Here is a 576,716-nt window from a genome sequence, read left to right on the forward strand (position 1 = left end):
ATGTTCTTAGGAAGCTCTGGGAATGTGCTTGGGGTTTATCAACCGTTAATCTCACTGCAGAATGATCTGGCTGGACCGTTACACTGGGAAACCTGATATTATTTGTGCCTTTAGGTGTTTCCTCTTCATCTGAAGAGGTTCTTCACAGCAGACTCTTCCAGTCTCCTGCCAGGAAGGTGTTGGCCTGGGGGCTGACTTTCTGGTGTCCCAGAGGAGGTGAGCAGGGGGTTCAGCATGCTTGGATTTACTTAACGCCCCACGCTTTTCAGTTCAATACTGTGTTCTTCATCCAGAGACCACCTTCAGAGAAAACCCCTGAGTCTTCTGCCACAGAGAGGGAATAGTGGGGGAAGAGCTATGGATCTGACTGCTTTTTCGACAGACTTCAGACAAGCCCCCTTACTTTAGCAAACCTGTGTTTATTCCTCAGTTTCAAAAGTGGCTGCTGTTGCCAATTTTGGGAGCTATGAGGCATTCATTCTGTGCTATAAATCAGATCGGGTCTCTATTTTCCCCGCTGCCAGCTTCGAAGTCAGCTTTCTGGCTCTGTTAAGCCCCTTCACCAGCCATTTCTCCAGCTTCCAAAATTTGGTAGCTTCTGTCTCCTCTCCCATGCTCCCCATTCTTATGGGTTTATGTCTTTTCGAGAACCTCTTCACTGTCATTTTAGTGAGGTTTCAATAGGCAACGAAAATAGATGTATAAATCTCCCCTCCTTGTATGTGCCAGATGGGAAAGCAGTTTCCTCTCTTCCTCCTCCACCCCTTGAAGCCAGCTGGTTCCCGAGCACTGTGCCTTTAATTACACAAACATTTATAGAGCAGACACCATGCGTCAGCCCTGGACTTGTCTCTAACCCATGCCATCCAAATGGATAGGTTCCCTGAATTGCACCGCAGCGACGCGAGTGTTCTAAAGCGAGGCCCCCAGGCATCCGAGTGAGCCCCGACTCTTGCTCACTCTGTGCCCCCCACGGCTTTGCTTGCTCTTCATGGGCAGCAGCCTTTCCAAGTTCCAGGCTCTTCAGGATCAAACTCATTTGCCTTAAACCTTTTTAGCGCTCTGCTTGGACCCAGCGTTCAAACGCAAAAGAACAGATTTTGAATTCTTGGCCCCCAAAAATATTTTCCACAAACACCACATGAAGGAAAGGGCAGGAGCAGCGTATGCTATATGTAAGTCTGTTGTGTCACTTTCATTAGTCACCCTGATTCCTTCTCATTTCCAGCCCTATAGGGTTGAACTGGATTGTTCTTTGCCAAGGTAGCCCATACGGTACTAAAGATTCGTTGTGTGTAATTAATATAAAGTCCTGATGACTCATTTGTTTAAATGGAATATTCAATGTGACCTAAAACATAAATAAACCCAAACCCAGAGATATTGCTGCAGATTGCAGGCCACTCCGTTTTTAAATCTGAGGCACATTTTTATATATTTTTCCATATGCCAGGTACTGTTCTAAGCACTTTACAAATACTGTATTACCTTATTTAATCCCTAAAACAACGGTATGAGAGAGGTACTCTCAGTACCATAATTTTACATATGAGGAAACAGGCCAAGAAAGGTTAAGTAACTTGCCCAAGTTTACGCAATTAGTAAGAGAAAGAGCTGAGATTCAAAGCTTAGTCAAACCGCAGAGCCCATAAAAGTGTAGACTGTGATGTGCATTGTTCTTAGCCAGTGCTATGTTCCCGACTCCAAATGGAATATGACGACATTTTTAGTCATCTTTAGTCATCATAACTCCAGGAGGGCTGCTACTAACATGAAGTGGGAAGAGGCCAGGGGTGCTGCTAGACATCCTATAATGCACAGGACAGCACCACAACAAAGAAGTATCCAGGCCAAATGTCAGTAGTGCCGAGGGCGAAAGGCTTGCTGGGGTAAGTTGGTGTGCTAGTCACAGACACTCTTCACCCAGTTTTCTAAGTTCTTCCCCCAGGCATATGGTAGAATTTGCATTTCTTTTTTAAAAAAAATTTATTGAAGTATAGTTGATTTACAACGTTGTGTTAATTTCTGCCGTACAGCCAAGTGACTCAGTTATACATATATACATTCTTTTTCATATTCTTTTCCATTACGGTTTACCACAGGATACTGGATATAGTTCCCTGTGCTATACAGTAGGACCTTGTTGCTTACAGAATTTGCATTTCTTGAAGTTCAGTGGCCACACAACTTGCTTTGGCCAATGTAATGTCTCTGGAAGTGATGTGTATCACTTCAAGGCAAAAACATTCAAAACCAGTGCATAAATACCGTGTTTTCTTTTTTCTACATTGGCCATCTGGGAAATCTTGGAAACACAAAGATGGAGCTTCCCTCAGCCTGTGTCCTTACATGAGGATAAAGCAGAATAGACCTGTTTAGATGACCCATGACAGATAAGCAGTCTGAGTCACCAATACTCTGTAGTTTTAAGCCCCTGAGATTTGGTGTTGTTTACACAGCATAACTCAGGTTACCCTGACTGATTGGTCACCATCCTAATGTAAGTACAGTTGTCCCTTGGTATCCGCAGGGGATTGGCTCCAGGACCCCTGCAGATACCAAAATCCAAGGATGCTTAAGTCCCTTACATAAAATGGTGAGTACAGCCGGCCCTCCTATCTGTGGATTTGAATCCAAGGAGGTGGGGTCCATGGACACAAAGGGCCAGGGCCAGGTGTACGTATCTGCCTGTCTCACGGAACCTGACTCCGCCCCTTCTACTCAGTTCCCGCGTTCGTCCCCTGGTGAGCAGTTTCCTGTATCCATATCACGAGGCTTGGTCACTCTTCCTATGTTAAGAGTTTTGCTTTGTGACTGGGCTGAACATATTTAGATTCCATGATGATGGTCTTGTTTCCCTTTTTATGTCCATCATTGCAAACCTCTGATATAAGTTGTATAATACTAGCTGCCATGACAACCGTGCAACTCAGATTTCTTAAGCATTGAGACTTCTGAATAAAGTTGAATACCACAACTAAAGGCTTCCCACACCCCTTGGAATTGAAAGTTCATGTAATCCTAGGTGTTATAATGTTAATAATTCTGACCTCACCAGAGCCTGTTGAGGTATAGTGAGAATAGCAAATGTGTGTGTTAACTTGAAATATCTAAGTGTTCTGGCTTTACAATTGTAGACTTTACTTCATAAATCAATTTAATCTACATAGCAATGAATTGGAGTTTCACTGAGTATGGATTGATATGGAATGAGTTGGTGGCAACCTCACAAGAGATTAATAGATAACCCACACAATAGTTAATAAACATTGTTTCTACTAATGAAAAATCTGGGTACTCAATGTACAATATATCTAGATTACAGAGCTGGAACAAAGCAGATAAGCATGTGCTTGTGAAATCCGGTAACCATGAAAAGACAGTAGAATCAACAGACATTACTACCATTTCTCCCCAGAAGAGAGCTGACAGGATCATCTCTTTAAGGTCCTTAGAATGCCAATCTTCTCTCTCCTCCTCCCCACCTCTGCATAATTTTGTCATGCTGTTCTCCAGTTTGAAATGTCTTTCTGTTTCCTTTGCTCTCACCCAAATCCAATAAATTCCTTCTTAATGTCAAGTTCAAGTTTCCCTTCTTCTCTGAAGTCTTCCAAGCCAATACTACTGTTTCCTTTCCTAGCATTTATAACTGGGGCCTCACATTTCAGTACTGGATTTTAAGTTCTTTAAGGGCAAAGATGTCATACAGATCTTTACTTTCCATTCAGCAAAATACCTTGTATCCACTTACTTAAGTCATTCACTGCACAGATTGAGCATCTATATCCTGAGTTAGATCCAGAATTACAAAGGCACTGAGCTGGAGGAGCTTATGGTTAGATTGGGGCTAATACTGTAGATACGGAAATACGGAAATAGGAAGTACATTATGTTAAATACATAGAAGAGGTGAGGCTGAGTGTTGTGGTCTGTCTGAATCTTACCTGTGCTCTAAGAATGGTTCTGTTGGATCAAAGTAGGAATCACATACAAGGTATGGGACACACAGAGAAGTCTGCCAGAGTGGTAACCAAGGTCCCGCAGCCAGAAAGCAAGACCTGATGGTGTTCAGTACCAACAGGCTAGAAGCTACCATCAGAAGTTATAGAAAGTGAGGAAACACACCAGGAAAGGCAGGTCAGGGTAAGTGAGGAGCTGAGCTGGGAAATTAACTAAATCTGCTTGGTCACTAAGGCTGCGTAACAAATTACTCCAAAATTTAGAGGCTTTAAACAACAACAATTTAAATTTTGTTCATGAATCTACAAATTGGACATGGCTCACTGGGGAGAGCTTATCTCTGCTCTACTATCTCTGCTTATCATCTGACGGGGCTCAGAGTCTGGGAATTGGAGTCATCTGAAGGCCACTTAACATGTCTAGTGGTTGATGCTGGGAGGACTCAAACAGCTGAGGGCAGAAACAGCTGGGACTCCCTGGGCTGCCTCTTTATCTTTGTGTGACCTTTCCATGTGGTCTCTCCATCAGGGTGACCCACTGATGCCCAGCAGATTCCCACACACTTTGTGACTTAGACAGGATGCTTATCTCACAGTTTCTGTGGGGCTGCATGGCTTAACTGGGTCCTCTGCTCAGGGTCTCACAGGGCTGCATTAAGGCGTTGGCTGGGCTGCATTCCCATCTGGAGACTCAACTGGGGGAAAACACATTGATAAGCTTGTTCGGGTATTCGGCAGAATTCATTTCCTTGAGCTATAAGACTAAAAGGCCTGGCTTCTGGCTGGTTGTCAGCTGGAGGCCATCCTGAGCTCCTGCCAAGAATCAGGGGTAAGGAACATAGACCCCACATCTGAATAGAAGGGGTATCTGTTACATTATGAGAAGAGCATGTGGGAATGGGTATCTGTTGGCATGGCCATCTTCAAAACTTAGAATCTGCCACTGTTTGCCCTCTGGCCACAACAATTTACAGGCCTCCCATGTGCAAAATACACTTTTTTCCTCTCTCCCAGTCTTGGGTTTGCTTACCAAGCTATGGCACGAGTGAGTGTTGCCACACGTTAAGAGGCAAGTGGAAGAAAATTATAAACACGGTCTGGGAGAAAACCTTTCAAATGGGGGATTTTACATCTGAGGTGAACTTTGAAATGGGAGTTGGTTGGTGCTATGTAGGAGCTTGTTAGATGAATGATATTCCCTTTAACACTGGGTATGTAGAGTCTGGTACTGCTTTCTGCTTTAGGTGTGTCTGTTTTTATCTCCCTGACAAAACTATAATAGAATAGAGACATTGTCTTTTGTGTCTTCTATATTCTGTCAATAGTGCTGGTCCCAAGGGAGAGACTCAGCTCGTCCCTGCTAAATACATGAATTCCTCAATTCTCCTGAGGCCTCTGTGTGTATATTACTGCCAATTCTTGGAAAAGTCTAACCTGAAAATGTCTATCTATCAACCTTGAAGAAAGAATTGTGGATTAGGAGACAACAGACAGGCTGTGTGATATTGGGAAAGTGACTTCATCTCTTTGAGTCTTGGTTTCATCATCTGCAGGATGAAGGGACTAATGCTCTAAGTCCATTTTGGTGCTAATGATCCATATAATAAATGGGAACAGTTACATAATTCTTAAACCTAGTTTTCCCTTCTCATTGGTCCTCCATCTTTACCCATGATGAAGGGAGTGTATCCCTGACCATAGACTCTATCCTTAGGGATGGAGCAAGTATAAACTCCTGAAGAACAAAGATGACAGCCTTTTACATCAAGAAACACAGTGTGGGAAGGGTAAGCTGGGATGAAGTGAGAGAGTGGCATGGACATATATACACTACCAAATGTAAAATAGATAGCTAGTGGGAAGTAGCCGCATTGCACAGGGAGATCAGCTCGGTGCTTTGTGACCACCTAGAGGGGTGGGATAGGGAGGGTGGCAGGAAGACGCAAAAGGGAGGGGATATGGGGATATATGTATACATATAGCTGACTCACTTTGTTATACAGCAGAAACTAACACACCATTGTAAAGCAATTATACTCCAATTAAGATGTTAAAAAAAAAAGAAACACTGTGTGATTTTGAGAAGTCGGCTGAATGTCCAATGAAATGTCTTCTTTTTAGGGATCTGTCTCCACAAGGAGTAGCAGGAAAAAGGAAAGAGAAATATCTTAAGGTCTTTGGCTGTGCTCACCTACACATGGACCACCCTATGGAAGGTTTAGTCTTGAAAAATGTCTTCAAGGGCCTCCCCGCCCCCTGACCAACCCCAGGGGAAGTAGTTTCTAGTTGGACGAGTTAAACTGGTGAGGCGGCTTCAAGAGCAGGTCCATGTCCTCATTGCATAGAATCACCTTAAAGGGATTTTTTTTTTTGCTTGGGTTTTTTTTTTTTTTTTTTTTAGGTTTTATTTTTATGTGACCCTTTTTAAAGTCTTTATTGAATTTGTTACAATATTGCTTCTGTTTTATGTTTTTTTGGTTTATTGGCTGTGAGGCAAGTGGGATCTTAGCTCCCTGACCAGGGATCGAATCCACACTCCCTGCATTGGAAGGCGAAGTCTTAACCACTGGACCGCCAGGGAGGTCCCTAAAGGGATGTTTCAATTCTGAGGTATAGAAAAAAAAATTTTTTTTTAATCAAAGCTAACCCTGAGCAGAGCTTTGAGAAAAAGATTTTTCCCAGTGCATCTGACCTTTCCATTTCAGTTATTTTTTCCAAGTTTACCTCTCCTCAGAACCATTACAAAATATCATCCCGTATTTAACCACAGTTCTCCTTCCTCTTCCTCTTAAATAAATACAGCCTGCAGTAAGGACAGAAATCAAAATCTATTTACATGAATGTGTGAATGACTGATAATTGCTCAAAGTTAGATTCTCAAATTTGACAGTGTCTTGGAATCACCTAGGAAGCTTGGTGAAACCCCGAGGCCCCTCATTGAGAATATCTGCATGAAGGGATCCATCAGAAGCCTCCCAGCAAATTTTTTTCTTGTCTCCATATCCCAGATTTGCCTCATATCCCAGCTCACAAAGTGTAGGACGAATTGATGCGAATCCTACCTGCTTGAATATCTATGGTTCTATTAATTATTCCTGCCCACAATTCCCAAATGTTCATAGCCTCCCTGCAAGATTGGATTTTTCTCTTGAAACCTACCTAGACAAGCCATGTATTTGTTCTAATTTTACAGGTTCTGTTCCCTGTGGAAATGCTTTTGACCAAATCTAATTCCCAACTCAAATTAAAATTTAACATTGGGGATTAAAATAAAAACTAGAGAGGATCCCAAATTTGCTAATTTTCTTCCCTCTTGGGGTCCTTAGCACCATTGCAGCTTCGCTACTAGCACCCTTTCCTGACTCATCTTGCATCCAGGGCTGGCTGAAATCGCCTTTTACTACCCCTCTGGCCAACAACTTCTGTGCCATCCACTGAAGACCTGCACAACTGCTCCTGGAGCTGCACATGGCCACACGGAATTTCGTGTTTCTGATTATTTCCTATTGTCCTGTGGTAACACAATCACTCATTCATTCGTTCATTTTACCAACTATTCAAAGAATGATGGAGGGAAGGATAGAACAAAAGGTACTTTGTTCTTCAGGAGTTTATACTTGCTCCATTCATGAAGATAGCGGGTGTGGTCAAGGACCCACTCCATCACTGGTAAAGATGGAAGACTAATGAGAAGGGAAAACTAGGTTCAAGAATTTTGTAACTGTTTCCACTTATTATATGGATCATTAGGACCAAAATGGACTTAGAGCCTCAGTCCCTTCATCCTGCAGATGATGAAACCAAGACTCAGAGGGATGAAGTCACTTTCCCAGTATCACACAGCCTATCTGTTTTCTTCAAATCCACAACTTTTTCTGCTATATCAATAAGCAAGCTGAGAGAAACCAATACTTAGCTTATATTTTCCAGTCTTTGTCATTAAAATCTTCCTGGTTATCCAAATGGAAAAATGGCTTTCTGTTTCTGTGGTAAAAATTTCCATCACATTTTTTGGGTAGGCAATCTAGATTAAAAAAAAAAAAAAGCTAATTATCACCAACCATAAAACTTTAGAATTTAAGAGACCTCTCAGATCATCTCTTCCAACCACTCCCTTTACAGATGTGGAACTTGAGGCCTAGAGGGTTGAAGTCCAGGCTCACAAGGCTACAGGACAAAGGCAGAGGGACACTGGAATCCAGGAAACCCAAGTCCAAGTTCATGACCACTTCCATTCTGCTAGCATCTCCGAAAAGTACATCTCAGTGTTGACCTAAATATCTGTTTTAAAGACTTGGTCACATTTTTTTCTAACCTTTGTGTGTTTGCGCCAGGACAGTGTTGAGCCTTTAGCTCTCACTCTTTGGACCTTAGTCCTGGTACATAGTGACATGTCTCAACAGTGGGTAGGAATGACATAAAAGGGGAAATGGCTTAAAGATGCTTTAAAAATCTCCCCAAGAGGATGTTCTATAAATGAATCCCTTAAGCATTATCTCAAAGCACAAGAGCCTGCAGCAGATTCAATATTTGATATAATATCACAACTAGTTCAAAATCCACATAAGATGAGATTTTTTAAAAAGGCACCACCAATGATGACAGTAATAAGCAGGGGAGAGTGACATGGAGCACATAATCATCTACAACCTTATTATGCAGTATGATCATGGACCAACTGCAGTGGCACCAGCAGCAGCTTGTTAGAAATGCAAATCTTAGGTCCACCCAGACCTGCTGAATCAAATCTTCAGTTTCACAAGATCCCCAGGGGAATTGCCTGCAGGTAAAGTTTGAGAAGCCTTGGTCTACGGTACTATTTCTCCATTAATGAACAGAGCAGTGGGCAGCATTAAAGGTTATAGAGTAGATGGGAGGCCTGGCAGCTCAGAGCTCTGTTGTTCCTTGCATGGCTCTTGAACGTTTAACCAAACTTTTCTGAGGATCAGCTTCCTCAAGTATCAACTGAAGGTTTGGTTGAAAAGGCTTTTGTAGCGAGCTCCTGGCAGACAGCTTTTTGCAGTCCAAATTGTGTAGGATGGTTTGTGTGATGAGAGTTGAGTGACACGCGTATCCCACGTTTGGTACGCGCGATGAGTGCTATTAATAAAAGAGGTGAATCACAAATTTTACTCCCATTTGCTTCCCGTCTCAGGGAAGAAACGGTACACATTGCACAATTCACTGAATTGGGCAGCCGAAGTCTGATTTTCCTTCTGAAAAAATCCGGAGAGCCACGCCGGTGTTTGCGTCGTCAAGAATCCTGACTCAGATTTCCAAAGCAAAAGTGTTGCTGGTCAAAGTCGACGTGTGATTTTTCAGTTTCCTCATTGCATTGCTTTAGTTCCTCCCTGTCTGAAGCTTCTTTAATCTGCAGGCTTTCAGCTCCACCCTTAAAGTTTTGACTTGCATTTTTGATCCCAAAGTAAACACTGACTAAGGTGGCCTGCAAAATCAACATATTCTTTGAAAGGCGATTAATCTGGGTGTTGAATGAAATCAGATGTCAGCGACCTAGACATTATGATAACAAATTCTACTACACAATAGGGCTCTGAAGAATTCCTGTCTCCAGGTAGTAACGCTTGATACATCACACCAGCTATTCTGAGTGAGGGATGGAATCTATGTCTGGCAAGGACCGAGGAATATTTGACTTCATAAATCGATAACTATTCTCAAAGTCACTATTGACCTCTGATCAGCAAATCTGATAGCAAGGAGAGGTTATAGTAACTATGCTGCTGGTAAAAAGCAAACCTGTTGGTTAACCATTTGCTGAAAGCCTTGACCTCTGATAAAAGTGAACCTCATTTGACCACGTACTTGCAGTTCTCTGGGATGTCGGGAGACTTAACTGCCTGACTCAACACATCCTGGCTACTGGAGCAAGAGGGTGATCCGGGCTGGTGGTGCTGGCAGAGAGAATGCTTTCCTCAGTTCCTCTTTTCTACCACTGGGCCTCAGGTAGTGGGATCTGTGTTAGGAGATTTTCCAAATAATGACAGTTACTGTCCCAAGAGCCTCAAAAAAAATTCTTCTCAAGCTTGTTCCCACCTCCACACAAAGGATGCAAGAATTGTTCTCTCTCCTTATATTACTGCCTAATATAGTGTTTTGTACACAGTAGGTACTTAATAAATATTTTTAAAATTTTAATTACATTTTTATTTTCAAAGGCTTCATTTTGTTAAGCAGTGTTAGGTTCACAGCAAAATTGAGATGAAGGTACAGAGATTTCCCATACCGTCCCCCCCACATACACACACACATGCAAAGCCTCCCCCGTTATCAGCATCCTCCATCCTCCATCCCAGTGGTACGTTTGTTACAATCTCTGAACCTACATGGACACATCATTGTCATCTAAAGTCCGTAGTTTACGTTAGGTTCACTCTTGATGTTGTACGCTCTATGGGTTTGAACAAATGTATAATATAATGACCTGTCCATCAGCAGATTATCATATGGAGTATTTTCACTGCTCTAAGAATACTCTGGTGCTCTGACAATCCATCCCTCCCCTCCCTCCAACACCCCCTGATTTTATTGTCTCCATAGTTTTGCCTTTTCCAGAATACCATATAGTTGGAATCATATAGTATGCAGACTTTTCAGACTGGCTTCTTTCACTTAGTAATATGCTTTTAACTTTCTTCCATGTCTTTTCATGTCTTGATAGTTCATTTAATTTTAGTGTTGAATAATATTCCATTGTCTGGGTGTAGCACAGTTTATCCATTTACCCACTGAAAGACATCTTCGTTGTTGCCAAGTTTTGGTAAATGTGAATAAAGCTGCTATAAACATTCATGTGCAAATAAATACTTTAAATAGAATACTTTAAAAAGAAATAAAGACAAAGACATAGAGAATGGACTTGAGGACACAGGGAGGGGGAAGGGTAAGCTGGGATGAAGTGAAGGAGTGGCATGGACATATTCACACTACCAAATGTAAAACAGATAGCTAGTGGGAAGCAGCTGCATAGCACAGGAGATCAGCTCGGTGCTTTGTGACCACCTAGAGGGGTGGGATAGGGAAGGTGGGAGGGAGACGCAAGAGGGAAGAGATACGGGGATATATGTATATGTATAACTGATTCACTTTGTTACACAGCAGAAGATAACACACCATTGTAAAGAAATTATACTACAATGAAGATGTTAAAAATAAAATAAAATAAAAAGAAATAAATTAATCTCTCCATTGTGCTTCAGCTATATATAATCATCTATTTGAACACTTACCATATTGAATTGCATTATTTATTTATATGTCTATTTCCCTTTCAGTGCTACATCTTTTTAAAGAAAGAGTCTGTCTTATTCATCAGTGTTTCTCCATCACTTGGTACAAAATCTAGTGGTCATAGGTTTGGCTCATTCTTTTGTAGATTCTGGGTAAGTGGGGTGGTGGCTGGAAGCAGGATAAACCCTCTTACAGATACCTTAGTGATGAAGTTAACAAGCTCTTCTTTAAAAATATAAATACAAGACCTCAACTAAAAGAGTAAGACTGAGGATTTCCTCATAAAAGGAAAACTAGGAGATTAAGTACTCTCAGCTCTATGGTAAAAGAAGAATTGGATTCCCATTAAAGGGATTCTGTGAAAGCCTTTATTAATATTTTCTGTGTTCAGGGAAAGAAAATAAACGGCCAAGAGTATCCTAAATAAGAAAATACCAATGATGCATTCATTACACATCTTTTAACTAGTACTAACGGGTGCCATGTAATTAATTCAATTTACCATCCCTTCTTCAGTAGAAACTTCTCCCTTCCCTGCAGTTTCCACGAGATACTGTACATTTGTCCTGATTTGCTGCAAATAAGATGCTTTCATTTCCTGATGCTGGTTCTCTGACATGCAAATGTTTGTTGTCTTTCTGATTTTATGAATAGGGCTGACCTCCTGGCTCTTTTACTGGAGAGCAGCCCAGATGATTTGGATGTTTGATCTAGCTCGGTAGACATTTCTCAAACCCCTTCCCCAAGATCTAGGACTATGCATATTTAACACTATTCCTGCTCATTTCAACTTCAGAGGGACCCACTCCTTACCCAGATCTCAGCTTCTCCCTCCTCATAGATACCAGAGTGAACTCCACCCCCCTGCTTTACTTTCCTTCAGTATATTTAACACCACATTAACTTCTCTCTTTATTTTCTGCCACTAATTCCTATTCTGAGGGTTGTAAACTATCTCAACCCTAATAGTCTCTCTTTTGTAATATTTCAAGTTGAGCCATTTACCACTGTCCCTCATTTACTAAAACACATGTAATATAATGTGTCAGCTGATGAAATATCAAATTGCTCTTTTGACTAATGATTTCAGATAATACACAAGGTCATGAACAGTGATTGCCTTTTGGATATGGACGGTAAAGAAAATAGCTTACATGTTTCAGAATGCAGTGATGCCCATATTACATTACCTATTCCAGGAAAAGAAGATGAAGTTCCCCTTTCTAGTCCAAAATGTACTCAGGAGGGATGAGAAGAGGAAAAAACAGCTATGGAGGAAGACAATAGCAGAACTCTGCATAAGGCAGAGTCCAGATCAAGGACAAAATGGCTTTAATTAACCTCACAGGAAACAAATAAATATGGGTATGTGTTTTTCTTAGTAGTGTGACCTTTTGGCTGCACATGATGAAGAAAAGTCTCGAAAGCTGACCTTTGCCGAAATGATGAAAAAACTGATCTGATGACACTTTTCGTTGGGAAAAGCCATTTTCTGCACTACATCCAAAGAGAAACACTTGAAGCTCATTAGGCCAGGGCCAGGACTGTGACCAGCCATATGGTGTCTCTGTGGGCATTAGAAAAATGCTCCCCTTTCTCCAGGCAGATGCAACCCCTCATCAGGCACACGTCCTGGTAAATAGAACACAGGCTCCATTGCAGTCCCTTTGTCCCCTCAGCCAGACACCCTTGAAAAGTGAATAAACATCATCTTTCATAACAACCTGACTCAATGCACTACTTAAAATCTTTTAACGGTTTGTTTTTGCTCTCAAGATAAAATTCATGTTCCGTTTTGTAGTCCCAATCTCACTCTCCTGTCCTTCTGAAACTGATTGGGCAAATGTGAGACCTTTTAACTCTGTCTTCTGTATCTTTTAATTTCCCATTTATCTTTTCCATCTCTGTGCTATATTCTGCATAATTTCTCCAGACCTGTCTTCCAGTTCATTAATTCTTCCTTCAGTGATGCTTAATATGCCCATTGAGTTTTTAATTTTAGTCATTGAATTTTTTTATTTCTACAAGCTCTAATTTTAAAAATCTGCTCTGTTAATTGTTCCCACCACTGGAAGAAATTATATTTGTGTGATTGTGATAGTGTTAGCTTAATGACAATCATATTGTCATATAAATATCTCACATCGATACAGTAAGTCCCCTGTGTATGAACTAGTTCCATTCCGGGAGCATGTTGGTAAGTCCCATTCGTTCATAAGTCCAACAAAGTTAGCCTAAGGACCCAACTAACACAATTGGCTATTAGTACTGTACTGTACTAGGTTGATAATACTTTTCACACAAATAATACGTAAAAAAAAAACACAAAAAATAAACGTTTTGAGTCTTACAGTACAGTACCTTGAAAAGTACAGTAGTCCAGTACAACAGCTGGCATATAGGGGCTGACCTCGAGTGAACAGGCAAGAAGAGTTACTGACTGGAGGAGGGAGAGGAGGTGGGAGGTGGAAGAGCTGAAGGATCATCAGCAACAGAAGACGGAGGGTGAGCAGCAATGTCACTCATGCCTGACGTTGATGGCACAGGTTTTGGTTCCTTGCTGGATTCAATTCTATGTCTGGGTTGTAGCTCTTTTTTTCTCACCGTAGATGACACGGTAGCACTGGATTGCATTCTGAACGGCTGCTGCAACCTTCGTGCACCGTTCTACGTTCAGGTCCTTTGCCTCAAAAACTAACAGTGCCTCCTCAAATATAGAAAATCCCCTTGCCATTTCCTGCGTCGTGAATCTCTTCCGTTCTTTCATTACTTCTTCCTCTTGTCTCTCTTCGTCCTTTCTCTGGGCCTCCAATTCCGTCAGGTCTTCATTAGTAAGCTCCTCGTGTTGCACAGCAAGGAGTACAATGAAGTCGTCCTCTTGCAGATCTAGCCTGAAATAAAGATACTGCAGTACTGTACTCTCTACAGTACTGTGAAGTACACAAAAGCACAACCACTTGTAGAGGATGCATGCACGTGACAATGTACGCCAGACATGTGGACTAACTTGTGTAATCGGATATGCGAACGCATGTTCACATCTTTGAATGTTCACAACTTGAAGGTTCATATGTAGGGACTTACTACTGCATGTTATATACCTTAAACTTATACAATGTTATATGTCAACTATATCTCAATTAAAAAAGAAAACAGGGAATTCCCTGGTGGTCCAGTGGTTAGGATGCTTTCACTGCCGAGGGCCCGGGTTCAATCACTGGTTGGGGAATGAAGATCCCACAAGCTGTACAGCATGGCCAAAAATTTTTTAAAATTTTTTTTTTTTTTTTTTTTTTTTTGGTGGTACGCGGGCCTCTCACTGTTGTGGCCTCTCCCGTTGTGGAGCACAGGCTCCAGACGCACAGGCTCGGCGGCCATGGCTCACGGGCCCAGCCGCTCCGCAGCATGTGGGATCTTCCCAGACGGGAGCATGAACCCGTGTCCCCTGCATCGGCAGGCGGACTCTCAACCACTGCGCCACCAGGGAAGCCCTAAAAATATTTTTAATTTAAAAAAAGAGAAAACAAAAAATCTGCTATGTCATTTTTTGGTATTGTTTCTTATTCCTTGAGGATATAGTCAAGCTTGTCTCTTTGGTTTTGATCTAGTAAGTTTAGTATTTTAAAAAATAATTTCTTTTGGATAATTTCAACATCTGAATTTTTTTTTCCTTTGGTCACACCACGTGGCTTTTGGGATCTTAGTTCCCCCACCAGGGATCTAAGTGGGGCCCTGGCATTGAGAGTGCCAAGTCCTAATCACTGGACTGCCAGGTTATGCCCGACATCTGAAATTTTGTAGGTCTGTTCTGCTCTGTTTTTTCTATTGTTCTCACTCAGGGTACCTAGTTTGCTTGAATGCTTATTTATTTATTTATCCATTCATTTATTACTGTGAGCTATGCATTTTCCTTAAGAAATTATTTGAGGGAATTGCTTGAGGCCTAGGATGAAAGAGTCGTTCTCTGAGATTTAAATTCGTTTCTGCCAGGTTCCTAAAGATATTAACAGTCTGGGGCAAATTTAAGATAAAGTCATAGCTTGAGCTTTCCTGTATTACCCAGGAAGTGAATTGGGGCCACAAAATCCACAGGAAGACTTGTTTTCTATTACAGATTCTCTGGGCCAGGGTTTTTTTTTTTTGTGGTACTTGGGCCTCTCATGGCTGTGGCCTCTCCCGTTGCGGAACACAGGCTCCAGACGCGCAGGCTCAGCGGCCATGGCTCACGGGCCTAGCTGCTCCGTGGCATGTGGGATCTTCCCAGACCGGGGCACGAACCCGTGTCCCCTGCATCGGCAGGCGGACTCTCAACCACTGCGCCACCAGGGAATCCCCTGGGCCAGGGTTTTAATTCCTCCTGATATACTCAGGTCCAAGAAGAATTTCCTTGGGGATGAGGAGGGAGGGTTAGGTTATTTCTGGTTCATCATTAGACATTGAGGGTACAGCATCAGATTATTTTCCATTATAGGTTATTACAAGATATTGAATATAATTCCCTATGCGATACAGTAAATCCTTGTTGTTTGCCTATTTTATGTATAGTGGTGTGTATATATTAATCCCATACTCCTAATTTATCCTTTCCCCTCTCCTCTCCCCTTTAGTAACCATGAGTTTGTTTTCTATATCTGTGAGTCTGTTTCTGTTTTGCAGATAAGTGGATTTGTATTTTTTTTTTGATTCCACATATAAGTGATATCATATGATATTTGTCTTTCTCTGTCTGACTTACTTCACTTAGTATGATAGTCTCTAGGTCCATCCATGTTGCTGCAAATGGCATTATTTCATTCTTTTTTATGGTTGAGTAATAGGATCCCAACTTTATGTGTGAAAGATCTCCTACTAGACTCCTGGTCTTTAGCTTTTGTGGATCTTTATCCAAGAAGCCTTGACAACTGAAGTTCAAGTTCAGAAAACACCCTCGATGAAAGAGCATCCTCACTGTTCTACTTATTTATCTGGGTTTCTGCCTTTACTTGGATTTTAGCCTAATAGTTCTTTATTACCCTATCATGTCAGTTGTTAAATGCTTTCAAGAAGATTTTTAAAAATACATATTTGACCTAGGCTGTTTTTAGTTGTTTTCTGCAGGAAGGCTGGTCAGAACTTCTAGTTAGTCTTAGTACGGGCAATGAAAGTCTGATCTCAGTGTTTGACCTTGGGCAGGTGACTTAACTGATCTCTGCTCAGTTCGTTCCTCTGTAAAATGTAAACAATAATAGCATTGGGTTGGCCAAAAAGTTCATTTGGCTTTTTCGCAGCATCTCACAGAAAAACCCGAATGAACTTTTCGGCTAACCTAATACCTAGCTCAAAGAACAGTTGTGAAACATACATAAAATAACAAACGTATAGCGCTTAGAACAATGCCTGGCACATAGTAAGGGACCCCTGCTTTTCCAAGCTCCAATAAGCCCGGCCACCACTGTCATCTGTTCTCACTCTACTTCTCTTCTTGGCTTTTTGTCACGGTTGAACTTAAAATCATGATTTCTGTAGCTATTAGGTAACATCTGTCTCCCCAGTTAGACTCATCTCAAAGAGATGGGATATGTCTGTCACTCAACTCTGTATCCTTGGTTTCTAGCATATGACATGACTTATATTAGGCACTTACCAAACATTTACTGAACAAATAGATGTGTATTTCTACATTTTTAAGAGAGCACAAACAGAATGTGAACTCTCTCTAGGTGGAGAGGGCTTAATGGATATTCCGCACTCTGGTTAAGCGCACTCTAGAATTGGGTCAGGGGTGAGTATCCTAACCTTTGTATCTCACTTTCCTTTTCTGTGAAAGGGAGGTAACAATAGCGCCTACTTTGTAGGTTAAATAAAGCACTTCAGTAGGGAGCCTGCAGGTGGTAAGAACTCAGTAGCTGCAATTATTTCCACTATTTTTTTTTTTTTTGGTGACTCTCCTGAAAAGAGTCCACTTCAAGAAAGCATAGGCTAAAAAAAATAGGGGCCAGAGATCATCTGGAAAGTGGAGTATGTCGATGTTTTAGCTTTTCTGCTTTCTGAAAATGCGTATGACACGGTGTTTAGATGAAAAGCAGAAAAGAGCTTCTCACCGTGCCTGCACTGTTTTTCTTTTCATTCTCTAGGGTGTTACTGTAGCACTTAACTAGAGAAAATGTACACACATTTATAGAAAGAGCTCGGGTCTCCTATACCCCCGTCAGGTTTTACCATTTGATTTACATTGAGTGAAATAAATTATAAACGTTTATAAACGTCACCAGAGCAAAGTAATGGAGTGTCCTGAGGAATAGGAGGAAGGGAATCAATTTCTTAGGTGAGAAATACATGCCTCCTGGGCCTGTGAGGAATAAAACCCAAGGCATTCCAAATACAGCTGGAAATACTGTGGATGTTTTGGGTATCAGCCTTCTGACAGGCCTTATAAACGTACAAATCTAGGTTACAGTTGATTTCCATTTGTGAGGACCTCATTCATCATCATTTCAAATGTTGCCATCACTATATATTACCAGCTCCCACTGAGGCTTATACATCATATTGCCCGATTCACGGATGTTGTGGAAGTGAGTTTGGTCCTCAGGTATATTTTAGGCCAGCTTTTCTTATCTCATGGTCTAAAGCCCAAAGGAGAAATAATGTTACAAAATGAGTAACGCTGTATATTGAGGCTAGAGTGTGTTGGTTATCTGAGTTGAAATAAGCAGCCACAAAGCCAAAAAAAAAAATTAATGAAAACATGTTTTGTTCCTACTGGAATAATGCCCCTCTACGCTCTGGCGGTCAGCAATGGTAACTGCCAATGTGCTGCCAGTCACCTCTGAGGGGAAGAAGCAGCACACTGGTGGTTATTTGCATAAATTTAAAAAAAATGCTCATTTAAATGGAGATATCATCATATTCAAACCAAATGAGAAAAAACTGTCCTTAAAATTAACTGACAGCAGTGCTTCTCACCTTAACTGCATGTGAGGTTAACCTGGGGGATCTTTAAATGTTCTGATGCCCAGGCCCCACCCCTGATCAAAATAAATCAGTATTCTGGAGGTAGGGCCCTGAGGCTGGTATTTTTTAAGGCTTTGCAGGTTGTGATAACAGGCTGCCAAGGCTGAGAACTGCTGACCTAGCCTCTTGTTATTAAGGAGGTTATAATTCTGGATGACAATGTCACTATCCTTTAGAAAAGAACCAGCCTATCAAGGAACCTAAAGGAAAGTGAGGATCGTATCCTGAGTAGACAAACCCAGTCTTGGCGAGCTGGTGACCTCGCGACATGGAGATGGCAGTCATGGGACAGTACACATTGTGTTACTCATCCTCTAGCATGAACTTCTGGACGTGCTGCCCTGGCGCTGGGAGATAAGTTCTGTGAATTGTTGGGAAGGCGTGCCTCACTGAATGTAGTCACTCCTCTGTCTGGACATAGAGACAGAAACTTTCATGGTGTAAACTGCATAGACGTGGTATTGAGTCAGACATGCCCAGGCGCTAATCCTGGATGTGTGAACTTGAGCTAGCTTCTTAATTTCTCCAAGCCTCTGTTTCCTTATCTGTAAAATACTACAGACTGTATAGGATAGTTGCTGCTACTATTATTTTTTTGAGATGTAGTAATTGACATTATAATATAATTACATTATATTAGTTCCAGGTATATAACATAATGATTCGATATTATGTATATTGTGAAATGAGGACCAAGTAAGTCTAGTTAACAGCCATCACCATGTATAGTTAAAATTCTTATCTTGTGATGAGAACTTTTAAGATCTACTCTCTTAACTTTTAAATATACAATACAGTATTATTAACTATGGTCACCATGTTGTACATTATATCTCCCAGACTTATTTCATAACTGGAAGTTTGTATCTTTTGACCACCTTCACCCAACTGCTACTGTTACTTTATACAAGAAAACACTCATTACATTCTCTATGCATAGATTTTTGTATTTGGTACTGAGATGAATAAAAGAGATTTACAAAAAAAGACAAAGTGAACTTCCTATTACTCTGCTTCTTATCTGGAATAAGTCCATAATGGAATCTGAAGATAATTAATATTAACTATGAACCCTGAGAGTACCTTCCGAATTGTCAGTACAAAGGGTATTTAGTGTAGTTTATGAATTGATGTATTTCTATTGAACTCTCATTTTTAGAAAATTAATAATCTAAGTATGTTATATGAAGTCTTTCTGCATATCTGGATATTTAATTAACCAGAAAATCAAAATTTGAAACCGTGTTGAAGAAGTCATGGTTGCAGATGTGGTCCCATGTTCTAAATCAGTGAAACATGGGAGTGAAAGCAAGCAATGTAATCAGAGCAAGGATTCTGGGCATCTCCCTGGAAGGATCAGGAAACGTGTGTGTTGCGTCTTTGTGGCTGACAGGTTTTGTGTGTGTGTGTGTGTGTGTGTGTGTTTGTGTGTGTGTATGTTTCTTAAACTAGGATTCTGGAGATACTGATAAAATCCCTTCAAAATGAACTTATAGTGGCCAAAAGAAAAAAGTTTCGAACTAATAGCTGAAGCCCATAAATTCTAGGCATAATGGGGGGCAAAGTACGTTTTATTTTATTTATTTATTTATTTATTTATTTATTTATTTATTTATTGCGGGCCTCTCTCACTGTTTTGGCCTCTCCTGCTGCGGAGCACAGGCTCCGGACGTGCAGGTTCAGTGGCCATGGCTCACGGGCCCAGCCACTCTGCGGCATGTGGGATCTTCCCAGACCGGGGCATGAACCTGTGTCCCCTGCATTGGCAGGCGGACTCTCAACCACTGCGCCACCAGGGAAGCCCTTATTTATTTTTTAATTGTGATGATGACATTATACATTATATAATATGTTTCATTTTACTACCTCAAAACACACTTTACAATCATGAGCTAATTAATCTTAAAGTTACCCCTCATGACTTTATTTTTATCATCTGTATCCCCTGCAGGAGAATGAAAGGTAGAGTGATTACATGGTCCATGTATTTAAGCAGGAGCCAGGAGTCTTGGATCTCAGTCTTCAATTTTTACCTAATCATTGGAACATTATTTGGCTTAAAAAAACCCTCTTGAATAACCTTTTTGAACCAATTATTTATTTCAGAACAGTTTGATCATAAAAAAGAAATCTAGTATTTCCTTCCCTTTATTAAAAACCGTTGTCATGGAAATATTTCGGTTCCCTATGTCCTCCAGTAGCCTGCATCTGAACAGGTCATAAACAAGCAGATTGACTGAGGTCCAGCAAGTCTTTTATGATGGAAGTGAGGTTCCTAACAGGCCACCTTACAGAACTTTTCCAAAGTCCACTTCCCAGGATAAGGAGATAATAAAAGAAATCTTCGAGGCTTGGCTGTGCTCTGTAACCGTGGTTTCTTATCCTGACTGGTTTAGCTCTCTCCCTCCTTCTACACCAGATACACTAAATCCATTGCTCTTTCCCATGCAGAAGTCTTTCTTACTTTATTTCATTTTGATTGACTAATAAAAAGGAAGATCTGTTTTCTAGAATTCCCATGGTATCTCTTGGAGACTACTTACCCCAAACGTTGGAAAGTGAAGATATTTCCCAAGCAGTTCAGGTTTGTTTTTTGCTTTTTAACCAAATGATTTCATTAACGGATACAGTCGTTCATTTCATTCTGGCTAGGGAATCTGACCAGTATGTGATTTTATATTCAAAACAAAAACATCCTCCTTACTTACCTCAGTGTAGGAGTTAAGCATCACGTTCTGTGAATTTGTTTAAACACAGTGGTGCAAGAGCGATCACAAAATTCAGCTCAGAGCAGGAATGTTTCATAGCCTGGATGGGTAAGAAGAGGGAGATGGAAGGTGCTGTCTTAATTCACGCCTGAACCCATGACACCTACACGTTGTTTTATTTCGTTCTGATATAGTGTTCCTCCTAGATCCTGAGCAATCTTTCTCGTGGATCTTTCTGTGAAACCGCAGAAAATAAGAAATGAATTTTGTTTTGAGATATCCACAACCATCCTGGAACTGGATGACACGGGGGTGGGGGTGGGGTAAGCGTGAAAAGTGCAAAATTGGCTTTTTACATTTCATTTTATTTTTAAGATTTATTTACTTGGCTGCACCAGGTCTTAGTTGCAGCATGCGGAATCTAGTTCCCTAAGCAGGGATCGAACCCAGGGCCCCTGCATTGGGAGCGTGGAGTTTTAACCACTGGACCACCAGGGAAGTCCAAAATTGGCTTTTTAAAAAAATAAATTTATTTATTTAAGTTTTGGTTGCTTTGGGTCCTCGTTGCGCACAGGCTTTCTCTAGTTGCGGCGAGCGGGGGCTACTCTTTGTTGTGGTGCGTGGGCTTCTCATTGCAGTGGCTTCTCTTGTTGCGGAGCATGGGCTCTGGGCGCACAGGCTTCAATAGTTGTGGCATGTGGGCTCAGTAGTTGTGGCACATGGGCTCAGTAGTTGTGGCACATGGGCTCTAGAGCACAGGCTCAGTAGCTGTGGCACACGGGCTTAGTGGCTCCGTGGCATGTGGGGTCTTCCCAGGCCAGGGATCGAACCCGTGTCCCCGCGTTGGCAGGCGGATTCTTAACCATTGCGCCACCAGGGAAGTCCCCAAAATTGGCTTTTGAGACCATGAATCTAGGAAATGCATCAGACTGCTACCTATATCTTCACGCTTATTTGTGGGAAGAAACAATACACCTACCTCCAGGCACACACGTGCATGTATGTACACAGAGCCAGTTCAGAGAACCTGGAGCAAAACATGAAAAGGATTGTGTTTATGATCTAAGAGAAAGACCAGGATGGTTTGTGTAGACTTACAGCTTTCATAATAACATGATAAATCATTCATAAAATATCCTTTATAAAGCCAGAGCTGAAGGGCAAGAACAAATAGCTTATCACACTGGGTCAGATCACTGCCAACCAAGCCCATATCCTGATGGTGGCTTGAGGGGGCTGTATCATGGGACACTGAAATTGCCCTCATGGTGTAAAATTCCAAAGGTTGACGGGTGCTAGTGAGACCCCCAAAGGTTGTGGCTTTGCTGCGAGGATGGACAGTACGAGCCCTCCCTGAATCTGTTGTCCACTGACTTAACTAAAAACTGTCTTGAATTCATTTTCCTTCTGAGGCTATATCATTTCTGGGGCCAAGCTTCACAAGCTTACTGTCCATGGTGTCAAGTCTAAAACCACCTCTGTTAAATTTCAGAGGGTATTCATCTGGGTGTTCCAGAATGTAATGAACAGACTGGGCCTGTTTGAAAGGATCCAGTGGGTTAGAGAGGGGAGGGAATGGGGTCCAGGCCCCCTTGGGATGACTGATCCATAATAGGAGTAGATAGAAGTAGGATGCGGCTGTCGTTGAGGAGATGTTTCTAGGTGTGGTCATGGGAGGCCTTTTTGATGGTTTCTGTTTTCTTCTAGAACCAGGAATCAAAGTCATCCACTGGGAGTGAGGAAGTAGAAGGGGCATCGGGAATATGAGAGCACAGTTGAGTTGGAGACTCTGAATTCACAGTGGGCAGAAACTCTTGGGCTTCTTTATTTTCTTCAGTGATTTTCAGCTACCCAGGTTCAGGCTCAGATAAAAGAGAAACAGCAGAAGACAGAGATACACAGCTGGGGAGTAATTGCAAGAACAGGACTGAAATGAGAGACTGGAATTTGTTAGACCAAGAGGGGGGTGACATGATTACCAAGAGGTCTCAGAATTAGAAGACAGCAGAGAGGATAATGGTCTTGACGATGACAAGGGACATGTGGGATTCTAAATTGGGGTGTGAGAGTCTGTGATCAGAGTTGGCATTTAAACCATTGATTTTGGAGCAATTTGGATGTTGACAAAGTCTAAGATGTAGAGAAGAGGAAAAGGCAATTGGAAATGAGGAGGACAAGGGCCTGAGAAGCCGGGAGGTTGGATGGACCTCTTTGCATCTGTTCACTATATCCCAGGAATAGAGGTGGATGGAATAATCCACCTCTACGGAATCAGGCACCAAAGTCTTCACTCAGCATAGGTGTGTGTGGGGAGTGGGGGTCTGACTAGGCGGCAACAGGAAGGAGGAGGTAGGATGCCACAAGCCTCAAAGAAGTGCTTTACAGTTATTAAACTGAAACTTCAATGATAAACTGAAAAATATAATGGAATGTATTTTTAATGTGCTGCAGTTTTAACATAGGGTAGCCAATGCTATAAAATAACACAAGACTTCTGATTATTTTATAAAGAACTTGAGTTTACATGATTATGAGAAATTTCTGTTACTATAAGAGCATAGGAGCTTTGTTTGTTTTATATTAATTGGAGGTAAGGCTTCATGGGGCAGATCCTGTGGACCATGCAGAGTGAGTGGCCATTAGCTAGCAGGGCTTACTGGAATTATCTATGAGAAGGTAACAAGGCCATTTCCCCAGGCTCTTTTTCACCCATGAGAAAGAGAAGATTCCTTCCCCGTGGTCCAAAGATACTTGGTTCTAGGAGAAAGGAAAAGAGAGGAAGAGAAATTGTTTTTGTGACATTCCCTAAGGGTAGTTGGTAAGAATGGTCTTAGAAATCTTCCTGCTGAAACAGGTGGGGAGGCTTCAGATAATCTGAAATTCTTCACCATCACAGCCTTCGGATGCCCAGAAATATTGCTTTCACTTGGATGCTTTGCCAGTCTCTGTAAATGCTAAGAATGGGCAGGCAGCCAGTGTGTACAAGGCTTGCTGCTTGTCCCGAAGTGCTTCTCTGGTCACTAGCCTCCTTTCAATAAGTAACACCTGCCCTTTTCTTGCAGATCTCCATTACGGCTGGCCCCAGAGAATTCCAGAGGCATCCATGCTGCCTGGAGCAGAGGGAGAGTTCTCTGGGCGTGAAACATAACACCAAGAGCTGTTTTGTCCCAGCACAGGCGTGAGTCCTGGTGATCTTATTCCACTTTGACAGTTCAGAATCACCTTCTAAACTCCTGCTTTGTTTCCGCGTGACAGGCTTCAAATTCCCTGAAAAATCTAGTAGGTTAAGTGGAGAGACCAGAAGCAGACTCTGATGCAATCCAAACATGAATTCAGTAAATTGCCCTGAGTTCTTGGATATGAAGTTTTAAGAAATGCTTACAGCTGCTTCCATTTGATACCCCAGAGAAGAAGGCTCCCGACTGTCTACTATCTTACATAGTTCACAGAATTTTGAAATCTGGACAAACTTTGAGATTGTCTCTTCCCATCACCTCATTCTTAAAGGTCTAAATCTGTGTGGGCATCTCTTGCCCTTGTGTGTTCAATGGCCCCATTTCATTCGCGGTCCTTCCCTGCTCTCATGCCATGTGGTCCTCGTAGCACTGTCAACTACTCTACTCTGTCCTCCCCTCCCCCTTGCACTGGGGTGGGACAGTGACCCAGGCTGAACCTACCTTGGTTTGATAGAACAGCTTGGGCTGCAAGCAAGCTTCTCATTTATTATATAGAAAGAACCTGGGCTTCCCTGGTGGCGCAGTGGTTGAGAGACCGCCTGCCGATGCAGGGGACACGGGTTCGTGCCCCGGTCTGGGAAGATCCCACATGCCGCGGAGCGGCTGGGCCCGTGAGCCATGGCCGCTGAGCCTGCACGTCCAGAGCCCGTGCTCCGCAATGGGAGAGGCCACAACAGTGAGAGGCCCGCGTACCGCAAAAAAAAAAAAAAAAAAAAAAAAAGGAACCAGGCTGTAGAATAAAGCCAAGTACACACAAGCAGAGCCAAGTGCCAGAGCCCTGATGATATTGTCTGTACTTCTGGATTCAGGCATATTTTCCTATTTGCATCCAAATGGTAGCCCAGGATAAACATGGTTCTGCACTTTGCTTTCTTTGTCTCTTAGTTAAACAATATAACCTTGAGATACTCCATATCAGTATAGAGAGAGCATCCTCATTTATTTTTACAACTACCTAGTACTTCATTGTGTGGATGGATCAGTAATTGATTCAACCACTTCTCTGTTGAGGGACACCTGGGGTTATTTCCAACCTTCTGATTTTTCAAATGCATGTCACTTCATAGTTTCCCAATGCTGTTAGCCTTAGAAGTAGGATGACTGGATTAAAAGTACCAGTGTAATTTTTGCCAGATATGGACACATTCTTCTCCACTGGGATTGTTTTGCATTCTTACCAGCAATATGGGAAAGTCTTGTTTCTCCACTATCTTGCTCACAGAGTATGTGGTCAAACCTTTGGGTTTTTTCCTTTCCAGTATTTTAATCCTGTTCTCTTAAGTTTTGCCCTCCTTGGCAAGGCAAAGCAGCTGGCCACCAACATCCATAGTATTGACTTGATAAGACTGGGGAACATTCCATGGGGTTGTTCTGGAGATGCTGGTGAACAGAATCTAGAGTAGGTGGAAGAGTCATCTCTGATGGGGATCAAATTATGACATAATCAGTGACATTGAAAGAATAGCCCATAACACTGGAAGGACGTAGGGGTAGAGGTGGGGGGAACGAAGGCAGTGAGCAGTATGGGGGCTGCGTTCAGAGGTGAGAGACGGGAAAAATTGTAGAGAACACTTAGGGGGTTCGTCCCCTGCTGTTAGCTGTGTGAGTTGGTTTGGTTTATCTCAAGTGCTAACTCATGAAGTGTGAAGCCACTAATAATCAAAGAGGATTTCTAGTGTGTGAAAATCTTTCTCTTTTCCAATCTTTTGGGAACTACATCATCTCAATGCCCCCACCTCCACTTCAGCCCTTCTCCAGCACACAAGTGAAAGCTATGTCAACATTGTTAGGGAAAGCGTCACAACTGTTCGCTGTTTACTAACTTTGCCTCAATCTTCCCATTTTTAATACAAATAATAAAAGTAGAGAAAGTCATTTTAGAAGCATACTTTCAAAATTTTATCAGTGGGGTAAAGGAGTTCTGAAAAGAAAGGACACATTTCACCCTTTAAGTAGAGAGTTTTCAAGTCACTTAGATTATTATTTTTTTAAAAAGTCAGTAAACTTGTCAAAACTGTTAATTAAAGCAGCTGTTTCAGAACTTCTATCACAGAGTCGAAGGACATAATTTATTGTTTCTTGCAAATGAAAATGCAATGTGAGGAGGAAAAAAAAATCATTCCCTTTCTACCAAAAAATTGGACTCAAATATTTGAGCATTTGTGGCACCCAGCAAAGTATAGACTGAAATTCACCACACTACTTGTGGTTGGCTGAATAATGGGCTCCAAAAATACCTAGGTCCTAATCCCTGGAACCTGTGAATGTTACCTTATCTGGCAACAGGGTTTGCAGGTGTGATTAAATTAAGGCTTTTGAGATGAGGAGATTATCCTGGATTGTCTGGGTGGGCCCTAAATGACCTCACAAGTGTCCTTATAAGAGGGCAGTGGGAGATTTGACTACAGGAAGAGAAGGCGATATGACGACCTCAATGAAGAGAGAGACAGATCTAAAGATAGAGGGAGGGGTCCTGAGCAGAGAAGTACAAGGAATGCAGCTCTAGATGCCAATGGATTCTCCTCTGGAGCCTCCGGAGAGGGCGCTAACATGTTGATTTCAGCCCAGTGATGCTGCTTTCAGACTTCTGGCCTTCAGAACTGTAAGAGAATACATTTCTATTGTTTTAAGCCATCAAGTGTGTGGAGGTTTGTTACAGTGGCCATAGGAAACTAATTTATACACTTCCAAATTTCTAGGAAATAAGAATTTGGTGTTTGATTTTAAAGTTTACTAAGTTAATGGAGATGAATAAGAATTAAAGGCATTATTTAAAAGAACAAATATGACTGCCTCTTTTAGGTAGAAGAACATAACTGCATTAAATTTCAAGTGCCTCACTTGTAAATAAGGTCAGTCTAGCTACCCTGAAGGGTCTCCCTGCTGTAAACTATCCTGACTTTTAAAATGTATTGTTAGGCTTATGTTAAGTAACAAATGAAGGCCCGGAGGTTTCATATATTAGTCAGCTTTGGCTTTGGTAATGATAATGATGTGTAGCAAAAATCTCAAAACTTCAGTGGCTACAACAATAAATATCTATCTCTAGTTCACACTGCTTGTTGGCAGCTGTAATTTGGGTGACCTTGCTCCAGGCTGCAGGTCAAGTTCAGGGCTGTTTCTTGTGTGTCCTTATGGTACCCAGGTTTAAGGAGTGACCCTCACCTGGGATGGAATGTTCTCATGGTGTAGGGCAGGAGCACAGAAGAGGTGTCAAAAACTTGCAAAGCCTCTATGACCTCTGTTTTGAACTAGTCACACTGCTATTTCTGCTCATATTCCATTGGACTAAGTACGTTACACGGTCAAGTGCATTATCATTGGGGCAGGAACATTTATTCCTCCTGGAGGTGAGGAAGTGTATATCTGTTGAACAGTTATAATGTGTTCCATACCCCTCCACCCTAAAAAAGTTACCTGAAACCAAAGAATGATGCAGTAAGCAGCAAGTAAATGCTGTATCAACACTGTAATTAAGGGGAGACTAATTTGGGGGGCTAGTGACTGAAACTCAGGCTTCTATATGAAACCGAGGCTCCCAAATGGGGCTAAAGTGGTCCCAGGGTGGTAGCGTCCCCTTAGCAGAAACAAACACAAAGCCACTTTGGATTGCCATAGACAAAGATTAACCAAATAAAATCACAACCAAATGAATTCACATTAAACATACGTGGAATGAAGTCTCAATGAGCAAGGGTCAGCAAAAACTATGGAAGACATATTCCAAACTTTTAGATATGGCTTAGCAAAATATAAAATAATTAGTTATGAAATGTTTAATGAAATAAAATTTGGAAACACAAAATAAAAAACTATAAACAATGATGAGGCTGGGACTCCCTTGGCGGCGCAATGGTTAAGACTCTGTGCTCCCAATGCAGGGAGCCTGGCTTTGATCCCTGGCCAGGGAACTAGATCCCACATGCATGCAGCAACTAACAGTTCACATGCCACAACTAAGGAGCCCACAAACTGCAACTAAGGAGCCTGCCTGCCGCAACTAAGACCCGGCACAACCAAATAAATAAATAAATAAATAAATAAATAAATATAAAATATTTTAAAAAAGAAATAATGACGAGGCTGATTTGAAAAAATGTCAGTAGAACTTTTGGACATGAAAAGTTTGATTATTGATTAAAAAACTCAACTGATGGGTTAAACAGAAGATTAGACTCGACGAAATACTTACCAAAGTGGAAGAGAGATCTGAAGAAATCACTCAGAGTGCAGCATAGACAGACAAGGACATGCAGTATGTTAAAGAGGTTAGGAGATGCTGACAACAGAATTAGAAGGTCTACATCTGGGTAACTGGAGTCCCAGAAGGACAGATATAGACAATGCAGAAAGGGCAATATTTGATGAGATGACAACTGAGCATTTTCCAGAAAGGATAAAAGATTTAAATCCACAGTGCAAAGTATAATTAGACAGGATAAATAAAAAGAACATCACATATAGACAAATCATAGAAAATTTAGAACATCAAGAACAAAGAGCAGCTAAAGATAAAGCAGATGACCTACACGGGAACAGTAATTAGACTAAAAGCTGCCCATTCATCATCAACAATGGAAGCCAGAAATCAGAAGAATAGCATCTGCAAAGCACTGAGAATGAGACAACCATTTACCCTGGGCAAGACTATTGAGTGGTTTTTCTTAAGGGTGGTTCCATTCCCCCAAAACCCCCAAATAAATTAATTTCAGACCTACACTTCAGAATGGTAGGGGTGGGTAAAATTAGTGACACTAGTCACATTAACAGCATTGATTTACATCCTTCTACATTCCACAATGGCTTTCAGTCTGCTTCTAATACATAATTTTCACCATCTTGCATGAATGAGGGTAGACATTTTCAGATAAAAAGAAACTGAGTTTATCACCGATGGACTTTTTTACTAAAGGAATTTAAAAGGGTGTCCTTAAAGAAGAAAATGATCTCAAAGGAATGTCTAAGAAGCAACAAGGAATTCTTAGAAACAAAACCACAAAATATATTGGTAAAGCTAAAAAAATTGTATATAACAATAATATCTAATTTGGTGGTTTAAAAAAAGTACAGAACGAAATTGGACAGTAATACCATGTAAGGAGTTGATAACCAAAAAGAGTGTCTTAAGCTTCTTGTATTGTTCAGATGCGGGATTAAGATATTAACTTTTGATTTGTCAAGTAAGGTATGCATGTAAAATGTCCAAGGTAAACAGGAAAAGAACAGAAAGGCAGTGATTAACATCCCAAATATAATAAGAAAATAAAGAACAATAACAACATAATTCAATAAAAAGATGCATGAAAAATAAAGAAAACAGTAAAAATGTGAAAACATCAAACATTTCAGAAATAATAAATGATAAAAGTAAATAGCTAATATAGTCAGATAAAAGGCAGGTATTTTGTTAGATTGGAAAAAACTGGAATCATGTACCTATATCTCAGATATTTTATTTTTAGGGTGCTAGAATGAATAGCACACAGGTGTTCAAAATGTGTTTCTTAAAAAGCCTAGCTATTTTTATACAAAATGATTAGCTATTTACAAGTCATTGTAAATTTTGCTACCCACCTCTATATTTGTCAAAAGTTTGAAGTATGGTTTATTTGCCTGTATAATCATACACACCTTAAATCTGTGAGATTCCTCTCTGTGTCAATGAATGTCGCTAAGTTCCAAGATGACACCGGGTTTTACAGGTACATGTCCATCTTCAAAATGTTTGCTTCATGAGCTTTCTTTTTCAAGAATACAAAATACCAAAAATTGAAAAGAAAAAAAATACAGTGTTATTTATATGAAACACGCAGAGATATGTGACACTGTGTGTTCTCTTTGGGCACTTCCCAGGCTTAAGACATACATAGCTTGCTAAGCCAACTCAATAATTTGTAGAGGCTTAGCGTTAAAACGTATTTGTGATTACCCATTGTACTTTAAAATTGTTCTTGCTAATTTTTCATTTCTGGTGATCCAAGTGAACAGCATTTGCCAAGCACCCACAGTATGAAATCTAAGATGTTAAAGGCAGCCTCCAAGGGCAACAAAATGGAAGAAATTCCAGAGATGAATCTACAAGTTAGGTTCTATGTAATTGTTAAGTAGACATGAAACTGATTGGAGGATGAAAGGACAGTTTTGCTTTGGATAAGACTGCAGAAGAGTTTCTCTTAAGGGTTGTGCTCCCTGAACTACCCCCCTGCAAGAAATTGGACTAATCTGAGACTTCAGAGCGGTAGGGGGTGGGTAAAACTGCTTCATGATACTAGTCAAACCAAGTATATTTGTTTACATCCACAAAGGATTTGAGTATGTTTAAAACATGTAATTACCTCTAAACTGAAAAAAAAAAAAAGAAAAGATCATGGAAAACGTAAAGAATATCAGTTTAAGCCAGAGATCCCTAGATTTTGCTGTGCATTAGAATCACCTGGGGAGCGTCTAAAACTTCTGATGCCCATGTGGCACCCCGCAGCAATTAAATGAGATTGTGTAGGGGGTGGGAGGTACAGAGCAGTGATTTTAAACATCCCCAGGTGTTCCTCTGTACAGCCAAGTTTGGGAACCACTGGCCAGGCCTGCCATTCTCAATCTTACAGGGACATTAGCATCACCTGGGAAGCTATTGAAATTACCATTGCCTGTGCTCCTATGAAAGTTACATCAGTCTTGTGAACCAATGAAATCATATTCTCTTAAGCTGGCCACTGGGTGCCTGGTCATTTTAAAGCTCCCCAGATGATAACAATGTGTATCCAGGGGTGAGAACCACTGTACTGGGGGAAAGCTGGTACATAATTACACAGGGGATTGATTTTGTTGTTTATGGGGTTCTTTTATGACTTAGGGCCATAAAATGGGTCCTGAGTTTCCTGGTGGCCAAAGTTAATAGCAAAACAAAATTAGTTGAAATAATTCTTGTCATCCGTCATGGAAAAGCTTACCAGTTCCTTAGAGGAAAGCTTTTCCTCCTAGGTCTGAAATAAATGTCTTGTTTATGTTCTTACAGGAAACACTGAACGTTAAAGATCATGATTTTATTTTTTAATTTTTTTGCTGTGAGGCCGAGATCATTTTTTTTACATCTTTATTGGAGTATAATTGCTTTACAATGGCGTGTTAGTTTCTGCTTTATAACAAAGTGAATCAGTTACACATATACATATGTTCCCATATCTCTTCCCTCTTGCGTCTCCCTCCCTCCCACCCCCATCCCACCCCTCTAGGTGGTCACAAACCACCTAGCTGAAAGATCATGATTATATAAACACCTCTACAATACATGACATAAGGCAAGTTTCATATTGTAGTTTCTCATAATCATCCCTTAGGGAAAGCCAAGGGCATGACCCCAGAGTGCAGGCAGGTGTAGACTGCTCTGGTGGGGTTGTTGGAGCAGAATCATGGCAACAGGACAGGGAGAGGAAGTGGGACACACTCCTACAGCTCCCAGATGATACAGCCTCACCCAAAGATAAAGTCCAGAACTGTGCTCCTCTAGGCCCGTAGGAAGGGTGTCCTGTGTAATTAGAAATTATAATTTTCTATTAGAAAAATTTTAAAAAGATTACCCTCCCTCCCATAATATAAACTGTACAGAACTTGACAAAGACCTGGCTAGCGAGGATAAAGACGCAAGGACTCCTATACTGTATAACTCACAGGCACGGTGAAGAGCATATTAGAATTGGGGTGTGTGCCTGTGTGTGTGTGTGTGTTTGTAAATCTTTATGAAAAGAAAAATATTCTGGGCCTGAAAAGGTTGAAAAACTTTGGTCTGGACAGAATGCACAGAGAACTGTCTTTTGAACTGTGCCTCCCTAAAGATGATTTTTTTCTCAGTTGGGCTTTTGTGGCATCTAAGTACTGTGGACTTAATGGCTCAAGATAGGTGGGGAAGGCTTCTGAGTACGGGGTTGACTCCAAGAGGCTTTGTCTTGAAAAAAAAATCCTGAGTATGGCACACATTTAAGCCACAGTAATGTCGTAGGGAGGCAAAGGAGAGCTTACGTTAGAGGATGAGTGTTTCCCTTCTTTCGAAAACGATCTAGATGGGCACAAACAGATACTTAGCAAAGTAGCTGCGGTTTGGATCACGTGAGTTCTGCTTTCTGAAACAACTAACTTGAATGAAAATCCTAAAGGCACCCTGCGAATACCAAAGAGGGCACTTTGATGTTTTTTCAGAGGCAAATGCATGTTGTTTCTGTTTTCTTTTTGAACCCACAACTGTACTTAACATCTAAATTTAAGGAAAGGCTTCCTGAAAAAGTCGAGTGACGAATTTCTGTCTTATTTAAACTAGTCTCTGGCGTTCCTATAAATCTGATGGATTAAATGAACTACTTGCTAGAGAAACAGTAGCTGGGATGTGGGAAGAATCTTACCGTGGCTAATAGGACGTCTTAATGGTTTGCATATGCAGAGGATTACCTTAAACTTGAGTCTGTGATTTCACGTTGCGGCTCACAAAAGAGCAGCCTTTTATTCAAAGAATCACGCTGTTTTCGAGTGGGTGGGTGTGTACTCGGAGCGGGCGCTGTGTTGGTTTTGTTCCGTGTAAGGTTGACAAGGCAGTGGCGACTTGCGACCACACCGGGGCAGCCTCTTCCCGGCTGGCGGCCGGGCCGGGCGGATCGGCTCCGGGGCGCCGACAAAGCACCCAAGTTAGGCTTGCCAACAGTTTAAAGGGGTCCAGAAACATCCATCTTCCCCCCCCCCTTTAACAATTACGGCGAGCTCAGGTGTCTTGGTGAAAAGACCTCGGGGAAGAGAAATGGACTTTCTTGTGGAAAATGCCTTCAGCGGCCCCAAATGCCCAACCCGCCCGCTCCCCAAAGCAGAGGGAAAGCGGGAGCGGGAGGGGAGGGTGGGTCAGCTCCGAGGAGACCCGCTTCACGGCTGGGGAGTCCGCGCGGAGCCCGCGGTGAACCGCAGGGGAGCGAGGGGGTGGAGTGGGCACTGGGGCCGAACTCCACCACCCCCGCGCCCGCGGCCCGCCCCCCAGCCCGGCCTGTGATTGGCTTGGGGGGCGCGTATGCCCGCCCCGGCGAGGCGGGGAGGATCCCCTCTGAGCGCGGGGCGGGAGGAGGCGTAGGAGGGGGCGGAGAGAGCGGGGGCCGAGAGGGAGCAAGCGTGGGGGCGGGCGAGGCGGGTTCCAGAGATCAGAGAGCAGGCTCGGAGAGGGGCGGAGAGCTGCGGGCGAGCTGGGAGGGAGGGAAAGCCCGGCTGGCGCTGCGCCGCCGCCGCCCGCTGCACGGCGCGCTCTCGGGACCGCCGGCCCGCAAGGCCCCGCAGCCTTCCGGGAGGAAGCGGTGCAGGCAGCGGCCGGGGCGCGCGCGCTCGGGGTCCCTCACCTGCCGGCGCCCGGCGGGACGCGCGCAGGGCCGGACGGCCCCGGAGGAGGAGGGAAGACCTGGCCGCCCGCGCCGCAGCCCAGCAGCCCGGGAGCACGTCTGATCCCGTGCGGGGGGCCGGCTCCATGGCGACCGGGCTTGGGGAGGCGGTCTACGGACTTTCGGAAGACGAGGTGAGCGGCGCCCCCTTCCCGACGGGACTCCCCGGGAGGTTCCTGTCCGACGGCGGCAGGGAGTGGGGAGTGGGACCAACCCTTGGGTGCGCGTTCCCCGCGCCTGCAGGAGGACCCCAAAGGCGGGAGCGTCCGGGAGCGGGGTCCCGGTGGGGTGCTCGCTTCTTCCGCCCTGAGCCTGCCGCCCCTCCCCCCCGGCCTTGCGCATTGTTTGTAAATAAAGCGGCGCGACGCCCAGCGAGCCCGGGGTTCACTCGCCGCTCCCCGCCCTTGGGTGGAAGGAGGGCGCGTGCGCTCCTCAGCCCAAGTGTTCCTTTCTTCCAAGCCGCGTCTCCTGGGGCTGTGGGGCAACTTTCCGCCTTTCGCCCCTGCAGCCCGGGAGTCCATGACGTGTGTCACGTCTGGGTCGCGGCTGGAGCCCCGCGCCGCGCGGGGGAGCCCGGGGCCGCGGCAAAACCTGGATTGTCTTCCCCTGGAACTTTCTAATGATGGTGTCAGCAAGTGTTCTGATGAGTGTGTGCTTGTTACGGTGGGAGAGAGTGAAACGTTCTGAGCTGTGCGTGTCCGACCCTCTGTCTTGCAGAGTCTAAAGCCAGGAGTGTGGATTTCGGGGTCTTTTTGGTGGGGGGAGGAGATCTAGGATGGGGGCAGGTGCTGCTGGAAACTTGGGGGAAGCTTGCAGCCCTGCCATTTTTTTTTTCCCCCCTCTCTGGGATCCAGCACCTCCGGGGTGGGTGGAGAGAGGAAAGCTCAATTGATCCTTTTTATTGATGAAGCGAATTAAGTAAGCCACGCCCCCGAGGCTGTCGTTTCGCCAGGAAAGCGCTTTGTTTTTACCCTCACTCTCTCCTCGCGGGTTCCCACTCCCCCCTTTTGAGAAGATACTGCTACATCACTGCTTAGACCTCTCCCGACCAGCCACGCTCGGCTCTTATTAGTGTGTTGCTCTGCCAGAAGTGGGGTGGGCAGCTGTCGCTGGCGCGGCGTGACGGGCAGGCTGGATGGAGCAGGTAGGAGGGGTTTGCCATCTGGCGGGGCGCGCGTTCAGGTCTGGCTCCCCTTTCGAGAGGTGAATTTACAACCCAAGAGGCATTACTCAGCGGGGAGGTATTTCCTATCCTGGTTGTGCATTTCATGATAAGTTAACGTCTGGAAATTCAAGGATTTCTGGATTTCTCTTTCTTCCTCTGCTTTCTTTTCTGAGATCCCCTCTTTCTCTGGTGATAGGGGTGGGGTTAATAGAGAGACACGACCACGTTATGGCTTCTCTCCCACCCTGGCAGTGTGTGTGTGTGTGTGTGCGTGCGCGTGCGCGCGCGCTCCGTAAGTGTGTAATGGTATAGGTGTCTTAGGGTGGAGAAGGTGTTGTGGGTATGTTTTTCTTTCCCCCCCTTAATGGTGCTAGGTAAAGCTTGCTGTGGTATTTATTTTATCAAACAATGATCGCAATGCAAATAATGTGATTGGCGTTTCCGATCATTTTGCCATGCTGGGCTCTTGTAAAATGTTTCCCCCCCTTTTGTGCACTTACCTGAGGATGGGTGAAAAGTAACATTGTTTCACTTACCCAGGGGGATCTCCTCTCCCTGTTTTCTCTTTGAGGAGCTTACTCTTTCACTCTCTACTTCTCCATTTAATTAGTAGCGGTAGAGGGCAGGCAGTGAGCTTTTAGAAAGGTGGTGAGATACACATTCCCAAACAAAGGGGCATGAAGACAGCTGCCTTTCATCTTAGGTCTTTTTAAAAAATGACATGATTATTCTTAAAAATCCCTGGAAAAAAAGCGTTTTGGGAAATGCAGCTGGATAAATGAATCACATGCATGTCAGTGTAGTTTCTGCATTGTCTGCATTTACAGTTAGTGTCAGAATCTACTCAGAGCACATCTTACCACTTTTGTCTAGGTGAGTTAATACTGATGATCTTAATTGGTGTCTAGGGCGAAAGTGAAGGATGGAATGTAAACAGAATCAGGGTGTGTGAGTGTGTGTGTTTGTGTGTGACTGGGTTCACTCCTGTATGTCGCTGGAGGGGTATTTAGGGCTGTATAGGGAATGGCAAGAGGTGATGAGGACGTTATATTGATTGATTGATTGAGTGGTGGCCATGTTGGTGGTACTATTTAGTTCCACACACTATTCCAAAAGACAGGTCACATCTGTCTTCCCTTTTCAGCTTGTCCTACCAGTGGTGAGGGGAAAAAAGGCAGGGCTGTTTTGATGACTTCACATTTCTATGGTATTTGCTTTTTATGGGAGGTTTCATGCTGTCAGGTTGCCCTTCGGAAGATCAGGGATGCCTTCGTGGAATATTAACAAGAAATTGTTGAATTTGAACAGCTTGTTTGGTCTTCCTGAATTAGTCTGTGTAAGAAAACAAATGGAAGATTTTAACAGGCTCTTAAAGTAGATGCCTGATGAAACAAACTGCAGGGTTGTTTTCCCAAGGCGTTCACTTCAGCTCATACAGTTGGTGTGCCGTAGATCATCACAAACAAAGGTATTTTGCTTGCTGTGTGGAAGAGTCACCTTATAAACCTCTTAGCTAAATAGGCATTCATACCTAGCAAATTTCATAAAAGTTTGTATTTTCATTGCAGGTTGGTGAAAAGCATTATTGTATGTTTCGCATGCACTTAGTTGTATCCCGTCACAGAAAGACTCTTTAGCTCTAAGTACTGCTGGTGATGAAGCATTGCATTAACCCAGAAAATCGCGGGATGCCAAGACAGAGGGCATTGTTCCTAGGTCTGTCCAGCTTGTCAAATGAAAGGGATTAAATGTGGGCTTTGCTTGTGCGAGTGCTTGTGCTGTTTATTTTTTATTGTGCCTTTCTGGCTGGGGTTCCTCTGGTGAATTATAGTTCATATTCACCCAGATTCAAATTAAGTCCATTGAGGTAATCAAATTTGAAATTGCTATCAGACGAAGGGCTTTCGGTATTGGAGGGATTAGCAGATTAACCAAATTTCTGATTCAGGGCCCAGGATCAGATTTGATTTGGAATCAGAACAGTTTGGACTAGTTTCTGCATTTGGCTTAGTGCCTTGGTGGTTTTTTGTTTTTGTTTATTTTTTGGCAAGCTGCAGCACATTTTGGCATAGTTTACTGGTGAATGTTGCTGTTACCTTCTGAAATCTTTTATTACAGCATCTCAGAAAGGTATCCTTTATTTACAAGATTTTCTGGTGAGTGCAAGTTCGATAACTTTTTCCTTAGATGCGGCATTTACATTTTTTGGCGGTTAGAATGAAACAAATGACATAGAGATGAAGGCCAGGCTGACGTGGGATGGTACTTTGACACCCTCCCTCTTTATTTTATGCAAATAAGGATAGTTGGCTAAGGTTTCATATGTTTTCTCTACACCTGGCACTGTGTTAAGCCTTTATGCACTTACTGACTCATTTAATTCTTGTAAGAACCCAGTGAGGTATGCTATGATTTACAGGTGAGGAGTGGAGACTCAGAGAGGTTAAGTGACCTGCATAAGGACCCAGAGTGAGTGAAGTTGTAGAGCCAGGATTTGAACCCAGTTCTGTTGATTCCACAATCCTAGTTTTTAACTTGCTCCCTCTCTTCCAAGTACTTGAAAAGTCTTCATAACTAAGTTATTCAGGATAATGTAAGAGTTAAATGTCAGGGGTTGTAAACTGATGGCTTCTGGCCACAATTGACCAGGGACTCTGCTTAGTATTATCTCCATAGTGTTTTCAATCTTGGGAATTTTCATGGAAAATGGTAAAAATCTGACTTCATTGGGGCTACATTCTCACCTGGCAAGTTAATGGGTCTGAGTCGTGGCCCTTGAGATGCGGCAGCTGTGCTACAGTTGCCATGGTCTCTTCTTCTCCTATAGCCTTAGGAGTCTTCTTGCTCATTTGCATATAATTACCCGCTTCATAACAAGCATTTAGGGTTAACCTTTGGCATAGATATAGTATTTTCTTTACTCCAAGATGCTGTCAATTTTAAAATGCACCACTGTTATATCGACCACTAAGAAAAGAAAAGCTGTCAAGCTGTGATAATACTGTTGATTTCATGAAGCATCATTATTTCAGAGATGTTAAAATATGAAAAGAAGGATGTGTTAGAATTCATTAATTACTCTAATTGGAAGCCTGGGATAACCCTGGGTCATCAGTTTCAAACACCACGGCCCCATCAGTCAGTAATTTTTTTTTTTTTTTTTTGACTGTGTTGTGTCTTCGTTACTGTCTGTGGGCTTTCTCTAGTTGCGGTGAGCAGGGGCTACTCTTCTTTGCACTGCACGGGCTTCTCATTTCAGTGTCTTCTCTTTTTGCGGAGCACGGACTCTAGGCGTGTGGGCTTCAGGAGTTGTGGCACATGGGCTCAGTGGTTGTGGCTCACAGGCTCTAGAGTTCAGGCTCAGTAGTTGTGGCGCACGGGCTTAGTTGCTCTGAGGCATATTCCCAAACCAGGGATCGAACCCCATCTGCGGCTTCTTAACAACTGCGCTACCAGGAAAGTCCAGTCAATAATTTAAAGTCAACTGCCAGTCAGATTTCTGCTCTTCTGTCTTAGAGAAAAGGGCTAGAATAAGGGAAATGCTCTTAAGTGGACATCAGCAGAGAAGAAACAGGGAACCTAGCTGCTGGGCCACCTGATTAGCCACATGTGAGTAATTGAGAATAGTCGTTAATTTATGGAATGTGGTCCATGTGTGTTTTCTAGAGATTACTTGAGAAACCCTGCAGGCCATCTTTGCAGCTGCGCAAAAAATGGTCACAAGATTGCTTTCAGAAATTACAGTTTGGGTATTGTTTGGATCTGGAGGAGGATGCTGAGAGGCCACTTCTCAGAGGAACATAAGCCTTGTCCCTTCATTCTAGCTCCAAGTGCCTGCCTGAGTCAGACCTATCCCTGCTGGTCGGTGAACTCTCTACCTAGGACACGGGCTACCCCAGTTACATCTGTGTCATTACTGCTAACATTTGAGAAACAGACCCTAAAAGGGCCTAGGTTTTATGGTGACATTTGAAAGCAGTTTTTAAAATCGGCCAATATAATGTATTGGTTTTGTTTTGTTTTGTTTTGCGATACGCGGGCCTCTCACTGCTGTGGCCTCTCCCATTGCGGAGCACAGGCTCCGGACACGCAGGCTCAGCCGCCATGGCTCACGGGCCCAGCCGCTCCGCGGCATGTGGGATCTTCCCGGACCGGGGCACGAACCCGTGTCCCCTGCATCGGCAGGCGGACTCTCAACCACCGCGCCACCAGGGAAGCCCTAATGTATTGTTTTAAATTCTCCTCTCTGTTGGTTTTTCTTTGCTTCAAGGAGTCTATGGAATTTGCAAGATATTGACATTCTAATGTATAGTCTGCTGAATTTTATAGTCAGAATGTTTATTTGAATTATGTCGTCACTGAAAAGTATTTCCTTACGGAATACAATTTTTTGGTCAAAGGCATGAGGAGAGTGGCAAATGGGAATCCTCAGATGACTGCAAGTTCTTTTCCATGTGGAATGCAATTTAATTTTAATTTTTAATTTTATTATATTTTATTTTTGTTTGGCCTCGCCATGAGGCTTGCGGGATCTTAGTTTTCCAACCAGGGATTGAACCCATGCCCCTTTCAGTGGAAGTGCAGAGCCCTAACCACTGGACCACCAGGGAAGTCCCCAGAATGCAATTTAAAGGGAAGTGATTGAATGGGGCCTGGGCACCTGTCTCTTCAATGCAGCGAGTGCCCACATCACCAGGAAACTTCCTTGGAAAGTTGTTTGGGAATTGCGGGAGCATCCATATGCTTGGTATACATTCAGGAGAAATATGAATCATCTCAAGGAAGAAACCTCTGACGTTAAGAATGGTTTTGGAATGTGACATCATCACAGCAGTACTTTAGAATTCCTGCTACATTGCTTCTGCACGCACCCCAAAGGGAAGAAACTGTATGTTCATTGATAATTCATAACCTTTCTGTATTGTGCAGTTATTTATATAATACCATAAAAACATGGTAGTATGTGACTGGTGGAAGAAACAAATTAATTTCTCTGTGATAGATTGAGATCATATTAAATTTTTAATTTTGAGTTAAGAAGACGTTCAAACAGGTTTTATTGCTGCTCTTGAATTTTGGGTCCTGGACAAGTAGCAGCAGTCAAAAGAGACCCTAACTGGAGTTTTTAAGCATTTTGATGTAGTAGGTCTTTGAATAAGTGTTTCTGTCCTACTGATAGATTTGGGAATTGGTAATACACCTGACTACATAGTGATCTTTTGACAGTCCATGTAAAAGAGGATTAAAATGATAAACGAGTCATATGATGATGATAAGTATTAAGATCTAGGATTAAGGAAGAGCATGAGAAGTGTGACAGTGTTACTTTCTGTTTTTATATTGTTTCTCTTCCAGGTCACAGTATAAACAAATATATTTCATTTTCCGACTATAGGTGGCAACGTTTGTACTGTTTCTGTTTAATGATGTTACTGTTGGCTTGGGAGTTGCTTGTTGGTGGAATATAGAAATGGGAGGATAATTTAGAGATGAGGATAAAGAAACTAGATTTAGAAAACAATATCCTCCTATTAACTAAAAAAAAAGTCAGTTCTTTACGAAAAACACTTAAAGTGATATTTCTCATTGTGGGCAGTATCAGGAATCATCTGTTTTCCAAGTTTTTCAGGGTTCCTCTTATCCAGAACATATTAAAATCTGGGGGAGGGACAAGCGTTTGGATTTGGGGGAAAAAGCCCCCAAAACATACAAACACACAGGAAAGGTCCTTTGAGAACCACTGTCACGTGCTTTCTTCTTGGGTGTGTAAGGACTTCTGAATCATTCTACTTGTGTTGTACAGACCGTTTCATGATTGCTGTCATTGACTTTGAGAGAAACTAGCAATCATCACTACTCCCGGGTATCGAATTGCTGGAGATATTCTTGGTTCCTGAGGCAAGACCGCGGCTCAGGTTGCGGCAGAGAGAAAAGCAGTGCTTAGAGATCTGGGACACTTATTTCATGAAAATATAAGATCTCCTATAGTCATAATGTTTTATTCTGAACCCGTGTGGCCTGAATTAGGCTTTAGGTGAGAAGAGCTGTATTACATAAGCACGTCCCAGGTAATGAGCTTAAATTTGATGCCTTGGTCGACTTTTTGTCCCTGAGTTCAGAGTCCCGTATTGATTCAGAACTGGCCAAGTTTAATGGTGAGGCTATCAGATTCCCTTGCTGTCATCAAATTCACTGTTTGGTGACTTCTTGGCAGGCAAGCATCCACTGAGAGATTTCGTATTCTTTTTATGCTTCCTATTCACCAGGAAAAAAGGGCCATTCAAAAATGACTTTTCTTTTAGTGTAAAATGCTGCGATGTGAAATCCATCCTGTGAAGATGCCCCTTGGCAGGGTTTGTAGGGGTGGAGGCCCCATGCAGGGGATGAACACACCCAGGGAATAGTCCCATTGCTGGTTAGGGTGGTGGCCCATCACCCGGGACTTGTCAGGGCTTCCCAGATAATGCTGAAGCGAAATTTTTTTTTTTTTTTTTGCGGTATGCGGGCCTCTCACTGCTGTGGCCTCTCCCATTGCAGAGCCCAGGCTCTGGACGCGCAGGCTCAGCGGCCATGGCTCATGGGCCCAGCCGCTCCGCGGCATGTGGGATCCTCCCGGACCAGGGCACGAACCCGTGTCCCCTGCATCGGCAGGCGGACTCTCAACCACTGCACCACCAGGGAAGCCCTGAAGTGAAATTTTGATGGATCACTTGAGTGGCTCAGGTCACCTCTGTGGTCACCTCTGTGGTCACCTTTGTCTTCCAGATGGAGACAGTGTGTTCCATCTGTGTGACTAGGTCCCTCCGGACTGAGGGACCAGACCCGGGTGGGGACCCTGTGGAACAGCGACAAGGGCCTGAGCTGTGCCTCTTGTGATTCTTTTTTTTTTTCTTTTCTTTTTTGTGCCTCTGATTCTTGGTCTTGCCTTTGTTAATACAGTTTTCATATTTTAATTATATTTCCCATTTTCAGCCTTCTTCAAGGCCGGGCTCTTCCTGGTCTCCTCAGGCGCAGTTCTGGATCACGTTTCGTGTCTTTTAGAGCTCTTTGTAAAGCTGGACTTGCCCTTGTGGGTTGTCATAGGAGTGAAGCAGCTGCAGCGAGAAAGATGGACAACGCGCTCCCACCTGGCTGGGGGTCACATGGAGCTGCCCAAGTTGAGCATCTGTTTCAGTGTTTTAAACTTCAAAGTTAAACAGGTTTTTGGCCATCTGTGTGACTTAAAGGTTTTAACGTACATATTGGCCACCACGTTAGGTGTCACCAATGTGGGGACTCCAGGGAAGACAGGCTTGGGTCCCAGGTAATGGAGCAGACGACAAAGATCCTCTCTACTAACTTTTCCTGTTGTTTAACTGAAGATGTTTGTATCGAAAGGGTTCGTTTTTATTTACATGTATCAAGTTTTGTTTTTTAGTGCTGGAAGTCACTTTGGTCTGGTTTTCCCAGAAAATGAAAGCAAGCCGATGCTACTTAGAGACTTACTTTGCTTCATAAGCACTCACTGTTAACAATTCGTGAGAAAAAGTGGCTGGATGTGTATCCCGCTCAGTTAGAAGCTCTACATACTTCCGACTCTCCCAGCTACTTTCAGCTCTTGAAGAATGGGAATCTGTTAAATATCCTGCGCTTTCTTTTCTAAGTCTCCATGTTTTTCCTCTCTCAGTTAATCAGTGGTTTATCTTTGGGTGTCATTAGAGTGCTAACTTCATCTTCATCTTCACTGGCGAGCAATTCGGTAAGGAAAGGGGAAGGAGTGTGGGGTTTAAAAAAAAAAAAAAGCAAAACCGAGCATCAATTTGCTTCCTTCTATCCTTTCTTCTCATTCCTTTTGTGCTTTGTATACTGTGTGTGATGATTAGGAAGCAGCTGTCATTAACAGTAAGTTGGTTTTTAAACTTGGAACTGGCTGTATTTCCTCCTCGCCTGTTAGCTTCTGAGGATAAATGAACGTGGTTCTTGAATTAAGCTGTAACTAGAGTGAGCTGAACTCTGTTGATTTTGAGTTCCAGAGTATGTTTTTGCTGATAACTGAGAAGTTGGTATGGGCTGCGCTGCCTGCCTTTGGAATAGAGGTCTTAATTGTCAGTGCGTGTTATTAGTGAAAGAGAACATTTTTTTTAATGGAATTTCTTCAGGTTTATTGAGATATAATTGACATATAACATTGTATAAGCTTAAGGTCTACAGCATGATGATTTTTTTAAATATATTTTTTAACATCTTTATTGGAGTATAATTGCTTTACAATGGTGTGTTAGTTTCTGCTGTATCACAAAGTGAATCAGCTATCCGTGTACATATATCCCCGTATCTCCTCCCTCTTGCTTCTCCCTCCCACCCTCCCTATCCCACCCCTCTAGGTGGACACAAAGCACAGAGCTGATCTCCCTGTGCGATGCGGCTGCTTCCCACTAGCTAGCTATTTTACATTTGGTAGTGTACATATGTCCATGCCACTCGCAGTGAAAGAAAACATTTAAGCTGGAACTAAGAGCTTTTCCTCCTTTGCTGGGAGAAGTGGGATGGAGAAGGGTATTTATTATGCAGCCACAGGGGTGGGAGAAGTGGTGGGGAGATATTGAAGAATATTTAATAACATGGAGACGACAGTAATATAATAGTACGTGGGAAAAGTAGGTTACAAAACACTGGGTGTTTTGTAGAATCCTATTGTGGTTAAAAGTGTTTATGCATAGGAAAAATGACCAGGAATATAACCCACGATGTTAATGGCAGTTATCTTTAAGCAAAGGGATTACAGATACTTTTTCTTGTCTTTTTTGCTTGCTTAATGTTTTCTATATTTCTACAACAAACTTTTTTTTTTCTTAACATAAGAATAAGTCTGAAAATGAGGTAGAAAGAAACCTCCCAAATGCATGTACTTCAGGCTTTGGGTAAAAATTAGAGCACTTGTTCCGTCCAGATATTATAGTGTTTGTTCAGTTGAGCACATTTTATCAACGCCCTGCTTTGTACTTTGTGTCTGAGGACATCAAGGTCATTGCATTGCCACTTGTGCCTTTTAGTAGCCTCCCAAGGTGGGAAGTGGAGGGGAGAGGTAAAAGGTTGGTTATTTTTTCAGAAAAAGTGGCTGGTAAATCCGATCTTTTTTTCACCAGCAGCTTGCAAACTAGATGTTTCATTTTCTCCACTGTAGACACGTATGATTTGTATTTTCATCATTCAGGGCACTACAGTTGCATTAAAGTCATTTAAATCTTTAGTAGTGTTCTGACTTTTTCCTGTGTGTACTATGAAAATTGTCACCTGTGATCAAACTCAAATTTGTTTCTCTGTATTTTGTTTTCTTGGGTTTTGAGTGAGAGGTCTTGTCGTTACCTAATTGCAGCATTGAGTAGCGTTTAGATATCAAGGTGATAACTATGAAGAGCTATAGTCATAGGGACACATAACAGAGTGGCTGGAAACTCTTCTTTGTTTTACCTTCAAGCTAAGTAACGTCCCTTGAGTAACGTCCCTTGAGTGTCAGTGTTTCCCAGGGTATGTTTCATGGCGGTTCCTTCCTAAACGGAAGGACAGAGTTGGCAAATACTAGGTTACATCTAACCTGGGACATGGCTCTATTCCCCTTCCATCAACCTTTTAGTGTTTCTGAAATAAGGATGCATCTTGCAGTTGATAAGTGTGTTTAATGTGGTTGTAGCTTCCTTGCACACTTACCTCCTCCGTATCCCCCATCCTCCCCAAAGTTACAGCTTACACGTGATGGTGTCTTACAATTGTGGCACTTGAGTTGGCCAATCTCAACTTGTGTGTTATGGTAGATTCTTGATAGTTGTCATGGCGACTCCAACCTCATCTCTCTTGTTCAGTTATGATGTGTCTATTAAGAAGTACCCACCTGGGCTTCCCTGGTGGCGCAGTGGTTGAGAGTCCGCCTGCCGATGCAGGGGACACGGGTTCGTGCCCCGGTCCGGGAAGATCCCACATGCCGCGGAGCGGCTGGGCCCGTGAGCCATGGCCGCTGAGCCTTCGCGTCCAGAGCCTGTGCTCCGCAACGGGAGAGGCCACAGCAGTGAGAGGCCTGCGTACCGCAAAAAAAAAAAAAAGAAGTACCCACCTGGACCGTAGGAAAAGTGCCAGCTCAATGATATCATCGAGCAATCAAGTTTGCTTTTCACGACTCCACCATCTACAGCCTGGCCCTGTTCAGAGGCCTTATTGGTCTGAGGGTGGCTGCCAGTGGCAGTTAGAGCTTTGTTCTCTTTTTCTCCTTGCGGAGGAAAGATAATCGCTTCCTGTGGCTTTCCGCTTAAGATAAAGGAAATCTTATTCCCATAATCACCCAGGAAATCTCTCGCTGTGTCTCACTGGCCCACGGAAGCTTAGATCTGCTCATCCCTCAGCCAGCCAGTGGGAAAGAAGGGGTGGAATTACCTTTATTGCCTTATTGTTTCAGCCCATAGTGCACCTGTTGGATAATTCACGCACCTTCAGAAATGTCCATGACTTCATGAAATCACACGCTCCCTTGCCCCAGGGAGGCAACCCAAATATGCCTGTAAGTATACACTGTCAGGTCTCTTCCACCTGAAATAAGGGTTGTTTTTTGGTCTCGTGACTGTGGCTTAATTGGTTGTGTTCCCCCCAAACCATCCAGCCTCCAGTGGTGAGGAAGGAACAGGTTATTACAATAATAAACCTCCCATTTGGAGAGGGAGAAAATAGGGAAGCTCAGGGTACGGTTGCTGGTGGAACAGGAATAATAAGGAGTTCTTGCCTTGATCAGCCAGTCTGGCAGCTTCCGGCTCTGCTGCATTATGTCCCGTGTGAGGATCCTCCTTGGTCCTTGTCTTCTACAGCCAGACCTGGATGGATGGGAACTGGCAGAGCCCCTCCTCTTGGGTCCTGCTTGGTGTGAGTTTGGGACTTCAGGGTGGTTTGTCTGGGAGTTGAGCAGCCATAGGCTGGCATCATCTGAGCTGAATACGTGGCAGTATTGCTCCCATGAAAACTTAGGTTCCGGGTGTTTTTGCTTCCAGTGAATTCCATGGGCTGGTAGTGACAGCCAGTGATCTTATCTAGATGAAGTCGGTGCTTCTGGGAATTTCTGTGTCTTAGGGACAGGTCTCTATGCCCTACCCATCCCATTGTTTCTGCCTCAGGGTGATTCGAAAAATAGCCTCCAATGAAGAGGCACAAAGTTTGGGTCCAACAGACAACAGGGCACTTAATCTCACTCTCCCTTTGCTTTACCTACTCAGAATGACCAACTTCTCCAGCCTGGTATTGTGGGACTCACAGGACCCTCCACCTACCCCACCCCTCTTCGGGCATTCCAATTTTATTTATAATGCCAGTATATCACAAAATCTGTGATAGTTAGGGCTCTCGATTGAAAGCAACAGTGACCAATTCTGATGAATTTGAGCAGAAAGGGATTTACTGAAGGCATTTTGCACAGCACAGAAGTACCTGGAAAGCTGGAAAGCCAAACCTGGGCAGTGGTCAGGGACTAAGGGAGGCTGGACACCCAGAATTGCAGCCAGAGAACCTGCAGGAACCATCTGACAAGGGCTCCAGGGCTCTTAGACACTGAATGCCACCTCCGACAATGTTCCCCACCCATGTCTGGATGCCGTGTGGCAGGGCTGCACCTGCTGTAGCTGCATCAGCTCTCTTATTTCCTACTTGTGTTGCGGGTCCTCACAACCAGTCTGAGTCTCGATGATTCAGCAGAAGGACTCACAAGGCCCAGAAATGGGTACACTGACAGTTACAGTTTATTACGCGAAAGGGTAACAAAGCAAAATCGGTAAAGGGATAAAGATGCCCGGACTGACATCCGGAGGAAACCAGGCGGGAGCTTCCAAGAGGCCTTCTCCAGGGGTGTCACACAGGATGTGCTTAATTCCTCTAGCAGCTACTGTGACCACATATAGGAAATGTTGGCTACCAGGGAATCTCCTTAGAGACTCAGTGCCCAAGCTTTTTATTGGGGACTGATTGTGTAAGCGCCCTCTGCCTACCATGTACTAAAATTCCAGGCTCCCAGAAGGAAGGCAGGTGTTTGCACAGTCTGGGCACACTGAGGCACACTTACCATTTAGGGAATGTCTTTATCAGTGGAGGCAAGCCAGCCAGGAGCCAATCTTGCAAGTGGGCTTTCTAAGGATGGCAGCCTCAGGCCCGCTACACTGATTCTTTTCTGCCCCCTATCTCTTTGCGTCCCTAGTGGGAAAACTCGGGCAGGAGCCTCTGATTGGCTCACCACAACCATGGGCTTACACCCTTGCTGCTGGGGGAGGGGTGCGACGAGTCTGTTTCTTCCCCTTTTAAACTTTTGGTTTCTGTAGTGGGAGAGGGACCCAGCCTCCTACCAGAACTCACGCTGTGGGAATCCCCAAACACAGGAAGTGGTGTCTGATGCTGGGAAGTGCAGCATCCCTCTTCCCAGAAGCAGTCCCCTCTAAGTGTGAATCAGGCCCATCGTGGTGAATGAAGGGTTGCAGCAGTGAGGCTGGGTGGTGTGAACATTTGCCATCCCGGCATCAGGGAGAGGCTCTGACATGTTTTTGCAAATTTCACGTCCTTGAGGGGGGCAGAGTGCCCCCGCCGGGTGCCATGGGTGTGCACCTGCTCTTCTAGAACCTATAGTATACTGTAACAGCAGTTCAGCCGAGATCTGAATGAGGTGTTGACAGCTACTTGAGGTTTGGGGACAGAATATTCCAGACAGTGGGGATAGCAAACACAGAGGCAACAAGCTTGAGGAACAGAGAGAGAATTAGCCTGACTGGAGCATGGGGGGCGGGGGTACTGGCAGGCAATGGTCAGGGGTGTGGACAGGGGACCGATCCAGAGGGCTGGGTTTTTTCAGCACAGCTGGGGAGCCATTGGAGGCTTTTAAGCAGAGGAGTAGCAGAATCTGATTTGTGACTTGAAGCACCTCTGGGGAGAAAGGACTGTTGGGGGAAGGACAAGAATGAAAGCAAGGAGACCAGTCCGGAAACTCCAGCACTGGTTGGTCAAGAGGTGGTGGTGGGCTGGGGTCCGAGGAAGGGCACAGCGCAGTGTGGTGACATGGGTGGATTTGGCGTGTATTCTGGAGGAATTGCCTGGGTCTTGATAGACAGATATGGAGTTACCACCCAGGATTATGGTGTGAGCAATTAGGTGGTCAGTTACCGAGAGGAAGATCTTGAGAGGAATAAGATTCAGGGGAAATGAGGAAATCCAAAGGTCTGTTTTGATTAGGTTAAGAGTAATATACCTACTCAGCTTCCAGGTGATGCCAGCGAGCAGGTAGGTATAAGCCTCTGGAGCCCAGTGGAGCTATCGGGGCAGGGGTGGGACGTTGGGGTTCTCAGCATGTGGTTAGCTTGTGGGGCCTGGGAACTCGGAGAAACGAGGACTAGTGAGAGGAGAGCACAGGCCCTGGGTCTGTCAGCCTTTGGAGCGAGCAGGCGTGGCCTCTAACCACGTGTGGCCTGGGGGGGGAGGGGGAGTGGGAGTTGTCTGCAGCATCCGGTGGCAGGAGGACAGTGAGTGTGTGTGGATGTGACTAGGTGGACGCCCTGGTGATCAGGAGGCGGGGAAGGGATGCCCCAGGTAGGAGAGGAAGGAAATGTGGGCATGCAGAGGCAACTCTTCAAAGGAATTTTGCCGTGAACAGGAGTGAAGAGACGTGGCTGCAGCTAAGCAGGGACCAGGGTCCTGGAGGATGTTTTCTTTTCTCCAGTTGGGAGATACCAGTGTGTGTGTGTGTTTGTGGCAGAGAGGGAGAAGGTGATGCAGAAAGGGGATCTGCTCGTGCAGTGAGGTTGGGGTGAAGGCCGAGGGGCCGGCTCTTAGGTGATCACAGCTGTAGAATTTCTGGGCCTGCATTTGACATCATCTTGGTGTCGCCGTAAGTGATTCTTCAGTGTCTCAAGCTAAGGAAATAAGACCAAAATTGACTTAATACACCAGCGATGTCCTGCTGCCCAGTGAATGCCAAATAATTGTGTGCCTGGCTGTGTGAACAGAAGTTTCCATTTGCAGTTAAAAAGGTGTGGGAGAGGGCTTCCCTGGTGGCGCAGTGGTTGAGAGTCCGCCTGCCGATGCAGGGGACGCGGGTTCGTGCCCCGGTCCGGGAGGATCCCACATGCCGCGGAGCGGCTGGGCCCGTGAGCCATGGCTGCTGGGCCTGCACGTCCGGAGCCTGTGCTCCGCAACGGGAGAGGCCACAGCAGTGAGAGGCCCGCGTACCGCAAAAAAAAAAAAAAAAAAAAAAAAGGCGTGGGAGAATTGAGTCGACATCAAACACAGCTGGTAGCAGAGCCACATGGAACCCCAAGGAACCAGCTCGGTGGCAGCTAGTACCATAGACCGTAGACCTAGTTTTACACTTCTATAAATGAAATATCAATCAAAGAATTTCAGACAGCACAGAGAGGAGATTTGAGAAATTTTTAACCTTTTAAACTGAGCAGCAAGCTTGAGAAGTACTGTTCTAATGAGTGGTTGAGAACCACAGTTCACTTTCTGGGGTCCTCGGACCTTATTTGTCCATTCGAAGCCCTTTTATAGTCTTATATTTTGTATATTGTTGTTATTTTGTAACAGTCAACTTCAGTCTTGTTAGAATGAGGCTGGTCATAATACACAAAAAGAAGATTAAAAAGTACAGGAAGGGGCAGGAGTGACCAGTAATGGACAATTCGATGGATGGGATGAGGTGAGTTGGTAACTCCCAAATTTTATAGCATCCTGTCACTCCAGGGAGGAGGGACTTCTCAGTTTCCCAGTCTTTTTTTTTTTTTAATGATTAAAAAAAATTTGAAGTATAGGGAATTCCCTGGCAGTCCAGTGGTTAGGACTCTGCACTCTCACTGCCGAGGGCCCGGGTTCAATCCCTGGTCAGGGAACTAAGATCCCATATTCCACAAGCTGTGTGGTGCGGCCAGGGAAAAAAAAATTGACGTATGGTTAATTTACAATATTGTGTTTCAAGTGTACAGCAAAGTGATTCAGTTACACATACATACATAGCTGTGTGTTTATATATATATACACTCTTTCAGATTCTTTTCCATTATAGTTTGTTACAAGATGTTGAGTATAGTTCCTTGTGCTCTACAGTACTTCCTTGTTTACCTGTTTCATACCCAGTAGTGTGTATATGTTAATCCCAAACTCCTACTTTATCTCAATTTCCCAGTCTTGTTGTAGTGATTTTAACACCTGGGCAACAAAGGCATTGCCCTTCTTTGCCAGATGACCTTAATTCTAGAGTCTGCAAAATGATGGTTTCAAGCAGATGCTCTGGTCTGGGCAGTGGCAGTTTCAAGGATTTCTTTGCCCTTTTAAAGAATCTGTGGAAACTAAAACCCAGTGTAAAATGATCAAAGTTGAGTCTGTGCCCTTCTTTGGAATGTGTTTGCCTTTTACAGGGGGCTTAGAGAAGCAGGAGACCTTTTAGAATTTTAGGGAAGGAGGATAGTTAAGAAAATTTTAAGTAAGTAATGATATAGTCTAGAAAAATGGAGGGGTAATCTGTATGGCATGAGCAAATAAGGGGTCTTTTTGGACCAGCTGATCTGATGAGATTGTCTAATCTGAGATTCTGTCTTGTGTGGAGCAGCCACGCACGGGGCCTAATGTTGTGCTGGGCACTGAGATGGCCAGTGGCACACAGCCCTTGCTCTGAGGGTCTGACCTGTTTGTGACGGGCATGTACACAGCAGTCACTTGTGGTCAGTGAAGCAGTAGCAATAACTGTGCAGGACGGTGCTGTTGAGTCTGGGCTGTGAAGGTGGGTGGAAAACACTGGTGTCCGGCTTCGAACACTGGCATCTGAGCTGAGTTTTAGATTAAAATAAGCTAGTAGTTAAAATTCAGGCACTTTTCACATGCTAGGTGCTGATGTGTATATCTGACGAAAAGTCGTGGAATCTTCACAACAGCTCTTGGAGGTGGGTACTTTTATCTCCATCTCACAGATGGGAAAACTGAGGCACAGAGAGGTTAGCTAACTTGCTTGGGGGCCACAGAGCTAGTAAGTGGCAGAGCCAGGACTCGAACCAAGGCACTCTGGCTGCAGAGCCTGTGGGTGGAACCACCACCTCACGGTGTCTCGGAGCAGTTCTCCAGGGAGTAGGGAGGAAGGACAGCGGAGGCATGGGTGGCCCAAGTCACAGGAGGAAGTGGCTGCATGTGAACAGCCTTGTGGACCTTGTCAAGGAACTGGAACTTTATCTTCTGAAGCGCTTGGAGAACCCACGTAGATCTGTGCTTTTCTAATGCTCACCACGCAGCACCGGGAGAATGGATGTGAGGTTGGACCACAGTGGGAGGTCCTGCAGCTGGCTGGGCAGAGTTGGTGGTGATGACAGTGGAACCAACCCAGCCGGAGGGGGGGCGGGATAAAAGCAGGAGGTATATCAGAGATGGATTGGATGTGGTTACTGATTGATTAGGTGAGAAAAAGGGAGCAGTCTAGAATAAATCCGTGCCACCCAGGTTTGTTTCAGAAGACTATTGGATGAGAGGAAGGGAGAAACCCTTTTTAAAATTAAATATTTACTAAATACCTGGTACAGTGGTTTTAAACTGTGGAGTAAGCCCCCTGCCCCCTGAAACACTTGGCAGTGCCTGGAGACATTTTTGGTTGTTACAACTTAGGAGGTGCTACCGGCATCTAGTGGGTAAGGCCAGGGATGCTGCTAAACATCCTACAAGGCACGGGATGGCTGCCACGATAAAGAACTATATGGCCCCAAACGCCAGTAGTGCCAAGGTGCAGAAGTCCTGCACTAGTATATACCAGTTTTACGTGGTTATCTAATTTAATCCATTAACCCATCATGTGAGATTATTAAATACTCTTTTCCACGTTTTTCAGATGGCAAAACCAAGGCTTAGAGAGCATGGGTGGCTTGGAGCTAGTAAGTGCCAGAGTTGGAATTTGAACCCGGGTCTTGTGTATGTCCCAGTGTAGACGTGCCCTTTTCAGTTCTCCTGCTGTTTTATTCCTTGCAGAGCTGCAAAGGAAGAGGCACATTGAATTGTGGGGCTCTTTTTTCTGTAGTGCTGGCTCCAGACTGGAGAAGGCAGGAAGGAAGGTGGTTATTTATACGCAGCTCTGCACAGGACTGAATTTTCCAGTCCCGAAGGTCTTACAGCGGGGAGTTCACAGAAGTTATCATTGTCTAGATGTCGACTTTCTCCTGCAAATATGAATATGTACCATCTTTTCCTTTTAAAAATACTAGTGTTAAATTAAGGTAAAATAAAATGTGAAAATGATCATTTTAAGCCCTATTTATTCCCTGGGCATATTAACCATTGCAGCTTCTCAGTAATTTAATTACTGAGTATCCCTTGGGGGAGAAATTGGGAGGGTCATTCGGGACTGCTCTGGATTTAGAGATAGCAGAACTGTTAAAAATACCTTGATTTGCCAGAGGTAAGGAGCCCTTTTGAGAATTAGTTTGTTTTAGTGTGGTCTGGAATGACAAGAGGGCTTTTGATAGCTCAAGAGAGAGTGTGGGGTTTAGAATTCTGTCAGCTGCTGTCTGCTTTTAATGGTTATTATCTGGTTCCCAGGCAGCCTTCCTTGGTGGCCCGTGATAGTAGAGGCTTAGGGACACAGTTTCCACATTTGAACTCTTTGTAATGTCATATTACTGGTATTTTCAAGGTTATGCATTTTAAGATACAGTCTTTCGATGGTCATCTGAATGAGGCTGACCTGCTGAGATAGGTTTTTGTGGGCATGATTTCTCTGCATAAAACAGTCTTTGTGTTGACCCCAAGTCCTGTTTTGTGTCTGGCCTCACAGCGCCCTGGTGCTTGGTTGGGCTGCTGGGACCATTGGGTGAGCGTGCAGTTTCTGTCCTTTACCTGTTGGCTCTTTTGTCCTTAGAGGTGCTGGGACTCCTGCATCCAGGCAATGCTTCTTTGGGGGAAACCTGTTTGCTGCAGCTTCCAATCTGATGCCAATTCTGCTAGAAATTAGAAGCTTAGGAGGGCAGGAGTTTGGTAAGCAAACAGCAGGGCCTTCAGCTTTATGTTAGGAGAGTTCATGTTTTCATAGAAAATCAGAAAAAAAAACGGAGAAAAGGGAGGACTCAGAACTTTACACAGTGTGCTGGTTGCTGGCCTGGATTATACTACATACAACATTGAACTCGAGTGTGTTTTTTTTCTTTTCACATTCCTGGTGTAGATTTACACGTATAACACGAAAGCAGTAATAGGACATTTTGACCAAAAAAATTGAAGAGGTGATCAATTAAAAGATCACTTCTAAATTTAACCCAGTATTGAAGAATAATAATAAAAATAACATGTTTTATTCACTATATTAGTGTTACTGTTTACTCAGTGCTTACCTGATTGGGCTTAGGTTTTTTCTTTTTTTTTTTTCCTGCTTCAAGATTTCCCGATGAGGAGTACCTTATTCTAATATTGCTTGCCTTGGGAAGGACAGTTAATCATGGGTTTCCTTTTCTGCAATGGGAAGGCAGCAAGCAAAAATTATATAGCGTTTTTTTTAAAGGCTGAATAAAGTACACCGCCTTGAGGGAAAGGACATAAATGAGAACTTCACGGGTTGACTTCAATTATTTTTATTATGTTTCTTAAAATATATCCCAACATAAAAGGAGGAATGAATGTGTTTATAATGCATCTATCACCATAACTATCACTGTAGCCAACACACGGATTCATTACAAATCCAGTTCCCCACCTAATTCAGTTCAAATTAACTGTATGGTTTTTAATGTGGCAGGTGATTCTGAGTTGTTGAAGCCGCATCTGTCGTCTGTGTTCAGGAAGTACTGGCTGCTGGGCCAGGTTTTCTTCTCAAAGCACGTGCCAGGTGGTGGTTACTCACTCTGTTTTCCTTTACTCCCATTATTCAGACTTCTATTATACCATGTGCTGGAGCACAGACACATCCGTCTCGTTAGCTGGACACACAGTGGAATTACCAATGCCCTCTCGATCATGAATACTAAGACCAGTTTTAGCCCCAGAAATCATAGCAAGCACTCCGTTACTTAAAGTGGTCCTGTGGATGAACTAGAATGTACTTGTATTCATATATTAAGATCGTCATGGCCTGAGGCTTCCTGGACCAGATGCGGTCCTCGCTCTCATCCAGCAGGGAGGGAGTTGCTGTGGTGGGTGGCAGAACCTCTTTGGACGGCCCATGTATTTTGTCTTCCAGCTCTGTCATCACGCAGCTGTGATCCATCAGAATACGGATGATTCTCACCTGGCCCAGTAACCGTCTACATTGAGAATGTCAATTAGATCTAATACATCTTGTGCCATAGTCGCTATTGGATCTTGCCCTGATCTTCTCTTTGCTTTTAAAGACAGCTTTGTGCTGAGCATTCCCCTGGTTAGAGAACACAGTTCAGTCAGGCTCTCACCTTTCCATTCCTTAGCAACCCTCTTTCCATTGCCTCCATCAGATGACCTTGCTGATTTCCCAAGTCAGAAATGCTTTTGTTGTACTGTTTTCAAGGCAAACAGAACTCCATTTTTATTGGCTCTGGAGTCCCCTGGCAAGGAAGGCACCTGTCCGGGTGCTGTGCTCAGTGTTGAGTGGGTGCCTCAGCTACACACTTGGAGTTGTACTTCAGGGTTCTTGCTTTTAAAAAAAATGCCTTTCGCCCTTTGCTTATCTGAGCCAGGGTCAACAGTAAAATAAGGAGCAGTTTGTTTGTTTGTTTTTTGCGGTACGCAGGCCTCTCACTGTTGTGGCCTCTCCCGTTGCGGAGCACAGGCTCCGGACGCGCAGGCTCAGCGGCCATGGCTCACGGGCCCAGCCGCTCGGCTGCATGTGGGATCTTCCCGGACCAGGGCACGAACCCGTGTCCCCTGCATCGGCAGGCGGACTCTCAACCACTGCGCCACCAGGGAAGCCCCAGTTTATTTATTTTAACAGACGTGTTGGACGTTGCCCATCCAAAGGAGCATTGCCATTCAAGGTGGTTTCTTGGGGAGGCCTTGCCTGTACTCTTAACAGGGTAACCAGGGGTCAGTGAATTTCTTGGTAATCCTTACTCTGTCAAAGCTGCCTTCTCAGCCAGGTGACTAGACACGTTAGGCTCATTACCTTATAACAACACCTCATTAAAATGGTCTTAACTGGGTTGAGCCCTCCTCTTAGTCACTATGGTTGGCTTTGAAGCTGTTTCTAGAAGTTAAATTTATCCCCTGGGAAGGCACACTTGCCCACCACTCAGGGTGTCAGATGTAATGGACTTCAGTGGCAGCTCCTCCAGCAGACAAAGCCCAGTTCCAGATGTGGAATGATGACTTACTATTGAAATAGGTGCTTAGGGTTCCAAGGTGGCTGTACTGACACGCCACACTTCTTAGTGTTACAGCAAAAGAATCAGCCACGTTCTTTACTATTCATATCTCGTAGAATTAGAATCAGGAGAGAAACTTGGTAAATCTTCTCTATGTTAACAAAAGTAAAAGAGCAGAAATTACTAGTGGGTTTTTATACGGTAGAAATATATACACATTTTCTTATTTTTTCCCCGTAGTCTCTTCAGTTGCTTGTCTCTTTCCTGTTACATCTCATATTTTTTGAAGCCTTTTGTGAACGCTTTTTTAGAGCCTCCTTTTTTGTAGACGTTAGGAGGTTCTGGCTTTTACTTTTGACGTTGATTGCCAGGCACTAGGAGATAACTAGTTGGGAGAGCTTTTTCTCCCTGAGTGCTGCAGCTTGTTTGGGGATTGGGTTTATTTGGGGAGGTTTATAAACTTAGATCCCCTCATACACACCCACACTGTAATTCAGAGTTTGTCATCTTTAAATGTTTTTCTAATATGCTTATCAGTGTAAGCGCTTAAGGCCCACTCTCTTGAAGTGAATATTTAAATCTAAGTGTATTTTGGTTTCTGCCAAGAAAGAACAAGAGTAGATCAAGTAAGAAGTTGGCATAACAAAATGTAGTTCCACAGAAGCAAATTGACAGTGGAGAATTGTGTTGCTGGCTTTTGGTTCTGATCAAGCACTATGAAGTCCTAGTATAAAACAAGCCTGGGTAAAAGTCCACCTTTGCATATCATACTTGGAAGCGTTTGGACCCAGTTTGGGAGAGCTATATATGTACGTAATACCATGGTGATCTCAGGCTTTGAAGAGTGACAATAAAAGGACATGATAAAATATCTTAATACCACTGCTTAGCTCTCTGATACCCTTTTGCTGTCTGCATTGGAGGAATTATCACAGAATGATTTGACATGTTCTGGTTAAAGCAATGGCTAGGGATAGGGTGGGGTGAACCGCTGCAAGGGCCTGCAGGGCCACACCTGGCTTACCTGGAACACCTAGCATACCTGACTGGGGGGCCCCTGAGGGTATACCTGGATTACCTTTCATACCTATAGTTCTCAGGGAATAGTGTCTTTTAGCTAAGAAATGAAACTCTAAGCGAGGAAGTAAAATGAGTAGCCCTGTGGGAACTGAGCAACACTTTGAGTACTTTTGTGACCGCCCACATATATTGTCCTTTCTGCTGTGTAGTTAGCGTCCCAGTGGAGCTATTTGAGTAGTGGAAGCTGGAGAAAGAGATGTCGCACAGTGTTTTGCAGGTGGGAGGTAAGGTGAGGCGGTTTGGGAAGTTGGCACTCCTTAGCCTACCTGGGAATGCAAGGATCCCAGAGGGCAGGTGATGGTGGCAGCAGGGGCTGCAGGTGGACTGGGTCAGGGCTGCTTGGGCTTGGGGGTGGACTTACCTGAAGGCGAAACGGGACTGCGCCGTTTGGCAACAGGGCTGCAGAATCCTTAAACCCAAGCAACAGAAGCATCTCTGTCCTCGCTCTTCTCAATCCCAATTTGTTTTTAGTCTCAACAGAGACAGGAATGATCGTTACTTGCAAAGTGAGGGAGGTAGGTGAGGGAAGAGTAAATATGATTCTGGGCCACTCAGACAAGAGTGAGCCAATTCTCTAAATGATCTTGTGTTAGGGGTTATCCCTTGCCTCAAAATTGCTCTGCAGAAGACTGACAGAAGACCTACCAGGGGAAAATGTCAGAATTCCCCACCTACGGTTTCTTTTCTCCTTTTCCATTGTTCATTGAAGAAAGGGAGAAGCTTGAGGGATGTCCCTGAGGTGTGCACGGCCATGGACCAGGCTCGGCCCTCAAGTGATGGGGATGCACTCTGTTAGTAGGGGACCGAGTGGGGCCTCTGAAGCACTGCCTCCCTTAATTTTCCTTCTGAAAAGGATGCTTTGCCCTGTGGCTTCTTGTTACATGCTCTTCTCTAGGATGGTTTATCAGAAAATATGACTGTCTCTTCATGCCCTTCCTCAGCAAGTGTGTTAACAGCAGGATAAGCACAGTTGTGAAGCCTTTATTTCCACAACTTTTCAAGTAGCTAAGCACCAGCAATGTTAGAGTTGAAAATGGGGCCACCTTATCAGGAACCAACTTTCAGATGTTGAAGTAAATATAAATTTAGTAATGTGGGAAACTTATTACTAAAAGTACTCCATATTTGAATCATTTTTCTCTTTTGTTAGCTCAGTTTTAGGAAGCAGTCCTAGGGGTTCCCCTGGAAGAAAGTTTGGCTGGAATAGAGGGCAGTGATTGTGAATTTTCCAGATCTTTCTTGGGCATGCTGTTAGAGGAGCAGCAGTCTTTTGGAATACGAATAGGAAGTGTTGATGTTGTAATGCTGACTGACACAGTGATACTGAGTTTAAGATGGTGGTTAATACCTCACTACAATTTCACACAAAAAATACAGGTAAGGGCCTTAGAATTCCACAGTGGTGGAGTAAGGACTTCTGAAAATCTACTCCACAAAAGCACTGAAAACACTGGCAAGACATATCAATATCAACTTTTTCAAAGCTTTGGAAATTAGCTAAAGACTTGGAACAATCTGAGGAATATTTGTTCAAGAAAAGCCATGTGATCTCAGCAGGAATGGTGAACTTTATGTGGTGTTTTAACTTGTGCTGATCCCATCCCCCTGCCCCAGCTCCACTGTGGCCTTGGAAGCCAACGGCTTTGCAGCTATGGTAGCTGTGAAAACCAGCAATCTAGTAGCCACTGGATGAGGAAGAACAGAATTGGAGCTCCCCCAAAGGCCCACTTCCAAAGAAGTGTCAACCCGTCTGGCAGCTTGCGTAAAAGCTCCATTCTTAGGGCTTGTCTTTATTTGATCTGACTCAGAGCACGCTTTGTGTAAGGGCCCTACTCACTGAGCATTTGTTGAGAATGGTCAGTTGCAATTGTTTAATCACGGCTGCCTGAGATGGTTTTGCTGTTTGGGGCCAACAGTAGCTGATCAAAAAAAGACTGAAAGAAAAATCTGGGAATGAAGTGGCCATCAGGAGCCTTGTAAAGCTCCACCATTTTTCTGGGAATCTGCAAGACTCTGCAGATGCCCAGGGAAGACTGGAGAAGGCCCTGAATTCTCACCTCTTGCTGACCTTGAGGTTCTACGCAAGCAGAAAGTGAGACTAAGGTAGAGTTATAAACTGGCTGGCAAAACATTGAAACCATGAGCCAACACATATACAGAAGCCCCTGGTAAGGGCTGGAAGATTTATTAGTTCAGACATTTAGGGAAATCTCTGTTCACCTACTACTGAACCACTAAGTGAACTAATCAGGGACTTCAGTGGCCACATATGACCAAAAATACAGACTTTATAGACTTAGTCCAAGAAAATCACTAAACAGTAACAACAAACAACCCTGGGGTCCATAACAATAATTTTGGAATCTGATTTCCACACATTGACACATTATATTATTTTAAACGTCTAGTTTTCAACAGAAACTTGCATGACAGCCAAAGACACAGGAAAATATGGCCCATCCACAGGAAAAAAGTCAGTCGATAGAAACTGTCCCTGAGGAAGCCCGGGTGTTGAATGTACTACAGAAAACTTTACATCAGCTTTGATAGACATGTTCAAAGAATCTATAGGAAACCACATCTAAAGAGTTAAAGGAAAATACGGAATGATACATCACCAAATGGAAAATGTGAATAAAGAGATAAAGATTATTAAAAAAAATAAAAAGAGAAATTCTGGAGTTGAAAAGTACAGTAACTGAAAAGAAAACATTGACAACATTATGATGGGTGAAAGAAGCCAGACACAAAAGGCCACCTTTTTTAGTTAAAATGTTCAAAACAGGCAAATCCATAGAGACAGAAGGTAGCTTAGTGTTTGCTGGAGGCTGGTGGGAGGAAGGGATAGGGTGTGACTGTAATGGGTATAGAGTTTCTTCTGGGGTGAGGAAAAATTTCTGGCGTTATCTAATGGTGATAGATGCACAGCTTGGTAAATATATTAAAAATCAATGAATTGTGTATACTTGAAAAGGGCAAACTTTATGATATATGAATTAAACCTCAATAAAGTTGTTATTTAAAAATAATGTATATAGATAAGGGCACATCCAGATGCATCTGGGGTGTAAGAAAACTGTGCCATAGGCTTCAATATCTGGCTTGTGCACACTTCGGGCATTTTGTGCCTTGAGTTGGATTCTTTTTTTTTTTTTTTTTTTTAAATTAGTTCTTCGGCAGGTCCTGAGGAGACCAGGCTCCTCTGCCCGGGGAGAAATTCCAATGGCAGGTATGGGTGACACATCGTCTAACTTAGCAGGGAGCAGCCTGGGAACTCCTGCAGAAAGTCCAGCAGAGCCCCACTCACACCGGGCCACCCACAAAGCCATGGCCCCTCACTCCCTCCCACCAGCCCACTTGAGTTGGATTCTTCACTCTGCATCTCATTTTCCCTATCCACTCTACTGCCCCTGGCAGGGTCTGCTTCCTTGTCACTGGATTGAGGGAGCAGCTTGGCAGTGTTCCTCCATTCTGAGAGGGTGATGTGGGCCATCGGGCCAGTAGTACACTTCTACCTAATTAATGCCTGAGCTTAAGCGTTCATCGATGTGGGATGTGTCAGTGTTTCTCCCCATTCTCGCACCTTGTACCTTGGCACTTTGCTCTTATCCTCCCAAGATCAGGCTAAGAAAAAGTTAAGTAGCACAAGGGGGAGAAATGCCATAGAGATGATCTTGGCCAGTTTGAGGCGATCAAAAAGCATCTGCCTGATAGATGATGTGCAACCCCAAAGTTGAGCAGGTGATTACAGAGCAAGCAAGAATAAAAGCAAACTCTTGTCCTCTGCTGGTTAACTCGAGGGAAGAAATGGTGCTGCACGTTAAGGCAAGGAGACAAAGCCCAAATGACACACATAGAAGAGAGGACGCTGAGAGATCAGCCAGCGTTGGCTGTACAAGTCTCAGTATGTATTGGATGATTGGCTCAGAGTAAGAGGATGCTGGAAATGATGCAAGAGGTGGGGGCGGGGCACTGGGGGGAAGATATCTCCATAGCTGAAGAGTCGGATGGACAAGCAGTTGTTTGGACAAAATAATAATAACAATAATAATAGTAAAACCTGCATATATTTCAAATACTTTCTATTATGGATTCATCTCACCCATTCTTCTCTTAGGAGGAGGGAGTATGTTTGCACAGATTCAATTTATGAAAAGTGTTTGGACCAGAGAACATCATAGTGGCAGGGATTTCCTGTCCAAGAGAGCAAAAAGGAAGTAAAAAAATAGGAGACTCCAGGAGGCAGTTTGAAGAACTTTTTCTTGGCCTGAGGTCATTGGAGATTATGTGTTTCGTTACAGATTTTCCTCTGGTCTGGCTACACAAAGTGATCATTAGGTTGGCACAAAGTGCTATGGAAAACAGCCGCTGCTGACATCAAGAGAAATGATTATGCCGTTTGGTAAACACAGGCAACTAGATTGCTAAGGAGCCTTTCCCTTGAGTGCTTGAACTGTGGCTCAGTGGGAAGATGACCTGTCTGTTTTCTGTGGTCAGGAGTTTTTATACATCGAGAAGCCCACAAATAAGTGAGACGGAAGGTGTTGTACTTTAGGCCCAAGCCAGCCTGGCCTGGTGCTAGTAATTGGAGTTGTGTAAACTGCGGTGAAGGGGGCACAGCTGGTGGCTGGTGTCGCAGGAAGAGCAAACCCTTAACTTTTCTTCCTAACGTATAATAGGACACCCTCCTTTCTGACGCTGGGCACAGTAAGGGATGAAAGGCTTCAGCAGCCTGTGAAGACCTCTGCCTCAGGCTTGGGACCATTAATCAGAACAAGTAAAATAAAATTAGGCAAGGTAGTCAGTTTTGTTGTATTTTAATGGAATAATAAGATATAAAACAAGAGATAGCAGGGCCACAGAGCGGGGAAAGCGCTGGTGGACTTTTTCTGAATCCTGGAGGTTTGGCTCCATTTGCTTGAACTTCTTTGCTTACCTTTGGCTAACTCCATAATGGGTAAAGTGAGACAGCGAGATAAAGCCTGTGTCCTTCCATCAAGAGAGGAGTTGGACTCATTCTTTCTTTCTTTACATCTTTATTGGAGTATAATTGCTTTACAATGGTGTGTTAGTTGCTGCTGTGTAACAAAGTGAATCAGCTATACATACACATATATCCCCATATCCCCTCCCTCTTGTGTCTCCCTCCCACCCCACCCCCCATCCCACCCCACCCCCCATCCCACCCCTCTAGGTGGTCACAAAGCACCGAGCTGATCTCCCTGTGCTCTGCGGTGGACTCACTCTTATTTCAGTGGTTTTCAAATCTTGATCATAAGAAGTGCTCCAGTCCCCCCCGCCAACATTTTATTATGAAAAATTTCAAGCCTATGGAAAAGTTGAAAGAATGTTCAGTGAACATCCATTTACCCACCACCTAGAGTCTACAATTAATATTTTGCTGTACTTACTTTATCATCTTTATCCCCTCTCCATCTTATTTTTACATAGGTTTCAGAGTACACAGCAGACATCAGTACACTTCAGTCCTACACGTTGAATGTGAATATCATTAGGTGCAGTTTAATATTTGCTTACGGATCACTTCCGGGAATTTTTTTCAAGATTAAATTCCCAAGCGCCATCGTAGAGTTTCTCCTGGGGGAGAGCCCAGGAACCTCTGCTTTGAAAAGCCCCCAGGCTTGGGGTCCTCTGTTCCAGGGAGAGGTTGATAGGGGTCTTCTTCACAACGTCTCCTTTGACTCCATAGAGAATGGCTTTCCTGGCTCTTGATAAAGATGCGTTTCTAGTGTTGCTCTGGCTACTTATCTACATTTTACTGGTCTTTGGGAAAACAAAATGTAAAAACAGAAAGAGGGCTTAAAAAAGGAGGCGAGAGAGCTTTTCTTGAGGTGAGAATGGTGGGGTCAGTTGGGAGAAAAGGCTTGCGCTGGCCCTGCCCAAGAGGAGGAATATGAAGGTTAAAAGGGAGTTTGGGGCTTCCCTGGTGGCGCGGTGGTTGAGAGTCCGCCTGCCGATGCAGGGGACGTAGGTTCTTGCCCCGGTCCGGGAAGATCCCACATGTCGCGGAGCGGTTGGGCCCGTGAGTCATGGCCGCTGAGCCTGCGCGTCCTCCGCAACGGGAGAGGCCACGGCAGTGAGAGGCCCGCGTACCGCAGGAGAAAGGAAAAAAAAAAAAAAAAAAGGGAGTTTGGGGGCTTCCCTGGTGGCGCAGTGGTTGAGAGTCCGCCTGCCGATGCAGGGGACACGGGTTCGTGCCCCGGACCAGGAAGATCCCACATGCCGCGAAGCAGCTGGGCCCGTGAGCCATGGCCACTGAGCCTGCGCGTCCGGAGCCTGTGCTCTGCAACGGGAGATGCTGCAGCAGTGAGAGGCCCGCGTACCGCAAAAAAAAAAAAAAGAAAAAAAAAAGGAGCTTGGGTCAGCCCATTCATTCCTTGTTGGGTTCGTTTCAGGGACCTGGAGCAACATGGTGGGAATAAAAAGGCAGCTGGATTGGGTGAAATTGGACTTAGTCTCTGGATGGGTCTGTTCACTTCACCACTTCATGTCTACTGTTGAGGAAAAATAACACCTTATATGACAGTGGTGGATTAAATGAGACCACGAATGGGAGAGTGTTGGTAAAGTTTCCTGTGCAGCCCCAAATGCTAGGACTTGTTACTTCTGGGTGGAAGAAGCAGGTGGGGCTGAATGTGGCAATGTGCTAAGACTCCTATACCTTCAAGGTGTGTGTAAGGTGTGCACGCATAACTCAGGACAAATAACCTGCCGGTTGTGCTGCAAGGAATGCTGATGAGGTCATCTCCATGGGAATGCTGGCTCGGCTTTGGGGTTTAATTACAACGTATCTTTGGGCAAATTACTGAGTGTCTCCCATCTTAACTTCCGTCATTTCTGAAGTGGAGGTACTTGGATGATCTTAAAGATCCAGTCATCTTTAGCATTCTCTGCTACTGAATTCTAGAAGGAAGGCCTCTGGGAATGGGATGATAGTAACGAATGGTAAGCGTGGTGATAGATGGGGGGTGCCTACCCTTTCTCATTTATTTAACAAACACAGCAATCACTGTGTTCCAGGTCCTGTCCTCAGGACCTGGACTGTAATAATACTCATTTTTAGTTTTTGAAACATCCTATAATGATAGGTACTACTATTATCCCCATTATGTAGATTAGGAAACCGAGGCTCGGAGAAGTTTGTGATGTGCTCCTAATCACAGCTGGAAAGTGGCAGACCTTGATGGCATGCAGGCAGTCTGCCTCTGGGATCTAACCAGCTGGCCAGCTCCCCTGCCTGAGGGCTTGAGAAAGGCTACAAGGGAGTCCCGGGGAGCCGTGGAGTAGGGGGCACTTGCGAGCTTCAGGCATGAGGGTGTGTGTTGTAGAATTGAGAAGTCGTTTTGCTCTGGGTGGGGTTATGGAAGTTATTTTTCTGTTTTAAACTGCTGGGGTGCAAGTGTTTAAATACTGAGAGGATGGGTCGGGGAGAGGGCTCAGGGGCAACGAGGTGGTCCCTGGGAAAGCTGGGGGGCTGGGATCTGGTGCTTGTGGAGAAGGATTCATTTGGATGGGGAGTCCACCTGGACACCCGGCTCCAGCAGGTGCACAGCTGTCTCAAAGGAGCAGTAGTTGACTCAAGTTTCAGAGTTCCGGAAAAAAAAAAACTTCAGGTTTGACTTCATAATCCTTGAGGTTTTTGGTTCTCACGCTTTGGATACACTGAAGCGGGTGGGTTTGATATGGAGAGTAAAGTGGGATTATTTCTGTTAGCTGGCCCTGTTCCCTTTTTGGTCTAGAAAGATGAGAAGCTGTTCATTAGTGCAAGCCACCTGATGGATGATTTATGGAAGAAATAACTGTTATGGGGAAAGCATCTGTTGCTCTAGACAGCAGAGCTAGGCAAGGGGGACCAGGGGGATGTTCCTCATTCCTGTACCTGCTGCTTATTTGGAAAGTATCCCCACGTGTTTGTGGAAGTAGCCACACTTGGATGCTATAAATACAGAGAACTTCCTTCACCTGTGTTGGCGTTATGTCCCAATAAACCCCTTGTAAGTCGAAAATATCGTTAAGTCAAAAATGCATTTAATACACCTACTGAAATGAACATCATAGCTTGGCCTCGCCCACCTTAAACGTGCTCAGAACACTTCCAGTAGCTTACAGTTGGACAGGATCATCCAACACAAAGCCTATTTTATGATGAAGTGTTGACTATCTCACGTAACTTGTTGAATACGGTATTGAAAGTGCAGAGCAGAATGGTCGTCTGGGTTTAGGATGGTTGGAAGTGTATCGGCTGTTTACCCTTGTGATGGTGGGGCTGGCTGGGAGCGTCACAAGAGGATCGTACCGCACATCACTGGGCCGGGGAAAGATCAAAATTCAAAATCCGAGGTACAGTTCCTACTGAATGCTTATCACTTCGGCACCATTGTAAAGTTGAAAAACTGTGTTAAGTTGAACCATTGTAAGTTGGGGGACCATCTGTAGAGAGGGTTTTTTTTTAACCATCAAGTATAAACAAACAAGAAGAAAGAAAAAGAAAAGAAGAAAACAGTCATTTACTAGATGACAGAGGGAGTATGGGCGCTGGGGAGCTGCCTCAGGCTGCCTGGCTTGTGTGAGATGACACAGAAAGTTCTGCTGGTGGCTGGCCAGCCCGGTTGCTGGAGACCAGGGTCAGCTGCTCTTTTCTCAGTCCCCACCCGACCTCTGCCAGGAAGAGAGAGCAACAGTCCCCTAGAGCAGTCAGTCTCTCAAGCTTTAAAGGAAAAAAAAAAAAAAAGCTGCTTCGGGGATGGGGAGAGGTAGGGGTGGGTTGAGGGTAGCCCTTGACGGAGAAATGTCAGCAGCCAGACTCCTAAGCATGAGAACTCCAGGGATAAAAAGTTGTCTGGGCCTTTCAGCTCCTGTATGATAATCAGTATCACCATGGCATTGTCCTTTGCTATTGTCCATGAATTAAAAGCCTGTGGTGTTTTAGCTACAGTGCAAGTTAAATCCACAGTTGTGGACTAGCTTCGGAAACTCATTTATGTTTGGGGAGATGGACTCCAAGTTTCCAATAACTGGCTTCCAGATGAAATTCTGGAACTCAGTCCGTGTTTTAAAGCAGGAGATTTACTGTCATTTTGTACAAAAGGACATCTGAACACATGTGGAATGACCTCAGTGAAAACAAAATAAAATAACGTATATTAAGCCATTGTATCTTCCTCTGCCCGGATGTGAACTACAAGCTTTGTTAATTTTCCTGTTCCCACCCTCACCTTTGAACCTGTGTGGTACAGGTTCAGAAGTACCTACCTTAATTATTAGGGAAATAATTAAGTGTTGGCCAACTCTGCTGCACTTCCTGCTTTTCCCAGGCAGTTTCTCTCTAGCGTATGTGTTTTGCATAGAGTTCAAATTGCCCATTTCCCCAATGATCTAATAATCTCTGCTTGTATTTGACAGGCTGTTTATATTTTTGAGTGAAATAATGCATCTCTTTCACTTGAGAAAGGAATGGTACAGAAAATGATTGCAACCCAGGACTAAAAATGCAACACGAAGTCTCAGCTATTTGTTTATCTGGGTTTTGGAAACTGGTTTTAGCTTTAGATCGGGACATGTACTGTATTTGTAATTTATTGATTTCCTTCCTTATCTTGGTATCATACATTCCATTATTCTTTCTTGTTTGTGTATATTTGGCTTTTCTTAGTTTTTGGTCATTTTTTGCTCTGTTACTTGGTGACATCATTTGGGGACATACGACTTTTCCAAGAGTTGGGACTGCAAATTGATCTTTAAATCTTTATAATTTTACACTTTGTAAGATATCAGGTGGTGTTTTCATGGAGGGGGAGTTTGGAACCTGGATTTTTTGCCCATGTCTAAAAGCACTTAACGTCATGACAGAAACGGTCATAGTTACATGTCACAGAAGAGTGTTATAATTTTTCAAGGTTAAGAATTGGTGTATAACGCATTTATTAAACGTTTATAATAAGTGTCTATTAGGTATATGTAGTAATTATTTAGGAGTAGTTTATGCAAAGGATGTGGGAAATGTAATGATTTAATTTGAGATGATTCCTGCCCTTAAGGAGCATACCTTAAACATTTTTGGATCTTTTTTTAATTGTGAAATATAATATGTGGAAAAGTGCATGAAGCAAAAATACCCAGCTCTGGTGAGCCACAGTGATCCCCTGTGTCCAGTGCCCCCCTCCCATGAATGCTCCTCCCCCTGACTCCTTTGCTCCTAAGCTTTCAGATTTAAGTAGAAACTCCAATTCTTAAACATGCTGATGTTTTAAGGGGTATGTGTTCACAGCTGGAAGCGCGAAGGAAAAAGAACAAAAAGAGTCTTAAGTAACCCAACCAGAGCCAACTGATGTTATTTTTTTTAATGCTGCTAGTAGTTTTCTAATATTCTTTTATACAGTGAGATGGTACCCCTGATGGATTTTTTACACTGCCTTTTTAATTTATACAATAAACATTTCCTTTTTAAAAAAATAAGGTTTAGTAAACATTTAAAAAAATATTTATTTGGCTGCGTCATGTCTTAGTTGTGGCATGTGGGGTCTTTCGTTGTGGCATGTGAGTTTCTCTCTAGTTGTGGCGCGCAGGCTCCAGAACACGCGGGCTCCATAATTGCAGCATGCAAGCTCTCTAGTTGTGGCGTGCGGGCTCTAGAGCATGGAGGCTTAGCTGCCCTGTAGCATGTGGGATCTTAGTTCTCTGACTAGGGATTGAACCCGTGTCCCCTGCATTGGAAGGCGGATTCTTAACCACTGGACCACCAGGGAAGTCCCAGTACACATTATTATAAATGATTATAAAGTATTCCATTATATGGATGTTCTCTTATTACTTGTCTGTTGCATATTCTTGGACTGTTTTTCCCTCATGTGTCCCATGTTACGAATAGGCTGTGGGAAGCAATTTTATTCATCATGATCTTTCCTTTTAAATTTACAATGGTTTTCTCTTAATGAGTCAAAGAGCATATGCATTTTTAGGAGGAACTTAAATTCTAAGTCAGAAGTTAAGTAGTAGCATGCAGTAGATTGAGATTTATAAGGGAAGAGAGGGTATCTGTTTTGCCAATTGAGGATGTAGATCTACCTTGGTGCCTTAATACAGTAGATGCTCAATGAATGTTTACTGACTGAATGAATGAACATAAAAAGGCAATGATCATAAAGGGCCCGGCTAGTGGTATGTACAGGAAGTGCTGCAGTGGTTCATAATAATTAAGATAATAGCTAATGCTTGTGTAACAGTTTGATCGAAGCAGTTTACATGGTGTCCAGGGGGTTTGGGGAGTGAAGGGAATCTACATCTAATGCTCACACTCTGGGAAGGAAGTTAAGACTTTAAAATTAGGTGGGCTTAAAGAATGGAAACAACTCAAATGTCCATCCACTGATGAATGGGTAAACAAAAATGTGGTATATCCATCCAATAGAATATTATTCAGCAATAAAAAGGAATGAAGTACTGTTACTTGTCATAGCATAGATGGACCTTAAAAACATGCTAAGGGGGCTTCCCTGGTGGCGCAGTGGTTGGGGGTCCGCCTGCTGATGCAGGGGACACGGGTTCGTGCCCCGGTCTGGGAAGATCCCACATGCCGCGGAGCGGCTGGGCCAGTGAGCCATGGCCGCTGAGCCTGCGCGTCCGGAGCCTGTGCTCTGCAATGGGAGAGGCCACAACAGTGAGAGGCACGCGTACCGTAAAAAAAAAAACAAACAAAAAAACAAAACATGCTAAGGGAAAGAAGCAGGTCATAAAAGGCCACATATTATTCTCTTTATATGAGGTGCCTGGAATAGATGCATCCATAGAGACAGGAAGTAGATTAATGGTTGCTTAGGGCTAGGGGAAGAGGGAAATGGGTATGGTTTTTCTTTTTCTTTTTTTTTTTTTTTTCAGGTGGTGACAAAATTTGATGGTTATCTTGGCTGCATAATTCTGTGAATCTATTAAAATCCACTGAATTGGGCTTCCCTGGTGGCGCAGTGGTTGAGAGTCTACCTGCCGATGCAGGGGACACAGGTTCGTGCCCTGGTCTGGTAAGATGCCACATGCTGTGGAGCGGCTGGGCCCGTGAGCCGTGGCCGCTGGGCCTGCGCGTCCGGAGCCTGTGCTCCGCAACGGGAGAGGCCACAGCAGTGAGAGGCCCGCGTACTGCAAAAAAAAAAAAAAAGAAAAAAAAATCCACTGAATTGTACAATTCAACCCCTAATAGTGGTTACCAGTTTGAGATGAGGAACCCAGGTGAATGGAGATGCAGGCATGGGCCACTGAGCTGGCAAGTCTTTCTGGAGCCAAAGGATTGACAGCAGTGGGAGGTGTGCATGGAACTGGGGGCTCGGCCCGTTTCGGAGGGCTGTGTGTGGCGGTCAGCAGTGTGGATGGACTTGGTCCTCCAGGCCGTGAGGGGGTCCTTGGGGTCAGCTGAGGGTGATGGAGTAAAAGCATCTTCCAGAAAGTTAATCTGGGCTGCTTTGAAGGTGTGCTGCAGAGGGAGGAGGCTGGAAGGAGGGAGATGAGTGTGCAGGATGATGAGGCAAACACGGGGCAAGTACAGGGATTGCAGGCCTTGCACAGGCAAAGTTCAGAACTGAAAAGTCTGAGATGACTTCAGAGTTTTGACCCTTGACCCTTATAAGCGCGGTAATGTGAAATAGGGAAATTAGGTAAATGAAAATAGAGGTTCTGCCGTTGGTTAAGTTTTGTAATATGTTATCGATACTCTAGTATGTTGTTTTAGTCAAAGTAAAAGTGTATAACAGCTCACATAGCTTTCTTCCAAGCTGAATCTTTGCAACCAATCTTTTTTCCCTATTGAAAAAGGAATCTTTTATTCTACGCTAATTAGCCACAGATTCTCCTGCGGGAGTTTTCAGGAACCGGACTCTAGTGGTTGGATGGAGACAAGTGTATTTGATAATCTTTTGCATTAGTTCATGTTGTATCATTCAGCAGATTTTACAGTTGGTTCCTTGGCAAGGGATGGTTGAGATTCCTACTGACGAGTTATGATTTTGGGTTTTACCTGTTGATAACTATCCGAGCCTGAGGGTGTACTCCTTGGTTTGGGTAACTTTTGTTCGTAGATATTGAGGTTTGGGCTGTTGAATTTCCTGTGTATTTTATTTTGGCTTTTAATCCTTTTAAAACATTTGACTCTGACCTCATTGAGCACTGTAGAATACTCACCATCCAGACCCTTGTGAGGACAAGACCCTTGGCAGAAACCCTTGAATGGGCGACTCTAGCTAATTTAAAGCTCCCTGAGATGCAGAACGGTCCGTAAAATAAACTAACTGCTGTGTCAGGAGGGAGAAAATAAGATGTGATTTTAATATTTTTGCTTGTAGCTGCGAAAAAGAACTTTGGAAGGATTCCCAGGAAACCTAGCAATAGAGGTGCCTGTGGTGCTTTGTGTGTGTTGTGGGAAGGCATTGGAGAATGGTGGGGGGTGCTGGCAGGAGGGAGTCAGGGTGAGAGGGATGTTTTTACAGTGTATCATCTGAGGTATTTTTTTGAGTTATGTGAAGGTATTACAGTTGTCCCTTGGTCTCCTCAGGGGATTGATTCCAGGACCCCAGCAGATACCAAAGTTCCTGAGTGCTCAAGTCTCTTATATAAAATGGCATAGTATTTGCATATAAACTACGCACATCCTCCCATATGCTCTAAATCACCTCCAGATTACTTATAATAACCGGTACAATGTAAATGCTGTGTAAACAGTTGTAAATACAATGTAAATAGTAAAACTTTCTGGAATTTTTTGGGAATATTTTTAATCCATGGTCAGTTGAACCTGTGGATGTGGAACCTGCACAGAGGGCCAGTTGTACTCATTTAGGAAAGCAATTTCACTTTCTAAGAATGTTAGGGAAAAACTCTTGTCCTTGGTTTTTCAGTCTTTTTTTACCCCTTGTTCTGCCATATCATATAGGACAGATTGTCACATGCTTGATTTTTTTTTTTTTTTTTTTGGTGGTACGCGGGCCTCTCACTGCTGCAGCCTCTCCCGCTGCGGAGCACAGGCTCCGGACGCGCAGGCTCAGCAGCCATGGCTCACGGGCCCAGCTGCTCCGCGACATGTGGGATCCTCCCGGACCGGGGCACGAACCCGCGTCCCCCGCATCGGCAGGCGGACTCTCAACCACTGCGCCACCAGAGAAGCCCTGATATATTTTAAGTATGACCACAGACTTTGGCTGACTTGACTTTTCCCTACTTTTTTCTAATCAAAAAAGCATTTTTAAATCCAAAAGAATTAGAGGAATAACCTTTACTCCATGTTTTGGGGAAAAAGTATATTATTAATTATATTAGTTACCGAATGCTAAGTAACCTCAAAATTTAATCACTTATTTAAAATTAAAAATTTAAAACAATTATTATGTCATAGTCATCCTTCCTCTTCTATGAAAGTTAGCCTTTGTTTCTAGCTGAATAAATTTCTCAGTCAGCTTCTTGCCAAAAGAATTTTATTCTGTACTGTCTCTGTGCCTTTCAGTCCAAGCTGTTGATGTTGCTGCGAATATAATTCTTTTAAAAATGTTGTGAATGTCCTATGAATCTTATTGGGGGTTTACTTTATTAGACAAAAGTCGCATCCCCAGATCTCCTCAAGATAAGTAGTTTTCTTCATTGGGCTTGTGCTGAGTCTACCGAGGGACCACACCCTTACTTCTTAGAAGCCTGTTTGTTGGTCTGAATGGTTCTGAGGCAATGCCTTGGAGTTTTTCTGAGTTCTTAACGCAGTCTTTATAGGTGGCACCTTCAACACTCTGCCTGGACATTTCCTTAGGTCAGGCAGTCAGCAATGCTGCTGAACTTTCTGTCGCTAAGTAATAAGGATTCTTTTCATTCCAGCTTGTAATAACATTTCCCTCCCTGAACACAGTCAGTCACAGCCTCCTGAAAGACCATCAGAGTTCTACTGAGCTTTATCAGAATGCTTCAGCCGTGTCCTTTGCGTCCTTCCAGCTTCTCCCCACTGCCAGGTTTCAAAGCAACTCACACATTTGGGGTTTTTATTATGGCAGCACACCAGTTCCAGTTCCAGAAATCTATACTACTGTTTATTGCTGGAGTATAAGTGAATCCAAAACTCAGTGGCTTAAAACAGAGAACGTTATTTTTCAGTTTCTGCAGGTCCAGGGATCCTAGAGCAGCTCAGGTGGGTGATGATGGCTCAGAGTCTCTCCTGAGGTTGTCTTCAGTATACTGGCCTGGACTGGAGTCCTCTGAAGGCTTGAATGGGGCCGGAGAACCTGCTGCCTGGTGTGTCACATACGTGCTTGGCGAGTTAGTGCTTGTTGGCAGGAAGCCAGTTGCTTGCCATGTGGACCTTCGTCATGGGACTGCTTGAACATCTTCACGGCCTGGCAGTCACCTTTCCTCAGAACTTGGTTCAAAAGACAGGTGAGGGACTTCCCTGGTGGCGCGGTGGTTAGGAATCTGCCTGCCAGTGCAGGGGACACGGGTTTGATCCCTGGTCTGGGAAGATCCCACATGCCACCGAGCAACTAAGCCCGTGTGCCGCAACTACTGAGCCTGTGCTCTAGAGCCCTTGAACCACAATTACTGAAGCTCGCACACCACAACTACTGAAGCCTGTGCTCTAGAGCCCACGAACCACAACTACTGAGCCCATGTGCCACAACGACTGAAGCCTGCGCACCTAGAGCCCGTGCACCACAACGAAGAGTAGCCCCACTCACCACAACTAGAGAAAGCCCGCGAGCAGCAACGAAAACCCAACGCAGCCATAAATGAATAACTAGGTAGATAGATAGGTAAATAAATAGATAAATAAAAATAAATTTATTTTTAAAAAAAGATGTGGGTAAAAGGTGAGATGACGGTGGCTGAAGTCAGGGAGGCTCCATGCCTTGCTGCCAGCACAGCATCTTCCTTTCCGGTTTGAGACACCTTAGTCCGGAGACCAGCTGGAGGATGTCGGCAACACGGGAGGTAAACATGTGGACACGCCAGCTAAAGGTATTACACGGGAGATGGATGATGGGACCGCAGGTCACAGATGATTCAGATCTGCTGGGAGTTGAGAGGTTGGGGTGGAGGGAATTGTGTGCAGGATGCAGGAAAGATTGCCAAGCATCTCTTATTTGGAATCTGGAGGTAGAAGTGGGTCTGGTGGGGCACCATGTGCCAAGGCCCAGGGCACATGAGGGGTGTAGCAGAGATCACAGTGCTGAGCAGGGTAGGTAGACAGCAGTAGGCAGGAGGATTCTGATGGGACGGATATGGGGAACAGGAAGGAGGTGCTGCAGACAGCAGCGCTGCCCCAGACGTCATGGAGAGGAGGAGACAAGTAGAAGGGAAAATACGGGATCCAGAAGAGCTTGTGGTTTGTTTAGCAGCCTAAAAGCAATAGCATTTTACGTAGGTGCAGTGCAAAGCATCAACATTTCAATTTATGTGGAATATAAGAATTTGCAGATTTTAAAAAGTCCTCTCCCTGGTACTAAAGGGAAAAAGATCCATGCATTCCCTGTTTTGAGTGGAGTTTCAGCAACGTGTGGACTGATTCTGTTCTAAGATACACAGTCAGGGATTCCTGTTATGAGTGTTGCTTAGGCAAGAGGCCATCTCAGTGAAACAGGGATGGTCGTATGTAGGTTCCTTCATAGGCTGCGAGCTCTTGGGAACGTGGATTTTGCCGAAGATGGTGATTTTTAAATTTCACGCTGTCTAGCCTGGTGCTTTCACGTAGGAGTTTCTCAAGAAGTATTCATTCCACAGCGATCTTGAGGAATAGCAAGCTGTTTGGTAAGAAATGCATAAGGCATGGTGGTAAGCACTTCCAATCTCTCATAGTTGGTTAGTAATAGCATTTCATAATGGTCCTTGTCCCTTAGACTAACTGGTATTGCAGCTTAGCAGGTTTTTCTTGAAAAGCAGGAATAACAAAATAGTTATCTCTAGGCTGGGTAGAAAAAAAAAAAAAACCACCCCACCCGGAATGAAGCTGGGTACAGTCAGGTTGCTACAGCCTGCATGTATTCATTTTCTGTGGTGAGTATTTTACTTGAGGAAACTTTGCCACATAAAGACGTGTGACACAGTTGGTGGCCCCGCCCTCCTTTGACCCATGCTTTCCTGTCGTCTGATGACATAACACAGAGGTCAAAAGTTGTACAACCTTTTCTGGGGGTGAATTCTTGCATCCACTCTCCAAACATAGCAAACACTGACGCACTAAGGGAATGGTCTGCGTTTTGTAGAAGAGTGACATAGCAGGTCCGAAGTAGGTTCAGATTGGAGGAATCATACTGTACGTTTTAAATGGGAGCCATTCTTTAAAACTTGCTGCCGACCTCAACCTCGTATGATGTTAGTGGGGGATTTGCAGTCCCCACCCAGGGCGCTTCCAGAACAGTTGAGGCAGGACTGTAGCAAGGTTTCTTGAAGACTGACCCCCTTCTCTCCTCGTTCCTCTGCGCTGCTGTGGGGCCGGCCTCCCTGTCCACTTCTTGTAGGGTAAGGGCCCAGTTCCCTGGCGCAGCTTGCGAAGCCCTTCTCACCTGCAGGGCAGCCTCACCTGGCCGCCCTGGCCCTACCAGCCTGCTGCTGCTCCCGTATTACCTGGTGCTCTTATGCCCCTGATGTGCTCTGGCCATGTCCTCTGCCTGGAGCACACCTGTTCGTCCCTTGCGTCTCGACTGATCGCACTTCAGGGCCCGTCTTGCTGTCCCCTTCTCCATGGGCTCCACCCCTGCAGAGCTGACTTTCATCTTTGCGAGTGGATCGCACGGCAGAGGGCCAGACTGGGTACATGGCGGGTTCTTGGAGGACCCTGGAAACCAGGCAGCTGGGGATGCAGGGGTGAAGGCAGACCCTGCACCTTTGAAGCTGTCTTAGTGACACGTGACGAACGTGTAGGCTTGTAGGACAGCTCTGTTGCCTCCACCTTGTCCACGAACACCTAGAAAGAACATCTGAAAGAAAACTACAAAGAGCGAATTTGCCTGTTCACAGCCTGGCGTTTAAAAACAAAGGCTTGGTGGTGTTTTTAAATTTGGGCGTCATTGGGGCTTTCCTGACTGCTGGGTTGATAGGTTAGAAGGATCTAGGTATGTCCTTAAGATTTTAGATTATCCATTGATTGCATGTATACATAGACTTTAACATTTTTCTAGATGTGTTGCAAGTTAAGCTGTAGTTCAGGAGGTTATCATTATTTTGTTCCTTGTTCTTTTCCTTCCTCCCAACGTGATGTTGCTGATCTGAGGTCTTCGTCCCCGAGGGGCTGGTTGTCCACTGGTGTTTATTGAGCTGTGAGCTGTGCTTGGCTCCCAGGGCCGTGGATCTGGGTGAAGAGGGCCACGATTACTCAGCAGATTGGTACTGGGGGCGTGGCTGCTAGGTGCTTGCTCAGAAAGGGAGAAAAGGCTGGGACACTGGCTGGTCCTGCAGGAGTGCGCCCTTAGAGGAGGAAACTTAACGGCAGCCCCTCTCCTCTGCCCGCACTGCCCACCCACTCTCTCTTCCCCTCTGACACCTGCTCACTCCCACACTCACTGATTTATTTAATCACACCCTCTCTTGTTGCTTCACCCTTTGTCTTGCATGTCTGTTCTCACAGAGCCCAAGGCAATCTGGGGCCTGCGCTGTCCAGGAAAGAGGGAGGCTCTGTCCCTGAAGGCGGGATTGTATTTGAAAGGTGGAAAGATAGAGGGCGGGGTGGGGATGGGGGAGTTAATCCCAGCCGGCAAGTGTAGCACAGACACCGGTGTGAAGGCCAGAAAGCACCAGGGTCCCGGCAGAGGATGGTGCATACTTGGATGTACCCCTCGGGGGAGGGGGGCCGTGGGGGTGAGGTGAGGTCTGGACAGGTGGGCGGGACTAGATTGCAGATCCCCCCCTCCCCCATCCCCCTGAGCTCAGTCTGGCCTGAAGGTCAGAAGGGCCAGCCTCCGGGGAGGATCTGGCAGGAGGACTGCCGGTGCCCTCCGCCTCCCAGGATCACATGGACTCGTCACCCATGGGTATTGGGGCTGTAGGTCTGGAAATCCTCAGTTAGGGTTTGAATGTCTCTGTGGGTTCCCTGGGATAATTTCCATATTTTCTTCTATTTCTCATGGGGACGTTTTCTAGTATTTTTATTTGAGCATAAAACAAGGTATGCCCATACACTTGAAATTCTGTCAGAAAGCTTTGACTTGTAGGATTAGAGTTTTAGGCCTTAGGTTTTGGGAACGCCACGTGCTTACATTTTGGGGCTGCTCTTACTGGGACGAGCTTGCCTCTTCCCAATGGGAACTCCTTGGTAGAACCTACTGTTAGTGTGCAAGTCTTTTTATTTAGGTTGTTTCCATCTCTACGGGGGTACTTTATAGTCTATAGCTATGGGAGGATTATTTTTGAATGCTGAATCACTTTTTCAGGGTGATCTGGTGACAAAAGTCATTCTGTGGCTGGCCTTACCTGAAACTCACTGCCCTGGCTTTTGTGTGAATGTAAATTTCACAGTGACAAGTTTTGTTTAAAACAAGGAGCATCTGTGCATTCAGAAACAAGCTCTGTGCTTCCACTTGCTGTCGTGAGTTTCTCCTTTACTAGTGGAACAGTACGATCAGTTTGTCCTGAGGCCTGTCAGTCGTGGAATGTGGTGTGTCCAAACGTGAACTCTTTGCAGCCTTGCAAAATCATCATCAGTGCGGGAAATTGCCATGTGGAAGAACAGCAGGTGGCATTTAGAAGCTGGGGAGTTTTTCTCCTCTATGGATTTCACATCAGCCGTTTAAGGCTCTAATCTTCAGAACACTAAGGTCAGTGCTTCGTAAAATTGCAGATCAAGCCGTGGCATCTCAAATGACAACCCATTTAGAAATCTTCCTTAAATTACTGGGGAAAAAAAGGAAAGAAAAAAGGTAGTGAATGAACGATGACTGTTTTGTTTCCAAGACTTAGGATGTAGCCCTCCAGCTCTGTGGCTTTTTATTCTGACATGAAGGTAATGAGACCATTGTGACTTACCATCAGGCATGATATGTTAGTGCCAGCTCTGTGCTAAGTGCTGTTTGGAACACAGAGCTGCCGAGTCCTCGGCCAGGCCACCGTCTGCAGTCTGCAAGTAGGCTGTGGAGGCAGAGGCCATTCCGAGTAGGAGAAGCCTTCTGTTCCCGCAGGGAGTAAAGGGAGAACCCAAAATAGACAGATGTGTAGTTGAATGGATACAACGCCAGGCCAAGTGCCCTGCTTTTCATGCGCAAAGGATGTCAGAGACATGAGGTCAGAGCCCCGAGTTGCATCCTCAGCGCAATAGCAGGAATCCTCGGTTCTTTATCTGGTTGGAGTGAGTCAGGGCGTGTGTGACATGCTATCTAAAGTTTAAAGTTAGTTGAGCCCGAGCACCTTCACTTCTGAATAGCACATACCGGAATCAGATCTGCAGATGGCAACAGGAAGAGAGGAGTGGTCTCAAGATACTGACCTGGGGTGGTGTCTGCCGGAGGAGGGTGACGGGTGTTAATGTTACTGAGTCCAGGCCCATACTGCTCGCCACACGACAGGCCAGTAAATCGAGAGACAGGTTGTTGGGACAAGGAATAGTGACTTTATTCGGAAAGCCCGCAGACTGAAAAGACGATGGACTAGTGTCCCAAAGAACCATCTTACCCCAGACAGAATTCAGGCTTCTTTTATACTAAAAGGGGAGCAGGTGTGGTCGGTTGGTGCAGACTTCTTGGAGTCGGCATCCTTTGTTCTTGTGTCGGTCCACCTAGGTCACATCACGATGTTCCTGTAAACCTCCAAGAAGACTAATGTTATTCTCTGTTCTGCAACTTTTTATCTCTGTATGAATGGAAAAGTGTTATATCTTTAGAGGTCAGAGCCTTGAGAATGTGGTATCTTGTATCTTTTAGGATATAGGCAACATTCTTCACTCTAAGCAAAAGCAGTAAAATCCGAAGGTTAATTTTAGATCCAATATGGAGTCAGATTTGTTTCTCCCTTTTACATTAAGATAGGACAGTAGCAGAGAGAGGCTTTTCTCCCCCTTAGTTTTCTGCAGAAAACGGTCATGGAATGATGCGGAGGAATCTGGCAAATGGCAGGATGCAGGGCCCCAGGAAGGGGAGAGTTCAGGCGTCAGGGCAGCGCCAAGCAGGGGCGGACTGAACTGAGCTGCAGAGAGAATTCTGTCCCAGGCTGAGCAGTGGTTTTGCAAAGGTGGCCCGTGGGAGGCCCGGCAGCAGGGGACAGTCGTGGGGGTCAGGCAGTGTCGCCCCCTCCTGCAGGTTTGGGAAGGGGCAGCCACACACAGGGCACTCCCGGAGCGGCAGATGTCACCCTGGTAACTCCTTTCAGGCCCCATGTTGCCTGTGAGGCTCAGACTCCTGCATCTAGAAGGGTCTGTAAGGCCCTCCTGGAGCCTCACCCCCACCTCTGGTCCCCTCTTCAGGTCCTGTTTCCTGTCATTTTCTAAACACGTTCAGCCTCCAGGCGTTGATCACAGAGTGCTGTGAATTCAAATACAGAGGCATCCTCCCGAATGTTTAGAAGCAGGGACCCCTGCAGCCCCCCACCATCAGGGTTCCAGTCCTGGCTATGCCACTTGCCAACTGTGTGTGTGTGTGTGTGTGTGTGTGTGCGGGGGGCGGGGGTCCTCTCTGTGCCTCAGTTTCCTCATCTGTAAAATAGGAACAGTAACAGTACCTATCTTATAGGGATATTGAGCTGTATAGGTGTCAGTTGCTGCTGTATCACCATCATCATCATCACCAAGCTCACACATTTCCTCCAAAAGAAATGAGTCATACCCTTTATTCTAGATCCCCTGTCTTAGTCTGTTTAGGCTGCCGTAACAAAAATAACCGTAGAATTGGGTGGCTTATCACAGAAATTTCTCACAGTTCTGGAGGCTGGGAAGTCCAAGATCAGGGTCCTGGCAGATTCAGGGTCTGGTGGGGGCCAGCTTCCTGGTTCATGGATCACTGTCTTGCTTTGTCCTCACATGGAGCAAGGGAGCTCTCTGGGATCACATTTATAAAAGCACTAATCCCATTCCTGAGAGCTCCACCCTCATGATCTAATCACCCACCAAAGGCCCACTTCCAAATACATGGGGAATTGGGATTTAACATGAATTCTGGGGGGAAACAAACAGTCAGTGCCCTTCCCAGTGGAGGCACAGAGGGCAGTAGAGTCAGAAGACAATGATTCACAGTTATCACTCTGTACTTATTAGGCTTGAAGACTTAATCAAGGTACTCACATTCCTGAGCCTCAGTTTCCCCATGTGTAAAAGAGGGATCGTGACACCCTACCCATCTCACAGGGTTTTGTTAGCAAATGCCAAGCCACAGTGTAAGCACATGTTCTCAGCAAGCGCCAGGTCCCTATCACTATTCTTATTATGAGTTTTACTTTCCAGCAAGTGTTATAGTTTTCCTGATCTTTTTTCCAACTCCAAATCGGGACCCATGGAGTCAGGTGAACTTATTTGCAGATATTTGAAATTGGGACTGTATTTGACTATCTGGGACCTATTTTTGTCCAGGTTCCAGTTATTTTGACTTCATTATACCCCAGCAGCTCGTAAGGAGGCTTCCTTAAGGCCAGCCCTTGTGTTGTCTTTGTCATCTTTGTTTCCCTGGTGGCTCCTAGCACATGCCTTACTCATGGTAGGCATTCGGCAGATGTTCTTTTTTTTTTTTTTCTTTCTTTTTTTTTTTTGCGGTATGCGGGCCTCTCACTGTTGTGGCCTCTCCCGTTGCGGAGCACAGGCTCCGGATGCGCAGGCCCAGCGGCCATGGCTCACGGGCCCAGCTGCTCCGCGGCATATGGGATCCTCCCAGACCGGGGCACGAACCCGTATCCCCTGCATCGGCAGGCGGACTCTCAACCACTGCGCCACCAGGGAGGCCCTCGGCAGATGTTCTTGAATGCGTTTAGTATTAAGTAATAATAAATGTTCAGCTATATTTTATGGAAAAACAAATGCTTGGGTTCACATGTACGTAAGAGACATCTGTTGAATATCTGCTGTGTACCAGCCAGCAACTTGCTTCTTGTCATGTAATTCTCTGTGACAAAGGAATTGTGATATTCCAGGTCACCAAGTGACATTTCAGGACAATTACTCGTTAAAGGAAATGTAAATTTACGCATTAAACAGTGCCACTGAATGGCACAACAACCAGGAGGCCCTATCCACATCTTAATCGGGAGTCCTGCTTCACTGGTTTCTTGGTACATAGAAGGAGTTGGAGGATCCAGCGTGGGCGTTTGAAGTAGACCTGAAGAGGTGTAAGGTGGTCCTTCAGAGTTTTGAGACTGAGGAATGGTTTGAGCAGTTACATGAGTCACCACACACAATGGAGAAAAGCTATTCAAGGACCCCCAGCCTCAAGTCAGAGAGGTAATATTCCACTTCTGTTGCTTGACACTCTGCCTGCTATAGAAAATAATCTGAGACAGCTTCTAATAAAAGTGCAGCTCCCATAAAATGAGAATGATTAACAGAACCAGGAAGGAAAGGATAAGAAATGGATTTCAGGAAGCTCTGAGTCTCCTGGCAGCCAGAACAAAGAGAGCTCTGGCTGGGGTGATGCCTTCTCAGTTGAAGGAAGGAAGGGCCCCGTGTCCTGCTGGCAGCTGTGGGTTCGTGGGAATAGATGCTGGAGTGTTTTACCAGCCTGCCACCGGAGCCTCTGGCTGGGGTTGGGTGGAGAGGGGCACATACTTGCCCGGTAGAGTCATGAAGGCCCCTTAGCATCCTGGTTGATCCTGAAATTCCTCTTGGAAAGTTGAGGATTATAATGTTGGACTGTGGCTTCCTGAAGCTAGTTCTTCTGGAGGCCAGAGCAGTGAGTGAGTGTGAATTATCTCTGCTTCTGAGGGGTAATTGTTGGAAGACGGACTTTCCCCAGGTGACCCTGGTGCTTCAGTGAACAGACCTGGAAGGGCAGATCGTGCGCTCTTTCCACAGCAGCACATTATCCTAAACCCAGCTTTTACCGGTGGGATGAACACACTCTTTGGGAGCCCCTCCCACCCTGGGGACATTGCCCAGTACACCAGTCCTTAGTAGGTCCCTGCCCAGGCCCCTTGAGGCTTGGCTAAAATACTAAAAATTCCTCCACTGGGGGAGATTTTGACTCTTGCGTAAACCATATTTTCTGGTGGGGTTAAACCATATTGATGGGGGGAAAGCCCTAATAAAACTTTTTTTGGGGGGCTTACGTTTCTTTTGCTTTCTTTTTTCTTTCTTTTTTCCCCCTGAACCACCACACCACCTTTATTTATTGAACTTATTCTTTATTGAAGTATAGTTGAATTACAGTGTTGTGTTCATTACTGCTATACAGCAGAGTGACTCAGTTATACCTGCATAAACCTTCTTTTTCATATTCTTTTCCACTATGGTTTATCACAGGTTACTGAATATAGTTCCCTGTGCCATACAGTTGGACGTTGTTGTTTACCCATTGTATATATACCAGTTTGCATCTGTTAGTCCCAGATTCCCAATCCAAAAGTACTTTGGCTTACTTTTCTCATGAAACCTGAGAAAAGACCTTCCTCTTACCCACCTCGCTGATAATAGGAGTTAATGGAAATGGATGTTAGTGTATGACATTCCTTTTAAGGTGTTTTTTTTTTTAAAAAGAAAAAATTGATTTTAGATCTAAGACATTTTTCTATAGCTTTAAAAAATACCAGCAGGGAATGCACATCTTATTCTTTTCGATGAAATGTCAGTTTTCATCATGATAGAGCCAACCAGGAAAGGAAGTCGATTAAGGAGAAAGACTTAGGTAAGTGGAGCCAAACACTTCTGGTTATAAAAGGGGCGTGGCTTCTGGGCGTGTTGAGTGTGGCCCAGCTGTGTTTCTCCCAGGCCATGTCCTCCTTAGGGTCTGTGAATGGCTGAACTCAGAACAAGGCTTTTGCAATCTGTGCCTTCTGAATACGGGTTTTGTTCCATTGGCTTCATTTGCATTTGGTGTCTGGAGTGCCTGGTCATGGAAAGAGCTGATGCTTTGTTTTGGGTAACGAGGGCTGAGGTTTCAAATCAGTGTTTCTAGGTTTACCCAAGTGTTCAGTGTCATTTAAGTAACAAGCCACCGTGTTGCTCATCGAACTGAGGTCCCGCGGGCCTCCATGTGCAAATCAGATTTTTTGTGTATCTCCACGTCAGTAGCTAACAGAATGACATCATGAAAGAGAGAGCCACATTCAAAGTTCGGTCCCCATTATATGCATTTTTATCCCAGGACAGATGCCTTTTTAAACTCCTTCAGATGCTTGCTTCTGTCGTTGTCAGTTATTTTGTAGCAAGTGTCAAAGTAAAACCAGGAGAAGGGGAGGAGCTAGTGTGGAAGACTGTTTTCTTTTCTGTTTAATTTGGTGCTTCTTGGAAAGTGCGTGGAATATTCATGAGGAAGTGAATGGGGGCTTTATTTTAAATTAGTGTAGCAGCAAATGGTTAGCCCACGTACGGAGCTGCTGATGTTGATCTGGCCGCCAGGAAGCTTGACGACCACGAAGAGCCTATGTGTTGTGTTGCTGGGTTGGCTGGTTGGTGGGTTCTATAGTGATTTAACTCCAAGCCCAATTTTATCCTTTTTTTTTTTTTTTTTGGTACGCGGGCCTCTCACTGTTGTGGCCTCTCCCGTTGCAGAGCACAGGCTCCAGACGTGCAGGCTCAGCGGCCATGGCTCACGGGCCCAGCCGCTCCGCGGCATGTGGGATCCTCCCGGACCAGGGCATGAACCCGTGTCCCCTGCATCGGCAGGCGGACTCTCAACCACTGCACCACCAGGGAAGCCCCAATTTTATCCTTTTCTGTTTTTCTTTTCCTAAACAGTGTTTTCCAAGCTCTCAATAATTCAGTATGAAATAAAGCTGGACGTATGGTTTCCTTTCTCCTCCAGCTCCGCCTCTCCCCCCCATCAATGCATCACCTGGATAACATTCCCCTTGTGTCAGAGGCAGTACCCGTACCAAGGGGAAGGTTAAGCACTTAGCCCACGTGTATACAGAGGCACGGGTTCTATGAAGTCTAACTTAAAAAAAAAAAAGCCACTATTGTAATAGCTCACCGACCTGAAACTTACCATTTTGTAACCTGAAAACTTTGGACCCTGCAAATATGTGACAAAAACTCTGTACTGTAAATAGTATGCATTTTTAGAGAGTTCTTGCTCAGGGCCCTCTCTTAGGCCCAATTCTGAGGTCATTTTGTTTTCCTTCTAAAAACATGTACTGTAAAATAAAATAGGTCATACACAGATATAATCCTGAAAGTTTGATCCTATGGTAGGCGCCGTTCCAAGCTGCTCGGCCTTTGTTCCCAGGCTCAAAACCAGCTTGTGATCTCGTGTCTGAGATCGCAGGGAATGAGAAAGGCTGAAGATGCTCTTCGTGAGGGTAGGGCTCAGCTGGCTTGTCCTGCACTGTACTCAGTGGGCGCTCAGTGACTGTGAATCCAGAACCAACGGAATGGAATGGAGAGGAACTGCATCTTGAATATTTATTTCTCCATGAAGAAGCAGTGGCACTGATTTCTCGCAGAGCTGTGCATCCTCAAACTATTTACTGTGTGTGATATGAGTTATGCATAAATGTGCGTATATATGTTTATATTACTGTATGCCCACATGTATAGACATTCCTTACTTTGCACAGTTCTGATGATGCAGCAATTTCAGTTACCATGCATTAAATAACACCAGTCCCTTAACACAGTTCAAATTTCAGTTCTCCCGGTGTGTTAACCTGTGAGTAATCATATAAAGTACACACACACTTTAGTACCTGTGCTTCAGTTCACAAATTGCTACATAAATAACAGATGCACCTCATGATCAGTGACCAGTCACACCATTTCTTTTAGCCTCTCGGTGATCAGTCATTGCACACGTCACTCAGTTCACGCACAGACAGCAAAGCGTGTATTTGGGTTGCAGACTTGTCCTCCTGTGATAAACCAGTGTGACATTTTACAGAAATGTCAAAAATTGAGAGGGACTTGGCCAACAAAGATCAAAGTGCAGCAAAGGAGTTAAAAATGATAACGCTGGAAGTGAAATTCAGAGTGGAGTAACTGCTTAATGGATACAGGGTTTCCTTTTGGAGTGATGAAAATGTTTCAAAACTAGATAGAAGTTGTGCTTGCACAACATTGTGAATGTACTAAAAGCCTCTGAGTTGTTCACTTCAAAACGTTTAATTTGGGCTTCCCTGGTGGCGCAGTGGTTACGAATCCACCTGCCCATGCAGGGGACATGGGTTCGAGCCCTGCTCCGGGAAGATCCCACATGCCGCGGAGCGACTAAGCCCGTGTGCCACAACTACTGAGCCTGTGCGCCACAACTACTGATGCCCGCGCGCCTAGAGCCCGTGCTCCACAACAAGAGAAGCCACTGCAATGAGAAGCCCACGCACCACAATGAGGAGTAGCCCCTGCTCACTGCAACCAGAGAAAAGCCCGCACGCAGCAACGAAGACCCAATGCAGCCAAAAATTAAAAAAAAAAAAGTTTAATTTATGTTATATGAATTCAGTTAAAAAATACAGTTGTCCCTCTGTATCTGTGGGGAATTTGTTCCCGGACCTGTGAGGATACCAAAAGACTGGCATGCTCAAGTCCCTTGTATAAAATGGCATAGTATTTGCGTATAACCTTCGTACATCTTCCCATATACTTTACATCATCTCTAGATTACCTATAATACCTAACATAGTGTAAATGCTATGTAAATTGTTGCCATTGCACCGCAAATTCAAGTTTTGCGTTTTGGAACCTTCTGGAATTTTTTTCCCCCAAATAAATGTTTTCGATCTGTGGTTGGCTGAATCCAAGGCTATTGAACCCACAGATGTAGAGGCCCAACTGTATGACATTTGGCCAAGGCGTAGAAAAGATGCTTGCTTTGTATTGTCAATTATGCTTCAAGAAGCTGGCACTTTTAAACTATTCGTGATATGTTTTTAACAAAGAAGTAAAACACTTCAATTCTCAATGTTTCTGATGTTTTCAATGGCAGGAGTTTTACTATTTTTTGGATAGTAAAACCGTTTCTCTAGTTCTCTGGGTACACTGTGGATCAGTGTGCTTTATTTTTTTACTTAATTTTTTTTTTTTTTTTTTTCCGGTACACGGGCCTCTCACTGTTGTGGCCTCTCCCGTTGCGGAGCACAGGCTCCGGACGCGCAGGCTCAGCGGCCATGGCTCACGGGCCCAGCCGCTCCACAGCATGTGGGATCTTCCCAGACCGCGGCACGAACCCGTGTCCTCTGCATCGGCAGGCGGACTCTCAACCATTGCGCCACCAGGGAAGCCCTACTTAATTCTTTTAAAGAAGGTAGAATTTATTAGAGGGAAGGGTCACTGCCAGAACAGCGGGCTGACTTCCTAGTAGGCTGGGAGAGTTGAGCCCGAACATGTGCTAATGATCAGTTTTTATAGCCAGAAAACAAAGGAAGGGTCCGAGGTGAAAATTTCGTTTACTGATTGGTCGAGGCACATATACCTTCTTTCTGTAGGGTGGGAGTGGGACGGGGCAGATGCCTTTCCTTATTTGGGACAGGTCCCGTTGCCCAGGTGGGCGTCGCCCAGGTGGGCTCAGGAATTTCGTGACCATTGCAACATGGTGGGGAGGGGATTAAGAGTCCGGTAGGGGGTGTAACCCTGAAACTTTTCCAGGCAGGGTCGTCCTTTGTCCTTGAAGCACCGTTGTCCTTGGAGCACCACATTCCCCCCTCTCTTTATTTATAGGGCCAATTCCTTGGCCCTATTGGATACCCTGCTCATATCTACCTAACTGCCTATTCCCTGTCAGGCATTCGGGAACCCCTTTTGTGAGTGCAAAAGATTTCCCTATATACGTTGTAACCTGACAGAGATTTTATGTTTTGACAAAAATAAGGTTATGGAACAATTGGAGTTTTTTCCATTGATAAGATAACCTTGCAGGGTTTCAGTTTGCATGGTCATTTTTTTTTAAAGATGGTCTTTATTTATTTGTTTGTTTTTGGCTGTGTTGGGTCTTTGTTGCTGCGCGAGGGCTTTCTCTAGTTGTGGTGAGCAGGGGCTACTCTTCGTTGTGATGCTCAGGTTTCTCATTGCGGCGGCTTCTCTTGTTGCAGAGCATGGACTCTAGGCGCGTGGGCTTCAGGCAGCACGTGGGCTCAGTAGTTGTGGTGCACAGGCTTAGTTGCTCCACACCATGTGGGATCTTCCCAGACCAGGGCTGGAATCTGTGTGCCCTGCATTGGCAGGTGGATTCTTAACAACTGCACCACCAGGGAAGTCCCTGCACGGTCATTTTTTATGATCTTGTACTACTGTACAAATTGAGGGCTCCCTGTACACCTAACATACCATATGCACACGTGATAATTGATGTGCATATCCATGACAGCACATCGTGGCTGTAGTAACCACTCACTCTGCTTGTGAGGATTCTGAGATGTGTCTTCTGCAGCAGAAAGGTGTGCGCAGAAAGGTGTGCGCAGAAAGGTGTGCTGGACTGCCAGAAAAAAAGCAGAGGAAGGTAGAGGTGGGATAGTAACGGGTAAGTGGGCTGACCCTCATCTCCTTCTAGGAAAGGGAAGGTAAAGATCAGCAGATAGCAGGCACTGATGGAAAGTCCTGGCTTACAAGGTGTGGGCAAACATCACAGCTGCCCGGGGGGCCTGGTAGCAGCTGTGTGGCCAGCAGCTGGAAGAAACAGTGGCCCTGGATGCGTCTTGGCTTCAGGAAATTTGGTGGCAAAGAGAGCACAGGGTGAGATGTCCGATGCCCAGAAATGCCACAACGGACCATATTGACGCTGGTTAGCATTCATTCATTTGATGTGTTGCTTTTGAGGATCCTTCTGTCATCTCATTCTGCTTCCCCCGCGTTGCAGTACAGGCTGTGCTTGTGTTCGCGATTCAGTTTGCACGTGACCTTCCCCCGCAGACTGAGACTTTTGAGGGTAGGGAAGTGTGTCTTTTTCTCTCTTGAGGCTTCTGGGCCTGGCAGTGCATAGTAGCAGCTTAGTAAATATTGTTCATGAATGTAACCTAAAATCAAGATTGCAATCTCAATCTTTTAAATTAACAAAGGAGTTTGTTTGTTTGTTTTGCTTAGGGATCACTGGTATTGTTTTCTGGCCAGAGCTGTTTTTTTCTGGGCCATGTGTTTATTTTTTCATTCCTGTTTCCTATTTATATTGTGAAAATGGTTAAGAAAATAGGTGGTATTGGCCCTGGCCTCGTGTCACAGGTTACTGTGATACTGTGAAGCCGATTCCAGCTTAGTTTACTAACTACATATAACAGCCCAAACCCTCTCACTACATCTTAGTTTTAATAAACTAAATTGAATGACTCCAGGTTTTTTTTTTTTGGTCAATTTCTAGTGTATTTTCAAATGGTGCTTTTTGGAAGGATGAAATACAAAAGGCAACACATGAGAAATTATCTGGTGTGGATCATAGTCTTTGATGTTGACTGACTTCGCTTGTAAAGCAACTTTTTGCATTTTCCAGGGGTCAGCCTTCCAGAGCAGTTAGATAACAGAACTGTCTTGAGAAAAGAAAGCACTAGAATGCCCAGCAATTGATGGCTGCCTCAGCTAGCAGCGAAGCAAAGGCCGTGTTACCCTGTAGAAAGCACCGTCCTTAGGGAGGCTGTGGATGTGTCCAGTGGGAGGAGAGGCCTGCCTTTTCTCAGAGGCCTGGTCCAGGTATCCGGTGAGGCTCACAGGAACGATGTCCCGATGTGGTGATGTCCCTGCTGCATTGGTGGCCTAGGATCCTGAGATGCTGTCCAGATCAACTTTCTGACCGAGAGCTCGTGTCTAGAACTGTGGATGAAATTTATATGGGGTTGTGGAAGTTCCTTTTTATTCACTCTTAAGTCTTGCATCTTCAACTCCAGCTCAGGTTTTTAAAATCCTAGTGGAAGCTTCATTTAGGTATTTAAGATAACTTTGAATCTGCCGCTCTGTGGGGCGATTACCACAAAAACCCCTAAAAGCTGCCGCTCTTGGGGAGTTTACAGGCTCCCAATTGTTTAGTCTCCTGAGGGCCAGGCGCTGTGGATTCAAGAAGGAGTTAGACACAGACCCCGCGCTCTGGGTGGATGAGTCTGGGGCAGTGGTCACAAGCCCAGTCCTGGAGCCAGGCTGCCTGGCTAGGGGGCCCGTTTTTTACTTCTCACATGTGACTTCGGGCAAATCATCTGTAAAACAGGCTAATGAAGGACTCATGTCAGGGTTGTTATGAGGATTAAATAATTTTTTAAAATTTAAATATAGTTGATATACAATAATATATGTTACAGGTGTACAATATAGTGATTCATAATTTTTCAAGGTTATATTCCATTTCTAGTTATTATAAAATATTTGCTCTATTCCCCGTGTTGTACAATATATCCTTGTAGCTTATTCTGTACCTCATACTTTATACCTCTTAATCCCCTCCGCCTCTTCTGCCCCTCCCCCCTCCCTCTTCCCACTGGTAGCCACTAGTTCTCTATGTCTGTTGAGGATTAAGTAATTTAATGTATGTAAAGTGTTGAGAGCAGTGCCTGGCAGATGGTAAGTTTTTTAAAACCACAATTATTATTATAGAAATATAGTGCATTAACATTTCTGGTCACATTTAATCCTCAAAACAGTCATGCACAGCAGGTGGCTCTATTGCCTGTTTTTTGTTGAGAATCTCCACCCCTTGCCCCCAAGTCACAATGTTTGAAAGTAGATCTGAACTTGTCCCCTAAATCCTTCCCTCTCTGTTTCTTGACTGACACAGCAGGAGAATGATAAGGAAAAGTATTATTCTGTTTGTGCTGCCATGACAGAGTACTACAGATTGGGTGGCTTACACAACAGGCACTTATTTTCTCACAATTCCGGAGGCTGGAAGTCCAAGGTCAAGGTGTCAGCAGGGTTGATTTCCTCTTTGGCCTCTCTCCTTGGCTTATAGATGGCTGTCTTTTTTTTTTTTTTTTTTTTTTTTTTGCGGTACGCGGTCCTCTCACTGTTGTGGCCTCTCCCGTTGCGGAGCACAGGCTCCAGATGTGCAGGCTCAGCGGCCATGGCCCACGGGCCCAGCCGCTCCGTGGAATGCGGGATCCTCCCGGACCGGGGCACGAACCTGTGTCCCCTGCATCAGCAGGCGGGCTCTCAACCACTGCACCACCAGGGAAGCCCCAGATGGCTGTCTTCTTGCTGTGTCTTCACATGGTCTTTTCTTCGTGCAAATTTGCTGTGTCCAAATTTCCTCTTATAAGGACTCCAGTCATGTTGGATCTCAGGGCCCAGAGCTCTGATGACTTCATTTTAACATAGTTACCTCTTTAAAGACGCTCTGTCCAAATACAGTCTCTTTCTGAGGTACTGGAAGTTAGGATTTCAACCTGTGAATTTTCAGGAGATGCAATGCAGCCCATAACAGGAAATGATTAGTAATCAAAACCAGAAGAATTGAACACCTAGATATTAAGAATCAATGTGAAGGTAGAGTCAGGGAGCAGTGGGGCTGACGGAGGCAGATTTTTGATTTCCGACAGCGTTTTTAAAGGACATGGTTGGTCACGGACAAAGAGGAAAGGACTCTGTGTGATGAGAGGAGCATCCCCAGGATACGGTGATCTGGGGTCGGCAGGCCAGTTGTGGGGTCAGCAGACACATTAAGTGGTTCAAGCTTGGTGCATTAGAAGAGGTACTAAGTAGCTGACTGTGGGTGATAAACCGCAGCCTGAGACCCAGTGTTTTGTTTGGAAAGGCATTGGAGTCATTCATTGAGCAAATCTTTACGGAGCACCCAGTGTGCTGCAGACTGGGTCATAGCACAGTCTCACCAGGGGAGATTTTGAATCCCATGTTAGGTCCCTGAAAGCGCCTTCTAACTCCGAAGTTGTTGGAGTCTGTGGTTGGAGAGAAACCGAGTATGTAACTTCTCTAAAATTAAACATCCTAAGTATGCCTTAATTTTATTATTAATAAATGTTATTATTTTAATCACCAAGTTGTGGAGTAGTAGAGGTTAAATTTCGAGGTAAGACCATCTGGGTTTAATTCCTGGCTTTGTCACTTATTAGCTTTGTCAGATTTATCACATGACATAAACTGACAGAGCTTCACTTTCCTCAGCTGTGAAAAGTGGGCAATTATACATATTTCATGGGTTGGCAGAGTGTGTACATGCAATAATATATGTGAAGGTTCTAGTACTGTGTATTTCCCATGGGGTGCACTCTTTATGATAATCCAAGAAGGTGGAGGGAAGGAATTCCCTGGTGGTCCAGGGGTTAGGACTCCCTGCAGGGGGCCCCGTTCGATCCAAAGGAGGATATAGTTATGCAAATTAGGGGCTTTTTTTTTTTTTTTTTAAGAGAGGAAAAGAAATGCCAGCTTTGGATTAATACTCTTATTCATTCAATAACAAGGAAAAAGTCTGACATAGAAAAATTACCATTACCAAAGAGGAAAGGGGGAAGGGATAAATTAGGAGTATAGGATTATCAAGATACAAACTGCTATACATAAAATAGACAAGCAACAAGAATTTACTGTATGTCACAGGGAATTATATTCAATGTCTTATAATGGCCTATAATGGAAAGTAATCTGGAAAAGATATTATATATAACTGAGAAAAAAAAAAAAAGGTCTGAGAACCAGCCAGTGGTTGGGTGCTGGGGATTAGAAAAAGACAAGCCCCCGCCCTCAGCAAGCTTCCAGGCCAGGTCGGGGAGACCAGGAGGGCGTGATAAGTACTGCCAGCCAGGTGTGCTCATGTTGCCCTGCTGGTATTGCAGAGGGCTGCTTTGGGAGAAAGGAGTTTTGCAGGAAGGGTTTCCCAGGAGAGCAAGTACTTGAATTAAAATCTGAATTTTGGGGAGAAATACATCACCTAGAGCGGAACACTTATTTCAGGCAATGGTAACAGCATGTTCTGAAGTCTAGAGGTATAGGATAGAGGGTACACGGCATGGTTGGAAAGTAGCAGTTGAGGGGTCCATACGACATATGGGGGGCAGAGGGTGGAGGAGGGCAAGACCAGACATGAAAGGGGGGCAGATCACATAGACAGTGGGGAGCCGCTGAGAGATTTTAATGGGGAAGTGATGCTATTAACAGTTGAGGAAGACTAAACCGATGGTGACACAGGATGGTTTGCAAGGAGGCAAAGTGCCGACTGAAGAAGAGTTTTAGAAAGATTTTGTGATGATCCAGATGAGGCAGAAGGCCTAGCCGTGGGCAGCAGCTACAGGAGCCTGGGGAAGAGGACTGAATCCGGAGCTCGTGAGGTGGCTGGTGTCAGGATAGATGCGGCTGGGCTGGGGGTGACGCTGGGTTTTGAGCTTGGGTGTCTGGGTGGATAATGGAGCCATTCATACAGAGGCAGGGGAGGAGGGGAGGTGAGCAGCCACTGTGATGATCTTTGGTTGGGTGAGTTGGAGATGCCTGGGGACAGTGCATGTCCTTCTTTCCCATAGGTAGCTGGCCAGCCGCTGGGTCTGGAGTTGTGTACGTATGAAAGGACAGTGAGTTCAAGTGCCTCTTTCTGGAGGGTTGGCCCTGACGAATAGAGCTTGAGATTTGGTGTCTAGGGTCGTCAAGATTGTTCACAAATGTTTGGACCTTTCCTCTTCAGGCTAGATGGTGGAATTACATCTCTCTGCCCCACTGAGCCCAGGCGTGGTCATGTGACCACCTTTAATTAGAAAATGAACAGGCGAGGCTCTGGTAGATTTTGTGCCAAAGCAGAACTCACAGGAGTGCTCTCAGCTGGGGTGCCTGGGGATGGTCCAGAGGGCAAGCCAGATGTGCTCTGGGCCTGGGTCCTCACGTGAGGTCAGTGTCAGCATGGACTGGAGTCTGGTCGGCCTGTGATGGACCTACACTGACCACAAAACCTTTGTTTTAGGCTTTTAAGATGATTTTGAGATGTTAGTGGTGGTTTTCTAGCATCATCTAGCCATTCCTGACTCAAGTTGTTTCATAAGAGGAAGAACCTTACTAATTTTAAAACTATAAATCAATTTTGAACTTACTTTTGTCAGTGTATGCCTATGAATATGTGAGTGCACAAACTCACATAGGTAAATGTAGCTTCGACCAAGAACATTTCTTTTGTCACTGTTAGCCTTCCACTGTAGGTATATTTAATGAATTAAATGACAGAGATGCTCATGTTCTTTTTTTTAAAAACGACTGTATGGAGATAAAATACCCAAACCATACAACTCACCCATTTAGAGCATATTATAATCCCCTGGCTTTTAGTAGATTCGCAGAGTTGTGTGATGCTTATCATCACAGTTGTAAGACATTTTCATTACCCGAAAAGAAACCTCCCTCTCCAGGCCTCCCACACATCCCCTCCCCAGCCGTTGACAGCTTCTAGTCTGCTTTCTGTTTCTATAGGTTTGCCTGTTCTAGACATTTCATAGCAATTGAACCATACACTATGTGGTCCTTTGTGACTAGCTTCCTTCACTTGGCATGTTCTCAAGGCTCATCCATGTTGTGGCATGTGTCAGTACTTCATTTGTTTTTACTGTCAAATAATATTCCATGGTATGGAATACAGTCTATTGTAAAGCCATATGCCGACCCCTTTGTCAGTTAATGGACATTTGGGTTGTTTCCACTTTTTGAATCATGGATAATGCTGCTGTGAATGTCCATGTATGTTCTTGTACAGTCTTGTAGAAGCTATTCTGCAAACATGTTTTCGTTTCTCTTGAGCTTATGTAAACCCAGGAGTGGAATTGCTGGGTCATGTGGTAACTCTACGTTTAACCTTTTGAAAAACTGCCAGATTTTTCCAAAGCAGCTGTGCTGTTCCACATCCCCCTCAGTGGTGTGTGAGTGTTTGGAATACTCCACGCCTGCACCAACACTTATTATTGTATGTCTGTGATTATAGCCATCCCAGCAGGTCGCACAGGTTGCTTTAAATCATTTAACATGAAATTTTTTTTTTTTTTTTTTGGGGCGGTACGTGGGCCTCTCACTGTTGTGGCCTCTCCCGTCATGGAGCACAGGCCCCGGACGCGCAGGCTCAGCGGCCGTGGCTCACGGGCCCAGCCGCTCCACGGCATGTGGGATCTTCCCGGACTGGGGCACGAACCCGTGTCCCCTGCATCGGCAGGCGGACTCTCAACCACTGCACCACCAGGGAAGTCCTGAACACGAAATTTTGATATCACACTTCTGTTCTCTTTGCACATCCTCCCTTTGATTGTCAACTCATGCTTTTATTACTTTGTACAGGTTTATCAGTGTTATCAACATGTAGGTTTGGTAGGGAAGTGCTTCCCTCCCATTATTGGACCCACATTTGCCGTTTAAAATGTGATATTTTGTTCAGTGTTGGGTTCTTCAGCTTAACCAAGTGGCAAGTCCTATGGCTTTTCTTTGAGAAACGTTCAAGCTTAAACTGGAATGAGAATTAATCATGCTTTGCCACAAAAATCCCATCACTACCACTTCACTTAATTGAGGGACTTTGGTGACGGTTCCTGTTTGTCTTCTTTCTTTAGCCAACTTCAGTTTGTGATGGGTAAAACCAAATGGGATTTTCAGTATATATTTGAATATTTATATTGTAAAACCACATGGTTTCTAAAGATGAGAACCTTCTGGAGTTTACGCATTCAGCCAACACGCTTTATCGAGTGACTAGTCTGTCGTGGTGTTCAGACCAGGTTCCTGCCTTCGTGGAGAGTGTCTTCTGGTTTGGGGACAGACCTTAAGGAACAAAGGCAGATGGGGTTACAGATTGAAACAGGGCTCAAAGGAAATCTCTCTGCAGGAGCATGGTAGGGGCTCCCAAGTTGGGTTTGCCTTGTGTTTGGTGGGGGATGTGTTGGGAAAGACCTCAGTGAGGAAGTGACACTTCAGCTGAGACCCAGATGAAGGGGCTTTCTGAGGTGGGGAAGCTCTGGAAGGTTAGAGGAACTGAAATAGAGTGTGGGGGGCCGTGGGAAGAGAGGAGGGCAAGGTAGAGGCCATATTGGGCAGTGCCTTGTGGACATGCTAATAATTTGGACATTATTCAAGATGATGTGAGATGGCGTTGAAGAGCTGTAAGTAGGGGAGTAGCATCGCCTGCTTAATAAAAAAAAGATCCCTCTGGTTGCTGTGTGTCAGATGGATTGCAGTGGGGGAGGGGGGCAGTCAGGGTGATGGCCTGCAGGGAAGGGATGCAGGGATACACGTTACACATTGAGGCAGGGAGGTCGGGGGTCGGATCTACCTGCCTGGGAGCCCAGGTAGAGGTGTCATCAGAGCTGAGCCTTGAACTTGAGGCTCGAGCCTTGCACTTGGGTCTCTTGCACCATTGCTTTATTCTTCGTTTTCCAAGAGGATATGTGTATTCTTATGCCAGAAGTAGGTCCCATCTGCTTGCTTCTGTTGCAGGGAGATAACCTCCTTTAACATTTGTTGTTGTAAACGCACTGGCAAAGACAAGGCAGAAGCCACCTTCGAGCTTTTAGGGTCTTGCTTTCTCTTAAGCAAAGGCCCTTCCATAATTAAAATTTATCAGCCAAATTAGAAAATGTGTTTTCACAAGCTTCTAACACTTGGGCAAATTTGTTATTTATTTACGTGGGGAGCTGAAGTGTGGCTCCCAGTGGCAGTTTTGCTGTTTGGGCATCCAGTGTTTGTAGGGTAAAGGTGTTTGGCTCTTTTTTTCTTCTGTCGGAATCACTTGGGAGATTTTTTTAAAGCCTTTATCTTTTTTTCCTTGTGCTTTTTAAAAGCCGGTATGTCTTTTTTGCCTAGCACTTACCATAGATCAGAAGTCATTTTAGTTCTCAAAAAAGGAGCCATAGACCTTCTGAGCCATCAGAGAAAGGTTTTCCATGGTTGCTTAGAAAATCAACGCATTTAGTGGCTTAAAACAATGCACATTTATGATCTTCTAGTTCTGTAGGTTACAAGTCCCACGTGGGTCTCACAGGCTAAAATCAAGGTGTTGTCAGGGCTGCGTTAAGTCCGTGAGCTGCAAGGGTGAAGCCCTTGCCCTTTCCAGCTTCCCTGGATAACCTACACTCATGGGCTCATGGCCTCCTTCTTCCGTGTTGAAAGCCAGCAATGTAGCATCTCTGAACATTCCTCGTTCATAGGCACGTCTTCTCACTCTCCTCTCCTGCTTCCCTCTTCCATTTTTAAGAGCCCTTGTGATTACATTGTGCTCATCTGAATAATCTAGGATAATCTCCGTATTTTAAGGTCAGTTGATGACCATCCTTAATCCCCCTTTTCTCTATGACTTGAGGTCATCCTGGGTTCCTGAGATTAGGACGTGACCATCTTTGGGGTCCATTATTTCGGGGGTAGACTTACTCTTAAACTGTCTGACGTTAGGAAATTGGCCCAGTGATCGGCTTTTCTCTTTTCACTGGATTCCTGTTGGTATTTACCTTAGTTTTTTTTCTGTTCTGGGCATACAGTAGGTGCTTTTAAGATCATGGAGTGGAATTACCTTCCGGGAACGTGTATAAGGCCTCACTGGAATTCATCTGTAGCTGGAATGGTAGAGGTTTTTAAAGCAGCATTAGGAGAGATGGAGTCTGCTTAGGTTTGGATTTTTCACAGAGGCTATTTTGTTTAGGAAACATGAAGGGTTACCTTTTTCTCCTTAATGCAGGATATTAAAACACTGCAAGAGGAGCCCAGGAGTCCTCCCAAGATTAATTTAAAGGTTTGTCATAATTGTAGAAGTTCTTGAGAAATAATTGGACTCTAATTTCCAGTGCTTGGGTCGGGGAGGCGGCTAACACCGTCCTAATGGAGAACAAGGAATTACCGTACGATTTTAGGAACTTTGAAACAATGGCTTGTGCTTTTATTGTTAGTTCTGTTGAATAGCTCCTTTAATGGAGTGAGTGTGAGTCCTGGTCGGGGGCGTAGAACAATGCAGTTGGGACAGTTGGGACTTGAACCGTGGATAAATGGGGATAGATGGAGCACAGCTGAGAATATTGTTAATACAAGGTTAGTAAGTTTTGTCTGAACTTTGCGTTTTGTGCACTCTTGACATCACAGGCCTTGGAATATGATTCTTTTGCCTCTGCTAAGAGGTTAGAAAAATCAGTGCGCTGTGTCTGTTTGCCAGGCCCCATTAGACAACACTCTACCCTCCTGAACTTCAGATTTGGGCTGGAGGTTGGGGTTTGTTGGGGGAAAGATGTGTTTAAACCTCAACATTTTTAGGTAACTCGATCATACCCAGGATTGCCAAGTTTTCCGCCAATCTGCGGTGTCCCCTCTCAGCAGCCCCTGCCCGGTGTGAGGACCAGGCACCCTCCACGGTGCACCTTCCTTGGGCTGTGGGTGCTTAGGCTGGCATCCGGCTGAACACAGCGATGAACTGACATGTCCGGTGATTTTAGCACACTCAGAGTTGCATTTCCCACCTGTAGTCTTATCCTGTGAGCATTTTCTATGGGTCACTAAATCAGCCATAAAATCATTTCATTTACAGAAATGGAAAATCACATTTATTGGTAACATGTTTTGTGTCTTAAGCTCCCAAGGCTGTCTCAAAGGGTGGTTTTGGTTAAGCTGTGGTTGTCCCTGGTGCAGATTTCTGAACTCTCCCCAGGCCTGCTTCATCAGAATTCATGGGCCTAGGGGTCAGGAATTTGCATTTTAAACAGTCCTCTCCAGATGAGTCTTTGCGCTCTAAATTTGGAGCCACTACCACCCCCCCCCCGCCCCGAACTCCTCTGCCTTGTACAGCAGCATAGTGCTAGGACTCAAGGGGGCCAGTAAACGCATCCCATCAGAGAAGTAACAGAACAGTTTGGGGGGTGAGGGGGCGGGGTGGAGGACCAAAGCATCATCTTGACTTGTGCCAGAGCTTGGCACAGGAGGACGTGGCATATGTGGCCAGACCCATGGACTTGATAACATGGAACTAGGCAGACTTAAAACCCCCTCATGCCCACCGTGGTGAGGACCAGCACGGGCCTGGGCTGCCTCACCAAGTAGAGGGTCCATCCTTGGACAGATCTCTGTATGGTGGGTCAAAAGGAGCCAGAGGAAGGGGCTTGGCTCAGCACAGCCAGTTTCTTATCCAAACTCAAGCCAAAGCTGGCGTTTCTTCTTGCCTTGGGTGGAGGGAGTGGTTTGGAGCTCCCTCCTTCTAGAAAGGAATTCCAGGGGTGGGAAGGAAGCATTGCCCAGCCCCCAATACCTAGGGGGAAATAAGTGCTTAGTAAATATTTGAAGTATGAAGTAAGAGTTAAAACTGGGATTCTCCTAGTCCAGAGCATTTGCAGAACTGCCTCTTTTTTCCGGGTGCATATTTAAGGCCACGGTTCCAGATGCTAATTTAAATCAGCACATATATTATTGAGGACGGAGGCCCTGTTTGCCTTCGAGCGGGAAAAACAGCCTTTCCTTATTACTGCCTAGAATAATTTATGTTCAAGATAATATGCAGTCATTGTATTTTTTTTATTGTGTTCAAATTTGATTTAAGTACACGTTTGAGTTTGGATGTCAGCCTCGTTGCTCCTGCACGTTAATCATTATTTATGGGGAAGCAGTTGGCCGTTTTTCACTCTTTCTTGGGGAGCCATATCATAGTGGAAATGGTAAAATTCTAAGCTAATGAGACCAAGTCCGTAGGTATGAAAAATCAGTCCTCTGAATGTGTTTCCCTCCCATCATTTGACGTGGTGTGAGTGTGGCTCTGTTTACCCTGACGCCTTCGCCTGTGACCCACACAGAACGTTTCCTGTCTCTCATTTATTCAGGTGTTTTTCTCACCCTTTTTCTTTCTTTCTTTTTTTTTTTTTTTTAAGAATAGCTCCTCCAAACTTACTTACTGGGAGTGACGACCCCTCAGAAAGAACGTACTTGATGCTTGAGGCTGCACAGCCCACAATCCTTTGTGTCCTTGCAACATTGATAATTAGTTCCCTCCCTTCTCAGTCATGACATATTCCCCGAAGCTCGAACAAGAATTACCAAAACGTTCCAATAAGCCTAAAATTTTACATGAGGCATAGAACACATCTGCTCTTTTAAGTGATCCCACAAATCACTCTATGGAACATATTGTTATCAACATGGACATACCCTTCTGTGTGCTGCGTCATTCACTTAACATTTCCTGCATGTTTAACATTTATTTATTTTTTGGACGCGCCATGTGGCATGTGGGATCTTAGTTCCCCAACCAGGGATCGAACCCGTGCCCCCTGCGGTGGAAGCGCTGAGTCCTAACCACTGGACCGCCAGGGAAGTCCCATTTCCTGAATGTTAATCGTTGCTTTTCAGGGGCCCTTAAAGCTGCTGACCCAGTGTTCACTGTTGAAAAAAATTTATGAATAGATCAGAACCGAGGTGGTGAAGCAAACTTGGGGCTCTTCATAGTTTTTTCATCGCATTTACTTGTATAACTAGCAGTTCTGCTTCATCAATGACTATGCTAAATTTGTTTGTAGGTAGAAAATCATATTTTCTTGTTATGACAGATTAATTTAAAGTCTTCCCTCCCTTTGATTAAAAAAAAAAAAACAACCCAAAAACCCAAACAACTAGTTCTAAGAACTGCCCTGCCCCTTTCCAGGCTGGTTCACGACTCTGGGAACTTGTATTCCTTCTGTTTTATTGCTGTTTTCTGGCTAACTCATCTTTTGCACCAGATCTTTCAAAATTTCCTGAGATAGTTATCAAGCTGTAGATGGTTAGGGCTGAAGGGAAGCCTGTCTGATTTGCTCATTTTCCAGCCAAGGAAGCTACTGCTCTTTCACCTACAATAACTGTGGCCCCAGGACCTTGCTCCCTCTCTCTCTCTCTCTCTCTCCCATGAAGGCTCCTCTTCCAGCTCCAGGGCGCTGATTCCAGATGACCTTTGGCCCCCAATACAAGCGGGATGTCTTTTGAAGATCCTGACCTCGGCTCACACCACCGGCTACCACTCTCCTGGGGCCATACTTCCACATCTCTTGGTTTTCATCCGTACCCAGGCCCCTGCATCATCCTAAGGGTCTTTGATATCCCTGTGGATGGGCTAATACACTGGTCTCGTCATTTCTTTTTTTTTTTTTTTTTTGCGGTACGTGGGCCTCTCACTGTGTGGCCTCTCCCATTGCGGAGCACAGGCTCCGGACGCGCAGGCTCAGCAGCCATGGCTCACGGGCCCAGCTGCTCCGCGGCATGTGGGATCCTCCCAGACCGGGGCACGAACCCGTGTCCCCTGCATCGGTAGGCGGACTCTCAACCACTGCGCCACCAGGGAAGCCCTCGTCGTTTCTTATGGAAGAAAATGCAATAGTATTTCTCTTTAATCCAAGCCGCTGCTTCTGTTGAAGATGCTTGACCTCTGAGCTCTTGAATTCTGCAGTCTTCTCTCTCTGACGTTACTTCTCTGTTTCATTTTCCTCCTGTCTGCACCTTCTGCTGTCCCAGTGGTCTCAGTAGGACAGAGGTACCAGACGTACCTGGGAGGACCAGAATAGCGGGGATGTAGGGGGAAGGTGTCACACTCATCTCCATCCGTATGTTGAAAAGGTATCCAAGCCATGCTGACATCCCTGCCTGTCCCTAGCCTGGTCCCTTGGCCTCCCTGGTTTCTCCCTGCCTGGCAGCTATATTCTGGCCTCGTCTCTGGATTCAGCCTGGTCCCCTTTATCAGCTGCTGCCACAGGACCTTTGTGCCCACTGCACTCCCTTTTACCCCTGACCCACTGACCTGTCCTGGAAGACCTTGCTGTGCTGCTCTTTCTGCTCCCCGCTGCAGAAGATTGTTGCTGAATGTCACCCAGCTAAGTTGTGTAGCTGCTCCTATGGGCTGGACTTCTGAGAGTTCGCAGTCCTGCCTCCCCACCCCTTGTTCCTGCCCAAGTTTAGTCCTCTCAGATGTTGGTTTGGCCCAGGGGTTCTTAATTCTGGCCACACCTTAGAATTACCTGGGGGAGGTTTGAAACTTTTACAGAGGCCCTGTTCATGCCCAGAGATCCCTATTTCATGGGTTCAGGGCAGGCAGGCCTGGGCACTGGTGGGTGTGTTTTAAAGCTACACAGGTGACTCTTAGAAGCAGCCGGTGTTGAGAACCAAGGTCTTTTCTGTTCCCCAGTCCTTAGTCACAGTTTACAGCAGAGCGTCGGCTACTGTATCATCCGACATCTGACAATCTTCCTTCATCCTCTACTTGCTGATCCTTTGAGGAAGAAACACTCTTCTTGCCAGGGTCTGACCCTGCCTGTCTCTGGATCCTTCCTTCACCTGCTCTCTTTAGGACCCAGGCCCATGAACCATCTTTCTGCCTGCGTTGATGTTGGCCAAATTGGACAACGCAAATAAAAATGTCAGAATATTGTGAAAACCAGACAGCAGGGGCAGAGAGGGGCTAAGGATGGAAGGAGATTCATGTCAGAAGTAAAGAAAATGCCATCTGATCCACTTGCCAAAGGCTGCAGTTAGAGAAGGCACAGATTAGACAGACCTCAGTTTGAATCCTGGCTCTGCTGCTTGCTGGCCAGCTGTGGTTCCCCTCCCTCTATAAGGAAATTCATGGTAAAGTAGTCCTTCCTTAGGCATGTGGGATGCCTCCCAAGACCCCCGTGGATGCCTGAAACCGTGGGTAATACTGAACCCTATACAGTTGACCCTTGAACAACACAGGGGTTAGGGGTGCCGACCCTCTGGCCAGTCAAAAATCCACGAGTAATTTAGAGCTGTCCCTCTGTATCCATGGTTCCTGCATATCTGTGGATTCAACCAACCGCAGATCATGCAGAACTATGGTCTTTACTATTGAAAAAAATTTATATATAAGTGGACCCACACGGTTTAAACCTATGTTGTTCAGGCGTCAATTGTATATACTGTTTTTTCCTATGCATATATACCTATGATAAAGTTTAATATATAAATTAGGCACAGTAAGAGATTTAACAACACTAATACTCAAAAAGTATTATAAGAATATGCTGTGATAAATGTTATGTGAGTGTGGTGTCTCAGAATGTCTTATTGTCCTGTACTCGGTCTTCTTGCGATGAAGTGAGATGATAGAATGCCTAAGTGATGAGATGAAGTGAGTGAATGATGTAGGCGTTGTAAGGTAGTGTTAGGCAACGATTGCCCTTCTGACCGTACTTCAGAAGGACAGTCCTCTGGTTTGAGTGATCCTGGAGTCACAGTGATGTCCATGTTGATGGTTGGATGCTGGGAGCAGACAATATTGTTGGCGGTGGGGTATCCCAGGTGGGATGCTACTCCTGATGGCAAACTATTTCAAACTTAGGAATTGTTTACTTCTGGAATTTTCCATTTAATATTTTCGGAACTCGGTTGACTGCAGGTAACTGAAACAGCGAAAAGCCCAGCAGCAGATGGCGGGGGCAGTGGGAGGATGGGGGGTTCTGTAGTTACTGCATAGGATTTTGTGAGGATGGAATTTGGTAACAGAAACTACTCATAGCCCAATGCTCAGCCCATAGTAAGCACTCAGCAAATATTCACCCTTTAAAAAATGTCCTTTCCTACCTTTCACCTCAGGACAATTTTTCTCAGTCCAGCAGATGTAATATTTTACCGCCTGTTGAATCCCTTGGTACTTGGATGATCGTTACCCTATTCCCCTTGTACTGTTTTAATAAACTGCAGGTGATTTGAAGATAAGGACTAATTGAGTGATTATTATGTTTTTCATCAAGAGATGAAAATGTCAACCAATATTTGTTAAAGTATAATTTAACTTAAGAAAGCCATGCTGTTTCAGGTGCACAATTTCTAAGTGTTTCCCCACGGCCCCTTTTTTTTTGGCGGCGGGTGGGGGGAGTGGAGAGGAGAGAAGGGAGGTGGGAAAGATCCTAGAGAAGTAGAGAATTGACGAATAAACGCTAACGTTTTAATAGAGGATGAAACACAGAAAGGAGTCCCATGTATTAGGATCTGGGATGAGAGCTGGGTGTTATTTTAATTTTGCCACTGTTATTTGAGCAAATTACTTAATCTTTTGAGGCCTTATTTTCCTTTGGGAAAAAAATATAGAATTAGATGTGATGGATTTTTGATCCCTGCTGAATGAACGCTATTTGGGAGTCTCTCTGTAGTTACTTTGCTCAAGGTTTTGTTTAATGTGATACATTTTCTATCTATATATCGTATCATTACATTTTTAATGCATTTTAAAGTTATACAAATAAGATGTGAATGCATTCTTGAAAAATACTCAGACAACACAGCACATAGACTGAAAAGTGAAAAGTAAGCCTTTTTTTGCGCATCAGCCCCTCCTACCCCCATATCTTACGTTGCCAGAGGTGAGCCACTGTTGACCAGTTTGATGTCAGGCCTTTGAGACCTTTTTATGTACATATCCATACACATGGCCTCTCTGTATTCTTATAGTAGTCCATCTTCAAAATTCAAGTAAGTGAATTACGAATTTGAGTGAAATTCCAACCAGTGTCTGCTTCTGCTTAGAACTTTACTAAAATTAGTGCCTGGGAGTTGCTTAAGTCTTGGGGCTGTGTCGCCCTCTAGTGGTGGCTGACTTTGGTGTCAAGCGGCCGTCCTGCTGTAGGGCTGGAGTGGAGGTGATGGCTATGTCCCAAAGAGCTGGTGACAGGCTTGGCTGTATTCAGTCACCGACACGTGAGCTCTGCAGTTGCCATCGCCTTTATACCTCCAGCTTGCCCTTCGTAAGAGGCTTAAAATTGGTGGTAGCTCCCCCACCCCCACCCCCGGCTGTGCCGCGTGTCTTGCGAGATCTTAGTTCCCTGACCAGGGATCGAACCTGGGCCCTCAGCAGTGAGAGCGCAGAGTCCTAACCACTGGGCCACCAGGGAATTCCCTGTGGTGACATTTAACATGAGGCGTGCAGAGGTATTGCTTATACCCAGCTGATTTATTTATTTTTCTCCACCAAACCAGTTTCAAAGGGGGGCCCACCCATTACAGTATGTGCATTGGCTACACCGTTCTTTCGCCTGTTCCCTTTTGGGTCCTGTCATCGGCAGAGTCCCCACGTCCTCTGCCTCCTGAATGTTCCCAGGCCTCTTCGCTCTTGTGAAAGCCTGGCTGGCTGTCCCTGGAGGACACTGCTTCCCTTACAGTCTCCTCAAGGAGTACATTTTCCCTATTGCCATTAACAGCTAACCTACCTTTCCCCGTGTTTTTTTTGTTTTGTTTTGTTTTTTGCGGTACGCGGGCCTCTCACTGTTGTGGCCTCTCCCATTGCGCAGCACAGGCTCCGGACATGCAGGCTCAGCGGCCATGGCTCACGGGTCCAGCCGCTCCGCGGCACGTGGGATCCTCCCAGACCGGGGCATGAACCCGTGTCCCCTGCATCGGCAGGCGGACTCTCAACCACTGCGCCACCAGGGAAACCCCCTTTCCCCCTGTTTTAAGCCTCAGCTCCCGCTGAAATTTGTACCCTCATTTGTAGCTCCCCTTCCCCACCTCGTTCTGGCATCGTCTCCTGATCACCTTCTCCTCTGATGTCTCCACCCACCATTGTCCGTCCATCCTCCCGGCAACCTGGCCTCTCAATTCTTGACCTCCCCGGCTCCAGTGACCTTTCTGCACCTCATTGTTGACCCTCTTTAGATCTTGTTATCTTGATTAACCTCCAGAATCCAGAATCATGATTTAAGGCATTCTCCTCCCAGATCTCCATGCCCGTCCTTCCTACGTGAGACTCTCCCTTCAGAATTCAGAGTTCTGTGAGTCTATGGACCCCCATCTCCTTTTCACTACCCGTCGCCACCGTGGTGCCCTGAGATGGCAGCCTAGACGTCATGGGTCCCTCCTGAGAACAGCCACACCACTTGGGTCCTCTTATTCCTTTGGACTGCCTGATGGGACCCCAGCCAGCCCCAGTTAGACTCCCCACCCTGGTTAAAATCATTTTTCCAACTATTGCAAGACTGTGTGAACCAGACTCATCACATCTGTGACCACCCACCTCTGATGGGCATCTGTCTTACTCCACTTTTGGGGTCATTTCACCAGTTGCAAGAAAACTGTTGGACACCTTCTGATCGGTCATCCGTTCTCCCACATCTCCCTCCTCCCTTTCTTAGCTGATGACTTTGCTTCTTGTCTCATTGAAAGAAGCCGTATGGTCAGTCTTTCTTCCCACCAGCTGCATCCTCTTCCGCTGCCTTGGCCCCTACAAGAGCTGAAGCACTGGCTGGTTCTTGTCTAAGGTCACTCCTCTCCCCGCAAGGAATCTTCTGTCACCTTCTCAAGGATATCTCTCCTGCAGCTCACTCTTTTTGCTCCTGGATTCTTCATTTCTTCTGGATTCTCCCAAACGGCCTAAAAACTAGGCCTTGTAATGTTTCTCTTTGAAAATTTCCTTAAAAATTCTTTGTTCCTCTCCAGCCGTTGCCCTCTTGTGCTTCACTGGATAGCAGGTACCCTTTTACCTAGATTTTACTCTCCACTGTCTACTCTCTTAGCTTTTTTCAGCTTGTAACTGTGTCTCTTTCTACTCCAGTGACTAGGGTGACCAGTGGCTCCTACCTGGTTGGGACGCCGGCCATCGGTGCCCACCTGCACCGTCCTGGGAAAGCCTGCCCACGTGTGGTCTGCCCTTGTCTTCCTTAACCTTCAGCTGCATTTGAAACCACTGGCTCTCCTCCTTGAAAGCCTTTCTCGTCCCCCGTGTTGCCCACCGGCTCTGTTCTTCCCTTGCCTCATGGGTCATTCCTTCTAAGCCTCCCTCTGGTTCTTCCTCTGTTTCCAGGCCTCCAAATCTTGCAGGCTCCAGGGGTTGGCCCCCATCCTCTTTTTTCCCTTATTCACCCTGTTCCCTGATGTGTCATCCAGGCCAAAGCTTTAAGCCCTCCCTGTAAGCTGATGTGTCTCAAACTGTATTGCCAGCCTGGACGCCTCCTTGCCTCTGAGCTCACACTTAGAGACCCAACTTCCCATCGGACAGGTCCACCTGATGGCCCATGAGAAGCTCAAATGTAACCTGGCCAAAGCAGAACTAATTCCTTTCCTTCTCAAGTCTGCTCCCACCCCCAAAGTCTTGCCCACCATCTCTTACCCAGTTTTTCAGTTAAAAACCTAGTTTACCGTCTTCCTTCATATTCCTCATCCAGTGATAGTAATCCCAAGGCACCTGTTGAGGGCTTACTACATACGAGCCAGGCACTGTTCTAAGCATTTGAAAAAGCATGTCTTAAACTCTAGAGGAAGGCTGTTAGCAACCTGTTTTGCAGATGAGGACGTTGACACAGAGAGGTTAAGTGGTCTCTCCACAGTCACAGATTCTCTAAGTGTTGGAATTAAGACTCGAGTCCAAGCAATGTGACTGTAAGCCTGGGCTCTTAGCAAGAACCCAGCGGGAAGGGTGGGCAGCCTTGTCTCCAGCAGGGACTCCTCCCTCCCTCCCCATCTTGCCCCACCTCCTGTCCAGAGGGATCCTCCAAAGTAGAAATGAGATTGCGTCACTTCCCCATCAGACTTGGGTCCCAAAGCCCAGGCCTGGCTCTAAGCCCCTTCGTGATCCGCCCGAGTCCCCAGCCCCACCTCTCCCCTCTCTCTGCTCTCTAGCGTTGCCGAGAAAAGATGCTGCGAGCCGTGAGTGCAAGCCACGTGTGTACCCTTCCTTTTCTAGTAGTCTCATGACAGAGTAAACAACAGGTGACATGACTTTTAATGTTTTAGTTAACCCATTCTGTCAAAAAGATTATGTCAACGTGGAATCAATACTCACAGAAAAAATTAATGAGGTCTTTTACATGCTTTTCTTTTTATGCTGGGTGTTTGGAATGTGGTGGGTATGTCACCCTCGGAGCATGTCTCAATTTGGGCCAGCCCCGTTTTGGGGGCTCAGTAGCTGCTAGGGGTCACCCCCTTGCACGGGGCTCACCAGCCCTTCTGCTTGCAGGTCTCAGGAACTTGGCCTCTGCTGTTCCTCTTGCTCAGAACAGTCTTACCCTAGATCTTCACGACCTGCCTCCCTTTAGCCTGCGAAGGTCTGCTGCTCGGAGAAGCCTTCCCCCCAAACTGCAAGTTTTTCCCCTGAGTCATTCCATCCTTTTCAGGTTTCTGTGTAGCATTGACCCAACCTGAAATTAGCTTATTTCCTTGTGGGTGCCTGTCTCCCTTCTCAGGAATCTCAGCCGCCTGAGGGTGCTCGTGCACCCCACCGCAGCCCCTTAAGTGTGGCTCCCGCCCACCCAGCCTGTCTGTCCTCCCTTCCTGTTGACTGTGAGTTTCTGTCCATTTCCCTTCTGGTGGGGGTGAGACCTGGTGACTGACTACTTTCGCTGCTCACATTTGTGACCTTTTTCTCTGTTCATCGCCTGATGCTGTTGTGCTTTTTCTCTGATAACACCATGTATTCTGGCCTCCGCTGCCGCTTCCTGGGAATGAGAGCTGCACCTGCCGATCAGGAAGCACTAGCTGTGTGAGGCTAGTCAAGTTAAGATTAATTAAAGCCAAATAAAAGTTAAAATTTAGGTCTTCAGTTGGTGTCCGCCACATTTCAGATGCTCAGTAGCTGCACGTGGCTGATAGCTTCCATGTCAGACATTCCTGGCATCGTAGAAAGTTCTGCTGGGTGGTGCTGTTTTAGTATTAAATACAGTTATTTGATTGCATGAAGGTTCAAGATGCTGTTACCTTTCCCATCATAATTCACTTATTCAGCATCCCTGGTTGTGGTTCGTTGTAAAATTCTTCTTATCCCAGGAAACTTAATGGGGTAAAGAACCCGAACTCTGAAATGGTTTCTATTTGGGTGGATGGGAATTTATATGTCCAGCTGCCTCTGAGTAAATAATACTGACAAGGGTCTGGACTACTTGAGTCCAAAATGATAGATTCCATTTTGAGTCCAAAAACATGGTAGATTCCATAATATAAATGACAGATTGTAACCTAAGCCCTGTTGCCTTTTCCTCCTTCACCGAATACCCCTTTTTTTTTGGTTCTGTCATCTTACCGCTTGACCGGAGACCTGATCTGACCTTTCCAGGTCTGCAGGCAGGTATGGCTCAATAGCACTTGCTGTTACCATTGTATAAAGTTGGGATTCGGTGAATTAAAAACCTTCTCTGCTTAACACACTGTGGTTGAACAGCCCATTGAGATGCCTGGAGCGTAAAATGCAGTCTCTCTCGTGGCTGTTGAGGGCAGTGATGCTTTTGTTTTTCCTGGCTGAGTTCGGCCTTTGGATTACTGGGCACACACGCTCACCGTACTCGGTTAATGATTTCCCACCTACAGTAACCCGCTCGGCTGCGTGCGCCCAATACAGTGTGGTTAGTTCCAAGCTATGAAGCGCCTGTCATGCATGTAGAAGATTTCTCTTATTAAAAGAGGGTGTTGGGCAGGGGGTAAGCTTTTCTGGCATGTGTTTTCAAAATAGTAAAAAAACCCCAAACAAAACAAAAGACCCCAGATTTACAAGGGAGAGATTAAAAAAAAAAAAGAGCCTTGTGCTTTATCACCTTGTTGAACATGAATTCGTGCTGCTGGCTGAGCTCGGGTTGCTGATGGAGGATGTCCTGAGAAAGTTGTCTAGACAGTTGTTGTGCCTCACTGCACAGAGTCTAACCGAGAAGTTCACGACCAGCCTTGGCTGTCACTCCTCGGCCTTCTTGGGCCTTGTCCGTGTTCAGTTGTCAACAGTGACGGGGAAACGGGACAGTTGATTCAGGAGGAGTAACAACGTCCTCCACACTTGGCTTCCATATGTGTACGTATTGCCCGGGAATTTGAGTATAACTCTGTGCATCATGTCCCGGGATCAGATAAAAGAATGGAGACACATAGTGCATCCAGCTCATCCTTTCACTTGGTCATTGTCTGCCCTGCCATTCTAGAAGCTTCTCCACTAAAACAGAGGACCCAACTCGGTTTCCACTTTCTCTTTTGGGCCCATCTCAGTTGGAGGAATTAAGCGTTAGGGTCTTAAATCTCTTGCAGCTGCAGGGAGAGTGGATCCACAGATGATTTCATTAAGCTCTATGAGTATGTGTTCTTCATAGAGCTCTTGAAAGATGCGTCACAGACAAACCCAAATGTGGATCCTGTGATCCCAGTTGTCCGGGATTCATTTCCTGCGTCCGTGGCCTCACTGTGACTTGCTTGGCACTGTTAGCAGAACTGCTGATGGCAGAGCAGTGGCCTGATGCTTTTCACCAGGTCGTGCTCTTTGAACTTTCGTTTTGTATTTCACATACAGCTGTTTCTTGGACCCTTGTGTTGAGGGGCACGTGGAGAGTTCTGGAAAGAGCAACTGAGAATTTTGAACCAGTTTCTCAACACATTTGATCGTATCATTTGAGACATGTTCTTGTATAAATATATTCTGAAAAGGTAGGAGAAAACCTCCACTTTCTATTCTAAGACACGCCCGCCTGCCTTCTTTCTGCCAGCAGAGCCTGCATCGGCTCCGCGTCCTTGTCTGGCTTCCTTTCCTCATTTCTGGAGCAGAGGGATTAAGCCTCCAGGACTCCAAAAGCTCCACGTTAACTGGAGGAAATGGAAACCACAGCGTCAGGGCTGATTGGACAAGTCTTCTAAGTGCTGTTCTCCCTTCGCTAGGGTTAGCTAACCCTAGACGTTCTAAAGCCTTTTAGGCTTATCCCGGCTCTCACCAGTGTTTGTTTCTTTGCCACCCACTGGAAAGCGGATTAGGAGAGGAAGACCTATGGAACTTCCTTAGGATGAGTTCAATGTGAGGCAGCCACATGGGAACGGGTCCAAGGGATGTTGTATTTAAACAATTAGGTTATTTTGCAGATGTGAATGAACTCACATACAGTACTGCCGTGGAGCCAGAGTTCTCCTGTTTGGTTGCTGCATAACAAATAACACTTGAATAATTTAGGGTCTTGTGAACCCTCAACAGTCAGGTTGGGTAGTGGTTAGGTTATGTTAACCGAAGGTGGGGTCCGGCAGCTTGCCACTCAAAAGCCCATAAAGAGACACGGTTGGTGGAAAGGAATGTTTGCTTTATTTGGGGTGCTGGCAACGGGGGGGTCGGGGTGGAGAGAGGAGGGTGGACTCCTGTCCAAAAGCCTCCTCCGCCCACCCCGCCCCCCAATCAGTGGGCAAGAGCTTCTATAGATGGAGGGAGGGAGCTACAGGCAGAAACAGCACAGTCAGCTCTGACAGTCATCTTGATATTGGTCATGCATTGGTCTGACCCGAGCCATCTTGATTGTTTTAAGTACAATTAATCTTCACTTCCAGGGTCAGTTTGTTCCCATTCCTTTGAGGCCAGTTCTCGGAATTGTGGCAGCTTATGTCAAGGCTACAGCCTAGTCATCAGTCATCATGTAGTTAACTTCTTCCACCTAGTGGGCATTTCAGTATCTACAAGGTAGCTCACAGGATACGGCTCAGAATATTATCTGTAGCCCTTGAGAAGGAACTAAAGGTTCTTGACTATGCTTAAGGACTAAACTATTACTATTTAGTCTTGTCGGACGGTTCCCCTTTGTTTCTGCATTTTATCACTTCTCTGATTAAACTTATTCTTTGGTTAAAGTTTTTGTTAGACAAAAGGCAGGTAAGGACATTGGAGGGGGGGCAAGGGAGGGGGCGTAAGGACCATAGTGTCTTGCTCTGTTTCAGTTACCCTGTTCCAGAATGCTCTTAGCAAGTTAATTAATCTACTGTATATTCCCCAGTTTCCTCATCCATAAGGTGGCATAATCATATGACGTAGAGTCATGCAATTTAAGGAGTTAATAAATATATGGTGCTTGGCATACGGCCAGTCCTCAAGCTGATCCCAGGTGCCTTTCTGAGTGTCGAGAACTGTGAGCTGTTGGTGTTATTCTCTGGTTTGGGGGGTTTGTTTTGATTTGATTTGTTTCATGAAGGTGATGAGAGTATCTGTGATTTACTTTTGATTAAAAGCTTTTTGTTTGTGGACAATGTCAAAGTTACAAGGCAGTCTGTGAAAAGTGATTCTAATACGTGTGGTAGGTAGAGGTTTGAGATCCTTAATGTATCGAGAGATCGGACAAATTGAGCAGGAAACCATTCAACTCAAATAGCGAAATGTTGGTTGACTCCTATTTAGGAGGTTAATACTTTAATAGTGGGCTTAAAAACCATCGTGCGTATCCCAAAACCAGGTGGAGGGGCCTCTTTCTCCGCAGATTTCAGTTATTCATGGTGCTGAGTGGCTTCGTCTTCTTATATGCCTGGCACGTGGTACTCAGTAAACGTCTGTCGAATGAAGCATGGAAAGAACACGAGTGACAGTTGAGGGTTGGGTGTCTTTTCTGATTTATTTGGGAGATCCTGGGGTTTTGACCCCAATAGAATTCTTATGGTTTTATATGCTTAAATGTTTACTGTTTATTTAATGTTTTGAAGCTTTGAGCAAAGTGTTCTCCAATGAGCTCCTGAAGTTTCTAGGCCAACTGTTTTCATTTGTCTAGCATTTGCAGAGCTGCAGGGTTTAGAAAGGGTTTTCCGCAGTCCCACCTTGACTCTAGCCCCTGGGGTGGATGTCACTTCCCTTTTATAGATGAGGTCAGAGCTTGAGGCATGTAAAGAAACGTGTTCACAGCTGATTTGCCAGGACTTGAACGCAAATCTTTTTACTTTGGATCACATGCTCTTAGCATTAATGAGTGTGTGTGTGTGTGTGTGTGTACATACGTGGGAAAAAGTATGTGTATTTAAATAAGGAGCTAAACTCCTAAATTGCAAATTGATTTTTTTCCTTAATATACTAATGTTCATAATGAAGCAAAGGTATAATTTCCCTTTCATCTACACTAGACTGCCTTATCTGTGTTTCACCATGAAGATGGAAAAGCCAGTGTATTAAACACATTTTTGACCGTAGACGTATTACGGCCACAGGCATTAGTTTCTGCAAAAATCCCCCGGTTGATAATGTGTTAGGCGTGCCCTCTGTGCTTGTCCATGTCCTAATCGCTTTATGAGTAGAGTATGAGCTCATTTAATCCTTATAATGAATCTCCGAGAAAGGTATTAATTTTTATCTGCCTTTTGGGTATGAGGTTGTGAGGTAGAGAGAATTGAGCTTCATATTCTTAATTCTGCTGTCATTTGTCACCCCAGTCAAGCAAAGGAATTCCACTTCCTAAGTGAAATCTCAGAATTACCTTTTTGTTTTTTTTCTTCCTTTCAGAACTAGGGTTGCTGTGATGGTAGTGTGCCCTTTGTATCGTCAATTCAAGGGTTTCACATTTTATTGGGATTGCCTGCTTCTGCATTTCTGTTTCCTCAAAGGCAGTGACGGGCCTTCTTATTTGTCTAATACCAGCCTCCGCCGTGACGCCCATCCAGAGTAAAAGCCCATTGCAGTGCAGTGAATGAGTACGTGAAAGAAGGCAGGAGTGAACGTTGAGGAAAGGAATGATGATTTGGCAAACGTTCCCAGCATCTTGAAATCTGCAGCGACTCTGGCCTCATGCTGTAGTGTAATGACATCTCTCTTATGCAGGGAATGCGCTTTCTAAACTGCAGTCTGTCGTGAGCATGAGTGTGTACATCTCCTCTTGGAGACAGGGCAGAGCTGTGTTATTGGTGCCTTCTTTTTCGGTTTGCTCTTCTGATTGTAAATTCCCATTGAGATGGAGGCCATCTGACCTTGAACTGAGAGATAAAAATCAGACTGTGAAATTACAAGTTGTGATCTCAGGCATTCTGCAAAAACTAACCTTTGGCATACTTGGCTGCGGCCAACCTCTTTCTAGTAAATTCCCCACTGGTTCTTGGCTTTTCTTGCGGAATTACCACATTGACCAAGTTTTCTTCATTGGTATTCCTGGTGCGTGGGCTTGAATATCCTTCACCCCTTGATTGGTGGGATCGCTTTGTTTTGTCTTTGATGAGAGTTTTAATGAGAGAGAAGCCAGAAGCCACACCGAGTATGGGAAGAACGGAAGCCTGTCTCTGGCAGGGAGACCCCAGGTTATTCAAACGGTCGTTGCCTGGGTTTCCTGAAGAAGACACCGGATTTTCATTTTGCTCATTGATGTAAATACCCCTGGAGTGATTGGCGAGGAAGCTAGATGCCTGCTCCCCCTGGTGGCTGAATATAGTAGTCCCTGCATCCACTAGGGAATCAAAGGGAGATTTTAAGTGTAAACTCAGAAATTTTTGTGTGTTACGGGTAAACCAAGGAGATAATGAAGATAACAGCTCATCTGCTGAGGGTGTTTCCTGTGTTTTTATTGTGGTTGTTAGTAACAGTTTTGGCTCTCCGTGGGAAGCCGCTTCCTAACTTTATCAGTTGGCAAAGAAAGTGCTTCAGGGATGATTGTTCTCCACAGGCAGAGAAAGTGGGGTTTCAAGTAAGAGCCGAGTCCGAGTGGAGATGGTCTCCTTCTGACTAAGTTACTGATAAAATGGTTTTAATGACAAATGGTATGCTTTCTTGGGGGCTGGTGTGGACCCTTGTTTATTTACTAAGTGCCCTCCCTTCCCAAAGTTCAAGCTGGGTTGGCGGTGAGGCAAAGATGACACAAAGAGGTCCAAGTCGGGAAATGGCAGGAGAACAAAGGGGTGGGAACCTTGGGGCTCCTGACTGGGGTTACAGGGGTCTTTCAGGGAGGGAGACTTTGAGTCTGGTTTGAAGTAGTGAGGGAAGGGTTTATGGAGCAGGAGAGGTTTGGGTAAACTCCTCAGGTTTAAGGTAGATGGAAAGCAGAGGATCAAGGGCATTCCAGAAGGACCCAGAGGAGCCCAGGGAATTGGGCATTGAGAGGTTGAGGATGTGAGGAGAGGCTGTTCCAGACCCAGCACTGGTCTAGTACTTTTCTGCAGGCAAATTTTTCTGTTTCATCAACTGCCTTGAAATGTACAACCCCAAACTGAACATGTTAACCCCCAAGCAGACCAGCCAGGGCTGTGTGCACTGGCTGATGGGTTTTGCCACTAAAATGGAATCATAGTCTGATTTTTACTAATTCACAGAGAGGAAAAAAAAAAAGTAAAGAAATGGAGGAGATTTTAAAAAAAATTTAAAGAATTTCTCCCACATTGTTTTTCTTAAACATTTGGTCCCTGCTACTGTGTATTTATGTTGAAATCAAGGTTAGAATGATGTCTGATCTGGCAAAAACGTAGTTATTTTACGTGGGAGCAATATTTAGTGGCTTTCACAAAGCAAAGAGAAGGATTCGCTTTCTTCGACCCACACACCTCTCTCCTTGCCACATGTTGGTGAGGTCGGTTTTCTGTGTTTACCTTGTGATGAATCTGGAAATGCTCTTGACATGTGTCCTGGGTAGTACACAAGGATTACTTTCTCTGCACGGCTTTCCTTTTCCTGTCTTATACCTTGTTTGCTTCAACATTCCCCAGCTCTTCTCCAGCTGGGTAAATCCCACACGCATTAGGTGGTCTGTCTTGTCGGCCTGTGTTCGTGAAAAGTCTTTCCCAGAGCCTTCTGATGTGGCCGATCCTGGTCGGGGGCCCTCTGCCTGAGCCTGAACTGGTGTTCCTGCTGCGGCCTTGAAGAGTGCCTTCACTTTACTCTCATAGCCGGGTCTCCGTTGGATGGCTCTTTTCTCTCTCTTGGCTTCTGGTATTTTCTAGTTCAGTGGTGCTAGTTTCCTCTGTTCTATTTTAATTTTATTTTGGTAAATAAGTAGGATCACTAGGTTGATTTCATAACCGTGGGTTGTGTGAAATCACAGGGGAAATAAAACAGTGGGCGGGTGTCATCCCCAGCAGTGTTGCCGTCGCGGTGTTGGTGACAGGTGCTTGGTGCTCCAGGGGCAGAGCAGGGTGCTGGGGCCTGTGCTGGGTGGCGTGGGGGGGGGGGGAAGGTGCTCCGAGCTGAGGGCTCAGCATGTGCCCACTGATGCTGTGATATGATACTTAACCCGGCTTGAGAAACAAGCCATTTTCCTTAGTTTGTGGATAAATTAGTAGAAGGTGGGAAATAAGCACTTTCACCCTATCCCTTCTCCCTCCTTGGCTGAGGGACCGGACTGGGCACCGTGTGGCTGACAGCAGGATGCCAGAGTCCCCGGAGCACCTTGCTGGCTCGTTTCACAGGGGCCGAGAGTCACCGTGGCCCAGCGTCCACTGGTTCTCTGGCCGTTCTTCTGAGCCTGGGTGTTCTGCCTTCCGACAGCCTAACGGAGCCCTTAAAGCTGACATGCTCCATACTTACTACATTCACCTAGTACACTTGGCCGGTTTACAATGCAAATTTGGCTCCGTTATTCTGTTTGAAAGACGGGAGGCTGTGTTTTGTAGTGTTTTGTAGTCCTTGTATGATTGCTGCAGATTTCCTAGGGCTGAGCTGGGAGGAGAGGATGATAAGATTCCTCATTGTCTCCCCCGCTCTGAACAGCAGACCCTCAATGACCTTCCTCTCAGTACCCTTGGCTGTTTATCTTGGGGGTGGAATCCTTCATGAACTGAAACTTTGTCTGGATGACATGGGGAGAATGGGGCTGATATATTCAGAGGATAATCCATTCTATCAATTTTATAATCAGAAAAGTATATTTAAACCAATGCATGTTTGTTTTTAAAAAATCAAATACAAAAAAAAAAAAGCCCCAACAAAGTAGAAAGTGAAAAACCCCTTCTATCTGGTGGTTGTTAGGAACAGATTAAGGGTCAAGGGTGTCTTTCGTCTGTGTTGCTTGATAATAAATAAAGTCACTCTGCTTTCTGGTCGAGCCGTATAGATCTGGCTGATTGGAGACGTGTCGGGAGAGCTCAGCTTCGGAACAGCTGTGTTCATACATCTGCTTCCTTGCTAACCTCCAGAAGGGGGGAGCCTCTGACATGACTGTAGAGCTCCCCCAGCCCCCAAGAGTGGGGTGTGGCTGAGGCGGAGTGTCAGGTGGGAGGCATGGAGAGGGCTGAGGCCGGCGAGGTAAAGGTCAGGGGTCAGGGCCCCTGGAGTTGGAGAGTTTTCTGGAGGGTGTCGACATCAGATTTATATTTTGGTTCCATCGCGCTGGTTCAGCCTTTATTGTACCGGAAGAGGGCGAGGGCAGACAGCGGCTGGGACATGAGGTAGGAGCTGTCCAGGTCACCCAGGTGAGAGCTGTTGGTGGCTTGGATAGGGTTGGAGCACCCAGAAGGTGGATGGGGCGAAGAGGTACCCACACCTGGTCTCAGGCGGCTTCCCTCCGGTTAAGAACATAGCGCCCAGCCTGCAGTCCTACTGCAGATTATGCACATGAAGTGTGAAGGGTGAAAGTTCAGCTGCAAAGATCAAGGAACCTCTCAAGTTGGGGTTGATGAATTTTTTTGCTTGATTAGAATCAAAGTTCCCAAAGCTTATAAAACCCCACTGTTTGGGACTTCGCTGGTGGCGCAGTGGTTAAGAATCCGGCTGCCCGTGCAGGGGACACGGGTTTGATCCCTGGTCCGGGAAGATCCCACATGCCGCAGAGCAGCTAAGCCCGCGAGCCACAACTACTGAGCCCGTGTGCCACAGCTACTGAAGCCCGCGTGCCTAGAGCCCATGCTCCGCAACAAGAGAAGTCACCACGAGGAGAAGCCCGCGCACCGCAAGGAAGAGCAGCCCGCGCTCGCCGCAACTAGAGAAAGCCCGCTCACGGCAACGAAATAAATATATAAATAAATAAGTTAATTTTTTTAAAAAGCCCACTGTTTGCCCCACAAAGGACCACGAGCACGAGGAAACACATTTTGTTCCCTCGTCATATGACAAAAATGCAGATTGGTGCCGTGTGCTGTAAAATGTCCAATCAGATTGGTTCCTTTGTAATCAATGGATTCTTTTGTCCATTTCTGAGCCCAGGATTCCTTTCCCCTTCAGTGGTGTATTTGAAGTGTTTTTTTCTCAGAGGAGGAATGCCTCCCTCGTGTAATCCATCCATTCCCCCCCCCCCTTTGCAGCAAGGTTTTGATGAATGAATCCTTTGTGCAGCCCTCAGTCACCTGCAAGTCTCCACTGGAGATAAAACAGGTGCCACTGCCTTTGCTCGGAGTCGTCAATTATTTTGTGAGATTATTGGAGGCCTGAGAGGAAGTGTTCAGGATTTCATTCTGCTACAGACGACTGTCACTTGGCGGTCCATGATTCTGATGAGAGTGCCATGGGGAAGAGAGACCTGGGTTTGACTGAGGCCCGGCTCCTCCACCATGAGCCGTCCTTAGGCTCGTGGCCACCCCACTCCAGGCCTCGGTTTCATCCTCTGTGGGAGGAAGATGGTAACGCTGTTCTCGTGGGCTGCTTGGGAAGATGACCTTGGCCAGGTGTATCACATCTCTGGCCTCCAACAAAGGGCCGATGGTCTGGTTGGTGTTGATCAGCATGAGTGGTCACCCGCAGGTTAGGGATTAACAGGGCCTTTACCTTACAGGGAACTTTGCAGTGTGTTCTAAAGGCACCTTTTATTGTCTCTCAACTGTGAGGCTAGGAGAGAAAGCAATACGAATTATACAGATTAGAGAAAATACAGACGCTTGCACAGTATTGTCACAGAGAGACAAGTATGGTTTTGGGGAGAGGATGAAGTGAGTAATCCTGAATTAGAGAAGAAAATACAATTCTTCTGCAGCATCAGGGGTGAGGTGGAAATGAGGCAATAGATTGACCTTCTCTTGGAGAGAGTCTGGCTAAAGTCTTTTTTTTTTTTTTTTAACTTTTAAGTGCTAGATCATTTGGCAATGGTTTACTCAGGTTTCCTGATTGTATGTACAAGTCATTGAAATTCATATAATGAAATTCTGTTTTTCCCTCTAGACTGGTGTTATGAATGTGTGTCATGTGCGTAGTGTTATGAGTGTGTCGTGTGACTAGTGTTATGAATACATCCATGTGTTCGTATATGTATATATCACTTAGATTGAGTGTAGCTAATATGAATGTTGGAAAAATTTCCATCGCTTGTCCCCAATTTCCAAATTAAAAACGTGAACTAATCCTAGAACCCATGCCTGTGGTTAGAAAACCTGGCTGGCTGCTGTCTGATGAAACTTGCAGGGCCTGTGAACACCAGTGCAGCCCTGTTCTGTGAAAGCAAGTGTGAGGCTATGGTCATGGCAGGTTTCAGCTAAATGTCATGCTGGCAGGCAGGCACCTGGTTTATCTTTTCCCCCTACCAAAATTTCTAATTGAATTTGAATCAACTGCTTTAAAATTCTGATTCTAATGTAATGTCTGTGATTCTCTTCGGTTTTCAGAAGGAATAATCTTGTGTCCTCCGATTGGCGTGTTTAGGGAGCTGATATTGACCGTTTCCCGTGACTTGTTATAGCCTAACAGATGGGCTCCAATGTAGTAACCCTTAGAGGATGTCTGAATGGCAGAGTTTGAAACTCAAGCTATAAAAAAGGGAGTTTTGGGACTCTTAACCTTGTACTCTGTTTTGTAGTGACAACTGTACTGAATGTATTTCTCATTACTGGCTCAACCAAGTCTGTGTGTTGAGGAAAAGATCTTCCCACTTAACCATTTTAATGCCAGATATTTAAGGGACGTTGAGGCCCAGATAATGAGGTCTCTTGAAATGAGAATTTAATTTCACATCTCCTTGAAAAGGAGCTTGAAAGGGAAGCTTGAAAATGACAAGCCTCACCTTTCCTTATTTTTCTAATTGTTTCTAACTCCATTTAAGAGGACCCTCTAGCTCAGGTGTTGATTGACTATCAAGCCACCAGTATGTGGATACCGGCAGAGTCTTTAGAAATGGAGGTTGGGAGAGGGGAGACCAGACTACCCGATGGGGTCAGAGAGATGTAAAGCGGGGAAGTACCTGGTTAGCGCTCAGGAAACCTGGCTCCTGGATCTGAGTTGGAAATGACATATATTGCTGTCTGCCTGTGTGCTAGGCACTGTCCTAGCTACTTTGTGTCATATCATCCCTCCTAGCAGCCCTTCCAGATAAAGGAGTCTATCTCTGTCTGCTGATAGGGAAATGGAGGCTTTGAAAAGGACCCCTCCTCTCTTGACCTTGCAACGCTTGACTCAGCCTCACGAGAGAGATCACAGCTGCCTCTTCTCTCCACAGCGTTGGGCTGTATCATCAGTAGTATCTCTTGAGCTAGAAGTTTCCGTAGTTTTCATAATCATTCTTGAAAAAGGGCAGTTTACTTCCATATTTCTTCCTTATTGGCAGTGACGACAGCTGGCTCTGGAACAGGCTCTAAGGGTCTCTGGGTTATGGTATTTTACAGACCCAGTGCCAGGAATGATGCGGTGCTGTTTGAAAGTCATACAGTAAAGCTAGCCAGAGACGAGGGGCAGAAGTTCAGCGGGATATTTATGCTCTAGGGCAGAGGTCCCCAACCTTTTTGGCACTAGGGACCCGTTTCGTGGAAGGTGATTTTTCCATGGTGCGGGTGGGGGGCGGTGCGGTGCAGGCGGTAATGCGAGCGCTGGGCAGCGGCAGATGAAGCTTTGCTCGCCCACCGCTCACCTCCTGCTCTGCGGCCCGGTTCCTAACAGGTCTTGGACTGCTACCGGTCCGTGGCCCAGGGGTTGGGAAGCCCTGCTCTAGGGACTCCGATGGGCTAGGCCGGCCTGTGTTCTGCATTCACTTCCTCAGAGGCTGTGACGGACGAAGGCATCGTCGAGGAGGAGAATCAGTCCTTCCTGCCAGTGGTCCTTACAAAGAAGTCACAGCGGTGGGCTGTGGGGCAGGCAGGCCAAAGGGCTTCTACAGCTGTCCAGGGACGGGAGGAGAGAGAGCCCAAGGGCCAGCTCTGGGGTTTTACCGATACCAGTCCTAGTAGCGTGAGGCTTTGTGCTGTTTCCCCTTAGGTAAGCGGGGAATTCGTTACCATTGTCTAGAATTGGTCTTCTCCCTGTGGTGGGAGAGTAGGCACCTAAAATAGTACCTGGTGTGTTAGTAAGTGATAGCTTTCCATTTAGAAATATACCAGGTGCTTCAGTAGGGTTTATTTTTGCTGTCGGAATTGTATCTGGGATGGATCTCTTTTGATTTTATTTTTTGGGGAGGCCAGGACAGAGAATATTCTGCCCCAAACATCATCTCATGACTGTGTATTAAGAGCAGCATCTTTTGTATTTTCCAGGTTCTTCTTCAGCTCCTCTTACTGATCTCTTTGAAGCATTATGGAGTTCGGAGAGGCTGCTAGTTTGCCTACTTTATTTTAAAATTATTTATTGGCTTTTCTGATTATAAAAGTATATATCCACTGGAAAAAAATGTTAAAAACCATAGGAAAGGATAAACAAAGAAATAAAAATGACCCACCATCTCACTAGACTGAGGTAAGAGCAGTCACTGTTGTAGCCTCTGGACCTCGTTCTCTGCAGATCAGCATCTCGGTTGGGAGACAGGTGCTCTGAGGGCAGAGCCGAGGCCGTCGTGGTGGTGCTGTGTCCTCGGCACCTGGGGGCGGCCCTGGTGCGCGGCAGGAGCTCAGTCATTACGTGTTGAGTCGTATGTTCAGTGCTGTCAGTCAGGGTCCAGCAGAGGGGACCTCACCCTGGGCACTGCCCACACAGGTGGAGCCTGAAAGAACAGAAGGGCTCACCCAGCGATAACCCAGAGATAACATCTGCAGGAAACGGGGCTCACCCAGAGATAACATCTGCAGGAAACGGGGCTCACTCCTGGGGGCTGGGGGAACCCAGGGAAGAACTGGGGTGGCCCGAACCGGGGGCCGTGGGAGACCCAGCGGGGATGGTGCTGAGCCCCCGTGGAGGGGATGTTGTCCAGCTGCGGTGGAACCTCCGTGGGCTGGGGTCTGGTGGGGACGCCAAAGGACTGGGCCTGGGAGAAGCTGGGGTCGACTGGTAATACCAGGGCGACGCCCACCCAGACAGGAAGGAAGTCTGTCCCTCTCCTCCCAGCAGGAAGTTGGCCAGAAAGGGAGCCAGGAAATGTGGTTCATAGGGTGCTGGTCCCAGCAGCCCAGGGCACAGAAGGGGAAGGTTGGGTTTGGAGTTGAGAAGACAGTAAACAACCAGCACTGTCTGTCATCTTAAAGAATTAGATCTGGAATCCAACTGTGCTGTGTTCTAATGTAATTTACATTTTTTACCGCGAGTGATACATCATGGGCATCTCTCTGTATCCATAGATACAGTTCTACATCCTCTTTCCCTGTGGCGCAGATTCCGGAGTCAGGTTCCAGCTGAACTACTCATTCAATGTATGACTGGGCAGCTTATTTAATGATTTAGGCAACATTTCCCTCATTGGTAAACTCTACCGAGTTGTGAGGATTTAATGAGATTATTAGCGCTTTACCCTGCCTGTGACAGTGCCTGATGATGAGGATGCTGGTAGCAATAATGAGAGTTATTCAGCTCAGGCAGTCCCAGACGATGTTCAGTGAATTATCTGTGTTGTTTCTGCCTTCATGAATCTTCGTGGAAATACATCTGTGCCCAGTTGTCTGGGTCTTTCTGCAAAAAGTGGACCGTTCTCATCGAAGTCTATGCTGTTCGAGGTTGGGCTGTTCATATACTTTAGCAAATGGCTCTCTGGAACTCTTACCTCAGTTTTTAATCCTCCTTCTGTCAGTACCTGCGTCCCCATCACTCTCACCAGTCTGGGTGTGGTGATTCTTTTTGCGCTTTGTCCATCTGCTGGGTTGAAACCATATACTCTTGTGGGGTTTTTTAATGAATTTATTTATTTATTTTTTATTTTTAAATTTTATTTATTTATTTTTGGCAGCATTGGGTCTTCGTTGCTGTGTGCAGGCTTTTCTCTAGTTGTGGCAAGTGGGGCTACTCTTCATTGTTGTGCATGGGCTTCTCATTGCGGTGGCTTCTCTTGTTGAGGAGCACGGGCTCTAGGCGCGTGGGCTTCAGCAGTTGTGGTGCATGGGCTCAGTAGTTGTGGCTCTCGGGCTCTAGAGCGCAGGCTCAGTAGTTGTGGCTCACGGGCTTAGTTGCTCCACAGCATGTGGGATCTTCCTGGACCGGGGCTTGAACCTGTGTCCCCTGCATTGGCAGGCGGATTCTTAACCACTGCACCACCAAAAAAGTCCCAGAATATTATAATTTAAAAAATATTTGCCAACTTAATAAACTAGAAATAAAGTACCTTTCTTAAAATTGCACTTAGATTGTTACAGGAAAGTTGGACATTTTACTAATATTAATTGGTCATTTGTATTTCTTATTTTAAGAATCCTTAACCTATTTGTCATTTCAAGTATCTTTTTATATTGATTTGCAAAATAATAAACATATTAGTCTTTTGTTGTATATGTTGTAACTACTTTTTTTCAACTTGAATAATCTGCTGATTTGGAATGCCACATTTATCATAGACAAAATGCTTATACATGCTTGGGTCTGTTTCTATTTTGTTGATTTCTCTCTTTATTCTAGTACAGATACAGTTTTGATTGATTAGTGTAACTTTAAAATACATCTTTTTGTTTTTTGGCCGCACCACACGGCTTGCGGAATCTTAGTTCCCCTACCAGAGATTGAACCCAGGCCCCGGCAGTGAAAGCGCCCAGTCCTAACCACTGGACCACCAGGGAATTCCCTAAAATACATCTTAATACCTGGTGTAGAATTTTTTTTTTTTTTTTTTTTTTTTTTTTTTTTGCGGTACGCGGGCCTCTCACTGTTGTGGCTTCTCCCGTTGCGGAGCACAGGCTCCGGACGTGCAGGCTCAGCGGCCATGGCTCACGGGCCCAGCCGCTCCGCAGCACGTGGGATCTTCCCAGACTGGGGCACGAACCCGTGTCCCCTGCATCGGCAGGCGGACTCTCAACCACTGCGCCACCAGGGAAGCCCACTCTTGTTTTTCATTTGCATTCTTTCGGTTATTGATGAGTGTGAAGGTTTTTCCCAGACTCAGGTGGTAACAGTTCTGCTTTGTGATCAAGCACCTCAGGCCTGGACTGCCTGCTGCCTGGTCCACCAAGATCAGTTTCCTCACACTCTCAGCATCGTTTTTCTCTTGGAAAACAGGATTGTAGGAGTAGCGCCCATCTCACGGGGTTATGGTGAGGACTAAGAACGTATGAGTGTTGAGTCAGTGCCAGATTTTTGGTAGTTCACCTTCTAGTTTCCTGTTGAGTTAACCTCAGCTCCTACCCCACTGTTGGTCTGTTGATCTCAGAAAGGTGAGCTGGAGAGACCCTGAAGGTTGAGGAGGGGACCCTGGGATCAGGGTTTTCAGAGACAGAGCTTTCCTGAGTAGGGGTGAAGTCCGGCATGGCGATGGGTGGCTGAGGTAGAATGTGGGTGGGGATGCTTGGGGTTCACGGGGCCATTTGGGAACGGAGGGTGTTCGTGGGCCTGGGCCCTGACGTCATGCGGGATCATGGAGGATTTGAGCCAGGGAGGAAGGTGGTGACCCAAGTTCCAGGGTCACCTTTGAAGAGGGGAGGGGGGTATAGGGACGGTGGGTGACTGGCCAGGTGGGCTGTGGACAGCATGGCAAGGAGGGCTCTCCATGACGAGTGGAAGCACCAGGGGTGTGGAGGCTGTGGTGGGAAGTTCCAGCGTAGGACTGAGTCCTGGCCTCCCCGGGCCTGTCCTCTGTGCTGAGCCACGCTTCAGGTGTGACAAGGACGTGGTGGGAGCACTTTGGGAAAGGATGCAGGTGAAGGGGGTCCCAGTGGGCCTGCTGCAGAGGTGGGGGAAGGGCTAGGAGTTGGTGCCGGGTTGCTGTAGCCACACGGGGCCCCGCCCTTCTGACTGGGTGATGCCCTGTGCTTGGTGTAATGTGCTCGAAATTTCGCCATCTTGAAAGTTTCGGACAAACGGCCCACATTTCCATTTTCCACTGGACCCCACAGATTGTGTAAGCATCCAGAAAGATGTGTGGGGGCTGGGGGGGAGAGTTGATCAAGTGGGCGTGGTCGGAGGCTGGGATTCACTGTCTCAGGATCCAGGTGGAGCCAGTGTGAGCTTAGTCTGGTGCCAGAAGCCCGAGGACTGGGAGGTTTCTCTTGGTTGAAAACGGAATGTTTTGCATTGTGATCGAGCCTCTCTGTCTCTCTCTAATGCCTTGGTGTGTGTTGGTAACATTTATTTATTTATTTATGGCTGCGTTGGGTCTTCATTGCTGCACACGGGCTTTCTCTAGTTGCGGCGAGCGGGGTCTACTCTTCGTTGTGGTGCTCGGGCTTCTCATTGCAGTGGCTTCTCTTGTTGCAGAGCGTGGGCTCTAGGCGGGTGGGCTTCAGTAATTGTGGCAAGCAGGCTTAGGAGTTGTGGCTCACGGGCTTAGTTGCTCCGCGGCATGTGGGATCTTCCCGGACCAGGGCTCGAACCTATGTCCCTTGCATTGGCAGGCGGATTCTTAACCACTGCGCCACCAGGGAAGTCCAGTTGGTAACTTTTAAAAAAAAATTATTTCAAACTTAGGGAAAGGTTGCAAGACTGTAGTTGCACTGGCTTGGGTTCTAGAACATGGCTTCCTCAGGGTGGCACTGTCAACTGTTGGGCTGGGCAATTCTTTGTGTTCGGGGGCAGACCTGTGCGTTGTGGGATGTTTGCAGCATCCCTGGCCTCTATCCAGTAGAGAGTAGTGGCACCTCCATGCGTGGTGACCATCAAAAATGTCTACACATTGCTGAATTTCCCTTTTATGGCAGTCACCCCAGTTGAGAAGCACTGTTCTAGGAAGACCTGAGTTTCTGCCTGACCTCTGCCTCTCACAGCCCCATGACCTTGGTCAGGTCACTTCTCTCTCCCCCTGACCCCCAAGCTTCAGCGCTCCTGTTTGTGAATTATCATGCTCTGAATGTGCTGTGTTTGCATAAACAGCGTTGTGTTAACATTTTGAATTTCTCCTAATTTAAGAGATTAAATCACATACTTTAACTTGAATATGGTGATGAGGAAGATGGGCCAGTATTTCACATGTGAGTTTGCTGATTCTGTGTTGCCGGGTTGATTCCTCTTGCCCTTTGTTCCATTGTTGTTGTTGTTGTTGTTTTCTCAGTTGGGGTTTTGAACGCACGTGGCCTCTCCTTGCTACCCCTTGTTCTCTGCCAGCCAATCTCACCCATCCTGCCGGGCCCACCACACCTGCCAGATCCTGTCTACAGGGCGGGGATGCTGCCCTCTGGCCGCGCGCTGCCGGAGGGGCCAGGCTGAGAATGTGGTTTGTGGGTCACGCCATGTGCCCCTGGGGATGGACCCAGGACCCACGGGGTTCATCCTTTTTTTCTCCCCTAGAATCACCCATCTGAAGATCGTTTTCCCTGCTGTTATGTCTTGTACTGGTGTCTTGCTTAATTCATTTGTCATTTAACTCCAATTTTCTCTTTCCAACTCTGTGAGTTTGCTTGGGCTGCTGTATCGAAATAGCACAGACAGCATGGTTTCAACGACAGAGATGTATTGCTCGTAGTTCTGGAGGCTAGAAGCACGTGGTCTTTCCTCTGTGTGTGGGTGCCTGGAGTCTCTTCACGTCCAGATTTCCTCTTGAAAGGACGCCAGTGAGACTGGAGAAGGGCCCGCCCCTCAAGGCCTCATTTTGACTTAATCACCTCTTTAAAGGCCTTATCTCCAAACAGAGTCACATCCTGAGGGGCAGAGAGTTAGGGCTTCAACCTGTGGATTTGGGGGCGGGGGTGGAGGAGGAGGAGCATGCTCAGTTCAGCCCGTAACACCGACTTAATTTTATGCTTTTTGTGACGGTACGCCAATGTGCGGCAGCTTGTTAGATCTTTCTTAGAAGAAAGGTGAATCCATATTTTGGGTATTTGAAGATCTCGTCATCTGATTGATTGCTTTAAGAAGTTGCTACGAGTTTAAATGTCCCTTGACCGGATGATAACACTGCTGATGGTCTCACACGTACAAGGAGACTAACATTTATCCTGAGTGAAACCATGCAGATGCTTTCTGAGAAACCTCCGTCCAGCTGTATCGTTACATACATGGGAAGGGTCAGAAGAGGAGCGTTTGCACAGGGAAGGGATGACACTAAAAGGGTTACTTGAAGACAGGGTGTACCCTAGGCATTAACCCAGGGTGGAGGGGCGTGGACCATGGAATTTTCTGCGTCTAAGTCATTACGTTTCCTAAAGAGGTCATGGGTGGGGCTCTGAAAATCTGAATGGTGGTGTCGAGGGGGCAGGTTCCTTAGGTGATGTGACATGAGATGGGACTAGAGCAGGGCTCCTCAGAGAGGCCCACACCTGGGCTGCACTTTGCTGGGAGGGAAGTTAAAGCCACTGTCTTTTTCCCTGTCACCTGGCAGTGGAAAGTTACCCTTGGTGGCAGCCAGCACTTCCGCATACTCTTCAGAACTGCCCATTCCCTTGAGTTTTCCAGCTAACCTCACCTTTAATGTTTAGTTATGCGCCTAAACAAGACGTCTTGTGTTTAAGGAACTAATGCCACTTGGTGAGACTTTTTTTGGAGGGGTAAGGCGTTTTACCTTCCTGGGGCATTTTTAAATTCTGCGGATTCATCCAGAGTCATAGTAGTTTGACATTACCTTGAGATTCTTCAGCCAGTAATTCAACTCTAACATAGTTGACCTAGTTTACTTCTCTCTGGAAGGATTTTGTTCAAACTCAGGGTTGTGAACTTTTGTTTAGAAGCAAGTCTCAAGGGGCCTGATAGGTTTTCTTAAAGGAGAAGTTGCTTTGGGGAAAAAAATCAAGAAAATGAATGGCTTTAAAATGTATGAACATTATGAAAGTTATGACTTTTGTTTTCTCGAAGGAAAAAGAAATGGGCATCTGTGAAATGTTTCTCTTAAATTGTATAGTGAGAAATGAAGCTTTACTGGGGATGGTAATTTATTTCTATGCCGTTTACCCGGGTAAGGCTCTTTCTGATGCTGAATATTGAGTACAAATGTTAAATCATTTTTGGGAAGAAAGAGGAGTTTTCTTTTAGGTTTTGTAATGCTTCATTATTTGCCTGTTAAAAGGATTTGATGAAGATTTAAATATAAGTAGCTGAATTACGTAGCATTCTGTGGGAAGGGATGGTGCCTTTTAATTCTGGAATCAGTGCGTCCATTTACCTGTTACTTGCCCTGCTGGCCTGTGCCACCTTGCTTTACGTTTCTGATAAATTTTAACGAATTTGAAATCTTTGTTCCTAGTGCTTAGAAGGAGAACATTAAGAGCACCAGTTACTTGGGCTGACAGAATGCATTTTAGACTTCAGATGGTTAGATTGCTTTGAGTATTTGCTTACGGAGGGGTGGGAGTGAGGGTGCACAGACAGCTCCTTTTCTGAGGCGGGCACAAGGCATTCATTCCTTCAGGTAACCGGCGACTTACGAGCTGGCCTGCCTGCACTTGCTGGCCGTCATTGCCTGGTGCCTGGAGCTGGCAGGCGCCAAGGCCACTGTTTTCCATACGGGGGGACCTTGGTTCAGTGGGGGTGGGAGTCGGAGTGACTCCCTGTCTACTGTGACCTTGCCCCGTCCCTTCCCCTCTCCTCTCCTTCCCCCAAGTAAGTTACTGTAAATCCCCGCCTCCTCCAGCAGCAAAAGGACTTTGAACTTGAACTCTGTGAGGGAGCGCAGCCCCGCCTCAACCAGGCAGAGAGTTTGGAATCTCATCTCCTTTTTAAAAACCTCTCCAGGGGATTTCATAACTTGCCTGAGGGTCGTTTTCTGGTGACTAAGGACGTTGGTTCTGGGGAGCCCTTCCTTTGCCAGAGGTGCATCCCTCATGTGCTCTCCTAAAACGATTCTGAAAATGATGCCTGTCTGCACACACCGCTGGGACCCGGGCTGTGGGAAAGGAACTGCTCCTTCTGCCCCAGAGAAAACACGGGAGGGGAGAAACCCTTGTGAGAACTGCTCTGCAGGTTTCCGTCCGCCTGGCCCACCTGTTCTCTTCCTGTTTCTTTCTCCGCAGAGTTTGTCCAGGCTCCATTGTTTTTACCCATATATTTTAATGTGTTTTTTTTTTGCATCATGGTTTGTTGCAGGAGGTCAGGGGTGAGTTGCGGTAATTCAAAATGTAAATTTCTGGGGGCTTCCCTGGTGGCGCAGTGGTTGAGAGTCCGCCTGCCGATGCAGGGGACACGGGTTCGTGCCCCGGTCCGGGAAGATCCCGCATACCGCAGAGCGGCTCGGCCCGTGAGCCATGGCTGCTGAGCCTGCGTGTCCGGAGCCTGTGCTCCGCAAAGGGAGAGGCCGCAACAGTGAGAGGCCCACGTACCACCAAAAAAAAAAAAAAAAAAAAAAGTAAATTTCTGGCACGTAGTAGGTGCCCAATGAGGGTCACTAAATATGGAGGTTTCTGTGTGTGAAAATACAGAAATCACCATAGCATGGTCATTTACGGGTGGTTGTGAAAGGGAAGGCTGTAGACTGGTGACGGGATTCACAGTTGTGTGTGTGTGTGTGTGTAGGTGTGGGGGGGCCGCCTGGACTAAGCTGATTCGTAGTTTGAGTCATATTGGACACACAGGGTCAAGTGTTAATAGTAATGGTGTTGACTCTGGGATTAGAGAACAGAGAGGGTGGAATGGGGGTCCTTGGTCACAAGGGAGTCCTAGACTGATGGTGGCCAGGGCTGCCTGAGTGTTGATGCATCAGCACAGGAAGAGAATGAGCTCCTTCAGGAGGCGGGGGAGGGGGGAGGTCGATTCAAATATATTACTTAGATGTGGTGAGGTTGAGTATCAAATCATCTATACCATAGGATAGAAAGAACCGGCAAGATCGGGTGAAATAAAGTGCTTCTACCTCCTCATGAACACAGTTTAATTTCTCATTTTGAAAGTAAAACGAATGCTCTTTGGAGAAATTAAAAAAAGATAAACAGAACAACTCAGGCCTGGTGGAGAATTACACTCAAAGTGAAACAGTCACTTCTTCCGCCACGCCAGAGGAACCGTTGGAAATGTTTTGGTGTCTGTTCTCTCCCACAGAGTGATTCTTGGTAAGAGTCATTGGGAAGCTTCGCGGCGTCGGGACAGAGGGAGGAGGTGAGCGCTGAGGATCTGTTCACTTTTGGGTTAGATCCCAGCTCCTCTTCCCGGCATTGCTGGCTCAGAGAGAGACTCGGGGCTGGGATGCGGGAGGAGGGCTTAGGGTTGCAGGTGCAGGTCTGGGGTCCCTGCATTTAGAAATTTTGTTGGAGCTTCTCACACGTTTCTGTCCAAGTTTTCCCTGGGAGAGGGGACTAAGCTTGTCCCCGCAAATGGGAGATCTTAAAAACGGGTGCAAATTGCCGATTTTGCTGCATGATGCTTTGTTTAATATAATATTCTTTCGCAAACTTTATTGCACTTCAGGATCACCTGGGAGCTTGTAAACACAGATCACCGGACCCCAGCCCCAGAGATTCTGGTTCTGGAGTGTTGGGTGGGGCCTGAGAACCAGCATGTCCACCAAGTTGCCAGGTGATGCTGTTGCTGATAGTTGGGGGTCCACACTCTGAGAACCACTGTCCTATTCATCAGGACTTCGAGAAAAATTGGTACTCCAAGAAGATGCTCCATGCCGGCCCTGTGGGTTCTTGGCACCTCTTCCTGCATAGACTCTTGCAGGGAAGTAGCACCGGTCCAGTGTGGGAAATGCACAAATTCCATGGTTGTGAACGGCCACTTGAAGAGTGGGTGGCTGATGCTCTCTGCATCCTCAGGGTTTTGGGGAGAGGGGAGGTGAAATGAGCCGGTCCAGGCTGTGGAAGGGATCTGGCTCAAAGGCTCCTTTGAGTGGACCGGTTATATATCATGAGCTTTATCATCCTCTGGATGGATGGTTGGTTCCTGTCTTTCTACAGTCTCTCATTTGATAATAATTTTAAAAACTTTAAAATCACCTTTATAAACATAACAGGCTCTTTATAGATGGTCCTGAAGGACAGCAGAGGCCTTGTGAAAGGTATAAAATGTGTCGCTGCAGGGGAGGAGGTCGCACTTGGAAGTGGGAAGAGGTTGACGTGGCGTCCCCTAGGCTGGCATGTTGGTAGATTCAAAGGAGAAACAAGTCGGTAAAAACTTGGTGAAATATTGACCGTCAAAACCAAGTGCAGAGAGCTTGGCGTTAAAATTAAACCTGAATTTTGGGCTTCCCTGGTGGCGCAGTGGTTAAGAATCCGCCTGCCAGTGCAGGGCACACGGGTTTGAGCCCTAGTCCGGGAAGATCCCACATGCCGCAGTGCAACTAAGCCCGTGCGGTGCAACTAAGCCCGTGCTCCACAACTACTGAGCCTGCGCTCTAGAGCCCGTGAGCTGCAGCTACTGAGCCTGCGAGCCACAACTACTGAAGCCTGCGCACCTGGAGCCCGTGGTCCACAACAAGAGAAGCCACTGCAATGAGAAGCACACACACTGCAAGTAAGAGTAGCCCCCGCTCGCTGCAACTAGAGAAAGCCCGCGCTCAGCAACGAAGACCCAATGCAGCCGAAAAAAAAAAATTAAACATGAATTTCAAAATATAGAAAGAAATAGCATCAGATAGAAATTGATCAATTAAATGAATGCAGTATTCAATAGAAAACTCTTAGGAAGTAAGAAATGGACATGAGACGTGGGCCTTAAAAAAGGCCCTAAGTCCAAGAAAAAAGTGCCCTAAAATGAAAACACCGTACACAGGTGGCCCTCACCTTGCCCGGTTCTGTGGTAGCTAAACTCAGTTCTCTGTAGACCGAGGCCTGCCTGTGAACTCTGTTTCAGAGAGCAAGGACGGGTGGGGGGGGGCGCGGCGCAGAGGAAGATAGGGGATTGTGTGCTGTAACCACAAGGGGCCTAACTAGGTGATGATCACAGCTTTAACTCTGAATACCCGCTGAGTCCCAGCCCCCATCTGGAACCGGGAAGCTCCGAACAGTTTGCCAAATGTTCAGAAGCTGCTGCCAATGTAACACCCAAATATTATTCATGATACCCAGTTACCCATCACATATTGATGAGGGCCTCCTATGTTTCAGATGCTGTTCAGATACAGGGAGATGTGTGTGTGTACATTTGTAGGTAGAAAAAAAAATGAAAGCAGTTTTGAAGGTATTACTTCCTTTTGGAATTTTTCCCCTCCTATATTATGTGAAATCCATATTAGGACCATTCGAAAGGAATCAAACTTCATAAAATATTACCGTGAAAGGAATAACTATTTTTAAATGTATTTCACATGGTCTTTCAGAGAACTCGCTCCGTAACACCATCTAGCCTCCTGCAGCTGTCTGAAAAAAGTTTCCTGAACCTTCTTGTTTTCTTTTTCCTCCGAAATCATTCTTTTGGAAGTAACACATTTGTAATTTTAGTTCTGGTATTACTTCACTATACCTCTCTTTCGAAGCAGCACACACCCATGTAGTAGTTGAGATTATTTTGTAGTTTGAAAAAGGGCTAGAAAACTTGATTTTGATAGTTTTAAATTTAAAAAAAGTCCAAGTTAGCGCTGATTTGAAAATTATCTTATATATTTTTAGGAAGGAACTGGAAAAAAAATTTAGCACAATTCTGATAAATTAGGAAATAGAATTTTTGAGTCACTATCTCATTAATGAGTTGCTGATATGAGTTATGTCTTTGTAATAAAGTGGCATTGCTGGGTAATGAGGCTCAGCTGAAATATGAAATCTGATAACGCACATTTGCACATTTTAAGGAAGTACAGCTATTAGAAACAGTGGTTCTGCCTGACATGAGATCATTACAGCCAGTATGCTTGTCTCCTTTTAAACGTGAAGCCAGTGACTCTGAAGGTTTTGCCTCAGGTGTCCAGATACCTGGTAGATAAATTACAGGTGAGCATCACTCAACGGTGTACTGCTGGCTTTCAGCCACAGACGATGGTAGAAGGGGAGTGAGGAGGGAGGGATGGGTTGGAAGTAAGGGTTGCTATCTGGGCCTCTGGTCCTGATGGTCGCACAAGTCCCATTATCCTCGTCCCCCCCCAGGATCTGCTGTCCTGTGGTTGACGCCTGCAGCTCTCCTAGGTTTGAGGCACCGGGTGCCGTGGCTTCTTGAAGTTCTGATGGGACAGCTCAGTTCTGTTGGCAGCTTTTCCCTGGGTGAGATTTATCTTGACTCTCCCCTTGGAGCTGATGACTGTGCTCCTCCGTGGTGTTTGAGTTTAGCTTTTCCTGCAGCCTTCAAGCTAACTTCAGCCACTCCTTGAATCAGTGACCTCCTGCCCTCTTACCTAGTCCTTGCCTTGTGTTAACTCTTGAAATGATTCTGAGACCAGCCCATCGTAGAAGAGTTGCCATTCTTCATAAAGGGATTTTAAACATCACATATAGAGCCAGTTAGCCACCATAAATCCTTTATGGAATAAGAACAACAACAAACAAACCAAAAAAAATACTGTTGACAAACGCTCTTAGTTCATTTCTAATGGTTATTTCTTTCGTGATGTTTTGAAACTGGCTGAGAGTCAGGAAGCATCCTGATTTATGAATAGTCTTGTGTTTCACTGTGTGGTGGATGGGGGTTGTGATTCCTACTCCTTTCTTTTGTCTTAGAGAAGTTACACGTATCCATCCTGCTGGCGGGGTGTGATCTCGCATAAATTTCAGACGAGTTCTTCATCCCCGCCCCCCATATGCCTGTCTTCTAAAATCGCGGCATCTCAGAGTTGGGAAGGGGCGCCAGGGACCATCTGCTTCATTTTCTTCCTCCCTGGTGATACTTCTGGCAGGTGCCGATCTTTTCTCTCGCTCTGGGGCTCACCGGCCATCTCTCTGCCTCGGGAGGCCACCTGCTCCGTGTTTGACCAGGGTTAACAGCTGGAAGTTCCTTCCCTCAATGAGGCGCATCTGTCTTCCTGCAGCTTTCACTCCTGGGGTTGGGGTTTGTCCTCCGCGGGCTCATAAGAGAAGATGACTTGGTTTCTGCCAACCCACCCACTTCCTGCAGAAAGAATCTGCTCTTAGAAATGTGTTTAACCCGTTTTTCTTTCCTTTTTTTTTTTTTTTGTCAGTCTTCCGGTGATGTTTGTTTATTAACTGTCCTGGCTACTTAAAAACAATTTTTTTGAGTTAATACATGTAAATGGTTTTAAATTAAAAGCGTAAAGAAGGCCATACAGTGATATATGTGTGTGTGTCTGTTTCTCTCTCATACCTGTCCCTAACCAACTAATTTCTGTCCTCAGCATCAGCCAGTGGTACCAGTTTCTGATGTCCTTGCAAAGTTTACTTTATGACACGGAAACACATAATCCTTGTGTATCCACATACACACGTGTCCGTCCATCTCCTTTGTATGTAAAGGATGGCATTACCCCACATCTCCACCTAGCTGCTTCATGTGACGGTACATCTTGGATTTTCAAATCTGTCCGTAGAGAACATCCTCATTCTTATGGTTGCTTAGTGTTCTGTTATACAGATTTTGTCCTATTTACTTAAAAAATCAAAGCAAAACGACCACCTCCCTCCCAAGTCATGCCTCTTGGGTTTGCACATAATGCTGGTCCAGGGCACAGTGTGTGACGTTCCCTGCTCTGGACTGGGAATAATTATACTGTCACAGAGTTGAGTCATATTGCACCAAAGATGAAATAAAACCCCAAGAATCCCCCCTCCTCTTGATGCTCTCCCATTCTGTTTCTTCCATCCCTCGGCATTGACTCAGGCAGCTAAGCACACACAGCGCTCACCACTATAAAACTCCATTCTATGAGATTTGGCCTATCACCCATTCTGATGAAATCTTGTTGGATTCTGATCCAGTTATCTGACATTTTATCTGGTTGTGTGTATCAACTACAAAGTGGTTTAGCCTGCCATCAATAACCCCCTCCAGATTTTCCTGGCTCACAATGTGGCCCAGGATGGAGCTAATCATAGAGCCCCGTGACATGAGCCCCGTGACAGAACCCCCGGAGGACCCCTGGGGTTTTCTAATGATTAGGCTTTGGATAAGAGTGAGCAGCTGGGTGCAGCCAAGCCCCACCTCACTTTAGCATCACTTCACCTTCACATCATCATCTTGTCTAGAAGAATACACTGTTTTGGTTGTAAGCTGGCCAGGGTCCACGTCCACTAGTATGCAACATGCCCTTGAACTTTTCACCTTCTCAGAAAAGGGAATAAGTGTGCATGTCTTTTATTCTTAGCAAACCTTTGCTGGAGATTTTTCTTTTCTAAATGTTCATAAAACATTTAGTGATCCACTCTAGAACATTGCTTTGGATGAATATCATTTGTTCATTCCCCCTGAAACATGGGGTGCCCAGCTCTTTGCTAGAGTCTAGGAGAACAGTCCTGAGCGACGGGAGTGGTTGCCTTGTGTCTCTCTGGCCTTGGGCGGCTGCCTGTGGACCATTCTTCTTGTCAGTTCCCGAGATCTGTCTAGCCTCTGCCCTCTGAGAGCTTCGTCTTTGGCCACGATAGCTAATTTAAAAAGCCAGTGACCAAAAAGGCTGAGAGGAGAAATACAGGGTCCTGTGGGAGCTTATTGCAGGAAAACTTAACGAATCTAGGAGCCCTGGAAAGGCATTTTCAGAAAACATGATACTTAAACTAAGTAAAGACAAGTAAGGAAGAGATCTGAGCAAAAACAGCCAATTGGTGGTGCTGGTGGAGGGATGAACTGCCATAAGCCCCGTCCGTATAATTTATAATGTGATTCGTAACTTCTTTCAACGCTGGGACCTTTGCCCATCTCTGATATTTGTCTGTAATTTCTCTGAGATGACTGGCAGTTTCTCTCAGCCATGGGGAATTCACCTGGGGAATGTCTTCTTGGGGACCCTTGGGAGTCCCTGCCTCCTGAAACTCAGAGCTCTTCCAGTTCCTTCCGGCCAAACTACACACTCCCCCCAGAAACCTAGATTTCATTTTATTGCGAGAGGTCAGAGCTATGACTGCCATGAAAAATACAGAATTTTAGGGACTTCCCTGGCGGTCCAGTGGTTAGGACTCCGCACTCTCATTGCCGAGGGCCCGGGTTTGATCCCTGGTTGGGGAACTAAAATCCTGCAAGTGGCATGGCCAAATAAAATAAAATAAAATAAAAATATATGTAATTTTAGATTCGGAGCTATGATTTTTGGCTTTCAACAAAGTGCAGCTGTTTATTATCATTTTTAGAACTAGAAACACAAGATAATTCTTGTCTTAGCCATCTCAAAGGAATTTAAAAATGTTTCCTGTCTTATGATTAGCTTTGGAACAAAAAGACCATTGATAAATGGATTCTTTGAAGACCTTTTACATGGAGTCTTACCAACTCTTACGGTAAGAAGAGAATTTTGAATTAGTGGAGGAGAGTGACGATGTCCTGGAAGCTGGGACTCTTGCCAGCACAGCCGTCTCGTGGGCATCATTCACTGGTACCCTCCCTGCCCCTCCCCATCGTCACTGAATTGCTATGGATTCTTGGCATTTGAGGATTTAACATTTCTAATTGAGAGCCAGTCTAAGAACCTATCCATACGTGGAAGAATCTGCATTCTTGCCGAGGCGTATGTTTGAGTCATGTTAGGTGTGAGGCCTGTGGAAACGCAGATGCCACTTAGCCTGTGACTGACCTTGGCCTCCACCCATCGCTAACTCCTCAGCCTACCGCCGACCCCTAAGCCCACCTGCTGCTCCCTCGCTTCTTCAGGGGTGTATTTCCAGGTGGAAGGATATAGAATAGTGATAACCGCAAAGGACTCGTGGTGACCTCTGGGAATGCCATGGTTCTGTTCCATTTGAGAGTCAGACACAGAGACACCCAGTGCTGTCACCAAAAGAAAGAAGTGTAATCCCAGCACTTTGTAGGCGAAACGGTCAAAACGTATTTGGTCGGAGGGGTGGAAAGGAGAGGATGAGACAGACCTGCGTGGTCCGGGGCAAGCCATGCAGCACTGGCATTAGAAGTGACAGAAATCGTATGCGTGCTCGAATGCGATTCTCGTGGAATTTGTCTTCTGTGACAGCCGTGCTTTTCTGGAGCAGGTGGACGTGGTCGCAGCCAGTCTGCCTACTTAGAACTGTTCCATCCCATGTGCTTGCGGTCTCCTCCTGCGGGTCATCCTCTGGGCCTGGTCTGGCTTCCCTCTGGGTAGTTTTCTAGGTCATCGGCCACCCCCACTCCTTCAGCTGTTTTCAGTTCCACCAGCCCTTTGCCTCTATTGTCCAGGAGGTCCATAATTCTCTTAAAGGGACCAAGAATCCCTGTTGGAATTTTACCTCTTTTCTTTCCTCCTGAATGCTTTTTCTGTGAATATTTTGCAAGACTTAGCAACCTTGTTAGGATACTGGCCTCATCAGCGAAAACTCCCAGATCTTTATCCCACCCGCTGTGAAGTCACTACCTCTGCAGTTCTCCTATGTATAGAACGATTTTTTAAATGTCTAGATGCAGGAAGACCATGCTCTACTACATAGTATTTGCTTTATTAGTCTTCACAGCTCTTAATTTATAGGTACATAACTTGCATGCTGGTCTTTAATCTTTGAGAAGAAATCTCGATCCTAGAACATGTGATTACCGTAATGCCTGTCTCATTTCCAGATAGCTGTGCTCCACAGTTTAACTCTTCTGCACTGTTCTAAGTTATAATTGGGGTCCTTTCCTCCCTCCTGCCCTTCTTTCGAATCTTCCCTCTCACGAGACATAATTCAAATCCTGCTGCCTTCTTGCATTGAGTTGGTGCCCTTAGAGCAGCACCGTCCAGTAGAACTTTCTGTGATTATGGAAACGTTCTCTGTGTTGTCCAGTATAGTAGCCATTAGGCATATGAGGCTGTTGAACACTTAAAAGTGTGACTAGTGTTACCAAGGAACTGACTTTTAATGGATTTTAATTAAATTTAAATAGCTTCTTGTAGGTAGTGGCCACCCTATTGGACCATGCAACCATGGGGTTTAGTTGAGCAAATAAGACTTACCTAACAAGAAAAAAAAAGGACGACAGTGATTTATGACTTAAGTACCAGAATAAATGGTCAGTCTGAAGGCAGGCTCAGAGGCAGGGCCTCCCACACTGGGGGTCCACTTCTGGCCTCTGGACTGAGCTCTGGTTTCTGACCCCTGACAGCCTCTTGGAGACCTCTACCTGCACACTGGGAAGATAACCCCAGATCAAGCAAACCCAAGTCCTTTCATTTCCCTGAGCCTCAGACCCGCTCTTCTTCCTTCGTCTTCTATCCTCTGACAGCATCTTCCCCCACTAGCACCGAAACTGGAACCTTGACTTGATGCCATCTCCTTGTCTTGCAGAGCCAGTCTGTCACCAATCCGTGCTGCTCCCCCAGCAATAGCTTTGGAACCAGTCCCGTATCCTCCATGCAGGGCCACTGGGCTGCTCACCTGTCAGGCAGTGTAGCAGCGCATGTCATTGTTGTCCCTGTCCTCCTCTCTGGACCCACGTCCCTCCATTCTGTCCTCTGCTTATCACCTGGCGAACCTGCCCCTCACCTGCTAACCGTGTTTGCCTTGCACAGCACAGAGGAGGAAACGGGACAGCTCTTCCCCTCCCCCATCGCCCTGCTCACTAAGCTTCTTTCCACCTGGAGGTGCCCTCATGCCTCCCTTTGTCTGAAGGGACGCTTTTCCCTTCTCCTCATCCTTACTCATCTGGGGCTTTACTCAGCCTTCTTGTCTACTTCGCTCTCCCCACCCGTCACACGAACACTAATTTCTTCCTCCTCTGAGTCCCCGCAGAACACCCTCCATTGCTTTGATTAAACTTACCATGTCATCTTGTAATTACATGTGTACGTTGTTCTCCTGATACATAGACAGTGAATTTCTGTGGGTGTGGACTGTCTTATCGATTCCTTATTCCTTGTACTTTTTTTGCGACAGAGTAAGCACTGTTGGTTGAATAACCACATGGACCTGAGCAGACCATAGGGCGTGAATAGGTGCTGTCTGGGCAGGTGCAGAGGGGAGGGCAGTCAGGTCCCCATGAAGAGCACAGGTAGGTTGGGGATAGAGCAGGTTGTGGTGACCCTTCAGGGAGGAGTTTTAATTGGGTCCATTTGTCCATGGGGAGGTCCCACTGGAGCAAGGACAACAGACATTTTAGAAGGATCGGGCTAGTGAGGTGGCAGGTGAATTAGGACGAGAGAAGCTGCCACACATCAACAGCAAGGCCATAGAGCAGGGCACGTAACAGGCACCCGGTAACTATTAGAAGAAGGAACAGTTGAGGCTATGTTAGTTGGTTGACGGACCATCCTGCTGTTAGTGATAACTCAAATTGATGCTGCCGAATGAAGAAAATGGGATGAATTTAAATGAGTGTTGGGTTTTTTTGTGTGTTTTTGGGTTTTTTTTGCGGTACACGGGCCTCTCACTGTTGTGGCCTCTCCCGTTGCGGAGCACAGGCTCCGGACGCGCAAGCTCAGCGGCCACGGCTCACGGGCCCAGCCGCTCCGCGGCACGTGGGATCTTCCCAGACCAGGGCACGAACCTGTGTCCCCTGCATCGGCAGGCGGACTCTCAACCACTGCGCCACCAGGGAAGCCCTGAGTGTTGGTTTTTAAAGGCAAATGTAAGTTTCACAGCTACACCTATGTTATCACCATTCTTTCTGGAATATTTTTTTTAATGTCATACTTATGATCATATATCTGAAATTTTCTGGAGTTGTCTCAGTTTCAGATTTTGACTGTACTAACAGGGCATGGGGTTCCATACTACTTAAAATAATATAGCCTATGCGCTTATATTGAGCAAGTCAACCAAATTCTGTTAATCCTGTCTTAAAAATGCCACTGCTTTTTACGTGATAGAAAATACAGGCAGTAGTCTTTCTTCTCACTGGTGTTTTTTTCCTTGTATTGAAACATTGTCCTAATGCACAGGAAAATCTCAATTTAGCAAAGAGAGAAATCAGACTCCCATTATTGCATGGGATTCTCCACATGCCTTAGTTCTTTATTGCTGTGTAACAGATTATCCCTAAACTCAGCAGCTTAAAACAACAAGCGTGTGTTATCTCACAGTTTCTGTGCGTCAGGAGATCAAAAATGGCTTAGCTGGGTGGCTCTGATTCATGCCTTGATGGCACATAGCATGCAAAGATCTGTCATGAGGTTGAAGTATGATGTCAGCCAGGAATGCCGTCATCAGAAGGCTTAATTGGGGCTGGAGGACCCACTTCTAAGACGGTTCACTCACATGGCTGTTGGCAGGAGGACTCAGTTCCTCGCTACATGGACCTTTCTTCTCATCGGGCTGCCTGAGCATCCTCACAGCATGGCAGCATCTGGTTCCCGCCAGAGTGAGTGATCTGAGAGGGGGAATGAGACACAATGCTTTGCTTTTTATGACTCAGTCTTCAAAGTTACACACCGTCACTTCCTCCACAGTCTGTTAGAAGTCACCAAATCCACCCCCAGCAGGGGAGAGAAATTAAGCCCTGCCTCTTGAAGAACGGAATTTCAAGAATTCATGGACCCATTTTAAAGCCACACAACATAATTTCTGAAAGTCAGTCACCTTGTGCATTAAAATTGACTCTGCTCTGGAGGGCCATCCTTTCACTTCTTCCCATTTGTTAACTTTTCCATTTGACATTAAGAATGGCTGTGATCTAGTAGAGGTTAAGAAATTTAGGTTGCACAGAACCCTATATTTCTGTAGCTTTTTCCGGAACTGATATCCTTGGGACTTCCACTAGTTTCAAATGTTGTGTGTTGGGCTGACAGTGGTGAACAACTACTGTGGATGGTCTCGTAGGTGCGGGCTGTTTGCCGTCATTGGTATTATCTGAGCTTGAGCTGGATGTGTAGTCTTGGTATTGGGTTGCTCTCATTTTCCATCCTCTATCTTTGTTCTCCCCACACGTATCTCACACCTCTGTTTCACCCCTGTATTATAGGCATATTTCAGGTATGTGTGTACTAACCTCTGCAGCTGACTGTAAGGCCCTGAGGGGCAGAGAAGAATGCATCTTGTTCAGTTTTGTGCTCCTCCTTTCTGCAGCAAAAATTCCTTGAACATAAATCACTCAACACATTTTTTTGGTTGAATGTGTCATTAGGTCAAAGTGGAGAACACACACACACACACAGAGAGAGAGAGAGAGAGAGAGAGAGAGAGAGAGAGAGAGAGAAAGTTACCAGCAGTGTAAGGTTGGGAAACCCCTCAAGAGAGTGAAGAGGGAAAAAGGTTTAGGGGGCAGGAATTGGGGTAGAAAAGGCAGAAGGAAGATAAAGAGGACAGGATATAACAAGAGTTAGAGATGACAGGAATGTGGGGTGATTTGGGGAAGATGGGTCAGGGTAGGAAATTTTAAAAAATGTATGGAACAGGATCTTGACTCCTAGTTAGGGCAAGAGCCAGGTAGGAATGGGGAGATTAATAATATCTCTTGGGTAGCAGGCATTATGTGGACACTTCCCATATATTGTTTTATTTTATTTTATTTTTATTTTTAAGCCGAAAATACCATTTATTACAAAGATAAAGGGATATGTCATGGGTCTTTTTTTTTTTTTTTACTGGTGGGAATATATAATGTGAAATATATCAGATAAATTTTTTTTTTGCTTTATAACAAATTTAATCAGTTATACATATACATATGTTCCCATATCCCCTCCCTTTTGCGTCTCCCTCCCACCCTCCCTATCCCACCCCTCCAGGTGGTCACAAAGCACCGAGCTGATCTCCCTGTGCTATGCAGCTGCTTCCCACTAGCTATCTACCTTACGTTTGGTAGTGTATATATGTCCATGCCGCTCTTTTACTTTGTCACAGCTTACCCTTCCCCCTCCCCATATCCTCAAGTCCATTCTCTAGTAGGTCTGTGTCTTTATTCCTGTTTTACCGCTAGGTTCTTCATGACATTTTTTTTTCTTAAATTCCATATATATGTGTTAGCATACGGTATTTGTCTTTCTCTTTCTGACTTACTTCACTCTGTATGACAGACTCTAGGTCCATCCACCTCATTACAAATAGCTCAATTTCATTTCTTTTTATGGCTGAGTAATATTCCATTGTATATATGTGCCACATCTTCTTTACCCATTCATCCGATGATGGACACTTAGGTTGTTTCCATCTCCGGGCTATTGTAAATAGGGCTGCTATGAACATTTTGGTACATGTCTCTTTTTGAATTATGGTTTTCTCAGGGTATATGCCCAGTAGTGGGATTGCTGGGTCATATGGTAGTTCTATTTGTAGTTTTTTAAGGAACCTCCATACCGTTCTCCATAGTGGCTGTACCAATTCACATTCCCACCAGCAGTGCAAGAGTGTTCCCTTTTTTCCACACCCTCTCCAGCATTTATTGTTTCTAGATTTTTTGATGATGGCCATTCTGACTGGTGTGAGATGATATCTCATGGTAGTTTTGATTTGCATTTCTCTAATGAGTAAAGATGTTGAGCATCCTTTCATGTGTTTGTGTTGTTTTATTTTTTAAAGCAACTAAAATTAGTTGACTTATATAGAACTTAGATATTTCAGTGGTACAAAGAATATCAGTTATCTCTTTTAATCTAGAGAGTGGTTACTGCAAGTGTCATGGGTAATAACTAGAACTATAAATATACTGTAGAATTTGGAAGGTAAAGACATAAATTAATTTAGGGGAGAATAATCAAGATGTAAGTCCCTGGCTTAGGACTTCCTCATCCACAGGGACAGCTGGTGTGTGTATGATACATGGGGTCACAGCGGATCCCTATGGAGTAAGAACACTAGTTCCCAACCCAGATATCAACTTTCTTTTTTGGGGGTGGGGGGAATCTGCCATTGTTAAGAATAGGGAATAAAATATCAATATAAAAATTATCTTCTCAAGGCAGATTCACAGGAGACAGGGTAAATTCTAGTGTCTTGTGTTGAGTTGCACTTCAGATTTATTTTACCAAAGGAACGATTTTGATAGATTATGTATTTAATAGGTTTTGTGGGTGGGCATGGGAATCTGGTAACCACCTGCACACAGTTTATATGAGCAGGCTGCCGAGTTGCAAACCGCTGACTTACAAAATGAGCCTTTGGAATACCACCCGGCTTACGGACTTCCTCTGTGCCACTCATTTATGGTTTGAGCACCTTATCTTGTTTCATGTCTTGATGAAGAATTAGAAAGTTAAGTGGGAAAGAAAAACACCTGTCAAGTGCAGAGAATCCTCCCTGTTACACAATAACAGTGCAGGGCAGTTGATGAATAGAATGGGAGGCGCCCCTGAAAGTCATGGGAAAGAAAGCCTGTGGTTATCTGGCCTCACCTCTTCTCTGCCTTGCTTTCTCTGCCTCATACAGTCCGTTGCCAAATAATATTTTCATTGTCATAAGCCACCTTAGTTAAATATTTAATTCTACAGAGTCATAACCAGGGACCAAAATGTCATGCATAGATTTTATGAAAGTCATAAAATGCTTCAGAGAGTACAGTTGCTCCACGTGGGGCCCATTGCATCTGATAAATGAGTCACATACCTGGTCATGAGTTTCCTTACAGAGTGACGATGGCTGCTTATCTGTGTACAGCCTTGTTATTTGGAGGAAACAAAGATAAGAAGTTTTTGCTGTATGTCTGAAACCCATGTGTAAAAAACTATTTTTATAGAGTAGCCTTCTCTTTCCTGCTCTCCTGCCCCTAAACATTGGAGCAAAGTGAAATTTCCTGCAACAGCTGCTTGTAAATAGTAAGTGCTCAATAAAGGCCCTCTCTACCTTTTATCTCCCAGCCGTTGCCTCCGTATTACACAAGAGGACCCTTTTCACATCCTCCAAATAGACAGCTCTATACCTTTGTGAGTTGGCTAAAATACAACATGTAGCTGTGTTTTCTTATGACAAAAGGTTTATTCATTTTAGAAATACGGAAGCCTGTTTGCCTAAGCCCGTGATTTTAAATTTTTCCTTTTTTTCTTACATTATTTCCTGAAGTTTCTACAAAAATGTAGTTTCCAAACAAAAATATTTAATGTTTCAAAAGGAAAATAATGCAAATACGCAGAAAGATGTTATCCATTATCCAGAGGTTATCACTATTATCATCATCCTTTCTAGGGCTTTTCCTGTACATACATGTAATTGATATTTATTTTAAAATGAGACTGTATTGTATGCGAGGGCAGGCCAACTGCTAAAGCAGCCTTCAGTTTTCGGTGGGAATAAACTGTACCGGTCTGTTTCCGCGTCACTGTCTGGGAAGGAGCAGTAGGTGGTGGTGGGCGGGGCAGGGTGGGCAGGGGTTGCTCTGTTGCACTCCCCTCCTTTCGTGGGGTTCCCCCTTCTTGGCCTTCAGGATTTTCTCCATTGAGCGGGCGAACAGGGAAGAGAATGGAGGTAGGTGAGTGGGAGGACCTTGTCCGGAAAATGCGTCCATCATTTTTGTCCACATCTCATTGGCCAGAAGTTGGTCACATGACTGCAATTTATGCTCGGAACCGTAGTCTCGTTGCAGGTCCGAGTCAAAAAGGGAAGCAGTCTGTTGAACCACGTGCTGCTCTCTAACTCAGTTGTGTAAACCGTTTTGAAACGTTAAAAAAAAAACCAAATCGTTTATTTCGAACATGTTTTTGTGTGCAAAATCTGGTCCCCTCTCCATCTCTACCCTATGTGAAGCCCCACCATCTCTTGCCAGATCTTCTTATAATTGGTCTTCCTGCCTCTGTTCTTGTTCCCCTATAGTCGCTGATCCCCAACAACTGAAGGGGTCTTTTAAAAACCGAAGTCAAATTTTATCCCTCTCCTGCTTGAAACTTTCCTAAGATGGTTGCGTTAATGCCCACCCTCTAATGAGGCTGGCGCCTCGGCTCTCTGACCCCACCGGCCATGCTTGCCCTCCCTCCCTCCCTCTGCCGTCCCTCTGGCCTCTCCTCTTGGACTTGCCCTCTGCAGGCGGTGGGACTTGCCAGCATCCCTGAGTGAAACTCCCCCCACCCTATCACCCGTCAGCTTCAGTGTCACCTCTCCAACCACCAGTCATACATAGCCTCCCCTCTCACTCTACTTACTTCTATTTAACTGTCATGTTGTTGTCAAAGCACTCAACCACCATCAGAAATCATCTGGCTTGTTTGTTTGTATATGCTTGTAATCCATCTTTCTGTTTTCTAGATTGTGGGTTCCTTGAGGCGGGAGGAATACCATCTTGCTCCCATCTGTGCCCCCAGATAATGAGTCCTGCACGCGGTGGCTACTTAGTGCATACTTGTGGGATGAGTGAAGGTCTTGACGGATTCTCACGTATTTTTTTTCCCCCAAGGACCTCTGCTTCATTTCTTTTTAATTTTTAAATTTTATTTATTTTTTTATACAACAAGGTCTTATTAGTCATCAGTTTTATACACATCAGTGTATACATGTCAGTCCCAATCGCCCAATTCAGCACACCCCCACCCCCCCGCGGTTTCCCCGCCTTGGTGTCCATACGTTTGTTCTCTACATCTGTATCTCAACTTCTGCCCTGCAAACAGGTTCATCTGTACCGTTTTTCTAGGTTCCACATACATGCGTTAATATACGATACTTGTTTTTCGCTTTCTGACTTACTTCACTCTGTATGGCGGTCTCTAGATCCATCCATGTCTCAACAAATGACTCAATTTCGTTCCTTTTTATGGCTGAATAATATTCCACTGTATATATGTATCACATCTTCTTTATCCATTCATCTGTCAATGGACATTTAGGTTGCTTCCATGACCTGGCTATTATAAATAGTGCTGCAATGAACATTGGGGTGCATGTGTCTTTTTGAATTATGGTTTTCTTTGGGTATATGCCCAGTAGTGGGATTGCTGGATCATATGGTAATTCTATTTTTAGTTTTTTAAAGAACCTCCATACTGTTCTCCATAGTGGCTGTATCAATTTACATTCCCACCAATAGTGCAGGAGGGTTCCCTTTTCTCCACACCCTCTCCATCATTTGTTGTTTCTAGATTTTCTGATGATGCCCATTCTAACTGGTGTGAGGTGATACCTCATTGTAGTTTTGATTTGCATTTCTCTAATAATTAGTGATGTTGAGCAGCTTTTCATGTGCTTCTTGGCCATCTGTATGTCTTCTTTGGAGAAATGTCTGTTTAGGTCTTCTGCCCATTTTTGGATTGGGTTGTTTGTTTCTTTAATATTGAGCTGCATGAGCTGTTTATATATTTTGGAGATTAATCCTTTGTCCGTTGACTCATTTGCAAATATTTTCTCCCATTCTGAGGGTTGTCTTTTCATCTTGTTTATGGTTTCTCACGTATTTTTAATGACAGTGTTATAGCCCATTGCACAGAATTGCCGTGAATATTTAACTCTACTTTTGTGGTTTTTTACTTTTTAAAAAAAATTTATTTATTTATTTGGCTGCATTGGGTCTTCATTGCTGAGCACAGGTTTTCTCTAGTTGCGGCGAGCGGGGGCTACTCTTCCTTGCGGTGCGCAGGCTTCTCATTGCGGTGGCTTCTCTTGTTGCGGAGCATGGGCTCTAGGCATGCGGGCTTCAGTAGCTGTGGCTCACGGGCTCTAGAGCGCAGGCTCAGTAGTTGTGGTGCATGGGTCAGTTGCTCTGTGGCATGTGGGATCCTCCTGGCCCAGGGCTCGAACCCATGTCCCCTGCATTGGCAGGCGGATTCTTAACCACTGCACCACCAGGGAAACCCCTACATTTTTAAATTAAAAAGATGCTTTGATGACTCTGTTTAGCTAGTTTGGGGGGGGGATTTTTTTTTTTTTTTTTTTTTGCGGTACATGGACCTCTCACTGCTGTGGCCTCTCCCGTTGTGAAGCACAGGCTCCGGACGCACAGGCTCAGCGGCCATGGCTCACAGGCCCAGCCGCTCCATGGCATGTGGGATCCTCCCAGACCAGGGCACGAACCTGTGTCCCCTGCATCGGCAGGTGGACTCTCAACCACTGCACAACCAGGGAAGCCTTTGGGGGATTTTTATGGATTTTTTATTTTATTTTTACTTTCTTAGGATTGATTCCTAGGTGAGAATTTGTTTACTGAATGGGTGTATGTACAGAATATTAAGGTGTTTAGACCCTCCTGATTTGTTTCCCCATGTAGTTGAGGGGTCTGGTATAGCACACTCTCAATAATACTGGAAGGTGGGCTGGGAGGGGTAGGGGGTAGGAGTTTTGTCTGTCTTCATTGCTGTATCCCTGGATCTTAGAACAGATGTTCATGTTTATTAAATGAATAAATCAGTTTCCATAAAAAATTCTAGGTATCCCTTCATTTTAATTTATTTTTATTCATTTATTTGTATAAATGTTCCCTGATTTTTAAAATGTATGCTTTTGCAGAGTAGGTCTGTCCAATGTAAGAACATTCACCCAACGTTAAACCTAAGGGAACTGGGTGTTAGCTGGGCTCATCCTATTCCTTAGAATCCAGACAAGGTTCCTTTGAGCCCCCTATGGAGTTGGTGGAAAGTCCAGGATTCTGCCCAGGATTTCCGAGAATCCCAAGGGCTGTGAGACAAAGAGACAATTTCTAACCAGAATTCTTGTCTTCTCCTCCATGACTTGTGATTGACTGTAGTTTGGTTATCATCACACCGTCCCTTCTTTATTGCTCCCACATCAGTCACAAGTGCAAGACTAGGTGTGTTGCTCTGAGTTGGTCATTGGAAGAGTTATTGCTTTGTAGACCCTCCATCCTCCTCCTCCTCAAAGGTCCTTTCACCCTTCTGCCGCCAGATCACACATCTGTTTCAGCCAGCATCAAGGATGGCCCTGGAGATGTAGCGCTTTCCTTTAACAGTATCCACCCTCCGGGGGTTCCAGCCGTTGTCCCCACCCTCTGCACAGTGGTGTCTGGGAGAATTGCTGATTTGCAATATTTGTCATTGGTGAGAGAGGCAGAGAATTGGGATGGGGGAGGCATGGAGACAGAAAAAAATAAGTTCCTCTCCAGCTGTTCCTTGTCCTCATTTCTTCTTTTGAATGATTCCTTATTCCCCCAAGTAAAGTCTTAACCTCTCGCCTTGCAGATGAGGATTTCATTTTAACCCATGGTTCTCAATTGGTATGCTACGGGCACTAGTGGGTCATAAGCTCTTCCCAGGTGTACTAGGAACGGTCCACAGGCGTGTTGCCAAATTTTGATCCACGTGTAAAAATACTTCAACTGTGGCATTCCTTGAGCTGAGTAGGCCATAGGAGCTGTCAAATGATGGCTGTGGGGTACAGCCTGCTATGAGAAACAGAAAAAAGCCTTAGCCTAGATAACGTGCCAAGAAAGAATCCCTGGTGATGGGTGGTGAGCTGACTGTGTAAGAGAAAGGGGAGGGCACTCAGCACCTGCTTAAAGGACCAAGGGAAGAGCATGTGACCCTGGGAGCTTTGGTAAACCATGTAGTAGGGTCCTGTTTTAGTTATCTCTGGCTTGGCTGAATCTTTTCATGAAGGTTGCCAAACATATTAAATCCTGCCATAGTTGAATGCAGGCCTCCTTTGAAAGGGAATTATAAACACACACGTTTGTGTCCCTTGCTGTGTTTGCATGTGGGCAGCCTTGTGTCGGGGGTGGATGGTTGGAAGGATGAAGGATCCTGGAAAGTAAAGGTTCTCAAACATGGGTTCCAATTGCCTGTACGTGTGCTTGATCTGGGCGGCTAATTGTTAAGGTTCAGCACCCTTTTCGCTCCATGTTTTATTTCACCCTGCCTTTATCTCCTTTGACAGGACGTAACCTACAGATCATTTAGGGTTTCTTTCCCTCACCTATGTCTTGACTAAACACATTGGGAAGATGAATTTCATATTACTTCTCTCTTGCCCCTCAGCACTTGGGTCCCCAAGGGCTCCATTGCTAGCCATTTTTTCTTCTCACTCGTCTTGGATAACTTCTCACAGATCTTGAACTCTACCTACCAACTGTCCGCTCTACACTGATAACTCCCAAGTCTCTAGCCCAGACTAGGTCTCTCTCCCATTTATCTATTTAGTCATCTCTTTTTTTTTTCCACCTGGTTGTCTCACAGGGCACCTTGAATTCAACTGAATTCTCTGTTTCAATTTATGTTAAGACTTAGTGACCCAAACTGGAAATCTGAGTTATCCTGGACTTCTGCCTGCCCTTCCCCCTAAGCCATCTCATCTCTCCTGAATGTCTTAGCCCTTAGACTAGACTTCTCCTGGCATGGCACCATCACAGGGTCCTGTAGCCCTTAGACTAGACTTCTCCTGGCGTGGCACCATCACAGGGTCCTGTAGCCCTTAGACTAGACTTCTCCTGGCGTGGCACCATCACAGGGTCCTGTAGCCCTTAGACTAGACTTCTCCTGGCGTGGCACCATCACAGGGTCCTGTAGCCCTTAGACTAGACTTCTCCTGGCGTGGCACCATCACAGGGTCCTGTAGCCCTTAGACTAGACTTCTCCTGGCGTGGCACCATCACAGGGTCCTGTGCTATCGTCTGCGCATCACTCTCAGTAGACCATCAGCATATTCATGTCTGTATTTCACGTCCAAGCTCAATGCCCATAGGAGCTGCTTAGAAAATATTGGAATGAATAAATAAGCAGGTGGATGGGATGAATGAATGAATGAATGGTTTCTGAGATGTTGTGGGGTGATTTCCATTTAGGATGATGCTTTTTATTTCTTTTTACTGGAATGAGACATTATTTTTGTTTGCCAGCACCAACATTTTGAAACCGTAATTTTGAGGAAATATTTTACCACGTGAAATTCCTCTCAGGCCACACACACAAATATATTAACTTCAAAGGAAGAATTATTTATGAAATTTATGGAATGTTATTGCACTTGGGCATTTATCTAGGTGGTTTCGTGTGTGCGGTTGTGTTCTTGGTACAGCTGGGAAATATTTCCTGTCTGTGGCAGGAATCATTGATCTGCATGACCTAGTTTGAATTAAACTTGAGCTTAATTAACTTGGATGCTCTAAATGTCTAGGGTTGTAGGATTTCAGAGCTGGAATGTTGCTTTCTGAACTTCAGCGTAAGGAAGGATCGCCTGTACGTAAAGAGTAATCATTGACTTTGCGTACTGGCTGAGAGAACCATCGACTGAAAGTCCATTTTGTAAACTATTTTTTTCCCTCTCCAACAGGGAGAGTCCCGTATCCTCAGAGTGAAGGTTGTTTCTGGAATTGACCTCGCCAAAAAGGACATCTTCGGAGCCAGGTATGTTTGCTTTGTTATCTGGTAGGCTTCTGAAGAGAGTTTTAAGCAAGCGCTTTTCAAGTTCAGGTGCGTCGGAATGACCCGGATGGGGCGGGGGCGGGGCGGTGCTTCTTAAAGCAGAGATTGAGTTTCTGATTGAGTAGGTGATGCTCATGCTGCAGCTGGTTCAGGGACCACATTCTTGCAGGGGTGTAGACCTTGTGTAACAGCGGCAGTTAGCAGGCTTGGCCTTCCTACGGGTTGATTTCATGAAGAAATTAGATTCAGATGTTTCTGTTTTTCTGCAGTAGAAAAATAAGTTTGAGAACATGTCTGTGTTCATTTTAATATATTCCTGTTTTTTTTTGTTTAAAAAAACAACCCTAGCTGAGGGAAACAAAGTATTGTTTTGTTCCTGGGAGAACTGGATATGTCTTGGCACGTGTAATTTTGGAATTAAGAGACTTGGTGATTTCTGTGGCATTTACAGAAGCACTCGCAGCCGAATCATTCTGGCTGTTTTAGCTTTTTTGTTTCGAGTGTAGCACCTGGTATCCCTGTATCTTGCAGTCAGCCCTACTGGCTCTTGACAGTGTGTTGCCTTAAGTTGCTGGGCTGGCAGCAGAGTGAGGATTAGAGCTACTTGGAACTAGGATTTGAACCAGATTTCGGAGAAGAAAGCCCTTTTGAACTTTTGACCTAAAGGATATATTAGAGATGATGTAGTCCAACTTCCCTGTTGAATGGAAACAGGAAAGATTACTATTTAAATCCAGTCACATAGGAGGCCCCCGGTCCCTGCTCAGCGCCCTCTTCCAGTTGGGTACCTGATGGGGTTGAACCAGAGGACCGTGCTGGCCACTGGAGTCACCACACAGGAACACTGGGTCATCCCGTGAGTCCCCGGGACCATTGCCCGTAGTGGCGCTCAGGTTCAGGGCCTCAGCCTGACACTGTCCAGTGTTCTGTGCAGCTAACCTCGTCCTCCCCACACCGCGCAGAAGCCCTTGTCTGCCGTTGGTCGGCACACCTCTTCTATATTCTGTCCTGTTACCATGCCCGTTTTGAGTTTTGTCTAGCAAAGAAATAAGTAAGCTACTAATGTGATTTGCGTTAACGAGCAAAAGTAAATCCAGGCATATCTCACTTTGTTGCGCTTCCCAGGTACTGCTTTTTAACAAATGGAGGGTTTGTGGCAATCCTGGGTTGTCAGACGACGGCTGACATTTTTTAGCAAGAAAGTATTTCTAAGTTAAGGTATTTACCCTTTTTAAAAAAGGACATAATGCTATTGCACATCTAACAGACTACGGTATAGTGTAAGCATAACTTGTATATGCACTGGGAACCCAAAGTTCGTGTGACTCGTTTTATGGTGATATTCGATTTATTGCGGGACTCTGGAACTGAGCCTGCAGTATCTCCGAGGTCTGCCTGTAACTAAGTAAAATTGATGCACGTTCAATATCAGGGAAATATTTTTTTTAAATTTCTGATGTTTACGTGTACCCCACATGACTAACAGGGTTAGCTTTCTGAGTTGTGTCACTGGGAAACCGCATGCTTTGGGGCACTGCCATCAGCCTGAGCTGCGGGTGATGGGGTGGGGAGGGGCAGGGGAGGCACATCCCACCTGCAGCTTCCTTCTCATTTGACCTGAAGCCACCCTGAGCAGTTTACCATGCGCCTGCGCTAATGCTCTGGCATTTCACTTGCCTCTTACTAAATTAGACGTTTATTGGAGACAGAGACATCTTACTTTTTAGCATCTTTCTTCTACTGCTTAACACACAGAGCACTAAGAACAGGACTGGGTCAGTTGGTTTTAAATTTCAGTGTTTGCACGCGGGCTAGTAGCTTGTGCTCTTATGTCAGAAATGCCTGTTGCTCTGACTGGCTCTTTGCAACAAATGTTAGAGTTTGGAAGGAAGGAGTTGGATTTGGAATATTACAGTTACTTTTCGTTTGATTCATTTTTGTTTTATCCAAAACTCTTCCTTAAAAAAATGAAATTGATTCAGATTGTTTTTTAGCCTGTTCAGAAGCCCTGAGCTTAAGATTGGTAGCGGAATTGGGCTCCAAATCGTAAAAGAGCCAAGCAGATCTGAATTGTTACCATTTATATGAAAAGAGGAAGAGTCATTTCTTCGGGGCAGGGTTGAGAGGAATTATAGGTAATGCCTCAGGATGTTCAGTGGAAAGAGAAACAGTGTCATGGCTTCAGGAACCGAGGGCCCGAAAATGAGCCAGAAGCTCTGAATCTGCGTCCTGCCCCTCACTGCCTTAGTTTAATAAATTCAACACTCACACCCCTGCCTGCCTGCCTGCCTCCCTCCTTCCCTCTCCCCCCGTCTCAGGGGCCAGAGTGCTCAAAGGACCCGTTTGCCAGTGAGTGGGCGCCAGTTGGAGGGTTAGGTGACCATGCAGCGTCCCGCCGCACTGGCATCTCCCTGGAGAGTGGCGCCGGTTCTTGCCTCATTATTTTGCCTAGTGACCTGCGGTCTCTTCCATGTTGTCTCATGCACATCCTTTCAACCCACCTCTATCACAGTACGTCAGCAGAAAGCAAGGAGAGCACTTTCCTCGTCACCGGTGGGCTGGGGTCAGGGAGAACCCCAAGGTGACTCTGGTTGGCTGGCAGCACTCACGTGTCCTGGGGGAGTAGCCGTGAGTGCGGCAGGTGTTGTAATGTCTTCTGCGCTGTCCCCTGGAGTGAGACCCTTTTCTCTGTGTCCTTCTGAACCGCAGGCCGGCAGGCCCCCCTTCTCCCCCAGCCTGTCACTGAACCTTCCCTCCACCTCTGTGTCTTCCAGGACCCTGATTCTCCCTTCACAGAAGGAGGGCTGGGTAGACACTGGGAGTCCTGATGGATGGAGGAGGAAGGACAGTCTTCCTCAGCAGCAGCGTCAGGCACTTGGAAGTGGTAGAAATCACATATACAGGCTTGGATGTGTTGGAAGACGGATTGACAGTCTCTGGAGTCGAAGGAGGCTGCCTGGGTCACGTGGCCTGTGAGGGTGGGGGAGGGCCAGGCGTGTTGGTCCGAGTAGGTGATGCTGGAGGGTAGATCAGTGCACTCCTAGGTGGGCTCCTTGTCCCGCAGAGGCTGCCTGAGGCTCCAGCTCTGAGGACTGGCATCTGCGGGGCCCTGGCCTCTAGGCCTACCTCTCAGCTTGGTCTCACGAAGACCACCCTTTTCCAAAACAGAAGTGGGTGCCCTCTGTATGCAGTGTTTGTAACATGATATTACTTCCCTTTTGACGTGTTATTGGCATTTTACACATGGCCTACCTTTTGAAAGAGGCTGATTTTCTTTTGCTCAAGCTTTAAAAAAAGAAAGAAACTTTCTGCTCACCGTGCACCTGAAATGCCCTTCTCCTTACTTGCTCTCTCTGTCCCAGTCCAGGGCTGAGGACACAGGATCACTTTCCAGCTTCCATCCAGCAAAGTCTCACTTTATTAAAAGAGTCTTTATTGTTGGGAATGTCCTGGTGGTCCCATGGTTAGCACTTGGCGCTTTCACTGCTGGGGCCTGGGTTCGATCCCTGGTCGGGGGACTAGGATCCCACAAGCCTCGCAGTGCAGCTATTTAATAATTTTTTTTTAAAAAAAGAGCCTTTATTGGAAGAAGATTTGATAATTGAGCTCTTGCTCCCCTGGAACTTCTCAGCAGTTGGTCTGTGTGGAGAATTGCCGCAGTAGAGAAAGATGTTATCTTTTGGACCCTACCTTCAGGTGGAGAAGGGCAATCCTATAATCTGTCATCTAAACAAGGGACACTTTTGTTTGCAACAAATGCTGAATCAAATGGGGTGTCAGGACATGGGATGTAGATGGAGACGGTGGTCACCTTGGGTCAGAGGCACCCGACTGTTAAGATCCATACTGTGAAGAAAAAAATGCTGTGCAAGGGTTTTGAGCGTTTGTTGTCGTTGCTGTCTTAAGCTTGGCCAAAAGAAAATCAGACTCTTTCAAAAAGTGGGCCATGTGTAAAACGCCAATAACACATCAGAAGGGAAGTAAAATCATGCTGGAAACACCGCATACAAGAGGGTACCCACTTCTCTTTTGAAACAGGCTGTCTTCGTGAGACAAAGTGCAGCGTTAGGGGATCAAGGTGACACCGCCCCCTGGGAGGTCCCTTGGATGCTGTGCTGGTGGATGGTTTGTCGCGACTCGCTTTCTGAAGTGACCCACCGACATGTCCACACCTCCCACCCTCCAGCCTGCTGCAGAGCGTTTGAGCTGAGGCGCAGACCGAGCCAGATGAATCCCCTCCCGGCCTGGTTTGATCTGCATTCGCCTGTGGGCTGAAATCCCAGTTTCCCGTTAAGGTGGAGGTCTCACGTCCCTTTGTAACGCAGTGTGCCACGGCCTCTCTGGTTGGTCTGCCTCCCGCTCTGGTCCCACCCTGGCCGCTGCCTGCTCTTGCCTGCTCACCCCTACACACAGCACACTCTGTCTTTGCTCCCTCCTCCCCTCTGCACCCCTGTCCTCACCCTCACCTGCCAGGCAGCACGGCTGGTCCTCTCCTCTGCTGGTCCCTCCCAGTCCCCCGGCAGATCACTTCCTGTCTTTCATGTGCCCTACAACCCGGAAGTATTAGGTGTCCCTCTGTTGTTGTTTTATGATTATAACTATTTCTTTCTCCCAGACTACCTTTTTAGCTTCTGACAGCTAGGGTTTATTTTATTTATTTTTTACTCTCCCCGCCTTACACGATACCAGCACACAGTAGATGCTCAAGAAGTCTTTAGGGAAGGAGTGAACGGTGACCTCCTCTCTTCCCCGCTTCCCTCCTATTCCTGCCTCTTCACTGGAAACTCACCTTCCTCTAAGTGCGCCGTGGGACGTGCTGCTGCTTGCCTTGCGGGTGTCTCCCCCTCTGCCCGGAGTCTGCTTACGTCCTTTCTGGCACTGCTCGCCCAGCTCTTCTCCAGGTCCAGTTCATCTGGCAGCACCTCTGCTGGGCTCCCCGGCCCAAGAGGAGAAAACAACTCTTGTGCCTAGGCTGTCCTGGTTCCACGAGTTTCCCCCTGCCCCGGTCTCAGCTCGGAGGCTGTAGCTCTTATTCCTGTTTTTAAGCCCAGAGAGATCCTGGCACATGGCAGTTGCTTGACTTGACTTCACTAGTAGAATCTAGTAATAGAACCTAAGCTGTGGTGCAGGGTCGCCAGCCTGGAGGAAGGGTCACTTTTTTCTAATTCTCAGAGGTGCCCTTAGCTCATCAGGCATCTCCCTCACCCCCACCCTGCCATCCAGGGCAGGTGCTTTTTGTAATTCTCACAAAGGGTCAGTGTAGACCAGTGGAGGAGGCCCGCCTAGGACTCTGATAAAAGGTGAGCGTGGGGGAGGGCTTGAGGGAAGCGAGCACGAAGGCTGGTGTCAGTAAAGCATCTCGGGGGGCCAGCGGGATGGCAGGCAGGCAGGGTCTCCGTTTGATGCTGATGTCTTTGCAGAATCACTGCTTCAAAGCCCACAGAAGGGAACACACTTGCTTGTGGTGGTGGCTATAGAAACTTCTGCTTGGGGGGCATGAGGCTGAGCTGGGGCTGCAATGGAAGGTCAAGACCCTGCACCAACCACTTAGTCTTAGGCTCAGGATGGAGCCATTGGCACGAGTCATGGGTTGGGGAGCACGTGGCTGTCATTCCAGACAGGAGAAGTAGAGGCAGTGGTCCGGGCTCTTGACGGGCAGTTACAGGTGGGGTCGGTGGGACCACTCTGACTTCCCAGGGAGCCTTTTAGGTACTTCCTGATGTGGCAGGGATGAGTCCTGCTGTTCGGCCACAGTGATGTGTGCAGTTTGGGGTCTGGGAGTCATGCTTTCCTCACATGGGGGATAAGGAAGGAGGGGAGCAAGTCACGATAGCTCACGTTTAGTGAGTGCGTCCTACGTGCCAGGCATGGCCTGACCTGTCTACACAGGATCTCGTTTGATTCTCCCCAAAGCCCTTATGCCGCAGGCCCTATTCTCCTTTCCATTTTGCAGACGAGGAAAACACGGCAAGAAAGAGAAGTTGCAGAAAAGAAGGAACTCATAAGGATGGTAGTGGGAGCAAGTTAAATAGGAAACAGCAAAACGTAGAGAAAATGAATAAAACCAAAAGTTAGTTCTTTGATAACATTTTTAAAAACGGACAAACCTTTAGCCATGTTAATCAAGAAAAATGAGAGAAGACACAAATGGATAAAGTCAGAAATGAAAGAGGGACTATCACTACCACCCTTACAGAAATCAAAAGGATTTTAAGGGAGTGGTATAAACAACTTCATGCCAACATATTAGACTACTAAGATGAAATGGAAAATTCTTAGAAAAAAAGACACAAGTTACCAGAACTGAATCCAGAAGAAACAGAAAACCTAAATCTTCTTGTAAGGAATATTGATAATAACTAAAAATCTTCTCAAAGCAGTGAGTGTAGATGTGGTTATTAAGGGTAGCATTAGAGGGCCTTGTGGTGATGGTAGAGTTCTGAATCTTGGTTGTGTTGGTTATGTGAATCTACACGTGATAAAATCGCATAGAGATACACACACACGTGCACATCACCATTTGGGGAAACTGGTACATGGAATATTCCTGTATATATATATATATATTTGCTGTGAATGTATAATTATTTGAAAAGAAAAAGTTAAAAAAATTTCCACAATAAAAAAGCACAGGCCCCCCCCCCCAAAAAAAAAAGAAAGAGAAGTTGCAAAGTCTATATACCACTAGTAAGTTTCAGAGCTGTGAGCTGAGTGAGAGCCTAGGCTCTTAAGTTACTTACAGACTATTTTGAGTACTTCCAGGTTGGCTGGCCCAGTGCATGGAACGTGATATGAAGCCATCAGAGTCTGCCTTTATGAAGAGGGAATGATTATCTCCATTTTTAGGTGAGGAAGTTGAGGTTCAGAGAGATTGTCATCAGCCCAAGATGAAACCACTCTGTAGTGAGTGGTGGGACCAGCTGAGTCCAGATTTATCTGATTTCAGAGCTCTTGCCCGTGGTACGTTAATACTCATCTTGAACGGCCAAGGTTCAGCCGTTGGATGGGCCACTGGACTAGGTGACTGTTAGATTTGATGACTAGGCATTTTTTAAAAAGCAGATTTAAAGAACTAGCCAGTGTGTGTGATGGCAGCTAATCAAGTGCCTAGAATTGTGAGTGAATATCATCAAGTATTAGATTTCGAATAGATAAGATCTTTTTTTTTAACTTAAAATACCTTTTCGCGTTTCAAACTGTATTCTTTTTCAGTTAAGCTTGTATCTTAAGACATCTAACCTTTTGTCATAGGCTTAAGTGGTAACTGAATAGGATCATTTTAATGCAAGCTTTAGATCTACCCTCCCCCCCTTTCCCCCCTTAATTATGATCAGAGTCTTTATTCGAGGTTACAGTGGGTGGAATGCTTTTGAGACTGTAAAGCTGCTCCTTAAAATTGAGCAATGCTGGCGAAGACAGACCAACTCCAGAATTTTATGCGTTTGTGCAGAAAGTTTCAGGACCCAGATTTCACAGTTGCTTCTTTATTGTGTGGGTTGAGCCTCAAGTTAGACCTGTTTGGGTTGCTCTCATTTTTTCTTTTGGCAGCTGGTGATTTAAAATTTAAAACACGTACGACATTGGAGGGATGTGGTCAAAAAATCCTTCTGTCTTCCGGTAATTGAGACTGATGGGGACTTAATGCCACCTAATGATAGCTCTGTGGCACCAGGTCACTCCAGTCCCCACTGTCTAGATTTAAGTCGTTAACATTTTGCCACATTGGCTGCATCTATCTTTTTTTTCCTGAAGTATTCAAAAGTGAATTACAGACCTCATGGCACTTAGCCCCTAAATACTTCAGCCTGTGTCTCTAGGAGGAGAAAAAAAAAAAAAAACATATTCCCTCAGAACCATCATGCAGTTTTCACAAAATGAACAATAATTGCCTGCTGGACTCTATTACCTAGTCCATTATCTGAATTCCCCCAACTGGCCCTGAAATGCCTTTTACAAGTGGGCTGTTTAAACCAGAATTCAGTTGAGAATCATGTATTGCAGTTAGCTGTGAGGTCTCTTAAGACCCTGTTAATCTAGAACAGTCTTCGCTCCCCTTTTTGAATGACCTTGAGGGGTCAGTAGGTCGTCTCTCTGACCACATTTGATTGTTTCCTGTGGTATCATAAAATATGTTCTTCTTTCTCCTGGGTTTCCTGTACCTTAGGAGTTGGATCTAAAAGGTTGATCAAATTCAGTTTAAACTTGTAAGACAGGAATGGGGGATGCTATTTGATCAGGAGGGACCCAACATCTGGTTGTCCCATAACTGATGATGCTAAAATTCATCCCTGGGTTAAAGTCTGTTCCCTCCACTGTTAAATTACATTTTCCCCCAGGGGACCAGCAAGAAATGGGCGAGGTGGCAGTTTGGCACTAGATACATGTGAATTTTAAACACGAATTTGCTTTTTCTCCCAAAGGATTAGAAATTGTTTTTTCTTTTGCCCCTTTTGGAAAACAGCGCACAAAAGAACTCTCCCCCTTTTACAGATTGAGAAACCTTGAGGCCATAAGGACCTTGGGGGTCCCCTTGCTAACTGTCAGCACTTCTAGGACACGGTGAGGCCAGGGTTTGTATAGTGTCAGGGTTTGTATATTGTGGGTTCTAAACTGAACCCACAGGTGTGTCTCTTTGGCCCGTGGAACACTAAAAGAAATAAAAAATTTGAGCCAGCGTTTGGGAGATTTCGTATTAAAAAACCAGATTTCTAGGTTTCTGGAGAATCTCGACGACCTAGACATCCTGGCCCGTGTTCCTGTGAGGCCGCGTGGCTGGAGCTGTGTGCTGGTGGCGCCCTTTGGGTAGGGCCATGCCCTTGGGGCCACCATGGACCCCACACCTCCTGCTGTGTTATGTGTGGCCGATGTCCCCCACTGACCTGGCCCTGAGGCCCCTGGAGGGACCGCCTGCGTTTGGTGCTGACCGTGCCCTGGGTGGTCTTCGGCGTGTTGCGCTGACCTCCCTGCGGCCCACCTGGCCCCTTACGCTCTGCTGACACTGTGTTTGTGACCTGCCAGGTCTGTGCAAAGCTCCCTCTCCCTCTGGAGGCCTTTTGGAGCAGCCTTAGCTATCTAGGGCATTGCTGAGAATCACAACAGCAACACTAATGGCCTCTGGGCCAAAAAGTATTTGTCTTAAAATCCTTGCACCTAAGAACCCTTACAGTTAGTCATGTGAGAGCACAGAGTACCCAGCTCTCAGACTGTTTATTCTAATTGTTCTCCCCTGACCCCCAAACCCTGAAATGACGTTAAAAGGTATGAACCCTTTCCTCCCAAATAAAGACCTAATTCCGCAGCAGGCACACAGCTTTTTATATATTTGTGCTTATCTCCTGGTCTTTGAATGGATGAACAGATGAAACATCCTTTTTTTAAAAAAATAATTTTTAATGTTTTTTTTTTTTTGGCCACGCCATGTGGCATTTGGGATCTTAGTTCCCTGACCAGAGATTGAACCCATGCCCCCTGCAGTGGAAGCGCGGAGTCCTAACCACTGGACCGCCAGGGAAGTCCCTGCAACATCCTTTTAAAATATGTCGATCACCGTTTGCACACGGTTCAGGCCACCAGGTTTCCCAGACAGAAACGTGAGGAGTGGCAGATGGGTCAGTGCACAGGGCAAGCACGTCCCCATCCTGCCTTAAGCCCCAGGCTTGCTGTCCTAGAGCCAGTGCTGGAAGAATGGATGTTTAGAATGATCTAGACTCCCTGAAGAGGCTGTGCTGGAGTATGCACTGATTCAGAATTCAGGGACTGTCTGATCAGTTTAAAACTATACCCATATAGGGCTTCCCTGGTGGCGCAGTGGTTGGGAGTCCGCCTGCCAATGCAGGGGACACGGGTTCGTGCCCCGGTCCGGGAGGATCCCACGTGCTGCGGAGCGGCTGGGCCCGTGAGCCATGGCCATTGGGCCTGCGCGTCCGGAGCCTGTGCTCCGCAATGGGAGAGGCCGCAACAGTAAGAGGCCCACATACAGCAAAAAAAAAAAAAAAAAAAAAACTATACCCATATAGACTGGCCTTTGTGTCTTTCCAGTTTTGGTAAATAAGGGCGTGAAGTCGACGGGCCACATTCACGTACCGTTCCCTGCTGTTATGTTCATGAGAATCCCGTGTTCAGAATCCCCTCCTTTGCCTCAACGCCTGACACGTGAATGTGTTGGCATCTGTCACCTAAAGGGCCTGGGCTCTGCCACCTGCTTTAACACAGAGAGGAGGGAAAATTGCAGGATGTCTTGCCCTTACCTTCATCAGTGATGGATGCTGCTCTGGTCCCTGAGTCTCTAGGGCAGGGAATTTGACGCATTTTAGGAAGATGAGGGCGCCCCGCACGTAGCAGATGCTTGATAAATTTTGTTCATCTGGTCACAGTGGAGCCTGAGAGAATGGAAAAATTAAAAAGCAGCTGAAGAGCCGTGGGCAGTATTTTAATCCACTAACATAATTAATTACAGAGGGCACCAGTGGGGGTTGGAAGTCTGAGGATGCCTCTGGGGAGTGGTGAGGTTGGACCCTCTCCCTGACATCGCCGTGTCCCGGGACCCCAGCATCCTTCCTCTGCCTCTCGCCCCGCCTACCCACCCACCCAACCCCGGCCAGGCTGCCTCCCTCCCCTCCTTCCTTCCTTCCTCTCTTTCATTCCTCAGCGGCCTGTGTCCCCCCAGCTCACCCCGATAGCCTTACTCTTGCTTGATCCTAAAGTTTATTCTATATTTGTCTCCCGGAAGTTCCCCTTTTGGTGATGGGAAAGGATGGAAGGAGCTAAAGTATTATAAGGAAGGGAATGTTGCCAACTTAAGACGAGTCAAAAGTGAAAGCATTTTGGAATGTGGAAGACAATGAAGACAATATTTATTTTACAGAAATGGAGCTAACAACCCAGCCTTCAGGAGCACAGCCAGTAGGTATTGCATGGAGAGAGGTCTGACGTTCGGATGGCGGGGGGTGCATGCTATAGTTTCACCACCAAAGGAATAAAGGAGACGTTCCTCTCTCTGTTAATGGTTCCCCAGTGTTTTAGGTAAGGGCTGACTCTCCAGCTCATTCTCAGTGGTAAAGCCTGGAGGAGGCCTTGAGGGTAGGGCTCACTGTGCACCTGCACTGACAAAAATGGCATCATTGAAGGTGAAAAACTTGTTATACCTAAAAGAAATTTGCATTTCAAAATTTCAAAATTTTCAAAATTACATTTCCATTTGCTTTTCAAAACGCACACCCCACAATCCATTTTGGTTTGCAAGGCAGAAATAGAGACACAGATGTAGAGAACAAATGTATGGACACCAAGGGGGGAAAGCGGGGGGTGGGATGAACTGGGAGATTGGGACTGACATATATACACTAATATGTATAAAATAGATAACTAATAAGAACCTGCTGTATAGCACAGGGAACTCCACTTGGCTGTACAGTAGAAACTAACACAACATTGTAAAACAACAACTATACCCCAATTAAAAAAAAAATCCATTTTGGATGTATCTCTCTGGAACCCCAAAATATTATTTTTCAGATCCAAATCTCATATGTTGGATTATTGCATCTTCTAAGAAACATTCATAGAGTTATTTCTATTTAATGTTTATATTTAGGGCAGGAACCTGGAAAATTAAGTTTTTAAGATGCCTTAGAAGTTTAACCAAGCTGTCAGGTTCTTCAGTGGTAAAGACAACCTTTCTAAGAGCTGCTGCAGGCAGTCTGATTCGGGGCCAGCAAACCTTTTCTGTAAAGGGCCAGAGGGTAAATAGTTGAGGCTTTGCAGGACTTACAGTCTCTCAAGATAGTACTAAAGCAGCCAGGACAGTGTCTAAATGAATGGGCTTGGCTATGTACCAGTGGCCTGTGGGCCATAGTTTGCCCGCCCCTGAGAGTATAAGCTATTGATTCTCTATAACATATGTATTTAGAACTGGGGGTGCCAGTATTATTTGGTCATGATTTCCAGATTAAACTACTGTTGGTTGGTCAGTGACAGACAGGAATTTAGCCAGTATTGACTTTTTGGGCATGAGGGAGTGGGGTTCCTAGATGCAGCAGTAGCTTTTAATTTTTTTCCTTTGCTCTCCAAGGGCTGCATGCTTACAGTACAGCTTATGAAACGTTTTACATAGGCGCTATGGATTTTAAAGTCCGCAAATGAATACAACTGAAAAATGTTTTTGTCTTAGAGAAAATGATTTCTCAGTGCTTTGTATATAACAACACGAGTAAGAAATAAAGTTGAATTTTTGTGCATCCCAGCAGATGCAGACACATCGTTTAACTTAGGGTGTGGCCATTAAAATATTGCCTCTTTTCTCTACCGAATATTTCTTAAACTTATGACCTTACTGCCAGTAATGTTTAATAAGGAATCTGCAATGTGTAACTCCTCAGTAAATTATTAAAAGAACTGGCATTCCTACTGTATAATATCAACACAAGTGATGCAAAGTATGCCTTGCCCCAATGGGTATGTGCTAACATTCCTTCTGGCTTGCCGAGAGGGATGGGGCATAAATAAACTGCAAGATTTGTTTCCAAGCCTGTCTTTGGTTGTTATAGGTACACTGTTGTGCTTCCCCTTTTGAAGAACTGATTATTGTTTCAAAGTCCCTGCTATTTTTAGATGCTCGAAATTAGGCATTCAAGATTGGAAGGTAGAGAAGCAGTTGAAAGAAATACTGTGTTTCAAGTTTGACGGCAACTGGTTGCAAAATCAAAATGGATGAATCATAACTTTACCACAGTTTCTTTTTCTTTTTGCTGGTGAGAAAATGATAGTGTTGGTTATATAGCCTCACTCTCACTTGTCAACTCTTGGGAGTTCATTGCACACAGTGGCTTTAATTTTGTTGAAGTGATTTTCAGTGTTATCTGCAGTTTGGACAGCAGAAGAAAACATGCAAATTCCTTTCTTCCAAAATGGATTACTGGCTCCCTGCAGTGTGATTTCATTTGCTCTCTGTTATTAAGTATGTAGTCGAACCATCGTGTGCTAGAAAGGAGATTTGAGTGACTGTATACCTCAGTCAGGCTCTTTTGTTTGCAAAAACAACAACAAAACCGGTTTCTTGGCCTGAAATGTCAAAATATTCTTTCTCTGGACTAATCTTTCCGAGCCGGGGACTCCACCGTCTGTCTGGGCATCCAGGTTAGGGACCCGGGAGTTGTCCTTGGCCATCTCATCCCTCCAGCTCTGCCTGGTCTCCGTGTTTGTGCCGAGGGCTTCCTGAGCGGGGTTCACACCTTCACGTCTGTTGTCTGCATACAGAGAATGCTCCCTCTCAAACAGACCGTATTCCGCTCCTGGCCGACCCTACAGCGGCCACTCGTTGCGGTGGATCAAGGTCCTGGCTCCTTAGCCCCGACTCCACCACCCTCCTGGGCAGCCGTTGGCCTCGGCCTCCCCCAGCAGCCGTGTTCAGTCCGTGCCTCCCAGTGAGATCTCCCGCAGGCAGCTTTCCCTGTCTCTGCACCCACCTTGCCCAGGTGTGCAGCCTCAGCTTCGTTTGCACATCACTGTGCTCAGTGGTCACACTGCACGGTGTTGGGACTTTGCTAGACCGTCATCTCCGCACCCCTCTGTGGTCCCACGCTGGGCACCAAATCCCTGACAGCCGTCGCCACTCCCACCCCTTTTAACGCACCTGGCAAACTATGGCGCATGCGCATTCCTCACGGCCTAGTTGGTTCTGAGCCCTCCCTGTCACTAGGCTGAATTTATTTTTCCTGCTTTTGTACCCTCCCAGTGATTTGTACATGCCCCTATTTTTCCTTACCCTCTCATCTCATAATTTTTAATTTATTTTTCTCTATGTATTGTTAAGCCCCTCATTCTTTGCAATACTCAGGTTATACATTTTAATAATATAAAAAGTCTCTACCAGCACATACCACATTACTTTTAGCTCCTTCCTACTTTGAAGTTACCACAATTGCCTTTAACTTTAAGGAGTGCCTCACCCTTAACCCCTCTGTCCATGTAAAGTTCACTGGAGGAGAGGAATTGTGAAGCATCCCTAACCATCAAGGCTTCTGAAGGGCTCTTTCTTGTGTTAAGGGTCCACTCGGGTGTATGGGGGATTATAGCTCCCTCTGGTGGCCAGATCATCAGGTGCATTTTTGTTCTGGACTCTTAAAATGGTATTCAAATCTAATAATTCTTTGGAGTTCTTTTTTAATTTTTAAAATAATTCAAATCTTGTTTGTTTTGGCAGGTATTTAAATCATTCTCAAGTAGTGACACTTATACAGAGGAGTGAATAATTTTACTTTAAGTATCCCATACTTTTTACACAGTTGGGTTTTAAAGTAGACAGTACATAGCATTTAAACTTTATTTCCTCCCTTTTTCCTTCCCTTCCCCTGCCAAATAATTTCCTAAACTTGTAGAATCATCAAAATAAAATGCCACGAACTACAAAGGAATAATTTACTAATATTGGGAAGAAATGAAATTCTTCCAGTGAGGGTCCAGTATGGGCCCAAAGACAAAATGAATTGAATGCATTTTTAGTGTCACGTTTTAATGGATCAGAGTTTCAAAACACATTTCGTTTTCTTTATGAAAGGAACTTCCAGACTGACATTCTTAATATGGAAAAATATTATAAAGAGTTAGCTATATCCACGCTAATATGGGAAACAGGTATGGATGGTCTCAAAAATAATTGTATTTGGCTTTGGAAATTAAAAAATATCCTTTAGTATGGTTCTGTCTGAGGTTGTGGGAGTTTTTAGCATTACAGAGAAGTTAATGAAAGCAATCCATGACGTGAAAAACAGACTCAGGAAGACTAGAGAGGTTTTAACATTTTTCTCTTGTCATCTCTTCTGTGTAGCTAAATTTTTAAAGATGCATGTAGACAGCAGTGCTTTTCAGATTGATGACAGTGACCCTCAAAGGACAATAGCAGCAGCAATTTAAATTGTCTTAAATGCAAGATTGGCTAATTGTCTCTCAGGTATGCTTGGGGTGTTTTGGATAAAATCCTCTTGGGAGCAGGGGAAGGGGTCCTAAGTCTTCGTGGGCAGCCTGCCTGAGTGGGTAGGTTACAGTCAAGGGCTTATTTAAACAGCAGGGAGTGGCTCAGACACCCCCAGAGGAAAACAGCACGGGTCATTTCTGTACTCATTTTGCAATAATGTTCTTTTCTCCCTTTGCCATTTCTCCATGTCTGCAAATACTGACAAAACACCATGAGGGCTTTCAGTGGGACAGAAAAATTGGGGAGTTACTAGGGAGAAAAAGGTGTGTGTCCGTTTGCGATGGTGTTAAAATAGTTTAATTTCTTTTCAGTTGAAGACATTCGGATCTAGTAGGGCTGTCAGGAGGGTTCTCATGAGATAATGTTCTCATGTGACAGCTCGTGAGTGCTGAGACATGAGACAAATACAAGGTCTATTGTGTGACACCTCCCCCTGAAAAGAGCCAGCCTCCAAAGCAAAGAGGTGAATCAACAACAGCAACGAAAAATCCTAGAATCATCTCAGCTGAGGAGAAGATGCTGCTTAAGTGGAATGGTACTTCTTTTCGGTCCAGAAGCATGAGAGATGTGATGTGAGCTCCACGGGCTACAGAGAGAGAGGTTCAGCCGTCCGGAGGGTGTTAACTGTTATCACAGGAGACGCTTTTTGGTCCCCATGGGTCACAGCCTCACTCAGCTTTCCCTGCCTTTTGCCTCCCTCTGGCTTCATTTTATCCTCCTGGGCATTTGTGGTGAATCGGAGGCTTTCTTTGTGGAGTGGACTAAGTAGAGTGTCCCTGCTGACAGTGAGGATGGCAAAATAAACATCACCGTGCCTGAGAGGCTTGTAAGTCCTGTAAGCAGGCCCTGAAGTTGGGTTGAAATGATAAGAATGTACAGATTAAAGAAAAGCGTGGCAGTCCATCGGAGAGAGATGGATCAATTCTGTTCCATCTTTTTTTTTTTTTCCAAAAAAGAGGGCTTCCCTGGTGGCGCAGTGGTTGAGAGTCCGCCTGCCGATGCAGGGGACATGGGTTCGTGTCCCGGTCCGGGAAAATCCCACGTGCCGCGGAGCGGCTGGGCCCGTGAGCCATGGCCGCTGAGCCTGCGCGTCCGGAGCCTGTGCTCCGCAACGGGAGAGGCCACAGCAGTGAGAGGCCCGCGTACCGCAAAAAAAAAAAAAAAAAAGAAATCTCGCAGTGCTAATGGGCAGCACATGATAAATAGTTTTCCAGTTTGATAATGAGAAAGGCAGATGGGGGGGTTGCTTTGGTTTACTTTCAAATTTACATATTGAAGTGGTATAGAAAACGGTGTGTATTTATTGTGGAAATCTCAGTAGACACGTAAGAGAGGAAATTAAAAGCCCCTCTCTGCCTTCTGCCCCAGGCTTACCCTTTGAGCATAGCCTCCCCGTCCCCCCATCTTGGTGTGTGTGATGGGGGAGGGAGGGCACGAGAGTCACACTGTACAATCCTGTTAACTTGTTTTTAACTCCCCGGTACACTGTGGGAGTGTTTCCGGGTCATCATAAGTATCTCTGTCTTAGCCAAGTAGCGTCTGAGAATGCTGCAGAGCCAGTCAGTGGAAGGGCAGGTCACCATCTCTTCAGGTCCAGAGCGGCCAGGACTTGGCTTGGAAATGGCCTCCTCGTTCATTTGGCCAGAAGTGACTGCAGTGGCCCTTACTGTTGTAGCCGGACGCTGGTAGTTTGTACCTTGACTTTTCAGGTATTCTTTTGAGTGCCTCCAATGTTCCACGTACTGTGGACGGCACTGGGTAGGAGGAGAACTTAGGGTCCCTGCCCGCTCAGAGCTTAAATTCCACACTCCCTTCATCATCGAAGTCTTTGGCCAACTGCAGAGGAAGCCACCGTGAAAGATGCCCCCACCTCCCCACCTTCACCCCTGGACCCCTTGCCGCTGGGAGGAGTCCTGGCTGGAGGACTCTAATTCCTGGTAACCTGGTTGCTGCTGGTTATAAATGATGCTCCAGATGGAGGTCGCCTGTTAGGCATCCTTCACCCTTGGTGTGAACACTTGCCCAGACAGGTGTACTTACGTTAGGACTTAGTGAATCCTTAGCTGGGAATACCCGGCGGTGCCGTCCTCCAGCAAGCTCTCTAGGTAGGATGAATGCCATCACCTGTACCCTGAGCCACAGCTTCTCACCCCGCTGTGGCCCCTCCTTGCTGAGAGCTCTTTCTGGAGCATCCTTTTTAGCTGATTGAGTTGAGTATTTCCTTTAAAGCTCTTTACTGCACTCATGGGCCTGTTAGCTACAGCTGACTATTTTATGCCTTTGTGGGTATTATTTAAGCTTGCTTCTTCAAATGGGAATGACCTAAGTTTTACTTTGGCTCCCTCTGAGTTTGCAAAAACTTTTTTAACCTAAAAACTTCCTTTAAAAAAAAAAGTTTGCTTCTACCCTCTTCCCTTTTCACCGTCTGTTTTAGTCATTTCAACTTCGGATGTCAAAGGAGTTCATTTACAGAAAGAAACAATGAGTTATACGAGGGTTATAAAAGAAGAAACCACAACCAAAGGGAAGGAGGCTTGTGCTCTGCGGCCTTCAGGATTGAGTATGTTGGTAGTAGACTGTCGGACTTTTAGCGGGGGGGTAGGTGTGCCTGGCCTTGGTGTCACCATCTCTGAGGTCCTGCCCTGTTGCAGAGTTGCCTCCTGTGGGAGAAGGTTCTGAGGTCAGGTGTGGTTTTCCCTCTCACAGGGCTTCCTCACTCTGATTTCCAGCCAGCAGCCTCCTGGGTGGTTTTGAATGTGGAGCTGAGGCCTCACTGGGGACGCTGCCCGGACCATCTTGGAGGCCTTGTGGGGCACGTGGGACGGTGGCTCAGTTTTCGAGAGGAGCAGGGCCAATCTTTAAAGTTTCTCTCAAGGATTAGCATGTGTCTTCCAGAAGTGTCTTTCAGAGTCTGGTTTTTTGGGTCCAAGAAGGTGTCCTTTTCTTTAAGCCCTGCTCACGCATCTTCCGCAACAGGAAATCAGCCCTGAGTAGTGGTCGCTAATCCGTGATGCTAATTAATGATGGTCCTTGGTCTCAAGGCACCTGTGTTGGAGGGCAGTACGTGTGTGCAGCTGGGCAAGGAGCACAGGTTCATGCTGGCGCCATGGGAGTGATGGGGAAGCCTGTTGTGAGAGGACCCTGGGGTGAGGTTACTCGAGTCTGTGGCCCAAATGTGACTCACTTCCCTGGAAGTTTCTGCTCTGGGCCTTGGAGTTAGGAAGAGTTGCTGGGACCAGATTTCAAAAGGAATGATCCGTTTCCCATAATACATGCTTTAAAGCTAACAGTATCCACAAATCTTAAGACTTTTTTTTCAAAAGAGGCTCAAAGTGGTTTCATGTCAATGACAACAGAAAATTAGAGAAGCTATGAACAACCAGACCGAATTATGTCTAGAGTATGCATGGCCAAAAATACGCCAGAAAGATGAAAGAAAGATTAACTGGGGATAATACTGCCAGTTTCTAAGAACAGAGAAAGAGCTAATTTTCTTAATATAAAATGACAACCTGCAAACCAATATAAAGACCTTAACCTAATTGAAAAATGATCATCAGAGAGTACAAATAGAGAAGAGGGGATACCAGTGACAAACGTATTGAGATAGTTAACTTCACTTACAATAAAAGAAATGGCCATTCAAGCTCTAATGAAAAACCTTTGTCAGCCATCATGTTGTCAAAAAGTAAAAGTTTTAATTGCAATATGTTGATATGAGTGTGAGGAAATGGCTGCCCTTTGACCTGTTACTGGAGGGTGTTGAAGTGGGTACAACCACTAGCAATTTGGAAATGCTGATCAGAGTGACAAGGGCCGTAGAGCCAGCACTCCCAGTTCTGCTAGTTTATCCAAAAGATGCACTTGCACATGTGTGAAGTGATCGGGATACAAGAATGCACATTCCCTTGTTGATACAATCAGAAAAGATTAGAAATAACTGAAGTGTCTGTTAAAAAAACAGCTGATCCCTGTGTTCCAGCCTCAGCCTCAGCTGTGCTTTCCCACCCTCCCTCTTCTTTTTTTTTTCTTTATTGCCGGTTTTATTCTCAGCAAGGTTTTCTCTCTTTGATGGCAACTCTGGGCTCACATTCACAGCAGAGAGAGGGTGGCCCCGGCAAAGTTTAGGGCTTGCCTTTTATTGGGTCACCCCCGACCTGTGAGCTGTTGAGTGGAATGTTCTTTAAAGTGACCTGTTGTGGAGTAAATCACTCCTTGATATTAAAGAAAAAATCCAGCCCAGTGAGTCACACCCCCTCCTGTCTTCATTTCCTCTTCGTGTCCCTAGGAGGTCTCTCTGTCCCTTGTTGTTATCATTTACAGATGAAGCAACAGAGTCCGAGACGTACTGTATGTTGAGACATTGTGGTTTTATGCATTATAATGAAATCGTCATCCTCACGTCAACCTTAGGAGGTAGAAACGATTCTTTGCGGTTTCCAGATGAGAAAAATCGAGGCTCAGAAAGGTTAATAAGCAGCTTGCCTAAAGCAGGGAAGTGGCACAGCTGGGTTCCACCCCAGTTTGCACAGACTCTGTTCTCAACCTCACTGCCTATGTAGCACCTGGGGCGCCCTGGCCTGGCTCCCAGACAGTCTGATTCACCTGGTCTGAGGGGAGGCCTGGGCATCGGTGTGTACAGCCCCCAGGGGATTGGAATGAGCTGGGAACCACGGCTCTACGCTACGAGCAAAGGATGAAGGTCCCTGATGGTCTTCACGTGGCAAAGGGCTCAGACCCCTTGTTCTCTGCTTCCAGGCAGAAAACTCTTGTTCACACTGCCAGGCCTGTCTTTATGCAAGAAAGCAGCATCTGAGGCAGGAAGGACTGGGCATAGTGCCCAGTGCTGTGAGGGTTCTAGAAAAAGCTCTCTTCCCTGTGTGTGTGGCTGGCGGCCTTCGCTGGTCAGCCGTTGTCAGTTTCACGTGAGGTGGTTCCAAACGGGCCTGGGGAACCCGGAGGAACTTTGTGACGTCCTCACATTTGTCCTCTTCTGGGCATTACGTTTCTGCACTCATTCCTGGAAAAGTTACTCAACCACACTGGCGGGTAGCGGACAGGAAACTGGGAGAGAAGTGCAGCTCCTGGATGGAAAGTCAGACACACGGGGTGAGGACTGGGGGAAGGGTTAGGAAGGGAAAACGTCTTTTCTTAGGGTTCTTGTTGTCAATTGAAAAAAACCGCACAACATGAGAGCTGTGAGTTTCAGTTTTTGGGGGGACTTACTGAGGACCATGTAGCCCTGGAGACAGCCTCTCAGATAGGTCTGAGCAGCTGTTCTGAAGAGGCAAGGGGGGAGGTCAGTATGTATGTGATTTTGATGAAGGGGGCACATGCAGCCAAGCCCACATCTGGGTAGAAGGTTGTCATGGGGAGCAGGTGTCTCCATTAATGATTTTAGTGCTTTTCTGGGTAGGAGAAGATGCAAGAAATTGGGTTCATAAAATCTTCTCCTGAAAATATCTATCTAAAGGCCTGTTCGGCCAGATTTCCCAGAGCACAGAGTGTCCCGTCCTGAGCTCCTTTCAGGGCGTGTGAAGGTCAGGGATGGCAGAGGCTAGTGACTTCATTCCTGGAGGACCAGATGGCGAGCGACATTTTTTTAGTTGTCACTGTAAACCAGAAGAGGAATAAAGCGGAAATTTAGAAAACTACATGATTAGGATTTAAGTTGAATGAGCTTCATGACGTACAAAGGTTGTACTTAATACTTTTCGTAGGTGGATGCTCAGAGGCTGTGTGGTTCAGTCAAGGCCAGGACCTACATCCGATGAGTATCATTTTCTCCTGTCTTCAGACAGGGCTTCACTAACCTACTGGGGAAAAAGAGATGTAAGTCAAAACACACGTATAGAAGTTTAGAGCTGAAAGAGACCTTAGAACCAGGGGTTCTTCAGCCTGGCTGTACCTTAGAGGAGCTCCAAAAATATAGTGGTGTCAGGACTCACTGGAGACGTTCATTCAGTTGGCCTGGAATTGCAGGTGGAGGCAGGATGAGGGCTTGGGCCTCCTGACCGTGCCCGGTCTGTATTCCAGTGACCACAGCAGGCATAGTGTCCAGCCCCAGGGCCCTCTCCAGGTCTGCATCACTCAAGTCCCACAGTCTCTGCTCTTGACCTTCCAAACGGCATCCCATTCCTGGGCAGGTGTGTGTACAAGCCTACCATCCTCTCACACCTACTCTTTTTTTTTTTTTTTTTGCGGTACGCGGGCCTCTCACTGCTGTGGACTCTCCCGTTGCGGAGCACAGGCTCCAGACGCGCAGGCCCAGCGGCCATGGCTCACGGGCCCAGCCGCTCCACGGCACGTGGGATCCTCCCGGACCGGGGCACGAACCCGTGTCCCCTGCATCGGCAGGCGGACCCACAACCACTGCGCCACCATGGAAGCCCTACACCTACTCTTGAATGGTGGAAATTGAGTAAAGTCACGCTTAGACCTGTACTGAGGAGAAGACGGTCTCTCTTCACAAGTAATCTGGATGTGTTAGTCTTGCACGCGGGTTAATTCATTCATTGTCTTTCTAATGAAAATGGTCACACAGCCTAATACTCTTCCATCTGTCTGTGTGGCAGGATAGAAGCGGGGAGTTAGTTAGTTCTTTCTCTGAACTGCTCTGCAGTATCAGAAACCGAGCCCTGACCTTCCCTCCCAGGCTCCTTTGTTATGCAGCAGGGCTGGGAAAAAAGACTTTTCTTTCAGCTGTCCAGGGCGCCAGGCAGAGGAGACCGGACCAGGGCTTTGTACACCCCCAGTGGCTCACAGAGCCTTTATTCTCGTCTGATATTTACTCAACACCCGATACCTCCTGGGAATCTTTAAAATTGTCGTGGAAAGAAACCATTCTGCCTCAGGTGCCTATTTTTAGACTGTATATAAAGCCCACGTTGGATTTCTGCTACCTTTCTCTCTCTCTGCTAAGCCTGCTGTTTGAAAGGCAATGGCATCTTTTGTCTTTAAAAGTTCAGCACCTCTGGCTAGTTCCCCATCTGAACCCCAAAGCCCTGGAATGCTCTGGGGTATCTCTCTTCTTTCTTCATTCTGACCAAAACCGAAACCACAGGTGATGACCTTTACACCAGAGCAGTTGAAATAATACAACTGAGGGGAAGGAAGCTACTTCAAAACCATGAACCTTGAGTTAAAATGAGTATGAGTTGGTCTGTCTTGATCAGCCCCGGCTGTATTTAACCTGTCCAGTGAGACTGGTTTGAGCTTTGGGCTCTTCGGTGGGCTGTCCAAGTTCAGGACAGGTCCATCCGATGGTTATGAGCTGGAGTGTTGCCTGCCATATCAGTAAACAAAGGATGTTGTGACCATCAAACCCTGGGCCACTGCAGCTGCCCTGACTGCACCCTGAGGGGATTCAGGATGGAGAAAATCAGGATACCGGCCCTAGATAGTTAAGGTGCATGTCAAAGGAATGATTTCAGTGAGTCCAGCCTCTTGTATCTTCCCATACGTAAACATCTCAAGTTAAATTCATTAACTTTTTTCTTTAATTAACAGTAATCTTTTCATGTCCTCTGAGGTTTTTGTTGCAAAAACTCTTATATATAACTCCAGCTCCCCCCTTACCTCTTCGGAGCAGTCCCTCAAGAGTTATGTGAGAGACTGCCCCTCGGGCTTGTGTCCTCAGCAAAGTCCACCGAATAAAACATAATTCTCAACTTTTAGGTTGTGCATTATTTTTTAGTGGAGTTCAGTGATGAACTGTATACAAAACAGGATTAAGGTGTTGAGGGGGTGGATCTTGACCGCATTCTCATCAGCCTGGGGTGATTTCCTCCTTGGCCAGGGGTTTTGGCTTTTTTCTTTATGTTGAAGGTCCCTGTGTGACTTTCAAGGCAGTGATGATTCAGAGTGAAGCCCGCAACCCAAAGGCAGTGGTGGGGGCAGTTTTACATCGTCTCTCCTCTTTCTGCCTTTTCTTCCGGTTTTTCCACCTTTTCCCCGTCCGTCCATGCTTCCTTCTTCCGCATCTCCATAGGGGGCCATGCAGGAGAACTCAGTATCTTTTGTATTTCCTATTGAATACACATTTTATGATTCATGTTACTAAATTTAAAGGAGACGAATTGAATATTTTATATGGAATTCTCTCTAAAAAAATCAAAACTTCAGTAAAACCAAACTGAGTGTTCCTTTAGGCAAAAAAAATTGTTTTAATTGTTTTTAAAAAAGGATATACGGGCTTCCCTGGTGGCGCAGTGGTTGGGAGTCTGCCTGCCGATGCAGGGGACACGGGTTCAAGCCCTGGTCTGGGAGGATCCCACATGCCGCGGTGCGGCTAGGCCCATGAGCCACAATTACTGAGCCTGCGCTCCGCAACAGGAGAGGCCACGAAAGTGAGAGGCCCGCGCGCCGCGATGAGGAGTGGCCCCCGCTCGCCGCAACTGGAGAAAGCCCTCGCACAGAAACGAAGACCCAACACAGCCATAAATAAATAAATAAACAAACAAACAAATAAATAAATTTATTAAAAAAATATAAAAAATAAAAAAGGATATACGTATAGACATAGAAAAGACTGGAAAGGGTGCATAACAAAATCCCAACACCGTATCAAGGTGGTTAAGATTATCGGTTATTTTTGCTTTTTTCATTTCCTAAATTTTCTTCTATAAATGTATTAATGTTATCAAATTCAGAGAAAGAAAAATGCGTGGGCCTGATGATCCTAGCTCACATACTTGAAAGGAACTCATCCTGAGAGAATACTGAAGAATTTATTATATCCTTACAGAGTCGAAGGATGTATGTTTATATATATCCTCATATATTCATAGGTTTAGCTATAAGGATGAAGCATTGTTTATCATAATGAAAGAGTTAAAGCAACCTAAATTAATTATAGTAAATGTCTAAAATGGAATAGTATGAAGCCATTAAAAGTGATGCCTGGAGGGCTTCCCTGGTGGCGCAGTGGTTGAGAGTCCGCCTGCCGATGCAGGGGACACGGGTTCGTGCCCCGGTCCGGGAGGATCCCACATGCTGCGGAGCGGCTGGGCCCGTGAGCCATGGCCGCTGAGCCTGCGGGTCCGGAGCCTGTGCTCCGCAGCGGGAGAGGCCACAGCGGTGAGAGGCCCGCGTACCGCAAAAAAAAAAAAAAAGTGATGCCTGGAAATATTTACTGATATGGAAACATTTTATAACATTGAGTGGAAAAGTAAGTTGGATTGGTTTGTATCATTTGCTTCCATCTCTTTTGTAAGAGATCGTACACATATGCTCTACACATACATAGAAATATAGAAGGTCTAAAATATAAAAGATTGGGCTTCCCTGGTGGCGCAGTGGTTGGGAGTTTGCCTGCCGATGCAGGGGACACAGGTTCGTGCCCCGGTCTGGGAAGATCCCACATGCCGCGGAGCGGCTGGGCCCGTGAGCCATGGCTGCTGAGCCTGCGTGTCCGGAGCCTGTGCTCCACAACGGGAGGGGCCACAGCAGTGGGAGGCCCGCGTACCGCAAAAAATAATAATAATAAATAAAATAAAATAAAATATAAAAGATCTATTTATAGTGTTCAGAAAATGGGATTCCTGTGTGTTTATTTTATTCCTTTGCGTGTGTGTAATTTTTCTGTAAAGAATCAATATAGCTGTCATAAAGATTGGGAACGTGTATTTCAGTTTTAGAAAATTGCCTCTTTACCTGAGTGAGAACCTGTGGTTTAAACTCATAGTCAACCTTTTACCCCCATTGTTAAATCCATCTTCTTCTACCTTCAAGAGAAAGCAGTGAGCTTAAATTGGCAGATGGATTTCTGAATGGATTATTGATAATTATAATGGCTGAGATTTTTAGTTGCCAGTTGTATCACTGAATAGCTTTTTTTCTTTTCTGTTGTGTTTGGGATTTTCCAGGAGAGACAACAGTGCTGTTTATCATACTTTACTGCAGATTAGAAGCTTCATCGTAATGGGAAGCTAAATAATGAAGCTTGTTCAGAATGGTGTTACAGTAAGTGAAGCTCTGAGCCCATGGGCCTGGCGATGGTGCCTGTGATTTCAGAATTCAGAAGCTAGTTCTGTGTTTATTGAGGTTTTGCAGTTAAGTTGCCTGGGCCAAGGCTGTCTCCAAGAAGGCTGGCTCCAAAGTAATTGGTAAATTACTGAAGAAGACATTGGCGTTGCTCTGTAGCAGCTTAAAATTTTACTGGTGCAGTAAGCTCATTGCAAAACAATTACATTAAGCTTGAGCTTCGTGCGTAAGCAGTGGTAAAAGCTGCGCACAGGTGACATTTATTTCAGAAAAATAAGACCTGGATGGGCAGTGAGAGGCCGTCTCCAAGAAGCCCTTCCACCCTGGAAACCTCAGAGCCAACACGGTACTCGACACAGGGTAGGAGCTTGAAAAATTCTTGCTGAGTGAACTGATGACTTGGCTTTTCAAACCTGGGCTCCTGTGTACATAAGCCTGGATCATGTAACTGCAGGATGAGAAGGTGTTCCTTACATACAAGCGTTTTGAGACTAAGATTAAATGAATGGTCCAGGATCACAGATGACTCCTGACTCTCAACACTGCTGACTGCGCGTCCGGTGCACCATTGATTCAGTACCAAGAGGAGAAAGTGGCAGGCACGTTCCTTGATGACTTTCCTGTGAGAGGCTTGCTGACTTGGGAAAGGTTAAGATGTTGAGTTGCCTTAAATATAGGGGCTTCCCTGGTGGCACAGTGGTTGAGAGTCCACCTGCCAATGCAGGGGACACGGGTTTGTGCCCCGGTCCGGGAGGATCCTACATGCCGGGGAGCGGCTGGGCCCGTGAGCCATGGCCGCTGAGCCTGCGCGTCCGGAGCCTGTGCTCCGCGACAGGAGGGGCCACAACAGTAAGAGGCCCGCGTACCGCTAAATAAATAAATAAATAAATGAATGAATGAATAAATAAATAAATAAATAAAAGATGTTGAGTTGCCTTAAATAGAGCAGAGAAGGTCGTCAGTAGCATCACTAGGGCTGATTCTCAGGTCTCCTGACTCCCCCAGTTTAGTTTAGTGATTCCAGTTAGTCCTCTGACAGTTGACCACCCGCTGTGCTGTCTTTTTTTTTTTTTTTTTCCTAGGCTGCCTTGATGGGCTTTGACGTGTCCACCTGGGTCCTTTGTCCTCTGCCTAGCCCAATGCAGACGTCAGGGCTTTCTGCTCAGTTGGTTCGTGGGGAGGCAGCCCACAGGAGCTGGTATCTGTCTTTCACTGGAGTTCTGCCACCGTCTTTTCGTGCTGCAAGGTGCTGTTCTGGCAGCAGGAGAACACAGCAGCTTGGACCTCCAGGAACTTACCATCCGTTACTAATTTGAGCTCAGCCTGGCCCTTGAACGTGGGCCATAGATTTCTAGATTGGGGGTCGGGGCAAGGGAGAACCTTTAGTGTATAGAGTTGTCTTTCTGCCTGCTTGCCTAATTTCTGATTGTTTCAAGGAATTGGCGTCCAAGTCGGATATTGTCATGTTCCAGTACGAAATACCAGCCTGTGTGGCCTTGGCGGTGTGCTTGAGTTGTTTGCAGAGGTTTTTAAAGTAAAGGACCTAAGAAGAGAGCAAGGCCAGTGTGTGGGGTAGAGGGGGTGGGACGCTCCCGTGTGGCCTGTTTTGTTTTTTGTTTTTTTTGCGGTACGCGGGCCTCTCACTGTTGTGGCCTCTCCCATTGCGGAGCACAGGCTCCGGTCATGCAGGCTCAGTGGCCATGGCTCACGGGCCCAGCCGCTCCGCGGCATGTGGGATCTTCCCGGACTGGGGCACGAACCCATGTCCCCTGCAACGGCAGGCGGACTCTCAAGCACTGCACCACCAGGGAAGCCCCCTGACCTGTATTTGTTGATACAAGCTATTTCATGTATGAGCCATTTCACATATGGAAGTGTACATCTGATGGAAAGACAGAATGTACTAAAATTTACCGCTTTAAAAAATAAAATGTACCTCTTGAATGAGTCTAGTGTAAAACTGAACTAAATAGCAATCAGATACTTAATTTTATAGTTGTTGCAAATATCATCTTGGGGTAATATGGGTGAAAAAGGCAGGACGTTTTATGTAGGATAGAGTCCTGAAATTTCGTATGTTCTTTTGTTACTGAAAGAGGCATCTTCTTCTCTTATATGCCAAGCAGATGCCGCTACTACATGCAGAAAGATTTGCCAGCTGTGGTACGGCTGGTCACTCAGGCCTTTTCACAGCTGCCTGTAAAACCCACGTGTGTTTCCTTCCCCCTCAGTACTTGCTTGGAAATCGCTAGCAGCATCGTAGGGCGTATCCCAGTGACACCGCTTACTTATGAATTGTCCCGTTTCTTCTTTCTCCATGACCTTCACTTCCTCTGGCAAATTCTTCCCAAGGTTGGTTGCTGCTCTTCGGGGCCCCCTGGACTTAGATGTATTTGCCCAAGATTGATGAAGGTTTTGGAGGCGCGAAGTGGTTAAGGGCATTTCATGGCAGTGTCACCTGCTTGGTAGCTCTTTGTTTGTGACCTGATTTCCAGCATATTCTGTCCTCCAGCTGCAGAGATCCTCTTCCCGGAGCCCACCCACGTCTTGCTCACCGGTCAGGGCTGTCTCTTCTTTGATACATCCCGGATCTTCCACTGGTCTGTTCACTTGGTAGTGGAGGTGCCTTCCTCCTCATTTTTCATGAGAATTGGCTCTTGGCTGTTATGTTTTGGGGACACACTGGTGTTTTGCTTCCCTTTTTTCCACCTGAATCACTGGGTGTTGGATGCGGGAATGAGGTGGTAGTGAATGAGGAAGGTTGGGAAGATGATTTGGGTTGGCAAGAACAGAGGGGGTCCTAGAGCGGCCAGAGCAGCTGGGATTCAGATGGACTGCCTCTTGGAGAATGGACCGGGGACGTGTGGGTCTCACAACTGCAGTGTGCATGAGCCACCACCAGAGGGTGATGGCGGCTTTTTGGCCCAGCGGGGCTCTGCACTCCCCCTCCCCCAAGGTCTCTGAAAGCATAGCCTTGAACAGGTGCTCCTGCCATTGTCTGTCGCTCAGATTAAAGAGGGGTCTTACAAGGAACCTGGGGATTCCATTTTGAGAAATAATTGCCTTTTTAAAGGGAACATTGAAGAAAAAAAGACCTTTGGGCTCAATTAAGAACCTATTCTTTTCCTAACTACTCTTTGCTCTCAAACGTGGGCTTGCTCTTGGCCTTGAAGTGGGAAGTTAGAGGGAATTGGGGACAGAAACCTGCTCTAATGTGGGCTGCAACTTGGTGTCCCCGGCAGGATGGGGCCTGGGGGCCTACATGACCTATCTTTGACTGTTGCCTGCAAAAGTGATTTTAAAATTGGCCCCCCTAACTTATTGGAGACATCGGTTTAAAATACTAGGAGAAACATCATTTGCTGTTGGCCGTGCGTTGGATCAGTTTTTCAGCGGAGGGAGGGTGATGGGGTGTCTGTGGTTGATTTAGGACAGCCTTTTAGGACCTCTGCTGCTGAGGGCTGATCAGATACCTCACAGATCCAGGAAGGATCCTTTCTGCCCAGGAAATCACTGATACCTCACCGTCCAGGAAGGACGTTTCAAGGCTCCATTTCTGTAGATGAGGAAGCCAGAGGTGCATTAGGCCAGGAACGTGCCCAGTGTCCCCCGGCTAGTAAGGTGGTGGAGGTGGAATCCAAAGTTAGTTTTGTCTGATGAAAATATATGCTCATTCCATATATATAAAGACAGTGGAGCACTTATTTAAACAGTAGCATCCAGAGGGGTTTCTTCTCTCCTGGAATGCCCTTCCTTTCAACATTGGCGTGAACATTTGGGGTGGGGAGGAAATGCCATTAATTTTCAGGAAGGGACATTCTGTGTGCCTTGGGGTTCCAAAGGTTCCAGGGTCACCTGTGAGTTGGCTGTTAAAGTTCCTGTTTTGCTGCGGGGGCAGCGTTGTAGGGTGCGGTTTGAGCTGTTTCTGGCATTGCTTGAACCCACAAAGTTCCCCCTCTAGTCTCTAGTTCTGCTGCCTTGGATGAGCCGCTTCTATCTCCCCCGCATCTGAATCTGCTGCCCATTTGAGCGAGGCGGCGGCGGCAGCTCCCAGACGAGACCGGCTGTAGCACGACACTGGCACCGACCGGTACAGCTCTGGAGCGTCTGGGGTGGGCGGCTCTCAGCAGGGCCCTACCTGGGCGGTAGCTGCCGCAGAGCCGTCCCCTCGCCCCTCCCTGGGACGCGGCACCTCCTGTTCCAGGCTGTTGATCACCTGTCGACAGGGGGACCGGGCTGAGTCCAGGATTTCTCCTCGCTGCTGCTGTTGTCAGGGGAAACCAACAGCCAGTCTGCATCTAGACCAGCCTGGCTCTATCCCTCTCCCCTTTAAAGTGAGGTCATCCTGCCTGGCATCTGGTAAGTGCCACAAAGGATTGTTTTCCTTGGTTAAACATCAAGAAAATGTTCTCTTATAATAGATCCATTAGCTTTAATCTAAGTGTGCCAGGGTTTGGGGAATTGTTTGATCCTTCTTTCCTTGTCTTTCTCTCTCTCTCTCTCTCTTTCTCTCTCTCTCCCTCCCTCCCTTCCTTCTCTTTTCCTTTCTCTTTTCTCTCTCTTTCTGTTTCTTTTTCTTTCACTCTTTTTCTCTTTCCCACTCTCTCTTTCTCTGTTTCTTTTTCTTTCACTTTTTCTCTTTCCCACTCTCTCTTTCTCTGTTTCTTTTTCTTTCACTCTTTTTCTCTTTCTCTCTCTGTCTCTCGTGTCTATTAAACATTTTTTTTGCATGATTCAGAAATCAAAATATAGACAGTGAAAAATTATTTACGTTTAACCTGTGTCATCTTGTTTGAAACCTATTTTCTTTTCAGTGCACTGAAAAATTATTATGCAGCCACTGCTCTGGTGCCTCCCTCCCCCGTCACCCCTTTATGAATAAATTACTGCATTTGTCATCACTGTATTCCTGAAATGTCGAAAATAGACACAGTGGAAGGGATCTGTCATGCACAGTTTGGAAATTTGGTACAAAACCCCAGGTGAAATGAGGACAGATCTTTTATTTAAAAACATTTTTTTAGACTTCATTGTGTATCAAGTTCAATTTAAAGCATAGCGAATGCAGTCAATGAGGTCGAGGTAGGACAGGTGTCTGCCTCTTTATTGGTTTAGATTTACCTCCTGGGATACAATCACCTTCCTTGTTTGTTTTATAACCTTCACAGGAAGTGCTTGAGGATGTCACATGACTCCTAACTTTAGTTTTCACTTGTGTTCAGAGATTACATGCTTTTGTTCTTATATGGATAGATACTCAGCTATGAACTTTAAAAAATTGTAGATGAGGTGCTTGACGATTAGATCATTGTTCATTGTCTTTTCCCCACGTTCCTCAGCCTCCAGGCATAGAAACTGGTATTCCCTTTAAGAGAAAAGAAAAGCAGCCCTTACGTTTTCTAGACTCTGAGTTAAAGAGTACTCGGGTTTAACGTCATTAAAAGAAATGAATCTCCAGGAAGCTATTGTCTTTCCACTTGAGGTCAATCTCACTAGCAGGAATTAGTGTGGTTATACATTTTTGCTCTTCAGTCACAAATAAGGCTCTGTGGCGAATATGTAATTGCATTATGTAATACTGGAATGGAAAACGGGTGCAGTGGTTGCTCTTTTAGGGTGAGTCCATCCATAAACGACGAGAAACTCGGGCTGCCTTAGACAAAGGAAGAGCGAGGGGCTGGTGCTGACTGTTATGAGTCATGAAAGGAAGAAGGAGCACGTACAGAAGCTCGAGGCATGTCAGAAGGAACACTTGTCAGAAATCTGCAATTGAACTTCTTGTTGTACCTGAGAGCTGAGTGGCATTGGGTCCCTGGATGTGGGAGAAGCAGCACAGCCACTCTAATGGAGAGGGACCTGCCATCCTTTTGGTGTGGGACTTGCAACTCTAGAGTCAAAACCATCACCTTAAAAGGAGATGTTTCCCTGGAGAAATGGGAAATCACAGACACAGACCCCGCAGACTTCACCTGTGTATACTTCCTCACCTGTACTCCCCCTTGAATGTGAGGGGACAGTTGCATCTCATGAGGGGTAAGGAAGAACAGGAAGTAAACCCTAGAGAATTAGCTGCGGCTCTGGATGGTGAACGGTGGTGGAAGAAAGGCAAGAAATGCCCCCCTCCCTCCCGAGACGCCCCCGTTGGGCTTTGCCCCTCCCGTGCTATTGCGGTGCCCTTCTCCTGAAGTGACCCAAACCGGGTGTTTGGCAACAGAGGCTGTAACTTTATCCAAATGAATTTTTGCGGCTTGTGAACTCCTCCCTGCCAAGGGGCCCGGGCGCCTGGTTAATGATCTTTAATGGGAATGATTCTGTGCCACGATTAGCTTTTAGCTTGGTTAGTGCCCCACGGGCTGAACTCTGTGGCCCTCCTGTGTGACTGAGTCTCTGCCCGCCGTCTGCCCACCTGGGGGAGCTGGGCGCAGCCGGTTCTCCCTTGATGTGTGCTCTTTCTGTGGGGGTGGGGACTTGGTGGGAGCCAGAAGAGGTGGGACCAAAGATCTTGAGCAGAAGGATCAGCTGCAGAGCGCCCTGCGGGGCGGAGGGCTCCCGGCTGGCTCTCGGGCTCTGGGATCCAGAGCTGACCTTGTGAGCCTTTCCACGGAGCCTGCCTTAGGGACTTCTGTCCAGGTGGTGGTGATGTTGGGTGGTCAGCATCTCCCAGCCGCAGGTGTTGACTGCCTGGGTCTCTTTCAAGTCACCTTGGCAACCATCTGTGCTTCCCAGCTTCTTTCTGTTAAGACACCCGTTGGCATCCTTCCATGAGGGAAGGAGGCATTTGGATGCAGTTTACAGGGTGGATAGAGTTAGCCCTTTTCTTCTGACCTAAATAGGTTGTGGAGGTGACTTCTACATGGTCACACAGAAAGAGAAGAAATCAGCTTTCATAATCACAAAAATGAGAAATGACCTTTTTTATTATAAGAAACAAGTTTTTAAACCAGTTATTATAAATCCAGTAGCAGCAACCCGCAGTCTCTCAGGTTTCCCTTAAGAACTTACTCATCCTGTTCCACTGTTGCTTATAAAATATTCCTCTCCAGCCCACCCCTAAATTAAGCAGAGTGACATATAAAAAAACCTCGACACTTTTGCTGAAAGCATTTATAAGGAAAGCACCTACTCCCATTAGATCTTTCTTCTCTCCCTGGCCTTAATTTTCTTCTAGGGAGTGGGGTGTGTTTTAATTGCTGGTGGCAAAATGACCCTTGGGCAGCATGTCCCTGTGGTCCCCGGAGGCGGAATGTGGGTGGGTTGGGTGGCACCCAGTGGTCATGAGTTGTCCGTTTTGGCCTCCTTCCGAGACCAACTTCTGCCTTGTGCTTGGCTGTTCTGGCTGCTGGTTGTAGAATCTGATGTTTACTTTAGAATCCTGGGATGGAGAGGATGAAGAATGATCTCTAGCCCTTGTTTCTTCTGATCCTTGTTTCTAGGGAATTATCAAATCCTTCCTTTTTTTTTTTTTGGTTTTAAAAGTACTAACTCATAACAGTTGAGGGGAAAAAACATAATTTTGCTTCTTTGGTCATCCACAGTGATAATATTTTCTGAGACAAATACTGGTTTATATGGTCTAATAAAAGATTTTTTTAGAAGTCATCTAATCCACATTGAAATCTTACATTGCTCTTGAAATAATATTACATTTATTTATTTATATGTATCATGAATTGCTTCAAGGCAGTGCTTCTCAGCCAGGGTTGATTTGGCCTCCTCCCACCCAGGGGACATTTGGCAGTGTTTTGCAGACATTCTTGACTGTCCTTGAATGAGGACAGGCCAGGGATGCTGCTCAACCTTCTGCAGTACACAGGACAGCCCTCTACGACAAACAGGTATCCAGCCAGCCTCAGCAGTGGCAAGGTTGTCAAACCTTGCTTTAAGGAATGTGCAAAATTAGAAATGCCGTGGAAAATCTGAGAGCTCTGAGTAGCCTTACCCATAAAGAGTAAAAGTTTGATTTTTGCGAAAGTGCTCAGTTGAATTAACAAAGCAGTGGAGCATGTGAATTATATAACATAGCAGTAATGTAGTACATTTCTTTCAAGTTCAAATTATTGGCCCAGTGTCTTATTTTAACATAATTTATTTAGTAGTTGCTTGGTAGTTTGCTAATATGAACGACCTGAACGGAGGGTTAGTTTTCATTGTCAGGCAGGAAAAGCGCTCTCCATTTGTGGTGGAAATCACTCCGTGGCAGCTGGTGGGGAAGACCCTGTGTAGTCATGCTGTCTGAGTCCCTCTGTGGCCAGTGACAGTATAGGGATATCCCTGGCATTAACCTCGCTGTAGAGACTGAAATAAGGAAGGATTGTGGAATTTTAGATACAGAAGGGGATCTTAAGAGTCAGTTTAGTCTAATACCTTGTATTTCGAGATAAACTCTAGCCCAGAAAGATTAACTTCCCTTTTCGAATCATTCTGATGCGGCTTCTCCCTCAATTCAGTTCTTGGGGAAATTTTTGCCTGCTTATTGAATTCACTTTCCATTAGTCATGTGTTCATTTTCGACATCTTTTGTTGTCATCCTGCCTTGCTGTTTGAAAACTTCAAGGTTAACTTTTTATGTGTTTACTTCTTGATGCCTTAATTAGATTAAACTAACCTTAGGAATGGGACAATGGCTTACTTACTCAGAGAAGTGTTTTGTAAATTTCAGTCCCCAAGAAGCTATTTGTTGTCCTGAGTTATATGACACCCAGCTTAGCACGACTGAACCAGTCTTAGTACCTAGAACTCACTTGCAGGTTGGTGTTTTTCATATAACAACTCACTTTTCATACATGGGAACTCATTATGTATTTGATAAATGTAGGTTCTCTTAAGATGGTGGTTACTGTAGCTATAGATCAGGATTGGTCTGTTGAAGAGCTGAGTCTTGATGGTGATTTCATCCAATATTTGCATTTTTCTTGGGCTTAGCATTCCTTGAGAAGCATCATTTTAGTCTTTTATGCTTGTATTTATTATATTTGCTTAAATAGCCTTCCTATGGTTGAATTTTAAATTGAAAGAAAACCAAAATTGCATCGTGGAACAGGAAAAGGACATTAGGGAACAACAGGACATTATGGAATAAAGTATGGACTTTAATGATGATATATTAACCTTGATTCATTAATTATGACAAATGTACCAGGCTAATGTAACCTGTTAATAATGGGAGAAACCAGATATGGGATATATGGGAACTCTGTGTACTATCTTTGCAATAATTCTGTAAGTCTAAAACATTCTAAGGTTAAAAGTTTATCTTAAAAAAATTGCTGTCATTTTGTTAAAGGATAGAGTAGTAAATTTTATTGTTTCGTTTTGCTTTGGGATAGACTGCCGCTACAAAGTTGAATTCCTTGTTTGCCTCTTAGCTTTTTGCTTAGGATAGCCATGAAGTGCCCCTTTCCAAAATGTGCCCAAATCAGTCTGAGCAACTTTTCAAACCATATCATGTGATTTTAATTTGCCGGCCATTGCACTGATTCGTTTCTAGGTGGTATATTTAAAAGACTAGACAGAATTTTCAGGTTAAAAAATTACGTCAACAGAAAGTGTATTTGTAGGTGCCAATTGAATTAGTATTGGCTGGGAATGCTACCAGCAATGTGCTTAGTTGGACAGTGGGACGTGTCCTCTTTTTTTGCCGGGCCTCCAAAGGCATCTGGGTGACAGATGGCCCTGTCTCATTGCAGCCTCATGTAACTCAATGCCTCTAAAACTGGAGTAAGGAATCATGGGTTCATCAAGCCATAAAATATGTAAGTGGGTCTATTATTGTATTTGATAAGTCACTAAAAATGTTATTTTCGTGTTAAAACCCAACATGGGTATATTGTGGAGTAAATAAAAATTAGAATGAATTTTTAAAGTTCTGCCTGAAATTGGTGGCAGCGTCCTCAGGCCCTCAGGTGGTAGCCACCACCCCACTGCTCTGTTGTGTGGGTGCTGGGGACAGTACAGAAAGCACTGGTTGTGGAGATAGACGGACTTGACTTTGAATCCGTTTGAGGCAATTCCTCAGCTATAAGTGGGCATAATTGTCATCCTGCAATTTTGTTGTGAAAACAGAATGAGATAAGATACATTTGTATAAAGTAAGATCTGTACAGATGCTGAATATGTTACTTTATACAATAGTAAGAGGCAGCCTCCCTCTGCACTTGTAGGTAGAGGTCATATTAAGAACGTTGACATTCACTTTGGTGGACAAAGATTGGCTTTGGTGCCAACCCATGCTCTCTCTCGTTCTTGCTTGGTGTGCATGTGTTAATAATGTTGGATAAAGAAGGTTACTTAGAAAGTTGATTTTTAAAAAATTATTCAAACATATACAATAATGGAGAAAATTACATGATGGCAAACAGCATAATGAAATCCCATCACCCAACTTTAACAGTTATTAACACTTTGCCATTTTTATTGCTATGGAATGCAGTTTAATATTTCTTTGCAATTCTTTTAACCTTAGCATTATATCCCATTAGGGATGTAGGATTAAAAACATGTTTCAAAGGCAAGTAAAATAATATTTCTCTGTATGATTGCACCACCAACTTGATACATTGTTGGTTTTATTTGTTCCACTTTGTTTTTTTCTAAATTTAATTTTCTTTTTTAATTGACTGAGTCATAACTATAATATTAGTTGTATTAAGTCAACCTTCCATCCCTATCCCCCTACAGGTAACCATTTTTTGTTAGATTTGGGGTTGTCTCTCCATTGTCCTTTTTGGAAATGTAAGCAAATATATGAGTATATTTTGTATTCCTTAGTACTCAGAAAGTAGCAGAATATATATACTGTTCTGAACCCTAATTTATTTACTTTTTAACTTAGAAGTGTATCCTAGAGCTCACTCAGTATATAGAGAACTTCCTGTGTTTTTCCCAGCTGTGTTTGTACGCCCTCATATGGATGTACCAGAGCTTATGCAGTCAGTCCCCTACTGATGGACATTCGGGTTGTTCCTAGACTTGTCCATTGTTTTGCAATAAATAGCCTTGTGTGCACGTCATTCTGTATTTTTGTCTAAACATTCCAGTAGGGATAAGGGGATAAGACGAAAGAGGCAAGCAAGTACATAAATTCCTTTCGTCTTGTAGAAGGATAGCTCCTCAACAGCCCTTCATCCCCTCCAGCTCTGGCCTCCCCTTTGAGACCAGATTTAACAGGTGAAGCTCTTCAGGCTATAAACCTCCCTTCCTGCTCCAAGTTTTTAAAGCTAGAAAGAGACCTTGGGGATGGGCCCATCTTCCTTGTGTTAATAGATAAAGAACCAGAGACCCAGAAAGCAAGGGGAGAGCTTTGAGCCCAGCTCTCCTGTGCCTCCCCCTCCTCCTCTCTGCCCTCCACTGGCCAGGCTGGAGGGTCCTTGGAGGCAGTGTTCCTCAAAGCTTGGTCCACAGACCAGCAGCATCACTGGGGAGCTTGCTAGAGATGCAGAATCTCGGGCCCTGTCCCAGATGTACTGAATCAGAGTCTACTTTTTTTTTTTTTTTTTTTTTTTTTTTAATGCTGTACGCGGGCCTCTCACTGTTGTGGCCTCTCCCGCTGCGGAGCACAGGCTCCGGACGCGCAGGCTCAGCGGCCATGGCTCACGGGCCCAGCCTTTCCACGGCGTGTGGGATCTTCCCGGACCGGGGCACGAACCGGTGTCCCCTGTGTCGGCAGGCGGCCTCCCAACCACTGCGCCACGAGGGAAGCCCTAGAGTCTACTTTTAATTGGATTGACTGACAGTCAAGTTTGAGAATGCTGATGTGGTAGCTGCCTTCAGACACAGGTGTGGTTGATCAACAGGGATGGCACAGGTCATTTCCAACAAGTGGACTCACCCCCTCCTCCTGATGCACCCCTTGCCCCTACACTGACCACCCCGCCCCATCCCCTATAAGGGGTTCAGCATTGATCTCTTCAGGGGCGGGGTCTTTTCTGGTTATTCAGCTTCCATTTCCCCTTCACATGCAACCTTTGTCCTTCTGGATTTACCTCTGTTCTCTCATGCTCCTCATGTCAGGAAACTGCTCTTACTTTTGTTTCATGCCTCTCTTCCTGCTAATTTGTGTATTTATTGAGTTTAGTGTGCATCTGATCAACACTGATGTTAAGGGCTTTAAAATGCTTGCTTTATGTAAGTGTTCCATTATTTTTATTGTTACTGTTACTAATATTAGTTCCGTTTCTTCACTTTACTACTGCTATGGGGTGTGTGTATCTATATCCATACCTATAACTATAACTGATATTTGGCCTCAATGCATACTTGATACACTTAATTGGAAATTACTTCTTAAATTATCCACAAACTGAGTTGGCAGCTACAGTGACTACGAGTGGTGAAATCATTGTCTCAATAAAAATAAGATCCTTCTACTGTTGGATTCACTATTTCCAGTCTCTCTTACATTTGAGTTTTGGAAGGTCAGTTTTTGGAAAGTGGAAGTAATAATTTATCTGGACTCAGTGCTGAGGTTTAGTACACTGGAGGAAAGATTTTAATATAATAATACGCAGTGTTGGTAAATGTACAAGAATAAGTTTTTTTTTTAAGGCAGCTTTTTATACTAAGAAACAGATGATCTTTTTTTCTAAACTGTCAGCTGCACTCAAATTAGTAAATGTTAAAATAACTATGACTGGTAAAAACATTTTTCAAATTCTTTTTACTTTTTATATAATTAAATGAAATTCTCCATTTAGTAGTTGATCTCTCAGATAAATTAAGTCTTGCCAGACTGTCTGAGGGGATAGTGAATCAGACCCTAAAATCTTGTAGCATTTGAAAAATAACAACTATGTACTGCAGTTTATAAGGGCATAATTAAAGGAAATTTTTCAGTATTTTAAAATTTGTACTCGTAAATTTTATCCTGGTTTAGGTGAATCCAGTTCAAGTCAGCTGCTGTGAAAAAAAAAAGTCATTGCTTCTAGTCACAGACAATAACCAGTGTCAAAGAATGACTTTTAATTTAAAAAAAAAATTCAACCTTTTTTGAATTCAAAGGCCTAGTTGACCTTATTAACACCCGCACTCTGCTTTTTAGGTACTAATACATTTATGAAATAGTTCAGGATGATTCACTTTTTTCACAAGCGTTTTTTTGCTTTTGGTGTGACAGGTGATTATCTGGAATACAGAGAGGATTAAGTCCTTTGACTTCTAGATACTTAGACTAATAGAAACCTTAAAATCTTCACTGGGCAAGGTATCTTGGGATCACTCTAGCCAAGTAAATGAATAGGCATCTAAATAGATGAAAGTTACTCTTGTTACGATATTTGACATTATGTTGACTGACAGGTTGTGATGTATGAGAATTGCATGTTTCTGAGCTTTAGCTAGTGTTTTGAAAATTAGGTTAAGAATTTCCATAATGTTGATAGCATTAAACATTCATCACATAAAAGGTTTCGTGAGTATTGTACATCTTTGTGAGAGTCAGTTATATAAAATTTGAAGAAGAAGGTACTAAAACACTAGAAAGGAGATCAAATTCAAATAGTTTGTGAGATGAAATGAAACTCTCCAACTGTAAAATCTGACAGAGTACAATGAAGAAAGAAAAGAAAAAATAGATTAAAAAATAAAAAGTAGGAGAGGAACTCATCATTATATCAAGTAGAATGTGTATCAGATGCAAATATCCAATAGCCCATGAGCTCTTCAATACAAGATGTTTGGGTTGAGAGTTAAACTATTTGAATAAGTATTATCTTATGAGTAATCTCAAGACACTCTAAGATGATCTAAGATCCAGTATAGTAAGTAACATAGAATCAATGGTAGGTATCCTCATTCACTATGACCCATTTGTGCTTTCTGCTAGTTAGATCATTAGTCCTCTTTAACTGCTAGTGAACTAAGGTGGTTTTATGGTCACCAGCATCTAGCTAGTACTTAAAACACTGAGCTAACTAACCCTTCTGGTAATCTGTTATGTTCACAAATGGCCAGAGGAATAAGAGAGATTAAAGAAAGATAAATGCAGTCATCTGGCAAAGATATTTGGCCTTTCTCAAAATGATGGAAGTTGTATTTAGGAAAAGTGTTTTTGGTAAAAATATTTGAAAGTTTGTTTTATCGTCATAAGTAGCTTTGGGTTATTTTGCGTAGAAGGAGGGGTGTGTGTAAGAGAGCAACGGGGAGAGACGGAGAGGAGCCGCTGTTACAGGCACTGTGGCATTTGTCAGCTGGGAGAAGGAAACGAGAAGATTACGTTAATTGGTGTCGAATAAGAATAGAAAACAACGTGGGAAGTAAAATCTTGAAATTTCAGGGCTTTGCATTAGTCATTAGTTGAAGACTTAGAAGAAAATAATGGAAGCCACCAGTAATTCAGAAAAGAAAGAAAATTATTGCGAAAAAACGTCCCATATCCTTTTCCTGGTGTTCAGGTAGAATGTAGTTCTGGTCCAGCGCAATTCCCCTCTCACTTCCTTTTCCACTCACCCTGTCCTTGAGTGGCCTGCGTTCCCTGTGTACGTCCTGCGTTTCTTTTCCTCTGTGCCATTCTTCAGGCTACGCCCCAGGTCCTCCTCCTCCTGTGTGTCTGAGCCCAGCTCACCTGGTGAGCCCCAGTTCCCATACCAACTTCTGTATGAAGAATTATGAGGAATTCTTTCCATGACTCATAATTGAAATAGGGCGATTCTCAGAGGAATCATTGATGCTCCCCTATGCTCTGAGTGTGGGATTCCTTGAAACTTGGAGCATAAGCGTGGTTAGTTGAGTTTGGTGAAATCAGTTTAAAGGTTACACCAAGTTTTCCACTTGGACAGAACCTCCTGTCTTCAGACCCCAGTCCTTAGAGGAGGGGATGAATCCATCTCTGCCTGACGGAGTAATTCGAGAGTGGAGAGCTGGTGTTAGGGTTTAAGATTTGTGGGAGAAATAAGAGCGAACAGTGGAGAGAGGACGGTGAGAGCAGAGGCAAGGGGACAGGCTATACCACTGAAGCGACAGGAGGACTGCTGGCTAGTGTGGAGCCGTTAGGGTGTATATGTTCGTGGGGAAGCCTGGGGTGGGGGCCCGTCTCTCCTTGACCTCATTCGGCAGGTGCAGCAGCACCAACAAGCCTGCAGGAAGCAGTCACGTTCCCACATGGGCACCTCGTACACCATCACCACGGTACCCATTGATGGGATGGGAGGATGGGGTGGCCCTCCAATACAGTCCTCCCACCCCTCCCTGCCCAAGAAAAAGCCCCTCCAAGTGCCTTTCTTCCCTCTTGCCCTTTGCCCTATGAAAATACACTCTAGCTCTGTTGTCTCCTCTCTTCTTTTTAAGCTTTAGCATTTAATTGTTTGCTAAGAATAGAAACAGAACTATTTCCGCCAGAAAGTGAATTTTAAGTACTTCAGAAGATAATACGAGAATATCTGGAAATTCCAACACGCTCAGCCAGATTATTCCTTGACCACAAGTAGCTGGTTGCCATTGAACTTTGGCAAACACAGATTACTCCATTTCCTTTTGACCGATGAAAACCAGAATGCCGTGCGGAAAAGAGCCAGCCAACCAAAGACCTCACTTTAAAGATTTTTTCTGGACAGCTGAAAACAATTGCTTGATTACAGCCAGTACTGGGCCTTAAATATGAACCTATGACTGATAGTTCTGGAGTAGTATCCCCTCCTGAAGGATGGGTTAAGGCAGGCAAGGTTATGTGCATACAGGACAGGTATGTAGACTTGATAGCTTAGGGCCCCCAAGACCTACTGCACTTTTATTTATTTATTTGTTTGTTTCTTTCTTTATTTAAGGCTGTGTTGGGTCTTCATGGCTGTGCATGGGCTTTCTCTAGAGTGGGCTTCTCACTGCGGTGGCTTCTCTTGTTGAGGAGCACGGGCTCTAGGCGCACAGGCTTCAGTAGTTGTGCCACGTGGGCTCAGTAGGTGCGGCTCGTGGGCTCTAGGGCACAGGCTCAGTAGTTGTGGCGCGTGGGCTTAGTTGCTCCGCGGCATGTGGGATCTTCCCGGACCAGGGATCGAACCCGTGTGCCCTGCATTGGCAGGCGGATTCTTAACCACTGCGCCACCGGGGAAGTCCCTACTGCACCTTTTTAACACATCTGAGACTTAGTAGCAGTGGTTCCCCTGCCAACCCCCCTGTAATATTCTCAGGGACCCAGGCACACCCTTGACTTTGCCTCTGTACTCATACAGGCACTGGTGTCTTGACACCTGGCTGTTCATCAGGATATGCAGATCGCTTAGACAGGTTGTTATATGCGGTGAAATTGTGGTCCGTTCCCTGAAAGCAGTGCATAGGGAAGGGATGTATTATTTCCTCACTGGTTTCAGAGACCCTCGGGAACATTAAATGGTTCCTGTCACCAAAGAGTTCCTGTTCTAATGGGGCTTTAATAGTAACGTTTTATTTACTGGGATTCACTGGGGAAAACATCTAGGAACAAAGAAAAAAATTAAACAGAGAACATGTTAAAAACTTCTTTTGGGTTTTGGTCCTTACCAGGACTTAGGGGTAGCAACCCAAATAGAAGTATTTGCTTTAACCAACAGATAAATTATTAGCACATTGGTCGTTTACACGAGTCAGAGCTTCTAAAATTTGTTCCCATAAGTAGGTTGAGCCTCCTTCTCTGCCTGTTGTCCTAGGGTCTAAAAACGGAAACATGAGTCCAAACTCTTTCCAGATCATAAAAATAATTTTGAATTAGTAGAGCATAAATGAATGTGGTTTTATCTGAGTGTCATCTTCAAGTTCCCCCAGCCATGTTGGGACCTTGTAAGTCTTCTAAAGTTCCCTGTAGTGACGATTAAGGAAATGGTAGCTGCTTTGCTTCTGGCCTCAGACAGTTTTCTAATTAGGTCAGAGCTGCTCACCCTGGGATAAGCAGACACTTTCTCTGTGCCTTCGGCATTGGTTTTTAAGAGTTGCTGTCTGAAGCAGTCACAAAGACATTTCGCTTCTTACATTGCTGAACCTGGGCACAGAGTGGGTTGTGAATAATTAGCTCTGATCACCTGAGAGTTTTGTATCAACCTGTCCTGAAAATGCAGCTCAAATGTGTTAGGCCGCATTCTTGCATTACTCAAGTTCGCTATCATGACAAATCTTTGTTGATTCAGGATCTTGTGGTGCCCTAGATTTGGAACATTGTTCTGACTACAGATAGAAGTTTTAGTATTAGGCTAAATGTATACTGACTGCAACGTTTATTCTGGTCGTAATTTTTTTTTAAAAAAACCTGTATATGAATCAAATCACTTTCCCCAAAATGTGAAATGCAGGGTGAAAACCTGCCGGTAAGGGAGATGATAGAATTTTGTTTAAACTTGGCCTCTGTTAAGGAAATGGTGATGATGCTTCCTCTTCCTTCACTGGTTTATTAACCCTCTGCTCGTCAAATGTCAACTAGTGGATTCGTTCCATTGCCTGCTTGTACTATGGCTCTTAAAATTTTCATCTTAGCTATTTTTCTTTCATGTTCTTCATGAATGTTCTAAATATTGTAGAACATGTCACCTAGAAAGGGAAAGCTACCTTCATTATTAAAGAAGACGAAAAATAAAAGAATATGCATCATAGGAAATTTGGGGGGAAAGAATCCCAACTAAAAAACCAAAAATGCAGAACTAGGAAGGAAGAATTAAGAGGTGACAAAGATAAAAGTTAGAATTAATAAAAGAGAAGTTAAGATTTTAAAGGATAAGTAAATCCAGTAGCTGCTTATTTGAAAGGACCAATACACTAAACTCCCATCATCCTAACTGAGGTAAAGGGAAGGCAAATATAGCTAACAGGCATGAGAAGGGAGACACAGGAGGGATTAATTGACTGTATAGGAAAACGCTACATGTAGCCCTCTGGAAACACATTTGAAAATGTCGAGTTGACTTCTCAGTAAAATACAAATTACCAGAATTGATTCAAGAAGCATGGAAGATGTGAAAAGACCAATTAATATAGAAGAGGTAGGAAAGGTGGTTAAAATTACTATTGAAAAAGGCACTAGGATTCCATGGGTTTCGAGCTGAGTTTTATCTGACCTTTAAAAAACAGAAAATGTTACAGACCAATATTTATGAAAGCAAATGCAAAAATTCAAAATAATTTATTGACAAATAGACTCAATAGTGTCTCCCAATAATGCTAGTATGATTAAGTGTTAAGAATGCTTATCACCATCATCCACTTTTGTACCCCAGCATTTTAAAGGAGAGAGTTTATGACCAGGTCAGTAGAGGCTGAAGAGCCACTTGATAATTTAAGCAGCCATTCCTAATATATTATAATCTAAAAAACCAATAGGAAGGGCTTCCCTGGTGGCACAGTGGTTAAGAATCTGCCTGCCAGTGCAGGGGACATGGGTTCGAGCCCTGGTCCGGGAAAATCCAAAATGCTGTGGAGCAACTAAGCCCGTGCACCACAACTACTGAGCCTGCGCTCTAGAGCCTGCGAGCCACAACTAGTGAGCCCGCGAACCACAAATACTGAGCCCACGTGCCACAACTACTGAAGCCTGTGCACACCTAGAGCCCGTTCTGCACAAGAGAAGCCACCACAAAGAGAAGCCTGCGCACCACAACGAAGAGTAGCCCCCACTCGCCGCAACTAGAGAAAGCCTGTCCGTGCATAGCAACGAAGACTCAACGCAGCCAAAAATAAACAAACAAATAAATAAGTAAAACCAATAGGAATAAAAATAAATTACTTAAAGGCTATTTATTACCCCCCCCAAAACCAACCAACGATAGATATTTTCTACAAGGCAAAAAGCACTGTTTCAGTTAAAATTAGGAATTATAAAAGGATGTCTGCTTTTACAATTATTTGACATTGTCTTAGAGGTTCTAGTAAATGTTGTAAGACAGTGAAATGTTTGCATGTCTAGAAAATGCAAGAGCCTATGGTGGGAAAAAAATCTAAAGTCAATTGGAAAAATTGTCATGGTAGCTGGATAAAAATAAGTCTCTAAAATTGATCGTTTTTCTGTTTTGAAAACAAGCACCTGGAAATGGAAGTTAAGCTTTTCTTTTCCCAATAGCAGCAAATAACCTAGGAAGAAATTGACCAAGAATGGTGCTTATATCCTTTTCAGTGAAGGATTTGAAATAAAAATATATACCATATATACATCAGTTATCCCCAAATTAATACATTTATTGCCATTCCCTTTAGAGTTTCCAAAGCAGTAAGTTTTTCCTGTTTTTCTTTTTTTTTTTAACTAAATGAAATAATCCTAAAGTGTATGTAGAAAAATAAATGCATAATACCTGTGAAGAGCACATGCAAATATGGAAAATAAAACCAGCGAAGGGGGGGCAAACTTGGTTGACAAGTGACCACAATATGCTAATAAGAAAGTCTGTGATCAGATCAGTATGTTATTGATACAGGATTACATAAATGGTCCAGTGGGACACAGCAGAGGATCCAGGACACTGTGTATCCGTAAGCAAGAGAAGTTAATCCATAATAAGATAGACAGTTCAATACTGTTGAGGAAAGAATGCACGAGTTATTCAATGGTGTTGGCACAGTCGTCTCTTTATGGAGTGGGGGGAGCTGGGCCTCTATCTTATAGTATAATCAGACACAAATTACAGAATCTTCAAAACCTTAAATGTAAACAAGCAATTCAAATTTACAAGGAAATATAAGAAACGACTTGTATGATCTTGGAATGAGGGAGAACTTCTTAAGCAAGACAGTACCTGCAAGCTAGACAGTTGGGGAGGGGAATGTATAACAGGTATGACAGGCAAGGGGTTACTGTCTATAACTGTTGTGAATTAGCAAGACAAACACGACTTGGGGAAAATGGACAAACAGTATAAACATGCGATTCCCGGAGAGCAACTGCAGACAGCCAGGAAGCTGTGAAAAGCAATCCATATTTGCTAGGGAACTGCAGATTAAAACAACAGTAGAAGTTACTTTAAACTCATCAGACTGGTTTTAAAAAAAGAGAGAGAAGAAACACTTCTTGCTAGCAAGGATGTAGTAGAAGTGGTATTCTCATAATAGTGACAGAAATGTGAATGATCATGCTTTATTTGGAAAGTAAAGTGGTAATGCATATTAAAATCAAACATTAAGGAGAAATGAAGCATTTCTCCTTAGCAGCCTTTCTCCTGGATACCTATCTGTCTTCTAAAAATAGAAGTGTCTAGGGACTTCCCTGGTGGCACAGTGGTTATGACTCCGAGCTTCCAATGCAGGGGGCCCGGGTTCTATCCCTGGTCAGGGAACTAGATCCCACATGCACGCTGCAACTAAGAGTTTACATGCTTCAACTAAGGAGCCCGCCAGCCGCAACTAACACCCACCACGACCAAATAAATAAAATATTATTAAAAATAAAAAAATTAAAAAAACAAAGGCACATGTAAAAGGCTGTTTATTGTACCACGATAGTGGCAAGATTTGAAAACAGAAATGCCCATTGCTTGAAAAATGGCTAGCTTTATGGAACATTTGTACGATGTCATATTATGCGGCCATTGAATGGGAAGCCGTTGAAAGCACTCCTTCTCCAAGTCAAGAGGGGCTGAGTGGAGGTTGGTGTGGATGACGGTGGGTTGGGAGGAAGCAGGGAAAAAATCCCACCTGTGGTTAAGTGTTGACCACATTTCATATTTTTCCTTGTGGGGCAAGCTGAACCGTACTGCGGTCTGAAGTTAAAAATCCTGGTTCCTTCTCCTAGACCTCTAATTCTTTTTCTTCCTCATACCAGCCTGTGTTTGTTTTGATGCCCCGGTGCCCTGTCCGATTTTATGAGGATATTCATTATGCATCTTTAAAATTCTTCTTTTTCCGACTCTGTTTGCGTGCTCCCTATGCAAGCTCGTGCCCCTGGTGTTTCATGGCCTGGTTTTCTTCACATGTTTGACGATTCTGGGTTGTCTGTTGGTCTTGGCATTTGTGAGTCCTGTTGGCCCCGTTTGCATCTGAGGAGCCTGGCACTGGTGTGTGTCAGGTTGAGGCCCCGGCTAGGACTTGGTGGGCTGCCGCAGGTGGCCTCTTACGTATGGCTGCTGCATGGCCTTCCTGGCCCTCTTTAGCTACCTGCACTTTCCAGACTTAGGACCACTGTCCTGCTTTCACCTGCATTAAGAAGGCAGTGACCATAGAAGCTAGAGGAAGCCAAGTTTCCTGATTAATCACCCTGATTGTTGCCCAGCGTCTCTCCAGTCCCTTGTATCAACTGACTCCTGAATTTCTGGCACCCAGAAATATTTCCATCAGTTTGGCTGTCTCCTATGCACTCCGTGGCTCTGATTTTGTTTTTCTGTCCATTCAACCCATCCCATTTATGTTCAACTGATGATAGTCTTTCTGGGGGAATTCCCTGGTGGTCCAGTGGTCAGGACTCTGCGCTTCCACTGCAGGAGACTGGGGTTCTATCCCTGGTCGGGGAACTAAGGTATCCTGCAAGCCACGTGGTGTGGGGAAAAAAAAAAATAGTGATGGCAGTCTTTCCTCCTTCCCCAGAACTTTTGTGTTTGTGGTATTTAGTCTGGATGGAAGAGGGGGAGGTAGGAATGTGCGGTCAGAGGGCCATCTGGATACTAACTTCTATGTAATCTCTCTAAGCCTTAGTTTTCTCATCTGTAGAGCAGGGATAATACCAGTACCTATCTCCATAGGTTATTGTTAAGATTAAAATAAGTGATGCTCTTAAAGGGCTTAAAGCAGTGCCTGTCCTGTAGTAACAATTGCATCAAAGTTAGCTGCTGCTATTTTCAAAAAATGGGATCATGATAGAGATACCAGATTGCAGTATGTTTTTTTCTTCCCAGTTAGTATATCCACGATGCCATACAACACCACGTTTTAAAAGCTCTGTGGTGTCTACGGATGTATCTATGTGTGCGTGTTTCTGTAAATAAATCCCTACCGTTGAATTTCTGGATGAAAGGACATGAACATATACAGCATGACGTTCAACAGTATTGAGGAATTGCCCTCCGAAGTATTATCCCAGTTTCCCTGTGGCTCCAGTAGTTGATGAGAGCACCAGTTTTCCCCATCCTCAGTGTTACTCCATTTGATCTTTGCCAATATGGAAGGTAGAAATATTTTATGTCTTTAATCAGTGAGGTCGAGTATCTCTTCATATGTTTGTATTTCCTCTTTTATTCAGTGCTAATTTGCAGTCCTAGTCCATTTTTCCTTAAGGTTGTTAATTTTTCATTGATTTGTAAGAAGTCTTTGAAGAATAGGGGGTTTAACTCCGTATCTGTGATATGTTACACATGTTTTTGAAATATTGTATACCTTATATAGAAGCTTTCCATTTTAACGTTGTGCTTTTAAATGCCTTTTCTGTGGTTTCTTGGAAAGCTAACAACTGTTTATACAGCATTATTTCTTTGTTAAAAATAAGGGGTATTCTCCCTATCATTGTGAAAGTTACGCATACACATTTTCCTCAATCTGAAAAAAGCAATCAGAAGGAAACAGTTACCAGCAACAGAAAGGACATCACTCTTAACATTTTGGCATTTTCCTTTTAGTTGTCTTTTGGTAGGGAATGGGTATTTTTACACAATTAGCATCATAATGTAGGTAGACATTAGAGCCCTTTTTTTGGTCGCCTAACATCCCCATATGTGGTATGTACAACATTCCAGTTTCTCAGCGTGCAATACCTTCATCATTTCTGTCCTGTTTAAATTTCTCAGTTCTCTTATAAAAGAAGAAAGGTGCAGTGAATATCTGTGCAAAGATTTTTCAGCTGGATTAAGTTCTATACCTCCCTGGAAATGGAATTACTGGATCCCAGAATGTTAGGGTTTAAGTACTTCGGCTTGTATTACGGGTTTGCTGTCCCAAGGCGTGGCACCAGCTGATGCTTTTCTTTCAACATAAAGACCGTCAGTTCACCTTAATCGGAAGATGAGACCAGCCTGGACACCTAGGGGAAGAGCCTTCAGAAAGAGGCACAGCCAGTGTGATGCAAGGCCCCACGTGGAAGTGAGTGTTTTCAGAGATTGAGGAAGGGCAATATGGCCGGTGGGGCTTCGGAGAGGAACGGAGCGGGCGGGAGCCATGGCTCTCGAGGGCTTTGTGGGCCACCGTGAGGAATTTGCGTTTTATGCCTAAGGTTGTGGAAAGCCAGCAGAGAGAGCTGCCAGACAGCCAGGGGAGTGGCTTGGTGTGACTGTCTGTTGCAGGTAAGAGTGGCCCTTGAGGCCAGTGTGCAGGCGGTTGCAGTAGCCTGTGTGGGAGAGGATGGCTGGAACACCTGGGTGGTAACTAACACCCAGGATGGAGAGAAGGGGATGTTTGGGGATTTTTGGGGGCCATTGCGTCCTTAGGGCCTGCCAATGGGCTGGTGTGTGAGGGACACACAGAGGAAGAGAATCAAGGAAGTGTGGGCTTGATCAGCTGGCTGGATGGTGGCCACCGAGATGTGAAGGGTTAGCTGGGAACAGATGTGGAGGCTGAATCAGAAGCTCATTAGGTCTCTTCGCCCTCCGAGTGGACATGTGAAGGAGATGATGGTAAATGAGAATGGAGCTCAAGAGAGAGATCAGGGTTGCATAGGTTTTGGGGGGAGTCATTTGCATTTAGATGGTCTTTACAGCAAAGGACCTGGACCGTATCACAAAGGATGAGGTGTTGCTTCCATGTGAAAATGTGTTCGGTTTCCTGAGTAACTGCCCTAAAATAATGAACATTAGGAACCACAAGCGCTTCGTGAATTGGGCATCTGTGTCTGTAAGCTGTCAGGTTATAAAATGCTTGGAAGATACAAATCACTGGGTCCTGGCTAATGCCTTGAGCAGAGTAGATGCAGGATATGATGTTGACTGAGTGATGTTTAAAGATTCAAGAGACCTTTCCCCTTCTTGATGAGCCAATTTTCTTTTCAGATGTTTTGATAAAGTCACTAGCAACTTGATTGCTTGTGTTAATGGTTAATTAACTGTGTTAATGCTTGCTTCACAGCATTAACCTGTGAAGCATGTAAACCCACATCATCCTTTTTTTGTAAGGCGTTGGAAGAAAAGGCTAATCCAGGTTAGGAGGATTTAAGACCTTGTGAGGAAATTCAAGACTGTGTTTTAACCACCAAACCTTGCCTGTGTTATGTAAAGATTTTTGCCTGTGTCATGTCATCCTTGTTTCGTTCAATTTATTCCTCCCCCTCCAAGTGTCCTAGTTTCTCTTCTAACTGTAGCTGGATTTCAACAAAACAGAAACTTGGTGTTCCCCCCCCCCCAGCATTTGGAGTCTTCATTTGGTTACTCATTCTTTATAAATGAGTGATAGTATATTCTTAGCAATTTTTAAATAATTCTTTTTTTCCCTGATTATAAAAGAATTAGACATTGGAAAAGATGAAGTATAAAGCAATATCTACCTGTAATCTGAATAGCCCAAGAGAGATCGTTGGTTACCATTTTGTTTTATTTCCTTCTAGTCCTTTGGCTGTATTTATATGTGCATATGGAAATAGTTTATGTATTTGGAATAATGCTGTAGTATTGTTTAGAATGAAGCTTTTTAACAAATATTTTATAGTGAACATTTTATGAAAACTTGTAATATTATTTTTAGAAGCATGTTTTTATTTTTTTAACATCTTTATTGGAGTATAATTGCTTTACATTGTTGTGTTAGTTTCTGCTGTAAAACAAAGTGAATCAGCTATACGTATACATATATCCCCGTATCCCTTCCCTTTTGCGTCTCCCTCCCACTCTCCCTATCCCACTCTTCTAGGTGGTCACAAAGCACCAAGCTGATCTCTCTGTGCTATGTGGCTGCTTCCCACTCGCTATCTATTTTACATGTGGTAGTGTATATATGTCCGTGCCACTCTCTCACTTTGTCCCAGCTTACCCTTCCCCCTCCCCGTGTCAAGTCCATTCTCTACGTCTGCATCTTTATTCCTGTCCTGCCCCTAGGTTCTTCAGAACCTTTTTTTTTTTTTAGATTCCATATATATGTGTTGGCATACGGTATTTGTTTTTCTCTTTCTGACTTACTTCACTCTGTATGACAGACTCTAGGTACATCCACCTCAGTACAAATAACTCAGTTTAGTTTCTTTTTATGGCTGAGTAATATCCAAAGGCTGCAGAGTATGGGTAAATTTATACTGGCTTTTATTGGGAAAAAAAAATCTCTAGATGATCTCAGTAATTGACAGATCCTCCTAAGATTAAAACCAAAAGGCAAACAAAATAGAAACTCTGATGTTTTTGGAATGCTACTCTGAAATTCAGGTTTTCTGTTCTTAATAAGATCTTGTTCTGAAGGAAGTCAGTCTTCGTACTTTTTTAAAATTCTTTTTGCTTATGTGAACTTAAAATTTAATTACCTTTTATGTATTTCCTCTCCTTTCCATTGGAACATACTGATCCAAAGTGACCCTTTGCGGTGGTTCATAAAATCCCATCTTATCAACCGTCCCAGTCTTCTAAGTGTAGTCAGCAATAGTGAGCAAAATTTGGGGGTAATATATCAGAAGTGCTAGGAGCCATATGAAGGTTATGCATTTAATTGTGTAAGTAATATAGAATTAAAGAACTGCCCTGAAGTTTTAACATTATTTCAAATTTTAAATTAAAAAAAATAAACGTCAAGGGATGGAAGCAGCCTTTCCTCTTGGCAGACTTCTGGTAGACCCACAGCTGGTCATTCACAGGTGTGCCTTCCGTGGCCTCTCCTTGTCAATAAGGACTGTGGGGAATTCCGAGAAAGACTGCAGTCCCTTCCACTCCCTTTGCTAACTGCATTCTGCCAACACTGTGAAAGTCACGTATCTGTCTTAAGATACCACCAGCACCTTCCTGTTCATCAAATCCAGACAGGCCTGATTTGCTCAGCACACTCCCCTTTAACCTTATGTAGCCCTTGACCCTTGTCTTTCTTGGGTCCTGGTTCCCCTCCTTTCCTCTCTGACCAACCCCTTCTGTTGCACCACCTTCTCCAAGACTGCACTCCCATTTTCTCGTGATTTTTTGTTAACCTTGGAAATCTCATAATGACTTCTGTTGCTTTGGTGGAGACTGACTCAGGTGCTTTAAAAATGTGTACATGTAAATATGAACAGTTTCTAAATTGGGCTATGTCATATATAGTTTTATAGCTCACATGTTTAAACATTATCCTGTGAATGTTTTCCCGTGTCTTAAAATATTCCTTGAGGACGTGAGCAGATAGATATCTGTCATTTATTTTCTCTGTGGTTGGACATTAAGGTTGCTTAGTGTTTTTAGTTTTGTAGCGAACTTCTTGACGCTCAACTTACACCCCTGATTGTTTCCTTGGCAAAGATTCTGTGGATTGGAATTAAGTCAAAGGGGATGAGTTTATTTAGCCCTCTAGATCGTCAGTAGGCTCTTTATTTCTTTTTCAGTGATACTCCGTCTTTAGGCTTTCTATTGCAACAGATTCTAGCTGGTTTCCTTGTTTTCAGCTTCAGCTGATGCTGGGTTACTCTGCGCCACTGCTGACCACAGTGATCTTGGAAACTACAGCACATCTGCGGCACTGTGTCCATAACCCTTGAGGAGCTCCAGTTACGTTCATCCAGCCAGCCTCCACACCTTCTTCCTGGATCCTCTGACTGCCGTCGGAGCCTTCAGTTTTGTGCCTGCTGGGGCCACTCTGTTTATGGTATTGTCTTCCCTTAGACAGCCTTGCCTCAGCCCAGGTCTGCACCCTTTCTGCTCTCCGGTGGTCCCAGACTTGGATATTCCCAACTCAATCTCTGATCCCCTTACCCTCGGCTTATGACCCAGTCTTCTGCTTCTTTGGAAAAAACAAAACAATAAAACACAAAAAAGACCCTCAGTTGGGGAAATACTACACCCTGCCTTCCCTCTTCCTTTTTCCTGGTGTGTCTACAGCAGCACTTGTCCTTTTGTTCCTCCGTATCACCTCAGATGCTACTTCCCCCTGCTTCTTTCTCCAAGGCCACAACTCCTTCGCTCCGCACAGAGTTCTGTCCTTTTATTTATTTTTATTTGTTTATTTATTTGTTTGTTTGTTTGTTTTGTGGTACGCGGGCCTCTCACTGTTGTGGCCTCTCCCGTTGCGGAGCACAGGCTCCGGACGCGCAGGCCCAGCGGCCATGGCTCACGGGCCCAGCCGCTCCGCGGCATGTGGGATCCTCCCGGACCGGGGCACGAACCCGTGTCCCCTGCATCGGCAGGCGGACTCTCAACCACTGTGCCACCAGGCAAGCCCAGTTCTGTCCTTTTAAACCAGCTGTTCTCAACTAGGGATGACTTTGCCTCCCAGGACACACTTAGCTATGTCTAGAGGTATTTTTGGCTGTCACACCGGGGAGAGCTTCCATCTAGTGTGCAGAGGCCAGGGATGCTGTTAAACATCCTACGATGCACAGAGCAGCTTCCTGCAGTGGAGAGTTACCCCAAACGTCAGGGGAGCCCAGGTTAAGAAAGCCTGTAGCCTTAGCCTCTGACCTTGGTCATACTCCCATCTTGTCATCCAGCGTCTGCATCCTTGTCTGCATCCTCTTTACTACAGCTGCTCCGTGGAGCAGTGGTTTTTCTTTGTGGGACTGGAGAGATTTGATCATTTCAGGCTATCCTTGGTGAATAGCATAGCAGAAGCAGGGCTAGTAACACTGGATTAGGACTGCGCGTCTGGGTTGAATCTGCTTTAGCGTTTATTCCGAGATCCTGGTGCTGCTCTGGCTGGGTCCTCACTTCCTTCTGTAGACAGAGGGACTTGAACTAAAGAGACTTCTAGCATTTCCTTCATTGTTAGCCTTTCCTACTTCAGTGCTAGGATTGTAGTTGCCGAGGTTTGGTTGCGTTGTCAGTGGAGATTGGGCAGAAGCTGACAAGTAAGATGTGGATGGAGACCGCTTCGTCGGTGAGCCTGACTGTAAATCGAGGAGGCAAGAGTGGAGTCTGAAGGGTGTGTAGGCTTTTTACCCCCTTCGTCCAGAATAAGGTTTTTCTACGCATTTTTCAAGGCAGAGCCTCTGTGGACGGGGAGGGAGTAAACACACTAAAAGGAGAATGGTCGTTAATCAGAAATCTGAATTCTGTCTTCATTTTTTTGTATGAATACTTGGAATGCAATCATCATTGCTGATTGCTGCCATAACAAAGTGCCACGGACTGAGTGGCTTTAAACAATAGAAATTTATTGTCTCACTGTTCTGGAGGCTGAAAGTCTGAGATCAAGGTGTCAGCAGGGTTGGTTGGCTCTGAGGTCTCTCTCCTTGGCTTGCAGATGGCCGCCTTGTCTCTTCCCTGTCCCTTCACGTTGTCTTCCTGCTGTACCTCTCTGCCCAAGTTTTTTGTTATAAGGACACCAGTCACACTGGGTCAGGACCCATGCCCATGACCTCATTTTAGCTCAGTTATCTCTTTAGAGCCTCCAAACATAGTCACATTCTGAGGTACTGGGGTTAGGACTTCAATATAAGAATTTGTGGGTGGACGGTTCAGCCCGTAACAGTTGGGTAATATTTCATGGGAAATATAGGTGCCTTTTATCTTTAAGGCATCCGGAAAATTGTTATTCAGCTTGCTTAGGTATATTTTTGTATACTGTATTGTGGTTCTTCTTTTTTTTTTTTAACCTTCCAGTCAGTGTGTGAATGTAAAACCTCTTAATTTTATAATTTTAGATACTAATTTTGGTCAAGGAAGGTAGAGTTCCTGCTCTGAAATTACACTGTTTTGCACTTGTGTGTCCTCACCTGCTCAGTACTAAAAACTCGGGGTATTTCTCTCGTTGTTTAGAAAGTTCTACAGAAAATGGTTGGACCTGTCGGCCTGCGTCTCTGAGGGTGTGTTTGGGGACAGGGTTTCTGGATGACCAGGTGTGGACTTTCTCCAGTAAGCCTTCAGTGGTCCTTCCAGCCACTAGAGGTCACTGGCTCCCCTGGTGACCTGTTTTGTTGTCCCAGCATCTCTGGGAATCCCAGCCTTCCAATACCTGTGGGAACTTGAAAGTCTAGATTATCGTTTCTCAACTGACATGCCAGGAACGTGTGGGTTCATGTGGAAGGTTAGCTTTTTTGCTACAAGTGGGAGCACTTCCTGTTGCAGCCGCACCTGCTGGGGTTGTAGAGTGGGAGTTGACTTGCGTCAAGTAAGAGCCAAGAGGTGTAACTTGTGCCGGTCACTAGCCAAGGAAAGAAGACATGTCTTACTTGGCCTCGGGAGTTCAGTAAAGGGTGGTCAGGTGGCTGAGCTGTACCCCTTAAGGAGGACACAGTGCTGAAGAGTATCCAGGTGAGCTCCGACGACCTCACTCTGACCTTGACCTATACCGTAGGGCACCCAGCGAGTGCATCTGAAAATGGGCCTGCACACCAGAGAAGGTGGATTTACAGAGCGGTGCTATGTCTCATGACACCAAATGCCCCCAGCCTGTCAGTTCTGTTGGGTGTTGTCGTTTGCATCATAGTTACCTTTATTCTGTCCTGCTTTCCCCCCCTCCCCCACGAAGACTTTAAGTTCTTGGTGGGCAGGGTAGGGCTGGCAGCAGGTTGTGCTCTCAGCCTGCTTGCTGTGCAGCCTCCCACGCAGGAACTGGAGAGAAGCCGAGTTCACTGTAAAAGGTGAAGGACAGACCTCTACCGCCTGTCTTCCCAGAAAACTCGGAAACAGCTTTAAATGAGCAGCTCTAAACGGTCTAGCCCGAGTTACAGTTATTCACGAAACCGTGTGCACGCTGGTTATTGCCCATCCTGTTTGGTAGCCCTGGGCTCCTTTCCCTGCCCACTGAGAACTGCCACTGGGAGAAGCAGCGCTGCGGGGAACCGCACGTTAGGGCACCTGGAGGCTGTTTAAGCTAATTGCTGAGCTGCGTGGAGTTACTTAATCCTTACGGTAGGGGTGGAGTTGACTTAACTCCTTTTCCACCAACAAGTATTTCTTTCTAGCTGTCGTTGAAATGAATCATCATTATAAGTAGCCAGCTCGGGGCATTCTTCGTCAGTTGTGTAAAAACTTTTGCTGGTGGTGGTTCCCGAGGATCAGCAGAGGTGTGAGTGGGCTGTACTTCAAAGCCGGGAAGGAAGCCGGCGCTGGGAGCCCAAGGGTCGTGGGGGTAGAGCCCCAACGGTGACTGCAGCGCCAGCCCCCCAGACGCTTTCCGGCAGGAGAGGTGGCTTGCTTTTCATGAGCCTTGAGGACAGCTATAGGTAAGGACAAAGACTCCACTGTCTGCTTTTATTATATGAATGCATAACATCTACTGTTGGCACAGAGTTTGCTTTTGATGTAGTACTTTTTGTATCGGTGGCATTATTCTAGCCCAAGATTTCCCTTTGTAAATGACTTCTTTCTGGTGTTCAGAGTTCGCTGTAGTTGATCAGCTTTGCTCTCCGTACACATAGACAGGATGGCAGCCACAAATGAAACTTGAAAAGAACTGCGGTCTGAATTCTCCTGATTCTCTGCTCTCAGCTTCCTTATCTCTGTCTTGGCTATTTAGAGAAACGTACACTTTTGATTCCGAAGATGAGAGTACAATGGATAACTCTTGTTGTCTTTTTGGAAGTAATGGAGAATGTCGACCACTTAAGTTCTGTGAATGTTGTTCTCTGATTTAGAAATCACTGGTTGGGGAGGAAACAGTTATGTTTTTCTTCCTGTTTTGTTTTGGATCTCTGTCTTTGAGTATTTCTGACTTAACAGTCTCACTGGAGAAGAGGGAGACACCAGCTGTACTTGGCCTCAGATGAAATAACATCTTAGGTCATGAAATGGTTTGCTTGGAGAATGATGTATGGTTTATATCTGAAGCTTTGGTTGGTAGTGATAGAAATCTTTCTTCCCCTTAATGTTTGACTTACATGACTTATTCTAAATGCATTTATTATTATTGTTATTGTTATTTTTGATTGGACAGAGCAAAAGTTTAAGCCCAGAACATCTTCAACTGGTTTCCTTTTAGGTTTTCTTACCATTTTCCCACCCTCACTACTCATACGTATGGATATGCGTTACGATTAACACGTGATGTTTGTTTCTTTACTGTCTCATTTGATGATGATTCATAAACTGTTAACTAGTTAGTATATGTCTGTGTGTTGCTAAAATGGATTGGAGTGCAGGTCACACCTTTATATTAGCGAGCCAGGTTACGTTCAAAAAAGTGTTCCTAATGTCGACGGAAAGGTATCAGCAAGGTGAAGGAGCCAAGCCTGTAGTCAAATCCGAGTTATTCTTTATTTCACATTGTGAAGTATGTTGTTTACATGTGTTCAAGTTAGATGGTGCCCATCAAAGAAAAAGCAAGCAACTAAACTGTAAGAGGGAGTTTAAAGGACTTATGTGGTAGTGCCTCCCTCCCCACCTCCTTTTCTAAATGTTTGTGAGGAAGAGGTGAACTTTCATTCCCATGGGAATTTGAGGAAGATGATGGTGAAATTTTTAAGAAGACAGGAAAAGGAAATGCTTTCTATTCAGACAGGAGAAAAGCAGTGGGAATGACTCTCATGTACAGTTGTTGCAGGTTTGTTTTTTTTTTAATTTAAAAAGGCTTTTTTTTTTTTTGCCTGTGGGGGGAGTCTTGTAGTGCAACTAAATGTTGATTTTAGAAAACACCACATTTAGGACATTCTCTTTATCACCGTGGACTATAACTTAAAGATATCAAATGAAGGCAGGAACAGAATGATGGGAATTTGTTACTTGAGGAATATAAGAGTTTTATTCTGAAGTGGTTTGTTCGGTGGGTATGGGGAGCCCTGTGTACTTACTGACAGCATCTTAGAGGCAGTTGATAAGACTTTGGGGGTTATGAAGGTTGTGCTGGGGCGGGAGGGTTGTTCTGATTTTTTGTAGTTCGTTCGAGGCGGTCCATCAGCCTGTACTTCTGAGGGCGTTTCCAAATCGATTTTCAGGAGCTGTCACTCTTCTCACCTTGGCAGAAGTCCGTTCCGCCTTGTGATTTCCCTCCTGTGTGTTTTGAGTTAATGATGATTTAATGCTCTAGCAACGTCCAGGGCTTCTCGTTGTACAGGTGGGCTCGTAGGCTGCCTGCCGGCCTCTCCCCTCGGATCCCGGGGGCATCTGAGTTCATTCACCTTCACGGTGATGCCAGAAGCACAAGTTCCCAGGTGTTTTCAAAACCTATCTCAACTATGTTTTCAGTGGCTCAGAATTCCACCGAGGGTCACTTGGCATGCCTTCACCTACAGTCAATATTTGTGTGCCCTCCACCCTTGGCTGGGTTTTCTCTGTATCCAGGTAGATGGAGTCACAGGTAGGCAGCTCCCCGTGCCATCCTGCCCGCTGGCCAGGACTTGGGGGTCAGGCCTGGCTGAGACCCCCAGCTGCCCTCCTGGAGTCAAAGATGGCTGGCTTTGTTTCTGGCTCCTCTAAAGGCCTGAGGTCTAGATCGTAGAGAAAATCCTTCCTGCTTCACTGTTGTCGCCAAAACAGTATCAGCCAAAATAATCACGAGATCTTTCCAGATAACCAACAGCTGTACTCTCAGCTGTTGAGAGAGTTGTGAGCTGCTTATTCATCTTAGAAGTAGTTACTGGGGAAAAAGGTTAAAATTCCAGCTCCCGATTTGACATTATCCCTGAAAACAAAGGGTTGATTTTCCTTCTCCTAGAGAACGGACACGTCCATGGAAATTTTTGGAACAGCACATGGACACATGACAGAGCATCACCTCCCAGAGGCAGTTAGCGGTGTCACTTCAGACTAAGTGGAAACTCAGAGATGATAGATTCCAGTGGGGTAAATGGAGTTGAATAGAAGCACATTAAAAAAGCACCACCTGCAGTGATGTAAGCTGTCCTGCTCACTTCACTGTTACTCATCCTTCCGCTGCAGGTAGCCGGGTCACATGTGATCGTAAAGCGCCTCTGACTCAGGTCAGTGACTGGAAACCCCGTCACATTATAGAGGGCATTTGGTCACAGGTTCTGGACCAGAGGCCAGGTGGGCTGTGATCTGTGGGAACATTTTCCAGTGCAGGGATTTGAATGTGCAGCTCAATTAACAGGGTTGGCGAGTTGATTTTGGCCGAGATCTGCCATGCTAAGTAGACTAGCCTGAGACTCAAGGAAGTCTCTGGCTTCGTTAAAGGAAATGGTGTGGCGGGCTTTAAGGCATTTTAATATGTCCCACTTTTTCTTACTTGCCCTGTTGTGTTGAGGTTTTTCAAGGGCATAATTGTATGTGAAGTTAGTGAGTGATATGTCTGAAGGACACTGTCCTGTCTGATAATATAGTTGTGTGACTATTTTAACTCATTGACAAGGCTATTGAGGACGTTTGTAATACTGTGTTCGTTACTTTGAAATAATTCGTCTTCTCCTTATTCTTTGAGTCTGTCAGTGACTGAATATTTATTATCTTTGTGCTAGACATTGAGGGGTACCTGTTTTTCACTTATGCTTGGCAGCTTTTGTGGACCTAAAATTCTTTTAAAAGGTTGATTGTTTCTTCCCGTCTCTTATTGTTTTCACTTGATTGATTTTATTTTTAAATACATACTTTAACAGCCCTTAAGCATGGGGCTGAGTGAGGATGGCAATCAAAGACAATTATGATTTAATTGATGGGTAAGATTAATCCAACTGGCAAAAATATGTCCCCTAATTTCGCTAGCTAGTTAAAAACATTTTTTTTCTTTTAAATTTTTTGTTCATTAACGGGAGGCCGCACACTGAAGATGGAGTGATTTTCCCTGCGTGTGTGTGTGTGTGTGTGTGTGCCAGTGGAACTCTGTTTCCGAAGGAAATAAAGAATTTAATGGCTAGAAAGATTATGTCAGCTGAAAGGTATGCCTGTCAGAGAAAGAGAGAGTGAGTGAGTGAGAATGAGAAGACCAAACCAGGGCCCTGTCACTTACGCAGAACTGCAAATCCCAGGAGATGAGGTATCCCCCACTGCAGGGCTGTTGCCATGAAAATTAGATTTTGAGCATGACACAGTACAGAAAGCTTCGATGACAAAGCCAGCAATGACCACTAGTTCAAGGCTGAGACCCACAGACTCCCCAGTGAGACTCAGCGGAGCACTTGTGGGTGAGGCACCCCAGCCCTCCCTGGCATCTGCCCTGAGCTGCAGGCCTCCTGCAGTTGCCCCATCCTAGGTATCGCCCGCATCATAATTAAATCACCCTTTTGTCATGCTTGTGAACAATCTATATTTGGCTTGGCTGCTTTTTGTGGGGGAGGGGAGAAGTGTGGGCAGAGCACAAAATAAAAAGCAGTTTGTGAGCTCCAGATGAAGAGCACACCAGTAAGGGTCTAAACGGCCTCCCATTCTTGAGGCGAAGCTTGGTTATTTATTCAACAGATGTGGCCTGGAGCCCCTCGGGGGCCACTTGGGAGCTGGGTGCTGGGGAGGCTAAGTGCCCTCGGTGCCCGGGCCCTCGGGCCGCACAGCATCTACAGGGAGCTTCAGCCGATAGTAACCAAGGGAGCGTATAATAACCAAGCATGGGAATAACAACTGCATGGGTGGACAAGCCTTCTTTCTTTTTCTTTCATATGGTAGTTTCTAACATTTTCCAGTATGGCTGTTTTTGGTTAATTTGAAAGTTGTGGCCGACTCTAGGACAGTGGTTAGAAAACCTGCTTTAAAAAACCCTTTAAGGGGCTTCCCTGGTGGCGCAGTGGTTGAGGGTCCGCCTGCCGGTGCAGGGGACACGGGTTCGTGCCCCGGTCCGGGAAGATCCCACATGCCGCGGAGTGGCTGGGTCCGTGAGCCATGGCCGCTGAGCCTGCGCGTCTGGAGCCTGTGCTCCGGAACGGGAGAGGCCACAGCGGTGAGAGGCCCGTGTACTGCAAAAAAAAAAAAAAAAAACCCTTTAAGGGCTTCCCTGGTGGCGCAGTGGTTGAGAGTCCTTCTGCCGATGCAGGCGACGCAGGTTCGTGCCCCGGTCTGGGAAGATCCCACATGCCGTGGAGTGGCTGGGCCCGTGAGCCATGGCCGCTGAGCCTGCACGTCTGCAGCCTGTGCTCCGCAATGGGAGAGGCCACAACAGTGAGAGGCCTGCGTACCGCAAAAAAACCCCAAAACATCCTTTAAAACATCTTTCCCATAGAAAGCTATGCATTATTGTGCCTAGAAGGGTAAAAATCCGCCACTGATCTATTAGAGCAGAATGAAAAGATGTTTCCTGGAAAAAAATATTTCTGCCCATCAGACATGTTTATCTCATCTCATGCATGTTGGAAGCCAGGCACATGCTCATCTATGGAGTAGCCCAGAATGAACGAATTATTCCGCCTTCTAAGCGGTGTGGCAGCCTAGATACAGAGGCAAAGGGTTGAACTTGGGGCTGTACCATTGACATGACACAAGTTCTGTCAATTGCCCAATGTGGAGTCATGTTAAGTTATGTGACCTCCAGCACTAAGCTCTCATTTTCCAAGTCAAAATTTATTTTAGCAACGTATGGATCCAAGCCTTGGAAAGGCTTGTTACTATTTTGAAAGTATAGGTGAAAAACTGAGAGGGACGGGTGAAGGTGAACACGCGCGGAACAGTACATTTATGAGACGCCACCCATACTTCCTGCACTTAACCCAGCATCCCTGAGAACGAGGCATTGTGTTCCGGGTTTCTCAGGTCATCGCGGCCACAAGTTCCCGTGCTGTGCTCGGAGGCAGGGAAGCTGTGGGACGACTGCAGACACCTGCAGCTCACCAAGTGCTGAAGTAAAGGGTTGGAGGCCTCCCTTACCATTTGATGAGATTAGCTGATAGCCATCATGACATCCGATTATTTCCAGTTTCAGGTGGCGGAACTAGAAAACAAACTTGGTGTGTCTTACTCCAGGGTGCATGCCCTCAATGACGTTGCTGTGTTACCCTAAATCAAGTAAACCAAGGCAGCCATTAAAGAAGGGAAAAAATCCTATATTTGTCAAATGTGCAACTGTTAAATTGCACATAATTGTTTATGAGCATCTTCCACTTAATGATTTCTCATTTCCTGCAAGTTATTCAAACATCACTGTTTCAGACAGGTCCCGGGACCATCCTAATAAACAGCAACCAGTGCCTCCTTCCACCTTCCAATGTCAGTCCCCTTTGCCTGCTATGTTTCTTTTCTCTTTAGTGTTTGTCATCTGTATGTTTACCACCTGATTCCCCTTGCTAGAGGGGAAAGTCCACAAAGGTAGGGGGTTCACATGTTTTCTTCCCTGGTGTACCTCAGGTGCCTAGGCCAGTGTCTGTGACATAGTAGGTGCTTCTGAATGTACTGAGTGAAGGAGCAGCAGAGGAAACCAGACACTTGAGCCTTAAGGGGCCATGAGGGGAGCCACCGGGTGCCCTTGTGGTCCTAACGTGGGTCATCCGGAGGCTGTGATTTCTTCTGAGTCGTCCATACTTTGAGGTGAGTTGTCTGGAGGTGGCCTCGCCCCACCTTTAAGCATTAGTAGAATGGAATTGGCTGGGTGGCTCTCACGACCCTGAGGGAAAGTCTCACTGCCAGCCTTTCTTACAGACTTTTCCCACAGGTCAGGGTCGAGCTTCCGTCTTCGGTCACACGGAGAGCTCTGCTCACCGGGGACTGGCTCCGTGGGGCTCTTGCAAGCTGTTCCTCGACGTGGCGAGGGTTTTACCCGTCATGGGTTTTCCCTGCCTGATTGCCACTCTGATTTTCAGCATCCAGCATGCTGTGGTTGCATGTTCCACTGTGGTCTTACTTAGCCTTAATCCTTTACTTATTGCCTCTCATTCAGACTCCCTCAGAGCAGATAAGCCTTCACTTTTGGCTTCCGCTCCATTACTATTGGATTTCTTGGTTTCAGCCACGACATGAGAAAAAGAACCAAGAAATTGTGAGTGAGGCTGTTGTATTTCCATCCGATTTACCCCTCTCTTAGAGGTATTACTTAGCGGTATTATGCTTGAAAATAATAGAGACGGCCATTGCCCAGCATGTGAATTCTGGGTGTTCCGTGATTCGTCTAGTGATATTTTCCAGTCTTTGTTTACCACGGAGCTGGAGATTTACCCACCGCACCACACATCACCACCACACCCCCCATGCCTAACCTGCCCTTGGGCCATCACCATACCCTGTAAAGCAGTTACTTGTGGGAACCTACTGTGTGACCGAATGTCGTGTACGCAAGTGACCGGGACATGGCCCTGTTCTCAAGGAGCTTCTAGGCCAGTCGCAGAAGCGGACACATAAGTAAACGACGGCTGTACTGGGCGGATTCTGCCAGCGGGCGTGGGGTTTGGCATTAAGAAGCCCTTCTCAGAGACAGTTGAGCTGCTCTTTCAGGTCGAGTAAGGGTCAAGTGCAGACCGGGTGGGATCAGGGCATTTCCAGCAGAGGAGAAAGGTCATGGTGTGCTCAGAAAACTAAACGAAGTTCCCCCTTGGCTAAGTGTGGAAGGCACGTGGAAGATGACCTCGGAGGGGCAAGCAGAGGCTAGAGCTGGGCAGACCTTGGATGCCACGGTCGTCTGGACTCTATCTTTGAGGTTACAAAGGACCAGTTCAGAGTGCGTGATTCCCATGTGTTTGGCTTGGGTGATTAGGTTAATACTTGACTGCATTAAGAAGATGTGGAACAGAGGAGGTGAGGGCTTGCGGCTGGGGTGCATCATCACCGGGTTGGGATCGCCAGAAGGGTCCCCTCTTTGCTTTTCTGGCGCTCAAGCTTAGGGTCCTGGCTGGAGTCAACTTGGCTGCCACCTAGCAGTTCATAGTCATGGAAGAGGAGCGGGATGTGAGCCACCCAGTGAGCACTGTAGAATGAAAAGGGGTCAAAGATAAGGCCTTGGGGAGCACCAACATATATACTTGTATTTCTCTGGTCTGGACGTCCCAGTCCGAGCTCTCTTTGTGAGATCCATGCACTTTTCCACACCTGCGGTTCTCTCCTGAATGAGCTGTATTCTAATCACCCTTAGAGCCTTGCTACACCCACCTGCAGTATCACCTGGGAGCTTGTTAGGAATGCAAATTAATCAGAATGCATTTAAACAGAATCCTCAGGTCATTGCTGTGCATGGCAAAGTGCTGGAAGCTCTGCTGTAGAACCTCTTTACCAATCACATAAAATCAGGGGTCTTGTTTCTTCTGTGTTCTCCATAGGAGGACCTAGTTGCCTTTAAAAATTTTCTCAGAATTACAGACTATTGAATATATAGAGTGTAAATCTAATTAGCAGCTAATAAGTGGCATTTGGCTAGGATGCAGAGCTTTCCCTCCGCAGGCTGTTTCTCGCATTCTGATCGCTTTGTGTTCATTTATAAGGAGGCTCGCTGCAAACAGTCATGCTGCCTGCATGCTCACTTGCTTGGGGTCATCTAACACACTTCCCCCCAGTGACCCAGTGAAGAGAGAGATTGCATCTCACTTTTGTGGTGACACTGGCCACATCCCCAAGTAGCTTCTATTTGATGTAATTATGATCACTGTTGGATGGTACCTCCATCCATGTCAGCTGCACAGAAATTATATTCAATATCTTGTAATAACGTATAATGGAAAAGAGTCTGCAAAAGGACATGTGTATACATATGCATTATATATATAACTGCATCACTTTACACCTGAAACTAACACAGTATTGTAAGTCAGCTGTACTTCAATAAAAAATTTTGAGGTTAATTACATTGAATGTTTTCTCAATAATGTGCCTTTATTAAGGGCTGTTTAAGAGTTTGTTTGGTGTGTGAAAATTCACATCTACGATGAAGTTTACACGTCTTTATTTTGAAAGGAAACCTTCTCAGGCTTGGGGAAAAGATCAGCGACAGACGACAAAAGCATGAAAAAAGACACTGAGAACTTGTACAGTTGGAATAAAAGTTTATAGTGGTGCATAATGAGCTAGTGATACATTTTTAAAAATTTATTTATTTTTCATTAATTTTTATTGGAGTGTAGTTGCTTTACTATGTGTGTGTTAGTTCCTACTGTTACAGCAAAGTGAATCAGCTATATGTATACTTACATCCCCTCTCTTCTGGATTTCCTTCCCATTTAGGTCACCACAGAGCACTGAGTACAGTTCCTGGTGCTGTCCAGTAGGTTCTCATTAGTTATCTATTTTATACATAGTATCAATAGTGTATATATGTCAATCCCAATCTCCCATTTCATCCCAGCCCCCTTTCCCCCTTGGTGTCCATATGTTTGTTCTCTACATCTGTGTCTCTATTTCTGCTTTGCAAATAAAATCATCTGTACCATTTTTCTAGATTCCACACATATGCGTTATTATACGATATTTACTCTTCTCTTTCTGACTTATTTCACTCTGTACGACAGTCTCTAGGTCCATTCACGTCTCTGCAAGTGACCCAATTTCGTTCCTTTTTATGGCTGAGTAATATTCCACTGTATATGTGTATCACATCTTCTTTATCCATTCCTCTGTTGATGGACATTTAGGTGGCTTCCATGTCCTGGCTATTGTAAATAGTGCTGCAGTGAACACTGGGGTGCATGTGTCTTTTTCAAGTATGGTTTTCTCAGGGTATGTGCACAGTAGTGGTATTGCTAGGTCATATGGTAGTTCTATTTTTAGTTTTTTAAGGAACCTCCATACTGTTCTCCATAGTGGCTGTATCAATTTACATTCCCACCAACAGTGCAAGAGGGCTCCCTTTTCTCCACACCCTCTCCAGCATTTATTGTTCGTAGATTTTTTGATGATGGCCATTCTGACCCGTGTGAGGTGATACCTCATGGTAGTTTTGATTTGCATTTCTCTAATAATTAGTGATGTTGAGCATCCTGTCATGTGTTTGTTGGCAATCTGTATATCTTCTCTGGAGAAATGTCTATTTAGGTCTTCTGCCCATTTTTGGATTGGGTTGTTTGTTTTTGTTTTGATATTGAGCTGCATGAGCTGTTTGTATATTTTGGAGATTAATCCTTTGTCAGTTGCTTCGTTTGCAAATATTTTCTCCCATTCTGAGGGTTGTCTTTTCATCGTGTTTATGATATCCTTTGCTGTGCAAAAGGTTTTAGTTTTAATTAGGTGCCATTTATTTATTTTTGTTTTTATTTTCATTACTCTAGGAGGTGGGTCAAAAAAGATCTTACTGTGATTTATGTCAAACAGTGTTCTTCCTATATTTTCCTCTAAGAGTTTTATAGTGTGTAGCCGTAAATTTAGGTCTTTAATCCATTTTGAGTTTATTTTTGTGTATGGTGATAGGGAGTGTTCTAATTTCATTCTTTTACATGTAGCTGTCCAGTTTTCCCAGCACCACTTATTGAAGAGGCCGTCTTTTCTCCATTGTATATTTTTGCCTCCTTTGTCGTAGATTAGGTGACTATAGGTGCATGGGTTTATCTCTGGGCTTTCTGTCCTATTCCATTGATCTATATTTCTGTTTTTGTGCCAGTACCATACTGCCTTGATTACTGTAGCTTTGTAGTATAGTCTGAAGTCAGGGAGCCTGATTCCTCCAGCTCCGTTTTTCTTTCTCAATATTGCTTTGGCTATTTGGGGATTTTTGTCTTTCCAGACAAATTGTAAAATTTTTTCTTCTAATTCTGTGAAAAATGCCATTGGTAATTTGATAGGGATTCCATTGAATCTGTAGATTGCTTTGGGGAGTATAGTCATTTTCACAGTATTGATTCTTCCAATCCAAGAATATGGTATATCTCTCCATCTGTTTGGGTCATCTTTGCTTTCTTTCATCAGTATCTTTTATAGTTTTCTGTGTACAGGTCTTTTGCCTCCTTAGGTAGGTTTATTCCTAGGTGTTTTATTCTTGTTGCAATGGTAAATGGGATTGTTTCCTCGATTTCTCTTTCTGATCTTTCGTTGTTAGAGTATAGGAATGCAAGAGATTTCTGTGTATTGATTTTGTATCCTGTGACTTTACTAAATTCATTAATTAGCTCTAGTTGTTTTCTGGTGACATCTTTAGAATTTTCTATGCATAGTATCATGTCATCTGCAAACAGTGACAGTTTTACTTCTTCTTTTCCAACTTGGATTCCTTTTATTTCTTTTTCTTCTCTGATTGCCGTGGCTAGGACTTCCAAAATTATGTTGAATAATAGTGGTGAGAGTGGACATCCTTGTTTTGTTCCTGATCTTAGAGGAAATGCTTTCAGTTTTTCACCATTGAGAATGATGTTTGCTGTGGGTTTGTCATATATGGCCTTTATTATGTTGAGGTAGGTTCCCTCTATGCCCACTTTCTGGAGAGTTTTTATCATAAATGGGTGTTGAATTAATGATACATTTTAGAAGTATGAACTCCCTTTCCTGTTTATAAGTGGTTATCAACAGTGTAATCAGGTATCTGGAATTAACTGTTCTGTTATTTTCTCCCTTAGTCCTCAAACATTAATATTTTTTGTGTCCTTTAGATTTGAATATTTAAGTTTCTCACACAAGAGTGTGTCAATTCCATAAGTCATTTGTTAAAAAGTTTTTGCTTTTGTTAATCAGAAGTGACTTATAATGTTAGTTTGGGGTATTAGGTAATATTGCTGAAAATGAGGTTCGCTGTGAGGCTTTTTTTTTTCATTTTCTTATTTCTTTGCACTTACTTGAGCTCATAACTCAGAACAGTTTAGGAAATGACCCTGTGGCTACCACCCTGTGGAAAAGTGAAGAAAATGAAGGACATATAAGAAAATGAGATTTGCACAGAAAATACATTCTGTGTCTAGTTGATCAGTATCAGGTATGTGTTGAGAATTCCATGTTCTGGCAACTCAGACAAGACAAAGTTTCCAAATGTGTGACCCTGGGAAGAAGTTACCCTATCATATGATGAGTAGGAAGTCAAGCAATGAAGAAATACTTATTGAGGGCGTGTTCTCTGCCCAGTTCTATGGAGAATGCAGACTTGCCCAAGAAGTAGACAGTGGCTGTAAGTGACTTGCAGCTAGTTTAAGAGTATAATATTAAGATTTACACACTTGAAAAAGGACAAACAATACAGAAAGGCACGTGAGTCAACAGCAGAGGAGTGGCCTCAGTAGTCACGACTTAGGAACACAGAGCACAGAGAGGCTGGTTATTATAGGGTGGTTTGTTCTGGGAAGATGAGGAGGAGGTGCTGGCTGCCTGGAGCCTGGAAAGATCAAGGATTTCCAAAGGAGGAAGAGGAGAAAACAGAAGGAATCTCCGATAAATGAGTATGCACCAGGGGTAAGTGGGCTGAAAACTTTGAAGGTGGTAGATAGGCATATTTGGGGAATCAAACACATGTGGCTGTTACTGACAAGGAGCTTTAATTGGATTCTGCACTTATTGCCTAATACAAACTCTTAAGCATAGGGCAAAAGTAAAACAAGGATCCTGTGTTGTGTTTAAGTGTACTAGAGGTCTGACCCCCATAGTTATTATGGGAAAGGTACAACTTATTCTATGTAAATTGTCTTCATCTGTCCTTTGTGTTCTTACCCCATGATTATTTAACACTTTATCCTTTAGGGTTGCAGGGACAGGGAGAAACACATATATCCATAAAACAAAGTCATCTAGTAGCATAAACTGTAACACCCTTACAAGGTGGGGGTGGTGTGGGTAGGAAACACACCTTCTGTAATTCTAGAAACTACCCCAGGCTCTCTTGAGAAGTCCTTTGGCATCTAGTCTCATCCAAAATGGTAACTTAAGGGAGGATTTAAAAATATCTGAACACAAGGAGAAATCTCCTGGGTGCATCCAACTTTGAAGATGTGGTAAGGGCTCTGCTCTTCATACTGGTGAGGAAGTCAATCAGGATTTTTAATGCTGATGAAGGCTTCATTTCTTCTGTAAATTCCCTTCTTGACAACATATGGGTCCTGGAGATCCAAATGTGAGTACCTGCCATGTATTTATCTGCGTAACTGGGAAAAAAAATATGTGCTCCATGGGCGTCCCTGGTGGTGCAGTGGTTGAGAGTCCGCCTGCCGATGCAGAGGACACGGGTTCATGCCCCCGTCTGGGAGGATCCCACATGCCACGGAGCGGCTGGGCCCGTGAGCCATGGCTGCTGAGCCTGCGCGTCCGGAGCCTGTGCTCCGCAACGGGAGAGGCCACAGCAGTGAGAGGCCCGCGTACCGCAAAAAAAAAAAAAAAAAAAAAAAAATGTGCTCCGTGACATTCATCTTCCTGCCATTGGGGTGGAGCTGTATCATAACCCAGCCCTCTTTCTATTGATCGTAGTTTTTTCTTCTTGCCATAATGCTGTGAAGCATAATTGATTGCGCCTCTCTTTTAAAATTCTATTCTAAAAACCCTTATGGTGATACAGTACAGAACTCGCTGTAATGGAAAGGTCAAGTGTCTAGTGGTTTGTTTGTGTGTTTAACAGCCTTGAAGATAAAACTTTAAATATTTGGCCAATTATTTAAGAGTTGAGGGGATGTTTTTGTTTCCCTGAGCAATTCTAGGATTTCACACGCAGTTTTTTGTGCTTTTGAGAGCAGTGTGAACGTGCTGGCCAGGGCAGCATCTCTAGTAAACATACTTTAAGTATTATTCTGCAACCTAATACGGGCCCATAATCCCATGCAGTTTGAAAATCCAAAAAGCCCTGGAAGGAAAACATTGTTGTAGGTTTGTAGGTAACTCATTTGGTGGCAAAATCTGACCTCAGTGGACTTGGGAGTATTTCTGGTTTTATCTAAAACACTTAAGATAAGTATTTGTACATGTTGGCTGTGGGTCCTGCCCCCAGGCCCCTACTGGGAATGTTATGCAGTAATTGGAATAGTTAGGACCATCTAAAATGAGAAAAAAATCAGAGTTCTGGAACACGTTTGGCCGCAAGTGTTTCCAATAAAGGATGGCTTGTTTCCTAAAGCTGCCATATGAAGTGCCACAAACAGGGTGGCTTAAAATGTAGAAATGAATTGTCTCACAGTTCTGGGGGCTACAAAGCTAAAATCCAGGTGTTGGTGGGGTCATTGCTGTCCCCGGGCTCTAGGGGAAACTTCCTCTTCTCTTCTCTCCTCCAGTGTTGGGGCAGTCCTTAGCATCCCTCCGGTCGCGTGGCCATCTTCTGCCCGTGTCTTCATTCCTGTGCGCGTGTCTGCACAAATTTCCCCTCTTCTGAGAGCACAGTCATGTTGGATTAGAGCCCAACGTAATGAACTCATTTTCACTTGACTACCTCTGTAAAGACTCTTTTTTCTAATGTCACATTCTAAGGCTCTGGAGTTTCCTATCGTTTTGAGGGGACACAGTGGAGCCCGTAACACAGGGAATGGTTTCACACGGAGCTGCTCCATTCTTGCTGCGTTCAGGCCGGTGCTGATTTCGAGACCCTTGCCCCCTGACTTTCCTGGTGCCCTGGCAGCTGCTTCACTGAACGGCTGTCGCTCGGGAGCTGCCGATTCAGACTTGAGAAGTTGCCACCTCTCGTGTTAACTTCCTGTAGGGCAGGAATCCCTTCCCCTCAGAGAATCTTGCCCGTGAGAAGAAAGATTCTTGCATTGAAAACTGGACTGGGCACCTTTGGCACTACCATCACTCCCATCCCTGAGAAGTCTAGAAGGTTCCTACCTGCGTTAAAGGAAGGATTGTGCAGAAAGTCTTTAGGACAGTGCTTGGCATGTAGTAAACACTTAGGGAGAGAGGTCGCTATTGATGTGCATAGGAGCTGTTGACCGGTCTCCTGAGCTGTCCTTGGATTCCTCTTCTCTCCACCACTTGCCCTGTATACCCAGGAATATTGGTCCCACAAGGCTGCTCTCGGCATAGTTGTTGTTTACTTATCTGCGAGGCAGCTCCTTCTTCGAGACCTTTGTTCCTGAGTGCCGAGCCCTGCAGGTCTCAGCAGTGTCCGTCGCTGCTGTTTAGGGCCCCTGGGAACCTTGGAGCGCCCACCTTCAGTTGGGCAAGACATCGAATGCAAGCTGTGCTCTGGACACCCACGGCTCTTCCACAGTTAATTAAAAGCATTTTTTTTCTCCCTGTTTAGTTAATAAGGCTGAATTCCCTGAGTAGTTCTGTGCCTTAGAATTTGCCCTCTTTTCTAGTTCCACACAGCTCGGTGTTGATTCCACTCTGGCATCAAGGTCAAAGTTCCTCTGCTTGAGCAGCGTTGCTTCTTTCCACCCTAAGGGCACAGGTGAGATGAGCCGAGGAATGGACTTCAGTGTTAGAGTGATGACTTTGGAAGTCTGTTCCTGTACTTGGTGATTTCAGTGTGATAAGGTGTCTGCGTACCTGTTTTTTAAGGCTACCGACTATAAATTGGGGGAGTGGGGGGAGCTAGTTTATTTTAAAAAAATAAAAAAAAGAAAGAAATATAATTAAGCAGTTACAAAGGTATCTTCGCAAGGAGTTTGAATTGGCTTGACTTCTCTAACTGTGAGGGATGAGTGGGTATCAGTGTCCACCAGACTCATGTCAGGAGAGAGAGATGGATGGGGTAATCACGTCTCGGAATTTGTGCCCTTGCCTTTTTTCCTTCAGAACTGAGTTCCTGATAGGCTCTTAAATTACAGGGTACTTGCAACTGTCCTCTTACTACAAGGTAGTGTTTTTAAAAAATAGACAAGAACTGACTTGCCTTTACTCAGCCGCTGCCCCACCGCACCGCATTGAACTAATAAACAAAGTGGTGCTCACTGTACATTGTAAATACAGGTAGGCCTTGTAAGTTGCCCTTTCTATGACCCCAATAAATGTGGGCAGTGTCAAGCGGTCAGAGAAAGCCCACCCAGAGAGGCAAAGTCTTGGGCATCCAGTAGGTATGAGCTGTCTGTACCCACCTCCCATCCTCTCAGGAGTGATGGCCTGGGTAGTGCAGACAAGTACTGAGTTGAATGAGCTCATTCTGCTGGATCCTGGAGAAAGAAAGAGGAAAAGACAGAGTCTCAGTGGTTCCCAAAGTGGGGTGCCCAAATGAGCCAATTGTTAGAAATGCGGATTATCAGCTTCTACCTCGGATCTGAATCAAAAACTCTGGGGGTGGGCCCAGCAATCTGTGTTTTAACCAGCCCTCCAGGTGATTCTGATGCCTGCCACAGCGTGAGAACCTCTGCACAGGGGTTCCTTATGTCTGCAGGCCTTCTGCAGGCAGTCCAGCCACCGTGGTGATGCCGTGTGCTGGAATCCACACGTCTGCACTGCAGCAGAGTCCTTGTCTTAGTGCACGTACAACGGGGAGGGTGTATGGAGGTATTCTGAATTGTTCGAGTTAATCATTACTGTGAGCAAACACCATCAGAGTGTAGGTCCTGCCAAGTGAACGTAAGAATGAAGCCCTCAACCGGTACTTGGGAAAAGGTGAGCAGTAGCCTGTTTTAAGAAGGGGGAGGGGCACTGATGGGGAATATTCCAATGTTTCCATGATACAGATTTGTGGTTACCAAGGAGGGGGGAAGGATTGGGAGTTGGGGATTAACAGATGCAAACTATTATATGTATGTATAACTGAATCACTTTGCTGTACACCAGAAACTAACACAACATTGTAAATCAACTGTACTTCAGTGGAAAAAAAAGTTCCAATGATAAATCTATTCAACCTCATAATTTGTCGTAGGATTCATAGTCTCTGTGACACAAGACTTCTGATGTCGTGACTTTGCCTGTGCCCCACGTAGACTGCCTCCTCTGGCCTGGATAGTTAATAGATTGAGCACATGTCCTTTCTCTTTCTGCTAGAGGATAGAGTACATGTTGCGTAAACAGTAGAACTGGACTCTGTGGTTTTCAAAGAACGTCTTTAGGGAAGATTTAGCATTTCGGTCCCACAGTCATTTCACATCCATAGGACTCCTAAGATTCAAACCCGTTGTCAGCCAGCCCAGGATTCTTTTGCCAGGGTGGGGCCTGAAGGAAAATATCGGCAGAGGGTGTGGCTCTCCTTTCTGATGGTGAAATGGGAGAGCCATGCACAGTGAACTCTTCCTTGGTAGCCATTTCTGCATCTGTTATTAACGCATTTGCCGCATCTGTAGAGCTCCTGCCTGGTCTATCTCTTGGAATTCCTGTGTGTTTTACTTCTGTAGCGTTGTAGAAGTTTAATACCCTTTGTGCTAAACAATTTGCATAAATATTTTCCAGCTGATAACACTTCTCTAGGCAGGAATTACAATAAGTCTGTGGAGCATTTGGTAAGTGAATACACAAGTATATTAGGCATAACTTGGTCTTTGTTTGAAAACTTACAGCTTTGAGGTTATATTAATTATTCCAGTTAAATAGTTAAGATCAGTAAAAGCTGATAATGAAATAAGAATTTAGTTGTGTGGTAAATTTGAAAGTGTGCATATATTATACTGATTCTATATTGTCCTGTGGATATATTTCCCATTGGACAGTCTTCTGGGACCTTTTCTTAATGAATTAAATGCACACAGATGAATGTATTGACAAAGACCAAATGCTCTTTTAACTAACAATAGGACTTGTGTGTTTGTGTGTACATATGTGTGTGTGTTTATAAACACTTGTTTTACAGATAAAATCTCTGTTCGTGAAACCATGTCTGTGGGGCTGTGATGGGAGGTCATGCGGAAATGATTCATTATACAGATTTTTGTTCAGCCAGAGCTTTTAAGGACTATTTAAAGTTTATATAAAGTGAACTTGAGCTCTACGTAGTCTTGGTGTGAGTACCTGTATATACTCCTGCGGTTTTAGTTATCCTGAGTCCTTAAAGTAAGGATCCTATGGGTTCGGATCCTACTACTTTATGCTGGACTAAGTCCTCGGAAGGTAACAAACATGACTACTCGAGTAAAGGTTGAAGAAAGTGAGTAAAAGTACCTCTGACGGACATCCCTGGTGGTCCAGTGGTAAAGAAGCCGCCTTACGATTCAGGGGACGCGGGTTTGATCCCTGGTCAGGGAACTAAGATCCCACATGCCGTGGGGCAACTAAGCCTGTGCGCCACAACTACTGCGCTCACACACCTCAACTGGAGAGCCTGTGTGCAGCAAACTACAGAGCCCATGCGCGCTGGAGCCTGCGCGCCACAACTGGAGAGGAGCCTGCGCACCGCAACTAAAGATCCCGCATGCCTCAATGAAGATCCCGTGTGCCACACCTAAGACCTGATGCAGCCAAAATAAAAATAAAGAATTAATAAATAAATCTTTAAAAAAATAAAATAAATAAAAGTACCTCTGAACTATCCTACAGCAATTTGAAATGAATGATGTATGTAATTATAGTATTTGCTATAATGGTCTCATTTGGCTGAAGATTTCCATAATGTCCATAATGTTTATTGCATATTAAGAGACAGGACTACTATACTACATGAGGAATCATGCAAAGTAGTTTTAACTTTCTTGTACCATTTCTAATCTGAGAAATCCACATTTAAAGCATCTCATCATGGATTACTTTTGGGTATTCCACCTACATTAGGCAGTAAAACCCTCTAAGCTTTGTAAACACTTTCAGGTTGTTGAATAACACCTGTCTGTGTGCATGTGGTTTGAGTATGTGCACATGCTGTGATGTGTTTCTGAACTGTATTTTCAGAAGATACGCTTTCGTGCAGTCTTGTCTAATCAATTTGGAAAATTGGTGATTTCTCTTACAAGTGCATGATTTGAATTGCTGAGTGGTGACATGGTAATTAAACATCACTTCACTGGCAGGGGTCCCACAAATAGACACTATTCCAGTGGTGATGAAGCATATTTCACCAACAGGATACTTAACAGGGATACTAAGAAAGGGCATTCCTTTTTACTCCACTGAGTGTGTTTATATACCTTTCTTTAAAGGCTCTTTGAGATGTCTTGACCCTGTTACTTGAAAAGGAAGGTGGTTGTTCAATTAGAAATTGACGGTGAATTTGTAACGTTTACCCCACTGTACTTTATCAGCACAAGTCTGGTATGTTTAACTTGAATTTTCTGGTTGTTGCCATTTGTTTGGGACCATTTCTAGTGAGACTTCCCTGGTGGGGAGGGGCGGAGAGGCTGGCCATAGGGACTACCTATGTCACCTTGCAGTCTCAGTGTTCCAGCCTAAATAGTGACCATCTCTATCATTTGGAATATAGAGAGAAATGAAAGGAAGAAAAAAATCACTCATGGTCTCATCAATGCGGTAATAAGCACTATTTTATAGTTTGGTATATTTATAATGCAGTAGGTGTATATGCTTTTACAGTTTAATTTTAATTGCTACTATAGTTTAATTAAAAATTTTAAACTTTCTTTGTAAACAAAGTGTAGGCAACTACATCAAGTTCCTCATCAATACCATTTTAATGGCTCCATAGCGTTTCACGTGTGCACGTATGTACTACGATATTATCTTTTCTTTATCCATGAAATGGGGATTGCGAACATCCTGCTTACCAGGGTTATTCTGAAGGTCAGAGATGGTGTATACATAAGGCACCACGCACAGTACTGTACCCTCAGAAAGTGCTTAATAAATGATACTGGAAGTTATTATTTCTGTTCATAAGATGATCCCTGCATTTCAGATCATCTAATACACATAAAAATTTTTGACTTTTTTGAGTTCTTAATATATGTATATAGCCAACTTTCATAAAGGCGACATCTGCATATTATTTGCATTCACTGTTGTCTGACTTTGGTTTCTCTGGAGCAGGGGTAGACAGCCTCTTTGAGGGCAGCATCTGTTTACCTCTATCCCCCTGCCCCCCACTTTTTTGACCTCCCCCCTTGGTGTCCACTACAGTCCTTTGCACATGGTGGACTCTCTATTTGAGGAATTAATTACTGAACAGTTTCTGATAAGGGAGCCGTTTTTGGTTTAACTGTTTCCTTACGGCTTTGTGAGTTGCTATCTCTCTTGGCTCTCTTTTTTTTTTTTAATTTTTTTTTTTTTTTCAGGCCACGCTGGGCGGCATGTGGGATCTTAGTTCCCTGACCAGGGATTGAACCCGTGCCCCCTGCATTGGGAGCATGGAGTCTTAACCACTGGACCGCTGGGGAAGTCCCTCTATTAAACTATTACTAACATAAAAGAAAAGTGGTTTCTTAATCTCTGATGATTGCATGTATATGGGAAAAACGTGATAGAAAGTGCTGGAGACAAAGGCATGTCACAGCTCTTACTTCCTTTGACAGCTGTATGAACATTTTAGTAATTTGTAGGTGGAACTTTGCCTATTAGTGATTGCCACTGAATGATATACTAGCAGAAGATAAGAAAACATTGGTTTTAATTCAAATTGTTTTAAAAACAAACTCTTCTGGCTTAAATATTTTCATGGGCTACTGCATATCTACATAGATATAAACAGAGCTGTGTATTTATGTGTTAGAGATAAACAGATGCACATGCAGTGCTCCCACCCCCCGACTCCAAAGGGTCTGTAGGACCCAGGGTTGGGACCCCCAAGTGACTGGTTGTGGATGGCAGAGGACAAGGAGAGAGTTGGTCCTGACTAGCCATTTCAAGACTTGGGTGACTGCAGAGGTGCTGGGATAGGGGCAAACCACAAGCTGCTCCAAACAGCCAAGTCATTCCTGAAATATCCAAAAGTATATTTTCAGCAGCTTCACAGAATGTGCCTAAGCTGTAAAGTTGTTGGGTTTTTTTAGTTGATATATAGTTGATATACAATGTTGTGTCAGTTTCTGGTGTACAGCAAAGTGATTCAGTTATATATACATTCTTTTTCATATTCTTTTCCATTATGATTTATCACAGGATATTGAATATAGTTCACTGTGCTATACAGTAGGGCCTTGTTGTTTATCCATTCTATATATAATAGTTGGCATCTGCTAATTGCAGACTCTAATTTGTCCTTCCCCCACCCCCTTTCCTTTTTGGTAACCATAACTTTGCTTTCTGCGCCTGTTTCTGTTTTGTAAATAAGTTCATTTGTGTCATATTTTAGATTCCACATATAAGTGATATCATGTGGTATTTGTCTTTCTCTGACTTACTTCACTTAGTATGATAACCTTTAGGTGCATCCATGTTGCTACAGATGGCATTATTTCCCTCTTTTTATGGTGAGTAATATTCCGTTGTATATATGTACCACATCTTCTTTGTCCATTCATCTGCTGATGGACATTTAGGTTGTTTCCATGTCTTGGCTATTGTAAATAGTGCTGCTGTGAACATTGGGGTGCATATATCTTTTCGAATTATAGTTTTCTCCGGATATATGCCCAGGAGTGGGATTGCAGGATTATATACAAACTCTATTTTTAGTGTTTTAAGGAACCTCCATACTGTTTTCCTTGGTGGCTGTACCAATTTACATTCCCACCAACAGTGTAGGAGGGTTCCCTTTTCTCCACACCCTCTTCAGCATTTGTTATTTGTAGACTTTTTAATGATGGCCATTCTGACGGGTGTGAGGTGATACCTCATTGTAGTTTTGATTTGCATTTCTCTTATGATTAGCAGTGTTGAGCAGCTTTTCACGTGCCTGTTGGTCAGCTGTATGTCTTCTTTGGAGAAATGTCTATTTAGGCCTTCTCATTTTTTGATTGGGTTGTTTGTCTTTTTATTATTGAGTTGTACAACCTGTTTGTATATTTTGGAAATTAAGCCCTTGTCGGTCTCATCATTTGCAAGTATTTTCTCCCAGTCCGTAGATTGTCGTTTTGTTTATGGTGTCCTTTGCTGTGCAAAAGCTTGTAAGTTTGATTAGGTCCCATTTGTTTATTTTTGTTTTTATTTCTGTTGCCTTGGGAGACTGACCTAAGAAAACATTGCTACAAGTTATGTCAGAGAATGTTTTGCCTGTGTTCTCTTCTAGTTTTATGGTGTCATGTCTTATATTGAAGTCTTTTAGCCATTTTGAGTTTATTTTTGTGTATGATGTGAGGGTGTGTTCTAACTTCATTGATTTACATGCGGCTGTCCAGCTTTCCCAATACTACTTGCTGAAGAGACTGTCTTTTCCCCATTCTATATTCTTTCCTCCTTTGACAAAGATTAATTGACTGTAGGTGTGTGGGTTTATTTCTGGGCTCTCTATTCTGTTCCACTGATCCACATGTCTGTTTTTGTGCCAGTACCATGCTGTTTTGATTACTGGAGCTTTGAAGTCTGAGAGGGTTATGCCTCCACCTAAGCTATAAAGTTTTAATGCCTCTTTACCTACCTTGGACAAAGGTAAAAATGCATCTGTCTGTAGTAGACCCATTGCTTTCTTGCATTTGTTGAAAGGTCATACATATTTAAGAGCAACTCATTGTCAGTGTTGGTGACAAGTGATGTATTTCAAAGTGTAATTCATGCCTTTCAGTAAATGTCAAGGGCTAGCATATATGTGCATATTTCTTTCAAATATCTTCAGTAGTCACCCATTTAAGGCAATTTTCTGGGTAGAAAAAACATCTGAAGCTCTTTTGGGTTTGTTATTAAGGTTTTAGGCTAGCCATGAAATTACAGGGTTCCATGGCTCACTGAAGAGTATGTTATAGTTGTAGCGTATGTGTAACTATTATTGTTATTTTCATAATTTTTGTACTTATAAAAGTAGTACTTGCTCACAGTAGAAAATTTAGAGAAAAATAAAAACCACAAAGAAGAAAATAAACATAATACATAAAGTTGTAATCTAGAGAGAACAACTATTAACTTTAGCTATGTGTCAGTTGCTTTCGTGCGTGTGTGTGTGTGTATATATATATATATATATATATATATATATGCTTAGTGTGGAACATGTAACCATGAAAGCATAACAGATTTTAAGTGCTACCCATGTAAATAAACTGTAAGCATTACTGACTAACAACAACAAAAAAATGTGACTATATAGAATTAGTCACATTTTTAGATCATGCTTATTCCTTAATGTTATACTATGCATATTTTCTCCCAATTAATAATATTCTTTGAAAAGATGCTTTAATGGTTTATAATATTGTAGCGCCTGATTATACCATAATTTAATCACTTCTCTCTTGGACTGGAAAGTTGCTTCCAGTGTTTTCTTATATATGATGCTGTAATGAGTATCTTTTGCAGATAAATATTTGCCTGCATCTCTGATTATTTCTTTGGGATTAATCCTTACAAATAGATTTGTTGAATCAGAGGCATCAATTCCTTGAATGTTTTGATACCTCCTGGCATACTGCTTTCCAGAAACACTTGTGATAATTTCTTTGCAGTAGTAGAGTATTAAAATGTCTGCCTCTCTTTAGAAAGTGTTAGCTATTTTTGCATCTGGGACCACCTGTTAGATGAGAACTTCAGTTTTGATGTTATCACATATATTCATGTGTTTTATTCTCTCACACTTTCTAGGTAATTTTTTTTCTTATTGCTTTGTAAGTGTTTTGCATTATTTCTTTATTACAGATACCAATAATTTATATAACACTAACTATGATAGTAAAAGTGGAAAGGTATGAGGAAACCTTCAACAACACAGGTTTTCCAGTGAAATTTTCTCTGGGTTGGCTAAGGTTTAGTGTGTCATACATGGGGTAGTCAAAATAAATTTGCCCTGTAGTGTTGTGTAATATGCTACATTAGACCTCTGCTTTTTGCTCCCAGGGAACAAAGACACAATCCTTTCACAGACTGTCCCAGCAGCATGTTAAGCCACTTCATTTTATGGGAAAGAATGATTGCTTCCTTCAGGTGATGGCGGAGGACTCCCTCAGGAGGCATGGTTGAAAAACGAAGGCTGTTCTCACTGTTCTCCTAACATCCACGTCTCTTGGAGAGACAGGTGAACAGCTGATAGACGAGGCAGTGCCATTGCAGCCTGGCCGCAGTCTGAACGTCATTCCCCTTGAACGCTTGCCTGTGGAGGCAGCTCTGCCCTCCGCCTGCCTCTCCCCCTCCCCCTCCCCCTCCCCCTTCACTGCCCTGCCGCCTTGAAAATAGTACATCAATCTCATCCAGGACTAGCCTGATGAAAACGAGTGATCCGTGCGAAAGGACTAGCCTCTCCAAACGGTTGTTTGTCATGGAACACCTGGCTGGCTCCGACGGAGGGGGTCACCCCAGTAGTGACGCATCAGGACTCTCATTGCGCGTGTTCAGTGTGTCCCGGGAGGTTGAGCACCAGGGAAACCCAGAAAGTCTTCTTTCCACCTCTCCCCGGGAGATGACCTCGTCTGTACTGGTTTCGCTTAATGGTGACGAAGGTAGCATGAGACCCGTCTGTGGATTCTTGAAGCCTGGTTAAGATCAACGCCGCCCCGTAGTTCTGCGGTCTTCCTCTTAGAAGCGTTGTGTACCAGGGCACTCTGCACACCGTGTCACCATCGTCGCTTTACTTCTGTGGCCCCTTCAAATGGGGCCGGGACAGTGTCTTTTATTTCAGATGCCTGTGTCCTTGCCTGGAATATAGCAGGTACTCAGTTAATACTAGGATGTTATTTGAATCCTAATATCAGTTTGTCTCCTTGTAAAGGCTGAAGAGAAAGAATGTAGTACCCAAATACCTTCACTATGCAGAGAAAACAAAAGGTTTGGAAAACAGCATTTCTCTTCTAATCCACAAAGCCTTGAGCTTCCTAGAGAGTACTGTTAATGAGTTGCACTGAACACCAGCCACTAGGACAGTAACTGTTGCCAAGAGTGAATCCTGTTGAGTTTTGTTGTAAATAATACTACCAGTGTGATCATCTCCACCCAGATCCCCATGGGGCTTCCACACAGCATGGATAATGAGGAAGCATGGAATACTTAGTGAGCTGAGAGGCAGCATGGGATACTTAGTGTGCTGTGGTTGGCCGGCACCCAATTTATACTATAAGGTAATCAGTGTCAGATTAGATCAGCATCCACAGCAGAAGTTAGGGGGCTTGGAAGGAGCAACAGAGAACCTCGAAAAATCTCGAAAGAGAGGAAAAAACAGAATCAGTGACAACAGCTGTCATTAGTAGGGCACTCATACTGTGTATTTGGTGCTGAAGTGGCTACTAATATTAATACATAATATTCTCTGGTCCTTACAATGATGCTCTGAGTTAGGAATTATCATTCCCGTTTCATTCATGAACCACCTGAAGTTAAGAGTGGTTAGGTGACTGTCGGAAGGTCACTTAGAGAGTTGGTGAAGTTGAGATTTGAGACTCCGGTGGAGATGGTCAAAGGCACCAAATGAAGAAGTGCCAGCCGAGGAGATAGATGGTCTTCTTGCCTACGTCCCTCCATGGCCCTCCTGGTTGTTTTTAAATTATAAAAGTATTATGTATTACTGGGTAATAACAGCAACAAAAATCTTCAGTGTACAGGGAGTAACATGAAAACCAGAACCTCTGCCCCTATAGCTGTACCCTGTGTCTACTCCCCATAATAGAAGCTGCTGATGAGCTTTTTATGTGTCTTTCCTAAACCTTCTGGTGGTCTAGCTGGGGGGAGGTAAGTCTTGAACATAACCTACCATTGACCTCAAGATTTGGCCAGCCTTTCATAGTAAAGGTGTGGAGAGTGTGAGATCTGAGAAGTAAAGCTTCAGAGGGCAGAAGCTTCTTCCAGAACGGCTGCCTCTATCAGACGGCTCAAGTCAGTGTGAAAAAGTCTCTGGGAACTGAATTCTTCCTCTCACCACTGCTGCGGAGCATCACACTCAGATGAAGGCCGTCAGGGGTTAAAACAACAAGCAAGCTTTTGAAAAGAAGCTGGTGATGAGGCTTGCTGTCCCTCAGCCTTGCCCCTCCCCCAACACACATGCACACCTGCCTGCCTTTTGTTTTGGTTATTGCTCAGGTGATATGTTTTTGATACCTCATAGGTAAGTTCGTTAGAGCTGGTAATGTGTGTAAGAAGATACCAGCCCAGTGATGATCAAGGCGGGGGGGCGGGGGGTTCTCATACAACTGTGGGCTTCACCCTTCCTGCCCTGGTGCAGAGGATAGGGTGTTATCCCCTCTTCCTGCCATATCTTTAGGAAGCCAATCCGTGTTTACTTAGGATGGGCTGGGCTATTGTTATTAGGAATGAAGAGAAGTGAGTCTGAATTCTTCTGAGATTCAGAATATCCTAACCAAAAGGGATCATCCAGTCCACTGGCTTTAAACTTCATTTTTTTAAGTTATAGAACCCTGTCCAAAAATATTCTAACATGAACAACCCATATATAAAACAGATTAAGGTGGAAATGGTAGCCTGTAGTTATCCTGAGATAGTTACGCAGAACTAAGGCTCTGTCGAGTCTGCAGTTTGAAAACCACTGATTTAGTCCAACCACTTGTTTGTTCGTTTGTTTTCTTTGTGGCGTGGGCCTCTCACTGTTGTGGCCTCTCCCGTTGCGGAGCACAGGCTCCGGACGCGCAGGCTCAGTGGCCATGGCTCACAGGCCCAGCCGCTCTGCGGCATGTGGGATCTTCCCGGACCGGGGCATGAACCCATGTCCCCTGCATCGGCAGGCGGACTCTCAGCCACTGCGCCACCAGGGAAGCCCCAACCACTTGTTTTTCGAGATACAAAAATCGAGGTTCAGCCTGCTCAAGTGGCTTGTCCAAGGTCACACAGCTGGCTCTTTGGAGTGTTGAAAAGGAGATAAGATCTCAAAGGTGTGACCTTCCTTAAAGGTAGACACTTAGCCCAAGAGTCTTGTTCCTCCACCAGACTTGGATAAGATAATCCGATAAAAATTAGGTCATAATAGCAGTTACGGCACAAAATGTTTTCCAGAATTTGGGGAACTCCTGCCCCTAGACATTTCTTCCAGCTAGGTCTCTTGGTGGTCAGCATAGTGTATTGCAGCAAGGCTGGATCCACGCACTCAGAGGGTGGGATTCTGGAGCAAGCATGCCTGTGTTCCTTCCCATCTCCCCTGCTTCCTGTTTAACGTGGGACAAGCTGCTTGATTTCTGTCTCATTTTCTCATCTGAAAAACGTGCCAACTTCATAAGCTTGTGGTGAGGGTGGAATGAGATACTGCATATAAACATTTGCCAGGTGCAGCATGGATGCTTGATGATGGTTGGGTGCTGGGCTGGTGGCAGTGGTGACGGTCATGGTGGTGCTGGTTTCAGTTGTGCTAATAGTTGGGGTAGAACTGATTGCTGCTCAGGCTGCTCTGGCATCTTCCTGCTCATTTTCTGATGCTTGATGCCCTGTTTGTATCACAGCTTTCTGCTCCAGCCTTCCCCTTGGTGAAATGGGAAGATGTTGTCATCCTTACTCAGCTGAGCTAGGGGAGGCCATTCATGAGTGTCCTCTTTTTTTTTTAACTATCTTTTTTGTTTTGTTTTGTTTGTTTTGTGGTACACGGGCCTCTCACTGTTGTGGCCTCTCCCATCGCGGAGCACAGGCTCCGGACGCGCAGGCTCAGCGGCCATGGCTCACGGGCCCAGCCGCTCCGCGGCACGTGGGATCTTCCCGGACCGGGGCACAAACCCGTGTCCCCTGCATCGGCAGGTGGACTCTCAACCACTGCGCCACCAGGGAAGCCCTAACTATCTTTTTAAACACATTTTATTTTTTATTAAAGTATAGTTGATTTACAACGTTGTGTTAATTACTGCTGTACAGCAAAGTGACTCAGTTATATGTACATATACATTCTTTTTCATGTTTTCCATTTGAAAATATATGGTTTCTCACAGGATATTGACTATAGTTCCCTGTGCTGTACAGTAGGACCTTGTGTTTATCCATTCTATATATAATAGTTTGCATCTGCTAACCCCAATCTCCCACTCCATCCCTCCCCACACCCCACCCCTTGGCAACCACCAGTCTATTCTCTGTGCACCCGATTCTGTTTCATAGATAGGTTCATTGGTGTCATATTTTAGATTCCACATATAAGTGACATCATATGGTATTTGTCTTTCTTTTTCTGACTGACTTCACTTAGTATGATAACCCCTAGCTGCATCCATGTTGCTGCAAATGGCATTATTTTGGGTTTTTTTTTAATGGCCAAGTAGTATTCCATTGTATATATGTACCACATCTTCTTTATTTATGAGTGTCCATTTTTGACCTTTGATCCTTTTTTGTTTAATCCTTTTTGTTGCCCACTCCTGGGAGTGTAGTCGGTGTTCTGTAAACATTTGTTGATGGGAGTGGTACTGCTGTACCCTTGGAAAGGGAGACAGATCTGGACAGCTGGCTCCCCTCCCCACTCCAGCCCCCCCACTCTTGAACTTACACCCTACCATCCTTTCACCAGCCCATCTCAAGCCCTGTGCTCCCGTCCCTTGAACTTGCTCCTACTGTCCTTTCACCAGCTCCCACCCTTGGCCTTTGGTTCTCTGTTCACCTTGAATTTTCTTCCAGGAAGTTTCCTGGTTAATCTTTCACATAGTCACCATAGTACCTACTTCTGCCTGGATGAACACTCAAGACAGGCCCAGACATGTCTGCCTTGTCACAGCTGGGGGACATTGTCCCAGCCTCAGAGACCCCACCCTCAACCCCCAACTGCATGTGTCACTCACTGTGAACTATTCAGGGAATATAAACTGAGGTCAGTAAATGATTAGAGGAAGAATGTGGATGTTCCATTAAAGTGAGTGTCTAGCTCTTTATTGAAGTTATATAATAGGCAGCAGTCGTGACAGCCAGGGGGCATGAAAAGAAGCGATGGCGGTCAGCAGAGTTTTGTGTCTTCTCTGTAATGTGTGTGTGTGTGTGTGTGTGTGTGTGTGTGTGTGTGTGTGTACGAGCGTGCATGCACCTCCATGGCGTACTGGGAGCCTATTGAGATAACAGATATCAGGCCGTGAGCTCTTTTTAGCAATAGCTTGGTGGCTGGAAATAGAAAATGGGTTTCTATAACTAGAAAATACTCTTTTCAAATACCATGTAGAACAGTGGTTCTCAGAGTGTGATTCCTGACTCAGGAGCACCAACATCACTGGGCGTTTATTTGAGATGCAAATTCTATGGTCCCACCCCAGACCTACTAGATCTTTTGGGGGTATTTGGGGTTGGGGCCCAGCAATCTGTGTTTTAACTACTCCCGCCCCCAGGCAGTTGTGATATGTTCAAGTCTGAGAACCACTGACCTAGAATTATACTCCTGATCAGACCCAGACCATGGCTCTGATTAGGAAGGCGTTCTTGGGGTCTTTAGACCTAGATTAGGTTCTGGTTCTTGGTTCATTTTTATTCTGAGGCTGAGGGTGTCCAAGTAAGGAGAAGTAGGTACATCTGGTTAGATGTTCTTTAGTGAAAGAGCATCTGTGGTTTATGGTTAAGTGACAAAGGGTTGACTAATACCTTCTTGTAAACCAGAATGTTAAAAATAAAAATATTTACTCAGAATATAACTGAGAAAATTCTAGTGTTTTTTTGTGTGTTTATTTAAGGAGATGGGGTGTAGCTTCCACTGAGATGCATCTTACGGGTAATAAATACTACACATAGACACCAACAATATTTTTCACTGACTGGTTTTTTTTTTTTTTCTTTTTGCGGTACGCGGGCCTCCCACTGCCGTGGCCTCCCCCGCCGTGGAGCACAGGCTCTGGACGCACAGGCCTAGCGGCCATGGCTCACGGGCCCAGCCGCTCCGCGGCACGTGGGATCCTCCCAGACCGGGGCACGAACCCACGTCCCCTGCATCGGCAGGCGGACTCCCAACCACTGCGCCACCAGGGAAACCCTTCACTGACTTTTGATTTCTGTTTTTTGGATATCAAGTATAGTCCTGTTAGTACTAAACTTTTCATTTTATCACACCGTTCTCTTTCCTTAAGGGATTTCACGGCATATTTGTTGAGCTATCTAATATACACCAATATAGTCTTAAGCATTTTATGATACTCTGTATAATCTTTAGAAATACCCTGGAAGTTGCAAAATAAGGGTTAATAGTCGTGGTATGTATAACTACTAAAGGATAACTCTCAAATTGGATAGAAATAAATCATCCACTCTCGATAATTAGATGAGTGAAAATTTGGGGATTGAATACATGAAGGCCCTTCCTATGACTTTAAGGATCTCAAGTGTAAAACAGAAGAACCTGGATCCCAAATTCTTATAGTTTAACTAGATTTGAGCTATCCCAGTGTTAGCAACTCCGGAACGTGTGAGGAGTGGACTTACCAAGCTCTTAGTAGATAATTCACATTAAGTAATCCTTTCAATATACTTCTGGCTAAAAGTTTTCAGTTTCCCAAGGAAATGATAGGAACTCTGGAACTTGTAGTCAGGAAACCTGAAATTTAATCAAGACTTTACTAAAATCTGTAACTTTGGGCAACTCTGTTGACATACTGGGCTTTAATTTTTTGTGTGTATGTTTTTGTTTTAATCTATAAGATATATGTTGACTTAGATGAACAATGCCTTTTTATCTCTACTGAAAGAAAAATAATTTTTACCAACGTAATGAAAATCAGAATATAAATAAGATGCAAACTAAATTTTCTAGCTAGATTTTACTAGTCTGAACAAATTTTATATTCCTTTTCATAATTTTTCTTGTAATCTTTTCAGAATCTGATTGTGTTTAGAAAAAATACTATGGGAGATTAATTGTTTTGAATTAAGAATAGAGAAGATGATCTTTAAAATTAGAATACGAGTTTGATGTTAGTTTTGCTTTTAAATAAACATCCTTGGTTCTAGGTGATAGAAACTTTCCTCAGTATATTTACCTAGTTATAAGCATGTTGAAAATGTTACTGCTTAGTTTGTGAAATTTACACAAGCTGGTCATTAAGTGATATTTTCGCATTTTCAGTTAGGTTATGGCTACTTTCCTTTTTGTATTTTTAAAATGAAAAGTATAATCCTATTTTTTCTTACAGTGATCCATATGTGAAACTTTCATTGTACGTAGCAGATGAGAATAGAGAACTTGCTTTGGTACAGACAAAAACAATTAAAAAGGTAAGGTCCATCCTTAATTAAACATCTTTTAAGTCATAATTAAATCTCATTAAATTATGTCTTTGAGCTCTGTAGAAGTTTATATTTTAAGATGGCAATATTTGCATTTTAAGCATCTCTCAGTATGAAATCTATAAATTCAATTCAGACTGTTCAGTGTTAACCCAAGATACCAGTTTTGGCTTTTAGTTAAGTGACTATAAAAACAGTATTAAAATATGCATTATTACAAGTAGGAATTTTTTTCCCTGCAAAGAATAAAGCAAAACAAGGACTTGTTCTTGTTGGCTTGTTTATGAAAAGAAATTTAAAGCAATTTAAAATACATTTAATGAAATGGAGTGGCTTGTGGATTTGGTAGACACAAAGGGAATGGTTTAACTTAAAACAGGTATTACCAAAGGAAGCAAAATACTGCTTAGCTACACAAAAACAAATAAAAAATATTAACAGTAAAACTACACATTTGTGTGTGTGTATGTTTCACTTTTCTAAATTTTACACCCATGATTTCATTAAAGATTTGTTTCCATAATTATACCTTAATTCATCTGTCTCCATATTTTTATATACATCTATAAAATATACTAAAACATATATCCATAAGTATATCTTAACTCATCTATCTCCATGTTTTTATATACATCTATAAAATATATTAGAACATAGATTTATATCCATAATTATATCCTAATTTATCTATCTCCATGTTTCTGTATATCTATCTATAAAATATATTAAAACATATATTTACTCCATATTTGGAGCATTTATTGAAGATGCATGTTTTCTATCAGAAGTACTGTTCTTATCTGTGCTTCAGTATTACTTACAGATTACTATTATTTTTCCCTCCCCACCTTTGCGGGGTAAACAGTCTTAACACTCTGTGTGATAAGCAGTTCCTGGAGAGCGTGACGGCTTTTAAAAAATGGCCATTCTCCTGCCGTCGTGCAGACGCCAGGGGTCTACGGCCAGGTCATTTTCTGTAAGGAAGACACAGCAGTCTAGCGTGCCTTCCACCTGGCATTCCGACTGGCACTGAAAATCAGTTTAGCGAACAGGAGCCGGTATTTTGATGAGTGGGGAGGATTCCTGTGAAGGACGGAGGCCATTGTTCCCTGTTGGGCGCTGCCGCTGGTTGAGTTTCCAGCGGGGCGGGAGGCCCGCCTTGCAGGGAAGGCAGTCGGGGACCTGATTGCCTGCCAGACGCGGAGGGAGCAGAGAAGCCACCAAAGCCACCAAAGCCGGCAGTCGGGGATCCTGAAATGTGTTTCCTTCCGAGGGGAGGTCCTCCTCCCTCCGCTCCACGGTAGAGGGTGTCGCTCCGCAGCCGGGGCTGCGCTGTCTGCCTCGCTCGGCAGCCAGCCTCCTGGTTAGTATTTCTGTGCTGCGCCCGGGTTTAAGAACTGTTTTCATCGTCCTCTCCTCGGGGCCGGGTGCCTGGTCCTTCATGCGTGTTGTGGTCTCACCTGTCCGTTTCCTTCCCTCACCTGTCCTTTGCCTCTCCCCCTCTGCATTTCCGTGAAGCTGGGCTCCGGACCGGCTGCAGCCCGTGGCGGACCTGGGCCTGCTCCCACCTCTCCCCATTCCTCCTCCCAGCCCTCTCACTCGTTACCATCCCCGGCTCATTCACAGCTAGAAGTGTGAAACCCCTTTATTTAGGGTTAAACGCCCCGTGGAGTTGTGGGTGGGGAAATTGCTGATTTTTCTTTCTTTAATGCCAGTTCAATGTTGTACAAATTCAGTTTATTTTTTTATGGTGCTTTGTGTTGCTATTATTTTGCTGCTGCTTCCTGCACTAGTTTTTAAAGGAAATAGATTGATAAAGACAAATAGCATTCTAACTTTAAAATACTGTAGTTCTTGGTGAGGTGGTGATTTTTCAGTCTCAAATTTTTACATAGACTTTTTGAGAGAGGTGTTTATTTCAGAGTATGATGCATGTCCAAATGCACAAACACATGTGTAAATGTATTCTCCCATAGTATGTTTCATCTTAGTTTCAAAGGCTGTTTGGTAGTCCATCTTTTATCCAAGCTGAGGACAAAAGTATCTTTCCATGTCCTTGTGAGATGTATGTTTATATGGATTGATGTGGAGATGGATGGATGGATGGATGGATGGGTGTGGATGGGTAGAGAGGAGGATGGAAGGATAGGTGGATGAATATTTTTAAACCTGGTTATTTGGGGGAAAAGAGTTCAGTTTTGATTTATAACTGGCAGAGTTTTCTCATGTTATATAATCTGAGCATCAATATTGTTCTTTATAAAATGTCTTCAGATTTCAGTTTTTGTCTAAATAGTGGACACTGTCACCCTTCTTCCACCTGCTTCATCGCTCTCCAAGAGATTTGTAGCAGGTTGAGGGAAATAAGCAAAGTTCATTTCCTTCTTGATAGAATAATCCTATCAGTGTTAATTTCTTGAAGAATATCTTTGTTTTCACGATGATGGCTCTTTGTAGGTCCCTGACGTTATTCCTTCTGGTTGATAGCATGAAATTTATGGTTTCTTACCTGTGAATCATCTGTTTCATAAATACATCCCATCCCCATCTAGTTTGATTGATAGAATAGTCTCAGATAATTGACTAAATGCTTCCTTTATTGCCATTTTGAAAATCTCTTAGCTGTTTTTTTAGTGGGGGGGGGAGAAAAAGTTTAAGCAACTGTGTGGACTGCATTGTACTAGTAACTGTTAATGTTTCAAAGACTGTAAAATAAATTACAAGATGATTTCTCTTCCAGACGCTGAACCCAAAGTGGAATGAAGAATTTTATTTTAGAGTAAGTTTTTCTTTTTTTGGGGGGGTAATAATTGTTATTGATAACTAGATAGATATATTATCACAACAGACTCACATTGAGTGACATCTGTTAAATTTTTATTATGAAATTCCTTTTAAGAGGAGAAATGGTTGGGTAGCTTCCTAATGTGCCCCAAATTTTTAAACACTGTGACTAGTGGTAACAAAATCTGGACTTGTTTCATTTTGGGATGTTTGAGGGAAACAAAAAGAAAGTCATCCAAATACCATATTTTAGCTTTTCTATGCAAGTTTTTCTTTAAAAAAAAATAAGGTAAAATATAATTAAAACAAGAGCTTAATTTTTTCTATGAGACACGAACCCAGTAGAAGCAACATGATTAAAAAGAAGCCTAAAGGTTGCCAATCATGTTCCAATTAGGAAAGAAAATTTTTACAATTCAGAGATTCAGTGTGAGTGTATGTGTGTAATATAAAACTACTTCTGGAGTTTAAATATCACCAAATTAGGTAAATTTCCTCAACCTTTTATATTTAATATCCAGAAGAGCTATGTGTAGAAAGACTGAATTCTGTGAATTAATGGAGACTACTATTCAGTGAGTTTTTGCAGTTGCTTTGTTTTTTGTACTGAAATTTCGAAAATATTAAGCTGCTCAGGTATTTAATAGAAAAGAGGGTTTTTTTCCTCTTCAGGATGAATTAATTTTTATCATCTGTATAGTTGTGATATTAAAAACTACTGTACTTCCAGAAATGCTCTAAATAAGATCTTCTGATTCGTGTAGCTTCCCAAAGAACAATATTACCATTAGACTCGTTATAATTGGTCCTGATTTCTTCCTTTCAATCACAATGGTGTCTTATGTGCTCCGAACTTAGATCGCTATATACGACATCTGTTTTCTATCATGTTCAGAGCTAAAATATGGCACTGATATTTTAATACTTGGTGAGATCCTATGTGTAGCCTCTACCAGATGTATTTTAAATTACTTCATGAAGGACTGAAAAAGTAATGGGGGCAGATAGATATTATTGGCCCGTAGCTAACTCTCAGATACAGCTTTCCACTTGTAATACTCCAAATTACTTAGACTTCTTTCAGTTTAACACCTTGGCCACATTTCTGTAAATTTTAATACATCCAAGGTTTTTTTCAACTTTTATTAGCTCTAAACATATGTAAACTCGATTTTGGGGGGGGGCATTTAAAAAAACATTTTTGTTGTATTCATTGCACAAATCTTTATTGAGTGCTTACTGTATGCCAGCTTCTGCAACAGCCTGTGGATGCACTGGGCAGCAGTACAACCCTTCACTGAGCTTTCAAACAGACACTAAGCCCCCTACCCACCTGCCTGCTCCGTCACTAGGCTAAGAGCAAGCCAAGGGGTCAGAAGCACAAGTCGTGTTCTCTGTACCAGCAAATGTTATTTCATTCCCTTCTCCCTCCCTCTACTTAGTGATGGTGGACCTGGGTCCTACCACTTACATCTTTTCCAACCCTGGAGAAGCACCCCCCCAAAGAACTTGCACTCCCCACAGGCTCCTCATCTCTCATTAGGAGAGAGGAATCCTCACTTGGTAAGGTTGTTTTCCAGGATTTACGTACAATGATAGAGATGAGAACACTTCCCACCATGTCCCACACGTGGTTGGTTCTTAACTAAATGATATTGAATACTTGAGTCAGAAGGATGATGTCTGCTATTTCAGTGAGGCTGGGGTAAAGAGACAGAAAGAAGCAAAAAGACATCGAAAGCCCAGTAGCTCTGACATTGACCCCACAGTTGCTGGAAGAGGGGCCATCTTTTATTTCTTTGTGTCTCTAATGGCTCGAACCATGGGCTCTGGAGACTCGCAGGCCAGACCTGGTGGGGCTCCTGGTTGCCCTGCATAACCAGCTCCTGGGCAAGTTACCTTCCCCTGCTGGGCTCAGCTCCTCATTTGTAAAACTGGGGTGACAGTTATACATCATAGGGCTGCTTTGAGAATAAATGAGATCATGTGTTTTTGATATTTAATAAAGGAGATAGTGCCTAAAAAGTACGCACACAATGGTAAAGAGCCGCTTTTTACTATTTTCTTCATTATTTTTTATCATTGCTTTTATTATTAGGCCTAAGAAATTTCCTCAGGCGTAGACCTTTGTGAGGATGTAGCCTTTGGTGTACAGGCACGAGGATGCCTTTTTAGGGGAGATTTAGCAACTGTTAAAAACTACTTAGGGGCTTCCCTGGTGGTGCAGTGGTTGAGAGTCCGCCTGCTGATGCAGGGGACACGGGTTTGCGCCCCGGTGCAGGAAGATCCCACATGCCACGGAGCGGCTGGGCCCGTGAGCCATGGCCGCTGAGCCTGCGCATCCGGAGCCTGTGCTCCACATCGGGAGAGGCCACAACAGTGAGAGGCCCGCGTACCGCAAAAAAAAAAAAAAAAAAAAAAAAACTACTTAGAATTATCCTTTCTTACGTTAGAAAAGCAGCTTAAAATTAAGTGTTTTATTCTTCTGATATATCTAAATATTAGGCGTAGAATAATAATAGAAATCAATAATAGAAAACGATTTAGTTGATGAAAGAGCAGGTTAATTGTTTATATTACACAGTTGATTTGGGTGTGTTATAAAGCATTTTATTCTTTCAGTCTCTTATTTCATTCCTTGAATTATTTCTGCCCATTTAAAAAATATTATTTCTGTCCCTCATAGGTAAACCCATCTAATCACAGACTCTTGTTTGAAGTATTTGATGAAAACAGACTGGTAAGTGGGTCCCAATTTTTAATTTTTGCTTCATTTTTTTCAAAAACTGAATTTTTAGAGCAGCGTCTTTTAAAAACCTGTATTTATGTTGTACTTCTGCCAGTATACATGTCCCTCAATAAGACCGTTTTTGTCCCATTACTAGTTTAATGTTCATAATTCAAACATTTTTATAGGGTAGGACACTTTATTTGTATATGTGTATGTTTTTATCGTAGTTAATATTTGTGAAAGTCACACTGGTGATTTATCAAACCATGTATGCTTATACTCTTCTGCTGGGGATACAAACGATAGGCAAATCTGTCGCCGCCATTACTCATGGAAATGAACCTTTCAGGGTTTTTATGTGTAAGCCAGACCATGTGATTGTGACATGTTCAATAATGAATCTCTCTGGGAAAACAAAAATCTAATTAACAGTATATAGCAAAAAGTGAATCTATATTTAGGAGGTAAAATTAAGCTGTTTTTTAAAAGTGGTACGTTCTCGAGGGAAATTCATAGATAGTAACTTCAAAGAACCAGAAATATGCCTGAGGCATAAAACTGGTACATACATTTTATATAGGTTGATAGGTAAGTAGGTATATATATGTATATGTATGTAACTGATACAACTTACATTTCATTTTAGAAATGGAGTTTCAGAAGCAAATCTGGCTTAAAGCACTTTGCCAGATTTAACTCCCTAGAATGTATACATCAAATACCTATGAGCCAAGTGTTCCAACTATGAAAATGAATATTATTATGATATGTATAACCTTTTAAGGTACTCTCAGAAGTGGTATTATAACTCAGTGGAGTCAGTTGTACTCAGATTTGCTTTCCCTGAAACTTATGTACAGTCGTCCCTCAGTATCCATGGGGGGATTGGTTCCAGGACCCCTGCAGATACCAAAATCCAAGGATGCTGAAGTCTCTAATATAAAATGGGGAAATATTTGCATGTAACCTGAACACATTCTCCTGTATACTTGAAATTTATATCTAGATTACTTATGATACCCAATACAATGTAAATGCTATGTAAATAGTTTCCTGTATGAGGCAAATTCAAGTTTTGCTTTTTGGAACTTGCTGGAATTTTTTTCCCCTGAATATTTTTGATTCAAGTTGGTTGAATCCATGAATGCGGAACCTGCAGATACGGAGGGTCCAACCGTATATTATTTGCTTAAAAGAAATGTTTTTATGGACCCTTCTTTCTTCAGAATTCAACTGAAACTTACAAGTTTTTGAATAGCTTGAGTTTAATAGAATATTTGATCTGGAGGAGCCCTATAATGTTAACTGATTTAATTCTCTGTCCTTGCAAATGAAGAAAGAGAACGGAGGTCTAGAGCCCTTATGTAATTATGTAACTGCTGGTCTCCTAAATCTCAGGCCAGTGGTGGTGAATAGCCAGGCCTTTAACCCTTAGGGAACTTGGGAGTATATTTGATCTCCTGTGCCTTGTGTTACTCTCCAAATTAGAAAGCCAACAGATGCTGGCCCACCATCCTGATAGCTTTTCTATTAAAATATATGGATTCTCGGTGGTTGCATTGAACTGGACATTTTGTACCTTAGGTAATACTTAGTAGTACTGAGTTGCTAATATCACTTTTGCTTTGTGTATGAAGTTGTTTTCTGTTAAATCGAATGAGAAATTCTGCTTGAGGGTGCAGTTCTTAGAACTCCATCTTTCATCCGGCAAACACTGAATTCAGCAATGTTTAGCAGAGTAACAGTAAGTCCCTGGAGACATAGATGCAGCCACAAGACTAATCCTTACTCTCTCATTTATTGAGTATAATAACACTTCAAGGTGAAGAACTGGTCAACTTTGAGGGAAAATTGCCTCTTGTCAGATGGGTTTTAACTCATTATTTTTCTTCTAGTAAAGGAAGTTCACTGTAAAAATTTTGTTTTCCAATATCTAAAAGAATGGCTGTTGTTGAGATGACCTTGCCATGAGCCCTAAACTATACTTCCAAGCCCAAAAGGGCTTTGAATGAATGCAGAGCTCTAAGAAATCCCATTTGAATACAAACTTTATCTGAAAAATGGCGTTTTATGTACCTAGCTTTGCCCCAGGCCATCTGCAGTGTTGTTACTATGAAGTGAATGCTGCTGGCAGTGGTTTTTTCTTTGTTGGCTATTAACCCAGCTAAGACTATACGTGACCGTAGTGGTGCTAGGCAGTTTTCGCATTAAACAAACTGGCTTCCATTTCTCTCATAGAGATCATTTTTGGCATTTAAAACACATGCCTTTAGAAAACAGATTTGGATGTATGTAAACACAGGTTAATCCTCCACACCCTGGACTCCAGAGCTGTTGACACAGTCATGCTTTGTGGATTTTCAAATAAACTTTTTGTCACCCTTTGCAGCTTGGTATTCCACCCCCCGCCCCCTATTTTTTACTCCCTCCTAAATAAACCTCTTTGTTAAATAACTGATGTTTCTGGATCATGGGAAAGAGTATGTTTAAAACACACAGAATATATTCCAAGTTAGCTGCAAATCCGATGACAGCTTTTTGAAACGTGGACTTTCACTTTTATTGCTTAGGCCCTTTTTGGACCTTCAAAAACAGCAAGATTCTATGTTTGTATCCCAACTGGGGTGATAATGTTGACTTCTTACCGGAAAACAGTCAGCTCCAGGCAGCCTTTCTTCTGCATGGTATTTAAGTTAATTTATTACCGAAACCACATGCCCACCCTTCTTCAACTTTCCTTCCCCTTTTCTTCGGGGGGGGGGGGCAGTGGTGGTGGTGCGAGGGTGGTGGTTTTTTCTCTTGTCTGGCATAGGGGAGAGAATGTTTTCTCCAGCTGAGCTCCTTTCCTCTGGTACCGCCATGTCTGAGAATCATATTATGTATGAGATTGCGTCTCCCCCCCCACAATCTTTTAAATGAAAAATGTTGTAGTAGCCAGAGGCAGGCCTTAACTGGCAGTGTTGCAAGTTGTACCCCCCTCCATTTAGCTATTTTGTTACTTGTAGATCATGGTCTAATTATTTAGTGTTAAAGGGACACTCGTCCTGTGGGGTGTGTAATCGTATTTATAGTACATTTTACTAGTTTGCATTCCATCATGGTAGTGTGGTGACATCATAAGTAACAGGGGGAGCATAACATCCGATTGCTCGTGAAAGAGTCTTCCAGCGGCCACGGCATTTTTACTTGTCATTATCTGGTTCGGTGGGAAAGGTGGTGGGGAGGTGGGCGGATATACTGCGTGTGCTTCTGTGTTGGATGCCAGGTCTCTCTCACATTGGTTAGAGAGAGTCCCGGTGCCCTGCTTGGTTCGGAAAGAACTGTCCGGTGAGTGCCGTGCAGTTAGATTTATAGCAGCATGGCTCGGAGTGTGTTTGCTGCCTTAGTCAGCTGTGAGAGCTCCCTGCTGGGGCCACTCCTGTCTGATGGAAAAGCAGCAGCTGGGAAGGTGCTGTTTCAGGCTCTTGCTGTTTAAAAAAAAAAAAAAAAAAATTGAGAGCGAGAGGGGGGAAAACTCCAGTAAGTCCACAAGCTGGCATTGGAGGGGGAGACCGCAGTCATGTGGTTCTGGCCATCCTACCCTCTGTCACAGTGTGGATGAGAGCTTTTTGCTCTTATCCAATCATGCCTGGAATGCCGCTTGCCACTTGGGTTATTTCTGCTATCTGTCGCTCTCGGTGCCGCAGTGCTAACGGTTTGGCAGATGGGACGCTTTTTCTTGGAGTTTGTGTCTTTGGTTTTTGACTTCTGGCAGCACCAGGCTTCTTGTTGACGCTCGTCCTCTCCCTCCCTGGCCCTCTGGGCACCATGGCCCATCGGCTTCGGTTTCATTTTGGCTCAGGTCGCAGCAACACAGACCCCGAATCAGAGATCCTAGACCAGGAGAGAGAAGACGACTTTTTCATGGCATTCCACACGCTCCCGCGGCGGAGCAGCCCTCACCCCTTCACCCCGAATGGAGCAGAGGACGGCGGAGGCGGCCTGCAGGGAGACGTGGGCGCGCTCAAGCGCAGCACGTCCATGTTCATCCCACAGCTCCTGAGCCCCTTCGACGTGCGGCCCACCCGGAGCTCGTCCGTGCAGATCTCGCTGCAGCGCAAGGCGGCCGACGGGGCCCCTGACGGGTGCGGGCCGGCCGAGGCCTTGGATGGCGACGCGGGCTCGGCGCCTCGGGGCGGCTGTCCGGAGCCCCCGGAGCCCGAGAGTCCCGAGAGCTCCCCTCCCAGAGCGGCGAGGGCTCCGGGCCCGCAGGTCAACGGTATGTGTGGCCGCCAAGTGCTGGGCCCTGTAGCCCCCGACGGCCTCGAGGAGGCCGAGCCGTCGGCCGTCGGGGGCCGGGAGGGCGGCGGCGGACTCCGCATCCAGCACCGCGCCTCCAGCGCAGACGTGCGACAGGTGAGGCTGACGCCCTTCGGGGCCGACGGCCAGAGCGGCCCATCGGCGCCGGAGCCCAGGCGCTGGTCCCTGCAGCATGTTCCAGATGCTTCTGGAAGTTCCGGGAAGCGGTGCTTTGTCTTCCAGTTGCAGCAGCCGCAAGCCGGCGCGCCAGGGCTGGCCGGTGACTTCAACTTCGGGTTCACTGGCACCAAGGGGGACAGGTTGGTGAGGTATCCCCGCATTCGTCTGGAGAGGAGCACTTCGTACCCCACGCAGCCCCGGGCTGAGCGTGGGAGCCCCACGGAAGAGCGCGGCCACCCGGGCCACCCGGAGACGCCACCTCGGGGCCGCAGGGTGGCTCCCGAAATCCACAGGACCAACTCCGTGGAAAGGACGCCACAGGGTCAGGGCTGCACGTTTAAGATCAGGCAGGATCAAAATGCGGGGCAACAGCATTTCAGAATTCTTGTGACTCGGGGGCCAGAGGAAGCCCCTCCGAGTCCCGAGGAGAATAACGCCGCCAGCCCTGGTTCCACGGGAGCCTGCGCCTCGGTAAGTGAGCGCGCGTTTCCATGTGACGGCCGTTTCCATGTGACGGCCGTTTGGTAGGGACTGATTCAAGGCCAGCAAGCTTATTCTCCAGTGTAATTAAAATAAACTCCGTCCTCCTCCCTCCCGGGAGTTTCCGTGCTTCGGGTCAGTGTAACTTAATGTTTGGCCGGCTTCTGGGACCATGATTTGTGGTCCAGCCTTTGGTAGAGGTCCATGAAACTAATTAGTGTTTTAGAAAATATCCTCAAAGTCGAATAACTCTGTTTTGAAAAATCCAGACAGCCCCTTCCCCCCCCTTTCATCCCTTCTGAATAAAAGAATTTTTAAAATGTATTACTTTTTAAGTTAATCTGCAGTGCCCCAACGTGTTGACGTTGGAAATGCATTTAAAAACTGCTTGCAGATACAGTCTGTGACAACACATGCCTTTGAAAAACAATCAGTTCTAATGAAGGTGAGAGAATCTCACGTTAAACTTGTCTAGTTTCTTAATAATTGAGTGTTATGTCAAGTTGGACCAGTTCTTCCTAATGGCCTTTAACTGTAGAGGGCCAGCCCTTGTTATATAATGTATTGTCTTTGTTTTTTTGCCCCATTAAGTAATACTGAACAAGCATAGTCACACTCGTGGGACAGGAGGAAATGTGTTTTTGAAGCAGATTGGCTTATGGGCCAAGGCAAGGCGAAACTGATTGGGGACTTGTTAATGGTCAGATTGTGCAGCCCTGCAATTAACACTGCCCACTTGAGTGCCTAAGCTGGACTGCTGTATATAGAATAGTAAGTGCCCTGTCTCCAGCTGTGGAAACAGACGCCCTGCAACAGATTTTGGCCTTTATTGCTCCTGTGTCCTTGCTCTCTCCCTTTCAGTGAAATGGAGCACAGAAAGACAGCTGCTAACTCCACCAAGGCAAATGATGACTGCAGCTTTCATCCTTTGTTGTGGGATGAAAAGTTTCATCAGTTAGCTTTCTTTTGCTAATAGTCACTAGCCATTGAGTGCTTTTTTTAAAAGGACAAGCTCCTTATATTTTGAATTGGGTTTTTTTCCTTGAATTTCCCGTGATTGCTGGTTTTGAGGATACAACAATGAAATGTCTAGGAGACTTTTTGTTTGGGTTTCAGTTGTGAATGGTGACTCTCCAAAGTGGATGACTGAGTATGACTGTGGAATCGTATCGCCTTTTGTGTTGAGAAATATTTTGGGCCATTTGAGTAAATTTTATCACTGCTCCATCATTAGTTTTCACCATTTTGAAAGCGTAATCAGGTGCTAGATGCAAATATTATCTTTTTCTTGGTGTTGTATAACTGTTTCTTCTTCTTTTCCCTTCTATAAACCCTTTTATTATCTCTATCCCTTCTATTAGGAAATATCTGAGCGCATTGTCTTGGTCTGGACCAATACCATTTTTATACAGTGGTACAAATTTCAATAAAATTTTGATAATAGCTTCTATCCTTCAACTCAAGAAAGTACCATCACAACAGGTGTAGGCTTCAATGGGCAGCACAGTTCCATGCTGAATTTGGACCACCTACCACATGAAGATGGACGAAATGCATTTCCTAAAGTTTTGACAACTGTTCAGTTATCAGAATTTAAATCATTTTGCAGTTAGATGTTGAGGACAAATGGATTTATATAATTCCAGCCTCATTTGGCTTGAAGTTTCTCATGTGATTAAAAAACAAACAGAACATACCGATTTACATGCAAGGACCATTCTAACTTGCAAGGGCTATTAGAGTGGAAAATAAATTTCTTCAAATTTGGAAATGCAAGTTCTAGAATAAAGAGCTTTTCTTGGAAAGTAAGTTCCATTTGTGCACAGTAGTTTTTATTTTCGTATTTGTATTTTTGTACACTTACAGAAATTTGTAAATGGTTGGTAGGAAGCTGGTTTTCTTTTGAGCGAAAACTTGTTTCTTCAAGAAGCAAAAACAAAACTTGTCTCATAACAAAACCGTCTGTTCCATTCAACACTTTGTACGTGTTTCATATGGGCAGGGGTGGTAAGTGTAGACAGCAGCTGCCACAGCCTTATTTATCTTGAGGGAAAACATTCACTTGGGCGTCTACAGTCTGGCTGCCACCAAGCTTTTTTGACGTTTCAAATATCTCCTGCTTTGGACAGAAGGGCATTTCATTATTAGTTTACGTGAAAAATCGATTACAGTCTGGTTTTTGACTCATGTCAAAAATCTTTCTCGGAGAAAACCGTTCAAGATTCCTTTTGCGAATGTGTTCATATGTCATGATCTATGCCTTAGACCTTATTACAGTTGAGAAATTTTCTCTGTCTGTGCCTCCCAAACATCCTGTCATGACTGTCGTGAATAAATCCAAAATGCAACGTGATTCTAAAAAATGCTGATCAGATTCCTGGGACCCCATGTGATCATTGATTTTCTACCTGGTCTGACACCTCTGTAAAGTAGAATTGGTTTTTAGAGTTATCAGTTATAATCAGCTGTAATATTTCAGAATTCTTACAACTCATCAGTTCAGTTTGTAGCATTTTAATGGTCATTTACGAATAATTCAGTTATTTTCTTAAATTAGTTTTTTGGGTTCCTTGGTTTGGTTATGAGCTTCTTAACTGCATGACAGTTATTTTGAGGAAGTGGGATCACTGTTTACCAGGCATTTGTGTCCCCTTTCACCACGCTGTCATGCCAGTTTTCTAATCCCACGTTACACTGGGTCCTTGGAAAGTTTCTGGGACTGTCTCAGTTTCTTGCTGATACAAAATTCATAATGTAAACAGAGTTAGAAGGGCCCACGGCGGGGGCAAAAACACGTATTCTGACACCCACTACATAACACTACAGGGAAGGAGTGTTCCTTCTTTCCTTCATCCCAGGTTCTCTGAATTTTCCTCGTGCCCTCTCCATGGACTTACACTTCCTAGAAGTAACATGGTAGTCTTCTGTGATTAAAAATCCATTTCACTGAACGACAAAGGAATACCCAAACTATTTTTGTTTGGGGGGGAATTTTAGTTTGAATCTCTTTCAGAGAAGGTGATTTGACTATACAGAACACTTTTGAAATTAGTATTAGTTCTTGTCTCTTTTTTACCTTAAAAAATAACTCTAGGAAAATATGTATAAACCACCCCTTTATTTAAAAGCACCACCACAACAATGCAGTGGGTAAAAAAAAGCTAGTATGCCTTTCATTGACTTGGTCTCTGATTGGATTCTGTAAACTTTTTCTTCTTGGCTATCTCTCTTAACGTGGTTCTATATGGGCACATTCCAATATTATGGAACTTGAAATTTCAACTTCGATGGCTGTTTTGAAAAGTGTAGGTAGTGCATCAGTAGGTGCGTATACACACAAACACATAGGGCTTGCAGGTGACAACTCACATCTCTGAAACACTTCACAATTTGAAGAGTGCCTGCCTTCATTTCACTTAGTCTGTATAACCATCCCAGTCTCACTCAGCCTTCCCAACCATCATGTGAAATAGTGTTATTTTACTGTTTCCAACCAAGGTATGTGATACTTCATTAGGTGTGGTAACTAATGACAGTATCACATTCTATCATTTTGCATATATACAGAATAGGAATTTTAAAAATATGTATAGCTTTGCACAGTTTAGAAGCCTGTGTAGCCAAAATGCAGTTTAATGCTTTCTGTGATGTGACGTCCTAATGCTGAGAATTTTGGAGATGGCCACTCCATTTGGTGCCTTGGAGCACTGGCCTAATGGACTGGACTGTGCAGATTCCTGACGTGTCCCGGGGGAGTTAAGACACCCTCTCTGCGTGTTCTCTCTCGTCAGTGAAAGAGGAGGCTAAAAACGTCCAACTCCCAGGTTTACGGTGAGGTTTAAATGAGGTGTTAGGTTGTTTTTTCCCTTCTTACCCAAGTCTCTGTAATGTACAGATCGTTCTCCAAGGAAGGTAATTAGGTTACCTGTGAACAGTGGGTTTTCAATCACAGGGTCTTAGACACAGGGCAACGTGAATTTAAGGCACACCTGGAAATGTTTACTTTAGTCACGGCTTTGATCTCCTTTCTGCCGGCATCTCATCTTTCCTGAGTATTTGCCCCTTGGATAATCAGCATCACAGAGCCTTAGCATTGCCCTGCGATGATGCAGTCCTTGAAAAGACTTCAATTAATTTGTGAGCTGTGCGTCGTAGACCAGGACCTTTAGTTGTATTTGCGCTATTGAATTTTGAAACTTAAACATAGTTATTTCTGCTGGCATTTCAGACACGTTATTTGTTTACCATGCCATTTTGGTTATACACACACACACACACACACACACACACACACACACACACACACATATATATATATATATTTTTTACCATGCCATGTTTCCAGTTGTTTACTTTTCCTTCTTATGGGCCGTGGCTTTTGAGCAGCAATCTAATGTTATCTGTACAAAATTTTCACGTTATGTGGTTTATAAATGAGGACCGAATTTGGGAATAGGCCTTATTAGATACTGACTTTTAGAGGATTTTCATAAATGCTGCAGCTGCTTCTCTTGGCTAAGCTTGGAGGCAGAGTTCCTTGGCACTGAAATAAAACTACAATTTTATAACATATGCTAATAAGAAAACTGTTATCTCTACATAAAAGTTCGCAATACCAGAAGAAATTTACTCCATGTAAGAATTCTCTTAAATTTAATAAATGTTGGCTGTCCCTGTATAGTTGATGGTTTAAAATTAATTGAGCTAATCTAAATGGTAGTCTATAAGCAGATTTTTTAACAAAACTAATTAACTGCATATTATTACTGGTGAGATGGATTAACGCCTAAATATATTGACCTTTTTTAACTCCTAACGATACTACCAAGACATTTGCAAAAATGAGGAAAAAGCTGGAAATTCATGGAAGGTGTTGAAATTGTTGATTGAATGCTCGAATACCAGAATATCTAAGTTTCCACTCTAAATGCCAAAAGAAGCTCGGGAAACCCAATCCAGAATTGGCTGGTGATTATTGAGAGGTTTAGTATCCTGTCTGCGATCATCCAGTTCCCTTGATTCATACCCGGCAGCATAATATTCCATGTCCTACACAAGAGAGGACGCCAAGACAGTCCACCTGCGACGTAGACCCAGCTCCAGTTTAAAGATGAAGAAGGGCTAAAAGGATGGAGTGTTGAAAATATTAGCTAAAATATGTATTGCAAGAGCTTGGTGATTTTTCTGGGTAGATGGAGATTATGGAAAGATTTTTAGATATTATCTTGACTCAGTATGCATCATGGATGTATGATGTTCCCAATGGGTTTTCCTTTTTAAATCTCTTGTTTACTTATTTATTTTTTTGTGCTACAGCTTACTTGGGCAAATGGGTACGCAGAGGGAATATCAGAAAGCCAGTCAGTGAAACAGGTGGCCTGCGTGAGTGGGCCTGAATGAAGTTGTCCGTGTCCTGCCTGTTTTGTGCTGTGTCCTCCTGAATTGACACCTCGGTGGTCTCTAGGCATCACCACGTTTTAACAGGAAGTTTGGCTTTCATGGTGGAGGATGAAGTAGATTGAATTTCAAGAAGCCTGCTTTTTAATCCCTGATCATTTTAGAACCAAGGACTGTTCTGACACTTTTGAATAGAGTGCTTCATGTGAAGGGAGAGGTCATAAAATGAAATCAAAGTAACAATTAAATTGAGTTGGAAGGGACCCGGCCTGCCTTCTCTGGGTTGACTGTTGTGGCCACACTTAATGTTACAAATACTTTGTATTGGTTCCTTTAGGTGGCTGCCCCAACTACCTATTCTTTGAAAAACTCCGTGTTTATTTTAGTGTTAGGTATTGTTCCCTGAACTTGGTAAGCAGAAAGTGAGGAAATTCCTCTGGGGAGGAAAAGACCAGTGCTTCCCCAAGCAAACCTGCCTTTCAGAATTTAGACAGCCTTCTTTTGGGACTTAATTTGGGACTTAATTTTTATAGATCAGGGTAAGTCAGGTGGCATTTACTTCCCTCATGTAATAACTCTGAGGAATCTGCTTTCAATCCGTCCTCTTTTATTATATTGTTTACCTCTTTCTTGGGGGCTGGGATGGGGTAAGGAACGTTATTGTTATGTATTTGATGATTCAAATAGTTTGATAGATTTACAGTTTCTCTTTCCTACTCTGTGGGTCAATCCAGAACTGACAGACTTTTAAAATATATTTAATGACCCACATATGTCATAACTCATCCACTTCCTTGAGAGACTTTTTAAAGCTTCATAATCATACTTGCTGAGGTTTTTTTTTTTTTTTTCATTTTCTTTTAAAATACACGACTGGGTATTTGACTCTTCAAGGAGGACTAAAAAGCCGCTGTGGTCCAGTTGTTTAAAAATTGAGTTGAATAGAAGAGTTGAGGTGGAAAAGAAATACTGAGACACGTATACTAAGCTCCAACCAGAGAACCTAGCATTTCTTCAAAGCGGGGAGTTTTTCAGGCCGGGAGTTCTGTTGTAGGACTAACAGCTTTCTTTAACTTTCCTAAGGAGTTAGGCCGAGTTAAGCACCGCATGCTAACAGCCTAGCTCTTGGTTCTTTATATTCTCTCTCTCATGAGTAAAAGTGCCTTAAGCTTAGTATGTATTCACTGTGTACTTACCAAGTATGCTTTTCCACTTGAAGAAAGAGATACTGAGTTGTAGTATAACTTTAAACATTTTAATGTAATTTTAATATTTAAGTTTATTTAATCTCTTATTGTAGTAGAAGCTGTTTTTTTAAATCCTGATACAATATTCTACACGTTAGCATATACTGTGAGGATGCCCAGATGTTGCAGCAAAGGACAAAGCAATGAAAATAGTTTTATATAAACTCAGCATGCCTAAGGGCCTGCCTGCACCCTAGGGTGAAATTATACTAGCAAGAGATGCTCCTGTATTCTGCAGTATGGCACTCTTCTCTGACGAATGTATGCAGGAGCCTTTTTTTTTTTTTTTTTTTTTGCTGTACGCGGGCCTCTCACTGTTGTGGCCTCTCCCGTTGCGGAGCACAGGCTCCGGATGCGCAGGCTCAGCGGCCATGGCTCACGGGCCCAGCCGCCCCGTGGCATGTGGGATCTTCCCGGACTGGGGCACGAACCCGTGTCCCCTGCATCGGCAGGCGGACTCTCAACCACAGCGCCACCAGGGAAGCCCCTGCAGGAGCCATTTTTTATTTTACATTCATAAACTTGAAGAGCTGTGAGTTTCCTTAGGAATTATGTAGACCAATTCCTTTCCAGTTTAAAGATGAGGAAACGGAGGGCATTATTTTCACACTTACAGAGAATATTCTTTTTATCTCACAAGTGTGCAATAATTATTTTTGAATATACAGCATGTGAAGCGCTGTCAGCAACCTGTCACCCGCTGCCTTTGCTGGGGTATCAGCACTTGCATGGTGCCTGTTCTCGTGAAATCAATGCTTCTGCTGGATATGCATGCCTCATCTGAGCTGTCGTGTCCACTGAACAGAAAGTTCTATTGATACAAACCAGGTTTCCCAACCTTTTATATTCCCACATTAAGGCATGCTTACACACAGGACAGGATACCGTGGGTCATGATGGACAGGAGTGATGTCATGCAAAGGGAAGATTGGAACCGGATCTGGAAAGATGACTAGGATTTGTCCTAGTGGGTCAGTGGGAGGGACCGTGTTTTGAAAGACTGAAGGTAGAAACCACCAGTGATGTGGTTTCTATATTTGCCCAAGAATTTCCTTGATCATGATTTGCAGGTTTCAACAAATTGTTTTTTAATGTGAAATGTTACTGAAGAATTTGGGGGTATGGTTATTGGCATGAATAATTCTTTTCTTTGCCATCAAATGTGGAGTTGAATGAATTCCTTCCTTGCCTGCCTGCCTTCCACAGAGCTGTTCTTTGAGCACCTGCTGGGAGAGTAGGAGGACCAGCGTGGAGGTGAACGTGGCTAAAATGGGCACAGCGGGATGGGATGTGTAGGCTTTGAAGCCAGTGGTGATGGAGTGGGTATGGCATGGAGGGAGAAGGCTGCTGTGAGGATGCGAGGCTGGCAGGCCACAGAAGGCAGTGAGCACAGGAGTGATGGATGTGATCCCATTTACATCGTCATGGCCCACGCTGGCTCCTGTACGGGGACTGCAAAGTAGGAAGAGGGAGGCCACAGTAGTCGTAAATGTCAGCTTAGAGGGTGGCAGAGCCCGAGCCCTGGCCTTGGCTCTTGTCCCTGTTCCACACATTTATCCTCCCAGATCCTAGGAACAGTCATCACTTTTCTCAGGAGTTAGTCTAACCTCAATTCTTAGACTGTCAAACCTTAGTACTTAGACTGTCATATTCATGTTGCAGTGCCTAGAAAATGGGAAGCATTTATTCTCCTTAAGCAAGTGTTATTTCAAGATGCTTTCTGCTGCCTGTGTCACGGCAGGATGTGGGTGGATTTATTTTTGCAGGTTTGCTCCAGGGAGTCTGCTTCTGATTTGCAGATTGCATTTATTATAAGGCATATTGTCCATTGATGAATAATGTGTGGGCTACAAAGCAGATATGCAGCTTTTAAAATAGCTCATTTATTCTGCAAGCCTCAGCCCCAGAGACAGGCAGTCCCTTCAGAAGTGGGGTCCGGGAGCAGGGGTTTCTGCGTCTTTTCCCCCGATTCCTGAGGTCATCGTTTTTGCCCTCTGTTTCATTGTGTTTCTTTGACGGGCTGAGGCCTTGAAACACGGTCACAGTCTCAGTTCATGGAGAAGACATGAGACGGGGAGAGAATTCTTAAGTCACTGCTAAGGAAATTGATGCTCCTTTGTCTCAGCAACTGGCAATTTCCCTGATAATGTGGATTGAGACAAAGGGAAATAGCAGATGTCGTGCTTTGTACTGATGTCCTTCCTGTGGGCATCAGAAGGTGGCCACAGCCAATTGATCCTCATTGCTTTGAACTGACCTACTAATTCCCGTGCAGAGGTTCTGGATTTGGAGAAGCCAGTGGAGTCCTCGGAGGGTGGAAAGTTTCATTGGAGAGAGCGGGCCTGGGAACAGTCTCGCAACCTTACAACCAGGAAAGGGTCAGGGCAGGATGCGAAGTGGTTCAGAGGTGCCTCCCTTACTAAGTGGAGCCCGGCGATCCGCTGATCTTTGCTCCCAGAACCCTCCCTCCAGATAGTTTTTCCTTTTGAACAGGTTTCTTATTTTGCTGAATATGTTGCAATCTTCTCTCAGTGGCCAGGTGGCCTGTGTTGGAATGTTGGTGTGTGTTGCCAAGCAAAACAGATGCAGGAAGATTTGCCTGAAGTGGGGGGGAAGGGGGGGCAGGGAAGGTCGGTTATATTGGGGTCAGGGCGGGGCAGGACTAAATGGTGTTTATCTGCAGAATAGAGGGTCTAACACAGGTTTAAAAAGTCATTGCTTCACAACTCGAAAATCATCCTAGGTTCATGCAAGCATTTCCAGGCCTATTGAAGGCCTCTTTTTTATTTCCCGCCCTGCATTCAGAATAGGGTTTAAATGGTTCAGTACAGCAGGAAGAATTAAGCCACTGGTTATCAGATTTTTAATTTTATTTTAATGTATTCCTCTTTTCTGCTTATTAATCGGTTGACTCTTAATGGAATGGAATCTGCCAAGGACGATGCAGGCTGGGTAAGGAGAATTTCACTGATTCTGATTGTCCAGCTCATTCAAGGACCCCTTGGCTAGGAGTGGATTGACTGTTGGGAGGAGAGTGGCACCCCGGTAACTCTGACACGTAGTCAGGATTGAGAACAACTAGTTTAAGAAGTTAATGCTAGTGACAGCCTTAACCTGGGTTTTGAGTTGGTCAGTAACCCCTGGTGTAAATACTGATTTAGCGCGTTTATTCTCACATGTTCTTTCACTTTTGTTTGTTCCTGCGGTAACTCTTTCTGGAGGTGGGGTGTTCTTCTGTGGCTCAGCCCACAAGGTAAGTTTCCGTGCAAAGGAGGCTGTGCAATACCTATGTTAAGAGCAACGGAGTGTTCCAGTTGGATATTTGCCATGTATATGGAGAAAAGCTTCTCTCCCAAAATAGCTTAGAAATGAAAGCCATAGTTTTCTCCTCAGTTTCCAACTGCAAGAAGCAAGTGAAAGTGGGATTCTGATTCTAGACCGGCAAGACCGGTCTGTCCTGTTGTATCTTACCTGCAAATATGACTTTTCTCCAGGTAGCAAAAGTTATCTTCCTTCTGTAAATATTAACTGAGCGCATTTTTGTGGCTTTTGAAAACTCCGCTTCTTGAAAGTGTTGACTGGGCATCAGACTTTCATGAATTTCAGAGAAGTGGTAATACGTGCTTTCTTCTCTGTAGTGTTTAAAAGCAGAAGTGCAAAGGACTTTAAAGGTCACCTGGGCCAGCGTCTCATTTTTTTAAACAGGAAAGTGTGTGGCTTGTCTAGAGGCACACGGGAAGAGGGTAGCAGGACTTCAGTACCAGGCGGCTTGATGCCGGAACCGCTCTTCTCCCTGCTACACTCCAGCTACGTCTTAAGGGTCTTTTGCAAGCGAACTGTCCAGGGGTGGTTCACATGATTCTCTTACTCCTTTTCATGCCTTCTTAAGTAGAACATTCTAAGCATATCTCAGTGGGGTTTTTTTTTTTTTTGGACTCACTGTTACCCTCACAGCCATGGATTATCATATAATCTAGTCATTCTTTATGGAAATGTTCTATTAATGTTGCTATCGGGGCTTAATAAGGTATATAATACACTTTGCTTCATCATTAAAGTTCTCAAGACGTCCATCATCTCTGAGATGAGTTTGCTGCTTATTGTTGATTTCTCATCTCTCTTTCTCGTCAGTTACCACTTCTTAGAGCCGTGAGTCTAGTAGCCCGCCTCCCTCTGACCTGCTAAGGACTTAGAAGGTGTTTAGGGAAGTTTGTTAGGATTGTTTATGAAGTGAGACTAAATAGACTGAGAGTAAGGATTTGAGTCGTTCTTTTTGAATAAAGGGCATGTGGTCCTTCTTTTGTCTTTCTCCCCAATCCCTTTGCCTGTTTTATTCTTCTTTGTCCTTGGAGCATGTCTGGAATCAGATAGATTATTTTAAGATTTAAGTTTAAGAATTCAGTGGGATACAATCTATGCCAGCTGTTTAGCATAGTTCCTGGCACTTAGTGGTTAATAAGTGTTAGGTGTTTTTATTATTATTTCCTCTGAAGAAGATGAAAGTTCTTCATAGATGTTTAAGGATTGGATACCCAGCAAACTTGTCAGCTGAATTTATATTGGCAAACACATTTGTGGTTCATCTTAATTATTATTGCTGCCTGGGTCTTGTCCTTATCCTTTTAGAGTTAATGAATTTTCTACTGGACTGTATGGAAGAACTATGAAAAAAAATCAATAAAAATTATTCTTAAATAAAGATTTTATGATTCAGTAAACTACCAGGTGTCAGCCAACTTTAGACTTTAAGTTAAAAGGACTTTCAAGGCTTTAGTGGTTTATTTGCCTTTTTTTTTTTTTAAATTGAAGTGTAGTTAATTTACAGTGTTGTGTTACTTTCTGGTGTATAGCAAAGTGATTTATTCTCTTTTTTAAAGGCCAACCAAGATCACTTTATGACAGTGGCTACCTTTCCCCTAGAGGTATTTCTGGAAGAGTTCTTTCTGATTCTCATTAAACCCAAACAGAGTTGTCATAATTTAAAAGTTACCCTTTAGATCTGTAAATTATGAAAACCAAATTACAAACCAAAATGTACAGTTGATTATAGATCAGTAATTTTATCAACAGTTATGTAGTTGCACATATTAATTGTGTATTTTGCTATTAAGTAGAATAAAAATGTAGGAATTAAGTAGTTTCCCTCATTGATTAGCATGTTTGTTTGGTAATAATTATATTAAAATCAGTCTTTATTTTTCTTCTTGTATATTTTCCACGCTACACACTGAGTGTGCTTCTCTCTAATCTAATCTCTGAATTTCAGGAGTCTATTAATAAGTATGTGTAAAGAATTAGTTGCTAATTTTGGATGTGCTTGAAATGAGATTGTCAGCAAATTACAACTTCAAACCTAGGACTATGGTTTGTTATAGATTGGACATCATCCCTGGTGTAGAAGATAAATTCCAAACGTATGAAAGATATAAAAACTTCATTACTTCTGATACTATTTTTCATATATTAGACTTTTCTTATATGCCTTTAAGATACTTAAAGTCTAACATAACATCATGGATAGTTTTTCACCCCAGACATTTTATTTGTTGTAAGGTTTTGCAATGTTAAATTTATTGGAAATTAGAGACTAGAAAACAAATCCTTACTGATGAAATACTAGCTATTTATTTACTAAGCCCAAGTCTCTCGGTAACAGCTGTGGAACAAGCTACAGTTCAGTGGTAAAGCTGGCAGGAAATTAATATTATTTAATGCAGCCTCCCCGCTTTAACAAAAAAATAAACTCCAGAGAGGTTGTGTGATTTACCTGCTGTTGCTTCCTTTATGCACATGAAGGTCAGCAAGGATAAGTGACCCTTCTGAATTCCTTTCACATTCCAGGTGCTGTTCTAGAGATGCAAGTGTTGAAAAAGAGAGACATGGCCACTGCTCTGGGAGGCTTATGTTCTAGCTACTGTATCTATAGTAAAATGTATATATATATATATATATTATATATAGTAAAAAGACTTTATATATAGTAAAAAGACACGACTAAATAGAGTATTTCCATAAATATGCCAAAGGACGTAAACAGGAGTCTGAGACAGAGAAAGTAATAGGGAGGCCTCTTTGAAGAAGGGAGATCAGGAGAACCTCCTCTCAAGAGCCAGCTATGACCGAGGCCTGATGTGTGAGGTGTGGCCTGCCTGGGTGGAAGGGAGTCCAGGAGGAAGGAACCTTGCGCCCGTGCACACGGAGGTCCTGCATGGGGAAGGGAGCTGGGTGCACTGGAGGAACTAAGGGATCATGATGAGGCTGGAGTGTAGAGCAGGAAGGGGGTAGTGGCCCAGGGGGAGTCGCAAGACATGCCAGGACCCCAGGCCTGTCACAGCAGAGACTATGTCCTGTCTGTAAATCACATGGAGGCACCTTGGGAGATACAAAACTTGAATTAACCCAGCTTCCCTGGAGCCTAGGAAAATAAAGTCGCTATTTTTAAAAGTACAAATCATCTGATTTTCTAGAGGAAAAACAATCAGCATCTAATATCACCTTTGAGCTTTATGAAGGACCCCTCCCTCCAGTTGTTCCTCTCACAGATGATAGGAAGGCACCTTTAAAAAAAACTTTTTTGTGTGGGGCTTCCCTGGTGGTGCAGTGGTTGAGAGTCCGCCTGCCGATGCAGGGGACACAGGTTCGTGCCCCGGTCCGGGAAGATCCCACATGCCTCGGAGCGGCTGGGCCCGTGAGCCATGGCCGCTGGGCCTGCGTGTCCAGAGCCTGTGCTCCGCAACGGGAGAGGCCACAACAGTGAGAGGCCTGCGTACCGCCAAAAAAAAAAAAAATTTTTTTTTACTGAAGTATAGTTGATTTGCAGTGTTGTGATCATTTCTGCTGTACAGCAGAGTGATTCAGTTATACATGTGTAGACATTCTTTTCCCTACTCTTTGCCATTTTGGTTGATCACAGGATATTGACTCTAGTTCCCTGTGCTATACAGCAGGACCTTGTTGTGTATCCATTCTGCATATAATAGTGTGCATCTGCTGACCCCAGCCTCCCACTGCATCCCTCCCTCGCAGCCCCCGGAAGGCACTTTTTGTTTCCTTTTCAAAATTCTGTGCCACATATTTTGCTTCTGCTGAGATATAAAGACAGGACAGACAGGAATGTGTGAGGACGTAAAGGTTTCCGTATGTGTCTTTAGATTCCACCTTCACTTTCGAAATGTTTGACAGAGAAGTGTAAGCTGGTTTTGTTTGGTTTTGGTTCATCAGATGCGGTGTGGTTGTTGACAGTTGGGTGTTGCAGACAGGGCTTTGTGACCTCGTAACAAGTTGGGCTAATATACGTATCCGTTCATTGAGCTCCTTGCACCGTGCTCTGTTTCAGACCAAAATGGTAGGTAGGCTGTGTGACCTTAAAGCACAGATTTTAGGTCTGGCCCTAAGACCATAGAGATTATATCAGCATATCCTTCTTAGAGTAAACATGGGAAGACAGCGTGGCGGAGCAAGGCTGGCTGCAGATGTTTTCATCCCTCCCCCGTCGAGAGGTAGCGTGTATTTCCCCTCCCCTTGTATCCGGGCTGGCCCTGTGAATGCGGTGGCAGTGAGGCTGGGGTCCTTCTACATTTAGTCTTTAAAAGACCTGGCAGCTTTCGCTTCCTGCCTTTTTGGGAGTGTGTGCCTTCAGGATCCGGCTGCCGTGTAAAGAAGCTTCAGTTAGCCACATATAGAAAAGTTCTGGCTTTCTACCATCCCCACCAAAGTGCCCAGCGGGTGAGTGAAGCCTTGGACGTTCCAGCCCCAGTCCCCATCTAAATAGCTCTGGTGGGTTTTAGACCCTAAATTTCAGGGTGGTTTGTTAGCAATAGGTAACCAAAAGAGACAGGGTCCTTACTTAATATTCAGTCGTGGGGAATTTAAACCTTGCTTGTTTGTCAGAGCCGCCTTCTGTAGGTGAGCTCGGCGGGGCGTGGGGTGATGGAGTGCTTGGACAGCTGTTTTCCCGGAAGCTGGAGGAGGGCAGCCTCGCGCAGGATGGGCAGACCAAATAGCTCAGGGATGCACTTGCTTAGACAGCTGAGAAACAACTGCAGTGGCCCAAAGGAGTGGGGAGAGTGGGTGTTTTGCTATCAGGAATGGAGTTATTCAACTTGAAGGGAAAAAGATATATAGTTTAAGGAAATCCATCACGTTTCTAGAAGTTGCACTAAGAGAAGCATTCTTAGCCTAGGCCCTGCACCAAGATCCAGTTATTTGTTAAAATCTAGTTTAGTAGGTGGGTGGTGAAGGACTTCTTCCAAATAATAAAGAGTGGTTTAATATAGGATGATCGTCTCAATTTTCTCCCCTCTGAATTGCTGGTGAATTTCAGGGTCCCGAAAAATTTCATTTACCTTGTCCTGTAGGCCCTTGTTGGTCATAGCAGTTGGTGAAGTGTTTTTGTTTTTGTTTTTTTCTGTAACAGGTGCTCAGTAAGTGGGATCAATTTAGTTTCCATAGTAATTTGATTCATGTTACATGGAATTTAGCTCAGTTTGCTCTAAAGCAAAATCTGTTGCTATGTTTAAAATCACAACAAATGACGTCAGTTACAAAGCACACCTGCGCACTTTGGTGGATTTTTCTCCGTGTCGTGTGATTAACCACTACACACACAAATATGCATGTGACCACACACACAAACACACCCTCAGACCAAAAAACAGATGTGACGTGCAAAGAATTTCATGGTTCTTGAGTAATTTGAAAAGATACAAAGCCCAAATTAACCATCCCGAGCACGAAGGTGTGCAAGTCCTCATTTCGAGGGAAACCACAGCCTGGCAGTCGTGTCAGCCCCTCCCCTTGCCGGGGCCTGAATCACCTGCACGTTATGGGGGCTGCTGATGACCGCCAGCGTTCCTGTCACTGCAGCCTCGGCAGCCTTGGGCCACACCCCTCCCCCATTCCCTGCCCCAGACTGTGGGGCAGAGGGACGCCATCTCGAGAAGGATGGAACCGGTGAGGACAGGACCTGTATTTATTTATTTATTTATTTTATAAATTTACTTGCTTGCTTGCTTGCTTGCTTATTTATTTATTTATTTTATTTATTTATGGCTGCATTGGGTCTTCCTTGCTACGCACGGGCCTCATGCCGCAGTGGCTTCTCTTGTCGCGGAGCACAGGCTCTAGGCGCCTGGCTTCGGTAGTTGTGGCACGTGGGCTCAGTAGTTGTGGCACACAGGCTTAGTTGCTCCGCAACATGTGGGATCTTCCCGGACCAGGGCTCGAACCCATGTCCCCTGCATTGGCAGGCTGACTCTCAACCACCGCGCCACCAGGGAAGCCCTAAGGCCCTTTTTCTGCTGCTGACAGTTTCTGTGACCCCCTGGTCATGTCACTTTTCTGAACCCACTTCCTTATTTGTTAGATGACGGCACCTGCATTAGACTTTCTGTGAGGAATAAATGAGGTAACTTTAAGAGCTCTGGCGATGCTAACGTGCTGTACAAATGTGGTTGATTATATTATTATTAATGATAAAATGCTTACTAGAAAAAATACAGGGCTTCCCCGGTGGTGCAGTGGTTGAGAGTCCGCCTGCCAATGCAGGGGACACGGGTTCGTGCCCTGGTCCGGGAGGATCCCACGTGCTGCGGAGCGGCTGGGCCCGTGAGCCATGGCCGCTGGGCCTGTGCGTCCGGAGCCTGTGCTCCGCAATGGGAGAGGCCACAACAGTGAGAGGCCCATGTACTGCAAAAAAAAAAAAAAAAAAAAAAAAAAAAAAAAATACAGTAGTCCTTTTTTCCCCCTTAAGATGGCTTGAGAAGGATTTCAGACTTAAGTGATTAAGGAAGGCCCCACGATGTAACCAACAACGTGTTTGGTTTGAACTGTGTATACGGCTGGGCGCTGGCTGCAGAACTGTTGGAATGTGTTGGGTGTCCACGGTCACCAATTCTGATACCACTGTGCTCAGGCATTTTGCTGGAGTAGACCATGTCCTGCTGTTTATTAAACATTTCTGTGTAGAGAGAATTGTTTTTTTTCCCCTGGAGAGGATTTATTTCTTAGTGCCAGGCTCCAGGTTGGCTGTACTACCCTCGGCTTTTTGCTTGGCAGACGTGCAGCCAGGTCATAAGGGGGAATTTATGGCAGGTCTGGGTAAGAACACTAGACGAGGAGTAGAAAAGGGACTTGGCTGTTGAAAGGGAAACATGTTAGCCTTGGCATCTCTGGGCCCACTTTGCCCTGGGGGCTTGGATTTGAACACTGGATCCTGTGGGTTCCCTCCAGGGGGGGAGGGGAAGGAGCAATAAGAAGGGGAAAGAAAAAATGCTTTGGTGAGAACAGAAGCAACAAATAAAATAGAGGATGGTGATTCTGGCGTGATCCCTGAGGCAGCAGAGAAAGGCAGGCTCTAGGCTGAGGGTCAAGAGCTCGGTTCCTGGGGGTGGGCGTGCTTGGCTGGGGTCGTATACTCTGGGCACGTCGGGTTGGTTTGGGAAGCCTGGCGGCAGGGAGAGGAAAGGTTGTTGCCCAGGCCTCTTGTTCACGTGGTAGATCTTGAGTTGGGGTTGTTACAGTTCATCCTCCTCCAGTAGGTAGTTGCTAGATGTTCATTGCTGGCTAGATCATTGGTTACATTTGCATTTTTGGCTTGTTTCTTGGTGGATACAAAGGAGATAATTCAAACCTATGGCTTTTAAACTTTGCTCCCGAGGTTGCTTCTGAGGTTCTGCAAACATTCACCTAAATGTCATTTTTATTATTTTTAACTTTTTACAACTCTGAAAATGTGATCATAAATTCAAACATACAAAATGTGTGAGATAAAATATCTTATCAGGGGGCTTCCCTGGTGGCGCAGTGGTTGAGAGTCCACCTGACGATGCAGGGGACACGGGTTCGTGCTCCGGTCCGGGAGGATCCCACATGGCGGGGAGCGGCTGGGCCCGTGAGCCATGGCCGCTGAGCCTGCGCGTCCGGAGCCTGTGCTCCACAACGGGGGAGGCCACAGCAGTGAGAGGCCCGCGTACCGCAAAAAAAAACATAAAAACAAATATCTTATCAGTATGTTTTATAATCTGAGATTATGTGCTGTGTGAAATCCATTGGCATATTTTGCTGGCTTATTTTTAACCACTTCTGGATTATTGTTATATCTTAACTGGTTGAATTGGCTAGGCAGGTTATGGTCAAAAACTTCAGTTTTTATAAGCATCAGGGATGATGCCAATTCAGGTGGTCCATGACCCGCTTTGAGAAACCTTAGGCTGAGAGATGTTGATTGACGCCTCACTCAGAACTGACAACCTTGGAAATACTTTCTCCCTAGTTTATTTATTTTCATCTGCAAAGCCATTGTTTGAGAAATATCAACCGTGCTTTCTTTTTCATAACCAAAAAAATGCTGAAGTGTGTTCATAATCCTGTCTAGTTCTTTGAGAGCATTGAACCTCAGATAGGCCTGTGAAATTCAGAGAGACATTCTCTCCATTATATACACTGGAAATCTATGTATTTTGCAACTAACAGTGTATAATGTAGTTCGTTCTGGAGTAGGAGGTCTGACCTCTCCGTATGGCCAAAGCCATTTGAAGATCAGAAACTTTGGAGGCACCTCGTACCCTTTTCCACGTCCACCCTGTGGCCAGGCCCTGCCCCCTCTGCCTCCTGCAGTGACCCCTCCCCTCTTGTCCTCCCACCACTGCTGTGGCCAACTTCTTATCCAGGGCAGTAGTGCCCTAACTGGTTAGATGGTTAACCACCTCCAGACTGACTCTTCTAGTCCAGCTTCCTAATTGCCGCCCCAAAGTCCTATCTTGTGAACTTCAAATCTTAACTTGTCACATTCTGCCAAAAACCCCTGGTGGCTCTCTTACCGCTATGATCAATCTGCTCGCATTTCTCACCTTACGTATGTCTTTGGCTCCATCCCCCCACCCCCCTCAAACATTCCCTGGTACAGGGCACTTCTCTAGACCTTTATTCCCCGTTGCCCCTCGAGGATGCCCTCCCCCCGCTTCCTGACAGTCCCTTGCTCACAAGTCTTTTACTCCCTTGCTCTGTTTCCTCTACCCCCGCCTGCATATGTCTGCAGATCTGTCTTCTCTCAAGCAAGGTTGAAAATTTTTAAATTCAGAGACAGATTTTCAGAATAATCTGTTCACACAGTGATTATATACTTGGCTTCTTTTACTTTAAAAATGTGTATTAACGTGAGGGAGTCCAAAGTCATCTGGCCCTTGCTGTCAGAGAGCTTACAGTCTAGGGAGGGAGACAGGTATGGAAAAGATACATGTGAGACAGTATGTACCAGTTATGGAAGTAAGAGCTCAAACCAAGAGGAAGACAGAAATGGACGAAAGCTACTGCTTCTCACAATCGAGAAAGCCTGAAGGCTGCAAAGGAAGAGAGGGGTGAATGGGGTCTTGAAGAGTGCGTGGGGCTGAGGCGGCAAGCAGAGAGGGCATCTCTAGCAAGAAGGCTTGGAGGAGAGGAAAGTCTCAGGCAACTGGGCCTGTGTTAGTGGTTAGGTGAGTGGTTGAGTAGAGAGGGGGTGGGGTCGGAGGGGTGGGTTGAAGCCGGTGTGTAGATGCTATTTGCTAGGGTGTCAGTAGGCTTTTCTCATTCGTGCAGGGTCTGGGGGAACATCTCTGCCATGTGAGGGCTGGGATTTTGCATTGTTGCCGTGACACATGACATGCTTGACTCTGCTTGATTTAATAAGAATTTGTTTTATGCTCTAAATCAGGAGTCAGCAAAAGTTTCCTGTAAAGGGCCAGATAGTAAATATGTTAAGCCTCTATTTAGAGCCTGTTTAGAACAGACCGCATTATACACCGTTCGTTGTGAAATACACACATTTCGAGTGGAGAGAAAGCCTCTGAATTTCTTGGTCTCTGCTTTAAGCTGGGCGAAGTGTTCTTGGCAGGATTCCGCACCCTCCATCCCTGAAGCCTGCTCTGCAAACAGGCCTCCCGTTCAACTCCTCCAACTCGGAGTGTGCGGTGTACTAGGTATGCCTCTGTGTTTACAGTGCGATTGTTTGCCTCTTCTCCTGGGTAATGAAAAGAGGACCTGTGGGGCTGGCCTGGTTAGGAAAGCTTTCCTGGCAGGGGCAGTGGGGAGGGTAAGTGGAGAGAAAGGGGGAAGGTTTGAGCTGGGCTGTAGCGTTGACAGTTTAATCTGAATAAACAGTGAAAAAAGCTGGTGGGCACTGCAGAGAGGTAGCTTGGGTGGGAGGACCTGACACAGCAAGGATCGAGGAGGCTCAAATAAGATAGGTCTCTGGGGGCTGGTAAATCGTGTAGACTTTTCCTTAAGACAGGTTGACTTCTGGAGCCTTTCCAGAAAGTTGCTGGTGTGTTTTCACTAGGAACTTACCAGTGGCAGGGATGGGGGCAGGGGGTGCGGCAGAGGGAATTAGAAATGAGGGCTGAAGCTGAGAAACAGTCCTTTCAACTTATTGTAGGTACATTGTTTTTTCCTGTATTCAACCACAATTAATATATGTTAATCGTGGAAACATTCAAAAGTAAAAAAAAAAAAAAAAAAACCTACAGAATCGCTCGTAGTCCCATCACCAGAGATAATCAGTTTATTCTCTGCTACCTATGTGAGAGGCATTGAAAAGGTGAACAGAGGAATTTGGTTAAAGGATAACCAAAAAATGACATCTTTCATAATTAACTGCTTTCCACTTATGTGCCACTTCCTGAACTCTGCTATAATTCAATTCTTTTTTTTTTTTTTTAAATCGGGAAGGAATAGCCCTGGTGGAAATGGTGAGATTTACAGTGGAATACGTTAGCGTGGCTGTGCAATGCAGAGTGTTAAAACCTTCTGAAGTGGCTTTTGTTTCTCGTCTGTGACTCACCCACTCTGTGGCACATTTTTCATCATGTTTTTCTCTCAACTTCTACCCTCATGTTTCCCTTCTTTATATTATACAGTCTCTTTTCATCACTAGGTAATGAGTTCTCCTCCTCTCCATGCCTACAATGTTATAGATAAGCCATGTTTCATAAACAAGTCAATAAAAATTTCCCCTAACCTTTGGAAAATTGTTTTAGAGGAAAAATAAAAAAGCCTTATTCCCCCTTAGTATATTACAACTGACCTATTGGAGCAATATTAAAATTAAGAATTTTAAGAAACATAATCTTTAATTAAAAGGTACAGTTGACAGACGTGTCTGTTTTACAATTCCAACAGTATACCCATGTGAGTAGTACATAGTTTCTGCTTGCTTAGTTTTCCATCTGATCCTCGCATTGCTGGCAACAAGGAGTATTTTCGAACCTGGTTAAAATGCTGTCCATTAGCTGGTAAATCTAGTGTTGCCACCTCAGAGGAGAGGCAGGAACTCTTTTTTAAAAAGGAGGATTGAACTACTTCTCATCATCTTATGTGGCCCATTATTCATCTATCTGATTTTAAAATGGCACTGAAAAAAAATAAAATAAAATGCCACTGAAATTTATACTCCAAGAAATTTAAATGAACGTGGTTATTAATTGCAAAAAAAGGTTTGTGGAATATTAATTGCAGTTATTGAAATTAAATAAAAGGTCAGTCAGTCCATTTTGGATCAGTCCAGTGGATTTAAATTAAAAAGTTACACCTACTGAAAGGTCAGATGAATGAACAAGTGAATTTTGCTCTGTGCAGCTTATCTCAATGAGCTGACCCAAGGGAGGCTGGGTCTGTTTACCTCTCTTGCAGGCTTTGATGTCTCAGTTGAGTTTGAACACTCCCAGTGGGTGGGGCACAGTAGCTCAGACTGGTGTAACGTTCTGCAGTTAGGCCTGTTACTTTATATGGGCTCATGAAATGGATTTCCCTCTCCTGGTGACATATAAAAAAGAGAATCCCAAGGGACCGTGGAGAGCATGAATTCAAAGTAGGAAATTCCCGTCTGTCTCAGGTTGGGTTGTGCTGCAGAAACAAAATCTCAGTGGCTTAGACCACAAAGATTGATTTATTTATTTTTGCTCATGATAGACGTCCAGCATTTGTTAGCAGGGGAGCAGTGCTCAGTGTGGTCACCAGGAGTCCCCAGGATGATGGCACGTAATTCCAGGGATGGTGTGCTTCCACCACCCCTGCCATGGGGGAAAGGAGCATGGCGGATGGCACGTTGCTCTTAAAGGCTCTGCCTAGAAGCCGCAGACATCACTCTGTTGGCTAAAGCAAGTCGTGTTGGCTGTGCCTAACTTGAGATTGAAGCAATGCATGTCTGCCACTGCCCAGAAGGAGGAGAAGTGGGATATTGGAGAAGAGCCTTTAGGACTCAACTGCTACCCTTTTATCCACCTTAATGATCATGAGGCTTTGGGGCAATAGCAAATTCCTTCCTCTTACAAAGGTCTCGGCAGTCAGTCCCCCAGCCAGCTGCTGATGCTGCGCACCATACGCTTGACTTGTGAGAAATCCCTTTTGAGAAAGCAGCTTCCCTATCCATTTCACCGTTATTAATTGTTATGGGCTGAATTGTGTCCCCCCCAAAAGATATGTTAGGTCCTAACCCCAAGAATATAAAAATGTGACCTTATTTGGAAATACGGTCTTGGCAGACGTAGTTAAGATTGAATCGGGTGTGCATGGATTCAATATGCCTGGTATCTTTATAAAAAAGGGAAATTTGGATACAAACGGGGAGAAGTGCCATGTTAAGATGAGGGCAGAGATCAGGGTGATGCAGCAGGGGCCAAGGAACACCAGAGATTTTCAGCAGACCACCTGACGCTTGGGGAGAGGCCTGAAACGGAGCCCTCAGAAAGAACCCACCCAGCTGACACCTTGATCTTGGACTTCCAGCCTCTATGACAATGAGACAATAAATGTCTGTTGGTTAAGCCACCCAGTTTGTGATGCTTGGTTATGGCAACCTTAGCAAACTAATTCACTAATCAATATACTTAAAAAAAAAAATTCTTCCTGGGCCTGGCAAGCAGACCTACTGTGGGGACATCAAAACAAGGGCCACCTTGGGAAACTTTGATGAATTCTAGCCAAGATGATGTGTGAAGCTGCTTACAGAGAAATTCTGTTTGCATAATCTTGATCCCCCGTCTCGGAAGTAACTTTAAGCAAATGTTTCTCATGTCTCAGCCCTGGAAGCAAAAGAGTAAAATATGTTAGCAGGAACTCCATATTAATAATAAGAAGAGGAATTTAGGAATGATAGTAACATATGAATAATCTGTCTTTATCATACCATTGCCGGTGGTAATCAATGTAGAAAAAGTTCCTGTGGGATAAAAAGCTTTGGGGACTGGAATTGCTTTTGTCAGTGATGGGGGAAGGGAGAATTGTATATCCACAGACATGCCGGTAGCTTCCATCAGTGATTATCTCCATCGTTGTGGCAACATCTGGTCTTTCGGACAGGGTGATTTTGCATCATCTTGTTATTCTCAGTAAAGATGGTTTGTCGAATACTTAATTTTATTGCTTTGAAAAACGTTTATATAATTGATGCTTCCAGTTTAAACTATTTCGTTAAACCATATGTCTGGATATTTTATCTAATTGTGAACCTGCTTTTTCACTATTGCCATAGAGAATAATGCTGTGGACATTGTCCAGTTACGGGTAACTCAGTGAGTGATTGGTACTGCTGCATGGCTGGGTACCAGGCTGGTACTTGTACTTGTAGGCGCTTCTGTGATCTGTGCTTCTCCATGTGTGTGTTGTGGTGGGGCGTTCTTATGCTCGCTCTCCCTTCTATACGTGCACTACACAAGCACGCGCACACGCACCCACACACACACTGTCCCTTGCACACATGCTACTATATTTCAGGGTCAAGAGCTGTATAGTTTTAGGGACTTCCCTGGTGGTCCAGTGGTTAAGAATCCATCTTGCAACGCAGGGGATGGTGGTTCAATCCCTGGTCGGGAAACTAAGATCCCACATGCCTCGGGGCAACTAAGCCTGCGCACCACAACTGCTGAGCCCGCACGCCACAACTAAGACTGGATGCAGCCCCAAAAAAAGAAAACCAACTATATAATTTTAAAAATTCTGAGTAGATGCTTTAAGCAAAGGATTCCTTAATTGATCAGTGCTAGAAAAGAAGGTGCTAAACGGTTACCAAGATATCCTTTTTGCAGTTTCCCCCTTCCTACTGCTTGTGAACCCCAGATTTTGTGTGTGTGCTTACCACATGCTTCTGGTGCTGAGGCCTGTGGACGGGTGGTAAAGTGGTTTATGTCTCCAGTAAACAGACCCATTCAGAGAGTCCCCGAGAAGCCAACTCAACAGTGAAATGATGTACACCGGTGTGTTTGTTTGTTTGTTTGTTTGTTTTTTGTGGTACGCGGGTCTCTCACTGTCGTGGCCTCTCCCGTTGCGGAGCACAGGCTCCGGACGCACAGGCTCAGCGGCCATGGCTCACGGGCCCAGCCGCTCCGCGGCATGTGGGATCTTCCTGGACCGGGGCACGAACCCGTGTCCCCTGTATCGGCAGGCGGACTCTCAACCACTGCGCCACCAGGGAAGCCCACACCAGTGTGTTTTGAAGCACAAAAAATCCACATCAGTCTAATGCATTCTTGATGCCCTTCTATGCACAGGTTGGTTGTGCCGTGAAATTTAAAATTTCAAAATGGTAGAATTCATATTCAAGTCCACATGTGTTCTAATGATACCTTGCTTTTTTTCTGAAGATTTGTGTTTCTTTCTTTATTTTACTGGATCTTTTTAAAAAGGCAAGTCATATCTGCTTATGTTTGCATAACCACCATAATAAGTGCTTTTCAAAGTTAGTAAATGCTGTTCTGTTAGTAAATCCTTTAACTGTTTTAAAGTTAGTAAAGTTAGTAAATCTAGTCTTTTTTGCAGATACATGCGTTATCCTGAAATTATATGCTGCCCAAACTGTTGTTGAAATACTTTGTTCTAATTGACTGAATACTTCAGACTTTCGTTATAGCCACCAAAGAAATGAATATAAAGCAAGAATACTTTTTGAAAATCTTTCTTATTCAGGGGTTAAATAAATGCTACCAGTTGGTCCATCTTTTGCTAAAGAATAGTCAGAACAGGACTTGAACTCATTGGAAGGGAGCCGTTGTAGTCAACCATAATTATCCTGCTTTTGAAACTTAATTGCAAAGCGTCTCTTGGCTGTATGTTGCAAAAATTGACTTAAAGATTCAGTTCGAGATTGGAAATGGCAAAATAATAACTGGAAAGAATCAGAGAGCCGTTTCTTTGTAATTTGGGATCGTCTCTTAGAGTGTCTCTTGACAGCTAATATGAAAATTGGTCTGCAGGTCTGTGGCTGGGTGGTTTTCAACACAAAGTCTCAGCGAAAGGACTGATGGGCCCTTTCTCATTCTAGCCCTGACTTAGTTTAGGGATTCTAACATCTGTCTGCTTTGAGAAATAGAGAACTTTCTGTTCTTACACCGTTGCAGCATTTCCTCCGGATACTGTAGTATTGTTCGGAATTATACTTAAACAGTTTTCGCATACTTCTTTCGGCACTACGTAGTGGTTGCCCCTGGGCACGTGTGTCCATGACTGATCCTGCAAAATCATCCTCTTTGTTTACAGTGAACTTGGACCATTGCCCCGATATCATCATGTCGGTTTCCAGGGAGACCCTGCTTCTGCCTCATGTATCTCTAGTGGATTATTATGTACCAAGGATTGTAGAATTTTTTCTCTTCTTTAACCAGATGACTGCTTGGGTTTATTGTTGACTTGCTTTTCCATTTTCTCTCTGTTTGTTCCCATTATGTAACCAACCAGTAGAGCCATCTCCCTGTTACTAAGCTGCTCTGCTCAAGTAACACTGCGCAGGCTCACAGGGGAAGACTTTTACTTCACTTATAATGAGCAGCTCTTCATCAGCATTCTTACTTTACTCTAGACGCTGATTCAAAGAACTGTGATTTGTTCCTTAAGTTTCACTTTTATTCTGTTTAGAAATTCTCTGAATTGATCTGGATCGCAATATAGTAAGGAAAGCAAAATATGAAACTTAAGCCATTGGAAAGACTGTTTTGGACACAGTGGATTCTAGCTTTGAGTGGCTCACTGCATTTTTCATAGCAGAGAAGTCATTAGCAATGTACTAACATGAAGTATTTCTAAACATCCTTCCGTGTGTCTGGCTCTGCTAATGGCTGTGATGGGGGGAATTTAAGTTGAATAAATGGCCTCTGCAATCAAGAAATGCACATGCTGTTTGAAAAGATAAGACTTGCCTACCAAACATTAGATAATAAGTCTTTGTTTTTGGAATTTTATTAAAATTAAGGCTGAATATATGTATATACCTGTGTTGAAAAAAACAGTAGGTTAAGACGTATCCTGAAAAAGTTTTGCCTCAATGATGAGAGTAAATTAGTGCTCTTAAATCTACTCTTCGCCTTCTTGTTTACTTAAAATAAATGAGGAAAAAATACAGAAACTCAATTCATAGTATAATAAGTTACCAAAGCTTTATAAACAGCTCTCCTGACAGCTGTAAGTTTTTGGTTTTTTGAGTTTATACTGATTTATTATATTTTCCCTTTCCAGTAAGCCTGTGGACATCTCTTTACAATCCGATTGATTGTAGCAGAGTTCCTCTGTCGTTTTTGGTCATGTGCAGAAATATCCTCAAGGTGATATCCTTGTTTGGTTGGCCTATGGATGTGTTAAATCCCCACCCTCCCCTCTGTAGTTTTCTTCCCATTAATTTTTTGGGTCTTAAGGAGGAGTCATAAGAGGATAGTTACTTGGGGCTCCTTGAATTAATTTCTAGTTACCCGAATTGCTCACCAACTTCCATTCTTACTTGCTGGGTAACAGCTTTCAGGCGCGCCCGATTTCTTTAGTTTATCTCAATTTTGTAATGATTCCTAACACTGCTGCTTTTTCTTTTCCATCTAATTCTGGGCCCCTTTAAATCTCCTTAATCCGGCTCTGACCCCGTTATTAGATATGGCAGTCATTTTGGTGAACTCCAATTAGCTTTCTTCCTGTTAGAAACATTAGACATATTTCTGTTTTCATTATTCTGCTCACACCTTGAAAGAGGTTCGTAAATGGAAAGGGTGTTTGTGAAGATGCTGGGTGACTTTCTGGGTTATATGTTGGTTCTTTCTTGCCTTTTCTTTGCCTCATTTTCACTCATTTGCTCAGACTTAACATCACTTACCACCTAGTATTATGTATTGAAGGTAATAGACAATAAATGCTTGTTGACTGAATGAATGCGTTAAGTATGCCTGAAGTACTTAACAGAAAAACTCAACTCTTCTTATTTGTCGGTTCCAGGGAAGATGGCCTTGTATATTATCAAGTTTTTCTGTGAATGCCTAAATTTTGCCATGTTATAGCACTTAATATAGTTGTTACTATTGTTTTGTTTTCAGGAAGGTCAGGAGTAGGTGTACCTCCTTGGCTAGATGGGGTTCAGTATTCTGAGTTGTCTGTTGGGAACGTTTGGACAATCCTAATTGTCCGGATTGTTAGGACAAAAGTCCACTAGGTAAATTTACATGTTTTGCCTTCTAGATTTTTCTAACCTATGGTTACTTCCCACCCCTTCAATAAGGCCTTTCCCTGAGACCAGGCTTAATTAAGATAGAAAGAAATTGATAATAGATTACCCGTAAAATTGATGGAATGAATAGTCAGCTCTCATTCCATCCCATTCAGTCATACTGGATGTTTCTAACTCCTATTTAGGAGAAGTTCTAGATCAGTCCAGTTTTTTCTGGAAGTGGGGAAGTCAGTTTTGCATAGATATTAAAACCTGTCCTCCTTTTTCAAATGATTCTTTCCAAGCATCAAATATTTTTAATGAAGCAAATTTACAAAAGCAGAATGTAGAAATTAAATATTAGAAGAACTGTATTTCTAGTGGGTCGGTACCTCATTCTTTCAGCACTTTACCCTCTAAATCTTATTCAAACAACATGTTTTAATCTGTTTTCCTGCTTACACAATAAATAGAACATTATTTATTAAGGTGCAGTCTCCTCACCTATGAAAAAAATTTTCTTTTATAAGTAGCTATACACAATTTCCATACCTTACGTTCTTAATTCTTTATATGATATTTCAGAAATATTGGAATATTTTGCATGTAGGTGCACATTCTTACCTATACAGGGTCTGTGTTTACAGTCACCACAGGTATATTTAAGTATAAGGTGGTAAAGAACAGAAATTGTATTCATCAGAATCTTTACATATCCAATTCTGGAGTTTTAAAAATATGATATAGTCATAATTTAGGTATATATAATGAACTCTACTAACATTTACTGAGTATATGCCTATAGAAGTACTCTATTCTGAAAACTGTAAGCAGATACACCCTGTTCCTCAATGTTTCAACAGTGTGGTCAACATTCCAGTAAAGGTGCCATATTTGAGGCCTCAATTTGACGTCTGCAAAAAGTGCTGTCCTTTTCTGAAAAATAAGTTTTATATAAAGTATTTTAAAAATACTTTATATACTTCATATAAAATTAATTAATTTTAATTTTGTTAACTTGTTTGCACTTAATTTTGTCACAGACTTCTGTCAGTGGATGGTGTCTTAAAGAGAAAGGCATCCTATGAAAATAATTAACAGTCCTTATGTAGTCTATACTCTTTTTTTTTTTTTTTGCGGTACACGGACCTCTCACTGTTGTGGCCTCTCCCGTTGCGGAGCACAGGCTCCGGATGCGCAGGCTCAGCGGCCATGGCTCACGGGCCCAGCCGCTCCGCGGCATGTGGGGTCTTCCCGGACCGGGGCACGAACCTGTGTCCCCTGCATAGGCAGGCAGACTCTCAACCACTGTGCCACCAGGGAAGCCCAGTCTATACTCTTTATCTCATGGACATAGTGGCCCCTAGCAGAAAACAACCTGTTTTAGTATGTGGAAGAGTGAAGCCCAGCACACTGAGGATTTCCTGAAGGCAATGATAATCCCAGCAGCTTGGCATGTTGACTTGGTGATGCATCGCATACGGTAGTGCTAATTGAGACAGGTCAGTTTGGGTAAACAGTCGAATATGGGACACCACTAAGGGCTCTGCTGGACACTGGAGCTGCAGTGATGAACACATGAGCTGTTCCTCATGTGCATCACCTGCATTTGGAAATTTCCATGGTTTGAGGGTCATGTATGGGGGCCAATAGAAGGTTTCCCAGAAGGCCAAGCATATATGAGAACATTGGATTGTTCTGTGACCATAATGCTATAACCTTTCTATTGGCCCCGAATGAGCAACTGCAGGCTAACGTTTACACAGAAGGAATTTAATGTGCCGATAATATTTAATTGAAGAACTAGAAGAGCTGTTTTAGAACATTTCCTTCTGTGACTTTTTTACTGGACAGTTCTAGTCTGACATTGTGCAGGCTTAACTTTGTCCCCATTTAACTTTATCCAGTACAAATGCCAAGGAGCTTAATAAAGGTCTATATGATCAAAAAGGCAGCTCTTAACCCAGCATGAAATTCCAGTCTCATTTATTTTTGCTTGCCCTCTGCCAAAGAATTCAGACAACTGCATGCTTGACTTACAAATAGAGGACAAAGAGTTGATCAGCAGTTGTGTTTAAAATATGGAGTGGAAATAAGTTTATGTAAAATAAATCCACAAGAAGAAAGAAAGTGGAATATACGTATCTCCTCTAGTATGTGCTTCCTGCCCATGGAGTCCACTGTGTGAAATTGGGGGTAGGGATCCTACAGGGGCCATCAGCCCTGCAAGGTGACATTTACCCTCATGATCATGAGTTCACGTCTATACTACAAGGCATCTGAATAAATTGAAGTAATTAAGTTCTGACTTTACACAGCAGAATCTAAACCTCTGTTCACACTGCTTTTCATGTTCTTAGGCTACACATAAATATTTGATGCATAGTTTTGCAGAATGAGGTCTAACAGGGTTTTGTAGGGCAAATTTCCATTTGCTTCTTTATGCATTGTGTTTTGTCCAATAGAAAACATCAGACTTGGTAGACAGTTGACTCATTGTGTTGGGGTTTTAACTGTGGTGAGTGTCCTTTTATATAAGTTGTGTGTGTGCCCATGTCTGTGTTTTGCTCGGAAGAACGATGAGTAAGGTAAGGGCAAAACCCATGTGCTCTTCCTAACACAGATGGTGGGAAGAATACTCTTACAACCATTAACAAAACAAAATAACGCAAGAAAAAGGCAATAATCATGTGCCTAGTTCATATTCCAGATTCATTTACAGCTGAGCATCATCTTGAATATTACAAGGAAATAAGCCTTAAAATCAAATTACTGTAGAACTTGGCTAATTCACGCTTGACTAATTTGCCCACCCCAGTAGTTCTCACTGAAGTCTTGCTGATCTTCTGTGACTTTGAGAAAAATTTGATAGTAGACTGTGGGGAAGGCTCCTGTTAATTCTGTTTTTTTGTGTATTTTTTTTTTGTATAATTAGTTTGTTTATTTTTGGCTGTGTTGGGTCTTCGTTGCTGCACGCAGGCTTTCTCTAGTTGCGGCAAGCGGGGGCTACTTTTCGCTGCGCTGTGCAGGCTTCTCATTGCGGTGGCTTCTCTCATTGTGGAGCACGGGCTCTAGGCATGTGGGCTTCAGTAGTTGTGGCTCACGGGCTCAGTAGTTGTGGCTCGTGGGATCCAGAGCGCAGGTTCGGTAGTTGTGGTGCACGGGCTTACTTGCTCCGCGGCATGTGGGATCTTCCTGGACCAGGGCTTGAACTCGTGTCCCCTGCATTGGCAGGCGGATTCTTAACCACTGCGCCACCAGGGAAGTCCCTCCTGTTACTTCTTATTTCTGGGTTCATTGTGGGAAATGTAGTGATATACCTTAAGGTATCATAAACAAATAAAAGAGAATATACATCTATCTGCCAAACCCTCAAGAGAGTGAAAACATCTGCTGAAAGGCTTGGATTCGATTTTCTTCCTTATGTTTGATTGTAGGATTTTTTTTTAATGCACAAAATAGAAATGTGAGTAATTGTGAGTAGTCTCCTAGTTTAAGAAAACCTACCATAAAATTTCATATTGTACAGTAAAATTTCATTTATTTATTTATAAAATTTTTTAATGTCTTTGTTGAATTTGTTACAATATTGCTTCAGTGTTATGTCTTGGTTTTCTGGCCACGAGGCATGTGGAATCTTAGCTCCCCGATCAGGGATTGAACCCGCACCCCCTGCACTGGAAGGCAAAGTCTCAACCACTAGACCGCCAGGGATGTCCCTGTACAGTAAAATTTTAAAAGCACTAAACTATGGAGAGAAGTATCAGGCAGTTTATGTAAGGCCGTGAGGTGGGCATTAACATGATTTAGTACTAGTTTTATGACAGAATTTTGTTTTATAAGGGAGGAAAGAAAAGGGAGAGACTTAACTGTGTTGTACAGTTTAGTGTATTGTCTACTTAGACCTTTGGTTTGCTGCTTGCAAAATAAAATGTTTTGGTTAAATATTGATTTTTATTTCCAAAACCCTATGATAGATGCTAACCAAATATATACCACCAGCACCGTTGAGGGCTTTTTAATATTGAGGTCCCAGTGAAAATGTGTTTTAAACCTTGAACATTTGCTATATCACTTTCTCTGCAGTCTAGATAAATATTACTAACTTGCCACCAAAATAACTGAAAGGCTCAGCTAATGACTGGCTTATACCCTGTCCAGTTATAAAATCGGAGTATCAGATAAACAGTGTTCCAGTTATGCCGTGTTCTCAGTGTAGATTCAGCTTGATTCCTTGCACCGCGCATCTAGAGGTACAAATGTAAGTAACCACACAAAAGACCGGACCCATAATTAGGCACCATATCCTGGGTTTAGGTATAGTTATAATCAGAAATGTTTGCTATTTTATTCTGACAATTGAAACACTCCTACTGCAGTACCACTAAGTTAATGTGCATATTCATTTATCTAGATTACATGTAAAAATAAATGAATGAGTGGCCCACGTTGCTGCAGTGATGAGTGCTAGATCGGTTGTGAATGTTTTCCCAAGTAAATATAACAGATTGGTAATGTTTACAGGTGATTGCTTTGTGTATAAGCTAGCTCTGATTCAAGGCTTTGGGCCCAGTCACTGCACTCTCAGGTGCGTCTCGGAAGCCTGTGCTGGAGAGCGGCTGAGGAGCGGTGGGAGGAAGGGGCGGCTTTCTGTCTCGGGGGGTTGCTGATGACTCCGGGGGCTCCTGGCTGGCGTCCCTGGGAGGCATGGCCAGTAAGACGTCAGGTCTGGAGAGGGAAAAAGGTCAGGAACCAGTGAGCCTAAGCATGCCATTTACTGAATTCTTAATATTGTGATGACTAGAATCTGCTTTTCCGAGTGCTTTTAAAATAAGTTTCCGGGCAGACGTGCGCTTTGCACACACTCTGCAGAGCACGCCTCTCGAGGTATAAGATGAATCAGTCACGCATGCTCAGAGCCTGTTCCTTCAGCTCCGGTAACCGCTAATTTTGACAGCAACTGAAGCAAGAGAAGCCTTTCGTGAGGAGGGGAGGAAGCCTCCACTTGACACCTCATCACCACCAAGTCTTTATTGAGTGTCCTCAGTGTCCAAGGCAGGAGAATGTCTTCTATGGATCTTACACGTTTTAGGGTTTACCAGAGTTGTAAAATCCCCTGAAATCTGTATGTGCTAAGTGTGAATATCTGTTCAGCTCTTGGCGAGGTTTTGGGTTCTCCCTTAAATTACCTGAATTTGCTCTCCTGAACCTGAGGTCTTGCCGCAGCACTGTATCCCAGTGATACTCATGGCTTCCATAATAAAATTAATTGACTCTCAGGCACTTCATTCCTTATTCATCAATTTCCCACATAACAATTAAAAGTGGCATGTTTAATATGCATCCCTCTGTACTATTAAAACATCCATAACTGCTAGCTATCCTGCTAGCTAGCTAGATATTTTAATAAATTAATACTATTATAAACCCATAGATTGGCATTAGACTCTGGTTGCTTGGAGCCTGTCACATGCTTGGCACAAAGCAGGCACTAAATAAATATTTGTTGAATGAATAAATGATTGAATGAAGAAGCAAAGAAATGACTAACGGACCAACCATTTATCATACAGTTTAGTAATCAGGAAGTTCAATAGGGAAGTACAGTGACCAGATTTCTTTTGCAAATCTTATGACTGCAAAGGATTTGTTATTAAATATAGATCCACCTTCATTGTTTGACTGGATAGTCTAAAATAGATCCAAACCCATTGTTTGACTAGGCTTCATAAACGCAGGATAAAATAGATTATACTTCCCGTCATCTGCATGATGCACTGCTGTTGCTGACGAAATCCCACCCTTGGCAAATGTGAAACAATAACCAGCATGAAAGCTTGGAGGTTCCTCCACATGTATATAAACAACCTTGGCCAGGCTCAGAGCTGGTAGAGCATCTAAAAATAGATAGATGATCCCTTATCTTGTTGCATATGAAAATAGTGTTTATATTAAGGCAACATTATTAGAAATGATGTGTGAGAAAAGAATCCTGGCAATGTCTTTTACAGTTTAGAGTGAGAAAATATATTAATGTGACTTTGAAGCACAGGATTAGTACTGCTGGAATGTGGAGCAGAACTGTAGCCAGTTTCTCTTTGATGAAAAACTGTTTGTTTATGAAGACATGTAATATTCTGTCCCATAGAGACTTGTCCCTTGCCCACAAAGTGGCACCCTGTTTTTCCACTGGATGTCCACTGAGAAACACACTGGTGGTGATGGTCCTTGACAAAGAGAGGTATATTAGGAAACCCCCAAATCTTACTGGCTTAACACACTACAAGTTATTTCTCACTCATGCTACATGCCAACATGGGTCAGCAGGCATGCCCATCCACGTGGTCACTCGGAGACCCAGACAGACTGCACAGGAGCCCAACTCAGAGGTGCCACTTGTCACCTCTTCTCAGAGTGCACTGGCCCAAACTAGTAATATGGCTCTGTCTGAGGCTGGGAAACGTAGTCTTCTCTGTGTGGAGGAAGGAGAGAGAACTGGTCAGTGCTGAGCGATTTTTGCAATTGGTGAGTAACATTCTCATATTAAAATCAGTTAGTGAGAGTGTTGGTGTAGTAAATCCAGCACCATGTTTTTCAGATTTAAATGGACTAATTTAATTTGTCGAAGTCCATGTCAAGTGGCTATTTTCTGAGCCCTGAGAATAATGGAGTCTGGTTCATTTTCCCACTGTACCAACTTAATTGGCATACAATGCATGGAATTTGACCTGTGGTAGAATCCTTGCCTAAGAAAGGCGGCACTCATTTTTGTTTGGTATTTTCCAGTAAGCTAATTTGATATATCCATTTTTAAAGCTAAAGCGTAGCTGGGTGAAACTAAGGACCAAACAAAAATTGCTGCAAATGATTGTTGGTAAGTGAAACAAGAATTTTCAGGGTTTTTTTTGCCCCCATGGATATGGTGAACATGGCCAGCAGCTGGCTGTAACCAAGATAAAATGTATTTAATTGTCCCCTTCCCTCCTCTCCTTCAAACCACAGCACGCACGCACACACGCACACACGCGACCTGCTTATTTAGAACGAAGCAATCCAAGTTGTGTTCTCTTACCTGGGATATAACCAATTTAAGAAGGTAGATTGAATAAGCCATGTAGCCATTAATTGCCTATCATCTTCAAGTGCAGAAAGTAACATGAAAGATCACAGGTCTGGGGGTTCACCAGAGGCACCTCAGTTCACAGCTCTAAAGCAGAGTTAGAACTTGAACTCATAGTTGTTGGATGCCGACCAGTGCATCCCGGTGGCCTTCAACCCGTGCAGGCACACAGAAAATTAAACTGAGGAGTGTATCCCCCTCAGTTCCAAGGGTCCGCCGGGACTGCTCAGATGAGCCGCCCTTGAGTGGTTTTCTGCATCTCGCCCTGCATTCTCACTTCTGCCTCGGTGACTCCCCATTTCCCTCCAGTTGGGCTCCAGATGCCTTTGGTGCTCCAGGTCCGTCAGGTCACCGTGTCTGGGGGTAGCACTTTCCCTTGGGCTCTCCTGGGTTTTCCCCGTTCTGCAGAGCCCCCCTCTGGCTCTGCCTGAGAGGGGGCCTCCCTCCTGCTCTCTTCTCCCCCGGCGCCTCATCCCTCAGCGCCCCGTGTGGCCATCCCCACCCAAGCCAGTGCTTTATTCTTGCCTTGCTCGTGGCTCATATTACACTCTATCTTGCCGTCATAGATATTTCTATATATATTTCTCCCTTTACATCCCTTTCTCTAAGCTCTTACGAGGTCAAGGATTTTTTAATGCATTTTCTTATACCCTGATTGTCTAGTATAGTGCTTTATATATGATTAAATGCTCACTAAGTATTGAATGAATTTATTATATGTTAGTTTTTAGTACAAACAAGTGTATGGAATTTTAGTTCCCCAATATTAATATTCTTTGCATGCTTATATTACATACAATGTACTTAGTAAATGAATACTTATAAAATTTGGGGTTGGCCAAAAAGTTCGTTCGGGTTTTTGGTGTTACAGAAAAATCTGAACGAACTTTTGGGCCAACCCAAATAGAATTTAATCTGAAAAGTGAGATCTTTTGATCCATAGAATATTTATCTTAAAAACAAATGAATTGATCCTCATGTAATTTTTTATTCTCTTTTATAAGTTTAGTGTATTGGGAGCCTGAAAGTAACACTGACTTTGGAGAAGGGGGTATCTAAAGTAATGTTTTTCTCTGAAATCATTTTGCTGGGTTATTTCATATCCAACTGGGTGATGTCCAGGCATTTGAGACTAGTGGTTCAGACAAACTTGTCAAACAAGACAAGAAAAATTGTACTTAGCCAGAGAAAAATTAGTTGATGGTTACCTGGTACATGCTGTGCATGGGTTTGTTTTTCATTCGGGGGATAATTGCATCCTTGGATGATCTTCTTTAACTGTTGAATCATGTTTCGTAATAAAATTATTTTATGAAGCTAAGATGAGAAGTGGCTTGTTCTGTTCCCGGCAGAATCAGTGCCAGTGTAGTTAATGCACCAGCCTAGCTGGGTTTTAATTTAAAAAACAAATTATCTTTTAAAAGAGTAATAAATACCCCTTTGGAATAGCAAGAAGATGTCAGCTGTTGATAAGGGGTTATTATTGTGTGCTTAGATGTCATTAGAAAGCACAGTAATTTTAATAACCCAGGTTGTGTACAATAAAGCTCTTGCTTTTTAAGCATACATCAGCTGTGTGCTATCATCGTGTAATGATAAACTACTTTTTATTTATGCGGTTATTTATTTAAAGTTTTGATTAACATAACCTAGTCTTCACAAAACATCTTATTGCTTCTGACTCATATATTCTCTGATGTGTAATAATGGGTTCTCATGATTTGTTTATAAGATCTCCTTACTCTGAGTAAGGGTTTGGGTATTAGGAAATATTTCATGTACTGTTTGTGTTCAGTGACATGAATTCCCATTTTATACTGACCTTTATACCAACCTTCACATGAGCATGTGGGAAATCTGATCATGAATCAATATCTTGGAAATGCACACCACACTTCCTGCTTTTTCCCAAAATAAACTGAAGGATTCTCTTTCCTGCCACCGTCTGGTAATAGTTTCTCATTTAATTTAAATAACCAGGATAACCAGGAAGCTTTTGTAATCCTTGGTGGGATGTCTTATCAAGCCTGTTGAATTTGGCTTGACATGGGTTCATTTTGGTTTCACCTTTTTTTAAGAACAAGTTGTATCTGGGATTGGGGGGGAAAGCACTTTCACTGAATGGGTCCAACTTCAATCTCTTGAATTTTTTTTATCTCCCTGCTTTTTTAAAAAAATTGAAGTATAGTTGATAGTCTTTTATTTTCAACCAAGCAGCTGTTGACACAGATTTCTTAGCAAGTGGCTAAATAAAAATATGGCAGTTCTGAAATGAACAGAAATGGTTGCTCTGTCAAAAACTAGCAGCTGCCAGCATGCAATTTGTGTGCCACAAGTGCTGGTCTTTCTTAGGTATTCTCATTGTGAGACATTTGATTAAACTGCCCGACCAGCTTCATTTTTCCTTTCAACTTTTGAGGTCAGAGGTAAAAGCAGTTGAGAGGTTTCACATTGTGTACTTGTCTTCCATTTTAAACTAATTATTAAATAGTATTAAAACTACAACAGTAAAAGCAGCCACAACAAAACCTTCAAGCATTCGGATGGCCAGTGGAGCTTTATTTTAAAAGAAACCATAGTTCAAATAAAATGTAAATACTTCAGTATTTTAAATATCTCACTTAATCGTGTGGCCTCAGAAACCCCAGTTTAATGAACTCAGAATAGTGAGGGATATTACAGCATTTTGCTTCGTGCTTTTGTATAACACTGTGAAGAAAGACGATTGCAGCAGACGTGTGTGTAAATAGATGTACAATCAGCCAAGCTGTGCCTGGGCTTTCAGGGCAGGCACATAAAAATGGAGGAGGATTTTGGATGTTGAAAGAGGAAATTACTGGCAGGTAATAGAGATTCTCTTCAGAATCCTTTAGGTTTTATGGGGGAAAATAGTTGTTTTAAGCAGACTTTGAAGGGGTTTGGAATAGAAAGGTATTTCCTTTTTGCCTGTGTCGTCTTTGTGTTTCCAGGAAGAAAGCACCTCCTGGTATGTGAGCACAGACCGGAAGCATTGGGCAGGGCAGGGGAAATGTATTGTGTGTGCATCTCAACCCGATTAATGAGTCAGTTGTAAAATAATGTTGGGGGGCAACCTTCAGGTGGTCCCCTGATCGCTGTCATGGAATCTGAGTTTGGCCCATGAATAGCATTTTTATTTCTGGTGGTGCCCAGGATAAAGGCCTCACAGAGCTGTTGGTCAGGAAATTCTTTGGGTTCAAACAGGATTCCCCTGGCAACTCAGTCTCTGCTAGTTTCACAGTAAACATCCCTGTCAGTCCAAGGGTGAGGCATCCTCCCAGCCCTCCGGTTCTCTTCTCCTAAAACAGGTTTTTGGACTGGTCTTTGCCCTCGTACGAGTTTCCTATGGCTGCCGTAACAACTTACTTGCAGACTTAGCCTAAAAACGCAGAGATGAATTCTCTCACAATTCTGGAGGCAGGAAGTTCAAAATCAGAATCACTGGACTAAAATCAAGATGTCAGCAGGTCTGTGCTCCTCCAGAGGCTCGAGGAGAGAATCAGTCCTTTACCACGTCCAGCTTCTGGTGGCTGCCAGCATCCCTTAAGTTGTGGCCACATCACTCCAGTCTCTGCCTCCAAGGTCACATTGCCACCTCCTCTTCTGTCTTCAGTCTCCCTCTGTACTTCTCCTATAAGGACACTTGTAATTCCATGTAGTGCCTACCTGGATAATCCAGGATAATCTGCCCATCGCAGGATCCTTAATTTAGTCATATCTGCAAAGATCATTTTTTAGATAAGCTGACATTTACAAGTTTCAGGAATTTAGGACCTGGTATCTTTGTAAGCCATTACTCAGCCTACTACACCCCATTTTCAACACCTGGGACAGTTTACAGAGAAAGCCAAAGGATTCAGATTCTATCCTGCAGGGGTCATTTTACTCTTGAAGTTAAATCAAGCAGTTATTGAGAATGTTGAAGTTAAATCAAGCAGTTATTGAGAAGGTACTGTGTGTTGTTGCTGTTCCTAGGCACAGTGGGAGATAGATACAAAGATGTATAAGACTGTGTCTGTCCTGAGGCTGCTTGTGGTTCTGCTGGAAGGGAAGACGTACGTGTAAAATGAGTCATAAGAAAAAGGTCACGTTAGATCCAGAGAGCCAGGGAGTGGTAGCAACAGTGGTTGTTCGAGCCCCTGAGCCTGTGGGCTTGGCGTGGATGGCTCTGTGCACTGGAACATTAGACCTAGGAGAGATTTAAATGATCACGTCCAGCTCACCACTCGACTGTTCCCCATTGCATTGCTTTCTGCTGTCTCTAGGTCTTTTCCCAAGAGCTGCCTCCTGCAAGTGTGCCTTCCTGGGTGTCTTATTCTTTCCTGTTGTACTTTGACGGTGCCATTATCTTGGCTTCAGTATCTCTTTCTCCAATAAAATAGCAGTTCAGATTCTTGAAGGTAATGCCTCTGTGCTAGCAAACACAAATAGAATCACTTCTGTAAATCAGTGATACAGAAGAATAAAATCTAGGAAACTTAAATTTACAGTAGAATAATCTGTTACGGTATCATGTTCTGTCAATTGGGGTAACTGGAATTTGCCCTAGCTCAATCTGTCTACATGAATGTCACATACCTTGGTGAAAACTATGATAATATCCCTTTAAAAAGAAAAGTGATTATCTTTTCTGTATATATGTTTTAAGAGAACCTGCATGTCTCTGAGTTGTAATTCATGATTTTGATAAGAGTCCAGGGCTATCTGCTGTTGAGTTTATCTCTGGGACCCTGGTTATCTTAGCTGGATCCACAGAGACAAAACATGGAGAGATGAGCCAAGCCTGAGTTTGAATCCTGGGTCCATCACTCCCTGGATCCTGGCCCTGCTTAGTGGACCAGATGGTATGAGCAGGTCACTGAACTTTTCTAAAGCACAGGTCTCTCATCTTCAAAACGGGGCTAATGATGGTACCTCCCTCAGGGTTATTAAGATGATTAAATGAGATAATGCATATAAACTGCTTAAAACATGTCCTAGAAGTCTGTCTTTTCCATCTCTGTCCCCTTTTTTCCTTTCCAAAAAATGTCTGTGGGCTGGGCGAATTTACTGGTTCTGATTAGCTCACTGCCCTAAGTAATCAAACACTGTCCCATCTGGTCCCTTCCAACAGGCACATGATGACAAATGGAACATTTCTTGGGATACCGTTTCACCTTGGATGTTAACCAGGCTTCTAAATTACTTTTTTTTTTTTAAGATTTTTTTGATGTGGACCATTTTAAAGTCTTTATTGAATTTGTTACAATATTGCTTCTGTTGTTTATGTGTTTGGTTTTTTGGCTGCAAAGCATATGGGATCTTAGCTCCCTGACCAGGGATTGAACTGGCACCCCCTGCATTGGAAGGTGAAGTCTTAACCACTGGACCGCCAGGGAAGTCCCTAAATTACCTTTTATTTTTTTCTTTTTTTTTTTTTTTTTTTGCGGTACGCGGGCCTCTCACCATTGTGGCCTCTCCCGTTGCAGAGCACAGGGCTCCGGACGTGCAGGCTCAGTGGCCATGGCTCACGGGCCCAGCCGCTCCACGGCATGTGGGACCCTCCCAGACCGGGGCACGAACCCGCGTCCCCCGCATCGGCAGGTGGACTCTCAACCGCTGCGCCACCAGGGAAGCCCACTAAATTACATTTTATATGACAGCGTCTCCCCGTATTTTTGTTCCCTGGGCTTCTTGAATTGTAACGTAGCATGCTTCTTCCAGTAAAAATCAAAATTAAATAAATAAATGGTTCCGTTGTAGCCTGTGTCTAAGAGTGATTCATACCATGACTGCAGATTGGATAGCCGTTACAGTCAATGACAGTTGTCTTCTAAACATTATCTTTAATCAAGTCTCTGGAAGGTGTGCATGTACTTTTGCTTCTAAAATGTGTGTGTGCGCACATGCACCCCTCTGTACCGTGATCAGGTTGAAGAAAGCATGTAGCTGGGCACAGTTTGGTCTGTTTTGAACAAAATTGTTCTGGAGTTGATCATTCTATTTTATTAAAGTTCTTACCTGAATTTTCAGAATAAAAAGATTCCTCCCACACAGAGGTGCTGATTGTTCACACAGCGTGTGCACCCTGCATGATAAGCAACTGGGGAAGGTGCCACATCAGTGCCTTTGTTCAGTTACCATTTTTTTGTCCCCTTCGCAGGGACAGAGGCATAGACTGACATGAAAAGCTGTTAGATTTCTTGACTGCAAGATACCAAGATTTTTTTTGACATATGGATGCCTAAAAAGAAAAACGCAATATGTACTAGTGAATCAAAAACATTTTCCAGTGCCTTTGTATAAATTGGATATGTTTTGTTTTTGAAAATTTAACTGTAAAGCTAGTCTCCATTACTGTGGCTTTGAAACACCCGAGACTGTTTTCTCTGGGTGGGTAGAGAAAACGTGGACAGCTTTTACAGACAGGGTCTGAAACAGTTATAATTAGGTTATACGTATCTCGTAAATACATTGCTTAGAAAAGCAGTCTCCTCACCTCCACTGGCCCCTCTTGGAGAAGAATTGGGATGAGGGTGGTGGAGAGCTTAGAAAAGACTCTCTGGTGTTTATATGATTTTAAGAGTCATAGTTGTAACTCTTCTCAGTTTTTCTCAGAATGGCATCCAAAGTAAGGCTCAACTTTGTAATTTATTCTCAAAATGTAATTAAGTGGTCCCTTAATGATCTGCCACATGTCCCACGAGCTCCTGAAAGAACAAGCAAGGATGAGCTAGCGCCTGGGTAAGAAGACTTTTTTGTGGTACGCGGGGCTCTCACTGCTGTGGCCTCTCCCATTGCGGAGCACCGACTCCGGACGCACAGGCTCAGCGGCCATGGCTCACGGGTCCAGCCGCTCCGCGGCATGTGGGATCCTCCTGGACCGGGGCATGAACCTGTGTCCCCTGCATCGGCAGGCGGACTCTCAACCACTGCGCCACCAGGGAAGCCCAGAAGACTTTTTTATTCAGCAAAAAAAACAAAGGACATAAGAATTGGGGATTATACTGTGAATACAGGCAGCTAAGCTTGCGTGACTCCTCAGAGACTGTACGTGTTGGGTGAGAGTTCAGATCTGGGCTGAGCTACTTACCAGCTGTCTGACCTTGGACAGATTACTTAGCCTTTCCATGCTGTAGTCTGCGTGTCGGTAGTGTGCTTGTCAGGAGGATGGAGGGAGGTGAGTTACGTGAAGCACTTAGAATGTGCTGGGCACAGAGTGAGTGTCCCATATTTACTAATTGTTGTTGTTGGTTTACAGCTTCAAAAGAATGGTGTCATGCACACATTTGGGAGGGTTACTACCCCCAGCTTAAAAGAAGTTTTTGCTGCGCTTTGTACCTGAAAAAATATTTTCAGGTTTAATACTCCCTTCCGTCTATTGGTCCTGATGCAGCTAACACTCTCTGGGTTCCTTCCGTATGAAAGTTACTGCTGGTTCTCACACCACATCTCAGTGTTGCTATTGTCATCCCCACTTTGCGGATGAGGAAACTGAGGCTTAGAGAGATTAAGTAACTGCATCAAGTCACCATCAAACTAAGATGCAGGGCTGGGAGTAGAGTGAAAGTCAGAGACAGAGCCACTGCCACCCTCTCTCAGTGCTGCCGTGCACAGGTGTCTGGTCCTCAGAGTCATCCTGGAAGGAGAAGAAAGGAATTCGGTCTGTGGAAGTCATGCTTGTAGTTTCTTTGGACATGGTAGTCAAAACAGCCCCTGCTCCACTCAGTGTAATAAACACGATTGAATTCCAGTGTATTTTGGGCTCTGCTGGGTGGGAGGGGCTCCACCATGATGCAGTGTGAGGTTCCAGTGGGCAAGGTTTGCGCTATGTGCCACTCTCTCTACTGTTCTAGGTTTTTCTGTCAGTTTCTAAATTGAAAGTAGGTGCATATTGCTTGATTTACAGACGACTGTAGTAACTTTCAAGTTAGTATTTTATCCAAAATTGTCACTAAGGGCAAGACAGACTGATACAGCAAGTTTATCTTGTTAAGTTCTAGGACTTGTACACACATAAAGAGCCTTAGAATTACTATATTTTATAATGGAGATAATAAGGCATAGAAATCTAAGAATTCCCCTTAGATCCATGATAAGTTAGGGCCCCAGGTAACTCCTTCAATACTTCTTCCTTTGAAGTATGGAGAAAAACTCAAATAAGAAAATAGATAAAAGAATGACAATTTGGGGAATCCCTGGTGGCGCAGTGGTTAAGAATCTACCTGCCAATGCAGGGGACACGGGTTTGAGCCCTGATCTGGGAAGATCCCACATACCACGGAGCAACTAAGCCCGTGCGCCACAACTACTGAGCCTGCACTCTAGAACTCGCAAGCCACAACTGCTGAGCCAACGTGTCACAACTGCTGAAGCCCGCGCGCCTAGAGCCCGTGCTCCGCAACAGGAGAAACCACTGCAGTGAGAAGCCCGCGCACCGCAACAAAGAGTAGCCCCTGCTCGCTACAACTAGAAAAAGCCCGCGTGCAGCAACGAAGACCCAAAGCAGCCAAAAATTAATTAATTAATTAATTAACTATAAAAATAAAACGGAATGACAGTTTAAAGCTCATTTAAGTGTTGACCTCATATCTGTTTACCTGAGAGTGTTCAAATTCCCGGGGCCATTGCTGCAGATTGACACCCACTTCAGTGTTCCAGTAATTAATGTTTAGCCCAGGAAGGTGGTCACTAGAAGTTTAATTTTGATGCAGTCAGATGCTCTGATCAATGACAAGGTTAAGAATTACATGGGAATGTGACTATATTTTTATGTGCCTTTTTTGTATAGACCTCTGTACAGTTTATGGCTAGGAACACATAGACCAGCTCCTAAAGGCAGTCTCCAATTTGTGACTCTTCCTGGTTTTCTTTCTGGGAAAGGAAGTATACTGTAGAATAACAACGATTTAATTTACTTGTCAGGCGTCTCCTTTATTCAGTGTCTGGTGCTAGTTTTGCACGTACTGTTTTCACACCTCCAGTAGCTAAGCAGCTCGCTCGAGGTCAGAGAGAGAGCACTGCTCCACAGTTCTCCCTGGGTTCCTGCAGTCACTGGTGCAGCCTGTGCTTTTTTCAAGCTGGTACCTGCACATCCCAAGGTAAAGTAATGACCTTAGTTTTACTTAAAGAGTTTTGTAGGGAAATTTTAACTCCTATTAAAATAAACCATGGAAATATGATGGAGGGTAATGCAGAGTTCTCATTAACATTTAGGCTGACCTAGAACGTTGCCCTGGCCCCAAACCCAGCTCCGGAGGTGACTCAGCTCTGCTGTCAGAGTCGTTGCCCCCATGCCCTGCCATTCCCAGCAGGTGACTTACGAAGTGCCCACCAGTGTGCAGTTGGAGGGGTGACAGTGGGATGATGTCGATAGGGGCTCGTCCTGGCCCCCTGTTGCCCCAGTTAGTGAGGGATGTTAGCTGAGAAGCTCAGGGTGGAGGTAGAGGGTAACTGAAGCCCCCAGGTGAGTGCTGCTTCACGCTCCAGTTACTTCATAGGTGTCCTGAGCCTTTGTAGTCTAGCCTCGGGATTACTGTTTACGATACAGTTTTCTTCAGGATCATAGGTTTAATGTTCCGAACAACCAACGTATACATAAATGGATTCTTTTGTGTAACTTCTTAAAAGTTGTTGAATAGCCTCACTGCAGATCATCTTTAAAAAAAGAAAGAAGTCGTTACTAAGCTTAGACTAACCTTTTTATGCTTATTTAGTCTTCCTTCAGTCCTTGACGTTACATTTCATTTTCATGTATTTATTAATTATTATTTTATTTTATTATTATTATTTTTTTTTTTGCGGTACGCGGGCCTCTCACTGTTGTGGCCTCTCCCGCTGTGGAGCACAGGCTCCGGACGCACAGGCTCAGCGGCCATGGCTCACGGGCCCAGCCGCTCTGCGGCATGTGGGATCTTCCCAGACCGGGGCACGAACTCGTGTCCCCTGCATCAGCAAGCGGACTCTCAACCACTGCGCCACCAGGGAAGCCCCCATGTATTTATTTTTTAAGGGATAATTAACTTTACAACAGTGCATTTCATTTTTAAAGCTCTTGCATGTGGTTTACCCTCAGGATGGAACAGGGTTTCTCAGACTGTCTGTGCTGAGCTCTTGGCAATACAAGAAGTTTTCTGATTGAAGACCAGACTGAACCATAAAGTTTCTAAAAATAGCTGTGTGCTTTACATTTGGCTGGTTATTGGCAGGGATCCTCCCCGACTCCTCCCATTTCTCAACTCTCAAAAGATTCATTAATAGAGCAGCTTAATCACATTCCATCGTAACTTGCACAAGTCTTCCACACACACTGACGTTTGAGGTGTGTGATGGTTTATGAAACAGGAAGTACAGGTGGTCATTGCCCCATTTTCCAGATGAGGAACCTGGTGCAGGGAAGGCTTAGTGCCCAAGGTCATGCAGCTAGTTATTTCCTGAGCCAGGACTAGCACCCAAGGGGCCAGCCTCTGGGATTCTTTTCCCTGGCGCACTTCACATCCACGCCTGTAATTTGGAACCCGTGCATCTAGGCCATGTGCTTCTCAAAGGCAGTACCTCCCCGTCCTTTGAGTCACTGGTGCAGGGCATACCGTGCAGCAAATGTGGGTTTCAGGGCAAGGACTAAGGGGGAGCAAGAGAGGCATCTGGGGTTCAACATTTAAGTAAGCACTTAAATCAGCATGAGCAGCCCTGCTCTCGGGGCCTCGCTAGCCTCATCCTGGTTCCAGTGCTAGTGGAGTTTACAAATGACATGGATATTCGACCACTTCTTGCACAGCATGTGGGCATTTAAGTGTTAGTCCCCAGTGATTCTTAGAAAAAGTCACAGCTTTCTTCTCCCAGGTTTGCCTTGTGTTTTGAGACATCAGTTGAAGACTTAAGGTTTGGTGCCCGTGATGCTAACTTCCGTCTTCGTTGGTTTGATTGTTCAAGACTTTTGATGTGACATGGAAGGGGGAGTATTGGGGGCATTTTTCTCCCCTGTGATTTTTATCTAAAGTACGCGCACATTCTCTCTCACATGTTCCCGGGCCTTCCTGGCTTGGACGCCAGCCCAACTGTATGCTTTCAGTTTAGCTCTTTACAACACGGTTCCTTGTTCTGGAAACGCTTCTGGCCCAGAGCTTCAGTTCCTTCCTGCTAACTGCATAGCTCTTGCTGTTGACCTTAAACGCAACTCACTCAGAGAAGGAGCTCAGCCGTCAGTCTCAGCTTCTCAGGGATTTTCCTGGCAGCTATCTAGTGAACTCCGTCCCACTCTCTGTTTTACCCATTAATTAGGAAATAGTCCAGTGCGTGAAGCTTTGCTCACAGATCTCTCCTTTGAAATGCCTCGGGGTGGGAGGAGGGGGAGAGGGGAACCAGCTAGAACTGATAAGGACGGAACTTTCTTCAAATGAGCGATTAAGCCGTCACATCCCCCTGTGAGAGATTAGGTAGCCCCTAAGAGAACGTGGTATTGTAGAAACAGATGTAAGGGCTGCAGTCGGGGGGACTCTTGTTCAGGTCTCAGCTTTGCCGTTTTCGAGGTACAGAAACTTAACTTACGCTTCCTTCTTCCCTGGTGCTTGGGGGTGGGTGGGTGGGAGTTAAAGAAAAACGAACACCAGATCACGAGAACATTCTTACAGAATTGCCCAAAGATGCCATGAACGCCTTATGGAGTACAGGGAGGGAAGTGGACTAGAACAGCGGTTCTCAACTGGGGGCAGTTTTGTCCCATCCACGACCCCCCCCCAAGACATATGACAGTATTTGGAGCTATTTTTGGTTATCATAACTGAGGGGCAGGGGTTGCTTTTGCATGTTGTGGATAAAAGCTGGATGTTTCTAAAACCCTATAATACGTGGCATAGACAGTCCCCTGCAACAAAGTATTCTCTAGCCTCAAATGCCAGTGGTGCTGAGGGTAAAAAGCCCTGGGTTAGGAATTATGCTTATTGAATCCAGTTGTCCCATTTAATACCCAGTGACTGTGCAAAATAAAGTTGTTTCTATCCCCATTTTACAGATGAGATGATCAGCCTTCGGTGGTGATTAAGAAACTCGCCTCTGGCTATTCAGCTGTTTCTAGCTAGACATGGGACTTTTAAACTAGGCATATACGCGTCCAAAGCCTATACCCTTTCTCCCAACCCAGTAGGTAGTGAGCTCCCCGTCACTGATGGTGCTTAAAACTAGGCGGGGTGAGCACCCACTTGAAGGATGAACAGAGAGAGGAGTCTCAGATATTTTGCACTGAATGACTTTTGAGGTCCCTCCTAAAGACCACATTCTCTGATTCTATTTTGAAATGGGATTTGTCTTTTTAGCCCTGGTATTAGAATGGCAAGCAGATAGCCCTTGGCCATGACCAGTGAAATCTCTGTGCTTTGTCTGTGCACCTGTGAGTCTTATTCCTATTAATATCCCAGCCCTATCAGGCCAGAGGGCTAGGGTTCCAAACAGGGGGGGGCCAAAAATCAATCCCCCTCCCCCATCTCATCCACATTCCGGGCCCAGGCAGTTATTTTTACCAACACGTGTAAATGGGTCCAGCTAGTTCTCCTCTGGGAGGACAGTAGAGGCACAAAGGAGGGGAGCTCTGGGGTTGGGACGCAGGGAACACGAACTGTTTTATACCTTTAGAGGCTGCGATTTAATATTAGTTTGCTAATCAGTATAATTCTACCAGTTTACCAGGTAGTCACAGTTGCTCTTTCGTGAAGAAGGAAAATCGAGGGCTTTACTCACTGGTTGTCAACCCGGGCCTCAGAAAAGCATGAGCTGGAGAGCTTCTAAAACACACCTGGGTCTGGGCCCCCCTACCAGAAATTTAATTGTGTCAGGTGAGGCCTGGGTAGCAGCGCTTTGAGAGCTTCCCAGGAGATCGTAACATCCAGCCAGACCAGGAGCCCCTGGTTGCCTCCACACTTGAGTCCTGCTGCTTCTGCTCAGAAGGACTGTGCTCAGGTACCCGCGGATGTTAATCTGTCCTAAAGAGCCGAGAAGGAGGAGGTGTTGGACCCTTGTTTCCCAGGGTATCCTTTGTAGGTGACAGAATGAAGGAGTACCCACACGCTGCTGCTCTTAAATTTGCACCTGCTGGAATCTGAAACTGACATTTCTCTTCGTCCTTCAAATTCCTTATTTTAAATGGTATAATCTGAAGGTGCATGTAATCATTTGCTTAATTTTTCACAAAGCTTTGAAGGTTTCCTCTCCAGGCTGTTTTTCTCACCAGCATAGTATGTGGAAAGGAGAAGCCTGTCCCCCTGGGGGGAGAAGCTTTAAATACTTAATGAGTTTTGAGGGAAACTTTTTAATAACAGCCCAGTTAATGACCTGACTTGATGATCGATTGTATGCTTTAAACTCTGGTCTCCAAACGTCTTTGCTCAGTAAACCTTATAAAGAATTTTGAAGAACTGTTTCTCACACATTTTTTTAAGATGACATCTATAATTTATCAGTAACTTGATGAGTTATTAGTCCGATAGTTGCAAAAGATGTAATTTTTAATGTATTGAGTATTTTGTGTGTGCTTTAAATATATTTCATAACATATCCAGTATTTTGGTTCTTTTATCTTGTGATCGCAGATACAGCTCATTTTATGGAAAATATCTGCCATAAAATTGAATTAACCGAATCAGTCCTTATTGCTAAACACAAGTCAGCCCTATCAGGCTTATCTCCTGTCATTTAAAAATCTGACTTCATTTTTTAAATCAAATACACAAGAAAATTAGTTGGATGGATGGTAAATATGCAAGACATTGTCATTCCATGAGCCTGTCATCCAGGGGAAGTAAGAGTCCGTCTCGTGTCCCCTCAGCTCGGGAGCTGTGCCTTTTCAAACCGTCCCTTCGTTTTGTGTTTCAGAGGTTTTTATACCCGGCACACTGCACCGTGGTAAGATTGGGAAGGGTGAGGAGTATGCCTTTCTTTGGGAAGCGGGAGACGGGGGTTGTGATTTAGGAAAGGCAAGGGAGCGGAAGACAGACTCTGTCCTCAGGCAGATCGAGTTTAGGGAAGAGGACATACGGAGGGGTCTAGAAAATGATTTCTTTAAAACTTCCCATGCCCAAGTTCCCTGGAAAGTCTTTGTTTATCCTCCGGGGTCTGCCTGCTGCAGTGTGAAGAGCTCAGCTTTAAAAGATATTGGGGCACGGGGAGGGGCTTAATCAAAGAATAAGAAGTATTTAGCTCCATTTCATTTCTCTTTCAAACGTATACTTCACTCATTTCATTAATATACAGGTAAGGAAAGAAGGACACGTGTAAGAGTGTGGACAGGACAGACAGGGCTGAGGTTACGTTCCATGGGAGTTTACAGATTGCAAGAACTGTATCTGGCAGGCGTCACCTGAGGGGATGTGGAGTTGGGGTCTGCAGCACATCCAACTAGAGTCTTCTGGGGGTAGGGGGAGACTGTTCATGTTTGTTTTTAAGTCCATGGAGTGTGAAGTTACTCTGTGGTGGTGACAGCATGGACCCTGGAGCCAGCCTGCCTGGGTTCACATTCTGGCTGCTATTGACTAACTCAGTGACCCTGGGCACGTTTCTTCACCTGCTAATAACAGGTTTCTGATCCATGATTGGTGAGCTGCACGTAAGCTTATTATTCTTTGTGGTCTTGAAGTTCTTACCAGAGTATGGCTGGATGGAGCTCTCCCCCCAGCAAACGTTGATAGGGTCCATTGGCCAGAGATGCGGTTTCAGCCAAAACACAGCCATTGCAGAAAAAGGCTTATCAGGACCTACCTGGGATGCCAGAGCTCCTCTGAGAAGTCAGTCAGCGTCCTCTAGTACCTCTAGTACCTCTAGTACCTCTTGTAGCTCTAGTACCTTTTGTAGCTCTAGTATCTCTTGTAGCTCAGAGTCATCACTCATTAAAATTCCAAGAATGATGCCGTACTGCATTTACGTTACATGTGATCTGTTTTTGCTTGAGGACGATATTCCGCACACACCCAAACTACTGTCCGGCCAGACAAGGAGATGGGTTGCTAGTTTCAAATGCCTTGAAGTATGAGGAAGAGCTTTTAGCAGTAAACCTGTTAATGAAATCAAACTATAAAAATGACATTGAACCCATGGTGTCCCTAGGTGCCCTTTTCCCCATCCTTCGATCATTCTTTTACCCTGCTTTGGTTACTAAACGTGTCCGTCGTGAATCATTTCATTCAGATTATTAAAGTCTATTTATTGGTAGCTGAGTTCACAGGTAAACAACAGCACCTAGAGGTAGCTTTACTTTCTTCTGTTCTTCATACATTTAATCTATCATTAAAATTGCTTGCAAAAAAATAGATTGTAAAACTTCTCCAGAGAAGAAATGACCCTGCATGAAGATTTCATCCCTGGTAAAGTCATGCCTGCCCTTGACCCTGGGCAGAATTAGTCGCTTCTCCTGCTGTATCCCTGCAGCATTCTATTCATGCCTCTGAGATGTGGCAGTCATGGTCAGTGTCTGTACAGAGATATCTACCACCTGTGGCTATCGAGCACTTGAAATGCAGGTGGTCCACAGTGAGGTGTGCTGTAGGTGAGAAACACCAGATTTCAAAGACTTAGCACAAAAATAAGAATGTAAGACACTTTTCGTAATAATCTACATATTGATTACATGTTGAAATGATCATATTTTGGGTATATTGGGTCAACTAAAATATATTATTAGAATTAATTTCGCCTGTTTATTTTTTTTATGGGACTTAGAAATTTTCAAGTTCTAGATGTGGCTCATGTTACATTTCTCTATCTAGTACAGGGCCAGTTAGCTTCTGTCCCTAGGAGGTGAGGGCACCTAGTCTCTGTGCCTTTCAGGCCAGGCACAGTGTAGCATCGTCTACCTATGGGTGACCCCGTGCCCGAAGGAGCCGGTGACCTCAGCAGTGCTGCTCACATTTTGTGCATCTGGTTCCCAAATCTCTTTCCCAGTGTTTGCATTCCCGGAGTTTATTGGATCTTAAGTTCAGAGTATCAAGCTTGGCAGAAGGCTGTAATTCCTGTGGCCCTCAGTTGACCCCTGGCCTGGAAGGTGCTTACATGTGGAGGGGGGAGAGGACTGGACTGTGCCCTGGAGCTTCCTCCACCCGCCCGGAGGGAGGAGGGGACGTCGAGCGCACCTCGTCCCTGATGTGTTAGCAGGATACCTGGAGCGGTGGGGACGCCCCTGGAACCCGAAGAGCACCGGCTTCTCACAGCCCAGCTTGAACTGGTCTAGTTACGCTCCTGGTTAAAGCCTGGCGGCTACTGCCGAGCTCCCGTAGTCTTTGCCAGCAGGATGGTTCTTTGCTCTGTCTATCCCTTCTGTTTTGTCTTCTGTATTTCAAGCAAAGTGTCCCTTAACATAGAGGCCTTCACGATCACACATCCAGCCAGCATGGTTTCATCCTGCCCGCCTACCCAGCGTGATTTTACAGAGCCTGTAAAAGTCCTTTGAGTTTGCCCTGACATCTTGTTGACAGGGAGGTCTTATTTGTTGTTAGAACTAACAGCCAGTGTCTCCAGGACACACCTTATTCCGTTTTAGTGAATGGGAGGTTTCAGCCCTAACCTCTAAACTAAATGGCAGAGAGGCTGGCAGAGTGACAGCGCTTTGTGTTTTGCAAAAAAAGTATCTGAATTTTGTTTGGGTTTTGTGTTCTGGCGCTTACCAAGTGGATTTTGGTAAGAGCGTGTGCGTTCAGAGGATGTCATCACTGGACCTTTTTCTGTATTTTTAGTGGAATTCCACTTGGCTGTTTCATTAAGGTAACTTTGACACTGTGTTTTGAAACAATTCACCTTGAAAAGCCAGAGGCACCAGGTGGTAAAACGTTGGATTATGCGATGGGTGGCGTGGGTGGAGGCCAAACTCAGGCCCTGCTCCTGAGCCGCAGCAGCTCCGCTGTCGGAGGACAGGCTGGAGTGTATGGACGGGGAAAAAGGAATATTCCTCCGTCCTTTTGTGTGTGATGGTAAAGCTGCCTTCGTGCTCTCTTGAGGAATGAGATAGCACCTAAAACTAAGTGCATCTCAACATCAGGTGACTCTCCAGACAGGAGACTGTTGAAGACTGTCACTATATTTATAACATTTTGTCTAAAAGCTTTTGCAAAAGTTTCTCAAGCCATTCATTATTTAGATAATTCAGAGTGCATGCTTCCAAAGTCACCCTAAAAATAGAACCCGTCTCCCCTGTCTGGTCGGTGCTGGTGCCCGAGTGTGGGCTGCGTGCCTCGCAAGGAAGAAGCATTTACTGGTTTAGAAGCATTTACTGGTTTAGCAGCAAAACAAAGGTTATTTTTCTGTCTCTCTGTTTAGAGTTGGGAGATCTACCTTGATTTGTAATATATGAAGATGTAACCATTCCACGTCTTTACTCTTAAATTCTTTTTCTGCGGCTCATGTTCTAATGCCTCTGGTACTTCTCTCCCGTTTGTCTTGAGAAATCCTCAATATAATTTTCTTGCAAGTTGCTCCTTAATGCTTTCTAGGACATGGGTAGCGCTGGACGGTTATCATTTGCTGGAGTTATGTGGCTTTTAAACTTGTGATGGTGGCACGCAAAACAGAAATTAATTTGACGTCACAACTTAGTACACTCACTCACCTGTGTATGTCATTGAAACAAATTCCTCGAAACAGTACTTATATTTCATGTGAGGCTCTAATAGTTTTTATTCCATTATATCTAGTTTGTTTTAATGCTTCTTGTGAACTACTAGTGGGATTGCAACTCACAGTTTAAAAAGCGCTGCTTTAATGTATAGCTCCTGTATTACACGCGGGTCATTTTACCTTCCAAGCATCGCCCGTCCTTTCTGATATACCTTTCCTAAAGAGCCTTTATGACCCCAGCTTTACGTGCCAGCACCCCTTACTTCTAGTGATGTCCTCCCCACATAGTCCCCCTCCTCCCCTGCAGCTTCGATGTGAAATGCACAGAGTCCTAGCCTAACCCGTGCACGGTGACCTGTGTGGTCATCAGTACATAGTAAGATTCAGATCATAGCCTTCGAGTGCAATTCTAACCTAAAGCTCAGAAGTCTGTGGTGTTTCATGAATGGATGTGTTCTTTGAGAAATAGCCTCTCGTTTATTTTGTGAGGACAGCTAAGCCTGGTGTCCACTTCAGTGCTCGCATCTCTGGCCCGGTGTGCGCAATGAGAAATGCCCGAGGGCTGTGTTAGGGTTTCACTGGAGCTATTTGTGATCGTCCCCAGGCTTTGGGGTCCAGTGATATTCACACATACCTCTCACATACCTCTCCATGGCCTCTCAAGGGCGCACACTTGTCCCTTTCCTTCGGAGGAATGGTCTTGAACGTAGTTAATCGTCATTTGGAACACAAGCTCTAAGAGAGAGACTGTTTGGTATATTTATTTCACTTTTCCAGTAATGGAATATAGATTTTTGTTTCACCTTACGTGACGCATTTCAAGGGCTCCATTTTGCATTGTCATTATGTTGGGAAAATATTTGATGGCTTGTCAGAAGGGAACATTTATAATTGTGTTACTAACCTGCACATTTTCAGCCTCTAGGATAGTGTGACAGGTAATTGAGGTTGAAATCGACAACATTTACCACTTAAAAATAAGCACAAGAAATGCCAATATGGACTGTGTGAGTTGAAACTAATTTGGTTTTTTGTAAGCTCTTCGGGTTAACGTGATGCTGGATGGAAATCACTTTGTAATGGAAATTATTTAAGTGATTTGATTAATGTATTTTTATAAAATTGGTGCAAGGTGTCATCCTGTGGTAGTGATGACCTAACGGTGCTCTGACGGCCTCAAACCTTGGCTCTCCAGGGCCCGCAGGTAGGGATCCTGCCGTATCTGCACACCCAGGTGTCCTTGAAATACTCCTGCTTCTCATTTTGGTGTAAAGGCCACTAGTAGGCTCTCTGGTCCCTCCTAGATCTCCTCTGTGGTATTGAAGACACACTTAATGTTGGTGTAGTGTCACTAACCTAAATATTTTACATTGCCTGAAATGTCTGTACTTTTGGCAACAGTGGGATGTTTTGAAACCTGGATCTCACCAGCATGTTCCACTGACTGGTGAATCACTTTTAAGCCCATACCTCTTGACCATGTGCTGCTCTATACACTTGATCCCTATTTTATTTTAAAAATGATTTTATTACAGTCGCCCTTGATGTAAACCAGAAAATAAGAGCCTTCTGTTTACTTTAATGGTGAGGTTGCTCCGTCTTCGTCTGTTTTAGGAATTGTTTTTTCAATGTAATGAGAAAACTTGTTAAGGTACAAGTGAAGCCACCTAGCTTTGCAGTGAGTACCACTAGGATCCCATAAACTGCTCCTCTGAGGAAAGAAGCAGGGTCGGAACAGGAGGTTGTGTGAAGGATAACATCCCAGATGGGCGTTTTAGCAGAACCCCCTTCCCCGAAGTCTCATAAACTGTGCTCTCATCAGAGTCCCTTCTCATCCACACTGTTGAGAGCCAGCATCCCGACGAGAAGCCCGAAGCTGGTACACAGCCACGCTTTCCTTCCCATTAGTGAGATGGGGGACAGTGTATTAGTTAAGAGCCCAGACTCTGGAACCAGTCTACCCAGCTAGGAACCTCTCTGGTCTCTAGGTTCCCCATCTGTAAAATGGGTGTAATAATGGTGCCCACCTACTACAGCTGCCGTGAGGATTAGATGAGGCCTTGCCACAGCACTTGCTTTGCTACTGTAGCCCTGAGCCGCAGGTGCCTGTCTCTTGATTCAGATGGTGAACTCATCTGATGGGTTTACAACTCTAACATCTCCCAAGCAAAACAACATGGGCACGTGGATGTTTTGTGAATTTTTGTTAAATGCACTTAGGTTAACGATCGATAGATAGCTATTCAGAGAGCAGATTATGAAACGGGGCTTCAGGTAAGACTGTCTTCTTCTGATGGTTGCATCCCCATGTGCTTTTCCTTCACAGCATCAGTACCAGTAGCAGGAGGGGAGAGGGGACAAGTGGTAGAACCTCACTACTCTCATGAGGTAGACACACAATTTATGGTCAGGAATCAGACATTTCTGTGTGTGTGTGTGTGTGGTTTTTTTTTTTTTTGGCTGTGTTGGGTCTTTGTTGCTGCACGCGGGCTTTCTCTAGTTGGGGCGAGCGGGGGCTACTCCTCGTTGTGGTGCGCGGGCTTCTCATTGCGGTGGCTTCTCTCGCTGCGGAGCACAGCCTCTAGGCACGCGGGCTTCAGTAGTTGCAGCATGTGGGCTCTAGAGCTCAGGCTCAGGAGTTGTGGCGCACGGGCTTAGTTGCTCCGCGGCATGTGGGATCTTCCTGGACCAGGGCTTGAACCCGTGTCCCCTGCATTGGGAGGCGGATTCTTAACCACTGTGCTACCAGGGACGTCCCCATTTCTGTGTTTTTGATAGTGGAATTAACTGACATTTACACTGGCTTGATAGTTAAATCAGACAAATTCAGAATGGGGACTGCTCCCTCATTCTTTGGACAGTGAAAATGTCTACTTTCTGGGCCTTGTGCTGACTGCTGCTTGTTAAGATATACAGCATCGGCACCTGACGGCCATATGCTCGGTGAGGTATCCCTGGTGGGCTGAGGCAGACATAGCTGAGAAAATAAAAGAAAGCAGAGTCTTATCAGAAGGATGGGGTCCCTTCTCCTGCTTTGTGCACACTCAGCCAGTAGTAACTGATTTCTCATTATCTCTCATGTATTGTTTAGAGAACACAGATAGTTTTCTAGTTAATCACATACAAGGAAATTCTAAGCGTGGAGCAAATCATTTCAGTAAATCTTGTTCACATTTATCTGCTGCTGCTTTTTAAATGCAAGAAGAGAATGTTTTCAAGTGTGCTTCAAAAGCATGTTTTCTAAATTAGAAAATTTCATAGGAAACCAGTAAAGAGTGAAAATAAGAGCCCAGGATTCGGAGTTAGGATTGTCTCTTGGGCTTTTCCCCAGGCTAGCAGTAGGACAAGTCTGATTATGTCTGAAGAACTTTCCAGCTACAATAGGCAATTTTTTTTTTTTTTTTTTTTTTGCGGTACGTGGGCCTCTCACCGTTGCGGCCCCTCCCGCTGTGGAGCACAGGCTCCGGACGCGCAGGCCCAGCGGCCATGGCTCACGGGCCCAGCTGCTCCGCGGCATGTGGGATCTTCCCGGAGCACCAACCCGCGTCCCCTGCACCGGCAGGTGGGCTCCCAACCACTGCGCCACCAGGGAAGCCCTACAATAGGCATTTTGAATGTGGTAGAAGCAACTGCTTGTTTTTACGGGTAACAGAAGTCGTCGTGTTCCTTCTGGTTCACATCGCAGGTCATCTAAGCATCAGAGGCTCTGACACAAGCCCTCCTACAGCAGGACATTGTGTCAGCATGACCTACTGGACACCCCGTGGTCCAGACCAGGGACCCCTGACCCTGAGTTATGACTTCCTTTGCTTCCCAGAGTCTGAAAGGGCACCTGTGAGCTTCTCCACGTGCATTTCATGGGGGTCTGTGTGGGAGATGGAGAGAGGAAGAAGCACAGTGTGTCCAGTGATGTAACCAGTAGCTCATGCATGATCTTGGATTCTGAAGCAGTGTACTTACTAGACTGAAAGTTCAGTGCCATTTTTTAATAAGTAATGTATAAGATATATTAATAACTGGACTCTGGACTCTTTCCCAAGACTCTCAGCTCTCAAGGAGCTCTTTTGTTTATAGAACTTAATAAATATTCGTGAAAATGGTCCCAACATTTCTTTACCACCTTCTCTTTAAACTGGGCCAGCTGTGCCCCCAAACCCTCTGGGGTCCCAGGTATCCCTTCCCTGACTGATCGCATGCTCCCCAGGTCCAAGAGAGGATTTGTCTCCAATGTGTTGGGTGGTAGATGCCCTACAGAGTCTCAGGCAGCTAAAGGTCAGGTGTGTGAGGCCTTGGGCTCACTGGTCTCTGAGGCGACGGCTGTCTGTGCCTCACCTGGGTCTCTGCCTTCAACCCATCCCCCCTGCTGTCCCATGTCAGGCCCTGGACCTCTCTCTATTTGTAAAGGAACACTTTTAAGAATGCTGACATTCATCTATTTGACATTAGCAAATAGATGGAAACATTAATTCTTTTCTCTCTTCTCAACAGACACGAGACGACTTCCTGGGACAGGTGGACATACCCCTTAGTCATCTCCCGGTAAGAACGGTCACCTGCTTTACAGCGCGTGCTCTGAGCAGCAGTTTCTAACCGTCTGCAGTTTGGGTGTATTTTCAGGGCGGCATTTCCTCAACACAGTGGAGAAGCGTGTGTACTCTGGCCCCAGCCCTTTCTAGAAGGTGGTCCTTTCAAGGGGATAGGAGATAGCTTACCTGTAAAAATCAAGTGCATCTGAACCATCCACGGATGCATGGCAGCGTCACAGGCTGCCTTCTCGTCTGATCCTTAGTTTGTCTTCCTTTGTCACATCGTACAAACCAGCTACCTGCTTCTGTCAAACCCCTCCTCCTTGTCACTGGAATGTCCCTGCTTTCAAGTTCACCTCTTGGGTCTAATCAAACGTCTGTTCCCTTTGTCTAGAATTGTACATGCTGTTTCTCTTGGGCTACACCTATACAAGCTAGTGTTTTCATGGCTTTCTCAGTCAGCACAGAGACAAAAGAAAAGATACTATTGGTACTGAGTGAACTTGTCAGCCGGAAACACCCACTCTGGCTTCAGCAGTTGTACTGGGTTAGCATGTGTGGCGTTGCTACCATTCCTCTCCACTCAGACGAGCAGCAAAACAGTTGGGGCTGTTGACATTAACTGAGCTGAAAGGTGACTCTCACACATTCCAGTATCGATAGGATGGGGGTCCAAGACCTCCTTCATGAGAGGTAGATGGTCTCGTGTTCCAGCTCCCGGACCTCCTTCCCCGGGGCAGCACAAAGTGCCTGAAGTAGCACCTGAGAGAGGATAAGTCAAACATTTATGCCTTCCAAGGGCATTTTATTATGTTTTTAAACGCTTCATGTGAGCAAATAGTGTAAGTAGTCTATACACTAAAAGGACTCAAACCACCTAGTGTGAGCCTCCTGCTGTGTTGAAACTCTAGCTATGGCTGTGTGTTAAAGACCAAGAAAGACTGTGTCTCACCCAGGAAGCTGTGAAGCTCTGTTGGGAAGGAACATGATGGCAAGCCCTGTGTTCTTGCTGACTCAGGGGAGCTGTTAAGGAAGAAAGGTTTCAAGCGCCTTCCCTTCCAAAAGATCGGAAGCGAAAATAATATCATTAGAATATTTTTGTTTGTTTCTGTATAAAAACCTGAAGCTCCAAGGTGCTTGTGGAAGGTGGGCTTATGCTTGATGGCATAAGCCATCAGAACCCTGATTGTTCTTTTAAAGTCACATTGAGAGCGTATGGATATCTCCACCTTTGTGCAGAAAGACTGTTCACGTATTTCTACATCAGTGGGTCTTCTCTTCATGCTCTTCAGGTTGAAGCTGTAACCGCCTCACATTTTTCGGCAGTGTTGGTTGGTTGGCCAGTTCTTTCATGTGTGTCCCCAACCTCCCTTTTCCCCAACATAAAAACCACATCACAGTCAAGGCAAATTATATATTAACTCTAAGAGGTGTAGGTGAAATTTTTGAACAACTTGCTCCAACAATCCCTTGAGTGATTGAGTGCAGATTGGTTTTGAAAGGTTGAGTGGAGCTCCCAGAGAATAGAAGGGTGTTCCTCTTCAGAGACCACATCAGTAGAGGGAACGGTTTACCTTTGGGTTTCAGTGGAGGCAAGAGTGAGCTTTCAAAGAAGGAAGCGATGCCAAGGCTCCAGGCGGGAATGGAAGCCAGCCGGTTAAAGAGTGGAAGAGGGAGGGCTTCCCTGGTGGCGCAGTGGTTGGGAGTCCGCCTGCTGATGCAGGGGACACGGGTTTGTGCCCCGGTCCAGGAAGATCCCACATGCCACGGAGCGGCTGGGCCCGTGAGCCATGGCCGCTGAGCCTGCGCGTCCGGAGCCTGTGCTCCACAACGGGAGAAGCCACGACAGTGAGAGACCCGCGTACCGCAAAAAAAAAAAAAAAAAAAAAAAGAGTGGAAGAGGGAGACACCAGAGAGGACTGAGGACTTTCACAGGAGCTGAGCCAGTTGAGAAGTGGAGCCTCCCAGTTTTCCATCTGTCCCAAGATGAGCTTCCACTGGAGTGCTATATCTCCTCCTTAACATTGACTGGCTTTGTGGAGCCCACTGCAGTCTCCAAGATGGACCACAAAGGGAGCAGAAGGAGAGGTGAAGGTGCATTCATTAGCCTCTAAGTGGTAGGAGAACCCAACCGGCATATTCTGAGTGGATATATGGCTTTGGTCCCAAGATCTGAGGTGCTCTTATATGTACATTTGATCACATGTATAGGACACTCATGGGAAAACAGCACAATTAATTTTGTATGATAACACAAGTGTGGGCATGTAAAGTGGATGTTAGCATTTGAATCTATTTTGTGGATAAATTATGAATGCTCTTTTCTTGATAGCCATATGACCACTGTCAAGGCAGTTTATATATATATGGCTCTGTGGCCTGTGGATGCAGTATTGTTTGATGTCATCGAATTTTAGATGAAAGAACGTAGGTCTCACTAATAATGAGGGAAGGTAGTGGAGAGCTGTCACGTGGTGGTGACGGTGCTGTTGCCCACCCTTCCAAGCCTTCTCAAGCTTTAACAAATCGGACTGGGTGTTTGGTTATTGATTAATTCTTTACAGCCCCATTAGCTGATAGAGAATTTGTTCCTTTAACAGATGTTTGCTGATAGGCATAATTCTACTCTCTGATGAAGAATCAGTGAAGCAGGTTCCTCACTCGTGTGGCTTAGCAGGGCCACCATCACGGTAGCCACATGTGGTAGTCGAGCATTTGAAATGTAGCTAATGTGACTGAAGAACGGAATTTATCTATTTTATTTCATTCTAATTAATTAAAATTTATATTTAAAAAGCCACACACGGCAAATGGCACCCTATTAGATGGCTCAGGTGAGATCAGACCAGAGTTCTCTGGCTTAGGTGAAAAATAACGTGATTCTGGATGACCTTTTCCTAAGATAATAATTCTGGCTGTTGGAGGGAACTGGGGGTGGAGGGATTCCCACACCAGGGTTTACGTGGTGATTTTTCATTCAGCTTTTTTCCCCTACCTGAGGCTGTTTCTCTATAGTTCTACATATTTAATATACCAAGAATACTTAATTTAGGTAGAGAAAAGGCCCAGAGATTTGGAATCATAGAAATTAAGATAAAGAAGAGAAGTAATCTTTTGTTACTCTTTTTAAAATCTATATTAGCAAAATACCTAATCACATACACTTCCATCTTGACATATATACACACTTATTTACTACAAGGCATTTTAAGCTTTATCTTGTTGCCCCAAGATAGCATGAACCTTTCTTCCTTTAGAAAAGAATCATCTCTGCCTTGATTCTGGTCTAAGAAGTTGCAGCATTTGAATGAAACTCTTTTCTAAATCAGGAACTTGATGGAGAAGATTCAGGACCACAAAACTGAAGTTAATGTAACCTCTCACGATTGTTAGGAAATTATTTTTAATCATTTAAATACCCTACTTTGTGGGGTTTTGGTGTGCTTTTTGAAAAACATAGTTTAGACTTAGTAACTGATGTTCACTAAAGAACCTTCTTCCCTTGCTGCAGTCCTAGAGGCCTCTGGGTGCAGCTGCTGGTGGAAAGTGGCATTTGCAGTATAAAACCATGCTTTTAAATTCTTAGGAGTGGCTCTCCTAAGCTGTCCTAACTTGCAGCTATAAATTCTGTGATCCCGAGAAGCCTACCGGGAAGAGCCGGAGGGTCAGGACACTTGAACATCTCAGACTGGGGCACCACGGGTCCTTCTCGGCCCACTGCCCACTGTTGGGTCTCTGGATAATCGTGTGCCCTTGTGAGCATTGGGACAGTCCGGGTCGGAGTTCTGCCAGGGAGACGAGTGAAGGAGGCCACTTGAAACAGAGGGACGGGGCCGGGAGGGTTGTGTGAAGCTGGGGTGTGCTCTGCGTGTCAGAGCCTCACTACCTCGATTACCGAGGAGGCCAGTGTTGGCTAGGGTTTTGTCCCTTAAACACGAAAGAGTAAAGAGTGATAATGAGAAAGAAAAGAAACTTCTTTTTCCCCCTTTGATCATGGATTCCTCGGTGCTTTATCAGATGCTTCCAGATGAAAGAAAATAATCTGGACTTGTCATTCACTTTCATTCTTGGCTCTCAGACCAGTTCTCCCAGTTTTATTTGTGGAAGAAAAAGGATAGGAAATTGGGCCCAAGGAATTTAGAATGGTAGGGATCTGTTTCCTTTGCTTCTATTCCAAAGATGCCACCCATCTTTAATATTTTTTCCATTTTATTTATTATCGAATGTGGGTGGAAGTGAGTAAAAGACGAGGAGGGAAGAGGGAGAGTAAATAAGGTTAGTCACGCGACCTTTTATGCAGGTCTGAGAATTCAGAAAACATAGATTCATATTCACGGAAGTCTCCAAATGTCAAGCTTTAAAAGATCTCTCAGGAATAGTTGACTCCGAGCTTGGAGATGGGCAGGTTGCCTTGGTAACCTTAATAAGTTAGCAGTCCTTTTGGGGCCTGTGTTTTTCTCACCTATAAAATGAGGGCATACACATAGATGATACCAAGTTTCCATCCAGCTCTGTGAAACAGCACCTTGGCTGTAAGCAGAGGCACGGCGACTGTGATGACGTACGTCGTTACCTGGGAGACTTGGGCAGTGTGACGAGCTGGAGGCACGTGGAGGAGAGAGGAGGTGGGGACTGTATTTTAAGCAACGTAGTCCTACCAGCCTGACGTCTGTAGTGCAGCTCTAACTGAGCTCCTCTATTTTATTCTTTTACAGTGTGGCACCAGAGGTGATGAACTTAGCCGCAACTGCCCTGTTCTTGTAGCATTTTCTTTTCCTGTTTCAGGATCTACTCTGTTTTTGGCCGTGCCGCGCGGCACGCAGGATCTTAGTTCCCCGACCAGGGATCAAACCTGTGCCCCCTGCAGTGGGAGCGTGGTGTCCTAACCACTGGACCGCCAGGGAAGTCCCTGTAACTGTCCTCTTCTTACTGATTTTTTTTAAAGAACACTATCATTTTTACATCTGTCTGTTAAATCCTGCGTCATTGCCCAGAAGTTCATACAGGATTTTATGACTTATCTTTAATAATTACTTAGAGACAAAAATAACTCCAAGACTTGTATTAACAACAGAATGACATTTCTGGTGGGTGTTTGCCTTTTATGCCTCGGAAACTTTCCTCGCCTCGACCATCAGTTGTGTCTCCCCTGCCCTTTGAATCCCAGCACATTACCCCTACCAGATGCAAAATCTCTGTATCTATGGGAAACACGCTGGGTTGAGAGAGCTATTTTGAAAACATTAATTTCTCCTATTTTAGTCAAGTGCCACTCAAGGCAACCAGGGTTAACTTGAATTTCAGTTTTCCTACAGTGAGACATTTTTGGGGAGGTGGTGTTATTATCTGGCACCTTAATTGTGCTTGAAGGTAACGCAGATGATGAACACCCCTTTTATAATTCCAGCTGGTACCAGGGTAATGGTTCCCTCTCACATGTACAGAATTCAGTATCATAGACCTTAGAGGGACTTTAAAGACCATTTATCCACTCCCTGTATTTTACAGGTGAGGACACCTGGGCCCAGAGAGGGAGGTGACTTGCCCAGTGATCAGAAGGCTGACCAGACCTTGGGTCTTCAGCCTTGATCTGTGGTGCAGTCACGGGCCGAGAGGGCAGGGGGGCTCAGTCTAAGGCCTGGGTGCTTTTAGCTGTTGCATCCCTGTTTTGAGTCTAAGGTCCTGATAAGGCCATTCCCTTCCACTTGCCCACAGAGTTATTTACCTCATTACATATGTGTCAAAGTAACTGCAGTTCTGTTGAAAGCAACAAATCTTTTTAAGATGAAATTGCTGTGTAACCAGAAGATTTTCTTTTGAACGCTCACAGGACATTCAAAAGGGACAGGGGGTTGCAGCGTCTATTTTGGCCAGTAATACCGTTAGCATCAACCTGTTTGAGATGGCTTTCTACCATCTCAGTGCTGTCCTGGGAGTCTCCCCTGGGCTCTTCTCCAGGGAATAGGATCCAGCAGGAGCCTGAGTAGTGCCAGGAAGAATCCTTTCGTTATCTGCAAGATAACAGTCTTGTTCACACTGGAGAATTTCCATGGAGGTGAATTTTCATTTTTTAATGCCCTGCCTTTTTGCAGAGTGTTGAGCTGGCAGTGCTCACACGTGACATGAAAATGTAGAGTTGGCTGATGATGACAATGGCCAACATTTGTTAAGTGTGCCAGGAACCCTTGTGAGAACTTGCTGTGTATTGATACCAGCTCAAGTGATTGGTTTAATCGTCACAACTCTGTAAGATCCTGTTACTGCCCTACTCTATAGATGAGGACACTGAGGCACAGAGAGCTAAGGAACTTGTCCTTGGCCACGCGGCTCTGTAGGTAACAAAGCCAAGACACAGACGTAGGACGCCTGCCTCTTGATTTGTGTGGTGTCTGTCATTTAAACTATGTAGTGTATGGACAGTTCCATTTTTAGAGTCCCGGTAAGTTCTCTGATTTTTTTTTTTTGTCTGAATTTAGAAAAAAGTCTAGAGAATATAACTGACTTTCTTGAGTGATGGTGAATTTTTGTGGCCTCGGTACTCTACTGTAGATCAGGTGGGTTAATCAGCTACTTGTACAGGTACTTACTTTGTGTCAGGCAATGCTCTTGGCACTAAGAATACAGTGGCGAGCAAATCCAAGTCTCTGATCTCATGAGGTTATATTCTACAGGTGATGGATGTTAATAAACTAGTTAATAAATAAATGAGCAAGATAATTTCAGATGGTGAAAAGGGAGGTATAAATCAGGATGTTGTGACAGAGGATAATAAAGGGAGGCTATGGTGGCGATTTAGGATGTGGTGTCTGAAGGTGTGACTTGGGATCCCAGACCTGGGTGACAAAGTGGAGACCGCCATGGCCATCTGGAGCCAGAGCTGTTCAGTAGAAGGACCTGCTAGGGCAGGATTAGATGTGATGTGCACGCGGGACAGAGGAGGTCAGGACGGGTGGAGTGCGGGGTCAGTGGAGAGACTGGTTCACAGTGAGGTTATAGGTAATTAAGAACCACATCATGGGGCTTCCCTGGTGGCACAATGGTTGAGAGTCCGCCTGTCGATGCAGGGGACACGGATTTGTGCACCGGTCCGGGAAGATCACACATGCCGCGGAGCGGCTGGGCCCGTGAGCCATGGCCGCTGGGCCTGCGCGTCTGGAGCCTGTGCTCTGCAACGGGAGAGACCACAGCAGTGAGAGGCCCGCGTACTGCAAAAAAAAAAAAAAAAAAAAAAAAAAGAACCACATCATGTTTTAACCTTACAGGTCCATAGGAAAGAATTTTCAGCATATTATAAGCAGAGTAGGAAGCCATTGCGAGTTTAAAGCAGAGAGTGACATAAACAGATAATGTTACAAATATAAATGCATATACACACACATGCCCTTCTGATACATAATAAATCATTTTGTGGTTTGTCTCTCTTGCTACAGAAGTAAATGTTTTTAATTGTGTTTAATGAAAGAGTCTAGGTATTTGAAGTTTTACTGCACATAGTATTTTTAAATTAACGAAATCGTAACATTTATTTTTCCAGTTGCCTGCTTACTTTGACCATCTGATTTTGCACAATAAAATACTGATTTCTTGCAAATATGAATACCACCACTACATTCATAGCTTCTTGAAATAAGCACCAGCAAAAGGCTGATGAATGACGCCACCTAGGACAGTCTGTGGAGGAAACCGTCTTTCAGATGACATGATACTTGAATGTTAAAAGTAAAGTAAAATTGCATTCACAGATTGATCTTGCATATTTTCCTATTAACTGCATTTTTAGGTTTCTTGAATCACAGGGACAAGCAGGCAGGCACCAGTGACCCCCAGTTCTCCAGAGTTAATCAGCAGCGTGAGATTGAGCCCTGCACCCAGCAGTTAGAAATTACACTTGGCAGTGACGACTACAATTCTGTCATTTGTCTCAGGCTGAGGTTGGCTCCTAAAAATGGGTGTTGATAGTGACATCTAGTGGATCTTGAGTAAAGCTTTGTGACCTATGAAATGTGTAATTAATTGTCAAGTACTGGGTAAGGAACCAACTCTGTTTTCGCCAGGCTCATGTTCTAAAACCTGAAAATGTATTCTCTGTAATCCACTTGGGTGTATCTGAAATAAACGAAACTATCAGGAGGATTGAAACTTACTTTTTCTTCCTTTAGACAGAAGATCCAACGATGGAGCGACCCTACACATTTAAGGATTTTCTCCTCAGACCAAGAAGGTGAGGCTTTGGGCTGCTGCTGTTTCTTATGCTTTGGCTGTTGGTTTTCTCTGAGGAGAATTCCAACTTCTTTTCCTATGGCATTTTTTTTAAAGCATCATAAATATGAACCATCGTAAAGATGTAACCAAGTCACATCCTTTATAACCAATTTTGTTCCATCATGCAGCCATAAATCTCGAGTTAAGGGATTTTTGCGATTGAAAATGGCCTATATGCCCAAAAACGGAGGTCAAGATGAAGAGAACAGCGAGCAGAGGGATGAGATGGAGGTAAGCCACAGGGCTTCGGGCCTTGGTCTGTTTTCCTTGCCTAAGAGCATATTGATGTTTTACTTTAAGACTTTCTAATTTAAGGAAATAAAAGTTTATCAAGCTTAAATATGAAGAAACTTCAATGTGTCCATGAATCTACGTCTTTGACAGAGGTACCGATGTGTTGGTTTTTAGCAAAAAAGATAAACTTTTCATGTTAGGACACTAATAATTGAAGAGGGGCCTCTTTCTAAACTGCTATACCCCTGTTTTATTAACAGCCCACCGCCATGTGAAATTCTCCCCACATATTTAATTCTCTTATTTCTTTGGACTTGTAGCTCTTTGTAAATTCCTTTTAGCACTTGGAATTGCTTCAAGTGGCTAAAATAATTGAGGGACTCATCCAGGTTTCTTACTCATTTGGCACACAGGTGAGAACGTGCATGGGGTAGAAATGCCGTTTTGGCATTAGCTGTCCAGAGGAATTTTCTTTTGTTCCCTCCTGGCAAGGCCACCTTTTAACCCTCCAGTCATGTACCTCTACCATGGGTACCTTCTCAGCTCAGGCTTCGGATGGTGCTGTTTTGTTAGACAAATTCTCATATTGTTCTGAAAATGTCCGTTTACAAGACCTCTCTGTGGCTTATTTGCACATCTGTTTGCAGCTGTTGCATATACATGATGTGTGAATAATGCATTATGGGCAAGTTAACGGAACCCCCCTCAGACCCAGAGGTCATATTACCAGGCAGTGTTTCATGTGCAAGCTCTCATCTCTCTCTGTGAGAAGGACTGAAGTGGGTGGTAGGCAGTCTTGAATGTTAAGATTTCATCAGCACATCCACAGATTTTTATCTCAAATCCAAGGAATTTTTTTTTCACACTCTTCCAACCTTCCAACTGTAGTAATCAGTGAATTACTTAATTTTCCAGTGACTTTACTAGGGAATGTCAGGAAGGAATACTTAATGCCGAAAATATGTGTTGCAAAAAAAGCACCTCTGACTCTGGTACCAGGAAGCCTGTTGATGCGGCGGCAGTAGGTGGGGAATGGTGGCTGAGTAGGAAGCGGCTCCTGGCTGCCTGGCTGCTCGTCCTCCCTGCAGCCCAGGAGCTTCCCCTCCTCCTGCAGCCGCCTCCATGCTGTCCTCCCCGGGGAGCAAGTGCGCCCCGGGCCTCCTGACGCCCGGGCAGGCCACGGATTCTGCGAGAACACACGTGCTGCAGGGCTCATCTTCCCAGCTCCCTCTTACCTTACGGAGGTGTTGAAAAGATGACAGCTGTAGTGTGACCCGTATCATCGGCAAGGCTTTGTACGGCCCCGGAGGCCTTCAGGTCAAAATAACAAACACGAAATATGAAAAGAGTGTAATGTGACTCAGGTAACGTGACAGCCTGTGCAGATCCCCATCCGAGTGGCACCCTGCAGTGTCATCTTCTTAGAGGGCAGCGCAGTTCATTGGCCACGGCTCAGAATATTTTTGAGACGCTCCTAGAGTTGATTTTTTTTTTTGCCCTATTTTGGGAATTTCTTTAAATGTGGCACAGGAAGCCACCGTCAGAGCCGGAGCGCACAGGAGCGAGGACGAAGGGCACAGACGCACTGTAGCCACCAAAGCAGCCTCACCATCTCCCCTCTGATTGTGCTCCACAGCCCGGCTGGGAAGTCGTTGACTCGAATGACTCGGCGTCGCAGCACCAGGAGGAACTTCCCCCCCCTCCCCTGCCCCCCGGGTGGGAAGAAAAGGTGGACAACTTGGGTCGCACTTACTATGTCAACCACAACAACCGGACCACCCAGTGGCACCGACCCAGCCTAATGTGAGTACCGTCGATGGGCAGGAACACGTCCCCACACTCTGCAGTCAGGTGCACACGTGGCAGCGCTTTGGGACGAGGTTGGGAAGTACATCTTGTACCGGTGAAAGCACGTGGTTGTGCAGTACAACAGGGTTCCTCTTCGTGGAGTTAACGAGCGTGGGAGCCTGAGTTTGTAGGTTGTAAAGAAGCTCTTGCCTTGGAATCAGGTTCTCCTGTTGTAAACATGCACTGATTTATTTTGTAGGACTTCTTTTTTTTTCTTTTTTTTCTTTTTTTTTTTGTTTTGCGGTCCGCGGGCCTCTCACTGTTGTGGCCTCTCCCGTTGCGGAGCACAGGCTCCGGACGCGCAGGCTCAGCGGCCATGGCTCACGGGCCCAGCCGCTCCACGGCATGTGGGATCCTCCCAGACCGGGGCACAAACCCACATCCCCTGCATCGGCAGGCGGACTCTCAACCACTGCGCCACCAGGGAAGCCCTGTAGGACTTCTTTATGTAGATTCGTGAGACGTAAAGCAGGGGTTATGTTTCCTTGGTTTATCTTATGTTTGGTGATTACCTCACTTTCCCCTTCTTCAGCTTCCTCTCCTGGCTTAACCCATCATGGAAAATAGCAAACATATTGGCTCTTTAACTTTCTGGATTTTTATTCCATAATTATTTGATTTGGAAACTCTCTCAAAATTTTTCTTTTCCTTTTTGGAAAATGTATAGCTCACCCCCTTGATATAATTACAAACACATGGGAGGGTTGCTAATTCACAGCTGGTAATTACGGTTTGTTCTAATCCCTTGCCAGCCTCAGGGATACAGTGAATTGATTACTGTTTTGTTCACTCGACAGTTTTTTATCTAATGATGGCAAATAAACACTGGTTAAACCTCAACTCCTATAAAAAAGGATTTGAAGCAGCTTGTTTTTTGAATGATAGTATACAGCAAGACCTAAAACTATGAATATACAATAAAAGGCAAAAACAAAATATTAAAAACAGAAAAGGAAAAAATTGTCCTAGAAATCATGACCTCCCTAGCAGTCAAGACAAGGAGGTAATTACCACTAACTTGTATATTTTCAATATGAATAAAAGCAAGTATATGAGGTGAGATAATTTTCTCTGTAACCCAGACTCTGAAGGAAATTTGCTAATGATGGTTTTTAGCAAGTATTAGCAATGGGATGGATGGTGTTGTCAGTAACCCTTTTATCTTTAGAAATTGCAAAGATGACCTGCATAGGTAGGAAAGATGGCCAAGAAGTATAGTCTAGATTTTGTTTGGTTTAGAGAAAAAGCTTGCAGAATCTGCAGCAGTGAATAGCCAGTCCTTCCTAAGCCCCTACGTGGGTTCTCATGAATATCAGCTGTCCTTGGTCAGCTTTGGACCACACGGTGTGTGCATCAGTTCATTGTTCCCAGGACAGCATAAATATCCCAACATCCAGATGATGTTGAACTCTTCTTTGTTGTCATTTTTTTCCCATAGAAATATAAATGGAAATGGTTTCGTTGATTCCTTTCATTAATTAATTAATTAATTATATATATATATTTTTACTATTTCCCTTTGATTAATGACCATAGCTGTTAAAACTGTTGTAAGCCATTTGACTGCTCTAGTTATTTGTAGTTTAAAAGAAAAAAAGTAACCGCCTTGGGCTTGGTTACGTGTAGTGATCAGAAGAATCTTGGTAGCAGTACCCTAAGCAAAGTACCTTTATCTACCTTTGCTAAAGGTCATAGGAAAGGAATACCTGAAAACAGCACTCTCTGGGGACCACAGCGTCATGACCTCTGTAGAAAAGTGACCACTGGCAGCGCACAAAGAAAGACTGATGGCCAGTACATGTATAGAAAAATGTTCACTTTCATTAATAATTATGCAACCGAAGTCTGTATTTAGGAGGTAACTGGGGACAATTGCTACTTCCTCTGCCTCACAGCGTTGTGAAACTCTAATGAGGGAATTTACACGAGCTCTCACTTGTATAAATGCTGGCTCATCAGTAGGGAGACTGTGGTTCTTCCGAGTTCATGTTCACCTGTAGTTTAGGGAGAAATCAGTGGCATGATGGTCCACATCACTGAGGCAGCTGAGCCAGGAAGGACGTCCCAGAGCTCCGGGTGGGACCTGCCAGGTCCCTCCTTTGCACCAAGCATGACTTCTAGAAAGCAAGAGAAAAGTTAGTTGAGGAAAAAGAGTCGGTTTTCACAATAACCTCCTCATCCCGTCTGAACTGTTTGAGAATTTGGGATTCTTTTTCCTTAACTTTATTTGGCTTGACCAGAAGCCCTCAAGCCCTCCAGGTTATTTTAATGTGTTGTTTTAATTCAAAAATGATTTTTTGCTTAACTCAGTTTTCACAGAATACTGCAAGTTTGGGTTGGGGGGAATGGATGTTAAGAAGGGTCTTTATTAAAAGGCTATATCTGAGGAAGTCAGATAGAGAAGTGAGGATCACACGCTGCGCAGAGAATTAAGACTGTCGTGGAGACTCTCATTTCTTACCCAGTTTGCTACAGACTTGTGCTCCAGACTTCAGCCCCTGAAAAGTCCTCATTGACATCCTGTTGCCCTCAGGCTCTTATTACAGGGTCCTCCTCACCCTGCCTCTTGCCAGCCACAGTCAGAAACATAGAGCGGGGGCTTCCCTGGTGGCGCAGTGGTTGAGAGTCCGCCTGCCGATGCAGGGGACACGGGTTCGTGCCCCGGTCCGGGAGGATCCCACATGCCGCGGAGCGGCCGGGCCCGTGAGCCATGGCCGCTGGGCCTGCGCGTCCAGAGCCTGTGCTCCACAACGGGAGAGACCGCAACAGTGAGAGGCCTGCGTACCACAGAAGAAAAAAAGAAAAGAAACGTAGAGCAGTCTGATCAAGCATAGCTGCTTTCTGATTACTTTCTCTTCTTCTTGGCCCCATGGATGTGCTGACCCCCAATCCCCCCCCCAAAAAATAAAGCCAGAACGTGCCCCTTCCCCTGGTAACCTTCCGATGTCAGCCTACTATCCCTTCCTCTGGGAGCACCGGACGTCTTCTGTCCCGGTCTCTCTGAAAGCCCTGTGCCTCCCTGTCAGGACACAGGGCACATAATACTCTTACTGCCTGTATGAGCAGGGACTGTGGTTTCCTACGCACAGATCAACCCCTAGCACCTGGCACAAGGTAGGAGCTTTTAATTGAATGAATGACTACAGATGAGTCACTTCTGAAAGTGGGTACAGGCATGTGGTTCAGTGAACTGTCCAGGCCTGGATGCAGAGCTTCCAGACGGAAGGCGGCCACAGAACATTCCCCAGCCCTCTCAGGTCAGACAGTGGCCTTTAAAATGCCTCTAATTTTAGAATAGTCCTTATCCGATTTAAGTGTAAACTGTAAACATTTTACTGTTAAAAGCACAAGTTTAAAATCATGAAGGAATTGCATTAAGACCATAGATGAACTTGTTAGACTCAGAACACTTACTTTAACTCTTTTCAGTACTTCTCTTTCTAAACCACTTTGGCCGTCTCCCATCTTAGCAGTAATTTAATCTATCTTAATGACTCCGGTCATCATGAGTCACTGATGTATATGAAAGTAAATGATCAGACACACTGATCTTAATTGGCACTGAATTTGATAAATTTATGGGTTTTCTTCTCTTTATTAATTTGTATATTTCCCATGAAAGTCAAATGAAGACTATATATGTGAAATTAATGACTGAAGCACACTGAAATAGCCACTTCTTAAATTTTTTCCCTGCCCCCAATAAAATCATGTTTCTGTTTTAATTTGCCAGCTCAGACATATTTTTAAATGTTCATCTTCCTATTAGTGACCATTTAAACTTCCTGTCAGTTTCAACAGCCCTCTCGTTTAATTGCTTATTTAAGGGTAAAGGCCTTCCTTGTATGAACATTTTCATTTTATCACTAAAGACCATAAAAAAGCCCAGGGTTGGAATTTCAGAATCAGAGATATCTTTCTTCTTCATGCTATTTAGTTGTTTCTGGTTCACACTGATTACTAATTATTCAAGCATGTTGGATAAGGAGGATTAGCATAATTGATTTTAAATGCTCCTTTAAAAAAAAATAAGTCCTTCCAGAGTAATGGAATTTTTATATTCTTCTGAGAGATAGAAAATGCAAACATAGCAATATTAAAGCCTTATTCTTTTCAACCTCTCCGAAATCCCTGTAACAATTCAAGTGTGTGTTATAACCCAGAACACACATTTGGTATTGACTAAGTGACACCTGACATTTCAAGTGAAGATTTAAAATTTTGATGAAACTTCTATATATACCATATTTTTCAGTAAGGCCAGTCATTATAAAGTGAAATTGAATTGAATGTCCTATAAAAATCACGGCAGCAGTATAAAATCACAAAGACAATATTATATTTTCTAACATATCCAAGAGAGTGTTATTTTTTATCATCCTGTTTTGGTGGTTTCAGAAACTGTGTTAGTATACTTGTGTGTCCCTTGATTTTAATTAGTTTCTCTATGGCCTTATGCGATTTTTTTCTGAGGAGCCCTCTGCCTAACGTACTATTTTTAGTCCAGTTATAGTTTAATACAACTATAAAATATGCAAAATGTATATTTCTGTTAGGTTTTAAAAATTGGTATATTGGGCAGTAAAACTTCATTCAAATCTTAATAACAAGAGTTTTTATTTTAATGTGGATTAAAGAAAGGTAACCTTCATAGTGTCCCTTTACCAGTAAAGCTAAAAAATGTAAAGATTTTTGGTGGAAATATTCAGACTCTCTTGGAAACTGGCATTAAAGAGTCACCTGTTTATTTGCAAGCAGTGCTGCTTATTGCAGACCATTCACTGTTTCAGGGGCCCAGCATGTTCTTTGGGGGAAATATAGGAAAATAGTATAAGTTAGCTTGAGAGTCATTAGAATGTTTTAAAACCTATGTTTTAGGAAGAGTCTATAATGAGGGTCCTTGATTGATACTGGATTTCATTTAGTCTGAAATAATGTTTTCAAATATTTTGAAATATTAATTTGCAGCATCATTTTTTTGTTGTTGTTGTTGCTGTACACCGGCCTCTCACTGCTGTGGCCTCTCCCATCGCGGAGCACAGGCTCCGGACGCGCAGGCTCAGCGGCCATGGCTCACGGGCCCAGCCGCTCCGCGGCATGTGGGATCTTCCCAGACCGGGGCACGAACCCGTGTCCCATGCACCGGCAGGCGGACTCTCAACCACTGCGCCACCAGGGAAGCCCTGCAGCGTCATTTTTTAACTGAATATGGTGTCTTATTCAAAGAGTCTGTAAGGGTTTTCTCTGAAAAACATTTTGACATTTAAACTTCTACTCTAAAAGCCTCCAAGTAGTATTTCTCCCAAAGGAGAATTGCCTGTAATTTAGTGCAAAAGTTTTCAAGATTGACTCAATGCTTTTCACATCCTGAATTAAGAGAGTTACATGACGTCCCCCCCCCCAATAAAAAAGAGACTATGAAGTTGCAGCGTTCCTCAAATCCCAGTTGATTTGGGAGGTTATTGCCTGATGTTTGTGAATTTTACAAAGGAGTTTAACGGGGAGAAATGCAGTGTCATGCTTCTGAGAGTCTGTCAGAATGAGATCCTCAGAGGCCGAAGTTCATGTTGGGTCAGGAGCATTTCCCTCCAGACCCCAGCTTTGAGTTGGTACTATTTGGACTCATTGGTTAATTGTTGGTGACCAGAAGTTGCAGCCCTGTCATTGCTGGACTCCTAGAGAGGGGTCACCACGGACTGGCCATGAGTGTGAGCTCACCTGTCACCTCTCCTTCAAGAGGCCCCCCTTGTCACTGGGGCAGATGGATGGAGGACTTTGATTTCTCTTCTTTCTTAAACACTAAAGTACATGCTGCAGTATATGCCTGAAAGATACTCAAAAATATTGGGACAGATGCATTTAAAGACTGTATTTCAATGAAAGGGACCTAGGAGAATGCTTTAGCCAAGAGATGGTGGCAGATTCTCCCGCTGAACAGCCAGCTGATTGTCAGTGTTGCGCGTGACAGCGCTGACACTGTATTAGGTGTCAGGCCCTTGGTGGGTGTCGGCTGGTGTTGAAGTGCCAGGTGTCAGTACCGGCTCTCCTGACTCCCACCCTCACCCCGCGCTCCCAGGGATGTGTCCTCCGAGTCCGACAGCAACATCCGGCAGATCAACCAGGAGGCAGCGCATCGGCGCTTCCGCTCACGCAGACACATCAGCGAGGATCTGGAGGTGGACCCCAGCGAGGGCGGAGACGGCCCTGAGGTAGGACTTCCTGCTCTGGCGGCACACTCCCTGGAGCGCCTCCTGGCCATGTTCTCCAGGCTGATCGTGTGTCGTAATTTCTTGTCTCAGTAGATCTGTGTAAAAAGGGAGGATCATGGTCTCGTGGCTGATTGTTGACCATCGGGATATTTAGTAACTTAGAAAGCGCTTACAAAAGCCATCTTTGATGAGTACACATAGTTTACATTACTACAAAAGGGAATGACATTATTTTTAGCATGGAAATCTTAAGATGTTTTCACTTTATGCTTTATTTTTCCCCAGAGTTTAACCATCTCTTGTTAAATGGCAGCATGGTTATCATCTTTGAGCAGTTGAAGGCGCCCTGTAACTTGTTTGGGTACCAAATACAAGTTTTTACTGAGCAATTTTGACATAGTGAAAGAGATTTGTTACCAAGAAAATAGAAATTTGGGTGAACAGAAATGTTCATAAGTTTACCCTTCAAATGCTTATGGTAAATTACTGGGGAAGAATATATATAAATTGAACAGCAGATTAGCAAGGCAGCAAACCATAACTTCCATGCTGCCTTAACAACTCTGTTTACTTATTAGAAATCCATTCTTTTTAAACACTGCATTAGGAAGATCATTCACAAAATGTTCCAGTGATCAAAATTAGAAAAGCAACATGAATGATACTGTAATAAATTCACTAAAAGTTACTTTATACCAGGGCTTACTTACAGCTTATAGCATCTCTGCTGTTTTCATTGTGAATCCTCAACGGTTAGAGTAAAAGACAATTCACGAAAATCATAAACAAATTCCTGAGAATATTTTTTTAACCCATGCAGGTAGTATCAAGTGCTAGAAGCAAAGCACTGCTCAGAGAGGCACTATGACAAAGGGGCTAAGAGCACAGACCCTGGGACCAGGCTTCCTTGGCTCAAGTCCTGACCCCACCACTTCCTAGCTCTGTTACCTTGAGCAAGCTATTCCCTCTGCTTCAGTGTCCACATCTGTTAATCAGGGTAGTCTTTATTTCCCTATGGATCCTGAGAAGGTCGTGTGCCTCCTGAGTGCTCAGTAAATGTGAATTACAGTTATCATAAGGGTTATTACGGGGACGGGGAATGAGAAGGTCCCTCGTCCTAGCAGTTACCACAGCATCTTGTTCCTTGGTAGCCTTGGGAGACCATTTCGGAAGAAGTGAGCATCAGTGGAGACTCCCTCAGCCTGGCGCTGCCTCCACCACCCGCCTCGCCTGTGTCGCGGACCAGCCCCCAGGAGCTGTCTGAGGAGCTGAGCAGACGGCTTCAGATCACTCCGGACTCCAATGGGGAGCAGTTTGGTTCTTTGATTGTAAGTAATAGTCTTGTCTTCTGGCTCCCAGATAACTCTGACATTTTCCAAAGTTCCTCCTTCCCTAGGAGAAGCAGGACTATACCAAAATTAGCCCAAGCAGGTGAAAATCTTTCTTGATTCATAAAAAACTCAAATCTATGACTTGTGTTTCATCAGCTTTAACCTTGTAGAATTTCTTTTCCCAGCCAAAGGGTCATGAAGAGTACCTTTGTCATAAAGGTGGTGTGCACACTGGGACCTGGGAGACATTGGGTCTCCAGGTTAATCCTCTTACGTCATACTCTGTGTGCTTTATCATCCTCGTTTCACAGATGAAGACATGATTTTAAGTGACCCATCCAAGACAAGGTTAGAACAGGAGATAGAAGACATCTCCCAAGTCCCAGAGTACCAATCCTTGAGAAAGGTGGTGAAATTGGGACACTGTCACCAGGGTAGCATTTGAACTTGGGTTCTTAGCCATCAGGGAAATTCATTGTAGATGCTTCAGGTGGGGCTAAGCCCCAATGAGAAGCAACAGAATCAGCCATGAAGACATCTGTGTTTGACAACACAAAGCTTTGCAGAAAAAGCCCACAGAAAATTCCTGCTCATGCATAAAATTGAGAAGCAGTGCAGTCTCAGTGTCTCTTGAGAAATTGAACCTACAGATGCACTGTAGTAAATGATGGTCGCCCCTCTGCTGAAAATGGCATCCTAGAAAAATAGTCATCATTACAGCCATATCAAATGTAAATGAACAGGAGGACTACATAAAATGTAAAAGCCAGTAAGTACTCACAAAATTGTTACTCCTTCAGTTACGTGTTTTTGTTTTAAAAGACACCATTGGCCCATATCATGAGTTGCACCGATTACTCAGTTAATGTGTTTTTGTATTAAAATTCTATGAATGTCCTTCAGAAAGAGAAATATCACTGAGACGAAAATTTAGTACTATAGAGGCAGGAAAAAAAGGAGTTTGCATATATGGGGTATTTGAATTGATAAAACTGTTGCTATGGAAACAACATAAGCAAGGAAACCATATATTTAAAACACTATGAAAGGAAGTAAGTACTGCCAGAAGCATAGCAGTGGTATACCTTTAGTGTATCAAGTGAAAAGCCATCATTTTAGGCAGCACTGATACTAAGCGATCATCTCTTATTATTTTTATAGGGAGCTTCTGCATTCATTATTCTAGGTTCATAAAAGATCTTTAAGATCCAAGTGCAAGTGTCGGAATTACTTTAAGTTCATGTTGAGTCTGGTTCAACTATCACATAACAGTGCCTAGGAAAGAGAGGGGTAGGGGAGTAGGGGGTTCTTCTCCAGTTTTGCTTGTCAAGGTCACTCTGTCTTCAAGGACAGCAGCATGAACTTTTACTAAAGGATGAATCCCTCATGCTAACCGTTGTGAGAAGACTTGAAAAGCTTCCCATTTGCTGCCTCAGAGCCTGTCTTGGCCCTTTACCCCATTTTCCTGATTGCAAAATATTAAAAGTGAGCAAATGCTACAGATTTGTCCCGTGTACAGACCTGTTGCTAATTAGACCCCTGCCTTGTGTGTGTGTGACCTGTTGCTGATCTGTGGTCTTTTTTTTTTTTTTAACCATATAGATTAATACAAACAAGTGAGAGGAACATATTATACATTACACTCTAGATTTTTTTTTTTTAGATTAACCATACCTATTTTCCTTCATTCCTGTTCTGTACAACGTCTGAACTCCATTCAGAAGCTGAAGGTATAAATACCTAACCCTTCAGAAGTAGCCGAAGATTATATTTGAGTTCCCCTGGAAATAGAATCCAACTGATTCTTTGTCATTGGTCACAGTAGTCAATAAATGTTTAATAACTGTATGTCAGTATCTCTTCCTCTATTCGTGTTCCACTAGAATTTACCCAGAGGTTGCCTCTCAAAGCAGAATTCAGGACTTCTAGCTTCTTTTTTCCATTATTAGAGCAGCACTCGAATGTTATCTGTGGAGTCCCCTTTCCTGTTTTGGCCTCTTTTTTTTTTTTTTTTTTTGCTGTATGCGGGCCTCTCACCGTTGTGGCCTCTCCCGTTGCAGAGCACAGGCTCCGGACGCGCAGGCTCAGCGGCCATGGCTCACGGGCCCAGCCACTCCGCGGCATGTGGGATCTTCCCGGACCGGGGCACGAACCCGTGTCCCCTGCGTCGGCAGGCAGACTCTCAACCACTGCGCCACCAGGGAAGCCCTTGGCCTCTTATTTTTAATGTTATTTCTATCCCATCTGCTTAAGACACTTGAAAATGACAGTGGAAGATCCTTGACTCCTTAAAAGATGACTCTCATTACCCCGAAAAGATGGTGTTTCATTTAATTACCTTCTAATATTAAAGAGCAGTGACTAGGCTTGAGTGATATATTTTTTAAACCAGTGAAACTCGTTTCTCAGAATATGTGTCCCTGATGCTCCGCGTCCTTTCCTCCCCTTCAGCAGAGAGAGCCTTCCTCGAGGTTGAGGTCCTGCAGTGTCACCGACGCAGTCGCAGAGCAGGCTCATCTGCCACCGGTAACCCATGCTCATTTCCAGCCATCAACTGGCTCTTTGGGCTTTTATTTAAAATCATCTGGGCTACTGAGGAAGAGTTTTTCCTGTGCAAATCCATTTACTATATACGTAAGACATTAAAATGTCCTAGCAAATTGCCCAAGGAGAGTGAATTTCCAATACGAAGAGTTGTTATTGTCACCAAAGTCTCTGAAATGCTAAAAACTCCATTGTTTTGCTTTTCCATCCAAATTAATACCAATTCTGATGTGCTTACTTGACCTAAACACTAACAATTCCTTTTTTAAAAACTTCATTTGGTCCCTGAAGCTGTGTTTGTATCTCAAGAACATAGGAAGAACTCTTCTGGGTGGGCAGCAAGAAGTCCTTTCCATTACTAATGGCCTAAACTCTTAACCCACAAAGCCTCTGTGCCGTCTCTTTAAAGGCAGCTCTACTGACTCAATATATAATTTGTTCCCACTATAATTCCCACTTTCCCACAATTTTCATAACTAGCAGGAAATATAGAAGTGTAAAGGGTATTTAATAATATAGGACACAAATAAAAATGAATATTCTGATTGGAAAGCAGACCAGAACTGCTTTGGGAGATGTTTAATAAACACATTAAAAGTAAATTTTATGTAAATTTGTTTCTTGTTTTGGAGGAGAAAACATTATGTGGTTTCAGCATGCTTAACTGGATGTTTGACCTTGACCAATTTTTTTAATTACGACAAATCCTTGGTCATTGGTAGTGCTTGTTTATTGCATATGAAACTGTTTGCAATGAAATGATCATTGTTTATTGCATATAAAATTGAAGAAGGGAAAGAAAGATTGCACTTAACAGGTTTTGCAATCATGGTGTCTTCCCTGTTGTGTACATTTTTGCTCAACTTCAAAGGACCTTTTTTGCCTAGGCTTTAAGTCTTTTATGTTTACAGAATGAATAGTACATTAGTCAACTGAGTAATCAACATAATAGATGCGTTGTGGCATACATGGAAAGGGCTGGTAGGTCAGAAGCTTGACAAGAGCATCCTTTCTGGGATGCAGTACAGGCCTCCCCCAAAACAGAACAATCAGCTGTGATGGACTAGTGGGATACTCTTCACATGATTCTGTGATTTTCCTTGGTGAATTAATGGTGCTTTCTCTCCTTTTCAAAAATCAGTGTCAGTTTTATTGGCCAAAAGAGCTCACTTCCCTGAAAATTGATGATTCGTCCCTCTTTCCTTGTGCTCTGTGAAGCTGTGAACTCACTGATCACCAGTGGCCTCTTACCTGAATTTCTGAGTTTGACAGATTTAATCATCTGCTAATTATTTAACAGTGGGGGCACAATAGTGGTGCTTTCCTTTTTTTTTTTTTTCATAAGACATCTCACATTGTTGAGGTTGTCAGTTCATCGTTTACCCAGATCAGGGCTGCACCCTGAGCCTTCTCTGGATGGGAGGGTGATCCTGTTCCTCTTTTCCTTCTGGTCATCAGTGGTTGCTCAACTTTATTTGGACCGGGTGGATTGCAGAGATTTTGATTCATGTCACCTGCCTTCCTGACTGCACCAGCACTGATTCCTAATTCAATAAGCAATGGGTGGTCTCCCGAAATGCATTTCACTGATGTAAATTATCATTTAACAGCCCAGTGCCCCAGCTGGGAGAGCACGTTCTTCAACTGTCACGGGTGGTGAGGCTCCAACGGTAATGATACCCTCGTTCAGACATTAATGGCAAAACTGTGGGTTAGTTTTAATATTTGGGGTAATGGTGACTATACACTTTTTTCTTCTTTTTTTGATAAGAACAGCTTCTTATGTGCCACAGAGCTGCATGCTTCTTATTTTAAACCTCTCACTTTCACACTGTTTGAAGGTACTGGGTAAAACGAATTGATTTTTAGTCCCGTATAGTTTTATGAGGAATACTGTCAAACTTTGTTTAAAGTGCATTTTAATCTGAACATGTAGAGTCTATTTCTGCCTTTTAGTGTTTGTACTCCTGATAAGCTTTTCCCATGTGTTTAGAAGACTTGGGTAAAATATTTTGGTTGGAGGAGAATCAAGGAAGCCACAGGAATTGCATGCAATTATATATGTGAATTTTCAGTTATACATTTCCTGTACCACGTTTCAAAGGCTGGGTTAGATTTTTTGTATCACAAGCATGAACCAGTGACCTTTCTCTGCTTCCAGGGGCCCCTACTCACAGGTTCACAGGTATGAACAAGGGTTCGTATAATTTAGGAGGAGAGAGGAAAGAGTATAATTAAGAAATTGAAAAGATCTAGAAAAATGGTCTTTTTAAGCCAAGTATCTGTTATTCTTATTACTCATTATTTTAAGTAATTTCTACTATTCATGTTTGTGGGTAACTTGGACGACTGTGTACTTTAGTTGCCTGTTTTCTCCTTGATCCCTAAAGACAGGCTAGTTTATAGTTTATGCTTGGAGCTGCTATAGCTATTTGAAGAATTTTCCTTACTGTTTTAACTTTGTATGTTTGTTGTAACTGTTTTAACTTTGTATGTTTGTTGTAACTGCTTATTACTGGGGAACACCTTTAGATACATATACGATTGCTGATTCCCTGCAAGATGTTGATTTAAAGGAACAATTTGGTTATATTGTTAGAATTTACTACTCAGCATTGTACACTGGAAAATCTAAGTGGCAGTCTGCAAAAATCAGCCCAGTGTAAGGTATTGAGCTTCAGTGGAGGGCATGTGTTGGGTGGGCCAGGCTCAGCCTCCAGTAGAATTCAAGAAAGTTCAAATAAACTCATATATTTCCTATCGTGCACTAGTCATTTCCATGGCAGTAGAGCTGTGAGACGGACAAGATCACTTCATGAAACGATTTTGATAGAGTGCAGGGCTGATGAGCATCTACTATCATTTTTGCATCTTGTTGGCCTTGGAACCTGTTGCGAGTGTTGGAGTGTTGCGATAGCTGATGATATTAAACGACAGGGTAAACTGAATTATGCTCGTCCTGGGTTCCATGGTCAGAATCACCTGGCAGGACGAAGTGATGCATGTGAATGAGCTCCCCGTGGCCCTGCCACTGTGCTTTTCTTCTTGCCTGTGCTCTCTCCTTCCCCCAGCAATGAATTAAAAATAGGAATTTGGTTTTGTTTTCTATTTTCAAAGACTGGGTAGTAATATTTCCTAAATGTTTTATCTGCTCTCATGCTTTCTACGTACCTGGTCATCTTTCACCTGGAATAAGCAAACTTACCTTATGGCTGCATTAGAAATTATCACGTCTGTTTCTTTTGCACCCTCACCATCCCTTGTGATGAATAGCCTTTACTTCTGCTTTTCCAGTTCCATCTCCTACCATGTGTTTTCCCCTCTCTTACACCTTCTCCCTGTCAGCCGCCACACTGAAGTGTGCTGTGTCATCCTGGAGCTACCCTGGGACTCCCCATCCCACTCCTTCCTCTGTGCTCTCATAAACATACACGTGGATGCATGCGTGCGCACATACACATGCGTGCACACACACACACACAAGTGGGATCTCATATACGTATTAGTTATTAACTTGATATTATTCACTTGTGGTCATTTTTCGGGACGTATTAGTTATTACACAGTAGTCAGTGATGTGAGCACACCACAGTTTATATAATTTTCCCACGTCGATGACCGTTCAGCCTCCACCCCCTGGGCACTGCTCACCATGTGGCTTTATTAACCATCCTGGTGTGGCTCTCTTTCCGTGGTAGTGCTTTTATTTCTATAGTATAATGAACAAGCCCTGATTCTTATCTGCGGAGCCACAGCCCTTTGACGTATGACAAATAAATACGCACGGGTGCCACTTTCCAGCTGGCTAAGCATGAGCCCTCTCTGAGAGAAAATGAGAGGCATAGCACAGTTTGGGGGTTTTGCTGTATATACCCTAATAATACACTGAGGTAAGAGTGTAGCAGGGTTTGAGTGAATCTTGGAGAATCTGTGACAGCGCCAAACGTTTATCATCTTTAAAAGCATTTTGAAACTTTTACAGCTCCAGTGTAATTTTCTTCATTTTAATGAAATAAATGGAGCCACCATGAAGCTGCAGTTAAATGGCTCCTTGGCTTTGTGAAACACGGCGGTAGAATTCAGATGAAAAGCTGTGAAGTGTTAAATTAAGCTGACTGGCCGTTTTCTAACTTGTCTCCTGATTAATCCACATGTTCTTGAGGTGGTAAGGAATGCACGTGTGCAGAAGCGCGCACACTGCACGCACACCGCAGGAGAAGGCTGACGTTGGCTCCAAGGCTGCGCCCCTGCCATGGTCTGTGCCCCTGCCATGGTCTGTTCGTAGAAGCTGAGCCCCACCCGCTCCCCAGCTGTGGGAGGTGGTGTTTTGAGTCACAGATGGAGTCATCAGCACAGGTTGTTCTTCATGGTCATTTGGAAAGAACCCTATAAAGGACCATTTTAATAACACCATCTTGCGTAAATGGAACTAGATTGTAGGTTGCCAATTCAATTCTCAGTAGAAGGTAGAAGGAACATTTTCATCAAATTCAGTGTTCTCTACAACACTCCTAGCTTTCCATAAACTGATTAGCCCTATTAACTGTGGATCTATGAAAGTAACCTGGTTGCTGGAATACTCTGCTGGAACTCAGTCCTGAGATTATCTGTGACACAGCCCAGTTATTTTAGTTTATTAGCCTCCTTGTAAATATCCTTTCCAGAGATACTGTAACTGTAAAACTATCCTTAAGGTTTCCAAAATGAAGTTTTCTGAGGGCACATCTAATTGCCTCTCCACAAAAAATAATTCAACGGGGAGGCCGAAAAGCAGCATTTAATATTTAGTATTCCATTCAGCCAAAACATTTTTGGTCCTCATATAAACAAACAGTATGTCAAGGCTTGATAGCATGTACTTGGCCAAAAATACTAATCAACCACTAACTTAGGTTACAGAGTCCATCGGGTCAGTAGAATCCATTGCTGTAGTGCCCAGATAAAAAGTAGCCTGGAAATAGCTCCTTTGTGTTGGTGTCACAGCGAGAGGAGGAGGGTGGAAAGAGCTTTCAGCTGTAGACAAATGCTTCTGTCTTTAATACTCATGGAAGGATCGGGTCTGCATGTTGATGTTTCTTCCACTCTTGTTGTATCCCCACAGCTAGATCCAGGACTGTACCTACTCAGAGCCTTGGAATTGCCATTATGGGGCCTTGGGGACTTTATCTGGAATAATGTCAAGGAAATAGTTGCTGCAGTTTTAGCAGAAAGTTGTCTTTCAGATAAGTACACTTGCCCTGCTGGGTAAATTTGTTTTAGAAATAACCATTAAGGCAGCTGCTTCCTGGTCTGTTTTTCTCTGGAACGTGCACTTTGAGCTCATGAAGTAGGATATTAAGCCTCGTTGCCTGCAGTCCCCAAATTACCTGGCTGCATCCCTGATCTTGCTTTTCAGTTCAAGGTCTTGCAGTGGACTGGGGGACCCTCTTTGCCAAGGTACCTAGTTGGTAGAGAACACGAAAGATGGGATGAGTACAAGGAGAGATTGGGCTAAGAGATTGACATCTTCAGCCTAAACGAGAAAACGGCACCTGGTAAAATGTCTGGAGTTTCAGAAGATCCTAATTAGGGAAGATGGTACCCTAAAAGAAGTGGTTTCCTTTTGTAACCTCACGTAAGAGATTATTCCTGATGTTTGGCCTCTTGTTTCTTTTACGCTCTCCCAAGAGCCTTGGTAGTCATGGTTGGCTTCTTGTTCCTAACCCCTTCCTTAGAGTAGCAGCCCTTTCCCAGCTACAGATCTCATGCGCAGCACCCAGACGTCCAGGACGTCCTGGACGGCACTGGCCTCACACAAACATCCCCTTGCCTCCGTGAGTCTTTGAGACACCCTGCTTTCCAGCAGCTCTCCACCCCGCCTGCATTTCTCAGACTGCTTCTTACAAGCAAAAGCGTCGCAGGAAGCCTTTTGCAATCTACTTTGAACTATCCAACCGTAGTCACTCTGTACTGCACATGTCTCTAAGCCCAGAAGCTACCTGTGCTCCATTCACCCTTTAAGGAGACAAACTCCATATGGGAGGACGGGGGGGGGGGGCGGGGGGCAATACAGCCTCAGTTATCACGCTTCTTTGGAATTCTGGCCTCAGATTGCCAGGTGGCATCCCGGGCTGGAATAGTTGAGATATTCTGGTCAGTCACTAGTGTGAAAGCAGGCCTCGTAGAGAACAGACTCTGTGTGTGTGTGTCCCCCCGTGCCGAAAGCTACGTAGTGTAAGGGCCCTAAGCTGGTGAAGAATTTAGGAATAAGCTAGGGGAACATCCCTGTGACAGCTAGATTGAGGAAAAAATATTCAGGGCATCCGTCTCAGAGTCGGTAACATTTAACAATTTGATATAACTTTTAGGCTCTACGTGGTTTGACAGTAAAATGCAGCAACTAAAATGAATTGTCATATTATTCTCTTTCCTTATGATCACGTTGGCAGCAACCCTTTATGTTGAAGGCTGCGTGGCCTGGAACTGAGTTTTGTAAGATTTTGACCCTGTGGCTCATGTAGGAGTTCATTTCACAGTAGGTTTAAAGCTATTGGAAACCTGTTGCTGTTTTCCAGGCACTCATGTTTTCGGTACCATTGAATTAACTCACTTTGTCTAGCACAAATAATTCTGGGTATGTATTACTTTATTAAGTTGATCAGAAAACAAATGCAAGATATTAAATAATAATGATTTCTTACACAAACAGCCATCAGTGGCCTATGTACATACCACGCCGGGCCTACCTTCAGGCTGGGAAGAGAGAAAAGATGCTAAGGGACGCACATACTATGTCAATCATAACAATCGAACCACAACTTGGACTCGACCTATCATGCAGGTATGCAGATTGCCACACAGCTTATAGTCACAGGCAGTAGAAGCCTAACGTATGCGAACCCCACGTTCCTGATGTTATGTGTTGTTCTGAAGAACCCATGTTTAAGAAAATTCTTCTCGCAGGTGCATTCCTTTTAAACATAATATTTGCCCTGAGGAAGAAGTGGGGCCCTGAATCAGTCTCCCCCTAAATGGTCCATTTTAAAAATGTGACGGGAAAGATAATTTCAAAGTAAGAGCCTGCTTATTACAATGGGTAGCATCCCTCCGAACCCCCTTTTTTTCTGAGGCTGGTTTTTATGCCAGCCGGTGATTCATTTTTATTTCCTTGGAGTGTGTTTCCCCGTCCTTCCCCCCATTATTATGCGTAGTCATTTCCTCCATGCTTTCAACAGGCCAGACCTCTCATCACCGCTGGCTGTGTTGTTGGGTCCACACTCCCATCACGCGCGCAGGGAGAGCCTCACACGAAGCTAACTTGTGTTTGCCTCCAACGTAGCTTGCAGAAGACGGTGCATCCGGATCCGCCACAAACAGTAACAACCATCTAATCGAGCCTCAGATCCGCCGGCCTCGTAGCCTCAGTTCGCCAACAGTAACTTTATCTGCCCCACTGGAGGTGAGAAGGCTCCGTCATCTAACTGGGGTCACGTCTATCCCGTGGCTTCTCCTCATTCTCTCTTCTCTCTGAACTGGGACTTGGGTTTTGCGGCCACCTTCCTCTCTGATACTCAGTCGCTGTGTTGGCGGTGCGGGGTGTCCTTGTGCAGCTCACTCCATGCTTCCCATCCCTGCACTCACCTGATTCTCATTCTCATTGGGCCGAGGCCATGGTGGCTTATACTGGACACAGGCTCCTCTTTTCAGAACTTTCTCCATTCGTGTTGTGTTTCACTCCTTACTGCCTGTCACCTCATGAGACTCCCATAATAACTCGTATTGGTTCAAATACCAATGCTTACGTTGAGTTTTTAAACTCAATAGCTGTTGCTTTGATCTGTTTTTCCTTTCGACCCTAAGGTCTTCCATTGTATCAGCCTCCGTGTTTCTGATGCCTGTTTGCATCTCTCAGTCACTGCTGGGCATCTGCTTTGCGCCCTCCTAACATCACAAATACCAGAGACTAAACCTTTGAAGTTCTAAACGTGACTGCATCTTAGAGATGGCTGCGGGCTTCTCCATGCCCAGGTTTAAGATGTTGATAAGTGGGAATGGGCGATGTCTCCTCCAGACTGTGATGTAAATGTCCTGGGTAACAGCTATGCAATTCCAGGTGGCTGTCCCCGTTGGTGGAGGTTTTTCTTTTCTGCTCTAAAAATTGCCAGTCCACCTTCGTTAGACTGAGCTCATTAAGAGCAGGGGCATGTTCTCCACCTTCTGTACAATCTGCATCCATAATGCTCACTACAGAACAGTATTTTGGGTACGTACCAAGTAGCTATCAAAGGATGGTGGTTATACGTACTTCACATTGTTGTGTGTTTAACCAGGAGATAAACCTTACAGTTAGATTAATTTTCAGAGTAAACCAAGCAGGTTTTTTAGGCGCTTCCCCGTTGTCCCTCTTCAAAGAGGAGCGTTCCCTGACCCCCAGGTACATGTTGACCCCTCTGGACTAGCACCTGAGACGACTTCTAATGCTCATTATTATTCCTTAGGGTGCCAAGGATTCACCCATACGTCGGGCTGTGAAAGATACCCTTTCCAATCCACAGTCCCCCCAGCCATCACCTTACAACTCCCCCAAACCACAACACAAAGTCACACAGAGCTTCCTGCCGCCCGGCTGGGAAATGAGGATAGCGCCCAACGGCCGGCCCTTCTTCATTGACCATAACACAAAGACTACAACGTGGGTAAGGTCGCTGCGTTTGTTCGGCTCCATTTCCACCCTGACGTCTGGCATTCATTCCTTTATTGCCTTACCCCGTATCCATGGTTCGTGCAGAGACATTTCCTGGCAGTGAAGCACGTCCCCAGAGGGTCTTCTCAGCTTGGTCTAGACTCCGCACGTGGCGGCTGGCGGGGAGCAGGTGACTTACGGGCACAGGCTAATGGCCATCTTTGGTATTGGTGCTTTTCTTCTGAGCACTCCGGGAAAGCTCCAGTTGTGACAATTTTACCGTATATGGAAAAAAGGGGAGTGCTACATATAGCTAGGATTTTGATGTTACTGCTTCCCATCTCAGGATGCTGTAACCTTACTAGGAATTCTGATCTTTTTAGAAGTGATGTTTCTTTGTCACTTTCATTTTGCATCTGTGTTGACATTACCCATCTTGATTTCTATTTGATGTGTCGTTTTAGTTTTTACTGTTTACATCAGATAAGTATTTTATACTCTGTGCTACATTACTTTCTTTTAATTGTGGATCAGGAGGTATACTAAGGACTTTGTAAATTTGATAGCTCTTTTTTGTGAACATCTTATCACAGTTGGTTATTTCTTATCACAGGGCTCTTCCATGTGCCCCCGAATCATGCATGAGAGAGAATCCGTGTATTGTGTTAACCTGAGAAAAATGAGATTAATGAAAAGCACATATGCATATCTTTATATTCCTCTGCTCGCTCTTCATTTCTTCAGGGGAATCAGTGGTGGCTTATTTAATGTAGCATAGAGTTCTTTTAAAAGTCAGTGGTATTTTTCTACTGAGTGATCTCTAGACCGGTGATTAACCTGAAATGCGTCCTCGTGTTTCTATTTCTGATGCTACCGAAGGTTTGTTTTCCTTCCTCTCCCTTATATCCCCATCTGATTGTCTGGGTACCGAGTGTAACTCAAGTCTTTCTGTCCTCTGGGCTACTTGCTCAGAACTGATGGTATGTGAAAGCCGGTTGAGTTTTGGTGATTGTCACTGGCCCTAGCTCTGTGGTCTTGGACCAAGAGTGAACACATGCTTTAAATTCCCATTTCTAGTGTTGACACCAAGTATACCCAGTTGAAAGAACAGCAGTATCGTGTTAAGGAAGAGACCTGGACCCAAATGGTCTGGACGGTCACTTACACTCTGCCCGTGGTGTGATGGTAATTCAGTCCCTTGAGAATTGGATTAGATGGCCCAGCAGACTCTCTCAGACCTCATGGATCGTGGTACAGTGTGTCTTCACGAGGTCAATCTTAGCATTTGGGGCAGGACTGTGCCTGTTATTTGCAAGACATTTAACATCCTTGGCTTCTGCCACTGCATCCTAATAGCCACTGTCGTCCCCCGCACCGACCCCTATCCTAGTGACGACCCAAAAAGCTCCCACGCATTTCCCAACACCCCGTCATGAGAACCACTCCAATTTTGAAGTAAAGGAATAACCCGCCAAGAGAACTTATCATTCAGATCTGGTAACATTCATTTGGTAAACACGTCACTACTGCTAAGGCATATATGATAACATGTAGCTTTGAAGATAAGATTACAGGTTTGTGGCAAGATGAGAGTAAAAGATAGGTCGCTCCTTGGGAAATAGAGTGAGAGAGATTGGTTTGAAAGCCTTTTTTCCCTCATGGACATAGAACCTGTAGCAGTCCTGCTAGTGTACCCATTTCTACTTACTACAGCACTGCTGGGATTTCACTTCCTCAGCCAGGAATGGGAGCTCCAGAAATAGGAGGTAAATATTGTAAAAGTAGCTGGATTAGTGTATGGAGCCACTGTGGCTTGCCAACATAAGCTATGATTTTAGTAATTTGAACTAGCTTAGTAATCAAATCCCCTAACCTTTTCACAGCCTTTCACACCACAACTGCAGTGTAATTGCAGCTGGGCAGATTTTATTTAAAATAGCACCAGCTTTATTTATTGCCTGCATCGGTGCTGAGTGAAACCCAGTTTGAATTTTCAATTGCCCCTTTCCACCAGATACTTGTGATTCACTGATTTAGTGATTTAAAATTTTAATTGGTTAAAACAACATTTTGTTGCCGCTGCTGTGGTTGAAAATCCTTAAGGTAACAACTGGGAATTCCACAAACTGCCACGCTTCTCCTCTAAACTCGGATGTGCTGACACAGGCGCATTATCCCTGCTAAACAAAGGCCCATACAAAATTCTGGCTGTGGAACGCAGGCTCTAAATTGCTTGTTTATTTTGACAAAAGGTGGAAGGATGGAGAGAACTGTAAAGATAATTTTTGGCTTAAAACCTGTGTTGAGTTTGTTTGGGGTTTGCTTTGTTTTTTAAAGAGAGAACAAATAAGAGAGAACAGCTATTCTTAGAGTTGAGCATTATCATAGGAAAAGGAAAAAAAAAATTGGTCAGACAGGTTGAGAATAATGAAAATTGTGCTTCTTCCCCCAGCACCCTGTGTCCTCTTGATTCCTGCACTAACCAGAAGCAGGAAAAGGTTCAGGCCAGCATTTCCCTCGTATACATTGATAGAGGAAAATTCCCTTTGAAGTCTATTTATAAAACACGGCCTCTCGCACACACAAATAATGGAGGCCGTGTGCCAGCCATCTATCAGGAATAAAGTCTGACACAGCAAATGAGCATCACTTTTCCCCACCTGGATCAGGCGGGCTGTGGATGCACGGTAGAGATTACAGGAGGGCTTCAGCTCATGCATTCCTTCTGCTGAAGAAGCAGCTCAAAGCATGTGTATAAGAGTATATTTATGTCTTTTACAGGACAAAGCCTTGGCTTATTTTTGTAGCAACAAAGATTATACCTCAGTTAAGTTCAGGTTTGTTTTCTACCCAGGTCCAAACTAATAAAACTCACTGTAGTCTAGCCCTGGTGGTTGTTCCCTTCCAGGATCGAAAAAGCACAGTTGTCTTTTCAACTAGCCAGCATGCCCATATTTTATATATTTTTAAATGATTCCACAAAGAAACTTTTTTTTTTTTTTTGGCCGAGCAGCATGTGGTATCTTAGTTCCCCGACCAGGGATCGAACCCACGCCCCCGGCACTGGAAGCACAGAGTCTTAACCACAGGACCACCAGGGAAGTCCCCAAAGCCTTTTTTTTTTTTCTGTGGTACGCGGGCCTCTCACTGTTGTGGCCTCTCCCGCTGCGGAGCACAGGCTCTGGACGCACAGGCACAGCGGACGCACAGGCACAGCGGCCGTGGCTCACGGGCCCAGCCGCTCTGCGGCATGTGGGATCCTCCCGGACCGGGGCACGAACCCGTGTCCCCTGCATCGGCAGGCAGACTCTCAACCACTGCGCCACCAGGGAAGCCCCAAAGCCTTTTTTTTTTTTTTTTTAATTAAATAAGATGTTGATCTTTGCCTTCTGTTTAAAAACGCTTTCAACTGTAATTGTGGGAAGCAGTTGTGAAATACTGATATAATTGCGAAGGAGTGCCCCTACTATGCTGAGGAAAGGGAGAAACAGCCAAGTGTGTTGTGTATTTTATTCATTCACATTTGTGTCGTTTGAGGCCTCGTTAGGATTCCAGCTGACTGTCATTCCTAAAGCTGCCCCAGGTCCTGTGGGGCCTTGGCTGCCTTTCTCTGCTCGTCTAGCTGCCGCTCTGTCATTCAGGGGATTCCGTGGGAGGGTGGGCTCCATACTGCCCCCCAGGCTTAGCCCGCAGAGCTTGATGGGTGGCAGCTGCTGCCATTATTTTGATTTTTGTTGGTATAATAAAATCACGTGACCCCTGGGGGCCTCCAGCCCTCACATTCTGTGAATTCCGGGTTTCTGTGCAAGGCCATGTTAGCAGGCCTGTGAAATTGGATTTACTTTATGCGTCATGCTCCTTCTCCTACACCCCTGTCACTTTTCTTTAATTTCAGCTTTTTTTTTTTTCTTTCAATCACCAGCTCTTTACCAAAAGGGCCGATTGTCTTTCACAGTAGCCTGTGTGTGTGATTGCAAGGTATGGCTGGCCTTGCACATAGCATGCAGAAGCCCCTGTCCTCACCCATGGAACAGCAGCCTCAGCCTTTCTCTAATCCCAGCGTGAGCAGTGGCTGTGGTCTGCCCATGCTTCCCCTGCGGTGGTGGCATTACCTGGGCCAGCCCAGAGCTGGCCTTGGGTAGCTTTAGTGGGGTTCGGGGCTCTCAGGTTTTCCTTGGTCCATGGCCAAGCGGTCACAGATGTTTACCAGGTTATCAGCTTTTTAGACCTTCTAAATCCTAAATCTACCTAGCGTATCTGCTTACACTGTAGGTGTTCCAGTCTAACACAGAACACTGGGCGGTTTTATGCCTCTAAGGAGCAAAGGCTGATTTGTACGCGTGTGATTCCTGTTGTCAGTCTTGTCAGCTCTAAAAATCTATCACTTTGTTACCATCCCTGGATACTCATGGTTTAGACTGTTAACTTGGGGGAAATAATTTTAAAGCTTTATCGAGGTATAATGCACGTGCCATACAGTTTGCCCATTTAAAATAATACAACTGAATGATTTTTAGACCATCACACATGTGTGCAGCCATCACCATAATCAGGTTCAGGCCATTTGCATCACCCCCGAAGAAAACCCCACACCCATTAGCTGTCGCTCTCTGTAATCTAGGAGATGTTTAATACAGTCTTGGTATATAATCATATGTCATTTCATATCTCCAAACAAAAGTGAGTTTTATTATTTTCCCAGTTTTATACCAACTATTTCATTTTCTTGCTGACTTGGGAAAATGCTGAGGCAGAAAACCTTTTAGTAGTTGGAGAGCAACAAAGGCTTTAACATTAATGAAATAAAGGATTTTTTAAAAGGTTTTAGGGGTTTTTTTGTTTTGTTTTTTATTATCTTAGGCTTATTTGGTTACTAATGTGTTATTCTGAGTTTTCTCATTTTGTTTTCTAATCTTTTGAGTTTCAAATAGGGATTCGCTTAGTTACACTGCATTTTAATTGGGTCTGTGTAAGTGAAGGACCGCTGCCAGACTCTAAACCAGAGCCTCTGGGCGAGTTCCTGTTCTCTGTGAGACTCCGTTTCCTCATCTAAAGGAGCAGAGATTACGTGCCCAACCCCCTAACAGGGTGGTTGCAAGATCATACACCTGACTGTTCTTTGTAAGTTATGAAGCATGACCCAAGATGTCAGAGTATGTATTTTTCTGTCATTGGTTCTGTGTGGTATCTTATGAAGCATATCCCTTAAGAAAAGTATTTTGTAAACTTTTTTTTTTTTTTTTTTTTTTTTTTTTGCGGTACGCGGGCCTCTCACTGTTGTGGCCTCTCCCGTTGCGGAGCACAGGCTCCGGACGCGCAGGCTCAGCGGCCATGGCTCACGGGCCCAGCTGCTCCGCGGCCTGTGGGATCTTCCCGGACCGGGGCACGAACCCGTGTCCCCTGTATCGGCAGGCGAACTCTCAACCACTGCGCCACCAGGGAAGCCCTAAACTTTTAAGATCTAATTTGTGGAACTTGATCAAGAATCCCAGTAAAGTTCTCTCATGGGGATGTGACTCTGTGACGTTGCCGACTAACTCTGGGGCAGGACATGCCTGGACAGTCAAACCAGATTCAGATTTTCGGCTTTGGCTCAAGAGAGGGTGGAAGGGAGTAACAGCAGACGCAAGGACTGATGGAATGGGTGTTTCTAACAGGCTAGCTGCCCTCAGCCCGAGCTCCGGGTCCACAGGGAGCTGTACGACCAGTGTCCTCACTCCCTCTCTGTGGAGTGGATCCTCCTCATCTTCACTGGCGTCCTCTCCTCTGGTCTCCATGGTAACATCACTGCTGGAACCCTCCTCCTCTTCACCGGCTCAGGGTCTTGGGGAAATGGTTAACCTTTGACTTAAACATTCTTACTCTCCTCCTTTCATCAAGTTCAAGGAGGAAGAGTAGAATCTTTTTGGAGAGATGGTCAGCCAGGCCTTCTATACGGAGGTGGGGTCCTCCCCTCCCCGCTGCAGCAGCCCCCCTCCACAGGCAACCTGCTTGCTGTGGAACACACACCTCCAGAAGGGGAGGACCAGTACTGCTCACAGATATCACTCCTAACACCTGCCTCTTACATTCTTCTTGCAGGAAGACCCACGCCTGAAATTTCCAGTGCATATGCGGTCAAAGGCATCTTTAAACCCCAATGACCTTGGCCCTCTTCCTGTGAGTACACTGGAGACACACGGACCAGTCTGAACATGTTTACTCACTCATGGGCCCAATGTTGATAGGGAAGCCCTGTGACCTTCTCTTTCTCCAGGCGTTTTGAGTCCCCTCGGTCTGTCATTTCTTAATAGAAGCGGGTGTATGACTGAACTGATAACTCATACAGGTCACACCACACCTAGCTCTCCTGAAAGAGGTTTCTGAATGGCTGACTGCCAGTGAAAGGTAGACCTTGCAACTAGGATGATGGATGAGGCATTCTCTACAGGTGACAGTTTAAGCAACACACATTTATTTTGTAACTTAGCAACCAACTAATTTCCATCCATATTGCTGATTTAGTCATAGGAACAAAAAAGTTTTTAAAAGCAGAAGAAAAGGGCGTACGTAATCACAGAAGGTTTCTATAAGTCATTTATCCAGCAGATGTTTTAAATTTTTCTCCCTTGTCAGTGACTGTTTATAAATCTAACTTTTTATTAGTTTGTTCTCTTTTGGGGCCTGAGTGAGAGTCGAGCTATTGACTCCAAGTTAGATTTTGAATGAAACCTTCACCATGCTTTCGTGTTGACCCACCCCCAGTTTTTTTAAAAACCCTTACAGGCTAGAAAGGTGGGGAGACTCTAAGACTATTTTAAAAATGGAAGCGCGCTGGGAATTTTTTTGGTGGTTGTTTTCCAAGAACCTTTCTGTTGCCTGGTGTATGGTATATTACAGCAAAATTTGAAGCTAGAAAGATTAGGGTGCAGTCTTTATTCATCAGGTTATACAAATATCCCACACTCTCCAAATGTTTGGTTCCGGGGTTTGGATGGAAGGAGCCTGGGGAGAGACTGGAGAGAGAGTTTAGTAAGTGAAAGATTGCAGGTTGTCTAGATCTGTTGGATTCCTGACTTTCAGGTAACAGATAGGCACAGTTCAGATCATGAAAGCATACCAGCCTGATCTTGGAAAAATTATCCAAGTCTGGTTCCTGAGTAGTGAGAGTCCCCAGCAGAGAATTTCAGTATTCGATTTGTTCAACCACCTGATGACATGAGTAAAGCATCAGTCTCTCACATTTTATAGCACCCTTCATCCTCCCTTTAGTACTCAGTAAATACTCATTTAATTAAATGAGCTATTCAGCCCCAGGCTCAACTGTTTCACAGTGTGCTGGAGTTTCCCTTTGAAGCTTTTGAAATAATAACCCCTGTTTTTCTTGTTCATCATACAGTGAGTGCATCTGAGACTGTAGAACATGTGCTAAAGTGTGTTGCTGGGTGTTGTCATTTGAGTGAGTTCATTTGAAATGTTTCTATTTAGTTTATTCTTTATGTAAAAATGTACCCCAGGGGAGAAGAGTAAGAAGGTGTCCTAGAGTCTTTAACTTTTGCCTTTGAGTTTGGAACTGCTGGCTAATGTTTGTCTTCTCTTCCTCTCTTCCCCTGATAACAGCCTGGTTGGGAAGAAAGAATTCACTTGGATGGCCGAACGTTTTACATTGATCACAGTAAGTAGGTGCTGTTATGGACGCATAGGTGTTGCAGGTGAAGGGAGGATGAGGGTAATTCAGATATGACAGTGAAAGCTGTGTCATTTTACTGTTTGTCTAGGCAGCCAGGTGTTATGTGGCGAGGATGATACCAGAGACTCAGTGCCCTCGTACGGTACTGTGCATTCACCCCAGTTTGCTTTAAAGTGGCCCATTCCAGTTTGATCTTGTGACCTATTAACTGTTTTTTTTAATTAAAAAAATTTTTTTGATTGATGACCCCTTGACTTTTGCGCTTTTAATAAATACACTCTGCTAATAGAAAATAAGATTAGAAGTGATGATTATGTCAGAAATCTGTGTATGAGCAGTGCTTGAAGCAGCCGCTACGTTTTTTAAAAGCTGCCTTCAGAGGTCTCAGGGCAAGATGCCCATTCTGACTTATTTTCTATTCACAGCATGTTTCCCTGCACCCAACACACTAATACATGTGCAGTTCTTTTCTTGAAATTATATTTGCTGCAGACATTTGCTCCAGCTCCTATGAATAAATGTGTGGTTTCTCATGCCAACTAAAAGTTAAACTAATAAAGGTTTGCTTTTAGCCAGTGTTGTTGTTTTTTTTTTTCCCCCTTGTTGAAGTGACATTTTCTCCATGGGATCATATTAGTGTATCCCTTAAAACTTCTGAAAATGTATATTGAAAAGAAGTCTTCAAGTAGATTTAAAGTTCACATACGCGTGTGATCTGGTGGAATATATTTCTCTTTGTTTTCATTCGGTTCATAAACATGAGCATTAAGTCTACACCAGATTTCCCAGCCTCACGTTTTCTTACCTGATTGCATTGGTTAATTAAGCACGTTGCTGAGCTGACCGGGAAGCGTGGCCTCGAGAGGTCCCCGTGTGGGTGGGGCCTGTCACTGTCTCTCATTTCAGGGCCTCTTCCTGGGTTCCTAAGTGACCAGTGACACCTTCGCTTTCAGGCACGGGAGATTGAAGGGTTTTTAGAAATCGAAGTAAGCAAGAAGCCCAACAATTCAGAATTAAACCAAAAGTAGAAGTCCTAGGTGTATTTAGGGGTGTGGGTTACCCTGGCTTAAAATTAGATAGTTCAAAGTTTTTGTCTTCGACCAGTAAAAATGCTGATTCTGTCCTACGTTCCAGAATTTTACAGTGAGCATAAAATTGCTGCCATAAATGCTTTAACATGTGCGGGTACCCCCACTTCCTTCCTTCCTGTGCTAGTTATAATTCTCTTTCTCAGCAGAATTTGCCAAAATAGAAGAGGAGTCACACTGCCCCTTTCCCACTAAAAACAAAAAATATTTTCCTTTTCAGTTTTTTCATGCATTACAATTTCAGTTTTCAAAGAGAGGTACGAGTAATAATGAGCATTTTATTAAAGCACCGTCTTAACCGGTAACACAGCCTCGGTCCACCACACGGAGAGTACTTCACACAACATTGTGACCATGTTCCAGCTGGTGGTCTGATGTCAGGTCAACCTGAAAAGAACTTTATGAAATGTTCTTGCTGTGCTGTAAGGACCCAGAAACAAGAAAAACACGATTGCAAAGGACCATCCTAGTATACATTAGAAATTAGAAAAATCATGGACTGTTTTTCTGGAGGCGTGCATAGACCTAGTGTAATATGCGGTAAACGCTTGTTACATGGTGACTCGGAGTCCATTCACGGAGGGCCAGTGGTGCTGGTGTTGTGTTAGGAAGTTGACGCCCTTGGTTGGAAAGTGGAGAGAGGACCTGCCTTGAGAGGCAACAGCAGCCGTGCCTCCAGCCTCAGGCCTGCCCAGCTCCTGTTTTCCAGGCGATGGGAAAGGGTGGTTCCTTGCTAAGTGCCTGGGTGGTTCCTTTATTCCTGATCAGTCCCTCCAGGCTCCTCTCAGACATCCCCCATTCCTCTCTTCCAGACCACACAGCACTGGGGAGCCTCCCCCCTTCACTCCTGGGAATCAAACAATAGGATATAGACCCCATACAGAGCCTTGTTGACCTGAGCGATGCCAGTGTGAGATCTGTGATCCTTTACGTGGAGATTAAAATTTGCCTTTGCTCAACTATACTGAAAAGTTCTCTTAACCAAATACACTGTAAATTAGATGACCAAAGACTGTGTAAGAAAAAGGTCTGTTTAGGAGAGCCTCAGTAGCTGACAATGTAACATTTCTGTCAGGTCTCCCTAATTCGTCAAGGTTTATTCAGTGGAAAGCAATAGAGCGGTGTACATATCAATGAAACAGAGTTCAATTCATATGCCTTTTTTGTTGTTGTTGTTGTTGTTGTTGTTGTTTGTTTGTTTTGCGGTACGCAGGCCTCTCACTGCTGTGGCCTCTGCCATTGCGGAGCACAGGCTCCGGACGTGCAGGCTCAGCAGCCATGGCTCACGGGCCCAGCCGCTCCGTGGCATGTGGGATCTTCCCAGACCGGGGCACGAACCCGTGTCCCCTCTATCGGCAGGCGGACTCTCAACCACTGCGCCACCAGGGAAGCCCCATATGCCTTTTTTTAAAAAAAACAAATTCCAGTCTGTGAAAAATGAAGCATATCTATCTTTTTTAAGACGCTGTATCAGGTACTCAAACCCACTCCAAAACGGGTTTCATTACCTGGAATTTCCTTACCTTCCGAACGAGTCTCTGCTTCTAAACATTTTTCCCGAATCTTATTTCTAGCAAAATTCAGCATATCATTTTGCTCTCCTGCTGCCTGCAGGACAGAAGCCAGGCCATCCCTACTCCACCATTTGACCGTGAGCGCAGCCATCTTGTAAGGTGCTCAGTCATCCGTCTTCCACTTCGCTGGGGCATGTGACTGCACACTGAATGTAAAGGCAGCAGGGCGCTTGTCTCCTAATTCATTCGGTTTTTTAAATTTTCTGCTTCATAAATTCTTGAGAAGTGAGACATTTTCAAGATTAAAAACGTTGAAGATTTAATTTCAGAAGAGCATGAGTGCTCAGTACTCCTGTGCTCTTTAGACATCTAGATTCATTTGATTTGACATTTATCAAAAAGCTCCTGGGCCTCCCTGGTGGCGCAGTGGTTGAGAGTCCGCCTGCCGATGCAGGGGACACGGGTTCGTGCCCCTGTCCGGGAAGATCCCACATGCCACGGAGTGGCTGGGCCCGTGAGCCATGGCCGCTGAGCCTGCGCGTCCGGAGCCTGTGCTCCGCAGCGGGAGAGGCCACAACAGTGAGGGGCCCACATACAGCAAAAAAAAAAAAAAAAAAAAAAAAAAAGCTCCTGTGTCTCAAGCCTGGTGTCAGAGGGTATGGGAAGGTCTTGAACTGAACCCCTCCCTCCCTTAGGAATAGCATAGTTCTTCTTAAAGACCCGATATGCCCAGCCACTGAGTACTTGGCCACAGGCAGTTTATATACAAAGCTAAAAAATAAAATTCCAGGGATGCCGTAAGATCCTGTTTTAATCTTTTCTGCCAGCAGTCTTACCAAACCTGTCAACAGTAGCCAAGTGGACTGAGTTTTCTATTCTTCTACTTCATTCTCGCCCCTTTATTTGAAATATTACGTCTCAAAGACAAAAAGCAAGTTTAGATTCAAAAGTTTTAGGACAAAACGGGTAACTGGCCACCGACAGTCATACGTCGATAATTCTTAAGTGCAAAATTGATCATTATCGTAATCCTATAAGACCCATATGTGGTTCTGAAAGCCTAGACTGTTTTAAAAAGAATCTGTTTTTGCCATCAGCTTCATTTGGTCATTTAGAAAGTCAGGCTCCTGGTACACGCTGGGAAATGTGTTAAGTGGTGGAGAGGGGGCTGCAGAGATGAACAGCACACAGTCCTGGTCCTCAAGGGGCTTAAGCTCTAGTAGGGAGTGCCAGGAGGTATTTAAGTGTTGTCTTAGGGGAGTGAACCAGTTGTTACATAGAAGTACTTGCTGAGTGTCTGGGCTCCAGCAGTGGAAGAAGGCTGCAAAAGAGCCTTGTAGAACGGGTGACTTTTCAGGTGGATCCCAAATAATGAGTGAGGTTTAGCCAGGCACGCCCAGCAAAGAGCAATTCTAGGAGGGAGAAAGCGTGCACAGGTGTGTGAAGCTGTGCAGGTGACACCATGTTCAGAGAAGCGCAGTGGGGTTGCAAATGGCCAGTGTGCAGATGAGGCTGGCGTGACACCCGCATTAAGTCAAAGGGAGTCTGCTGGTACGGGGACTCGGGTCCCTTCCGCAGCCAGGCGGGAGCACCTAAGGGATGGTGCAGAAGGGACTCTGATGCGGTCAGGTTTGTGCTCTAGAGCAGCCGTCCCCAGCCTTTTTGGCACCAGGGTCCTGCCTCGTGGAAGACAGTTTTCCCACGGACAGGGGTGGGGGAGGAGGGGTGGTTCGGGGGGTGCTGCAAGCGCTGGGGAGCCGCAGGTGAGGCTTTGCTCGCGGGCCCTCGGCCTGGGGGTGAGATCCCCTTGGCAGAGCTTCAAAGGAAGTTTTGAACAGGGGTGAGTGAGACTGAGGCCAGGGAGACCTAGAGAGCAGTCCAGGAAGAGGATGAGCGCTCGGGAAAGAAGCCTTTTCAGAGAGGTGGGGACAGGTGGTGACCGCCAGAGTGAAAGGTGAGCAAGGCTGGAGGGTATGGCAGGTGCCGGACTTGAACAGTGGACGGATTGTGGTGCTGTTAATGAGAGGAATTCAGGGTTGTATGAACCATTTTGGTAGTGGAAGATTATGGGTCAAATTCTGGCAGAGTAGGGTTTGAGGTATTTCCCAGGGGAAATCCAGGTGCAGGTGTCAAGGATGGAGCTCGAGGTTCTGGTTTGGACAGATGTGGGGGTCATCATATGGAGGTAGTAGGTGATTTATTTTCTGGTTTGATGATGGTACCCAGTCTATATATAGTCTAAGGCAGTTTTTACTCAGCTATATTCTTTTTCTTTTATTTACTTTTCTCCTGTTTTGCATCACAGCAACAGCTCTTAATTTCCAAAAACTTCTGTCTTCAAAGTAAGGGACCCAAAGATACCTTTTGCTTCTTCCATCAGCGTTCTCTGAAACAGTTGAAACATTTCTTGTAACTTTTCTGCCAGCGTGAATCTAGAATCGTCATGTGCTTTGGTAGCTTAATTTTAAAACTTTACCTCTGCTTTTGTTAAAATAATTATCATACCAGACTTCGAAAAATCCCTGGGATAGTTATTAAAACCAAATTTATTAGTTATTCTTATCAGTCCACTTACAAAGTATACCAGAAAAAAAACAGACTATTCTTCTCAAACAAATAATTTCCTTTTTTACAAACCAACTTAGATTTCCTAACACTCCAGAGAGAAACCTATTCTTCCCCATCTACCCTCCCCATATCTTTCATGTGAGTCCATTCCTGCCCCCCCCCATATATACACACAGTAGCATAAAGTCTTTTTAATTAAGGCACAGTCACAAATCCCAAGTGATCCAGGTAGCTAATGTGTGTTTCCACCTACACCATTGAAGCAGTGGTATAGGTGCCATTTACTAATCTGATTGACATTGACTCATTTGGAAGAAAGAACCACTTCTCACCAGCTTGACCAAAAGGGAACCTTTTCTCTGGAATCCTCCTGTGCTGTATCTAATTCTCATCTTTTGGACTGCCTTAGCTGTTTTGATTTTTGTGTGCAGATGAGTGACACGTGTAATGGATTATTCATTTGTTCAACTTAGGCTTTTTAACTGAAAGCCGTTTGCAACACCATAAAGCAAAGGAAAGAGTATTTGAAATGAGAAAAAAATAGTGTGTGTGTTAACTTTGGGGAACTAAAATCTTTTATGCTTTTTTTTTTAATTAAATGAAAATCAATCTCAAGTTATAAATCCTTGAAGGTACAGGGGTTTATAATTGAAATTTCAGCAGATTGCTTGCCCAAAACAGTGTGAATAGATGGTTTTACTTTAGTTGTGCATTTTTGATTGTTTTTAAACTAAACAGTATTGGGGGCTGTGGTGCAGATTGCCTTACAGAGTATAGTTCTAACCCTGAAATACTAAGTTATTTATCCTTGGGAGTCAGGATGGGGAACTGGGGGAACTTCTGGAAAATCCAGAAATAATTCTTTTTAAAACGTTTTGGACATGAAATAGATTTGAACTAATAAGCCGTTGTTTTTTGTTTTTGTTTTTTTTTTAAATATTTCCAGATAGCAAAATTACTCAGTGGGAAGACCCAAGACTACAGAATCCAGCTATTACTGGTCCGGTCAGTATTCAAGTTCTGACTCTTCAGTATAATATTTTGGTTTCATCTAAACACACATTTCTTGTATATTCCTGCTTACCTTGATGCCAGGGGCCTGGCTGGTGTCCTTGAGAAATTTAACATTACTCCCGTCTCCTCCTTCCCGGAATTTCTGGGTGAGGTACAGCTACGTTTGCCTTTTCACAGGGCTTTCAATATAAAGGAAAAGAAAATGGTTTGCTAGTGGTAACAAAACTAAACATTCTCTTTTGTCTTTTATAAAAGGGTAGATTAAAAGTATAACAATCAAAATGTCCTCTCTTCCTTTTTATATGAAGCAAAACTTGGTCCTGTATTTGTAGAGTTTTAACATTTCTTGAGGCCAAGGGTAGTAGTATATGCATGCTAACAAATTTAAATTGGATCCTGAATCTCTTCCGGCTCTAAAACTCTGCAAAGGTTTGGGTGAGGGAGCAGCTGCACTCCAGAGCTGGCAGTTAAGAATCTTCTCTCTGCTGACCCACTAACCTTCTCATAGTCCCCTTATGTGTGTTGATAAGGAAGAGTGACACCCTGGCACTGGTCAGCAGGCACCTGGTATCAAACACCTGAAAGGAGCCTGTAGAATACTCCAGAGTCTTTTGTCAGTGGTTACATGAGTGCAAGGAGAGACTCTGGAATTGCAGGAGCTGTACTGGGATGAGCAGAAGATTGCAAATTGGGGAATCTTTTAATAACTGGGGGAGCTAAAGGAAGGGAAGTTTGTTATATCAAGTGCTGAGCTAAGACACCAATAGGTATATTTAAAATACTAATTTTGTGGCTTTAATCTGATTTGCTTCAAATTACATTTTGAATTATAGGTCCATTTGAAAACTTGAAAGATAATACAGTGCAAACGCACCTTGACACCTGACATCCCTTTAGTTACTTGTTGGATTTGGATTTGTCCAGCTGCTTTGCTTAGTGGTTGATGCAAAGTGCCCAACGTCACGTGGGTCAAAACAGGCGTCAGCTCCTCTGCATGTAGCTTAACAAACACCTGCCTCACTACCACGGCTCTTTTTGTTACATTCACAGTCACAATAAGTTAGAGTAGTATTTTCTCTTCTCCATCATGAGAAACAAGGTAAATTCAAGAAATGATGCTGTTTTCAAGCAACAGAAGACTTTTGACATAATGATGAAGCCTTTTCAAATATTTCTATCGCTTATTGATCATCTGTCTTCCTGCAACACTGTTAGTTCTTATAATTACTATTGAAAATTATTTAGCATCATAAATCCAGGTAGATTTGCCCTGAAGAAAGCTCTTTCTTTGTTTTCTACTAACAAAAGAGCCTTGTTTACTCTTTTTTTTATTATTGGTAGTATTTCTTTCAATAAGAGCACGTGTATTTAGGTAATTATTACCTTAGTGTAGATATTTGGTCTTCATTTTAATTCAGTTCTAAATTTTTGGTAATTTCCATAATGATTTCTTTCTGTCCTTAACTTTCAAATTATTTAGAATATGCTTTTTAGTTTCTGAGAGTTTGAGAGGGTTTTTACCTGTTTCTTACTGATTTCTGATTTTATTGCATTGTGGTCATATAATATTGTCTGTGGAATATTATCAGGTATTTGAAACTTCTTTGGAGGCTTGGCCATTTTTTGTTAATGTTCTTTTTGTGTTTGAAAAGAATGTGTATTCTGTCTTTGCTGGGTATAGAGTTCTTTATATATGTCTGTTACATCAGGCCTGTGGTGTTCAAATTTTCCATTTCCATGACAACTTTTTTCCTGGCTTTTCTTTATCTAACCGAGTCAGCTGTGTCAGAATCTCCCATGGTGACTGTGGCTTTGTCGGTCATTATGTTCACTTTCTCTTCACTAGTACTTGCCTAGTGTATCTTTTCTGTCCTTTAACTATCTCTGTTTTTTCTTTTTGCTTGCTTTCTGTTGGACTGATAGAGTACTCTTTATTTTCTTTCATTTGCTGTACTTGCTTGGACGTTGTATTTTCTATTTCTGTTCTTTTGGTGCTCACATTAAAATTTTTAACCACTATACTTGACCTTTGTCAAAATTAATCACTCTCTACTCTTTTCCTGGATAATATACGACTTTGGGGAACTTCAGTGCTGTTCTTCCCACTCCTACTTTCCATTGTTCAGTGGAATTTTAAAACTACCTTGTCTTTCAACTTGCCAAATAATCATTAATATTTTTTCTTTTTTTCAACAGTCAATGCTTGTTTAATTTACTTATATGTAAACAGATTCCTTTGCCCACCATTGTTCTTTTTTTTCTAACATCTTTATTGGAGTATAATTGCTTTACAATGGTGTGTTAGTTTCTGCTGTATAACAGAGTGAATCAGCTATACATACACATATATCCCCATATCCCCTCCCTCTTGCGTCTCCCTCCCACCCTCCCTATCCCACCCCTCTAGGTAGACACAGAGCACTGAGCTGATCTCCCTGTGCCATGTGGCTGCTTCCCACTAGCTAGCTATTTTACATTTGGTAGTGTACATATGTCCATGCCACTCTCTCACTTCGTCCCAGCTTACCCTTCCCCCTCCCCATGTCCTCAAGTCCAGTCTCTACATCTGTGTCTTTATTCCTGTCCTTCCCCTAGGTTCTTCAGAACCAATTTTTTTTTTAGACTCCATAGATATGTGTTAGCATACGGTATTTGTTTTTCTCTTTCTGACTTACTTCACTCTATATGACAGTCTCTAGGTCCATCCACCTCACCACAAATAACTCAATTTTGTTTCTTTTTATGGCTGAGTAATATTCCATTGTATATATGTGCCACATCTTCTTTATCCATTCATCTGTCGATGGACACTTCAGTTGCTTCCACGTCCCCACCATTGGTTCTTGCATCTACTTTTTTCCAGGTTAAGTTTTCTCCTTAATAAAGTTTAATCTGTAGTTCATGGTTCTCAAAGTGTGGCCTATAGATCAACAGCATCATTCAGAAACTTATTAGAAATGTAAATTTTGGGCTCCCCACCCAGACCTACTGAAAATCAGCAACTTTGGTTGTGGGCCCTGCAGTCGGTGTTTTAACATACCCTCCCAGGGATTCTGATGCTTACTCAAGTTTGAGAACCTCTGCTCTGGTGGCAATTTCAGTGAGGGTCTGAGAGAGAGGGGGCTTACCGACCTCTCTGTTAAATGATAGTTTAGCTGATTATAGAATCCTTAGTCAACCATTATTTTCCTTCAGTACTTTGGAGATTTTTTTGTGTGTGTCTCTTCCGGCCTCCATAACTGATGATGAGAAGTTCGTTGTCACTCTCATTTTCACTTTTTGGTGAGTAAATCTCTCTTCTCTGGTGATTTTGAATTTTCCTCCGTGTCTTTGATTTTCTACAGTTCTACTATCACAAATCTAAGTGTGGCTTTCTTTTTATTTATTCCGCTCTGGATTCTTTGTGACTCTTCATATGGGGATGGTGTCTCTCCTTTATTCAGGAAAATTCCCTGCAGTTATTTCTTCACATATTGTACCTTTCCCCTTCTTATTATCTGCGTCAGTAATTCCTCTTGGGTATGTGATTCAGTTTTACATTCTGCCTCCCTTATCTTTTAGCTTTCCCGTCTTCTTTCTCATGGCTGTATTGTGGGCTCAGCTCTTCCAGCTACTTATCTTTTAAGCTTTTTATAATCTACTGTATCAGTTCATTGTGTCTGTTATTTCAGTGACTAGATTTAACTGCTCAAAATCCTATTTGGTCTGTTTCAATTTGCTTGGTCTTTTTAGTTATTGTTATTTGATCCTGTTCTTCCCTTTTATTTATTTTTCTATTCATACTTACAGCTTTTTAATCATTCTTAATTTGTTCCAGCACCTCTTCTAGATTATTTTATTATCTCTGGTTCTAGGGGCATTAAATCTCCCACTTGTTATGTCTGTAGACTCTCCTCAGTGGTAGTTGATTGCCTAGTTCAGTTTATAATTTTGTGTTTTTAAGTGTGTGTGTGCTCATCTTCATTTTTTTTCTTTATGGGGCTTTTATACATCCTGACTTGTATTTACTGTTAACTTCTTAGCTTGGGTTTATGCCCCCTTGGTTACTATAACCATGGACCTCCTACCCACTTTGGTGTAGGCTTGGGAGTCTGAATTTATTAGAGGTCTGGGTTTTTTTGTTTGTTTTTCTCCCAGTTACGGTCCTGGATAGAAGGGAAGCTTCCTTGCAACTCTCCCAGGCCTGTGGGTAGAATTTTCTTGAACCCTGTTCAGATGTAGGTCTTAAGCAGGGAACTCTGTCTGACTCCCCTGGTCATACAGACCGTAGGCCGTGCTCTGTGTCCCCATGTGAGGATTAAAAACCCAAGCCCAAGCCCCAAGTCTAGGTCCAAAGCCCACTTCTTTAATTTTGTCTTTCTGCATATCCGGTACCTAGAGTTTCTCTCTCTCTTTTGCCAAGTTTTAAAAATACCTACATATTAGGGGAGAGGGGACCCTTCTGTGGCATTACTGTGAGTCAGTATGCTCTCTTTGTGACAAGCATCACCATTAAAAGCATTAGAGGGCTTCCCTGGTGGTGCAGTGGTTGAGAGTCCACCTGCCGATGCAGGGGACACGGGTTCGTGCCCTGGTCCTGGAGGATCCCACATGCCGCGGAGCTGCTGGGCCCGTGAGCCATGGCCGCTGAGCCTGCGCATCCGGAGCCTGTGCTCTGTAACGGGAGAGGCCGCAACAGTGAGAGGCCCGCGTACCGCAAAAAAAAAAAAAAAAAAAGCATTAGAAACATGAAGTGCTATTTGTAGTTGCTACTCTTAAGAACACCATCTTGTGCTTGTGTAACGCTTCGTACTTATTCAAGAACTTTATAATCAACTGCTTTGAAACTCACAGCAATCCTCTCAGTATGGTAGGGAAGAAGTTGGGATTCCCAATTTGTCAGCAGCTCAGAAAGCTAATTGCCAAAAGTTTGAGCACATGTCAGAATCCAGGCCAGAGGCCCAGATGTACTGGTTTTACCGATGTCTCCGTGTCAGGCCCGAGCCTTCTCTGCAAGGAGCTCTGGTGTCCGTAATGGACAATAATGGCATGAAAACCTTTAAACCCCACTTACACAATGTCAGGTTTTCACTTTGTTCAAAAAAGAAAGCATATTTAATAGAGAGCAACTTTAATCAACAGATATGTTAATTCTTTAAATAGGCTTATTTTACATATTATATTGCATGTAAGAAGATGCCAGATTTTCAAGAGAGAATAAATAATTTGGCCTGTCCAATGCAGAAATGTAATTCTCTTCAGGGGCTGCAACGTATGGATGTCTTTATCCTCGTATGTTGTTGGAATCTTTTCAGGAGAAGAATATAAAAACCTACTCTTCTTAGGCCATCATAAGAATGACCCCTAGAGAGAAAAGATGAGTATTGGAGGAGGAGGGGTATTTCTCAACTTTCATGCATCATTCCCCAGAAGAAGAAAGACCAGAAGTATCTCAGCACTGATTTCCACTGACATCTAGTCAGCACCTACCAGGTTACAAGCCAGACAAGGGCAGAGATACCATGGGCGGGGGGCAACACTTTGAAATATATTCCTTGGGAAACTTGTCATTTAAGACAGTTGAGCTTGCATTCACAGTGATGAATGTTTAACCCTTTTTTCAACGTTTTCAGGCAGGGAAACAAAAACAAAAAGTAATTGCTGGGAATCACAGATTTTTGGAAAGGGAAGAGGCTTAAAATTTGACTAGTCAAGTCTTTCTGCTTAACTGTGAAGGAATTCCGGAGTGGAGAGGTTATATCACAGAGCTAGCTGGCAGTAGAGTCTGCTCTGGAAGTCAGGTCTTCTGAAGCTGGCATGAGATAATAAAAGGAAATCTTTTTTTTTTTTCAGCTTAATTTTCTTCTGTTACAGTTAATCATAGCTAAGAACATCAAATACTTTTCCTTTTTTGAGAACTCACTGTTCCTGTCATGGTTTGTTCCCTCCTGTCATTCTGGTTTCTGCTGAGATTTCGCTTTCTCAGAGCTGCCTTCCCCAACCATCTCATGTAAAACAACCACTGAGGAACTCTATCATTTTCCCACCTAGCATTTACCACTATGTATTCATTTATTTCTTATTGCCCATTGCTCACAATAGCTTCTAAAAAAGCTACAGAGCAAAAAGCATGATAATGCCTTTATTGGCTTATGTCAGACCATTGTATCCTTTTCCTTAGGTTGGTGGTTGTCCAGATAGTGATAAAATGTCTACCTTTTCTGGAATCAGAATTCATACAGTATTTCATCAGACTAAACACTGCCCAAAATAAATACGATATGTAGTCAAATCTAATGTTCAGTGAAGAGGCAAATGAAGACTGGCTTAAAAATTAAAAGCTAAGAACATACCATAGGTAGTATAAATTGTCTTTAGAATGTTCTTAAGATACTTAAATATGTTGTCTTTTGCTCTTGAATTACAAAGCAAAATACTGACATGATCACTGTTTTCTATGAGAATAGTAACATGTTTTTGTTTTGGCTTAGTTATTATTTGTATGACCATGTCTTAAAACAGTATGAAGGGGGGAAGCTTTTGTTCTTCATTTCTCCTCTTCCGGTCAGGAGTAAGCGTGGTGAAGGTGTAAGGTTTAGAGTCTGGAGACACTTTGCAAAGGATCAGTATATTTTATTAATGTAGCACAAAATGATATCAGCGGAAGTATTCTTGCCCAAATTCACACTATGCGCTAAAAAGCAATGAGTTGTTCTGACTGTGAGGCTGTCACAGTTACATCCACGTGTGTGCAAAAGCAATCCTTTCTGCTTCATAAAAAAAAATTGTAAGCCTTTTCCATCGCCTGAAGTCACAGCTCTGACTTTCGGATACTGTAAGCTACTTGACATCATAGCAAGTACCGAATATTTAAATGACTATATAAAAATGTAATTACTTTGCCTGAAGAGATTCCAGAACTTATGAATAATGTTAGCTCAGTTACTGAGCTCACTCCTGTGGTATCATCACTCTGCTCTATAGATACAGCATTCCAGATTTAAAGAAATCCTTGCCCACGGCCTCTAAATAGTCAACTCCTAAAATGAGGACTTTTCCAGCTTGCTGTTTACCCAGTTTTTTTCCTTGACAAGTGTATCAGTTCGCTTGCCTTTCTGCTTGTTACTTTTCTCCCAAAGATTTTTTTTAACATCTTTATTGGAGTATAATTGCTCTACAGTGTTGTGTTAGTTTCTGCTGTATAACAAAGTGCTATATGCATACACATATCCCCATATCCCCTCCCTCTTGCGCCTCCCTCCCACCCTCCCTATCCCACCCCTCTAGGTGGTCATAAAGCACCGAGCTGATCTCCCTGTGCTATGTGGCTGCTTCCCACTAGCTATCCGTTTTACATTTGGTAGTGTATATATGTCCATGCCACTCTCTCACTTCGTCCCAGCTTACCCTTCCCCCTCTCCGTGTCCTCAAGTCCATTCTCTAGTAGGTCTGCGTCCTTATTCCTGTCTTGCCCCTAGGTTCATCAGAACCAATTTTTTTTCTAGATTTCATATATATGTGTTAGCATATGGTATTTTTTCTTTTTCTGACTTTTTCACTCTGTATGACAGACTCTAGGTCCATCCACCTCACTACAAATAACTCAATTTCATTTCTTTTTATGGCTGAGTAATATTCCATTGTATATATGTGCCACATCTTCTTTATCCATTCATCTGTCAGTGGACACTTAGGTTGCTTCCGTGTCCTGGCTACTGTAAATAGTACTGCAATGAACATTGGGGTGCAGGTGTCTTTTTGAATTAACGGTTTTCTCAGGGTATATGCCCAGTAGTGGGATTGCTGGGTTGTACGGTAGTTCTATTTGTAGTTTTTTAAGGAACCTCCATACTGTTCTCCGTAATGGCTGTATCAATTTACATTCCCACCAGTAGTGCAAGAGGGTTCCCTTTTCTCCACACCCTCTCCAGCATTTATTGTTTGTAGATTTTTTGATGGCCATTCTGACTGGTGTGAGCTGACACCTCATTGTCATTTTGACTTGCATTTCTCTAGTGATTAGTGATGTTGAGCATCCTTTCATGTGTTTGTTGGCAGTCTGTATATCTTCTGTGGAGAAATGTCTAGTTAGGTCTTCTGCCCATTTTTGGATTGGATTGTTTTTCTGATATTGAGCTGCATGCATGAGCTGCTTGTAAATTTTGAAGATTAATCCTTTGTCAGTTGCTTCATTTGCAAATATTTTCTCCCATTCTGAGGGTTGTCTTTTGGTCTTGTTTATGGTTTCCTTTGCTGTGCAAAAGCTTTTAAGTTTCATTAGGTCCCATTTGTTTATTTTTGGTTTTATTTCCATTTCTCTAGGAGGTGGGTCAAAAAGGATCTTGCTGTGATTTATGTCATACAGTGTTCTGCCTATGTTTTTCCTCTAACAGTTTGATAGTTTCTGGCCTTACATTTAGGTCTTTCATCCATTTTGAGTTTATTTTTGTGTATGGTGTTAGGGAGTGTTCTAATTTCATTCTTTTACATGTAGCTGTCCAGTTTTCCCAGCACCACTTATTGAAGAGGCTGTCTTTTCTCCATTGTATATTCTTGCCTCCTTTATCAAAAATACGGTGACCATATGTGTGCGGGTTTATCTCTGGGCTTTCTATCCTGTTCCATTGATCTATATTTCTGTTTTTGTGCCAGTACCATACTTTCTTGATTACTGTAGCTTTGTAGTATAGTCTGACATGTAGGAGCCTGATTCCTCCAGCTCCGTTTCTCTTTCTCAAGATTGCTTTGGCTATTCGTCTCCCAAAGATTTTTAAGGCACAATTAGTCTTTTCTGAACGACAGTGTAGGTCATTTGGAGTTGTGTGTTAAAGTATGATAGCCAATAACTTACCTAAACTACAACCTATAAAAAGATTACAATGCACCCTGATGCATATTCAGACAGAAGTCACATGGAAAGTCTATTCAGTTTATGTATAATACCTCTAAATGATTTCTTGAGTATCCATATTGTTGTTTTCAGGGGTCAAAGCCCTATTCAGTGCTGATTAACCTTAACCATTTCTATAACATTCGCATGTGCTATGTAGACATTATGTAAATTTCAGTGGTTATATGGAGAGTGACGATTTTAAGGTTCATGATTCATGAAATTTTCTGAATGTTGGCTTAGTATACATAAAATTTCAAGCATGTTGTTCATATTATCTATATTTATACATTTATCTTCCAGGCTGTTCCTTACTCCAGAGAATTTAAGCAGAAATATGACTACTTTAGGAAGAAATTAAAGAAACCTGTGAGTACATATCTTCCAAAAATGCTGTTTTAGTCGTTTGTAAGTTACCCAAATTACTTCACTGAGAACAACTCGTTTCTTACTGTTGTGTGTATACTAAAAATATGACCTTTCTTTTCTCACTGCACTTTGATCCACCTGGATCTTCAATCTGACTTTTCTTTTTAACAGACGTGGTAAGTGAAGATTAACTTAGTATTACATATCAAATCACCTGAAGGTAATTTCTTATGTAATACATTAAAAAATAGAAATGATTTTTATGAGGTATAAAATAATTCAGGAACTAGTGAAAAAATGTGGAGAAGCCTATGCAATCAATTATGGCTATCCTATTTAATAAAACCTAGATCCTAATTTGAAAAATGTTCAAGTCCCTTTAAATTCAGAAATACAGTTTTAATGATGATATGTACAACAAAAATATAATTTATAATATTTGAAATATTAAGACCAAGTGTAATTTTCGGATTAAAATTCTTACTAGGAAACCCATTAAGATTCTGACAAAACTGAGAAACCCTGTAAGGCTTTTTACAGGCAGTGTTTTAAAATACAGTATTATATTTTCTACTGACATATCTCCCCAAATAACTTTAATACTATGTCTTCTCTTTTACTTTCTGATTTCACCTCTCTGGTGTAAATTTTACCAGTTTTCTCCTAAGTTTGTGCCTTCACTATTTTGGGGGTGTTTTTGTTCCCGTCACCGTTTCTTGGCTTCCTCACTGGGGAAAGCTGCAGCTCCGATAACCCCCATTTGCCTGTGCTCCTTCCCCATCTCCTCCACCCCGCTCCACTCCCTCAGCTGATGCCTCATTTTCCCGGCCTCTGCTATGGATGAGGCACTGGGGATGCAGAGACGGTTGAAACACAGCCTCTGCCTCGGGGAGCTCCCTCTTAGGGGTTCTGTTCTCTCTTCTAACATCCTGACTCAAGGAGCTCCTGGGTAACTCCTTTTGAAATGACTCAAATTTGAACCTGTGGAATTCCAGTGTTTCTTTGTGAGTCGCCTGCATTTCCTCCAGTGATGTGATGACTGTAGATATCACGCTGTCTCACTTTGTGGCACTTGCACCGTGGTACCTTCTGCCTGGAAACTGACTCTGTAGATCCATCATCCTGGCAAAGCTGACCCTGGACCTGTTTTTCCAGGAAGCAGTTATTCACAACTTCAATCAAGTGCTTTTTTATTTTCACGTTTATTAACTGTTGCCTTTGGGATGCTTTCCCACAACTTGGCCGTGATAATCAGGGCCCCACTCCCCATGGCAACAGAACTAGCTTGTAGGCATCATGGTCATGGCTACCAGCTGGAGTCCCTACCAGGGCTGAGGGTCGTCCCAGCCTGGCCAGGTGGGGATTGTCTATGGGTTTTAATCCCCTGGACTACAGTCCCTTTCTTTGACTAAAACGGTATACAGAGTTGACCATATTTCAGTTGCCAGTGGGCAGATAAGTGCCCCACAATTGCTTATAACAGGGAGAGAGGATGATTGTCTTCACTCAGCATAGTTTCTTCTGCAGCGCATGTTGCTGGCTCAGTCTGACACCTGCTGGTGGATGCTGTGTGTCTCCTCCTGACATAGGCTTTCTGTCTGAGTGAAGAACAATCTAGAAAGGAGAGAGTTTCGGTTGGAACCATTCATCATTGCTTGTTTATTTGAAGGCTGCCATCATTTCTGCTCTTTGTTCTTTTTTTTTTTTTTTCTGTTAGGAAGTAAGGTGTATATTTACTGTCTGATGGTGTGTGGGGGTTTTTTTCTCTTGTTTTTAGGCTGATATTCCAAATAGGTTTGAAATGAAACTTCACAGAAATAACATATTTGAAGAGTCCTATCGGAGAATCATGTCTGTGAAAAGACCAGATGTCCTGAAAGCTAGGCTGTGGATTGAATTTGAATCAGAAAAAGGTCTGGACTATGGGGGCGTGGCCAGAGAATGGTTCTTCTTACTGTCCAAAGAGATGTTCAACCCCTATTACGGTCTGTTCGAGTACTCTGCAACGTAAGTGTCCGGAGTGCATTCAGAAGGTATCCGCACTGAAGCAGTTTTATTCTTCATGAATTTAAACTTAATGAAAGCATAAGCAGCTCACTCAGAGGTGAATTAACACTGCTGATTTCAGCCCCTCCCCGCCAGCCCTTACAAGTCTAGAACAGGTCTCACTCCACATGGTGAACTAACGTACTCTGTGAACACCTAAAAATAATTCTTCTCTTGTCTGTTGGGTTCGTGTCATTGAGACTGAAAATGTGTTGGGTACTTACGGTAAGGAACAAGGCAATTTTCATTCATAACGTTATGTTAATTCAGGAGAATTCGTCACTGTCGGAATTCAGAAGGTTGTTGTCTTATGAACAAGAATCCTTTCTGAAGTCAAATTACTTAAAGGCAAACTGAGGACCCGTCCTTTAGGATCCAAAGGACCATGCCCTGGGCCTGTGAGGGAAGGCCCAGACCGCGCCCCCCCTTGCATTAGGATTTCATCACTGCCAGGCATGCAGACTGAGGCTGAGTCCATGGCTTTCTCGGGAATCCAACACTGGCTACTTGCAAGGCCACTCTTTCCTCCTCCAGGCTGTGGCTTCTCCAAAGGCTTAGGCAGGACCCGAGCCCCCAGTAAAACAGTTGACCTTGAAAAGCAGCCTGTGCTCTGCAGGGACAAGGGTTCTCCCGTGTCTTCCCCCTGGTGCCGGTCTCCTGGGGGCTCTTCTGGAAGGCAGCCTCAGCGTTCTTCCCCGATGCTCCGGCCAAGAATGTCCCATTTTGTCAAATTGATAAAAGCCATTGAAGTGGAGGGGAGGATCCAGAGGCGAGATCTGCACCTCTTACCCACATTCCCAAAGCTGCCCCCAGAAGAATCTGGCCACGGAGCCCATTTTGCAAACCACCGATCCTCCTGATTGTGAGACCAAAGAAGGACAATGAGATGCATGTCAACATCTTGAGGTGTGCACCGTTGGGACAGCCATACGTTGCTACCAGTGGCCTCCAGGCCTTTCAGGGCAGAATGCTGGTCAGATGGATCAGGGGTTGGACCCCTGGGAAAAACTGTAATCCCCAAACCAAAAGCTTCTCAAGGGAGTTAACCCTCTTTCTCACAGAGACAACCTGTTGCACTCACACATAGCTGGGAATCCATGCCCAGCCCCTTTGGTATGTGGGGCTTCTCAGCTTCCAAAAATACTTGGCTGAACCGTATGAAATTGAGATTTTTGTCGATCAACAGTAGTCAGATACCCAGTTTCTCACGGTTTAACGTAACAGGGCATATCCACCAGCTCTAGTAGACCTCTGTCCTTGGTCACGGAAAAGGGCTAACTAAATAAGCCCGGTTGTCTAGCTTTTATGCCTTATCTGTCAGGTACAGGATGTTTGCAGGCACACTGTAAAAGCTTAATGACAGGCAGCAATGGAAAATTCAAATTCTTGCATTTCTTATTTATTGCATTTATTTACCACCTTTCTTTTTCTCTCTCTCCCGCCCTAAAAAGGGACAACTACACACTTCAGATCAATCCCAATTCAGGCCTCTGTAATGAAGATCATTTGTCCTATTTCACTTTTATTGGAAGAGTTGCTGGTCTGGCAGTATTTCATGGGAAACTCTTAGATGGTAAGTTATTAAAAAGTGTTGAAGTAATAAAAATTGGACAGTGCTGTCGGTGGTCTCTTATCAGGTGTCTTATCTTTCACATAGGTTTTAAGCAAAAGTGCTTCACTGGTTCTCCCTCTGTAAATCAGTAGTTTCTTTAATGTTTTGTCCATAATGAAGGTGCTTTTTTCCCTGGTGTCATCTTAATCTGAGCACTGAAGACAGTGTCTACACACAGTTTGAAAAAGTTTTTTTTGAAAAACTTAAGTGTGAAGCACAGAACATTCTGTATTTGTGCATTTTCTATGTTTTCCAGAATAACATTTCTTTAGCAGAAACTAGATTTGATGACAGATGGAAAGTATTGATCGAAAAGTTCATTAAAACGGTCTAATTCAGCCAATATCCTACCATTGTCCTGTTTGTCCCCAAATTACCATTTTTTTGAATGCGAAGAGACTGTAAATAATTTCAAAGCAGTGTTATAACTCAGCTAAGACCTTGACCCCTGGGATCACTGCTGAAACAGATGGCACAGAATAATCTCATTATTATCTAAAGCACGTAAGTCATGCAAAGTACCAAGAATTTCAAGGTACCCTGGAAGTCAGGAGTGAAACCCCCACTCCTTGGCTGTATCAATAGGCTTATAATAGAGACTTCTTATGGATTTGGTCATTGAAAAAGTAGTGCCCTTAAGAGAACATTACAGAAATCATCAGTGAGGAAAGAGAATCAGAAATATTTTTGAAGAATTTAGGGGTGAAATGGTTGAGGGTAGAAGACAGAGCAAGATTGAAGATGGACACTGCAGTTACTGTAGAGAGAGATTTCCAGGAGAATTGTGTGAATTGCATTTATGGAACCTTAGCTATGCTAGTAAATAACTGATGTACCCTGTGTACTTTCTCCTTTAATAAATTTTTACTGGTAGTTGCTAGCTGATTTTGATCCTCTAATTTCAACATGTTATTTTTTTATGGGGGGCGGGGCTGGTGGCAGGAGCAAACACTTTTTTTTCTGATTAGAAGGAAACTGGTCTCACTCTGTATAGGTATATACAGTGAATGTATTTTAAGTTGCAGCACTGGAGTCATGCCACAGATGATTAGAACGTGCGTTATTTACCTTCTGCCGGGCAAGAAGACGTTCTTAGTTGCTACAGGGGAAATGGAGGTTTAAGCTGAGGTCCTGACCTGAGGGGACCGATGTTCTAGTGAGGGTGCGGGAAACATGGGTCCAGAGTCCAGCAGAAGGGAACACACGGAGCTCTCGGGGCGGGGAGGCTGCAGTGGGGTTGGCGCACTTGGAAGCTGGGATCGTTTCAGAAGAGCGAGGACTGGCCAAGAGTCAAGGCTGCCTGGAGTAGTGATGGGGGGGCATCTAGGTCCCTGCTGCAAAAGGAGATGGGAGGTAACCGTGTCCTCGGGAATTGCAAGAAGAAGAGCCCGAATGCCCCCCGGGCGTGTGGCCAGCAGTGTCTTTGTTTCCCGGGACCATGAACGGCCCTGGAGGCACAGCGGACACGCTGCCCATCAGATCAGCCCCTACTCCCTTCTGTGGCTTCACCCCCCAGACAGCAGGGGCTTTGAGCCTCAGCCGCAGGGCCGCACGGAGGCCAGTGGGAGCGGGAACGGGCTGCGAGGGCGGCTGGTTAGACCTGGAGGGGGCGCTGAGGATGGGAGTTGAGGGTGAAGGGGGAGGACTGAGGTTACGGGGGCGCCTGTGTCAGGAGGCGTGTGACGCTGACTTGCCTGGGACGGGGTGAAGTGGGGTCCCTGCGGGCACCTGCGCGGTCGTGGCGGCGTGGCCACTGCCCTGGCCTCCCTCAGGCCGTCATCACGCCACCCGGGACGACTGCACAGCCTTTTGGACGGCCTCCCTTGCTTCCTTCCTGTTTGTCCCTTCCTGTTGCTCTTCCCAGCACTGCCCAAGCGATGCAGGTGGAATTGCCCCCTGGCATTTCAGTGACTCCGCTTGGCCCTGGGCAGCAGCCCAGGCTCTCCCGCACCTCGTGTAAACTGTGCACTCCCTGCCCAGTCCCTCCTCTGGCCTGTCTGCCCGGGCCGCCCTGTGCTTCGGTCCGGGCGCGTCCCGGGTCCCGTCCCTCTGCTGGGAGTGCCCTTTCCTCCCCCGTGCGTGCGCCCTGTTTGCGCTACAGATTCCTGATTGTGCCTGAAGCTCATCTGCCACCTCCGGCAGCCTTTCTGACCTCACCCCTCTGCTGTGCCATCTCTGTTAGTATAACCGCCCTCCTTCCTAAACCCCTTCCCCCGACCCTGCCCCAAACCAGGCCCTCATCTTACTGTAGAAAACCCTTGATTGTTCTGTTCTGGTCTCTCATTCACATGAAAGCAGGTTAATCTTTTATTTCATGCTCTGATGCACAGCATCATCAAAGATTTGAAACTTGGGGCTTCCCTGGTGGCGCAGTGGTTGGGAGTCCACCTACCGATGCAGGAGACACGGGTTCGTGCCCCGGTCCGGGAAGATCCCACATGCCACGGAGCGGCTGGGCCCGTGAGCCATGGCCGCTGAGCCTGCGCGTCCGGAGCCTGTGCGCCGCAGCGGGAGAGGCCACGGCAGTGAGAGGCCTGCGTACCGCAAAAAAAAAAAAAGATTTGAAACTAACTCAGTTTTCACCGTTTTAGGTTTCTTCATTCGACCGTTTTACAAAATGATGCTGGGAAAGCAGATAACTCTGAATGACATGGAATCTGTGGTGAGTAAATAGAGGTCACTCCCGTGGACCTCACCAGCAGCTTGTGCCTTATGGAAAGGTAGTTGAGACCATGTTGTAGTCACAGCAATTTTTATGGGCGTCGTCATTCAGTATGGACAACAGGGATTGTTCAAGAGGCTAATTGATCTCCCTAAATTTTTTAATAAGCAACTCATTGTTCACATTTCCTAGAGTCATGGTATTTAGGGTGGGTACACCCACATCTCAGTTACCCCTACTTACTCAGACCTGGTTTGACCAAATTAAATCCAAGGGTCATTTGGAGACCTCATTGCTGCCCTTGTTTTCCATGGAAAACTGATAATACTGAACACTTAGAGGTTCATCTGCTGTCCCTCTGTTTTCCGACCTCAAAAAATGTCAGGGAGCCAGACCAAAACAGTTGATGCAGGGAAGACTATACTCATCCCAGATACGGAAGAAGGGTAAGTGACCACTACAGTGTAGGAGAGGAATGAAAAGGTAGAAAATAATTGCTAACTTCTGATTTGGGTTTTCATGTTGCATTTAACTTCTTTCATCTAGGCTGACCATTTTAGAGTTGAAAGGCTTTTCTATAAAGAACAAAAGTTGATGCTCTTTTCCTGGCATACTTTTGCTTCTGTTTTTCTTCTAATTTACCTGTACTCCCACCATTCACCTCTCACGATTCACCACCCACACATTTGGGGTGTTTGCAGCTCTGCTTTCACATTCTGTCACTTGAGTCAGAAAGCATCTTCCTCCCCTCAGCCTCGCTGCCGTGTTGACTGTATGTGTTGTGTAGTTGGGTATATGAGCCGTGTACCCCTCCCTCACAGCTCATCCTCTGGGAGTGGAAGGAGAGTAGAAGGCCAGCAGTGCACACAAGTCCACTCAGCTGGGTTTTCCACGGGCGGGCAGCTCTATGTATCCACGGTACCCATGTCAAGTTTCTCTTCAGCTTTTACCTTTAGCTTAGGCTTTATGCTTTTGTTACTGTATGGTGAGGAAGCTAGGAGTATAAAAATCTCTCTACAAGTCTAAATTAATATTATTCCCCATGTTGACAGTTGGTGCGCACGTTCTGTTTGGTCTTCATGGAGCCCCTGGAGCTGCCCAAGAGACAGAGGAGTCCAGGCTCTCGGGGCCTGTGTTCTGGGTTTTGACACTAGGGCATCCTCTTCCTGTTTGCTCACAGTGACTTGCAGAGAGTGCTGGAAGCACAGGAATGGGCACAACTTGAAACCATTGGTATTTAATTAGAACATTCTCTATCCTTCCTACTTTCCTCTAATATTTTCACTCTTAAAAGATGGGGAGTGGGCTTCCTTGGTGGCGCAGTGGTTGAGAGTCCGCCTGCCAATGCAGGGGACACGGGTTCGTGCCCCGGTCCGGGAAGATCCCACATGCCGTGGAGCGGCTGGGCCCGTGAGCCATGGCCGCTGAGCCTGCGCGTCCAGAGCCTGTGCCCCGCAACGGGAGAGGCCACAGCAGTGAGAGGCCTGCGTACCGCAAAAAAAAAAAAAAAAAAAAAAAGATGGGGAGTATGTTGATCTCTACACGTTCAGTTCCGTAATGTTATGACGGCCATCCAGAGCAGGCTGCTCCCTCTTCACAGAGGACAGGATCCAACTACAAACCCCTGTTACTACCAAAGCAGTTTTTTAGTTTGTATTTTTAAATTAAAGTGGCAGAGTAGGTTTGGGGTAGAGCTGGAAACATATTAGTGACTAATGCATTTCTTGAGATTCTGGATGGAATTACATTGAAAGGACATAATTATTTAAAGAAATGAGTGTATATTTTGGGGAAAAATGCTTAATTTTAATTTTTGTGTCATTTCTGTAGGATAGTGAATACTACAACTCTTTGAAATGGATCTTAGAAAATGATCCGACTGAACTGGACCTTATGTTTTGCATTGATGAAGAAAACTTTGGGCAGGTATGTGTGGGTAACCCCACGAGCTCCCCCTTGACTTTCAAAGAGTCTTTGCTTCTTTGAGTCTTTGCTAATTATCATCTGATTATATCAGTATCTTATTGTCGTGCCAGGAAGCCAAGTCCCAATTACAACGGCCTCTCTTCCTGCAAAGTTAGAGAAATTCTAAGGCCTCCGGTGTGTGAAGTAGCACCTACTTCTCACATCTAAAGCAGATCTGAATGTGAATGTTTGTGCCTTGGTTTTAAAATTTAGATACTTCAAAAAAATAGTGTAAATGTTTACTTAGTGATATAATACATGACCAGGAGTAGGTGATGCCTGGGGGGGCCTTGGTTTTTTTCCCTCTGCTTTAATGGTTCCCTTGTCATGGTGAAGTTTGTCTTTGGGGGCTCAGCAGGCTCAGGGTTTTCTAACATTCCTTCTTGCTTTGCACCAATACTGTCATTAAGGCTGGATTAACCATAAAGATCAATTTCAAAGATAAAGTTGCCTTCTTGGAATTCTCATCATCATCCTAAAGTTCTGTAGGATGTGTTTGTCTTAAACCTGAAACCTTTGGTTCATTTGTCCCCCCGGTGATAACGATGCTTTTGGGAAGTACTTCTCAGGATTATCCAACCCCTGGTACCTGTCCTTTCGCAAAAACCCAGAGAGAGTTCCCATCTACCAGACCAAGCGTACATGGCCTTGGCATTCATGAGATCATGGAGCCCGTTTTAAGGGTTGCTAATGGAACATGACGTTGATTTGTTCTTTATTGCTTCAGAGATTATTGAGAGTGTACTCCACTGTCCAAAAAGTGTGCTCACATTGGCTATCGTTTCACGATGCTGTGCTCAGCTTTATAGGTGAGGTAAGGAAATCAGGTCCCTGCCCTCTTGGGTTCGCAGTCTTAGGAAAAAAAGCAGCTGATGCCACTGGATATTAAGAAATTAATGACATCTGGGGTAAGAACTGTTGAGAAGGAACGTGATCACACAAACCAAAATTACTTGTTACATCCGCTCAGGCCAGGAAACCGTCACTCTGTGAGTCCCAGAAGTGGGCGGGTCTCAGGGAGTCTGTGTTTTCTTTCCTTCCTGGTTGGTTGAGTTGAGGCTCATAGAATTTCAGGCACCAGGCATGAGAGAGACCCTGTGATGAATGGAAATGATCAGCGAGTCCATTAAGAATCTCATCTCGCCCTCCCCATCCTTTTTCACTCCATACTGTGTTTCATGCCCTCAAACCTTCACAGACCGACGGACACTGCTGTCCTTGTGAGAGTCCTGTCGTGGGGTGGGGGAGGGAAATCTCTTCTGCACCACCCCCAGAGCTGTCCCCTCCGGGTTAGCGGTGGCCCCCCTGCCCAGGACTGAATGTAAATGGGTTCTGGCCCTTGTCTGCTTCCTTCCTCCACTGCTCCCTCCCCTGAAGCCCCTGCAAGTCACCCCCACTTCATCCCTTCTCCCCACCCCCACCCCGCTCCGCGGCTCTCCTTCCACCTGTCTAAGCCCTGCTGCGGGCCCCGCGATGCGATGCTCCCCTGCCCGCTTCTTGCCCCGTCCTGCCCTCGCTCGCTGGGCGGCCTCACTCTGCACATCTCTGCGCTGCTCACCGCCAGCCTCTTACCTGCAGCCCACACCCTTCCTCTAGCGTCCACATTCCCCCTGGTTCGGCTGCCTCCCGAGCCGGGTCTCCTGAAAGACCCACAGATCCCCGAACTGAAAAAGCCACTTCCTCCTCCCGATCCCCCATCTCCACTCTGGTCTAACCAGTGGCCACACCCTCCCCTCCGGCCTGAAACTGGAGTCCCCTTGGAATCGTCCCTCTCCCTCCGTGTCCAGCCGGCCACTGCGTCCTCTAGCCCCAGCCTCCTCATCGCTTCCCTTGTCTGCACCTTCCCTTGTTGAGGCTCTGCTGGTTCCTTGGCTGTGTCGTGTGGCAGTCTCCCTGGTCCCTGCGTCGCCGCTCGCTCCAGTCCGTTCTCTGATGCCTCCACACGTATGCTCTGGACGTAGTGGTTCTGAAGAGCCAACCTGGACCGGTAACTCTTCTGCTCGACACACATTCTTCACTGGGCAGCCTGTGCCCTTCAGTGTGAATTAAAACCTTTCCTGCACGGCTTAGGACCCCTCGCTGCCCACCGTCACTTTCCCTCCCAACACCTCCGTCCTCTCACCTTCGCAGCCGTGGGGTGCCTGCCTCGGTGTCCCCCAGGACGCGCCGTGCCCTGTCACTGGCTGCGTGGCGCCCTCTCCTCGCCGACCCATCCTCCTCTCCCCGCCGTAGCGCTGTGTCCTCTAGCCATCCCCAACCTGCCGCCTCCCGTGAGCCCCCTGAGGTCTCCTTGGTGTCTCCGGTGCCCGGTGTGTAGCGATGGCTGCTAAATGCTTAGTGAGCAAAGGAATGAATCATGCTGACATAGGTTTTTTTTTAATGTTATAAGTTATGGAAGCTCCAAGTGTGCGACAACAAAATAATTGGAATTGCAACGACTTTTTTTAAAGCTGGACCTATTTAAGGGTCTTAACTGCCAATTTTCAAAGGATAACACATGGCTAACCATCCTGGAACTATGTCTTCTTTGCATTTTTAACGCATGTAGGGAGGAGTAGAGATAAAGAACCAAGAAAGATTTAAAATCAGTCTTGGGTGTCATATGCAAAAAAAAAAAAAAGGTCTCTTTATATTATATCCACTTGTAGAAATCCATGTGACTAACTTAACACAGTTCAGAAGACATTAGTGATGCCAAAGTTAGAAGCAGACTAAACCTGCCTTAGGTACAGTTAAATGTAACTATTTCCACCTAATAAGTACAAACCAAACAAGAAGTTTGCATTTTTAAGTAGACTTCTAACAAAGATTCTGATGGTCGTTACAACTCGCCTGTGGTTCATTAAAAACAATTCTTAAACCTCCTCATTTAATGTGGGGTTTTCTGACTTTGGATTGAATCAGGTGGAGTCATGCAGTAATCAAAACAGACTCACGAGATCAGTAAGATAATGATTAGGTGCCCTATTTGTGAAATTACTGGCTTTCCTTTTTAGAGAGCGAAACCTGATTAACGAGGAACTAGCGTATCTATTTTGCGTTCTGGGAGGAAATGTAGGGTGAATTGAGCAGCCACACACTGGTCTCATCTCCCGTATCCAGTCCATCACCAGGCCCGACTATTCCTCAGTTCTCTCTGTTCTCCTTGTCTGTCCCACCAACAATACCCGAGCCTAAGCTACCATCTTCTCTCATAGATTCCTAACTTGGCCCCCTACAATGGCAGAGTGGTCTTTTCAAAATGTGACATGATCATTTCATTCCTCTGCTAAAAAAATGCAGAGATTTCCTGTCAAGATAAAGACCCAAATCCTTAATGTGCCTCATGACGTCCTGCGTGGCTGGGCCCTGCCTGTTCATCTCCAGGTGCATTTTGCATCCGTGCTGCCCACCTCATGCTTTCTGGGTCTGGTCCCACGAGACTTCTTGCACACACCAAGCTCCTTCTTGCCGCAGGACCTTTGCACATGCCATTCCTTCAGTTGGGAACACACTCCCATCGTCAGTTCAGACAAAGCTAGCTCTGACCCAGGACCACAGTACTTCAGAGTATCTTCCGTGTCTCCCTATGGCAGGTACCATAAGTGACTCTGCATTTATTTGGATGGTTATGTGTTTAGTGTCTCTCTCTCCCATCAGACTCAGTCTCGGTGATGGCTGCCCTGGATCCGCCTTTTGCTCACCATTGTGTACTCACCACCTGGCAGTGCCTGGTACAGGGTAGACACTCAAAATAGAGTTGTTGAACCAAAAATGTGGACATCAGCAAGAGGCCTGTGCAGGCCTCCCCCTCCCCCAGCCCTCTGCAAAACTGCTGACTGTGCATTGCCATTTTCTAACCCAAGAGGAAGCCCACGCCTCCCTGTGCAAAAAGATAAAGTCATTTCTTCACTAGAGAGAAGTTACCACAGAAGTGAAATGTGCATGCAGTCGGTCTTCCTTAGTGCTTTAGGCTCTCTTTCTCATTCCGTGATTAGAAATACCAGGCCATGAAGTTTGGTGGTAGCTGTCCCTTCGTGTAATGAAATTGCAGCTGTTGCCATTATTTTCCAGTTTGCTTTTTTTCTGGTTGGTGAGGATCTGCAGCTGCTGGTTTCTGGGGCCTACTAACAATGTTTCAGATGAACAAATTTCAATATTTGAACAGTCGTCATATGCCAACCAGAAAGACTCAACCATACACTCATGTACACCCCTGCACACACACGCCCCACCAGGAGGAGACATCCTTTTAGAGCTGTGCCAAGCAGAAGGTCTTGACGGCAGGGTCAGCAGAGCAGCACCTGATTTGGTTGCTTTGAAGAGGCACTAGCCATGTGGACTTCTAAGAAGCTGTGCGGGAGGGAGGGGAAGAGAATGCACAGCAGCCTGTAGGAAAATCCTTTAGGACCCGGCCTGAGTTGGGTGAAGGCACACATTCTCAACTGGGGAGACGACACCCCTAGGGGGCAGAAACTGGACAACTTTTTGTCTTGGAGGACAGAAAGTCTCAGCCATTACGATGGCTTGTGGTCCTCCAAGGGGGCCACAGAACATAACACAGGTGTACCATGGGTCTCTTTGGTAAGATTGCCTGCGAGGGAAGGGGCAATTGGGGGGTCTAAAAAGGCTCCTGGGGGGTAATTAATGGGGAAAAAGGCTGAGAAGCACTGGGTTGGGGAGAGGGAATAAGGGAAGAGGCAGAAACTGGAAGTAGGAAGGGGAGAGAGGTGAGAGGCGGAGCAGGGTCCTGGCTGGAGCTGGACAGAACCAGACCGAGACCCCAGGGAGGAGGCAGGTCCTCCAAGGCCAGGGCAAGGGAGTGGGGCAGGAGGTAGCTGCAGGAAACATGCAAGCAGAAAGGCGGGCCGGCCGCTGGGAGAGGCCAGGGGGCGAGGACAGCGCCCAGGAACACGAAGAGCAGCAGGCAAGCCTTCCTCTGCCTGGGTCCAGGATACCCGATTTGACCTAGACAGTTCCTCGGTGGACTCCTCAGACATGTGTCCTAAAGCATCTGAGGAGGATCGGGGAGGTGTGTGTGACTCTGAAGCTGTCGCTTGCCGCAGAAGAGGGGTCCAGTTCTGTGAGAGCTGCATCCCAGAGCTTCCTCTGATCTTTGTGGTCTTTACAAAGAAGAGAGAGGAGTCCATACTTGGGCCAGGAGACTTCAGGAAAGAGCAGTTTTTTCCTACGAGCACTTATTAATCCCCTTCTGTGTGCCAGGCACTGTGTTAGCGTCTTCATGTTGGGTCCTTGAGGAAGGAGTTCAGACACAAGACGACAACTATGTTTAAAAAGTGGAATTTGGGACTTTCCTGGTAGCGCAGTGGTTAAGAATCCGCCTGCCGGTGCAGGGGACACAGGTTCGATCCCTGGTCCAGGAAGATCCCACATGCCGCAGAGCAACTATGCCCGTGTGCCACAACTACGGAAGCCTGCGCACCTTAGATCCCATGCGCCACAACTACTGAGCCTGCACTCTAGGGCCTGCATGCCACAACTACTGAGACCACGTCCTGCAACTACTGAAGCCTGCACTCCTAGAGCCCGTGCTCCACAACAAGAGAAGCCACTGCAATGAGAAGCCCGCGCACCACAACAAAGAGTAGCCCCCGCTCGCCACAACTAGAGAAAGCCCGCGCACAGCAACGAAGACCCAACGCAGCCACAAAAATTTAAAAAGTGGAATTTGAACAGCAGCCCACAAGTGGTGTGTGAGGAGAGGGAGATGGGGGTGGAACACCAGCGGAAGCCTGATTGAGAGGCCCCTAGGGCTTGGGGAGGATTTACTCTAAGGGAGCAGCTTAGGGAGCAGGCCTGGAGGCCCCCTTCCTTTCCTGCCCGGAGAAACTGTGTGACCTACACGTGAGCCCCAATCAATCATGTGACCCACAGCTGCCCCAGCCGACGATTCCTTACTCAGCACAGAGAGTATGGTCCAGTCTTGTTTTTTGTTCTTTTTTCTTTCACAAAAAAAATTTTATGTATCGATTGCAAAATATTAATCTTAGTAATAAAAATAAAGTCAGTACAATAAACATATTAAAGTCACTCATAGTTCCTACCACCTAGAGAAAAATCAACGAGTAAAATTTTGATTTGTATCTTCCAGAATTATTCTCTGTAAACACACACACAAGGTTTTATCTTTTTAACAGAAATGGAATTGTACAGTGTGTACAGTTTTAACTTAATATATTGTAGGTACCTTTCCATGTCAGTAAATACCATTTTAATGGCTACACCGAATTCCATTTCATAGACTGTACCTTTTTTAACCGTGCCCTAGTGGTCGACATCTGGGCTATTTCAGTATTTCACTATGTAAACAGTATGATGAGTATAATCCTGGAATATACATTTTGTACACTTGACCAATTTCTTTCCCTTCGTATAAGTCCTAAGAAAGAAATTATTATGAAAAGGCATATGCACATTAAAATCTTGAGTCCTGTTGCCAAATTATCTTTTCAAAAGGTTGAACCAGTTACACCCTCACCACCAGCATTGATAAGAAGAACCGTTTCTCTGTGCTCAGCAGTGCTGGCTGATTCTGCCATTTTTCATCACTAGGGGCTGCTTTTGGAGGCACCAGAAGTGTTTTTCTCCTTTCCCCTCCCCACCCTGTCTCGTCTATGGTTGACCCTCTTATTCAGTAGCTCTGGAAATTGCAGCTCCCAGAAAACATTCTATTCTAGTACAGCTGAACTGTACTGAAAGCCTCTCAATATCCAGAACAGGGCTTGGATTTATTAACTTGTCATTTGGTGTGGATCTGATAGAAAAATCTCATCATGGAAGGGAACAGCAAGACAATCTTTGAGGAATAAATGGGGGAAAAAAAGAAAAACTGTCTTATTAAAAAATACTACAAAAGTGTAAATGAATACTGCCTACAGACCTCCAAATAACTGTCAAAGAACTAAAGATGTTTTACTATAAGAGACCTCCCATCCCACTCCCTAAGCGGAACTGTTTAATATCTTTTAAAAAGTGCCATGAAGGAAGGATTTGAAGAAGAGTAAAAATACAGCAGCAATTAAAGTCCATACTGCATTTGCAAATATTTTCTCCCATTCTGAGGGTTGTCTTTTGGTCTTGTTTATGGTTTCCTTTGCTGTGCAAAAGCCTTTACGTTTCTTTAGGTCCCATTTGTTTATTTTTATTTTTATTTCCATTTCTCTAGGAGGTGAGTCAAAAAGGATCTTGCTGTGATTTATGTCATAGAGTGTTCTGCCTATGTTTTGCTCTAACAGTTTTATAGTGTCTGGCCCTACATTTAAGTCTTTAATCCATTTTGAGTTTATTTTTGTGTATGGTGTTAGGAAGTGTTCCAATTTCATCCTTTTACATGTAGCTGTCCAGTTTTCCCAGCACCACTTATTGAAGAGGCTGTCTTTTCTCCATTGTATATTCTTGCCCCCTTTATCAAAGATAAGGTGACCATATGTGCGTGGGTTGATCTGTGAGCTTTCTGTGCTGTTCCATTGATCTATATTTCTGTTTTTGTGCCAGTACCATACTTTCTTGATTACTGTTGCTTTGTAGTATAGTCTGAAGTCAGGGAACCTGATTCCTCCAACTCCATTTTTCTTTCTCAAGATTGCTTTGGCTATTCAGGGTCTTTTGTGTTTCCATACAAACTGTGAAATTTTTTGTTCTAGTTCTGTGAAAAATGCCATTGGTAGTTTGATAGGGATTCCATTGAATCTGTAGATTGCTTTGGATAGTATAGTCATTTTCACAGTGTTGACTCTTCCAATCCAAGAACATGGTATATCTCTCCATTTGTATCATCTTTCTTTCATCAGCGTCTTATAGTTTTCTGCATACAGGTCTTTTGTCTCCTTAGGTAGGTTTATCCCTGGGTATTTTATTCTTTTTTTTTGCAGTGGTAAATGGGAGTATTTCCTTAATTTCTCTTGCAGATTTTTTGTCGTTACTGTATAGGAATGCCAGAGATTTCTGTGCATTAATTTTGTATCCTGCTACTTTACCAAATTCATTGATTAGCTCTAGTAGATTTCTGGTAGCATCTTTAGGATTCTCTATGTATAGTATCATGTCATCTGCAAACAGTGACAGTTTTATGTCTTTTCTGATTTGGATTTCTTTTATTTCCTTTTCTTCTCTGATTGCTGGGGCTGAAACTTCCAAAACTATGTTGAATAATAGTGGTGAGAGTGGGCAACCTTGTCTTGCTCCTGATCTTAGAGGAAATGGTTTCAGTTTTTCACCATTGAGAACGATGTTGCCAGTGGGTTTGTCATATATGGCCTTTATTATGTTGAGGTAGGTTCCCTACATGCCTACTTCCTGGCATATACCCTGAGAAAAACCATAATTCAAAAAGAGCCATGTACCACAATGTTCATTGCAGCACTATTTACAATAGCCAGGACATGGAAGCAACCTAAGTATCCATTGACAGATGAATGGATAAAGAAGATGTGGCACATATATACAGTGGAATATTACTCAGCCATAAAAAGAAATGAAATTGAGTTATTTGTAGTGAGGTGGATGGACCTAGAGTCTGTCATACAGAGTGAAGTAAGTCAGAAAGAGAAAAACAAATACCGTGTGCTAACACATATATATGGAATCTAAAAAAAAAATGGTTCTGAAGAACCTAGGGGCAGGACAGGAATAAAGATACAGACATGGAGAATGGACTTGAGGATATGGGGAGGGGGAAGGGTAAGCTGGGACGAAGTGAGAGAGTGGCGTGGACATATATACACTACCAAATGTAAAACAGATAGCTAGTGGGAAGCAGCTGCATAGCACAGGGAGATCAGCTCGGTGCTCTGTGACCACCTAGAGGGGTGGGACAGGGAGTGTGGGAGGGAGGGAGATGCAAGAGGGAAGAGATATGGGGATATATGTATATGTATAACTGATTCACTTTGTTATAAAGCAGAAACGAACACACCATTGTAAAGCAACTATACTCCAATAAAGATGTTAAAAAATAAAAAAATAAAGTCCGTACAGCAGACAGTAAAAATGTTGAATTGATGTTGTCGAAAGTGGAGCTCAGTCACGTGGGAGGGAAACGAGATCCCTTCCCGGATAACAAAAAAAAAGGACAAAGAAGAAAATATGAAGGACCGAGACAGAGGATCAGTGGGCTTTGATTGAAAAAGCTGTCTCCATGTGAAAAGGAACAATAATCAAGTGCATCATCAGAGAAAATGTTTGGAACAGGACCTGATATTCAGGCCAGAGAGGCCATCTGTCCTGCGCGTGTGTGGCAGGGCTGGGGAGGGGTCCCTGAAAAGGGACCTCTGCCAAAGCAGGAGATCTGTTGCAGATTTGAATCTGTGTCCCTCGTGATGGATGCAGCCTGGATGCTTACTCTGGAGAACCCTCTCCCTCAGGCTTGGCTTGGCTTGCTCTCAGATGTAGCTGGGTGGATGTGGGAAAAAAGACCACAAGGAATCCCACCAGAATACAAATGTGGTTACCTTTGAATAGGGGAGCTGTGAGTGGTATTCTTTTCCTTTTTATTTCCCTGGAATTTCCATGAGAGTGAACATTTTATTTGTTAGATCAGTAGGCCTCTTCCTTCCCTTCCCTTCCCTTCTGCTACTTATTGCTTTACACACTTTGATGTTAAGCCAGGGCTGGCTCAGAGCAGAGGAGAAGGCTGTGCCTTGAGTTCAGCTGCTGTGCTCTTTTCACTCCTGGCTCGCTCTGAGGGAGGGGGCTTTCAGGGCTGATGAGCCAGGAGGTGGTGTCTGGATGCACATCAGAGCCTGGGGTTCTCAGGGGTGGCAGGTGAATCCATCCCTCAGCCTGACTTTCTCAGCATCTTTCTTTTTTTTAAGTCCCTGTGTTTTGCTCCTTTGAAAGAAATTCCACACATCTTTTTTTTATGGCTATAAAATCTAATTTTCAGCAACAAATCTGGATCTCTGCAGTCTTGATGGTTGTATCCTATCTTTTCTGTTAAACATAATTACATTTCTTGATAAGTCAATAGCAGATGGAAAAAGTGTTGTTCTCCATTGTTGCTAATGTATGAAGAATAATTAAAACTCATAAATAACCATAAAATAATTTGCCTTCAATGATAACATCTTTAAGTGTGTAGCATCTTAACAATTTAAAAGCCTCATTAGACATTCTCTTGGACACAGAGCCCATTTGCTGGGAAAGAGTTCTGAATAAATTTTACTTGTCTTCCTTTTATAGTAAGACGTTATTACTCAGTGATAATATGCAAAATAACTTCATGATGGTGATGTTGTTTTATCTTTGTAATTACAGACATATCAAGTGGATCTGAAGCCCAATGGGTCAGAAATAATGGTAACAAATGAGAACAAAAGGGAATACATTGAGTACGTGCACACTTACTTACAGCCTTTTCTTTTATTAAATTGAACAGCATGTTTGGTTGCCGTCCTTTGCCAGAACAATTCATGCAGATTATGGACACACTTTTAACAGTATGAGTTCCTTTCTGGCTTGGCCTAATAGGAAGCTGAATTATGGGATGCAGAGTTTGACTTATGTCATGACTTCGTGTTGCTGCCGTACAGAGGAGCAGTGGGAGGAGAGAAAGGGGCCACTGTTGAGTAACTTGGCAAATACTCTGGGAGCCTGTGGGCATCTCGTCTAAAATTGAGAATTACAACAATGGAGCAGTGTCTACAGCCAGTTGGGGTAAAATTGGGAACAACCAAAGAGAACATATTCCATCTCTCTCCTGACTAAGTCTTTTCCATAATGAAAATGTAGGAGAAGAGTTAAAATGGATATGGAGAATTCAGCACATGCAAACATGAAGAATTGTTCCTGATGCTTGTAATTTTCTTAATCTCAGCGTCCTTTGGTGGGACAAAATGCTCAGTCCTTTGGAAATCTAGCTGTTAGGTAATCCTAGGAGTCTGTACTGGGCAGAAGGTACAGTTGGGCAGCTTACATTTTCCTCTTCGGTGTATACGTATGCTTTGAGCTCACCATTCTGGTATCTTCCAAGGATTGCCAGGTCGCCCTTGCTAGCCCTCGAACAGGGACGAGGTCAGCATTAACAGTGGTTGGCTCCCGGGTCCTAGTTTCTGCTCGTCTAGTGAGTTACAGCCATGGCCTGAGTGCCTTGTTTGCATTCAGAACTCCATTTCCACAAGCCGGGTTCCGTCCTCTCACATCATAGTTGATCACAGGACTTGAATTCAGAGAATTGGCTGAGGATCTTAGCATCCTTCCTTAGCATCTGCAAAAAATACAACAACAACAACAACAACAAAAACCTACTCTCCTTTCTAATTAGAAAGAATTGGAGAGTGTTGGCGTCTCTACTTAGAGGCCCTGACAGAGCATGGACTTCTCCACTTGCAAGTTGAAAGCTTGCTACGCTTAAGCAAAAACTAGAAGATACTACATTTCTTGCCTGTTCACCTTAATGGGCGCTTGTGCTGAGCTTGGAGAGTCTCAGCGAGCAGACAACGTCCTAACAGGCACTGTTGTCTTCATTCAGAAAGTGCAGACTTCGAATAGATTTTTAACAACACTCCACCCCAGGGCGACTAGGTTTGAAAGACTGAGTATTTGCACCTTGTGATACATGTTGTGCGTCATTCTTTGCAGTTAATTCTTTTAGATTTCAAATTGCAGGGCGCCTCCACTAGCTTCGCTGCAAAAAGGAGGGTAGAAATCCCCGGCTGCTCCCTGCCACCTGTATCCTCTGGTGCAAGTAGGCTATTGGGCTGGTGATTGCAGCCCAGCCAGTAAAACCTGATATTCTGAGCAGCGAGTGGGCAGCAGGCTGGTCCTCGAGGGCCGTTGCCATGGTGCCACCTCGTAAGTGAGAGCCCTTCATGACAAGGTCCTTGTGCTATTTCACGACAGAATGCTTAGGTGGAATCCAGAGTGGATTCGCCTGGCAGTAAATTCTGCTGTACACTAAATGTTGTCACAGGGAACGTGGTTTCAGTGGCTGTCTGTGACTCAAAGAGGTTTTACCGTTAATCCTCCAAGTCTTGGTATAAAAGTATTAGCGGTAAAGTACTGATAAATTATATGTCATCCTTGAAAATCAGTACGTTGAATACTAGAATGAAATATCATATGATAAAATACGTTGTACTGGGTATTCCCCTTAAAAATATGTACATGTTTGTACATAAATGTGGGTGTGTACATATGTGGGTGTGTGTGCACACATTATGCCCATATACATATGTGTTCAAACCCCATTTTCCCTTTTTCTCCAAACAGTCACATTTATAAAGCAGCTTTGATAAACAAAGCCTCGATCTGGGGGGAGAAAAGAAATCAGTCTTTCTTTTGAAATCCTCAGTGAGATTTTAGGCTCCACGTGTGCTCATTATTCTCGAAAGAATCCATGAATGAGCAGCATGTGCCGCAGCACTATACCCTCCCTCTCCTTGGCCACCGTCGGGCTTTTCTCCCTGCCCTGCTTAGCGAGAAGCAGTCGCAGTTGGGGAGAAAGAACTGAACACCAGTGATGAGCAAGGTGGTTAAGGGCTGTCCGTTTTCCTCCCACAGCCTAGTCATCCAGTGGAGATTTGTGAACAGGGTCCAAAAGCAAATGAACGCCTTCTTGGAGGTAAGTCGTGTTCCCCGGGAGCCTTGCCTGTGCCTTTAGGTTGAAAGAGGACGGTTCTCCTCCTTGGGGGGCAGGGAGGGTATTAGAAGCGATCACACACCCAGAGACAGGCGTGGGTGTGGGACCCAGAGCAGGAACGTCAGGCCTGCACTGCTCACACCATCTCCAGTCTCCAGGGCACGAGTGTTCAGCCACTGCGCTGCCACCTTTTCGTTTGTCTTCTTTTGGTCAGTGTTTTCTGGCTTTGGTGCTCTTATTTTTTAATTTGCCTTAACTGTTTTTAAAGAGAAATCTTTACAGACTTGACCCAGAAGGGCAGGTTCCCCCACAGAGGCTAGAACCATCGTCCTACAGCTTTTGGTGGTACCCGGGGAAGGCTGGGAGCATCTCTCTGCCTTTTGCTGCAGTGACAGGTTCTAAGAAATGTGAGGACTCCGGACGGTTTCCAGTCACGCCATCCCTCCGTGACAATGCCTTCTGCTTCATTGGTCGAACTTTTTTTTTTTTTTTTAATCCCCTGCCCTTTCCTCGTGGCTGTCTGAATAATTCCTCACCTTATTAAAGTGTGAGGTGGTTACTTCTCAGACCCAAGTATTTAATGTCAGTGATGCTCCCAGGCCCCTGAGGAGGGAGGCCCCTCGCAGAGAATAGGGGCTTCCTCATTTTAAAAACCAGCTCCCTTTGACCCAAAGCGCAATTCCTCTTTAAATCCTGATAATGGGTATTAGTTACTTAAAGAGAACAAGCCCCAGCTGCACATTACAAGCTACCGCTGGACCGATCGATGCAGGGTTCCCGTGGGGCGATGCTCTCTTAAGTTCACCCCAGTTCAGTTACCTGGTCATGGTGCATATAGCGCCAGCCCAGGCAGAACACTCAGAGAAATTCCAGGACTTAGGGTGAAACCTGTGAGTTAGAGGCGCTGGAGAACAGCAGGGTTCGTACTGTATTTACACGAGAAACCTACCCGGCCCTCTCCCAGGTGATCACACTTTCAGAAACTGGCCACGCGCGAGGCCCGGCAACATGGAGCGTCCGTCCTGGGTCACTGCACTAGTCAGCGGTGCCTAGCCTGGGGACCGGGGCAGGCTGGCTGTGCTGCCTGGCTCCTTTCCACCCATCACACCGCCTCCTCTCGTATTTCATCTTTGCCTTCAGCGCCTTATTTTTAAATGGTCCGCTTGCGCCTCTGTGGCCTGTGCCTTTGAGAACACCCTGACTCACAGCAATGTGTCATAAGTGGCTTTTGGAATGCGCCTGCCTGCAGCAACCCATATTTTTATAACATTTCAAAAATTACTCAAGTACCTGGATCCTCTGGAGTCTCCTGCTTTTTAAATTTTTATTTTGTGACTATGCTGTTTTTATCTGAACTACAATTACTGAATACTGTCATATAAATCATCAGTGAACAGTGTATTTTTCCTGGCTAACCAAAGTAAGCTTGTTTATCCTGTAAAATTTGTCTCTTTCAAGGAAAAAGGTGTTGAGAGTGCTTTTCTTTTTTTCTTTCAGGGATTCACGGAACTGCTTCCTATCGATTTGATTAAAATTTTTGATGAGAATGAACTGGAGGTTTGTACTGTAAACATTTTGTGTAAAGGAGGTTTTTTTTTTTAAGTATCTCGTTACTTCCCAACTTGGTATTTTAGTATTCTCTGATCCATAATGTCCTAGCGGGTAAGCTTTGGTGAATTCTACTGCGGGTCTCTTAGGGGCTTGCTTGTTTGCCGGTCAGGGACCGGGGGATAGCACAAGCAGTCACCCGTAGCTTCCTTGCCCGGGAGAGGGCACATCAGGGACGCAGCGGACAGGGGGAGGCCCGCTGAGCTGGGGTGGCACACCCTGCCCCCAGGGTGGGGCTGGCTGAGGACCCCGGTCCTCCACGCACCCACCGTGGCAGCCGAACGGGGACTCGGCCAGGAGGTGGGTGTGAGCGCCCCCGAGGGGCTGTAGAGCAGGGGTCTCCGTGAAGTTGAAGCGGTCTGTGCTGCGGAGTGAAAGCGCGGCAGAGGCAGGAAGGTAGTGGCAGGAGGTGGCTTCATGGTAGCTTGTGCCAGCTTCTTTGTGTCGCTGTAGATGAGAACTGGGAATCTGAAAAGCAAAGGAGTCTCTCCGCCTTTATGTTGAGAGAAACAGGAGGAGGAAGGCTTTGTCTGTTGGGAGGCTGTCGACAGGACTCTGGCCATTTGTCCAATGACGTGTCTCCCGTAGACTGGCTTTTGGTCTTTTACCTTAAAATGGAAACGTCCAGATAGATGACGTCACAGACATCATGTAGAGGAAGCCCTTTGTTTGGCAGGTGAGGAGACTGAGGCAGGGAGAGGTTAATGACCTCACAGGGTCTCGTCACAGTCAGGCCTATGAACCCGGTTTTCAGGCCTCTGGATTAGTTCTTTTTCCACTGTACGCTGGCGCCTCTGCGGGAATATCATTTCTTTGTTAGGAGGGTTAGGTGATAAGAAAAGTGGACCCAAGGCTGGTGAGTCAGAGCAGCAATTACAGCGCTAGGACAGGTCTGCAGCCGTGGGCCACCAGGCAGGTGAGATGATTGCCCTCACCTGGTGGATCGGTCCGAGAAGATGAGTTCTTGCTGTCATAAAGCACTAATTCTGTTGCGGGTGGGGAGGTATTTTCAACTATTGAGACAGATAACGTCTCAGAAGAGGAAACAGCCAGAGTAATGAAAGAGCAGATGTAAATGGAGCTTAAGAAACTCCACGAGCACCGAGCTGCGATTTGAGGGGCGGGGAAGGTGATCCATTGGGACTTCTAATTTCCAGTATGAAACGTGGTGGCCTGTACAAGCTTTAGAGTCGGGTCCCCCTCGTTACCTCTCAGTCCCTGATCCGCAGAGGCAGGTAGGACGTGGAACACGTTTTCCCCTTCATTTGTTTCTGTGGGTCGCTGGCTTATCTCGCTTTGCACGTGACGTGATGCTGGCATTGGGAAAAGGCCTTTTCTCCGGTGTATTTCTTCGGCTTTCACGATGTGCCCTGTTTACCTCTGGTCCATCTCCCTCCCAGTTGCTGATGTGCGGCCTTGGCGACGTGGATGTGAACGACTGGCGACAACATTCTATTTACAAGAACGGCTACTGCCCGAACCACCCTGTGATTCAGTGGTTCTGGAAGGTAAGGCCAGAGTCCGGGTCCTGTGCTGCCTTCCCGTGGTCTTGCTGCTGGATTTGGGGCTGTGTTGGTACCTGGCCTCCTGGGGGAGAGAAGAGGCCTGCCGAGCCAGAAGCAGCCCTCACCGCTGCTTTTCTGTAACTGTGGTGGATGGCTGTCTTGAATAGGCTACACTGTCTTCCTCAACCACTTATTAAAGTGCTTTCGTTTGAGGAAACCATTGAGTAGGATGATCCTGAAAGGCAGATAATTGGATTCAAGAATTGGAACTAGTCCTCCAGAGTGTGACTAGGAATGGGAGGCTTCTCAGGGCAAAAGCATGCTTTGGGGCTGACTTTTCCAAGATGCCATGTTGGTTTAAAAAACCATTTTCCCAACTTTTTTTGTTAACTCCAACAAACATTTTGATCTTTACATCTTTCAATCAAAGATGCAAATGAAATCTGAGTCACTCTCTAAAGACCAGTGTTTACATCCTGTTCATCATAGACGAGAAGTGAAATAGTAACGAGCGGGTCCAGAGGAGGCGGTAAGCTGACTTTGAAAGAACAATTACAGGGAAAAGTGCTGATTACTTACTTACAGAAATAAGAAATCATTGGCCTTGTCTTAATTTCTAAATGTCTATTATTAATAATATTTCAAGTGCAGCAGAGAAACAGAGGGAAAAGGAAGAAAGCAGAATCTTCAAATCCTAAAATCTGAGTCCAAGTTTCGCTCAGCCTTGATTATGGATATATATTTTTTAATATCAGTTCAGGTAACTTTACCAGTGAAGCCAACTCGATTCTTAGAATAATTCAGATATGTAAGATACACAGATTATTTCAGAAGCCTAGCCTGGCCTCTGTTGTTCTTTCTTTTTCTAAAATGTTGTCTTTAGAGAATTTAGCTACAGTCAAATATCCTGCCTCATAACCTGGGTTCCCCCTCTCAAACTGTGTGTATTTCTAACTGGCTCAGGGGGACCGGCAGGCCTCACATACAGAAACATGAGCCCAGTGCCATGAACAAGTGTGCTTTTTTTTTTTTTCTAGTTTATTTTTGGCTGTGTTGGGTCTTCCTTGCTGTGCGCGGGCTTTTCTCTAGCTGCGGCGAGCGGGGGCTCCTCTTCGTTGCGGTGCGTGGGCTTCTCATTGCAGTGGCTTCTCTTGCTGCAGAGCACGGGCTCTAGGCACACAGGCTTCAGTAGTTGTGGCACGCGGGCTTCAGCAGTTGTGGTTCACGGGCTCTCTAGAGCACAGGCTCAGTAGTTGTGGCACATGGGCTTAGTTGCTCCGCGGCATGTGGGATCTTCCCGGACCGGGGATTGAACCCGTGTCCCCTGCATTAGCAGGCAGATTCTTAGCCACTGCGCCACCAGGGAAGTCCCAAGTGTGCTTTTTTTTTAACCACTTACTTTGACCAGTTGGCAGAAGAAGAAAGACATTGTGATCACTCAGTCTGAGGTTGCAGAGGCTGGTATTGTGATGGCCATAAAAAAAAAAAAGTTTGCAGAGTCAACTGTCTAGGTCTCCCACTGCACTATAAATAAGATGAAGTTTTGCCCATCTGCACTGCAGCAGACGTGCCTCGTGTTACAGGAGCATAATGACCTTCTGCCTCCGTTCATAGGCTGTGCTGCTGATGGACGCTGAAAAGCGTATCCGGTTACTCCAGTTTGTCACAGGGACGTCCCGAGTCCCTATGAATGGATTTGCCGAACTTTACGGTGAGCAGGGTACCATCAGACTTCGTCCTCCCACCGTGGGTCTCTACCCAGGCATCAGCTGTGGCCCCAGAAGACTCTGCCTCCTGGGCTTCTAGCCATGTGGGTTTCGCCTGGACCCCACAGACATACATCATGGAAAGAGCTAGGGCAGCGTGCCGTCACCTCCGCTGTCTGTGCAGTTACCTGTGTACAAAAGCAGGGGGTTGTTTTTGTTTTTTGTTTTTACACGGAGAGCCATAAGGTTGGTCTTCTCTTTTTTCTTTCTCTTTTGTTTTGTTTTTTGGTATATATTCAAAAAACAACTCGATTTTGCAGAACCATCCATGTGGTTGTAAACTGAACACTGAAAGCAGTCCTCCCCTCCACGAGGCAGAATTCTTCAGGGCTTACTATAGATGAAAAAAATCACTCTCTGTTCTACATATTAAAGGTCATCACGTTTCAGTTTTTCCCCCAGAAGTAGTTTTAAATTTAAACTTCCAGGGTTGGTTGGGTTGAAAGCTGTGGTTGTCTGCACATCGTTATGTTATTGTGTCAGCTCTGTTCAGCTTGGTGCGATTCCATTCTGATGGCAACACAGAGTCTGTGTCCTGAAGTCGTGCAGACCCTTTGCATCCCCCGTTGTTAAGTACTGACTGTGACGTCACAGCCACAGAGGGTGTCCCAAGGCTCACCCCAGGCCCGCCCTGCCCACCCCTCCCTTTCCTTCATCCCCTCCTTCGTCTTGTTCTACTGCCTTGAGCACTCTTAGCATTTCTTTGTCTTCCTTTTTTCTTTTGTCTAGGTTCCAATGGTCCTCAGCTGTTTACAATAGAGCAATGGGGAAGTCCTGAAAAACTGCCCAGAGCTCACACATGGTGAGTGACGGAAAACCACACAGTTGTTGACAGACAGTATTTTAAAACACTTAGCTGAGTATGATGCTGGGCTACAGGCTAGAGTGCTACTTGCCCTGACCATGCAGCGTTTAGAGTATGAACTGTCAGTGATACAGGTGAAAATACAGATCGTACAGTAATGCTGATGAAATTAAGCCACCCAAGATTTGAATGGGCCCGGCTTTTTCGATATGTGAAGGGTTAAATCCCTCTTCCTGCTTCCTGTGGGGAGTTCCTCCTCTAAACCCCATCCTTCCCTAATTATTCTGGGAAGCAGAGATTTCACTGTATATTCTCCCTATGTGGATACGACCGCTCCCAGCCTCTGAACAGACTGAGTTTTTACCCCAACCTTAAATGGTTTAGAACCATGGATGAAATTCCCTTTGGCAACAGGTTTGTAAAAGGCCTTCCATGGCCATCCAGAACCCATAAGTCTTTTGAGATTTAGCAACGTGCGTGTGGCCAGAGGAGTGTCAGAGGTCCGACCAAGGACCCCTGCTCAGGGAGGCACGTGTGGGGCGCGGCTGCGCTCAGAAGGCCTCCGGGGGCAGGGCGGGAAGGAGGCCTTCCTGGAGGGAAACCCCAGGAGTTTCGTGAAACCCAGCACAGAGATGACCTCAGGAGCTCTCCGAGAGCTCCTGTCACTCCGGCTCCCGTGTCCCCGGGGTTGGTCACCCCACAGGATTTGATTTCTTGCTCTTAGGAAGCAGGTGGAGGGGGAGCCCTGTGGATGGTCAGCACCCATTATCCTCCTTTCCCACGGGAACTGGGGCTGCCGGAGCCGCTGGGCCATCCTGTGCTGCCCAGTGCAACTAGGAGAGAGGTCTCATCAAGGTGTATTTGTGGAAAATGGGCCGTGAAAGGCCTTCTGCTTCTCTTTGACTCCCTCGCCTCGCCGGAAAGCAAGTTTTTCCCCATTTACACCCTTCGTAGGACTCTGGGTGGAATGGATGTGGTCCCTGCCCGGTGGCACCGGGAGAGCAGGCTGACTCTCGCTAAAACTGGCCGATCGCCAGAGCAGTCAGTGTCCTCCCTTGATCCTCTGCCTTTATTCTTGGGGGTAGAATGTTTTGGCTGTGGAGCTTTTGTTCCAAACAACCTCAGCCAGTTGTAGCTTTCTGGGCTCAGTAGCCTTCATTTGAAAGGCAGCCAGCACTGAACCGAGCCCCAGCACTGGCGGCATGGGGGGCAGCGCTCCCAAACTCAGCTGGAGGAATAGCTGCATCACTGGGCGCGGCTGTCCTGTGTGGGTCAGACCCTTAACCTTGCTGGCAGCCTGAAGTACGCCGTTAGCATTCCTGTGGGCTCTTGGGAAGCTTCCTCGTGATCCCGTAGCGCACAGGCTCCCAAATCCTGTGATTTGAACTCGGGTCTGCCAGGATTCCAATCTGCACCCCGACCACTTCAGTTAAGCGACTGCCTCAGCGATACGGTTCACTTTCTTTCCAGCCTCTTCAAAGAGAACCGAGTATTGAGTGTTCATCCCATGACCCTCTGTGGCCCTATAGACAGATATCTTGCTGTTGGATTCTTCTTCTGTTTCGGAGTTCACGTGCTGAGCCACCACTAAAATACGGTGCTGCCCAGATAAGACCCTGAACTCAGCGGTTCTCAACCTTGGCTACACATTGGAACCACCTAGAAAGCATTAAAAAAAAAAAAAAAATACTGGTGCCGGGGTGCCACTTCCAGAGATTTTGACCTAGTTGGCCTGGTGTGTGATCTGGGCCGTGGGGTTTTCAGAGCTGCCCAGGTGGTTGGTGGGGAGAGCTAGGGTGTAGAATCATTGCTTTTCCTTAGGCAGGACAGAGGTCTACACACAGGAGGAAAGCAACCCCGCCGGCTCTTACCAAAGCCTCGCTTCTTCTCTGTGTGTCACAGGATTAAAGCATTCAGAGTTTCTTCTTCAATGATCCTCTCCCCAGACGAAGGGGGAGGAGAGCGCTAGTCCTACTGCAGCCACACTGGCTGGTGGGGTGGGACTTACTCTGTTTTCTCTGCTGTGTCTTTCCTTCCATCCAGCCCCGGCTCCCGCTGTAACGTAGGAAACAGGCGCTTCGCTGGCTGCTTCACAGCGACAGCCGTATATGTGGCTAAATAAAACCTAGCCACACGTATGTTTAATCTCTTCCATGTTTTATGAAAATATAAAATACAGAATTAAGCTTCAAAATTAAAACCTGATTTACTAGGAGAGCAAGGGCTGGTGGAGCCGCTTCTCTCTGAGCTTTCGTGAAACTCTCAGATGTAACTGCTGAGTGTCTCAACATTAAAGGGCTTCATTGCTCTGTTCTGTCAAAGGTCACTGCTGGGATATCTAAAGTTCCGCTTTGCTAAGAATCACAGACCCACCTAAAAATAATCTCCTTTGGCCCACACATCTTCCACAGGACGAGGCTGAAGCCACTGAGGGTAATGAGGTCACACAGCTAGTTGGTGGCAGGCCAGCCCTGTCTCCTGACGTCAGGAGTAACGGTAACACTTGTTAAGCACTACTGTGTTCCAGGCATCATCCTAAGCACTTCATGTATATTAACCCGTATCCTCGTCACGACGACTCTAAAAGGTGGGTCGTGTTACTGCCCTCTCCTTACAGATGAAGAAACTGAGGCACAGAGCGCTCACATAATTCCAGACCTCAGCTCTTAACATTCTCCTGTTTGCCTCTCTCTCTCTCCATTACTCCAGTATTTCTCAAACTTGAATAATATATGGACCTTTTTTAAAGGGAAAAAATGGCCACAGATCCTTGAAACCCCACAGGGATTGCAGGCCCTAGACTGTGAAATACCGACTTAAAATCAAGACAACAGCCACCTCTTCTTTTTTGAATAGCCTGCAGAAGTGGAATTCTGTCTCTGTCACTGGTGAAATGATGTTTGAAATCATTATCATGATGAAAACCAAATATTGAAAACTTCTTTTAGACTCACGCCTTCAGGATCCCTGGGTTTCCGAGACCTCTGGTTTGAGAAGCACGGTGTTCTGCTCTGCTGTGTCTTTTGATGTTTGGTGACTATTTAAAAAAAAATCTCAGAGCTCAGTGTGTCTTATTAAATACTTTAGGGGTTGCTAAAGGGCCCACCATGGATATGGGTCTGTTTCTTATTGCTGCTGATAATCATTAGCTTTTAAAACATAAGAAGTTGTTCTGCTCGTGCTTGGAAACCTATGTCCGTGCCAGGAGGGAGCAGTTTTAAATGCTGAGGCAGCAGAAGCAGATCTGGGCTTTGGAGCCAGCCTGGGGCTGAATCCAGGCCCTACCGCTTTACTGTGTGACCTTGGGCAAGTTACCCAACCTCTCTGTGCCTCGAATCCCTCCTCTATGAATCGGGATAAGGCAGTACCTACCTTACAGGCTGGTTGCTAGGATTCACTGAGGTGGTAGATGAAAAGTCCTCAATGGTTCTGGCACAGGGCAGATGCCCCACAAATGTCAGCTCTAACTAAAGCATCACGGACGAAGGCACGTGTGTACGTGTGTGTGTACGTGTGGCCATCGCACCTGCACGGGCACCAGTTCTGTGTCTGGGGCTCTAGCTCCTCATGCCCAGTGGGGGCCAGCGGTGAATGGTGTGTGTGTGATGGCAATGGTCGCTGGCTCTGGGGCTTGCTGTGTGCCAGACCCCCTTTATATGTTCTGATCTGACCCTCCCAGCACTCTGCAGCAGTCTCCCCATTTCACAGAAGAGCGACTTGTCTGAGGTCACACAGCTGGCAGGTGGCAGAGACAGACTTTGAACTCAGTCCCATGGACGAGTACAATGCTTTGCTCACAGAGGTCACATGTACGTCTGGAGAACTCACTGTCACCGAGGTGACTTGTAACACCCCTGCCAAAGCCTCAAGGTATGTAGGGGCTTTTTATAAGTGAGGCTTTTCACTCCTCGTGTTGATGACTTGCCTGACTTTGGTTAGAGGATAGCTCAGTGTTGGGGTCCCAGAGCTGCAGGCAGCCTGGGTTCTGGTCTCGCATCTGCGGTGCTGTCAGGAGTGAGACCTGGGGCATGTTGACCCACCGCTGGGCTCCGGGACCCACATCTGCAGAATTGAGAAAACATAACGTGCCTCACAGGGCTGCGCTAAAAGCAAAGCGATGTGCTACATGGAAGCACTGGGGCTTCCTAAAATGGTGTCGAATGAAGGAGAGCGTTAAAAACAGATGCAGCCTCAGTTCAGCCTGCTGCGGAAGTTCTTTGTGCTTCGAGGGTTTTGACATCTCCGTGTGTATGTCAGTTACCTTGCCTGTCTTGTCTCCCTTCCTGGCAGGGTTTTCCAGGATCCACATTTGGTCCCAGTAGAGAGGGTTCATGGACGATTAGAAAATTCTTTTCTCTTCCCCCGTAGGTTAATATAGCACGTTTGGGGTGGGCAGTATCATCGCTGCAATTTACTTTTTGATAATCAGAAATATTTTTGCTAGTTGAGACTTTTACATCCTCTTGCTGGAACACCAGGTGCCCCCTTAGCCAAATCTAGGAAGTGCTGGGGTAACTAAAGGGCAGTGATGATGGCTTTTTACCTATGCTTTCTTGTTAACTTTTGCAGCTTTAATCGCCTTGACTTACCTCCATATGAAACCTTTGAAGATTTACGAGAGAAGCTTCTCATGGCTGTGGAAAATGCCCAAGGATTCGAGGGGGTGGATTAAGCGCCCCCTGCCTCGGGAGGGTTGTTCTTCACGCAAGTCCTGCTTGCACTTTTCCATTCGCCTAACAGACTCTGCAGAGACGCTGGCAGAGAGCAGCGCACGGCGTGGACTCCCGGAGCAGCGCCTTCGCCCGCGACTTGCCCGCGCGCCAACACGGGAACCCAGTCCCAGGTCGCGTTCCTGCGTTTTCCACCACAAGTTACCAACTGGTTGATGTGTATACTAATTACATTTTAGGAGGACTTATTCTATTTATGTTGTGCCTCTGTAGGCCAAGCCCTTAATAAATATTTTACATACTTTATAATGACAGCGAATGGAATTAATCACTCTACAGGTATAGTATTACAACTCATGTTTACTTTTTAAAATGATTTAGACCGATTTGCAGATTTTATTTCACTACAATTAAAGATGTCTCATGTACTTGGAAAAGTGAGCATATTATTTTTTTGTATTTGAATTTCACGCCAGGTTTAATGTCGGTGACATTTTTATCTTTCAAGTACTTGGACAGCCCCACGCCCTACCTGATTAGCACTGGAAGAATGACTTTTGTCCAAAAGCCTTCTACAGACAAATACTTGGAGAGAATTTAAACCATCACATTAGGCATCATGGCGATTTTTTCCATGCTCAGAATGAAAACAAACTGGATAATTACGTTTTTTGTACAAATTTAGCGTATTAGCTGCAGGCTGAGAGAATTGTAACATAGCATGATAAAACTTGTGTTGACTTGAAGGAATCACACCATTATTCCTTAGAAGTAATTTCGTGTGCTAGAACACATTTGAGGCAGGGCTGGACTGTCATTTCTCGTAAGAGAAGTTACTTAACCCTTCCTGCTGCTGTACAGTCCTTCTTCCGTCCTATCTCCTCCCTCTCTGCTGTTCTCAGTAGAGACACTTGAATGAAACTTGGCACTGCGCGATTTGAAACTGTGGGAACCAGGCCTGTGCGGTCTCCTGTTTGTACACGTTTGCCGACGGTAGCTACATAACCACCTTTTGTTCTAACCGCGCCAATTCTGAAGGCACTTTCTGTACGACATGGAGGTCATATCTGGTTTCTGGGGGGGTTTTGTCATGAGCATTGACGGTGATGCTGATTTCTTCCCTCTGCACACACCTTTCCGGTGCAATATCTATCAATTGTGAATCTGGCTGCTGGTGTGTAAAACCTGGCTGTAAAGCTGAGCCTACAGACCTGTCCTCACCGATCGTTTTGTGATTTCTACGCCACTGCAAAGATTAATAGACAGTTCATCTAACCGGGTTTTGTTCCCAGTGACACGTTGCATGCTTCCGGACCGCGTACTGCCCAAGTTGTGTCCGTTGTGTGCTGGATTAACAGTGCGAGAGAAGACTTGATTTGATCCCCTGACGTCCGGCTCTTCAGCTGGTCCTGGCGGGGATGGAGGGTTCTGTGGCATTCGATTCTTGGCCGCTTGTGAGTCCTTGTTGCAGAATTCTGTCGTGTTTTGAGAGAACGCCTGAGGCAGGGTGGGAGTCCAGCAGTCCTGCTGTCCTTTTTAACCTGTGTTGTCCTAGACCCGTGGTGGCAGTCAGGGGACACTAGCCATCTCACCTCCTGCCAGTTGTAGATAAGACAATAAAATCGTGGTTTCAGGGCCTCCATTTAGGATCTTTTGGCGTTACAAACTCAATTTACCCCGGCTCTGGGTGGCTTGTGGGAAGCCACGAATGTTTGTGCTTGTAAAGGAGTTTTCTGAAGCGGTGCAGAGGCCTAGGTGTCTGTCTAAAAGAAGGTGGATTTCTACAGAGCTGAGGATTGTTCCCTTTTCATACTGATTTTTTTTAATCCAGTAGTGATCAGAGAACCTACATATTGAGTAATTAGAAAAAACAATCTTGTTCATTATTTTTACAGATTGGTGGGGCCTTTTCCCGTCACTCGATGTAACAGATGTCTCAGTGGCAAACTTCCCCCATCTTGTAGCCCCTCAAGTCCAGACTCGGCTTTCTTATTATGACTTATGCCAAAGCCTGGGAGAGCACTATGCTTGGATGGGTTCTGAGAGTGAGTGTGTAATTATAGGGGGCGAAATCCCACGATTCTTGTCTAAGAACTAGGATTCTTCTGTCTTTTTGTAAACTGTATATTCCAAAAAATCAGAATATTCACTAAATGCAAATTAGGCAAAGTATTGAAAATAAGAAAGAAAACCCATCCTAAGATAATTTCTGTGCCAAGAACAGATAAGACTTACCGAAGTAAACCCCCATGAATACTTGAAAGGCAGTAACTGTGAATGACAATTCAGCTCATCTATCCCTTAATATCTGATTTCAGTGACAGCTCAGAAGTGCTGGGTCTAGAGTTTGGAGGTTTTGGTTTTCTTTTTTTTAATCCAAATAACGTTCCCTAGTTCTCATCAATTCTCCGTGTTTCACTCTTTGTCTAAAATAGTGGCCCATCTTGTTTTCTCTCAACCCTGACGACCACTCTCCATCACCTTCGCGACGTAACCGCAGAAGGCAGTAAGGAAAATGCACTGCATGTGGGGCAGGCTGCCGGGCGGTCCCTTGGGCCTCTGCCTGCTCCGGTCAGCAGGCCTGGGGGACGACGGCAGGACGGCGGTGTCACCTCATCTAGGTGTTCTTAGCAGCGACGCTACTCCCTAGTCCAGGGTCTCTTAGAGCCTCTGCTTTCTTAGAAATTACCTGAACCTAGCTTCTTCCGTTTGCTGAAAAAGAGTCGTTATGGGCCATTTTGCCTTGAGGTTAAGAAGTAAGTGCCAGAGTCTACATATTGCATGTTGAAAGTCTCTTAAACATCGGTTATCACAGCCACCTGTAAAAGTCCTGGGTATTTCTGTTTCTGACTCTTGTCAGCCTGAAGATGAATTTGGAAAGTCCACCCAGTGGGATTAGCTTCAGGTAGCGTGCTGCCTTTCTACCTGCCGCCTCTGGAACAGGAACAGTGCGGCATTTGTCTCAGCGCTCCTTCTTTTTTTCCTGAAGTACTTGCCGTTATTTACCAAAGGCCCATTGGTAGCGAACATCAGATACTCCCTAAGGCCAGATGACAGATGCTTAAAGCAACCTGACATGGATTATTCCTCCCACATAAGGATGCGGTGACAGATTCTGAGAGAGACGTGGTTTGCAAAATATTTGGACCCCCCTCTGCATCTCACATTGTTCAACAGAACAATGGGAGTTGCTGCACGTGAGCTTGCTTTTCAAGAGAACCAGCTTGGAACCGGCAGGACCACACAGCAGGGGTACACGTTGTCTAACGGTTGCTGATTGCCCCACACGTGACTCCAGTATTTTCCTAGGGCTTGTACCTCACCTCTGAAATTACAGAATCTGGGACGAGAGCCCGGGTCAAGCAGCTCTCCAGCCCCGACCCAGGCCCTGTGCTGGCGCTTCTCTGTTTGCTCTTGCCTCCTCACCCTGACTCTGCACCCCTGTACTGACTCTGGTGTCATTTTCTGCCTTGCCAGTAGGGGGCACTGCTGTGCAGGGTCATTGCCTGGCCTGCTCCCTTCCTGACCCCCAGGAGGTCCTGCACTACCTCCGTCTTATTCAGACTTCAGGGTACATCTGGGTAAGTCAAGTCGAAACTGCCAATTTTAGGGCTGAGATGTGTTTTTTTAAAAATCCTGATAGACGCCACTTGGTACTTTAGGTTTTAAAACTGGGAGGAAAATGTGACATACTTTGGACCACTTTTTTTAATTTATCGAAGCCTTAATGAATAGTGTATATACATTTGCATACACACACACCCCGACCCAAGAGTGTTTTCAGTGCGTCGGAGACAAAGCTGTAGCCTTAGGACGTGAGCTGGTATGTTTCATAGAAAAAAGGAGAGCTTTCTGTTGGTCTGGAATTTTCCAAGAAAACCTCTCATTAGACCGCGCCCCTTCGTCAAAGGTGTTAGGTGCAGAGCGACGCATGTTTAAGATGCATGTCTTTCTGTTGGTTGCTTTTGTGTTTGTGTGAGTAATGATAGACTATAACAACATTGGCGACAGACCTCTGGGTACTACCTTCTCAACATGTATCAGTGCATTGTAAGCCTTCTCATGACCATGACCCTGTGTCCACAGACATCTGTGCTCCTATGTAAACCAGTTTGCCCCTCTTTCTCAGACTAATTTCACCTAGATGGTCACGGTTTCCTTCATGTTAACTCTGCCTATCTTTTGTGCTTCCTTCACTACTATGTATGTAATATATATACGTACATATGCTGTCCAAATATATCTTTACATACTTGTATAGCATTTTTACACCTACCTTGAGGAGTCTGCTTTCGAAAGGGAGTGAGAGTTTAGTCCCTTCTACAGTTTTCTCCAAGCTGTGTCCTGAGAATTCTGACCCTCAGAGCCTGAGCGCACCCCAGGAAGATGATGATATAATATGCCGTCACCTCGTAACTCAGCATCTATTATCAAACGAAACATGAAAAAAACAGTGACTTTTAAGGTGAAAAAAGTTTCAAGCATTCCAAATGAATTCTCAATGTTTCATAACTTTTTATTATAAACCCACCTCCTAATGTAGAGCCAAGTACCATTTGATACAGTGATTAAAAACCAAACAACTTGGAAAATTTTTAAAAGACAACGTATGGAGAAATGCTCATTTTCACAATCAGAATAGCTGTAAAATACGGTTGAATTTGATACAGGCAGAAAACGTTTAGTTGAAGGACAAATCCTTTTTGCTTTTCGTTTTTCTTGAGAGATCTAAAGAGAAATTGTGGATTGTTTTCCTGACAGCAAAAGAGTAATGTGACAAAATGAAGTCGTTGTAAAGAAGTGATGCAACTTGTCAAATATTTAATAAAGAATTATGGAAGCTGGAACTTTTTCTACATCAAGTATTACGGGTTGTCTGATTTAAAGCTTCTTTGTGAGTGCATCGCCTTAATTGTCTCAGGGAGGTTATTTAAATGCCTGCAGATTTATAGATAGTATGTTCACTTCCTTAATCTCCCTAGAAGTTCCACATCTTTAAAAACATCATTAAAGGCTTCCCAGAACACATGGCTTGAGCTTAATGGGATGCACCTCTATTCTTATCCATCTGTCTTGTTATTAAATTTGAGAATTAATGACTTGATGGATTACCCAAGTGGTAATTGTAAGGTCAACTGGCCCGAGGCAGGGGAACGCAATCAGATTCACAGGTTGCATCAGACAGAAACTCTCCGGACCACCCAGTTCCAGGAACTGACCTGGGGACCTTCCACCCGGCCCAGCCTTCCCGCCTTTCGAGGGGCGGGACTAGCGGTCCCAAGACTGATGTAACCGGCACCAGATATCGCCACGATACCCACGATACCCGAAGAGACCACCGAATAAGGAATACCCTGCGCCCTCCCAGATTCACCACACCCCTTTCCCTTCTTCCCCTATAAAATCCTGCCCAACCCTCGCCCGGGTGCGACTTCTCTGGCCCCTTTCTCTCGGACCAGTGAACCTCGCCCGGGAGCGCCCCCTAATAAAGCTCACTTGAAGCTTTCCTCTGTTTCGCGATGCCGTTTGTTAAGATCCGACCTTACATTTGGTGCCGAAACCCGGGAGGGGTACCAAGCCCCGCGGGTTACCGCGCGGGCCGCTCCTCCCCTCCCCCAGGAGACAACCAGGGAACCTCCACTCATCCACCCGATCCGGCAGAAAACGGAGTAAGTCCCGCTCCCTTGTTCCCTCCGAACCCCAAAGTCCCTACCCGCCGGACTCCCTGTCCCTAATCGCGGCCGCGTCAAGGACTCCTCCGTCCGCTCTCCGGGCCTCGGGCGATTGTGGAGACGTCCCAATCGCCTGACCGCCCTCCGACCTGCCGTGAATTGGAGACAGAGGCCAGGGACGCCTCTCTCCCTCTCCATTCACTCAGGGACAGACTGGGGGTCATGGGAACCTCACAATCGAAACCAGATTCTAAGACGCCCCTGGGGTGTCTCCTAGCCAATTTTACAGCCCTCGGTTTCTCCCAAGATCTCCGTCGCCGACGGCTTATTTTCTATTCCACTGTGGCCTGGCCACAATATCCTCTAGACAATCAATCCAAAATGGCCTCCTGAAGGGACTTGATTTTAACATCCTCCGTGATCTAGATAATTCCTGCCGCAGGACGGGCAAATGGTCCGAGGTCCCCTAGGTTCAGGCCTTCCGGTATTTACGCTCCCGCCCCTCCCTCTGCGTCGATTGCTCCACTTCCCAGATCCTTCTTGCCAGACAGACATCTCCTACATCCAAGCCCCTAATTTCCTTTGACGATGACCCCTCTCCACTAGCCGACCCACCCGAATCTCTCCCCTCTCCCCCCTCCAGAGCTCCTCTCCAGCCTCCACCCAACCCTGAAGCGGTCCCTCCTCCTCCCGAACCCGCTCCGGCCCATCCAACCGCTCCCCCGCCTCCCTCAACGGTTTCTCCTCCCACGCCCCTTGCCTCGCCAATTAGTGCACATACACGCTCTCACGACTCCCGAGATCCAAATCTCCTCTGCCCTCTGAGGGAGGTGGCAGGAGCGGAAGGAGTAGTTAGAGTTCATGTTCCCTTTTCCCTCCAAGATCTCTCTCAAATAGAAACGCGATTAGGCTCCTTTTCAGCCGACTCTTCCCGCTACATCAAAGAAGTTCGCTACCTCTCTCAAGCTTACGATCTAACCTGGCACGATATCTCTGTGATCCTATCTTCTACTCTGACCCCTGACAAGAGGGAAAGAATTCAAACTGCTGCCCGAAACCATGCAGATCAGGTTCACCTTACCGACAACTCCATGCCTGTCGGAGCGACTGCCGTACCTGGCACCGATCCAGGCTGGACTTATCAGGATGGCCAAGATGGCCGTCATAAACGCGACCTCATGATCCAATGCCTCCTGGCTGGCATGCAGGCTGCCGCTCATAAAGTAGTCAATTTTGAAAAACTAAAAGAGATAACCCAAGAACCTAACGAAAATCCAGCTATCTTTCTCAATTGCCTTACAGAGGCCTTAACTCTCTATACCCGGCTGGATCCCGACACCCCGGCAGGGGCAGCGGTCCTAGCCACCCATTTTATCACCCAATCAGCCCCGGACATCCGAAAGAAATTAAAACGGGCAGAAGACGGCCCTCAAACCCCTATTCGAGATCTGGTAAAGACGGCCTTTAAAGTCTACAATGGCCGTGAGGATTTGGCAGAATCCAGCCGACAGGCTCGGATGCACCAGAAGGTGGCCCTCCAAACCCAAGCTCTTGTAGCCGCCCTAAGGCCGGCCATCTCCCATAGATCACAGCATCCACGGGGTCCGCAAAAGGCAACCCCGCCGGGGGCCTGCTTCAAATGCGGAGAAGAAGGCCACTGGGCTCGCCCATGTCCCAGTCCCCGACCTCCTACTAAGCCCTGTCCCAGCTGCGGGCTAACGGGCCACTGGAAGAGTGACTGCCCTACGACTGGCCCTCCCTCAGCGTCTCCACGCGGGGGGCAGGCCGACCCAACGGCATTACCACTCGAACTGCTGGGATTGGCTGACGACTGACGGCGCCCGGACTCGAAGACCCCCATCACCCTCGCCGAGCCCAGGGTAACGCTACAGGTAGCAGGTAAGTCCATCTCATTTCTGGTGGACACAGGGGCTACCTATTCGGTCCTGCCTACTTATTCCGGGCCAGTTTCTCCTTCCCAGATCTCGGTCATGGGTATTGACGGCAAGCCATCCTTTGCACTCCAGACCGGTCCACTCCCATGTCATATCGAAGGCCTCCCTTTTACTCGTTCCTTCTTAGTCATACCAACCTGCCCAGTTCCCTTGCTAGGCCAAGATGTCCTTTTCCACTTAGGGGCCTCCCTCCAGCTGGTTAGACTTGACCCTAAGGCCCCCTCCTCCCAACTCCTGCTTCCTCCTCTCGGCCTGTCTCTAGAACCCTCCCCCTCCTATCCCCCTCTTCCAATCACACCGAACCCAATCAATCCCCAAGTCTGGGATACTTCTAAGCCCATAATAGCAACACACCATTCCCCGGTCCTCATCCGCCTAAAGGACCCCTCCAAATTTCCATCAAGGCCCCAATTTCCCATCTCTGAGACTCACCTTAGGGGCCTACAACCTATTATCACCAGACTCCTAAACCAAGGACTCCTTATCCCCACTGACTCTCCCTGCAACACCCCCATCCTGCCTGTCCGCAAGGCCTCTGGGGATTATGGCCTGGTCCAGGACCTCCGACTAATCAGTGAGGCCATAATTCCTCTCCACCCAGTAGTACCAAACCCATACACCTTGCTCTCCCATATCCCCCCATCCACAACCCACTTTACGGTTCTGGATCTCCAAGATGCCTTTTTCACTATCCCCCTACATCCCGACTCCTATTTCCTCTTCACCTTTACCTGGACGGATCCGGATACTCATACTTCCAGTCAGCTCACCTGGACAGTTCTTCCCCAGGGCTTCCGCGACAGTCCTCACCTCTTTGGTCAGGCACTGGCACAGGACCTCACTTCCTGCTCCCGTACCCCCAGCTCACTCCTTCAATATGTAGATGACCTCCTCCTTTGCAGCCCATCTCTCAGCCTCTCAAGACAACGTACTGTAGATCTCCTCAATCACTTTGGCTCTCGCGGTTATCGGGTCTCCCCAGCCAAGGCTCAGTTATCTGTATCTTCTGTAACCTACCTGGGGCTCCACCTTACCCCTACCACAAAAGGCCTAACAGCCGATCGCACCCGGATTATCCGTGAACTCCAGCCTCCGGAAACAGCGGAACAAATTCTCTCCTTTGGGGGCCTTATAGGATTTTTCCGACACTGGATCCCTAACTTTGCTCTCCTGGCTAAAACCTTATATCTAGCCGCTAAAGAAACCCCTCAAGGACCCCTCACCTCTCCTTCCGCCGTTCGACAGGCCTTTCTCACCCTCCGCAACGCTCTGATATCTTCTCCTCCCCTTTCTCTGCCCAACCCAAACCGACCTTTTCACCTTTTTGTGGATGAACGGGCCGGAATAGCCACTGGTCTCCTTGCCCAGCCTGTAGGGCCTTCCTACCACCCCGTGGCTTACCTCTCCAAACAGCTAGACCCAACCATTCGGGGATGGCAACCATGCCTTTGGGCCGTAGCAGCAGCAGCCGAACTGACCAAACAAACACTCAAACTGACTCTGGCCCACCCACTAACCGTGTTTTCCTCCCACCGGCTGGTCGACCTCCTAGGCCACAAGTCTCTCTCCCTCCTGGGCCCCTCCTGCATCCAGGGGTTCCACCTACTATTCCCCACATTCCTTGATTCAAAAAATCTACGGCAGCCGCCCAAATCTAGCTGATACTGGGTTTCTTTGCAACTCATCCCTCACGGTAAACACATCAATTGAAGCACCACCAGGCATGTTTTTGCGGTGCAATGGTTCCCTCACAAAAGAGATCAATTCTTCCTCCCCCTTCCCATGTATCCCCGTTACTCTCGTCCCACAACTCACACTGTATAGCCAAGCTGAATTTTCCTCGCTACTCACGCCGCCCTTTACCTGACGGAAAACAGCTATCTTTCTTCCTCTGGTCGCAGGCATCTCTCTCGCCTCCTCCCTGGTCGCTGCAGGCCTCGGGGTGGGGTGGGGGGGGAGCTCTAACACATAGTGTTTCAACATCCCGCGACTTAGAACATAAACTCCAGCTAGCCATTGAAGCCTCCGCCGCCTCCGTCTCCTCTCTCCAGCGCCAAATCACCTCCACAGCCCGAGTCGCTCTCCAGAATCGACGAGCCCTGGATCTCCTGACGGCCGACAACGGAGGTACCTGCCTCTTCCCCCAGGAGGAATGTTGCTACTACATCAGTGAAACAGGACTCGGCGAAGAAGACAACGTAAACGCCCTCCATCGCTTCGATTGGTGGCGATCCACCCTCTAGACCTGGCTACCACCAATCTTAGGCCCCTTAATTCTCATCTGTACCTTGCTCATGTTTGCCCCGTTTTCTTAGGTTCCTTCGCAGGCGCATGGAGGAAGTCTCTCGGGTGGCCACAAACCAAATGGTCCTCGGTCCTTACACCTTGCTTCCTACAGAACCCCCCACTGGTCTCCCCTAAGCCTCGGACCTCTGGTCGCCCGACTCCCCTTTTGACGCCCCCATTCAGCATGAAGTAGCCAGAGATCAGAACGCCGCCCCATTACACCAAAGATGTCGGGATGTAAGGCCAACTGGCCCGAGGCAGGGGGACGCAATCAGATTCACAGGTTGCATCAGACCGAAACTCTCCGGACCACCCAGTTCCAGGAACTGACCTGGGGACCTTCCACCCGGCCCAGCCTTCCCGCCTTTCGAGGGGCGGGACTAGCGGTCCCAAGACTGATGTAACCGGCACCAGATATCGCCACGATACCCGAAGAGACCGCCGAATAAGGAATACCCTGCGCCCTCCCAGATTCACCACACCCCTTTCCCTTCTTCCCCTATAAAATCCTGCCCAACCCTCGCCCGGGTGCGACTTCTCTGGCCCCTTTCTCTCGGACCAGTGAACCTCGCCCGGGAGCGCCCCCTAATAAAGCTCACTTGAAGCTTTCCTCTGTTTCGCGATGCCTGTTTGTTAAGATCCGACCTTACAGTAATATAAAGTCCATTCCTGGAAAGGCATATTTCACCTCTAGTTTTCATCTGACTAACCCTCAATTTATGTCAGTTAATGAGACTCAGTAATGAAGCTCAAGACGGTTCTCAGAAGGGAGATGCTATCAAAATCCAGATCTCATGTCAATTCCCTGATAAAGCACGTAGACTCCTCACATTTTTTTCCCTTTTTCTTTAGCGCCTAAGCCTCCTCTCGATGGCCTTAACTTGCCCCCTCCGGGACTGCCAGGAGGTAACATCCAAATCAGGACATAATTGCATCCTGGTTTCTTGATACTTGTCTCTTTCAGTCAGCAGTAGATGGTATCTTGCTGGAAAGGTATCGACAGCCTCTGAGATCCTGCGGCCTCCTCCAGCCTTACAGGAACAGACAAGGAAGGTACCGGCAGATAGAGCCACTCTGAACTTTGTATATGCTCATTCTCAGAGAGAAACACAAATGATGAGATACATGAAATAGGAATAAATCATCATACATCAGTTACACAGTTGCTAACTTAGTAAGCTCTTAACCTGCTCTGAAGTCCAAGAGTGATCTAGGCACTTCTGAAACTCTAATGTCCCTGGTAAAAGGTGGTGGTGAGCATGGGTATCCAGGGATTCTCATCGCTGTGGTTGGCTCTGGGGAACCACGTTCAAAGGGGTCCCTGGACATAAGAGGGCAGATGCCACTTTCCCGTCCCTTTGGTGTGCCCTCATCTGGGAGACAACACTTCTCAGAACTGAGTTTCCAGAGGACTCGGGCTGCGGGATCTCTCAGCAAGTATTTATAGGACTTAAATTGGACAGGAAAACAAAATGATGGTGACTTTTATTAAGACCCAATACGGACCCCTTCGTAAGTGGGCTGCAGGACCCTGGCCCCAACTCGGGACACCCACTGGTGGGGACTGAGGAGGGGGAGAACCAAGATTCCCTTTGTAGGGCTGACCTCAGGCCCAGCCTGAGGAAAAGGTGAGTTAGTCCAGTCAGCCTGTCACCTTCCTGCTCAGCCCCTTTGTAACGTGTCCCCAGCCAGTGTCCCCAGGCTGTGCCTCCTTCCCTTTCGCTACGAGTCCCACATCCATCCTAGCAGCAAGTCACAGGTGACAGAGGATGAACTCGATGGAAAGCAGTGGAGCGGCCGCCCCCTGCCCCTGGGCAAAGCGGCATCTCCCCTCAGCTGGGCCTTGGGGTCGGGGTGCCCTCAGCACCCAGTGCCTCAGGGAGGAGGTCGGAGGCCCCAACCGCCCGTGCATCAGCCCAGCCCAGGCCCCCTCGCTCGCGGCTCCTGTGTGTCCGCCTGCTGGACTTGCCGTTATCTTGAAGTCTGAGCTGCCTGTTCTAACCTAATCCCGTCCTTGGCCGGGTGTCCAGCCAACTTGTCGCTTCAGGTGCTCCCGTAACCGTCACCTGCACTTCTGCAGCCTCGGGGCATCGCGCACCGTAAGAACAGGGCACAGAGCCGCAGAGACGGGGCTCGGGGCCTTGGTGGTGGGAGGGGAGGGCACACGTTTCCTCCCACAGCCCTCGGCTCGCCCCTCCCCACCCTAGTGCCTGGGGAGAGCTTTTGGTTCTCTCTGCGGAAGAAGTTTGCTCGCAGACAAATTAGCTTGGGGGGCGTGTGAGGGCCTTGCAGCAAGGAAACCTCCCGCCTGAGCACTGAAGATGATTGAGTGACAGCGGAGAGGCACATCCCACTGTGATTAAAGGGAAATGACACATTCGGGCAATTTCTAAGCAATACCGTACCGTGGGAGTTTTACATACAGTTCCCAGAACTAAGAAGTTACCAGTTTTCAATCCTTCGTGGCCTTGTTCAGACTCAATAACAAGACCAGCTAAAGGCAGATGATTATTCTGCACTGTTATGTGCCCGGGGCTCATCAAGCTTTAATCACACGGTTGCGGAATGTCTGACTCAGAAGGGCCTTGGCCGTGTGGGTCCCGGGTTCTTGCCTTTGATCGCTCCCTACCTGCCCAGTGCTGTTGGCCTGGAGGACCAGGACTGGACCTCACTTGTTGCCCTCGGGAGAAGCCAGGGCAGCCCTGCAGACACGGGGGGATGATGGCCGTGGGTGATCCGCATTCCTGGGAACTGCAGGCCCCCAGGGAGGGGACGATTAGCTTCTCAACGGTGCCCCTGTGGGTCCCTGGGGGCTAGTGTGACCTCTCACCCTGTCCCTTCCCTCCAGCGGCTTGTCTGCAGCAGAAGGGCTGCTCGTCACTGAGCCCAGGGCAGAAATGAGGGCAGGAGGGGCGCTAGCGGCCCAGCTGGGGACAGGCAGCCACCAGGGTCAGGGTCAGACCTGTCAGTATCCCACTTCAGGCAGAAAACCTAGGTTTTCAGGGGAACCCTGGGAACACATCAAGCTGGTCTCATTCCCTAAACCCCCCGGGGGGAGCAGAGTGCAGGAGGCCCCATGGGAGGGAAGGGCCCGAGCACAGAGGGGTGCGGGGTGCACCCCAGGCGGCCTCTCGCTTCCAAGCCGACTCGACACCAGCATGATTTCTAAAAGCTTCAATCAACCTCAAGTAACATCATCCGAGGCGGGAATAAATCTTGGTAGACATGCGCAGGAAATTTTGCCTCTTGCTGGTAGGGGCCAGAGCCCACTGCTCGCTCTGGATTTCCCCCATGTCTTCCTCAAAACGCAGGAGAAGCCCTTGAGCAGAGTAAGGGCCCCGACACGCTGAGCGCAGAAGCTTTTTGTGGAAACTGGAGCTCCGCCCACCCGAGGACGGGACAGTAAACTCTAAGAGTTGGAGGTGGAGGGGTCTCTCATCCCACCTTCCGCAGCCCCCAGGCAGAGGCAGGGGGAGCCGGTGCAAGGCCTTGCAGGAAGGCCAGGACGGGAGCGGTGAAGCAGCCCTCGCCCCGCCACGCCTCGCCTAGTCACGTGGCCACACCTAACTGCGAGGGAGGCTGGGAGATATCCAGCAGCGCCCCGAGGACAGGGCAAGGAGTTTGGGAATCAGCAGCCTTCGGCATCACTTTGCAGAATGAATGTCCCCTTGGGATAGTGGCCTTGCTGACATCTGCCGAGCCTCTGGAGTCTTCAATTTACTCTCTTAGGTTAATAGTACTACTACTTCCCGTAAATCTCCACATCAGTCTAATACGATAGATATTATCACCCTCAACGTACGAGGAAACAGACCGGGAGAGCAGGAGTCTTACAGAAAAGAGATCTGAACCGGACTGTCTGACTCAAAACCTCTGCGCAGCCGCTCACCCTGGCCCATCCTCCATCCTCTCCAACAAACCTCGTCTCAGAGAGAAGAGCCCAGACGCCCATTTACACTAAGATGTACATGACCGATCAGACGACATGCATGACCCCTTCTAGAAGTATTCAAACTCCAGAGGTGAAGCTTGGCTTCAACCAACAGGCATAAAGAGAGAAATTATGGCATCTATGTATCAGCAAACTGAGTGGAGGAGGGCTTTTGAGGGCAAAGGCCCTGTTTCAAGCCACAAAATCCAGTGTGCATAAGGGGCACCCAGCTGAAAAGACAGGCCTGTTCCAAGAAAAACCCCAGCCCCTCACGGGGAGCCGCTGTGCCTCTCTGGCCGCCGCCCCAGGACAGAAGTCTCCACCGTCAAAAGCAAGGGCCCCATATTTTCCAGATCCCAGGGCAACACGAGTATCCCTTAGTCGAACAGAGTTGAAGGGCCACAGGGCTGGATTCTCTACTCTCAGGAACTATTTGATGGAGTGCCAGGATGTACATTTCCTAAAGAGTTTCTGTTTGATAAAGGATTTTAGATATTAACTTATATTTAATATTATTTGTGGTGGAAAGTTTAGGTTTGGGATTTGTCTTTTGAATTCCAGTTATCCAGCTCTTACAAATTTGAAGAGGCCCTCTGCCAGTGCAGTCTTCTCCTCTCCGACCCCCAGCCTCACCCCGCTCTGGTCCACCCCGTCTGGCCTTCTGCACAGCCTATTATTTACTCAGAAGATCCTTGCTTGTTCATCAGTTGAGGTTATCAGGGGACATGCCCTCCCCATCCTAATGAGCGTTTAAACAAAAGTCAGGCCTTTGAACCCCCGACTCCAGTTAAAAAGTAACAGGCTGGGGATTGGATCAATAGGAAACAAATATTAGCTGTGGAGGCCAGAGAGCCACAGCATTGGGAAATAACCATTGCTGGTGACATGGAGTGAGCAATGGTCATACCTGTCTTGGAGGTCCGGGAACCCTATGGACCCCGGTGACCTTGGGCCAGTCATTTTCTTGCTCTACAAGTTGAACATGGAAGCCACCAACCCCTAAGTTCACTTGCAGGCAACTCCTTAGGTCTGGACGGCTGCCGTGTCATCCTAAAGCGTGTGTCCACTTTCTTTCCCTTCCCCAGTCGTCCTACACTCTGGTTAGCCTGCCTGCAGAACAGGTCTGGTCACGCCACTGGGCAGTTCTCTGTGTCCACAACTTGCCCTTGAGCTCCTGCCTGGTGCTCAAGACCATCCAGGGCATTTGGGCAACAGGAGAGCAGACCTCTAGGTGGTCACACCTAACACCACTTTCCCAGGCTTCATCCTGCACCCCAGTGTGCACTGTTCAGTATCATCAACCATTTCTTCTTCCTTGAAATTCTATCTTGGCTTCCATGACATTTCACTCTCCTGGTTATTCTTTTTCTCTTGAACTACTCGCCTAAAGTAGGTGTTCCCCAATAATTTGTTCTTGGGGTCCCCTTTCTCTCTCTCTCTCTCTCTCCCCTCACCTCCCCTTGTGGCTTAAAGACATCACTGCCATGTAAGCAATGACCAAATCTACATCTACTCCCGATCTCTCCCAGAGCCCTCAACCCTCATATCCAAATCCTGCCGGTATCATCTTAGGATGCCCCCCAGGTCACTCAAACTCAAAACGTCCCAATCTAAACTCACACTGCTTTCAAGCTTCTTTGTTTCTAAATTTCTTTAGCATTGTACCCTGGTATCTTCCAGGCATCCACATTGGAACTTTATCTTTGACCTTCCTCATGGCCCTGTTCCCCAAGTCCAAAGAGGGACAGAGTTCAGTTTTCTATTCACTCATTCATTCAACAAACATGCACTGAGTGGCCACCGTGCACCACACACTTGCAGCGGCTGGGAATGTAGCAATTCAAAACAAAACAAAAATCCTTTCCATCAGAAAATATATATTCTAGTGGAGGCAAGCAAACAACAAATACATAAATAAGTAAAACGTATGTTGCATGAAATGTTGATGAAAGCAAGCAGAAGAAGGAGGTAGCATGGGAGGGTGCAAATCTAGATAGAGTGGGTCGGTGTAAAGATCTCAAGGAGGTGAGGGAGCAAGTCTTGTGACTACTTGGGGGAGAGCATGTGGGGACAGAGGAACGGCAAATACAAAGGCCCTAAGAAGGATCGGGATACAAGGTCAAGGCCCTTTTGGAATATACTAACATTGAGTCAGCTGTTAGGCCTCCAAGTGAAGAAGTCAAGTACGAAGTTGAACATACAAGTTCAGAGAGAGGTACAGGCTGGGGATACCAACTTAAGTGCCATCAGCATGTCGATGGAATTTAAAGCTGAGACTCAGTAGGAGGGATGCGCGGACTGGAAGGTGAGACAATCAGGAAGGAAGGAGAGGCCAGAGACGTGGGAGGACAGCAGGAACCAGTGGTGTCCTAGAGGCCGGGAGAAGGGAGCTTATTGATGAAGGCAGGGAGGCCATGTGTGTCAAGTGCTGCTGGGAGGTCCCCAGTACGAGGACTGGAATTGGCAATGAGGGTGTCACTGGGGTCTCAAAAGGGGGAGGTTTTGGTGGAATTGCGGGAGCAGATGCCTGAGAAGGGGGAGGGGCTGGGACGGCAGGCACACCCTTATGGGCCCCACACCCGTACTCTCATCTCCAGTCCCACGCCGCACACCTTGCCTCAGTAATTCTGCCCAAATCATAATAAGCTCCTGACTGCACCCCCCTCTCTCCCTCTCCCGATTCCCAGCCCAGTTTGCACACAGCTCCGAGTAGAGCCCAACTCTGATCACTGCAGTCCCCTGCAGAAATCCTTCAAAGGCTGCCAGTGTCAACCCAAGAAAATCTAAATTCCTTAGCCACACACTCCAGGGTGGAACTGGTATTGGTGATCAGGTTCCTGACTCAGTTTCCCTTCTGGCCCCCATATTCCCTCAAATGGACTATTCCCCCCAAACACAACCCTTACATTCCTTCCTTCTTGCCTTTGCTCATACTATTCTCTCTCCTAGGAGTGACCTCCCCACACGTCCAAATCTACCTAAAATTCAGAGCCCATCTCAGCTGTCACCCCCTCCAGGGAACCCTTCCTGATTCCCCCCACCGACTGAAGTTTCATCCCTCTTCTGAACCTACAGCACTTTGCCCCTTTTGTCCTCTCACTGTGGTTATTTGTATACTTGTCTTCTTCTTCTACATCTCTGTAAGCAACTTGCAAGCAAAGGTTACATCAATGCTCTCTGTACCTTGGATGCTCAATAAAGCTGGATTAAAGGGAACTGGTTAGGCGCCTGGGGAACAGGGTGGTGCTGCTAGTTCCAGCGAGCTTGGAGGTCGTCTGTGGGCTTCAGTCTGGAGGATCCTCACTGCTTCCTGCCTCAGTCTCTTCCTGAATAATAATCAAGTACTGGCCTGGTGAACAAGCGTCCTCCATCTCATGACCCTGATGAGGGACCCAGACCCACCTGATTGTCTGTAAGAAAGTCACCTAGGGTCTCTGGCAAGAGAACAAGAGAGGAAACAAGGAGACGGCCAGCAAAAGACACTGAAACTGCAGAAGATGATCCGCTAAGAGAGTCGTGCCGCCTTGGCCCCAGTGCTTTGGCGGCTGCCCACTCTCCTCGTGGCCTAAAAAATGTTAACGGAACACTGTGCCTTTTTTGCCCTGCTTCTCATCCCTTCAGACACAATTTTCAAGCCTCGTAGTATCAGCAGCACTTTAGTTCTCAAGAGATGGCAGTTTCCCTGGAGGACCTCAGGCATCTGAGCCGCGCTTGGCTGTCTAAGCAGAGGCGCAGGGCAGATGGTTCCTGGTGGCTACCCAGCGATCTCCTTTAGGTGCTGGCCCAGGGCGTGGGAGGAGGCCTCTGTGTTTGGAAAAGGAGGTGACTCCAGTGGAGGCAAGAAGCTGCAAATGATAGAAACAGCCTCCACTTGGGATTGTCGCAGCTCAGAATATGATTCCAGAAAATGTCAGGAACTCACAAACCCACTACTCTAAGATCACAAGACGGGACAGCACCCAAGATGTATGGAAACAAAAGTTGCAAACTGGGGATGGGTGGGCCATAACTTGATTGTCCATGATCTTACTTTGACCTTCCTGGGATTTTTAACATAGGGACATTTCACCTAAAAATGAAGGTTTCCAATTTCACTTGAAAAATGAGAAGCCCTGGCTTTAATCAGCAGGAGCTCGATAGGGGCTGCTCTCTTTAAAGGAGGCCCAAACCTTCCCATTCGCCACACTCCCCTCCGCTCCCTATTGTGTCACATGTGGCTCACTTCACTCATCATCTGCCTGGCCGTGTAGACATTTGAGTTTGCAACCTCGGCACGTGTTCATAGGCAATTTGGACCAATGTGAGATTTGGGCTTGAATTATCTAATAACCATCCCATTTCTCTTTACTTAGAATGTGATTGTTCTCACATTGTCATGATACACCACAAGGGCCAGGGGCCTTGAACTCACATACTTGGAAGCTCAATCTCTTATAATCCTCTTTCTGAGTCTCCTCATCTTCCTCTTTTCTAACAGCTCTGTTGGGTTCGGAGGTGTCTTTCCCAGTTTCCTGCCCTGGAGTTCTTGCCTTTATCAAGCCTGGGAGGGGTGGGTCTGGAAGAGTATTCTCCCCTTTAGATAGTGTACAGATAGAGCTTTGTCCTGGGGACAGAGAAGGAAAAGAAGATCTCAGACGTGAAGTCTTCAACCTGTTCCCCAATCTTGGAAAATTCTTTTGTTCAAGACATTCCAATGCCCCAGAAATGCTCCCTCTTTTTCAAAAACCCTGCTCAAACGGAGAGTGGAAGAATCTAGCTGTTTGAAAGTCTTTTTTTTTTTTTTTGCAGTACACGGGCCTCTCACTGTTGTGGCCTTTCCCCTTGCGGAGCACAGACTCCGGAGGCGCAGGCTCAGCAGCCATGGCTCACGGGCCCAGCCACTCTGCGCCACGTGGGATCTTCGTGGACCGGGGCACGAACCCACGTCCCTTGCATCGGCAGGTGGACTCTCAACCACTGCGCCACCAGGGAAGCCCTGAAACAGTCTTTTGAGGTCCTTATCACCCCAACGTGGAGATAGCCTACTCAGCTGCAGGCCTGATCCCAAGGAGGAGGAACCAGAAGAGCCATGTGAAGTTAATTTTACGCTTTACCATGTATGTCACAGAGTGTTGGAGAATGTCACAGAGAGTAAGAGAGACAGGTACAGTTTCCTCTATAAGAAAGCATTCATTCATTCAACTGGGGCTTCCCTGGTGGCGCAGTGGTTGAGAGTCGCCTGCTGATGCAGGTGACACGGGTTCGTGCCCCGGTCCGGGAAGATCCCACATGCCGCAGAGCGGCTAGGCCCGTGAGCCATGGCCACTGAACCTGCACGTCCGGAGCCTGTGCTCGGCAATGGGAGAGTCCACAACAGTGAGAGGCCTGCGTACCGCAAAAAAAAAAAAAAAAAAAAGAAAAGAAACACCAACTGATCATTATTTGCACCAAGAAATGGGCTAGATGTGGAGGATGCAAAATGAAACTCAGGTCTTTGCCTTTAGGGTTTTCATTTAGTGGCAAGACAGAGGAGAAAGCCAATAATCAGAGCAAAAATGTGCTACAGATCCACAATCCAAAACTCTTGGGGCCAGATGTGTTTTGGAAAGCAGGATTTTTTTTTTGCATTTTATAAAAGTACTATGTTGTGTGTGTGTGTATGTGTGTATATATATATATATATATATGTATATATAATATACATTATGTAACACTGCCAGTAGAGGATAGGGCAACACACTTGTCATCAAACCCATTAATATTTCTACAGCCAAGCATCTGAATACACACACTAAATGGAATAAATAAAGACTATAAATAGCCTCATGTCAGTTCAGGTCCGATTTCTGCCATCAGATGAGGTTTTTGCCCCAAATGGGATTGCTTCAAATTTATAAAAAATGAATGTGAAATGGCAGATAAAGGCTTATGCCTCCACCCAGAGGTCAGGGTCTGTCCAAAAGTCAGGTGAAGATCTACAGATTCCGTGCAAACTGTACCAAAATCCCAGTGGCATATTTCATAGAACTAGAACAAATAATTCTAAAATGTGTATGGAACCACACAAAAGATCCTGAACAGCTGAAACAATCTTGAGAAAGAAGAACAAAGCTGGAAGTATCACAGGCCCTGATTTCAAACTACACTGTAAAGCTACAGTAATCAACACAGTATGGTCCTGGCACAAAAGCAGTGGAAACCACGCTTGTATGAGCAGTTAACATACAACAAAGGAGACAAGAATATACAATGGAGAAAGAGCACTCTGCTCAGAAAATGGTGTTAGGAAAACTGTACAGCCACATGCAAAGGAATGAAACTAGAACTCTGTCTTCTGCTATACACAAAAATGTATTGAAGACTTGAATGGAAGACCTGAAACCATAAAACTCCTAGACGAAAACATAGGCAGTACCCCCTTTGACATCGATCTTAGCAAAATCTTTTTGGATATGTCTCCTCAGGCAAGGGAAACAAGAGCAAAAATAAACAAATGGGACTAGATCAAACTAAAAAGCTTCTGCACAGCAAAGGAAACTATCACCAAAAGGGCAACCTACTGAATGGGAGAAAATATTTGCAAGTCGTATATCTGACAAGAGGTTAATATCCAAAATATATAAAGAACTCACACAACTCAACAAAAAACAACCCAGTTAAAAACATGGGCAGAGGATCTGAATACACATTTTTCCAAAGAAGACATACGGATGACCAACAGGCACATCAAAAGATGTTCAGCATCAGTAATCATAAGGGAAATGCAAATCAAAACCACAATGAGATATCACCTCACACTTGTTAGAATGACTATTATCAAAAAGATAAGAAACGGCAAGTGTTGGGACTTCCCTGGCAGCCCAGTGGTTAAGACTTCGCCTTCCCATGCAGGGGGTGCCTGTTTGATCCCTGGTCAGGGAGCTAAGATCCCACAGGCCTCCCGGCCAAAAAACCAAAACATAAAACAGAAACAATATTGTAAAAAATTCAATAAAGACTTAAAAAAAAAAAAAAGAAACAAACAGCAAGTATTGGAGAAGATGTAGAGAAAAGGGAACACTCATACACTGTTGGTGGGATTATAAATTGGTGCAGCCACCATGGAAAAACGTATGGAGATTTCTCAAAAAATTAATAGAAATACCATATCATCCATCTATCCACTTCTGGGTATTTATCCAAAGAATGTGAAAACACTAATTCGAAAATATATATGTACGCCTATGTTCGTTGCAGCATTATTTACAATAGCCAAGATATGGAAACAACCTAAGTGTTCACTGATGGTTGAATGGATAAAGAAGATGTGATACATACATACGATGGAATATTACTCAGCCATAAAAACGAATGAAATTTTGCCATTTGCGGCTACATGGCTGGACCTTGGGGGTATCATGCTAAGTAAAATACCTTATGATTTCACTCACATGTGAAATCTAAAATGAAGCAAAACAAAACATGAACAGACAAAACAAAAAAAGCCCTTATAGATACAGAGAAGAGACTGGTGGTTACCAGAGGGACAGGGGACTGGGGGACGGGTGAAGGGGGTCAAGGGAGTCCACTGTATGGTGGTGGATGGTAACTACACTTTTGCGACTGATCACTATGTAAGGTGTACAGATGTCAAGTTACAATACTGTACACATGAAAAAAAAAGTCAGGTTAAGAATTTTTCCTGGAGGAGATACCACTTGAGCTGAAACTCAAAACATCAACTGGTATAGAGGGAGATCTTTCCAGCACCCACCAGGCAAGCCACCTGCAAAAACTCGAGAAGCCCATAGGGCAACTAGAGCCAGTCCCGAGGGAAGCAGGGTCCTGTTGCTCAGGTGGGAGATGCAGGCACAGCCAGGACCAGGCAGTGCTGACCACCTGCTTCAGATTCACCTGGGGACAGGTGATAAAAATAAAAAAAACCCTCAGGCTCTCACCTAAAGCCCCTCAGAAAATGGAGCCCTGTAAACTCCACTTAAATAAGTTCTCCTGGAGATTCTTATCCGTGCTGAAGTTTCAGAACCACTGATTTATTTGAAACACCCTATGTGCCAGGCAGTGTTCTAAGCTGCTTTAGAATTATGAACACATTTGATCCTCCTGACAACCTTACTATGTAGGTGCATTGTTATTTCCATTTTGCAGATGGGGAAATCAAGGTACAGAGATTTTTTTCAAACTCATCCCAGGTCACAGAGCCTGTAAGGGATAGATCAGGTGGTCTGGTTTCAGAGTTTGTGCTTTAACCGCATGCTGTCTTTGCATTGATTTGGGCGTCTTCCCCCCACCTGCAGCCAACAGCAAACCTGGGGCTCTGGCAACCTGGAATGCTGATGAGGCGTCTCTGAAGGTGCGGGTCACGCCCTATGCCCCGCCCACCCCGCCCCGGGGACTGGACCACACACAGAGCTGTCTCAGGGAAGAAGAGGAGCTTTGGGCTTTCACCCCTGGGGGCTAGAAGCCACAGAAAGAAGTTGACCAGTTTGCAAGAAGCCTTTTGGCCCTGGAGTTCAAAGCCCATGTTGCTCTATTCTTTATCTGTGTTACTGATATCTGTTTCAATAGCTTCTGTTTGAGTAGATGGAGCCAGAGAGCTGGGATAGGGGGTTGGAGTAGGCTGACCGGATGGTCAAGCCTGGAGAGCAATTTGCCCTCTTCTTGTGTCAATTCCAAAAGGCAGGGTTTGGAAATCAAGTCAACAGAGAGCTTTTCTTCATCTCCACACAAACAGCCGTTCCGCAGTGTTTGGAGAGAGTTGGGCAATGCTGGACCGAGCTGGGTCAGAGGAAAAGTCAATTTTGCCTTTAAAGCCCTGAAGCCAGGTTTGGTTTCCATGATTCTGTCACACGCCTACAGCTCACACCAAAAAGAAAAATGCTCCAGGCTTGTGTATATCCCCCTCCCCCATCCACCCACCAGTGAACTACTGTGGGCATTAGAATGTTCTGGAACATTCTGCCTTTCCCTTCACACTGAGTGACTGTCATCCCTGCACAAACCGTCACCAAGCAACCTCTTTTTGATGGCCCCAGAGTTCTTGTTCAAGGAAAACTGCTCTCTAGCTTAAGCCAATTTGCAAAGCACTGGAGTTGCACATGAAGCAAGAAAAATGGCCAAATGCCAGGGACAGGCATAGCAGCCATCTACTCAGAGGATTTTAGAAATAGAGGGGGAACATTAGAAAGTATTTGCTCCAAACCCTTTGCTTCTACAGATGAGGAAACAAAGGCTCAGAGAGGGGAGGCTTCTTGCCCGAAGCGCCCAGCTCGCACATGGAGAGGCTAAATCAGTGCCCATTCCCCCAACATCCAGCTGGTTGGATTTTCCCACCACACAATTTAGCCTCTTGTCATTTGTCTTCAAAACTTCCCAGTTCACATTCAGCCTTTTATTTATTCTCTGCAGTATCTTCTATGAGCTAGTGAGGGGCTAGACCCTGAGCACGAACCAATAATAAGGGGCTCCAGTAAGAACTCTTTATGGTTTCTCCTCCCTCCGTCTTCCCTTCAGAAATGGCACTGGGTGTGGTGTCACCCCTAACCAGTTAAAACAGACTCTCTGGGGCTGAGCTCCACACATGGGGAGTTTAAAAATCTCCCTGAGAGAATGAAATTCTGTAGCCAAAGTTGAGAAGCACGACTTGAGAGCACAGCTTTGGGGAGGTCACACGCCCCAATTCCACCTGATTAGGTTCCTTGGAGCCTCTCTCCTGGCTGCAGAGGGAAGAGGGTGGAGGTGTCGAGCACGGTCACAGCTGTCACCTCCCTCCTCTGTCACCTGCTCGAAAAGGAGGCCAGTGCAGCCTCCCAGCAAAAGCCTCTGGGGCCTGAGGCCACTAAAATAAAAAGAATGACTTCCCATCATAAGCAAGTCTGAAGGAAAAGAAACCAGCGGGCTGGAACAGCCTCTGGAATTTAAACCGTGCACGGTGCAAATAGGGCAGGGCCAGCTCCTGGGAATTGCTTTTCCCCAGAAAGGGACCTGAGTCAGGAGCTCACAATGGGCCCGGCTGCAGTTCTGTGTAAGTGATCTGGGAAGTGTGATGGGCTGTCAGAAAGCAGCAGGCAGCTTCCTGCAAAATCACCGAGAGGGTTCACGGGAGTCAAAGGTAGGAAATGAATCAGCGAAGGAACGGGGTTCTGTAAGATCCTTGCTCTCCCCCGGACGCAATCTGTCATTCCAAATGAGTCACGCACTGACGAGAAAGACTAAAAATATTCAAGCACGACATATGCATCTATTCAGTCGTCATTTTGTCACACTTGGTTGGAAACTGGGTTTTCTAAATGTTACTGGGAATTGTCTGCCTCTTCTGCTGGGTATCTGCGGGCTTCAAAATGAACTGCAGTGCGGGGGATGCTCAGAGGGGCTCAGTGGGCCTCAGAAGCAAGTCAGGTCATTCGTTTTGTTTATTAGCAGCAGCGGTAAGATTCAAGGATTTGGACAAGCCAGGGAAGAGTGTCTGGTGGTGGAGCCTGCCCCAGGAGCCCCGCCATCGCGGCTGCGGGTAAAGCCGCTGCATTCCAAGCTCTGGAAAGCTACTGACTTTTCTTCGCTTCTCTTAAGTGGTCATCAGATTTTCTTCTAGGTGTTCAAGGTACTTCGGGTTTTGCTGTGGCTTCTCAGATGGTGTCACCCAGGACAGATCAGTGAATTCAGAGCCCCTCGTTCTATAAATAAAACCCTGGTCCATGTCACAAGCAAAAGCTGGGCCGTGACTGGCCATCCCCCTCTGCTAAGCAACATGGGCTAGAGGAGCCAGGACAGCCTCGAAGGGAACCAGCAGGAGGATTTCTGCCCCCAGAGATGCAGAGGGAGAAGGAAATCCCTACAGGAACAAGAGCGAGGCAGTTGGAAGAAATGCTCCGTGTGGAGGACAGTCTGCACAGCAGAACTGGAGAGAGTGAAAGCAACATCCGCCACGTCCAAGGCTGAGCCGCTACGTTCAGATCATCAGCAAGGGGAGTGGCCTGGCCCTGCGGCCCGCAGCTTCTGGCTGCCAAAAGGCCTTGATTTCTAAGTCAGGACGACGGTCCTCCAGAGGCAGAGGCTGTGTTCAAGGGATGCGCTCTGAATTTACCCACAGATGAACTCGAACCAGACCCATGGCTCAAGGTGGTTCCAGGGGCTTACGTGACAACATTAACTGGTGGCAGCATTGCTTAAACTCGCAAAAGATGAATGAATCCGGGGAAGTTTTTAGACAAATTACGGTGTACTCTCACGATGGATGCACAGAGCTGGAAGGAGCTGATTGAGAAATCTCAGGTCATGGAGTATAAACATACATTTCTCTCCCCCTCCACCCCCGGCCCCGGCAAGTCTCTGCTTTCACCTGGCCTACGTATAACCTCCCTTTACTGTCCCTTGATGCCAGCTTAGGCAGACTTTGCAACTTCCCTTTTTTGACGTGTGTGCAGTTCTCTGTAAAACTCCAACCTCTTTCATGACTCTTGTCGCCTGCCTTCTACGCCACGGGTTGGGAGGGGTGGTGAGGGCTATCCTGATGTCTCTCCTCCTCCCTCCCTGTTCTGGTTTGGGGACAGGAGGGCAAGAAGGCGGCCCAGTCCTCTCATTTGCCCGTGACTTGTCAGCGGCAGGGGGTCCCTGGTCTCTACTCCAATGGGGGAGGGTTCTGTGGGGATCCTGGGTCTCTGAGCAGGTGGTGGGTGTTGCTTTCAGGGGAATGGGGTCCAGCCTCACCCCAGGTCCCCCGTCACTGGGGACCTGCCAGGAAAGGGTGCCTCGTCTCCTACTGGTCCAGACCAGAGGGTGCATGCCCCCAAGCCCCTCTCCAGGCACTGCTGGGCCCTGCCCCCTTTCACCTTTTCAGTGCCTCATCCTGAAGTTCAGGAAAAGTTCAGATGGGTCCTCTTGGTACCCAGAGAGGCCCAGGGAACTGGGATGGTGGGGCTGTCCCCACCTCCAGACATGGCACCCTACACCCCATGGGGCCCTTATACTGGCACAGGCACCCAGGGGCACCCAGGCTGTGATCGCACAAGCTGCCAGAGGGCACGTCAAGCTGTCTGTCTCTCTCGCCTCGTGCCCTGAGGTGTATCCTCACGCGGGCTGTCGGTTCTGGAGCTCGGCAAGTGGCAGGCTGGACAGCGAGCTAGGCTTCTCTGCCAGTGCGCCCTCACAAGTGGCTCCTGGGGATGCCTTTCGCCATCCACCAACTTGGCCTGGGGCGGGCAGTGGGTGGGATGTGGTTAGGGGGAAAGGAAGTGACTTCTCAGCAAGAGCAGTGCACACCCCACCAGCTGACCCCTTGCCTCCTTCCAGCCCCAGGGCTCACCCCACATAGACCAGGGTAGGGGGTGGCAGGACCTGATGGGAGGTCTCCTTCGACTGCCCGGACGCTGGGCATCATTCATTGACAGCTTTGTCCCTTGGCTGCAATTCCAGAATAATGGGAAAAGTTCCACACAGCAATCTATTACTCAGCCAAGAAAAGAGAGAGAAGAGGCTCTCTGTGTACTGGTACTAAATGATCTCAAAGCTATGTTATACAATGAAAGAGCAAGGTTCAAAACCCTAAATATTATGGCCCCAATTTGTATTTTAAAGGTGGTCATAATATACACGTGTCTGTGTTCATAGTCTATACAAGAAACATAACAACGGTTGCTTTGGGGTTGGGGTCTGGGGTCTTACTTTCCACTGGGGGTCTCCATGGATGGTTCAGAGCAGGCACCCAGTAGAGTTAACCCCCTCCCCTAGGCTGAGAAGGCAGAGAGAAGGCCCAATGTAATGTGCCTTTACATCCATTTAGCAAAAGTAAGAAATGAACAAAACAGTGCGGTGATGGACATCACCAGTGCATGTTGCATACCAGAGAGAAAGGGGGCGTAGACACCAGCAAAGGGAAAAGCACATGTTACTTTTACAAAAATAAATCTGCTAGTCATGCATCACCAGCTTCTAAAGAGGATGAGAGGCAGCTTCCAATAAAAGATACTGGTGATTACATATCCTTAAAAAACAGAGGAAAAGGAACAAGAGCCAATGGAAAAGTGGAGAGGTGGCGAAACAACTGTATCTAGAACTTTAGGCACAGGTCTTTTTTTAAATTGAGGTAACACTGGTTTTTAACATTATATAAGTCCCATGGGTACAACATTATATTTCTACTTCTGTATACACTACAGGGTGCTCACCACCAAAAACTGAGTTTCCATCCATCACCGTACAGTTGATCCCTTTACCCATTTTGCCCTTCCCCACCCTGCTCCATTTCCTCTGGTAATCACTGCTCTGTTCTCTGTATCTGCATGTTTGTTTTTGTTTGGTTTGGGCTGTTCATTTGTTTGGGATCTTGTTCTTTATATTCCACATATGATTGAAGTAATATGGTATGTCTTTCTCCATCTGACTTATTTAACTTAGCATAATACCCTCAAGGTCCATCCATATTGTTGCAAGTGACAAGATTTCATCTTTTTTATGGCTGAGTAGTATTCCATTGTACACATATATACCACATCTTTTTTATCCATTCATCTGCTGATGGATGCTTAGGTGGGTCCCATATCTTGGCTATTGTAAATAAGGCTGCCTGTATCTTTTCCAATTAGCATTTTCACATTCTTTGGATAAATACCCAGAAGTGGGATAGCTGGATCATATGGTAATTCTAGTCTTAATTTTTTGAGGAATCTCCATACTGCTCTCTGCAGTGGCTGCACCAGTTTATAATCCTACCAACAGTGCATGAAGGTTCCCTTTTCTCCACACCCTCTCCAGCACTTGTTATTTCTTGTCTTTTTTATCACAGCCATGCTAACAGGTGTGAGGTGATGTCTCATTGTAACTTTGATTTGCATTTCCCTAATAATTAGTGACATTGAGCATTTTTTCATGTGCCTGTTGGCCATGTGTACATCTTCTTTGGAAAAATGTCTATTTAGCTTCTCTGCCCATTTTTTAATCGGGTTGTTTGTTTTGCTGTCGTTGAGCGGGGCACAGGGTTTTCTCTCATACTCATGTACAGATTTCTTGGCTGTACGATGTCTCATTTAAACATCACAGCCACTGAGGGGTGGGGTGCTGTTACCAGCCCCACTTTGTAGATGTGGACACCTGGGTCAGAAAGCTGCCTTTCTCATGTCACACACCAGTCAGTGGCATAGGGGGCCCAGGCTCAATTTTTTTCATAGTCTTTCTTTCTTTCACACACATTCCCAGAAGTCTCATACCCTGAGATAGTACCGTACGAGTACTATCAAGACTGCCATTTAGGAATATTACTCAGCCATAAAAAGAAACGAAATTGAGCTATTTGTAATGAGGTGGATAGACCTAGAGTCTGTCACACAGAGTGAAGTAAGTCAGAAAGAGAAAGACAAATACCGTATGCTAACACATATATATGGAATTTAAGGGAAAAAATGTCATGAAGAACCTAGGGGTAAAACAGGAATAAAGACACAGACCTACTTGAGAATGGACTTGAGGATATGGGGAGGGGGAAGGGTAAGCTGTGACAAAGCGAAAGAGAGGCATGGACATATATACACTACCAAACGTAAGGTAGATAGCTAGTGGGAAGCAGCTGCATAGCACAGGGAGATCAGCTCGGTGCTTTGTGACCGCCTGGAGGGGTGGGATAGGGAGGGTGGGAGGGAGGGAGGTGCAAGAGGGAAGGGATATGGGAACAGATGTATATGTATAACTGATTCACTTTGTTATAAAGCAGAAACTAATTTTAAAAAAAAAAAAAGACTGCCATTTAGGGCTTGCCTGGTGGCGCAGTGGCTTAAAGTCCACCTGCCGATGCAGGGGACATGGGTTCATGCCCCGGTCCGGGAAGATCCCACATGCCGCGGAGCGGCTGGGCCCGTGAGCCATGGCCGCTAAGCCTGCGCGTCCGGAGCCTGTGCTCCGCAACGGGAGAGGCCACAACAGTGAGAGGCCCGCGTACCGCAAAAAAAAAAAAAAAAAAAAAAAAACCTGCCATTTACTGATGCCACAGGACACCCCATGCATACACTGTAACCACACCCCCGAACACGCACTAAATCTATCCTCTCACCAACTGCTGTGTGCTCCTTTTTATAATTTCAATTTTGAACCACGTGAATATAACACCAACTCCAAATAGTGTAAGAGATCTTACTATGTCTGATCCGTTTCCATTCTGTTTCTGGCTGAGACTATGATCAACTAGTCCATATTGAAGTGCTAATGCATTAATGGGCCACACCCTCGGAAAAGGTGTTAGAACTTTATCGGGGGCCTTTGGAGATGAAGCCTTAGCTGAGAGGTTTCTACCACTCTCAAACCCCAAGGCACCATTTTCCTTCCCGTGGCAACCACCATGAGCAATTTTCTCAGACGTCCTTCCAGACACAGTTTACTCCCCTGCCTGTGTTTATTGAAATGGAAACAGGTTATACACGCTGCTGTGTATCCTTTTTTTTTTTTTTTACCTCATACAACTTTAAAAGTGTTCTAAGAGTTTTTAAAGAATAGATCTTTGAAATTATTTTATCCGTTTGTTTAAAAATCCACACATTTCACGGTTTTAATGGCTCCAGAATATTTCACTATGTAAATATACCCTATGTTAATTTGACCAGTGCCTTTCTAATAGATATTTGGTATGTTCTTATACCTTGCTATACAAGCAACATTGCAATTTTGCACATTGTCAGATAACTTCCTGAAAGTAGAACTGTGTGTCAAAAGCTACAGGCATTTGTAATTTTGATAGCTATTTCCAAACCGCCGTGCAGTTTGTAGTGATCCACACTCTCACTTGCAGTAGATGGTGCTTGTTTCTCATGCCCTTACCGACACGAGGTAAAGCTAGCAAATTTGTACAAAGAGGCAAGCGTGGGATGCTTAGGCCCTGTGTGGTGTCTGTAGGGGCTCGTGGCGCCTGGGGAGAAGCTTAAAGGTGCTGGGGGGCTTCCCTCGTGGTGCAGTGGTTGAGAGTCTGCCTGCCGATGCAGGGGACACGGGTTTGTGCCCCGGTCCGGGAAGATCCCACATGCCGCGGAGCGGCTGGGCCCGTGAGCCATGGCCGCTGAGCCTGCGCGTCCGGAGCCTGTGCTCCGCAACGGGAGAGGCCACAACAGTGAGAGGCCCGCGTACCGCAAAAAATATAAATAAATAAATAAATAAATAAATAAATAAATAAATAAGTCTTTAAAAAAAAAAAAAAAAGGTGCTGGGGCTGGGGCTTGCCCACGAGAGGTCAGGCTTCACAGGGGACATGAGAAGCTCTGAGACCAGCTCCCCTCACCTCTCAGTCCTGCCAAAGACGGAGCCAACAGAAATGCCCCATAATCCACAGTATCACTGAGGTTAGTGCCAAGATCTCTCTGCATCTCATCAAGCAATAGTAAAACCCAAGTCTGTGACTGAATCCCACACACTCAAAGGCAGCTGCCCAGGTTTGCTCATCTTCATGCACAGGTGGTCTCTTGACAGTCGACAGCACATGTGGGGACAGTAGTATCATTAGTTCCCACTCTCCTGGCATGAAACTGGTTTCTCCAACAAGGCTGTGAAGAGGGGAAAGCTTCATCTTCGCCTAGCCCTTCCCCCTCACTATGCCCTGAAAAGGTGGTTTGATTAGTTGGAGCCTCCAGTGATGGCCTTTGACCACTGTCCTCTGGGCTTCTGGTCAGAAGACAGACACCTCTTTACCTTTCCGAGGACAAGGCTGGCTGCTACCCTGGTTCAGCGTCCGGGAATTTTCTAGCCGAAGTTTACTATAATTCTTTGGGGCTTAGATACTAGTGTGAAGTGTCAGAGGTTAAAACTGCATCCCTATCCTTCATGGTCTCCCTTATCTGTGTTATGCTGTTGGCAGAGATATGGCCTATCTTCCCAGCAGGGAATGACTGAAGTGTCTGTCAGGAACTAAGGGATCCTGGTGCATCTTGATCTTCCCTGGGATAAACCCTCCCTGCCCAACTTGGCTGGAAATGTACAGCCACCCCGAGTGACCGACAGTCGTGAGGAGAAGGGCTGAAAGGGAAGCTATGAAGCAGAGAATGGGAAACTGTACTTGCCACGAGGTGACTGAATCAGAAAACCCCAATGTCAAAGCTTCAAGGAGGTTTTGTCAACCAGCCTCTTAGTTTTCCCAACGAGAAAACTGAAGCCAAGCAGGTAGGAGAACTCGTCACAAAGCCACATCCCCACCAGCCAGAGCCAGTCTCCACTGAGTTTGGGACGCCTCATCGGAAGGTGGTAGGAATTTCATAGAGATTGATCTTTCGCCCTTATAATGAACGGCTGAAACATCCTCCCTCACTTAAAGTTTGCTATGACGCCAACCCAACCGATGACTGTGAGCACAGAAGGTTTAATGGAAGGTCTAGAAGCTTTTCTCATTTCCCAACCAAACCAAAGTCAGCTGCACTCAGTTCAGCCTCCCTCGGAAACACGTGGCTTGGCAGATGGGTCCCCAACGGGAGTTTGGTGAATGCCTTCCAAGGTGATAATCATTAACAGCAAAGTACACTTTAAGGCAGATTAATTAGGAAGAATACTCTTCAGGTTGATTCCTCCCCCCCCAAAATTTAAAGGGTATTGATAGTCTAAGAAAGTAGAGAAATGACTCTTCGGTGCCAACTCTACTGGTCTTTTCTACATTTCTCCTTTTCTCCTTTCCAGCCACTTTGGCCAATAACTCCTGGTGCCTCTAGACAGCTAACCACCTGGTCTGCCCCTTCCACGAGTTACTCCAGCAGCTGCGGGTAATGGTTCATCGCCACATGCCATCTCTTACCAGCCAGCTGGGTCCCAAATTCCTTTTCATTTAGAAAAAGATTTTGGTTTCTATTTCCATTATTGGTAATATGACCTTTGGACGTTCCCATGTCTATACTGTGCATGTCAGGCTCAAATTCCAACTACTGGCTAATAGCCAGCAAAAGGGAGCATCTTTCCAGACCCAACGAGCATTATTTTCACATTCTAGTAGCATTCAGGATGCAACTATATTTAAAAATATATTTTGTATATTTTTAAATATATGAAAGCAAAGTCCTCTACACAGGCACAGCCTATAATCAATATCAGATATTAAGTGGTTAACATATTGATGATATTGAGTACTAACATAGTTTGAATACTATTTTATTATTTTAGGAAAGGTTATAATTTGTCTTCCAATCACGCTCTTTAAATGGCTTTCTGCAGCCTGCCAAACTATTTCCTGAATTTTCACCAGTAGAAATTCAGTCCTTTGTGTTTACCCTTCTAGAGGCTCCTCTTTCAAAACGTGTATCCCTCAGGAAGGAGTAGCATTTTTCCCGACATCCTAAAACTCAACTGATCTCCAACCAACTGCTTATCTTCTACTGAAGATCAGCTTTTCTCCAGTGTTCCAGTTACTGTCTGTTTACTAAGTATTACTATTTTGAGGATGGGGGCTATGTCTATGTCATTCATGAATATCTCCAGGGCTTGGAATGGGTATGCAATAACTAGTTACTGAATGAATAACACATCACCCTGCTATGTCAGATCCTTTGCCACAAACTAGCAGTTCTTAAGTATTATAACCCCTTTTTAACAAAATCCACAGAACTTTTAAGATCTAGTGATTAAGAAACTGCATAATGACCAGAAGTTATTCCGACCTGAATTATTCTGAATTCAGTAGAACACTGAAATCAATGTTTGTTTCATCAATCACAACAGCACCCACATGTATTCAAAGGCTTGGCCTTTGCAGCCTCTCTGAAGCACCCCTTCCTTATATCTGTAGCCTACAAGAGGGGATGGAAAACTCACAATTTTGCCAAGAGATGGTCCTGTTTCTAAAGATTAATGAGATGTAAGAATGATGCTGAACTCAGTCCTTTGTGACCACCTAGAGGGGTGGGATAGGGAGGGTGGCAGGGAGACGCAAGAGGGAAGAGATATGGGAACATACGTATATGTATAACTGATTCACTTTGTTATAAAGCAGAAACTAACACACCATTGTAAAGCAATTATACTCCAATAAAGATGTAAAAGAAAAAAAAAAAAAGAATGATGCTGAAGGGGGATAATAAGGTCATCAGTATCTGGAAATTAATTCCCCCAGAACACAGTGGTTATCATTCTAGTGGTGGGTCAATATTAAAGTCTAATGCTGATACATGGAAATAATCACGTTTGTGCACCCCTATTCCTGGGAGTGGAGGGAGGCCCAGAGCACAGATGGGAATATGGGCTGCAGACCCATGTCTTACAGAGTCTGGAGCTCCCATGACTGGTGTTCAGATCTGTGAATCTTTCTCACTTCTTTTCACTTTGGTCCCCATCCCCATCCCCATCCCCATCCCCACAATGAGAGGCAGCTCAGAAAGGAAGTGGTGCCAGCTGGTGTGGCCCTTTTGAAGCAGAGGTCACAAGAGGCACCCATAAGCTTCTATCCAACTTGAGCTCTAGCTCCGTCATTCCCGCTGTGATCATCCCTCCCGTGGACTTCACCAAAGCCTCTTAACTTCCTCTCTTGCCCTTCTCCACCCCCCTCTTCTCGCTGCTGAATACATGATCCTGTCTAGATACAAGTGATACCCTTCAATAGCTTCCCAGCGCTCTTGGGATAAAGATGAAACCCCAACCTGTGCCCCCGGGTCCTGCTGGATGGCACCCTGCCTACCTCGAGGTCTCACCGGGCGCCTTCTCCCACTCTATCTGCTCCAGCCACGGGGGCTCGCCTTCCGCTGTTTTACACCTTCACACGTGCTCTACCTGGTACCTTTCCATCCCCATCCTTTTGCCTAGACAATTCCTATCCCTCCTTCAGAGCTCAGGCCCAACATGACTTCCTGGAGGAAACTTTTCATGACTCCCCTGCTAGATCGGGCCCCCTTCTTATACCCGCTTAACACCCCAGACACCTATGCTGCAAGCACTCTGAGCTGAGTGACTCCCTTCCAGGATAAGTGAAAGCTCCCCTAATCCAACCCTGACTGGCCCTCGGACTGCCGAGGATCAAAGCCCTCCGCTTCCAAGGTCACTTCTGTTGGTGCTTGCAGCTTTACCGAGACCGCTCATGTCAAGCCAGCAGGCCTGCGTCTGTACAGAAATCCTAGTCCTTTGATGTCGCGCTGCACCTGTCCTCAGCTTTTGGACGAGAGACCATGTCCTCCTCATCTGTTGCCCGTTCAGCAGCCTTGGAGCTCTGCTTCTGATCACACCTCCAAGCAAGGTAAAACCCCAAATGCAGGGGCTTCCCTGGTGGTGTAGTGGTTGAGGGTCCGCCTGCCGATGCAGGGGACACGGGTTCGTGCCCCGGTCCAGGAGGATCCCACATGCCGCGGAGCGGCTGGGCCCGTGAGCCATGGCCGCTGAGCCTGCGCGTCCGGAGCCTGTGCTCCGCAACGGGAGAGGCCACAACAGTGAGAGGCCCGCGTACCGCCAAAAAAAAAAAAAAAAAAAAAAAACCCAAATGCAAAAGGCCACTGCCCCCACCTCCCAACCACTAGCCCACTCCCCAAGGAACCACCATCAATGATATTCTTTGTAACCTTCAAGGAAGAAAAAGTATGCTATTACCACCAAATAAATACATATACAGATGCACACAAGTATTTCTATACTTTTACTTATACCAAATGTATTCTGATATATTTTGGACTGGGGAGGCATGGGATAAATCACCCTGCTTACCCCAATTCCTGGTCTTTTTCTTTTTCTGCACAATTTTACATTGTATGGCTGTATCATTACATTATTACTTTGTATGCTGTATTATTTATGTAACCAGTCTATCGTACGTTAGTCTGCTTTTCAGTTTTCTGATCTTACAAACAATGCTGCAATGAATATTTTTATATACATGTCTTACTTTCCTTTTGTGAATATATCTATAAGTTCCCAGTAATAGAATTACTGCACCAAGAGGGATGTACTTCCAATTTTAACAGACACTATCAAATTATCCTTTAAAAAGTAAACCATTAACATTTCCAGCAACAGCGTTTGAGAATGGCAGCTTGTCCACAGCGTGACAAATACTGGATATTGACCAGCTTTTTAATTTTAACCTATGAGCTCACTGAGAATTGATCCTCATCGACCTTTCTATAATGATGAAGTTAACCCTGTTTTCATGTGCTTATTTTGCTGTAAATTCCGTGTTCATATCCTCTCTTTTCCTCATTTTCATCTTGAATTATTCAATCTTGATTTATAAGAATGTTTCCTAAACTGAAGGGGTGAGGCTGTGGTATAGACTGCTATTTTTCCCTAGATTTTTTTTTTCTTTTGACTTTATTATTTTAATCATCTAATGTTAGAGGTCTCGATTTGCGGCTCTGTGTGCTGCTTAAGAATGCCTTCCCTGGCCCAAAATTATATACATTTTTATCCGTTTTAAAGAGCTGGACAACTACTACTGTCTGTCCTAAAGATTTATCTGGTGCCTACTGATCCCCAGCCCCCTTGAGACATCACAGTTGAACAAAACACTGACAGTCGATCTTCCTTTTGACAGTCCTTGCTGAGATCTTCCCCTATGCACACATTCAGCGAAAACAGCCAATATACTTGAGGTTAATTCAATTGATTAATTCAGTTTTTTCCAGACTGTTTTCTGGGTTATTGATTACTTCCAAATGCCCTTTGCACAGCCTGGACTGAAGAAAACATCCCATAAACTCCGGTCTAATTAGAGTCCTGCTCTTAAAACACAAGAATCTGTTTGAATGCTTTTCCTAAAGCTCTTGGAGAAGATGACTTCCCCGGTTGTCTCTAGTCTTCTACGTGCAGCACCACCAGCTAAACCATTCCTAAGAGTAGCTGGGATTTTGCTGATGGCCTGCAGGGGAGCTTTATGTGTAGGGGGGAAAGGGGTAAATGGGGGTGAGCTTCACCGGTGACTGGTAGAGGAGATCACAGCAGCACAAACCGGAGAAAAAAATCAATATTTCTAAAGCTCTGGCTTCATGGGACTTACCCCCATGATTTTTAGCTCATAATGTTTTAGAGTTTATAAACCCTTTCATGGAGATCAGCTCATTGCTGTTTTGCACAGCAATACCGAGGAGAGTCGTAATATTGTTCCTAATATTTTATGTAGGAAAAAAGAGGCTCTGGGAGATGAAGCTAACACAGCTGGGAAGGGCTAAGCTGGGTTGCAAATCTCTTTATTAGGACTCTGAGTCTACTGGTCCTTCCCCAGTTCTCCCTGTCCTACCTAGTTACATCAACTTTCACATAACAGAAGAGCTAAGCTTAAATGCAATGCTTATTAAATAATCATGTGCTCTAAGGAATGAAGAAGTAACTCTAAGGAAGCTGACTTTCAACCTCCAAAAAGAACTGAGCCAGGTCAGTGTAGTAGCAGTACAGGATCCGGCAGGCTCCTGGAATACATTCGGAAAGGGTTGCCATATAAAATATAGCGTCCCTAGGTAAATTCACATTACAGATAAACAATGAATAATTTTTAGTATAAGCAAGCCCCGAATATTGCATGGGACATAATTACCCTAAAAAAATATATTTGTTTATTTGAAGTTAAAATTTAACTGGATGTCCTGTGTTTTTAGTTGCTAAATCTGACAATTCTAATTGAGGAGAGACAGTTTGTCCATACGTATAACAAGATTTGTGATATTCTTGGTCTGAGGAGGTATTAGCTGAGTCGTAGCAGTGACTTCCTAATATAGAATCGAGAAAGGTCACCTTGTACCACTTAAGATCTCATAGACGAGGAACACTTTTGCCCATTTTGCTTAGAACCAAGCTAAAAAGTTAATAATGCAATGTATCAAAGTCTTTTAAAAATTACAAAAGATGTGTGCAATTATTTATCTTTAAAGGTGGTCTTTGCATCATTCTGAAATAAATAACAATTCTGAAAAAAAGGAACCAACTTACTTCAAAATAGGGTTTTAGTGAATAATAAATTCAGTCAATGGAATACAATGAAAGAAAATGGAATCCAAAATTATTTTTAAGAGTGTTGATACAAGATATTCCTTGACACGGAAGTATGTTGAGGATAGAATATTGAATGAAGAATACAGGTTGCTATATTATCATATTTTTGCAAAACAAGTGCATTTTGTCTGTTAAAGCACACCTTCCCCCCTCATGTTTTAGCATCTCTGAAATTAGGATGCCTTTAGGACTTAATGGCATTATCAGTGTTATTGGCCAGGCAGCAGACATGGTGCAATTGTCATCTATGTGCATGTGAGAACTCAGTGATTGCTGGTCATGGTGTCAGCTCACTGAGCTATTTGCATTGTTGGTACAACATATTTTGAGTTTGCTATTTAAAATATCTTCCAAGATTACACTATGACTCAGCATTGAAATGAAAAGTTATTTTCTGTGCAGAAGCATGAAAACAAAGCCGAAGGGACTAAATTTGATTTTAGCAATACAAATTTTCTTTTTGTCTTGGAGAAACAGTAACAGTTATGTATTGTTTTTCAAAGCAGCAAACAAGCAAGCGCTTTACAAAACCCAAGAAAGGAACAGACTCACAAGTAGATGAAGGGATGCTGGATTTTGTTACTGAGAAACGTGCAAAAGGATTGCCAATTACAATCGGCCAAGGAAAGCAACTGAGGACAATTAATTTGTTCCTGGGCCAGTTAACCAGGGAGAGGGAAGCCTGGGGCAGAGCTCGGGTGAGCAGCCCAGCCAGCCTCTGGGGACTCTGGCTGCCTTGTCTGTCCTGTTGGCTTTTAATCCAGTCCAGAAGGCAGGGAGAGATTGAGGGGCTTCCACACGGTGCCTGGGACTCCCCTGCTGTCCCTCTCGAGGGCCAAGGCAGGTGAGTGACAGGAGAAGGAACGGTTGTGAGTGAGGAGGTATGTTGCCATCACTTAATTTGCATTTTATCTGTTATCTGGAACTTACCCTGGTCACTTGGGAGCCTCAGGCAGAGGGAAATCCTCGGGGCTCAGGTAAATACCCAGATTTGCCCTCTGAACTGGCCCCAAACCTCTGATCCAAGGACCCCAGCAAGGCGAGGAAGGGGATTTATAGCAACTGGAGTCCATGGTCCCAGCTGCAGAGGGAGCAGAAGCCATGAAGGAATAGGCCTGTGGTCTCCTAGGATGATCCGCCATCTCACGCCCCGCCCCCCACCAACAGCCAGCTGAGTGTCTTTTCTCTCAATACTTTCTCTATTATACCTGCCCAACAACGGCAATAATAATATTTGAGTGCATACTATGTGTCAACCACTATGGTGAGTATTTTAGGTTTATACATCGTCACATTTAATCCTCACCATAGTTTGGGAAGGTAGGTTTTATTATCTGAACTTTACAGATGATTAGCTTCAAGTTCACCCAACAAGTGCAGAAACAGGAGTCAAACTTCAGATTCGCTGGCTACAAATCCCCTGCTCTGAAGCACCACTCACAGTACATTTCTCTGGACAAAGACCCCTGACAGCTAGCTGTCCTCTCCTGTCTAATCCCACTACTGTTTTTTGTTTTTGTTTTTGTTTGCGGTACGCGGGCCTCTCACTGTTGTGGCCTCTCCCGTTGCGGAGCACAGGCTCCGGACGCGCAGGCTCAGCGGCCATGGCTTACGGGCCCAGCCGCTCCGCGGCATGTGGGATCTTCCCAGACCGAGGCACGAACCCGTGTCCCCTGCATCGGCAGGCGGACTCTCAACCACTGCGCCACCAGGGAAACCCCACTACTGTTGTTTTACTGCTGCTCCTTGGAACTGCTTCCTCTCTCCGCTTCTCACCTACATACCCAGCAGCTATCAAGGAGCCATCCCACATTCCTGTTCTGTGCCCACAGAGGCTGCTCAGCCCCGGCAGTCATCCCAGGATCCCCTGTGCTCACAGAGAGGACACTCAAGTAGCCCTGTGTGACACCCATAATCCCCTGTGCCCACAACTAGCAGATATTGTCTTCTAAACACCACCTTGGTTGGAAGGAATCAACCCTGCTGATACCTTGTTCTTGGACTTCTAGCCTCCAGAACAAATTTCTGTTATTTAAGCCACTCAGTGCATGGTACATTGCTATGGGAGCCCTAGGAAACTAATACAGTAATTAACTAAACCTCTCACATAAAACAACAGAAACACATAATTATTACTAAGCAAGCATGAGCTGAGACTTCCGGGGAAGATGGCGGAAGAGTAAGACGCGGAGATTACCTTCCTCCCCACAGATACACCAGAAATACAGCTACACGTGGAACAACTCCTACAGAACACCTACTGAACGCTGGCAGAAGACCTCAGACCCCCCAAAGGGCAAGAAACTCCCCACGTACCTGGGTAGGGCAAAGCGGAGAGATTCCCGCACAGAGGATCGGTGCCGACCGGCACTCACCAGCCCGAGAGGCTTGTCTGCTCGCCCGCCGGGGTGGGCGGGGCTGGGAGCTGAGGCTCGGGCTTCGGTCAGAGCGCAGGGAGAGGACTGGGGTTGGCTACGTGAACACAGCCTGAAGGGGCTAATGCGCCACAGCTGGCCGGGAGTGAACACAGCCTGAAGGGGCTAATGCGCCACAGCTGGCCAGGAGGGAGTCCGGGAAAAAGCCTGGAGCTGCCGAAGAGGCAAGAGACTTCTTCCCTCTTTGTTTCCTGGTGCTCGAGGAGAGGGGATTAAGAGCGCTGCTTAAAGGAGATCCAGAGGCAGGCGCGAGTCGCGGCTGAAAGCGCGGACCCCAGAGACGGGCGTGGGACGCTGGGGCTGCTGCTGCCGCCGCCAAGAGGCCTGTGTGCGAGTGCAGGTCACTGTCTACGCCCCCCTTCCGGGGAGCCTGTGCAGCCCGTCACTGCCAGGGTCCCGGGAGAGCACACGGCGCGCCTCGGGCTGGTGCAACGTCACGCCGGCCTCTGCTGCCGCAGGCTCACCCGGCCACCGTACCCCTCCCTCCCCCACGGCCTGAGTGAAACAGAGTCCCCGAAGCGGCTGCTTCTTTAACCCTGTCCTGTCTGAGCAAAGAACAGACGCCCTCCGGCGACCTACACGCAGAGGCGGGGCCCAATCCAAAGCTGAGACCCGGGAGCTGTGAGAACGAAGAAGAGAAAGGGAAACGTCTCCCAGCAGCCTCAGAAGCAGCGGATTAAAGCTCCACAATCAACTTGATGTACCCTGCATCTGTGGAATACATGAATAGACAATGAATCATCCCAAATTGAGGAGCCAGGAGTCAGTGCTGTGCCTCTGAGGTGGGAGAGCCAACTTCAGGACACTGGTCCACAAGAGACCTCCCAGCTCCACATAATATCAAACGGCGAAAATCTTCCAGAGATCTCCATCTCAACACCAGCACCCAGATTCACTCAACGACCAGCAAGCTACAGTGCTGGACACCCTATGCCAAACAACTAGCAAGACAGGAACACAACGCCACCCATTAGCAGAGAGGCTGCCTAAAATCATAAAAAGTCCACAGACACCCCAAAACACACCACCAGACGTGGACCTGCCCAACAGAAAGACAAGATACAGCCTCATCCACCAGAACACAGGCACTAGTCCCCTCCACCAGGAAGCCTACACAACCCACTGAGCCAACCTTAGCCACTGGGGACAGACACCAAAAACAACGGGAACTACGAACCTACAGCCTGCAAAAAGGAGACCCCAAACAGTAAGATAAGCAAAATGAGAAGACAGAAAAACACACAGCAGGAGAAGGAGCCAGATAAAAACCCACCAGACCTAACAAATGAAGAGGAAATAGGCAGTCTACCTGAAAAAGAATTCAGAATAATGATAGTAAAGATGATCCAAAATCTTGGAAATAGAATAGACAAAATGCAAGAAACAGTTAACAAAGACCTAGAAGAACTAAAGATGAATCAAGGATTGATTAGAAACACAATAAATGAAATTAAAAATACTCTAGATGGGATCAATAGCAGAATAACTGAGGCAAAAGAACGGATAAGTGACATGGGAGAAAAAATAGTGGAAATAACTACTGCAGAGCAGAAGAAAGAAAAAAGAATGAAAAGAACTGAGGACAGTCTCAGAGACCTCTGGGACAACATTAAACACACCAACATTCGAATTATAGGGGTTCCAGAAGTAGAAGAGAAAAAGAAAGGGACTGAAAAAATATTTGAAGAGATTATAGTTGAAAACTTCCCTAATATGAGAAAGGAAATAGTTAATCAAGTCCAGGAGGAACAGAGAGTCCCATACAGGATAAATCCAAGGAGAAATACGCCAAGACACATATTAATCAAACTGTCAAAAATTAAATACAAAGAAAACATATTAAAAGCAGCAAGGGAAAAACAACAAATCACACAAGGGAATCCCCATAAGGTTAACAGCTGATCTTTCAGGAGAAACTCTGCAAGCCAGAAGGGACTCACAGAACATATTTAAAGTGATGAAGGAGAAAAACCTGCAACCAAGATTACTCCACCCAGCAAGGATCTCATTCAGATTTGATGGAGAAATTAAAACGTTTACAGACAAGCAAAAGCTGAGAGAGTTCAGCACCACCAAACCAGCTTTACAACAAATGCTAAAGGAACTTCTCCAGGCAAGAAACACAACAGAAGGAAAAGACCTACAATAACAAACCCAAAACAATTAAGAAAATGGGAATAGGAACATACATATCGATAATTACCTTAAATGTAAATGGACTAAATGCTCCCACCAAAAGACACAGATTGGCTGAATGGACACAAAAACAAGACCCATATATATGCTGTCTACAAGAGACCCACTTCAGACCTAAAGACACATACAGACTGAAAGTAAGGGGATGGAAAAGGATATTCCATGCAAATGGAAACCAAAAGAAAGCTGGAGTAGCAATTCTCATATCAGACAAAATAGACTTTAAAATAAAGACTACTAGAAGAGACAAAGAAGGACACTACATAATGATCAAGGGATCGATCCAAGAAGAAGATATAACAATTGTAAATACTTATGCACCCAACATAGGAGCACCTCAATACATAAGGCAAATACTAACAACCATAAAAGGGGAAATCGACAGTAACACAATCATAGTAGGGGACTTTAACACCCCACTTTCACCAATGGACAGATCATCCAAAATGAAAATAAATAAGGAAACACAAGCTTTAAATGATACATTAAACAAGATGGACTTAATTGATATTTATAGGTCATTCCATCCAAAAACAACAGAATACACATTTTTCTCAAGTGCTCATGGAACATTCTCCAGGATACATCATATCTTGGGTCACAAATCAAGCCTTGGTAAATTTAAGAAAATTGAAATTGTATCAAGTATCTCTTCCAACCACAATGCTATGAGACTAGATATCAATTACAGGAAAAGATCTGTAAAAAATACAAACACATGGAGGCTAACCAATACACTACTTAATAACGAAGTGATCACTGAAGAAATCAAAGAGGAAATAAAAAAATACCTAGAAACAAATGACAATGGAGACACAACGACCCAAAACCTATGGGATGCAGCAAAAGCAGTTCTAAGAGGGAAGTTTATAGCAATACAATCCCACCTTAAGAAACAGGAAACATCTCAAACAACCTAACCTTGCACCTAAAGCAATTAGAGAAAGAAGAACAAAAACACCCCAAAGTTAGCAGAAGGAAAGAAATCATAAAAATCAGATCAGAAATAAATGAAAAAGAAATGAAGGAAACGATAGCAAAGATCAATAAAACTAAAAGCTGGTTCTTTGAGAAGATAAACAAAATTGATAAACCATTAGCCAGACTCATGAAGAAAAAAATGGAGAAGACTCAAATCAATAGAATTAGAAATGAAAAAGAACAACTGACACTGCAGAAATACAAAAGATCATGAGAGATTACTACAAGCAACTCTATGCCAATAAAATGGACAACCTGGAAGAAATGGACAAATTCTTAGAAATGCACAACCTGCCAAGACTGAATCAGGAAGAAATAGAAAATATGAACAGACCAATCAAAAGCACTGAAATTGAAACTGTGATAAAAAATCTTCCAACAAACAAAAGCCCAGGACCAGATGGCTTCACAGGCGAATTCTATCAAACGTTTAGAGAAGAGCTAACACCTATCCTTCTCAAACTCTTCCAAAATATAGCAGAGGGAGGAACACTCCCAAACTCATTCTACAAGGCCACCATCACCTTGATACCAAACCCAGACAAGGATGTCACAAAGAAAGAAAACTACAGGCCAATATCACTGATGAACATAGATGCAAAAATCCTCAACAAAATTCTAGCAAACAGAATCCAACAGCACATTAAAAGGATCATACACCATGATCAAGTGGGGTTTATTCCAGGAATGCAAGGATTCTTCAATATATGCAAATCAATCAACGTGATACACCATATTAACAAATTGAAGGAGAAAAATCATATGATCATCTCAATAGATGCAGAGAAAGCTTTCGACAAAATTCAACACCGATTTATGATAAAAACCCTGCAGAAAGTAGGCATAGAGGGAACTTTCCTCAACATAATAAAGGCCATATATGACAAACCCACAGCCAACATCGTCCTCAATGGTGAAAAACTGAAACCATTTCCACTAAGATCAGGAACAAGACAAGGTTGCCCACTCTCACCACTCTTATCCAACATAGTTTTGGAAGTTTCAGCCACAGCAATCAGAGAAGAAAAGGAAATAAAAGGAATCCAAATTGGAAAAGAAGAAGTAAAGCCGTCACTGTTTGCAGATGACATGATACTATACATAGAGAATCCTAAAGATGCTACCAGAAAACTACTAGAGCTAATCAATGAATTTGGTAAAGTAGCAGGATACAAAATTAATGCACAGAAATCTCTGGCATTCCTATATACTAATGCTGAAAAATCTGAAAGTGAAATCAAGAAAACACTGCCATTTACCATTGCAACAAAAAGAATAAAATATCTAGGAATAAACCTACCTAAGGAGACAAAAGACCTGTATGCAGAAAATTATAAGACACTGATGAAAGAAATTAAAGATGATACAAATAGATGGAGAGATATACCATGTTCTTGGATTGGAAGAATCAACATTGTGAAAATGACTCTAGTACCCAAAGCAATCTACAGATTCAATGCAATCCCTATCAAACTACCACTGGCATTTTTCACAGAACTAGAACAAAAAATTACACAATTTGTATGGAAACACAAAAGACCCCGAATAGCCAAAGCAATCTTGAGAACGAAAAATGGAGCTGGAGGAATCAGGCTCCCTGACTTCAGACTATACTACAAAGCTACAGTAATCAAGACAGCATGGTACTGGCACAAAAACAGAAAGATAGATCAATGGAACAGGATAGAAAGCCCAGAGATAAAACCACGCACATATGGTCACCTTATCTTTGATAAAGGAGGCAGGAATGTACAGTGGAGAAAGGACAGCCTCTTCAATAAGTGGTGCTGTGAAAACTGGACAGGGACATGTAAAAGTATGAGATTAGATCACTCCCTAACACCATACACAAAAATAGGCTCAAAATGGATTAAAGACCTAAATGTAAGGCCAGACACTATCAAACTCTTAGAGGAAAACATAGGCAGAACACTCTATGACATAAATCACAGCAAGATCCTTTTTGACCCACCTCCTAGAGAAATGGAAATAAAGACAAAGATAAACACATGGGACCTAATGAAACTTAAAAGCTTTTGCACAGCAAAGGAAACCATAAACAAGACCAAAAGACAACCCTCAGAATGGGAGAAAATATTTGCAAATGAAGCAACTGACAAAGGATTAATCTCCAAAATTTATAAGCAGCTCATGCAGCTCAGTAACAAAAAAAACAAACAACCCAATCCAAAAATGGGCAGAAGACCTAAATAGACATTTCTCCACAGAAGATATACAGACTGCCAACAAACACATGAAAGAATGCTCAACATCTTTAATCATTAGAGAAATATAAATCAAAACTACAATGAGATATCATCTCACACCAGTCAGAATGGCCATCATCAAAAAATCTAGAAACAATAAATGCTGGAGAGGGTGTGGAAAAAATGAACACTCTTGCACTGCTGGTGGGAATGTGAATTGGTACAGCCACTATGGAGAACAGTATGGAGGTTCCTTAAAAAACTACAAATAGAACTAGCATATGACCCAGCAATCCCAGTACTGGGCATATACCCTGAGAAAACCATAATTCAAAAAGAGTCATGTACCAAAATGTTCATAGCAGCCCTATTTACAATAGCCCGGAGCTGGAAACAACCTAAGTGTCCTTCATTGGATGAATGGATAAAGAAGATGTGGCACATATATACAATGGAATATTACTCAGCCATAAAAAGAAACGAAATTGAGCTCTTTGTAAATGAGGTGGATAGACCTAGAGTCTGTCATACAGAGTGAAGTCAGAAAGAGAAAGACAAATACCGTATGCTAACACATATATATGGAATTTAAGGAGAAAAAATGTCATGAAGAACCTAGGGGTAAGACAGGAATAAAGACACAGACCTACTAGAGAATGGACTTGAGGATATGGGGAGGGGGAAGGGTAAGCTGTGACAAAGCGAGAGAGTGGCATGGACATATATACACTACCAAACGTAAGGTAGATAGCTAGTGGGAAGCAGCCGCATAGCACAGGGAGATCACCTCGGTGCTTTGTGACCGCCTGGAGGGGTGGGATAGGGAGGGTGGGAGGGAGATGCAAGAGGGAGGGGATATGGGAACATATGTATATGTATAACTGATTCATTTTGTTATAAAGCAGAAACTAACATACGATTGTTAACCAATTATACTCCAATAAAGATGTAATAAATAAATAAATAAATAAATAAATAAATAAATAAATAAATAAATAAACAAACACACACCACCTTGGGTCCACTGGTTCCCCATGGTTGGATGAATTAAGTAAGCCCTTTGCCTCAGCATGCCCACTGAGGAATGCTGGGACCTGTGCCCATGTTCTTAGGGCCTGGTCCAAGCCCAGATCCAGCTTTATGAGGGCCCCCTCCCACAGAAGGCTGGCAGGGGCTAGGTCTGAGACGCCTGCTCTGAGGGGATTGTGTGCACATGATCTCAATAGAGTTAGTAAGCAATCCTAAAGCCATGTCTCTTCAATTCAGTTGTGAGCTCCTTGAGGCCTTTCTCCTCATCTGATATGAGCAGTCATCAGTGGTCTCTCTCTCTGTGCCCAAGAGTCCACCGCCAGGCCCAGGATGGGGGCTCAGCAGAAACACTCCCGGACTGGATTTGTGTCTCAACCACACTAATCCCCCTGCCTGACATCTGGACTTTAGGAGGTGATAAGGGAAAGCTGTGTGGGGCAACAGCACAAGAGGCATGAAGGGGACAGCGTGATACTCCCTCAGGGGTCCAGGTGTGACAATAAGGCCACTGATCAAAGAACTGGTTTGGCATCCGGCTCAGTGGATTCTGGAGCTGGTGGCTCTAGAACAGAGGACAAACTAAGTGCCGATTCCATTCTCTGCCTGACTGGAAAACAAAAGTGAAACAGAAAGCAGCTGCAGCCAGGACAGAAAGCAAATTAATTAACTTGATTTTTAAAAAATTCTTTCCACTGAACATTGTTTGAATTCAGAGTCATTCTTGAGTTGATTCTACCAATACCTAAGTGTGCCACAAAGGGAGGGTTGAAGAGGAAACAAGGGTAGAGAAAGTTTTTTTGGGAGGTACCAATGGACAGAACTCAGGGGAGACCCAGGGTTGGAGGTCAATGTTTATGAATGTGCAAGGGGTAAAGGCCCCGGGGGCAGGGAGCAAGGAGAGAAGGGAAGATAGTGACCTGCATAAAATGATGGGGCAGGGTGTTTCCCTGGAGAACTCTCCATCAAAGTGGGGTCTATGAGGAACACACTCAGGGATGGGCACAGAAGTCCCAGGGCATAAGAGGAACACGTACCCAGGATTTGCACCCTAACTTCTCAGCCTAAGACTGAACCCGGGGGGAAACAGAGGAACATTATTACAGTGCCTCTGTAAGTGGCTCTGAATTTCCTGCCAAGTTTCTATTTCAAGGATTCCACCCAAGAATATATGTTACAAACTATTTCACATAGCTGGCCTTGGCCTTCGAGAAAATTATAGCAGAGACCACCAACCCGGGGTACATGTGAGATTGTCCAGAGTATGTAGTTAAGATCCTGGCCACCAATTAGAATGTGTGGGAAAGTTTTCCACAGCACCAAGCAATTCTCGGACACCAGCTGGGTGTCCTACAGTTCAATTTTAACACTATCTACTTGGAGACAACATCAGATCCCACAGGTTAAGGGCTCAGTCCCAAGACCCTCCCCCTCACTTCAGACACCAGTTGCAAGTCCAGCTTGTCATCTGTGCTTCTGAGCCATCAGAAGTTCCCAGGACCCATTCTTTGGGTTGCATTAATTTGCTAGATTGGCTCATGGAACTCAGAGAAACATTTTACCTACTAGGTAACCTGTTTATTATAAAAAGATATATAGCTCAAGAACAGCCAGATGGAAGAGATGCACAGGGCAAGGTATGGGTAAAGGGCACAGAGCATCCATGGCCTCTCATAGCCAGCCATTCTTCCAAAATCTCCAACATGTTCACCAACTCGGAAGCTCTTTGAACCCCATCGTTTTGGATTTTTATGGAAGCTTCTTACATAGGCATGACTTGTTGAGTCATTGGCCATTGGTGAGTGATTCGACCTCTTACCCTTCTCCCCTCTCCAGAGGTCCAGGGGTGGGACTAAAAATGCCAACTCTCTAATCACGTGACTGCGTCCTCTGACAACCAGCCCCCATCTTTTGGCTACCTAGGTTCCAAAAGTCACTTCATTAACATAACAAAAGACACCTTTAGAGCTCTTACCACTTAGGAAATTTAGAGTTTTAGGAGCTCTGTGCCAGACTTGGTGATGAAGACCAAATACATATTTATTATTAATCATAATATCACAAGAGTCATTCTGTTCCTCTGCCCCTTAAGCATCTAGATGACTTTGGGATTATACTTAGAAGCTTCATGGTGCTCCTGGGAAGGTGGGGTGGGGGGAGAGAAGGTTCTGTGATGCCAGCCCATGCCTGGGTAGAGAGCTACCTAAGATAGACCATGAACAAATGAATGAAGGCATCAACTAAATCCGGTTTTCATGTGGCATTTCACGAAATGACTTTTTTCCATGTGAAGTCTCTGATGATGGGAGAAGATGGTGCCATCAGAACTCCTTGAAAGTCACCAAGGGCGAGAGGAAGGGCTGGGATTGGCCCCTCTATCCTGAGGATCTGTCGTCTGTGACTCAGCACTGGACTCGGGCGTTGGGTCCCCTTTCAGGAAGGACTCCCTAGTCACAAGGCACTGCTAGCATCTACTTCTCAGGAAAGAGGCCCAGAGCTTTGCGGCTGCTGAGATGCGTTCTCAGGGACCCTGTGCGAGCCCCGGCAAAGGCCGGCTCTATCCCTCCACATTCTTGTGCTCACCAGAGGAGAAATGCTCAAGGTGACAGGTTAGTGGGCTGTAAAACACAGTGGAGCATCTGGACAAAGATCATGGACCAGGCAGAATCAGTGTAACGCTCAGGAGTTTGTCCCCAGTGCCCAGAGTTTTGAGCTACTCTTGGAAAAACAAAGTCATGGGTGTTGGAACCCAGCCTCCTTAGGTAGGGCAGCTGCAGAGAGAAGTAGAATTGCCCCAGAAAAGTGAGGTTCAAGTCCCAGCCTTGACCTGTACTAGCTGTGTCTCTGATTATTCTTGTTTCAATTTTAAAATCAGAAATAGCTCGAAGAGGTTATGAGGATTTAATAACACTTGAGTGTTTCCTCTGTGCCAGGCACTCTTGTAAGCACTTTATGTATATTAATGCACTGAATCCTCACAATGACCTTATGAAACAGGTACTACTATTAACACAAATTTATAAATGAGAATACTGACGCACAGAGAAGTTAAGTACCTCTCTGAAGATCACACGGCTGGTTAGTGGGAGGGCCAGGGTCTGAACCCAGGCAGTTTAGCTCCAGGGTCAGTAACTACACTATGTAAGAATATGGTCAAATATAAAGGGGGGCAGATAGGAAAAAGTATTCAAATGACTATATTTCACTGATTTTGAAACACACAAATTTCCCCCACGTTTTAACGTCTTGAAAATCTGAATGCCTCATATCTGAAAAATTCTTAGATTCAATTAATTGGGGAATGAACTTGAGGTGGAACTGATTCCTGAATAATTCTTCCAATTCCAATTTATCTCTTCTTTACTGTAACAAATGTTATTAAAATGAAGCATTTATCTTCCACCTACTGTGAATAGTGGATGGCCAAGCCCATACTGGAACTCTAAATACCATGTGAGGCCACACGACCTCATCTGGTAACTCTCCCCTCAGCCCCACTGCACTGGTTACCCTGGCCTTCTTCCCGTTTTGAAACATACTTGAGCGTGTAGGTCCCTCTGCCTGGAAATTCTCTTCCTCGTGGTTCACTCTTTAACTTCCTTGTGTTCTCTGCTCAAACCCGGGGGGTGGGGGGAGGCCCTGCCTATCACTATTTTAACTTGAGTTCTTCCCCAAAACTCACTATCCACTTCTGACTTCCTTCATTCTGGTTATTGCTCACCTCCTTCTGGATGTAAATTCCATGAGGGAAGGCATTTCAGTCTGGTTTTCTTGGTTGGTTGGTTGGGTTTTGCTGCTGCATATCCAGGATCTAGAACAGTGCTAAGGACACTGTGGCTTTCAACAAATATTTCTTGAGTGAATGAATGAATGAATGAATGAGGGCTCACTGGAGATTCTTGTTGGATAGTGAAGGAAGAGTTACTCAAGAGTATTTGCTTATCTTCAGAGCGGGGAGGCCATGTGGAGAGAGGGGAAGCCAGGCAGAAGGTTTAAAGGACCTGCATTCTAGACCTTCTCTCACTGCAAGTCCTAGAGGAGTGGCCAATCTTTGGAAAAACTAGGATGGAAACATAACATTTTTGACAGACTGCTAGAGAGCATCTAGATTAATTTTGTCATTTACAAATCAAATGTAAGGCATTAATCTTGCCTGGATCATAGTTTTTAAAAAGAAAGATTTCTAGTATCATGGGGAGGGGGAAGGGTAAGCTGTGACAAAGTGAGAGAGTGGCATGGACATATATACACTACCAAACGTAAAATAGATAGCTAGTGGGAAGCAGCCGCGTAGCACAGGGAGATCAGCTCGGTGCTTTGTGACCACCTAGAGGGGTGGGATAGGGAGGGTGGGAGGGAGGGAGACGCAAGAGGGAAGAGATATGGGAACATATGTATATGTGTAACTGATTCACTTTGTTATAAAGCAGAAACTAACACACCATTGTAAAGCAATTATACTCCAAAAAAAAAAAAAAAGAAAGAAAGAAAGAAAGAAAAGAAAAACAGCTCTAAAGAGATTTTGGAGATAACTGGGAAATTTGAAAATGAGCTAACTATTAGATACTATTTGGGAATTACTGTTAATTTCGCTCTGATAATGGTACTTGGGTTAAACAGAATGCTCCTGTTCCTTGGGGACAAGTGTTGAAGTGTTTAGGCGGGAAGTATCATAATGTCTGCAGCTGGTCTGCAACTGCCTTCCGGGAGTGGGTACCACTCACTCAAATGATGACCCTTCCCCTTTGCCCCCTGCAGTCAGGCCCCTCCCCCCAATGCCTAACGGTGTTCTGAGCCCATTTCCACCCATAAGAGCAGGACCTTTAGTGGGAGAAGGTGGCCTGTGTGTGACTACAGTGGTGAAACCAGGACTCGCTGTCAACACTTTATGTTTTCACTTGGGTCCTGGATTGGGATGTTGGTTGGAAAGTGGTTTTGATTCTCTTGATGGCCAACCTGAAGCTGTGGCCACTCAGCATCCTGCCTGTCCTCCTGTGCTTGGCCTTTTCCCTCATGGTAAATTCAACTCCTTTGGTCTCTTTTTCTTTCCTACCCCAATAAATAACCAATTAGTCGATACAGCTCAAGACCTTGGTAATTTCTCTACATCCATCTTTGTTTTTCTCTATTATTAATAAAAACGAATTCATCTCCTATTTCACCTAAGGTTTCAGGGCAAATGACAAGCTAGTATCTTCAGCTTTGCTACACAGAGAGGAAACTAAAGGCTCAGAAATATAAAGTGTCTTTTTCAAAGGCAAAAATTTGAAAGGCAAAAGAATCTCGAATGAGACTGTTTTGAGATTGGATTCCCAGTTCTCAAACTTCGGCCCCCCTCCTGGCAAAAGTTTGTCAGTCTTCATTAGAACTGATTCCTTTTTTTTTTCCATTTCAAAAAGCCTGCCACTCAAGGCAGGAAGAGAAAACCACTGTCAGTCACCCACGGGAGGCGGAGCCTGCTTCCAGCTGCAACCAGTGGAAAGTTACCCGATTTTGTTTTTCTCTGTTTGCAAAGCCCCGTTCTGCAGCCTGTATCTGAGTACAAACATTAGGAATTTCAGACATTCTAAGCTGAACTTCAACCTTGCAGGATTCAAATCTATCTTATCTTAAAAGAATGCATCCCCTATAATTTAAAAAAAAAAAAAAAAAAAAGTCATTGTAAAGCAGCCGAGGCAGGTGTTTTGTGATTTGCTGGAAGAAGTTTGTTTAGGATTATAAATAGGGCAAGACTTACCCTTTCTCTGAAATTCAAAATCCTTGCAAGTACCATGGCTGGGAATTTAAAGGAAATCATCTGAAAGTTGAACATTTGTCTTCACCATGGTTTTCCAAATGAAAGGGAAACTGTCTCGGCAAAAACGCATCAACTTTCAGAGACCGAGCAAAGCTGGTGAAAGAGACCCGGATGTTCATGCGGTGAGGCCTGGGAGTGGGGGGAACCTGTCCTGCTGTTTGAAAGAATATCTATATTGGGGACTTGGGACCCTGTGTCCCTGAAAAGGTGGAAAACCAACAGTAGTTCTGAAAAGAAATACGGTTGCTGCAACCAGGAGAAGCAGATTTTAAAGTACAAAGCAAGTTATCACAGGCAGGACCAGTGAGGCATCAGGGTGACACCAGAGCCACTGAACAAAGCTGGAGCCGGGCGATCTCCACAGGACCCATACCAATGTCTTCTTCCCACTTCAGGATGAACATTTGGGCTTTTACCGTATGAATGTGCCAGCCTTCACAAGGCCATGGCCAATCCCTCAGCCCTCCCGGAGCGCCCTGGTCTTTTCTAGGGACAAGTCCTCAGTTTGATCTCAGGTGGTTGGAGGGAAGGGAACAGAAGCAGGACCAAAGATAGGGGCAAACGTGGGACTCATTTCCTGAGATCAGTTCCTAGGAAAGAAGAAGAAAAGCCAGAGCATATTTTGCTTTCCCTTCCAATTCTGTGTAGGGCAAAATGGCAACATACCCACTAGTTAAGGCTGCCTCTTCTCCTCAGAGGGTCATGAGCTTTGACCAGGATAAATGCGATCTGAAGTGAGGACGGGTTCTTACTAGAGAGGATAACAAATAGCTTCTTTTCAAAGCGTAAGAAGGCAAAACAGCAAAGTGGCCTGAGGAGGAAAAGAAATGATCAGAAACATTAAAAATAATAGCAGCTGACAGATTACATTTAGGACCAGAGGCAGCCTCCAGTGGTGGTGGTTGTTAGTGCCCTTGTATGTCTCTCTCTTTTTATCTGTCTTTTTTTTTTTTTTTTTAACCGGAATGTAAACTCCGTTTGTCTCACTCACCATTGTGATACCAGAGCTGAGCAGGTAAGGAGGGGCTTAATAGACCATTGTTGGTGTGAACAAGTAAGTAGACTGTAACTCTGTCAGAAACGATTGGCTCAAGAGGAGCGTGACATTGGCTTCCAGATATTGGTCAAGAGCTTGAAGTAGGATGAGCCAAGGATATATTAATAGGTTCCTACGATCCGGTGGCTCTTCCGGATCCAGAAGTCTGCGGAGGTGACAGTGTAATAAACTGCAGTCCTCCTGTGAGCAAAGAGTGAAACGGGTTTAAACCCGGGTTGCTCAGGGAAATACTGTGCTCAGCAGGGGCAACGGCCGCCACTTTGGCCACAGGAGGGGGACGCAGGCCTTCCAGGCCTGCTTAGTGAGCCTGACCAAAGGTGATGATGACTAAGGGCTCAGGTCGTGCCCTCCCTCCCTCCAAATCGATACTTTAATGTGACTTATCAGAAAGAGAAAGAACTGTTTACTTTAAAACCCTGGATCCCATAAAGGGAGCGGGGAAAGGCCTAAACCCCACAGAAGCTCAGGGCTGGCGCCCATGGCCACCCCCATACAGCCAGAAGAGGGGAGAACAGAAGGCACCATCCCACTGGCAGAGAAGGGGCCCCGGGCCCAGAGAAGACACGAGGTGACTGGAAGGTAGGTGCCTCCCCACACACATTCCACTATCTTCCAACTCCCCTGTGTGATTTAGGCTGTTCCTCTGGGGGGCCACTGACTTTGAGAAGTGAGGGGGAGCTGCCACCCAGGTGTTTAAAAAGACCCTACAGCACCTAAGCAATGTGACATGTTACACACACCACATTGGAATCTGTCTGCCATGATTATTCTGCTTCTTCAGAGAGCCTAAAACTGGAGACTTTCCTAAAGATGCTTCTCCCCCCACAGTGGAGGGAAAGGATAAGGTGAAGGAGGGGGGAGGAGTCTAGGGCATGGAGGTGGCGTGGACTTTTATTTCTGGCCTGGGAGTGGCTGTATATGAAGCCATTTCCTGTTTTATGATGGTCTGATTTAACAATAACACCAAGGCCTTCAAACAAGATTCCACCTGTAGGATTCCTGGAATTAGGAGGCGTGTTTGACCAGAGGTCCTTCCTTTCCCCCTGTTTCAGGGCAAGCACAACCGCAGGGCTCCCTGCATTTTGTTCTTCCACTTCTAAAACTCCAACATTGGAGCTCTTCCTCTGTCCAACTGGTATTGTTCCCTGGACAGCACTGGAAATAGCTGGACACCTGCATAGAAATGAAACTGGTTCCTAGGAATCCCCAGGCCTCAGCAGTTCTCTTTGAAAAGAGTCTACAGAGACCTCAACTTGGCTGAGACTTTGCCCAGTGATCCCCTCTCACCTCTGGTTGGTGATCACGGCATAATGGACACATGCATAGACTTTCCCGAGTTCCCCTCTAGATGGATTTCAATGAGAAAAGAAATGCTTCCTTGCTCCCTGTGGAAAAGAACATTCTATTTTAAAATTTCCATGTGCTTTCAAAATGACAAGACTCAGTCATATGCTACTGACTTCTTTTGTCTTCTAGACTATAATAGTCTAAAAGAATCAAATTGACGTCTTTAACACATCTATTTGAAATGACAGGAAATGTGGATTTGGGATTTTAAAAAAAGCATTTCCATTTATCATTTGCTTTTTAAGAATCTTTCTTAGGTGCTGAAGGGTTAGGTTTGCAGCAAAGTGACACTTCACGGTCCTCAAGGCACTCTTTTCTCAGCCCTCTGGAGTTGGCCCTAGAATGTTCCCAGACCCTGGGAAATAAAATGTGAAAGCAAAGACAGGCTGCTCGTGCCCATATCTGACCTGAGAAAGCATAGGGAGTTTTGTGATATTCCTGGTACTTGTGAATCTCAGTCATCTTACAGGGAGGTGTGATGCACACAGAATACTTACAGGTTGGTGAATTCGCTAGAGGATTAGGCTTTGGCAAGGCTTTCTTCTCAGTGAACTTCCTGCCCCCTCCCCATTTATGAAAAGAAACGCCCAACTTTAAAAAGAGTAAATCCAGCCTTGCCTGTTTTTCATACCCATGAACTCAATGGGAAAACTGCAATCTGAATTGACCACAGCAGCTAGAAATGTCTAGAGATTCTGTCCAGGTTGGGAAGGTGAGGGAAGGGAGCCTGGGACACTGCACAGAAGTTTCATGTTAATAAACAGCCATTTAGGAATGCCTGGTACTCAACCTCTCTCAGGAAGTAAGGCTCAAAGAGAGATAGTGGGAGATCTGTGTAGCTGAGATCAGAGGAGAGAAATTTAACAGGATCCCCCAAGGCCTTTTCCAGCTGTGGAAAACTGCTGGCATTTGGACAACTCACCCTGAATTAATTTCCAACCTCTTTGCCTTTAAGGATGAATTTTTTCACAGGAAATAACAGGTGTAATTATTTCCCAACCAGCTTATAAACTTTCTGAGTTTTTTTTTTTATTAGCTGGAGCTATTTAAGTTCAGTTGTTAAATCTGAAAATATGAACGATTGTTTTAAACCTGCAGAATGAGAAGTGACTATTTAAATTTTTAAAACTATATCCAAGTAGATCCAAGTGGCATTAACCACTTCCAATTTTTTTTTATTAGTGACATATTATTGGATGGCATTTGAAAAAAATGGAAACAGTCTACTTGCCCATTTAAACTGCTTTGCAGGTTGACAGAATTCAACCGCTCCTGCAGAAACCATCAAAGAAGTAATAAAAGATAATGGCGGCTATATTTTTAAATTGTTCACAAGTCCAAGAACACAACAGGCACTCAATAAATGTGTTTGATTGATGCCATAATACCATAAAATAATTGCACTGCCTAATAAAGCATTTTGCTAATAATTTGCTAGGAAATTAGCCTGTGGCCCATCCCTCAGCCCAGTGCTAACTTTTCAAGCTTGTTGACAAGCAGAGTAGGAATAGGGTAAATTCTAACCTCCCAGTTTCAGAAGAATGTTTTGCAAGAAGGAATTTTTATTAGGAAATCCACACCAAAAAAAACTTCTTAAAAATGTTTACATTCTAATTATTTTTCTCATTACAAAACTATTACATTAATTATAGAATGAATAAATGCAGAGAAGCAAAAGGAGAAAACAAAAAACAAAACCATAATTCCATGGTTAACAGTTGATGTTTTTGCCCTGGGCATGTATGCCTTTTTTCACAGAAAGGGGCTCATACGGTGGATACAGTTTTGTAAACTACTTCTTCACTCAATAACATCTCTTGAATCACTTTCCAAGTCAATAACCATTTTTCTACAACATCACCTTAAATGACTAGGGTGGACTATAAATATATCACACTTCTCCTATAATTGGACATTTAAGTTGTTTGCAATTTTTACTGTTATAAACAATGCCTCTCTGGACAACCTTATAGGTAAACCTTTCTACAAATGGGTAGAAAAGAAAATATTTTCTACAAATTCAAGGACTTTTTCCTTGCCATGAATTTCCTGGACCAAAGAAATAGAGGTTTATTTGGAGGAGGATTTTGGTAAGATTTACCATTAACACATTAACTACCTCCTCTCTTTTCTCTTTTCTTCGTTCCCCTGTTTACTCTTCCTTCCCTTTTCTGTCTTTTGCAGGTTAACAAAAGCTTCAGGCTTTCAAGGCATACAAGGCCCACGCGGAGAAGTGCAGGAGGGCTCAGACATTGCTATGAGGTTCTGAAGTGAAATGACCTCCGGAGCTTGACCGATAGAGAGCTCTCCAAGCATTTCCTACCAGGACCTTTGTCACTAGTGAATTGATCACCTCCCGATGATTCTTTACAACTGAGTTGTTAAGAGATTTCTGGAGCCTCTTGCCATGGTCAGAACACCCCTGGAGTGACCAGGAACGGGGGCTTTCTGTTCTAGTCCCTTGGGCAAAGACAAAGCAGATGAGCCCGGCTAAGCTGTTAGGAGGCACTGTAGGGAAGGGAAGAGCCAGGGATGGTTAATCACACGAGTGTGTCCCCTGCGGCTGCACCCAGTGTGCCAGGGGTTTGCGGTAGCAAAGGGGGCCAGCTGGAATTCTAGAGTTGGTATTCGGTGTGAGTCTTGGCAAATGCCCAGGGGGAAAATTCCCCCTGAAGACAGCAGGTCTAAGAGTGAGCCAGGTGGCACTTTCCTGACACCTTGCACCCTGAAAAGGTGAGCCAGGGTCACAGACAGGAACCAAAGGAGGTCAGTCACTTCGTAGGAAGATGAGCAATCAACACAGTGAAAAAGGAAAGAAAAAAAAAAAGGCTGATGTTTTACACCTAAAATGAATATGCTAGATATCTCGATAAACCTGGAAAGAAAAAAAGAGGCGGGGATCAACACCCCAATCCCATGGAAGCTGAGTGGCTTCCGTGATGTGCCGTCAACCGCACGGTCCAGGTTGAAGAGGGTTGTTTCACGGTCTGCATGTGAGTAAGGGACATTTTTACCAAAAAAAAGGCAGAAGGATTCATTTTCAAGTTAAGAATGGGCCCATTTTATGGCCGAAGCAATGCTCTGGTTAACAGCTCAGTTATCTTGGGGAAAGAGTAAACTGGCCTCCATCCCTCTCCATTTCCAGCATTTTGGGGAAAAGAAAGGTTTAGATTAAATGCTTTATTTCCTCTCATGCCCCACTGTGGGCAGGAGCTCATACATCAGTCAGAAACACCCCCCCCCCTTTTTTTTTAAACAGGAAATCAAGTAAACCAGAGGGATTTATTCACAGGAGGCTCCCTTTTGCTAGAGAAAGAGTATTATTCACAAAAAAATGGAATAGTTCCCCTCTCTCCATTTTCCTCCTGTCCTTCCCTCCTCTCACCTACCACCCGCTACTGTAGTGGGAAACCACCGCAGTAAGATGTGACATCTGAGCCCCGTTGGATGCCTCTGTATCCAACAGCTGTTACTGAGAGTGGATTACAGCTCGTCTAAATGGTAGGTTCCCATGCAAAATAATTGTCCTTAGACTGCAGAACTGACCACGGTTACTGATGATGGGCTGGGATGGATGGTGAGGAGAGAGTCAGCGAGGATCCATGAATCCAGTCACGTTATTACAGTTTATAATGTGGTCTTCCACTAAGTACTTGTTTCCTAAAATTGATTCCCTCTGGGGATTCTTGTTCTCTTAGCCGCTTTAGAAAATTGACGCAAACAGATTTCTCCTTCATTTCCAGAGGAAGTCTTCCTTCCTGTTGTTGGGAGGACATTGTGGGCGGTAGCAGACCACAAGGCAGTGGGTCCCTTTATGAGCCTGGCTGTTCCAGAACACAGAAGTCCGACATCTTTGTTTCTTTCCATTGCTCAAGATGCTTCCAACCCGTTATCCCTCTTTTTCTTTGCTCAGGTCTCTCTGTGGAGCTGGCGAGGCTCTCTGATGATGCTCAGTGGCTATGGTGGAATGTGCAGGTGAAATTACACTCTCACGGCTACCGATTTTCCTTAACAGAGCTGTGGAGTGTGACAATGGTGTTTGTGTCCAAACCATCAAACGCCATTATCACACTAAATAGCTACTGTTAGGCCATCCTTCCACTCACTAAATGCCTTGACATCTGTTTGGTAGGGGCAAGAAGGTTCATCTTATAGCAGTGCTACCAGTCCTGTGTAAGTACTGAGGAAATTCTGGTCCTTTTGTGCTCATAAGCAATATGTCATCTGAATGTTGCCTCTCACATGCTGTTGTTAAATAATTTAGCTGATGATGAATTTTCTTGTCTTCCTGAGTCAATAAAAAGATTGCAGCATCCCCCAGAGCACCCAGCACAAGGCTGGGCATGTGGTAATTGTTCAACCCATACTTATTGAATTGAAATGAATAGTTAGGAAAATGGTAGATGTGGAAAACTAAAACCCGTTTATATCCAGGTTTCGTAAAACCCACGCTTATAGGCAAAACATTAAGTTATGTGGGTCTTCTACGTGTCATCATTAAAAGACAACTTTCTAATAAACTTATACATGGCCTAACTGACCTTTCAGAAATTCTCGAACATGTTTGATTTCTACTGATTTTAATCAATTACCAGGCTGATTACTGACTTTGTAGACGAGGTCCTTCTTCCTCATGTTTCGATGACTTTCCATCAGGACATTATACATGAACCGTGTGTGGGTTGTCATAGCAAATCCAAACATTTAAAACCCAATGCGGGGCCTCCCTGGTGGCGCGGTGGTGGAGAGTCCGCCTGCCGATGCAGGGGACACGGGTTCGTGCCCCGGTCCGGGAAGATCCCACATGCCGCGGAGCGGCTGGGCCCGTGAGCCATGGCCGCTGAGCCTGTGCGTCCGGAGCCTGTGCTCCGCAACGGGAGAGGCCACAGCAGTGAGAGGCCCGCGTACCGCAAAAAAAAAAAAAAAAAAAAAAAAAAAAACCCAATGTAGCTTCTGGGACACTTGGACCAGCCGGGTGGTCTGGTCTGAAACACATTCTTTCTCGGAGAGGTGTTTAAAGTAAGAAGTAGGTTCTGTTTATGCTGGGCTAAAACTTCTCTCCTGTGACTTGGCTAAATGAACTAGTATATGTTTAATCAAAATGAAAGGATTGGAGAGACCATCAGAGGCCAGTTCATTCAACCCTTCATGTATCAAATAAGTTATGTGTCGAGTGGCTGCCATGTGCCAGGTGCTGCCCTAGGCACTGGGGATACTTTTAAATTAAACGTGTCTGATATTTCCAGAAATGGGCGTTTACTGGCTCACATTCTGTCTGGGACCATTCTGATTGTTCCAGTTACACTTATTAGGGAATCAAATGAACAAAGCTTTGCAAAGTAATTCCAAGTCCCTTGCTGGAAAAGACCACGTGAGTGCAGTCCACATGCCTATGATACACGGTAAAGGTCCTGAGAAGCTTCCATCTGGAGAAGAGCAGGTCCATTCCTGCCTGGCCTGAGCCTCCTTCCCCTCCCATGTCCTCCCTCCTGGCATCACCCACGCTCAAGAGGAGACCCAGACCCCCCTGAAATAATGAATCCACTGACATTCCTTTCTTGTGTTTTTCTGGAGTGCACGCACGCTAATGGAAGGAGAGTTGATAGAGAGTTCTACTGTTACACAAATCACCCCCATGCACACTGTTTCACTTGACCCAGAAAATGCAGGGCAGAGATGCCCGGATCGGGGCTCCTTCCACAGACAGCAGACTAAGAATGGTCTGGTCATGCCAACCACAACTGAACGTGGGTCTCCTAAATCTAAGGTTCTATCCTTTACCTGGGTCCTTCCCTGGCCTGGTTATTCCACAGAACCTCATGCTTCACGACTGAGGCTGTGTAGAAACTGGGTTAATCCTACCAGTATTGGATCAATATCCTCAGGCCCCCATCTGCTTTGTCAAGGGATTCTGAGGGAAGCGCGTAGAATAGGAGAGGGATGAGTCATAGGATAATCTTTCCCTGAGAGTACTCTTAATGCAGGGAAAGCCAAATACTGTGAAACCCTGTAACGGTGAAGTGAAAGAGAAGGGAAGGGAAGGAACATCTAAGCAGTAGTTTGGAATCAGGAAGGGAGTGGCCAAACTATCCAGACACGGACCAGCCAACTTAGTGACCCAGCCAACTGCTGCAGCATGGCTGACAGCTGACGCAGAGCCTCAGGCTCTGAATCATTCCCAGGCTCAGCGACAGCTCAGGGATGGCCTCACGCATTCCTCCTCCCTCCCACTCACCCTGAGATCTTGCTCAGATGGAATTAAACAGGGAGCCGAAAAAAAGGGCATTATGTATCTTTTCTACTAGGTTGACTCACATAACAGCTTATTACGATTCCTGCCTGGGTCCGTGCTGCATTCAGGGTTAGGGACCCATTCTTTCTGCAGATCTACATGTAAGGAACACACATTGTGAAGCCGTGTCTACCAGTCCCACCGCTCCGATCTCTGATCACGGCATCCTTCGCCAGCCCAGCTTGCATCTCTCCAACTCCCCCTGGGATTATTACTGCTGGTTGTCTGCAATAAGCATTCCTGGGGACACTTACTGACTCCGAACGTTGTTTGCAAGATGAAAGCATTCACTGGGAAGTGATGTTAAAATCACACGCAAGCTAGGAGGCAACAGAGAACCTAGGCAGCCACGTTAAGATGTTTTCTTCCGCTTGAGACAGGCCTTACTTTGTGACCCATGCCAGTGAGGACCTGTGAATCCTTTCACCTTAGAACAGTGCGTACCTTGAATGTGAGAGTTGTCACTCAGGGCTTGTCCAGTGTTCCATCCCGCCCCAAAGGAGGTTCTGTGAAGCAGGATAGCAGTTTCATATGTACATGGCTAGTCTACACATTTTTCCTGGACGCTTTTTTTTTTTTTTTTGGACGCTTCTTAAATCTGTGTTTTCTTCTTGGTATACTTCCTTGAATCAGAAGACAATATCGTTAGAACTGGAAACCAGGTTCCTCTTTGTTCCGATGAGAAAACTGAAGCCCAAAAAGGTTAAGGAACATGCCCAAGGCTGTCCCATCAGTCTGCGTCCAAGGTGGACCCAGGCCTCGCCACTTCATCCCGGTGGTGGTCTGTTGAGTGTCACCCGCAAAGAATGGGCACAAAAGGAAGTCAAACAGTGCTTGCTGACTGAGCGACTAGATGCCACGTATAGTCCCCTGCCCTTTTGTTCATCTGAGAAGTGTCTCCTTCAGGTTTCAAGGGGACACTCCCTAGTTTGGTATTCTAGACTTTGGTGGATGGGTGGGTCCGTGATTATATACTCTCCTTTCCCTGCGTCATCCACCATCCAATGGACAGATATGGGTTGTGTGACGACTTTGTGTCTGGTATTGTCCTGGTCTCTGGGGACACAAAGGAGGAGACCAGGTCCCTTCCCCAAGTTGCTCTCAGTCCAGGAGTTGGATAGTCACCTAAACAAAGACATTGAGGCCTCGGGGTAGTAGATGGCATCATAGAGCCATAGTCAGGGTGCCCACGACTTTAATTATGCCCTTTATTTCTTTTCAGATGAAGAAACACTGAATCTTTGAGTAATCTTTTTTATTACTGTTGGGAAAATAATTGGTCTTGTTTATTTTGATGATTCAGTTGCCAACAGGTTGTAGAGTAAGGGCACTTTGTTGAATTTGGGGGCAATGCTATAACGGGAAGATCTCGCAGCTTTTACTTTGCCCCTTGCCGGCATCGTGAGCAGCATGGGATCTGTGAAGGGGCCTTAGGAGGAGTTAGGGGCTGGATTAGAATGCTTTTCAGGTGTGTGTGTGAAGAATTGTTCTTTCTCACAGGCGCTAGGGAAGCTGTGAACTGGTTCTTTCACAGTGCAGGGAACTGCAGGAAGGGTTCCTGTCACAGCACCCCGTCATTAGGCCATTTCCTCCCTTCCTGCTTCTTTCCCTATCATGAAAAGCCAACCCCAGAGCCACCAATTGGATGCCTTACTGCCCCTCTGTTTCCCCTCCCTTGGGACAGGCTCAAGGAAGCCGTTGGGTGCAAAGCCATGGCGGGAGCCCCCAGGGCCTGTGGGGAGGTCGAAGGAGCCCCCAGGGCCTGTGGGGACACCTACTTTCTTTAATATTCAAGTTTCCTTCCAAGCTTTCCGAAGGAAAAGGAAGGGTGTCAAGCCACATACAAGTTCACCAAAATGTAATTGGCTAATGAAGATTCATTCCAAAGGGTCTGGTCATAAGATAACCTGATTTAGAAAGCAGGCCACCATATGTGTTCCGCAAAAAAGGTTTACGTGATACAAATTTATCACGTACTTAGCATATTTAAACACTGTGCGTAGGATACGCCAAGATGAGGAAGACATTCATTCAACCGACATTCAACCATGTGTTCCTACTATGTGTCGGGTGTTAAGCCAGTCACTGAGAATTCAAAAATAAGATAGTCTCCCCAGAATATAGTGTATAGAATATGCAGTCTAGTGAGGATGCAGGCAAATGAGTAAGAGCAGAGCTGAGCTGCAGATTCTCTGAAGTAGATACCGGATAACACGGGGGAGGAAGGAAGAAACGCCATCTGTGGTGTGAGAGAAAGGCATGAATAAGAATAAGAGACAGCACTCTGGGTCTTCAGGCAGCCACCCAATTAAAAAGAAATTCAGTCGTGACCTTGGCAAGTGAAGAGTAGATGTTTTCACCTCGATAGAGGTTGAGTTACCTTCAAGTTTCCAAAGCATTCCCCAGCAATTCCCTCCAGAGACCAATGGAACTACCAACCTAGAATGTATCTGGTGGAGAGTTCCCCTCTCAAAAATACAGCCGATTGTCTTTAATCGTTCTGAGATAATTTAGAAGTTTGAGTTTATTTGCAAAATAAATGTATAAAAAATATACAGCCAAACAGCTACAGAAAAAAGATCACCTTTTAAGCAAAAGAAGCACATTGTGCTATTTGGCAGGTGACTGGGGGAGAGGCGGGTTGTGTTGAGTGTGCATGTGTGCTTGTGTGAGTGTGTTTGTAGTGCACATGTATGTGAAGAACTTTAATTTCTCCAAAAAGCCAGGTAAAATGCCTTTTAAATCTATTCAACTGGGACTTTTTCTTTCTTTCTGGAACCAGGGAAAAGCCAGTGCTATGATCTCAGCTAAAGTGCTCAAGTGAGCATCCTCGTGTTCCCAGGGCTCTCAGCCCGGGGCCCCTCTCTTCTTGGGATACTGCCCCCTAGAGGTAGGATGTGCCCCTGCACATCACAACTGCAGTGGTTCGAAAGGATTTCAAGTGCATTATCTGAGTATTCCAAATTCATTCATTAAGAGCTTCCCCTGACAGCAGAATCTAGCTTTAATTTTGATAAAGTAAGTTTGAAAAGGCCTGAGGGGGAGAGGGAGAGGAGTGGAGTAACTTGTTCTGTTGAGTGTCTGTTGACCCATTAAATATGCCAGACAAGAACTAATCTTGTTCCACCTGGAGAAAGTCTCTTCCTTTTCACTTTCCTGGCACATTTAGCCCAGTCAAGAACTAATTAAAGTCCTTCTCATTTCTTAAGGCTGCCCGTCTTCCGGGCAGCACGTCCTGTCTGGTTTCCCACATGGCTCTCAATAGCAGCTGGATACAAAGAAGTGAGACATTCTCATCCACCCTTTGGATGTGTAGCTACTGTATTTACGGTCCCTCTCCCTGCACCCTAACACCCCGTGCCTGAGGCTTTTCTGGTCCCTCCTATGTCTCTGCATGAGCTCAGGCTCCCAGATGGGATCCTTTGCTCAGCAATTACAGTGAGTGGTGTGCTGGGCTGCGTAAGACATGGAAAGGGCCTTGTATTCATCCCCAAGAAAGTGGCTACACATCACGACCCCAAAATGTAGGTAGTGTGTTAGGAAATTTTGATTGCAAGAAGCAGTTTTTTCTTAGATCATCCCAAGTGACTCATTCTTACAAATTTCACATCTTACAAATCCTTGCATATTTCTCAAGTACCTATTATGTGCAAGGCACTGAGCTGGGGAGAGTTTTTTTGGAAGGGGCCTCATGGCAGGAAGGAGACAGGAATCACACGGGAGCCCCCAAACAGTCATAAGGCAAGGCCTTGTGGAAAGCGGACAGAGAGTCAGGATTCATGAGTACGCCAGAGACAGGGATGTCTGGTCACTCCCCAGACTGTAGAAATAAATCAGGTCTCAACCGTGATGGTGATTCATTTGCTCCATCTTTCTGCTCTTCCTGCTGCCTTATCTGCCTCCATCCTTGCCTACAGCCCCTGCTCACCTGTAACTACTGCTGACTCATATGCTCTACGAACACTGGGCTCTCATGGCCCTGCTACTTCATGGCCTCTGCTTGCCTGCCTCCTTGGGGTGTCTTTGCAGTTTCCTCATGTGCTATCAAGTGACTTCTCCCTCCCTGTGCCTCCAGTTTGAATCCCTGAACCAGAGAACTGGTTATATTACCACTGGGGCAGCTTTCACTCCAAGCCAGGACATAGGCTGCTGGTCAACCTTTGGAGCAGAAAAAACAAAGGGCGTGTATATGAGAAAGTCTAACGCAGAGAGCAATATGTAACCTTCACTCTGAGCAGGAGCTATCCATTCTCCAGATGAAAAGGCAGGGGAAGAATTCTCAGGATAAAGGGACAGCATGTGTCAAGTCTTCAAGTGGGTGGAGTCGGGAACAGCCACAGAACCCAGTCCCAACTCGTATGGCAGGAACATGGTGACCTGCAGGGGATGAGGCTAGAGAGGTGGGCAGGGGCTGGCATCAGGATGGAGGGGAAACATAGGAGGAGGGAAGGCGTGAGTAGCCATGACTTTCACTGATGGGTCCTCAAGACCAGGAGTTGACAACTTACAGCCTGTGGGTCATATCCAGACTGCCACCTGTTTTTGTGTGAACTAAGCATGGTTTTTGTATTTTTAAATTATTGGGGGGAAAATCAAAAGAAGATTATTTCATGACATGTGAAATATATATGAAATTCAAATTTCAGTGTCCATAAATAAAGTTTTCTTGGAATTCATCAACCATCCCCATTTGCCCACACTATCTCAGTTGAGCACTGAAACTCTTAGATCCTGGAAAACCCCTACGTCCCAGGCAAGTTGGGATGGCTGGTCCCCTGGAACACAGCCAGTTTCATTCATTTACATACTGTCGAAGGCTGCTTTCAAGGAGCTTTCAAGCTCCAGAGGCAGAGTGGAGTAGTTATGACAGAGGCCATATGGTCCACAAAGCCTAAAATATTTACTATCTAGCCATTTATAGAAGAAGTTTGCTGACCCCACCTCAAGATCAAGGAAGAGTGGATAATCTATCTGATAAAACAGGAGAATATGACTGATTGTTACTCCCATGAGCGTGTTGACCATGCCTATTCACTTTCTCCACTGGGAGCCAATTCATTTTAGAAAAGCTAAATTAGATCATGTTACTTCCCTGTTCAAGATCCTTCAGTGGCTTCTCATTCCACTGGGAGCAAAACCCAAGGATCCCATACCTCCCTCTCAGACAGACCTCATCTCCTACTGCTCCTCCCCTTGCTCATCCATGCCATGCCCGTCAGCGTGCTGATCCTCAAACATGCCAAGTGTGCTCCTGCCCCAGGACCTTTGCACTTGCTGTTCCCTCTATCCAGAAACTTTCTCCCAGACCTATGCATACCTCACTCCTTCAGGTTATTCTTGTATCTATTCACAGTTGTCCTTTCACTGAAACCTTCCCCCTCATTGTAGCACTCTTCACCTGACACCACTTGTTTATTTTCTGTGTCCACACTGTGTCAGGCACATGAGGACAGGGACCCTGCTATATCCCCAGCTCACACATGGTGGGTTTGTGATAAATATTTGTTGGATACATGAATGGTAAAGCCAAGAATTGCATGCATGTCTCCAGGGACATGTCCCCACTTATTGGACCATATAATTGCTAATCAATATTTCATTTTGGCCAATATTCGTCCTGTTACAATTATGCGGCTGCCTGTCTCTGTCATCCACTGACCTCTTTTCCTGCCAAACACCTTGTCTTTAATCATCTGAACATCTGCTTTGTAGATATCTCATGCCAGATGCCAGCCTGAGATGTTGCCATTTCTCTTGCCCTAAGGATGGATGCATTAAATCCCAGGTGCAGGGATGGAATCAGGGTGATCCTTCAACCTCCTGAAACTGACAATGACATTTTACGCATAGATGCACTTTTTTTTTGTTTTTTGGGGTTTTTTTTTGCGGTACGCGGGCCTCTCACTGCTGTGGCCTCTCCAGTTGCGGAGCACAGGCTCCGGACGCGCAGGCTCAGCGGCCATGGCTCACGGGCCCAGCCGCTCCGCGGCATGTGGGATCTTCCCGGACTGGGGCATGAACCCGTGTCCCCTGCATCGGCAGGCGGACTCTCAACCACTGCGCCACCAGGGAAGTCCCATAGATGCACTTTTCTAGGGTGAGGGTCCAGAACTGTCATCCGAGCCTCGCGAGAGTCCTCGACCCCCAGGAGGCTGAGTGGCTCTGATTTTAAGCAACAACAGTCCATCTGCCTAAATATACGCCAAGCTCTCTAGTCTGTGTTTCAGGACCTCCTGCGGGGGCACCTCTGCTCTCCGATATCTTGTGATCGATGCCTGTGTTCTTAGTCCTCAGCTGGTTCCACTGGGATGTTCTCTTTGCATCTCCGGAAGGATCTGCCTTCTGCCACGTTCTGAAACCGTGTGAAGAACCAGCCGGCTCCGCCGAGGCTCTTGGGCCCCCCCTAGTGGCTGCTCCCCGGAGGCCGTTTTCCTCCAGGCAGTGAAGAGTTCTGCGCTGAGCCACGCACACCGCGTCGTGGACCAGAGAAACTCTTCTGAGGAGAGCTGCTGGCCAGGCTCTGGCAGAATGGCTTCAAGGCGCTTGTTCACGAACATACTCTGTCAAGTATCTGTGCTGTGAGATTCATGAGGCCACGCAGCTGTGGAGGCAGAGACTCGCTTTCCTGAGGGGAAGGTACTCCGAGGGCACCCAGGCGCGGTCCTTTCTAAGAGGAGCTTGCGGGGGGCGGGGGAGACCCTAGAGTATTTACTGTGTATCTGTAAATGGTGTAAATATATGCATGTAGTTATACGAACTGTGGCGATTCTCTTAAGCTGTTATGCAATACAGATAAAAGGATAAAAATAGAACAGACTAAAGTTATTTGGTGAAACATCTTGTAAGCACCCTGAAAAGCTCAATGTTGACTAGTGGAGTGACCCACCCAGTGAGGTGTCTCTGTCTCAAAGACACTAAACATGCCCGAGGCACTGAGGCCAGCTTGAGGGTAGTGACAGTGGGACCCCAGCAAGATGGGGGCAGGGGCAACCAAGATGGTCTGGGGGCCTCTTGTGCATATCCCTTCTTTGCTTTGATATTCTTCCTGGAGGTTGCTAGGGCTCAGATAAGCGAGGGCTTGAGGGCTTAAAATGACTGTCCAGGGGATTGGAACTCTAGAGGTGAAATGGTGAGGGCAGAGGGCAGGAAAGCAGAGAACCATCCCGTTGGGTTCACTACATCCTCTGGGGTAGAGGTGGTTTTTCTTCCTTATCTCAAGCTCATCGTTGGGAGGAGGCTGGAGGAAGATGACTCATGGCCGCAGGACCACGACTAATTTAAACCCTCCTCCTGCTGCAGTGAGGGGTTTGATTTATTGGTTTCCTGTAACACAGACCTGGAAACAAGAGCAAAGACCCTATCGATCTTCAAGACTGTATCACAAGGCACTGTTAGCAAAATGTGTAAATACAGACATAAGGACAAAATAGGACGCCCTCCTGGGAAGCTGCAGCAGTGCCAAGTGAATCAATAATCGAGGGCGAACTTTTCTGTGGTCTGTTGAGTCTGAGAAACAGCTGGACTACCTGCAAACAGCGGCTGCCTCTGTTGAATTTCATCTGCCAGGATTTTCCCACCTCGGCCAATCGCTACCCTCCCTGCTCTCCTTCTGGGTGGAGATGACCTGTATGCAGGGTTGGTCCCTGCCCTGTAGAGCCCTGGGAAGAGCTGCCTCGAGAAGGAAGTTTCCGGATGCTAGAATGGAACAACCTAGTTTGGTTTCTGCCTCGTCCTTGTGTCCTCCCTCCCTCTCTGGGTCCCTCCAGGCTGCCTGTGACTTGCTTCTGAGCCTAGAAGCCATGTCTTTCCGGTTTCCCGGTGCCCTCCCCTGCTTGTTGGCACAGAGATGCCTCCAATGGCAAGGCACCCTCCTCTCTGCTCCTTCCCCCGACTCCTTCCTGGGCAAGCACTATACTCTCCGTATTCTAGCTGCTCAAGCTGTGTCTGTGCTAAGCCTTCAGTGCCTTATAAATCCACAAAAACAAGCCGGTCTCTGACCAATCAGCAAAGCCCCTGCCTCCATCATGCCCCCAGCCTGCTCCTCCTTTCTCCCTATTCAAAGGAAATCTCCTGTGTTTTCAGGCACATTCGCTTATTGTCACCCAGGTGTGCTCTTTTTCTGCTTGCTTCTGAACCCTGGCTCTTGAGATTCTCCCCATGGGGCTACCTTCCTTTCTTCTCTCGGTTCATCCATCACTTCTTTTTATGCCCTGCTCAAAATTCACTTCTTCCAGAAAGAAGGAAGATGAAAGAGGAACTGGTGGTTGGAAGGGCTATTGATCAAAGCTGTGCTTATCTAAAAACAGCAGGAAGATAATGCAGCTGGGCTTTTCAGCAATTCCTGGACTGTCTTTAGGCAGCAAATGCTCCTTGATGCTTGAAAGTGAGGGTTTTTAAGAGACATGCAGCAAAATTATTAAAACTTTGATTTGACCAGCCCCCTTAATAGAGGGACTGTATAGCCTGGGACCAATAAAACATTGTAAAATGACTTGAAAACTGAAGCCTAAAAAAATGCATTACATCAATCCACTGTATGACATGATTTCTTCTCATTTTCCTCTTTTCTGAATATCAATGATAAGGAAAAATATAGTCTATTTACGGTTGTAGGTCATTTTTAGGTGATGTTTTATTGTACAATTTTTGCCCTCGTGAATAGTAGAATGATTTATGAAACTCATTCCTCTATTATGAGTGAGATATAGATATTTATAGATAAATAACTTCTCCAAGCTAAGAAGTATATAAAAGCTTGGAAGTTGTAATGATTCCTATTTATTGAAAGCCACCCTTGGTCAGTTATTTTTATATGTAAATTAATTCTCATATCTTTGCAAGTTAGGTATCATTACTCATTTTGTAACCAAGCTGGACCCTGCTGTGTCCTCTGCCTCTTGTTTACAGAAAAACCTTAGCCTCCTAAGCCTTCCCTGAGTTCCAAAGAGCAAATTTAGTCAGAGAAGGGAAAAATGCAGAAACCAAGGAAAACAGTGAAGCAAGACAAAATAGGAGTTTAGCCATAAAACAAAGAATTTTAGTTCCTCTTCAGGGGCTATAATATTCTGAGCCATATCCTTGAGCTGTTTTGCAGATACTGAAATCCCCACCAGGTGGAGGAAATGAACTGCATGCTGACCTCAAGCACGTAGACCCCAGAGTGGCTGGAACCAGGAAGTTGATGATGTTGACCCTCGATTACCTCACCACCAACCAATCAGAAAAATGTCCGCGAGCTGAGCATGCACCCCACAACTCTCCCTCAATCTGTCTTTAAAAACCTTTCCCTGAAATCCATCAGGGATTGCAGGTCTTTTGAGCATCAGCTGCTCGTGCTCCTTGCTTGGCAACTGCAATAAACACTGCACTTTCCTTTATCACAACCCAGTGTCAGTAGATTGGCTTTACCACAGGAGGGCCAAAGAACACAAGTTTGATTCAGTGACAATTTATCAGATGAGGGAGTTGGGTTCAGGGAGATGAGGTCACTCCCAGCTCCTTTATTAACAAGTGGTATTGGAATCGGTTTGTAGCAATCAGCTTCTCGTAAGAGATAAGAGCTCAATAGATGTGATGCAGATGGAGATGTTGACGAGGCTATTACATAGGTGGGTCTGGAGTTCAGAGAGATAATTTGGGAATTGTCAGTGTATAAATATGCTTGGCTGTGACACTCCTCACTTTCACAGCTGACCCGTTGCACAACTCAAGAGGGCAACAGTCCCATTTCTCCTGTGTGAAAGACAAGGACACAATTTGGGTTGAATTGTCCCTGCAAAAACTCATATGGTGAAGTCCTAACCCCCAAGGACCTCAGAATGTGACCTGTGTTGGAGATAGGGCCTTTACAGAGGTAATCAAGCCAAAAAAAAGGTCATTAGGAAGGGTCCTGATCCAGTATGACTGGTGTCCTTATAATAAGAAGGGAAAATGTGGACCCAGACACGCACCTGGGGAGAACTCCACGTGAAGATTGGACTCATGCTGCCACAGGTCAAGGAACTACCAGAAGCTAAGAAAGGGGCTGCAACAGAGCTTCCTCTATCACCACGAGAGGGAGCATGGCCCTGCCATCACCTCGAGCTGGGACTTCCAGCCTCCAGAAGCATAAGACAATCAATTTCTGTTGTTGAAGCCACCCAGTTTGTGGTACTTTGTCACAGCGGCCCCAGGAAACTAACACAGACACCAAAGAAGGTATTGTGGACAACGTAACTCTGGGAAGCAACCACTACCTTACCATTCATGTAGAGGTAGACAGAGAAAAGAGGAAGGGATGGGCTGGAGAGGAAGATGGAGGTGAGACATCCCATCAGAATTGCTTCTGGTGCTAAAATGAAAGTTTGCGTCCCTAAGATGCTGACAGACTGGTTTTTCTTAGTATCTGATAAAGAACATGTAATGTTTGAAAAAAGCCTCTGAGATGATTTCTACCTTGGTCCATGTGGGCCTCTCATAAAAAATAGAATTTTAAAAATTCTTGATCCTGTGGTAGCATCTGCAGTTTAAATATTTGTTCACTGCATCTGTCAAGTTGAAGTCTGTGCTCACATGACCACACAGATGAACCTGGCAGTCCATCTTGCCTCTCAGCTCTTATAGATCAGTTTAGAACAAGCCAGTTCTCAGAGGATTTCAGAGCTGCTACAGCAGAGAGTTGGAAAACATACCCTTTGCTGGAAGGCAGAAGATGGTTTTGTGTCTCTTTGATTTTTTAGAACTATGGAAGCCCAAGTGGCGTCTGCAGATCTAAATGGGGGAGAAATGCCCATCTGTTCACATTTGCACACACTGGGCCAGCAGAGCAGAGCGTACACAAAAGAAGCAAGCCAGGACCGGGCGGAGGCCAGCTCTTCCCATCTGCAAACGGTTGAACACATGCCCACCACACACACAAAACAGGACGTGTATTTAGAAAAGAGAATACTTTATAATTAGAAAATAATTGTTACTTCTTTTGGCATTCTTTTTAATAAGAATCTGTTGAAACCCTTTTCTATTAGGAGGCTTATCAGAAGCACGGCTGGGGAGGCGCTGATACAACAAGATAATGTGAAATATTCACACGGATCCCAAACCAGACCTGTCCGGAAGAGGATGCCACTAGCAAGAAGTCCTCACCTCTCTGCCATCCTCATTAGTGATAAACCTGCCGTTGAAAACACCAGCCCATTTTAATGAGGTGTCACCCGCCCCTCACGGAGCTCCGCCATGGAGCCCTTTAGGAAACGGAGATGCTTGCATGCATGTGACAACCCTGCAGGCATCAGGCACCAAATCTCCAGCTGGACCCACCAGGCTGTCCCAGCTCCATCCGGGGTTGAGTGTCTGTTGTGTTTATAGACCTCCTAGCACCTCACACTTCCAGAGACAGACGGGAAAAGCCATAGGAACTGGATGTGGTGCAAAGTGAGCTAGAACAATCTCAACGGGTGTGGGCATTTCTGAGACCCCAGAGAAACTCCTTTGGTGTAAGAGCTCACGGCACACTCAGCCTGTTAGTTGACTGTGCGACGAAAACTGCCATTCATCTCAGAACAGAAGGTCAAGGTTTGGGTGGCTGGACAGATGGCCAGACAGCCCCACAGAGGCCATCCCTGGGAGCGCTGGCTGCAACAAATCCCACTGTGGGCACCCCTTCTGTCCCTGGTCCTCCAAATGTTCACAAACAGATGAAATCAGATTATGATAAACAATAAGGGCACTTTGAAAAATAAGTTAAGCATCTGTCAAAGGAGGCAGGGGCAGCTCCAACCAAGCCACCCTGTGGGCTGCCTGCAAAATGCCAAATCCGGGAGAAAATCCTTTCCTTTCCACTGTCTCTCCAAGTCCAAATTCAAAGCCAGCTCGGGCTGGGTGGGGGGAGGAGGGTTACAGGATGACTCTGACTTTTCATTTTGTACCTTTCCATAATTTTTTTGAACACTTGTGTTGATATTTTTATAATTACAAAGTATTACCAAAGAGAGGGTCTTTGGTCACACCCACACTTACGTATATACACTAATTTCAATCAAAATGTGCCCTGCGCTTTGTTCTTATGGAACTTTCTAGAGCTCCACTGCCAAATACATCTGCAGGATTTCTGCAGGGAAAGCAGGCTACAGGCTGCCTCATAGAAAAAATGAGCATTTTGTCATCTGTAGCTGGGGGAGTCATTTCAGAAGAAAAGCTGGAGATGACAGATTTTCTGAAAAGATGAGCTGTGAGTAGCTGAAGAGTTTTCTCCTTCAAATCTCTTTTCAAAACAAACATCGAGGGGCTTCCCTGGTGGCGCAGTGGTTGAGAGTTCGCCTGCCGATGCAGGGGACACGGGTTCGTGCCCCGGTCCAGCAAGATCCCACATGCCGCAGAGTGGCTGGGCCCGTGAGCCGTGGCCGCTGAGCCTGCGCATCCGGAGCCTGTGCTCCGCAACGGGAGAGGCCACAACAGTGAGAGGCCCGAGTACCGCAAAAAGAAAACAAACAAACAAACAAACATTGCATCTATTTCCTCTTTTTTATCTAAACCCCATGCCCGTGGAGAGCAGCGTTCTCAGGCGGAAGCAGCCAGGAGTCTCCTGTGGAAGCCTGCTGCCTGGGAGGGGCTGCACACGGTGACCACCCCGGACTGTGAGCGCTGCTGCCTTGTTTCTCTTTGTCTCCAAGTTGCTCCCTCCCAGAACTGAAGCAGCTGGATGCCTCCTCCAGCCGACTGCTGTTTGAACTCTAGGCCTAGTCACTCCCCTCAACATTTCAGGCCCTTCCTCCCTGTGATCTAGACACCCCTCCTAAGTGTGGTCTCAGGCCAGTACGCAGATCCCCTGGGAGCATGATGGAAATGCAGAGTCTCAGGCCCCACCCCAGACCCACCGATTCAGTGCCTGCATTTTCACAAGATCCCAGGGAGTTCGTATCCACTTTCAGTTTGAGGAGCCCCCTCGGAGGAGGCCTAATAATCCTCCCTGGTCAGGGAGTAGTTGAAGCATCTTTAAAAACAACCAGCTAGGGCCTCCCTGGTGGCGCAGTGGTTGAGAGTCCGCCTGCCGATGCAGGGGATACGGGTTCGTGCCCCGGTCTGGGAGGATCCCATATGCCGCGGAGCGGCTGGGCCCGTGAGCCATGGCCGCTGGGCCTGCGCGTCCGGAGCCTGTGCTCCGCAACGGGAGAGGCCACAACAGTGAGAGGCCCGCATACCGCAAAAAGAAAAAAAAAAAAAAAAAAAAAAAAACAACCAGCTAGGGCTTCCCTGGTGGCGCAGTGGTTGAGAGTCCTCCTGCCGATGAAGGGGACGCAGGTTTGTGCCCCGGTCCGGGAGGATACCACGTGCCACGGAGCGGCTGGGCCCGTGAGCCATGGCCACTGAGCCTGCGCGTCCGGAGCCTGTGCTCCGCAACGGGAGAGGCCACAGCAGTGAGAGGCCCGCGTATGACCAAAAAAAAAAAAAAAAAAAGTCTATTACTTAGACAATAACAACAACACACTGTTGGGGCTCGAGATGTTCTTATAGTTCAGGGTGCGTGAAACAGTCGCTGAGCTGTCCTTATAGTGTTTCCTCTTGCCCAGTGTGAACTGCTGTGGCCATTCTGCTCCACAGCTGGACAGGACCCAGACGGGTAGGAAGGAGAGCCCTTTGGAATGGGTGGGTGGGACCAGGACCCTGTGAGCTTGTGTGTCCCAGCCAGGATTTGTATGCATCTTCCAGAGTAATCCTACATGGGGCAGCCCTAGGTTTAGGGAGCTTGGATTTAGAGAGCAAAGTAGGAAGTGGATCAAACTGGAAGTAGTGCTTATAAGAATGGGGAAAACCACGGAGGCAAATACTTTGTGCTCTGGGACACGTATTAGGAAATCACTAATCCTGGAGGAATGTGAAATAGGGCCCACATTCTAAAGAAAAGTGTCTGTGCTAATACATGCCTCTTACACCTTTTGTCTAAAGATGAATTTAATTAAATAGAACATTCTAACCAGGTATGTGAGTAATGATGGGAAGTGGCCTGACGTTTCGGAAGCCCCCCTCCAGCTACAATAGCATAATCGACTCTAGGGCGACAGATAGACCCAATGACGGAATTCACGTTTTCTGTTGATAGAGTAGCTGGATGTCCAGAAGTTCTGAGGTTAGGAATGGGGGTGGGGAAGACTGGGGCTGTGGACAGACCCTGCTCAGGGCCAAGTCCATAACGAGACAGCCACGTGCAAATACACAAACAGACACGTAATGTGAGGTTGGTACCAAGGCTAACAGTATAGACAAAGATGGACTACTTTGAGACTGACAGTGGATTCAGTCTCTCCATAAGCCTGCTCACAAATCCTGCTCCGAAGTCATCTCAGTGAAGACAGCAGGTGACGGCTTTGGAAGCAGCTCCGAGTACAGGCAGCTGGGAATAGGGACTGTCACGCTGCTCTCTGCAGGCTATGTGTTCCCTCCAGGGTGTTTTCAAATTTCTACCCACAAGGCTGTGCGCTGCCAGCCGGTGACCATTAGTTAAGAGGAGATGTTAGGTTTTCTTTTCTGCTGGGGTCCCAGATGCCGTCTTCTTCACGGTTGTGCGGTTTGGCTGAATTTTGCTTTTCCTGATGCTTGGCTTCTTCTGTTTCTGGCTGTTGTTTTGAAGCGACTTCAGCCCCAGCATTTTACAATACTTGTTACACTGGTGTAGCGCTTTAAACTGATCAATGAAGGTCATGGAACAGTTGCCTTTAAATCCTTTGTACCTGTGAGTTTGGGTGGAGGGAAACAATTTTTTTTTTTTTAAACAGGACCCTTCACCAATATTAAAAGAAACGTTTCAGCGGGGAAACTAATGCTGTGTGAAAATATATTTATTCCTACTTTAGGCAAGAATGGCCAAATGGTTGACATAACTATTGATAGAAAAAACCTGTGGAATGAAGTAAAGACCAAAGATTATGATCAGACAAATGTTCTAGGGGTTGACAGTTCTGCTATGTCAGCATTTTATAGCTTTTTTTTTTTTTTTTTTTTTTTTAGTCATAGTGACTAGTGCTGGACCATCTCCATAAAAATTAGAAGATCTCGGGGCTTCCCTGATGGCGCAGTGGTTGAGAGTCCGCCTGCCGATGCAGGGGACACGGGTTCGTGCCCCGGTCCGGGAAGATCCCACATGCCGCGGAGCGGCTGGGCCCGTGAGCCATGGCCGCTGAGCCTGCGCGTCCGGAGCCTGTGCTCCGCAATGGGAGAGGCCACAACAGTGAGAGGCCCACGTACCGCAAAAAAAAAAAAAAATAGAAGATCTCTTGGTGATCTGAAAGCCATCCCATCCCATCCAGAGGTTCTGAATAAACAAATCTAGAACTTTGGGGCTGGAAGAAGTTGAGTTTAGACCCTTCCACTTATCATTGAAGGAGTTTAGGCTGAGAGGCTGTGCGGCCAGCCTAAGACAACAAAGCAAGTGGGTGTAAGAGAAGAGACCAGGGTGCAGCCCTCTGAGTCTCCCTCCTACAGAAGGGCTCTCTCCTGTGACAGTGCACCCTCTCCTCAGGAGGAGAAGAATCTGGGCCTTCGTCTCTGGTAGGCTCCTGGAGGGACCCTGCTGACCTGCCTGGAGTGGTCTCAGGGGCTCTTCCTTTGGGTTGGGACATTTCATATTCAAATCGTCAATGGCTGTGTTTTCCCATCTCGATCGATCATGGGAGGTAAGTGTCCTCCTGAATGGACAAGTCCCCATGCCCCCAAATCTCCAAAATCCAGCAAGAAAGCTGGTGAAGGGTTGCTGAGAGGATGACAATGAGGAAATGCATACACACCACCTAGATCAGCGCATGATGTATAGTGGATGACATTCGATTAATGCTGGCGAGGCTGTATTATAGTTGTCAAGGTTATAATTGGTGCAGCCGGTAGGGGCTTCCTGTGGAAAGGATGCTGAAGCTGAGATGGAAGGATACGGGATTTGCCTGGTAAAGAGGATACGCAGGGGTGTGGATGGCATATGAGGCCATCGACATAATTTTCAGGGCCCAGTGCAAAACGAAAACATGGGTTCCTTGGGCAATAAGGATTAAGCCTTTCAAGATGACAACAGCAGAACATGCATTAAACGAAGCCCAGGCCCATCTGAGTGTGGGACCTTATGTGACCACACAGGCTGCCTGCCTAGGAAACTGGTCCTGCTGGGCGTGAGTGAGTTCTGCTGCATTTGATTAATAGGGCCAAACGCTAATCGGCAAAAGGAATCTGCAATGCTGGCATCGCGCTGAATCTGTAGCTAATATGATTCAAGAAATTGGGCCTCCTTCATTTGCTCGTAGAAACCATAAAGGCCAACAGACCTGAATTGAATGAACTGGGACTTGTGCGCTTTTCCCTAGGAAACCCAAGCTGGGTTTTAGGCTGTTAAGGGCCTGAAAGATTTCTTTCATCTCTGAAGCCAGAGCATCAGGGAGCAGCTCCATCCTGACGTGTCTGTTACAAATCCAGCCTGACCCTTCCTCCTCCTTGAAGGGAAACGGCTCTTCCTCCTCTCCCTGGGAGCCCACAGTACGTTTTCTTGTGAAAAATGACTCTGTTTTTAAAAGCCAAACTCCCTCGTTGAAGAAAAAGTCAGCCCAAGACAGGTGTTGACTCTAGCAGGGTAGAAAGAAATGCCACTGCCAACCATGTCATCTTTACATTTCTATCTTCTCCTGTAGGAGGTCATGAGAATGGCTGAAATAGCCTGCCTGCATTTCCTTGGTGCCTGGGCACGCCCCGGAGGGATGCGAGGCCACCTGGACCTGTGATTGTCAGATGGAATGGAAAGCCTAATCCCATCCTCCTGCCAGGGAGGCCCCACTTGTCTCACACCAGTTCCTGAGCTTCTCAAACTAGGATGATCAAAGGCAGCCTCCCTATGGAAGCACATTGGAAACTAGTCACGGTCATCTGTCTAAAGCTGCCTTGAGGCTTGTAAACATTCAGACAACACCTAGTCTCAGCAGAGAAGAATCACTAATTCACACTGCAACCTCCCAGAAAATTTGCTAATTGCTTCTTAAGCCCAGCCTGGCGGCCAAGTGTATAATGCTGCGTAACAAATGGTCCCTTACATAATGGTTCCCACCTTCTGAAATGGGAATGGCTGAGTTTGGGACAAAAGAGCAGGACTTCTGGGCAGCCCAGCTGGGTGGAGCCCAGATCTCTTCCGAGGAATCTAGCACCTCCTTTAGACTCCTCCGGGAAAGCCAGAGTAGGCAGCAGAGACTGGGGCCGCTTTTACTACAGAAGGCCGCAAGCAGATGGGGCAAGGCCCTAGAGTGAAGGCAGCTTTGCTCAGTCAAGGAGCCCCTGACTCAGCCCCTGGCTTCCTTCAAGCCCCAGCTCGAGTGCATTTCTGTGGAGCCTCCCCCCTCTCACACCATGAGAAGAAATCTCTCCAGCATCTTCCCTGTATCCTTGTGAGAACTACATCCACTTCTCAGAATTCAGGGTATGCCTTCCCGTGCACAGACTGATCTCCCCCAGGACACTACTTTATGTCCAGAATACCTGTCTAGGGAGGCTTTTCAATAAAGGTCAGGGGAAGAAATGAACGCATGCTGACCCCATACTCAGAGCTGCCTCATCTCGGCCCAGGGCATCTCCAGATCACACTGCTAAACTTCCTTTTCTCTCTCCATCTAATTTTGGACTCTCAAATGGGCCTCCCAGGCAATATGGAACATCCCTCCCCAGCTATCTCAGGTGTAGACTATTTTTGCTACCTAGCATCTGCAGAATTAAAAATCTTTCTCCTTTCTCAATTTGGTCTCTGTCTCAGCCAGGGCTGCTGGGCTTCTATTTGACCTCTTCTTCTCTCAAACTCACAGCCATTGCTGCTGCCTGGGAAGAAAATAGGGCAACATCGTTTGTGTTCCTAGATCAGTTAACCCAGAGCTTTTCCAAAGGACACAAGTTCAATGACACCAAATGCTCGTACACCCAAGAAATGAAAACTCCAGGCTCTCCTGCTTGTGGCCCACCTTGCATGCCACGTGTGCCATCTGCCACCCTCAGGATTGGAGGGGACCACAAATCTGAAGCATCATGACATCTCTCCAGCAAGGTCCCCATTGCAGACACTCGCCATTGTTGTTCTTGTTGGATGAATGTACTGGGTCGAACAGTGTCTCCCCCAAAAGTCATGTCCTTCCCAGAACCTCAGAATGTGGCCTTATTTGGAAATAGTGTCATTGCAGATGTCATTAAGATGAGGTCATACTGGAGTAGAGTGGGCCCTTAATCCAATAAGGGCCTCTTACTGGCGTCTGTGTAAGAGGAGAGGATATAGACACACAGGGAGAACAGCACGTGACAACAGAGGCAGAGGTGGGAGCCGTAATCTACAAGTCAAGGAACGCTGAGGATGGCAACGACCTCTGGAACGCAGGAGAGAGGAGGGGACACATTCTCCCTCAGAGCCTCCAGGAGAAACCAACCCTGCTGCCTGACTCTGGACTTTCAGCCTCCAGAACTGGGAAAGGACACATTTCTATTGTTTTAAGCTACCCGGTTTTGTGATAATTCATTTTGGAAGCCCAAGGAATCTAATACAATGGGAAAAAATAACCTTGTATTTGAGAACTTTCTCACACATTTCCATTTTTAGAAACCTTGGTTCTACTGAATTTTATTAACTGAATCTTTGTATCCTTATCCTCAAATTAGTATAATTTTCTAGCCCATCGCTTTAAATTATCCATCTTCCCTCACAATCTCCAAGCATGGAACAATAAATTCATTCTACTGAACATCATCCAGCAGAGTATTTTCGTAAATATCTTGCCCCTTGGATGGGAGTGGGGAATACACATCACGCAGGGGCCTTGCTCAAGTGCTGGCTTGGATTGAGTAGGTCTGGGGTGGGGTCTGAGATGCTGCATTTCTAACAAGCTCTGAACCCATGCTGATGCAGGGACGCCCCCTGGAGTAGCAAGGAGATAGACTAAAGTGTGAATGATCTCACATCACCCTTCTTTGACTTCAGAAACCTCTTTAAATCGGAAAACGGATCTCTTTCCTTCTTGACATTTGTGTCATACAACTTTGTAAAAGCACACTGTCACAATCCACTTCAGGAGGAGGTAGGAGGCTATTTTTACATCCTGCCTTCGCTCCACACAGATTTATTCAGCTTTTCACCATTTAGTATTATGTTGGCTGCGGGTTTGTCATAAATGGCTTTTATAATGGTGAGGTATGTTCCCTCTATACACACTTTTTTCTGCATCTATGGAGACGATCATGTGGGTTTTGTCTTTTTTTTTGTTGATGTGGTGTATCACACTGATTGATTTGCATATGTTGAACCATCCTTGTGACCCTGGAATGAATCCCACTTGATCATGGTATATGGTCCTTTTTATGTGTTGTTGGATTCTGTTGGCTAATATTTTGTTGAGGATTACACAGATTTATTCGAAATGTGTTGGAATCCATGCTAGGCTGACTTCTTGCTTAAAAGCGAGTCCTCTTGGGCTTCCCTGGTGGCGCAGTGGTTGAGAGTCTGCCTGCCGATGTAGGGGACACGGGTTTGTGCCCCGGTCTGGGAAGATTGCACATGCCGCGGAGCGGCTGGGCCCGTGAGCCATGGCCGCTGAGCCTGCACATCCGGACCCTGTGCTCCACAACGGGAGAGGCCACAACAGTGAGAGGCCCGCGTACCACAAAAAAAAAGAAAAAAAAAGCGAGTCCTCTTTCCTCTCTTGCTGATAATGGATGGCACAGCCTTTCGGACTCATACGAAAACCACCACTTGACAGCAATGGTCGGCTTCTCCCTCAGCTTAGCACAGCTTCCCTGTGCAATTTACTGCCTCCAAACACGCCCAGAGAGGGGAGGGGGTGGAGCAAAGCTGCAGAAACTCCCACCTCTGGCTGCGTGGAAGAAATCAAGGTTCTTGTCTGGCTTAATAAAGGACTCGTTTAAAGAAAACTCGGTGAGACAAGAAAAACCTATAGAGAATCCCCACACATTGGTAACCCTTTTAGAAGCAAGACAGAAACTATTTATAACAGAGGTTTTAGTCTGAGATGCTTTCTAAAGGAAATTTTAATTTATGAGGAACGGCTAGAAGGACTTGGAATTCAGGTTGAGGATGGTGGGGAGGAATTGAAATAACCCCCTAGTTTGGGGAGGGGGTGTGCGTGTGCCGTGTCTGTGTGCAAAATAAAGCCAGGGCTGAATTTATGAACAGGTAGGATCGATTGTCACCTATGTGGAAAAGAGAGGGCGCTAAGGGAGCTGCCCGCTCTGGAACCATCTAGTAATTCCTGCCATTCCATCAATATCTCCATTTCTTCATGTTTGTTCATTCATTTCTCTATTCACTGGGCACCAGCTGTATGGCAGACATTGTAGGGGGATTAAAAAGGATTAATAATGTACGTGGCTCTTTTCCAGAAAGCTGGCATCTTGCAGGGGAAACAGATGCATAAACAAATAATTATATTATGCTGTGATAAAGGGCTCCAGTAACCCAGGGATGTGATTTTTTCCCCACTGCCTGGTGGGTTCTAAGGATGTTTCATGGAGGAATAATGGCTCTGGGATTATCTGGCAGGGGTAACAGCATGGACAAAAGTTCAGAGGATGTTCTGAGCAAGGGCAGGCATCCTGAGGAGAGACGAGGCCGGAGGCCATTTGTGGAAGGTTCATAAGCCATGCTGTCATTTTTCTTGTGCGTACTCAGTGTTTCCCAAAATATGTTCCAAGGAACAACAGCCCCATAAGATGCTTTGAAAAAAATAATAATTCTGTGTTGTAAATACTGTGAAAAAATGCTATATAATCGCTTTCCTTGCCCCCTTGGGGTTCAAAATACACATCGGCTCTTGAAAGACCCTGTGAAGTCTCACACGGAGGAAACCTCCTACACTTATTCAAGCCAGGTCTCCCCAGATTATTTGACAACAGCCATCCTGTTTTCACACGACCACTTTGCAAACCGCTACCGTAAGAGTCACGGGGCCTTCTGGGGGGGGACAATGTACCGTAACCAAATCCGTTGCCCAGAGAAGTTGTATTCTGCTCCCATCTCCAAGCTGAACTTGGAGGTCCCCTATAGACAGGGGACCTCAGCCCCCAAACACCATGGGACCCCTGGTCCAGCCAGCACCGCCCACCCCAGCCTATCGCCAGAGCCCCCTGGGGGTGGTCCTTGCTTCTCGCCTTGTCCGGGGCACATGCCATGGCCACCCCGAGTGTAAGTCAGACCATGGTCACACGCCGCTCAGAAGGCTCCACCTCCCTTAGAACAGAGCCTGGCTCCTTCGCATGGCTGCCAGCCTCTCTGTCCTCGAGGCCACCACAGCCCCTGCCCTCAAGCCTCCATTAAGCAAGAGGCACAGTGTCTCCATGGAAACAAGCCCTGGCACTTTCTTCCCTGACATCCACCCAGGCTGGGAGAAAGCCGGAGGGCAGCGGCATGCCCACAGTCTGGTTCTCTGCTTCTGCTAGCAAGGCCATTCCAGCAGCCCTGCACGCTTGCCAGCTTTCTGCTCTGATGCCTTCTGAAGGTGCCCCCCCATCCAGGAGGGCCTCTGTGATGTGAGCCCTAGGATGAGGGAGCAGAGAGGGGCCCCGGGGGAGAAGAGGGGGCCCCAGATGTCTACTGTGGGTCCATTCTTGAGGCCAGGAGGCCCGTCCCCGTGGCTGTGCAGGAAGCATGCGGTCCTCGCCTTAATATCTGAAATGGAATCTGAAGTCGGGATCCAAGAGAGCCAAGGAGGGGATATGGGGGACAAGACAGCCATGAAACAGGCAGTCTTGAGGCTGAGCTGCTGTCCCAGGCCACAGAGCTCCGGCCCCCAAAGCCCCATCCTCATTCCACCTGCATATGGGGAGCCCCTTCAGGGCCACAGGGCCCAGAAGGTAAGGTGAGAGCATCAGCCTCGTCAGAAGAGCACCTGCTCCAGGGTGTGGGGAGGGTGGCGTGGAGGCCACCCCGGACACGCCCTGAAACCCTCAGGCAGGGGCTTCTCCTCTGAAACGGGCTCTATTCAGCCCCGCAGTCTGTACCTCTATGGGCTCCTTCTCTTCGGCCTTTTTAGACACACACACATACCCCCCATGCCTTTTTCTAGTGGCATCTCCCTCTTCAATCCCCGTAACCTGGAGCCCCACCACTGCACTTTGTGTAGACCTTCCTGAAGGCACTGTAGCTTTTTTCCAGACAATTCTGGCCTTCACCCAGCGCTACCCTCTCAGGTGCTCGTGACCCCTGACTCTTGGCTATCATATCCTCATCCTTCATTTCCCTCCTGCTGTCTACCAGCCTGTCCTGCAGGGGGCGGTCTCGAGTCCATCAATCTTTCTTTCAGTTCAGACTTGTCTCTGAATCTGGGAGACAAATGACTAGGGGCCTGGCTGTGTCCCTCTGGTTCTGGGCATGGGCCGGGCAGGGGGGTAAATAGTGAGTAGTGTTGGGGAAGTGGGAGGAAGCCCATGGCTCCAACTCCAGTCACTTCAACAGAACTGTCTTTTGTGAGACTTTGGACAGGAGGCCAAGAGACTGCCATGCTATTCCCGCTCTGTGGACAGGCTGGGTCCTGGCTGACTCTTGGGCCCAGGAGACTCTGAACACACACTAGGAGCACTGCCAGCAGTGCCAGCCTCGCCAAAATTGTGAAGAGAATAAGTGTTCCTATCATGGGCCTCCACACCTCCTTGATGGCAAAGACTGGCCAAATAAACCAGCCACTGGCCAAGTAGCTCTGTTACATAATGACTTGATTGGATTTAAATGAGATGCAGGCTGCCTTCCAGGGTAGGTGACTGCAGTGGCAGAATGGGAAGGCAGATATTTGGGGTGTGAAAGTGCCTTTGTTAGGTCCCTTAGGCCTGTGAGACTGGTCCCCTAAAGCCTGGTGTTGGTGAGTCAGCTAGAACATCCGGGATCTACAGCGACACAGGCCTGCAGTGCAAAGCACTTAAAGGATGTCAGGAAATTCTGTTCCAAATCCCTTTGTTTCCTCCCCTCCTGGAAGATTCATGCGTTGCATTAAATAGTCGCCCAGAGTCACCACACACACACAGCACACGCCCCCCTGTGCACACAGGCACACCCCCAAGCCTATTCTCAGGGTGTGTTTCTTGAATATTAGATCCCATTTCCTTCCACCCACAAGTATGTTTCAGCCCCTCCTCTCCAGGCAGGGTGGTGTCTCGGGATTGTGCCTGGGTTAAGCATCCCAGGTGGCTGCCGCCACCCTGTCTGTTCATAGCACACAGGGCTCCCTGGTGGGCTGCTCTTGGCATGGATCGCAGATCCTTTTTCTGGAACTCAGCTGACTGAATGTGGGAGGCTGTGTTAATTTTTCCTGTTTCATGGCTCATAGGACATCATGCTGATGCCAGGAGAGCCTGCTTTCTTGAGGCAGCTGTCCTCACTGTGTGTCTGTCTTGATATTTGGGCCCTATCACCCCATATTTGCCACTCAGCAAGAACAAGCCATTCGTGACTCTCTCCAGGGTCTCCTGAATTTGGTTTCTACGTCAGGGATGCCTGACACATGCCATGTATCCTCTGCCTGATTGTTCTTTCTTCCAAAGGTAGAGCCGCGATGCTGGCTGGCAGCCTGGTGGCCACAGGGAGGGGTTCCTCTGTGGTTATTGATATCGATCCTATTTTTGGTTCAATGCTTACAGACTGGGAAGAAATCTGCTCAGGGTACTTTTCTTTGTTTTTCACCAACATGAAGTGGGCTTTTTGGGGGAAAGATTACAGAAGACAAAAGCATTGGCTCTGGTGCCCTCTGGTGGCTGAATCGCAATATCACCATCTCCCCAGAAACTCAACTGCTGGCTGGGGACAGGTGTGTTTGCAGGACCCACTGTGACATGTGCAGCCCTGCTCCCCAACAAGTGTTGGTATACACTGATTTTAGTTTGATTAGGTTAAATTTCCAAGTCTTCGGATATGGAATTAGTCATTTTTTCCTCCTCTCCCTTCAGAGAACTCTAAATGCTCAAGCGATTTCAAATCAGAAATATGTTTGACAGTGCCGTTAGTATCTTGGGTCTGCCTAGAAAATGGACTATTCGATGTTGAAGCAATCCTATTTGCCACACTTTGTAACATGAAGTTTTGGTACTCAACACTGCCAAAGGATTGTAGGTATTGGGGTACAGGAGATTGGGATACAGCTTTCTTTTCGGTGGCTCACAGGACAATATGCCATGCTTCAGTTTTAAGGCTCATACCACCAGGTAAAGTTGCATTAAAGTGAATAAGTCATGACGGTCCCCTATTTTCTTTTATAAGATTATAAATAGTTTACCCTTAAAATAGTATTATGACTTCACTGAACAAGCCAGGTCCCATTTACTGGGGTGTCTGCAGTCAAACCTGGGGTTCAGGTTGAGTCACAGGGAATATTTTCTTTAGATGAAAATAAGTGGCTCCTCTTCCTGAAGAAGATCCAAAAAAGGGTGGACCCTAAATCTGGGAGATTTTCTTCTTTCTGGTTTAAATTTATTATCATCATTGTTAATAATGATTAAAGTAAGTCCTATCTGCCTCCTCACTGTTTCTCCTGTCCATACCTGGTGTTCTTTTTAATGCGATTAAAAGAACATGTGTAATGCTGCCTACATGGAGCACTGCTTCTTAGGACGGGGGCACCCATTCCCTAGGCTTCCGGAGAGCAGGCCACTCTCCCTCTCCAGCACGGATGAAGGACGCCTGCGCAGGCTGCCCGCTAAGAATTAAGAGAAGGTGCTCAGTGCTCAACCACCAATCTCCTCTCCTGCTCTCTGGAAACCCTCTGGCATCTGCCAGGCTCCCCAGTCTTTCCTTCCCCTGCTCGAGTTTGCTTCCCACCTGTACTTCTTCGCCTGTCTGTAAGCTGCCTTTGCACTTGAATCCTTTGCAAGTCTCTCCCATTGCCTGGTCTCCATTCTGCAGCTTTGACTTTCACTAGAGTTTCTTCAGTAGCACCTCGCCTCCTGTCCCTCCGGGCCCCGTACCCCATGCAGGGCTGTGCCTACAAGCAGGCTGCCGCCTTTCCCTGCCCCTGCTGCTCCTTGCATGGCAAGTAAAAAGGCAGGATGGACCTAGCCCCCAGGGGCCTCCGAAGGCATCTCTCAGACCCCGCCCCTTGTCCTCTGGTCAGAGAAGCTTCCCCTTTTATCAGTTTTTCAAAAACTGTGCTTCTAAGGAACATTTCTTTGGAGAAAAAAAAAAAGTGACTTCAAATAAAAGTTTTTAAAAAACACAATGGACAAGATGATCTAATACTCCTAATATCTAATTTTTCTCAGACACTTCAGAATTTCCTTCTCTCCCACCCCCTCCTTGGGAGGGAGGCAGTAAGTAACACCTAATAGACAACGTTTTGCACTGGGCTCCAGCTACCAGCTCTAATGGGCGCTGGGCAGCTGTCCCAGGCCAGGTAAGTCACATTAAAGCTGAGAATAAAACCAAAGGGATTGGATTTCATTTTTAAATTAGGAGGAAAAAAAAATATGGTCTAGGTTCCTGGAAGCCGTTAAGATGCTTTTAAAAGATATCTTAAATCATCACTCTTATGCTTGCCTTAGTTTTTGAAACTTCTTGGGCAGGTTTCTGCTTTGTTTTGGTCGACAGTTGTTCCAAATAATGGTATGGAATTTGCCTACCCTGGGGTCAGGCTGGGGCATGGGTTGGGGGAAAGGTATTTATGAAGCATGTACTGAGCTTCAGGGACTGGATGCAGATGAACTGGGGGAATCTTTTTTTTTTTCTTTTTGCGGTACGCGGGCCTCTCACTGTTGTGGCCTCTCCTGTTGTGGAGCACAGGCTCCGGACGCACAGGCTCAGCGGCCATGGCTCACGGGCCCAGCCACTCCGCGGCACGTGGGATCTTCCCGGACCGGGGCACGAACCTGTGTCCCCTGCATTGGCAGGCGGACTCTCAACCACTGCGCCACCAGGGAAGCCCGAACTGGGGGAATCTTCAAGACAACCCCATGTCCCCATTCTGTAGATCAGAGGCTTTGAGAATGTCAGGTCTCACGTCCACAGAGCTGGTAAGATAAGAACCAAGCATTCAAACCAGGTCTGGATGAGGCCTGAATTTTTAATGTTCTGCAAATATGGAGCCTGTAAAGGAAAGCTTTAACTTGGGAATTTTTTCTGGGGTCCAGGAAAAGTCTTTCATAAATAGGGGTACCATATATTTTCTCAATGGGGAAACTTATCCAGGACAAATGAGTAACTAGACAGGACGCTAGGATGGCAGGCGTGAAATAGTACTGTCCTGGGCAAATCAGGCTGTACTGTCACCCTTTTCATCACATGGGCCTAATTCCTATGACACCAAGAAGATAGGCTACCACTAGAAGAATCAGAAGTAAGTGGCAGGACCAAGAACTGAACCCAAGTCTTCTCCTAAAAGCCCTGTTCTCCTCACTACATCATACTCCCCTCCTGATGTGCTCTCTTCACAAGCCCAAGGCCATGACCCAATTCCCTGACCCATATGACAGGGCTCCAGTCAGCAAGGGGGATGGAGTGTGGAGATAGGAAAATACAATTTTGTGCTGGAACTGAGCAGATTTTGAGAAGGAAAATATGCCAACTGCATCTTAGTTCTAAAACCAAATTAGAAGCTTTTGCGTAGGTGGTGAGAACTTCATGAATCAGACTTATTGATCTGGAGGTTAAAAGAGAGTGGTCCCCTTTCCACTTTTTTCAAATCCCTCTACTTTTCTCCATCCTCCATATACTAATTGAAAATTAGTGTACTTGTGAAAGCACTGCTGATGCCGATGGTCTGAGATAACCAGAAAGCTCAAGTAAATAAGTTGTTCCCAGCAGTAGGAGAGTGAGCTATATTAATCATGCTATTTTATTGTCCGTGTTTCTGACACTTTGACATCTGGGGCTTTGCTGGCCCTGGACAGACTCCCCTTCCCAGGGTTAGCCAATTCCTAGAGATAGTAAATGACTGGCCTTCTAGAATGCCTTTCATATGCCAACTAACCAATCTGCAGCCTACTCCCACCATCTCCTCTATCGGGGTCTCATACTCTGGGCCACTATCCATCTGCCCTAATCACCCCAGGGCAGGCACCAGATGACCCCAGACAGCTGGACACCCCAGAGCCTGCTGGAACTTTTCAAACTAGTCAATTCCAAGCTTGCTGACCCAGCCCCACCTACTCCTTCCCTCAAAAACCACAGTAAAAGCTCTCATCCATGTTTTCCCCTCACTCCTTCTGCCTCCTGGCTGACCCTGGTGCTTCCCTATGTGGCCCCCCATGGCCTGGCAAGCCCCCTCCTCTTGGGAACTGTGAGTAACTCTTTTCAGTGGCAATTGTCTCCTGATCTGTCAGCTTCATCATATCTGAACCATAAGAAAGCCTACTTTAATTGAAGTATAGTTGATGTACAATATTATGTGTTACAGGTGTACAATATAGTGATTCACACTTTTTAAAGATTATACTCCATTTATAGTTATTATAAAATATTGGCTATATTCCCCATGTTGTACAATATATCCTTGTAGCTTTTTTTTTTTTTTTTTTTTGCGGTACATGGGCCTCTCACTGTTGTGGCCTCTCCTGTTGCGGAGCACAGGCTCCGGACGCGCAGGCTCAGCGGCCATGGCTCACGGGCCCAGCTGCTCAGCGGCCTGTGGGATCTTCCCAGACCGGGGCACGAATCCATGTCCCCTGCATCGGCAGGCAGACTCTCAACCACTGTGCCACCAGGGAAGCCCTTGTAGCTTATTTTATACCTAATAGATTGTACCTCTTAATCCCCTACCCCTATCTTGCCCCTCCCCCCTTCTCTCCCCCCACTGGTAACCACTAGTTTGTTCTCTATATCTGTGAGTCTGCTTCTTTTTTGTTATATTCACTAGTTTGTTGTATTTTTGGGATTCCACATATAAGTGATACACAATGTCTTTCTGACTTATTTCACTTAGCATAATGCCAAGTCCATCCATGTTGCTGCAAATGGCAAAATTTCAATCTTTTTTTATGGCTGAGTAGTATTCCATTGTATGTATGTATGTATATATATATATATATATATATATATATATACCACATCTTCTTTATCCATTCGTCTGTTGATGGACACTTAGGTTGCTTCCATTATCTTGGCAACTGTAAATAATGCTGCTATGAACATTGGGGTGCATGTATCTTTTTGAATTAGTGGTTTTAATTTTTTTGGATATATACCCAGCAGTGGAATCTCTGGGACATATGGTAGTTCTATTTTTAGTTTGAGAAAACTCCATACCAAAACCTCCATTTTAAAACACACGCCATACCTTCTAAAAGTCACTTGCTTGCCGCCCCCCCCCCATTTCTTCCTCCTTACAAATGGTCCTAGTACATGGGAAGAGCAGCAGTGGGAGAAAGCATGGTAGCTCCAACCTGGAGCTTTATTTTCACGAAGAACCTCAAATAGCCTGCTCTCTCCTCATTAGTGGTCAAGCAAAGCAGTGAGAAGAGAGAGTTGGTTCAAGAGATATCCCAGTAAAATGTTATTTTAGTGCTGTCCGGGCGCACCCCACAGTGAGCAAAGCAACTCCCTAAGCTAAATTAGGAAATCAATACCGCTGACAACAACCATAGTCACCAATCACAGCCCTTCCATAGCCATTTGCCCCTGTAATCAATCATCAACATGGGAGTCTGGGAGCCGCCTAAAATACTTTTTAGTGAAAAGTATGGGGAAAATACATTAGAAATATGCAAATTGAGTTCACCCAATTGCAAAAATAGAATTTTTAAAGAAGCTTCTAATAGTGAAGATATTAAATGTAGAAAAACAGAATATTCCTAGTTAAAAGGAGTCCCAATAATGCTGGCATTTTCCCCCCCCAACCATGGGCCACCTGTTAGTAATCAATCTTGAAATGCGTTCAGAGTTCTTATTTGTTTCAAAGTTAGGAAACAGATGTGTTTCCCTGGGAGAACAAAGTCCATAAATATTTTAGGTAAGTGAGAGAAGTGAACTGAATTCATCCCAAGAACATCTGTCTTTCACAGTTAGGACAAGAAATCTCCTCTGCCCAGTAGGTGTTTAGAAACCCAGAGGTAAGTGATAGGCACTTGATTTTTTTCTTCTACTCACCCTTTAGCCAATGTTGCTATGCCAACGTCCGTCAACTTCATTCCTACACCTATGGGAAGAGAGAGTAAAGACGGGATTTGTGTTACACGGGTCTCCTCAGAAAAGAGGGACCATCTACTCACAGGGAGGGGTAGCGTCAGCCCCGTCATCATTTCCCTTCCTGCATAAACACACACCTTCCTCCTTGTTTCCATCAGCAGAAGCTGACAGCCTTTCAGACGTGCGTCCTGCTTTACGGGACCATAATGGGCAAGGCCTCCGGAAGCGAAAATGCTGTCCTCTGCCTACCTGGTCCACTGCCTCTGCTGGAGGAGGGAGGCCTGTCACTTGTCCCAGGAGTTCTCTCCCCAGAAACGCTCTGATTTGGGCTTAGGCCTGTTCTGTGTTCTTCATCAAAAGCGGAAGCCCTTGTACAACAGTGAGAGAGTTCAAGGTGGCCTTTGTTCAGTTCAAGGCGGCCTTTGTTCAGTTCAAGGCCAGACTCCAAACACACAATTGCCCATCTCCAGAAAGATGGCATGCCGATTCAGGACTGAACGTTTTCTGGGTCGGCTTTAGACCCAGGGAAGCACTACTGAGTTATGTGTAGAAAGACTTTTTTTTTTTTTTTTTGCGGTACGCGGGCCTCTCACTGCCGTGGCCTCTCCCATTGCGGAGCATAGCCTCCGAACGCGCAGGCTCAGCGGCCATGGCTCACGGGCCCAGCTGCTCCGCAGCCTGTGGGATCTTCCCGGACCAGGGCACGAACCCGTGTCCCCTGCATCGGCAGGCGGACTCTCAACCACTGTGCCACCAGGGAAGCCCTACGTGTAGACTTTTAACCATTGGCCTGGAGATGTCACGCGCGGTCTAACCTTTTGATGCTTATCCCAACCTCTCTCCATTAAGCCATTGGAAGTTGCAGGATGGGGGGCAGGATACCCAATCAACAAAACAGCTGCCTAAGCTTCCCACGCTGGTCCCTAAAAACGCCATAGGCATCCCTGGTAGAATCCCAAGCGCTCAGGAGTCCTTTTGCTTCTCCCCTCGCAGCAGGAGCAGATGGGAGAGTGGCTAAGGAACCAGGGATTCAAAGAGAATGAAAGTCCTACTGTCTTGCAAGGTGGGGAAGGGCAAGGTTGCTGTCGCCTTCTGCAATCGAAAAGCGCCATCCTTTCTTACCCAGGTCTGGAAGAAGGCAATCCTCTCTGACGTCCAGAGCGTGGACAGACTCCGGCCTTTCCAGAATCTCCTTGCCAGACCAGCTACCATTTCTGCTCCTGCCTCTCTAGGGTCGTGGCTGTAGGCACTGGCTCCGACTCCGTGGACCGCTGCCTTAATCTCACCCGTGCCATCTTGTGACCAGCCTTTTACGGCAGGGCATGGGGTCCATGGTGCTATGCCACCTGAACCTCGTCTCCTCTTCTCTGGCCCCCGACTCTTGTCCCACCGGGCCAGGCCGTGGTCACTATATTCCCCAAGGCCAGCCGGCGACTTGCTCACTGAAGAGCCTGGCAGCCCAGAAGCCAGTCTGGGCTGTGGACGAAGGAACCAGCATCCCTGGCAAAAGCCAACCCTGGGGGTCAGGCATGATGGCAACCTAGTTCCATGGGTCTCCCTCATATGAGCACTGTTTTCTGAAGCTCAGAAAAGGACAGCTAGGGACTTCCCTGGTGGCGCAGTGGTTAAGAATCCGCCTGCCAATGCAGGGGACACGGGTTCGAGCCCTGATCTGGGAAGATCCCACATGCCACAGAGCAACTAAGACCCTGTGCCACAACTACTGAGGCTGCGAGCCACAACTACTGAGCCTGCGCACCTAGAGCCCGTGCTCCGCAACTAGAGAAGCCACCGCAATGAGAAGCCTGTGCTCCTCAAAGAGGAGCCCCCCTCCCCCAAACTAGAGAAAGCCCGCATGCAGCAACGAAGATCCAATGCAGCCAAAAATAAATTAAATTAAATTAAAAAAAAGAAAAGGACAGCTAAAGCATTAATTTTCTGATTCAGCAATGTCTGCCTGGAGTGAGGCAAAAATGTCATGCTGCTGTTCAGACAGAAGCAAAGAGTCCTGTTATTCTGCAGGGCACCTGGGAGCTAAATTAGACACAGCACTTCGGGGAGCCAGTAAGCATTTTAAAAGCCTCTTTCACAGTTGGCAACTAATTCATCTCATTCTTTCAAAGCTGCTAACAACTAAAACACATGTAGAAATGCTTCACATAGTCTTTAAAAAAAAAAAATACGACTCCAAACTGCAAAAGCCCTCTTTGGACATCTTGTTTTGTGGAAAAGTTGTACTTAAAAAGTACAGCTCTAAGCTGCATAGAAGTCCAATTTTAAAGAGTCATTTGGCAAAAGGTCCTTGAGCTTGGGAATTGCTTTTCCTTAATTCTCACAATTACCAGCTGTCATTGATGTTTGAAAAAGTAGAATTTGATTTTCAAAAGGAAATTTCCCTCTTGGTTTTATAGTTTGCCAGCAATTCAACAAAGGTTACTAAGGGTCTCTATAGGATAATAATTTAGATTATAGTGTGCAGCTATTAAACCAAGTTGGGGATAATAGTCATCTACAGGTTGTTTCTGATCGAAGTCAGGAAGAAGGCAGTATTACAGTTTGTTCTCCAGAACTTGAGTTCTTGGGTTATTTGGGTGACAGCTTCTTAGGAAGCCCAGTGGTCTCTGGTGTGTGCAGATCTTAGGGCTAAATCACAGGCTCACCTTTCACCCCACTTACCTGCAGGACTCGCCACAATCTCATCAACAAGCCAAGGCAACCAGGGAGAGAATAACTTAAGAGTCTGAGAAAGTGAGACTTGAGCTTGGGTTTGTTTGGGATTTTAAATCCTAATTCCAGTGTCTTAGTAACATTATAAAATGTGGGGATCACTTAGAGAATGGATGTGTTATCTTGTGCCACAGTGATGATGACAATAGTAAGATTCTTCCCAGCACCAGCAGAGACTAAATAACCACCCTTATGAAACACCATGCCAACACTTTCAACCACACACGTCATTTACGGGGAGATATAACGTTCCACTACAGCTGTTTACTAGTGCCTGGAAGCAAAATTAACCATGCATGAAGCTCCGGAGTGTTGCTTTTCAGTAGATGAACTGTATCTAATGCAAAATTAACTCTGAAGGAGGAAAGATGGGGAAGTCTCAACAGTTGCACGGACAGTCTAACTAAAATAGCTGTCTGTTTAAGACCGTATTGTCTGTGTGTGGCAGCAAAGTCTCTTCAAAAGTGAGTAGGGCTTCCCTGGTGGCGCAGTGGTTCAGAGTCCGCCTGCCGATGCAGGGGACACGGGTTCGTGCCCTGGTCCGGGAGGATCCCACATGCCGCAGAGCGGCTGGGCCCGTGAGCCATGGCCGCTGAGCCTGCGCGTCCAGAGCCTGTGCTCCGCAACGGGAGAGGCCACAACAGTGAGAGGCCCGCGTACCGCAAAAAAAAAAAAAAAAAAAAAAAAAAAGTGAGTGGATATGGCTGGCTTCAACTTGCAGATCAGCCTCCCCTGCAAGTCTGTAACATTGCACTTCCCAGCTGACCTCAGAGGAGTCCCTCACAGGAGCCTTTGACATTCAGGGATACTTGGAAATCTTGCAAATTTGTAAATTTGAGTTTTAGTGGAAAGAGTTTGGGGTTCAGAGTCAGAAGCAGTGTTGGAGTCTTGGACCCCTCTTCTTCTTAGCTGAGTGAGCTGGGGATTAGATCATTATCTCCCAGCCTCTGTTTTCTCATCTGTAAAATGGGGATAATAACATCTCTTTGGCAGGGTTATTATGAAGATTAAACAAAAAATAGGGGAAAATGAGTGCAGACAAAAACTGGTGAAATCCACGTAAGGTCTGTAGTCTTGTTAATTACATCGTGCCGATGTGAGTCTCCTGGTTTTGATAGTGTATTGTAGGTATGTAAGGTGTTATCATTAGGCAAAGCTGGGTGAAGGGTACATGGGGACCCCTCTGTACGTTTTTACAATCTCTCGTGTCTATGGTTATTTCAAAAGTTTTAAAAAATAGGGAACTCTTACTATGTGTCCATGCTGCACTAAATGTCTTGCTATCTCATTTCATCCTCCCAACCACCCCACGTGGATATTACTGAGGCACAGAGAAGTAAGTGGTTTGCCTAAGGCTAACAGCTAGAAAGTGGAGGTGCAGGAAATAGAACCCACAGGCATTCTTGCTCTTCACCACCATGCTGTAGAGAGCTTGGGATTTTTTTTTTTTTTTTTGCTGTACGCGGGCCTCTCACTGCTGTGGCCTCTCCCGTTGAGGAGCACAGGCTCCGGACGCACAGGCTCAGTGGCCATGGCTCACGGGCCCAGCTGCTCCGCGGCATGTGGGATCCCCCCAGACTGGGGCATGAACCCGTGTTCCCTGCATCAGCAGGCGGACTCTCAACCACTGCGCCACCAGGGAAGCCCAAGCTTGGGATTCTTATACGTGACAATGTCTGACATTAGTAGGTACTCAGTTATAGTTCAGATCTTTTTCTTAAAGCATTATTATTTGGAAAGGAAAAGGAATAGGAAAACCCCTGTGGCAGAAGCTGTTGGGACCCTGCCCATCACCCTCACCCCTTCCATGCACACCGCTCTAAGTCCAGGTACCACCACCAGCATCTCTTGGCCTGAGAACACGCTCTGATCACAGGCACCTGCTTTGCTCAGCGTGGCTTGCCCATGTGCTGGTGGCAAACGCAGGGGAGTTAACACCCCCATCTGGAACAGCCTGCTGCTGGTAAGTAAAGGGAGTTGGAGTATAAATACCCCTGCTCCCTCACTCCTTGGGTGTGCTAATTCTGAGAAGTGTGTTCTGCCCAGCCTCCCCCAGTTTCCCCAGCGGGCATGAGCTTCAGTAATACACAGTGGTAACCGGGTATAAGGTACCCTATTGACTTTCTTTCCCTTCCCTGCCACACTCCCTCAGTCTCCTACCAGTGTTTCCTGGGATTCCCTCCCAAATATTTGCACTTGAACACCTGCGTGCAATAAAGGATTAACCTTACCTAAATAAAGGATTCGTTTTTGCCCAACTTTTTGGAGGTAACTGCTAAGCTCTGATAAGAGTGTCCAAAGAGGCTAGAGGCAGGGGTCAGCCTCACGAGCAGGCAGTGATGTCTCCCTAATAAAATAAATCTCTGAACACCAAGGCTCAGGGGAGCTCTCCTGGTTGGCAGTGCTCCCACATCACTGAGGGGAGAAGCACTGTCCCCATGGCTTCACCAGGAAGGGACAAATGGAAATTCCCACCTGGTCTCTCCTGGACTCTTTCCCGTGTGTCTCTTCCCTTGGTTGATTTGAGTCTGTATCTTTTCACTATAATAAACCGTAACCACAAACATAATAGCTCTCCTGAGTTCCGTGATGTCCTCCCAGGAAATTAATGAACTTGAGGGTGGTCTTGGGGAAGCCCCAAACTGCAACTTGTCTCAGGGCTGTCTCTGTGGGAAACCTAATGATGACATCCCTACTTCATACAACAAATGTATTCCCCAAAATGTGGGTATAAACTGAAAACATGCTGTAAATTCACCAGCAGAGCTTAAAATCTAAAGCAACTGTGAAAGATCCTTTCACCTATTAAGAATGAATTTTTACATTTTAATTTATCTTTTGGTACATCTGGATTTTCATGTGTACATCTAAATTTGTGCCTATTGAGGATATAGAGTGCCAGTTTTTGGTTACCTGTTGTAATGGGAAGGTGTTACTGGAATGAATTATTAAAATGTACTTTGTTACTCCATTGAGTTGGTCACTTTGGGCTCCTTTGTTGCTTTGTTTCTGGTGAGACACTTTCTGCTGGTGAAGGTGCTTACAGTCTGTACCCAGCAGACCTCTCCCTCCGCCCGCCCCACTCCGCCCCCAGGAACATCCCAGGCCCACAGCATCCCTGGAGCCCAGGCCAAGACACTCTCCTCACCCTGCATGTCTGTGACCAGGAGGCAGCCACTTGTTTTCTGGTAGACCCAGTGCTGGAAGGTGCAACATTTCTGACCAGCCTCCGATTCTCTTCTCAAGAAGTTTATCTCCTTCCCATCCCTGATGGAATACTTCACAAATTCTCCAATCAGCTCTTCCTCCACTGTTGCGTATGGGATATTGTTCTCAGGTCGATGGATAAGAAAAATAGGAATGATCCTGGAAGGGAAGAGAACATGGGCACGCATCGTGTTCTCAGATGGGAATAAAGATGGCGGGGATATTCTATCCTGACCTGGAGGAGTAGGGAGCTGCAGGATAAATCCTTGGGTTCCATCAGCTGCAGACTAAAAATTCCCCCAATGATTGTTCAGTGGATAAAAGGATGTGTTCCTTTTATTTGTTCCTAGAGTTGGTGAGAAACTCCTCCTTGGGATGGAGTTTAATTGCTCATGTAGCAATGAGTGTCTTCATTATAGGCATACCTCAATGACCCATCGGTCAGGTGACTAATATATCCATCCCTCCAGCATCTATCCACCCTTCCATCCATCCTTCCTTTCAGTCAACAGATATTCATTCAGTGGCTTCTGTGTGTCACACTCTTCCAGACACTGTTCCAGAAAACAGCAGTAAAGAAAAGAGGCTTGGGCTTCCCTGGTGGCACAGTGGTTGAGAGTCCGCCTGCCGATGCAGGGGATGCGGGTTCGTGCCCCGGTCCGGGAAGATCCCACATGCCACAGAGCGGCTGGGCCCGTGAGCCATGGCCACTGAGCCGGCACGTCTGGAGCCAGTGCTCCGCAACGGGAGAGGCCACAACAGTGAGAGGCCTGCGTACCGCAAAAAAAAAAAAAGAAAAGAGGCTCTGCTCTCAAGGATCTTACATTTAAATGAAGGAGACAGACAATAAACAAGCGTCTAGTGCTCTGTGCTATATGAAAAACACTAAAGCAGTGGAGAGGGGAGAGGTAGCACAGGGTGTGGAGGAGGGGTTGCGATTTTATTTAAGGAGGTCAGAGAAGGCCTTGATCGTAAAGGACATTGGAGCAGAGACCTGTAGGAGGTGGGCACGGAGACAGCCATGAGGACGTCTATGGAAGGCACATGCCAAGTAGAAGGAACAGCAAAGGGAAGGGGCCCTGGGCAGGAGCATGCGGGGCGTGTTCAAACAGCAGCGAGGGGCCCAGGTGGCTGGAGAGCATCGAGCAAGGGGAGCGTGGTGGTTTGCGCGAGGATGGGAGGAGACGGGGAGCTGGACCTTGGGGAGTCTGGGCCACTTGAGAAACTTTGCCCTTGGTACTGAGCAGGAAGAGAAGCCACTGGAGGGTTCTGGATGCAGGAGGGACATGATCAAACTTGCGTGTGACAGGGATCACTCTGCCACCCTGCGTGGTATGGAGCGTGCAAGGGCAGACGCGGGACACAGGGAGGAGGCCACGGGAGAACCACGGCAGCTGGAAGTGGAGAGGTGATCAGGTCCTGCACTGACCCATTCACCGTCCCGCCAGCCTAGATGATTATCCCAAACCTGCTTCTCTCTCCTCAGACCGCCCACGCCTCCTCCCCAGCCTCACTCTCAGCCGAGGACCTTGCTTCCTGTTGGACTGTGAAAACTGACACAATAAGAAATCCTCACAGCTACACCCAGCACCTGTTTCTGCCTCCCAAGGTCAGTGCCCGTGTCCTCTGCCTGCCCCCCATCTGCTATGGAGGAGCCCTCCTTGCTGCTACCTGAACCATCTCTCCACTGGTGCCCTGGATCGCAACCCCTCCCCGATGCTCGAGGATATTGTTCCAGTGATGGCTCCCCACTCTCTCTCCCACCAGGCTTTCCCCCTACAGACTCGTTCCCACCAGCAACAGAGAGTACTAACTCTTGTCAGCCTGTGGACCTCATAGCCCACCCCCACTACTAACTCACCGCTTACATCAAAACCCAAATCAGTTGTAGACTCACTGTCTCCAATCCCTTCCCTCCCATTCAGTCTTGAATCCACTCAAAGTGACTTTCCTGCTTAAAGATGCCTCGGCCAAGGGCACCACAAGCACCATGTTGCTGATGCTAATTGTCCCGTCTCAGCCCTCATCTTACACGCCCTCAATGGCACTGGACACTGGATCACTCACTTCTTTTTAAGACACTTTCCCGTGGCTTCCAGAAACTCACTTCCTCTTGGTTTTCTTTCTGTTTCACTGGCTACTTCCTGTCTCCTTTCCTGGTTCCTCATTTCTCCCCAACCTTTACACCCTGGCACGCCCTGGGATAGCTCTTCTCACTCTGTACACGTTCCCTACTGACCCTCCTTGTTTTAAATACAGTTCATATGTTGGCAGTTTCCACATTTATATCTCCAGCCCAGACCTCTCCCCTTAACTCCCAACTCACATCTCCAGCTGCCTACTCTCCATCTACACTCGATGTCTAAAAGGCGTCTCAAATTTAACATGGCAGGACTTCCCTGCCATGGCGCAGTGGTTAAGGATCCGCCTGCCAATGCAGGGGACACAGGTTCAAGACCTGGTCCGGGAAGATCCCACATGCCGTGGAGCAACTAAGCCCGCAAACCGCAACTACTAAGCCCACTTGCCACAACTACTGAGCCCACATGCCGCAACTACTGAGCCCATGTGCCACAACTACTGAAGCCCATGCGACTAGAGCCCGTGCTCCACAACAAGAGAAGCCACCACAATGAGAAGCCTGCGCACCACAACAAAGAGTAGCCCCCGCTCGCTGCAACTAGAGAAAGCCCGCGCACAGCAACGAAGGCCCAACGCAACCAAAAATAAAATAAAATAAAATAAAAATTTAACATGGCAAAAACTGAACTAGTCATTTGCCTCCACCCCAACATCTGTAGAGTTGATTGGCAACTCTACCTTCGCATTCTTTCCCTTCAGCAAAACTCTGCTGAATAGCTTGTGCCAGGATCTCAAAGATTCAGGGGAGGGGAGACGAGAGACACAGTCCCTGCTTTCCAAGGGCAGTCGTTGGTGAGGTGCCCAGAGGAGGGACACCTAAGCCCCAACTGCCAGCTAATAAAGACAGTCAGCAGCCAGGTGTGTGTGGGTGGCCTGAGTTGTGAAGACTAAGGAGGAATAAGCTGGCAGAGTGGGAGGCAAGAGGGAGAGGCCATCCAACAACTCCATCCCTGTGTTTGATACCCACAGCTCAGTCTCCCTCCACCCACACCCACACGAGCCAGTCCGAGTCCCACCTCCTGGTCCTCTCTGCACCCTACCTGGCCTGGCCTGAAGCTTCCCTGATGCTTCTGAGCTCCACCCAGTGACACTCTGCCTCCCCTCCCCCTTCCCAGATGCAGTTAGTCCAGCACTGAACAGATCTGGTGTCACAACTGCCCATTCCCTTTTTGTTTTTTTGCGGTTTGCAGGCCTCTCACTGTTGTGGCCTCTCCCATTGCGGAGCACAGGCTCCGGACGCACAGGCTCAGCGGCTGTGGCTCACGGGCCCAGCCGCTCCGCGGCATGTGGGATCTTCCCGGACCGGGGCACGAACCTGCGTCCCCTGCATCGGCAGGCGGACTCTCAACTACTGCGCCACCTGGGAAGCCCGCCCATTCCCTTTTGTCACCAGGCGAGGAATAAACCACATGAGAGCTTGTGAAAGGGTATACATGAACCCATCTCACCCACTACTCACCACAGGAAAATACGTGTACAGCAGAGTCAGCACCCTGTTACCCAGGGACCAGATCCAGTTGGATGCCTGTTTTCATACAGCCCACAAGAATGGTTTTTACAGATGAACATTTGCAATTGACTGGCTTTTAGGGAACACTAACTCTGAACCCCAAATGTAAGCAACGTTACTTTAAAAAGTTAGCAAAATGCTACTTAAAAAGAAAGAATTCCAGGGCTTCCCTGGTGGCGCAGTGGTTGAGAGTCCGCCTGCCGATGCAGGGGACACGGGTTCATGCTCCAGTGTGGGAGGATCCCACATGCCGTGGAGTGGCTGGGCCCGTGAGCCATGGCCACTGAGCCTGCGCGTCCGGAGCCTGTGCTCCGCAACGGGAGAGGCCACAGCAGTGAGAGGCCCGCATACTGCAAAAGAAAAAAAAAAAAAGAAAGAATTCCATTCTTCTATTAGTAAACCTGTATAATTCATCAATAAAGATTTGTAGATATTGGTTTTCTTTATTGTTACATAAGCATCTACATAATAGCGTTGATTTTGCCTATGGACCTACACAGCCTAAAATAGTTACTATCTGGCCCTTTGCAGAAAGGGTTTGCCCACCCCTGGTCTCAAGTTTTGTCTTCTGTTGGTGAATTCTTTTGTTTCTTCTCTCTACCTCAAGGTCACAAACATGTTCTTGTCTCCCCATCTTAAAAACAACCAGCACCGCCCTTCCTTTGGGGGGACTTTGCCCTTAGATTTCATTCTGATTTTCCTTGTTTCCTTCGCTTCTTGAAAGGGGCGCCTCCATTTGTATCCATGACCTCAGTTCCAATTCCCTCTTTGACCCATTACCCCTCATCTTACAAAGTCCCCGCCTGCTGTGGTCATCCATTCTGATGGCCTCTAATTATTCCCCAGGATCCTTCTGCAGCATCCGACAGTGTTTGTTTAATTTTTATTGGCGTATAGTTGGCTTACAATGCTGCGTTAGTTTCTGTTGTACAGCAAAGTGAATCAGTTATACAGATACATATATCCACTCTCTTTAGATTCTTTTCCCATATAGGCCATAATAGAGTATTGACTAGAGTTCCCTGTCCAATACAGTAGGTCATTAAATAGATAACTAATAAGCTTCTGACAGTGTTGATCCCTTTTTCCCTCCAGAATCACCCTCTTGCCTGGACACTGGGGACAGTGCCCCCTCCTGGCTCTTGTTCCACTGATGTTGCCCCTGAGCATTTGCCGGCCCCTGCTCAGCACGGACTCCGACCCCTGCATGTTCGTGTTTCTCGAGCTTCCATCCTTGGTCCTCCCCTCCCCTTGTTCTATGCACTCTACGCGGGTAAGCCCACCACTTGCACGGTTGCTGTGATCATTTGTATGCAGGTGCCCAGCAAACCAGCACATCGCTTCGCTTCTCTTTCCGCTCCAGGCTTAGACGATTGAATTGCTGCAGTCTGATGGGCCACAGAGACCACAAACCTCAGACTCGGCCTACGCAAAATTATTCACCTCGCCTTACACCTACATGAGTCTTCTCCCTGCCTTGACTGTCTTCAAGGGGCGGCATTGTCTACCCAGTCTCCCAAGTTCATAGTCAACCTTCTCTCCCTTTTTACTCCTTCTATGAAGTCTGGTTAAACACACCTACCTACCGAATGTCTCGCAAGCCCATTCTTTCCTCTCAAACTCCCCATGGCCGTGGCTTAGTTCCACTGTCACTGCCTCCTTCTTGGGCGACAGAAACAACTTTCAGACCAGTCTCACCATGTCCAGCCTCTGGGCCTTGCCCTTGGACATCCATTGCTGATGGACAGATAGCTCTAAGAGCCACATCCGCACAGAGGATTTTTAGGGTAATGAAACTACTCTGTATGATACATTATAGTTATCATACGTTATAGTATCATTAGACATTTGTCCAAACCCACAGAATGTACAACCCTAACGTACACTGTGGACTTTGGGCGACAATGATGTGTCAATGTGGATTCCATTATAACAGATGTTCCTGTCTGTTGGGGGATGTTGGTAAGGGGGAAGCTGTGTATGTGCGGAGCCTGAGCGGATATGGGAAATCTGTCCCCTCTATTCAATTTTGCTGTGAAACTGAAACTATTCCAAAGATTAAACTCTATTAAAAACAACAACAACAACATGTCTGCTCCGTTGCTCAAGGCTCCCCTGCTGAAAGCTTCTGGTTAGCCCCTGTCTCCCTCTCACCCCAATGCTCATTAGCTGAGCATTGAAAGTTCTTTGCATTCTGGTCCCCAATCTGCCTCTGGCCTCTTTCTCTGCCCCCCTTTTTTCTACCCTGCCAGTACTCTAGATTTACTGAGCATTTTCCATCTCCTTGAAAACCTTCTTTCACAGCTCTTCATTGCTTTCTTTGAACATGCTGTTCCCTTTGCTGGCACTTCTCCACCCTTGCTCTCCATCTGGCAAACTCCTACTCATTCTTCAACGCCCTCCTCCTCCTGGGAGCTTTTCCAGACTCCCTACCTCCTCCATGTCCCCATAACTCCTTGCACTTCATGCCAGCACACTGGGTTTTGTCCTACATGCCTTGCACTCCCACTGGCTGTGAGGGGCAAGAATCTATTGCATTTTCTTTGTATTCTTTAAGTGCCCGTCACGTAGCATGGAACAAAGCCTGGCGCATGGTACATGCACAGCGTTTGGCAAAAATGAATGAATGTTTATATAGGACAAAGTTTCTCGGTCTCAGCATTATTGAACTTTGGGGCCAGATAATTCCTCATTGTGGGGCTGTCCTGTGCATTATAGGATGTTTAGCAACATCTCTGGCCACTTCTCACTAGAGGCCAGTAGCAGCCCTCCCAGTCACAACCATTAAACTGATATAGGATCTGATCTGACAAACTTGTAGACAGTCAGAGAAGAGGTCACCTAGTTAAGTGTTGATCACACAGATGTCATTTTCAAGGACTTAAAGTAGAAATCATGATAGCCACCCCAAGGAAAAGGTAAGATGCTGATTTTTTGATGTTCATTAAAGTAAAAAATATTTTTAATACAGATTATTTGTCAACTGGGTAAACAAATAGGTATAAGTCCCTAATGCAGGCCCCTAACAACAGTCGATATATTTAAAGGCCCAGAAAGTAGGCTTCTGGAAGTGTCTAAGTGCCAAAAAAAAAGAAACATTAATGGTGTGACAGTCACCCGCATCCAGTGATGGTCACCTGGGTTGGGGAGGGGAATGGCTGGTGTCAGTTCTCTTAGTAAAACCACACAAAGAGCCCTATAATGAAAAGGCCTCAGAAGTGGCCCAGGTTTTGCGTCAGAATGTCTACAGGTAAAGATATAGAACAATTCTGCAACACGTAGTCATCAAATCCAAGCTTAGGAAACGTCATGAGGGCAGCAGGGGCGGTGGCCTCCTTTCTCCCTCAGAAACACCATCACAGACACTACCACCCTTTCTCTCTCTGGGGGGACGTGGGTCCCCTTTTCCAGTGAGATGAGGGTGAAGGCCTCTTACTTTGAAGGGAGGCTTGAGAGGGGCACCCCGGCCGGGTCTGCACTCACACCACAGGGCGCCGCCTGCTTCCCCAGGGGTGAGAACAGAACAGAGAGGCTTCTCCCAGAGGATGGAGAACATCCGGGCCTGTGCTGCTCCACCCACAACCTGCCTTCTCCTGGGAGTTCAGCTGGAGGCTACACACAGGTGTCAACTTGAGTCAAAGACTGTTGGGAAAGCATTTTTATATTAAACAGACCAAGAGGGAGGAAAGATACAAAATTCAAGTGAATTTTAAAGACACAAAAGGTAACATTTCAAAGAAACGACTCTGCAGGCAGATTACTTCAGATTAAGCCCCCAGAGCTTTCGAAGGGAACATATTTATCCTCCTCTGCCATTTACGAGTATTTCCTTGAGAAAATGTGAGAAGGATGCCTCCTATCCCGCCCCATTTCAGAAGAGGAAAGAGGACCTCTCTCAGGAGCAGATGTGCACCGGGACAATGTCCTTTGAGACACCAAGTGGCCGACCCTTCAAACACCAACGTTCTCTGATTACTTATCACGGCGGTAGTCATTTTAAGCACTATTTCTACTTCTAGGATGAAAGCGTTTGTGTCTTCTTTTATTAAAGAAATGTCAAGTATTAGCCAGGGGGCTGGTGGGCCCACCTGGGGCAGTGGGCCCTTCCCAGCACCCCTGAAATCAGCCTGGGGTGGTCCCAGCCTCCCTCTGACAACTTGGTCATTTCTGCAGGATTTGGGGCATCCAGGTTGCCTCCTGAGGACGCCCTGAAGACAGCTGGCCACCGACCCTGCCACAGGGCAAAAGGGTGTTCAGGGTTGACCTGGGTTCTTATTCGTTCCGTAGCCCTAAAAACCAGAGATGGAGCTGGCCGTGATTCAGGGTGTTAACTAGGCATGGCCCTGCCCAGGGGGATCCTTTGCACGAAGAACACTGACTCTATTGTCATTCACAAATTCAAAACCGGAAGTTGCCGGAATGCGGAGGGTTTTCTCTTATAGACCCACCCAGCCCAGAAAAGGGAAGCGTAGGGCCAGCTTCGTGGTCTGGAAATAAACACATCCCCACCCCAGGCTGGCCAACCACCCAGCCCCACGCCCTGGATCTGCAGAGGAGCCTGAGGCATGGCTGGTAACCAGCTGGCCGCCCTCCCTTGGCTCACCGCTTGGGAGCCCTTTCCCCTCCCGGGCTGCCTCCTTGCAGGGATTGTGCTGAGCCCCCCCCCCACCACTTTGCTCTGCCCCTCCCGTCACGGCCATCTGCCAAGTGGCCACGTCTCCGTGGGCCCTGCTCATCCTCCCTGCTCAGTGGATCATCTAGAGGCTGACAGGTGGGCGGCCGAATCGTCCCCACCCCTGCAGAGACACACAACGCGCCCCCCGACCCCCGTGCCCTCTCCTCTCAAACCCTGCTCACTTACACCTTTGCTAACATGGTTTCAAGCACAGAGGCCTTTGAGGAAGCCGCGTGGATCTTGGGCCAGGGGCCGTTTCAGAAGTAAGGTGAATCCTCGTGCTCAGAAAGCAAGTCAAGGTTGGTAAAACGGACAGAGCAAACGAGCAGGAGTGCAACTCCAGAGTCACAGGAAGAACACGCAAGCTGCAAATCCAAATCGATGTCAGCAGAAGCCGCAGAGGAAGAGGGGCTTCTGGTGAACCAAATACACAGGCAGACTCGGCAAAGGGGACCCAAAGAGATGATATGTGAAAACTGACAAAGCTTCCTGTCCACGAAAGATGCCACAGTGTTGTGACAGCCTAAGACCTCAGAAGAAGACACCCATACCTCCATTACCTTCTAACCTGCCACCCCAGCCGTCAGCCTGATTCACCAAGACGTTTTGCAGGCTTGGCACCAGCGATTACCATGGAGAACCAAAGGCCGGAAATGAGACGGACAGAAGCAGCCCTGTGAGCTGCTCACCCTCCTCCAAAAGCATTCCCGCCACAGCAGAAGAGGCCAGGATCCTATCAGCATCCCGAAGATAAAAGATAGACAAGGGGGGGATACCTCTGGAAAGTGCTGATAAAAAGATGTCTTTTGATGGGACCGATTCTCCTAAAGTGGCTGCTCCTCCTGAGGAGGGGGCACCCGCCCTTGAGGGACCTACCGCTCTCCTTGAGGGAGTTAATACAATCGTGTCAACTTCTGAGCCAGAGGCTGTGCTTGCTTCCTGGAGCAGAACTGTAGCCGGGCTGAGAAGACCGACTCAGTGGAATCACAGGAGGCCGGTGTGGTCAGGTGGTGCGTGGTCCACGGGCAAAGTCTCCCTGCTCCCCCACTAGGGCTGGGCTCATTACAGTTTCATGCCGGACAGGCTTGGGTTCTTGGAAAACCAAGGAGGGGCTCTGCACTCTTCTCCCTTGCTGCCGGCAATTTTCCACCCGACACCTGGGGGGCCACATGCTGTGCCCTGAGTGTGTTCATAGGAATCAAGTATTAGCGAAAAGCCTGCGGTGAGGCTACACCACCCAGAAAAAGGGTTCTGCTATAATGATAGTTAACGATAGAGAATGACTACAATCCACTCCGTGGTGCCCCTTGACAGCTGAACTGTGGGCCGCTCCACACTCTCCATGCTTCCTGCTTACAGGGGGCACAGCCTGGCCAGTTGCAGGGGAAAAAAAAAAGCCTGTGAACTGCCTGACAGGAAACCACAGTGGAAGTGGCTCTCTCTGCAAAGAGCCCGGGCCCTAAGAGGGCAGAGGAGGAAGGAGATGAGACATTTTACAAATATGAATTCACTGAGTGGAATTAATTTACCTGAAAGGGCCTCCAGTAAGTTTCTACACCGGGGAAGACAAAACTTGAAACTTATAGACAAAACTGGAAACTTGGTTACGTTCACCTTAAGCAATATTCAAACCTATCATCGCCAGGAATGGTTCAAACAGAAATGTGTCGTCTGATGTGACACAGTATTTCACTGACAATCTTCTTGCCAAAAAGATGTAATATGCATCGCTTCACAAGGAAGCCATCAGTCCTGATTATACCTGTTGTCCCGGCATAATTAAGAGACCCCCTTGTTTGGGGTAGCGGTCTCTTAGACATAGCTATGTGTAAATATTAAGAGCTATGCACTTAAGATGTCTATTTTTATTTTAAGTTTTATACATAATTTTTTAAGTGTCCTGGAATGAATGATAAGTTACAGTTCCTCTAGTAAAAAGGGTGTTTTTGGAATAATTGGGGAAATTTTAATATAGATTGAATATTAGGTGATACTATAGCAATGTGAAATGTGTTGGTTTTGATAGCTGTTGTGGTTCTATAGGAATAGGTACACAAAATCTATAGAAAGAATATTGAATTAACTATTAACAATTGACCCATGAGGTGCAGAATATAGAGGTGTTGTACCAACTTTTGTTGTTTCAAAACTTTTTAAAGTTAAAAAAAAAAAAAGAATGCTGTGTGTTTCCAGTATAGAATCCTAATTCTGGTTCAGCAAACATGGAATCAGGCACAGATGCCCTTTTTTGGACCCTTACCCCTCCATGTACTGTCCTCGCCCATGAGTCCACAAGTCCTCCCACAGTAAGGAAGGAAATGTGTTTGGACACCAAAACACCCTCATCTGTCGCCCGGGCGGTGGCAGATTCGCCCGGAAGCTGATTAAGCCCTTGTCCTTCACCCGCACAGACCCTTTCCAAGTCCCTGGACACATCTTGATATTCATAATTGTGTCCTTTTCCTTAGAAAAGCCCCCAAGTTGGGTATGACTCAAGCTGCACAAAGCTGGGGTGTGCCCCTGGGAGGGCGCTGTGGTTCCACGCCTGGTGGTCTGAGGACGGGTGGCTTCTTCCTCCTCCAAGAGGAACTGAAGAGGAGCAGGAAGAGGGGGCTGGAGAAGCCAGAACAGGGCGAGCTCTCACGACAACCCCGTCCAGACTGCTGTCTTAGCGTACTTAGCAGAAAAGCAATTGAAAGTGGTTTTCTTTGCATTATGCTCATTTTTCTTGAAGTTGCTGAGAATTGTTTGTATACTAAGTATGTTAAGCGTTTCTCAGAGAAGAGCAGCAAGCATTAGACTTTATACGTGGTGTGCCCGACATACCATCTCAGGGTTGGTTTTTTTCCATTTCGTGAGTTAACAGAGATAATGCAGACAAGGGTTCCTTCCTCCTTTCCTCTCCTTTCCCAGTTTCTACTCATATGTAAATGACTGGTCTGTCTGAAGTTTCGAACGTGCACTGGCACAGCCCTTTCTCTTCCCATGTATGATCTCAACCAGATAAGCAGATCAGTAAATACAAGCTCCAGACACGCCAACATGTGCTTGTGCCAAATGATATTTAGTCAATGAGTGGATAAAGGTCAGTGTAGTTTACCTCTGTGGGGTTCCAGGAATCAGGTACTACGCTCCTATGTGCCTGATCACCCAGCTCATTCTTCCCTGACACACCACCATATTTGTTTTCATCACAGGACTCCTGTTCTATGTGTTTATGGTTTAGACAATGTAATACCCATGAGAGTAGATACATTTTCTATTTAACATGATATATGCATTTATCTAACTATTCCATACATACATACATTTACTGAAATATCTAGCAAGTATTTTTCTGCAAGCCTCTGGTGACTCAGTGAAGAACGGGATAGCAGCTGTGTGTGCCCTCTTAGAGCTTACAGACAGACACCAGTTGAAATGTGTGTCCTACTGTTTCTTCTCACCCTCTCATCCCTCAGTACCCCACAAGTCCCCAACAAATTAGAGGGGGGGAACACAAGAGGGAATCATACTTACTCTGGCACTTCTCCAAAGCCTTCCAGAGGCTGTGCTTCAGCGGCATAGATCTTGGCATAGTATCTGGCGGTATTTTGAACGTAGCATTCCTAGATCACCCAAGTACATGGGAAAGCCCAGCGATTAGAAGAAATTCAGAGAACATTGCCCGGTAAGGCTCAAATTTCCCAATATAGGTTAAGCCAATGGATTTCCAAACCCATCCCTTCATTGGGGGCACAGAAGCAACAGTGAATGTAGCCTACAGTTGGCCACTTGCAGAGGAGTTCTGAGATCTGAAGGAACCACCCAGGTGAAGGTCAAGTGGTCTCTAGGGCTTGGTGTCCCTGAACTATGAAATTTCTAAAACCCGCATGGCTGAAGTTCACCCCTGAGCTAAGGGGACTGGTCCCTGGGCAGGATGTCAGATAGAGCACGGGGACTGTTGGATTTCCCATGAGCTATCCCATCTGAGGTTCTTCTTCAAAGGTGTAACTTGAGTTGTAAGTAATGAACACCTTGCCAAGACTGTTGGCTTAGAAAAGCCCTTTACAGTGGAAAGCAGAATCCAGTTTGCTTTTCCTAAGTGGGAGTCTGGAGTCTGGGGGATTTTCCATGACTGGGCCAGATGGCACTTGAAATGGAAGGAATATTCAGTGAAAGAGAAGAACAAAGAAGGATAGACTTGGAGGAGAAAGGAGTACGATTGGCAAAATCCTATGCTCAGAGAAGGGGGGTTGTCTTCACGAGTACCAAGTCCCACACGGCATTGCCACATCTGAGATGACCGTGGAGGGACCGTGTTTGAGAGCACCTAGGAGACTCATCTGAGTCTAGCTTATTCGTTTTATAGGTTAAAAAAAATTCAAAGCACACCTAGTTTGTGAAAGAGCTAGACCCAGCTCTCCTGAAAGCTTGGCCAGCGCTGGCATAGAGTGAAATGCATGGACGGGGGGGTGGGGGACAGGTGGTGATGCAGGGGGAGAAGCTCGTGTTTTCCTCCCCTCCCCTCTTGCCTCAAGGGTCCTACGACTCAGTAACATAGGAGGGGACTTAGGTAGAGACTTGGGTCAACCTCCCTTCATAGCTTATGGGTGGACATTGAACCTAACTCAGGAAGGCAGGAAACAGGACAAACGTTAACCCTTCTGAATATACCCCACCCTCCTTCCTCTTCCCTAAAACAAACTGAAACACTCCAGAAACTACCGTTGATTTTAGGTGTCCTTGAGGATCCTTGGGAATCCTGGCATCCAATGTAACTTGGACACCCCACTTCCCATGTCATTCCGAGTCCAGGTAGATTCAAACCCCCAGGGGTCTGATGGGGCTTCCTAGGAAGCATTCCTAGAAGTGATCCCAGCCCAGGCAGGAACTGGTGAGGCGACCCAGACATAGAAGAGTCCCAACAGGCTGGCATGAGGCCAAGAAATCACTCAGAGGCTGAGATGTGATCTCCAGCATTTAGCCTTAATCTAGTGACTCCCTCATAAACATACCCCAGAGGGAGAGAGACACCCTCTTGGAGACACCCCCATCGATTCTGAGTCTGATTTTCATCTCAGGGTATCATGGGTCCGTCTCACACCTCAAGCAGCACTTTCAGGCCAGGTGGACTCACCTGGGTGGCGAGTTTGTAGTTCCTCTGAATGAGCTCATCATTGTTTCTGGTCCCGTAGGCAACGGCGTTGTGCACCTTGAGCACACAGGTGTGGCCAGGCTTGAAGACCGGTGTGAGGCCCTGCATCACTTTGCTGCGAAAGGCTTTCCGGTGGACCCCTTCCCCAAAGTGAAACTCCTCCGTGGCAATCTGACCACGCAGACGGCCCCCGAAGTAGCTGTCGCTGAGGAAGTCTCCTCTGAAGATGAGTTGGCTGAATTCAATCTCTTCGTATACTAAAGATATAACACAACTTCCGTTGGACAGAAACATCCCCTGATCCTGCTCCTTGGCTAACGAGCATTCCCACACAAGGACAACGACAAGGTTGACCTACAGAATCTAGGAGGGGGAACCGCACTAACTCCCAACAGAGGCATAGCTCAAAGGGGAGATGGTTCACTGGGGATGTAGAAGATCAAGGTGAGGCCCCAGTGGATCGGATGAGAGGGGAACCGAACAGGGGAGACCAGGAAAAGAACTGTAGGCAGATCCAGAAAATATGAACAGAATCATGCAAGGTGATTCAGGCCAAGTTGAAAAGACAGATGAAATGTAGAAGAGGGAGGAAGTACCCGTTGTAAGACTGATCTATGTTTCCCAATCTTTTTTTTCATTGTTGACTTCTGCAAGGATTCTTTTTTTTTTTTTTTTTTTTTTGCGGTACGCGGGCCTCTCACTGCTGTGGCCTCTCCCGCCGCGGAGCACAGGCTCCGGACGCGCAGGCTCAGTGGCCATGGCTCACGGGCCCAGCCGCTCCGCGGCATGTGGGATCCTCCCAGACCGGGGCACGAACCTGTGTCCCCTGCATCAGCAGGCGGACTCTCAACCACTGCGCCACCAGGGAAGCCCTGCAAGGATTCTTTTAAATCTCTTTCCCCCAATTGCTCCACAGAAAATTTTAATACCACAGATGTACTGTGTATCTGGTATGGCTACCTGTGCTTCATACACAAAAATGAGTTTTCTTTTGCCTCCCCAAGACCCAGTTTTGTCCTCTTGGAGGTGATACTGCCTCTGTTAAGAATGACTGTGGTAGTCATAAGAAATAAGTGGGAAAGAACCAAAACAAGTAAAAAGAACTCCCTCTGAAGAGAAGCTGAAAAAAGGTAGAATCATTTTGGATCTACTTGTAAAAAGTACTGAGTTTTCTATCAGCTGTTTGAGTTGATTCTGCATGTGTTTCAGATGACAATCAGTTCGATCAGAATGTTGCATTTTAAACTAGAGATGACCAGACTTCTGATTGGCTGAGAGAAGAAAATAAGATGGCTTTCAATGAAATAAGATTGTTTAGATTTTAAAAAAACCACCTTCCACTCCTCAAAAGTCAATGAAAACTCATCTTTCTGAGATAGACATCATCTATCTGGTTGTGTGAAAATCCCACTTCACCTTTCTATTTAGAATATTTAGCAAAATATTTTTCTCTTTGAAGAACAGCAGCAGGTAGCTTGTTGCTACACCAGGAGTGCACAAGTGCCAAAGGAAAGCACAAAACTCCATCTCCCATTTCCACTAGGATGCAACTGAATGGACTTATTCTCCTAGACACCTGACTCTGGGAATCTGCTCAGCTAGTCGAACTGAAAAGTAAAACAATTGGAGAAACAAAACATGCTGTGTGATGTAGAGAACAAACGTAGGGACACCAAGCGGGGAAAGCGGCGGGTGGAGGGGATGAGGGTGTGTGATGAATTGGGAGATTGGGATTGACATGCATACACTGATGTGTATAAAATTGATGACTAATAAGAACCTGCTGTATAAAAAAATAAATAAAATAAAATTCAAAAACAAAGATAAGAGATAACAAGTGTTGGTGAGAATGTGGAGAAAAGGAAACCCTTAAAACAAACAAACAAACAAAAAAAACATGCTGTGTAAGTGCCAGAGGCTGAAAAACCCCATGCAGATGGGCTGGATGCAAGTCTGGTGCTTCACAGAGAAAGTCTAACCCCAAAAGTGCCCCCCACCCCGCCAACATGGTCCCAACAACTGCACAGTCTGTCTCTTTAATAATTCACTTCTGGACCTCTGGAGCCTAACGCACTTATCACAGGCCCTGTAATCAGGTTGAAATAGCTTATGAACTGTCATTCGTTTCCCAGGCATTCCTGAGCTCTCTCCTACTTGGTTCAAAGAGTCGATGGGAACGTTGCTTCTACCATTGCCTATATTTCATGCTTTAGGATGCACCCATTTCCTCTGACGTCCAGCTCAGGTTAGCTTACCTTTAACATCTGGGTGCTGTGAAAGTTGTTGGAGAACTGGAAGATGACAGAGAAGAGAATGCCTTCAGTACAAATCAGCATTCTGAACTGGTAGGGGCTAGTGGCTTTCACTGGAAACGGCAAAGCTCAGGTTTACCTTCTGTGGTGAGGCTAAATTCCGTAGTCACTTTCCCGTAACTGTTCTTGATGCAGCAAGAATAGAGGCCCTGGTCCTTGTGACTGGCTTGAAGGATGGCCAAGGACACAGTGGAGCTGTCTCCTGCTCTGCAGTGGGGGACATGAGCGTGGGCATGCATCATCATTCTGAAGTTGCACTTTTCTAACAGGAGAAAGAAACTACCGCTTCCCTGCCCTCGTGAGTTCAGCCAACGGGCTGGCTGAAGGACAAGATCGGGATCAGCTGTTAAAGTTAACTTATTTGTAGGAGACGATCAGCATGTGTTTGCTTCACAGCCTCACTTCAATATGCAATTTGAATGCACGGAAACACCTGGGAGGTTTGACTGTCATTAGTAGAGCAAAGAACGGGAAATGTGAATTCTGGGGGCTTTCGTTAACGTTTCTGCTCAGAATTCCTCAGTTGTGTTACTAATCCAGGTGTCCTGGGCTCAAAGGAAACCTGAAAGTTCCAAACCCAGACACAGTAAGAGACAATAGAAAGGGGGTCTTTGTTGTATATAAGGACTCATGGGCTGAAGACTTCAATAGTGTGCTCCCCTAGCAAAGACCATCCATCCATCTGCCCACCCAATCTCAAGTTCCAGGACTGTGCTCTAAACAGAAAAACGTGGTGGTGACAGTGATGATGGTCATGGCTAATGTGTATTGAGCACTTGGTATGTGTCAGGCATTGTGCTCATCACTTCAAGGTCTATTCCATGCCATCCTTGGAGCAATCTAACAAATACTATTACTGTCCCCAGTTCACAGAAGAGTCAACTGAGGCACACTGAGATTAAGCAAGTGGCCTAAGGTCACACAGCTGATAAAAGTAGACTCAGGACCTAAACCGAGAGAGCCTGACTCTGGAACCCTCCTCTTGACTGTGATAAGCTGCCTCCAAGTGATCTGTGATCCCTGCCCTCAAATCGGGGATAATTGGGATTAGAGTTAAAGCCACAATCTTTGTTCCAAAGTCTCAAACAGAAAATTTACTTTGCAGCCAAAAAAATACTCAAATATTATTCTGGTTTTGTTCTATATGGTGAATTTTGTTAGACATTCACCAAGGTCATGTGTGTGCAGTGTATGTTTTGGTTCATTTCACAATTCAACAGCAAAATCCATTCATCTCAGTTTGCATGGTCAACAGAAGTGTTCATTATGGTTTAGCTTTTCAGTAGACTTCAAGCCTCCGATTTACACATGCCTCTTCTGGAATGTACCCATGGCTTAAAACAAAGTCCACTAAATCATAATACTTCCTCCAAGCACATCCTGAATGTATGGTTGAAAGTGGACATGAACAAGCCCAGTTATAAGGGGAAGATTTCCGGGACAGGCTGCCAAATACCAAGAGTCACCGGGGGGAGGGGCGGGGGGGCGTGCAGTATCCTCCTCTGGTGGCCTGTTGATCAGCACAGCGTTTGTGTCCCTGAAAGGGGCAGTCGAGATCGGCCAGAAAGGCTGGCGGCTGAACTAGAATGGTCCCGTGACAAGTTCCTTCCGGCCAAGAAATCCTGATGCTTGCCACAGAATCTCGGCGGCCTTTTCCTGTCTTGGCCCACAGAGGCCTTCTTCTAGGAGGGGTAGCTGAGGAGTCACAAAGACCTGGATTCAAATCCTGAGCTGAGCTCTGGTCTCTCGCCCTCAGTTTCTTTGTCTGGGAAAGAGGAAAGAGCAAGATCCCCTCCTGGCTGGGCATGAGTAGCAACTGACACCTGGCATGTGAAGCCTGACTGAAGGGTCTAGTCTGGGGAGTGGCCATGAGCCATCAGCGGGGGTCAGCTGCTGTGTGCCCAGTACCGGGGGATTTGGTGATGGGGAAAAAGGCACAGTCTTCACTTGTGAGGGTCTTCCAGTCTGGGAGGAGATAGACAAACAGAAAATACCCATATAAACTGTGAGAAGTGAAAAGAAGTGGACTTGTACCTTTTTGAATCAATAGGGGAAAAGCTCAGTTTCATATCCTGTTACCCTGTAAGGGACACAGGTTTTTGCTTTTAGGGGAAGGAACGGCCAAATGCACAAAGGGCCAAACAGGAGTGGAGCTTAGCTGGGGAGACAAGTGCAAGCAAAAGAAGCTCCAAGTGTGACCAGAGTTAACAAGAACTAAATCGGCTGGAGGGAAAGGGCATCTAAACTGGGGGCTTCTCAGAAGACCCCAGAATCCATCAGCAGCCCCGGGGAGCAGGGGTGAGGATTGCCAGCACCCACTGCCCACCTTCCAGCCTGGGTGGAGACGTCCTTCCAACGGCCAGTCAAGGAGAACCTGCCTCTAATGGCAGCCAGCTCTTCCCTCCCTGCTTGTCCGGCAGGAATGATGTGATCTGTGATCAGCTTTCAGCCAATCCACTCCATGGGGACAATGGCCCTTTCTAAAGCACAGGCCACTCCCAAGCACCTCTCTCCCCAGAGTGGAGAATGGGTTCCTGGTTACCAAGGAGGTGCTGACGGCCAAGGTAGCACTGAAGGGTGCCAGCTTGAGATCTTCATGGAGCCAAGACATATACCATCATTGCACAAGCTACCATGTTCTTCTTGGTTTCCTCAGAGAACATTCACCTTGTCCTAGCCACAAGAACTTGTCCTGACACCTAATTTCCAAAATTTAGCCTATTAAGGAAAAGTATCCTAAACTTGGGGACAAAGGCAAAAGGACGATTGAGTGTCCTTTGTGTGTCACTGTTTAATGGGCTCACCCAAGGACAGTTTAGTTATAGGAGATGCTCCTCTGTCTGACTTTGCTATTTACTCTTTAAACATCTTTGTAAGATGTTACAGAAAAACCTGAACGAACTTTATGGTCAACCCAATAGAACCCACCCAGTTATAACTTCTCCTGGACAGAAACCTACAAAAGATAACTCCCAAGGTTTATTGCCTGTTGAACATTAACAAGTTCGTAACCATTTGCAAACATTCCAGCATTCTTTTGCCTGATTAACTGTATAAATTCATTCCTCAGATGTTCCTTGAAACAGCTTTCCCATCTTACTCATTATTTAATGAGTTAGAGAAGGAAGATCTTTGTTATTACATGTTCCTATTACATTTGTTTGACAGATCAACTTTCTGATAACTATATCTTGACAAGGCAGTGAGAGATTTCTTGGAGGGGCATGTAAAGGAAACATGCAACCGGAATTAGGGGTGAAAATTTGCTAACGTTTGAAAATCCACCTGAAATATAAATGACTTAATATCGAAGGAGTTATGACTCCCAAATCTCCAGTGGTAGCACAGAGAGGGCACATGGGTGCGCCTAAGCCAGACAGTGTTACCAAGAAGAATGAAGCCAACCTCACCAAGAACTTAAAGGCCTTGGCCACATGTCATTAGTAGATGGCAGGCCTACTAAGGTCACACACTTTCTAGAGGGAGGCTAGGTTTTCTAAAGACACCTCAGATGGAAAAGGGACCTGAAAGATTCAAGTGCCAATTTTCAGCTTAGATCAAGAGCAAAAAACACTGGTTCATTTTCTTGGCTGACAGCTACGGAAAGTACTGTAAATGAATAATTAGCACTTTTTTTTTTTTTTTAAATAAAGTTCTAGGGAACCACCTTGATTTTTTTAAAAAATCAAGCCATTTATTCTTCATTGTAATTCTTAAGCCTTACATAAGACAAGCAGGGTAATGATGGCCTTTTAGGCAAAGCAGCTTTATTACAATCATAGTCCAGTTGGATTTTTCTGGAGTGATGTTACAGAAATGAAACTATAGCTCCAGTCTTCCATCGTTGCATTTGGAACAATTTCCAGATGTGTTCCAAGCAGACATTTGATTTAATTTTACAGAAAACTGATTTCTCTCACTTTTTCAGCCTATTTGTGATAAGATTAGTGGGTTAAGAACACCTCCCGTGACTCAGGGAGCTGAACTAGGACCTCCTTTGGCAGAAAGGAGCTTCTGAGAATTGTCTGAGTTAGGCTGGTTTCCATCAAACCAGGGGATCTGTTTCTAGAATGAGTCACACCTCCTCAGGTGCAAAAGACGAAGCGTGATTCACCAGTTCACTCGAGCAAGCATTTATTGCTGGAAAGCCTCTTTAGAAAGGTTCAATCCACACGGGGTATTCTTGGCAATGATGCTCACTCTCATCTCTCCCCTCCTCCTCTTCAACTCCTCTAACCTATGGCCCCAGATATAAACTGGTTTTCCCATCTTAGAGATGGCAGCTTACCACCCTGGGTAGATGCCACTTTTCTGTAACCTCACGGATTGTTTTTTCCTTTTGATTTACCTTCTTAGCTTTTTGTTAGGTTAATGGGAATTTATGAGAACAGCAAAATGCACGGGCATATAAAAGAGAGTTCTTTAATCTTGGGACCACAGAACCTCAGACTAGAAGATGATTTTGGACAGGTTCCCCTGATTTTAAAAAACGTATTGAAAGGTTTGTGCGTTCCTAAGGCCACCAAACGTGATGGTAGCCAAGGCAAGGCAAGAACACTTCACCATCCTCCCTGTCCAGGTATCTGTCCTTTTGTTACTTACTCTTCTTGGATACTTTGGGTGTGGAGTTTCTGCTTCAATCTTCCTTTTACTTCCTATAATTTACTATTGTAGAACCATGTTGTGAAATAAACAACCAACTGTGAAAAGGAACCGGGGGTGGGGGGGGGAATATCTCACCTTCTCTGCACTTGGGCTATCGACTTTGAATCTTTCATCCACCAGATAGTAGAATCTTCATGAATCTCTGCAAACTGGCAGCTTAATTTTACATTTCCAGAGTGGTCAGGGAACATCTCAGCCTGGATCTTTTTCAGTAATATTGGAGCTGGAAACAAGAAACTTGTAGGTCAGTGTTCTTATAAGAATTGCAAAGAGCTTTAGGGTGGGCAAGAGACTTCCCCATTTTATCACATTTAATTCCCACTACAATTCCAAGAGACAGGGATAATAATTATTACCCTCCACTTGGTGGATGAGGAAATCTGGTGTCTGAGGGGGGATGGCACTTTCCTAAACATAGAAAATGAACAAGTCAGTAATAGAAAACTCCCACTTTTCATTACTTAAAATTCCTGAGTGAGGTCTGCAATGCACCAAGTGAAACAGAACTTGAAACTTTAAAAAAATGATGGGAGGGATGGGGGTTGTAGATACCGAATCTATAGGATCTGGGCCAAATAAAGATGCTTTTAGATGACTACCAGATGATCCAGGTCAAAATTTAAGCCGGGGGTTAGGAAGGAGAATAAAATCTGGACTAGCCAAGTCATGTGGCTAAGCCCCCAGGTGTAAAAAGCCACAACAGTAAGTCATTTGCTGAAGAATATTCATCCATCTTTCCCCTTGATCACAGTTATCTTTGCAGAAAGATATCGGACATCACTGCAATCCATTAGGATATCAATTTCATTAGCGAAAGAGAACTGTCTGCTTGAATGAAATAGGAGCAATACACAATTCCCAGGGGTTAGGCTGAGCTCTTTTTAAATCAGGGACGAGAGGGTGGCACACCAGGCAAATGTGTAATTATTCAGGGCAGCCACTGGGCGGCAGCCTAGACAAGAGGAGGATGGCTAACACAGCCAGGTGGTCAGAATAATTTGGCAGGTAGAGGTTACTGGAAACGTGGTGCCGGTCTATTTCACACTGAGTTTCATAGTTACACAGCTTTGGTAACAGAATGTTACAGAATCCACAGCCAAGCCAAAAGTCATCAATACCGATGCTTTGTTTGCTGTGCTGCCGCAGACTCCACTACTGTGAAATCGTTAATGTGTTAAATGTGCCTCCCATCTCTTGGCAACAGACTTGGCTTGGATAACAGTGCGTATTGAAAAGCTTGTTTTCTTCCCAGGAAGTAATAATGGGGCGCTTGGGTAACAAATTCTTGCATTAGAGAGTAGCTCAGGGTACTAACAATATTATGGGAGAAAGATGAAATATACCAAGTCCTTACTGACGGCAAAACTCATTTCACTTCATCTGGCCCTACCTGGCTACCGGTGCCAGGTGCTCTGGCCCATGGTGTCAAGCTCTTGCTCTAGAGTCTTGACCAAGCCCACTGCCCCACCTGGGACATATTTCCTCAAGGGCCCTTCCTGGGTGATTTGCTGATACCTAAGTGTTCCTAAGGCTGCCAACCCTGTCCACGACCCGTTGTAAGTTCTGAAGACAAAATTGGGGAAGGGGAATTCAGGGAAAGGCATAAAATGGGCAGAACTAAATGAGGGTCTAGGATAGGAAGCTGGCTTGGTCAGGAGGCCTCAGGGCTTTGGGAAAGGACACCTATCTGTGTGGGATGGAGGGGGGAAAAAAAAAAAACAGAGGGAGCTAAAATGAGGCTCGAGAGGGAAGCTAGGTTTATCTGCAGTGTATATTCTGGCCAAGTGCTGAGGGTAAAGGATAGAGAAGTCCCCTGTGACTATAAAGCTTTGGTTGTACTAAGCTTTGAATGTAGAAAAAAGTTTACTCGAGTTTGTTCTATTTCTTTCGGAGTTATCCAAGTCACTCCTAACAACCCAACGCACACACACACACTCCTAACTCCTCCCCACCCACCCCCAGAAGGCAGTGCTCCCTGTGGCTGCAGCCCCTCATGCCTGGGGAGGCTGAGCAGCTCCGGAGATCGAATCCTCCAACAGTACCTGGATGGTCCTTTCTCCCACGGAAACAGACAAGCATTCCAAATAAGATTTTTTTCCTCTGGGCTGAAACCACTTGAGATCTCTTGAAAACATGGTTTCATTCTAAGTATGTTTTAAAACTCGGAAAGCAGTTTTGTGTTTGATCTTTTCAGCAGCAGGGGCTGTGGGCCCGTTTGCTGAGGTCTGGGAACACAGTAAGCACTCAGGTAAGAGGAAAAGTCTCTCCCCCGGGGTTAGCGAGGGCCGCAGCGTTCTGCTCCAGCTCGGGCAGGCACGGTACCTGGCTGCAATCTCTTCTGACTTCTGCCAGGTTTCATGGGAAGGCAAAGAGCTCAGGAAGAAGGCTGAAATCTGGGTGATGGGATGGGGTTTGGCATTGACTCGGTTCCCCAGGCGAAGCAGAACTGACTGCAGTTACCGGGGCTCTGAGCATCAAGTGGTCTGAAACCTGGAACAGAGACCCGGGGGGGACTTCCGGCTCAAAGGGGAGGGCAAGTTGGAAAGAAACTTTATACTCAAATTTGGAAGAAAACCCAACATCCAATCAGCCACTTCAAATGAAAAAAAAAAAAAAAAGATTAAAAGGAGACTGCTAGGGGCCTCCCTGGTGGCGCAGTGGTTGAGAGTCCGCCTGCCAATGCAGGGGATACGGGTTCGTGCCCCGGTCTGGGAGGATCCCATATGCCGCGGAGCGGCTGGGCCCGTGAGCCATGGCCGCTGAGCCTGCGCGTCCGGAGCCTGTGCTCCGCAGCGGGAGAGGCCACAGCAGTGAGAGGCCCGCATACCGCAAAAAAAAAAAAAAAAAAAAAAAAGGAGACTGCTGGACTGTACCTAAATGTTTTTCTGTAAATCCTGTTTAGCATGTGGTCTATTTAATTACACTAATTAGCTACACTGATGAATGCTGTTTCTTTTAAAATTTTTTTGAAGGATAATTAAACAGAAAGGCGTAGTAATCACGTTCCCTCAGTTAAGCATACCTACAAGGCAGCCTACATCAGTGGTCCTCCCAGCACATCACCCAAGAACTCGTTAGAAATGCACCTTCTCCGGACTCAGGAACTCTGAGGTTGCGCCCAGCAACCCGTCTTAACAAGCCCCCTAGGGGATCCTGAGGCCGCTCAAGTTTGAGACCCAAGGGCCTACATGCCAGGCCACTGGTCACAGCCGTAGCGCATCCGACGCCTCCCCAGTGGACACGCACCCTAACTGCAAGGGCTCAGGAGGACACACGAGCTAGACATCAGGTCAACAAACCCAGACTTTAACAATGACAGGAAGCAACACAGCCTCACCTGTCCCTTCGCTTTTGCAAGGTGGCCTTTTGGAGTCTTTTTTCTCATCTGTGCGTGATACCGATGTTTCGAGTTTAGGACTCTTTTTAAGAAAGACTGAGTTCTTTCTGGCGTTTTCTTTCTCTTCCAATCTCAGCCTCAGGGTGGCCACCCTGGACAGAATTTTCTTCTTTACTCCCTCAGCTATGTGCCCACTCCCTGGGGTTTCTTGCTTCCCCTTGACCTCCTCTGACCCAGTCACTGCTGGAGGAGCCCTGGGGAGGCAGCCAGCTTGGGCCACCCCAGGGAGGACCTTCTCCTCCCTTGACAATTTCCCACGGCCAAGGGTGGAGCCCTGCTGGCAGGAATCCTGCAGCATCTTAGGAACTTTCCCTGATGCACATTCTCTGGACATGAGTGTTGCTGCCGGGGAGCCAGATGTGCTTGTGGGTTTGGTTTCCCCAACTGGGGGCTCCTCTATTTTATGTTCCTCAATTTTGTGGCTTCTTGAAAAGCCTGTGATGCTTCCTTCAAGAGATGAAGTAAAAGGCCCCCAAGTGAGACCACTAGAAGGGGGCACATGTTTCCCACACTCACTCTCAATAGCTCCCCTTTCCTTTGAGTTGGAAAACGCACATTGATGGCTTCTGGGCTCCGCTAAATCATTCTCAGGGAGGTCATGCCTTTGACTTGTGGAGCTGTGAGTACCAACTCCAGAGGCGGGAGTCATTCTTGCAAGACCGCTAGAAAGAGGTAAAGTGGGGGAAACCAATTCTGCTGCTTTATTTTTACTTTGTTCAGACTCCGCTAAGCGCCTCTCACTGCCTTCTTGTATTTGGCTTCTGCTGCGTCCCCTCGGAATCGTTTCCCCACCTTTGACAAGACCCGGGACAGGCAAAATGGCAGACTGTACGTCCCCCTTTGCTTCAGCATGTTGACTTTGTCTTGCCCCCTCTCCCCCACTGTACCCTTGGTCTCGGCTGATGCTGTTTTCTCTTGGAATGGCTTCCCCACGTTGCTGGGGGCACGGAACTTGCGAGATGGATGGTTGGACTTCTACTCTCTGGCCCAAGTTTCCATTATTCAAGCTACTCTCCACTCTGATGGCCCCCAGTGTGGATTCAGAAGGCTCTGGTGTTTCCACCCTGGCCCACTCCACACTTGTTTCATCAGGGGGATCTAGAGAGGCCTCTAAGATTTTAGGGCAGGTCAGGAACTGTTTAAAGAAGGCAAGGCGATCCACCTTGAGTTGGCTTTCCTCTTGGTTTTGACTTACACTGTTAACACTTTCCTTCCTTCCAGTTCTGGAAGCCTCTGATAGCAAGTCTGTGACACATAATTCTTTCTCATCTACAGGGTCCACAGAGGACTCCAGGCGTCTGGGTTGGCTCAAACACTGGGAGGAAAGACAACTCCAGTTTGCATGGCCAGCTAGGTCTTCAGCTTTATGGATTTCTCTGTTATTAGCAATTGCTGAGCCAGACTCAGCCTGAGGACTACAGGCTGATGTTGTCTCAGAGCGGTCCAGTTCAGGCACAGCAGCATCAGCCTTTAGAACGTCAGATACAGCCCAGACCCTACCGGGGGTGAGACTAGGTTCTGAGTCCTTGCACTTAGAATCTGTCAGTTGTCTTGGTGGCCAGGTTTCTGAAATGGAAGCCTCTAGAGTTATAATCTTCAGCTCTTTACCTGCTTCCCAATATCCTGGACCGCTCTCTTTAGACTCCCCCAGAAGGGTATTAGAGAGAGATGGAACATTACTCAGAGCCTGACTATCATCTTCCATTACAGATTCAGCCACCATGGGCACACGAGTCCCCAAGCCCGAGCTCTGTTCTCTTCCCTCCCTGGAGTTGGCCAATGAGTGGTCCAAGAGTACCACGTTTATTTCCCCTTGTACAGCAGACGTCATAGGCAAGCTTTCTTGGAAATTTTCGTCAGGAGAACCCTGCTGGACCCTCTGTGTTGTTTCACTTCCTTTTTCTTGGAAATTCTCTTCAAGGCTCCTAGTGTCTGCTCTGTCCACGGTCTGGCTCTTCTTTCCAGACTGGTTATCAATCTGAAGAGGGGAATTGCTACAGAAATCCGCTCCCTCTGGGAGCTGAGGAACGTGGACGTGGATTCCTGGTCCACTGGGAGCCACGCACGCTAGTCCTTTTGAAGGTTCAGTTGTAGCACCATTTAAAATATGACCCAACTGTGCACTGGAAGGAAGCTGAGAAATACTGTCATCTGGTGCCCGAGGTGAGCTCTCGTCAGGGCCACCTACATGGCTGTTCCCAGCAACTGAAACAGGGAGGTATTTGGGTGGGTGGCCTTTGGTGGCAATGGTAACAGTGGATGTGTCCCCACTCTCCCCAGTCACCTCAAAACACTCAAGATTAGCAATTAATGTTGTTGGCTTCTCCTGAGGAGAAGTTGAACTATGACTGGCTGGTGTGTCTGCAGTGACCGGGGCACTGGAGCTAGAGCTCTCGTCACCACCTTCTTTAGACCATTCCAAAGAGTCATTCTCAGAAGACAGAGGCTGTCTTTCCTCGAGCCCACCTGAGACATTGGGGCTCAGCCTCTCCTGACCAGCCTTTACCATGGAGGCCAACATGGAGGTGGAACCCTCCACCTTGGAGAGATTTTTCCCAGCGGCACCTTTACTGGCTTTCTGTGAAACGTTCCAGGTGAGAGTACTGATAAAAAGAGGCAACATGGCAGAGGTTCTCTCATTGCTGCTTCCATATGTAGACTGTGGAGGCTCAGAACCTTGTGTTTGAGAAAGAACATCCAGTGCCTTGTCATCAGAAGAACACAAATCAGATACTTTGCTTTGACCTGCCAGCTCGAAGTCCACAGAGCAAATTTCTTGAGGCAAATATTTACCAGCTGGGGCTCCAACAGGAGAGCTCACAGTATCACACGCTTCTTGGTCACCTGCTTCAGGACGGCCTAGCACACACGCTGTTACTCTGTCTCTTGGCCCAGCACACGCAATTTCCAAGGTGGGGACGGTATGTACAAATTCAGGGGAAGAAAGAGAGGGAGCCCGGGGCTCCCCGGGGTCAGCGCTGTTCTCCTGGGGGAGATGCACCAACAGCTCACAGCGGGGCATATTTTCACTATTGGCTTCTGGGATGCTCGGCTCCCACCCTAGGTCTCCCCAGGGACATCCAGGTGTACTGTCTTCTCCATCTTGGTTTTCTTCCTGCCGTGGGCCTTGGGTACACCTTTCTACCTCCAGGTGTTGGGCCAATGATGCATTTTCCGTGTCGATCCCTCCTAAATGGGAGAAGGAATCTATCGTGGTCATAGTCAATGCAGACTCCTCCCCAGTGGGCTCTGAGAAAGCTGGCATTCGGCTGAGAGAGATTTGCTCCCTGACTGTTTCCTGAATTTGCACCTAGAAGATGAAAAGTGATATTAGTAGAATTGTTCCTAGGAGATCCCACAATAGGGCATAACTGCAATCCCAAGAGTGTTAATCCTTGACAATTATAATCTCAGACAATGAGAAGGAATGATTGAGATCTAAACATTAATCCCCAAACTCTAGCTATTAGAGACATCCTGAAGAAACGTTTAAGCAACAGTATGCTCCAGGGGGTCCTTGGTCAAATTCCCCATTAAAAGCAAAAGGCCTACTGACAATCATGTAATGATTTTTTCCCCATCTTGCAGGAAAAAACGATGGAATTACATGTTAAATTACATGTTAACTTTTTTGATCAAGTCACAAGAGCTTGTGAATCTTTTCAGAAGGAAATTTCACATAATCATAACAAAATATGCAGCGCTTGTAAAGTAGCAATGAGCAATCTTTGTCCCCCGAGTAGGCCAGCTTGCTGGTTAATTACTAAAGAGGCATGTCTTTTGAACCCACCTCTAATGAAGTAATGGAGTTATGATCGGCCTTCAGCACTGCCAGTCATTTCTGCCCCAGGAAGGTTATAAAATCTTGAAGTGCCTCAACCACTTTAAGACAGATGCCCTGTGGCAGGGAAATCATATCCACAAGAAGTAGGGGGTTCAGGACTTCTTGGGTTTTGGGGAAGAGATATAGAGACAGGGAAAGAGAAAGTGAGGAAAGGGGGAAGGACAGAATAAATCTCACTTTTCGAGGGGTGAACCCATCATGGTACTATCTGACTGTCCTGTGACACTGGATATTGTTCGAAGAAGTAAACTCAGTCTAAATTCTTGCCTCTTGAAACTTTTAGCTCATTGATTATTTCAAAACAGATCAGAATTATGCCCAGCCAAGGAGAAGGGAATCGCTGATCTGGGGCAAGCACCTCCTTCTTTGCCCCCAGGACTCCTACTTTGAAGCAGCCCCGTTCAACTGTGCGGGAATCGATGACTGGGCTTAAAGAGGGGAGGAGTGTCTCTCCCCTCCGCGCACGACAACGTACAGCTGAAATACACGTAGCTCCAGGGTCCTGACGCTTATTCCCATCAATCACATGTGAAAATCAGTCAATCCCTTTACACACCGTCAGTAGGAAACAGGACAACGGCGTACCGCTCATGTTTTCCACACTCCCCAAGGCTGCCTGCAGCCAGTGACTCACCTCTCCTTTTCTCCTGAAAGGTACCCTGATGTTCATTTAACTCATTTGGTTGGCATAAAAGTGCTGAATAAGAAATTTAGTTTCCTGTGCTATAAATTCCGTGAGTGCTAGGACCATTCATCAGTTCAAATATTTATTGAATACCTCCAACATGTTAGAAAGTATCCCAGGTGATGGGATACAATACAAGCAAAATGCCCATCTGCAGGGAGCTCCCATTCTAGGCTGTTTAAGGCCCGGTACAGTGGTTGGCACCTAGCAGGGGCTCCATAAACACTTGTTGAAAGAATCAGTAAATGAATGAACACCACGCACGAGTCAGATCTACTCAACTTCACCCGTTAAACCTCTAAATTTGAAAGGGTTTGAGCTTTCATCTGCTTCTGTCTTTGAGACAACTCTCTCTTAAGAAACTTCTAGCCACAAGCAGAGGCACTACTGGTTCACATCCTGTGTTTCTAAAAGGAACTCTATATATTTTTTTCCATCATATGAAAATGGAAGAGGGAAAAGAAATTTCTGGTAAATAAGTTTTGTTTTTTTGTTTTTGCTTTTATTTTTTTAAGTGTCCAGGACTTTAATGTGTTCATGATTTCCCCTCTATACCTGAACATCTATAACGTGTAGAGAATGTTCTTTTCGTTTGCTAATTTGGTGGGTTTTTTTTTTTTTTTTTGAGCTATAGCACAAATCTACTGAACTATTAAAAGCATAGAAAGCATGGGTAGCTTCCTGGTCATGATTTGAGAGGTGTAGGGAGATTATCTGATCAAAAACACCAGGACCCTCTCCCTGAGCCTTCCTCCCTGCCCGAGCTTCCACTACCTATGTCAGCCCTTTAAGATCTTGTCATCATCACAACATCAGTGCTCAACATTTAAGGACTAGCTGCCATGTGTAGAATTCTCTGCCAGGTACTGGACAATTTTTTCCAAAGGGCTCCAGTCAAAAAGCCACTGTGTTACTAACTGGGACGTTACCAACCCATTATTGCTAACTAGTGTATCAGAGTTGTAGGCTGATACACCCGGAGAGGCTGAAACACAGGAGAAGTAAGCTTTGATTAGGGTGGTTTGGTCATTGTGATATACCATAACCATGGTGTATCATGCCTTGATTTACAGGAGTCCTGTTCCTACTAAGGTAGACTGATTCCTCCCCTCTCTACCTTTTAAAATAAAATCCTACTTTAAAATAGCCTAGTGAAGGGCTTCCCTGGTGGCACAGTGGTTGAGAGTCTGCCTGCCAATGCAGGGGACGCGGGTTTGTGCCCCGGTCCGGGAAAATCCCACGTGCCGCGGAGCGGCTGGGCCCGTGAGCCATGGCCACTGAGCCTGCGCGTCCGGAGCCTGTGCTCCGCAACAGGAGAGGCCACAACAGTGAGAGGCCCGCGTACCACAGAAAAAAAAAAAAAAAAAATAGCCTAGTGAAGCTCCACACATAAATATGGCGAATCCTTGACGATGTAAAATTCATCCACTTGAGTATTTACTGAGCACCTACTATATACAAAGCTGTTCTAAGGACTGGAGAAGCATCAGTGAACATAGAAGACTGCTGGCCTTTTGGAAGTTAGGTTCAAGCAAGCAGCCATACAAATTGGTTCACTGCTGATGTGAAACTCCATAAAATGTGATTGTAACCAATGGACGTCTTCAAAGCAGAGCTTTTCACAGTCCAATGCATACTTGCTGAGGCTCACATTATCGGTTCCAAGGGCAGCCTCCTCGGAGGCCAACTCAGAGAAAGGGAAACCACAGGCTCACACCTTTCAAATGAGTCAGACCTTTCTTTCAGGGGGAGATCTCTTAGTTAAGTCATTATGAAAGAACTCCAGCAAACGATTCTCCTGCTGCTCAGCTATTCTCATCACAGAGTGAGTGGTGAGACTCAGGTGGTTGTGTTATGTAGGAAAATTGTCCTTATTCAGGTGAGGAGGAGGAGAGTTTAGGGCTCTCGGCGGAAACCCAGCATGGTGTGTGGACTCAGGACTGGCCGCCTGGGCTTCAGCTTAATCCCATATTGCATTCATGACCCCACGTAGCCTCTTTAGCCTCTCTGACCCTCGGTCTCTTCCTCTAGGGCTGACCACACGTACGTCAGCACTATCCTGTCAAGTGCCTGGCACTCACTGACATTCATTTCCCTTGTTCTGTGCGAAGACAGTAGTGGCTTAGGCAGAAAACAGAGCAACTCGAATGAGCAGAGCTGTGCTCTTTGGGCTTTACGTTGGCTTTCTCATTTGATTGGTAAAATAAATCTGAAACACTGATTCTAGCATCTCTTCTTTACTGATGAGGTCAATAGCCTGGGTCCAATCAGGAAACAGAAACCACACATTAGGTTAAATAAGGGAAGTTGAGTATAGAGGATTGTTAACTGCAATAGAAGAGTAGCTGCAAGATAGCGGGAAAGCCTAAGGTGCTCTATGGGAGGGAAAGTACCAAGGAGGGACCACTTGCAAGGGGCACAGATGTAGTTGCAGAAGGTGTAATCAGGCCACCAGGTAGCAGAGATGTTTGCAGGTTTGGCCAGGCCAGAGCTGATCCAGCATTGCTGGGCGAGCCATACACCACCCTTCTGTGGGTAGGCAGGGAGTCAGCGATCGGCACACAGTGCCCAGGTGTGCAGTGGTGGTCGGGGACCCGCAGGGGCAGAGGCCTTCCGAGCAGGTGGGCTACATATGGTAGGGGTGGTAAGAGGGAACACCAGCCCTGTGTATGGGCCACGTGGAGAGAGCCTGGATGTCAGTGCAGGCAGGAAGCCCTCAGGGCGGGCTGGCCGCGCAGGGCTGCGGTATCCGCGAGGATGGTAGGACGGCTGTCGCTAGGCCAAGGCTACGAGGCCGCCGATGGACCGTGTTCTGGGCCCTGTAGCTGGGGCAGGCCCTACCGGATAACCACGCAGCCATATCCCCGGCCCCCCGCCAGTGCTGAAGAGGACAAGCCTCTTCCTCCCACACCCTCTGCTGAGAAAGCTTCACGTCACGCTCAACTGAAAGGAGAAATGGTGAATGAAGTTCTGGTATGATCAAGCATGTACTGAGGCGTGCTTCCATGCTGAGAGGCAGTAACCGAGAACTGGCACGTGAGGCCACCGATGTCAGGGGTTAGAAACCTCCTCCCGGGTCCCACAGTCAAGGGCAGAACCGGGACTTAAAGCCGAGTCCGGCTGGCTCTAAAGCTCTTTCCAACTCAGGTTTTTGGTTTTTGTTTTTTAAAAAAACAAGAAGTTAAAGCAAGAGAAGTTAAAGCAAACCCCAAAGGGCTGGCAACGCCCCCTAATCTAAACCCAGACCCTCTGAGCTCCTGAGACACAGTGAGGATGAGACTACAGTGGTCCTCATTCCTTACAATGACTGCTTCTTTATCAGCTTCTGAGGAAGCTCTGAGGGCAGGACTTGTTATTCTTTGCTGAATTTTGTCAGAACCTTAGCACACAGTAAGGACTCTATTACTGAGTAAATAAACATGAATGAGTACCAGCAGCGGGAGGGGTAGACCAAAGGGTAACATTTCCAAGCCTGGTTTTGAAAGCAGCGCGAAGCTTGAAACTTAACCCTGCTTGCACAACCGTCTCCAAGCCCTCCTCTATCCAACATGCCTGATTTTACAACCACATTGTTTCCACCTGTTAGCCTTTCCAAGAAATTCTGCCTCCTAAGTGTGTCTCCCGTGGATCCCATGGAAGGTGTGTTGTCTCTTCACCCACCCCGTGATGTGCAGGGTTATCTTCATCATTAGAGGGAGTGTCCTGGATGCCACGAAGTGCATGACACTAATTTCAGTGACTAACAATAGAAGGTGGTATGAGATAAGATCCCTCTTCTCAGGTGGCTTATAATCCAGCTGAAGAGACAAGGTGTTGGCGGGCAGGAAGATAAACAGCAGTTCTTGACAAGTTGTGCTAATGGCCAAATGGATGGAATTTAACAAACAGTGCTGTTCCAGGAGTAAAAGGAAGGTCACCACTGATTCTTCCTCTTCCACTTGATGGATAAGATCCCTGCAGTGCGGGGCTTCCCTGGTGGTGCAGTGGTTGAGAGTCTGCCTGCCGATGCAGGGGACATGGGTTCATGCCCCGGTCCGGGAGGATCCCACATGCCGCACAGCGGCTGGGCCCGTGAGCCATGGCCGCTGAGCCTGCGCGTCCGGAGCCTGTGCTCCGCAACGGGAGAGGCCACAACAGTGAGAGGCCCGCGTACTGCAAAAAAAAAAAAAAAAAAAAAAAAAGGATCCCTGCAGTGCAAAAACCAGAGGGTGCTCTCTTTAGGTATCAATTCTTAGATAACTCTTGGATAGCCCAGTGCGGTCTCAGGAGGCCTCTCTACTGATTAGAGTGCGCAGGTGTGGAAGACACTGCTGATCCTCAACCCCTCCTCCCTTGCCACCTCCAACTAGAGGACGTTGGAAAACCACGTATGCTCCCAGCCTCCTGCATAGCCATTAGCCAGTTCTGGCTAATGATGTAAGGGGAATTCCACTAAGGAGCTCCCAGAGAAGCTTTGCTTTCCTTATACAGAAGGTACAGACACGGTAGGTACCTTGCCTACCCCCTTCCTTCTTCCTGTGACGAACATGTGATGCCTGGTGCTGCAGCAATCAACTTGCAGTCACGAGGCAACCAGCACGAGAATGAAAAGCCCGCTACAGCTGGTGGAGCAGAAAAGATGGACTTGGGAGCTGGCAGGTATCCTCAAGCCACTGGATCAACACCGAGGCCTTCTACCCCTGGACTTCTTGCGAAGGGAACAACGAAAGTCCATATGTTTGAGGCCGCTGGTCGTTGGTTATTCTGTTACCAGCATCTAAAAGCTTTCCTAATGGATGCTAGAGGAAAGGATATGGCTGGAGGCTGAAGGAAAAGGCACATGAGATTCACCTGGAGCCCTTCGACAGGCAGGGATTAGCTTGAAGGACAGTGTCACAAAGGGCACCAGGTATGGCTCCTGGACAGGGTGCTGGGGAGCTGGTCAAAATGACAAGGGATCAGTAGGGCCTGGGGCAAGGCGAACGTGAAACGAAGGTGGGTGGCGGGAGGATGGGGAAATGTGAAAAGATGGATCAAAGGAGAGGCCATGGTTCTAAAGGCCACATTCAACCATCCAGAGCCAGGCGAGTTAAGCCCCTTAGCTCTTGGCTTCAGCTGGGCACTCTTGCCATACACTGCCATGGCCTCCCGTGGGACAATTTAACTCCTGTTTCTTTTTAGATGTTCCTTATCTGGACTCAATACAAATAGCACCATGTCCCTCCATGGTTATCTACACATCAGTCTCCCCCTGGGGTTCCAGGAATCTTTAAATGGGAGTTCCCCCACTCCCCAGCCAGCCTGGGCTGGCTGCAGTCTCGCCCACTGGCTAACCTTTCCTAAGTGTCTGCTGAGCCCTCACTACAGGGCACAGCGTCATTTGTCATTCGATAGATCAAATCCATACCACCTGGGGCTGGGAAACTGAAAATAGCCCAGTCTCCAGCCAAAGGAAGCTTAAAGGCAAACTAGAACATTTCAAGAACTCGAGTTTATTTTTAGGAGTTGCTAGGATGCCCAGAAAGGAGCTTCACTGAAGGCTTTGAACGTTAAAAGAACACAAAGTGGAGGACACACATCTAAAATCCCCAATCCTGGGAATTCCCTGGTGGTCCAGTGGTTAGGACTCTGCGCTTTCACTGCCGAGGGCACGGGTTTGATCCCTGGTTGGGGAACTAAGATCCCACAAGCAGCGTGTCACAGCCAAAAAAAAAAAAAAAAAAAAAAAAATCCCCAACCCTGAAACACCCTCCTCACTTGACCAACTCTTCTTCATTCCACACTTTCCTGGGAGGCATGAAATCTTCAGCCAGCTGGGGTTATAATCCTGCCTGATTTCTTGGGAAAGAAAGAGTTTGTAAAACACCAATTTGATTTCTTGGGAGAGGACTGGGTTTCCATGACGAATATCATTTCCTAGAGCTAAGGGGCTCCGTGCGCTAGTGCAATCTTTGCCTGGTAACACGGTGAGCCAGAGTCCCAGAGCACAAGCCAGAAGCTTGCGTTTTTGTGCATCTCAGGTGACGTAAGTCTCAGCACCACTACTAGTGATAATCACCAAGTCCTGTGTAGCCCTTAACACCTAGCAGGCACTGCTCTAAGTGCTTTACAGGCATTAATACAGTTAATGTTTGCAAAATGGTATAGAAATGTATGCCTTTGGGACTTAGCGTTGTGTAATGTTAAGGAGAAATACCAGCTATTCTAACACATAAGACCATTTCATGGTAAACTCCCAAGTACAGTGGTCCAGAAAAGCAACTGTCTTCCTTTCCCATGGGCGTCTTTGTTTTCCTGCATCTGAGAGTTTGCTGGGCAATGAGAGCCTTGATTTCCACATATGCAACTAGGAGCTATGCCAACGTAAGAAAAGTGGAATTGGGGAGGCTAATGATTTTTCTTGAATACCACCACGCATTTCTGAACACTCTTCGTGTTTCTTGCTACGTCCCAGACAGACTGGCACTTGGATGAGGAGGTGAAAGGCAAGTGGAGCAGGGAGATGGATGGAGCAGTGGGCCTCAGAAAAGCCAGGTGTTTATCCTGGATGCACTGCCTCATGGGAAATGGCTTTGGTGAAGTCACTGGATCTGGGGCTGTTTCTTCCACGGTAAAATGAGGGTCGGAGAGTACCTCTTGGCCCTCGCTAGCTTTGGTGTTCTATGACCTGCTGCCATGGAGACAATACAAACATTGAAGTGGGGCTTAAACCTCACCTTCCACTTGGAGCCAGCTTTTAACTCCTAAGGCTTCTAGATCTACCTCGACTACCTATGAGACTTGTTAGGCACATACGTAGACTGATTCAGGACAAGCCAGTGGCGGCCCCAGGGAGGATCAGGGAAGAGACAGAGTGGGCTGGAGAACGCTCCCCGATTCCTAGCTCTTGTCTCCCCTCTATGTACTAAGTGCCCCATCTTTTTAGTGGGCTGCACTGTGTCAGCATATGGGCCCTGAGTTGATCCTGCAGCGTTCTAGAGGCCCACAGACTTAGTACATGGCAATGAAAACCGTCATGGCCACACAAGGGAAGACCAGCAGCTGTCAGCCTCTAAATGTGCTAAATCCTTTTTGGCGTTGAGAAAAAGTATGGCTTCTTTCACCCAGAAAGTCTCGTTTTCCCCACAGTCTTTCAAAGAATTAAGAGCGTCCAGACCCACTTGAGTCCCTTGATTCCCTCCTCCAGGCCCCTGAGGCCATGGAGTGAATCCCAGCTGTGGGTTCTGAGCTAGGAACATACCCAGCTGTGGAATTATTCCCACAGACCAAAACTTCTCTGCAGATTTTGGACTAGATAACAAGGAGGGGCGGGGGGAGGAGTGTGTTAAACCTTAGGTTCCAGAAAAGCATTCGCAAAAATCCGTCTCCCTTTACAGTTTCTAGAATTTGTGAGCAAAACCAAAACCTAGTAGCAGTTACCGTACTACCCTGACAATAATACATGGTACAAAGCCAGTTCTTGTAAACTTTAGAAACAGGAAATACTTGTCATGGTGACTACACTACTTGCCTATTCAGTGAGGCTTCAAAGTGTACAGGGGCGATGCTATTTGGCACTTGGAAAATCTGAACATAAACATATAGGCAGGTTGCCTGTCTTGGATGGCCATTACCAAAAATGAAAAAATGTAGGATTGGGGCTTGAAGAGTCCCTTATAGGCCATGTACTTCAAGTAAGCAGCAGGACAGCTACAGGTCCTTAGGTTAGGCTTCTGCTTAAACAGAAAATATCCCCAAAAAGAGTACAGTTCCAGGAGGGCACAGTTACCCAGCCGGCAGCAACAGTTACCCGATTAGAATCAGAGACAGCTTCTTCAGCAGGAGACGCAAAGTTCCCTGGACAGTGAGATCCATGAGGGGAGGACAGGGTTAGTCTTACTCATAGTGGTGCAAGGCACACAGCAGGTGCTCAAAAATAGGTCAAAGGAGTGGACATCCAACCAGTCTGTTCTTGGTCCCGTTTCCCTTTGCCGGCAGAGGCAGGGAGGGTTTGTCCATCCCCTCAGAGTCTGGTTCTCGTCTAACTCTATCGAGACACTGATCTACCCGCTACCCTGCCCGAGGTCCTGTGCTTTGCTTAATGTGTCCTTGCCACTAAACTAACTCTTCTTCACCGCTAATGACTTGGTGCTGTTGGCCTCAATCTTTAGATTGAAATGGAAGCCACCTGTCCTCTTTTGAGAAGAAGTGTCTCTTGTTTTATCTATGAGCAAATGAGGTTCCCAATACAAACCCCAAAGAAGACATCAGCGTCGTTGTACCGTGGGCACCAGGCACTGAAGGTGGGGGGACAGGGTTGTGAATTTACAACATGCAACCAAAGGGTTAAGTTTAAACACCTGTACTTTAAAGATGAAGGCAGTCAGAGGCAAGGGGGGCATGGGGAGGGGCAGGTGCAGATTAGAAATTCAGGAGCCTCTTTTGATGGAGCCGTCAGAAATCAACTTTCCCCTTGTAGACAGAAAAAGAATGGTTCACAAAGAAGCTTCTGGAAGGCTGAAGGTATTGGGGGAAAGACTTTAAAAACAAGAAAGGACTAGGACTCACCGATTTGGAACTAAGAAGGCAACAACATGCTGAGCTGGTATTTGTACTTGTGGTGAAGACTCACACAGAGGACTTCTTGTACGCGTGAGCAAACGCATTCCCTTCATGCTTTTTCTCTGGCACTGATCACGTCTGCCTCAGAAGCTGCCCGTCATGTAGCGGTTTGGGGGATGAGTGGAGAACAGTTCTCTCTCACTAAGCAGCCTCTGGTAGGTGGGTGGGGACTGGCTAGGCCCCGTGTCCCAGAAGGGAAGCAGGGAAACAGCTCCCGGCCTCACGGTTTCTTTCCCTCGGTTTGTTCTAACCCAACCCCGAGGTTAGGAGAACTCGAGCTGGGATTACGTGCCCCCATGAGCCCCGACTCCGTCAGCCCTTTTGTCCCAGCATCTGAGGGCCGGGTCCCCTCGTCCACACCCTCACACACTGCCGATTTCTGATTGTGCAGGTAAGACTCAAAGAAGAAAGGAACTTCGAAAACTCAAAGCCTGACTTTAAAGATTACTGCCCTGCTTAAGTGAAAATAAAGCCAAACACCTGTTTATCTGTTTGCTTTCCTCCGTACAACTCTAATCACCATCCGCATCTCATCCCCAAGGCACCCCCCTCCCCCCAGTCCCGAGATGCTTTGGAAGAAGACTGAGGCAGAAGTGGAGAGACAAGTATTTTTTCTGGTAATTCCCTGTACACACCGTTGGCAACTAGGGCTTTTTCCTAGGACTTCGGAAATTACTACAAACTGGTTAACTTAACAGAATACACATTCCCTTAGTTCTGGAGGCCAGAGTCTGGAATCAGGGTGTCCCCAGAAAAGAATCTTTGTCTTTGGACCTCCACTCATGACATCGGCAAGGAACCTAACTCCTCTCACGTTCTGAGGTTCCAGGTGCATATGAACTTGGGGGACGCCTTTCAACCCACTACAGCAGCCCACTTTTCCCCAGGCTTCCCCACGGGCCCTCCTCCCCCGCAGCCTGCTATGAAGTCCCAACAGCAAAGCTCCGTCACCTGGCTGCGGGGTGTGGCTGAGAGCGAGGCTGAGAGTGAGGAACAGAGAGGCGTACAGTGAGGTTCTAGCCACAGGACAGGCACAGAGAGGCTGGCTTTCTTCCGGAGGCTACGCTTGTTTCTGGGGTGAAAGTAAAGTCTGTCGGGAGGATAAAACTCAGTACAACGGGGAGTCTGTCCCTTGTCACTGCTCCGCTTTTGCTACTGAACCCAATTCCCTTGCCCAAAGCCCAAGCAGCCAAAACGCCCAGACCCCAAAGTCTGTGGAAAAGACGGTTTCTCCGTGAGGCAGCCTAGCGAGGAGACCGCGGAACAAACCTCAGAGCTTCCACGCCGGAGGCCAGGGGCTCAGGGTATTTATGAGATCAAAGCAGGGCGGTCTCCGGCACGGGGAGGGTGGGGAAAGGTGGCTGGAAAAAAGAAAAAGGTAAGGCAGCCGTTCTCTCCACGTTCAAAAATGGAGGCTCTTCGCACGATCTGAGGGCGGAGTTTTCAGCCCTCTGACGTCAAAAGGTCAGTGAGCGGCCACTCGCGCATGCCCAGTTGGAGGGTGGGTGGTCCTAACCAGTCTCAACCAGCTCAGCTCCAACTAGACCCAGCTGACTCCAAGTTCCTGGAAAACAACTCAGGCAAACGTGCCTCTTGGGGGATTTCCCTGGTGGCGCAGTGGTTAAGAATCCGTCTGCCAATGCAGGCGACAAGGATTCCAGCCCTGGTCTGGGAAGATCCCACATGCCACGGAGCAGCTAAGCCCGTGAGCCACAACTACTGAAGCCCACGCGCCACACGTACTGAAGCCTGTGTGCCTAGAGCCTGTGCTCTGCAATGAGAAGCCCATGCAACCCAACAAAGAGTAGTCCCTGCTTCCCGCAACTAGAGAAAGGCTGCGTGCAGAAACCCAACCCAACGCAGCCATAAATAAATAAAATAAATTTTTTAAAAGTGCCGCTTGGAAGTCATGAAAGTCTTTTGTAGCAACAGTGAAAACAACCTTGATGGGTGACGGCAGGTGAACTGGACTTGACTGATAATTACCCACGGTTTCACCCTCCGGAAGGCTGGTGTTCTAGAGCCCAGCCTTCCAGACCCCGTAATCAGCATCAACCACTTCAGACTGTTCTTGGAGGGGCCTGTCTGTGCCGGAGCCCCAGGCTCTCCCATCCGTGATGGAGAGGCAGTGACTGGGGATTCCCATATATTTGTTGTCAGATTTAGACCCTGAACTAGAAATTTAGAAGATGAAGGGTAGACAGTTTTCACGATGGTTATTTTCCCACCCGACGCTAATCAGTTTGATGGTAAATGCGAAAGCACTTGTTTTTAAACCATCACTTTAAAAAAATGCCCGAAATCTCAAGGCAGTGTCAAAATACCTGTGCTGACTCAGAAAGATAATTTTTCAAGCATCAGCAGAAAGGGGAACTTACAGAATTTGCAATTTTACCTCCTGCCCTGCCCCTACGCTCAGCTCTGTAAATACAGTGGAGGCCGTAAATCGGAGGGGGTGGGGGAATATGACTTTTCCCACTTCTGTCTTGCCTCTGTAAGTAGATTTAATTCAGTTCGACAAATAATATTGACAGGCACTGTGTTTCTTCTTGGCATTTACAGATGAATTAGACCCAGTGCCTGTCTCCACGTAGCTCACAGAGTAACAGCCCAGCTGGGCTTACAAACAGCTAAAATATACAGTAAATGCTAGCAGAGAGATTAGGAATAAAATGTTATGGGAGAGATTAAGTTTCCTTCAGGGAGAGGAGAAGGGACAAGTGTAGCAGAGAAAGATCCAGAATCTGCCGCCTGTGCATTTACATTTATTAATTCCTTCATTCCTTTGTTCAACAAAGAATCATGGAAAGCTCTCTACATGCCAGGCCTCACCCTACCTGCTGGGGAAAGACTATCACCAGAAAAGATTGTGTCTTCTTAGAACCTGAATTCTGTGTAAGGAGGTAGACAAAGCCAAGGAGGTCAGAATATACTCTACAAGGAGATGATGGAGGAAACAGCATGAACAAAGGCACTGGGGCATCCAAAGTATCCATTTATCTGGAATGACTAGGATTTGGGAAGGGTGAGAGCAGGGAGACAGCTGAAGGAGCCCACAGTCTCGTTCTGGAGACTCCTACACATGGCACAGATTTATTCCTATAGCAAAAGTGTCCATCCAAGTTTGACAGGGGCTAGGAAAGTGATGTCTTCATTGGTCTGAACAAGGGAATGATATTCCCAGATTTAGGTTTCAGGAAGATTGTTGCAGTAACATGAGAGTATCTTAGAAGAGAAAGACAGTGGTCCAAGGAGTCTATTGCCATGGTCTAGATAAAATTTTGAAGACTGGGCTACAGTGGTGGCTGAAGGATGGAGTGTGTTGTGGATGGAATTGTGTCCTCCAAAAAGATACGTTCAAGTCGTAACCCCTGGCACCTGTGTAGCTGACCTTATTTGAAAATAGTCTTTGCAGATGTAATCAAGTTAAGATGAGGTCACACTGGATTTGAATGGATCTCAATCCAATGACTGGTATCTTTATAAGAAGAGGGGAATTTGGACACAGAGACACACAGGGAAAATACCATGTGACCATATAGGCAGAGATTGGAGTGATGCAGCTACAAGGATGGCCAGCAGCCATCAGAAGCCAGGAGAGAGGCATGGAATGGCTTCTCCCTCAGAGAGCCTCCAGGAGGAACCAGCCTTGCCAAAACCTTGATCTCAGACTTCTGACCATCAGAACTGTGAGAGAATAAGTTTCTGTTGTTTTAAGCCCCCTAGGGTGATAATTTGTTATGGCAGCTCTTGGAAACCAATAGGGAGAGGAAGATTCCAACTCAGGAGACACTGTACAAGGAAAATTGACAGGATTGGGGGACTGGTTAGATGTAGGGATTGAAGATGAGGAAGACATCAAGGACCATTCTCGGGCTTCCAGCTCAGGGAATTGCATTATAAGCTCTTGTGGGACTGACACAGCTGTTTGCTGGAATACTTGATACACTAAGTAGGTGCTTAATAAATATGCATTAAATAACAAGTGTTGGCAAGGATGTGGAGAAAAGGGAACACTTGTTGGTGGCAATGTAAATTGTTTCAGCCACTATGGAAAACAGTATGAAGGTTCCTCAAAAAATTAAAAATAGAACTACCATAGGATCCAGCTAGTCCATTTCTGGGTGTTTATCTGAAGAAAATGAAAACACTAATTTGCAAAGATACATGCACCCAATGTTCATAGTAGCATTATTTACAATAGCTAAGATATAAAAGCAGCCTAAGTGTCTATCAACAGATGAATGGATAAAGAAGTGGTTTATACACACACACACACACACACACACACACACACACACACACACACACATAGTGGAATACTACCCAGCCATGAAAAGGAAATATTGCCATTTGCAACAACATGGATGGATTTGGAAGGTATTATGCTTAGTTAAATATTTTAGACAAAGACAGACAAACACTGTATGTTTTCACCTACATGTGGAATCTAAAAAATAAAACAAATGAACAAATACAACATAACAGAAACAGACTCACGGAAAGAACAAACTAGTGGTTCCCAAAGGAGAGAAGGGTGGGGGGAGAGGCAAAATAGGTGAAGGGGATTATGAGGCACAAACTACTAGGTATAAAATAAATAAGTTACAAGGATGTAATGTACAGCACAGGAAATGGAGTCAATATCTTATAATAAATTGGTATGGAGTATAATGTATAAAAATATCAATTGACTATGTTGTACACCTGAAACTAAAATAATATTGGGAGTCAACTATACTTCAGTAAAATAAATAAATAAATAAACATGAGTTTGCTCAGCTACCATCTTTGGGCTCTAACAGAGCCCCTGTACAACTTAGTTATTTGTGTCCAAGTTGTGCAGGGGGGAATGGAGATAAGGCGAAGGCCGTGTGCCCAGGGCTGCCAGGAGGAGCAGAGTGGGCACAGAATCGTGGCGGCTCGTCTGGGGAGGAACACTGGACATCACAGCGAATGGAGTGTGATGGGCCCCAGGGTTCATCTCTCTCTGTGTCACCACAGGCCACATCCTGACCTCTGCTCCTCCAGCCCCGATCAGAAGACCGACTGCAACATCTCAGACTGCTCCTGTTCCCACCTGGTGTGGGGCTCCCTCCCCTGCAGCCTGCCAAGTGTCCCCAGATCCCAGTCCTCTTGAGGATCCTGCCTGGGGTCCTCAGGACCAGTGTCCCTGCCGCCTTCACTGGTCCTTCAGATCAGCGACGGGCCAAGACGCTTCTCGGCCTCCCTTTTCCCAGAAGTGCGGAGACTCTCAAGGATCTGGCTGGGGAGGGGCGTGGTTAACTAGCCTGGTCCATCCCACATTTGTAGACCGCCAGCTCCACACACGATGCGAGGCCTGCAGTGTGCAATCTCAGCAAGGGACAGGTTAAGAGGATGGGAACTTTGAAGGACCACAGAAAATAGGAGGTTTGAGCTGATCTGAGCCTTTTTGCGGAGAAGATATTCAAAATCTAGGAAGGAGGATGCCATTGGAAGCGCCCCAGGAGAAGCCGGCTGCTACTTTCCCTGTGTCCTCCCTGCCTTCAGCATTCCTGCCCTTGCTCTTCGTGATGAAGGTAACTGAGGAGAGAAACTGGGGCATGAGGGAGCGTAAGGGGTGGCGGCAATTTGCTCGGGCTCGGGGCCCCTCTGCTGCTCTGTACCTTTGACTTTCTCTGAGTTCAAATCCATCAGTATCTTTTCAAGCCAATCCTCTGCGTTCCTGGATCCTCTGAAAAGGGCAGCCCAGTAACAATTACGAAGGTCAGGTTAGGACATGGAATGAGCACATCCATCAGCTCAGAACCCTCTCGCCCTCCTTCAGTCTCTGGGCTGACACTCCAACCCCATGAGTTCCCTTGTGAGCAGAACCGCCCCTCGGAAATTTGAGGTGGGGAGACGGAGAGGACACAGCGAGACCCTGACAGACGTGGGACACCTCTCCCTCCCCTTCCTGTCACCTCGCTGTTGAAGGAATCTTACTCCATGGTTGCTTTTCTCCTTGTATTTCCTTCGTGCTCTCTCCCCGGTCAAGCAGATGGAGAGGTCATTCCTCACCGCCTCAGGGCGGGATGTGGTGAGGGAAGAAGAAAACCAGCCTGTATTCTAGACTCTGAGCTCCTGGGCATCAAAATGCCTACAATGTCAGGGGGATTTAGAGGATTTTCAGAACAGTTAGAAGATTCAGAGACGCCTGATCCCCTTCCTAAAGCATCACCCCTCCCTCTCTGTCCTGCCTTGTCTGTCTCTGTAGCACCATCACTGCTGATGATACAGGTACTTCTGTTTATTGTCTGTCCCCCCACTAGAAGGTAAGCACCCTGGGTTGGGGCGGGGGACTTCACTTGGCTCACTGTTGCATCCCTGGCACGTAGGAAGAGGTCTAACATAGAGTGGGCGTTCAATCAGTAGTTGCTGGATGAACAGAGTATTTTGAGCAGAGACAGACTTCCCCTGGTGAGAGAGAGATCTGCTGGCCTGGGAGCAAAGGAGAGGAAAGAGGCACCTGGTGTGTCTCTGCTCCCAGCTTCCAGGAGAGAAAGGCAGTGCTCCTGCCAGAGAGGCGGCAAGAGCCCCGGCAGACAGCGCTGCGTGGGATCTCCCAAGACGGGCCATCAGGCCCCTGGTGTGGCACAGAAAGAGCAGGAGACCTGAGGCTGCATGGCCCAGGGTAACGGTCACCTCTCAGCAGTGATCTCAGTGGACCAACAGCACCAGGACAGTGTATGGACAGATGTCACAACCCTGCAGAACAGGGCAGGAGGACCTGCACAGACTCAGGTGAACGTTTCCCGCAGTCGCATATGTGTGGCTCAAAATGGGAGAGTTGCGGTGATTTCCTTATAGTAATGGCGAGCTGGGCTTGATTCCCGCCCGTTTGTGAGGCCTCTGGGTCTTGTTGTACACACGTGCCTATACCCCTTCTGTTAGTGACGTGAAGAGAGGTAGAGGGACAGGGGAAGTATCATGTGGTTATTGTATATACGTGGGAAGCAAATGAGTTATTTTGCTAGTGGAGGTTTTTTTTGGGTGGGGGGAGGGTGCAGGTGTCCAAAGCTATTTTGAGCACAGCAGGAACATTCTGTGATTTGCCCAGCATGGAGCTGGGTCTCTTCGCACTCTGTAGGTCAGTGATACGGGCCCCCAGAGGCTCCAGCCCCAACCTTCTTAATATTTTCATCTATATACACCAGCTTCCGGCCAAACTGGACCTTGCCTTCCCCTAACGTGTCCCTCTGAGCCAAATTCACGCTCTCCTGTGGGCACTCTTCATTATGGCTAATTACACTAGACCTTCATATGTTCAGTAAAAACTGGTTAGGTCAGGGCCTCTTCTTGTAAACTCTTTTTAGCAATTAGATTCACTCACTATATGGATTCGAAAGTAATTCACCTGAATTCCATTACCATATATGTGAAATTCACATTTTCAGGAGCACAGCAATGAGCTGAGGTTAGCGGACTGGCAGTGAGGCTAGTGAATCGCATCTGGGTACCCACGAGGGCTGAGTACAACCAGTTTCTGGTTAACATCATGATTTTTTTCCTCTTCGTTAATGTGTGATATCACAAAAGAACAAAGATAAGCACCGTGGAATTCAGACCCATGCCCAGTTGTCTGAAGGGAAGGAATCTCACCTATGACTTTGAAAAGCACCGTTTTTACCAATATTATCTACTCATCGAATTGTTCCTATAGAGTCTACCAGCTCTGGAAAAGTCCTTGCCAACCAGGTGGTAAGTACTGTATCAGTTATCGTCTGGTGAGAGTCGAAGCCAGCTTTGTTCTGTATTCTCAGAGGATGGGAAGGATAGAACCTTCACCATCTCAGCCATGATGCTCAGTGCCCAATTTAGAGGAAAATATCTGATCCCCTTGAGAACTGGTCTGATACTGACCCAGTTACTGGTGTGTGTTCTAACTATGAATAGGAAGGCTATGGGCTTATTGTTTTTGAACTATCTATTTTTTAAACCAATCACTAATTTATTTGAACAGGTACTACATACACAGCACAAAATTCACACGGTATCCAGTGAAAGGGTGCAGAGTGACAAATAAGTCTTCCTCCTATCCCTTCACGAAGTCCCCTTCCCCAGAGGCAACCACCGTTATCAGAGTTTATTTTAGTTCTAAAGAGAGTTAAGGGGCTCAGCCCGAAAATGGAATTAGGAAGCTGTGTAATGTTGTGATTAGGACTTGGAATCCTGCCGACTCTGTTCAAAGCCAGGCTGCACCACATCCTGACCCAGAGCCCCAACACCAGCAGGATTTATCCCCTTGGATTGTTGAGATAATTAAATGAGCAAAGCACAGCCCCCGGCACATATTTACATTCAATAAACATCAGCTATTCTAAGCGATTGGGCGACTGAGCATGGAGGAGGAGGGTGGAAGGGATGGGCGGGGCACATTGACTACTCTCTGGGGAAAGCCTTCAGCCTTCACTGCTCTAAGTGTGGTCCCTGGGAATCCCTGGGAGTTTGTTAGAAATGCATGATCCCAGGCCTTCCCCAGGCCTGCCCAATGAGAAACTGCTGTCAGACAAGCTCGGCAGCTGATGTGCATGTGTGTTACAGTTTGAGAAGCACTGCCCTATGCAAACCCAGGAATCCTTGAGGGATTGGGCCGTAGAATCCCTGCCTCTGGGGAGCCAGTGATGCTGTTTCTCCCCCTTCAGACTAGGAGCCTCTTAGACTTCTCAGGATGAAAATTCAGGAGAAAAACACGTTTAAGGGAAAAGCCACTTCCCCTCCCACTCCCCAGCTTTCTATTCCACATCCGATTTCCCCAGCCCGGTCTGTGACCTCCAATGCGGCTAGAATGTGTCCTCTCTTGTCCTGTAGCTTGATAGCAACCCGATAGAGGGCTTGGGGGCAGGGTGGCATGTTGTTTTCAGAGTGATACAAGAGACACAGTGGAGCCTGCCCAACAAGCTGCAGGGCTGCCAGGATGCCAACTGGGACGCGAAGGTCCTGGCAGTGGGGGGCTACCTCAGTGAGGGCTTGTCATTAGCAACAAGGTCTGCATGGGGTGAGGGGTGGAAGGCTGGAGGGGCTCAGGGGGCGACAATCACTGCTGTTTGCCACATGTTCCAACAAGGAGTATATGACATACAGGAAGCAGCCCTTTCCTTTAAAATAGCATTACATACTATGATGGTGGTTACATGTCATTATACATTTGTCCAAACCAATTGAATGTACACCAACAAGAGTGAACCCTAAAGCCAACTATGGACTTTGGGTGTTAACCATGTGTCAGTGTAGGTTCATCAGTTGTAACAAATGTACCTCTCTGGGTGGGGAATGTTAACAGTTGGGGAGGGCAGGGGGTAAATGGGAAATCTCAATACCTTCCCCTCAATTCTGCTGTGAACCTAAAACTGCTCCAAAAAAGAAATTCTATGTTTTAAAAAAGAGAGAGAAAATTACATCTTGTCACTGGATCAGCTGTAGAAGAGAAAAGAAAACCAAGGTTGAGGCCTGGGGCAGTGTGCTTTTTAAAAATCACCATTACAACAGAAATAACTTAGAGCTGGGCTGTCCAGTCCAGAAGACTTTAGCCATATGTGGCTAGTGAGCGCCTGAAGCATGCGTGGTGCAACTAAGGAACTGAATTTAAGTTTTTATTTAACTTTAGTTAATTTACATGTAAAATTTTTAACGACATTTGATTCAGTTAGGAAAAATTTAAGTAGGTTCAGAACAATTTGGGTATGTGAATCTACTCTTTCAACTGTTAATTTCATGAAATCTCAATACAGATCATGTATTTCCAATAAGTAGTTAGCATACAAATTGAGTGTAAAATACACACCAGATTTTGATGACTTATAACCAAAAAAAAGTTAAATATCCCATTAATAACTTGTATATGGATTGCATGTTGAGATAATATTTTGGTTACACTGAGTTACTAAAATATAATATTAAAGTTTATTTCACCTGTGTCTTTGAACTTTTTTAACAATGTGGCTTCCAAAATAAATTAAAATTGCATACCTGGCTTACCCACATACACTGCTGGTGGGAATGGAAAATGGTGCAGCTTCTTTGAAAAACAGTATATGATATTTCCCCAAAGGTTAGACATAGAGTTACCCAGCAATTCTACTCCTAGCTATTTACCCAAGAGAATTGAAAACATATGTCCACACAAAAACGTGTACACGAAGGTTCATAGCAGCATTATCCATAATAGCTACAAAGTGGAAACAGCCCAAATGCCTATCAACCGATGAATGGACAAAAATAAGTATAGTAGATCCATATAACATAATATTATTCAGCCATGAAACGGAATGACGTATTGATAGATGCTCTAACATGAATGAGCCTGAGAATATTATGCTAATTGAAAAAAGGCAGACAAAAATCACATATTGTATGATTCCATTTACAGACAGACCTCAGAGATATTGCGGGTTCAGTTCCAGACCACTGCAATAAAGCAAATATCACAATAAAGCAAGCCACATGAATTTTTGGTTTCCCAGTGCACATAAAAGTTATGTTTACACTATACTGTTGTCTATTAAGTGTGTGGTAACATTATATCTAAAAAAAAAATGCACATAACTAAATTCAAAAAGACTTCAGGGCTTCCCTGGTGGCACAGTGGTTAAGAATTTGCCTGCCAATGCAGGGGACACGGGTTCGATCCCTGGTCCGGGAAGATCCCACATGCCGCAGAGCAACTAAGCCCGTGCGCCACAACTACTGAGCCTGCACTCTACAGCCCGTGACCCACAACTACTGAAGCCAGTGAGCCACAACTACTGACGCCCGTGCGCCTAGAGCCCGTGCTCCGCAACAAGAGAAGCCACCACAGTGAGAAGCCCGCGTGCAGCAACAAAGACCCAATGCAGACAAAAATAAATTAATTAATTAATTTAAAAAAACAAAACACTTCATTGCTAAAAAATGCTAACTACCATCTGAGCCTTCAGCGACTCATAGTAGTAACAACAAAGATCCCTGATCACAGATCACCATAACAAATATAATAATAATGAAAAACTTTGAAATATTGCAAGAATTACCAAAATGTGACACAGAACCATGAAGTAAGCAATTGCTGTTGGGAAAATCGTGCTAATAGACTTGCTCAATTCAGGGTTGCCACAAACCTTCAATTTGTAAAAAATAAAATAAAATAAAAACCATTATCTGCAAAGCACAATAAAGTGACGCACAATAAAACAAGGTGTGCCTGTATATAAAAAGTCCAGAATAGGCAAATCTATAGAGACAGAAAATGGAGTTTGCCAAGGGATGGTGGAGAGGAGTATAGGAAGTGACTATTCATGGGTATGGGGTTTCTTTGGGGGATGATGAAAATATTCTGGAATTAAATAGTGGCAATGGTGGCACAGCTTATGAACATACTTACACAAAATTACATATGTGGCTTGCATGATACTTCCACTGGACAGCACTGATTTAGATGAAATAACAGCTTCTTTCCCAGCTGTCACTGGTGAGGGTACAGAACTTAGCCAGAGCTAATCAACATGGGGTGATTTATGTTGCAACCCCCCCACCCCCCATGGGACATTGGGCTCTGCCAGGAGACATTCTTGGTTGTCAGCTGCGGAAGAGATGAAGGGTAGAGATTGCTACTGGCCAGAGACGCTGCTAAACATCCTACAATGCACAGGACAGCTGCACATAATAAAGGATTATCCAGCCCAAATGTCAGCAGCATCGAGTTTGGGAAACCCTGCACCAGAGGCTGCTCAGAGTTTCCCAGCCTCCTTTGCACCATCCCAGTCTCTCTGACTGCCCTGCGGTCAGAAGGTATGTTCTGGGCATGACCTTCCCAGGACGCTTTCTCCTGGAGTCCAGCCACTTCACAGGCATTCTCAGGCCAGGAGCTCCTCTGGACACCAGTGTGGAGACGGAGACATTCTAGGCATCCTAATTCTAGAGTGGATTAGATGTGGAGTCCATGACTCTGTCCTTTCTCACTGAGGCTCCCTGAGTTCCAAAATGTTATACTTTATTTATTTATTTGTATTTTATTGTTATTATTTTTTTGGCCGCGCAGCTTGTGGGATCCTAGTTCCCCGACCAGGGATCAGACCCCGGGCCCCTGCAGTGGAAGTGCCGAGTCCTAACCACTGGACCGCCAGGGAATTCCCAACATACTTACTTTATTTATTTATTTTTATTTATTTTTTTTTTGCGATACGCGGGCCTCTCACTGTTGTGGCCTCTCCCGTTGCGGAGCATAGGCTCCGGATGCGCAGGCTCAGCAGCCATGGCTCACGGGCCCAGCCGCCCCGTGGCATGTGGGATCTTCCCACACCGGGGCACAAACCCGTGTCCCCTGCATCGGCAGGCGGACTCTCAACCACTGCGCCACCAGGGAAGCCCCAACATACTTACTTTAAATGAAGCTGGCCTCGTTCTGGGTAGAATTACCATTTTTCTTGTTTTCTCTTCCGTGTCAGATTTTGAAGCCAAAGACAACTAGAATTTGCATCGTCTGTGTCATAAATGGGCTCCTTCTCTGATGTCTGAAGTAAAAACCTAAGGAATATCCTAGCTTGCTCTGAGGTGCTTTGTTTTAAAAATTATCCTTTCTGTCTGCATTAGTTTTTTGTGGCTGCTGTAACTAATTACCACAAACTTAGTCACTTAAAAAGATATGAATTTATTATCTTACAGTTCTGGAAGTCAGAAGTCAGACATGGATCTCACTGGGCTAAAATCAAGTTATCGGCAGGGCTGCATTCCTTCTGGAAGCTCCAGAGAAGAAATCCCTTGCCTTTTCCAGCTTCTATAGGCTGCCCGCTTTCCTTGGCTCATGGCCCCTTCCTCCATCTTCAAAGCCAGCAGCACAGCATCTTCCAATCTCTCTCTGACTCTCTTCTCCCTCCTTCTCTCACAAGGACTTCTGTGATTACATTTGGACCCCTGGGAAATCCAGGGTAGTCCCCCATCTCAAAACCTTTAACTTATTCACATTTGTGAAGTCCCTTTTGCCATGTAAGGTAACATATCCACGGGTTCTGGGGACTAGGGCATGGACCTAATCTTTCGGGGGCACTGTTCTGACTACCACACTGTCAACGGAACCTGGGCAATCTGCTGGGTGGTCCCTTGGCCAGCATCCTCATTCCACAAGGAGAAGAAATTGGGGCGTGTTTGCTTTTCCAGAATGGTGAAATTTTCCCAGAGTTTTGAGGTAGTTAAAATGCTGACTTTCCAGATCCTAATTCTGAGTGACTTGTGCCCCAAAATGGTCAGTGATAGATTTAGAAACTATGTGTTAGAGGCTGAATTATTTCCCCATGCCCAAATTCATGTGTTGAAGCTCAGAATGTGACTGTATTTGGAAATGGGGCCTTTAAAGAGGTGAATAAGGTAAAGTAAGGTCATTAGAGTGGCCTTTAATCCAATATGACTGGTGTCATTATAAGAGGAGATTAGGATATAGACAGACAGCAGACACGTGCACCCACAGAGAGAGGACCGCACGAATGCCCAGCGAGAAGGCAGCCACCTCAAGCCAAGGAGAAAGGCCTGAGAACTAGCCAGCTCTGCTGACCCCTTGACCTTGCCCTTCTAGCCTCCAGAACTTTGAGAAAATAAATTTCTGTTGTTTAAACCATTCAGTCTGTGGTATTTTATGATGGCAACCCTAGTAAACTAAAACACTACTTTTCCATGTTTATACCTTCCTATCATTTGAAATGAATGATCACTATTCAAGTCTATTCATATTATTTTGGTTGACAATGTTTCTGGGGTGCTTGTCATGCTTGCTGGATTGATATCCCCTTTTGTACATGGGCCTTTCAGATCACAGGGCAATGTTCAATTCAACATTTATTGAGCTCTTCTAACGACCAGGTACTGTGTGCTCCGTAAGGCTCACCACTGACCACAAGGAATTCACAGTCTAGCAGGGCAGATGAATCAGGATGGTGTGGATCTAATCCAGTGTGATGGACAGGAGAGGCTCTAAATGAAGAGCTGTAGGACTAAGCAGAGGGAGTGACTCGGGGGCAGATAAGCCCAGGTGACTGAGGAGCTAGGGGGCAGGCATAATCCAAATCTGCCTTGGGGACAATTAGATAATTTTGTAAACAATCTGGATTTTGGAGCCAATTAATGGGGTTCCTTTTCCTGAATGATCCTGGCTCTTTTCTCAAACTTCGGTGGCCCTCAGCAGTAGCAGCAGCAGCTTTAGTTTATGGTGTGTTGACCTGATTGCCTTAGGGAATCTGAATTCCATTTTTCCCACTTAAAATAAATGTGCCATGTTCCTGTTAAGTAACATCTTTGAGCTTTGTGGGCCGGCTCACACTTTCATTACAAGGATTGAAGGAACTAGCAAATGCGGGGCATTCATACAGTACTAGGAACATGAAGACACTCAATAAAGGGTGATTATTTTTGTGGATGAGGAGACATTTTGGTTTCTCCCCACAGACAATGCAAACTTTTGACCAAGCATAGAAGCTGAGATGATGATCTAAAAGTGTACCTCCAAGTCAATGTCATCTTTTAACTACACAACTGACTGATATGGCTTATTCCTTATGGCTTAGTTTTGGTAAGTAACAATTCTGTTTCAGAAAAATGCCTTAGCACAGTGTCATATACGTGCCATGCAATGAACACAAAAATATCAATATCACCATTCATAAGAACACAGCTTCCCAGTGAATAGACTAACCTCTGGTATAAATTAGATACAAATAGAAGCTATTTTATTTTATTTTTTTTGGTGGGGGGGGTACGCGGGCCTCTTACTGTTGTGGCCTCTCCCATTGTGGAGCACAGGCTCCGGACGCGCAGGCTCAGCGACCATGGCTCACGGGCCTAGCCGCTCCGCAGCATGTGGGATCCTCCCAGACCGGGGCACGAACCCGCATCCTCTGCATCGGCAGGCGGACTCTCAACCACTGCGCCACCAGGGAAGCCCTAGAAGCTATTTTAAACTAATGGGATGATCGTTAGTAATTTACAACATTAGTGCACCAAATGGCTCCAAATTACCTGGGGCTATGAATTCTGAGGGTGACTTTATATCTTAGTCAGCTTAGACTGCTCTAACAAAATACCATAGACTGGGTGGCTTAAACACCAGAATTTTTTTTTTAACATCTTTATTGGAGTATAATTGCTTTACAATGGTGTGTTAGTTTCTGCTTTATAACAAAGTGAATCAGTTATACATATACATATGTCCCCATATCTCTTCCCTCTTGCATCTCCCTCCCTCCCACCCTCCCTATCCTGCCCCACTAGGTGGTCACAAAGCACCGAGGTGATCTCCCGGTGCTACGCAGCTGCTTCCCACTAGCTATCGGTTTTACATTTGGTAGTGTATATATGTTCATGCCACTCCCTCAATTTGTCCCATCTTACCCTTCCCCCTCCCTGTATCCTCAAGTCCATTCTCTAGTAAGTCTGCGTCTTTATTCCTGTCCTGCCCCTAGGTTCTTCATGACCTTTTATTTTTTTTCTTAGATTCCATATATATGTGTTAGCATACGGTATTTGTTTTTCTCTTTCTGACTTACTTCACTCTGTATGACAGACTCTAGGTCCATCCACCTGACTACAAATAACTCAATTTCGTTTCGTTTTATGGCTGAGTAATATTCCATTGTAAATATATAAACACCAGAATTTTATTTCTCATAGATCTGGAGAACCAACTTGGTTCCTGGTGAGAGCTCTCTTTCTGGCATGCATAGAGTACAGCTGCCTCCCCATGGTCTCTCCTCTTTTTCTTATAATATCACTAATCCCACTGTGGGGGGGCGTCCACCCTCATGAACTCATCTAAACCTAATTACCGCAAACATTGTCAGATTTATCCATTTTTCTTTCCCTTTATGCTTAGACTTTCCTCACCTTGAGATCCACATTTCCTTCCATTTGATTTGATTTTTTTTTTTTGGTAGCTGATATTTTTTTGGGTATTTTTTTGAATTAAGGACTCACAGGACTTTAGTGCCTGGGAAATAGAGATCTTCTTGTTGAATCCCTTCAGTTCACACTGAGGAAAGAGGCCTCAAGAGGAGGAGAAATGACACAAGGACGTGCAGCTGGTCACTGGCAGAACCAGGACTAGAATCGAGGATCCCTAGGCCCCAGTCTGTTTTCCTTTTCAAAAACACTAGTTTTACTCTATGATGTATATCACAGAAAGATCCTTTTTGACCCACTTCCTACAGTAATGGAAATAAAAACAAATGGGACCTAATGAAACTTAAAAGCTTTTGCACAGCAAAGGAAACCATAAACAAGACCAAAAGACAACCCTCAGAATGGGAGAAAATACTTGCAAGTGAAGCAACTGATAAAGGATTAATCTCCAAAATATACAAGCAGCTCATGCAGCTCAATATCAAAAAAAAAAAAAAACCCAATCCAAAAATGGGGAGAAGACCTAAATAGACATTTCTCCAAAGAAGACACACAGATGGCCAAGAGGCACATGAAAAGATGCTTAACATCACTAATTATTAGAGAAATGTAAATCAAAACCACAAAGAGGTATCACCTCACACAGGTCAGAATGGCCATCATCAAAAAATCTACAAACAATAAATGCTGGAGAGGGTGTGGAGAAAAGAGAACCCTCTTGCACTGTTGGTGGGAATGTAAATTGATACAGACACTATGGAGAACAGTATGGAGGTTCCTTAAAAAACTAAAAATAGAACTACCATATGACCCAGGAATCCCACTACTGGGCATATACCCTGAGAAAACCATAATTCAAAAAGAGACATGTACCACAGTGTTTATTGCAGCTCTATTTGCAATAGCCAGGACATGGAAGCAACCTAAGTGTCCATCAACAGGTGAATGGATAAAGATGTGGCACATATATACAATGGAATATTACTCAGCCATAAAAAGAAACAAAATTGAGTTATTTGTAGTGAGGTGGACGGACCTAGAGTCTGTCATACAGATTGAAGTAAGTCAGAAAGAGAAAAACAGATACTGTATGCTAACACATATATATGGAAATTTTTAAAAAATTGGTTCTGAAGAATCTAGGGGCAGGACAGGGATAAAGACACAGACGCAGGGAATGGACTTGAGGACATGGGGAGGGGGAAGGGTAAGGTGGGACAAAGTGAGAGAGTGGCATGGACATAAATACACTACCAAATGTAAAACCGATAGCTAGTGGGAAGCAGCCGCATAGCACAGGGAGATCACCTCGGTGCTTTGTGACCACCTAGAGGGGTGGGATAGGGAGGGTGGGAGGCTCAAGAGGGAGGGAATATGGGGATATATGTATACATATAACTGATTCACTTTGTTATACAGCAGAAACTAACACAACATTGTAAAGCAATTACACTCCAATAAAGATGTAAAAAAAAATTAAATTTAAATTTAAAAAACCACTAGTTTTCAATAATACAGGTAATAAATGAATACAGTTTCCTTTTAAAATATTACATTAGTAATCACCCTTCTGAATGCAATATTCCTATTTCCCTCCCTGGAGTAGGTCACCATTATCATTTTGGTGTGTATCCTTCCAGACTTAAAAAAAATAATTTTATGTATATATATATGTATGTATAAGAACATACACTGTTCTGGATTAGTTTGGAGGGCATAAATGGTATCATGTTCCATGGATCATGCTGCACTATACCTTTCTCTTTATATTATGTTTTGAGATGCCCATCATCTGAACAGGCCACATTTTATTTAGCTGTTTCTGCATAAATATTTCCTTAGACAAACAATTCTGCAAAACATATTATGGTACACACGCCTCCTGGGGCCCGTGCGTAAGCTCTTCTTGAGAGTAGATAGCGAAAAGTGACACTGCTGCCCTTCTTCATGTTAAAAGATACCACCAATGGGGCTTCCCTGGTGGCGCAGTGGTTGAGAGTCTGCCTGCTAATGCAGGGGACGCGGGTTCAAGCCCTGGTCTGGGAGGATCCCACATGCCGCGGAGCGGCTGAGCCCGTGAGCCACAACTACTGAGCCTGCGTGTCTGGAGCCTGTGCTCTGCAACAGGAGAGGCCGCCATAGTGAGAAGCCCGTGCACCGCGATGAAGAGTGGCCCCCGCTTGCCACAACTAGAGAAAGCCCTTGCACAGAAACGAAGACGCAACACAGCAAAAATTAATTAATTAATTAATTTTAAAAAAGATACCACCAAATTACATTCTTGCTGGCAATGAACCCATTTCTCCATAATCTCAATAACTTGATGTTATCATCCTTTAAATCTTTTGTCTGTCTGATGGGTGAAAATGTTACATCTTTTAAATTTATATTTTCCTAATTACAAGATTGTACACCTTCTCATATGTTTAATAACCATTTATATTCTCTCTTCTATGAACTTCATATTTATTTACTTTTACCTTTTTTAAAATTCAGTTGTTCAGGGTACTTTTCTTATCTATTTGTTTTTTATATGCCTGGGAAATTAATCTTTGTCTCTTACATGTTTGACATATTTTTCCTGGTGCGTCACTTTCATTTTGTTTACAGTATTTTTTGTTATATAAAATTTTTAATTTGATGTAATCAAAACTGTCACATTTTTTCTTTGTTTTTCTTGTTGTTGTTGATGTTCTTTACATCCCAAGAAGACCTTGTGGCTTTCAAGGTCATAAAAATAGTTTCCAATACTTTTTCCAGTAGTTTATAGTTTGGGTTTTTTATATTTAACTCAAAGATCCATCTGGGGCTTCCCTGGCGGCACAGTGGTTAAGAATCCGCCTGCCAATGCAGGGGACACGGGTTCGAGCTCTGGTCCGGGAAGATCGCACATGCCTTGGAGCAACTAAGCCCATGCGCCAGAACTACTGAGCCTGCGCTCTAGAGCCCATGAGCCACAACTACCGAAGCCCTCACGCCACAACTACTGAAGCCCGCGCACCTAGAGCCCGTGCTCCGCAACAAGAGAAGCCACTGCGATGAGAAGCCCGCGCACCGCAACAAAGAACAGCCCCCGCTCGCCACAAAAGAAAGCCCGCGTGCAGCAACAAAGACCCAAGGCAGCCAAAAATTAATTAATTAATTAATTAATTTTTTAAAAAAGATCCATCTAGAGTTTATTTGAGGTTCATTGGTCTTATTTTTTTCCCCACACGGATGGCTAGTTGTGGCAACTTTGAAGATTCTGCTTCTTCCTTAAAACTTGGCTATTTCTATCTTGAACCAAATTCCAATATATTCTTAGGTCTGATTCTGTTCTCTCAACTCACTTTGGTTTATCTGTTTATCTGTTTGGGGCTACTACCGCACTGTTCTGATTACCAGAGCTTTAGCGTTCATATTGATAGGTGGTTGGTTAACCCAATAATTTTTCGGTCCCTTTTCAGTGAAGCAAGTTCACTTTCAGTCATAGCAAAAACAAAGACCAATAAGGCATGTCTCTGGCACGCAGCTCCCCCCAAGGCAGTGATGAGAGATTTGCTACAGGGACTAAAACTCATCCTCGCAGCCAAAGGACCCTCCTCTCACCAGCCTCTCCTGCTGCCACCCAAATTCTTGTCCCATCCCTACTCCTCAAAATAAAACTCAGCTGTAGATGGCACACCTGTTTTGGATTAGTTACAATAAATCAGGATCTGTATTTATTTCAGTGGCTGGGCAGGTGAAGCCCAAGCTGCATTTATAGCAAGTCAACTAGAAAGCAGAGAAAAACCCAAGTCATGAGGTTTTTTCCTCTTAGGGCCAAAGGGGTTACACTTGACAAGCCCTAATCTTCCCGTTGTTTCCAAAATCCTTTGATTCTTTACAGGAACGCCTCAAGTTGTAGTATTCACACTAGGTCTCATTCTGGTTAAGCCCATGGCTTCAATTCTGCTCAGGAGAATCACTTAGAGAGCTGATTAAAGGTGCAGCTACAACAAGTCTTAGGTAAAATTCAGAGATCTGTATCTTCAAACAAGCACCTTAGCAGGTGATTCCAGTGCAAATCATCCCGGCCCCCACTTGGAGGCAGTGCCCTGAGGACTTGGAGCCCCTGAGCAGGAGGCGTTTGTGCCCCTGCAGCACAGGGGGGACTCTATAACACGTATTCTGTAATGAGGTAGCCTGATGAAATCAGTTACTAGGGAATGATATCAGTATAACGTAGATGGTGCATTGGCTCATGGGCAATTTTTCCTAGGCTAAGGGCCCCTGAATAGCTGGAGTAAACTATAGAATATTGAGCAGGAAAGGGAATAGCCTTTAACTCAGCTTTTGCATTGGCAGCAGGGACCCTTTTTAGTCATATTTTAATAAAATTAAAAATGAAGCCTGGGGGGTGGGGGAGGGATGGACTGAGGAACTGGGGTTGGGAGATGCCAACTATTACACATAGAATGGATAAACAGCAAGGTCCTACTGTGTAGCACAGGGAACTATATTCAATCTCTTGTAAGAACTATAATGGGAAGGAATCTGAAAAAATATATATATACATATATGTATGTATAACTGAGTCACTCTGCTGTACAGCAGAAGTTAACACAACATTGTAAATCAACTAGACTTCAATTAAAAAATAAATTAAAAAAAAAAAAAAAAAGAAGCCTGCCCCAGTGCTCCTCCCTCTCAAGAGGCACCTCCCAGGCCCAGCTTCACAGACGGCTCCACAGAGACCCATTTCTGTTTTCGCATCTCAGCCTCCAGCTGCTCTGACTGAAGGGCTGCCACCACTTCCACTCAAAGACCTTGTGTATATTTAATCTCTGCTGTGGCGGCCCTCAGCCAACCTGAGCCGCCTCCCTGGGTGGTCCAAGTGAACTTCTTGCATTCATTTTTTGCTTTTGTCTCTAGTTTTTAAATGGCCTGTTTATGAAGTAACCTGCGGGGAATACTATTTTCCCCAGAAGGCCTAATATTTTAGCTGTGATTTTGCAGAATGTGAGGTGTTGCAGGAATGCATATACTGCACCAGAGCAGAAACAACTTACATGTGGAGAGTGCCCACTACCTTGATTTGAAAGGTAGTATTGAATAACCTGGCACTTTGTTCCTTGGCTAAGATTGTGGAAAATCAGGTGCAAGGGGCTCCAGTGTCCTTGAGGGAGCGCTTTCATGAGGGGTACAACCTCTCAGGAAAGGTGGCCCTGCTCTGCCGGTGTGGGACCTGGAACCCCCAGGGTGACACTTGCATTCCACTCCCTGAGGGCCTTAGAACCACCAAAATCAGGACCTCTGGGGGTGGGGCTTGGGCACCTGTATATTTAGAAAACCAGGGATGGTTCTAAAGCACAGCTAAGATTCTCAATCTTAGAGGCTCCGAGAATCATTTGGGAGCTTTTAAAACCCTCAGTGCCCAAGCCACACTGCAGACAAATTACATCAGAATCTTGTAGGGGGAGTCAGGGACGGGGGCAGTACTCAGGCATCAGAATGGTTTAAGGTCCCAGGTGATCCCAGGTACAGAAGGGTTGAGGCCATTGCCTTAGGGTCTCAGTGGGAAAGATCTCTTCTTGCAGACCAGGACTTTTGGAACTTTAGTGTGCATACAAATCTCCTAAGAATTGGGCCAAAATTGCAAATTCGGATTCAGCAAGACTGGGGCGGGGCTTGAGATTTTGCATTTTGCCAAGCTGGTCTGCAGACCACAAGGTGAGTAGCAAGGCTGTAGGTACTAACGAGCTTCGTTGATTTTTTTTTTTAACATCGTTATTGGAGTATAATTGCTTAACAATGGTGTGTTCCTTTCTGCTGTATAACAAAGTGAATCAGCTATACATATACATATATCCCCATATCCCCTCCCTCTTGCGTCTCTCTCCCTCCCATCCTCCCTATCCCACCCCTCTAGGTGATCACAAAGCACCCAGCTGATCTCCCTGTGCTATGCGGCTGCTTCCCACTAGCTATCTATTTTACATTTGGTAGTGTATATATGTCCATGCCACTCTCTCACTTTGTCACAGCTTACCCTTCCCACTCCCCATGTCCTCAAGTCCATTCTCTAGTAGGCCTGCCTCTTTATTTGTGTCCTGGCCCTAGGTTCTTCATGACATTTTTTTTTTTTTTAGATTCCATATATATGTGTCAGCATACAGTATTTGTTTTTCTCTTTCTGACTTACTTCACTCTGTATGACAGACTCTAGGTCTATCCACCTCACTACAAATAACTCAATTTTGTTTCTTTTTATGGCTGAGTAATACTCCACTGTATATATGTGCCACATCTTCTTTATCCATCTGTCGATGGGCATTTAGGTGGCTTCCATGTCCTGGCTATTGTACATAGTGCTGCACTGAACATTGGGGTGCATGTTTTTGAATTTTGAATTTTGAATTATGGTTTTCTCTGGGTATATGCCCAGTAGTGCGATTGCTGGGCCGTATGGTAGTTCTATTTTTAGTTTTTTAAGGAACCTCCATACTGTTCTCCATATGGCTGTGTCAATTCACATTCCCACCAACAGTGCAGGAGGGTTCCTTTTTCTCCAACCCTCCCCAGCATTTATTGTTTGCAGATTTTTTGATGATGGCCGTTGATTATTTAATACTGACTGAGTACAACGCCTGCAGTGAGCAGTGATCATGCAGGTCCAGGATGGTAATGGGTTTAGGCAGAGGTGGCACTGTGGGCTTTGTGATTAAAAACAAAACAAATGTTTGTGTTACTCCCTGGGTCAGCCGTGGAGTAGTGCTGACAAGAGGCGTGACTGCCACCTTCTGAGAGATGAGTAATTACAAACTTCGGCCCCTCCCATCATCGGCAGAGAGCTGGCTTATCCGCCTTCCTGAGTCAGTGCTAACAGTTGTTATTTGGGGTGATGCACTTTATTATGCAGATGAATTTGAATCTCAGATTGTTCTGTCTCAGATATGAAAACTATATTGCAAGAAGGTTTAGATTATCAGCTTATATTTTCCTATGCTTTAAAAGAATTTTACTGGAGACCTACTATGTGCCCTGCCTGTCACTGGGTGGCCATGCACATTTCAAGCTGCCATATACCGTGTTATTACACTGCCTGCCTAGCTACTCGGCTGCACTTAAATGAACTTTCCTAACCACATTTATCACATGAGCCTACATAAGTGACACATTTCTATAGATCTTACTACACACACACACACACACACACACACACACACACACATACAGAAGCACAAGTAAAACTGGGAAAATCTGAATAATATCAACAGATGGTATCAATGTCAATGTCTTGGTTGTGAAAATTATGCTATAGTTTTGCCAAATGTTACCATGGGGGGAAGCTGGGCACAGGGTACAGCACTCTCTCTGTCTCATTTCTTACAACTATATGTGCACGTACAATATCTCATTAAAAATTTCAATTACAAAAAGGTATTAAATCGTCTTGTAGCCAGCCAAGAGGAGGCTGATATGGGGAGAAGGGACATATGGATTAAGAAGGTAAATAATAAATTAAAAAATGAAAATACTTATTAAATGTTAACTGCATAATACGTACTGTGCTGAGCATTTAATGCAAGGCTTTAATCCATACAACACTCTGTGAGGCGGTGGTGGTTGTTATTATTATTGTTATTATTATTATTTTGTTTTAGATGAGGAAACTGGGGCTGGGAGAGCTTAAGTAGTTTTTCCCAGGGCACAGAGTCAGAAAGCAGTAGGGCAGGAACCAAACTCAGGTCCAGAGCTCACCACACTATACAAAGAATGAGGACAAGAATGCTGTTTCTCTGGAAGGAGAAATCATAGTTAGGGATGAGGAAAGTGCTTCAGGGGAAGTACAATTTGAAGGGCCTACACCTTGGCCTTGAAGGACTAGGTGAACTGAGCTAGCAACAAGCTGAGTGACGGCGTTCCAGACCAGAAGATGGAAAAAACACATCCTGAGAAAAGTCTTCCTTTTCCAGATAAGGTAGCCAGTGTGTACGTCTGCTTTGCCTCTCAGAGGTAAATAGAAGCAATATTGTGGAAGGTCTTGAATGCTAGGGGGATGTGGTAAGATCTTCCTGGACCTAGGTAGCAATTTGAGAGAGCTGATAAGGCATGGACAAGACCAAGGTTGTATCTGAATTACCAGCATTCACAAGGAAGCCAAATACAAAGTGTGGACAGTTTAGCATAAACCAACCCATCCCCAGGGCCAGAAGAGCAATGGGTAGCAATTTCCTAGTGGAAAGGTGGTATGTGAGGGGAACCAAGGAATGTACTTCTGACAATGAAGGCCATAAGGTAGTTGAGACCAATGATTATTAGAATCATACATGACTATACCTGGAATTCGCAGCAAAAGCAGTTCTAAGAGGGAAGTTTATAGCAATACAATCTTACCCCAGGAAACAATCTCAAATAAACAACCTAACCTTACACCTAAAGCAACTAGAGAAAGAAGAACAAACAAAACCTGAAGTTAGTAAAAGGAAAGAAATCATAAAGATCAGAGCAGAAATAAATGAAATAGAGATGAAGAAAACAATAGCCAAGATTAGTGAAACTAAAAGCTGGTTCTTTGAGAAGATAAACAAAATTGACAAACCTTTAGCCAGACTCATCAAGAAAAAAAGGGAGAGGACTCAGTCTAGTTATCTAGTACCGTATGGCTATTTACTCATTCAATTATTGAGTGCCTATTATGTGACCAGTACAATTCCAAGGACTTGGGACATTTCAGTGAACAAAACAGTGACCAAACTCACTACCATCATGGAGCTCACCCCTTATGCTTAGTGCTGATTCCTGGTCAGGAAGATTCTTAGCTATCAGAACCTAAGAATACATTTCTATACCGTACACTTGAGTTCCCATGATCCCAAAGAGCAATGCAAATCTCTCTGGGGTGAAGCTGGGCAGCTAAGCAGAAGGACAGACACAGTACTTCTGATTTAAGAGTGAGGATGATCGTACCCCAGTGTGGCTCCAGGGAAACTTAAGAGAGGCAGACTAGCCGGCCCTGCCTCTGAGTTGGATCAAGAAAGCAAGATCAGGGCTTCCCTGGTGGCGCAGTGGTTGAGAGTCCGCCTGCCGATGCAGGGGACACGGGTTCGTGCCCTGGTCTGGGAGGATCCCACATGCTGTGGCTGAGCCTGTGCGCCCGGAGCCTGTGCTCCACAATGGGAGAGGCCACAACAGTGAGAGGCCCGCATACCGCAAAAAAAAAAAAAAAAAAAAAAGAAAGCAAGATCAGAACAAAGGTGAAGGATGGGCAGTGTGACCCTTGAAGATGATTCAAGTTAGCCTGGGGTACCCTTTCTGTTTTCCACTCCCAAACTGGGATTAATTTAGGAATCTTCCATAAATGTAGAGCAACTGGGGGCTTTCCAGTCTTAGCCTGGGTAAGTACTATCTCAAGACAAATCAGAACAAGATGGCTTTGCCTTGTTAGAGTGGGAAAGGAAGACAGCAAGTAAGGACTCCTGGGTTCAGTTTAGTCTACACGTTTGCCTTGTTCTTGTAACGTAGAATTAGAGATATGGAATGTTTCTCAGAATGCTAAAAGCAATACAAAGATGAAGCGAAAATACTAAAAGATAAGATGCTGGTCACTGTTTCTACTGCTAGTCACCTTCAAGGTAAGTGAATCAGGCAAGAGTCAGGAGAGGGCAAATTTATTAATATTACCTTCAGCCAAGGATTTTTAACCATTTCAAATTTTAAGTTCCCACGAGCCTCAGATGTCTGAGAATAAATATTTTAAATGTCTTTTGACTTAGTTATGGAAAGATTCACCAATCTTGGGCTGTTTTTTTTTTTTTTAGCAATACTATAAAAAATTTGATTTAGTCCCCAAAGACCCCCTAATGCTTTGGTGTCACATTTGCAATGATATTTAGCCATTTCCTGTAAATGTGGCTATGCTGTGTACATGTGTAAGAAATACAGACATCTCCTACAGTTAGAGAGTAACTTTTTGCATGGGTAAAAGAAATCTTCACTCACTATGCCACTATACCTGTGGCAGAACGTTCCTACTTTAGTTAAGGGTCAGTAAATGCCACAGGTACAGAGATCCTATTTCTAACTTGGGGCTACACAGAACTATTTAATATATAGCTTCTACTCACATTGTCCCTTGAGTGAGAGGTCGACTCTGCTACTGAGAACAGCAGAGTGAAAAATGGCCCCTCTACCTGCAGAATGCAAGCTTTCTAAAAATTCATGTCCAGTGTCCTGAGATAATCTCCTTGGTCATGTGTGAAACCACAGATGGGACCTTGAGCTGATAGCTGGTAAGGTGGGTGTGCATCCATGAATGTGTGACTGTGTGAGCAAGAGTCCCATTAGAAGTTTGGCAGAGACAAGAGTGTCCCAGGGACCGTCCATTCTATTTCACTGCGTTGCCAGGAAACAAGTGAGCTTCCTGGTCCCCAGGGCTCTCCATCTCAGAATTCAGGATGACAAAGGGGGCTCCTTCCTTGAGCGCCTCTCAACTTCTGGCAGCTGAGGGAGCTAGGCATTGCCTCCCACAGCGATGGGTCTAAAACTAACATTGTCAATAGCCCCCTCTCTTTCACTTACTTTTTGGGGGCCACTTTGCTCCCCCCTTCCCCTTGCTCCACACACAACCTTTAATAATTGAAGTAATTTGCCCAGTGAAATGCTCAACATGGATAAACGACTGTGAAAAGGCACTTAGCTGAGTCAGGAAGAGCATTTTATGAGTAGAAAGGGAAATGCTATATTTATTGACATGGAAAATTTTACATTATAACTTAATTTTGTATTACTTTTTGGCCAAACCACCTCTATAAACTCCTCTTAGGCATGAATCTGTGGTCATTGGTGTGTTAAACAACCAAAAAGGATAAAGCTGGCACTCCTTCAAAGAAGTAAAGTATAAATGTGACCTTTATATGGCTAATTTGGCAAGTGGAACAGAACAATTTGCTTAGGAAAAAACTACCTTGGATCTGGAGATTTTTAGGCTATTTTATGACTGGGTCTTTAGAAATCAATATATTAAATTTTTACTTTTTCACAAAGGGAGTTCAATAACTTTGAATGCATTTGGGAATACTTAATTTTCTTTGGAGTATATCTAGTCTTCTATAAAAACAATACTAGGTAGGTCCCAACCACAAAGTTGGGAGAAGGGAGAACAGAGGCTGAGTAAAAATAATTGATAAATAACTTTTCTTAGGTACTTATTTCCAAAAACCAAATCTTGGTCATAGCATAGCATCAGTTCAAAGCCCATTTGGAACCCTTTAAAATTATAAATATAATAAGTTCATATATCAAGCATAACATATTTGTACATTAATTATTCCCATTAATTCAATTGCATCTTCTTCAAAGACACCCCCAAATCAGTAATAGAGTAAAACTTTTTTTTTGCTTCCTGCTGTGATTTCTTAGCCTCTTTAGTACTTTGTGGTCTAAGAAAAATAAAATAAAACAGACATTCACTCAAAAATCTACTTTGATTTTTGAGCACAGCAAAATCTACTTTATCTCCTTTCTCCAGCATCAAGTGAATTCTGCAAGTCATTTAGACACACAGAAATCTTTCATTCATACTATGAATTCTGATAAAAGCCAGCACTTACCAGTTTTCAAACTGTCCCGAAACATTACTAAAAAGAATGTTTTGGTTTTTTTTTTTTACAAGCTACACCCAAAACATTTGCTTAAAAACTTTCTAAATAGTGACATTGCCTGGTAAAACACATGCAGTAGACAAAATATCAGATTTCTTTTTCCAGCTGTCCAGAATCCTGTGAGTGCCTCTTACTTCTATCTGTCTTTTGCTATAATTAGGATGGCTTAGGGTTTATCTGGGCCTTTTTTCAAAACCAGATTTCCTTCCCAGCAGCAGCCCCTGTCATTCACAAGTACCCTGATGGTACTGGAAGAACCATTTTGCTGTACATTGTGGAACAGCAATGGTGAATGTGAAGGGAAGGGACACACACACACGTGCACACGCACAAATACATTTGAGCTTATAATTTTTTAAAAGAGGAGTCTTACCTGAGGATGATCGCTCCAGTCTGGAACGCTGCTTGTTTCAAGTACGTTTGTAACCCACACCCCTTCTGCCTGCAAGTCCAAGTTCCCTTCTTTGGAGAGTGAGCCTGGTGGAGTCTGCAGGATTTTTGCTTCTTGCTCTGCTTGGGTTGAAATGGCACAGCCTCCTGCATGGAACTGGGAATTCAAATCAGTCGCTTCTGCTTTGGCATGGGAACTCTCTCTTTTGTCACTTGGGGTTGGTGGGTGCTTAACAGGTCCTCTGGGATACAGGCGATTCAGGGAGGCTTCTGTTGCCCTTTCTTCCAGGTTGGGGTTCAGCTTCTTGGCTTTTCCCTTCATCCCCGGTCGCCTCGCCCTGGCAGGTTTCTCTGAGCCCCTCCGGCTCCATAAGTCTTTTCCCCCTACTCTTTTCTCAGCCACAGTCTCCAAACACTGGTTCATCCCTGATTTTCCTAACGCACCAGATAAGTGCTTCCTCTCTCTCTCTGTTACTGCTTTATCCATGTTTAGCAGATGGTCACTGGCAAATTCCTTTCCTGCCTGGTGGCTGTCTCTGGTTTCCCCTTGAATTCCTGGATAGCCATCTTCAGCAGCTTCAGGAGCAGTGGGTGGTTTGTATCTCCCCTGGTCTGTCACCACAGACGCTCCATCCTGGTGAGGTCCCACAGGCAGGGTCATCCCAGTTTGCAGGGATGAGGCACCGTGCATGGAGGCTAGGCTGCCCCATACCTCCACTTTTTGGGATGGTGAGTGATAACCACAGAGGCCAGCAGTGGCATCCATAGGCCCGGTGTCACCCGACACCAGAGGCTCACAACCCATTTCACTGAGGAAATGCTCACACCCACCCAGGCGACACTCACTGAATTCCATCTCTTCGTCATCGCTTTCTAATAAAAAAACACGCTCAGTCCCCTGCAGGTCCCTTTGCCAAATTGCATTAGAGTGATCTGTCATGACGTCGGAACATTCCAGATACTCCAGGTCATTGTCTGAAAACTCCTCGGTGTAGGTTAGGGTTACCTCTGAGCAAAGTTCATAATCACTGTCAACGTCTATGCTGGAAGCCGGGCGGCTGACTGGCTTGTTGCTCGTGGCCCTGTCACCTGGGGAAGTGGATGAGGCTGCCTCCATCAGCGGTAGGCTAAAGCTGATGCATTTCTGTACTTTGGGATTTTGATGACTAGAGTTTAAGACTTCTTCATTAGGGCCATTAGTGTCTAAGGCATCATCCATTAACCTTGATCGTTTGGAATGCACTGTCCTGTGGCCACACACATCTTGTTTATCGGGAATATTACTTGAATTAGAACAAAGCAACCCCTCTGCAATGTCCTCTGTGTTATCGGGATCACAAGCCTCTTCAGTTTGCCTCATGTCTTTAACATCCAAGGGATTTTCAGAACTGGATATACCAAGGTCATTATCAGCCAATAGCTGGAGTGAACATGCACCATTGAATTTGGAGGAGGGGGAGTCAGCTGATGCGGGAGGACCCGAGGCAATGCTTTCTTCTTCCTTATAGGATGCTCTTTCTCATCAATTTGATGTGTGCTTTCCTGCTCATAGGTCTCATGTTTGCAAACTGTGTTCCTGTCATCTTTCGGGTTAAGAGAGAGCTGTTGATTCTCTGATGGACACTCCACTTCCGTGGATTGAAGATGCACTTCAATGGATCTTCACTGCAGAGCAGCAGATCATCCCCAAACAGTTTTTAGCAGAGATTTGATAAACAGCAGCGTCATTTTGGGTACCGCTAGGATGAAGAGAAGATACAGGTAAGTTTGCATGCCTACATTTCTTGCCTTATGGCACACACAGAAAATGACTATGGTTTTCCTGCACACTCAAGGAGATCTGTGGTTCCCCTAGGGAGGGGTTTGTGGTCAGAGGCAACTGGCTGAGATGCTCAGCATTTTCCCTTAAGACTCTTCACGATCTTACCCCAAATTGAAAATGCTATGAATTACTCAGAGGAATGGAGAAACGTTTTATATTCTAGTTTCTTCTTCTCTCCTTTTAAGTCATTCTATGTTATAGGAGTCTGAAAAAGCATTACTTTCTGGAGTAAGGTATTATACACAAATAACTAAAGTACTCTAACTCCTGTAGTTCAATAGTATCAGCAGTAACTCTTTTTAAGATCATGCTAAGAAGGCATGGTTCTTGTCAGGAGGCTGTAAAGATGATACCATACTAGGACTATGTGTAGGAAGCATAGTGCCACTTCCTCTTTAATTTAACATGATTATAAAGCCTAAATCACAGCCATGAACCCCTCTGGCTGGAAACCAATGTCCACGTGCCATCCTGACCAAGACCCGCCAGGTGTTTGGCTTTGGCCCAGCAGGGAAGAAACCGAATCCTGGATCAAACCAAGCCTGCTCTCCCTCCCTGCTCCACGAGGGATGGTGCTCTGTGGCTCCTCCCTTTCTTGACTGGAGCCACACGGAGCCTGGAGCCTGACCTGCTTTGTTGACCTTTACCATTAAGACCCTTATGCAGGCTCTGCAGTCCCAATAAAAACTTGTTATACTTGCTTTATATTTGCATTCTTGTTTATCTCATTTGACCTCATGGCAATTGTAACACTGCTGATCTCAGTCTATGTATTATCCAGCTCAGAAGGCAACCACTTTCAGAAGGCAGGAGCTGAGGGTCTGGCTCAGACTTAGAGATGATGCTCAGATCTTTACTGACTGGTGCATGTAAAAGATGCACAAATATCTAACCCAGGAGGGTCAGTGTTAGACGCTTACAGCTATGGGACTCAGTCTTCGTTATCCTCTCTCTTCCTTACTGGAGGGACCTCTTTGTCTCCTGAGCTCATGTGCTCATAAGCCCTCAGTCACTGGGTGCCTGCTCACATAGCCCTCATTTTCAGAAATCATAGACTGATTCCAATTTTATTAATACCCTGTTTCTTTTGGTAACTTGGTTCCCAAGTAGAAGACATTCAGGGGTGGCTGAGGTTGACCAAGCCTGACCCAAAGCTAATCTCTGCATTTGCCCTGACCAACAGCCTGGGGAGACTAAAATTTAGGGCAACTTTCCAGGGGAAACAGTACCTGCTCCTGTCTATTTCACAAAGTTATTTGGAGGTTCAAATGAAAAAAAAAAATCAATGTGAAGGGACTTTGTAAAGCAGAAACTTTATGCCACATGTACTCTGTAAGAATGTAAAAGTGCTAAAATGATAATTACGTGATGTGAGAGAGGTATTAGCTAACGCTACTATGGCGGTCATATTGCAATATAAACGTATCAAATCAGTATATTGTACACCTTCAACTTACACAGTGCTGTAGGTCAAATATAACTTAATAAAAAAAAAAGAAAAGAAAGGATGAGGCAGTGTTAAGACCAGGTTACCGCTGGTTCTCAAGAAGTATGCAGAAGAATTATCAGGGAACTCCACTCAAAATTCTTGAATCAGAATCTGAGTAAAGGGCCTAAGAATTTACTTTTCAAGTTCCCAGATGCATTCTGCTACAAATTGTCCTTGGTCCACCCTTGGAGACACCCTCTTCCTCATCACCATTCATTAGGCTTAGATCTCCTCAATTAAAGCTGAGAGAGGCATGAAGAGAAAATGACTTTTGCATGAGTTTCACATTGCCCACGTCATTCCCTTCATGCTTCTTTTTGATTAGTCCTTGGAGATTTGGCCTCAGTCGAGAGCTTACAAGGGGTGTAAAACAGCACCATGGGCTACTAGAGAATCCCAAGTAATTGTGATTTCCTGATTTATCCAGGCCATGATCCCTCTGCTGAACAAACCAGTTATCCTGAAGGTACTATAACTTGCATGGGAAGAAGGAAAAGGAAGAGAGGAAAATAAGACCAAGAGGCACAAAGGACCAGGTAAGAAAGCAATAAAGGAGGGAATAGAGATGATTCTCCAGAATCAAGGAGGGAAAACAAAACAAATTTGAGAAAAATATGGAGAAGATAAATGAATTAAATATATTTAACTTCTGAATGACTATATTAACAGATGGGGAAATGTTATGATTTAGTAATGTGGGACTTTATGGAACATGTGTTTTAGCTGATATAAGATTTACAAGTCATCCTGAGTACATTAAAGAGGAAAAGGAACTGGATTAAGTATAATTAACTTCTCACTGGCTAATGAGTGCCTTTGAGAGAGTTATGGTTTGCGGTTGGCATGCCCTAATAATTATCTCTAAGCATCCTAACAAGGAGGTGGAGAAAATCGGGCAAGGAACGCAGCCTTTGCCGAATACCTCCTCTATTATACAGTGTGCTAACTGCTCCCTGTCTGCAAAACTGAGGCTCAAAGGAGCCATTTCCCCAAAGTGACAAAGTAGGTAAGTGGTGGAGCTCGGATAGGAAACCAGAGCCTCTGACTCTGTTGCTTGGCTCTGTGAATCCTGTTAGAAAATGGCCATTCAGAGAAGGGAAATGGTAGGGTGTAGAGAGAGATCATATTTGCAAGTAAAATCTTTCTATTCTAAGTTTTCATCTTGATGGGTCAACTGACAAGTGTATGAACCAATATGATGGTAAGAGCTGAAGAAGAGTCAGGGAGATGGGGGAGCCCTAAAATGACTAAAAATCTACCGGGGGGGAGATACTGCAAATTTCTCAGAGAATTTTGTAGGTCAGTTCTGTGCCAAGCTGTATGGTGCGGTCCAGAAGGACAAAGGGAGTCCAAAAAAGAGACTTCAGTGGTAGCTGCTGAAATGGTATGAACATAGCAGCGGGGTTTAGAGTCTTTGCAAGATGCTGGCGGAGTGTGCCCCACAGTGATACGACAGGCATGCAAAACCATCCTGGGAGAATTTCCCTGAACAATGAACTGCGTTCTCTCCTTGCCTACCTTTCCTTTTGCCTGAAGGAGACTGCAGCCTTCTTCCACTTTGCTGTGAAAATCTTGCCTGAACACTCTAGGTTCTTTCTAAGTGAAACATTTCCATATTAGAGAAAAAGGGAGGCACGTGACCTTAAGTAGATGGAGCTTCTTCTGAGCTTGAACCGCCTGGAATGAGCCTAAGCCAGAGGTTCTCAAACATTTTGGCAGCAGGACCCCTTCAAGCCCTCAAAAATAATTGAACACTCAAAGAACGTTTGTTTATGGGGGTTATATCCATCAAGGTTGACCATATTAAAATTAAAACTGAGAAAACTCAAAAACATTTGTTTATCCCTTCAAAAATAACAAAAATTAACTCATTACATGTTTGCATAAATAACATATTTTTATGAAAAATACCCATATTTTTCCAAAACAAAGTAAAATAGGAAGAGTGGTATTGCTTTACATTTTTTCATGTGGCTTAATAGAAAACAGCTGGATTTTTGTATCTGCTTCTCTTTTCAGTGTGATACACCACATTGTTTGGGTTGAAGTATATGAAGAAAATCTGTCCTCACACAGATATGTAGTTGGAAAAGGAAGCAGTATTTTAATGGTCTTTTCCTATGATTGCAGATAACCTCTTTGATACCACACAAAGATGAGTTGCAATGTGGAATCTGAAACCATACCAGTGAATTTTTCATACTTGTTACATAGAATCCATTGGTCTGCATTGTATTTTACATACATCTCTAACCCATGTATGATTTTGTAACATCACGTATTAGTCATGTGGAAAACCTTGGTTCGTAAGATCTCCAAATATTAATATGGTTCAATATACAATATTTTTAAGAATCCCATTCCTTAATATTACTACTGATTGTATAAGAACAATTGTGAACTATTGGGAAACTGTCAAGCTTATAAAGATGGATACAAGTTTTCCAAATTTCTAAATTAAGAAAATAATATAAATATTCACTTAGCATAATGATGGAAGTCAATTCTGTGCCAAATGGCATGGTAGAGGTGGAAGATGGAAGGCATCAGCAAAAACTATGAAATCAGGACGCCTGGAAGTTTCCTCCTTTATAAAAGCAACAAGAACCCTGGTAAAATTTGTCTGAATCAACTTTTTCACAACTCTGAACATCAGCCAAAGGCCATGTAGGTAGCCTTTATTCAACAAAAAAATGGCTGAATCTCAGTAAGAACAGTGAGTTTTTTGCAGTTTAACTTGCCCTAGTCCTCTCCCCCCATCCCTACTTCCATGGTAGTCTCGAGAACCAAGAGTCCACAATCACAGTGAAATCAGCAGCCTGGCAGCCACTGAAGGAAGCAGAACAGGGTTGGAGCAACTCCAAAGCCCCATTCCCAGAGAATCATCATTATTTGACCTGTCTGGTGTTTTCCTGGAAGACCTCACGCATGCGACTGTCTTTCTGTGACCTGATTCAGAGCTCACCCAGCGTGAACAATATTTTCCCTGAGGGCATTTGTCCAAAAAATTCAGAGGCGATAATTTAACATCATGGCTGTCTGCAGCAGTGGCTAACAATCGTGGCAGACAATGGGCTAACCGAAACGTTGACCTGGGAAGGAGGAGGCTGGTCTCCATCCATGCTGGGGTGGAGGTGGGGTGGCAGGAGGCGGGGAGGGGCGCTAATTCTAGAAGTTCCTTGGGATCGCACCAACTTAGGATGATTTTGTGCCTTGTGGGCAAGTGTTATAAATGTGGGTGAGAATTAAGAGCCCAGGGCAAGTATCCACAGGACTAATAATGCTATAAAATAAGAACATGGAGACAAGGGTTGGGGAACAGAATATAACAAGTGCAATTAAAGACATGGAATCATTTTTTTCTTTAGCTACCAGTGCAAAAGACCTATCCAAAAGGATAAACTTTTATTTTATTTTATTTTTTTAAACATCTTTATTGGAGTATAATTGCTTTACAATGGTGTGTTAGTTTCTGCTGTATAACAAAGTGAATCAGTTATACATACACATATATCCCCATATCTCCTCCCTCTTGCATCTCCCTCCCTCCCACCCTCCCTATCCCACCCCTCTAGGTGGTCACAAAGCACCGAGCTGATCTCCCTGTGCTATGCGGCTGCTTCCCACTAGCTATCTGTTTTACATTTGGTAGTGTATATATGTCCATGCCACTCTCTCACTTCATCCCAGCTTACCCTTCCCCCTCCCCATGTCCTCGAGTCCATTCTCTAGTAGGTCTGTGTCTTTATTTCCGTCTTGCGAGATACACTTTTAATCCCCTACACTTCAGTCACCATCATCATCACCATCACCAGCATCATCCCCTAAGGGTGTTGTGTTTTCAAATGCATTATTTCATACATTTATTTATTCGTGATTCCACTGGCACAAACAAAATAAGTTACTGCTCCCCATGTGGACTGAAAAGCAGATTAGCCCAGCTCCTGCCGCTGTTCCTTTCCCCTCTTGTCTCCTGGAGGTCACTTGCCTGCTCCCCAAAAAACTCTCCCAACAATGTTAAAATTGCTGACACTCAAACTGTGCAGTCTGGCCAGGAGCCCTGAAGACAAGAGTTCATAGGAGTGGAAGCTGAAACTACTGGCTAGAGGTAAGATTTGGAATCCTCTCTGAATTTCAGATATTATTCTATTTTATTACGTATTCCACATTCCAGTGGAAGAAAACAGGATCTGGGAACAAGCAGTCTGCAGTGTCTCCCCGCCCCCTCCCTGAGCCATGCCTGGCCGTGCAGCATGAAGGGGAGAGGCTGGGCTCAATAAATACTTACGTGATGACATCCTCGTCCTCTCCACAGTCAGAGCGCCAGGTGAGGGTCATCATATTTTCTGACACTAAGTGTCTGTATTTTATGACTTGCCTAACTGCTGCTATCCATTTTATAAATTGACTTATTCAGAATAACTAAAGGAATAAGCAAGCCCCTTCTATGCCCCCAAACTATATTTATTATACAGATGGAAGAATTCCAACACTAGAAACACACAGAATTTCTTGAAATTTTCCATAAGCAGCTAGCTGGACATATTTCAAACCTGATGAGGAGATTCCTTGTACATGTACCAATTTATTTAGTTATTTATCCGACAGGTGTACTGAGCCGCACATCTGGAGGGCTGAAGGGGTCCTTTGGGCTGTGCTGCTCCAGGGACTGCCTACCTCCCACCCACTCTGCCCACCGTCCCCTCTTTTGCTCTGTATCACAGAGCTGGCCCCTGGAGGCTGCATCTCCCCAGCTCCCAGGACCACCAGCTTTCTGCTGCATTTGACCAAAAGAAGGCAGGAGATGGGAGGGTGGGAAGACATGAGAAGCCAGCTTCAGGTGGCATTTCTAGCAGGCATTTCTACCCTCCTGTAGCTCCAGGTCCTACAGGACAGGCCCATCCGGAACTGGTAGCCCTGCCGCTTCCCTTTGTCTCTGCAGATAGGAGATGGCGGCTTCCTGCTGATGCTAATCTCTGGGGGACCTCACTGCCCAATATCAGCAAAAGTCCTTAAAAATATTAGCCAGCCGAATCCACAATATTTAGAAAAATGTATACATTCTAAACAAGTGAGGTTATCTGAGAAAAACAATGCTGGATCAACACTCAAAAATCAATGAATATGGGGACTTCCAGATATGGCGGAGGAAGAAGTCAGTAAACCCCCTTTTCCAATAGCAACTATGAAACTGGACAAAACTGTCAAAAACCATATTACGTTCAAGAAATTGATCAAAAGGAAAACAAATGCAAAACAAATTTGCAGCTAGGGATTTTAGCTGCAAATTCCCCTAATAAAAATGAACAGTATTATAAGATCTCTGTCTTCACTATACTACACCACTACTAGCACACACACACACACACACACACACACACACACAGATTATGACCATAAGAACAGACAAATAGCTGGAACAGACTAGCAACCAGAAATAGTGTGAAGGATATGGGAATATATTTGCCTGTTTGGCTCAATCACCTGTGTAACCCTGCATTTAATGCTTGGTCGCTATCTTTCTGGTTAGGCCCTGATACAGAGATGATTTATTTTACAGATTTTGGAACTGAGGTCCAAAGAAGACGTGACTCTCTTAAGTTACACAACTAAAAAAAGAAGAAATATCTCCCACGTGTAAGGCACTGAGTTAGCTGCTGTATGGAAGATCAAGTTGTTAAACTCCTAGGCCCGCCTCAGGAGCTTCCCATCCAATAAGGGAAACGAGGTGTCTATATAAGCAGCTCCAGTACAGGACAGTACGTGCTAACCACTAAAAATCACACCAATTATAGAAATTTGGGGGTAGGGGGATGGCACATGATAATGGTGTCCTGGGAACTTGAAAGCTGAAGCAGGTCTAGGAAATACACAGTAGGATTCTGGCAGGAAAGGTGGTACATGCCTGAGGTTGGGAAGGGGGCTGATCACTCCGGGTAGAAGGAACGGCCAAAGGTGAGAGGAGGTGGGAAAGCTCTGGGCCCTCACGGAAAACAACAAACCATGCTTCATTTGGAAGCCGGCGGAGTGCTGAGCTGAAAGGGCAACTGCATGATTTACTGTTGAAGCAGGATGCTTTAGAGAGTGAGGAGGGATGCAATTAATATTTACACCAAACCACAGGCAGAAAGTGGGGTGGACCCAGGCCAGTGAGGAGGAAGAGTCGCCCACCAGGAGGTGGGCAGGGCCCAGAGGGGTGAACGATTTTCCATCCCAGACTGAAGGGTTTGGACCTCAGGCTCCAATTCACTGGGAAGCAGATCAGAGCAGTCATTTAGGGAAGAGTGGAAATCATTCTGTGAGATGCTCACCACACTGCACCAGGGTACCAGCGTGAGGAAGGTGTGCTCCCACTGTCCTGAGGCCTCTGGCTAAGCAGGGACACCCCATCCTCTCATGTGTCCTGTCGGACCTACGACCACATATGCCCGGCACACTGCATGGGACTTGAAAAGGGAGAGAAAAAATGGGTGGAATAAGACTTGTTTCCTTCTCTGGGGGAGCTACCAATTTTGCTGAGAGATAAGACTTTCAGGTATTAAACAGGGAGCAGCATGTGATTTGCAAACTCCAGTGTCATCATATTCCAAAAGGCACAGCTGAGGCAGTGAGTGCTTCTGGTGGATTGGAGGGGAGAGGTCAGGGTGGCCTGGATCTCAGGGAACGGAGCCAGGAGCAGGTAACCTGAGCCCAGCCGGGAGGATTAGACTTTGCCTAGATGGGGAGGAGGGGAGGGCATTCCCGGCAGATGTATCGGAGCTGGAACAAGCAGGTCGTGTGTAAGGGACAGAGAAGAAATGAGCTGTGTGGGGAGAGGGCCCTGAAGGACAGGCGCTGTGGGTTGGAAGCACAGAATTCTGCTCAGGAGAGAACCGCCAGGGAAATTCTACTTTTCCTCTTCGCTCAGGTGCAGTTCTGAGCAGATCGGGGAAGCAGGTTATAAAGTCAGTACAGTGGGTAAGGGACAGACTTAGCGGCAAGCCTGCCTGGGTTCACACGCTGCCCGTCCACCATGTGTTATTGGACAAGCTACTGAGTGGCTCAGGACAATAACTGGGCCTACACCAGGGGGTGACATGAGGATTATGGGAGTTAATTCCAGTAAAGCGCTTAAAGCAGGACCTGGCACACATGAAGCTCTAAATCGGTAGTTCTCAGCTCTGGTTGAACCCTAGAATCCCTTGGAGTGTTTTTAAAAAAATACCAGTGCCAGAAGATTTTTAGGGCAGTGAAACAATTCTGTATGATACTATATTGGTGGATAGATGTCACTACGCATTTTCCCAAACCCATAGGTTGTACAATGCCGAGAGTGAGCCCTGATGTAAACCCTGGACTTTGGCTGGTAACGACGTGTCGGTGGAGGCTCATCAGTTGTAAGAAACATCCCAGTCTCATGGGGGACGCAGACAGTGGGAGAGTCTGCGTTGGGGACAGCGGGTAGATATGGAAACTCTGTTTTCGGCTCCATTTTGCTGTGAACCTAACACTGCTCGAAAAAATAGTCTATTTAAAAGAGGGGGGCTTCCCTGGTGGCACAGTGGTTGAGAGTCCGCCTGCCGATGCAGGGGACACGGGTTTGTGCCCTGGTCCGGGAAGATCCCACACGCCGCGGAGCGGCTGGGCCCGTGAGCCATGGCCGCTGAGCCTGCGCGTCCGGAGCCTGTGCTCCGCAACAGGAGAGGCCGCAACAGTGAGAGGCCCGCGTACCGCAAAAAAAAATAAAATAAAAGAGGGAAAAATATACCAGTACCAGGCCCCCTCCCCCAAAAAATCAATTAAGCAGCATCTCAGGGTGAAGGGCTTTGCCCTTGGTGTTTTTTAAACCTCCCAGGTGACTGTAATGAGCAGTCAGGGCTCAGATAGGACTGAGCTAAACGAACGTTAGCTCCGGGTACCTAACGAAGGACGTAGGGGAGCCAGTAAGTGGATGGCAGAGGACGGATCTCAGCCTGGCCTTGTCCGGGGAGTGGTTTCCTGGCTTCCATTTGGCACAAAAGTGCTGAGCTTCTGACAGCTTTTTGAGCCTCTGGGACCAAATGCAGACCAACCAGACACTCTGAACAAGAAATGAGCCAACTGACTTCAGAAAGGAAAACATTTCATGGCCTTACAGCCAACAGGCTTAGTTAACAGACGACTGACCTCTCTTATCAAAAGAAAACTCAAGCGTAGCCGCAAATAATCCCCACGCACCTCACCATAGGCCACCAAGCCAGCCTAGGGTCCCAGAATGTCTCCAGAAATCTCAAGGGACATTGTGACAACAGAAAGACTCCTAGATTAAACTGCAAATCCATCTGTGAAAGACATGGCTTCCTGAGAGCAGGACAGAGAACAGTGCACCACTGGACACAGGCTCGGAGGACCCAGAGCTCTTTCATAAAAGCAAGTTAGCTCAGAATTCCAAAGGACTGATACTGTTAATTTATTTCAATAGCCAGCATGCTCCAAAACAAACCTTGATCTTCCCATCCAAACCCGCTTCTCATCTCAAAACAATCTGCAATTCCATTCTGCCGATTGCTCGGGCCGCACACCTTGGAGTCGGTCCTCCACTCCCCTCCAGCATCTGGTCCAACAGCAGCATATCTGGTGCTGTCAGATGCATCCAGAACCTGATGGCTTCCTGCCACCTTCTCCAGGACCACCGTGGACCAAGCCCCTTCACCTTTTGTCTGAATTACCGAGTCACTGCCTGCAGGTCTCCCCGCACTGTGCCCTGTCTACTCTATAGACAGAACATTCACACCACAGCAGCCCAGCAGCATCCTTTTAAAACGAAGCCAGAAAGGATCATTTCTCTGTTTAGAAACCCTCCTGTGTGTCTGCATCTCATTCAAAGTAAGATTCAACGTGCGTAGATCATGGCCTCCAAGACCCAACAGTCTTGTCTCTGGGATCCTTCTCCTATGACTGTCCCCTCCCTCAACCCTCTCCAGCCACAGGGACCTTGCACGCTCCCACCTCCAGGCTTCCTTCTGCTCTTGCTATTCCCTCTGATGAGAACACTCTTCCCCAGGTAATAATCACGCCCCTCTTCCACTCCTGCCCATCGCATCTCTGCTCCCAGCAGCTCACTGGAGAGCACTTTCCTCCCCTGACACGCCTTCCCTCCCTGGCTTTCCTTTACTCTTTGTCACCAGACACTTTACTGGTTTTACTGGTCTGTCTAGTGTGTGACTCCCCCTCTCATCCCTACTCCATGAGATTGGGGACTTCACTGTGCTGCTACTACTGTGGGTTTAAAGCCACTGCAGCAATAGTCAACCAGCTTCCTTTCTTCTTTTTTTTTTTTTTTTTTTTGGCCTCTCCGTGTGGCATGTGGGATCTTAGTTCCCCAACCAGGGATCGAACCCGTGCCCCCTGAAGTGGAAGTGCGGAGTCCTAACCACTGGACCGCCAGGGAATTCCCTCAACCAGCTTCCTTGAAAAAAAAAAAAGTGGAGATGGGGCTTCCCTAGTGGCGCAGTGGTTGAGAGTCCGCCTGCCGATGCAGGGGACGCGGGTTCGTGCCCCGGTCCGGGAAGATCCCACATGCCGCGGAGTGGCTGGGCCCGTGAGCCATGGCCGCCGAGCCTGCGCGTCTGGAGCCTGTGCTCTGCAACGGGAGAGGCCACAACAGTGAGAGGCTCGCGTACCACAAAAAAAAAAAAAAAAAAAAAACCCAGGGTCTTGAACAGTACCTGGTATATTGAAGGCCCTCCATGAATTCTTGTTTTTCAAGGAAGTCCTCACGATCACTCCTTTTTGAGTTATACTCCAGCACGTGTGTTAGCAGATTTTGTTTTGGAGGACGGCCCTGGTAGAATGAGATGCGTGAGTGACAGGACGAGACCCCGGGGCCCTGCGGGGACAAGATTCTTGGGTAATCCTAGGTTTGCTCCTATCCAGTTGTTAGAAACTTGGATGGGTCCCCTGATCACTCGGGTCTTGGATAAAGGAACTGGACTAGATCAATTGCATTTAACCAATTAAATCAGCATTTCTTGGGAGTAGCACCTGAGTATCAGTATTTTTCAAGAGTTCCCCAGGAGTAACCCAGGAGCGGGGTAATCCATAGAGCAGGGCCTCTCATGTGTTACTGTGCACATAGATCGCCTGGGATCTCGTTAAAATGCCTAATCTGATTGCCCGTCGGGGTGAGGGCTGGAACTCTGGCATTCTAACAAGCTTCCAGGGGAAATCAACTCTGAGGGACAAGGTCTTGGAGTCGCTTCCAGCTCCATGACTGCCGTTATCTATGAAGAGTGAATGTCCCTTTATTAAATTCTCAGAAAAATATCATCTGCCACTTGACTAGTGGTTATGAGTTCCCAGTAAATGCCCAGCAGCTGCCCCCCACCATGGAACTCAGTGGCTGTTCAGGTTGGTTTTGCTTTTTTAAAAATCTAATTGCTAGGACTTCCCTGGTGGCGCAGTGGTTGAGAGTCTGCCTGACGATGCAGGGGACACGGGTTCGTGCCCCGGTCCGGGAAGATCCCACATGCTGCGGAGCGGCTGGGCCCGTGAGCCATGGCCGCTGAGCCTGCGCGTCCGGAGCCTGTGTGCTGCAACGGGAGAGGCCACAACAGTGAGAGGCCCGCGTACCACAAAAAAAAAAAAAAAAAAAAAAAAAAAGCTAATTGCTCGACCCAGGCGGGGGGAACATGCAAAACCAGACCCAAGAACTTCTCTCTCAAAAGCAGCCTTGGAGACTGTGGTCAGGGAAGAAACCCATCACAATCTAATTGCTTCTCTTTGCCTGCTGGTCTGTCGTAGGAGCCTTGGTGCCAGCTGTGTCCCTCTTAGTCATCTTCACTGGGCCACCTCATTGCACCTCAGCCTCGCTCCCGTCTCCTGGGGCCCACTGGGTGAGCAGGCCCAGTGCTGGCAGCAGACAGGAGAGCAGGGCGCTGGCACAGGGCCAGGGGGAGCAGGCCCATGCTCGGGGAAGGCTAGGCAGGGTTGGCAAGGAGGAAGCATTCCCAGCCCACTGGGGCAGCGGCCCAGGGAGTGGGGAATGACGTGGCCAGAAAGGGGGCAGCCACAGAGCTACCAGAAACTCAGGCTCCCTGCAGCTTAATGGGTGACAAGGAGCCACTGACATGGTGGCCTTGGCCTACAGCTCCTGCAGGAGGCCTTTTAACATTATTCCCTACCTTCACAACCCCTTCAGCAGCACAGCCGCTACAGTGCCAGCAGGCTGACCACCAAGAAGCCACCACAATTCAGATCCTTCCCCTGGGGTTCAGATGGCTGTCCAGAGAATGACTCTATGGGGGAGGAGGAATTAAACTGGCAAACACAGATGAACAGGAGCAATGCATACAAAGTCCATTGAATTAGTACATGTACGTAGAGGCTTCGCAAGAGAATGAAGACCCAAAGAAGTGACCAGAGTAGGAAGCTTTTCTACATTTTAGACACAGAAACAATAAATTTGTGAAGAATTCACAAGACGAAGGGTTTGGGCCGTGGGTGGTAAATGTTGAAGAGGTAACAGGAAGAGAAGGGGGAGTTTAACAAGGTTTGTTTGTACAGAGTTCTTGGCCCCAGTTTCCCCATCTCAGGGCCTTCCCTCCTCCTGGTACAGGGGACACACCTTTCACAGGGGAGTTTTAGGACCTGTTTCAGGGAAGAAAGGCGAGGGGGGGAGGTCAGAGTGATCCTCCTGCTTCTTCCCTTTAAAAAAATTCCCTCTGGGCTTCCCTGGTGGTGCAGTGGTTGAGAGTCCACCTGCCGATGCAGGGGACGCGGGTTCGTGCCCCGGTCCGGGAGGATCCCACATGCCGCGGAGCGGCTGGGCCCGTGAGCCATGGCCGCTGAGCCTGCGCGTCCGGAGCCTGTGCTCCACAACGGGAGAGGCCACAACAGTGAGAGGCCCACGTACCGCAAAAAAATAATAATAAAAAAAATTTTTTAATTCCCTCAACTTAAGATCTTCCATATGCCAAGGTACCATATTTGGGGGTAGCGTGTCCTGAACCCCATCAGCTCTTTCCTTTCCCCTCAGATCAGGACTCAGTAAAGAATATAACAAAAGGACTATATGCATTGCATAATTCAACCCACAACTCTTTATCGAATTCCTGTTGAGAGGGCGCTGGCCACTGGCGGTCTAGCAGGGAACAGATCCTACAAGTTTCTGCTCCCATGGAACTTACCTTCCGGTTGGGGGAAACTCACGACAAAGAAAAATACAAATAAATATATACCATGCCAGGAAATAACCCAAGGGTCCATCAACGGAATAACAATTCTGCTAGATCCAAACCATGAAACTGAGAAACACTGCTCAGCCATAAAAGAAATGAACCACTGACGCACCAGGTGACACAGATTATTCTCGAAATAATTATGTGGGGTGAAAGAAGCCAGCTACAAAAGAGTACATGCTCCACGATCTCATATATATAAAAACTCTAGAAAAGACAAACTAGTCTCCAGTGAAGCAGATCAGTTGTCGTGTGAGGATGGGTGGACAGAGAGGGCAGGAAAGTGGGGGTGCAAAGGGGCATCGAGAGATCTTTTGAGGGGATAGATACGTCCACTCTCTTGATGGTGGTGACGGTTCCGTGTGTGTGTGCATGTGTCAAAGCTCACCAAATTGAACACTTTAAATGCGTAGAGTTCACTGTATATCCATCATACCTACGCAAAGCTGTTAAATGTGTGTGTGTATACACATACATACATACATTATGTCACATGCTACATGAAAAGTAAAGCAAGATAAGGAAGGCAGGATATGCTGGGGGCAGGCAGTGAGTGCTATTTTGTTCGTTTTTTAAATTTATTTATTTAATTTATTTATTTTTGGCTGTGGTGGGTCTTCGTCGCTGCACACGGGCTTTCTCTAGTTGCAGCGAGCAGGGGCTACTTTCATTGCAGTGCACAGGATTCTCACTGCGGTGGCTACTCTTGTTGCAGAGCATGGGCTCTAGGCGCGCAGGCTTCAGTACTTGTGGTGCATGGGCTCAGTAGTTGTGGCTCATGGGCTCTAGAGCGCAGGCTTAATAGTTGCGGCACTCAGGCTTAGTTGCTCCACAGCATGTGAGATCTTCCCAGACCAGGGCTCAAACCCATGTCCCCTGCATTGGCAGGCAGATTCTTAACCACTGTGCCACCAGGGAAGCCCGTGAGTGCTATTTTTTCTGACCAGATGGCTGGTCAGAGAAGGTCTCAGTGATCAGGTGATTTTGAGCAGAAACTTGAAGGCAGTAAGAGAACTAGCCATGGGGTTATCTGGGGAGAGAACATTCCAGGTAGAGGGAAGAGCAAGGGCAAAGGCCCTGTGGGCCTGAGTAATACTGGAGCTCAGTAATGGCTCAGAATTGAGTTAATACTTCAAGATCTGGACCGAATCATTGCCCCAAGCTTCACATACAGTCTTGCATCTGTCCTGCCTACCTGGGTAGAGTCCATGTCTTTGGACAGAGCCTGGCTTCTTAACACCTATATAAGCAGCGGTCACACTATACCAGCTCTGGAATCTGCGCTAAGATTCTCATTCAAGAATTCCAAGATCTGCTTGACCTCATCTTCTTTGAAATGGGCAGGCAGCCTGATTCCACTTTCAAACTCTTATGACTGAGAGTGACTAACTGTGTCAGACAAATCACAAAAGACCTCAGGGTAAAAAGAGTGAACATTTACCTGGCATTTGCTAAGTGACAGGCACTGTTCTAAAAACCTCATGTGTATTATCTCAGGTCATCTTCCCTCAGCCTTGCAAGGTAGATACTGTTATTATTCCCACTTTACAGATATAGAAACTGAGGCAGATAGAAGATAAGCTACATGCCCAATTAAGAGGCTGACACTTGAACCTGGGAGGTATGACTCTGGAGCCAGCCCTTGTAAGTATCCACACATGGCCTCGTAGAGTGCTGCAAATCTGATTCTTTTTTTTTATTTTAATAAATTTATTTATTTATTTTTGGCTGTGCTGGGTCTTTGTAGCTGCGCGGTCTTTCTCTAGTTGCGGCATGCGGGGGCTAATCTTTGTTGCAGTGCACGGTCTTCTTATTGGAGTGGTTTCTCTTGTTGCAGAGCATGTGCTCTAGGCACACGAGCTTCAGTAGTTGTGGAACGTGGGCTCAGTAGTTGTGGTGCACAAGCTTAGTTGCTCCATGGCATGTGGGATCTTCCGGGACCAGGGCTCGAACCCTTGTCCCCTGCATTGGCAGGCGGATTCTTAACCACTGCGCCACCAGGGAAGCCCAAATCTCTGATCCTTAACCAGTGGTACCCCATATACCCCCACTGGCCTGGTTCAAGCCTGTCCCTGCACGTGGCTGGGACACCTTCCATATCTGGGGCAATCCTGTAGACTGAACTGTGTCCCCCTAAAATTTATATGTTGAAGCCCTAACTCCCAATATGATGGTATTTGGAAACGGGGCCTTTGGGAGGTGATTAGGTGGGGCTCTCGTGACAAGATTAGTGCCTTTATGAGAAGAGACACCAGAGAGCTTGTCCTCTCTCCCCCCACCGACCCCCGCTTTCTCTCTCTATCTTTTCAGTCCTCAGAAATGTCAGCCCATGATTCTGTGATTACAAAGTGAGACTGAACCCCAGTTGGCCCAAGAACTTCCCTCATGTTATTGGTCCTCTCTAAGTTCTCAGAAGGTGTTGACGGAATGGCCGTTCCAGAGCCATTCAGCGTGTGTCCAATTTCCAGTGACCAGTGCATCTTTCTCTGGCTGTCCCACCATCTGGGAAGGGGCTCTGGGACTGACCTGTCACCTGCCCCCAGACTAGCATAGATCTGCCCTGAGAGTCAGCACCATGGTGGGAGCAACCGCCGCAGTCTGGTCCCCAGGAAAGGATGAGCAAGCACCCAGGAAAAGCTGAGTGTCCCGTGGTGTGGTCCCCATCACCATCCACTCCACCGAGACACTTACCTACCAAAGTGAAAACCGGAATGTGACAATGGGCAGCAGATTATCAGCACGGACCTATCATCCTGGGGACCAAATGGGTGTTTCTCGTCAGACCCTTGGGACTCACTCCAGAAATGTTCCAGGCAGTGGTCTGAGGAATGGCCACAAAGCATATCAGCTGAATTCATTCAGGAAGAATGCCGCAGGAGCCTGTCCCAGATCCGTGCTGGGAACACAGAGGCCTTCCTGGTGCCAGAAAGCTCTACCACTCCTCCTTAAGACTTGTGACACCTACTTAAGCTCACGGGAACACGAAGTTCACAAAATGCTTTCTGACCTTGCATGAAATGCCTTTTCCCTCTTAGCCAAGACATAGCAATAGCAAGATTCAGTCATCTTTATTTCTACCCGGTGAGGCCTTGATCAAACGTGTTAATTATATTTTATCCTCCAAGAGGCAAATAGCAGAGAGGAAAGACACTGCCAAACTAAGCTACCTTTCTTTTTTTTTAAAGTTAATTTTTATTAGACTATAGTTGCTTTACAATGTTGTGTTAGTTTCTGCTGTACAGCAAAGTGAATCAGCTATACGTAAACATATATCCCCTCTTTTTTAGATTTCCTTCCCATTTAGGTCGTCACAGAGCACTGAGTAGGGTTCCCTGAGCTATACAGTAGGTTCTCATTAGTTATCTATTTTATACATAGTGTCAATAGTGTATATATGTCAATCCCAATCTCCCAATTCATCCCACCCTCTTTCCCCCTTGGTATCCATACGTTTGTTCTCTACCTCTGTGTCTCTATTTCTGCATTGTGAATAAGTTCACCTGTACCATTTTTCTAGATTCCACATATAAGTGATGTTATACAATATTTGTTTTTCTCTTTCTGACTTACCACATCTCTGCAAATGGCACTATTTCATTCCTTTTTATTAAGCTACCTTTCTTACCTCTAAATTGTCTTGTTTTTAATCAGTTCCAAAATTATAGTTCAGTGTGGGGAACATGTTCAGATGGCACAAAGTAACTATTATTTATAGAGTATTCTAAATTCTTTGCATGTGTTGATTTAATCCCTGTGCCAACCCTATAGAGGAGGTACTATCTTTATCCCCATTTTGCAAGTGAGGAAGTGGAGGCCCAGAGAGGTTAAGTAACTTGCCCAAGATGATACAGCTTGTAAGAGGTAGATCTGGGATCTAAATCCAGACAACCTGGCTTCAAATCCTTGCTTTCAAGGGTGGATATAATCTCCTGTCCTTTGTAAGTGAAGTAGATGGTAACACTTCTACCTTTAGCAGGATGCGTGCCTTGAGGTGTTTCTTCCAGGAATGGAGATATTCTTAACGGATTCACCACTACTCATTTGCCCAGCCTCATTTATAACCAGCAACACATGTTTTTTAGATGTTTGGGAAAGAATCTGTGTTTCCCTGGGTACAGAAGGAGGCTGAGGGTCCCTCCAGAGGCCAAAGTCTTTGGCTCAGACAACAAGCACTTATGAACAAGCTTCTGCCAGCTACAAACCAGAGTGGCTTCAGGAATATAACAGCGTCCCAAGACTCCTGGCGTCTGTCTGTCCATCCAGATGTGAGGAATAACTGAGAAGGCCGAGACTTCACTAAAGTCACAGATTCCACCTTCTAAAAACCATCCAAACAGGTTTGGAGTATAAACACGTATGACAAAAACATCTTCAACCCTGTGTCTGGGTTACAGCTCTCCTGTTAAATATCCATTTCCTTCTTGTCTTTCAAAATTCTCCACTGATTCTAACATTTTCAAAACTATTCATATAAAATTATTCTGGCTCTAAACACACCTGGTATTATATGCTAAGACAGAGTCATTCTTTCAGAGTAATTCTGGGAACACAAGACTTTCAGGAAGTGATAATTAGTAACAACTAATATTTGTTGCACCGACCTGCACACTTCACTGATCATTTTGCGTGAATCATCTCAATACATCATCACAAACACTCATTTTATGGATGAAGAAACTGAAGCTCAGAGAAGTTAACTGACTTGCTCAATGCCACACAGCTCACAAGCAGCAAAGCTTATTTTAAACTCTTATGGTTACAGTAGATTACAAAATGTGGCCACTAATTCCTCTCATCCAGTTATGTACACCCTGTTGCAATGTGACATTCCTAGTCCACTCTTTAAGAGGTGGCATCTCTCTTCCTGCCTCTTGAATCTGGTCTGGCCCTGTGACTTGCTTCGGCCCAGAGGATGGTGTTGTGAAGGAGCTTAAGAGGGCTTGCAGCCTCCTCCTGGATTGCTCCCCTGAGACCGACACATAGGAAGCCAGTTCCAGCCAACTTGAGGGTAAGAGCCTACGTGGAGGAGAACTGAGGCAGCCCAGCCAACAGCCAGCATCAACTGCCAGACCTGTTGGTGAAACCTTCTTGGACCTTCCAGACCAGCCAATCCCCAGACTGACTCAAGTCCATGAGTGAGCATGAGTGGGCCAGGCAACTCCAGGAGAAGAACCACTGCCAGCCCACAGATTCGTGAGGAATAATCAGCTGCTGCTGTTTCAGGGCACTCTGTTTTGTTTTGTGGTGGTTTATTACACCGTTTCTCAACCTCAGCACTGCTGGCATTATAGAATGGATGGTTCTTTGCTGTGGGGTGTTGCCCTGGGCAATGTCAAACATTCAGCAGCATCCTTGGCCTCTACCCCCTGGATGCCAGTAGCACCCCTTCCCAGCTGTGACAATCAAAAATGTCTCCATGGGGGCTTCCCTGGTGGCGCAGTGGTTGAGAGTCCGCCTGCCGATGCAGGGGACACGGGTTCGTGCCCTGGTCTGGGAAGATCCCACATGCTGTGGAGCGGCTGGGCCCGTGAGCCATGGCCGCTGAGCCTGTGCTCCCGGAGCCTGTGCTCCGCAACGGGAGAGGCCACAACAGTGAGAGGCCTGCGTACAGAAAAAAAAAAAAAAAAAAAAAATGTCTCCATGGGCTTCCCTGGTGGTGCAGTGGTTGAGAGTCCGCCTGCCTATGCAGGGGACACAGGTTCGTGCCCCGGTCCGGGAGGATCCCACATGCCACGGAGCGGCTGGGCCCGTGAGCCATGGCTGCTGGGCCTGCGCGTCTGGAGCCTGTGCTCCACAACGGGAGGGGCCACAACAGTGAGAGGCCCGCGTACCGCCAAAAAAAAAAAAAAAAAAAAAAAGTCTCCAGACATGGTCAGGTGTTCCCTGGGGGCAAAAACATAAGTGACCCAGGAAATCTTCATATTGATTTTTTTCCTTCAAAATCTTGAGTAATCAATACCCAGTTATGGTAGAGTTGGAAAAACGTTCTTTGCCCTTTGACCACAGACACCTCCCAGGTTACCTGGATGAACTCAGCTGGTATCTTCTTGGGAACCAGCTCTATGTTATCAGGTAAAGCTGGTCAGCCCTATGCCAAGGTAGGTAAATAGCAGCATTTTTTTAGAATGCTCAGACACATCACGTATTAGTTTCCTAGAGCCGGCATAACAAGCTACCGCAAAGAGAATAGCATAAAACAAAAAGTTGTTCCTTCACAGCTCTGGAGGCCGCAAGTCCAAACTCAAGGTCTCAGCAGGACCGCGCTCCCTCTGAAGGCTCTCTGGAAGAGTCTCTCCTTTTGCCCCTTCCCAGCCTCGGGGGGCCACTGGCAATCCTGGGCTTTCCTCACCTCACAGCTGCATCGCTCCAGTCTCTGCCTGTCTTCACATGGCCGTTTCCCCACTCCGTCTGCGTCTTTATAAGGATACCAGTTTTCCGTTTTCTCTCTTTATAAGGATACCAGTCAGGGCCCATATTAATCTAAGTATGATCTCATCTTCATTTAAATAATTACATCTGCAAAGACCCTATTTCCAAACAAGGTCACTTTCTGAGGTTCCAGGTGAACACGAATTTGGGGCGCCATGTGCAACCCATACTCATATGAGCAGACTGGCTTGTGATGACTGTGCAGTTCTCCCGGCCACTGTCCCCACCAGGCCTTCTGCAGGGTCCGCCTCCAGCCCAGCCAGTTCCAGGGCTGAGCTGATGAGAGAGCAAAAGGGGCTGCTTCCACGTCCCTCTAACCCTGTGGGCGCTCCTGTCCTGGCCATCCCCCTCGCCTCCCTCCTTTCTGCCTCACTTGTAATCTGGTCTCACTCTCAGCACTGCTGGACGTGACCGTGACCATCCAGAGAGGCCTCCTTGCTGCGGAGAGGAGTCTCTCTCTCTAGGTGTGGGTTCCTGGACCGATTTTTATCTGTTGCTTTGCTGCCTGTGTCTTTAAATTGTGTTCATAAGAGACCACAGTTCCCCATTTGTATACACGTCCTCGTGACTTGCTTTCACTATGAGGTAGAAAACATCTATCGATATTTGCATTTTCTTCCCCTCCTCCCAACCCCTATGTCTTTAGGGAAAAAAAAAAAAAATGTCACGCTACAGTGCAAACCATACTGTTATCATTGATGATTCTCTCTCTTGGAATGCTTTCTTGGCTTTCCATGGCTTTTGTCTGCCAAGCACACTTGACCTATGGTAATGGAAAGGTCACAACAGCACTGATCAATCTCTCCAAGGAGTCTCATTTGCCCGTACGAGATTAGGGTGGTATGAGGAGGAGAACGCAGGAAGGACCGGGGGGAGAGGTGCTACCTGGTTGAGGAAAGAGGGAAGATGAAGAATGTGGATAAATATGGAAGCAGGGCTCTTGGCCTCAAAGCAGAGCTGCAGATCAGGTTTATTAAACCAGAAAAAGCTGGGAAACACAGAAACAGGAGCTTTCAAATATCTAAGAACTCAGATTGAATGACTGAAAGACTAAACCCAGGTAGGTGAAGTAAAGTACTTTTCTTTGGGAAACTATGAGCTCATCAGGTGATTTATGGTGCGTTGATAATAGCAAGAAAATTCAAGACTAATATTGTAACTAACACTCACTTTCAATCTTTGAAAGGCATTTGCACAATATCCCACCCATTTTCTTATCCAGCACTTAACAAACGGGTAGAAGTCAAACTCCTTTGCAGATGAATGTTTTCGGATGTAAAGTATTTTGCATCTTGGACAACACATTGGAATCACCTTGGCTGGGGACTGGCTTTGTCAAGGGTGAAGGACAAGCATTGGTGGGTTTTATTGCCCTGCTCATGGGCAGCTACAGCTCAGAACTACTAGTGTAGAAAGCCAGAACTTTTAAAGATTATTAGTATCTAACACTAAGCAGAAAAAAATGCAGCCACACCTTTTGTTATATTGCCCTACTATTTTCCTTGCCTTAGGTCTGAATACTTTTTCCCAGTAGGGGTCTACTTTTCAAAAGGGCAGGCCAGGAACTTGGAAAGGGTGCATTCTGTCACATTTAACCTTTCATTTTTATGATAAACCACTGCCCTGCTGTACTTCAGAGCAGAGAATGAGGACCCCCCTGCCCCTTTCACAGCACTAGCTCCCTTGCTAACTTTCTCTTCCCTGTGTTGGTCTCTCCCATGTAATCTGCCCACCTGACCCTGGGGCTTCACCATGGCTACTCCTCAACCACAATAAGTCCGCACACTGCAACGAAGAGTAGCCCCTGCTCGCCGCAACTAGAGAAAGCCTGCATGCAGCAACGAAGACCCAACACAGTCAAAAACAAATAAATTAATTTTTTAAAAATACATCCTTCAGGGCTTCCCTGGTGGCGCAGTGGGTGAGAGTCCGCCTGCCGATGCAGGGGACACGGGTTCGTGCCCCGGTCCGGGAGGATCCCACATGCCGCGGAGCGGCTGGGCCCGTGAGCCATGGCCGCTGAGCCTGCGCGTCCGGAGCCTGTGCTCCGCAACGGGAGAGGCCACAACAGTGAGAGGCCCGTGTACAGCAAAAAAAAAAAAAAAAAAAGAAAGTCAGTGAGACCTGTACCATGGACAGGACCTGAGTGGGGCTCAGGGGACCCTCTCCCTTCCTCTCTATGTCTCTTCTAATTTTGGGGTCTCCCAGCTGCGCTACCTCTTTCCTCCTCCTCCAGGTAAGCGCCTGCAGAGTTGGTCCCTGGTGCCAGGAGCAGACAGACCTGCGTGCAGGGACACATCTCCAGCAGCCGCTTACCTGAGTCTCTTTCAAACAAATGACTAAACCACCAAAAATGAGCTTCCCTGAAAAACTATCAAGGAAGCTGCTGATCATATTTCATTTCTGCCTGTTCTTATCAGACTTCTCTTCCCATTCCCATCAGTTTTATCAGATTCCTTCTTAGGAAGCATTTAATTGCTCCTTTTGTGTGTGTTCCTGACTTTTATTGAAGCCGTTATATCAAGTAGGCATGAGCTGAGCCTGGGGAACTCATTCTGATCTCTTGGACTCCAATGTTTCATTTCAGCCAGAGCAGGGCTGATTGAGTCCCCTGGTTTCTTACTGGCTGACTGGTTTTTTCCTTTCGTGTGGTATAGAGCTGAGTAATCAGCCCCAAATGAGACTTGCACAGGGAAGTGGTATCTTGTACCTTGTGGGTGGTTCTCTTTTCTCCCTCTACTTGCTGGAAATCTCACCCCAAAATCCTACCGTTGTTTTTTTTTTTTTTTTTTTTAAAGAGTCAAGTTTATTTATTTATTTATTTAGGCAGCATTGGGTCTTCATTGCTGCACATGGGCTTTCCCTAGTTGCGATGAGCAGGGGCTACTCTTCGTTGTGGCGTGCGGGCTTCTCATTGCGGTGGCTTCTCTTGTTGCGCAGTACGGGCTCTAGCTGTGCACAGGCTTCAGTGGTTGTGGCACGTGGGCTCAGTAGTTGTGGTTAGCAGGCTCTAGAGCGCAGGCTCAGTAGTTGTGGCGCACAGACTTAGTTGCTCCGCGGCATGTGGGATCTTCCTGGACCAGGGCTTGAACCCTTGTGTCCTGCATTGGCAGGCAGATTCTTAACCACTGCGCCACCAGGGAAGTCCCTACTCTTGTTTTTTAAGCCTACCTGCAGGTTGCATATTGAGAGCCACCTTCAGAACATTTCACAAGTATCTGGCTAATGTGTGAGGGGGCCGGTAGCCAAGGTTAGGGTCCACCCAAACACCGGGGCTTCCTAGGGAGACAGGGGGCTACTCTGAAGGCTCAGTAGTGGACTTGAGCCCATTCCTCTATCTGGACGCCTATGGACAAACACCGAGAAAGAGGTGGGGCTGTGCTCTCGGCCTGGGCAGTCTGGGTGCACAGTCCTACACCCAAACATCCACACTGAAAGGTGAGATTTTATTTTGACTTCGGCTAAGGAAGTGCAGCCATTTCAGAGGCTGGCTCTTCTCCTCTCTGGACTTAGAAAAAGGGATCGGGGGCAAAAAGTTTTCTGTCATCCCTCAGGAAAGTCCATCAGTGCCCTCCATGTTTTCAAGGGTAGACATAATCCAAGAAAGAAAAGAAAACAACTCACAAGGTACAAGATATCACTTCCCTACCCAATTATTTTACTTCTATTTTCTTTTAATAATAAATCCCTTTTCCCACGGTGGGCACCAGTTCTGGAGTTCTGGGTTATTTATCCTCCAGTCAGTGGGAATTCCAGCCCTCTGCTTCCCCTCCACTGGGCATGCCTGTCTTGGTTTTAACGTTTTCACTGCTGACCAGCATAGCTGAAGAAGGCAAGCAGTGGGGAGATGAATTTAGGCAGGCGGGGAAATCAGTAAAAGGTGATAAAGGAGAGTTCAGTAAATGGTTTAAAGAGAAGTTATTTATGCCATTCCCATGCACCACAGGAAATTAAGAGTGGATTCTAAAAAAAAAAAAAAAAAAAATAGTTGTGAAGAACCTAGGGGCAGGACAGGAATAAAGACGCAGACGTAGAGAATGGACTTGAGGACACGGGGAGGGGGAAGGGGAAGCTGGGACGAAGTGAGAGAGTGGCATGGACATATATACACTACCAAATGTAAAATAGATAGCTAGTGGGAAGCAGCCGCATAGCTCAGGGAGATCAGCTCGGTGCTTTGTGACCTCCTAGAGGGGCGGGATAGGGAGGGTGGGAGGGAGACGCGAGAGGGAGGGGATATGGGCATATATGTATACATATAGCTGATCACTTTGTTATACAGCAGAAACTAACACACCATTGTAAAGCAATTATACTCCAATAAAGATGTTTAAAAAAAAAAGTTAGAGAACAAAACATACCTTTTACATATATTTATATTCTTATTAAGGATTAAATACTTTGCACAAAAGGTGTGATTAATAAATATATGTGTGTGCAAAAAACAAAAACAAAACAACAAAACAAAAAAGAGTGAATTATACGGAAAAAGAACCAGTGTGGGAGTTGCCTAACCAAGAATCACAATGGGTAGTAAAGGAGATCACTAAAACGTGTCCAGAAAGGTATTCAAAGAAATCTTCTAGAAAAAAAATCATAGAGGATTGAGTTGCTCAGTCAGTTGCTCAGAACTAATTTCCCAGGTTATTTTCCCAGGGGATGCTTTAACAATGCCCTTGTGAACCAAAAAATCTGGTCTGCAGGTAGATTTCAGAGGGTGATGAGCTAGAGATGCTTACCCGATATTATGCAACGAAGCACAGGGTCTGACTTCTCAGGAACTTTCTGGGAAAGCAAAGTAGATAAAAATCAAAGTGTGCGCCTCTGGGGCCCTCCTGAGTCTGTCGTCTTTTCATGCCACATGAACCTGAAAAATAAAAGTCCCCAACATCACCATTTGTTCTGGGACGTCTCTGACTTTTCTCAGGAATTTGAGAAACCCCACCACCCCATGAGTGGTCCTTAAGGACAGAAGGAGCATGGTCCCTTGGCTGGGTGTTGCACTCAGTCTGGCGGGTGGGTTGGGAGTCCTCGGGCAGGCTTTCTCACCCACCACTGCTGACATTCCGGCCAGAAATGTTGTTATGGGGGGCGGTCCTGGGCATTGTAGGATGTTTAGCAGCATCCCTGGCTTCCACCCACTAGAAGGGATAGCACGCCTTCCCCAAGTGGTCACAATCAAAATTGTCTGCAGATGTTGCCAATGCCCCAGGGAGGGCAGCCATGGTTTTAATCTCAAGTCCTAGTGGATGGCAGGGCGGCCACAGCCCAGACAGAGAGGGAAAACTGCATGAGCCTACGGCCAGTGCCACCTCTTTCAAAGTTTTTTTCCTATTGGACTCCAAAAGTGTGTGCATATTTGCCTCCCAAAAGAGGAGTTGATTCAATACAAAGGAATTTCCAGGTGGGAGGTATTTCTCCAGGTGAAACTGGGAAACTACTACTCCTTCCGAGAAGCAGGCAGGTGCCCCGGGGAGGGCAGCGAGTGGGCTGGCATTTTTGAGTAAGCGCGGATTCATCAGTACAAGTCGGCATTAAATGCTTGGTTAGTCACCAGGTATGTTATTTCACTTAATCTCCTTTAAGTGACCTAAACGGTTATTAATACCACCTACATCTTACAGATGAGAAACCTGAGCCTCAGAAAGGTTCGGCAGTGTGTTCAAGATCACCTAGCTCCAGTGGTCAATCCCCTGGGGCCCCCTCATAGCCACAAGGGCTGACATCTTCAGCGTGTGAGGCAGCCCTGGAGCTGTGCAGCGCACAGCTCACAGCAGCCCTAAGAACACCAGTCTGTCTGAACCCAGAGGACACTCTCCACTCTGTCCTCTGGGTATAGAGCTAACATCATGCCTGTCCTTTGTGGAGCCCCAGGCTTGGAAATAACATTTCGCTCTATCCAAACAGTGGAAATTTAGAGACAGAGTCTTAGATTTAGGATCATCTTCCACGTAAATATATTTTGTGTATTTATTTCTGATGTGGTAAATTTCCCAAAGATGAGAACTGTGCGACCTACATGGTTTGTATCTCCAACTAGTATACCGATTTGGACGTGGCATATAGTTAGGGTCATCCAAGAAAAGCAGCAGACTACGAGTAAGAAGTTTTAGTTCTAACATTTCCATTTGTCACTTTTGATGCTGTGCAGCTTGTGGGATCTTAGATCCCAGACCAGAGATTGAACCTGGGCCCCCTGCAGTGGAGTCCTAACCACTGGACCACCAGGGAAGCCCATTTAACATTTTTGAGAAGCAACATAACACAGGTGGCTAAGAGTTCTAGAGCCAGATGCCCTGGGTTCAGATTCTGGCTCCACCCTTTCCTAACTCAATAAGCGTGTCACAACTATTTTGTGCCTCAATTTCCTCATCTGTAAAATGAAGGCATAATAGTTGTATATTCTTCAGAGGTGGTTGTGAAGATTAAATGAGCTATTGCCTGTAAAGCACTTAATCCTCTAATGTATGTAAATAGTCTAGGAAGAATCTGTTACATAATTGGTTTTCAAGATGGTCATCAGTAGGCTTTAAGGAAAGATTTCACTCATTTCATCAATTTCCTTTTCTGCTGTGGGTTACCACAATGATTTTTTTTTAAAGTGATAGACCAATTAATGTCTAAAAATTTCTCCTGGTATAATATTCACCTGTAATAGTGATTTACAAGAGTTGACTATTCCCATTCCCAGGGACCACTGCTGTGGATGGAGAGAGAAGAAAGGAAAAAATGAAACCGTCAAGAGTTGGGGTGACGTCGAAGACCTTGTGTGCCATCCGTGACTCCTCCCAGCTGACGGCTCCCTGATGGCAAAGTCCCACAGGTTACAACACTGACAGACACGCTATTTGACTCACGTAGTTGGTTCAGTCACCACATATCCTGGCCATGGGGCACTGACTATAAAGGAAAGGACAGTTAAGTCAGGCTGTGGTTCATGTTTCCTTGCTTCTCCGAAGGCGAGAACCCTTGAAGACAGATTTATCATTCTCTGCTACAGATGGATAACTAACGAAATACTGAAATTAGCAGAGGGGTCCAAGGTGGGGTTCATGGACAACCCTGGAGTGATAACATATCAACTGGAATGAACACAAGATTTGCATGTTTTTGTTTTTGTTTTTTTAGCTGTGTAGTCCAGAGCAAGTTGCTTTCTTTTTAAAAATTTTTGTTTACCTTTAATTAGACAGAGCCTAAATACACACATTTGTATTCTTTAGAATACACAAAAAAGATGGTCTCCCACAAGCACTATTCCTCCATCTCAGTACTTTCTCAAGAGGAAGGGTTTGCCGTCCTTTCAGGCATTTTTCTATCCATTTACATATAGTCCTCTAAATATATATATATATTTTTTTTCTGTTGTTGTACGTACGTCATTAAATTGTACTTACTTGCCATTCAGTTGGCTTATCTTACTTATCAAGGTTCGGCGTCTTACAATGTCAGTCCAATCCATAAAGGGCTGCATTCTTTTTTTTAAACGCTTGAGGATATCAGTATTGCATAAAATGGCAATACCATGTGTAATCTGTCTGTTCTTGTGTTGATGACGTGTAGCTTGGCTGGAGTTCTTCAGACTTACAAATGTGTTTCAAAAAACTTCCTGGTACATGCCTCCTTGGGCACATGAGTGGTTCTCTAGACTAAATACCAAGACATGGAATTGCTGGATAAGAATATTCACATATTACATTTCGATAGATACTCCACGATGGAGTATCTACTCCTTAAGAGAATAGGAGAAGGAGGTGATGATGAAGGGCCCGGGTTCCTGGGTTCAAATCTTAGCTCTGCCACATTCTAGCTTAACTTCTCTCTTCCTCAGTTTCAACTGTAAAATGAAGAGAAGAGCAGTATCTACTTCATTTGGTTGTTAGGAAAATTGAGTATGTACTAGCTCTTCTGAATAGCTAGCGAGTACTATGTAAGTGTAAGCTGCTAACAAGAGCTTTGGGTTTAATATCAGCAAAGTTACAAAAACATCTCCCTCTCACATTGGTGGAGAACAGGTAAGAGGTAATAGGAGAATTCTTGGAACATTTCAAGCCCTCGACTAATGCCAAGTTTTGTTTTGGCTAATCTGCCCTCACACAGATAGCCAGTGGCATGGCTGCTGTCAGCAGGAAAGCTGTTGTCAACCGAAGGGGTCAGGGAAGAGCTCTCAGCCCATATGCAGATAATGGGTAAGCAGCTCTTCTGGGGCTTGCAGGAAAGCTAGCTGTCCGTGCTTTCTCACTGGGGACAGGAGGGATTAGTCCTGATGACTCAGCCTAATCCAAGGGCAATTGGGTTCCTGAATTTGCCGTTGTCAGTTACTCCAGATTCGGATGCCACACCCACTGTCACTAAGTACCCAGTCCCAGGTTAGCGAAAAGCACCCTTCACAAAGATGGGTTCTGGACATCTGGGGAGCAGGGAGGCAGACCAGGTGTGGAGAGACAATTAACATGTTTTGGATGCCTTCTATGTGTCAGCCCCCGGGCTGGGCACTTCATAAACATCATCTCATTTAATCCTCACAGTGAAACGACCAGGAAGGGGTTCTACCTTGTTTCACAGATAATGACTTGGAAGCTTAAGGTGACTTTAAAGAGTTGATGTAACAAACCTACTTCCTCACTGCCTGCAGGTGGCAGGGCTGGGATATGAGTCCAGATTTGCTGGAGCGCAAGCATTGTGCTCTTCCTTGGGTATGATTTTAGGGTTGTATGTAAGAAATAGAGGCTAAATAAATAAATAAATAAGCCCATGAAAAAACGCTCAACATCATTAGTCATTAGGGAAATACAAATTAAAACCACAATGAGAAAACATTTCACACCCACTAGGATGGCTATTACAAAACAGAGAGTCAAATGTGGGCGAGGCTATGGAAAAAAACAACACTCAAACACGGCTAGTGGGAATGTAAAATGGTACAGATGCTTTGGAAAACAACTTGGCAGTTTCTTAAAAAGTTAAACATCAATTTACCAGAAGACCCAGAAATTCCATTGCTAGGTATCCACCCAAGAGTAATGAAAACATACGTCCACACAAAGACTTGTACATAAATATTCTTAGCAGGATTACTCATAATAATCAAAAATTGGAAATAACCTAAATGTCCATTGGAAACAACCTAAATGTCCAACTAGTGAACGGACAGACAAAACGTGGTCTAGCCATACAACGGAATACTATGGATAATGAAAAGGAGCAAAGTAGGATACATGGTACAACACAGATGAACCTAAAAAAATTCTCATTATGCTCAGTGAAAGAAGCCAGAAACAAGACACCACATAGTAAATGATTTCATGTATATGAAATGTCCAAAAAAAGCTATTGAGGCCAAAAGTAGATTAGTGGTTGCTGAAGGTGCAGGCAGTGGGGAGAACACTAATTAACAATAAACATGCATGCGGAATCTTTATTTTTAACTTCTTATTTTATATTGGAGTATAGTTGATTAACGTTGTGATAGTTTCAGGTGTACAGTAAAGTGATTCAGTTATACATATACATGTATCTATTCTTTTTCAAATTTGTTTCCCATTTAGGTTATTACAGAATATTGAGCAGTTCCCTGTGCTATACAGTAGGTCCTGGTTGGTTATCTATTTTAAATATAGCAGTGTGTACATGTCAATCCCAAACCCCCAACTGTCCCTTTCCCCGACCCTTCCCCGCTGACCATAAATTCATTCTCTAAGTCTGTGAGTCTGTTTCTGTTTTGTAAATAAGTTCATTTGTGTCATTTCTTTTTAGATTCTGCATATAAGCGATATCATATGATATTTCTCTTTGACTACACTCGGTATGACAATCTCTAGGTCCATCCATGTTGCTGCAAATGGCATTATTTCATTCTTTTTAATGGCTGAGTAATATTCCATTGTAGGTATGTACCACATCTTCTTTATCCATTCCTTTGTCAGTGGACATTTAGGTTGCTTCCATGTCTTGGCTATTGTAACAATGCTGCAATGAACATTGGGGGGTATGTATCCTTTCAGACCATGTTTTTCTCCAGATATATACCCAGGCGTGGGATTGCAGGATCATATAATAGCTCTATTTTTAATTTTTTAAGGAACCTCCAAATGTTCTGCATGAGGAATCTTTGGCGGGTGAGAAAAATGTTTTAAAACTTATCTATAAAGATGGTTGTTCAACTAGATAAATTTAACTAACAACATCATTGAATCGAACACTTAGAAAGGGTGAATTGTACAATATGCAAAACATGCCTCAATATAGTTAATTTTTTAAATGCAGACAAGAAGGAGACAAACAAGTAAGCACCTAATATTCATTGCAGCATTGCTTGTGGTAGCAGAAGACTAAAAGTAATCTAAATGTCCATCAACAGGTACCTGGTTACAGTATATCTATACAATGGAATTTTAAATTTCTAACAGCAATGAGCATTAAAAAAGAATAAGGCAGTTCTGTATGCACTGATATGGAATGATCTCCAAGATATATTGTGGAGTGAAATAAAGTGTAGAAGAGAGCGTAGCATATGCTATCAATTGCACAAGCAAAAAAAAGGAAGAATAAGTATTATAATATGCTTACTTATACACATAATGATTCTAGAAATAGACAAGAAACTGGTAACCTGGTTGCCCCTGGGAAGAGGCCTGAGTACCTGGGGAAAGGAGGGGATGCTAGCTAGGAGCACTGCTTGTCTTTGCACATCCTTTTGAATATTTTAAATGTATAGATGTTACCTAATAAACAAATATAATTTAATTTTTAAACATTAACAGTGAGTGACTCCATGTGCCCGAGACTGTGCCTGGCACATAGATACGTGAACACACTGAGCTATAGCTGCTACTTGGCTCTCTCTGGATTTGTTTTGAATTTTTTTTTTTCCTTTGGTGGGCTAGAGAGTCTTCCCATTCCCCTCTCCTTAAAATCTGTGGCAGTTTGAAATTCTTTAAAGGAGGGTAAAAAAATAGCTCAAGGTTAAATGAAACCTGTGAGAGAGTTTAGTAACTCCCCTGATTTTACAATTGAAAAACACCCCTGAATCACAGGCAGGTCAAGTGACTTTTCCAAGGTCACACAGCTTGTTAATGGCAGAGTCCAGGTTTCTTGATTCTGATTTTCGGCTTATTGAAAGGATACATGTCTCTGCCTTTCTTATCCTCGTCCTCTTCCCTCAGGGTAAAGGGAAGACAGGAAAGATCATGACGATATAACGAAAAACCCAGAGCAACTCTGAGTCAACCCTCTTTGGAGACTGTTTATTTATTTTTATTTTTTACAGTACGCAGGCCTCTCACTGTTGTGGCCTCTCCCGTTGCGGAGCACAGGCTCCGGACGCGCGGGCTCAGCGGCCATGGCTCATGGGCCCAGCCGCTCTGCGGCATGTGGGATCTTCCCGGACTGGGGCACGAACCCGTGTCCCCTGCATCGGCAGGCGGACTCTCAACCACTGCGCCACCAGGGAAGCCCTGGAGGCTGTTTATTATTCATGGACCTAGATGTGACATCCTGTGGAATTTCAGGCATCAGCCAGTGTAAGGAAGGACCTGGGAAATGCTCTTCTGTTTCTCTTCTGTCCCACTCCTTGCCCTGTGATGCGCAGGAGTAACACTGCCCCTGGTGTAATGAGCTGAGCCTGGATTAATTATGCTGAACAAACCACCTCTCAGGGAGCCAGCACAAAGAAAGCCTGGGTGGGGGGGACCGGGGACACGGTGCTGTGGAGAGTGTCAACATTACCTCAGCCTCCTCCTACCACCATCCTTCAACCCAGCCAGTCAGAGGGTCTCAGGAGAAAACCTTTTATTTTTGCCTCCAATTGTTTTGTTTTCAGAAGAATGTTTTTAATCGTTCTTTATCTAATTTTTTTTTTTTTAGTAAGAGATAAGGAGCTTCATTCCATTCAAAGGCAGGACTATTCTGTGGGAGAATAACTTGTCTGCGCTGAAGTATAAGGCAGGCCCATCCTAAATCTTTGAAGTAAGAATGCTGCCCACTGCTAAACTTATGACTAAGGGGGGAGTTCATGTGACTTTAGAGGCCTTTCTCCAAAATATGCAAAACCTCCCGAAGCGGCCATTTCGCCTGTCTTCCTAACTCCATTCCACGCCTCTCCCATCACTCAAACCTGGTGACGGGTGGGCTGGACTTCGTCCTTCCTGCTCTGTGGGTTCTGATTGGTCTAAACTGATCAAGCCCTCTTGCTCGGGGATGGGTTCACTAACTAAGGTCTACGCCAATCAGCACATGGCTTTCTGCAGAAAGTAAATTCCGCGGTTATCCAATCAATGCCA

The 576,716-nt window shown here is 45.3% G+C and overlaps 2 protein-coding genes and 1 long non-coding RNA gene across 10 annotated transcripts; 1 reads left to right on the top strand and 2 right to left on the bottom strand.

Annotated features, from left to right (window-relative positions):
• Positions 1 to 33,349: 33,349 nt before the first annotated feature.
• On the top strand, positions 33,350 to 384,339 carry NEDD4L (NEDD4 like E3 ubiquitin protein ligase). 8 transcript variants are annotated; one of them, XM_081253287.1, is made up of 31 exons: positions 33,350 to 33,679; positions 146,800 to 146,873; positions 232,334 to 232,415; positions 235,168 to 235,206; positions 237,898 to 237,951; positions 299,144 to 299,194; positions 307,341 to 307,402; positions 307,572 to 307,674; positions 309,314 to 309,480; positions 315,602 to 315,734; positions 316,886 to 317,062; positions 319,517 to 319,591; positions 321,220 to 321,279; positions 326,298 to 326,429; positions 326,928 to 327,047; positions 328,087 to 328,284; positions 334,353 to 334,430; positions 335,871 to 335,925; positions 342,057 to 342,115; positions 351,297 to 351,362; positions 353,140 to 353,369; positions 354,860 to 354,981; positions 357,612 to 357,682; positions 359,513 to 359,608; positions 369,902 to 369,975; positions 372,146 to 372,206; positions 373,722 to 373,781; positions 375,233 to 375,340; positions 376,952 to 377,048; positions 377,833 to 377,905; positions 382,478 to 384,339. In XM_081253287.1, the coding sequence occupies exons 1-31, from the start codon at positions 33,632 to 33,634 to the stop codon at positions 382,578 to 382,580; spliced, it is 2,928 nt and encodes a 975-aa protein (XP_081109413.1). In that variant the 5' UTR covers positions 33,350 to 33,631; the 3' UTR covers positions 382,581 to 384,339. The 8 variants fall into 8 exon arrangements, with proteins under 8 accessions (XP_081109413.1, XP_081109414.1, XP_081109415.1 ...); XM_081253288.1 differs by lacking the exon at positions 321,220 to 321,279; XM_081253289.1 differs by lacking the exons at positions 33,350 to 33,679; positions 146,800 to 146,873 and adding an exon at positions 201,790 to 201,958.
• LOC308627312 lies at positions 359,615 to 422,258 on the bottom strand. Its single transcript, XR_014017391.1, has 5 exons — positions 421,623 to 422,258; positions 386,855 to 387,002; positions 361,488 to 361,613; positions 361,220 to 361,287; positions 359,615 to 360,742 (listed from the first exon to the last, which is right to left on the bottom strand). It is a non-coding gene; the product is annotated as an uncharacterized lncRNA (long non-coding RNA).
• Positions 422,259 to 457,047: 34,789 nt separating this feature from the next.
• ALPK2 (alpha kinase 2) lies at positions 457,048 to 543,861 on the bottom strand (the record flags this gene model as incomplete). The annotated part of the gene is made up of 10 exons (XM_081252105.1): positions 457,048 to 457,346; positions 471,689 to 471,737; positions 477,603 to 477,820; positions 489,508 to 489,596; positions 491,108 to 491,382; positions 493,381 to 493,416; positions 493,517 to 493,644; positions 498,178 to 498,325; positions 501,440 to 504,809; positions 542,485 to 543,861. The coding sequence occupies 10 exons, from the start codon at positions 543,859 to 543,861 to the stop codon at positions 457,130 to 457,132; spliced, it is 5,907 nt and encodes a 1,968-aa protein (XP_081108231.1). The 3' UTR covers positions 457,048 to 457,129.
• Positions 543,862 to 576,716: the final 32,855 nt, after the last annotated feature.

This window comes from Mesoplodon bidens (assembly GCF_964165515.1).
Source record: "Mesoplodon bidens genome assembly, chromosome: 13".
Lineage (NCBI taxonomy): Eukaryota > Metazoa > Chordata > Mammalia > Artiodactyla > Ziphiidae > Mesoplodon > Mesoplodon bidens.

Excerpts from the sequence above, each read along its gene's own strand:
- NEDD4L (XM_081253284.1), top strand. The coding sequence starts at position 241,750 with ATGGCCCATCGGCTTCGGTTTCATTTTGGCTCAGGTCGCAGCAACACA. Across the intron at positions 242,872-299,143 it reads CCACGGGAGCCTGCGCCTCG|ACACGAGACGACTTCCTGGG; the intron begins GTAAGTGAGCGC and ends TCTTCTCAACAG. Across the intron at positions 357,683-359,512 it reads TGAATGACATGGAATCTGTG|GATAGTGAATACTACAACTC; the intron begins GTGAGTAAATAG and ends TCATTTCTGTAG.